Source organism: Mustela erminea, chromosome 1 (assembly GCF_009829155.1).
Source record: "Mustela erminea isolate mMusErm1 chromosome 1, mMusErm1.Pri, whole genome shotgun sequence".
NCBI lineage: Eukaryota > Metazoa > Chordata > Mammalia > Carnivora > Mustelidae > Mustela > Mustela erminea.
In genome coordinates, this window is record NC_045614.1 from 212821410 (window position 1) to 213398125 (window position 576716).

Consider the following 576716-nt stretch of genomic DNA (forward strand, 5'->3'; position numbering starts at 1 on the left):
GTTCTAGTTGATTATTAGTTATAGTTGTTAATTTCCTACTGTGCCTAATTGAAAAATTAAACTGTATCATAGGTATGTATAATTAGGAATAAAGGTAGTATAGGTAGGGTCAGCATTGTCCCGGTTTCGGGCATCCACTGGGAGTCTGGGAATGTACTCCCTGTGGGGAAGGGGGGATGGCTTGTATTATTGTAGTCATTACATGTATGTCTCTTGTCTAAAGCTCATCTGACCCATTTAATTAATTCTAGGGCTCAGGCAGGTCAACCCATAATTACTTTTGTCTTCAGTCAAAAGATTTTTGTTGCTGACAGCAAGCAACACGAGTGTTTGCTCTCTGGTCACAGAGAGAACTCTGTTAAAAGCCCCGTCAGCTCTAGGAGCTGCTGTTTTAGGCAAATGTTCTTCTCTAAGTTGTAGTGGGTCTTGCCTTTCCGTGCACTCCTTATTTGGATTTACCATTTTAAAACTGACTGAAATTCTCTCGATGACATACTGTGCATTGTGAGGTCAAAGCTGAATGGACACTGAGGCCCCCAGCCCTCCTGATTCACTCCAGGTGACCCTGGGTGACAGCTGTGTGCTCAGACAGTGGGCGGTGGTGCCCTTGTAGGGTCTGAGGCACATGGCAGGGGAAGCTGAGCCGGTTCTGCCCAGATCTTCAGATCCTGCTTGAAGGCTCTTTGTGAAGAGAGAAGGGAAGAGTGGTTCTGAGGTAGTGAGTTGGGATTTCTTTAATAAAATCGTTATTTATTTTTAAAGATTTTATTTATTTATTTGTCAGAAAGAAAGAGCATAAGCATGGGGAATGGCAGGCAGAGGGATAAGCAGGCTCTGCACTGAGCAAGGAGCCCAATGTGGGACTTGATCCCAGAATCCTGGGATCATGACCTGAGTCAAAGGCAGATGTTTAACAAACTGAGCCACCAGGCATCCCTAAACAAAATCTTAAAAAAAAAAAAAACAAAACCCAAAACCCAAATATTATAACAAAAGATGCCCATATGTTTCTTAAATGGGAAATTCCAAGTTTTGAATCTATGTGCCAGGAACAGTGGACAAAGACCGAATATATATATTTCTTATTATAAATCACCATCTCATATTTGCTTCGTGGTATGAGCATTTATTTATCCGTTTCTCAATTTGCTAGTGGGTTGCTCCTATTTTTCTTATGGTTTTGTTTTGGTTTTATTATCCTAAACTTATTATAAAATGTCTAATAAAAACCAAAAAGGTATAGAAATTCCACAAATTATACTTAAAAATACCATTTTTATTACTTAAAAATACCATTACTAATGCAGTTGAAATCAGTATCTCTTAATGATTTTTTTTCTTAATGATTTTTTAAGAAGATTTTATTTATTTGAGAGACAAGGAGTGATCAAGACAGGGAACCAGTGTGAGATAGAACACCAGTAGGGAGGAGGGGCAGAAAGAAAGGGAGAAGCAGACACCCCACTGAGCAGGGAGCCCATCAGGGGACCCTGGGATCATGACCTGAGCCGACAGTAGGCACTTAACTGACCTAGCCACCCAGGTGCCCCATCTCTTAATGATTTTTAAAGAGCCTTTATATATTATAATAACCACCCTGTGGCTGCTTTATATATTGCAAATATTTTGCCCTTTGTCCTTTATCTTTTAATTTGTCTATGATTTTTTTTGACATCAACATTATATGTCTTCATGCTTTTAGATGTCAATCATTTCCTTTATGTTTTGGACTTTTCTGTCATGCTAAAATAGACCTCTTCATCTCAGGAAAATATAAGCACTCTCCAAAATTCTCTACTTGTATGATGTTTGCATTTAAATATTTCATCTATTTGGAATAGACGGTATGGGTTTATGTGTATATTGAGGTAAAAATACAACTCTGTATTATCAAGACAAATTTAGTATTGCTGTTAAACTTCAGATTGGTGATGTGAAAATAGATTGCCCTAATTTACATTTCTGGTGTTACACATTCCACCCCCATGCTTTTCAAAGCTGTCTCTTTTTGAAAGCATTTTATCACACAAAAGTAGAATAGTGTAATGAACTTACCACCTGTGCCCATTACTAAGGTTACTACTGTCAGCTTATTGATTCATCTCTGTCTCCACCATATCGCACTTGAGACTGTATGTCAGCAGACAGGTAGACAGATAGGTCATTGGCATGGACTATAGACTCCATAAATAGATTCCCCACTTACATGGTCAATTGATTTCCCACAAAGGGGACAAGATAATTCAATGGGGGAAAAGTAGTCTTTTTAACAAATGGCACTGAAACCAGAGGATTTCCATGTGGAAAAAAAATGAACTTCGGCCCTTATCTTACACCATTCAAAAAAATTAACTTGAAGTGGATCCTGGACCTGAATATAAGGGCTAGAGCTATAAAATTTGTAGAAGAAAGCATCGAAGAAAAAACTCCTAGGAAAAAAATTTTACAACTCAATGATGATATGACAAACCACCCAATGTAGAAGGGAACAAGATACTTGGATATAGAATTCACAAAGGAAACAAAATCAATGGCCAATAAGCACATAAGAGAGTATTCAGTATTCATTAATAATATGCAAATTAAAACCATAATGAAGTTCTACACCCCAGGAGAACAGCTGATGTGAAGGACCCTCAACGCTCAGTGTTGTGGAGCAGGAGGTCACCACAACTGCCATATGTGGCTATGGGCACAGTCTTAGGGAAAATGGCTGTTTCTTATCAAGTGAACCACTCACCTTCCCTGTGACCAAGCAATTCTACTTCCAGATAAATCAATGAGAAGTAAAAACGTATGCCCTTTAAAACATATGTATAAGGACATTCATAACTGCTTTATTCTTATTAGCTAAAAACTGAAAACAACCCAAATTTCCATCCATAGGAGAATGGATGAAGAAACTGTGATGAACTCATGCAATGGACTATGAGTCAGAGAACAACAAACTCCTGACATATGAAACTGAATGCATCTTAAAAGCAATACCTTGAGTGAAACAAGCCAGACACAAAAGAGTACACACAGTTTGGTTCGATATATGAAGTTCCAGAACAGGACAAACTATGCTGATGGAAGTCACAACAGTGGTGTCTCTGGGGCTGGGGATAGGCAGGAAGATGAATCGGGAGGATGTGCGTAAACTTTTCTCAGTGATGAAAATGTTCTGTGTTATGGTATGGGCTGGAGCCATGCACCTTTATCCATTTGTCCCAACTCACTGAATGGTGTACTTGAGATCCGTGCATCCCACTTTATATAAACTTTATCTTAAAAACTAAAAGGCAAGGAAAAGATATAACACATTAAAAAAAGAAAAAAAGATCAAAGAAAGAAAAAAAATCTCAAATGTGTAATCCTTAGTAAGGCCACGTTTGAGATGCAAGGGGCACCAAAAAACGCTTTTCAAAAAGTGATCCCCCCCCCCCCTCTTTTTCTTAGTGTTTGCGGGTGGTCTAATAATGACTTGATTTTTAAAAGGGATACCACTGAATTACACAATAATTAGGGGAAGAAGCAGGAATTAAATTAAGAAGGGATATAGGACTATGAGTACATTCTGAGAAAAATTCGAGAGGTCAGAGGTCTACAGCAAACCATGTTACACTTGCTTTAATGACTTCAGACATGTAATAAAGCGGAAGGAGTCTTTTACTTCATTTACGTTTATTATAGAGTCATCTAGAACAACCAATATATAGCTAACCTATTTTTTTTGCTTTGTTTTGTTTTGTGCTATCCACACTTTTCCTCGAGGTAGGATTAGAAATTCACAGTACGTTAATTTTCAGATGTCTGCGTGAAACTTAATAAAAGGAAACCCTATTTAGGATGGAGTCAGGAGGCTGTGAGGGGGAGCTTTCATGCCCAGCACTGCAGCTATTGCAGACCCAGCAGAAAGGGGGGTACTTTGCACAGGGAGGCTACTTCGCTCCCCCGGCGGAAGGAAAGGTTTTCTCCTCCCCTGGCAACAGCTCAGCCAATGAGAAGCCACTATACTTCAAACTCCCACTTCACCGCAAAGGACTTTCTTTTGAGAACAGCTGCTTTCCTCTATAAAGAGTGGTTCTCTCCTTTATTCGTTGGACTTGCCTATAGTTTTGCTGTGGCTTGCTTGTCTCAGATCGCAATTCTCAGCTAATCCCAAATAAACTCATTTTTCTTTTTCTTTTCCTTTTTTTGCCGGTGAACTCACTAGCAGTTTTATTTTTAAGGTTGATAGGTGTTATATAGGTGCTCTCTCTCCGGGATAGCTGCATTTCCCAGCATCGTGGATACAGTGGGGATCCTGTCCAAGGACGAGAGAGAGAGAGAGAGAGAGAGAGATCGATCCAGAGCTTCTGGCCAAAGAGTAACCCTGAAAATGTGGAGAGAGTGGGGGACCGCAGCCTTGCTGCCGAGGGGCAAGCGCGGGCAGCTCGGAAGGCTCGGAGATCTCAAACTCAGTCAACCCTAACCCACTGGTCTTAGACACGGTCAGGGCTATTTCTGGCCCTGCTTTCCGCACCCATCTAGTTCTAGGTTTGAGTATATGCCAGGTAGGTGTCCCTAAGGGCTCGGGTCCTGAGATGTGTGACAGCTTTCCCTGGAAGCAGGCAGCTCCTGCGGGCTGGTGGCCATTCAGTGCTGAGGACGGACCCAAGATTCAGCCTGGATTCAGACTCATGCGCTCCACACCTGGGTTGAAATCTTGCTATTATTGTGGAATGGAGCAATGATACCTCAGCCATGGAAGACTCACCCTGGGAGGTGCACCTGGGGGAAAAACCTGGGCTATTGCCAAGACACTCGAGGATGAGGATCTAAAAGGAAAACCAGTGCCCTCTGGCTGTGAGGATGGGTGGTCCTCCTTCAGGAAAGTGCCCGAGGAACCCGGGACCAGCCTTTCAAGCTGGGGTTTGCAATTTCCGGGGTCCTCTGGGGGGGCGCGTTCTACCTTGTTTGCATTTCAGAGAGACAGGAAGGGACAGAGTTGGTTTGGGCCTCAGCAAAACCCAGGCCCACCATTTCTTCAGCCATTATGGCGTAGAGGCTCCCCATTCAAGCCCCACAGTTTGTTGTTTGTTTTTGACGAGGTACCATACCTTGTATGGGGCTTGAACTCACAGCCCTGAGGTCATGCTCTACCGCCTGAGCCAGCCAGGTGCCCTCAAGCAGCACCATGAAATACAAAGATGGGGGCCAGAGCAAGGCGAGGAAGGAGGGGGCCTCTCCTGTGCAGCAGGGTCACAGGCTAAGGAGGCCGGGCTGTGTCCCTGGATCTACTGTTGCTATCCCCTGACCTAATGTCACCTGGTTCATGCACTTTATGGCCCTTCAAAGCCATCCAGGAAGAGAAATATGATTATTTCCGTTTTGCAGACCAGGAGCCCAGAGTGCCCAGGTGGCTTGTCCGGCCCACGCAGCCACAGTGGAGGGCCGAGGTGTGTGTCCCACCGCCCAGGGTCGAGCCCCTGCCCATCCCCTGTGTTCCGGAGTGCAGGGGGACGGCTGACCCGATCAGGCCACTGATGATGTGGGAGCTTCCCAAACTACTCCAGCGTGAACATCTTCCAGACGGATTCTCCACAGGGCAACGAGGCAAGAAATTTATGGCGCGGCCTGATTAATGGGCCAGGCAGTTAAGAGTCCTTTGCCAAGCTATGAGCATAATTTAAAGGAACCAAGGCAGGAGGAAAGGCCCCATAACTCACATCCTTAAAGGGTTCTTAGAACAAGAGACACATTGGATCATTCAAAACATCTCCTTCCTCATGCCACACCCCCCCCCCCAAACAAAACAAAAAAACAGCGTGTTTCTGGGTGTTTTGGTCAAAGAACAGGGAGTCTGGATGAATCTACATGGCAGAAAAAGGAGGGAAAAACACTTGCAGGTCATAAATTTCCGGCTGATGTTTTCTTTGTTGTTTTCTGATGGGCCGGTATTTATTTAACCAAGTTCTTGCGCTTCACGCCTCCCTCCCACCTTATAAATGCCATCCTCTTTAGCAGTGTCATTTTTCATTGTCTGCACTTGAACTCTTGCCAGGAAAGCCGCTTCGGGGATCACAGAAATGATGCCACAGAAAACAATGGAAGGACTCCCAGAATGGGAGTAGAAGCTGGAGTGGAATTCTGGCCCTTGTAGTACAGGCTGCGTGATTCTAGGAATGTCACTGAAAGGGAGCAAAATGTGTCCCCTCCCCCTCCCCGCCCCCCGCAATGTGCCTCTTTGGCACAGGGAGTGTTTTAGGCTGGTTGTTTGGAGCTCTGAAAACCAAGTAAAATTTACCCTTTTATAAGAGACATTTGCATGTTTGCAGGAAATCTCCATGTGTAAGGTGTCTGCTTCCCAGTACCAGGAAGCGGGGGAGAGCTGAATCTCCAGAAACTGTTGGCTGGGACTTAAATCTGCATAACAACCTAACCTGGGTCACTGTGCTTTTCCTAGTCACTTCCCATAACTGACCCAGCATCTTTTGTCTTCAGCTGAGGATGGAATTTTCAGTCTCCAGATTCCAGTTTTCAGACCCAGTTTTCCTGGGTCACTCCCATGTAACCAGGAGGTATACATGTTATTAAACTTCTGTTGGTTTCCTGCCACTCTGTCTTTTATCAACCTAATTATTAGACCAACCAAAGAACCTAGAAGGGAAGGAGGGAAAATTTTTCCATCCCTACAGTTTCTCGGGTCCCAGATCGGATTTTCACTGGTGGGGCTGCTGCAGCTGGGAGATCCTGGGCCTCTGACCAAAAGCCAGCAGAAGGTAAGGACTCTTACCTTGCTAGTCTCCTGGCCCTCCTCCAGCAGGAGAAAATATTTGTGTAACTAGTTCTTTGGGTCTAACAACTCTGCTAAAAAAAAAAAAAGTCTTATTTATTGATCCTATTCCCTATACAAATGGGCACTGTTTTTGTCTCTGTTGTGTCATTTGTCATAAGGAGGAAAACCATAGGACAGAGCGCAGGCCTAGGCCCTGTCATGGCCTGCTCTTTGAGCTAGCCTCACAGACTGACAGATTAATGGTCCTCACCAGACCTGTGTCTGTTCAGACAAACTTTGCTGTGGGTTCATGTGCATGTGAGGTAAAGGCCGTGGCTAAGGGCCATCTTAGGAGCCAAGCCACAAAATTGATGGGCACAGATCAAGCGCATAAGAGCTGCTGGGGCATGTTAGGGTAAGTTGGCCATGGAATGGGTTAGATTGATACTAGGTCACCCAACAATCTCAAGAAAATTTCTGTGCAAAGAGGTTCTCCATAAAACATCACACAATCCTCAACTCAAGAGGCACAGTCTTCTTCTTCTTTTTTTTTTTAAATTTATTTTTTATTTTCAGCATAACAGTATTCATTATTTTTGCACCACACCCAGTGCTCCATGCAATCCGTGCACTCTATAATACCCACCACCTGGTTCCCCCAACCTCCCCCCTGGCCCCTTCAAAACCCTCAGATTGTTTTTCAGAGCCCATAGTCTCTCATGCTTCACCTCCCCTTCCAATTTCCCCCAACTCCCTTCTCTCTTTCTCCCCATGTCCTCCATGCTATTTGTTATGCTCCACAAATAAGTGAAACCATATGATAATTGACTCTCTCTGCTTGACTGATTTCACTCAGCATAATCTCTTCCAGTCCCGTCCATGTTGCTACAAAAGTTGGGTATTCGTCCTTTCTGATGGAGGCATAATACTCCATAGTGTATATGGACCACATCTTCCTTATCCATTCGTCCGTTGAAGGGCATCTTGGTTCTTTCCACAGTTTGGCGACCATGGCCATTGCTGCTATAAACATTGGGGTACAGATGGCCCTTCTTTTCACTACATCTGTATCTTTGGGGTAAATACCCAGGAGTGCAATGGCAGGGTCATAGGGAAGTTCTATGTTTAATTTCTTGAGGAATCTCCACACTGTTCTCCAAAGAGGCTGCACCAACTTGCATTCCCACCAACAGTGGAAGAGGGTTCCCCTTTCTCTATATCTTCTCCAACAAATGTTGTTTCCTGTCTTGCTAATTTTGGAGGCACAATCTTCTGAGGAGAGAGACCCAACGCTTGGCTAATGCGCTGTTAATGTGCATATACAAGAAGCCCGATGAAATTTTCCTTTTGTCTTGTTGTATGTCTTGGGATCCCGGCTTTGTGACCAGTGATCGTTTTCTCTACGGTCTCCGCCAGCCAGGAGATGGATTTGGCCCACAGTTGACTGGATCTGAAAAGAGGAGGGGCGCAGGAACCTTGATTTTATCCAGGTAACAACCTGGACTTGAGGCTGGTGTCACTTCTCTCTGTTTGACTATATCAGCTCTCAGGGGACTTTGTCATAAGGGGTCCTGACGTCTGTAAGGGCCATTGTCTCAACCTTTGCTGGGTGCTGGAAAAGTCCCCTGCCAGTGGTCCCCACCCGGTGTCACAGATGAGTGAGTCTGTGACTGGAGGCCTCTCACATTCCCATGGGACACTGGAGACACTGTTTGCACTAACTCCTTCTAACTGCCTGTGACATCTTTGGTTTCTGAGGCTGATGCTGGGATCTTACTGTCTGGATCTTGTGGGGGCTGCATCCTGCATCCATGGTAAAGTGGTTAAAAGGCTTATTGGGTGCAGGTGCTATCAAGGTTAAATGATGATCCTACTTAAAAAAAAAGAAAAAAAAAGATGATCCTACTTGTCAAAGGCCAGATGACGACCATTGGACAAACTTCTATATTTTAAAAATATTTTTTTTACAGAGCTCTTATCCTAAACAATTGTTTGTTTTTTTTGTTTTTTGTTTTTGTTTTTTTTTTTGGTATCTATGGAAAGACCAAACTAAAAGTGGACACAAAGAAGTATAACAGCTTGCCATAGGGACTCCCTTAAGAAGATGGAAGAACAGAAATGAGACTTAGAACAAAAATTAGCGTCCATATCTAATGTAAATCCCCTTTTCCTCCCTCCTGTACACCGCTTTATTCCCAAATCCCTGTCTTGACACACCAGATCATCTTTGGAATCTCTGAGCCCCTGGCCTAAGCCCCCTCTCAAATCCAGCCCCACCACTTCCGCAAATTCCCCAATATCCCAAGACTTCTGTCACTCCCCCAGAAAATCCATAAACACCCAGCTGCCTGTTTTGATCTCCCTTTCTTCCTAAGATTTATAGATAGCAGGGCCTGCTCTCCAGGCTCAAGGAATACAGACACTCATGTAAATACTGAAGGCCAGGAAATGACTTTAGCAGAAGCACTCAAGAAGTGTGGTAGGGCTTGTTCTGCTGTGACCGTCCTCCTTTCCAGGGCTCTGTGATCAAGCTGTGCATGCTCCAGGTAGTCCCATAGAGGGTTCTGGATGGATGTATCCCGAGCCCCACCACCAAGACTTCATGTCACCTGGATAACAGTAGATCTCCTAATTGTAAAGCCTTTTACCTCTACTTTCAGAAGATCCTACCAAATTCAGAGTGGAGTTGGAAACATTAGTGGCCATTCACAACCCCATTCACTGGGACCTGGAGTGGCTGCTAAGGGTTGCTCTTTCCTCCCATGAGTACACTATGGTTATCTGGCAAGCCAGATGGTTCCCTGGGGGAGAACCTCCCTCCCAGAGGATACAGATGGCCAGAACCTCTCAGGTCCTCCTACAAAGGACCAGGAAATGGTTCAGATGGGAGGCTCATATTCAAGCCTTCTTAGGAGCAATATTAGAGGGCCCCTCTCCCTGGAAATAAATTAGTCTAGTGTTGAATTATGGACTTGGAAAGAAGGAGAGCATCTGAAATCCTTTGTTAAACACTTCATACAGGCTTCTTAAAGACAATGCATTAAGCCCGGATTTCTAGAATGTTAAAAAAAAATATTTTGATTTCTATCTTAGCTGGAAATCTCCCTGAGATAAAGAAACAAATTAAAAGAAATGTAGTTGGATGGGCATATCACTCTTTTGATATCATTCAATATACCACTCCATTTTGGGGGGAATTGGAAGCAACTCCTTTGTCTTGGAAATCTCTACAAAACCTGAGATGTGGCTCTAGAAGCAATTCAATTCCACTTACCTTTACCAATCCCCGGACCTCACATCTTCATCTCAGAATGTTCATAGAGAGTGGGACATTGGAAACAGAATTGTCCTGCACTTAAGAAAAAGAAGGAGAATTTAAAATTATCCTAGACCTCTAATTATAGGGAAATATTCCCCCAAATGCCATGTTGGAGGAAATTTGGATATTTTGTGTCTTTATTATGTAAGCTTTTTTTTTTTTTGAAGGAGTCATTATATTTTATTTTTTAAGATTTTATTTATTTTAGAGAGAGATTATATGTGAGTGCACACACACATGCACAAGCAGAGGGAGAAGCAGAGGGAGAGGCATAGAGAATCTCAAGTAGACCTTCTTGCTGAGCATGGAGCCCAATAGGGGGCTGGATCCCAGGATCACAAGATCATGACCTAAACACAAACCAAGAGTTGGTAGTTTAACTGACTGAGCCACCCAGGTGCCTCTGTGATGTAGACTTTCTACCACCATCTTGTCTAGGACTGAAGAGCCACTCTTTGAAATTCAAACAGAGAAAAGGGGAGATATTTGGAAATTGAACTAATGAAAAATCTTAGATGCTTTTTCCAGAAATATTAGTAGAGAAAGTTTTAGCCAGCTAAACAGGTAACCTTAATTTATTCTATCTGCCAGATAAACAGTTTGGATCCAACTTCTCTTTCATTAATGAGTGAATTTTGCATTATATCCATTTCATGGTTAAAATTTGAAAATGAAAGCTATAAAATTTGTGTCCTTATGTTCATGTGCATCTACATATGTATGCTATAGATGTGTGACATTTTTCTACCTCTGAATGGAATTGCCAAAATTCATTTGTAAAGAGTTTTATTTAATTGGCTTTGAAACAAACAAGCTACTTATATAAATTAAGGATTGGGCATTCTAAAACTTTCAGAAATACAGAAACCAAGCCAAATATTTTTCAAGTTCATGTGATGTGAGATAATCTTTGGTAAATGGAAACTAGTTGCAGTTCTTTAGTTTAATTAAAATAGTTGTGTCTTTGTGAAGACATTAAATGTACTGCAGATAAACAACTACCTGTGTTGACTAATCAAATTCATGTTATCTCTTACAAAACTCATCAGAAGAAGAGTAACTTGGGATGATGGCTGACTTTGTCTAATAGCTTGTGAAGTTTTTGTGAGTAATCAAGCATCATCATTGGGAGCAAATGAGTTAGATAGCTATAAGTGTGTAAAGAGTTTTTAGGTGAACTTTTTAGAAATAATTATATTTTATGGTATGTGTACTTAAAAATAATTTCAATTCTCTTTGGTAACTTGGCACTTTAAAGTTGTGTTGAATTAAATTAGATGATGAGAAATTCATTGAGTATCTAGATCATTTACTGAACATAAGTTTATCTATTTTTGGCTTCTTATTACAGAGGCACTGAATATATTTGTGTCTGTTAGTAAACATGTCTTGTGCCATACCGAAAGATTGTACTATTTTTTTAAAAGACATATGCTTCTAGAAATCATGAAATGTATTCATAAATTTGCCAATCTAAAGAATGTGGGTGTAACAGGCTGTTCACAACTGCTTACTTCTTAGTTTTGCTAGAAATGAAAGTTTCTAAGGGTTAAAGATTCTAACATATGTAATTAAAGCTACTAGAGGTAATAAGGAAAACAACTCTGTATGCAAGAAAAGTAAGATGTGTTTTTGGATAAGGAAATGTAGGAGATATGAAGATGCATTTTTGTTAAGGGAGAAGAAAATAAAATGGTCCTAAAGTAAAACTAGTATAAAAAGTTGGGAAGAGAAAGAGAATTTTACTTTGTGCAGCCAAGTTGGCTAAAATGCAATGAGTTTATGACAAGAATTATAAAATTAAGCTTTAAAATCAGTAGTGTATTTATGTAAAGCAAAACTTGATTTTCTTTCATTGACTAAAAGGACAAAATTTTCACGGACCATTGATCTCCTCTTGATAAGAGATTGTTTTTCTTTACCTTTTAAGTAATCTGCCTTTTTTGAAAAGCAAAGATTTTGTGTTTTTTACCAGAATGATTTCTTGTGTTCCTTACCATCAGGTCTTTGATTGTTTAAGAAAATTGGGTCTTCTCAATATTAAGAGCTACATTTTGCTCACAGCTATATAGCTTTCTGTATTTGCCTTTGAAATCTTTTATTATCACTTTGGTAAAACATAATTATGTATTGTTTCATAATGGTCTGTGATTTTTTAAAAAAAATTTATTTATTTGACAGAGAGAGATCACAAGTAGACAGAGAGGCAAGCAGAGAGAGAGAGAGAGAGAGAGAGAGAGAGAGGGAAGCAGTCTCCCTGCTGAGCAGAGAGCCCGATGCGGGACTTGATCCCAGGACCCTGAGATCATGACTCGAGCCGAAGGCAGCGGCTTAACCCACTGAGCCACCCAGGCGCCCCTGGTCTGTGATATTTATGTGGATATATGTTATTCACATTGGTGTTCCAGAAATTTTATAGAATTCCTCAAATTCTGATATGTCTCAGTACAATGTTATCATTTGTAATTCTATTGTTATTTTGAAATTTTTCATGTTGCAGAAATAAGCAAATTTCTTTATCGATTGTATTATAATGAACTCTCATCAAATCTTTAAACATGGCCATTTAAAAATCTTTTGCCGTTTACAGTTATTGTTTTACTGTGATGTCTTTGCAAAAGTGCTTCATCTTTAAAGGTTATTTATTTACTTGCTTGAGAGAGAATGAGAGAGAGAACACGAGAAGGGGGAGGATCAGAGGGAGAAGCAGACTCGAGTCCTATGAGGGACTTGATCCTGGGACTGCAGGATCATAACCTGAGCCAAAGGAAGTTGCTTAACCAACTGAGCCACCCAGAAGTTCTTCATCTTTAGTGAGACTCATGGAAAGAACTCTTGAATGCAGGTCTCTGATAACTTTAAGATCATACTATCGATTTAGCTGCCTATGTCTTAGAGCAACTTGGTAAAATATACCTTTGTGAACAAAGATGAAACATTTATCTTTTTCTGCCTACCAGATCCCTCCAGAATTCAGAAACTCTCAGTAAGTGTTCTTATTTTTATGGCAATATGATTATTTGCACAAGTTCAATAAGAATCTGTCCTTTTTGTAATTGGAATTGGACACAATTGGAAATTGGTTATATTACCAAGGCTTTGACCAGACTGTCATATTTGAGAGAGATGTACATACTTGGATATGAACAGACAGCTTTAAGAAACTGAAGTTGACTTTATGGGACCAACAAAGTCTCTTGGAAGAACAGCCTAGTACCTTGCTAACAGGCTTCCCAGCAGTTTCATCAGGTGCTTAAGGAAGGTCACTTCATGGCAGGTGCAGAAACGTCAGGATATTTTGGGATCCTTAGGAGGAGAGGAATTCACCTAAATCTGTAAGTATTGCAGGTGAGTCTGGCAAGTCCTTAGTTTGGCTTCCAGCCTTGAGAGGCTTTTAAAAGTCCCATTTGAGGTTCCTTATGAAAAGTTCCAGTGAAACGGATCAAGAGTCTGTAGGGTTAATTGTTATTCTTGTTGGACTTATGTAAATAATCAGATTTACTGAGACTAGACTAATTTTGTGAACAAATTTTACTGTAATTATCTTTGGTAGAAAGGGAGTAATTTTAGAGAGAAAAATTATGTTTCAATAGGATCTATTAATACAACTGGTGGATATTAAATTCCAATTGTGTTTATTGATTTTGAGTTTTGTTATTTACCTATAAACTGGACTGGATCCTGAATTCTTCTAGTTTCCTCAAATATCTGACCACAAATCTCCAAACTCAAATTTCCAAGTTTCTCCCATCTTTTGACTTGGAATCACTAAGAAGGAAATTTTGCCCAAAGTCCTGCAAACGGAATACAAACTTGCCATAAACCTCAGAGAAATCAATGCAACAGGTCATGTTAGAAAACCATCATGCCTCTTGAAGATCAGAAGATCACCAGAGACATTCAAACTGCAAACCCTTCTGCAAGAAGACCTGGCAGATTGCCACCACCTGCCCTCACTATCTGCAGGTGCTTCAGCCTGAGCTGGGGAAATGTTCTTGACTGACTGTCCCTTGGGCTCAGAATTCGTTCCAATCACTAACCTTTGTTTTTCTTTTGTTTCCATAGCAATGCCCTATCAAATACCTGATTTCTCCTACCTTTGGGAGATCACCTTTAGGATGGCCTCCTGGAATGAGACACAACTGATTACCTGAACTGACCTGTTCTCAGGACTGAGAGACAGGTTCAGTGAGATAGGAGGGAATAATCTATCAATTCAGCTTCTGGACTGTGAAAATTCTTCAAAGTTTCAAAGGTGGGACTGAAGGGGAGCAAAATATGCCTCCCCAGCCCCCGAATGTGCCTTTTTGGCACAGAGAGTGTTTTAGGCTGGTTGTTTTTGAGAATCAGCTGACTTACGAGAAGCTCTGAAAACCAAGTAAAATTTACCCTTTTATAAGAGACATTTGCGTGTTTGCAGGAAATCTCCATGTGTAAGGTGTTTGCTTCCCAGTACCAGGAAGTGGGGGAGGGCTGAATCTCCAGAATTACCAGTGCAGTTGGTACTGGGACTTAAATCTGCATAACAACCAAACCCGGATCACTGTGCTTTTCCTGGTCACCTCCCATAACTGATTCCCCTCACCAACCCAGCATCTTTTGTCTTTAGCTGAAGATGGAATTTAAGGTGATGGCTTTGGCCATTTCTGAGAGTTACTCAGCTTTCCTGGGTCACTCCCATGTAACCAGGAGGTATACATGTTATTAAACTTTGATGTTCTCATATTAATATCTCCTGTCTTATATCAGTTTAATTATTAGACCAGCCAAAGTACCTAGAAGGGAAGGAGAGAAAAGTGTTCCCCTCTATCTCTATGACTCTGTTTCCTTTTCTGGGCCTCTGTTTCATTTTTTGTAAAATAAAGAGTTTGGACTGTTTATCTGCTGGTTTCAATGTTCTTGAGTTTCCTTCAGTCATGTCAACCATGATATTATCATTATTCAGCATCTGGAAGTAATGCTCCCTCTGCTAACCCCCCAGAGCATTTTATCTATGTGTTAAAAATTGGCATTTATCATTTTGCGTCTCAAGTTCCATTTATTTATAAACATTTCTTTCTTTCTTTCTTTCTTTTTTTTTTTTTTCAAGTGGACTAAGAACTCTTGGCAGGGTGTCTTTTTCATCCTTGTATCCCCCACAGCCCCAGCATAGCACCTGGCACAAGGCTTTCACGCGAAAACACTCAAATGTGGATGAAAAATGAATGAGAGAAGATGGCTACTATTCACTATTTGCCTTCAGGCACGATGACTTGATTTAGAGTTTTTCTTATAAAAAGTACATTCTTCCTATTGATATAATTTAATATACGTGTTCCAAAATGCAGAGTTAGAAATAAATCTCATTTTTTAAGATACTATTATTTTAGAAGAATCTTATTGAACTGTTCCCCTACAGGTTCTCTTCCATACCAGAATTTAAATCAAAGCAACATGTTCAAGTTTTCTGAAAGTACTGCTCTACAGATATTATTTCAGCTCTTTCTCTGCCCCAGGTCGTTGGGTTATCATTCAGCAACAATTCCCCTCTCACTGTGGACACAGTGTACCCACTGATGTTGGGTGCACCCAGATAGGTTGGCTTTGGCCAAAGGAATGTTAGCCGCTGCGATGCAAGCCAAGGTCTTAAATGTGCCTGTGTGGTTTCTCATGCCTCTTGTTCTGCTGCTACTTCTCATGCCTCTTGTGCTCCTGCTACGTATCATGCAAAGAATGTGGGGAAGAGACCACAACCCAAACTGTGGCCTGGGTCAGCCACCGCACACCACCCTGCAACACCATGATAAAACTCAATGAAAAGATACTGGCGGGGCGCCTGGGTGGCTCAGTGGGTTAAGCCGCTGCCTTCGGCTCAGGTCATGATCTCAGGGTCCTGGGATCGAGTCCCACATCGGGCTCTCTGCTTAGCAGGGAGCCTACTTCCTCCTCTCTCTCTCTCTGCCTGCCTCTCTGCCTACTTGTGATCTCTCTCTGTCAAATAAATAAAATCTTAAAAAAAAAAAAAAGATACTGGCTGTTGAGTCGTTTGTTATGCAGAATTATTGTAGCAATAGGTGACCATGACTTCCAATTTCTAATTGTATCCTTGTATATATCTTCTTTCCCCAACGATTCATTATGAATGCCTATGTGCTTTTGGAATAGGGATAGATGCTCTTCTTAGACATTTATTATTACTATTTTTTGTAGTGACAGGTTGGTCAAGAATGTGACTTCTGGGGATCCAAGCCTGCATTCTGAGAATGAAGCTGAGTAGCTCTGATTCTCTATGGTTGTGTCCACACTTAATTTGTTGTTCTTTATGTTTTAAAATAATTTGGAACATAATCTCTGGAAATATTACATAATTCGCTAACTTTTCTTTAAAAATTAACACATATATCCTGTGTCATATTTTATGGACTCAGAAGTTCCAAATCGCTCTTCTCTATTTAAATTAAAGCTGAAATACTTTTTGAAGGATTAGAAAATTTCAAAAATAAGTTTGGCATAAAATAAGGGCATTCATAAATTTTTTAATGAGGTAAAATTTACGTAACAAGGAACCAACGATTATAAAGAAGGCCTCTAATTTTAACGTACTCTAGTAAGTGGCTGGCTACTCCGTGCATATTGAATGTCAGGGTAAACTACAATTTGGAGTACACACTAGAGCCAGAGGGGGAAGGGAAAAGAAAATGCCAAGAAGAATTTGAGAAGGAGAGAAGGCCGGAACAAGAGAGAAGACTGGAAAAGAAAGGCACTTCCACGTGGTTATTCCACGGCTGATCTGCTCACCGCCCTGTGTTCCATGGGCCATGGTGGGTCTAATCAGGGCTCTGTTCTCTGGGTGGCTGGGGGTCCTGATACACTCCAGCATCCATCAGCTAAATCAGTTTCTAAATGCATATAATCCTGTGGAGAAGAAAATGAGCTAATAAACATCATTTACTTTCATTTTTGCTCTTTTTTGCCTTTGCATTTTTTTGGAAAGGGAAGTCTGGGAAGTTAAGATATTGAAAGTCCTTGACTTTAACTCAGGTCTAAAACTTCTTATCTCTTTGCCTAGGTTTGGGGCATTTTCCTAATTTGTGAGATTTGAGTCTATTTGACTGGGATGGCTTACAACCCTTCTCTCACATTCCCAGGGGCCCGGCTCCCTGCGGGCTTGTCGTGGACTCAATCCCTGATTCGGTACCTAAGCATGAGTCTATGGCAGAGGCCTGGGGATTCTGGGGGTCCCTGAGGCCCTTTCAGTGGTTCTGCAAAGTCAAGGTATTTTTCATGATAATTCTACCATGTTATAAGCTTTTGTTCACGTAGTGTAAGGTGGGGTTTTCCAGAGGCTACACAGTGTGTGACATCATAATAGTTTAAATGCAGAAGCAGACATAAGACTCTAGCTGGCTTCTATTCAGCCAGACATTGAAGAGATTTGCAAAAATTTAAAATCATGCCATCCATGAGATGGCTGGGTGGCTCAGTGCGTTAAAGCCTCTGCCTTTGGCTCCCAGAGTCCTGGGATGGAGTCCCACATCGGGCTCTATGCTCGGCAGGGAGCCTGCTTCCCCCTCTCTCTCTGCCTGATTCTCTGCCTACTTATGACCTCTCTCTGTCAAATAAGTAAATAAAATCTTTAAAAAGATAAAAAAAAATCATGCCGTCCTTGCCATTTTTTCTTTTGGAAAATTTAGTTATTTTTCATAAAAATCAGTTATTTACATTAACGAGTAATGGGTTTAATATTTTAAAAATTTCTCAGTTCGCATGTGGTAAATATCGATAGCTATTTCCCACATGAACGAAAGCTCTTCAGAGTCCCGAATGGGGTGCTAAGACCTAAAAGCTGCTCTGGGGTCCGTGTGCCTACACTTTCCCACCACACAGCGGTGCTCAGCCTGGTGGAAAGAAAAAGAGAAGATTGCAGGACGGGCCCCTGTTTGGCCTCTGCTCTGGGTAAGGGCCTGAGCAGGTCTGCACTGTGGGATTGCCCCATCGTGGGTCTGCTCTTGGCGGGAGGCACTGAGCCTTTCCAGGCGGGGCCTTGCAGATGACCTGCTCCAGCCTCTCTCTGCAGGTCTTTCCAGGTCCCCAGCCCCAGCAGCACCCCGAGGCCTCCAGGAGGTGCCGTTTGTCCTGGGAGCATGAACATACAAATGGACAATGGAGAGGCAGCATATATGAACACAGAACCCCAGCCCCAAACACCAGGACTAGGTCAACGACTGCTAACTTCCCTTTACACACTCACGACCAACCACATAGGATGTCCTGTTCTAGTTCGCTTCCCCGTGCCCTCAGCACCGCCACCCATCGGGGCCGCGAGTCACCTTCTCTCTCACGCACTATAAAGCATCCCCACTCCCTGCGTGGCTTGCTTTTGAGTCTCAGCCTGAGCAAGTGTTATGGGCTGTGTCCCGCAGACCCTCACATGTCGACGTCCTAATCTTCAGCATCTCAGAATCTGACCCTATTTAGAAATAAAATCACTGCCGATGTAATTAGTTAAGATGAAGTCATACTGGAGTGGAGAGGGCCGTTCATCCAGCATGACTGGTATCCTTAGAAAAGGGGAACATGTGGACGTAGATGGGCGCCCAGGGAGAACGTCATGTGGACATGAAGGCAGAGGCCTGGGGGAGGCATTTACAAGTCGAGGATCGTGGAAGAGTGCCAGGAAGCCCCCAGGAGCTAGGAGAGAGTCTCGGAATAGACAGATTCTGCCCAGCACCTTCAGAGGGATCGTGGCTCTTCAGGTACCATGACCTCAGACATCTGCCCTCCAGAACTGTCTAAAGCCCTCGGTATGTGGGACTTTATTACAAGAAACCTAGCACAGAATAGAGCCAGAGACAGTGGCTGAGTCCCTCACTCCAGCAAACTCTGATAAATTAAATAATAGCCTGGGCTTGCTCTCACTGAGTGGCCTTCCTCTGTTTCCACAGCACCCAGAGTCTTGCTGTGGAAAGCACAGGCCTTCCGACAGAGTGAGCAGGACCCCAGGCAGCCAGTCTGGGGCTCAGAAGCCAGAGAGTGGAAGCAGCTGGAAGCCTTTGCTTAGGCTGCAGGTTTGGGGGCGACGTCCAGACATAGTCCGACAGGCTCCGGACTGCGCTTCAGGTGGCCCCAGTGCTCTCTGCCTTCCCTCCCCTCTGGGGCTTCTTACCAAAGGACCTCCCTGGGGCTGGCTCGGGAAGGAGGTGGGCAGACCCCCAAGCTGGCCTCGCCCCGACCCCCAGGCCCTCCCAGGGAGGCTCTAGCTCTGGATCTATGCTGCTGTTTTGTCCCTTTTTGTGTGGAGCGTTCGGAGGTCATTCTAAGGTGTCTAATTGGCCTTCCATGTGCTTGGGGAATGAGCGCCTCTGCCTCCCGCAGGGGCTGACTGGAAACGAGTTATTTTGAGATCAGCACAGGCTGTACAGATAACAGTAATAGTATTTTATTGCTGAAGTAGTGTGAGAAATGTTGGGGTGGGGGACAAGAATGTAAATGAGTTTAAAAATAGAAGGCTGTAATTAGCCAAGCATGGATTTGTTCTAGAAGGCGTCAATTACTACGGCAACCACATATCCCAGATTTTCCAGGACAGTCTCCATTCCATGGAATTTGATTCTTTTTAGTAAAGGTGATCTGTTAATCATCTCAGTGCAATTTAATGTTAGGAAATTATATGATGTTACCCATGAATTAATTCAGTCATCCAAATAAACGACTGATCATGTCAACACTCATTTGCTTTCTTTTTTGTTATGCAAACATAGTCATTGCAGAGGTTAAGAAGAGCTAGTCTTGAGGATAAGAATTCAGGCAGGTGTGTGTTAGAAGTGGGGATCCCTGACAGCGTATGAAGGGGAGAGTAGACTTAAACTTCTTGCCTGGAGACCTTCATATTTTTTTACTGGTTGTGAATCAAGGCGCCAGGTCTCAAGTTTTTGCTTGGTATTCCATGGTATACCAGAGTGGGTCTGCGGGAACGCGCCTGTAGCTGATCTGCGTGCAGATTATTGTGTAGGCTTGTCGTGCTTCCCCACGCAGTGACAGGTGTGCAAAGAAAAGGCCGTGCACGAACTCATCTCTGCAGAGCTTGGGGCCAGAGAGACCACAGCCCCTCAGGGCACCAGCACGGCGTGCATGTGGTGTGCACGACCGGTGCATGTGGATAAGAAACCACTTTTCTGTTTCCTGCCTGGGTTCTCAGAGGAGGGAAGGGTTGCATTGGAGAGGGATGGAGGCCAGCAGGAGTCCAGGAGGTGAGGACACTCGGAGTGAGGGTGGCAGTGGGAAGGAATGCTCATCTTAGCACCAGAAACCTACATTTTCAGAAACTTGAATGTTCATTGTTCTCTTAGCACCAGAAACCTACATTTTTGGAAACTCGAATGTTCATAATTATTTGCATTTTTAATAAGGATTCTTCCAGTTTTCTGTAGTGTTTTATTAACATTCTTTTGCAAATATCAGCTCATTTTGGTTATACTCAGGAGATAAGAGGGAAGAGACTTCGATTTGGGATCAGAAGTTTGGTGGGCATAATGGAAATCAGAGTTAAAAACCAACCAACAAACCACATTCCAAGGGGGAGGCAGATCTTGGAGAGAGGAGCTTGGGAACCCGGGACTGATAGGTCCTCCAATAATGGGTCTGTGATCAAAGGAGCGAGACTGATACAAAGCAAAGGTCAAGCAAAGCTTTATTTCGTGCCAAGCATCGAGAATCAAACCGACCGGTCCGGGTTGGCTCCTACAAAGAGGCGACCCCTCCCAGCCTCACAGACTAACTTTTATAGAGCAAAGGCCATGTGGTTGGGCCTGGCCACACATAGGTGGCCAATGAGATTGCAATACACAGTGAAAACTGCACAGTCATGCTAGGTCACGCACAGTGGCCAACTGAATTTCAATTTACCCTAGTAGATATTTGAACTAGCCTATCACCTTGGTCAGAACTGGCACCCAAAAGGCAGGGCGCACTCTTCTTGGTAGCTAGGGAGACAGTATGTGTGCCCCACTGATAGAATGTCTCCACCTGGCCTGACCTGCCCTTGTATCTGGGCTTTGCTACCTGGGACTGGTTTCCCGGACTTGCTTTTAAGTAAGTTCCTCTGGGAGGGGCAGGGTCAATCTAAGTTTACTGCATAAACAACAAAATGGCTCTCTCTGGCTAAGTAGGCCCTTACAGGGACCTAAGTTGAAAAATTCACCTCTACCAGCATCTCTCTAGACATCTTCTCTGCTTAAACTGTGTGTGTGTGTGTGTGTGTGTGTGTGTGTGTGTGTGTATGTTTGGGGGGGAAGGATGGTTGTGCTTTGTGTTTGGCTTTAACAGGAAGCTGGTGTGTGTGTGTGTGTGTGTGTGTGTGTTTGTTTTAAGCATAGTTTTTTAAAAAGAATTTTATTTATTTATTTGTCAGAGAGTGAGTGCGCACACAAGCAGGGGGAGCAGCAGGCAGAGGCAGAGGGAAAGGAAGAGAGAGAGGGACGCTCCCCGCTGAGCAGGGAGCCGGATACGGGGCGCCATCCCAGGATCCTGGGATCATGGTCAGAGCCAAAGGCAGATGCTCAACCGACTGAGGCCCCCAGGTGCCCCGTTTTGTGCTCTTTACAGCTACGTGTCGCCCGAGAGGTGGCATCTCACAACACTTGCCTCCAAAACTAGGTTTGGGTCGTAAAACAGATTCTCGAAGTGTGCTTTGCACACCACCAGCATCTTGAGATCCAGGGGATTGTAAGTTACAGAATTGCAGCTTCCTTTTCAGACTGACTGTCTGAATTGGACCTCTGGGCCGTGGGGCTTAGGGATCTGCATTTTCAATACACACCTAATTGATTTTCCAGCACAGTGGAATTTAGGAGTCATAGCCACTACCGCTCAGAAAGTTGAGCTGAACTCTCAACCCAGTCTTACCTCCACAGTCCCTAGAAGGGGGAGGATCATTTCAGGGCTCCAAGGCCACATGCCCGAATTCCTTGTGCTGAGTGGCATGGCCATGTGCATGCCTCTATGAGGCTAACGTCCTGCCAAAAGATAACCACAGGTGGACATGCCCTCAGTGAGACTCAAAAGACGTGAACTCTTTCCAAAGATAGCAACAGCGAACCCGTGCTGATGACTGTATCTCTAGGAGTGTGTGGCTGCGCAGCCTTATATAGTGAGTGGGGGCTCCAGGGAGGATCTGCGGGAGAACAGTGTGTTCAGGGAGCTCCCGAGTGTGCCATGTTCTCAGAGCCCTGCTATGTAAGGTCACCATGTGTCTGCGGCTGTCTTTGGAGATGGCCCAGCCCAGGGCAGCAAACAGCTTGGAAGTGTCGCAAGTGGAGCTGGGCAGCTGAGCCGTAACTTTTGCAAATGGGAGCAAACATCTGGAATGGTTTCTGGTGGCAAGGGGGCTGTTGTTAGTATTACTGACAGATGCGAAGGAACCTCATTTGGTCTGGTGGAAATTTACCCAAGATGCCACAATATGTGAGTTGAGGCAAGTCCCAAGCAGCTAGCTGGCATGCCCACTGGCTCAGATGCCATTTTCTCAGTCATTTCTTGGTTCTACCATCTGAAACAGCGCCCCTTCTTCCCTTGCCTCCTTTTCTTTTCCTCAAAGTGCCCTCTGGCATAAAGGCAGGTGCTCACCAATCCCCTTCTGATGCCCGAGCCCCCGGGAGGCTCCCAGGCTGTGCTGCTCATCATAGGATTCTCAAGGCCTCCAGGTGTTGGTTGAATGAATTCTTGGTAGATGGTATCTCAGAGGAAGAGCCATGAGCTTAAGCTGGGACCTGCTCACCAGAGCTGGCTCTCTCCAAGGTATTGTTCTGAGAGAGTCTGAGCCATGTCAGAGTCCCTGGGAAGCCTACTTGCACACGACAGGTGTGCAAATCTGCAGCTGGAGATTGGATGCTGCTTCTATACCTCGTCCTGGGGGCGAATCCCTTCCACCTGGAGCCTTCCATTGGTCTCCAGTGTTCCCCAACACACATGGTTTGCATTTCCTTCTCCTGGCTTTTGTCTTCTCATTCCTGCCCCTCATCAAAAGTCCTCCAGTTCCTCAAGATCAGTTCCAGCAGATCGTTCTGATGACCGACCCATCGCAATCTCTGCTGACTCCCAGTGCCCACTGGCCTTGGGGCCTGGCCATCCACGGCAGTTCTGCCTGGTTCCGGGTCTTCTGAGGTGGGAGGCAAGTGGGACTGGTGGACCCCTGAGTGCTGAGGTCTTAGCACCTTTCAAAGTCGATCATACATCGCGCGTGCGTGTCTGCGCACGAGTGTGTGTGTGTGGCACACAGTAGGTGCACACGGAATCCCTGTGGGTAAACGGTTCAGGCTCCATCCCTATAGCGAGTACAGTTTTCTCATGTCTTCCTCTCTCTAGGTTACTACTATGTGAGGGTCCCTTTTGAGTATGTACAATTTTTACCAAACTAACAGAGGCACAGTGGAAGAGTAGCAGACTGACGTGGTCCCTACTGCCACTCCTCTCCCTGCATGGCCGCGCTTCCCAGGACACCCTTCCAGCCCCTCTCACTCTTCCTTCTGGACGTAGGTTTCCTCTGGATGCTTTTAAAATTACCTGTGTAGGTTTCCTCTGGATGCTTTTAAAATTACCACAAACTTGGTGGAATAAAACAACACACATTGACTGGCTTACAGTTGGGGAGGTCAGAAGTCTGATAGAAGAGCCCCTGGGCTCATGTTGAGGTGTAGGTGGGGCTGGTTCCTTCCAGAGGCTCTGGAGGAGAAGCTGCGTCCTTGCCTTTTCCGGCTTCCAGAAGCCACCCGCATTCCATGGCTCGTGGCCCTTCCTCCATTGTCACAGCCAGCAAGCATGTCCCTTGGGTCTCCACTTCCATGGCTCTTCTCTGACTCTCCCATCTTTCAAGGGATTCTTGTGATTACATTGGGTTCACCGGGATGATAGGGATCATCTCCCCACCTCAAGGTTGTTGACTTCACCACATCTGCAGAGTCCCTTCTGTGAGGGAACATATCCACAGCTTCCCAGGAGGAGGACTGGGACGTCTTTGGAGACCATGACTCTGCCAACCACACTTCCATCCACATGAGCTTATCCTGTTATTTCCCGAGACACCTCTTTTTCACATCATCTGTTGATTTTCTCTTGCAAGAAGAGAATTTCTACTTACCCCACCTCCTTCCCATGTGCTCTCAGTATGTTATTAAGACAATAATTGCTTCCTGCAGAGCCAACTCATATACCGAGATTTCATTCCTTTTCTTGTAGAACATTTTCTCCCTGGACTTCAAGTTGCCTTGAATCTCTGTCCTGCGACATAGTCCCATGTTTCTCCAGGACCCTTCCCTCTGAAAGTCCACAGATCTGGGCTCCTGTAGGGCCAGGCTGTCCTCTGGGCACTTCACAGAAAGGTGTTGGGTTTCAAGGGAGATAGAGAGACAGAGAGGGGGAAAGGAGAGAGATGGAGACAGAGCAAGGTGTGTGTGGGAGGGTGCGGAGAGGGGAGAGGTAGGAGAGGGAGGTGAAGGGAGAGAGGTGTGTGGAGGGGGTCAGCGAGAGAAAACAACCTCCAGAACACTGAGGACACTGAGTGGAGCCCCTACCACCTTTGTGGCTTGGCCTCAGGAGTTGGCCATGTTGCTTCTGCTGTATCTAGACATCAAATTCTACTCGCAAAGGCCCTTTGAGTTTCATGGGCAGATAGAGACACCATCCCATATGGCAACATCCAGGAAGAACATGTCAGAACAGAAATATTACAGTGGCCAATTTTGGAAAATATTAATTTACCATACAGCATAACATAGTTGTTTTCTCGAACAAGAAATTTGTTCTCTAGTACACTACTGCTATCTGAATAAAAAATTATTTTCTACTCCCCTACACTTGCTTTTCACTGTATACTGAAACAGCATGTGCTTCAGTGTACGCGGATAACCTTGTCACAAGCTTCTAGGAGACCTTGTCTCCCAGGTTAGTCCCCTGCCCGTTACCTTCATTTTATATGATCTTATATTTTTCTTTCCTTACTGTTAGAAAAATTGCTTTTAAAATAATCTTTTCCTTCAAAAGAAACATCTAGAAATGCACTTTCTGAAACCCTGTAGTAATTCGTACTAATCAGCTGGAAAATATAAAGCACTCTCGTCAGACTTGTTTCACGAGAAGGCTGATGATGGGTCAACAGCCATACAAAACCGTAACCACTCCCCATCACCCGCGTGCCTTGTTCTTGTTTCAAATGCCGCTCCCTTGAAAATAGATAATTCTATGCAACACAACTATAGTACAATACATGGCATTTGGACCAGTTGACCCAAATCAACATCAAATAAGAGCCCCAGATTATTTCTGCAAAAAGCAAACCTACTAAATTGTGTCTTTTTTTGCCGTACCTACAATTTTAGGTATCCTGTGATGGCAAGCAGTGGCTGCATACAAGCCAGGGTGCATGGCCCCTGTATGATTATGTATTGTGAGTGTCCCTGAGATGACCAAAGGAAGCCCTAAATTTTGAGCCCTACAGATGTAGGGGCTGCTCTGTGAGACCTCGCTGGCTTTTACCTTAGCTCCTGATTACAAAGTAAACTGTATTTGGCGCTTGGGGAGCCTCAGCCTCATCAGTGGCCTATGTGACCCTCTGCCATGAAGGATATCCAAGTGTGCTTTGCAGTCCAGGCCAACCTGTACAGTGGTGTATATCATGCACTGAGCAACTTCAGGGACACCATTCTTGTTAAGGTCACCCTAGGTTTTTATCTGGCAGACAGCAATAACATTCTTGAGGAAGGGATGCCTTTTCCTAATTCATGTAGAGGTGCATGTTGCCTGGGAAGGGAAAGAATACTGTGACTAGAATCAAGTTTCCCCACATTAATAATAATGTTTAATGCATATGTCACCTTGGGGTTCTTAATCTCTTCTGTAGCGCCACATACAGTTGATTTATTGGCTTGTTTTCCTTTCGACTTAATGGTTCTCTCTCATTATTTTCTGAATATGGCTTTGCTTTGCTTCCCAGAACGAAAACCAGAAATGGTTCCCATGTCTGCCACTCCAAGGGAAGTCTGGCTTGCAGAGTGCTCGGAGATGATCTCCCCGGAATGTGGCCACTGGTGGCTGTATTCAGTAGGTTCACCTGGTCTCAGAACCTCACCGAGGGAAGAAGAGCACCCTTTTAAGGCTTGGGGAGTATGAAGTGAGGGGGAGATACCGGGTCTTAACAACTTCCTCAGGGATTTGCACTGAGTGGAGAGACCCCTCTTAGATCCCTTAACCAGAGGCCCTCCTGGGAGGGGAGCCCCTTCCCCTTTGTTCGGTCCTCTCTTCCCTCTCCCTAGGAGCCCAGTGCTTGAACGCACCACCTCTCCTATCAGAAATTCAGGAATTAAAATACTTCATCTATCAATGAATCCAGAGACGATGATTGTTCATCTTGCAGCACTGCTAATGGTGGACTTCCAGGCATTTCCAGGGAACATGAATGGTGGTGACGGCGGCCTCCGACTCACCCGCAGGTGGTTCCGTGAAGGCATCATGGTGGGCTTGAGACAAATGTTCATTTGACATGAGTGAATATAAATTGGGACAATTTTATTATTTCCTTAGGAGGTCCCTCAGAGCAGCGTATCTGAGGAAGCCCATTTTTTGATTCCCGGCGGCCCTGCGGTTCAGAAGCGGCCCTTTCACAGGCCAGAGCGTTATCATCACAGCCGGGGGCCGCGGTCGGCCTCCTCCTTCCTCCGGATCCACGCCGGCAAGGCGCGGGGCGCGAAGGCTGGGACCAGGGGCAGCAATGTGGCCAGAAACATGCAAGGGGCTCTGGTGGGTCCTGGTGACAGGCGGTCTCCTGCTGGCTACCCGAGGCTCGGCTCGGGACAGGGGGTCAAGTGTGCAGCCCATTCCCTGACCAGTGCACGGGGGCGTGTGGCCAAGCCTTTCCCCGCAGATCTCAGGGTCCTGAGGCTGGTCGTTCAGAAGCAGTGGCCACGGCTGTTCTGGTCCGAGACACTGAGAGGCAAAGCCTGGCTGTGCGCAACCCTGTGCAAGTTCCTCAAACCTGTCGGAACCTGTTCCCGCATCTCTAAGACGGGGAGGACCAGGCGCGCCCCGCCGGGCAGCCGGAAGAGAGCCGACCCCTTCTGGGGAGCTTGGGCACTCGTGCGGTGCGCGACACCGAGCTGCATCTCCTCAGATGAGGTCGACCCCGGACTTCCTGCTGGAATGTTCTGCCTCAGGTCGGCCGTGGGTGGAGGGGTGAAAAGACTGAGAAGGCGGGAAATCCCCGGACCCGAGGCCCCCACGGCCGCCTGTTAACTCGGTCGCCGCTTCCGGCCTGGGGAAGCGCACGTTCAGGGCCTCGGGGTCCCGGGAGCCGGGCTGATACGAGAAGCCAAGGCAGCCCCGGCGAAAGCTGCTGCTCTGGCGGGGAGGCGCGCGCCGACTGAGCCCCTCCCCTCCGACCCTTCTGCCCTGTCCCGGCGGGGGCCTCCAGCACCCCGTACGGGGGACACCGCGCTTCGCAGCCCCCTATTCCGGACCGCAGTCCCAGGCCGCGTCGGACCGGTGAGAAGACAGGCAGTTTGGGCTGCTCTCGCGAGAAGATCTTCCAGGGCGCGCTGCCAGCTGCATTTCACCAGGTCGGGCGGAGCCGCAGGGCGGAAGGAGGAAAACCCTTGCGGGCTGGAGAGCACGTGACCGAGCCTCGCGGCGCGGATTGGTCAGTAGCTTCCGGGCCACGCCTCGAGGGCCGGGCCTTCGCTCCCTTGAGTGCGGCCGCTGGCGGAGAGGCGTCCTCGCGGGAGCTTGGGTGGGGTCGCCTTGGGCGTGTCGCTGTTAGGTCACAGTCGGCCTCTCAGGTGCTGGTGCTCTGGCCGCGGGCAGCCGGTCACCTTAACGGGGCTGAGCTTTGCGCGCTGCGGGCCTGTGTTCTTTGGTCCCCAGCAGCATGCAGGTCGCTCTCCGGAGTGGGGCTTTCCCGGGAAGGCTCCAGGGCCCCGGAGGTGCTGGGGAGGCAAGCCCACGCAGGGTCACGTCCTCGCTGTCCCCACTGTCCCCACTGTCGCGGTGCTTGAGGCGGGTTCTCGCCGCCCCGAGGGCACCCTCTCAGGAAAGCCCTTGCAGAGGCCATCTTCTCCTCCCCGCAGTCCCGAACTCAGCCCGAGTCGCCTCTCACTGTCGTTCCACCCTGGGGACCCACCCTGGGAACACAGATCGATACCCAGGACCCCTCCCCGCTCCCGGCCCCGCCTCCGGGTCCCCCCAGGTGCTTCTGCGTGCAACCTCTCCTGCGACGCACGGTTGCAGCTGCGATGACTCGCCTTCCTGGCAGAAGGTGGCGGGCTGCTGCTGGCCTCCTTCCGCGTCCGCCAGGTCGCAGATGTGACTTCTGAGTGAATTCACAGCGGAGCCTGCTCCGGATCCCCCAAACCCTGCCTGAATGGCTCACGCGAGTCCGTGGTCCGCATCTTCCTCCGGCTCTTTGTAGCATGATGTGAACGCGGCTCACGGACACCGGAGATAAAGGTGCCCTTGCCCAGTGGGGCTCACGGCTTAGCGGCTGAGAGAGATCAGGGTTTTTTTTTTTTTTTGTTTTTTTTTTTAAAGATTTTATTTATTTATTCGACAGAGAGAGATCACAAGCAGGCAGAGAGAGAGGAGGAAGCAGGCTCGCGGCTGAGCAGAGAGCCCGATGCGGGGCTCGATCCCAGGACCCTGGGATCATGACCTGAGCCGAAGGCAGCGGCTTAACCCACTGAGCCACCCAGGCGCCCGAGATCAGGTTTTTTAACAAGTACACCGAATATGTCCGGTTTCCACTGCCAAGCGGCCTCAGTTAAGTGTTTATTTGTCAAATAAAATGACCTTATGAGTTCAGTGTTTTCTCTGTTTCACCCAGGAGGATTCCGAGGCTCAAGACGTTGTGATTTTCCCAGGATCACACCGCTGATATGATTGGCCGTTAGGATTCAAATCCAGGTCACGCGGACCCCAGAGTTTAGGCCCTTCTCAGTCCAGCCTTTTCACTCACCCCCAATTAGCACAGTAGGATGGGAGGGGCCAAAGCTATTTGCTTTGCCTACAGGAGTCCAGGATCACTTTTATGGTCTTTTAGGCAAAGTGGACTTGATAGATGTGGAGGAGAGGGAAAGTGTTTCAGGCAAAGGGAGCAGCAGGTGCACAGGTACTTAGTATAAAAGAACAAGGCTTATTCCAGTGGACTTAGGAACCCACATGTGTTGTCCTTCCTGCGTTTTACATGCCTCACCAGTGCTTGGGATCACCTGGGGTTGTCCTGTAGGCACCTTGAGCTCTGAAGTTTCCAGGCTGAATACTTCCCCTTCTCTGCCACATCTGGCCTATCCTTCTGAGTGGGTCTCTCTGGTTAATGACCTCCTCCCACCCCAGTATTCTTGTAGGAACCCAGGTTTCCAAGACCAGATGGTCTCTGAAGCTCCTTCTCCCATCCATTGGTTTGCCAAACTCTAGCGATTTCCATTCCCAATACGTTGTGGCATCTGGTCTATTGCCATACCTAGAGAACTGGTTTTCCTACTTATCCACACCGCATGGTGCCCTTAGGGCCTGGGTGGGTCTATCAGTGACTGATCCAATGCACTTATTTCAGTTTGCTCATCCTGTTTCTCTTGTTGGGCGCTTGTACCACCTTCATCCCAGAAAGCTAATTTAAAAAAATTAAAGATTTTATTTATTTATTTATGAGAAAGAGATTGTGTATGAGCAGGGAAGGGCAGAGGGGGAGGGAGGAAGAATTTGAAGCAGACTCTGCACTGAGTTTGGAGCCCCATGTGACCATGAGATCATGGCCTGAGCTGAAACAGGAGTCAGTGCTCGACCAACTGAGCTACCTTGCCACCCCTTGAATGCTAATGTTGTTTCCTTTTACTCTACACTCTGAGCCTGGGCTTTAGGTTTGAAAGACCAAACCTACAAGAACACCTGGGCTTCCAGCTTGTTCAGAAGGTGGCTTAAGACCTTTGCCTCTGGTCTCTTGCCTTTTTGACCCATCTTCCACACACCAAAATGACAAAGTCTCCCCAGTACTTCTTTTTAAAACTCTAAACATTCATTTTAACTTTATTGAGATATAATACATTCTTCTAAATGTAGAATTTGATGAATTAAGAATAAAACACTATCCACATTGTGGTAACCACTACCCACATGACATACAGAATATTTCCATCCCTAGCCCCAAATTCCCTAGTATCTTTTCCCAGCTAGTTTCCCTCACCTCCTGGACCTACATAATCCATGTGATTTTTATCACTACAGGTGAATTTCACATTTGACCCTTGAACAACATGGGTTTGAACTGCAGGGGTCCACTTATATGTGGATATTTTGTAGTACAGTACTGTAAGTGTATTTCCTCAATAAACTTTTCTCTAGCTTACTTTATTGTAAGAATATGGTGTATAATACATATAACAATAAAAATATGTATTAATTGACTATGTTATCAGTAAGGATTCCAACCAACAGGAGGCTATTAGTAGTTAAGTTTTTGGGAAGTCAAAAGTTATACATGGATTTTCTGCCATGTAGGGGGTTGACACCCCTAACCTCTATTGTTTAAGGGTCAGCATAAGGGTAATCTTCTGTGCCTGACTTCTTTCACTCAGCATGTTTGTGAGTTTCTTCTGTATATTAGAAAAAATGTTTGCTGTGTAATATCACACTGTGTAAATGCAGTAAAATTTGTTTATCCATTCACCTATTGATGGACATTTGAATTGTTTGCATTTATTGACTATTATGAGTAAGTCTACTGGGAACACATGAAGAGGAATCTTTTTGTAAGCATATTTTCATTTTGTTTGGATAAATACCCAGAAGTGGGACATCTGGGTCATATACTAAGTGTAAATGTAACTTCATAAGAAACAAACTTTTCCAAGTGGTTGTACCATTTTACATTTTTACTAGCAGTAAAAATGTCACCACCACTTGGTATTGTCAGGTTTTTGATTTTTACTGTTCTAATGGGTATGTGGCAGTACCTCACTGTGATTTTAATTTGCTTTATTTGTGATTGTGAATATTACATTGTTGAGTATCTGGATTTTGTTGTCTTCCTTTGAATAGTGGAGGTCATTACTCTGGCAAGTGGTTAATCTGTTTGTAGTTTGGCTACATTTTTTTCAATCCCTGTTTATAATCTTTGTTGTGGCAGATCTACAGTAGCCTTTACTCTTTAACCAGATTAGCCTTTATTCTAGAGCATGGGCTTTCATGAGGGTAGTGGGTCGACATCAGGAATCTCAAAATGACCAGGTTGTACCATAGATTGTCCCCACAGATAGATGTTTTGGTGCTGTGTAAGCAAGGTCCTAACTCTCATCTGGGCTGGGAGTCAGAGTCCTGATAATGTCTAGCCTGATGGGTTGAACACACATGGGGTAGCATTTACTTTGTTTTAAGTAAAAGAATGAAAGGATATTTTTGTACTTCCAAATTTGTGGAGAAAGAGTTCTCATCATATAGAGATTTAATTTCCCTTTTTGGTTTTATTAGTCAGGATCCAACAAGGAAACAGAAATCAAAGCAGCTATTTTAGTATAATTTAATATAAAGATCTGTCAAATAGGTGTTGTTTATTAAAGCAGGTAATTGAAAGTTAAAACCTCAATTGCTTCTTGGCCTTTTGGCAAAGATCAAGTGGAAGGTGAAAATTCCAGATTATGGAGGAAACAACTCTAGGAAGTGCTTCTTCCCTCAAGTTGGAGGTACAATGTGAAGAAACTGGAGTTAAAACTTTAAGGAGATTGGCAGAGGGCCCCATGGAGGTGAAGCTCAGGGTTCTGAGGAGGAGGTCCTGAGGCCGAGGTGAGGCTGGTTCTGCCAGTCGGAAGCTCCCAAACTGGGTCCAAAGGGAAGCAACAGCAGCCTTTGCCAGGATGAGGAGGGGCTGCTGGGGTGGGGCGGGCAAGAACAGGAAGCAGACAGGAAATAGCTCTTCTGGGCCTCCTCCTCCAGCCTTGCAGTCTCCTGCACTGGGAGCAGCTGACAAAGCAAGAATGTAGTTTGCAGCCCCAACCCCAGCGACACAAAGCCCAGGAGAAGGAGGCTCATTGGGAGCCGAGGGACAAGAGCTCAGTAATGAGCAGCACAGCGACGTTCGAAACTTCTCCACGTGTTAATTCTATGTCACCCCTCCCTCCATGGGATGCTTGCTCTGTCTCAAGCTGACCTCTTGTCTTTCTGCCTCAGGTCTTGGCTCATATGCTGATACCTACTAACTGGAATATTTGTCTTGAGTATCCAGCTCAAATTCCAGTGGCATCGTCCCCAGGTGCATTTGGCTGTGTTGTCCCCTGGGCCCCGTGTGGTCGTCTGAGCAGGCATCTTGATTCAGAATCCAGACCTTATGCCTGTTTGTGCTCTTCGTGGTGCCCGACACGCTGCCCGCTGCATGGCAGCTGGTCACTGGGGGCATGGATGACTGACCTCGTGAGCCAGATTGTGAGAATCAGTCTCCTGACCGGGTCCCCCAGCGCAGGACTGTGTCCCCACAGGAGAAGTGCCTAGGCTCTGCTCTATTCTTACCTACTTGTTTACAAGGAGTCGCATTAATTAGACTTTATGAAGCCTCCATTTCACTTTTCCTCACACTCTGACAACGTCTGAGGTTTATCCTGTTTTAGTTTTAAGTGGCTTGAAGTCCTTTGGGATCCTTCCACTTTCTTTCTTTCTTTTTTGTTTTTTAAAGATTTTATTTATTTGACAGGTAGAGATCACGAGTAGGCAGAGAGAGAGAGGAGGAAGCAGGCTCCCTGCTGAGCAGAGAGCCCGATGCGGGGCTCGATCCCAGGACCCTGGGATCATGACCTGAGCTGAAAGCAGAGGCTTAACCCACTGAGCCACCCAGGAGCCCCTGCCTTCCACTTTCTAATCAATACCAGTATTTCCTCAAAACACCAGGGGATCCCCGCTTTCACTGGCTTTTTTCTGATGCGTTAAAGATGTGGCTCTGGAACTTCTGATTGGACTCAAAGGGTAATACAGCGGCTACTTCTTTCTGGAGAACTCCAGCCTCCAATGTGAGAAAAGCAGCTGGGGCAGGAGACCGGACTACATTTCCCAGTGGGCTGCTGATAGCAGGGTGTGGGGAGGTCTTTGACCCAGGACATAGGGTCTAGGCAGACCAGCTGGGAGGCAGAGGTGGAAAAGGCAGGGGCTGCAGGGCCAGAAGGGAGCTCCACTGAGGGAGGGAGAGAGGGAGGCAGGGAGAGAAGAGGGAATTTTGAATATTTACAATATCAAGTGCTGTGTTGTATCCTCAGAAATTCCTACAGAAGAGTCTACATTGTTCTTCAAGAGTTCTGGGGTTGATTTATTTTGTTTTATATTTTATTAATTTATTTATTTTTGCTTCAACCCTTAGAAGAAGACTTTAAGACACTGCGGCTACAGTCTGATTCCTAAGTTTATCAGGATTCAACTTTATTTATTTGTTTATTTTTAAAGATTTGATTTATTTATTTAGTAGAGAGAGTGAGAGGGAGACCGTGGGAGATAAAGACAGCGAGAGTACAAGGTGGGGGACCAGCAGGCAGAGGGAGAAGCAGACTCCCTGCTAAGCAGGGAGCCAGATGTGGGACTCGCTCTGAGGACCCTGGGATGATGACCTGAGCCGAAGGCAGACACTTAACCAACTGGGCCACCCCGGTGTCTCTAGAATACAACTTTTAAAATGCATTGAAATAGATCTCAAAACCTTGGAGTAGAGTTGCTTTTCTTCTCAAAGCGAAGTACAGTTGAGTAGCTCTGGGAAGAGACAGAACAGGGGTTCCATCCTCCAGATGTGGGTGCAGGCCACACCTGACTCAGAAGGTGGGTCCCCTCACCCCAGTGGGACCTGCTGAATCAGACCCCTCGGAGACAGACTTTGGAAATCTGCAATTTTCACAAGCCACCAGCTGCTGTGGAAGCACCCTTTCCGCAGCAGAGTCAGAGAATGGCTTCTGGAGGCCACTGTTTTGATCGTGTGGTTTAGGACGTGGAAGGCGGAAGGCAGGCTGTGACCACGGTCAAGGTCAGGAGCTTCTGGCTGACTCCACACCACACTGCCACTCACTCTGCAAGGCCACCGCAGCCTTCTCCGATGGCCTCATGTTTCCACTTTACCTTCTTCACAACCAAGAGAAAGCAGAGTCCTCTCCAAGAAGAGGAGAAATGAGAACTAATGACTGCTTAAAAATATTCTTTGTTCAAATGACAGACTCTAAATACCGTTTTCTGGTATAGCCCTTTATTGCCCCATGCTCTCCCCCTTTTATTCCCTTTTTTTTTTTTAAAGGTTTACTTGTTAATTTTAGAGAGAGAGAGTGCAGGGGGTGGGGCACGGGGAGGGGCAGAGGAGAGGGGGAAAAGGGAAGCTTAAGCCGACCCCCTGCTCAGCACAGAGCCCCCTGGGGTTTCCATCCCAGGACCCTGAGATCATGACCTGAGCTGAAGCTAGAAGTCGGACGCTTAATCAACTGACCCGCAGGTGCTCCTCTCTCCCTTTTATTTCTTGCTTCTCTCTTCCATACCCCTTTACCGTTTCCTGGCTGACCAGAACTGTAGCTTAAGAAAGTTGATGGTAAGGACACCTGGGTGGCTCAGTCAGTTGAGTGTCTGCCTTCGGCTCGGGTCGTCATCCCAGTGTCCTGGAACTGAGTCCTGCATCTCCCTGCTCAGCGGGGAGCCTACTTCTCACTCTGCCTGCCTCTCCCCATCTTGTGCGCACGCGTGCTCTATCTCTGACAAATAAAATCTTAAAAAAAAAAAAAAAAAGCAGTTAGTAGTCACACGGAGGTTGCTCTGATTTTGGATGGGAACGCTGGTCCTTTTCCTCCCAGGGCGATCCTTAGCGCCCCCGGACCTGTCCACCTTGCTCCACAGCTGAGCACCTGGCCAACAGCTGCGTTTCCATTGTGTTGAGCAGGTGACAGTAAATACAGCGTGTTCCTTTCAGAGACAAAGAGCTTATGTTCTCTTTGATACAACAGATTAATGAAAGAAATCTGTATCCATGTGAGCTAAACACCACACCATTGTTACACACAGAAAGGTACAAGTTGGGGGAGGGAAGGACAGTACGGGCACTTGCATGTTCAGCAAACCCATTCCTCTCAAATGTCGCACTGTCCAGGCACGGTAGGTTTTCCTTCTCCCCCCGGCTCTCCTCTCTTGCCCGGCACGTTCTCCCCAGGAGTGGAGGTCCACCACTGCCTCTGGCCCTGAGGCTTCTGTCCCTTGAGGCAGTGGTTCTTAAGGGATTGGTGGGGGGCATTTCCCTTCCCCTTCTCTGGGACGGTTATCAAGTTGTCAAGGCTGGAGACGTGTTCGGTTGTTGCAAGTGGGAGGAGAGTGTTACTGGCATCTGGAGGGCAGAGGCCAGGGGAGCTGCTCAGGATCCTACAACACGCAGGGCAGCCCCCACGACAGTGAATTACCGAGTCCCCAGAGTCAGCAGTGCTGAGGTTAAGAAACTCTGCCCCGAAGGGCGCCTGGGTGGCTCAGTGAGTTAAAGCCTCTGCCTTCGGCTCAGGTCATGATCTCAGGGTCCTGGGATCGAGCCCCGCATCAGGCTCTCTGCTCAGCAGGGAGCCTGCTCCCCACCCCCCACCTCTGCCTGCCTCTCTGCCTACTTGTGATCTCTGCCTGTCAAATAAATAAATAAAATCTTAAAAAAAAAAAAAAAAAGAAACTCTGCTCCGAGGCCAGCACTGGAGCATGTTGGGTAATCAGAGTGACTAACCTTTGCACTGAGCACCAGCTGGAGGTGCTGTTTCACGCGCTGTGCTTTATCTCAGTGTGTCCTCATCCGGCCTGGAGGGTAAGCAGTGGACCCCCATTCTACTGTCAGGGTAACTGAGGCTGCAGCGAGCTTAAATGTTCTGCCAGGAATCCCAGGGTCTGAAAGAGGCTGAGTCAGGTGGCAAAGCCGGCTTCCGCCCCTGCTCCGGGCTGTCACAGGGTGCCTGCCTCTCGGGAGGAAGAGCTGAGGAAGACTGCTCTGTTTACATTAGATTTAAGCAGGCCATTCTCCCTTGGCCATGACCTGGGGCCCAGACTTCACCCTCCCTCCAACAGTCTTGGGTCCGCCCTTGGGCCCTGGAGTTCCCACCCGCGCTGATATGCTTAGCTGGATCCTGCCCAGAAGCAGCCGCAGGACAGAATTCCCTACAGCGTCTTCCGATCACCTAGAAAGACCGGTCGCTGGGATATTGTGGCATTTACACACGAGGTTGTGGCGGGCTCTTTGTACCTGCTTGAAATTCCGAGACTTGCTTTGTTATACTTTGGTGGAGGGGCTATGTCTGTGCACGCATGTGTGTGTGTGTGTGTGGCGGGGGTAGGAAATCCTCATCTACAAATAGCAGTCTTGCAAGATCAGCCTCAAAGGGTCCAGTTGGACATGTATGGCCAGCTTGGCTTGGGATCACTCATAGCACCCAGTGTCTGGTCTCTTAGGGAGCTCAGCGTGGTGACTGTGCTGTTGGCATCTCTGCAAGGAGCTTGGTCTGGAGCTGCTTTGCTACGGTGAGCAGAATCTGCAAAGGCCGTGGGGTTGGAAGGAAGGTCCAGGGAGTGACAACGGAGGCCAGGCTTGTGCTGAAGAGTGACTCAGGGACCCCCGTGTGGTTAGACTCTGAAGACTGGCAAATGGAGACCCTCCCAAATCGCTTGGATGTCATAGTTTTGGGTTTGCTAAGAAGAGGCAGAAGACAGTAATAGCACTGCGTTCTTCATTGAATGTTTTTGAAAATCTACTAGTCTTTTGTAATCTTTGATCTCTGTCATCCGTCGTGTGCAGGCAGCAAGTCCAGCTGAAGCTTTGGGAAGTGCATGAATGGAGGTGTTTGAACCTCGTTTAGCGTATTTGTTAATAGCATGAGCACCAGAATGTGAATCCCAGCGCCCGCCTCTCCAAGTCGTCCAACCTCCCTACCTCTCAGTTTTGTCATCTGTAAAACGGAAGGATTACTTCCACAAAGCGGGACTGTTGTGAGGACTAATCTTTGTGAGTAATCTGAGTTAATCTTTGTAAAGTACCCAGAAGCCGCTACCCAGTACCTGCTGTGATCAGCCTCACTTAAACCACCTGCCTAGCTTCCCTGTTTGCAGTGGCTGATAAATTCATTTTGACATCCTTACACTAGGAGACAAGACCACACCCTCCCATTCCCGAGTGTATTTGCAAACCACTCCTGCAGCCAGGGGCTCCTGTGGTGGTGTCGGACTGGGGTGTAGACTGCAGGCACTGACGTGGGGTGCAGGTGGTGAGTGGGTGTGTCCCAGATGTTGGCTGGATGACACTGACCTTGGCTCACACTCACCCCAAGGCCGGTCTGAGCAGGTTAATGCATCCTGCGGTTAAATCCAGCGCACTCACAGATGAGTGAGATACGGAGAGTGGGTGGGTAGTTCTGTGTGGCGGCAGGAAAGGTCTGACATTGCAAACTTTAAAGCAAAACTGCACGAAAACTGGCTTCCGGTCTTGCTCCAGGTCCTCTCCTAGATTGAGATCGGCCACTGCTCTCCACCTGCCTCCCCCCTGAGCCAGTCCTGACCTTCCCCTCCCCAGACCTGCGGCCACAACCCCCTGTTCTCTCCAGTTCGATTCCCAGCAAACCCAAGGTCCTCCTGGTGATCGTGACCACGGATGTTTCTTTAGCTCGGCTGACCACATGTGTGTTGTGTGTGAATGTTGTGTGGAGTCTGAGGCCGAGAGCCTGAACATCCACCATCCCGTGACCCCCATTCTGCTGCATCACCTGAGCTGTTTCCCGTAGTCTCTAGCCTTTCTGGAAACAGCTCGTTTCCACAATCCACCGCCCCTCACAATCCTCAAATCCAGAAAGCTGTGGTTTTTATTATTATTTTTTTTTTGGCAAGCTCTGTGTTTTTTGTTTTTGTTTTTTTTTAAGATTTTATTTATTTATTTGACAAAGAGAGATCACAAGTAGGCAGAGAGGCAGGCAGAGAGAGAGGAGGAAGCAGGCTCTCCGTGGAGCAGAGAGCCCAATGCAGGGCTTGATCCTCGGACCCTGGGATCATGACCTGAGCCAAAGGCAGAGGCTTAACCCACTGAGCCATCCAGGCATCCCAAACTCTGTGTTTTAAAGGAAGTGTTCTATAACACGAGCAGCAAGCTCGTTTTGTGGCAAATCTTTGACCTGCACGGAGGCTACATATAGCTTCATTTATCTCAATTGGTGTGCATATTTATGTTTTGCTATAGAAATGCTAATGCGCTTGGTGATAGGGTGCTGCTGGGACTTCACTAGACTGCGGTAAATATAAGGTCTGTGCCAGTGTCTTTTAGAAATCTGCAACATTCTGAATTACAGAGCACCCAAGAATTTCAGGTAAGGGATTTGGGACCTGTACAACCTTTATGTCTCTAGACCTGCTGAGCACAGAAACTGCTCTGTGGGCTCCAGGAGGCCACCCGGTCTGCGACCTGTTTCGACACAGAGCCCCATAAAGACGCACCGAGGGAACATATGGATGCTGTCTATTCACGAGACTGCTCAGATTTACATGTGCCTAAATAGTTTGCTCACCCACTAAGAGGCCCTTAAATGTCCTTTGATCAACTTGGCCCATGCCCTGAGAATTTTGTTGTTATTAATGTGTTCAAATATTTTTGTTGGAGTTTTGCTGTCCAAGGGCTTTCCTCACCCAGAGGAACGAGTTTTTGTTCTTTCTGTTGAGATTGCTCTCAGATCTTTTCTGACAGAGCTGCAGACATGCTGACAGACCCCAAATGATCTGATACGGGACCCTTAATAGGTGCGGAAGCGTTAGGCAGGTGGGGAAGCCCCGTCCTTTCGTATCCACGCAGGTTCTGTGTTAGAAGCCCAGGTGGGCGTGTATTTGAAAGGATCTGCCAGGATCCTGACATTCCTGATAAGGAAGAGCAAATCTCAGATAGACTACACATTTGCAAGCATTTTAAAACAGTTGTGGTCAGGTGCAAACTACATGTATAATGTTTGGGGATTCTCCAATATTTATTGAGAGACGTGCTCAGTCATGTTAACACTGAACTTCATGTGGGCTCTCTCACCCACCAGTTTCTCTCTGGTTCTGGAACTCCACTTCCTCTGGGACCCCTGACACAGATGACTGACCAGTATCTTCTGGATTTCATTCCTTTGTCAGCCACCTTGCTCCCCTGGGTCTTTCTTCTGCTTTGCCAAATCTGCTGCTTCAAGATTCTGCTCAAAACTCTCTTCCAAGAAACATTCCCTAAAAACCTGGCTCCATATGCTGTTTTTTATAATTAGCTTTCCATGTGTGGCTGGGAAAATGAGGTCTGACAAACACAATTTGATGGCAATGACCATTTGCCTTCGTGTAACTTTTCTCTTGAATTACTTGCTTAAATTCCCAAGAGTGAGTTTGCTGGATCAAAACAGATATTTTTATGGCTGACAGAGTTCGTTCTTTCAGAAGACATTTGTTGCACATCTATTGGGCTACAGGACTGTGCCAGGAGCTGCCAGTGCGACACTGAACCAAAAAGAAACTCTCAGCCTTCCTGGAACTGACCTTCAGTTGGGGGCGAAGACCACAACCCAATCAACAAGTAGATACACAGAATATCACGTAAGTGATGGCTACGGAGAAAAACAAGGCAGTGTAGGAGGATTTGAAGTAACTGTGGGTTGGGGCACCTGGGGAGCTCAGTTGGTTAAGTGTCTGCTTTTGGCTTAGGTCGTGATCTTGGGGTCCTGGGATTGAGCCTTGCATTGGGCTCCATGCTCAAGGGGGTGTCTGCTTGTCTTTCTCCCTTTGCCCACTCCCAACTGTGTTAGCTCTCTCTCCCACTCTCTCTCTCTCCTCTCTCTCCAATAAATAAATAATTCTTAAAAAATAAGAAATACCTGTGGCGGTGAGGGGGGATAGGGAATTCCTGTTTCATATGAGGAGCTTAGGAAATGCCTCAGTGCTGAGATGAAATCTGAGCAGAGAGCTGGAAGAGGGAAGTGAGGGAGCCGTGCTGACACTATATAAGAGAGAATGACTCAGGCAGGGAAGCAGTAGGTGCAAATGTCCTGTGGCATAAAACACCTTCAGGGACTTCCATTATGCATCTGTTGGTCTACTTGAGGGTGTTTCACAGGTCTCTGAGGCTCTATTCATTTTTTAAAAAGTCTCCTTTCTTCTGTGAACTGAATGTTTGTGTCTCCCACAACCCTCTAGTGCAGATATTGAAGCCCTAATCATCAGTGTGATGGTATTTGGAGATGGGGCCATTGGGAGGTAACTGGGTTTAGATGAGGCCAAGGGAGTAGAGCCCCATGATGGGATTGGTGTTCTTATAAGGGGATAAAGCAACCAGAGTTCTTTCTGCCCTATGGGGACACAGCAAGGAAACAGCTGTCTGTAACTAGGAAGAGAGCTTTCACCAAGAACCTGACCATGTGGGCACCCTGATCTGGGACTTTCAGGCTTCAGAACAATGGAAAATCATTATCTGTTGTTGGAGCCACCCAGCCTGTGGTCTTCTGTCATAGTGCCTGAGTTGACAGAGAACTTTCTCTTCCTCAACCTTGGGTGATCTCAACTGACTTGTCTTCAGACCTGAGCCCCACTGACCCATTTTTAATGACAGTGGCTGTACTGTCCAGATGTATATATTAGTCCCCATTTCTTGATCAGTATCATCTATTGAGTGTGACTTGGTTCTCATACCTTCCTATCATTTCCAGATGTGGCCTCCTTTAGCTCTTTTTTTATTTTTTAAAATTTTATTATTTTATTTTGAGAGAGAGAGAGAGAAAGAAAGAGAGCAGAAGGGCAGAGGGAGAAAGAGAATCTCGAACAGACTCCATGCTGAGTGTGGAGGCCGATGTGGGGCTTGATCCCATGACCCTGAGAACATGACGTGAGCCGACACCAGGAGTCAGACATTCAGCCAACTGGGCCACCAGGTGCCCCTCCTTTAGCTCTTTGAATCTATTTATAACAGCTGGGATAGCATCTTTACTTCGTAAGTTCAACATCTGGGCTTCCTCAGGGGCCGTTTCTGATTTTTTGTTTTCCTGTGAGCCGTATTTCCTGTGTCTTTACACGTCTAATAATTTTTTTGACGAAAACCAGACATACCAAATACTATGCTGTGGTGGCTCTGGAAATCGTATCTCCTAGGCTCTGCGGGCAGTAGCTGGGCTGTGTTTGTTTACTGACTTCCCTGAACTAAGTATGTAGGTTCTGTTTTTTGTCACGTGTGCCACTGGGATTTCTAGGGAACTTCCAGACAGGACGGAGTCTGGGAATGGGGCTTTGAGGGGAGCTCCATGCCCCCACTGCCCTGGTGGGAGGAGGAAGAAAGCTCACATTTCTCACTGAGATTCAGTCATTTTTTCTTGAAGAAATCTCCTCGAATTGTTGCAAGTCTGGTTAATTTCCAGAGTTGTGAAAAAGTTGCCCTTGACAATCTTCTGTCACATGCAGCAGAACCTTTTGTCAGCATTTGCTTGAAACTCACTTTTATATAGCTTACACTCAGATTTGCACAACTCTTGGCTCACCACTAGCTAGATTCCATCCTAATCCAACCCACCCACTGCTAGTGGATCCCTCCTGGCCCTTGCCTCTCTGTGTCTGGGCTGACTCCTGCCTCCCCACAACCCTGGTCTTTTTTTCCCAAGCCTGTATCACACACAGGCACTTTATTTTCCACTTGCAGGTGAACAGAGCAAGGGACCGTTTTCTGATTATATGATCATCATGCTTTTCACGACTGATTAGAGATTTCACTACACTTTCTATCTAGACTCCTCACTCAGTTTTCTTGATATACTTAAAAAAATTTTTTTTAATATTTTTTATTTTTTAGAGGCTGGGGGTAGGGAGAGGGAGACAGGGAATCTCAAGCAGATTCCACACCTAGTGCAGAGCCTGACTCGAGGCTCGATCTCACAACCCTGAGATCACACCTGAACTGCAGTCAAGAGTCAGATGCTTTACTGACTGTGCCACCTAGGCACCCAATAAACATTTTTAAAATTGAAGAACAGATATAATGAACCAGCATTTTTGGGAGTGTGTGAGTGAAAATCCCAAAGAAGCCAGAGGAGGGATAAAGGGACTGAGCAGGGCAGGAAGGCAGGCAGACAAGGTGGTGTGTTACTCATTAGGAAGTGGATTGTCCATCTGTGTGGACTCAGAACTGTCCTTAGGAGGAAGGCGATGAGGATCTATCCTGTGGGTCCTCCTGTCTGTCTCCCATTGTCAAAGTCCCTTCATGGACCATCAGCTGTTTGTACTTGGACATCAGCTGTTTGTACTGCCACCCACTCAGGAAGCCTCAGGGGTTGGAATCCCTCATGGGGAGCTGTCACCCCTTCTCTGGTCAGCCTGGCTTACTTAGGGAACATGGAGTTTTTGTTCTTTCTTTCCACAGGGCCCTTCTGGTTGGTGGTCGAACGACCATTACCTTCTGCATTAAAAGTGGTCCTGCTGGGTGAAACGGTCCCCAGGATGCTTCCCACTCAGGGATGCTGTCACTTCCACTAACATGACTGAGGACCTTCATCCTGTGGTGGAAAGTGTCAAGAGCAGTGAAGACAGCACCGAGAGAGGCTGGGGATGGTAAGATCAGGCAGGTATCGTCGGAGGCCTAATCTGTGCCCACTGGCTCTCCTATCTGCTCAGCTCTGCCTCTAGCCAGCCTCTCAGACTCCTGCTTGTCCATGGGACCCCCTGGGCTGCTTTTCTTGGTCCATGGGGCCCCCATGCCATGCTGGCAGATGTCTGTGAGTCCATAAAGTGTGTTCCCACGTGTCTATTTCTCCCTTTGTTGTCCTGTTTTATCTCCTACTTCTCTGCCCTTTGCCCCCTTCCTTCCTTAGCTCAGCTTTGGAAGAACCTTAGAGATCATTTAGCGCCATGGTCCTCAGACTTGAACAGGCATCAGAATTACCCCGAGGTCCTGTTAAAGGCAGATTGCTGGGTCCTGTCCCAGACCCCCCGAGTTGCAGATCCCACAGTTTCTGGTGGGGCCAGAGAATTTGTATTTCTACCAGGTTTCCCAGGTGCTGCTGGCCCAGGGACCAGGCTCTGAGAAGCACTGATGTAGACCGGCCTCCTCAGTGGTCTCACAGATATGTAAGGCACATGCACAGTAGCTGGGAGTGAAGAATTGGGGTCCTGCTTGCCTGGGCTTAAATCCTGGCTGTGGGCAAATTCCTTCACTTCTTTATGCCTCATTTTCCCTGTCTGTGAAATTGGATGATGATAGGGTTGTGAGGGCTTGGAGTGGTGCCTCACCCATTCTTAGGTCTGTATATAAATGTAGGCTGAGGTGATTCTTGTTTGGCTCATGGGGAAAGGGAAATTGAGGGAGTGAAAATCAGGCCCAAGCTGGCAAGCAGCACATTCCGGAAGCCTAGACTTCTTGTTTTCTCAGTCCAGAGAATTACCTTTCCACTTACGACACAAATCCTTTTGGTCTTTTGGTCCTGCAGCTGCTTACATCTTCTCTGAGGAAGTCTGTTCCGTTACTCAGCCTGGAAGAACATGGCTTTGTATAGTAGAAGCCCTAGCAGGCGCCCAACACTTGAGCTGGGGGAAAGGATGCCGTGGGTGGCAGATGGAACACAGGCAGGGGGTGGCCCAGACTCAGCTCTGGAACTTCCAGCCTGCCTCTGTCAGGTCCTGTTCCCTCATGTGTGTGAGACCTACCTCTGAGGTTTGGGTGAAGGCTAAACTGATAAGGCATTGGCCAAATGCCTAGCACGGCATCTGGCACAGATGGACGTTTGTTACCAGTTCTTCCCCAGCGGAATAGTGATGTGTTGGTCACACTGCCAACACAGGGTTTCTCTAGATCAATTGTCCGGTTGGTTTATACCCACATCTCTTTATCTCTTCAGGAGGCCTTCTGATGTGTGGGCCCAGCTGTAAAAACAGATGGTTTTGAAAACCATCCGTCATGGACACTATTAGAGAGAAATGGTCCCAAGAGTAACCTCGGGATAGGTGACCACACTGTGCTTCTTCAAGAGGGTGCGCCCCCTTTGTGCCCTCCGACTGCCATACAGAATGACTCATATTTTCTCTGCTGTTTTAAACCACTCCTGGTAGTTCTAATCCCACGGTCCCACATTTGTATTTGAAAACCTATCTGATCATTGGATGTGGTTTTGCCCAAAGTCCTGTCCTCTGGCTTTAATCATTAAACAGGGAAACCAGACTGACAAATTTGAGACAACGGAAAATTCTCCCTTTTTGAACCTCTCCCTTTAGAGAAAAAGACAAATCATAAAAAGAAAACCAGGGGAGCCAGGGTGGCTCAGTTGGTTAAGCATCTGCCTTTGGCTCAGGTCATGATCTCAGGGTCCTGGGATTGAGCCCCATCTTGGGCTCCCTGCTCAGTGGGGATCCTGCTTCTCCTTCTCCCTCTGCCGCTTCCTCCTGCTTGTGCTTGCTCTCTGTCAAATAAATAAATAAAATTAAAAAAGAGAAAATCAGCAAACAAAGATAAGAGACATTGGTGATGTATTTAAAACAACTGGGAGGGTGTGTCCTCACATCCCCTACCACTATCACTGGGAGCATGGCCAATGCACATGGAGCCTGGGCCAGCCTGAAGCTTGTATTATTTGGGGGGATCTACTTCAAAAACATATAATGTTAAGTTATGAATGTAGAGTTAGGTATGACAGTAAATATTTATGTAGGAAGAAAAAAATCACCCTCAGTTATAAACTAGATAACATACACATTAAAAAGTCCAGAAAATAACCTAATATTTTATTTTGTAATATGCCTTAGTTTATCTTTTTCTTTAAAATTTTAATTTAACTTCAATTTAGTTAACATATAGTGTATTATTAGTTTCGGGGGCAGAACTCAGTGATTCATCAGTTGCATAGAACACCCAGTGCTCATTCCATCACGTGCCCTCCCTAATGCCCATCCCCCACTTATGCCAGCCCTCTACGCCCCTCCCCTCCAGCAACCCTCAGTTTGTTTCCTAGAGTTTAGAGTCTCTTATGGTTTGCCTCCCTTCTGTTTTCATCATTTTATTTTTCCTTCCCCTCCCCTGTGTCCATCTGTTTTGTTTCTTAAATTCCATATATGAGTAAAATCATATGGTACTTTTCTTTCTCTGACTGACTGATTTTGCTTAGCATAATGCCCTCTAGTTCCATTCATATCATTGAAAATGTCAAAATTTCATTCTTTTTGATGGCTGAGTAATATTCCAGTGTGTGTGTACATGTGTACATCTTCTTTCTCCATCTGTCAGTGGACAGCTGTGCTCTTTCCATAGTGTCGCCATTGTGGACATTGCTGCTATAAACATTGGGGTACATGTCCCCCTTCAGATCACTATGTTTGTATCTTTTGGAATAAATACCTAGTAGTGCAATTGCTGGGTCTTAGGGTAGCTTTGTTTTCAACTTTTTGAGGAAACTCCATGCTGTTTTCCAGAGTGGCTGCACCAGCTTGCATTCCCACCAACAGTGTAGGAGGGTTCTCCTTTCTCTGCATCCTCTCCAACATTTGTTGTTTCCTGACTTGTTTATTTTAGCCATTCTGACTGGTGTGAGGTGGTATCTCATTGTGGTTTTGATTTGTATTTCCCTGATGTCGAGTGATATTGAATATTTTTTCATGTGCCTATTGGCCATTTGTATGTCTTCTTTGCAGAAATGTCTGTTCATGTCTTCTGCCCATTTCTTGACTGGATTATTTGTTTTTTGGGTGTTGAGTTTGCTAAGTTCTTTATAGATCTTGGATACCAGTCATTTATCTGTTATGTCATTTGCAAATATCTTCTTCGATTCTGTAGGTTGACTTTTTGTTTTGTTGACTATTTCCTTTGCTGTGCAAAAGATTTTTATCCTAATATTTTATTAATTAACTGCCTAAACCCCCTCTTTTTCTCTTTATATATTTTTTTGGGCTGCATTTTCTTTGTTCTCCTCCTCATAAGACAAGGTGTTAAGATACAGTATAAAATATATTTAAACAGAGAGAATAGATTGGCAATGCAATCTTCCTCTATCATCTGTGACCAACATGCATTAATCATTGACAGTTGAGCAAAGAATGACTTTTAGCTTTACAACTCATTATTGGTAATGTCAGGTAAAGTTTTAGGATTGTTGTTAAAATGGAACAATATTTATTGAGTTTCTTTTACACATGAGCTTTACGATTTCAAGGCATTTTAAGTTTTCTTGTGAGTGACTCTTTCTAAATATTCCTTGATTTGACATCTGTCACTAACCAGATGGTCATCAATGTCCTTGTTGTGATGTGGACTACTTATGTACTTATGTTGTGATATGGACTACTTATGTGACACTGAATACTGACACTGATAAGGATAGTCTCTTAGGACTTTCATACTATCTTTATTAGTGTCAGTATTCAGTGTCACATAAGCAAGAATTGAAATTTTGTTGCAATGTGTTCCTCTGATTCACTTATTATTAATTGGATATCAAATTATTAAAAATCTATTATTTCTATTATAAATTTACTTGTCTTAATGATATGCTGTTTTGATATAATCTAAACTTTTTTGTTATTAAAATTCTCTATTCAATAATGAAATAATTTCTGTTGTTCATTTTCATCCATATAGCTTAAAAATATTCTATTAATTTTTAGATGCATTTTTCTCAATGATTTAACAAATTTTAAAGTGTCAAAACAGCATTTTTCATACATGTCTCTTATAAGAGATCTATAATTTTTCACTTTTTTTATTGAAACATTCCAAAACATCTTTTCAAATTGCAGTCAAATGGCATATTCAAGCTTCATTAATTTTTTGAAAAATTTTTTTGCATTCCTGTTGTGTTTGGGTTTCTCTCTTGAATGTTTAAAAACATATACCAGAGTACTTATAATATTGTCATATCCAAGTTGCAAGGCTTGAACAGAACATATATTAGAATACTTATGATATTGTCATATCCAAGTTGCAAGGCTTGAACAGATTTATAATGGCATTTCTCTATAATTAGATTCTTCAAAGAAAAGCCAGTTTATATGTGTGGTTAACATATTCCATCAACGCACCTGAAAAGAAAACATATAACTCTTGCAAAATATCATACTAGTTCACAACTTTAGGTCTTGTTCAGGCAGATTTTCCTCCTAGGAAGCTAAAGAAATGAGATGTACAAGGCAAATATATTGTGATATTTTGTCATCAAACTAGGTGAGTTGTTACAGTGGGCAGGAGGAGTGTTCTTGGAAATTGTTCATGCAGTAGACTAGCTAACAACAACTTAACTTTACATGGAAGTGATTGTGACTCATATACATTTATTTTATTAAACCGAAACTCATGGTAAACCCAACCCCCCTTTAGTGAGATCCCCCAAGTTGCTGAGGTACTCCTATTCTATCAGTCATGAAGGGAAGTATGATACAGGACAAGTAGAAGTGGGCAGCGAAGGTGGTCTAATTCTTGGGTCCATGTGTTGATGTCATTCATCAGTTTTGGAAACAACTTTTAGCTAGTATCTTTCCAAATAGTTTTTCTGACTCATTCTCCCCCTGCCCTTTCCTCTCTCCCACCCCTTTCCTCTGGGACTCCAATTACATATACATTGGATTGTTCCATATTGTCTCATATTTCTCTCACTTTTTTCATTCCTTTTTTCTATGTTTCAATTTAGAGAATTTCTGCTGACATATTTCTACTGACATTTCTACTAGATATAAGCTCACTGGATTTTTTTCAGTCTGCTATTAAGCCCACTCATTGAATTCTTTACTTTGGTACCTTTTTTTTTTTTTTTTTAAAATTCTACAATTTCCATTTGGTTCTTTTTCGGGCTTTTCACTTCTCTGCTTAAATTCTTTGTGTTTTTTCCATTTTGCCAATATTTCCACTGAAAATGCTCACACTTATTCATTAATAAAGTCTTTATTTACTCATGCCAGTTCTGGGTCATCTGTGGGCCTGTTTTTATTGGCTATTTGTTTTCCTTTTAATTGTGGGGCACATTTTCTGGCTTATTCACATGTCTCACATGTTTCTTGTTGTTTGTTTTTTTATATTAAGTGCTACAGTTTATATAGGACAGAGTAGTGGAGACTGAGAGAAGTAATAATTTTTCCAGAAAGTGCTTGCTTTTTTGTGAGTCAGATATCTTGGATCAGGATCTGAGCTCTACAATCAAATCATCAGTTGGGCCAAGTTAGGACTTGGGTTGCCACTCTAGTTAATTAGGTTTACCTCTGGTTTCAAGCGTCTTGAGAATGGGATCACCCTTCCTCTAGCAGGGTTGTGAGATCTAAGCACCATGACACCACAAAATTCCTCTCTACTTTCCTCTTTGTCATCTCCCGAGTTCCTGGCCACCATTCACTGAGGGAATTTCTGTGGGAGAGAGTTGGCAATCAGTGATGTCCAATTTTGTGTTTGGTTTCCTCCAGATTCAAGTCTACTCATCAGCCATTAATTTCTCAGTTAGTTTCCCTTTATCCCCAACAATTTTTTTCTGCTTGTAGCAGATTGCTTTTCTGCCCACCCATGCTCCCATGCTTAAACTTTGAATCTATAGCTCTTCAATGATTTTAAAGAAAAATACAGTGTAAAAGCTTATCCAGTGCTTTCTCATTGTTCAGTGCTAGTCTTTTATGATCTTTGACATCCTAGCTGGAATTGGAATCTCTTTATTTCTTTTGATTTTCTAAAATTCCCTCTTTTACATATTGTTTCTTTTAAGCCATTATTTGTTTTGTTTATTGGTTCTGATGTGCCTTCTAATTTAGTTTCTATTTCTGAAAAATTTCCCTTGTACATCCAGTTTTGTTCTGAGTTCTGTCATCTGTCTTCTCAAATCTTATATTTCTGAATGTTTCTAATGGTGATTTAAGTTACATTTTTATTTTTTAAAAGATTTAAAAAAAATTTATTTGACAGAGACACAGTGAGAGAGGGAATAGAAGCAGGGGGAGTTGGAGAGGGAGAAGCAAGCTTCCCACCAAGCAAAGAGCCTGATGCAGGACTCCAACCCAGCACCCTGGGATCATGACTTGAGCCAAAGCAGACGCTTAATGACTGTGCCACCCAGGAGCCCCTAAGTTACATTTTAAAAAATATTTATTTATTTATTTATTTGAAAGAATGAGAGCGAGCGAGAGCACAAGTGAGGGAATGGGCAGAGGGAAGGGGAGAGAGAATCTTAAGCAGACCCTCTGCCCTGTGTGGTGGAGCCTGACCTTGGGCTAGGTCTCATGACCCTGAGATCATGTCTTGAGCCCAAACCAAGAGTCAAATGCTTAACTTACTGAGCCACCAAGGCACACCCAAGTTATGATTAAATAACATGCATTATTTTCTTAATTCCTTTCATCTCATTTCAAATATGAAGTTACATTTGTATCTGCATTTTATAGTGTATCTTTTGTTATATTTGTGTTGTCTGTAGGGACAGTATTATGTTCTTCTTTTTTTTTTTTTAAGATTTTATTTATTCATCTGACAGACAGAGATCACAAGTAGGCAGAGAGGCAGGCAGAAAGAGAGGGGGAAGCAGGCTTCCCACTGAGCAGAGAGCCTGATGTGGGGCTCGATCCCAGGACCCTGAGACCATGACCGGAGCTGAAAGCAGAGGCTTAACCCACTGAGCCACCCAGGGACCCCCAGTGTTATGTTCTTATTCTCTTTTCTCTTATAATAAGTTTATATAAAAATTGTCCATGATCCTTTTCCATTACTCTTTCTTTTCTTCTTTCTCCCTTCCTTTCCTTCTTTTCTCTTCTTCCTCTTCTCTTCTTTCCTCTTCTCTTATTCTACCTTCCTCCCTCCCTCCCTCTCTCCCTTCCTTATTCTTTCTTTCCTTCTTTCAAATGAAACGAGTGTTTATGTATTTATGTTTATGAAGGATACGTCATGATAGATTTTCTAGCTTCACGGCTCTACCACTCCCTCTTCTGCTGCTTTTGCAAAGTGATGAAAAAATTACTCCCTTGTGTTTTCTGAGATCTGACTTTCTGATCAATTCTCTCACTTTTTTCTTTTCCTGTGGTTCTCTTTTCTTTACACCATTTGTTCCTGTTCTGCTCATTGTGGAGTTTGTCTTGAAAGGAAGCTTTACTCTGCTATTTTTGAGGGTGTATAGACTGACTGCTCCACCATGGCCAGATTAGTGTATCATGATCCTCTTGTCCCAACCATGAATTGGATCCTGCTAGTCTCAGATTGGACCTCTGTGTTTTCAAAGAATATGGGTCATCAGTGTGGTTTTCCTGTTCTCTGAACTGTTGGAATCCCTCCTTTCCTCCTACTCAGATCCTCAACCACACAGGTCATTTGGATGTAGATGATTTATCCTACATGCTCATTTTGTGAGATTCATTGGGAAACCTTGAGACTTATTTTGTTGTAGGAATTCCAGGTCTTTGATTTTGATACACTAGTTGCTTGGCTTCTTTTTATGTGGGAATTTGGGGGGATTAAAATATACCCTATAATTTCTCCAGAATCCTAGTCATAATTATCTTTAAACGATTATTATAAGAACAATAAAAGAGAGTTTAGTGATGGTTTACTTCTGAGTCAGTCATTTGGGATAATTCTAGAGAGGATGTTTGTCTCCCAGTTTGGTAGCTAGGGAAGGCCATTTCACCATCTAGGACTGTTTGAATGGACCTTCCCCTGCATAAATCTCTTAATCTGGTTACTTCACATTTTGTGTTTTCTCTGTTATGAGCTGAATTGTGTTTCCCCAAATGGTGCTGAAGTCCTAACCCCAGTACCTCAGAGTGTGACTGTATTTGCAGATAGACTCTCTAAAGAAGTAATTAAGTTAAAATGAGGTCATATCGGTGCGCCCTAATCCAATCTGACTGTATCTTTATAGAAGAGAAGATTAGGGCACAGACACACACAGAGGAAAGACTATGTGAAGACACATGGTGAAGATAGCCATCTACAAGTCAAGGAGAGAAGCCCCAGAAGAAACTAACTCTGATGCCCCCTTGATCTCATACTCTTGGCCTTCAGATCTGTGAAAAATAAATTTCTTTTGTTTAAATCACCCTGTCTGGGGTACTTTGTTATGACAATGCTAGCAAATGAATTTTCTCTGTCTTCTCTCTCTTTCAATCTCTCTCTCTCTCTCTCTCTCTCTCTCACACACACACACACACACACACACACACACACACACACACACACACAGTGTTTGGGAGAATCTCTCACTGCTGTGAGAATCTGTTCCCAGTTCACCAAACCCTGTGTTGAAAGATTATACCAGGGCTCTATTTTCACTTTTGGTATCTAAGAATAGCTCTCTAGACATTTCACTTCTTTAAAAACTCATTTTGTGGAAAGAATAAGTTGCAAAAATTTTTCTTCTATTTTGTGATATTGGTTCAAGGAGAACCAGGAGGTGTTTGACTTTTCATGTTTTCTTATTACCTATTCTCTTTATAGCTATGCCTAGAAGTGTTTAAATTATACTAAATATATTCTCTGCATTTTCCTCTCCAACCCCACTTAGAGTTTCACTCCAAGGGCTTTCTGGAGAGGGAGCATGGTAGAAAGAAAGGGAGCTTTGTTGGCAGAGAGGAGTGGGTTCAAACCTTGAGTCTGCTGTTCACTTGTGGGATGTTGGTGAGGCACCTAACCTCTCAGAGCCTTTGCTTCTTCCTTTGTTACTATGAAATGATGTTCCCTTTTGAAGGATAAGTGTGAAGGTTACATGAGATAAAGCTGTAATTTGCTTCCTGACACATAATGGACCCCAAATAAATGCCGTTTTCCATTTTTTCTCTTCTTTTTCCCATAGTTAGCAAAAAAAAAAAAAAAAAAAATCAATTCTGGGCCAAAGAAAAGTCCTGTTAATTGAATATAGGTTTAAATTTGTATAAATTAGAAACATTACTTACTGTATTCCACAATAAATACCACCAGCAAAAATTCAAAGAGGTGCTGCTTCCAAACTCAGGAAGCACATACTAAGCTGTTCCATTAACAGCATTCTGAGTGTGCAGAAACAGAGGCTGTTTCAGGAATTCTATATGCAGCATATTTATTCTGTGACTGGCAAGCTGGTGTCCCACCTAGTGGTCAGTGGGGGATAGCCCATTTCAAAAAGAGCTGAGGAGGCAATGTACATTATCTTCTGCTGGCAGAAGCTCGAAGGATCATTATCTGTTCATCCTTTTCTTCCCATTTGCATGTAAAGCACGAGACATGGCAGGGGGTGCAGTAGGTATGTGTGTGTTGTGGGAACGGTGTGATTGAGAAGTTCTGCTTGAGAGAGAGAGTCATCAGACTAGGAGGCATGTTGGTGAATGGTTTTCTTAAAATATGAGATATTTCAAATATACAGAAAAATTCATAAAAAATCAGTACATTTGTTGGCCATCTCTATTGAGTGTTAATATTTTGGCACATTTTTATCCTGTTTCTTTAAGAAGCAAAACAACATGAATGCTGGCACAGCTCCCAGTATATCCTTCTAGGATCCCTGTCTCCTCCCAGAGGAGACCCAGAGGTAACCACCATCTCAAATATGATGTTTGCTTTTAATGGCATTTTAAAAATGTGCTAACATCCCATGTGTGAATCCATATTTTTGCATGTTTTCAAAGTATACTGATGTCATACTGGATATGTTTTTTCTACTTTAAACCAGTAATGTAATAACTTTCTTGTGCCATTTTCCCTATGGAACTTCTGCAAGAGTTTTTCTGTTACTTTCTTAGAAGTAGATTGAAGAGTAAGTATTTTCTTTCCTGAGAGATTGTGCCAAATTACCTTTCAGTTTGGTCATTGTACCAATATACTCTTCACCAAGTTACCCAATGGTGTAGCATCTGCAATGATACTGAAATTGTTAGGCTTTGAAATATTTTCAAAGTTGATAGTTATGAAATATTTCACAGTATTTGAATTTGCATTTCCCTAATTAGTATTTATATTGGCTGTCTTTTTATATGGTTTTTGGCCCTGTATTTTGCTCTCTTGTGAATGGGCTGTTCATATATTTTGCCTTTTATAGTCCCATTGGATTTTTTTTTTTATTGATTCTGAAGCGTTCCTTATTTATTCACCAGATATGAATACCCTTCTTCCATCATGTTTGCAAGCATCTTCTCCCAGCCTATGACTTACAGGTTTTTAGTAAAAATTCAAAGTTGAATTATTTAATAGGTACACAAAATGCACAGATCATAAATATAGAGCCCAGTTTTTTTTTTTTTTTTTTTTTTTTTTTTTACAAATAACCACCCAGATAATGAATTAGAATATAACTAGCTCCCAATTCAGGACCTTTCCAAAATCTGTCATGGCCCAGAGGTAACTACTAAGTAGATTTCTGAGTAATGCCCTGTTTTGAACTTTAAATAAATGAAATCTTACAGTGTACATATTTTGATTTCTGGTTTCTTTCAGTTAATGGTATTTTTGTGAGATTCATTTATAATATTGAATGTAACAGTGGTTTTTAAAGTTTCCAATACTATTTAGTATTTTATTGTATGCATATATTACATTCATGAATCCATTTGACTGTTAAAAATATCTAGGTAATTTCCGTTTTTGGACGATTATGAATAATGGTGCCATGAACATTCTGGTGCATGTCTTTTGGTGCATGAGGAGAGGAAATGCTAGTTCCTAGGGCTTACACATGTTTAGCTTTAGAAAATGCTTCCTGTAGTGATGCTGTGACGCTACTTGGATCCCCCCTTTGTGACTGAACACTCATCCCACTTGTCAGGAGTTTGGTTGATAATAGATCTCAGCTGAAACCTTCCACAGGCATTGCATTCAGCTGAAAGGAATTGCCTGACTAGACCATATACCCTCAGCCTTGTGGCGCCTAGGCCCAGTGAATGGTTAATATGAGGATAGAAAAGTCCAGCTACAGTGTTACTTCTGGACATCTCTGAAAGGTCATCCTAGCTTTATAACAGCAATGTCCACAGTAGTCAAAATATGGAAAGGGCCCAGATGTCAGCTGACAGATGAATGGAGAAAGAAGATTATATATATATATATATATATATATATATATATACACACACACACTTACATATCATAGAATACATATAATATAAAATAAAATAATATTTAATATTATATAACATAAAATAATATTTTATGTTATATAATATAAGATACATTTTATATCATATAATATATATTATATATGAGATACTTAAGATTTTATATATATTAAGATTTTATATACATATAAAATCTTCTTTCTCCATTCATCCATTTATTGTCTATTTATCCATTTTATATATAAAATCTTATATATAATATATATGTTTATATATTATATATATTTCTCAGCCATCAAAAAGAATGAAATCTTGATATTTGCAATGATGTCGATGGAACTAAAGGGCATTATGCTAAGCAAAATAAGTCAGTCAGAGAAAGAAAAATACTATATGATTTCACTCATATGTTGAATTTAAGAAATAAAACAGAGGAACACAGGGGAAGGGAAGGAAAAATAAAATAAGATGAAAAGAGAGAGGAGGGTAAATCGTAAGAGGCTCTGAACTCTAGGAAACAAACTGATGGTTGCTGGAGGGGAGGTGGGTGGGGTGATGTGGTAACTGGGTGATGGGCATTAAGTGATGTAATGAGAACTGGGTGTTAGGTGTAACTGATGAATCACTAAATTCTACCTCTGAAAATAAAAATAAAAAAAGGACTGCTCTCACCAGTGAGGGTGAACATCTTTGCTTTGTTACCAATATGAGGAGGAAAGCAACCTTGTGTTCTTGGAATGAACTGCATTGGTCATATTGTATTTAATTACTTTTTATATTTTCCTGGATTCTAGTTGGTGTTATTTTTTTACAGATTTTTTGATCTAACCTATGAGGGATATTGTACTGTGGTTTTCTTTTCTCATCTTATCTTTGTCATAAAATGAGTAGGGAATTGTTTCCTCCTATATTTCTAAAAAAAGACTGGCATTTTATTTCTATTTAATATAATTACTAGTGAACCCATCTGGACCTAGTGATGTCTTTGTGAGGACTTTTTTTTTCTTTTAAATTGAGGTATGATTGACAATGTGTGAGAACTTAAACTGTAAATTTAGTATATATATATATTTTCTTTTTTTCCTATTTCTTCTTGTGCCCCTTTTGAAATATATGGCTATATATAACTATAATTACTGCTTTGTCTATTTCTTAAGTTCTCGTATTTTTACTTCACATATTTTTAAACTTTATAATTGATCATTGATCATATTTAATATCATTATGGCTTCTTATGTAATTGGTCCTTTTATCTTTATAAAATCTCTTTCTGTATCTCAGGTAATTCCTGATCTTGACATCTACTATGTCTAATTTAATATAATCATTTCAGCTATTTCATGATTAGTATTTGCTTGGCATCCTTTTTCCAATTTTTTTTAATGTTTTGCTTATTTGTGTCTCTGTATTTTAAAATGCATTTTTTGTTGGGTTCTGCTTATTTTATCAATCCGATAATCTTTACTTTTAATTGGTGTGTTTAGATCATTTATATTTAATATAATTACTGATGAATGGGTTTAAATCTATCATCTTGCTATGTATCTTGCTACTTGTCCCATCTGTTCTTTGTTCTTTTTTTCTTCCCTTTCTGCCCCATTTATGTTTGAGTATTTTTTTTAAAGAATTTTGTTTTATCTCTTATATTGGTTTCCATATACATTACAAAACAATAAATCTGTCAGCCTAGCATAGGTGGTATCCTTCTCCTGTTTCAGAGAAGGTAGGCTTTGACCTCCTGGAAGTAATTACATTTTTCTTGTTCTTAGAAATTACCCCCTGAAATATAGCAAATGCAAGGCATCTTGACAAATAAAAGCAACAATTTTTTTTAGTATTATTGACAAAATTCTTCATTGAGATGAACATACGACCTATGTTATATGAAATCAACATATGACCTGCACTGTACATTTCAACTTTTATAATTCTCCAATTAAGGAGAACTTAAATCTCCAAAAACTTAAGCCACATGTTTCTCGTTGTCTATGGATTTCCCTCAGACCTTCCTGCCCCAGAGTCTCCCTGATTTTAGTTCCCAGACCTTATGCTCATCGTTGGTGATCTTGAACCTCACCTTTCCCCCTTCCATAAGCCTTGGCATTCTTAAGCTCCTAACAGTTCCACTCTCAAAAGCACCTGTGGCCTGCCAGGTCCCCTCACAAGGTCCTCATTCCTGGGGCTCCAGTACCTGTATCTGTGATGCTCCTGCCCAGGAGGAAGGAGTTGTGTATGAGAACACTGGTGGTGACAGGTTCTGGTCCTGAAGCCAAAGGATCTGTTTCTTCAGTTTTCTGTTTGCTTGATTGCTACTTTGAGACCTTCTTCAAACTTTAGACCAGTTAGCCCGAGTCAGTGACAGATGCTCATTTTAATCAGTAGGTGTCAGAAGACATCGTTCACACAGGAGTTAGAGCCTCTGTGATTTAGAGAGGTAGAAGGGAAGAAGGGAAATGGGGATGAGGATTTGGCAGCAGACCCTGCCTCCTTCCTGACTCTAAGGATACAGGTGCCTTGTGGATTTTTAATGAGAAAACCTAATTTGAAGTTACCTGTACAACCTTGTAAGACCCATTTTGCTAGCACAAAAACAAAGACATCAATGATAATAATTTTCAGAACAACTTACTATTATGTACTGTGTAAAATCTATTCTTTTCAAAGCTGTCCCTGGATGTCTATTACCTGTAACCAAGAGAACAAGGGGATACCCACCAGTTCTGAGTGGGGTCCCCTGCTCACTCAAAAGGGAAGTGATGCTGAGGCAGGAGGAGATGTGCTTCCATCCCTGGGGTCTCTGAGGCTAAAATTAATAGCACTTCAAATCCCTGATGCTGGAGGAACCAGAGCCAGGGCTTCAGGGCCCTCAGGATGGTAGGTTTAGTTCTGTGTTCTTTTGGTGGTTGATTTTATGTGTCAACCTGACTGGGCTAAGGAATGTCCAGATGGCAGAGAAACAATTTATAGGTGTATCTCCAGAAAAAATTAGCATTTGAATCAGCAGACTGAGTAAAGAAGACTGCTCTCACCAGTGCAGGTGGGCATCATCTAATTCAGAGAGGTCCTGATCAGAACAAAAAGACAGAGAATGGTTGAATCTGTTCTCTCCTTGAGTTGGGACATCCATCTCCTCCTGGCCTTTGACGTTGGTGCTCCTGGTTCTCAGTCTTTGGACTTGGAGTTACCCCATCCACTTGTCTTTGGACTCAGATTGAATTATGCCGTTGGCTTCCCTGAATTCTCCAGCTTGCAGATAGCAGATTGTGGGGCTTGGCCTCCATAATCATGTGAGCCAATTTCTATAATAAGTTTATCTATCTATATTGGTTCTGATTCTCTTGAGAACCCTTATTAATACAGTTTCCCTGTCAACCTGTAAAGAGACAAAGGACCCAGGCAAATCCCTATGTTTCTGGGGTCCCCCAGGATGATGCTTAGTATAGTCCAGAGCTCTGTGATTTAGCACCTGTGAGAGCAATTTGGTAGGAGCAGATATCTCAGACCTACAACATGCTTTGTTGTATTTCTAGCATCATTCTGAGCAGTTAAGATGCTCTTGGAGGAAAATGCTCCTTATTTTCCAGCTGGCAGAGCCCAATCACAACTGATAGAGAAACAGTTACAGGAGGTTGCTGGGCATGAAATGAGCACTGAGCCCTCTGACTGATGCACCAACCATCCACAGTTCAGATATCAGTCACAAATCCCAGGCCCCCACATATTCTGACAGATGTATAAATCAGAGGTTCCCAAGACCTCTACCCTTCAGGTTTGATAATCATTTGGAATGACAGAAGGCAGGAAGGCACTTTACTTATTAGTACCAGTTTGTTATAGAGGAGTTAACTCAGGAACAGCCAAAAAGGAGAGATGCAAGGGGGCAGGAAGAGACAGAGCCTGGATCTGTCAACCTCAATCCCTGACCTCTAGGGAGGAAAGAGGGACTGGAGGTTGAATCAATCACCAATGGTCAGTGATTTAATCAGTCATGCCTACATAATGGAATCTTCATGAAATCCCCTAAACAACGAGGTTTAGGGACCATCCACATTGCTGAGCACGTAGAAGAACATAGAAGCGTTGGGAGGGTGACACACCTGGAGAAGGCAGGGAAGCTTTGTGTCTGAACAGGGGAACAGAACTGAGACCTTTAGCTTGTGGGATCTGATGCTAATGCCAGGTAGATGCTGTCAAATTGAGTTGAATTGTTGGACACCCAGTTGGTGTTGGATGATCAAAGAAGTGGTTTTAGAAAAGACATTAGGTATTTGGCATCAGGAGGGAAAAAAAACCTCGGGACTGTACATCCTGTATGTGTTGAGTCAGTCCCAGAGTTAGCAATTTACAAATCCATTCATTTATTCCACAAATATTTATTGCACAACAGCTTCACACCAGACACTGGGTGGTGAGTAAAATATAAGAAGTCCCTTCCCATATGGGCTTAGATCCTGATAGGGTGGAAGGAAAAAAATAAATAAGCATGTAACAAGTCAGGCAGTATATGTTTTCTAGGACTGCCTTAACCAAACACTGCAGACTAGTTGGCTGAAACCAATAGAAACATTCGTTTCACAGTGTTAGAGGCCAGACGTCTGGGATCAAGGGATCCACAGGGATGATTCTTTCTAAGGGCTGTGAGAGAGAACCATTCCAGCCCTCTTCCCTTGGCTTGTCAGGGGCTGGCTTCTCCCCATGTCATCATATTGTGTCCCCTCTCTGTGTCCGTCTCTGTCCAATTTTCCCCTTAATAAGGACACCAGTCATATTAGATTAGGGCCACCCTCAATGAGCTCTTTTTAATTTGATCACTTCTGTAAAAATCCTATCTCCAAATAAGGTCACTCTCTGAGGTAAATGGGGGTTAGGACTCCAACATGATTTTTTTGGCCATGGGGAGGAGACTCAGTTCAGCTCATAATACTGGAGAAGAATATGGAGAGCCAAGAGTGGCTTTTGTAAATAGAGAGAGTGGTCAGGGAGGTGTTAAAAAGTGGTATCAGAGCTGAGACTTGAAAGGTAAGAAGGAGTAAATCCTGGGGTTGTCAGGAAGAAGAGCAGCCGAAGCAGGTGGCAGACCCGAGACCCTTGCAGGGGTGGGAGTGGCAGTGAGGAGGCCAGTGAGGTCATGGAGGTGTCCGTTCCCAGATGAAGAACTATATTAATTTCTTGGCATTACTATAACAAAGGACACAAACTGGGTTGTTTAAAACATCAGAAATTTGTTCTCCAGTTTTAGAGACTAGAGGCCTGATCAAGGTGCTGGCAGGGCCATGCTCTCTCTCTTTGCTTTTGGTGGTCATCAGCAGTCCTCCACTCCCCTGGACTCGTGGACACAGCAGTCCAGTCTCTGGCTCCACCATCTCATGGCCACCTTCCATCTGTGGGTCTTTGTCCTCCCATGGAGCTCCTCTCTATGTGTCTGTGAATCTCTTTTTCTTATAAGGACACCAGTCATATTGGATTAGGAGCCCACCCTACTCCAGTGTACCCTCATCCCAGTTCACATCCTAATTCCATTTGCAAAGATCCTGTTTCCATGTCAGGTCACATTCACAGGCATCAGGGGTCAGCACTTCAGCATAACTTTTTTGGAGGGGGGGGCACCATAAGAAGCACACAAGGACCTTGTCTTTACTTTGTGAGGTGGGGCCTCCAGACAGTAGGCATTCTAGTGTGTCTTATTTCCTGGTTAGTACCCTTTGATGCACAGAGGCAGCTGCCTGGGATAATGCATTTAATCTTTCCAGAAATACATCCCTTGCCTGCTTTCAGAAAAGCTTGGACACAACTTACAAAGTTAAGTGCACAGGCAACAGGGCAATTACAAACATCCAATCAAAGGACTGAGAAATAATTATTTCCTGGCCCTAAGAATTCACCAAAGGCTGAATTCACTGTCTCCTTAACTCTGAACTTCTTGGCCGTGAAGACAAAAGGAGGACATTTACTTAGTTTCCATAAATCAGTTATTTAAAAATGAAACATGAAAGCCACAGGTTAGTATGATGACCACGGTCTTTAGCTGCTGTTTGGCCAAGTCGTGGAAACTCCCCCAGTGTCTCCTGTGTCGATGGGCTCTCAGCCTTACCGGGAGGTTGGTGCCCTGGGCGTGGTTCTCTTTGAAAGCCAAAGCATCACACCGCATCTCCATCTAAGGAAGGTTTTCTCTATACAGAGCTGCAACAACACACCTCCCAGGAATTTATGTGAACACACCGTTTATACTTAGAAATTCGAGAGGGAGGGATGGCTAATGGAATCTGAAGAGGGAGTTTTAAATGTCAAAAGCTCAGCAAGCTTTTGGCCTGCCCCGAATTGACCTCAAATCACTGTGAGACTCCCCGCACCTGTCAAATCACTCCCATTTCTCAGGTGTGTGTCACCTGGAACCCTGCCTCTGCTTTCCTGCCCTGTGCCAGCAGCGCCACATCCTGGTGAGTCTACCTTCAGCTTTATTAGCTTCAGCCTCTGCTCTCACAGGAATCTTCTCAACACACAGCACGAGCACGGCAGCCCTTTCTATAAAGATTGTCATAGCCCAGGCCCCTCCGCCTGGCCTCAGAGGACAAGTGGACTTCAGAGCCAGACAGCCCTGCATCCCAATCCTGCCCTGTATTCATCCTCTCTGGGCCTTAATTTCCCTCAGTGAAAACTGGCCAAATTGGTGGATCGGGTGGCCACGTGGGGATCCTGCAGACTGGAACAGTCTTTGATCTTTCACTTTCAGGTTCTTCGGGGATGTACCACCATGCACTAGGCCCCACTCTTGTAACACCACCAGGTTCAGGGGCTTTGAGCAATCTGGACTGAGCTCAGTGGTGAAATGCTGAGTGTTTTGATTTCTCAGATGCCCGCCATCTATGCACCATCCGTGCAAAACTGAGGGGCACATCTCTCCGAGAGCTCTCTTAGAAAGCAGAAAGTGGGTCCTAAGGGGGGAGGAGTCAAGATGGCGGAGAAGTAGCAGCTTAGACTACATCAGCTAGCAGGAGATCAGCTAGATAGCTTATCTAAAGATTGCAAACACCTACAAATCCAACGTGAGATTGAAGAGAAGAAGAACAGCAATTCTAGAAACAGAAAATTAACCACTTTCTGAAAGGTAGGACTGGCGGAGAAGTGAATCCAAGGTGACGGGAAGATAGACCCCCGCGGGAGAGGCTGGCTCCCAGCAAGCGGCGGAGCAACGGAGCACAAAATCAGGACTTTTAAAAGTCTGTTCCACTGAGGGACATTGCTCCAGAGTCTAAACCGGGGTGAAGGCCACACAGGCCCCAGGTCCCGCAGGGTCACAGAAGGATCGGGGCTGTCTGAGTGTCGCAGAGCTTACAGGTATCAGAACGGGGAAGCCAGCTACAGAGACAGAGCCAAGGAGTGAGCTCCCAGCTCGGGGTTACCTTGAACCGGTCGCAGGCTTGGTGAGCTTGGAGCGCGGCCAGAGGCCATGGAGACGGGAGTAATTGGGCGCTATTCTCTGAGGGTGCACTGAGGAGTGGGGCCCCCGAGACCTCGAGTCCTCCGGGCCAGAGAGTGGGAGGCCGCCATTTTCATTCCTGTCCTCTGGAACTCTGAGGAAAGCGCTCAGGGGACAAAAGCTCCTGAAAGCAAACGCGAGTGGATTACTCAGCCCGACCTGTGCTAAGGGCGGTGCAATTCCACCTGGGGCCAAGACACTTGAGAATCACTACAACAGGCCCCTCCCCCAGAAGATCAACAAGAAATCCAGCCAGGACCAAGTTCACCTACCAAGGAGTGCAGGTTCAATACCAAGTAGAGCAGCGGAATTCCAGAGGAGGAGAAAGCAAAGCATGGAACTCATGGCTTTCTCCCCGTGATTCTTTAGTCTTGCAGTTAATTTAATTTTTTTTTCAATTTTTTTTCTTCTTCTGCTAAATTTTTTTAACTTTTACCCTTTTCTTTTTTAACGTTTTAAAACTAGTTTATCTAATATATATATATATATTTCTTTTTTATATTTTTTCTTTATTTGTTTTCTTTTTTTCCCTGAACCTCTTTTTATCGCTTTCCCCCCCCCCCCCCCCGATTTGGGGTCTCTTCTGATTTGGTTAAAGCATATTTTCCTGGGGTCTTTGCCACCCTTTTACTATTTTACTTGCTCCTTTATATACTCTTATCTGGACAACATGACAAGTCGGAAAAATTCACCAGAAAAAAAAGAACAAGAGGCAGTACCAAAGGCTAGGGACCTAATCAATATAGACATTGGTAATATGTCAGATCTAGAGTACAGAATGACGATTCTCAAGGTTCTAACCGGGCTCGAAAAAAGCATGGAAGATATTAGAGAAACCCTCTCGGGAGATATAAAAGCCCTTTCTGGAGAAATAAAAGAACTAATATCTAACCAAGATGAAATAAAAAAAGCTATTAATGAGGTGCAGTCAAAAATGGAGGCTCTCACTGCTAGGATAAATGAGGCAGAAGAAAGAATTAGTGATATAGAAGACCAAATGACAGAGAATAAAGAAGCTGAACAAAAGAGGGACAAACAGCTACTGGACCAGGAGGGGAGAATTCGAGAGATAAGTGACACCATAAGATGAAACAACATTAGAATAATTGGGATTCCAGAAGGAGAAGAAAGAGAGAGGGGAGCAGAAGGTATATTGGAGAGAATTATTGGAGAGAATTTCCCTAATATGGCAAAGGGAACAAGCATCAAAATCCAGGAGGTGCGGAGAACTCCCCTCAAAATCAACAAGAATAAGTCCACACCCCATCACCTAATAGTTAAATATACAAGTCTTAGTGACAAAGAGAAAATCCTGAAAGCAGCTCGGGAAAAGAAGTCTGTAACATACAATGGTAAAAATATTAGATTGGCAGCAGACTTATCCACAGAGACCTGGCAGGCCAGAAAGAGTGGGCATGATATATTTAGAGCACTAAACAAGAAAAACATGCAGCCAAGAATACTATATCCAGCTAAGCTATCATTGAAAATAGAAGGAGAGATAAAAACCTTCCAGGACAAACAAAAACTGAAAGAATTTGCAAATACCAAACCAGCTCTACAGGAAATATTGAAAGGGGTCCTCTAAGCAAAGAGGGAGCCTAAAAGTAGTAGATCAGAAAGGGACAGAGACAATATACAGTAACAGTCACCCTATAGGCAATACAATGGCACTAAATTCATATCTCTCAATAGTTACCCTGAATGTTAATGGGCTAAATGCCCCTATCAAAAGACACAGGGAATCAGAATGGATAAAAAACCAAAACCTATCTATATTTTGCCTACAAGAAACTCATTTTAGACCCGAAGACACCTCCAGATTTAAAGTGAGGGGGTGGAAAACAGTATACCATGCTAATGGACATCAGAAGAAAGCGGGGGTGGCAATCCTTATATCAGATCAAATAGATTTTAAGCCAAAGACTATAATAAGAGATGAAGAAGGACACTATATCATACTCAAAGGATCTGTCCAACAAAACGATCTAACAATTTTAAATATTTATGCCCCTAACATGGGAGCAGTCAACTATATAAACCAATTAATAACAAAATCAAAGAAACACATCAACAACAATACAATAATAGTAGGGGACTTTAACACTCCCCTCACTGAAATGGACAGATAATCCAAGCAAAAGATCAACAAGGAAATAAAGGCCTTAAATGACACACTGGACCAGATGGACATCACAGATATATTCAGAACATTTCATCCCAAAGCAACAGAATACACATTCTTTTCTAGTGCACATGGAACATTCTGCAGAATAGATCACATCCTGGGTCCTAAATCAGGTCTCAACCAGTATCAAAAGATTGGGATCATTCCCTGCATATTTTCAGACCACAATGCTCTGAAGCTAGAACTCAATCACAAGAGGAAATTTGGAAAGAACCCAAATACATGGAGACTAAACAGCATCCTTCTAAAGAATGAATGGGTGAACCAGGAAATTAAAGAAGAATTGAAAAAAATCATGGAAACAAATGATAATGAAAACACAATGGTTCAAAATCTGTGGGACACAGCAAAGGCAGTCCTGAGAAGAAGATATATAGCGGTACAAGCCTTTCTCAAGAAACAAGAAAGGTCTCAAGTACACAACTTAACCCTACACCTAAAGGAGCTGGAGAAAGAACAAGAAAGAAACCCTAAACCCAACAGGAGAAGAGAAATCATAAAGATCAGAGCAGAAATCAATGAAATAGAAACCAAAAAAACAATAGAACAAATCAATGAAACTAGGAGCTGGTTCTTTGAAAGAATTAATAAGATTGATAAACCCCTGGCCAGACTTATCAAAAAGAAAAGGGAAAGGACCCAAATAAATAAAATTATGAAGGAAAGAGGAGAGATCACAACTAACACCAAAGATATACAGACAATTATAAGAACATACTATGAGCAACTCTATGCAAACAAATTCGACAATCTGGATGAAATGGATGCATTCCTAGGGACATATAAACTACCAAAACTGAACCAGGAAGAAACAGAAAACCTGAACAGACCCATAATCAGTAAGGAGATTGAAACAGTCATCAAAAATCTCCAAAAAAACAAAAGCCAGGGCCAGACGGCTTCCCGGGGGAATTCTACCAAACATTTAAAGAAGAACTAACTCCTATTCTCCTGAAACTGTTCCAAAAAATAGAAATGGAAGGAGAACTTCCAAATTCATTTTATGAGGCCAGCATCACCTTGATCCCAAAACCAGACAAGGATCCCATCAAAAAAGAGAATTACAGACCAATATCCTTGATGAACACAGATGCAAAAATTCTCACCAAAATACTAGCCAATAGGATTCAACAGTACGTTAAAAGGATCATTCACCACGACGAAGTGGGATTTATTCCAGGGCTGCAAGGTTGGTTCAACATCCGCAAATCAATCAATGTGATAGAACACATTAATAAAAGAAAGAACAAGAACCATATGATACTCTCAATAGATGCTGAAAAAGCATTTGACAAAGTACAGCATCCCTTCCTGATCAAAACTCTTCAAAGTGTAGGGATAGAGGGCACATACCTCAGTATTATCAAAGCCATCTATGAAAAACCCACCACAAATATCATTCTCAATGGAGAAAAACTGAAAGCTTTTCCTCTAAGGTCAGGAACACGGCAGGGATGTCCATTATCACCACTGCTATTCAACATAGTACTAGAAGTCCTAGCCTCAGCAATTAGACAACAAAAGGAAATTAAAGGCATCCAAATCGTCAAAGAAGAAGTCAAACTATCACTCTTCACAGATGATATGATACCATATGTGGAAGACCCAAAAGACTCCACTCCAAAACTGCTAGAACTTGTACAGGAATTCAGTAAAGTATCAGGATATAAAATCAATGCACAGAAATCAGTTGCATTTCTCTATACCAACAACAAGACAGAAGAAAGAGAAATTAAGGAGTCAATCCCATTTACAATTGCACTATAATATACCTAGGAATAAACCTAACCAGAGAGGCTAAGAATCTATACTCAGAAAACTATAAAGTACTCATGAAAGAAATTGAGGAAGACACAAAGAAATGGAAAAATGTTCCATGATCCTGGATCAGAAGAACAAATATTGGGAAAATGTGTATGCTACCTAAAGCAACCTACACATTTAATGCAATTCCTATCAAAATAACATGCATTTTTTTTCAAAGAAATTGAACAAATAATCCTAAAATTTATATGGAACCAGAAAAGACCTCAAATAGCCAAAGGAATATTGAAAAAGAAAGCCAAAGTTCGATTCTGGACTTCAAGCTCTATTACAAAGCTGTTATCATCAAGACAGCATGGTACTGGCACAAAAACAGACACATAGATCAATGGAACAGAATAGAGAGCCCAGAAATCGACCCTCAACTCTATGGTCAACTAATCTTCAACAAAGCAGGAAAGAATGTCCAGTGGAAAAAAGACAGCCTCTTCAATAAATCGTGCTGGGAAAATTGGACAGCCACATGCAGAAAAATGAAATTGGACTATTTCCTTATACCACACACAAAAATAGACTCAAAATGGATGAAGGACCTCAGTGTGAGAAAGGAATCCATCAAAATCCTTGAGGAAAACACAGGCAGCAACCTCTTCGACCTCAGCCACAGCAACTTCTTCCTAGGAACATTGCCAAAGACAAGGGAAGCAAGGGCAAAGATGAACTATTGGGATTTTATCAAGATCAAGAGCTTTTGCACAGCAAAGGAAACAATTAACAAAACCAAAAGACAACTGACAGAATGGGAGAAGATATTTGCAAATGACATATCAGATAATGGGCTAGTGTCCAAAATCTATAAAGAACTTAGCAAACTCAACACCCAAAGAACAAATAATCCAATCAAGAAATGGGCAGAAGACACGAACAGACATTTCTGCAAAGAAGACATCCAGATGGCCAACAGACACATGAAAAAATGCTCCACATCACTTGGCATCAGGGAATTACAAATCCAAACCACAATGAGATACCACCTCACACCAGTCAGAATGGCTAAAATTAACAAGTCAGGAAATGATAGATGCTGGCGAGGATGCGGAGAAAGGGGAACCCTCCTACACTGTTGGTGGGAATGCAAGCTGGTGCGACCACTCTGGAAAACAGCTTGGAGGTTCCTCAAAATGTTGAAAATAGAACTACCCTATGACCCAGCAATTGCACTACTGGGTATTTACCCTAAAGATACAAACGTAGTGATCCGAAGGGGCACGTGCATCCGAATGTTTATAGCAGCAATGTCTACAATAGCCAAACTATGGAAAGAACCTAGATGTCCATCAACAGATGAATGGATAAAGAAGAGGTGGTATATATACACAATGGAATACTATGCAGCCATCAAAAGAAATGAAATCTTGCCATTTGCGACAACATGGATGGAACTAGAGCGTATCATGCTTAGCGAAATAAGTCAAGCAGAGAAAGACAACTATCATATGATCTCCCTGATATGAGGAAGTGGTGATGCAACATGGGGGCTTAAGTCAAGCAGAGAAAGACAACTATCATATGATCTCCCTGATATGAGGAAGTGGTGATGCAACATGGGTAGGAGAAGAATAAATGAAACAAGATGGGATTGGGAGGGAGACAAACCATAAGTGACTCTTAATCTCACAAAACAAACTGAGGGTTGCTGGGGGGAGGGGGTTTGGGAGAAGGGTGGGATTATGGACATTGGGGAGGGTATGTGCTTTGGTGAGTGCTGTGAAGTGTGTAAACCTGGTGATTCACAGACCTGTACCCCTGGGGATAAAAATATATGTTTATAAAAAATAAAAAATTAAAAAAAAAAAAGAAATGAAATCTTGCCATTTGCGAAGACGCGGATGGAACTAGAGGGTATCATGCTTAGTGAAATAAGTCAATCGGAGAAAGACAACTATCATATGATCTCCCTGATATGAGGAAGTGGAGATGCAACATGGGGTGATTAAGGGGATAGGAGAAGAATAAATGAAACAAGATGGGATTGGGAGGGAGACAAACCATAAGTGACTCTTAATCTCACAAAACAAACTGAGGGTTGCTGGGGGGACGGGGGTTGGGAGGGGGGGGTGGGGTTATGGGCATTGGGGAGCGTATGTGCTATGGTGAGTGCTGTGAAGTGTGTAAACCTGGTGATTCACAGACCTGTACCCCTGGGGATAAAAATACATTATATGTTTATCAAAAATAATAAAAAAAAAGAAAGCAGAAGAGGGCTTCTTATTTCAGTCCTTTTTATCCTGATGTCCATAATATTCTTATTTTAGAGGCTGAGTTAGCAAAGACGAGAGCATCTCCGGGGAAGAAATGATAACGTTCAATCATGCCCAAAATATTTGTCTCAGGGAGGTGATAAGCAGCAAAGTGTTGCTAATGAAATAATTGGAAATTGCTGCTTGAAGTTTTCCCAGTGTTAATAATGCTGACATTCTTGATTTGGTCTGACAGATGAGACTGACAGGCATTTTGTCAGCCAAACCCACCAGAAACAATTATTTTACAGATAAATTATTGCCATTCAGGTATTCAAAGCTTCCAGAACTTTCTGATAATGAGTGGGCACTGGGTGTGTGGAAATCTTAGTTTCAATCATTAGAGGGGTCTAAGCATACATGGGGAGGGCTTCCCAGTTGCTTTGTGTAGATGCTGGGTCAGAATCTAGACTAGATGCTTGGCTCCCACACTTGCCTCCCTCGAGGCCTGGGACTGGTTCCCGAAACCCTCTGAGCTTGGTTATCTCATCTTGGAAACAGGGATAAGTAAGCCTAGCTCATCAGGTGTTGTGCAGAATCCCATGAATTAATGTTTATGAAGCACATAGCTCAGTTCCCAGCAGTGGGAGGCCTGGCGGCCACTGTTTTTACTCTACACAACAAACGCTCACAAGTGGAACTTTCTGTGTTAACCAGTCAATTGGCCAGTCTGTTTTTCTTCCTCCAAATGACTTTCTTTGAAGGAAGGATAAGTAAAGAACTTAAGACTCCAGACTTAGAAGCAGTTGCTTGTTTCAAGCAGGGCCTCCAGGAGGCTGATAATATTAAAGTCTGGGAAGGCCAGAAGGTCAGGGTGTGGGATTCGCTTTCTCCTTTTGCACTTTCCAGAAGGGGCTGATTAGCTTCTGGGGATGTGTTCCCAAACTTTTCAGGGTCAGAAAAAGAAGGACCTGTCTTTGAATTTGACTTGGGCAGTTTTCCTCCTCCATGCTGTGAGTGCAGAGGCCAGCCCTGTTTGCAGGTGCAGCGCCGCGGCAGAGAGGGAGCAAAGACACCAAGCATGGTTTGACCTGGTCCTCACTGGGCAACAAGGTTAGAAATATGGGTGATGGCAGGTCGGCACTGGGATGAAGTAGTAGCCATGGGTCACTGGGGTTTTCTGTCCCATCTCTGGGGTTCTCTGCTTAGGTTATCTTGGGTGGAAATTCAGGATGGCAAGTTGGATTTTTCCAATGCAGGAATTTAGAAGGTAATTGATGATACTATTTCTTGACTATAATTGTTGAACACAAGTATGGTCCTGGCACTCACACTTCTCATAGTATCTTATCCACCATGGCAACACAATTTGATATAGGTTCTGCTGAGGTGCTGAGGCTCAGGGAGATTGAGTGACTTGCCCAGAGATACACAAGTATGACAAATGTGAGCCTGTTTCCTCCCTGAGCCCAGAGCAGGTACATATAGCCTCTGTGCTGTGTCTGCCCTCAAGAGCTTTCCTCCTGGTCAGCATTCCCAGGTGACCTTGTAAACTCAGAGCAGACACTGACAGATGGGCCTCCTTCCTGGGCCATGAGTCACCTGAACTTTGTGTTCGAAGAGCTAGCAGGGTCGATGTACATGGGTGGCATTAAACCCTGTCATCCTGGCTGTGAGTGCAAGGTGCAGAGAAACATGCTGGTGGACCGATCGCAGGAGGTCCAGGTCCTGCTTCTGACTGTCACAGCTGCAAAGGTGACTTTTGGCCAACTGCAACTCCTTCTGGCCTTCAGCTATGGGATGAGGGATGGGATTGTGTCCTCCTGGTGTAAACCCTTAGAATTCTAGATCTCTGTGTGCTATAGGGTTTTAGGAAAAAACGAAGCCATATATAACTAGATGAAGTCGAGACTGTGTTAGTGTCATCTGCCAAGAGAAAGGCAGCATGCTATGTTTTCTAGACTATTATGGGCTTTGTCTTGCCCCATAATGAGCTCTGGCCCTGCCCCTTACCCTGCTCCCCAGTAAGCCCTAGCCTTTCCCCAGGGTAGCCCTGGTCTTATTCCAGATGAGCCTTGGTCTTGCCCTAAGTGTTCCCTGGTCCTGCCCCCCTGGGGAGCCCTGGCCCTACTCCAGGTGATCACTGGTACTTACCTGGTTGAACCCTGGTCCTACCCTTTGCACGGCCCCTGGGGAACATCTAGAAGGCTGTCATGTGCCACCTAAGCAGGGTGAGTTTGTCCAGCAATCCACCAGGATCTGCTCTGCTTCCCATGCACAAAATCTGGATGACTTTACCTCTTTCTTTGTGGAGACAATCCCCTTACATTCCTTCCTCCTAGAAATGAAGAACTCAAGAAGGACCCCAGACCCCCTTCTCCCTCATGGGACCCCCTAAGATCTTGGATAAGAAGGGGGCCATTGCTTCCTGCAGAAAGCCCATCCTAAGCCTGTGCTTGGGCTTCATGCTGACAGGCTGTGGCCCCCAGAGAACGGGGTGTAGCCGGAAGGGAAGGCATAATGAATCTTAATGCTATTTTTTTTTCCTTTAAAAAATGTACGGGAAAGTATAACTAAATATGAAGAACAAATATCACTCCACAGGCTCATTTCTCTTTTTCATAACGTGCTTCCGAGCATGGCTGACCTTTCTAGTCTTCTCATTCTCTCACTCTGAAGGATGGCGGTGTGCAAAATTTAGAGCCTTTTATTTGCCAAACAGTGAAGACCGCCATGTGCTATAGAAGTGGTTGACATTTAGACTGTGATCCAGGGGATGCACGACACCCTCTTTGGTGGGTCATGCCACATTCCTAAAGTCCTTGTGCCCTGTGATTCCTTCTCTGGGCTTGACCCCAGCATAGGCTCCAGGTGGGCAAGTCGCTTCATCGTCAGAGCTTTCATCTGCGCGTACAGTGGATGCTACCAGCTCCCGCCTTGCCTGCTGTCGAGACTGATGAGATAACATGAGCTTCTTCATTCACTTTATTCCCCATGAACCGTGAGGGACAGTGGCTGTCAGGGAAAGCTACGGAGGTGGGCCATTATTGTCCTGACACCAGTTCAGGATGCTACAGCTATGTCTTGGTGGAGCCCAGATACAGATCAAATCCCTCTTGCTCAGGTGGGAGAAGTATGGATCTGGTGTCTCCTGAGATCAGGGAAACCACGGTCAGTCCTGGACCCAGCAGTGGGGCCAACTCCATCTTGCTGCCTTTGTGTGTGTGGTTCTGTTTCTGAATTTCTCTTTCTTTGCCGATTTGACACTGGGGGTCTGAGCTCTGTATTCAGTTTCCAGGGTTGCTGTAACAAACTATCACAGATGGGGAGGTTAAAACAAAAGAAATTTACTCTCTCACAGCTCTGGAGGGCAGAAGTCTGACATCAAGGTGTTGACAAGCCCATGCTTCCTCTGCAGGTTCTAGGGGAGAATGCTTCCTACCTCTTCCAGCTTCTGGTGCCTCTGTGGGTTCCTTGGCTTGTGGCTGCATCTCTCCAGTCTCTGCTCTGCCTTCACTTGGCCTTGTTTTGTTGTGTGTCTTTTCCTTTTCTTCTAAGGATACCAGTGATTGGATTTACAGCCCACCCTATACTCTCAACTTGACCCTTAACTAATCACATCTGCAAAGACCCTATTTCCAAATAAGATCATATTCTGAGCTTCTGGGTGGACATTAATTTCTTGGCAATATGATCCAACCTACTACAGGTGCTAGTGTTGGGGTCAGCATGGGGTAGCAAGACATTCAAGTCTCAGTGGCCTGGAAGCTCCTTCCTCTAGCCCTGAGACAGGCCCACTGATGCTGGCCGGACAGGAGAATGTCCCTCCACTCCCCTCCTTCAGCACCAAAGAAGCCCTGAGTTCTTTCTTGCTCCTCTTTGTCATCTCCCGACTCTTCTTACAGACATATCTTTTGAAAGCTTCCTTTTTCCCTGTCATTTCGAGTACCCTGCAATGAAACCAAAGCCATGGCCTGAACTCTGTGGTTCTTGAGAAGATAAAAATGAAAAAAAAAAAGGTAAAAGCAAATATTTTTAATTCAAAAATATCATTGAGACAGTTGCAGTATATAAACTGAGAAATTGGTGGGGGACTTACATTGGGGTCTTTCTGTTCTGTCCCCTCTCAGCTCTGTTATGTCTCTGCACCCCTCTTGGGCTCTGTGGGGATCTCATGCTGCCTGCTTTGTGCATACATAATACGCTTCCAGGTCTTGGCAGTCATTAGGGACCAGGCTCTGGCTAGTAATTATGGCCCAGGCTCCTTTCCTTTTAGGACCTCATATGCCATTATGGGCTTACGCAACTCATCGATACTTAGAGGTAGAGTTTGTCACTTAGAGACCTATCTCTCCATGCATAGATATGTTAGTTGCAGGCGGCTAAGTGTCCCATTTGGCCTGGCCCATGGTGAGTGAGGGTACAGCTCAAGGTATCGGTTTTCCAATTTCTGGCAATATGGTTTGTCAGGGGGAGGGGGCAGGGGTGGCAGGTTAAGTTCCACCTAATTTGTTTCTCCTGGATCTTTGGCCCTGGCAGCCTACCTTTTGCATTTCAAAGTATGGACAAGACCCCAGAGACTGTTCGTTTGGATTCCACTTGACACCAATTACCTTGGTCAAGCTGCATCCTAGGGCCATCTGAACAGCTGTCCGACTGCATTTCTCACCTCGGGCTTCTCCCATCCAAGGCTTGTTAAGGCCCATTAGCTGGTTGTTCGTCTCTTATGAGCATATCGTTTTATAGGGCAAGTTTGCTGTGCCTTCCAGACAGGTAGAAACTCAGGAATGACAGGAATAGCTGTTGTGTTGTCATTGGGGAGTCACTATCCTGCTTTAACTGGAATGCTATCAATATGGTGAGGTTCGCTTTTCTCACTGTTTTTTTTGTGGGAGGAGGTATGTAAACCACAGGGGAGGCAGTGGGGGAGGCCTGGTGAGTGCTGCCCAGGCAGGTGTAGAAGTGGGCAGGGACAATGCCCAACTCAGGGAGACAGACTTAAGCCTTTCACTGCACCTTCCAAGCCCAACATCAGAGTAGAAGGGATTGCTGTGACCTTCAATGTGGCAGATGGGGTTTTTCTGAGATGACTGCAATCTCGGGGTTTCAGGGTCTCGGCTTCCTAGGGTAGGCATGGGGACTGTGGCCAACCCAGTGTGGAGTTCCTGGAGCTGCCCTTCACTGAGCAGATAGGACTTCTCACTTCTTGGGAGCGTTGTCCTATGAGAGGTGAGTCACCCGGAGATGTCTGCACTGTGACAAGCCCACATCTTCTGGATATCCTAGGCCATGAGCTGCCATTTGGAGACAGAACAAGTTAAGGAAACTGAGGCAACCAGCTGATGGCCCAAGGAGCTGAGACACACCATCTTGGCATACCCTACTCAAATTCCTGACTCACAAAATTGTGAGAAAAATAAATGATTGTGTAAAACCTCTAAGTTTGGAGAGGCTTCACATAGCAATGCATTAACTGGGATATTTAGTCAAGACAAGATTGGTCACACAGCTGGGTTGGGGAGAAGGTTATATAAGAAAAGATGTCCGATGAAATGGTAGGTAAAGATTTCAGCTGCTCTCCAGATAAAAGTCAAGAGAGGGGTCTGGTATACCATGCTGTGCCCCAATCTTGCTTATCCTGATGAGGCCCTGATCTTGCTGCCTTCGGGTATGAGTAGGGCACTTGGAACAATGAGCATACACGATCCACACCCCCAAGGTCTCAACATTTGTTTTGCCACTTAGCAAATGCCTACTAAACATGCACCTACGAGGCACACTGAGACAAAAGGGCCAGACAGACACGAGCTGGGCTCTCAGGAAACTACAGTGCAGCAGACAGTCCCAAGAAATCCCTGCATGTCCCCTGGAGAGGAAGGCCATGCAGAGTAGAATCACTGCCCAGATGTAGGGTAGCAGTGGAGTAGGGGAGGGCATGCTGGGAGTTTGGTCTTCACACCTGCTCATGTCCTGGTCTGTCTGAACCATCTCTGCCTTCTAACACAGTGCTCTGGGACGTCCTACTTCATGGCGAGCTTGGAGAGACCCAAGCAGGCCTAGTGGAGTGACCCTGCTGAGGAAGTCACCGACATCCCAACAACTAGTTTCCTCTAATATTAGCCAGTGTTGAGCCCCTGCTGGCCCTGACTCCTTGGCTAATGTTCTGCTGCCCCCTCCTGGCTGGATCCTAATGACCCTGTCATCACATGGGTAATGATGGTTGGTGCTGGATTCTTTCTCTCATCCTGAATGGATGAAAATCCTGGATCATCTCAGAATGTTTGATATATAACTGACAGTATAACTTTCAATTCAGTATTATAATTGAGTGATTATAATTGTAGCTTGCAATTATAGCAAGCAAATAGCAAATTGCAAAAATCTAATTTTGGACTAAATATTATAATCTCTGTGCCCCTGTTTTCTCAGTTAGAAAACGGGACTATTATTACTGATTGTGCAGGGCTGTAAGGATTAAAGGTAATGTAAACAGAATACCCTGAACCTGTATGTTAATATGCTAATGAGTGGTTGTTGTTATTAATGTGGGTGTGCCCATGATACAACCAGAGTCCAGAAAGAGGAGGAGTCATCTGCTTGCCTTGAGTCTATACAAGTGGAAAAACAGTGTTTTATGAGACTAGCCTGGTGGGAAAAAAGCTGGAAATGAGATTTAAAGTGTATTGACTACGGCCTTCAACAAGGCTTCTCTGTCATCAGTTTATCCATTCTGGTAAGGACAAGCATGGTTTGAGGAGCTGGTCTTCTCATTCTCTTGCCTTTGGGATTCCTTGATGCTGGAATGCAGGGAGGAAGAGCCTGGTCTGCTCAAAGCATCCTTTGGGGATGGTAGTTAGCTCTTATTTCTAGAGTCTTATTTCTAGAGATGTCTTATTTCTAGAGATGACTTCAGGATTTTGAGAAAATGAAGCATGAAGTTGTGATTTAGGAAAATTATAACCCAAGCAATTGTTGAGAAGACCCAAAAGAATATATTTCTTTATAAGAAAAGAAAGACCAGGGAAGCCTGGGTCTCAGTGGGTTAAAGCCTCTGCCTTCGGCTCAGGTCATGGTCCCAGGGTCCTGGGATCGAGCCCCGCATTGGGCTCTCTGCTCAGCAGGGAGTCTGCTTCCCCCCATCTCTCTGCCTCTCTCTCTGCTTACTTGTGATCTCTATCTGTCAAATAAATAAATAAAATCTTTAAAAAAAAAAGAAAAGAAAGATCATATTGTTTGAGCAAAACTTGTGAAAGGATGTGTTCATTGTGCTTGCTAAAGAAAGCTCAGAGTGACATTCAGGAAAGCATGAGCTGTGAGAGATGCTGGATGTTTAGAGTCCCCACTCTAAGGTGTTCTTCTGAGTCCTGTTGGCTACAATGTCCATTCCTCCTGATGGGCCCTGCCCAAGCGATGAATGTGGGAGCACTTGCCTTTCTGTGGGGGTATATACTGATCTTAGGTGGCTGAATTGTAGACTCCTGATTTTAAATAGCTGGGTCACAGTAATGAGTAACGATAAGACAAGAGGACTTCTTTGCCAAATGTAAATTAATAAATTTCATAGAAATCACTTGTAAGGTTGTGCTGAGATGTAAGCAGTGTGTCATGTTTTGCCAAGATGTCAGATGATGTGATCTGGTAGAAGAACCACTTGACCATATATGGAAGAACATACCAGGTTACTCCAGCTAGCAAAGAGAGAGATTTTCAAACTATAATGTAAGTCTGATCCAGTAATAGGTGTTTCAGGGACTGCTGTAGTCACTTGAATGGCAAACTATGAATGTTCTACTCTTTCTCTTCCTCCATCTACTCTCCTATCTGCTCATCCCTCTGTCTGTCCATCCATCCACCCATCCACCTGTCCATCCATCCACCTGCTCACCCATCTTCCTATCCATTCATCTGTCCACCACTCGTCCACTACTCACATACTTATCCATCCACTCATCCACCCATCCACCCATCCACCCATCCAACAAATAACCATTGAGAACCAACTAAGTGCTAAGTCTTGTGGAAGGTATCAGGGGCATGAATGAGTGAAATAATCTTTGGCTGTGAGGAGTTTATTGTCTACTGAGTAAGACAGACAGGAAGAGTTAAAACAGTGCAGTGCTAGTTTATGAGTTCTGAAGACCTATCTTCAGAAGCCACATGGAATCGGGAGGAGTTCCGGAAAGATGTCTGAGCTCTTCCGGTGGCTCTGGATTCACATTCTATGAAGAAGGAACAATGTTTTCAGAGTCTTGGTGGCCTAGGAAGGTGCATCCTGTCAGAAGAATGCAGACTTTTAACAAAGAGTGTAATGAGGCAAAATATTGATCTGGAGAGGGTCCTGGGGCCCAGAACCTACAATGCCTTATAGGTCCAGCAAAGGGGTTTGGACATAATGCTGCACAGTCGTGATTATTTTATTTTATTTTTTTAATTTTTAATTTTTTACTAACATATAATGTATTTTTAGCCCCAGGGGTACAGGTCTGTGAATCGTCAGGCTTACACACTTCACAGCACTCACCATAGCACATACCCTCCCCAATGTACCTTGTGAAACTCACAGTAGTGATGATTAACCTGTGCTCTAAGAATAGGGGCCCCAGGGCACTTGGGCTTGAGGTGCAGTCTTCTGACCCTCTACCCCTGCTATATGAGGACAACTTTGCTTTTGTCTGACTTAAATGCTGAGGTTCTGCTTGAGAGTTTTTGCTGCTTAGTTTGAAACCAACTGGAGTGGTTGATGAGGCTCCAGGGGTAGAGAGTTGGTCAGGGAGTTAGTTTAGACAATGCCTCTGGGGTGATGTGGAGGGTAGTTCCAGGGGAGTCCGCAAGAAGCAGAGATGGGGGCTCTTCCTTTGGTGCCTGAAGGAGTTGATGCATCTCCATGGGTTTCTGTTGGGCATAATGAGTGCTAAGTGGAACAGATGCATAAAGGGCTACATGAATGCAGATGATGGATTAGTAACTCTGTCAGGCACAACAGCGATGCTGGGCAGGGATCCCAGGAAAAGTGGGACGAAGCACTGATGGTGTCCTGTCTTTTCTCAACATCTGGCAGCATCTGGGAAAGGAGGTAACCTAGGTATATTTTTATGTTACGTCTTTTGTTCACTTTATAGTGTTCTGTAGTCAGCATGACTCAGAGGCTTCCTTCATGCTTCCCTGGAGAGGACTGGCTGGCTATGCTACCAGGTTTCTCCAGGAGCCCGAGCTGAGGTGCTGGGGTCAGGCAAAGCCAACCCATGCAAAATGGACAACTAAGAACATGAAAACTCTTATAAATATTTCTTTAGTTTAACATTGGACTCATCATGTGTTGTTAAACCCCTCTGACCGAAACACTTTGAGCTATGGCAAGTGGCAAGATGAGCTGCCCGGCAGGTCTTTAGGTCCCTTTCATTATTTAAAGTTCTACAAGGTGCAAATGGCAAATGGGCCTGTGTTTAAGATGGACCCTGCTTGGGTGGGCAGTTGTGGGAAGGAGCAGAGCTGACTCATTGCTGGGATCTGGCCGTAGACAGAGCCTGGGGAGAGGTGAAGGTGGGGAGGAAGGGAGAGAGGGGAGGAGAGAGTGAGAGGGGAGGAGAGAGTGAGAGGACATAATTTCAAACCTGTGAGACTCCCCTTGGACTATACAGTGGGAACGTCAACATCCTGACTGGTCCTGTGGCAGGATATAGTGCTTCAGAAACAATTTATATTTCTACCTGTAGAAAAGGCTGACTCTTTGGACACACACACACACACACACACACACACACACACACGCACGCACAGAAGAAACCAAGGCCATATCAAATTTTTTTTTTATTGTTCCAGTCAAAAAAAAGAGGAACACCTCAAGATGTAAACAGTTTCCCTAACACAGCGAGTTCTTAAAGATATATTTTTTTATTCTAAAAAAATTTGGCATTGTAGTAATTTCTCAATACATAATTTGTGCTTTCGCATGTAGCATGCTTTCGTCTCATTGTCCGTGCACAGATGTACTTGGAGTTGAGTAAAGGGAGTTACAAAAAGACCAAAAGGTGGGTCAGGAGCCAAACCAGTACTTGAGCCCTTCCTGGCTTTCCTTTCCAAAAAGCATGGTGGGAAGGTTGACAACACTGACTTTGGAAGCAAATATTAGTTACTCATCACAAGAAAAAGTCAGAAGCCTTGGTAGGACTTTTTGAAAGATGCATTTCCTTACTTTCTTTCTGTTCATATCTAAAGGATCATCGAAAGGTTTTGCCTGAATAAAACTTTATCTTGTACATGTGTTGTTTAATGTCTATAATTCTCTCCTATAATGACTCTTGTGTTTTATGATTTTGCTGGGCATGTATTTCACTACTAATTGCTATTGAAATTCCACCAATGATTTATTCTGTTTTTCACAGATTCACTGGATTATTTCAAAGTGCTTGATAGTTTTGTTAAGAATGTTTTCCTTTTTTTCTAGTGAATGTTATTTAAAAAAACTCAATCCTGGAGAGTTAAGAACGTTTTAAGTGCTATGGTGGATTTATTAATACATGCTGCCCTACTATCTTACCTTCGTCTATCTACCTTAGTTTGAAACCCCAAGTCTTCTACAATTTAGCACCAGTTTTCAAAATGAATATTTTACCAAATTCTACAACAGGCCATTCCAAGCCATCTAGGCTGGCCTAGGCCACCACCCCCAAGTCTTGCTTTGTGTGTGTTGATCTTTGGACTCTCTGCCACGCTGGTTCCTCCCACTGAAAGGAAGATTCCTTCCTGGGTCTGTATCTTCCAGATTCCACACAGTCTCCTGGAATGTCAGGACAAATGTCTTTCTCTTTCTTGGGAAGCCATTCCTGATTACTTACACAGAAGCTGATCTGCTTCCTTTAAATTTCAGAACAGTTGTTGTACCTTCCCTATTAGATTGTGTTATTTCTAAAACTAGAGTATTTCTCTTTATGCCTCAGTTTATTTATAAAGTAGGAGTCAACATTTGATCACAGGGCTTTTGTGTGGTTCAATTCACTCAGCACAGTGTGGTCACATGGTAAGAGCTGGTTGCCATGAAGTTATAGGCTTGTTAAAGGCAGAGGATGATGTCATTATTTCTTGGACTTTACAGCAAACTGTCTAGGACATTGTCCATTGTACTGCAAGTGTTCATGGGTCAGTACTCAGTCAAACAAATGTCTACTTAGAACAATAAAGTGTGGGACATCCACTAGCTTTCAGAATATTTTGAATGGAGTTCTGTCCTTGTCTAATTTTAGTTGGCAGCTTAGACCCCTGAGAACGGAGATACAAGGATATGCCTACTCCCACCATTAGTGAATTTCACGCACCTTGAAAACCAAACATTTTATTTCTTTGTAGAATGTGAGCATCTTGTCAAAGACTCAAGTTCTTAGAAACTCAAGTTCTTAAAACTCTGGGAACAATGCTGAAGGTTTTAGAGACTTCTATTCTCTAAGAGTTGATTATTGGAACTGGAACACCAACATGTAGCCCAATGGCACCCTGGCTTGATGACTTGCTTCTAAGAATGGCTAGGATTTGTTTCTTTTAAATAACTCATAACAGTTATGTGTGATGGTAGGAATGAGAACTTCCAGGTTGATAGAAAGAAGGCATGCAGCCCTCAAACCAGATTAAGGCTTATCCCCAGTATCATAGATTCAGGATTAAAAAGACTACTGAAGTTTAGTTACTGCTTTGGACTTTTTGAACTAGTGAACTTTCCAGAATAATTTTCTTTCTATCTCAGGAAATGGATCACAGAATGACTCAGATTTTATCGGGCCTTATTAAATATATCAGGCCTTAGTATTGTGCTGCTTTATTAGGAAAGGCAAATACAATGAATTATCTTTCTATTAATAGTGAAAAAGAATGATATGCCTAATATAAAAGAGTTGAATTAAAATGTTATGGTCTAAAAAATATGTTATGTGTTAAGCTCTTTGCTTTCCTAATTATGTTACACTTGATTTAGTATAATTTTTTTGTCCTGAAATCCTATATACATGTTTCAGGGAAGGTAAAGATGGTTTCAGGTTAAAAGCAACTTGCCAATAACCTTCTGGAGCTGGTTGAACTATTGATGGATGGTCCGGCAAGATGTAGTCATGCACTTATTTTCTATCAAAGATGCCAACCTGTTTGGGGGCTTTTATCTACTGCAGAGGAGACTATAGTGCTTGTCTAGTAACACTTCATTTTTCTAGAAGGCACCTAAGTCACAACTTGTCTATTTGCTATGGGGTTTAGTAGTAGTAGAGGAGAGGAGAGAAGGATGTGTTTGGTGAGAGATCCTGGAGACAAGGGTATGGATGGTGGTAAAAATTCATTGCTACAGGCATAGGAATTAGTGAAACTATTAAAACAGCAAAGAGTTAAAGCTAAACCATCTGGGTCTATCTAGTTTAGGGGTAGTTCAGACTGGAACTTCTATGAGAATCATAGAAGCAGAGACTGGGGGTTTAAATGCTTGTTGAAAATGACAGGGAAACTAACAGCAGACATTTTCTGAAGCTCACATGGAATATTCACTAAGATAAACCACATTCTGGTCCATAAAACATACCTTAACAAACTTGAAATAATAGAAATCATATAATGCCTTTTCTAGTCCACAATGGAATTAAACTAAAAATCCAACAAAAAGATAGATGGAAAAATCTCAAAATATTCAGAGATTCAACAACACACTTCTAAATAGCAGAGAAGTCAAGGAAGAAATCTTAAGAAAATTTTAAAAAATTTGAACCAAATGAAAATAAAAGTGCAATTCAAAATTTGTGGGATGCAGTGAAAACAGTATTACTTAGAAGGATTGGGAAGGAGGAAATGCAATTATCTTTGTTTGCAGATGATGAGAATGTCCATGTAAAAAAATATGAAAGAATAACAAAAAACATCATAGCAAGATTTCAGGATACTAAGTTAATATATAAAAAGTCAGTCATTTTCCTATATATCATCAATGAACAAGTGGAATCAGAAATTACAAACACAATACCATATACATTAGCACTCCTCCAAATAAAATACTTAGGTATAAATCTAACAAAATATGTACAAAATTTTTTTGAGAAAAATTACAAAACTCTGATGAAAGACAGCAAATGAACTAAATAAATGGAGAGATATTCCATGTTCATGGATAGGAAGACTCAATATTGTCAAGACTTCATATTGCCAAGGTCTTCCCAAATTGATCTACACATTCAATGCATTTCCAGTCAAAATCCCAGAAAGTTAATTTGTGGATATCAACAAACTGTTGTTAAAATTTATGTGGAGAGGCAAAAGAATAACCAATATTGAAGAAGAAGAACAAAATCAGAGGACTAGCACTATCCAACATGAAGGTTTATTATATAGCTAGTGTGATCAAGGTGGTGTGATATTGGTGAAAGAATAAACAAGTAGATCAATGGAACATAACAGAAAGCCCAGAAATAAAACCCTGTAAGTGTGTAGTCAACTGATCTTTGGCAGTGGTGCAAAGGCAATACAGAGAAGCAAATATAGTCTTTTCAACAGATGGTTCTGGAAAAACTATATACGTTCATATATGCCTCTCCCCACCAAATCAGGACACAGACCTTAAATGGTTCATGAAAGTCCATTCAAAATGATTTAGATGTAAATGCAGAACTGTAAGACTCCTAGAGGATAATACATGAGAAAACCTAGATGATCTTGGGTATGGCTATGAACTTATACAAACATCAAAGACATGATCCATCCATGAAGGGAAGAATTAATAAGCTGGTGTTCATTAAAATTAAAAATCTTTGCTCTGCAAAAGATATTCTCAACAGAATGAGAAGATAAATGATAGATTGGGAGAAAATATTTGCAAAAGAAGCATCTTATCGAGAATATTCAAAGAAATCTTAAACTCAACAATAAGAAAACAAATAGCCTGATTAAAAATGTGCAAAGACCCAAACAAGCCCCTCACCAAAGATGATGTATAGGTAGCTAATAGGTATGAAAATTACCATGTAGCCAGGGAAATGCAAATGAAAACAGCAATGAGATACCAGTTCACATCTATTAGAATGTCCAAAATCCAAAACGCTGATAACACCAAATGCTGACAAGGATACGAGGCCACAGGAACTCTCATTCTTTGATGGTGGGAGTGCGAAATGGTATAGCCACTTTGGAAGACGGTTTGGCAGTTTCTTACAAAACTGAACATAGTTTTATCATATGATCCAACAGTTATGTTCCTTGGTGTTTACCCAAATGAATGGAAAACTTTATGTCTAACAAAAACCTGCACACAAATGTTTATAGCAGCTTTATTCATCATTGCCAAAGCTTGGAAGCAACCAACAGCATGTAAATATAAACCATGGTACATCCAGCCAATGAAATATAATTCAGCCCTAAAAAAATGAGCTATCAAGCTACGAAAAGGCATGAAGTACTCTTAAATGCATACTACTAAGTGAAAAAAAGCTAATCTAAAAGACTATATGCTGTATGATTCCAACTATATGACAATGTGGAAAAGGCAGAACTCTAAAGATGGTTAAAAGATCCTTAGTTGTCAAGGGTCATGTCAAGGGTTAGAGGGAGAGATAAATAGGCAGAGCACAGGGAATTTTTGGGTGAGTGAAACTGTTTTGCATGATACTACATTGGTGGATATGTGTCGTTATACCTTATACAGTTGTTAAAACTAGAATGTACAAAACCAGGAGTGAAACTTAATGTAAATTATGGACTTTGGGTGATAATGCTGAGTCAGTGTAGGTCCACCAGTTCTAACAAGTGTACAACTCTGGTGCAGGATGTTGATAATTGGGGAGATTATGAATGTGTGGGGTCAGGGGATTGTATGAGAACTCTATACTTTCCACTCAATTTTGCTATGAATCTAAAACTGTGCTAAAAAAATAAAGGTTATTAGTTAAAGAAAAGGATGAGAAAACTATTTTTGAGAAGTGCAATGATTGATTGGAGATGAGAAAACTCATCTGGGAATGAAACAGGATCAGAATCCTGTTCACCTCAGACTGAATCCAAGTTTCCTACAGAACAATGGAAACAAAAAAAGATTGCTTTATAACCCATTTTCTGTGAGTTCAGGAAAGCCTATGGTACATTTTAGAAAGAATACCACTGTGATGGCTGAGGGAGAGAATTATTGTTATTCTTAAGACTGGTTTTCTGGAAATTCACTTACATGGACTAACTCATAACTGATTTGGAGGTGTGTGTGTGCGTGTGCACTCGTGCACGTGAGAGAGAGAGAGAAAGCGAGCATGTATACTTGTGTATATGTGTGTGTATATGGGGAGAGAGGGTTGTTGGATTTGTTAGTTAAAATGTTAGTTACAACGGACTGGAAACACTACCACTGTATCATGCAACAGTCAGAGGAGCCTTCTTTCTTTTGGAAAAGGAAAAAAACAAGTAGAGGAGAACCATGGAATAACAAACCACATGTTTTGTTGATGTCTGCTGTAAAATACTGGAAAATAAGATGGAAGAAAAGTCTTCCAGTGTGGGTGTTCAGGTCACAGAAATTTCTTATATATTCACTAATGCCCCCTATGGACATGGCCAGTGGACTGGGCAAGCTATAGACCAGGTAATCTGACCTGGCCTGATTTGCACACTGTGGGCATGACTCAGAGATTTGAACACTACAATCCTCTCTCCAAAAACAAGCTATCATCTTGAGCAAAATTTCCATGTCCAATTTCTCTGAGGTTGGCGTCTAGAGGGATTGATGCACTTGTTCCTGGTTAGCAGAGCTTACTCCTACCTGGGTTTATAGGTTCAGACCGAACTGAACTCTGAGAGTTTCACTGCTAAATTCTACTTAATCTTTCAAGCCAATTTAAAGGAGTCTGTTCTCAGGTTCAAAGGCAGATGGAAAATAACAAGTTCATGGAGAAATGGTATTCTGGGGACTTTGCATCCTGGGGGCAAACATGAACATTTGAAATCAGGTTTTCTAAAAAGAATTTCTTTCTTTTTTTTTCCTAAAAAATTTCTAAGTAAAAATTTTAAATTGCTTTTCTTTATACTTGGGCTTATTGCTAAAACACTGTTTAGCCAGAGCTTATTTAGTGATTAATAAAATGGCAGCACTTCTTATCTGTTACACCAGATAATGGGAAATTTAGTTTTGGAGTCTCTCTCTCTCTTAAAGACAGACATGATTTGGGTGTGGGGGTGTATGTGGGATAGGGATGATGGCTTAAAGAATAGCTTTTTTAGGAGCAGTTTGGGCACCGAGTGCATACTATTCTAGGAAGAAGAGATAGCAATAGTCTACTCCTGGCCACTGAATGAGTACCTGTTTGCCTGGGCACTGCCCTGTATCTTCTAGGATTCCATGAAGTCTTTCTGCAGGTGGACCAGCCTTTGGGAACTCCAGTCCCTTGGGGCCTCTGCCAGCTCTCCTCAGAGACTCCATATAGAGGTCTATGCTGATAGGCTGCAGGTTGCCATGGCAGCAGCCATGCAGGCCCGGGTAACCAGGCACCACATGGGTACTTGGTTTTCCCCCAGAGCACAGTCTGTGCAGACAGTGGGGGAGGAAAGACCACTTTGCCAACCTAGGCATATATTTAGGTAATCATTTCAGAGTTCTGTACACGTGTGGGAGTTCACTGTTGTTCCTGTATAACTCTCATTTTAGAAGCAGATCCACTGGGCTGAATAAGGATATTCAGGATCGTCTTTGGCAAGCTGGATAGCCTAACTGCATATTGCAGGAGACAAGAAGATTCCCCTGGAAAAGTCCAGCTGTCCATTTGGCACAGACCTCACTTTACACCCTGCTCAATAGTGGGCTGATGTCATAATGCCCAACCATCACTCATGGGGTCTCAAGGTGTATATGGGGACAGAAATGAAAAATTCTACCTTTTTGGTCTCAGGTGGTCAGACTGTAAACATATTACGTGCTCAGTTAAAATTGATGGTGGACAATTAGGTGGTAAGAGACGGCACTGACCTCAATAACGGGTTCTTGGCTACCACTCCAGAATGGAGTGGAAACTCAGAGGAAGGAGCCTGGAAAGATGTCTTTTGGTGGTGAGCCAAGGGAGGAATTCAGAAAGAGGATCTGGGTAGAATGCTTGGATGATGACCTGTGGTGACGTGACAAACCTGTGGGCACCTGGGGATAACATAAGTTGTATCTCCATGTGTTACAATCCTGGGGAGTTGCCTGCAAATAAAGGGGAGACTCTTGACAATGTTGTCCTTGTTTAAGAGAGGGTATGTGAAATTTCTTGGCCAGGGCAACATTTGGATTGGTCCAGGGGTAGGTTTGAACAAATTAGACCCTCTTACTTAAAAAAAGGAACAGGGGCAGACCATCTGGGGTGATGGTTGGGAACGGCTGATGAAACAATTGAGTTTGTGCTCACAGCATCATGACATTAAAAAGTGAGAATTTCAAGAGGTTGAAGAATTAGATATGTAAAGTGAAAAAAATCATCCAGGTAATCACCATGGGAAACAGAGAACTCTCTTTGGACTCCGTACACTTACTCCATTTATAGAGTACTATTGTTTGGTTTTGATTTTGGTATGGGAGGGACACCCCGTGCAGAGGGGATTCAGAAGGTCTTATTGCAGTTCTTCTAGGGAGAGTTGTCACCCCTGATCCAGGTGTGTGCTCTGCTCTGTAAGGTCAAGGATGCTGGCCAAGCTCAAAAGATACAGAGTCCCTTTGTCTTCTGAGGGAGAGTGTCCTTTTCTATGTGAGTAGGAACCAGACCTGGAGGGAGAGGCTCATCCAGAAAGCCTGTAGCAGGTGGGCATGCCAAACTGAACCAAGGGAGGGTTGCTCACACCCACTCCCATTTGCAATAATGGTGAGAGATGATGCCAGAAAATGCACCAACTGGATCTGAGAACAGTGTTCCATCTCCTTCTCTAAGAATAGTGGCCATGGAGCCAGAGGCTCTGATCATGCCCAGCAGATGGAAGCTCAGCTCTCTGTGCTCTAGTCAATCCCTTCTGTGGCTGTGTTTAGTGCTGATAGAACCAGCATTGATATACTCCATAAGGCATCCAGCCTGGACTGGGGTTTTAGTAACCATAGAGATCTGAACTTGGGATCCTAGCATTTCTTGCTCCTTTGGACGGATATTTTATAATTTCTATCAGAATTTTAGAAGTAATAATGCGTTACATTTTTATTTCACTAGTGCCTGTTGGTAGTGGATATTTATACTGAGAAAAACAGCCCTCCATATTCTTATAAAGATTGGCTGGCTGTTATCAAAGCACTTATGATCAGTGTTAATACAATGAGTACAGAGTCTTAATCTTGAAATGGTCAATTACCCTGTGATTGTAGGAACATTTCATTCTCTGAAATCAAGATCTGTTGCCTATGTGGTCACAATGCTCTGGCCAACCACTGAGCACATTAGGATTCACAAGTAGGGGGTAGTATTTAAAATTAACTTTATAAAAACCATTTTCCTTGGTGATAAATCTTCATCACTTAATCACGTTGACCCATCTCAATGAGCTATTTTTGCATTTCTCAAAGTATTTTGTCCTTGTTTCCTTCTTAGGACTCTCCTATTTGAATCAGGTGGATGTATCAAGCTTTCTTTTACCAAGGCAATGAGGCCAAGTAAAAGTTTGACTTCTTTTACATTTATTTCAGTTTTATAGTGTTGAACTTTTTTTTTTTCCCCTCACTTAGCTATTATGCTGCTCCATGCAGTTGCCAGGGTCATGAGCTTTTTGCATCATCTATATTGCAAATATTATTACTATTAAGATTTAGACACAGGACCAAATTTATCTCAGTTTCCATTATTTATCTTTCAGTAGTAAATCACAATGATTTGCGACAGAATTTTTCCCCCACCTAATTTCCAGGAAAGCACTCATAAGAGAACCTGATATATATTTTTTCCGATAGAACTAAAGAGATAAAGAACCTCCCTTGTCTGACCTATGTCTGGTGGTGGAAACGCTTTCTTGGAACACCAGTGAGGTCAGCTTAGTGATACTAAAGAATGTCCCTTAATATTGTCTAAAACCTCCATTGTCTGGATTTCTTGGATTAAATATTTCTGCAATTACCAATCTTTATCTCATGCTTCAGATTCAGAAGTGACAAACACTCTGGCAGCCCTTTACTACTCTGTTTCTCCCTGAGCTCTTTTCAAAGAACTTCTTGGTTTTTCCAAGAGAAGCATTTAGTTCTTAATCCTCATGTTAAACTTTTGGCCAAGTTGCTGGAGAGAGCCAGAACTAGAATAGCTGGATATGAGCCATTGGTTCATCTTTATGACGTTGATCCATTGCAGGCTAGAGAGAACTAGCAAGAAGACCCAGGCACAGCTCCATAGTCCAAGGAGGCATAAGAGAGAAGACAGTTTAGGGAGGTCAAGCTGGATTGATGTGTAGCAACCACTGAAAATCCAGTTCACCCCACTGGTTGGAGACATGTGTCTCAACTATCTACTTATTTAAACACCTATAGGTTCTAACGACGCAGTGTTTGAGTCACTGGACTGGGGATTCCCATTTCTTCTTTTGTTCATTAAGGAGTTGTGTTACTTTATCACTTTCTGAGTAGCCTGCTCAATCTTGGCTGGTTATTTATTTAGCACTTTGGGGGCATGGTTATGAAAAAGAAGGAGACTTTCTTTGATACCTGACTATATGACTGTGATATTTTTTCTTGGGACAGATTTGTGAGTGACTGCAATGAATTTATATTGGAAAAGAGTGTCATCATTCTAAGATGTCTGCAGTACAACATTTAATAATTTGTAATACTTAATACATGAACACTACTTAATAGCCTAGTATTAGGGTTAGCAAACTTTTCCTGTAAATGGCCAGATAGAGATATTTCAGTCTTCTGGCCATATGGTCTCTGTCTTAAATACTCAAGTCTGCTAGTGCAGCGTGAAAGCAGTCATAGGCAATACATGAATGGGTGTGGCTGTATTCTGATAAAATTTTATTTATGGGCAATGGAATTGGAATTTCATATAATTTTCACGTGTCATAAATATTCTTTTGTCTTTTTCCCCCAACTGCTTAAAAATGTAAAAGTGATTCTTTGCTCACAAGTGGTGTAAAAACAGTCAGTGGGCTGGAGTCTGAGTAGATTTGGTTTGCCAACCCTTTCTGTAGTAAATAAGAGACCATGGCTTAAGACTTGGCCCTGGATTTGAGACTGGGATCTCTTATTGGGGAAGTTACTCAGTTTTCCCAAACCTTAGTTTTCTTTTTATAAAATGTAAATTGTAATACACAAGCTCTCACGGTAGATAAGAATTAAATGACATAATTTATGCAAGTGCCCTGAATGTTCCCAAACACAGCTCAATGTAGAATGTAATATTGTTTTGTTAATGTATTGTGTACTGATATTGTGCTTTGTCAAAATTTCTTCAAAGCCTTACAGGCTTTTGACTTCTAGATGACTGCATCAGAAATTCTCTGAGACATTAGCTGCAGAAATATTAGGAAGAGGTATGTATTACTCCATTTTAAATGAAAGGATTACATTTCCTCAAATAGATTGACCATAAAATCTAAAAATAAGATAATATGATTTTACTATATTGTAATACAATATCAATGAATCATCTATTATGCATATACTATGTTTTTCAACTTTGTAGCCATCCATTGAAAGGAAATCATAGAAGATACTGTTTCCCATTTATGTAAGGTGTTTAATTTCCAACTACTCTTTTGACTTTTCTGACTCACATGGAATATTATCCAAGTAAAGGAAAGAAAGACTGAAAACTAGTCCAGACTACTAGCAAGCTATCTTGGAGATAACTATGAATATTTTGATTCTTTTTTTAATCTTGAATTACTCAGCTAATCAAATGACTTCACATTATTTGGGTGAGTTCAAGTAGTTTTCTAATGGCATTTTTATAATCTCTCTGTCCACCAGCTCCCACCTTTCTAAACAGATTCTGAACATCCCAAAGACATTGGCTTAAATCTAAATTAAAAAGCAAAGGAGGAAAAACTAAGAAACCTGAAATGTAAGAAAATGTAGGGAGGGAAAGCATAAGGATGTTGCTCTTGAGACTTCAAAATTTAGGCTTTTGAATGAAGTCGCAAATAATTTTTTAATCATAGTACAATGAGAAATAGACATTTCAGAGCCCTAGTTTGGTTAAACCTGCAAGAGAAAATTGTGCTTAAGAAATAGGTGGACATTTTTAGAGACAACAGCTGGATTGTTGTTAGAGAACGTAAGATATTGAACTAAGTCAATGGACCCGGCACTGGGGAACTACAAACAGCACAAAAGAGAGAGACAGACAGTGGAAGGGAGTGGGGGAAGAGGGAGTTCCTTCTCATGGACATGGAGTGGCTGAATGTTGGGTGAACAGGCTGGAATTACGAGGAAATGGATAAGCAAAGACCTAGCAGTGCAGTGATTGTAAATATGTTCATTCAAAAGAGTATCATTTGCCAAGGGAACAGCCAAAAACATAAATAATTTTATTAGTTACATAAAGTTGACTCATAAACAAATTGGTTTTCCAGTTGGAAAGCATATTGGGGTGAATGGAAGTGAGAATCTGAGGGTCTCATCAGCCCTTGGGGAGGTCGTGCTTCCAGCTGAGTCTGCCCTTTTCTCCAGATTGGGGTCAACTGTGGCAAACCGTAACTCTATGGTTCAAAATTCTTATCTGGCTATCAGATCCCACCATGCTTTTATGGAAGGTGACTCAAACACACCAAACTAACAGACCAAAATATCAAGTTGAGAGTGATCCTCATTAGTTATGGATATTGTTGCATTCCAATAGGCTGACTTATTTTCATAGCACTTGATTTCCTAACAAAGTGACTGTGTGAATGGGGACTCGATAGGATGGAATAGAACGAGTAGAAATTGTGGGCTCGTCTTTGTTGTACAATGAAAAACACCATTCAATACTTGCTGCTTAGAAAATTCAGTCTTAATGAGCTTCTTTCAATTCCAAATTTTAACAGTTGACGCAAAATACACTGTTAAACTGTGTTATCAATAATTGTATAAAAATAGACATGTTTGATAGGGACATTCTAGTAAAAGGTTCTTCGGGAGCATCCTTGTTTAAAGATTCAGAGGCTCACATTACAAAAACGAGATTTGGTTCATGTTCTGTCTCCAACTACATTGACGCCAAAGACAATGAGAAATAGGGCGAGACCTCACCCCCGGGTGCCCTGTCACAGATAGAGAACTAACACGTGTGCATGACCAAAGGGTTGTCAAGGCTCTTTGTCTAGTTGTGCTAGAGGGCCCCAAACTACTATTCCAACCAGACAACAGGATGTGTGTTGTCCTTTGAGCCTTAGTAATGGATTTAAAAAAGGCCCACTGAGTCGCCAAGAGCTAAATTAGCAGACTTTTTGCAGCCCGTGCTTCATCTTTCTTTGTGCTACCATGCTTTGCCCTGCAAATCTGGGGATGTTGCAGGGTTAGCACCCCCAAGTCAAGGGCGCCTTTCATAAGGCTACAGCGAGGTAAGGCCACAGTACCTCCCCACAGCCTGGCAGGAAGTGTATGGGGCTCCCTCTTCCTCCTCGACTACAACCTCCTCCTTGGATTGTGTGGAATGAATAAATGATTCAACAGATATTCAATGCAAAATGTGAAATGTTGGCAAACAGGAAAGGGCTATGGCCAACAGTTTCATTTCCAATTAAGTCCAAGTGCCAAGAAGCAGGTGTCCTGATGTGAGGTCTCAGAAGTGGGAGAAGAGAGACCCCCTGTGTTACACTGAGGAGCCACATTCCTTACATCTGGGGCATGCTTTTTAGTAGATAAGATCCCCAACCTACAAAGAAGGCCTGCGCGATCTGGTCAAGGAAGTCAAGGGCAACATGGAGTGAGTGATAGCTAGTTTGAGTTCTTCGACCTTCCTGGCATAAAGCCTCAAACTGAGCACAGCCGTAGCAGCTGAAACGGAACTTGAGTTTGGTCGATGAATATTTATGATGGGCGACTGTTTTAGGGAACAAATAGTTTAAAATTGTGAAATTAATGTGAAAGATCTGTTACAGTGCAAAATTTCCACCTGCCCTTGAGATTTTGTCTGACATTCTCTTCCATTTATCTTTTTATTTGAATTTTTTTCATCTTGAATTTAGAGTTTTAGTACAAAATGCCTTCTTTCCTTCTCTTTCTCTCTTAATCTCTCTCCTTTTATCTTTGCAGATTAAAACGAATTAAGGCCGCAGTTTTTTGCTTGTTTTCTTCTGATTGGGAGACATTTTGGATTTGATTTTCCACCCGTGGCACTCTCTAGAAAGATTTCATAGTCACCTAGATTGTTGATCTAATCTTTACTACTGAACTCTGATCATTTCATAATAATAGAAGAATAAGAATAGTAATAAATACAAATGCAGGAAATGCTGATGGATAAGCTGGCAGGGACAGGAAGAGAGCCAGATGGATTCAAAGTTTGTAAGGTGAATGATTACAATACATGTCTCCTACCACATGCCTTCATGAATGTCATGGCTTTAGACCCAAACCATCTTCTGCTAAATTACCATGTCTCATTTTTTAAAGTCTCTAGTTTCTCACGATTATAGAGTGGAACAGCTGGAGAATCCATGGTTTTGTAGAAGAGTTTCCCAAACTCTTGTACTGCAAGGGGTGGCAGCTCATGGGAAAAGCATAAAAGACATCATTGGTGACATGCCAGAGGGTGTCTTCCCCCTGGAATATCCCCCCAGGCTAGTCAGTGAGGCTCCTGTTACCAAAAAAAGAGACCTCAGTTTTGTAAACATTTCACAGTATATCAGCATAATGGTGGTGGGTTTTGCCATGTACTAGACCTCCTAACTTCCCCCAGACCTATGGCTTATTAGATTCAATGAAGGAATCAGCAAGGGAGCAGTGAGGTACCCAAACACTACCAGTCTGGGACACGGAACGAGGGCCATGCAGTAAGGGCCAGAGGTCAATGGGACCAAAGAAATTAAGGAAGCAAAGACATCAGAACAGAAATGCCTACTGTACACTGGGAATCTTTTTTTTTTTTTTTTGCATCTTATTTCTAAAGTTATGTATCTAAACCTACAATAATTATACATTTATGTACATTATTTAGAAGTTCTACAGGACTTTTGTACATGCTGGGCTTTATTACTAACTGCAAAAAGAAAGTAATTACATAAGGCATATATATGTACAGTGTTTTGTCTTTACCTGACCTGGGTCCTATAACTGCAATGCCTGTATGGGTCAAGCACCTCACCCTGTAGATGAAATTTATTTGAATCTATAAAACTGAGGGTTATATGCTATGTCTCACTGCTGCATGAATAAATAGGCACCAAAGACCTAACTTGTCACATCCCAGGTAAAATCTTTGACACACTCTTTGAGTGATCTGGTATTGTACAAGACATGCAGGTAAGTAGCTTAAATCCCTAGGAGTCGGATGTGTTGTATTTCGGGAAGAGAGCAAGCTTGGGCCACAAATGAGGGCACGTTGCACCTTAACCAAATCCACGTCTACCTTATCAATCTGAATAACTGAGAGAGGGCAGGTAGATATTTTACACCTTGAAGATTTGTTTTCTGATAATGTCAAAATTAAATGTAAATAAATAAACAACCAAGTAAGAGAGACAAAAAAGCAAGAGAATGAGAGACAAGAAAAGGTTGTGCGAAGGGAGCGGAGAAGGAGCTGCCCAGCTAGGAGACTAAACTTTCGATTCGTTCTCTAGGTTTGCCACATCACCATTCCTTTCTGTTTGTTCCTCGAGGTTCTTTTCTTCTTCCTCGGTCTCCAGTTCTGCATGTTGGTTGAGTTTGCTGGACACAGACCAACTCAGGGGCAGCTCTGCCCTGCTGGCTAGCTCAGCCAGCTCTTTGGCACTGAGGGATGGGGTGCTGGTCTCATAGGTCTCATGGAAACTGTTGTAGTCGACCTCATAGAACCCGTCTTCCAGCGTCAGGACAGGTGTGAACCGGTAACCCCACAGGATCTCACTCGTGATGTAGGAACTCCGAGCCTGGCACGTCATCCCTGCACAGAAGGGAACAGACAGAGGCTTTAGTGTGTGTGAGTGTGGGTTTTCCATCAGCGAGGGGTCTCAGTGAGCGGGGCGTGGCTGCCGGGTGCAGCTGGTCAGACTGCACCTTGCATGGGGTGCTGCAAATGCGGGGGCCTCATTCATGTTGCAGACATACACTAACACACACAGGAGTGTGAATCAGGTGGGCATACCTTCCACACAGGAGTGTGTGGTGCAGCTTCCCTGCCTTCCGGGGGGCGTCCCAGGGGGCAACTTGAGTTCTGGCTCACATGAAATCACACTTGCCTGCAAGGCCATGCACACACACAGGAAGGCGTGTGTGCCCATGCACATGCGTACACACTCACGTGATTGTGCCTTGTCCACTTTTTGCCCTGGGAGAAATCATGACCCTGGCATCCGATTTATTTTTAGAGGCTTTGCCTGAGTCCTACTGAGACTTGACCATTCTGGCCACAGACTTAGGATGAAATTGGTTTATGGAACCACAGCTAGGATGGCTTTAAGCTGAATGCCATGGGTTGCTTTCACTGTCCCACCAGCGTGCCATGCAGGCCACGAATGCGGCCCCGGATGAGGCTGGAAGGTATGCCCACCTGATTCACATTTCCCCCAGGCTCAGTGGAGACAGTTATTTAGACTGTGCAGGATATAATACTTTAGTCTTTCCCCCTTCTTCTTCAAGACAAGAAGCCCTTTCCTAATTTGCCCAGAAATGCCATGTGAGCTACTGGAGCCCAGGAGTCAGGAGCAGCTTTATTTTAATCTGAAATGACAGAACGAGCGAAATTCCACCCATGTCCTTAGAGAAGAAAACTACGTAACTGGCTTGGCATAAAATCTGGGGAATGCACTGGTGCACTGATCAAAGGGTTCTCTTACAAAACTTCTCAGGATGAGGAAGCATCCACTGACTAGCTCTACAGGGACGACTTCCCCCTTAGCTAGGCATGTCTAGGATCTAGGACCCACAGCGCTTTCAAGGACCTATGAAAATTCTTTTAAATCAGAAAAAAAAAGGTAAACTCTTAGGTAGAAGAAAATGTTAATATAGTCATCTTTATACTAATCTGACTGTAAAATGTAATATAATTAGACCATTTTTGGGGTCCATAAAGGTAAAACTCTCCAGGACTCACAAAAGTCATCCTGTGGGCCCTGTTCGTTCATTCAAGAAAACAGCCAGGCAGGCAGGGAGTCATTCACTGGGACAGCCAGTAAGGTGTAGCAGGCGCTGCTTTGTGCTGAATGCAGGAAGAGTGGGGGGAAGAGGACACATGTGGGTGTTTATACACGGAGTTTCACAGTCATGGAATGTGCTCAGAGCATTGCACTTGCTCCTTGTGACCAGAAGAAGAAACTGGGGTGCCAGGGACCTAAGCAATTTACCCCCCTCAGCCGTCAGGGCTGGAGTCCGCATTGCCCTTACTCCATCCCTGTGCCCTGCTTTTTTTCTTCTTTATTTTTTACATTTAATTTTATTTTTTCAGTGTTCCAAGATTCATTGTTTATGCACCACACCCAGTGCTCCATGCAATACGCGCCCTCCTTAATACCCACCGCCAGGCCCTCCCAGTCCACCACCCCTCTCCCCTCCAAAACCCTCAGTTTCTCAGAGTCCACAGTCTGTCATGGCTCCTCTCCCCCTCCAGGTTCCCCAACTCCCTTCTCCTCTCCTTCACTCAATGCTCTTCTTCATCCCCAAAAAGAAGAGCAAAAAGAAGAGATGAATTTTAGAAATTACTGCATAATATTCACATATACATAATATACAATATAATACACGTAATATACAATCACATTTGAAACAGCTACCATCAAAGAAGAAACCCTACTGAAATTCAGCAATACTTGATACTGACTGATACTGAAATTCTAAATGTCATAATTATGGGATACATGGAAAGTGAGAAAAATATATAGGTCTAAATTTTTACATTAGAAAAGAAGGAATTCTGAAAATGAATGTGCAGAATATCCAACCTAAAGTGGAAAAAGAAAAACAGGGTGTAGAGATGCTGAATCGCTACCTTGCTCACCTGAAACTATTGTGACATTGTGTGTCGGCAGGAGCCCACGGGGCATAGGCAATAAAGATTAGTGGATACATTAATAAACAGAAAACGAATGAAAAACAGGATTGATAAAGGCAAACTTTGTTTTTTTTTTTTTTTTTGAAAAGTCTAACAAAAGAGACACAGCTCTGGTGAGATTGGTCCAAGTTACATCCCTGAGGAATCTGTCCTCACAGTCTCAAAAGAAAGGAGAAGATGTTGAGTGATGCAGAGGTCATGCAGAGGTCTTCTGGAGCCTTCTCAGGTCCAGGCATACCTTCGACTTTGTCTTTGGGAAGGCAATGCTTGGTTTTCATAGCAGTGTAGTCTGGTCTAAGATATTTCCCCAAAGCCCAAAGCTGTGTGTGTGTGTGTGTGTGTGTGTGTGTGTGTGTGTACGCTTTACAAACTATTTCATTTCATAATTTCTCCACCGAGAGCTTCTCTGTTTGGAACTCTGGTTACTCTAAGAGTTTAACCCACAGGGAAGTGAATAGAAACGACCCATCTTTTAGGTGGCCATTTCGATCCTTGAGTCAGACTACGAAAGAGTAAGGAGTGGAGGGGAGAGAGGGCTTGTTATCGGTGGTGGATGCAAAGCCCAGTCCATTTAGAAGCCACAGAACCAAACTGTAGCACAGCTAAGAAAGCCGTCGTAGCGACTGAGCCAACATAGGGTCGGACCCAGCAAGATGAGGACTTAACAGGCAAAGCCCTGTTTTTAGATTCCCAGCAGCAAATTATGATGGGAAGGGTTTTGAGCAGGATACCTTCCTGGGGAGAGACCTTCCCCCCCCAGCCGAAAACCAGAGGTATTCACTCTGTAAACAGATAATGCATCAAAACTGCTTGGAGAACATGATTCCAGTAAAACAAGATGGATATAAACCACCATCACCACCTTTGAATACTGTAAAATTAATCAGTATAGATTGTCAATATTCTGAAACAAAGAGCTGACTGTACATACTTTGGCTTTTTATTTCAGAACCGGACTAAATGATGGGATGTTTCTCTTTTCTCCTTGCTCTTCTCGGTAAGAACTGCACTGAATCAGCACAGTAATAAAGTGTTCTGCACTTGTGTTTGTAAGTGTTTGTGTGGGAGAAGAATGTTGGTGATTTACCAAGCCCACTGTCACCAAAAGAAGCAGTATAGTGTAATTTCTGCCACAGTATAATAATAATTTTAGTTCAGTAGGTTAAGCCAACTGCTGATTATTAAACAACAGCGAGCCTTGCCTTACACTCAAGCTGAAAGTCCCTTCAACAAATAGTTGTACTTCTTCTGTTACCCAAATATTGGAGGGACAGTGAGGTTCACCTCCAGCTATGCAAAAATAAACGGAAATGTGCATTTTCTTAATGTCTAAAAGAAGACATTCTATGTGTGTGCTCCTAATTCTACTCTCACTGAAGTAGTTGATAAAATTCACAGATTAAGTATTGAATTAAATAATAAATGCTATTTATTGAGTGTTTATTGCCTGCCCGGCACAACATGCCTTATGTGCACCCAGTGTTCGATCCAGACAGCAGCCCTGCTATGATGTCCACCTTGCCTATGAGTGAACTGGGGCAAAGAAAGGTTAAGTAACTTTCCTGGAAAACGTGGTGTTATGGACTGAATTGTGTGCCCCTAAAATTCATATGTTGAAGCCCTAACCCCGCAGTGTGTGACTGTATTCAGACTTTAGGGACTTCAGAGGTGTAATTAAGGCTAAGTGAAGTCATAAGGGTAGAGCCCTAATCCAATAGGACTGGTGTTCGGGTAAGAGGAAGAGACACCAGAGAGCGTTCTCTCCGGCAGATACACACGGAAAAGGCCACACCAGGATGGTACAAGAAGGTGGCTGTGTACAAGCCAGGATGAAAGACCCTCTTAAGGTGTCCTCCTTTTAATTCTGTAAAACTCACTTTCCTTTTAAAGTCACCCGAGCTGCTTCTGGAAGGCAGGAGAGTGATGGTAGCAGATTCTCTCATAGGAGCTGAATAAATCATTTTTAAAAAGAACTCCCCAGGTGCTGCTGCCCTTTTGACACTATACACCACAAACTTGTGAGGTAAAATTAAAAATTTCTTTGCACTTCTTCATCTTAGAATATTCCCACCGAAGTGGTATGATCAAAGTACTGTGTTCAGAAGTTACTTGAATTCAATCTTTTTTCTATGTGGCTATGTCATCTATTTTAGGTCTAGTTAGGGTCATTTGTTTCTGTATTTATCTCCTTCTAGGATTTGTTTTGGTTGTCCTTTAAAAATTTTTTAAACTATTTAAATGAAGTGTGTCAGGGCACCTGGGTGGCTCAGTGGATTAAGCTGCTGCCTTCGGCTCAGGTCATGATCTCAGGGTCCTGGGATCAAGCCCTACACTGGGCTCTCTGCTCGGCAGGGAGACTGGTTCCTCCCCTTCTCTGCCTGCCTCTCTGCCTACTTGTGATCTCTCTCTCTCAAATAAATAAAATCTTAAAAAAAAAAATGACGTGTGTCTGGTTGGTGGCCTGGAACTGGTCCCCGAGTGAGTGTGTGTGGATGTGTGTATGCGTGCATATGAGTGCATTGTGCATGTATGTTAGTGTGTTAGTGTGTATGCACAAGTGTTTTTGTGTTTGTGTGAGCTACCCTCGTGAGTGTGCAAGTGTGTGTGTTCTTGAGTGTGTATGCAGGAGTGTATGTGGACAGAGTGGAGGCACTGGCAGGACCAGTGGGGAGAAGCACCCAGCATTTCCTGATCCAGGAGCTTGGTGAGCCCTTGGAGCCGTGCCATGAGGCCACGTGACACCCCAAAGCCCTTGTCGGGAGAGCCAGGAGGCGGGATGAACATGTGCCACACCCCCCTCACCAATGCCAAAACCATAGTAACCCATTCCAATTCAGATGGCTCTTAGGGTTGGAGAGGGGAACTTTTTTTTTTTTTTTTTTTTTTAATTTATTTGACAGATCACAAGTAGGCAGAGAGGCAGGCAGAGAGAGAGAGGAGGAAGCAGGCTCCCTGCTGAGCAGAGAGCCCGGTGCGGGGCTCGATCCCAAGACCCTGAGATCATGACCTGAGCCGAAGGCAGAGGCTTTAACCCACTGAGCCACCCAGGCGCCCCTGGAGAGGGGAACTTTTTGAGTGGCAGTTTAGATCTGAATCAACCACATTGAAAGCTGGAAGTGACTAAGTTACCTTTAATTGGAAAAGTGTGTGTGTTTTTTTTTTATACTAGGGAACAGAAAGGGAGCTTTAAGAGCAGAGTTAATTTCAGTAGCAGAGAAACAACGTCAATTCTATTTCTACTTATCTGAGTATCATGTCTATAAATTATCATCTTTCATTGAACATAGTTTTAAAAAGTTGGCTTAAAATTCTTAGAACTTATCCTTCCCCAATAAAACAGAAAATGACATTTATAATGAAAATGGCTTCACCCTGGAACAAAAAAAGCAGAGTCTGTGACCCTGAGAGCGCCCTCTGGAGGGTTTATAAAGCTCAAGTGATTCTGTTACTCTTTGCATCATTGAACATAAACATCTTATTTCCACTGACTTTAAGGTTCTAGTGAGAAACTCAGACCTTTAAGTCTTGAGTTTGGTAATTAGGACAACGCTGAGATGGGGATGGAATTCAGTGTTAGTAAGAGACTTGGGATCTTCTTGATGAGTAAAGGACATCCAGATGGGCCACTCTTGTCTCAGCGTGTTAATTCACTGGTGTTAAAAGTAAGTTTGTGTTTTTGAGAAGACTAAAACTTCCATGAACCACTGACTACATGCTTGGTGGGGCCATCAAGAGTTAAACATAGTTGAGGCAAACCCTAGATGATGATCTCATCCTACTTACTAGCCCTTCATGGAACCAAAACCTGAGGTGGGGCTACTACTACTACAGGTAACTGATTGGCTGTTAGGTCTTTGAGCTGCTACTACATGCGAGCTCATTGGGTTGGCTCTGCTGCTGACTCTGCTGGCCATCTCCTCCTCCTAAGTCCTCTTGACCTCTCTCTGGGGCTCTGAGGTCCTCTATCTGTACTTTCTCCTTGGTTGATCTCCTTTATTCATGTGATTTCATGAGCTGCTCACTTTCTAACTCCAACCCAAATCTCATGCCTGATTTCCAAACCCATACACTCACCTGCCTACTGGGCAGCTTTCCTTGGGGAGTCTCACTCAATGCCCCTAACTGAACATGAGCAATGCGTTTCACCTTTTTCTCCAAACCTGCCGCTCACCCCAGATTCCCAATTCCCATCAATGGTACCACTGACATCCAATCCCTTCATGCGCATGGTTGATTCTACTTCTGAAATATATCTTGGATCTCAGCTTCTTCCTGTCCCCTTTGCCATCACCACCACCTTGGCCCACACCACCCTCATCTCCAGTAGCGATTCCTGCCTTCCGCTTTTCTTCTCTCCTCTCTTTTCTTCTCCTGACACTAGAGTGACCTTGGAACAAAGCAGATATGATTATATCTGTGTCTGGCTTAGAACCTCTCAGTGACTCCCTATTGCTCCTGAAATAAGGCCCAAATTTCTTATGCAGTCTCTCTGGGGCTCGGCTCCCTTGCATGACTTGTACACTTTCTTCAGGGGCCATATCACCTCCTGCAGCAGGCTTTTCCTGATGTCTGCATTGAGTTAGGTCTCTGTCATATTTGCCTATCACACCCCACCTGGTCCCCCATGAGACTTCTTGCTGATAGAACATAAATACCACGACAAGCAGGGACTGTGTCTGGCTTGTGTTTCTGGAGCTGGGGGCAATGTGGGGCGTGGTAAGTGCTCCATCATAAAGATTTGGGGAGCTAAAGAAATAAGAAGGAATTACAAAATATAACCAATATTTCTTGCACTGATATCTCTTACAATGGCATGGATCCCCTGACTGTGAAAAATATAATGGGTGGTCAAGGTAGCACATGATCAAGGCTAAGACAAGCAGCCCAGAGAGAGCCCCAGCTTAAAGACCCTGAGGCTGGCCACCTGGGAGGGCTCCCAGAGAAAGATTCCCTTAGCTGTGCCCCAAAGAAGAGGAAGGAGGGGATTTCAGGTTGGGGGGGCCCCCTGTGGGACTTGAAGCCTCCATGTGTTGCTTGCACACAAGTTCTGGGCTAAGGTGATCGAAGTAGAACTAGACACTTCCAGAAAAGCTAAATTCAGCCTCCTCTGGACACTCCTGGCCTCAGATGACTTAGGTGTCTAGACCACTCTTTGCCACAGAGTTACGTCTGGCCAGCTGTCCAGGAGTCTGTGAAGGCAGCACAGTGAGGGGAGACCTTCAGCTGATGTGCATTTGATTTGGCAGAGGCACAAAGCCATCATCAGCTACGAAAAAAGCTTTAGTTCCCAAAATGAGATTTGTTTCCGCCTCTCAGACACGTGTATACAACACGACCCTTTTTAGGAACTGGATGGTTTACGTGTGGGAAGGGAACAGAACATGGAAAATCCCTCCTCCTGTCTTCCTTCAGGCCTGTGGATTTGAATTTCAGGAGGAGGCAGAGACTGGAGAACAGTAGCTGAAAATTAAGGAGAGCTTGCGCATGGCCCGCTATAGTTTGCTTTTAATTGCTTTTTCTTAATAGCCTATGTTTTTACTATGTTCATTAACTTTGCACCTCCAGAGCCACGTTTGATTCATCCGTGGACTCATACACGTTCCGCTTTCTCGAAGGACCCATTTGTGCCTTGCTTTGTTTGTCGCCTGTCATAGGGAAGTGCCTTGGGAAAGGCACATACCATGTAATCTCACTTAAATGTAGACTGAAAACAAGACAAAACACCCAGGTCTTGGGAAAAAAAGATTGGATCTGCAGTTACCAGAGGGGGGACGTGGGAATGGGGGACCTGGTGGAAGGTGGTCCAAAGGGACAAACTTGCAGTCAGAAGATCAGACAGTACCAGGGATATAATGCTAATATGACTACAGTTACCACCACGGTATGGAGTGGTTGAAAGTTCAAAAAGTAGATCCTAAGCGTGCTCATCACAAGGGAAAACCCTTCCCCCCAACCCTTTTCCTTTTCCTTTTCTTTCTTTCTTTTTTTTTTTTTTTAAAGATTTTATTTATTCATTTGACACAGAGAGATCACAAGTAGGCAGAGAGGCAGGCAGAGAGAGAGAGAGGAGGAAGCAGGCTCCCCGCGGAGCAGAGAACCCGATGCGGGACTCGATCCCAGGACCCTGAGATCATGACCTGAGCCGAAGGCAGCGGCTTAACCCACTGAGCCACCCAGGCGCCCCCTTTTCCTTCTTTTTTAAGGTTATCTACAGGAGATGATGAATGTTAACTAAACTTTGGTGAACATCCCACAATTTATGTATGTCAGCCTTAAAAAACTCCCACAGTCCTACGCATCAGCTCTATCTCAGTGGAACTGGAAAAATAAGGAAATGCCCTGAGCATGTTTGAAACTCTTCCTCAAGTTGACAAGATGTCTGAAAAACAGCAACCAAACTCCCTGTCCTCTCCCCCTGTCTTCTAACTCTCAGAAAGATTCCAAGGTGCCCTTCCCATGGGGGAGGAGAAACAATGGACAAAAGATGGAGCACGTGTGAGAACGCACCACTGCAAGAAAACAGATATTTTTCTTCAGAAAAACAGGCTTTAAGGGATTTTTGGCCAAAGCAATGGACTTTCATTTCTTTCTTTCTTTTTTTTTTTTTAAGTAGTCTCTATGCCTGACGTGAGCTCAACCTCATGATGCCGAGGTCAGGAGCCATACGTTCCACCGGCTGAACCAACCAGGTGCCCCAACAACGGAGTTCTAAAAAAAATAAGTTTTTTAGAGCCTGATTCACAAATCCATTGCCAGGAAGGTGATATAACAGAGGCAATGTATTTACGAAAGCAAAGACATCTTCTTATGGGCTGTTTAATAAATGCAGTCTTAAACTGAAATTTTGGGCAAGTTTTGGAAAAGCATAGCTTGCACCCTGCATGTCTGTGAAGGTCTAGACATTGGTGACTTTGGATTGACTGAACCACGTGCCATAAGTGAGCTTTTGCCTGACAGACAAAAGGGATGGCAGTGGTTGTTAGTCTAGAAAACATTATGTGGGAGGCACTTAGGAGCCTTTTCTAGAGCTTTCTCATAAATCCAGTCCTGTTCTACTATCAGAAATGTCCCAAGATGTCCGTAAGTCTCACAATAGCTACAGCCTTTCTTGCGATCTGTTGAAATGTCTCCGTTCTTCAGCTAACCGCAAACAGTTAACGAAATTGTGGCAAATTCTTCTTACAACTCTATTAATGAACCTACGTCTTTTCTTCAAACTTGGAATCTTTCCTGACCTGTCAAAAACTTGGTTTGGTTTGTAGAGGCTGAGGCAAGCCTTCTGAATGAGCCCAGCCTTGTAAACGTATGAGTAATATCGTTAGAAATGAGAGCCTGGCTTCGTCCAAGTCTGGTTTTGAAGTATTGATTTAAAGTAAATATACCACCTAATCTCTACGTTCCTCATTCCAACCCATTTATGGGTGAAAAATGCGGTCCAGGAGGACAGATGTTTCTAATACGGATTTTCAATGTTTAAGGAGAATCCAACATCCCCAAAGAACAGATGAAAACTCGGTGTGGCAAAATATACCCTCACCTCGGTTCACTCTGTGGCTCACAAATCACCAGCAGGTGCCCCTGTTCTGGCTCCGTGGCTGGTTCCCGGGGGTGAGAGGAACAGCCTACCAGCTTGGATTCACAAAGTCCCCTGTGGTGTCTCCCTGGCAGATACCGTATTCTTGCATCTGTATCATCTACCTGACCCAGCCTTTTAAGGCAAGGAGGCACCAAAGAAAGACACAGTGTTCCTCCTCGGGCTAATCTCTGCCATCTCATTTTATTGTTCCTCCCGGAGGGAGGCCGGTATGTTCCCGCAGTCATGCCGGGGATGTTCAGCAGCGTTCCTGAGAGTAGGAACAGTAGGTACCAGGATTCTGGGTCATGGCATGTTTGCAATTCATTTAGACTAGTCCTAACAGTGGGGCTTGCACAAGAGGGGCCTCGGTTGTATGCATGGATCAGAGAAGGGGAGGGACAGAGCCCCACATCTGTGGCGGCGTGAGGAAGACAAGCCATCCCTTAGAGGGAATAATTCATGAGTCTCTAGCACGGTGCAAAGTACTCAATTTGTTCACAGCCCGTGACACCATTTATTAAGCTCAGATTACTGTAGTGATCCTTATTGAATCCTAGAGGTGCTGATGGGATTCTTACTTTTCAGCTCATTTCTTCAGATGCTGTGAGTCTTGGTCGTTCTGAAAGTGTCCTATTAAATGTATAGACCTGGCTGAGGAGTGTGTGTGTGTATGTGTGTGTGTGTGTGTGTGTGTGTGCACGAAATGGGTGGGGTGGGATACTTCATGGCTCTTTCAGAAAGAGCTTGGTTCTGAGTTAATGTATTAACCATATCTTTTATCTTCTGTGTTAACTATGTTTTGACATCTGGGGACTTGATGCCCCTGGAGGGACTGCCCATCCCAGGGTAGGCCAGTCCCTGCAGATAGATGGTAAATAGCTGGCCATTGAGAGTGATTTTCTTTCTTTCTTTTCTTTTTTTTTTTTTTTTTTGTCTGTATTTATTTATATCAACATATAATGTATTATGAGCCCCAGGGGTACAGGTCTGTGAATCGCCAGGTTTACACACTTCACAGCACTCACCATAGCACATACCCTCCCCAATGTCCATAAGCCCACCACCCTCTCCCTACCCCGCTCCCCAGCAACCCTCAGTTTGTTTTGTGAGATTAAGAGTCTGCGAGTGATTTTCTAACACAAATCTATCAGTCCAGAGCCCACAACCCAACCTCCTCCACGCTCTGACACTCCTGGGTAAGGTGATTAGGGCTCACTGGGGCCAGGTTTCAGATAGCTAGGGACAGCTCCTAGGCCCAGAGTCCCCTGAAGTTATTCAAATTATCCTGCTTCTCTCCCTTCTTCCCTCAGAAACCACAGTAAAAGCTCCTCCCACAGTTTCCGCCAGCCTCTGCCTCCTGACCAACCTTGGTGCTTCCCCCTGTGGTCCCATGTGCATGGCCTCGTCCTCTTGAGATCTGTAGCAAACTAACTTTGCAAGGACAGTTGTCTCCTGACCCGCTGGCCTTACTGAATGTCAGATTTTCTGTTGATGCACTATGTTTTAACACCAGGGTGCCTGGGTGTGGCCAGTGGGTTAAGCCTCTGCCTTTGGCTCAGGTCATGATCTCAGGGTCCTGGGATCGAGTCCCGCATCAGGCTCTCTGCTCAGCAGGGAGCCTGCTTCCTCCTCTCTCTAACTGCTGCTCTGCCTACTTGTGATCTCTGCCTGTCAAATAAATAAATAAAATCTTAAAAAACAAACAAACAAACAAACAAACAAACAGTTAACATTACGTAGAAACAGAGAGCAGTGTCCATGGCTTCGTTTACATTGATGCAGTGGCAGGAAGTAGCTACACCCCCAGCCGTGCCTGTGTTTCCTGAACCTCAGACTGAGACCTGCAGTCTGGACCAGCCCCATGTCAGATGTCAGGCATGTTGTCTGTGACAGTTCTGAGGCTGCCAGGAGGCCCTTCCAGCTGGAAGTAGCCAGGGATGAGCTGGGTGGCGGACAGAGATGACAGGTGACGCGACCATAAATTCCTGATCGCCCTTTGGTTGACCAAGTGCCTCTTGCTGATGTTTTTGAAGGGGCTGTTTCTGAATGAACCAGCCTGGGTCCCAACTTAGCCACATTAATTTCCTATAGGTTTAGTCTGTGTCAGTTAATAGGAAGGTGACAATGTGGCCTGAGCCTGATTCAATGAGTATTTTCTCTGTGTGCTAGGGACATGCCACTACCAAGAGCTTCATGAATAAGAAGTTATTTGAGGAATTTTAAGGAGACAGAAAGACCTGATCTGTCTTGGGAAAAGGGCTACAGGGTCACAGTGTGCTGGGGTAAAATGAGGGTGGTCGTGGGGAGGGCAACTAGAGGTCTTGCTGATGGTCTGGGCAAGAGTCACTGGATTGTATACATCACAAGAGGGAGAGAGTGGATGGATTCAAGAGATAGTTAGGAGTTGAAATGGGCTGAGCTTGATACTGGGTTGGAGATGGTGGTGGGGAAGACGCAGGTTGTCTCTTGGGTTTCTGGGTTGAGTAACTGAATATCATGTGGACTCCAGGGAAAGGACTGGAGTTGGAGATGCTTGTGAGTTTAGTTTGGATATGCTGATTGCGATGCCTTTGACACCCGAGCTCTAACAGGAGCTTTCAAATGGGCTGTTGGATAGAACATTCTGGAACTCCAAGCACAGGACTGGATTAGAGGTAAGTTTGGGAGTCACTGGCATATGGCAAGTGAAGTGGGTGGGATGAGAACTGAAGACAGAATAGAGTGAGGGGACCAAAGATCTTAGCTTGAGCTGTGAGAAGCTCTGACATTTCATGCTGGTTATGGGACTCTGACTTTGGATGAGATCCTGAGAAAAATAGACAAGGGAAGAACAGCCTAGGAAAGAGAGGCGTGAAAAGAGAGAAGGAAAGTGTGGTCAACATCGAAAACGTATTGGAGGGACAAATTAAATGAAGACCTGAGCCAGCTAACTGTATTGGTAGACTGAGGTCCCGGGGAGTTGGGTAAGAGATGCACCGGTGGGGCAGTGGGGTTAGATACCACAGGAGTGCACTGAGGCGCACGGGCAAGAGGAAGAGGGAGGGAGCCAACAGAGACACTTCTCCTGAAGAATCTGCTCAAAGAGGGGAGGAGAGAGAAAGGGCAATCAGGAGCTGTGGAAGCAGGAAGGTTCTGTTTTGTTTTATTTTAATAAGAGAGACTCTAACACGTTTACATCCATTGCAAAGGATTCCTTAGCAAGAGGGAGGCTGAATATTCAGGAGAAAGAGGGTATCATCGGCAGTGTTTTAGGGTCAATATCTGTCCTCATTTGTGCAGGTCAGAGGAGTGTTCTGGCCCATAGGGCTCTCTGTGTGGAACTAGAATGGCTTCGGGGAAACTGGGATGGTTGGTCACCTGAGATTATAGAAGGACAAAGGGGAAGAGATCCAAAGCATGGGATCAGGACCGACATCCGCAGGGAGAAGGGCAGCTTTTCCGAGGCAATGAGGCCGGAAGAAAGGAAGAACTGGGACGGAGGAGCATTTGTAGGCTTGTTTGAGGGGAGTTGGGGGCTGCCCAGCATTTTCTATTTCTTTTACGAAGTAAGAGATATTTCCCTCTGCTGAAGGAGGATGGGGGCAGAAAGTTGGAAATGGCCTTTGTGGAGCCCGTGAGAGCGAGTTGACTGGAGAAATCATGTAGTATGGCTGGATGGTGCTGAAGGGGCATGCGAGGTTGGGCACCCTGACTTTTACGCGATGACCGTTCACCCATTTTGCATGTGGGATCGACCACCAGGGATGGGCACATCAGGGGAGGTTGGTGGTTGCCTTCCTCTAGGGTTGACATTTTTCCAGGAAGTGAAAGGGAAGATTTAACTTACTGCCCAGAATTTTATTGAAATGGCAGACCACGCACCTTAGGTGGGGTAAAGACAGAAGGGCAAGAGGGGCTGAGGATGCATTGGGAGTGAGATCAGGGGGTTGGCATTCCTGGTAAGGGGGAAGGCAAGGCTCTGAGGTGACAGGGTGAGGGGCTGCGGCTGAGCTGGATGTGTGCCTCGTCACCATCAGTGCCAGGGGCCGTGGGGCACGAAGGCGTGAAGGGTGCAGGCACGACTGTAAACCCATGTGCTCTTAATGGGACGTGAGGACAGAGGAAGGGAGGGACGAACGTACTCCAAGGGGAAAGGACAGTGAATGACTGAAGCCGGGGCAAGCTCTTCAAGAGCGGTTTAGAGATAAAGCAAATGCAGTTAGATGCATTAGGGAAATTACTATCAACTGGCTTTCCATTCCAGGATGGATGGTGTTATGGGTGGAGATGTGTCCACCTAAAATTCACATGTTGGAGTCCTAACCCCCAGAACCTCAGAATGTGACCTCATTTGGAAATAGGGTTGTTGCGGAGGTAATTAGGTTAAAATGTGGTCATCAAGGTGAGCCCTAACCTCCCGTGACTGGCGTCCTTATACAAAGGAGAGATGTAGGCACAGAGACAGACACGCACAAAGGAAGAACACCATGGAGAGATGCGGCGGTGCGGCTGTAAACCAGGGAGCGCCCCAAGATCGCCAGCAGCCACAGGCAGGTGCGAAAGAGGCTGGGAACGGGCTCTCCCTCACAGCCTTGGGAGGAACCAGGCTGCTTACACTTTGGTCTCAACTTTTGACCTCCAGAACCCGACAGAGAATCCGTTCCCATTGTTTAAGACCTGCCGTCTGTGGGACTTTGTTACGGCAGGAAGCGAGCGCATGTGGGGTGGTAAGACTTGGGTCGGTAATCGATGCATTCTCCTCTTCCGCATCCCTCCCGTACCCCAGCTCCAGCTCTGGTATATTCTAGTTTAGCATTCCGTTAACGACTTTGTCTTTCTTATTCTCCAGTGTGATGCTTTTCATGCTTAACCCGGACTGCACTTGGTAAGAATATACGACCTGTTTTATAGACTGAAAGACTTTCCACAGAGAGTCAGAGGCGTGTTCTTAGTTATAACAACTTGCAGACAAACTGCGTCAGATGAATGTGACCTATGAACGACAGTCCTCAGAGTGTGAAGTAAGGCCACCAGCCAGACCTCATGACGATGAGGTGGCTCAGGCGTTGGAGATTCCGAAGGGATCTGCACCCAGGTGTTCCAGATACTTGGGAAGTACTTCTGGCGAGAGTGTCCTCAGGCAACTTTTGCCGCCTCTCAGAACCTGATATCCCACCTCGAGGGATTTTTATGAGCATCAGAGATTGGGGATGTCAGGCATCAAGCCTAGGGCCTGGTGTGTGAGCTCTTCCTCCATGTTTTCAGTTTTTCATTCATTCGTTGGTGGCATCAGTGGGCACATGTCTCTCAGTGCCGTGATGGTCTAGGCTCCAGGAAGGGGCTGGGGACATGAAACGTGAGTGTGCGTCCAGCGTCCCCTCTTTATGAGCTCAGCGGAGTGAATCTACTGGAAGCTCTTCTCTGTGACTCTGGCTGTCTCCTGCCTTCCCGATTTCACATTTCTGTGCTGGATTGATAAATGGGAGAAAAATAGTGGGCGTCTCCTGATAACTCCTCCTGATATGCTTTCTGTTGGTGACAATCACAGATTCCCTGCCTCACAGCCCCTGGATGTAGCAGGAGCAGGAGCCTGGGTCCGGCCCGTGTCAGAGCCCCGACCGTGTCCCTGAGTAGGTCGTGTGACTGCTCGTCGTCAGGACCGGCACACACCTCCCTCCGGCTTCCAGTGGTCTCCTCTCACTTTCTCAGCCCCTCTGGGAAGCAGCGGGCTCACCACTCCTGCTCCACTGAGGAACGATCGTATGCTATGAAGTGTCTCACTTGAAGGATAGAGCAGATTCATGGAAGGGGCTGGAGGTGGGGGACGTGTGTGGTTTGCCTCCCAGCATGTTTCTTCCTCATCCTCTCTGCCAGGCCATGTGGACATCCCTAGGCCAGGTGGGACCCACGTCAGCCACAGGGATTCTCAGAACGTCTGGGATCTACAGGAAAGGAGTGCAGCCCTTCCCAATGAACTTGAACCTGAGAGAGTGTGATGCAGAGGCAGCACAAAGACAGCAGAGCCAAGAGACAGAAGAAGGTAAGGGCCCACGACATTGAACTCATGGGTTGAACCGTATCTTCACTAGCTCGCCTGGTCATTGAACACACTTCTCTGTGCTGCAGAGCATGCATGGGCACTTGTGTGTGTGAGCTGCTAGCAGCGAAGGGGGTAACTGATCCCCAGGGCTGGGATGTGAATCTCGGAGCTTAGATCAACACCCTCCATGGTGGTAGCCTGATTTCTTTCTGAAGTAATTACATTTTCAAAAATTCTATCTTTCAAAGACAGCATCTCTGAATGTGACCCACAAAACAAAACCCCTTTAATTTATAAAGAAGCTGAATGAACTCACTGGCTGTTCTTTACAAGAATTTCAACAGACTCTTTGTTCCAAGGAAGAATTAATTCTAGATTTTATGTGGCTCTCCATGCAGGCTGTGTGAATGTGTGAGAATGTGTGTGGCGGGGGAGAGAAGGCAGGACACAGGTCGGATGGACAGGAGGAGTGATGTGAGGATCCTTTTTGAAGTTACAAGTCTCTCTCAAATATGAAATGAGCATCAGCTACCATTCAGTTGATTTTTGGCCTTTGAAAGTGTTCCATGGGGACCTTCCTCTGGTTCTTGGTGATGGGGAAGGTGTTCCTGCGGCCGTGGCTCCTGAGTGATTTCTTCCTCAGAGATCAGGACCTAGAGCCGAGTGCTGAGGCATAAGACAATGGTGCCAGCTAGTGGGCACGGTGCTGGGAGCAGGAGTCTGGAGGCACAACCTGCCTCCTTCCTCTATTGCTTCACCACCTTCTTCTACCGGTTTCCGTTGTTGCTGACACCCCTACCCGGACTCAGGTGCGGGCCTGTCCTGAGCACGCAGCCCGGGAGGATTGCATGTGGGGATTCCCGGGTCACACCATGACCTTTGTCACTGGGTTTCTCTCAGCATTCCCATGGCACGTGGGGAGTTCTTGGCCACCCCTGTGGACTTAGGGATTTTGCTGGTAAACTTGGCATAGCTGGTGGGGGGCAGGGCAGGCGTGGCAGCTCACATGACATCAGTGGTAGTCAGAAATGGACCTCCACTACACCAGTGGGAGATGGGGACAGGAGAGAACAGGTGTGTCTTGGGGGTTCTGTCCATGTTCTGCTCTAACCCCACACACCTTAGGGGTGGGTCTGGGGTAGAGCTCCCACAGGCAGCTAGTGGTTCTGAGATGGATGGGGATGGGCACCACTGTCCCCAGGAGAGAGGCCACTGTCCCCAGGAGAGAGCCCCTGTTCCCCGCTAGCACTGGGAAAGCCAGTGCGATCTCAGTGGGGAACAGCAGGCCTTCTTCCTCTCTTTCTCTCCTCCCAAGGCACCCATCTACTGGAATGGGGGTCTTTTGGGGTGACCATAAAGAAACCAGAGGGGCTCCCCTCACTATCTGGACTTGTTGAAAATCACACTCTAGTTTTGCTGTATCATTCCTGGCGAAAAGACAGTTGAATGAAGTGGTGATTCCTCATAACTGACCCGTGTGGGCCACCACCTGGTTTGGAAGGGTCCCTGCAACAGGCAGTGTATCTGTGGGGAGGTGGGACGCGTTAGATCTGTGTTTCATGAAGGGGTCTTTCCCAAGATTGCTTTGCAAGTGGGTGAAGTGGTGAGTGGGACTGGGAGCTCAGATCTGTTGGCCACCCAAGTTCATCGCCCCACGATGGACTACACTCAGGTTTGGAGATTCATTCTGTCACCTGGGTGTTTTCTGTTACAATGAGGCTCCTGTTTCGGTAAACATTTGTGGATTGTTTTATTATACATATGCAAAGACATTGCTTTGCACGTGGTTGGGGCAGGGGACAGAACTGTCTGCGGTAAGGGCCCAATTAACTGATTTCATAGCATCCACGGCATGACCAAGACATTCATTTTAGAGATTAAGTGCAAAATAAAAGCGAGCTCGGTGCATTGCAAGCATACGGCAGGAAAACGCAGCAAATTAAAATGAAGGGAGGGAAGCATTTGGTCCCCAAAGACAAGCATGACATTGCAATTTAAATTGGAAGAGAAAACTGAGATCTCTTGGATTTGCCTTCACATGTGTGAGCATCCCTGTCAATTTTTGCTGCTGTGCAGCCATTTTAAATTGGTCCTAAAATATCTGCAGTGCAGAACATTTCAGAAGAGCTTTTCATTTGCTGAAACGTTGCAGGAAGCAGGCAGAAGGGATGTTTGTATGCAACTTTCTGATGGTTTAAAAAGCCTCGGAGAAGTGGGTGATAGTAATAGATTTTTTTATTTTTTGGCTTGTTTGCACAATGGATGGAAAAAGAAAAAGTACCCAAATACTGTGCCCATTCCCAAGGGCACACCAGGCAATTCAAACACCAGAAGCAGGACTTACGGGAGGGAAAAGAAGCTGAGGCCAAAGGAATTCTCTGTGGCTTGGAATCTTGGCTCGTTAGGGGTGTAAAGGACTTTAGAGATCATTCCTACTCCTCTTACTATACACGGGGAAACAGAGGCAGCAACCACTGGCTGCAGGCTGTCCAGCAAGCTAGTTGCAGAGCTTGGGGCTTGCCTGGACCCCCCAGTTCCTAGGCTGGTCCTTCCATTCTGTACCCCCCTAAAAAACATTAAGTTTCTGTCTAGAAATGTTGGCTCCCACACTTAAAACAGAAAATTCCTTGTTCTCACTCCCCAAATGGGAATGTGGTCTCACCACTTGGGTTAGCGGAAACTGAGTTGGGAATGTTCTGAACTCATTTTTCAAACAAGATGTGTTTCAAAAAACTTTCCTGGGCTTAAATGCTTTGCTGCTTTGTAAGGACTTGAGTTGGTTGCAGCTCACTTCATGAAGTTCTCAGAGCCCCTGGTGGAGTTACAGGCCGTCTCTGGTTTTGTTTTTTTCCAGGCACTCCTAGAAACTGCAGCATGATCGGATCACACTGTTCCCTGAGAAAAATGGGTAACTGTGAGGCTGCGTTCCTTACCATGAACTCAGTATCAAATATGTCATCGATGTGAACCAGACTGTTGTGAACAAGAGAGGGGAGAGAACCCTCCAAGGGTGAGTCTGGGCTCTCAGGACACACTCGCTGGCAACAAAGCCCTCGTTCAGAGTCGGGTAGGGGACAGCTGCCGCCCGCTCACACACGGGCAGATCTTTGGTGACGCCAGGTGTGTAAGATTCTCTACCTACTCCTTGGGGTGTACGGGCAGGTCTGAGTTGTGGTCAAGAACATGAGCACGGAAAACAGGAAGCATGAGAAAGAGAAAGAAACAGGAATAAAAGAGGCGAATTGCTGAGAAAGGACTGGATGTGAAATCCACCTGCAGGGGGTCGGGGGCACCTGCACTGACCACGGTCTCAGGACCGACTGGGTGTGGAGGTGGGCATCAAACAGCCCCTCAACTTCCTCACCGTGGTGCGGCTCGAATGAACCAGCATTCTCCAGCCTCAACCCAAAGCGGGAGCCGCCGTCATCCCCAACACATGGGGGTTGTGATGCCTCTTCAAGTTTGTGGCTTTGGGACCCAGTCTTGTAGGCGTTTGGCTCCTCCTGGCCCTCCCCGATGGGCAGTGATTGAAAACCTTTTGTAAAGCTACAGACGCATTTTCATTTCTGGCAATAAGGCTGTGCAAAGAACCTGAAAAATTGTCACTTTCCAAAATACTTAAAACCCCGAATGCACGATGAAAATGTAGGTGGCAGTGAAAAATGAAGGAAACGCTGAGAAGCCAGAAGAGGAAATACGGATGGAGGTCCAGGCTGCTGCAGGAGCACAGGGGTGAGGTGGTCCCAGCGCAGGCAGTGACCCCACGCCTTAGCCTCAGGCGACTGCTCTGTGCCCACCTGGATGTGTGACTCTCCTGGGGGGCTCAGCACAGCATCACCTGTAGAGCCTCAGCCTCCAGGTAGCCTTTCGCAAACGTGTCTGTCTGGCCGCCCACCTGCAGTCTCTGCGCTCCCTTTCTTTGGTGGCTGGGCCCGTTGCACTTGACTCAGAACAACCAAATTCCACCAGCATCGATGCTCCCAAGTGCAAGAACCCCCGGAGGCCCCAGACCACATGAAATCCCAGTGCAGTGAAGGCCCTTTCCATGCCGCGGGTGGGCTTCCAGGGCTTCCAATCCCTGTCTCCCCGGCCCCTCCCTGAGTGGCAAGCCAGGTTCTGGCCCAAGAGGCAATGTTCTGAAGTCATATGTGTTACAGCTTGGGTTGGAATCCCGCTTAATCCACTGGGCGCTGGTTGTCCTTTAGCCACCTTGCTGCTTCCACCCCCTACTACAGCCACAGGATGTATCGTTCCCATGAAAACGAAACAAAGACTCCTGGACTGCGGCGCCTCAGGTCACCCACACAGCAGACACGTGCAAGGCTCCACACCTGCATTAGAAATAGTTGGGGGGCACCTGGGTGGCTCAGAGGGTTAAAGCCTCTGCCTTTGGCTCAGGTCATGGGTCCTGGGATTGAGTCCTGCATGGGGCTCTTTGCTCAGCAGGGAGCCTGCTTCCCGCCCCCCGCCCCCCACCTGCCTCTCTGCCTACTTGCTATTTCCGTCTATCAAATAAATAAATAAAATCTTAAAAAAAAAGAAATATTTGGGACTCGAGAAGACAATCTGGCTTCGCTGGCTTCAGAGCTGCCCCTCTGCCTGTTTAGTCTTCTCAGAGGGAGGAAAAGCTCGTTAGCAAGCAGCTGATGGCACCAGGTACCAGCCACAGGAGTCAAACACCTTGCCTTTATTAACCCCACTAATCCTGGTGGGTCCTGTCTTTCATGGTGTCTCTGTCTGTGCATCATTTGTTTGGTTTTTAAGAACAAGAAGATGAAAATCACCACGGTTAGCAGATTATCATGTCTTTGAGAGAAGGTCCCATTTGTCAGGGGTAAGATACTGTTTTAGAGTTTCTTCTACATCTATTCACGCTTGTAGGGACAATATTTTTATTATCTTTTGCTAAGATTTAATTGAAACCCTATTCAGCATTTCCATATTCAACTTTTCCTTGGCAAAGGTGTAGGGAAATCAATAATATTTCCATTTTTTCTAAAATTTTTTGAAAATATCAGGTTAAAAGAGATGCCTCCAGTTCTAAGAGTAACTGAGGTAATTAACAACTATTTGATACACCTTGATAAAACCCTCTTTTGTGCATAATTCCTTGAAACTGCACATGTGATTGACTATGATACAATAACAAGTGTCTTAGTAATTCAGCTGATGTCTAATGATTTGCTTTCAACAAAACGGAAACAGGACCTGCTCATTTATCAGCCTATAGGTCATTTAAAATAATTTTTGATGATTAATCAATATCCAATTTTTAAAACAAATGACTTCGAAGAAGATGAAAAGAACTGGGTGACTTACTATATTGATACTCATTCTAGTCCCTTTTATTTATTTATAGGAATGATGTTTATCAGCACTTGTAGCTAAACTAATAAAAAAAATTATATCAGAGTTGGGGCTGACCCCTTCTCAGACTACTGAAGCAATACTAATCTATAGCCACATATCAAAAACAAATACTCCACCGCAAAATAAACATATCTATTAAAATTTTGCTATTTCTACTTAATAATTACTAGACAGAAATTAATATATCTATTTTATGATCATTTGTGTTCTATTTATGTTGTAATGAAAACTATCTAGAAGGAAACAATTTCATTCTTGCAGTCTTATGGTCAGAGGATTTAAAAAAAAATTAAGCTTATATACATATTCTTATTGCAAAGAAGTCTTGTTTAGGATCAAAAGATTTTGAACCATGTAAAAATGTAAGACGTTAGGATAAAATCTTTTGGGGGAGGGTCAATGAAGATAGAAGTTCAAGGGAAAAAGGACACTAACATTTTAGACGTGTAAAGAAAAGCTTGTCTTGGGGCACATGGGTGGCTCAGTCAGTAAAGCATCCAACTCTTGATTTTTGGCTCAGGTCATGATTTCAGGGTTGTGAGATCAAATCCACATTGGGCTCTGTGCTCAACATGGAATCTGCTTGTCCCCCTCCTTCTGTTCTTCCCCGTGCTCATGCACTCTCTTTCTAATAAACAAATAAAATCTTAAAAAAAATTTCTCTCTCTCTCCCTCTCTTTTTTAAGAGAGAGCATACAGGCAGGGCAGGGAAGGGGCAGAGGGAGAGGGGGAGAGAGAAACCCAAGCAGGTTCCATGTTCAGTCCAGAGCCCGACATAGGGCTTGTGCTGTGATTTTTAAATGGATGATGAGTAGTGTATTGCTAGATGTTTATATTCCATGGAACATATTTAAATTAATTGTATAATCATTTTATAGTTAATGCCAGTATTTACAATATGCTAAAAAATCTTTTGCAATTATTTGAACTTATGATAAAAATTTTCGATGTTTCTTTCAAACTATGTGAGTTGTCAATAGTTTGCCAAATTTGTTAAAGACAGTGTGAACAATAGAGTTGACAAATCCCCCTTACACCACTGACCTCGAGCACTCAGTTAATTCTCTAGTAAAAAGAAAAAGATGGTCCTAGTGAATATTTAGTAAATCCAGCTACATCCTGTTTGTACGAGGCATTCCTTGAACAGAAGAACATGGAAAGGTCGAAGAATCATTGTAGGGAGAGAACTTTCAGGCAAATAGTAGCCAAAGAACAGTTGTGTAGCGATATGCATATGGGACAAATGGATGAAAGCAGAAGTTAGTACAAGAGATGAAAGGGTCACTGCATAATGATACAAGGTTCTGTTCATTGAAAGATATAAAAGTGTTACATTTAAGTCCATCTAATAACATAGTTTTTTTTCTTTTTTATTTCTTTTCAGTGTTCCAGAATTCACTGTTTATGCACCGCACCCAGTGCTCCATGCAATACCTGCCCTCCTTAATACCCACCACCAGGCTCACCCAGCCCCCCACTCCCTTCCCTGCCAAAACCCTCAGTTTGTTTCTCAGAGTCCACAGCCTCTCATGGTTCACCTCCCCCTCCAACTTCCCCCAACTCACTTCTCTCCTTCTCCCCATGTATTCTGTGTTATTCCTTATGCTCCACAAGTAAGCGAAACCATATGATAATTGAAAATCATATGATAATTAAAAACAATAATAAAATAAGAACAGTTTTGATTTTATTATTGTTTTAAATTTTTATTTATTTTATTATTTTTTAAAGATTTTATTTATTTATTTGATAGACAGAAATCACAAGTAGGCAGAGACGCAGGCAGAGAGAGAGGAAGGGAAGCAGGTTCCCTGCAGAGTAGAGAGCCCGATGCAGGACTCGATCCCAGGACACCGGGACCATGACCTGAGCTGAAGGCAGAGGCTTTAACACACTGAGCTACCCAGGCACCCCTGTTTTTAATTTTTAAATAAATATTTCATTTGTTTTATTTGAGGGAGGGAGAGAGATTGAACATGAGCCAGGGGTGGGGGTGGGTGGGTGGAAGGGGCAGAGGGAGAGGGAGACACAAACTCCCCGCTGAGCAGGGAAGTTGATGCAGGTCTCGATCCCAGACCCTGGGATCATGACCTAAGCCAAAGACAGATGCTTAACCATCTGAGCCAGCCACGTGCCCTTCACAAAGTTTTTAGACATAACAAAAAGAGTCACATCACTATTGTCATGAAGGCTCTATCAATGACTGATAAACAGACAAGACATGAGTAAGAACTCATTGTAAGAGCTGAGTCCGGGTGGCTCAGTCAGATAAGGGTCTGACTCTTGATTTTCACTCAGGTCATGGTCTCAGGGTCCTGAGATCGAGCCCCACGTCAGGCTCTTTGCTGAGCACGGAGTCTGCTTAAGATTCTCTTCCTCTCTCCTTTTGCCCCTCCCCCACTGCTCAGTCTAAAAATAAATACATGTAGACAACAAAAGACACATCATGAACACATGTCAAATACTGCATCCAATGGCTGGGATTGCATTCATTTTAAACACATTCACAATATTCATTAAAAGGGCCATGAACAAAGTCAGTAAACAAGAACTGATAAATCTTAAAGAACTGTCTTTTAGTTCCCTTTCTCTAACCATAATGAAATTAAATTAGGGGTCAACAACAAGGCTAATAAAATGACATGCTTTTGGAAATAAAGTCCCATCTAAATAATTTATCAGTTAATAACATAAGATCATAGAAATGAGATAACTCTTCAAATTAATAATTAAGAACAAGTACATATCAAAACATGTGGGATGAAACTAAAGGGAATTTTAGAAAATCAATTCTAAATTGTAGTAGAAAAGAATGAGCAAAGCAACCACTTTAAGATACTAAGGAGGGAAAGTAACAGAAGTAATCCAAAGAAACAGAGGCAGAAAGATGATCGAGACGACACTGGGTGGTAATTAAAATAGAAAATAAAGGGGCGCCTGGGTGGCTCAGTGGGTTAAGCCTCTGCCTTCGGCTTAGGTCAGGATCCCAGGATCCTGGGATTGAGGCTCTCTGCACAGCGGGGAGCCTGCCCCGCCCCCGCCTGCCTCTCTGCCTATTTGCCAAATAAATAAATAAATTTATTTTGTCTGTCAAATAAATAAATAAAATCTTTAAAAAAAGAGATAGAAAATAAAAATGTAACAAAAAGGATCAAAGTGGATTCTTTGGAAATCATGAAAATGACCAACCCCTCATGAGATAATACAGTCAAAAAGAGAGATGATTTAAATAAACAGCAAAAACAAAAATTTTGTTTTAGCAAAAACAAAATATCCCAATGGAGATTAAAAGTATACACACCTGAAGATGCAGTAGAGATGTGAAAAAGTAATAAGAGATATTGTGAATTCATACCAGTAAGTTTGAAAATTTGTGAGGTAGACAAATTTCTAAAAAAATATACAGCTTCCTAAAATGGCTCAACTAGAAATGGGAAAACCTGAATAGTCTCACCACTATTAGAGACATTAGATTTATAGCTGAAAGATTTCATAAAAAGGAGAACAGTGGATGGGAAAGCCCAAATGGTTTTACTCTAGGTTCTCTCAAACATTTAGGGGTAGGTAACTCTAGTTCTACAGAGGTTGGAAAAAGAAGAAATACTTCTTCTAAGGGTTAGTCATAGTTCAATGGGTTTAGTCATCTTGGTTTAGTCATCTGCTCAATGGGATAGCAATAAGTCCAACCCCATGGGTTTGATCCCTGTGAGGATTCAAGGAGATCACACATGGAAGTCACTTGGGGGCATATGCCTTCAATAAATGGCGACCGTTGTTACGGTTATGGATCATGCGGCAGTAAAACAGAGAGTGATGGTATGGGGAGGCTGTTCCCAAGAGCCTCGCTGATGAGGCAGCCCATGGCGGGGGACGTCTGTCATGGATGTCTCCATCGCCAGGAGTCATTGCTCCAGGGAAGAGGTAATCATTACTCACTCCAGTTGTATGGTAAACCTTTAGCAATTGGCAGGATACAGACAAACCTCACAGGAATCAAAGGCAGTTCTGAACTGTAAAGGGAAATAGTGAGATCAGGTGGGAAGGTAACTTTTGATTATTCCACCTAATTTCTGAGTGGGGGAGGGGGGAAGAAAGTTGTTATCTTGGTGGACGAGCCTCCCTGCTCATGAGAGAGCTAGGATTCATACACTCTGTCTAGGAGAGGTACCTCTCCTGCCTCTTCCCATGGTTCAAGGTCGGGGGGGGGCGGGGAGAAACGAGACTGAGATAGGAGGGGGGGCGGGGAGAAACGAGACTGAGATAGGAGGGGGGGGGCGGGGAGAAACGAGACTGAGATAGGAGGGGGGGCGGGGAGAAACGAGACTGAGATGGGGGGGCGGGGAGAAACGAGACTGAGATAGGAGGGGGGGCGGGGAGAAACGAGACTGAGATAGGAGGGGGGGGCGGGGAGAAACGAGACTGAGATAGGAGGGGGGGCGGGGAGAAACGAGACTGAGATAGGAGGGGGGGGGCGGGGAGAAACGAGACTGAGATGGGGGGGGCGGGGAGAAACGAGACTGAGATAGGAGGGGGGGCGGGGAGAAACGAGACTGAGATAGGAGGGGGGGCGGGGAGAAACGAGACTGAGATAGGAGGGGGGGGCGGGGAGAAACGAGACTGAGATAGGAGGGGGGGGCGGGGAGAAACGAGACTGAGATAGGAGGGGGGGCGGGGAGAAACGAGACTGAGATAGGAGGGGGGGCGGGGAGAAACGAGACTGAGATAGGAGGGGGGGGCGGGGAGAAACGAGACTGAGATGGGAGGGGGGGCGGGGAGAAACGAGACTGAGATAGGAGGGGGGCGGGGAGAAACGAGACTGAGATAGGAAATCCTTCATCCATCCAACAGGTGTCACAATTTTGTACTTCAAAGTTACTGCTTTTTAGCAATTTAAAGTCTATCTAAGAAACAAAATATCCCAATGGAGAGCTGGACAGCAGTTGAGGGTGATGTGTGAGCTCGTGCTGAAGGCTTGGTGGTTTAGTTATTCGGGGGATAGAGCTGTCAGACACGGGTAGGGCCGCCTTCCTGGAGGGCACATGAGTCCGGAGAATGGATTGCCTGTGGGTTGAAGGAGGAGACGAGTGGGCACGCGTGAGTGTGCGGTGATGGCTGGGGACTCTGCTGGCTGTTTGTCATGGGGGATCTTATCTTGTACCCGGTAGCCACCCCGAAAACCCGAGAGGAAGGTGATACTCCCCTTCTGGAGGTAAGAAGACTGGCACGCACAGGTTAAGTGCTTCTCTGCAAACGACACAGCCAGGAGTGGAGGGATTCAAACCCAGGGTGGGGGCTCAGAGGAGAGGGAGAAGAGGGAGATCAAGGAAAGACGTGGGAATGAGCAATGCCAGCTTCTGGTGACCCAGGAGCCTCTCGTCCTGGCTTCCTGTTGGTAGTGCTAAGTCTCTGCCCCATATTCTTTGGGCTTACCCTAGCGCAGCTAGACCCTCGTGCTCTGCACAGGACAGCCTGGCGCAGGGGCTGCTGTGTGATGAGAGAACGAGCTGTCAATGAGGCTGCGGATCGCCCTCGGCCGCTACTGTGTCGTCTACGCTGTGAAATGGGGGTAAGACCTCGCTCCTCTTCCATTGTTTCCCCTGACAAATCAAGAGACAACAGAGGCACCCAGAGCAGGGCTGGGAGTGTAACAAATACCTGTAAGTGTTGGTCCCTTTTGCTTTACCTCTAGAACCTCTAGGTCAGGGCTCCTCAGCTGCATGCCCTGGGCATTTGGAGCTGGACAATTCTTGGTTGTCAGGAACTTGACAACTCTTCCCTCCTGCACAAAGACCCCCAAGCCACATCCACCCTCTCTGGACCAGGGGTCCAGCTCAGCCGAAAGTCAGCGTGCAGAACCCTAGGTGGGGGGACGGCAGAGGACTTCACAAAGCTCGGTGGGAAGCAAGAGATGGGGGGTTTGGATAGACCTTGTCAGATGTCAAGAGGCATCCCTGCCTCTGCCCAGTGCCCCTCAATCCTCCATTGTGATAACTAAGATATCTGCAAATGTTGCCAAATGTCTTTTGGGCACAAACTTGGCCCTGACTAAGAGCCACTGTTCCAGATTCGTCTTGTGTAGGTGCGCCAGAGCCAAACTAGGCATGGACAGAGAGAATAAGCATGCCTGCCAGGGTGGTGGTTCTCGTCCTGGATGCATACCCGCAATCCCGGGAGCTTCTCTAAAGTACAGGTCCTTGGGCTCCATCCTGAGATCTGATGTCGTTGCCTGTGTTGGTCTTGCTCAAAGCTCACCAGATGGCTGTGATGCAACCATAGTTGAAAGCCACTGGGGACAGATCCCCGGAGACCGGAGCCCACACTCCTGGTGGCCTGAGCTCAGCTGTATCCCACGTGTATTACAAACATGAGGAGAACTTACTACCAAGGCACTCCTGAGGGCTCAGAGAGGCTGTTGAGAGGGAAGCTTCCTCTTCCTCTTCCTCCCCCTTCCCTGCTTCTTTCCAAGTAGGAGCTCCTTGAGCTCATCCACCCTCACTCCTGGAGCTACTGGTTTCATTTCCTGAGGCACAGGATTCATTTCCAAACCTCCAAAATGAGGGTGCATCTCAGAGCAGTTCTTTCCCTGTTCCATGGTTGCACACACTTTTTTCTGTGACTGGATCCAACTCACTCATCACTGCCTGTTAGGGACTGGACATTGTGCTTGACACGGGGACACGGCAAGAGGGGGATGTCAGATAAGAGGATGTAGACACTGACATGCATAGTAAGCAGATACATGGGTGCATTTAATTTTAGAGGCACGTTCAAGACTGGAAGGGGCAGAAAGTTGGGAGGGATTTGGAAAATGGGAGTGATGCAGGGAAGTTTTCAAGAAAGATGGGCTCTGCAAAGTATGGAAAGAACCTAGATGTCCATCAACAGAGGAATGGATAAAGAAGTGTGGTGTATATATACAGTGGAAAACTATGCAGCCGTCAAAACTGAAATCTTGCTATTTGCAAAGACGTGGATGGAACTAGAGGGTATTATGCCAAACAAAATAAGTCAATCAGAGAGAGACAATTATCATACAATCTCTCTGATATGAGGAGTTTAAGAAGCAGGGTGGGGGGCCGTCGGGCGTAGGGAGGGAAAAAATGAAATAAGATGGGATCAGGAGGGAGACAAATCATAAGAGACTCAATCTCACAAAACAAACTGAGGGTTGGTGGAGGGTGGGGCGGGGAAGGATAGGGTGGCTGGGTTATGGACACTGAGGAAGGTATGTGCTATGGTGAGTGCTGTGAAATGTGTAAGCCTGATGATTCACAAATCTGCACCCCTGGGGCAAATAATATATTATATGTTAATAAAAAATTAAAAAAAAAAGATGGGCTCTGAAGGATGAATAGGAGTTTACTAGGTGGATCAATGGAAGCAGGAAGGGGAATAAGCTCTCATCAGGACTTGTCTTGCTGCACATTGCAGATGCCTGAAGGAGCCTTAGAAGAGAAGATGGCCGGAGAGCAGGGTTTACCTGTCCTCTTTCATGGTGTGCCTGTCAACCCTGGTACTTTCCTCTAGTGATTAGAGCACATTCCGCCCACATGAAGTCTACCTTCCTTGTAGCCAAGGATGATAGAGACAGTGAAAACAGGCTATTTTGGAGTATGAGACCAGGGAGGAAACTCACAGTCCCTGTCTATGCCCAGCAGCAGATGGTGGGGCTCCCTGGCATCTCCCCCATCGTCAACCCAACCTGCCCCCACACTGCGTCTCTCCGGATTCTCCCTCTTCTGCCAGCTGCTGTCCACATATAGGGCAACCAACTCATCCAGGCTTGCTGTGACCCTTTCAGATTTAGCACTGAATGACCTATCATGTCAGTCCCCGCAAACCTAGACATTGGTCATCCCGGCTCACATACCAGTCAGACGATCTTTTAAAATCACATAATACTTCCCCAGTCCTTGCTCGATGTTCTCTGGGGCTCCCCTCTTGGAACAAAAGCTGCAGTCCTTACAACGGTCTGCAAGGGCTCCCGGTCTTGCTTTCCTCAGCACGGCTCATGTACCTTCTCACCAGCTACATGGCCTCCTAGCCTTTCTGGAAGCTGCCCATTGCTACAAGACTTTTGCACTGACACCCCCTCTGCCTGGAACACTCTCCCCTCACTATCTCTGTGGCTCACACCCTCTCCCATCCAGGAGTATTCTAGCACTAACTTCTCAGAAGACCTTACCTGACTCCTTGGCTCCCCAGGTGCACCACCTGCTCGAGCCTTACTTCCCTTTCCTGTGTGCACATCAGACCCTGATATACTCACTTCTGGCTTAGTCTCTTTCCTGCTCACTTGCATGTAAACATGAAAGCGGGGCCTGGTTTACTCACTGCTGTGTCCCCATAACCTAGAACATAGCATAGTATGTGCTCAGTTAATGAAGAATGAATGCCTAAACTCTGGATGACCTGCTCAGTTAGAGTTAGAGTGGCCAAGGAGAGGCAGGAGGAGCTCTTCCCAGACAGCCCTGTCCTGTCCCCTACCCTCCCAGTTGGGCTCAGGCAGCCCTACTCAGAGATCCTCTGGTACCCTGGGCTTTACTCAGTAGACACCCTTCACACCACTTTCTAAGTGTCTCACTTGGACTGAACCCGTGAGCCACGGGCTGTGTTCTGTTCACTGCTTTCTTGCCCTGTCTGGGAATAGTAGGTGCTCAATAAACATCTGAACTAATAGTGCAAACCCCCAAAAGCTTTTCTTTAGTTTTCTGGGATTTCAGGGATGATGGGTATACCTCAGATATATAATCGCCACGAAGATTAAACCTCAGAGGAGAGGAATAAAATTAAGGTATGTTTTTCAATGAGTGACTTGAGCAGGTTTAACAAAATGCCAGGCGCCCCGAGTCTGAGGACGGCTCGGCGGGGTTGTGTGGCCGCTGCACCACGCGGTGGCGCTCGCGCCCGCGTGTCTCTCGGGGCTGATGGGGCGCCCAGGTCCCTCTGGTCTCTGCTGGCTGCGCTGGGCAAAAAGCACCCGGCGTCCCCGGGAACCTGGTAGAAAAGGTGCGTTCGCCCGGGCTCTATGCGCTGCCCCTCTGGCCTCAGCCCCAGCAGCTCTGGGAGGGGGTGCACGTGGCCCTTTCCTTGGACCCTCGTTTAAGGAGGGGAAGGGCTTTAGCCTCTGCGGTGCGCCTTAGTGCACCTGGTGCCTGCGCTCTGCCCCCACTTGCGCAGAACTTTTCACCCCGAGGAGGGGTGTGCGATAGGAGTGGGCATCCTGACCTCCTGACCGGGCCGACCGCTAGATTCTGACTCTGGAGGCTGTCGCTAGGGGACTTCGCTCGTCCCGGAAACAATAAGTCTGCAAGCAGACTCTTAAATGGCTTTGTGTGCTTGGGAAGAACTTGGAGGTTCCTCCCTGAGCGGGCCTCACGGTATTACCCCATTCCCAAGTTCCGATTGCCAGAACCTTTAGGGTTCCCTTGCAGTCCCCAGGTCCCTCCTCAGGAGGCAGAGCCCTAACCCTGCTGGTGCATTTGCCCCATTTCCTAACTGGAGCTTGGCCCTCCACCGCTCACGGGGTCCCCTGGACCAGCAGCCCTAGCATGCCCTGGGAGCTGGTTGGAAAAGCAGAACCCAGACCTCTGGATCTAAGCCTGCATTTTAACACCATCCGCAGGAGATTCCAGAACTTGACAAGCGCTGGCAGAAGAGATGGGGGGACCTGTGGTCCGAGGGCAGCCAGCAAGGGGGGCGGGGGGCCTGGACAGGGGACTGGCCACTGGTCAGCAGCTGAGCGGGAGCCCTCGGGGATCTCACTCTGAGAGATGGTCCTGCCCGGGTTCAGGCGTGTGTCCTATGACCTCAGGGCATCCCGGGTGAGGTAGGCAGATGGGCTCTAAGCTCCGAAGTGTGGGCCATGCACATTGTTCATCATTGTACCCCACTACCAGCTGATACAGGCAGCTGGTAAATTGTGGAATGAAACAAGAAGGCGGACAGGTTGGGGCACCTGCGTGGCTCAGTCTTTAAGCCTCTGCCTTCAGCTCAGGTCATGATCCCAGGGTCCTGGGATCAAGCCCTACATCTGGCTCCCTGCTCAGCTGGAAGCCTGCTCCTCCATCTCCCACTCCTCCTGCTTGTGTTCCCTCTCTCACTGTGTCTCTCTCTCTCTGTGAAATAAATGAAATAAAAAAAAAAAAAGAAAAAAGAACGCAGACAGGCAATCCCCGTGCCTATGGAAGGGCCACAGAGGGGGACACTGAGGGCTGTGGCCAGGTGTACAGGGTACTGGGCAGTGGGGTCTGCCTGAGGTCACAGGCAGGTTGCTGCAGGGGCTGTGCTCAGGGCCATCCCCTCTGAGAGGTGACAAGTAAATGAACAAAACAGTGGGAACGCAGAGGGGTTCTGTTCCTGCTGGAGCAGTGGTTCTCAGTGGAGTCCCTTTGCCCACCTGGGGACATGGGCCATGTCTGGAGGCACTTTTGATTGTCATAACTGGAGGAGGGGTGCTCCTGGCATCTGTAGGGTAGAGGCATGAGATGCTGCTGTAAAACACCCTACAAGACTGTCTCATAGCAAAGAAGCCCCAAATGTCAGCAGTGCCAAGGTCGATTGGTGTGAGAAAGCACAGGGGCTCTCCCTGCATTGTTGGAAATTTTTAGTCTCGTAGTGGCTCTTCATGATCTCCACTGTCCCCAGTGCTGGGACCTGAGACCTTATTAGGAGTGAGTACAGTGCTGGTCCCAGCTGACTATAGGGCAGGGCTCCTGGCTGGGCTGAGGCTGCTCTCAGGAGCTGTATTTGTCCAGCGGCAGACTTCCACCACTGGTTCTCCCCAGATGGCCTATGTCATCAGTGCCCACTGCCCTTCTGGCCTTGGACTATTGCCTCCGACTGCAGGACCCTCCTGTGGTTTAACACAGCTGCAATGTGACAGCCTAGGGGTGGAAAGGGAAGGACTTCTCTAAGCACCGCTCCAGAGATAGTGGCTTTTCCATGGCAGCAGCTCAGTGCTGGGTGTGCAGCTCTCCCAACCCCAGACCCTGATCTGGCTGCATGCTGGGCATGTGGGACCCCCGTAGCCCCCCAGAGAGCAAGTTGGCGCAGAGAATTTATCTTCAATCCTTTGATTCTTGACCTACAGAAACTGTGAGACAGCACATGTTTGTTGGTTCAGCCACTAAGTTTTTGGGTGAGTTGTGTACCAGTAGACAACTATTACAGAAGCTATGTGCCCTTGGGTGAGCTGGTTAACTCTTGAGTCCCTCTGTTTCCTCACCCATAGAATTAGGGTAACAAGCATGGTTCTCCATCTTGGAGAATCAGTAAGGATTTTATGAGTTAGTACACATAGAGTTCTTAGTGCCTGGCACTCAGTAAGCGCTCAATAAATGGCAATTAATTTTAACTAGCATTAGTGGTAATTGCATGAATTTGAGCAAAGGTAGGAAGATGGGAAAGAGACAGAGCCCTTGCTGGATGAATGGACGGTGGAAATCAGCACTCATCTTCACCAGTTTGCAAGCTCTGACAATCCAAACTCAGCACAGGGGTTAGGATGTCTGCTGGCCAATGAGGGGGTGAAAGAGAGGAGCCCATCTTCCCCGTGGGAGGACCTCTTGTGTGCTAGGGACAGTGCCAAGCCCCACACCCTGCTGTCTCAGTCACTCGTAGCTGCTTTTGCCATGATTCAGCATTATCACACTTGCTTGCCTCTATTCTTGCTTGAAAGAACCCTGTATGTTGACCTTAAAAAGCTTTACCAAGCATCCTCATTACTCATTTTTGAAGTAACCAAGGGCATCTGTGAGCGTGGGTGCCCGGGGATGCCCTGAATTAGCACAAGGGCCAGTTCCTGTCAGGGTGATTTTTATCAAAATCTTTATTTGATTATAACTAGATATTCGTATATAAATAAATGCCGTACAGAGAATCACGCTTTTTATCTCTGATACAAAAGCAAAATGTGTATCTTGTTCCCTCTCTCTCAAATGGTTTCCCTGATTGGCCAGAAGTATATATAAATAACAGCCTGTTTTTAGTTGTTGCTTACTCATTTTTACCCCTTTTGGAGTAAAAAGGTTAGGAAGATTCCCACTCAGTGGAGAAATTCCTAAGGAAGCAAGCCATCTCAAGACAGATTGTAGAGTGAGATACGTGGCTAAGAATGATGTGTGTGAAGGTAACAGAATTTTATAATGAGGACTGAGACTCTGGTCTGATTGGCCAGGGCCCAGGTGAGCAACTGACTCTGAATTCCTCCCCCGCCCTCACCCCCCTTCGCCTGCCTCCCTCTCTCCTTCCTTCCTTCCTTTTTAAAGATTTCATTATCTATTTGACAGAGAGAGAGAGAGAGAGAGAGAGCACCAGCACAAGCAGGGGGAATGGCAGGCAGAGGGAGAGGGAGAAACAGGGAGAAACAGACTCCCCACTGAGCAGGGATGGACATGCGGCTCCATCCTAGGACCCTGAGATCGTGACCTAACCTCAGAAAGAAGCTCAATGGAGCTTCCAGGTACCCCCTGCCTGTGAATTTCTAAAAGCACCTGCAAGAAATGCAAATAGCATGCATGGCCGCGCTGGCTTCCCAAAATATTTAGCTGCTGTCAAGGGCACATGAAATGTGCTGTTTCTCCAACTTGTGCTTCCCATGACCCTCAGCGTGGTCACCCACTCCTACACCATACCAGAAGTTCTGAGGCTGCACCAGGATCTGAGGACATGCACTGCCTGAGCTGACTGGCCAAGCCTGGATTGCGTGAGGCCACCACTGAAAGCTGAGGTATCCATACTATGGTGATTAGTGTGTGTTGACTTTACTGGGCCACAGGGTGCCCAGTTACTTGGTCACAAACATTATTGTGTCTGTGTGTCTGTGAGGGTGTTTCGGGTTATCCAGAATTGGTAGACTGAGGAAAGCAGAGTGCCTTCCCCAGTGTGGGTGGGCCTCATCTAATCCACTGGAGGCCTGAATAGAACAAAATGTGGAGGAAGGGAGGATTTGCTCCTTCTGCCTGACTCTCTTTAAGCTGCGACATTGGGGTTCTGTTCCCTTCTGATTTGGACCTGAATGGGAACTTACACCATTGGTTCTCCTGTGTGTCCAGCTTGCCAACTGCAAATCTATAGCTATATGATCCAATCCCCATAACAAACCTCTTGTATCTATCTCTCTAGCTAGTTACTTAACCACCTACTTCTCTGTCATCTCTCCGTCCACCCATCCATCCATCCATCCTCAATCTATCTCTATCCCATTGGCTCTGTTCTCTGGAGAACCTAGACAAATACACATACTACATAGAAAGCTGTAGCCATCAGCTCTATGACCCATCATGCTGCTTCTTTGATGCACACCTCTGAGACCTCACTGTTCACTAGAAGGTCCATTCTCCAGAGCAACACCACCCATGGCTACTTGTCAATCTTGTTTCTGCAGAGGTTCTAATCCAGAACACAGGCTGAAGATCATGCTGGTTGTGGAAGGAGCTATGAGCCCTGGAACTGACTGCACAGTTTCTAACTAATCTTAAGGAATTGCTCTGTTAGCTATTGAGGAGTAAAAATCTTAGGTCCCCATGGCCCTGGTCAGAAATAACAATGCCAAAGACCAACTTGCCTCTTCTCTAACTCTCCAGGGCTTGAGAGTTCTTATGCTTTACTTTTCCTTGAATTTTTCACTTGGTGCCAACAGCTTATAACTTGGGGAGCAGATCCCCAAGGTGTAGGCAAAGATAATGATATAATGAAGGATGATCTAGAAGTAGCCAGATGGCAATGTGATAAGAAGCCGAGCTTCTCTGACTGGGCCCTTCCCTTCATCTTCTGTGGGTGGTTCCTGTGTTGGTTTCTGCCTGAGAGGACACTGACAGGTGCCTACTGATGAATTTAGCAGAGGATCCTGCATTGTCCAGGGCTAAATATAAACATGCAATTTGACTAGGAACTTCTGAAGGAAGTGAAGACTTGAGTAGTGTTTTCTCATCTTGCTGTTCATGAAACTTCCTCTCTCTGAATGTGTATGTGCTGGTGAATTCCTCTAGTGAGGTCAGCTGGCAACAACAGCAACAAAGAACTGAGGGGAAGGAGTGACCCAAGGCAAGTTTTCTGGAAGGTCAAGGTTCTGGGCAGCCATCTTGGCCCACTGAGACCACCCACCACAGAACTCCTGTGACATTTGATGTCAAGGAGTGTGGTGCTGGACCTGGCTGAGTGCTGACAGCAAGGACCACCGGCTGCTCTACTTTGTGAAGGGAAAGAGGTCTGGTGTGCCGGCATGTTGACGGACTATCTTGACCTTCCGCTTTATCGTTGTGTAGGTTCCATTCCACAAATATTGGTGGTCTCTGAGGAGACAGCAGGGGACAGGGCTACTGGAGGGGTGGTATATTAGATTCTCGGGGCTTCCCTAACAAATTACCACTAACTGGGGGGACTTAAAGCCACAGAAATGGATACTCTCCAAGGTCTGAAGGCCAGAAGTCCAGGTGTCAGCAGGGCTGTGCCCCTCTCAGTGCTCTAGTGGAGTAGCCTTCCTGCATCTTCCAAGGACTTTCCTTGGCTTGTGGCTGCATCCCTCCAGTCTCGCCTCTGTCTTCACATGCCCTTTCCTCTGTGTGTACCTATGTCTTCTCCTCTTCTATTTCTTTTTTTTTTTTAAAAGATTTTATTTATTTGAGAGAGAAAGAGAGAGAGCACAAGCAAGGGACAGCAGGCAGAGGGAGAGGGAGAAGTAGACTCCCCTCTGAGCAGAGAGCCTGAAGTGGGGCTCAATCCCGGGACCCTGGGATCATGACCTGAGCTGAAGGCAGACACACTGAACCACCCAGGCACCCCTCCTCTTCTATTTCTTATAAAGACATTTGTCATAGCATTTAGGAGCCACCTGGTAATCCAGAATAATCTCCTCTGGAAATCCTTAACTTGATTACATTGGTGAAGTCCCTTTTTCCAAGAAGGTCATGTTCAAGGGTCCTGGGGTTAGGGCGTGAACATATCCTTTTGGAGACCATTAATCAACTCACTACTGAGGGACTGGTGCCCAAGCAGTGACCAGAGTGGTTCTTTATTGACCCAAGGATGTCAGGAGTGCTCCTGTCCCTGCAGCCTGTGGAGAATGTGCCCCAAGCCCTGCACTTGCCCTAGGCTCAGGAGTGGTGGCGAAAAAAGCAGTGCTCTTCAGGAAGCCACAGGCCCTTGGGAGAGGTGCTCACGCTAAACCAGAGCTCCAGCGTTCAGACCTGCTTTTGTTTTCCCAGGCAGATCCTGCTTGCTCCCACCCACCATGCTCCAGGGAGGGACGCATTCCTGGAAAAGTATGTCCTCTGAATCATGTTGCCATCCTGATTCACATTAGAATTTCTTCAGCTGTGCATTCCCAGAGGGAGGAAATCAGCTACAAGATATCACCAGAAATTCACACAGAAGCACAAAGTAAGCCCCAAAAGAAAAATCATGTTTGCAGGAAAAAGAGGGAGCCAGCATTGCAAATGTGGATTCCCCGGTGACAAGAAGTGGTCGTGGACACCAGTGTGATGTGGCAGCTGAGAAGCCCCCATTCCCAGAGAGATTTTCAAGGCTTTTCCTTTTTCAAAACAGCATTCAAAGAGAGTGGCTTTGAATGAATCCTTCTTCAGGCTTCCCTGAAGTGACTGTCTGCCTGCCACTCCCGCCCCCCACCCCGTCCCCGCCCCGTGTGCAGTCAGTGCTTCCTGGCTGAGGAACCTCAGATGCACTGTCTCACTGAGGGTCAGAATGGTCTGTTTTCCCAGCTCAGCATGTTTGTTGGTTTGCAGGAAGAGGAAAAGAATGCTCAGAGCCAACCCCAGCAAGTGAGGGGGCAGAGTCCTGGTGTGACAGCAGAGGGGGCCATGCAGGTGGGTGGTCTGGCCCTGGAGCCAGGGCTCTTTCCTGGTGGATCACGGGTGGGGGCAACTACTCTTTGGGCAGGTGGAGCAGGGGCTTCCCTGTGCGGGATTGGTGGAGGGGGACCGGGTATGCATTTCTTCCCTGGTGGTCTACAATGCACACTGACCCTGTCTGGGAGGCTGCACCTACACAGAGGAGATGGGCTGTGCCTTGTACCTTCCCTGACAGCTAATGACCTGGTTTCAGTCATAGAGAGGAAATCATGAAACGTTCCCTGTAATTGTTGTATTTGTTTGCTGGGGCTGTCATTACAACGTGCTGCAGGCTGAGCCACTTAGACAGCAGAGCTGTATTGTCTAGATGCTCTGCAGGCTGGAAGTCCAAGATCAAGGTGTGGGCAGGGTTGTTTCTTTCTGAGGCTGTGAGGGACAATATGCTCTACGCCCCTCTCCTGGCTTCTGGTGGTTTGCTGGCCTCTTTGATGTTCCTCTGCAGTCCCCCAGTCTCTACCTTCTTCTGCACATGGCCTTCTCCCTGAGCATGTGCCTGTATCCCCTTTGAGAAGGACAGCAGTCATCCTGGAGTAGGGCCCGCCCTGCTCCAGTGTGACCTCATCTTCGCTAATGACATCTGCAATGACCCTATTTCCAAATAAGGCCACATTCTTAGGTACTTCGGGTTAGGACTTCTCCATTTGAATTCTGGGGGTGGGGGGTACAATTCAACAATAACAGTGGTGAAAAGTGATGCTGGCAGAGGTGACCAACAGGACCTTAGACTGATATTTGGAAGAATTGTCATATTCCAAAGGTCAGGAATATTTATTGGCTTTTTTCCCTTCCCTTCCCTTTCCTCTCCTCCCCTCCCCTCCCCTCCCCCTCCTCCCTCTTTCTTTCTTTCTTTCTTTCTTTCCTTCCTTCCTTCCTTCCTTCCTTCCTTCCTTCCTTCCTTCCTTTCCTGAAGAAAGATCAGGCAAAATCACAAAGTGGAAGGTTGATGGACACTCAAGTCAATGGAGAAAAGAGTATCATTCCACAGTGGGCAGTGTTAGAACCGATCAGCTGGTTACGCAGAGCACAGTGAAAGCTGGCTCCCAGGCTGAGTCCAGCTGGCTCAAAGATGTCAGCCCAAAAGTTAAACTGTTAAAAAGGGTCCAAGAAAACAGCTATTTAACTTTCATAATATAGGAATGGGGAGGGCCTATTCCTATAACACAAATTATTTCTCTAGTCCTAAAGCACGAATATCTCAACGACATAAAGCTGAGATCTCATGAAGGAAAATATTGATGTTTACTGCATAAAATAAAAATATTCTGCAGAAAAAAGATACCAAACATAAGACTACAATGAACAAAGAATGCCATGGAACAAAAGACAGACTCTGAAAAATATTTTTAAGACATATAACTAACAAAGGTCTGATTTCCTTTGTATAGAACAGGACTTTCCAAATTGATAAGGAAATGCTAAAAATCCACTAGAAAAATGGACAAAGGGCCTAAAAAAACACCACCAACAAATATGTTCAAAGATGCTCAATTATACTCTAAGAAATGTAAGTAACACTTCCTTTTCACTTACCCTATGGGCAAAGATCAACCAGTTGTCCATCTCCACTGTGGATGCAAGTGTGTCCCACAGTTGTGCTCCCTTCTGGAGTTGGGGTTATAAATCAACACAACCCTAGGTAGGGCAATTTGGCCTGTCTTTTATTTTTGTAATAAATTTTTTTTTTTTTTTAACAGAGTGTCCGGGGCAAGGGGCAGAGGAAGAGAGAGCATCCCAAGTAGGTTTCATGCCCAGCATGGAGCCCGATAGAGAGCTCAGTCTCATGACCTTGAGATCATGACCTGAGCTGAAACCAAGAGTTGGATGCTTAACCAACTGAGCCACCCTGGCTATCATGGCACTGTCTTTTAAAGCAAAATATGCATATCTTCTGTTACCTTGTCCATTTTACTGCTACAGATCTGTCCTATGGACATCAAAGAGGATCCTTGTAGTGTTAGTGTAAGAGAAAGGGTTTGGGAAGCTTTCTAAGTATTCCTCAGTAGAGCCCTATTTTTTTTTTTTTTTTTTTTTTTAGAGATTTTATTATTTATTTGACAGACAGATCACAAGTAGGCAGAGAGGCAGGCAGAGAGAGAGGAGGAAGCAGGCTCCCCACTGAGCAGAGAGTCCGATGTGGGGCTCGATCCCAGGACCCTGGGATCACGACCTGAGCCGAAGGCAGAGGCTCAACCCATTGAGCCACCCAGGCGCCCAGAGCCCTACTTTTGTAAACTGCTGCACATGCATGTCTCAAAGTGTTATTCTGCAGTTTAAAAGAATACATTAATTGGGATTTATAAGGCCAACAGACACATGAAAAAATGTTCATCATCACTAGCCATCAGGGAAATCCAAATCAAAACCACATTGAGATGTCACCTTTTACCAGTTAGAATGGCCAAAATTAACAAGACAGTAAACAACAAGTGTTGGAGAGGATGTGGCGAAAGGAGAACCCTCTTACACTGTTGGTGGGAATGCAAGTTGGTACAGCCTCTTCAGAAAATAGAGTGGAAGTTCCTCAGAAAATTAAAAATAGAGCTATCCTCTGACCCAGCAATTGCAGTACTGGGTATTTACCCCAAATATACAGATGCAGTGGAAAGAAGGGTCACATGTACCCCAATGTTCATGGCAGCAATGGCCACAATCGCCAAACTGTGGAGGGAGCCAAGATATCCTTCAATGGATGAATGGATAAAGAAGATGTGGTCCATATATACAGTGGAATACTATTCAGCCACCAGAAAGGATGAATACCCAAATTTTGCAAAAAGATGGTTGGAACTGGTGGAGGTTATGCTAAGTGAAGTAAGTCAAGCAGATAACGTCAATTATCATATAGTTTCCCTAATTTGTGGAGCATAGGGAATAGCATGGAGGACATTAAGAGAAGGAAGGGAAAAATGAAGTGGGGCGGAGAGACTATGGACTCCAGGAAACAAACTGGGGACTTTTGAGGGGAGAGCGTGGAGGAATGTGTTAGCCCCAGGGCGGGTATTAAGGAGGGCACATATTTCATGGAGCACTGGGTGTTACAAGCAAAGAGTGAGTCATGGAACACTACATCAAAAACTAATGATGTACTGTACGGTGACTAGCATAACATAAAAAAAAAAAAAGCACAATGAACCACGTGCAAAAACACATGCTCCCATTTGTGTGGCAAAATATAAATATATGTTAATGTGTGTGTGCGTATGCTTGAATAGGTATCAACTATTTCTGGAAGGCATCCATGTGACTATGAGCAGTGGAGGGTTTGTAGAATAGAGGATGGGAGTGGGATACATTTTTATTATGCATTCTTTTATGCTCTTTGAGTTTCTCACCATTCGCAAGTATCACTTTTAATGCAAGAACATCAAAATTACAATAAAAAAATGAGGAATAAGAAATCGATTCTTCTCTGGCAATAAAGAGGTTTTGCTCAGGGCTATTGTTTGATGCTCCCCTTTAATACACAGTTGAGGATGGTGAGAAGCAAAATTTAATTGCTTTAGACTGAAGCAAATAAAGAGAGATTCATCACACAGGTCAAATTGGAGATGCAGGCAGAAGATTAAGGTGGCTGCTGTCTGGAAAAAGGAAAAAGCTACTCTCCTTTAAAAAATAACGTGCTGCTTGCAACAACATGGATGGAACTAGAAGTTTATGCTGAGCGAAATAAGTCAATCAGAGGAAGACAGTTATCACATGATCTCTCTGATAGGAAGAATTTGAGAGGCAGGGTGGGGGCTCGTTGCGGGGAGGGAGGGAGAAATGAAACAAGATGGGACTGGGGAGGGAGACAGACCATAAGAGACTCTTAATCTCAGGAAATAAACTGAGGGTTGCTGGAGGGGAGGGGTTGGGAGGGATGGGGTGACTGGGTGATGGACATCGGGGAGGGCATGTGCTATGGTGAGTGCTGTGAATTGTGTAAGAATCACAGACCTGTACCCCTGAAGCCAATAATACATTGTATGTTAATTAAAAAAAATAATGAGGTGAATTTGGCATTCCTAAGTTGTGATTGCCGTGCATTCCTTGTGTTGCATTAGAGACCATCAGGACCCAAATGGAGACACGGGCTTATGCATTCAGTGCTGGCTGGTTGGTGCCCAGACTGAGAGCAAGGCCCCCTTCCTCTGGGTCCTGCTGACCTCTCACTGTTTACCCTGCCATTCCTCCTCCCCCGGCTTTAGGAGCTAGGAAATGTGGCGGGGGAGCGCTGTCCCTACAGGCAGCTGTCCCAGAGGGCAGGGGTATCTGGGGAGACTCCTTTGGGCTGAGGGCATCTTTCACTCACAGCACTTAAAGTTCCCAGGCTCTTAGAGGTGCTTTGCTTGCTGGCTTGGGTCCAACAGCAGGACAGTGTTCTCTCCTTCAGGATAGCCTGGGCTCAAGAAGTTGGTTGCTGGGAATAAGGAAGGCTATTGGTTGGGCCCCAGTGGATGTCTCAGCAATGTGAGATCATATGCCACACAATGATTTCCCCAGATGACTGAGGTTTTTCCCTTTAAGTTGCAATATAAATAATGACCACTTCTCAGAAATCTTTGTATATTGTGGCAAACACAGCTTCAAAGCGGACTTCACCTTGTATAACCTACGTTCTTTATGTCTCTGGACTGTCTTGCTGAAACCTCAAATATCATTCTGTCCTGCAGTGCAGACCTAACCCCAGGAGACTGCAAGGTGGGCAGGAGCGTTGCCCTCTCTCCTTAGTGCTTCCAGACAGCTACACGTTTGGGCTCTTTTTCCTTTGATGTAGGGTTCTGGGCATTTTTTTTTTCCCACTCGCTGCCAGACTCAATCCTTACTGCTTTCCATGAAACAGTTTTTAGTAAACCCTTCCTTTATTTGCTGTTTCCAGGCTATTGTGGTCTGGGACTCCAGTCAACTGAACTCATTAGGATTTCGTAGTAGATGAAAGAAACATGCTTTGCTTATCTTCACATCAGTCTCAGACACTTGTGCTCTGTGTAAGGTGTTCAATGAATGGATCTTGTGGTATCTTCTGTGGTTGCATTTCTGTCCTTGCTTTTGGGTTCTTAGTTGTGTTCTACAGTCTAGATGGATGGTGTTTGCAGAGAAGCAAGTGCTTGATTAAAAAGTCTCTTTATTCTATTTATTTTTTCAAAGATTCTCGAGGATTACAGTTTTTTATTGTTGTTCCCTGAGTCCTACCATCCAAGATGGAAGGTGTCCCTCTTGTCTGACCTGTTTCAGGTGTTTAAAAGGCCTGAACAAGAAGAAGAAGACTCTCCAGTCTTCAGTTTAGTGGATTTTTCTGGAAAGGTTTGGAAGACAGGTATTTTTTTTCCCCTAATAAAGGTATAATTTCAGAGCAGAAGTGTTCTAACATACTGAATGTGATGAGATTCCCAGTTCATCTTATTAAATTCAATCTAAGAATCTCCTGCTAATAAGGGGAATGAGTGCTTTTTCTAATGACACTTCTAAATCTTTAAACCATCTGCCATTTTACAGGTGAGTGGAAACTCTGAGCACTAGAGATATACCAGCATTTTAAAAGCACTCTTTTTGGAACCCTCCTATATTGTTGGTGGGGATGCAATCTGGTACAGCCACTCCAGAAAACAATATGGTGGTTCCTCAAAAAGTTGAAAATAGAGCTACCCTATGACCCACCAATTGCACTACTGGTATTTACTCCAAAGATACAAAGGTAGTGATTTGAAGAGGCACGTGCACCTGAATGTTTATAGCAGAAATGTCCACAATAGCTAAACTATGGAAAGAGCCTAGATGTCCATCAACAAATGAATGGATAAAAAAAATGTGGTGTGTATATATATACAATGGAATACCATGCAGCCATCAAAATCCCCAAATCTCATTATCTGCAATGATATAGATGGAACTAGAGGGTATTATGCTAACTGAAATAAGTCAATCAGAGAAAGACAATTATCATATGATCTCACTGATATGAGGAATTTGAGAAACAAGACAGAGGATCATAGGGGAAGGGAGGGAAAAATGAAACAAGATGAAACCAGAGATGGGGACAAACCATAAAAGATTCTTAACCTCAGGAAACAAACTGAGGGTTGCTGGAGTGGAAGGGAGTGGAAGGGATGGGGTGGCTGCGTGATTAACATGGGGGAGGGTATGTGCTATGGTGAGTGCTGTGAATTGTGTAAGACTGATGATTCACAGACCTGTACCCCTGAAACCAATAATACATTATATGTTAATAAAAAAACAAAAGCACCCCTTTTTCTCTTCAATTGTCTACTATATTTCAGATTTTATGCTAGATTTTTTTTGAGTCATCTTATTTAAAAATCACCCAACCCAAGCCAGGCAGGTATTATCATCTCTAACCAGGTAGAGGAACTGGGGTCGAGTTAGACCAGATGTTTTGGTCAAGGACATGACTCATGAGGAGCCAAGTTAAGTCGTGAGCACATCTTCTGATCATAAGCCCAGGGCTTTTCCTGTGAACCTCACCTTCATTTGTCAGCCTAATGGAACCTAACAATAATATAAGTATGGGAAACATGACTCACTCCTGGTGACCAAGGCACTCCTGATCCCATGTCAGTCAGGCTCCTCTGAACCCTCTTCCCCATGAGGCCTTGACCTTCGGACTTCTGTACTTGTCTTTGCATCATCCAATTTTAGCAAAAGTCCTGCAAGGTCTGGTTAGCCAGAATCTCCCACTCTGATATCTGGTCACCCTCAATATCAGATCAGGTTTCTCATCCTTATCCTCCACCCCCCAATGAGGTCTGATCGCCTGGCTTGACTTCAGGAAGACCCTGTGAGGGCAGTTTAGCCAGAATGCCCCTCACCTCCTCCTGGTATTTTCCCATCCACTGGCTCCCCCTAAGCTAGAATCCCCTTGCTTATCGGTGCTGTATTTGGCCTTAAATCCAGTTCTGGACGAAAGTCTCTTTCCCCTATTGCAATAGCTCCTGATTAAAATCTGCTTTTACCCCTTTGACTACTGCTAGGCTCTGGTTTTTCTCTAACACTGGCTAAGCCTGTTCTGGGACATGGAGTTCTAACAGCAGAGAGGTGGGGAGGAGGGAGGCAGGTGTCAGCTAAGATGCCTGAGAGTATTCATTAATGAGACCCGTCTTGCAGATATTGGCTGGAAACCAGACTTGGTTGCTTAGTAAGTATTTCTCTTTGTCCTACTGTTTCAGAAAAGGTATTTAATAGACACAGTGATATTATGGATGGCAGTGTTGGCAAAGAAGGCATGACAGAGGTCAAATGGAGAAGTCTTTGAGGATATATTGAATCAGTGCAATTCAACGGCTGTGAAGATACTAAATCTATGCATTATCACAACTGTGTATATTTCAGATCCAGTTCCTGAAAGCACAGTTTGAAGTGCAGGATGGAGCAAGAAGTCCCTTTTCCAGAACGTTCAGGGTCTACAGCTTTTATTTTAAAATTTATTTACTTATTATTTATTTATTTATTTATTATAATTAAATAATACTATTTTCTGGCCCACAGCTTTTTCAGTGGACAGGGTCCTAATAACAAGGAAAATTTTGCTCTCCTGCCTGCCACCGTTCTCAGTGAGGTGAAATCTGGATGGATTTTCTGCTCTGAGATCACCTCAGAATCACAAATATTAAAAGGTCTGACAGGTTTTAGAGGAGAAGGGTGACAAGGAACATTGGCAGGTCGGTATCTTTTCCTTTTCTGCTCACCTTTCCCTTCAAAGGGGCTCTACCTTGTTCTCAGGTGTTCTTATCCTGTTCCTCCCAAGAAAGGGAATTTCCAGTTCAGGTTAAGTTTTTGAGGAAGTTATTTATCCATCTACAGACCCTAGTTCTTAGTACACTGAATACACTGAATACACTGTACACTTAGTACACAGGGAAATCAATATATCCCTACCCTCTCTTTCAAGAATTAACAGTGGGCGTGCCTGAGTGGCTCATCTGTTAAGCGTCCTACTCTTGGTTTCAACTCAGGTAGTGATCACAGGGGCATGGGATCGAGACCCATGTGGGGCTCCATGATTGTTGGGGAAGATTCTCTCCCCCGACCATGTCCCTCTTCCACTCATGCTTTCTCTCTCTCTTTCAAATGAATAAATATTAAGAAAAAAGGAATTGACAGTGTATTAGTAAGAAGAAGCAGACAGTTACTACTAAATGTCAGCACAGATGACATCTGAAAGGCAAGGCTTAGTCTCTTACTTCTCACATGCCAGGCATCAGGAGTTGGGTGGGAGGCACTGAGTGGCCTAAGACCCCCTTCCTCACACCATTTAATTCACTTCAGGGAAGCAATAGCTCCTCCCCATCAACAAAGCTGTCTGGGGTCTCAGCCTGAGTCAGAAGTTAGATTTCACTGCATCAACAACTAATGATGGGTTTTATGGTGACTAACATAACACACACACACACACACACACAAAGTTGGATTTCAGAAGGTCAAGCCATCAGTGTATTCATCATCAATGACCCATGCTACTGTATCCTTAGAAAACTTAATTTTGGGTAAATAATTTGGAAGAATGGAAGACATCCACTGCAACCAACTAGAGACAATCCTTATAAGTATTTTCCTTCTCAATATAGTATTAAGTAATTAAAATTGAGTTTAGTCACATATGATATAATCACTTTAAGTTGTCAGTATATATGAAAAACCACCAAGTGTAATTTTTAGATCATTGCTATGAATTGTTCTATGTCCAGATATTTATCATTTCCATTTATTATTATTATTTGTGACATTCAAGGCTCTCTCCACTATTCAGCATGCCCCCGCCCAACCATCTCCCCCTTGAATCTTGTTTAATTTGTAGAAGTTTAAAGACTATCTACCACAAGACTTTTCATAAAGTGTCTTTTTTGCATTGAAATCAGTGGATGCTCAGTGGGGTGAGTTTTTGGCTTCAGCAATTATCCACTATCCATAGGGGAGCTATACATCTTTGCATTTGTAACTGGTGTTGGTAGGAGAAAAGGCCTTGGCTGTGGGAATCTTAGGGAACCTCAAGATTTTTGAGTTTGCCCAAGGTGTGTGAATATCTTTGTGAGTTCTGGGGACCGTACCACAGTTACCATGAATGGCAACTGGCCCAGTTAACAACCTATGGTGCCATCAGGGCACCAACATGAATTTTTAAAAATCCACAGAGCCTTTCTTTTCCCAAACAGAAAATGAATCATACATATATAGATCAAAGTAACATATTTCCTGGGTGAAGCTCCAGGTTATTTTCAATCTCACACCAATCTTAAGCCATACCTTTGAGGAGGCAGGATGGAGACAGCACTGTGTGGTGGCTGTCCGCATAGCTTCCTAGTTCAGTAGTTGACCACAGGATCAGCTGCCCAGGTTATGGGGATGGAGTTGTCTGAAATCACATTATCTTATATTAAGTTTCTGACTCTTTGCCATCAGTATGGGTGAAGAGTTGGGCCTCCAAACTGCGTTCTGACTGCTTGCTTTGGACGGCCCATGTGGCACCCTGGCAGCTCTTGTTGGTAGCCAGAAGGAGCTGACACCCACTGGATGGAGTTCTGTGGACTCTGAGAAACAAACTGAGAGTTTTGGAGGCGAGGGGAGTGGGGGGCTGGGAGAGCCTGGTGGTGGGTATTAAGGAGGGCATGTATTGCATGGAGCACTGGGTGTGATGCATAAACAATGAATCTTGGAACACTGAAAAAAATAAAATAAAGTTTAAAAAAAAAAAGCTTGTTGGTTTAAAGTAGACAGAAGAACAAGTATAATTCCTTTAGCTATACCAGCCCCAGTTCCTACATTTACTGGTTTTAATAATAACCTCCCTACCCATGTGTCTCATTTTAGTAGAAAAGTCTGGAAATTGATGGGAATGTGGGGGTCAATATAAGTAATGTCTTGACTGGACATACTACCTTCTCCTGATTGTGGAAGGACTTTGGGACCTAATGGTCAAGCCCTTCATTCTCTCTAAAATGCAGAGTTTCGCCCAGCTTTGGACTGAATCAGAAAGATGGGAGAACATTTATAATTCACTTTCAAAGAAATACAGAATATTGACAAGTGGACATTCTCTAAGACACAGATCTCCCACTGAGACCCATAGTCACCCAGTGACCTGCTGAGGAACCAACCAGTTAGCCCAAATTCCAAAGTAATTTTCCTCAAATAAATGGTTATTTAGTTAACGTTAAAATGAAAGAGCTGGATTGGATAAATTTTGCTCTTAATATAGGTACCAAAAAGGGATGGATTGTTATATAAGCCTTTATTTGTATTGTAAATAAGCACAGTGAAACTAATTCTGTAAGCAACCTTGTAAAGAAGGTCTTGGTAATGACTAGCTACACTTTATTTGTGTTCATTCTGTTTTTCAGCTTTTATTAAAAGGCTTAATGGGTAGAGAGAAACATTCCTGTGATAATTTCTATTTTGACAGCAGGAAATTAATAACATTAATCCAATTTGGAAATCAATCAGATCAATTATTTAAATGTCATACTTTTCTCTTCTGAAATAGATGGTACTGAATGCTCTGTTGCTTCTTGAAAAGGGAACTGGTGTTGTAGTAAGTACTCAAGAAATGATGACTTCGGTGATACATAAGCAGGGGTATACGGATATGCTATTGTCTCTTGATTAATGTCACCTCTTGGAGGCTGGTGGCTGAACTTCCTCTTTCACAAGAGGGTGCCCCCAGGGTCAGTCTGAGCTGAAGAAGGAAGTAACATGTAGGTCTGGGCTATGATGGGTGAGTCCACAAGAGAGGGTCCCCGGTCAGGGTTTGGAAATGACAGCTTTAGTCCAAAAGGCCAAATCTGGTGGGCAAGAGACAGATAGGAGGAGATGCTAGGCAAAGCAGGCTGCGTGTTTCTGGGCCAGGATAGGAGATAGGAAAGGCAACCGTATGGGTGGGGGAGCTTCATATGAGGCCCTTGGGCCTTTCTAGAGGGCAGGTGCTCTGAGAATGTGGGCCCCTCAGACAACCGTAGGCAGGAAATACTGGAGGAGGGAGGGTGACACAGCAGAGTTGATAATGCAAAGTGAATTGATATGTGATTTTGGACTAAACTCAGGAACACCATGGGTTGAGCTGGAAAAACAGCTTCCCAGGCCTGCAGATAAACAATGCTAGGTGCTGTACTAGGCACAACCTTCCTGCTCAAAGGGAGTTGAAGGTAAATGTAGAGAAGTTTCTAGAGAAAAGTCCAAGCTGGGGGAACATGTGTGGTATGTAGCCATGTGTCCTTAGGATTTTCCTGAAGACACTTTCTGTGAAGAAGACCATTGTATACATGGATGCCCTGCTCTGTGTCTCTGCCAGCAATTCTCACTAGGACAGTGATGCAGCATCTTTGCCCAGGCCTCAACCTTCCCATCCTGGAGGGCTCTTCTAGCAACTACAAGTTCAAGTGTTTCAGTAAAGAGAGAAGGGTACGGGCAGCATCGAGGGAGGGACAATGGGACACTTTAGGATTTTTCCATACCGCTTGACTATGCAATAATGAGCCTAGTTCCAGTGCATTTTGCTTAATGTAATTTTAAGATACAGCACAATTAATCAAGTCATAGATGTGGCCTTTGTTCCATTTGAACCTGCAGAATGGCAGGTTCAGCATTTTACATGTCAGTCAAGTGTGGGGAATTTCTGTGAAGCTGTCAGCTCCTGGTGAGGATGAAAACACTGTGTTTATTTATTACTCTGACTTGGTCCACAAAGGTTATAAGCAGCTTGCAGAGTGTTATGGGCTTAATTGTGTCCCACTTCCAAATTCATATGAGGAAGCCCTAAGTCCCAGTGTGACTGTACCTGCAGATGGTGTCTATTTGGAGTTATAAAGGTTAAATGAGGTCATAAAGGTGGGGCCTTATTCCAATAGGACTGGTGTCCTTCTACAAAGAGGGAGAGAGCTTCCTCTTGGAGCACAAAAAGGAAGGGCCAGGTCAGGACATTGGAAGAAGGTGGCCATCTGCAAGTCAGGAAAAGACCTCCCACTAGAAACTGAATCTGCCACCACCTCAGTCAGGGGCTTCCTCCCTCCAGAACTGTGAGATGTCTGCTGTTTATGCCGTGCAGCTTGTGGTGTGCTTTATGGCCTAGACAACTAACACACAGAGAGCAACTTCCATGATGAGGGTGATTGTCATCGAGAGAAACCCGTCAAGGTTGGGGCTGTGGGAACCAGTAGGGTTGATGCTTTGTGAAACACACACATAATGATGTGAAGCCTTGCTATATGCACCACATATTTGGTTCTAGGCATTATTTGCAACTGCAGGGGAGACCTGGCTCATTATAGGGTTTATAGCATTCGTCACATCCAAGGAAAGAAATTTCTAAGCAAAAGTACAGCTCTTCATAGTGCTATGACATGAGGAAATTTCCCCCAAGAGTTTGCAACAAGGTGGTGGGGCTCTGAACTGTAGTCAACACCACCTTCTAGTAGACAATCTTACATCATGCAGCAGGCTTCAAAGCACAGGGTCACTCTCTGTTTCTCTGGTAGGTGAGAAAGCTCAGTTTTGAGACTTTCTGGAAGAATTTAAGGACTGTGTGGTCACATGCAGGCCTCTCCATGTGTTTCAGTCCAAATCAGCTTTCTGATAAATATTGGAGGTGATGAGCTTGGGCTTTTTTCCTGACAAGTTCCTAGGGTGGAGTGTTTTTGAACTACTGGTTTAGGTCAGATAGAAACACTTAGCAGAGAGTGGAGCTGGGGTAGAACTGATCTTCTCTTTTGTAACTGAAGGAGTCTAATAAGAATATCAGCTCTGTTCTCCTAGTACCTACGTCTGGCTTCTAAAGACCAGGCTTTACTAAAGGGAATGAAGACTCTTTGGAGAATGTCTCATTTCATAGCAGGAACTGGGCAACTATGAGGGGAGCCTAAAATATGTTTTTGTGCATAAAGGAAGGAAGAGTACAAAAAAAAGGATGAAGAAATGTCCAAAGGATGAGAAGTCTGGCTGAAGAGGATTCCACTGGCCAAATCTAGGATTATTAGATCATCTTGAATAAATAATGATAGGAGATTGTAATCCATTGAGTAAAATAAGACTCAGTGAGTCCAAACTGGTATAGATTGGTAGATAAATAGATAATGGGGGGAGAAAAGCGCTTACTTATAGCTGAAAGCCAACACATGAATGAAGAAAGACTCATGGGGCTAAAAAAAAAATCACCTTTTGGTGACCATGTTAGTAATGTCTAGTTGATTTAGGTAAGCATCATCAATGAGTGCTAAAATGAAAGCTTGAGGAGGAACAAGATATTCACATGGTCTCAAAATACCTATCCACAAGAGATTGTGTACAAGGTTGCCTGATCGAGTGCAGTTTTTGTGTGTGTGTGGTGGGGGTGGAGGCGTAATTTATAGCAAGGTTGTGTGTCTTTGTTGATGGCTAATTACTGTATTTTCCACTCAGCCTTCCAAAAAAATGGGGTGAAGGCAGAGTGGCCTTTGGACCAAAAAAATCTCTTGGAGGGTGGAATGGACTTTAAAATCTTCATCCTCCAAATGGACTGAAGAATATACGTTGTTATAAGAAAAGTCGGAAAACGTGAAGTAGTGGGAGTACTTTTCACCCAAGAGCAAAATAGAGCAAGCAAAAAAGGAAACGAGAAGTCAGTGCAAACCCTCGTTAAACAAAACTGCTCATGTCTTTTTATTTTTTTTTCTTTTAAACACGATGCTACTAATGGTACTGTTTACTGACAAATCTCTGCTTTTGAACAGAAGTTAATTTTAGCTTTAGCTCTCTCTCTATGGTCAGGAAACCTCTGCTCCCTATTGTGTTCTCATTCTGGGGCATGCAGATGTGAATGATTTCATCTTTCCATGGATTATGGCTGCTTCTCCTTTTCCAGGGAGGTGGCATGCTTGCTGCTCTCCTTGACAGTGAGAATGTGGAATCTGTCTGAAGTGCAGTTCTGACCAGAATTACTAGAGAAAAGCTCATGTACACGGTCCCACTTCCCCATTTTAAACATTTCTTTACGTACTTTATTCCATTTTGTATCATATTGTGATTTGGTTTGTGTCTGTCTCAATGTCTAGAACAAGGGAGAGCTAAGAGTCATTTTGACCTTTTAAAATGGTTGGGAAAAAACCCAAAGAAGAATATTTTATGACACATGAAAATTATGTGCCCATAAATAAAGTTTTATTGAGACATAGTCTCACTCCTTTTTCTCCTTACTGCCTATGGCTGCTTTCATGCAATGGTATCAGAGTTGAGTCATTATGCCAGAGATGTCACAAAGTCTAAAATATTCACTACCTGGCCATTTACAGAAAACATTTTGCCAAATCCCTGTTCTAAAATGTGAGTTCCCTAGGGACAGGACTGTGTTTCCTTTTGCACAATCCTGGGCACATGGAGGTTTCTGGAAATTTCTTGCCTGCAGACTGAATACAACTCAGCCTAAGACACCCTGCCCACTGAATTTTTACTTTCAGAAAGGTCTCTTTGGAGGTGTCAGGAGTGTGGTGGTATGTCCTGATTCAGTATCACCCCTCATCCTTCATAACTGTAGCTAGCAAAGATTTTCTAGTGAGACCCTCCTTGATGGAAACTTCAGAGGCAGTCCAGAGGCCAACCCCCCCCAAAACAACAACAACAACAACAAAAAACAAAAAACCCCAACAACAAGAAAACCCCCCAAAACCCCCACAAAAAACAAAACCCATCATGTGTTCAGGAATTTCAGCTGCATAGGCAGGTGGTGGAGAAAGTCATAGGGCAGTTGGACAGGTGCATGACTGGGACATACAAAAGATTGGTCTTTATTCTTCAATGACTCAGAAGCTGCTGAGAATGTTCCAACTGAGGAGTGAGGGGTGGTATTTGTAGGTTATAAAGTGTTTTCTTGACAATTGTAAGGAGGGGAATTGCAGAAACAAGAGTCTACAGTTAGGGAAGACAATATGGAAGCAGGAATAGTCCAGGGGGAGGGAGTGGTGCTGTGAATCAATGCAGTGGCCAAGATGATGACAAGGAGAGAACATTTGGATACTCCAGATAGGTATGAGATGGAATGGGCAAGCTTAGCCAGTGCTGCCACATATGGTTGTGCAGGTGGTACACTGCACAACTCATTTACATCTGAGTACAAGTTTGTTTGTTTCAGAAATTTCCCAGCAGATGGCAGTAGAGTGTCTTGAGGAGTGATGCCTTCTCCTCTTTTGCACAAAGGAGACTGATGGTCTAGCAGCAGTCCAGGGGTCAGGGAACTCGTTGGGAGTGAGAAAACTGTAGTGCCCAAGGGAAGAGGCAGTGTAAAATGACAGCAAGTTTTCTGGCCTGGGAAACTGAGAAACTTTATTCATCAAAGTGTAGACTACAGAAAATATGAATTTAGGACAAATTATATTTAAGAGACCTGAGAGCCACCCAGATGGAGGTATCCAGGACATAGTTAGCTTCCGGGCCTGTAGCTCAGGAGACAGGTGTGGGACTGTACTGTGGGAACCACTGCCCACTGATAGGAGGTGAGGCCAAGAGTCAGGGATGGGTCGCTTTGGGAGGATGTACGAAAGAAAGTGATTGGAGCTTAAGACAGAGCCCTGGGGAGTCACTGAAATTTTCTCTCCCACACTCTGCAAAGATTTATTTATTTGAGGAAAAGAGACAGAAGGAGCAGAGGGACAGGGAGAGAGAATCCCAAGTGGGCTCCGCATCCAGCGCAGAGCCTGATGCAGAGCTGGATCTCATGACCCTGAGATCATGACCTGAGGTGAAATCAAGAGTCAGACACTTAACTGTTGGGTCAACCAGGCACCCTGAGCCACTGAAATTGTCAGTAGCAGATAAAGGAAGGGAGACTTGAAGAAGACTGAGAAGGGGTGGTTGGAACTAGTTCCCCGAGTGATTCTCAATGTCAGGAGGCAGAGGCTTTAGGCTAACCATGGCCAGGTGGATTTTTTTTTTCAATTTTAAATAATTCCAGACTTCCTCTAGTGCTTGAGGGACTAAGCTATTTGTGACCACACAGGATATCTTATTCATTCCTCCACTCATTTATTCTGGCAGCTACATATTTACCCAGTGTCTACTGCAACCCAGGAATTATTCCAGGTGCTGGGACTACAGCAAAGAACAAAATGAGGAGCTGCTCTCATGGAGCTTACATTCTGATTGATAATAAACACATAACCAGATGTCAGCTGGTGAGGCGTTCCACACGGCACAATGTATGCACAGTGACTGAAGCTGGTTTCTATCAGGTGGTTGGAGAAGATCTCTGTGTGGAAGATTCCCTGTGCTTAGAATAGAGAACCCATGTGGTTGCAGCATGGTGAGTCAGTTGGGAAAGTGGCTGGAGGTAAAAGCAGAGAATCAGGCTAGAGACAGTCCAGAAGGACCTTGTAGGCCATGGCAATGAATCTGGATTTTTCCAAGTGCCATGGGAATGACTTGCTCTGGTTAACACTTATTAAAAGCACTCTAGATGCCATGTGCAAAATGGACTTCTGTTGGATGGTCAGAGTAAAGCAGGGAGACTCCGTTGAATGTCATTCCCTTCACATAAGACAACTTAATCTGGGGTGGTAGCCATAGACATAGATTAATTTTAGAAATCATATCTGTAGGACTTCTGGATGGTAAGAGAATAAGATGAATCAAGGACGCTGCTGCAGTGTTTGGTGTAAGTCAGTGAATGGCTGATAATGACATTTATGAACATAAGTGTCAGAAGACAAAGAGGGAAAGTAATTGTAGCACATTCTAGAATCTCTAGTTTCTGCTTTGGCCACATTAGTTATACAAGCTTGTTAGGCATCTAAATAGGGATGCCAAGTATGCAGCTGGATTTCTGAGTGCAGAACTCAGGGGAGAGGTTAGGGCCAGAGATAGAAATTTGATGTCACATGCAAAAAAGATGGTAATTGACGTCAAGGGCCTGGCTGAAATGGCTCAGAGGGAAAGTGGACAATAGGACTCCAGATAGAGTGGGCTCTGAGGCAAGAAGAAATAGGTTACAAAGGAGGTTGGAAAGTAGCTTTCACTAAAGAAGGAGGGAAAACAGAAGAAGTGATAAACACCAGGGGAGAAAGGTTGGGGAAAGAGGCAGTGGTAATTATGTAAGAGGCCAAGTAGAGCAGGAATAGAGGGGGTGGCCTTTGCAACTAACAGGATGGACACTGCCAGGGAGTTTCAGTGGTGTGCTAAGAATACAAGCCCATTTGGGATGAGAAGTTAAAATATGACAGTGGGGATGTCAGATAATTCCTTCTAGAAGTAATGTGGGAAGGAGAGTCAAGGAATGGGACAGCACTGAAGAGGAGCATGGTGCCAAAAGATGTACAGTTTTGTTTTTGTTTGTTTTTGAAGATAGCAGAGATCAGGGAATATTTTTATGTTGATGGAAATAGACTATTAAGAAAAAATGGTTGATAGAAGAAAGAGAAAGATGGTGCAGTCTGAAAATCTTTGAGTAGACTGAAGTGGGGGGATCAGAGTTGGCCCTGGGTTGAGCAGGCCTCTCCAAGAATAGGAGGGAAGACAGATAGGGGTTAACGGCCCAGGAAGGGTGGTAGATATGGCTGTGTAAGGGGGGACCACTGGTTCATCCTGATTGTTTCCATTTTCTCAACTAAGTTTGAAGCCAGGTTGTTATCTAGGAGAAGTGGCATTAGATCAAAGAGAGGAGAAAGTAGATTTTTATAGATGGGAACATGAACAGACTAACCATTTAAATTTAAATGCATACTCCTTGGATCCATCTGTGAATTTTGTTTCATCCTAAGAAGAGACTCTAGGGCAGTGCTGTGAAGTGTGTAAACCTGGTGATTCATAGACCTGTATCCCTGGGGATAAAAATATATGTTTATAAAAAATAAAAAATTAAAAAAAAAAAAGAAGAGACTCTAGGGCAGGACATGTGAGATGCTGCGAAGGAAACTGCACATTTTTATCTAATACCCATCCTGTCTCCTGTCCACTGAGCCATTGCCTTCTGATAATGTATGCTCATTACTCATGAGATACCCTCTTCTACTAGGTTCAACATGGATTAGACTGAACTCAAGGAAAGAAATGCCACTGTGTCATTCTATCCTTCATTTTGGCAATAGAGGACACCTTGCTTTGCTGACATGGGAGCTCATGGTGCCCTCAGCAAGCCTCTTCAAAGTCAGGAAGGGCATTTCAAATTATAGGGGAGCTTTTGCTAATTCATCCACCAAATACAGGGTGCGACTCTGTGCCAGATCCCCACAGCAGTGAAGGCTGCAAAGTTGTACTGGAAATGTCCCTGCCCTTCCTTGTTCTTGGCCTGGTTTGTCCATGGCCAATCAAGTTGCCTACCTCCAAACACAGTCTTTTGCTGTTGGCTTAATGAATGTGATCTCTTTCTTCCTCTAGCTTTGGGGGCTGACACAGGGTCATCAGGCAAGACTGAACATACTGAGGTCCCTCTGGGTGGACACAAAGGAATCATGGTGGAAAGTCTCAGGGAGGTGTTTGGAAATCTTTCTTGCCCCTTATTAGACCTTGTGGATTCTTAAAACCTTCTGCAAGAATTATGGACCAGCATCATTTTTGTTCCCCTAAAGTTTAACAACCTTTTCAACTTTGGAGAAACAGACAATATAGAAAAACAAGTATCTGAAACAAATAAAGTACTAATATTCACTGCTACTTTAGCTCTCCAGGTTGTACTAAACATACTTAATTTGGGGCCATTGTGAACACAGCCTTTAACTTTGTCTCCTCGGTGCTTGCATTGTGAGTTCTCCCCTAATATCATCACCTATCAGCCTCTCCTCAACTATTGGCTTTCACAGATTCCTATTAATATTCACCCTATATAAAGTATGCTTGAGAAAGTGTAAACAGAAATGTATTTACTTAGCAAAAGTTTAATTAAAATCTTCTAAGGATGATCTCAATGACTAGAGAAAAATTATCATCATCATCAAACCCCCAAAAGAGTCTTGTTGGACATTGTGCAGTGAAATAGAAGCCCCAACAAAGTTTAATTAGGCTAGTCAAAGTCCAAACATTTTTATTGTTGTACTTCCTGGCAGGGAATTCAGAGTCAAAATTGATTCTTTCCTTTCAATATTAAACTTTATTTTTTTCTTCCCTAAGAGTTTGTGAGCTGGCTGCTTGATTGCACTTTGGGTTATACTTGGCATGGAATCAGGTTGTTTTGGTTGGGGTTGGCCCAGAGCATCAACTGGCATGGTCACCTGATAATAATGAATTGGGCGGAATCTGGAGTATGAGGCAGTGGGTGTCTTTTCAGGAGATACAGTGCCAAACGTCATGCAAAAGCAGATTTCCCCTGCTTTTTATGGTCAGGTGAGGTGAGCCTGATGGGCAAGACCACTAATCAGAAGAGAATATATCATTGAGCCATAATTCCCAGTGCACTGATGAACCTGAATCAATAACCATCCCTTTAAATGTAACTGTGTGTACCATGCCGCCTCCAGAGAGACATGGGGCAGACAGACTGGGGAGGTGGGCAGCTCTGAGATTGAATCCTGGCTTTATCCCTTCACTGGCTGGGTGACCTTGGAAAAGTTACTCTATAACTCCCCACTCAAGAGTCAGCTCCTCATTTGCTAAATGAGGATGATACCTACCTTCCCAAATTGTTTTGAGGATTGAAAATAATCTTTGTGCAAACCATGTACTAAAGTAATTGGTATCTGATAGACACTATAAGAATGATGGATGAGAATAGCATGATTCACAGAATTACAGATTCACTCTTTAAATTTACTGAGCACTTAACTATGCACTAGGTCCCATGGTAAGTGACTTACATATATTATCTCATGGAATTTTCTTGTAGATATAAGCATCATTCTCACTTTACAGAATGGAAAAGAAAGTTTGGTGAGATTAAGGAATATGATATACCGATTTCACTGATAGTTAGGAGAGGAGACAGAATTTGAAGTCAGCCTGTCTTATCTGAAAGGCGTAGCCTGTGAAGGGAGAACTTTAAGTCACTTTAAGTGGGGAGGAAGTTCTGCAAAGTAACTAACTACAGATTCAATTCATGGTTAATCTAGAGCTATTAGCAATGTAAAACAGCCAAATTGTCAAAATATTAGTGTGATATTTTGTGTCAGAGAAGATAGGCTAGATTTCATCATGGTAATAACCCAAATTTCAGTGGCTTAACCCAGTATTAACCAATAACATGAGGTTATTTCTCAGTCATGCTACATGATCCAAGTGACTTGATAGGGGTCTGCTTTTCAATGCCATTCAACAGTCCAGGATGACAGAAGCTCCACTGTGACATGCACTTTGAGTACCATAGAAGTGGAAGGGAACATTATATATTGGCTTGTGAATTTTCCACCAGAGTGATATGCGGGGCTTATGTGTATACGTCTGGGAGAATGCACATCACATGTTCAACAGGAACAGGGAAATGTGGATCCAAATGTGTCTAGAAGGATGAAAGCTGGACATATTTGGTGTACAACCCTAATGACTCTGTCCATTTTAAGCCTTAACTCACAGAAAGATTTTAACTCAGTCTCCTGGTTTTCAAAACCACTTGGTTATCTGTGGTAGATTGTACTATTCTGTTCTCAATTGTTTATTCCACATCCTATGAGGCAATTGCATATGGCAATCACTGCCATATGGCTTGCTATGACTAATAAATGATGAGCTACAGTGGTGAGGCGTCCTGCCATTTTCTCTTTTTTCTCCCTGCCTTGAGAATGGCAAGTCCTACACAGGACTGCTTGCTCCTTCAATCTGCATCCTGGAGTAAACACGATGTGAACAGAGCTGTAGCTTACATGTAATGTGAATGAAAAATAACCATTTGTGTTTTAAGCCCTTATGGTTGTTTGTTACTGAAGCATAACTTCTAGAAATCTGACTGCTACAGTATCTTTATCTTTCTTCTTAGTCAATAAAGAACAATGGAGTTGGCTATACAGAAAGTACTATTTATGTTTGACTCTTGAACAACACAGGTTTGAACTATGTGGGTTCACTTACGTGTGAATTTTTTACAGTATAGTACTGTAAATGTATTTTCCCTTTCTTATGCTTTCCTTAACATTTTATTTTTTCTAGCTTACTTTATAAGAATATAGTATATATTACATGTAACATGCAAAAATATGCGTTAAACAACTATGTTATTGGTAGGCTTCTGTTTAATAACAGGCTATCAGTAGTTAAGTTTTGGGGAGTCAAAATTATACATGGATTTTTAAAAAAGATTTTATTTATTTATTTGACAGAGAGAGACACAGTGAGAGAGGGAACACAAGCAGGGGGAGTTGGAGAGGGAGAAGTAGGCTTCCTGCTGGCTGGGCAGGGAGCCCAATGTGGGGTTCAATCCCAAAACCCTGATGATCCGAGCTGGAGGCAGACGCTTAACGATTGAGCCACCCAGGTGCCTATACATGGGTTTTTAACTGCATGGGGGGGGGTCAGTGCCCCTAACCCTTATATCTTTGAGGGTGAAATGACTATTCATTTTGTTAAAGTATATCCGTAGTTTAAAGCAGAAGTATCTCTAAGGAATTATTATGTAAGTCAATATTATTTAGTTGAGTTCAGTTAAAAGCACAAAACTACATTCTCCAAATTGGGACATCACCCAATACCTTAGAGTTCTTATGAGAAACCTAGGAGAAGAACTGGGAACATGGAAATACCATTTTCAAAGGCAGACTATTGGCCTTGTCCTCACTGAGCCGTTGCCTTAGAAGACCCGAGAATAATCTATATTCATGCCCACTTTGGGCAGAAATTATAATGATGAAATGTTACTATCTATAGGAATGCAAAGTCTTTTCTGAGTCCAGTGATCCTCATTAATTCACATCCCATTGATTTGTAATTCATGGTAAGTAACTGGGGCAGAGGCCAGGCTGGCATTTACTCTCAGTTGTGAGTATGCATTTCTTGAACTGGCTATCACAAGTTAACATTTGCCGTTTTGACTATTCAGAGGGCCTTCAGAGGGTCATTTGTTACTCTGTCGAGACTTCAGCTGCAAGGTCCCTGAAAACAATGGAGCCACTCTCTGTGATTGGCCCTTTGGACTGCCAGACTTCCCATCCTCTCCAAGTTTTGTTCTCTGTGGCCTTTCACCTGTGCATTCTATGGGGGAAGAAATGGTATGTTCTCACAAAATCAAGAAGTCAAAAGGCTACCTGTGAGTTAGGTACCATTATTGCTCCAATTTTAGTGTGGAGATCTCGAGGCATTGAGAGATTAAGATAGCCAGTGAATGGAGCAACTGTGGTTTGAACCCAGGATGGTCTGGCATTATAAACGACACCAAAAAACACTCAAGCTTAGCTGTAGCTGAGAGAGATTATTTTTAAAAAAGAGGCATACTATGGACTCTGAAAAACAATCTGAGGGGTTTGAAGTGGCGGGGGGTGGGAGGTTGGGGTACCAGGTGGTGGGTATTACAGAGGGCACAGATTGCATGGGGTACTGGGTGTGGTGAAAAAAATAATGAATACTGTTATGCTGAAAATTAAAAAAAAAGAGGCATACTAAATAATTAATATAACAAACAGAATTTTCAAGTGGTTGGTGTAAGAGAAGAGAAGGGACATATTTAACTGGAGAAGAAGCACTCTGGCTGTTTAGCTCAGTAGGTAGTGTGTGTATATGTGTACGAATAATTTACATGATTCCCCCCCCCCCCCCCCCCCCGTGATTCTCTCCTGGTCATAAGAAATTGTCCAGTAGAACTGTTTCACTGGCAACACGCTGTCCCCACTTCCCCACTCATATTGCGAATGTCCTAAGAAAGAATAAAGCTCCATTGATTTAAGGATATGCTAATTAGAAACTTCACACTATTTGACACTCATCTCTTAATTTTCATAGAGCTATTTCTTCCCAACATGAGTATTGACTTTAGAGTTTGGGCCAGAGGTAACTTCTAGGTGCTAACTCAATTTTTCTTCCTTGGGTTTGATTCTAAATTGTACGTATTATGTGTCCATCATGACTTCCATGGGACATCTATTTTAGTAGTTCCTCATGGCCTATTTAGAAAAGGAAGAACAATGGATTGTCAGGTATGGGCATTTAAATAATGAATTTTTTGGGTCAATTTTGTCAATTTTTTGTATTTTGTTAATCACAATCACAATAATATATGGTCACTTTGATGTACTACCTTCTAAATTATGGGGCCCTACATGCCTCTTAAACTAGGGGAAATATTTAACAGAGTTACAGTAGTCTTCCCTTTAGAGGGATTGTGGAAAAGCTTAAAACCTTGTGCATGCTCTTTGTAGCATCCCACCTCAGATTGCTGGGACATTTGGTGAACCAGTACACAGTGTTCTCAAACTACTGAGAATCACAAAAGTTTACTGTATTGGGAAGAAATTACCATTAGTTTTTATCCAGCCAATGACACTATTGGGATATTGAGGTGGACATTTTGGAAAGAAGCCCTGAATAAATCACTTGAACCTAATGCTCCAGGGAGAAAGGATAGTTGGATTTCTTGATGTTGATGAATGGTAGATTTCTACCTAGGAAAAATAAATTCATGTGTCTCTGAAGTGTTTTTTTTTTTTAATTCCTTTTTATATAGATTTACCAGGAGGTTTTCACCCAAGTTCTTAACACTTCAGATCCCATCAATTAATTCTTTTCCTAGGTTAGGTAGTTGGGGTTATAACTCTTAAGACAAAAATGGTAAATCCCGAGATAATGACTTGTCAATGGAGAGATTAGCTGTAATTTATCAAAAGGAGAAAATAAGATTTGAAAAATGTAATGGGTATGAAATATCATTACTAGAAATAGCTTAAGAGTACTGTAATGCTCACACTCAATCATCTTATCTGTGAAGTGCCACCTTTTCAAAATCTGTGATCTCATATTCTCCTCTATTATAATGAAGTGGCATTTTGATCACAGCAAAGAAAAATGGCACTTGGAAATCCGATCTGACAGAACATCGCACTCTTCCGGGGTATTTGTGTAGACATCACTTACATGATTTGCATGGCAGCGCTGTTTTGCGGCACGTCTCATTTTAACATGCGGCTGTTAAAAATCCACGTGAATGCGTGAGGAGTTTTAGAATGAACCGGTAACACTGGAGACCAACAGAGACGCCTTAGAGAAACATAGGAGCTCATGGTACAGGAAAACGGAGGACAGACAGACTGCACACTGTGCAAACAGAAGCGCCCCGTTTTCTTCGGGCGCGCTTCTCTGTTGAATCCTCATGAGCCAGCAGCATTCAACATGCAGAAAGCACTGGGCTTGGAGGCTGTAAACATCACTGAGCTTAGGTTTCAAGTTCCTACTCACAGCGGCCATTCGGCTTTAGCCAAGTACTAGTCTTGTTAGCGACTCATCTTGCTTGGGCTCATTTCCTCATCTTACTGTAAAGTAAGAGCTGGGTGAAGACTCCTTCCAGCTCAGAACTCCTGTGATGGGCGGTGTGATTTTTTGATAACAAAACCCTCTCCAAAAGAACGTTTCTCTAGAGACAGAAACGCCTTCCGATTTGGCGCCCTCACTTCCGGTTTCCGACTTCCGGTTTGCGCACACCCATTTCCGGTTTGCCCTCCCCGGCTTCCAACGCGCACTCCTCTCCTCCTCAGTAACCTGCGGAGGCTGGCTGTTGCGCGGTCGGCCCTGTTTCTTCATCTGTAGGGTTCACAGACCTGCCCTGACTTGGCTGCCTCCCACCCTGCACTTCCCCCAGTTTTCTGGGCAGTATTTAAGTCTTAATACTTAATAATTTAATTCGATTGTTCAATTTATTATTTATTAATTTATTTATTAAAATTTAATGATTTTTTAAGTAATTTCATAATTTAAGTATTGAGTTCTCTTCTTTGTGAAGAGGGCTTCTTCGAGAACAAGTTGAAGGAGAAACCCCCCTCGGAGACGGAGGTAGAGCTCAGAGACTCAGAGGCTTGACTGGGATCCCTTTCAATCGCAGCACGCGAGCCTCCTCTGGATCCCGGTTCGAACAACAGATGGGAAAGCAGCAAAAAAAGGCATTTATGAGACTGTTGGAACTCGGACACTAGGTATTGGATCTCAAGGAAAAGATCTAATTATTTTAGATATTTTAGGGGCCACAAGGGTGCTCTGGTTATTTTAGAAGCCTCGTGTTTTAGAAACACCTGCGGAAAGGTGTGTCGATCAAACGGTCTGATGCCCGGGGCTGTTCGCGAGCGGGGGTACCTATGGAACGGGTTTGACGGCGAACTGACAGCGCCAGAAGTTGAAGGATGGGTTCATGGGAGTTAGTTCTACTGTCTAATCTACTCTTGTATAAGTTTTATGATCTCCATAATAAAAAGTGTACGAGAAAAGCTTAATGGGGATTCATCTTAACTAACAGGCACATTTGCTGAGGTGTTGGAAAGGACTGCTTGTCATAGTTGCATAATCGTTGGGGGTAAATATGGAAGTTCATCAATCAGAAAGGCTATAGTGAGGAGCTGGCTGGCAGTGGGCCCAGCTCTGTGTAGCTGTCATCTAGCCTCCAGGCCAATTTGCCCTCTATAAATAACAGTCTATATGAATGCTTTACTATTTTAAAGCGCATTTGCCACAGCTGCTGAGCATGTTTGTTTACGTAGCTGTGAACCCTTCTGTAAACATCACTATCTCAAAATTGCCCATGTGTCAGGAACATAAAGGGCCCCCTTTAAAAATATATTTGCAGGATGAGATACGGCCAGTTCCCAGATGTCTGGGTGGCTGGTGTCAGAATTTTCCAGGGTTTGATTCGTTTTCAAAAATAGAATCACATGACTGGAAGGTTCTTGAGAGGTCACCATGCACATCCCTCTGACTCTGGGCTGGACCAGATCGAAGCCATCCACCAAGGATGTGGGTCTATCTTATCTATATCTTATCTGTGTCGTTTGTGAGTCTGTCTTTTATGATGCTAGAGGGCTTATCAGGTGGTGGACTGAGGCCAGATGTGCAGGGCATTAAATTTGGCAAGACTCATGTCCTGCCTTCAAGGAGCTTGCTCTCATTTGCTAAAACCATGCCTGATTCTGATAGAACACAGCAAGCTTGCTGCAGTACAGCTGCCATGAGAATATAATACGTCAAGGGAACACCAACTGACCCATGCTAGGCCAGGATGCTTAGCAGACTGAAGGACCCCAGCGGATACCCAGCTTTCTGCAGGATAGCTCAGATTTCCATATTGGGATCACTGTGTAACCACAACATGCGTGCCAGGAAGAGAGCACTGTGGTGAGGTTGTGGTGTGGGGTTCATCCTGTCGGGCTCATCCTTGGAAGAGGCCTGCTAATTGGGATCGGTGATAGTGGTTTAAGGCCAACTAAGACATTTTGGAAAGGAATGAATAAAATGGAAATTGTTTTGTGTCAGCTTGCTGTTTTCAAGGCTTCTGATTTCCCATCTAGTGCTACAATGAATAATTAGATTCTTGCGAATTTGTTTTCCTTGGTCTGCATTTGGTCCACATTTATTTTTTTCCTGTGGCTTTGACTCCTTGAAGCATTCCCTCTGTCATCCCTCAAAAGCCTGTTTGATACCCGCAAATCCCATTTGGGCTTCTCATTCACAAAGAAAAAGCATCTCACTGAAGTTTAAGAGATCAGATATTCTGGGAGTACTGAACTGTATGAATTCCATCAGGAAAAGATAAAGACATATCCAGCTTCCAGACAAACCCAGAACTTTCTAGAACACTCTTCCCTCCACTTAACAGAAATTGGAAAATTATTTATTTTTTAAAAGAAAATTAACAGTAGTTGCCTTTCCCCAGACACAGGATAAGTATTTTGATTCTTTTTGCTGGCAACTACCAAGTTTTCTCTAAGAAAGCAATAAGAAAGACTTCTGAATGCTCAGAGGCAAGTATCACTGTTAATTACCAAGAGAACAGTGTTCCTCCTTTTAAAAAGCCTCACTCATAACAAGCTGTCATTGGAAAGACACGGTCTGCCTTAGGGAGAATTCCAACTCAGGGACATTACAAAGATAATTTGCTTATTCTGGATTCATTTATTTTTCGAGACTGGGCTTTGGTTTGAGGGAGCATGAAGCTCAGCTCCTGCGATCTGAAGCTCAGATTAACACCAGTAACCGGAGGGTACATTTCCAGGAGTTTTTGCTTTTTGAACTCAGTGATAAAATGGTAAGAAGGCTTGTCGACTTCCCTCCCTCGTGTCCTACTGGGAGAGTTTATAGTGAGAAATCTTTTTTGAAAATTTAAATTTAATTAGCCAACATATAGTACATCACTAATAGTGAGAAATTTAATATTAAAACCACATCATGAGTGGTCAGCTTATGCTGCCGGCAGCTGTACTACACTGGCTACCACTAGGGGGATCCAGAGTCCCTGTGCTCAGCAGAGGTGGGCGAAGTTTCTGGTCTGTGAGAAAATGACAGAGCTCCCCGTTTGGACTGTTTCCTCCCCTCTCTTCTCACTTTCCTTCTCCTCTCTTTTCTTCCTCCTCCTCACACACAATCATTGCCTCAGGAGTACATGGGACAGTCAGGCTCAGGGTACAGATAGCCCTGTTCACATGAGCAGCTCTTAATATTTCACGTGAATTATTTTGCTATTCCTTGTAGCCATTTCAAATTAGGTCCATGTTCCTTTTGTTTTATGGAAAGGAGCACATGCCAACCATTGAGCTCCATACAAAGACTTTTACTCATATTTTCATTGTTTGCTGCACTTAAAAGAACTTAGCACAAATGTTTCCACCACTCTAAGAGAAGTTAGTTAGAAGTTATGACTTTGCCTTTTGGGTACTGGGAAGTGGAAATAGGGGATCAACGACTTTCAAGGAATGATCAAGATCAGGTTATGGGCTGAAGAAGACCCTGGGGCCAGGTTGTTGGCTGGGCATTTTTGGATTTTATAGATGAACCATGAGCCTCAGTTAGCAGACTTCAAAGCACAGAAGGGCAGACTTCAAAGCACAGATCTTGCATATCTAAAGAAGATTTTAAGTCTAATATTGATAACTCCAAAGAACAGGAAAGAAAATAATGAATTTGGGTTCCAGTTAATACTTTTCCTGTGGGGCACTGTTCTTAGCTTAAGTCAGAATATAAGGATCTATTTTGTGGAATGTTACTGATGAATATGGGTAGAACCTGCTTTGTTGTTGGGACGTATAACACGTATAAAGTTCAGATATGAGTGAAAACATCAATAAAACAGACTGTTTCTCTATTTTGAGGACAGGTCATTTTCTGGAAAACACACAAATGATCAGCCATTAACAGCAGAGGAGTCAATAGGATTGCAATGAATGGATCCTCAATTTTTTTCCTTTCCTGCTAGAATTATTTACTGGATCCACAATGTTACGTCAGTTGGGGGTTCAGCGGGTAGAGTACCTGGAAAGACACCTCACCTGCACTTGATATAAAAGAAAAGCCAGTGCTATGGGTCTTGCAAATGGCTTCCAAAGAAGAGGTGAAATTACATTTTTATTAAAGCAATTTGTCAGGCTTCCTTTGAAAGGCTTAACTTTTCCCTCCAGGCTTGCCAATAAATAACCTCAAGTATTTAAATTAACCAATGTTTTAGAGCCACTTAAAAATGTCTTCGGAGATGGATAAGATTTTAATTTAAGGAAATACTTGGAAATTTAAAATATAATAAGTGGTGCTTTCAAAAAATTATTTATTGATTTGTTTTCCAAAGGCTCTTAAAAAGTTAAATTATTAGACTTCTTGGTGGGTACACCAAGGTTAGAGGACACATAGGCATATTATTTCATGAAACAAGGGGATGGAATGAATAGTGAGTGAAATTCAATTTTCATATTTTATCATAAATAAGTACGTCAGATCCAGCTTAAAAGGAACATTGATCCCACAGAAAACCCAGGATGGAGCACACCTTACCTGTAGCTTCCACCATTCCTTCAAGGATGACCACAATTTCCAATTCCTCTTTGGGCAGCTGGGCTTTGGAGATCTCCCAGAAAGGACTCTGTTGGTTAATTTCGTGGCTGATGATGAGTGGTGATACCAGAAAGAGACGGTCATCCCCGGTGTAATACCCTACATTGATATCTGTCTGGTTCAAGGGGATGAACTCACCCTCTGAGGTCTGTTTGGACTTGATCAACTTGGCTCGGATGGAAGCTTCAACAATGTGGGAATTCCTGAGATCCCCTACTCGGAACATCAGGCATAGTTTCCCATCCCTCATGGAGATCACTGCATGGGTGGAAAAAACCAGGGTCTCTGCCCTCTTCTTGGGTTGTGATATTTTTACAAACATGCATCCCACCATGAATGCATTGACAATGGACCCCAGCACAGACTGGATTAAGAGAAGAATAATTCCCTCTGGGCACTTGTCCGTGATGACCCGGTAGCCATAACCGATGGTGGTTTCTGTCTCTATTGAGAATAAAAAAGCAGAGACGAACCCGTTGAGGTTGGTGACACAGGGAGTCCATGAAGGGTCTTCTATGTGGTCCATATCTCCTCGGATGTATGCGATTAGCCACCAGATCATCCCAAAAAAGAGCCAAGTCACTGTGTAAACCATGACAAAAATCAACAGGTTGAATCTCCACTTGAGATCTACTAAGGTGGTGAAGATATCCGTCAGGTAGCGGTAGGTCTCCCTCACATTGCCATGGTGGACGTTGCATTTCCCATCTTTCCGCACGTACCTCTGGATTTTCCTTTTGGTCCGGTCTCGGCTGATGTGTCTTGGCAGGTCATCCCTGGCCTGCTTAGGCAACTTTGGCTGGTGAATGGCCACAGGGCTCTCAACATCCTGATCCATGGAGTCGCCCTCCAGGACATTAGCTGGTTAGTTTGGAAGAAAAAAAAGAAAAATGGAATGAAATGCTGGTTCTTTTGGGATCATGGAAACCACTGTGTATGGTGTATGGTAGTGAAACCAAATAGCATTTGTGTAGCTTTTAAAGGAATAGATGAAGCCATTTTTATTTGGCATATCTAGACAGGCCTTTAGTTGACATGGACTCTGGTGCCTTGTAATCTAGCTCATGTGAATACTTCCCCACCCTCCCCACCAGGACAGAGCTTACTGCTGTGAAACTGTCTCCCTCCAGCAAGTTCTAAGAATCAGCCCCTACATGGGACATTCCATCTGAGATGTCATCACATGAGAGAGACAACACACCCTGGATAAAGAAATTGTTCAATTCCAACTGTCTTGGTTCTCCCACTGAGCAGTTGTGGACTCTTGGACATGCTATCTCTTATGGGCTGAATTGTGCCCTTCCTCCTATCTGTGTTGAAGACCTAGCCCCCAATGTGATTGCATTTGGAGATAGGGCTTTTAAGGAGATAATTAACAAGAAGGTTGGAGCTCTAATAGAATAGGTATCCTTAGAAGAAGAGGGAGAGACACCAGGGGTATGCACCAGGGTAGATGCACACAGGTGCTCATGTAAGGACACAGTGAGAAGGTAGCCATCTGCAAACTAGGAAGAGAGGTCTTCCAAACCAAGCAAGGCAGACAGAAAGGAATCCTGCCAGCTTCTTAATCTTAAACCTCCAACCCCACCTCCCACTCTGATATTCTTTTATGGCAGGCAGCCCAAGTAGACTAACACACCATGCGAATTCCTTGTGCCCGAGTTTCCACATTTACAAAATCGTGATCATGTCACCAGATTTATAGGGTTGTTATAAAGTTGAATGAAACCACATATGTGCTATGTGCTTGCATGGAACAGACTATAATAAGTATTCCTTTGTCTTAAATTGTGCCTGTGCTAGTACTCCCCTTATATAGGGCAAGAATTTTGAGTGATCTCTTCAAACTGTGACCCGAATTTCAGAGCTGAAAAATAAAAATTCTGGTTTATATTGGTAAGCATGCATGCCTTATACTCTAATGGTAGATTTCATGCCAAGGTTAGGAAAAAAAAAAAAGATGTGGGGGAAAAGTTCTCTCTCTTTCTATGTGTTACACGTTTTATTTAGTTTCTGCCTCAACATGTAACATCTGCAATTTTGGCTCATGGTTATTTCCTTTCTGACAGCCTTCATGACTCATGCACTGGTACAGTCTTTAGCTAACAGTGCGTTAGGAAAACTCTTCTAGAATCTGAGTGCAAGGGAAATTTGGAAATGATACTGCTAGTAAACACATAAGCCACTGTATGAAACTACTTGTTCAGTCAATAATTTTAAAGCTTCCTAAAGGTTTTATAAGCCGTTTTTTACCCCAGGCTTTCATCCAGAGTCTTTGGCTTTGCCATGCATTTTTCTCTGTGGTAACTACTTGTTCCCCTGGGTTAAAGGAGAAGCACAGTCTGCTGAGAAAACATTTACCTGAATAAGAAAATAATTGCAGAGAGGACCTGAGTGGTACCAACTTCAGTTATAGATTAACCTTGTTCATGGTTGGTTAGTTTCCTTAAAAATCAATCCCATAGATCTGTTTTTGTATTTCAGCACAAGGAAGAGACAGCACCTGGTCTGCAGAACCTGCTGTTTGGTTTGACAACCTTGATTTTGAGACCACTTTCCCCAATAGCTTTCATTTGTAAAAGAGAAACTTTGCTTGTCCATTTCCTTCTTCTAACAAAGAGACCAGGACAAGAGTCAAAGAGAAGCAGCTGGGCTCAGGACTCAGGATAGGATGGAGGTGGTTGGGGTATCTGAATGGAAGCAGAGGCCCGCACTCCTACAAGGTGGGGATGTGTGTGGCCCAGAGTGGTCATGCCTGAGCTCAAGTTACTAATATTGCCCTGGTTGGGAGTCTCTAAATACGACTTCATGTGGGATGAACTCTGGGCTCAAACCTACCATGGTGGGGAGGCTTTGTCTGCAGGACACAAGGGTCCAGGTGGACCTGGTGTATGGTTTTGCTGTGATCCAGGTGGTAAGCTCTCAGACTATACAGAGCCACCTGAGTCCTGTGTCCTCAAGTCCTTTAGTCCTTCCAACTCAAAGAAGAGGGCTTGTCGGATTAGATGACTCTTAACAGTCTTCAGTGATATTTCACACTTTAAAATGTCACAGAGGAAATATATTACCCCCCTACTCCCCCTTGAAGGTGTTTCCTTGCTTTTCCTGGCTAGGCTATAACCTTCAGATTCAGGCATTTAACCTGACATAGAGGAACCTGTCTGAATGGTTAATGAGTGAATAGAGACAAGTACTCTGGTTACTCCTGGGAGCCTGCCAGCTGATCCACCAAATTCTTTTTTTGTTGTTGTTGTTTCCTCTTTTTCTAGCTCAGGACTGGGCCACATTTCCCAGGTTCCTTTGCATTGAATCCTGGCCTACCTGGAGTTGGTATGACTTGCCAATTCAAGGCTTTAAATAGAGAATGTGTCCTCTCCTATGCTCCTGCCCCTTCTATGGAAGAGTCAGAAGGTGGTAGAGGGGCCTGGGTCCCTAGTCAGTGGCAAGGAGCTGCCATATCACTAGAAACAAGAAAGAAAAAGATCATGTTTGGGCCATTATGTATTTTGTGTCTGTTATCAAACCCAGCCTTATCTCTCATTTTATGGGCAGCCATACTGACTCCGAGAAGCAGAAAGAAGTGTCATCTGGGGGACTGACATGGGAAAGAGCAGGGAGAGAAGAGGGACTGTTTGAATATGGCCTGTACGGTGAACTAGCATGTGGTTAACCGAGGGCTTGGGTTTGGTGTTAGGGAAAATGTAAACGCATATGCTGCTTAAGTGCCTTTTTAAAACAGTTAAAAATGGAATCAAACAAAGAAAGCCAAACCTCCTGGGGAGGGGGGTGGGAAGGTGGCCTTTAAGGGTGTCCCTGTAGATAAGGCAGTGTCTGCAGGCAAGTTGCATCCATGGGAAGATGGGGAAGGGGTTCAGAATATGTCACTTCCCCCAAACATGCCACTTTGGCACACTGATTATTTTGAATTAAAAATACTTACAAAAGAGCTAGTGCAAGGCCCCCGACGCCCCTGTTCTCCTGAAAGCAGGAGATTAATTTCCCACATGACAGAGGCATTTCCCATACGAAGAGGGCGGAAGACACTTTCACCACAAGAGACGGGGAATTTGGGGCTGAGAAGGCTGTGTAGACAACCTTTGTTAAACTAACATGTATCTTCCTCATGCCTTCTTCACGATTTATGACCCACGGTCCAAACTCCTTTGTCCTGCCAATTCTTCACACATTGTCTCTCTGTCTGAATAGACAGCTTCCTGCTCTGTCGCCCGTCCTGTCTGAGCTCTTCAGTCGGGCTCCCATGGTCACGTGTGTGCTTCTCTCCTGCGATTCGGTGATTCTTAGGCCCAGCCAGAGAGCAAAGAAGTTGAGGAGAGTGTTGGCTTTGGGCAGTGGGAGCTAAGTGGGGCCTCTTTCTTCACAGGGGTCCAGGGCAGGGGCAGGCGAGGGATTGAGAGAAACCACAAAGCCAGTGACATGTGAAAGGACTTGGGGAGCAGAAGGCGCTGGTGGAGGAGTCCCAAGGGGCAGAAAGAGTGAGGCCAATGGGGAAGGGGTGTGGAGTGTGCAGAAGGAGGGCCGAGCCTCCAGGCTGTGTGCCACGTAATTGTGGGAAGCCCTGGATGAGGGAAAGCGCATCCCAGGTCTGAGCAGGGAGCGAGGCTCAGCAACCCTCAGCAGGAATGCAAATGCGTGTAAGGGAGATACAGAAGGGAACTTCAATGACGGTTCCTAACCTTCCTTTCGTGCCTGGAATTCCAGGTGTGGATTTGAGGGGGAATGTGAAGTGCATTTGCAAGAGCTTCGGAGCTGCTCAGAGCTGCATTTGGAAAGGAGACCTGTCGCCCCGGGGTCCTGTGCAGCCTTTGACGTTAACGCTGGCCCTATGGTCAGACCCACCCTCCGCACCTGCAGGTCCTTGCATGTGCTTTTGCCAGTGGCTTGACCACAGAGGATGTAGAGGAGCTCACTGCTGCCTGTGCAGTGTTGGACCGCGAGAAGGAGGACCGTGGCTGCAACGCCGAACATCCTGATGCTTTCCTTCATGCGCTTTTTATGAGATTTTGGCTTAAAGTAAATGTGGGTCTGTGTGTTAAAACCAGCTGTTTTTTATCCCTCTCTCTCTCTCTTTTAGAAAGGTGAGCAACTGATGGGAAACAAGCCAAGGTGCAAAATAGCCTCGTGTTGAAATTTAACCTGAGAGAAATAATAGCAGGGGACCGAGCCGTAAGCTGGAGGGGCCCGACCCCTGAACCGCTGGGATCCTGTTGTGGAATCTGCAGGGCTGCGCTTGTCCAGGGAAGGCTGCTGGGGTGCCCTGGTCAGTATAAATGTTCTCCTGATGGGAAATTATTACATTTCAAATTACATATGAATTCTTTGGGTGATGCTTCCACTGATTAGGGAAATATTTGAAAAATACCTCAAGAATCTTTAATGCCTTTCAGAAAACCTAATAGGAAAGCAGGAGAGATCTCAAATCCTTGTGCAAAAATCAGACGTTGGAAGGACATGCACACCGATGTTAACAGGGTAACTCTGAGTGGGTGGTTTATGGGTGATTTAAAAATTTAAAAAAACACTCTGGTTTTTCTGGATTTTCTAGAATGAGTTTATATCACTTTTATAATAAAAAAGAAAAAGAAAATTTCAAATAAAACTTTGAGACCCTTTTAATGCATGATTTAAGGAATCGGAGAAAATCATAACTAAACCCCCACTGTTGGGGTTTGAAATGAAAACATTTTATCAGGTGAAAAAAGTCAGATATGAAAGAGCATATATAGTATGATTCCACTTACACGAGGTACTTAGGAGAAACAAACGCATAGAGACAGAAGGCGGAATAGAGGTTACCAGGGGCCAAGGGGAGAGAGGAATGGGGAATTATTTGTCTGTGATGATAAAAAAAATTCTGGAAATGGATCATGGTCACCATTGCACAACATTATGAGTAAACTTAATGTTACCGAACTGTACACTTGAAAGTGTTTAAAATGGTGAATTTTATGTTACATATGTTTTACCAAAACTTAAAAAAATTACCTACTCAAATAGTTCATGTGTTACCTTGAGTCCTTAGATGGTCCATCAGATGTGGCTCACTTTTATTTTACCTTACTTTCTTTTTTTCACCCCTGAATCAAAAGAATGTGGTCAATGTGTTTCAGCGTTTTTGATTAGAGGCAACTTAAAATGCGGGGCATTTTGCCATGTGAGGTCTACTACGGAGCTCTAAAAAGACCTCACTGGGAAGGAATTTCTCTGGTCAAAAGTAAGCAACAAATTAGAATATGATGTGAAACCAGGTAAGGGGAAGGGGAACTGGGAAGAGATCAGCAAGCTCAAACCTAAATCTGTCTTGGGTGGAGTGCAGGAGGAGTTTGCTCAAGGAGGTGATGAGTGTGTGTTTGCTTCCTGGTAGACAAAAGCTGGGATGGTGGGACATTTGAAAAGCAGGAATAGCATGTGTGAAAGTCTTGAAGGGATGAAGCACCTTTGTTTGGGAATGACAGAGGTTTTGGAATAGAGAGCATGTGTGGGGGAAATGGAGGGAGCCAGGAGAGCCATGGATGGAAGCCAGGCTGGACCCCGAAGTCTTCTATACCAGGCTGTGGAGATTGTTCTTAAAATGGGGAGTGATATGATTGAATATTTTATGTATTTTAGAAAGACCCCTCTGGAGGGTAGTCATGGCAGAGTAGAAATTAGAGGGAAGCGTAGGCAAACTTTTTCTATAAAGGGCCAATGGTAAATAGTTTAGTCTTTGTAGGCAACGTAAGTGTCTGTTGCATATTCTTCTTTGTTTTTTCAAAAAACTTCTTATAACCCTTAAAAATGTAAAACTAATCCTCGCTCATGAGCAGTACAAAAAGAGGTCACAGGCTGGAGTTGCTGAATTCTGGAGACATGGTGCCAGCAAGAAGGAGAAAGAGCCAGGTGCTGGATGACGGGAGCAGTCATGAGGATGAAGAGGTGGCAATGGATTTAAGGTTGAATACGAAGCAGGATTAAGATCATTTGGAGATTAGCGACTGTGGAGGGGTGTGGGCAGGGAATCATCTGGGGGACGGCAGGATGGTGCTGGAGGCATAGGGGTAGAAGAAGATGCTGGTTTGGGTTTGTTTGGTTGAGAATGTCTGCAGACACTCAGGTGGGTGCTTCTGTGGGAAATCAAGTGTGAAGCTTAGTGGTGATGCACTGGGCTCCAGGTTTGGAAGGTTATCGAGCACACAAGGGGAAGCTGCCATGGTGGGTGTGGGTAGAAGTCCCTGAGGGGACTGTGCAGGGTGAGAAGAGGGTATAGAAGAGGGGACGCTGGAAACTGATTCCGTGAAGAAGTCAGAAGTAGAGGAGCGGCAAGAGGAGGGGCGGAGGAAGGGGTAAGAGGTGTGAGGGGCAGGAGGAGGGAGCAGGATAGGAAGCCAGGAGGGACTCCAGCCCAGGGGTCAGAAAAAGGGGGCATTATTCGGCACACACTGTGGGGACAACTGTAAGCCAACTTGGAATAAAATTCATGAGCCCTTTCCTTATTTCTTATATCAGGATAAATTCCAAGTGGATTAAGGATTTAAATGCCAAGAAAAAAAAAAAACCTACAGAAGGCGTAGAGGATGTATTTTTGTAATTGTAAGAGTTGAGAAAGCCTTTCTAACCATGATAGGAATCCAGAAACTATTTTCAAAGACTGGTATTTTTGTCAGTACAAAGATTTCAAGTGTTTGTTAAAAAAGTAAGACGACAAACCAGGAAAAATATTTGCAACACATAACATATATATTCCAATTTACAAAAGCAATAAATACCTCTGTAGAAAAAAAAAAACGATCATAGGAAATGAATAAGGATTTTATAAGAAAAGAAATATACAGAGCTAAAAAGCATATGGAAAGACTGTTCAACCAAGTAAAAGCAATGCAAATATAATAACTTTTTTTTTTTTTTTACTCTAAACTTGGCGCAGTTAGAAAGGAATGGCAAATACAGTATGTGGAGTGAGAGGCAGTGGAATTGTGAATGTGCGTGTTTTGGGGCAGTGTAACTGACAAGGTCTTCCTGGAGGTCAGGGGACAGGAGGTCTCACATTTTAGCAGTGATTAGATGCCTTGGATCAGCAATTCAGTGTCTAGACATTTATTCTAAGGGGACAATGCCACAAATGTCCATCAGTTGTATGCAGGGGATATATTTCAGCCTCTCTCATAATAGTGATAAATTAGAAACAACCTAAAGGTCTGTTCACAAGCACTGGCTAAACATACTGTTGCAGATATCATCAGTGGAATGCTAAGTGGCCATTAAAAATGATTTTCCAGTATTTTTGGGTCTTCAACTCTTTGTGCCAAGATCAGCTTCTTACTGAGGACTAAATTTACCCCCCTTTTAAAATTGCAGTCATTCCCGCCCAGAATTTACCTTAGTCTTCCTTGTGTTACTGTTTGCTTTCCCTGTATCAATTCTCACTCTCAAGGTCAAAGGGATTAGTTATTATGTGTTGGTGATTTTGTTGGGGGTGGTGTCATCTGAGTGATGGGGTTTAAGGTCAGACTGTAGTGGGTTCAGGAGTGATTGTTCAGGGAGGGGGTGAGAAAAAAGAAGTATACACAATGTGTTTAAAGTGAGGGGGTTGGAGGGAGCTGATGGAGTGGGACCTTGTGTGTGTGTGTGTGTGTGTGTGTGGTGTGTATATGTGTGTGTGTTGGGTGTCTGTGTGCTGAGAAGAAGCCAAAGGGGAGAGATTGCCCTTATAAGGAAGGGGGCAGTGGTGGAGTGAGGTGTTTCATGGACTGGAGATCAATCCAAGGTGCTCTATGGGGAGGGCTGGGTAAATACAGAAAAAGGGACAAAACTGCACCCCAGAGAGTTGGGGAGGATAAGGGGATGGAGAAGTGGAGGGAAAGATGGGAAGAGGGTGTTGCAGACATCTCTCATAGGTTTTCTGTGGTGAAGGAGATTCAAACTGGTTCCTTTTCCAGTGTGAATTTCAAACCATACTTCAGCAGACACATTGAATTAAATCGACATCTAGCAATGCAAATAACTGAACTTGGCGTCATCACAGACCAGGCAAAATTTTCTCCGTGCTTACTAGTGAGGAAAATCATATGAACACAGCTATCTGTACACAGTAGGCAAGAAGTGGGAGCAACTCAAGTGTCCACGAGAATGAATGGAGAGGCAAAGTGTGGTATACACATACGAAGGGATCTTATTTGGCCTCGAAAAGGGAGGACATTCTGTTACAACGTGAATGAACCTTGAGGACATTATGCTGAGTGCAGCAAGCCAGACACAAAAGGACAGATACTGTCTGATTGCACTTACATTAGGTCCCTAGAGCAGTCAGATCCTTGGCGACAGAAAGTAGAGTGGTGGTTACTGGGGCTTGGGGTGGAGGGGCGGGGTTAGTGTTGCATAGGTATGGGGTTTCAGTTCAGAAAGTCATACAACAATGTGAATGTGCTCAGTGAGATAGAAGTATTCACCTAAAAATGGTTAGAATGGTAAATTGAATGTTTTATATATTTTACCACAATAAAAAAGTAAACTGTGTAAAAAAAAAAGAAAAGCACATATACTGGCTAAATGAGAGGAGAAAATTAGCTTTTCTAAAATGCTACAGCCTGAGGATGGGGTGGGATTTTCTTGCCTTACTCACTCCTGCATTGTTCGATTACTGTTCCCATTCAGGACGGAGACACATGTGACAGATAACCCGCAGGTGTAGTTTTAAGTGGTGCCTAAAGTTCAGAATCAGTTTCCCTTGTCCCAGGGCTCATCTTCTTGAATAAGTCCCTGTCTGAAGCTTGTGCCTTATTGGGGACTGGTGATGCTGGGCGTTTATGTCTGAGATGTCATGAGAAGGTGCGGTAGGTTTTATTTGTCTGGTACTTTGAGCTATTGTGACTTTGGGGGGCAACTGTAGTCAGAAATCCAGAGAGACTGGAGAGTTTAGTGTCGTGTGGAAGAACATCTCCTGTATCCCGCCGGCGACATGTGACAGCTACCGAAGGGCAAAGGCTCTTATTAAAATTTTAGCTTGGGGGCTCCACAACATGAACCTAAATTTAGAATGTCTAGTACCCCCTGCAAGGTCAGAGGACTAATGTTGGCTGCTCTGTGCGTGGATATGGCTTTGTAAAATGTGCAGTTTCAATGCTCTGAGGAGAGGAATGACAGGTTACTTTGGTCTGCATGAAGGAGACTGACATCCAAAAAACTGATTTCTCTTCTCAAAGGATTTCAAGAATCAGAACCTTAGACAGAACCACTGGGAACCTTTTAGGACCACCTCATACAGTTGTGTGGGTTGTCCACTGCACAAGGGTACCCACAGAAGGGGAACAGAAGGACTCTAAATCCAGTCTATTCCTTGTCTGCCAACTCACGTGCTCCTTTTCAGGCCTGAGTCTGTTCAGAGGAAAGGGCGCCTTGGCATTTGTTCTAAAGCATTTATAGGTGAACAGCGGTCCTGGAGCCCTGGACATCATTTATTTCATCCTCTTCCTGTTTTGGATATACATGAAAAAATTAAGGCCCCAGGAAGCCTGCTGACACCAGGAGGCAAAGCCAGAGTGAGCTCTGAGATCTTGGATTCTAGCCTGGGCTCTCCTTGTGTATCTATGTGTTTTCCCTGTTCTCTGAAGTGGTGGCTACTTCAGGCTTTCCCTCCCTCAGGGACCTTGACTTGCTGGTTTCCTTCTGGATCATGAATCCTTTATTACTCCCGTGTGGGCTCAGAGTTAGCCAGACCTGGGAAATCCCTGCCAGGAGACCCGTTCTTTGCAAAACAGATTCTTTGTTTGCAAAACAGGTGCAATGCCACCCTGCCGGGTTGATGGGAGAATTAGATGACGTAATGCATGTGGGGCAGTGTAGCCTGGTGACAGGCGATGGGGTTTGGCCCAGGCAAACCGGGGTTGGAACCTGCTCTCCCACCTCCAATCTGTGTACATTTGTTCAGGCCATTTCTGTCTCTGAGTTTCATTTTCTCCAGTTAGAAAATGAGAATTGTAAGACCTATCTTTCAGGGTTACTGTGAGAAAAAAATAAATCAAACAAACATAGCACCTGGTACATAGCAGACATTGAACAAATGGTAGCAATTATGACAGGGTCTGGGTCGAAGAAGGTACATAACTTGCAGCTATAATAATCACTAGTTTTATAAGCTCGACATTGTCCTGGAAACTGTGGGAAATTCAGAAGCAATCTGAGACACAGATGGGTAGACCCATCTGGATGTTAAGAGCCGCCTGGTAACATCAGACTACACACTGTCCTGTATAATGTGCAGTTACATTCTACACTGTGGACAAGAGATTATGAATGCTCCAGCATGCCGGAGACCGAGGTCAGCAGGGGCTGGACTAATGGACAAGGCATCATGAGGGTTGTGAGAAATGACTGTGACCCTTCAGTGTGAAAAGAAGAAAGCCAGCCCTCATTGAACATCTACTATGTGCCAAGTACTGGGCTGGACACGGGAGCCACACAGGAACTGTTGACCCATCTTACAGATGAGGCAATGGAGGTCTATTGGGTTCAGCTACTTGCTGAAATGTACACCTCTAAACTATGGTAGGCATTGCTTCTTAGGTTGGTATGATTGTTTCTCTTCTGCTGTTGCAGACAGATGAGAAGAAGGGTGTGTGCATGTGTGTGGTGTGTGTACATGTGTGTGTGCGTGGGTAGGCTCATGTGCATGCTGGGTGTGTGTGTGAAGGAAAGAGTGGCAGAGAGAAGGGCCCTCCACCTGTCGCTCATGTGCCATGGCAGTAGATGGCCCTGGTGGGTAGAGGAAGGCAACCAGAGGAGTGGCCGATCTGTGGTTGCTCCTGGAGTAAGGGCCAACTCCAGAGAGGGGAAGGTGGAGCTGGAGAAGGGACAGGGTTCCAAAAAGCCTTTCTAGGACCTACTGTGTCAGCTGACTGTATGGTAGTTTGGAATATTCTGGTGTCTTTTGGGACGGACAGGGCGGAATGAATGTTTATTGACTCCCTACTTTGTGCCTGCAGTGAGCTCTCTAGTTCTCTATGTTATTTCTCTGTCTTCTCATCCTCCATACAGCTGTGTGTATCACTAATCTGAGGGAGGCTGAACTGTCTACGGCCATACCACCCTGAACGCGCCTGACCTCGTCTGAGAGACGCTGAACCCCTTGCCCAAGGTTACAGTCAGAATTGTGTTTGATCTGGGGTGTTTGACTCCAACTTGAGGACTCTCTCCATTCATCAAACACCACAGAAATGGGAGATAACCCAGCCAGTGGCACTGGGTGGATGGGTGAGCAGGCCCGGAGGACGAGAGTGCAGAGGGACCACCAAGGAATCAAGACCGCAGGTACCCAAGGAGTGTTCACAGATGGGAGTCAGGAGGAGCAGAGGGTGGAGGAGGTTGGGAGGAGCAGCGAGCAGTGGAAGTAAGAAGCATGAGTCCAGACTTGGGGGCCATGGCAGTGCATTTGGCAGAGGAGAGACCCTTGGGTCTGGCAGCAAGGAGAGTCGGGCAACTCTGAGTAGGTGGTCGGAATGAAAGTCGGGCTGCCAGGGAGGTGGTAATGATGGGCTGAAGCTGCTAGAGGCATTCTGTTTGCAGGCAAAGGAAGGAGGTGGCAGAGTGGCTGGGGACAATGCGTGTGAAGCCTGGTTTTCCAAATGATGGGGAGGTGGGAAAGGAGCCATGGGAAATTCGGGAAGGGATGCAAACAGGATCTCCTGGGAGGTTGGGAAGGAATGGAAAGCAAGGCCAAGCATTGCTCTCAGAGGGAAGACCAGCCCCATCCTATCTGCTGAAGACACCGTGCCAGGCCCAGAGGGGCTGACAAGGCTGTGCCCAGCTCAGAATGGTGACACATGTTCCAGTCCTTTCTTCTTCCTGCCCATGGATTTGGTCATTCCTCTAGGAGAACTCACAGAATAATCTGATTTTCTAGTTTTGAGGAGGCATGAGGAGTGACAGGGAGAGGTGAACAAGTGGTTTCTTACTTCCCCAGTAGAGCTGTAAAATGAGACACCCTCCCTCAGAATCTAAAATGTGGAAAATCAAATCTTCTACCTTGAGGAGAGGGGGTTGCTCTTTCAGAACAACTGGCCCCACGACTGGTGGGTGTGATGTGTCCTGGTAAATTCTCTGGGGCCAGACCAGTGGAGGTTTGCTTCTACCACACCACATTATGGGCTTTTGCAGTGGAGGAGAGAACACTCTCCAGTGCTCACATTCGCCAGAGTTACAATTTTAGACAAATGTCTCAGTCCACTTCCCACAAATCCCTTTCTGTTAAGAATTCCAGCAAGTGGAAAATTGAATTTCATTTCCTTTGCTGTCCCTGTCCTGGGGGTGACAATCGCTGGGTTTCAGAAGGAGAAGAAGGGTCCTGGGTTATTCACTGAGACCAGTCACCACATAATTGAGATTTTGACATGAAGAGTGCCCATGTCGAAACACCTGGTGGGAGACTCCACCTGCTACTGGCAAAAAAGGAGAGGGCGCAGAGAACAGGCACTGAGGTTGTTTACCTGCTCTAACAAGGTATGTTTCATTTTACAAGAAAAGTGTTATTTCCTTGAATCATGCCTCCCTTGACTTCACAGTTAATGCACAAACTATAGGCATCATGTTGTTTAACTTTGCACTTGAAATTTATGTGTTTTGAACCGATTAATGCCAACTTCTTCTCTTCCTACGAAGGCTTGTCCTCTGAATGTATTTCAGTGATTACACTAATTCCTGCATCAATAAAAGAGAATTACTTTTACTAAGATGTGGTTTGAATTTCTAGTGAAATTCAATCAGAATGTAAAAGGCCTACATTTTGCACCTCATAAAATCTGTGCTGTTCTGGAGAAAAGTGCAGTTGGTATTTCAGAGTCTTTTGAAGAGAAGCAGGTTCCCCTCAGTCATTGTTTTAGCACTCAGATAAACCCCTTAGCTGGGGTTCTGTGGGGGGAATGCACTGGATTTGGGGTCCCAAGATCCAAGTTGTCACATAACCACTTAGTAACTTCTCTTGAGCCACTGACCTAGCTTCCCTGCCATCTTGGTGTCCTTAGACGGCTGCTAGATACCCTACACCACACCTTCCACCCTAAACAATATTACTATCCACATTTTTTTCCCTAGGGAAAAATAAGAAATCTCTTTTAAAAAGGAAGCTTGGTGTGTTTTTCTCAACTAAGTAAATTGCACTTGATTTACTCTGGAAAGTAAATGACATACGATTTTAGCCGTAAGTTCTCAAAGGCTTTGGCAAAGTTTCAGCTGAGGTGAGAGCCTTGTCTCACCATTGACTTACATGTATGATTCGGTTCCATGAGGTCTGCAGCTCCCTCAGGTGCCAGGGTAGAAAATGCCTCCCCCCTCCTGCATCAGGCACTCAGGTCCATTACCTACACCTTCATTTCTTGGATAACTCGGTTTTCTGTAAGGGTGTGTCAGCACTTTGTGTTGTCTTCAAAATGGGACGTGACTGATGGCAGGCCGCCAGCTGCCTGAGAGGGCATTCAGCCTCACCAGCTTCTCCTGTAGCTGTCTCTTATGTTTTAAGTGTTTTTCTCATTTGTATCAATCCTTGTGTGTTGTGCACCAAAGGCTCTGAGATGCTGATAAGCAGGGGCCTGAATCCTTAGGCTGGATGTGAGTTTCTGGTTCTCTGTGTTGCCAGGTTCCAAGGATATAATTTTTCTTCTGAAAATTGTTTCCCTGGATGGGGATACTTTGTGAACAGCATGTGATGGGTTTGCTTGCATTAGGGCTGAGAGTGGGGGCATGGTTTTGAAGTGTTCCCATTGGGGCGGCATTGCGTGGGATGTGGCTGCCTGCACGTGTTTCTCCCTTTTCGTCTGTGCAAACAAGAAGGGGCTGAGGCCTCCAAAGGCTCTGAAAAGGGGGCCAAGTGCAAGGTCTGCATGGGGGAGGGAGCAAGATGGGAGGAGTCCTCAGCCTCCAAGCCCCCTCCAAGCTCAGGAGATTCTATAAATTAGGCTAAGTCTACTGGTGTGCTACTAAGGTGTCTGAACAGGGGAGAAAAAACCCACAAAAGAACCCTGATCTGAGCATTTACCAGTATCTGTGGTGTTAAAAACTCTCACCATCGCTGATTTCAAACCATCAACTATTGACTAGCTCTCAAAATTCCTGAATATTGAATAAGCAGCTCTCAGGAGCTGGAATGAGCTTACTTAACACCCTAATGGATCAAATCCTGCATCCCAGCAGTGAGGGCAATGCAATCCTATTGTGCCTGAGAGCTGGTGGGGAGAGAGGGTGAAAGGGAAGGGAAATGATAAAATAATGGGTTTAGGAAATGTTGCCTCCTCTGCCTTCCTCTTGGAGAGTTCTAGAACAGGTTAGCATAGCAATGGTTCTGAGACATCCTTTTACATATATAAATTTTATCATTATAGGTAATAATACAATTACATAAAATTGCTTAAATTTGTTTCTCCCAGAATTATTTTAGCTCACTGAAGCTCGGGATGACCATGTCATCCAGGTTCTGAAAATAACGTTTTTGAAATATGTATGGTTTGCAGGTTTGTGGAATACACATGGAGTTGGAGAGTCAGGCCCACACTTTACTGTCCTCATAACCTGCTCAGGGCCAGTGCCTTGCTCTCCCCTTGCCTCCAACAGAACCCCATGCTGCTGCCAGCATGACTCTCAGCACCCCGATTGTTCCCTGAGCACACGCACGCACCTTCTCCCTCCTCTGCCTCCTTCATATAAGGAGACGTGACTCAGTCACCCAGCCAGGAGTAAAGATGAGAGTGACATATTATCCAAATAGAGGCAGAGTCTCCGACACAAATGGGAGGTTAGCTTAGACTCTGTTGCTAGACACGGAGAGGAGGATGAAAGTAAAGATTCTAAAATAGAATCACAGAACCCGAAATGGGAGCAGCCCAAGGCTGGGAATTACCTACAGACTCTTGGTGGTGCTTTTCCACTTTTGCCCAACCCATCTCTCTTGTCATCACCCATGAGTGTGATGACCCCTCTCAGGATGGCAGGGAGCACCCGGACCTCCGCATCCAGTTTTGATTTGGCAGTGGGGGAGGTGATGCCGGTATCCTGGTGTAATATCCAGATCAGACTCCTTTCCAAAGGATCCATGCAAATCCCTGACCCTTCCCAGAGAGCACAGTGTGAGGCCACAGGAAGGAAGGGGTACTGAAAGCCTGCATTAATTGACAGTCCTTGAGGTGACTTGTTTGGTGGAACCCAGAGCTGGAGGCAGAGGACAAAGGGACATCACTCTAAATGAGGCCCAATGCCACCTCGCTGGTGGAGGCTAAGGGCAAGGAGCTCATCTCCAGAGCAGCATCCTGTTGCTGTTGGAACTGCATGGAACTCCTAGGAGAAAAACATGCTACAGTCAAGTGCCCTTCCCTAAAAAATGCTTGCTATCTCTGCTGTGATGGTACTGCCCATTACAGTGTCCCATGGGCCATGTACAGCTGGGCTTTTGAGGGGAGGTGGAATGGCATCAAGGACCTCAGTAATGGGATGCACCATTAGGGATGCACTTGGGGCTCAGGATTCCATAAAGGAAGGAGCCTTCTCTCCTCCTGCCTCTCACTGGCTTCCTAGGCAGCAAGGCCATGGGTGAACTTCATGTAGAGTCGATGTGAGAAAGCAGAATGAAGTTCAGAAATCTCTTTAAAGCAGATGAGCTGAAATATGCTTTCCCGATGTCCCAGTGCAGGCTTAGCGCTCTATCTCGGCCATTTTGGTCTCCCTACTTCAGCTGCATTCCCACCATATGCCAACCACTGTACTAGGCCCTGGGGACAATAGGATAAATAAAACATAAGTCTCTACCAGGGAACTCCAAGTTCTTTTGTGGCTAAAAACTGGTTTGAGGTCAGAGTAGGAGGTGGGGGAGGGAAGATACTTTTTGGAATTAAACAAGATGTTCTTTTAAAAGTTGTTTTGGCATAGAGGTGACAATCTAATTGGGCATGGGGTCTTTTTGGGGTGGTAAGAATGTTTGAGAACAGGGGTTGTCCGACATTGTTAATATATTAAATACTATTGAAATGCACTATAAAATGATTCATTTTAATGTTATGTGAATTTCACCTAAAAAAGAATTTGCTTTAGAGGGCAAAAATCCAGAACTCTAATCTCTCAAGAAGGTCATGACCCCTCCCTCCACCTACCTAAGCCTGAGAACCACATGCGTAGCTGGGAGATAGAATGTGTTGGGACATCTGCCCAGGGCCACCACCCTCATGAGGAGATGGAGAGGGACGAGGGCACCGGGCAGGTGAACCCCGCCTCACCAACCTGGGGAAGGCTCTCCCTGGACACCTATTGCTGTTCATCTTTATGGGCTAGAGCACCAGTACTGGTGCCCAGAGCCAGGCTAGAACATCGGGCAAGTCAGATGTTCTAATAACCAGTGGGTGTGATGAATGCCTCTGAGCTTCAACCGACTTGAGCATTTCATGGTCACTGGACTGGAGGTGCCACCCTTAATGATGTTCTTATGCAAGTTGTGCACAAGTTGTCACCTTGGGTTGTTATAGTGAACAGGATGACACCAAGCTTTTCTTTTGAGATCAACTTTCCAACAAATTACTTGGGTGTGTCACATTTTCCCTTTTGAGATACTGGACTTTTACTTCTATTGCTCAACACTCTCTTCCTAGGTTGGCATTGGAATGTCAGGGACGGAATTAAAAAGTTCTTTAGGAAACATTCGCTTGTTCTTTTCTTGGGGCTCCCATTCGATGTCAGAGCCTGATGCTGAGAGGAGGACCCTTTCTGTTTGCCTCTGGGTAAGCTTGCTGGATGAGGAAGTCACATTTGGGGTTAGAATGGCCAGAAGTCAGCTGGATTTGTGCCTATCATTCATTCACTCCTTGAGGCAGTACCTCACTTTAACCTACAATACTTTCTGGGTGTTGGACAGGCAATGGAAATATTTGCATTGTCTTTCTCTCAGGGCAGGTGGCAGGTTTCTCTTAGAAAATAAAGTGCATTTATAAAGTGAAGCAGAGGGAAAATCAAGAGGGTGCTTTCTCTGCTGTTCTTTGATGGTTGGTTAGTTTGTTTCTGGTGTCACTTTGCTAGAAGGAGGAAAATTTCCCTAGTGATAGCCTTGTCTGACCACAACTGATCTCGAATTGAGTCTCCAGTCCTGGAAGGGAAAGAGGTCTGGAAAGGTCTGTTGATTCCCTCCTACCCTTTCATAGCCTCATGAGCATGAGTTTGAGTGGGCTCTGGAACAAGGTCTGAGCACCAGCACAGGCTCTGGCTACTTCTCTGTCCCCCAAACTCAATGCTCTGGGATGGGGCTGTTTCTGCACAGAAAGGGACAAATTACTGCACAATGAACCTCTGTAGCACTCTTGTGGCCCTTTCTGGGGTATCAAGGCCATTCTGGCCCCAGGGTATTCAAGTCTCCATTTTGAGCCAGTGATGAATGAGCTTGGCTTGAGGTTGGAAGGATCTGTGACTGAGATGTGCTTCTTATGGAAGATGCCTCCAGCAGAAATGCAGAAAACTCTCAGCTCAGCCTGTACAACTTCACCCCAGCCTCTGCATCTGATGAGCTCTCCAAGAGGCCTGGCTGGGAATATGGGTTCAGGCCAGGGGCTTCCAGGCCTTTCCAGTGCTGTATTATAGTTCAGTGTTTACATGGTGCTCTTCGAGTGAGACTGTGAGCTTTCCAATTCTCTGCTCACACAGACAACTGGTGTGGGCAATGGTGACAGGCAGCCTGGGTAACTATGATGCCCTGTTTCAGCTTCTGTATCTCCTGGAGCTGACTTATTAATAGCCCATAGATTACAAATGGACTCATGCTCTCTGCCCCTGTGGTCTGTGGGCTGCAATGCTGTTTGTGTTTCATGCAGTTGGGATCTAGTCCTTTTAAAATTACATTTTCTCCTGCTTCTGTGCTCCTGCCCTGAGGTCCACTGACACTGTTGTGCACTTTGGTTAGCCTGCACTGAATCATTCTTGCCTTTCGGTTCTCTCACAAAGATTTATTTGATTTCTTTAAAGTCACTTGATTGAATTCTCAACACAAGTACATACACTGAAGTAATTAGATCTGCTCTTTTTAAAAAAGGAAAAATAGAAATCTGTGCTCTTCTCTGGACATTGCCTTGCCTGTGAAACTCAACATTTGTAAATGGTGTGTCCTTGAAAAGTCATGTTTTATTCAGTTGGCAAACTTTTGACTTATATCATAAATTCACAGATACTGGTATTCCTAACCTTAAATCTAATACAGTTGATCTGTAAATGACAGAGTTTTGAATCAAGTGTGTCTATTTAACACGTTTTTAAAAAAATCTTGTTCTATTTTCTCAGCGTTCCAAGATTCATTGTTTATTCACCACACCCAGTGCTCCATGCAATATGTACCCTCCATAATACCCACCACCAGGCTCACCCAACCCCTAATCCCCCTCCCCTCCAAAACCCTCAGTTTGTATCTCAGAATCCACAGTCTCTCATGGTTCATCTCCCCCTCCGATTTCCCCCAAATCACTTCTCGCCTTCACCCAATGTCCTCCTTGTTATTCCTTATGCTCCACAAATAAGTGAAACCATATGATAATTGACTCTTTCTGCTTGGCTTATTTCACTCAGTCCCGTCCATGTTGATATAAAAGTTGGGAATTCATCCTTTCTGATAGAGACATAATACTCCACAGTATATATGGACCATATCTTCTTTATCCATTTGTCTATTGAAGGGCATCTTGGCTCTTTCCACAGTTTGGCGATTGTGTTCATTGCTGCTATGAACATTGGAGTAGAGATGGCCCTTCTTTTCACTATGTCTATATCTTTGGGGTATTTACCCAGTAGTGCATAGGGAAGCTCTATTTTTAATTTCTTAAGGAATCTCCACACTGTTTTCCAAAGTGGCTGCACCAACTTGCATTCTCACTAACAGTGTAAGAGGGTTCCCCTTTCTCCACATCCTCTCCAACACTTGTTGTTTACTACATAAGCCAACTGTTAATCAAAATAAAGAGTCATATCGATATGAATACATTAATAGCAGGGGATCTTAACATGCCACTCTCAGTAATAGACAGATCATCCAAGCAGAAAATCAATAAAGAAACAAGAGCTTTGAATGACACATTGGACCAGATGGACCTCATAGATATATACAGAACATTCCACCCTAAAACAACAGAATACCCATTCTTCTCAAGCACATATGGAACTTTCTCCAGAATAGGCCACATACTGGGTCACAAATCAGGGCTCAACTGATACCAAAAGACTGTGATTATTCCCTCCATATTCTCAGACCACAATGCTTTGAAACTGGAGCTCAACTACAAGAAAAAGTTAGGAAGGAATTCAAACAATTGGAAGCTAAAGACCACCCTGCTTAAGCATGTTTGGATCCACCAGGAAATCAAAGAAGAACTTAAACAGTTCATGGAAACCAATGGGAATGAAGACACATCAGTCCAAAACCTATGGGATATGGCAAAGGCGGTCCTAAGGGGGAAATACATAGCCATCCAAGCCTCACTCAAAAAAAAAAATTTTTTTTTTATAGCACAAGACTATAAATGTAGTTTCTCTTCCTTATGATTTTCTTAATAACATTTTCTTTTCTCTAGCTTACTTTATTGTAAGAACACAGTATATACTATGTATGCCATAACAAAATATATTAATTGACTTCCGTGTTTATGTTATTGGTAAGGCTTCCAGTCAACTTTAGGCTATTAGTAGTTACATTTTTGGAGAGTCAAAAGTTATATGTGGATTTTTGACTACTATGCCCCTATTTCCTGTGTTGCTCAAGAGATCACTATATTTCTATTTGTATCTTTTTCCCTGAGCCCCAAGAAATATTCTTCAAATAAAGTCTCAGGTGGACCAGGCAAAATTTTGTGTGTTTGTTTCAAATGGACCCTCCATTGACTTGGATAACACTGATAATGTTGAAAATACAGGAAGGCATGTGGATTACATGCTGCTAACCCTCTTCCAAGCCCAGCACTCTTTGATAACTTCTTGATCCACACAAAACAAAGAGATCCTCATTAGCCTGGTTGGGCTGATGGGCTTGTTTTATCTGGAAAAATGAGTGACTGTTGCTGGAGAGAATCCTGTGTTGGTCACCAGAGGAGGGCACAGGAAGCTTCTTGGTCTGTTGTGACCTCACAGATTTGTGCTGGCTACTGTGGCAGCCACCAGTCATGGGTAGCCATTGAGCACTTGAAATGAGCAAGTGTGTAAGTGAATGGTGTAAGTGTGAACTTAATGGGATTTTGAAGTTAGAATGTGAAAAGTATGGAAAACATCTCATCAATGATTTTCATATTGATTACATGTTTGAATGATAATATTCTGCACATATTGAGTTAAAGCAAATATACCCTTATGTTAACTTCACTTTTTTTTTTTTAAACTTTTAAATTTGCATACTAGAGCACATAAGAGAATACATGTGGCTGGCATGATACTTCCACTGGCAGGGCTGTTTAGAGTACATCCAGTGTCAGCTCTGTCCATTCCTTCTAGCATGTTGGAAATGGAATTAATGCCAAGGAGCAGCCGATTTCTTGTCCCAAGTCAGAAAAAAAAGGATTGCCTATGGAAGGGGCTAACTTGAGCACTCTGTAATTGGGAAAAAAATTAATAAGGGTTTGGAACAGAGCACAACTAATTGGAAAAGGTTTGGGAGATTGCTGACCTATGAGTGTAAATAATTTTCCATCTTAGTTTGGAAGCTGTGGCCATTTAACCAGCTTGTTCCAGAGTGTGCTGGCTCTCTGCACACCAACCATAACCTAATTTATTCCTGGCGGGAGAAACTAGATACAGATCACATTTTATGCTGGTGCTGTGCACAGCAAGGTGGGGAAGGCAGCTCTTGGGTAAATGAATATCTGCAAACAGAAATAAACCTTTTAATTTGGAAAATATACCTTTGTCTATTTATTTTTAATTTCTTGTCTTTTAAGATTATTTCTTTTCTTTTACTTTATTTATTTATTTGACAGAGAGAGAGAGATCACAAGTAGGCAGAAAGGCAGGCAGAGAGATAGGAGGAAGCAGGCTCCCCGTTGAGCAGAAAGCCCGATGCGGGGCTCGATCCCAGGACCCTGAGATCATGAGATCATGCGCCAAAGGCAGAGGCTTAACCCACTGAGCCACCTAGGCACCCCCTTTTAAGAATTTTTTAAAAGGGTTTTTAAAAGTTTTTTTGTTTGTTTGTTTCTCTTGTTTTTCCTCTTCTTTCTTCTTCTTCCTCTCCTGCTCCTCTTTCTTCTCCTCCTCCTCCTCCTCCTCCTCCTCTGTCATCATCATCATCATCATCGTCTTCCCCTTCCACTCTTTGTCCTCCTCCTCCTCCTCCATAACAATAATTACCAGGGATTGGAATCTATTGCTGAAGGAATGAGGGGTGGTCCCAGCTTCAAAGCACCGGTGACACCACCTGTGTTGAAAATTGATAGTCACAGTCTGTCACCCTGCTGTTTCCCACAAGTCAATTATTCTAGGTTGGCTTGTAAAGAATCCTTGCTGGGATTACTTTAAAAAGTATATGCAAGAATGTGCCGACCCTGTGGTTGCCAGTAACCCCTCATTGCCCTTCCCCTAGAGCCCCCGAAGATCATGTACTTCACGTCTTATTTATGTTTGGTGTGATTCTATACCTTTGATTTAGATCTTTGCCTAATTTACTGGTAGATCTCACTGCTGAAAAGTATGACTGAAAATCTGATAGACATTCTTGTTTGTTCCCCTAGGTCTCTGATTGGTTCTTCCTCTTAGTAAGTTTTCCTGTCTTCCAGCTTCAGTGTAGGAGACCCAGAGTTTGTCCTCAGCCTGCTTCTCTTCTCATTCCTCACTCTCTTAGGGAGAGGTCACCTGTTCTGAAATTCTCCTTGTATTTAGATGACTTTCACAACTAGCTCTGCGACTCAAATTTTTCTTTTAATTTCTACACTGTCATGTTGACTTGCTTGCAAGATATCTCCACCTGGATTTCCCATCGGATCCTAAAAATGAACACTTTCAAGATGTAACTCATCATCCTCATGCTGTCTGGGCTAACAATTTTCCACGTGCCCCCAGAGAGGTTCCCTGCACCCCTTTGATGCTCTATATACCAGGGGAATGGCTCTTATAGATGCATTAGGTTTCTCATGTCTTCTGGCTTCCTGGTGGGTTTGGCTCCTGGGAGGCACTGACAGGAGATCAAAGGGCAGGTGGAAAATGGAATCTTCCTCTAGGCCCCAGGCTGAGCTGAAATGGACTGAGTTCCTACCCTTACCATCATACTCTTATTCAGTAGTTCTATCTAATTTCCTCTCTTTGCACCTTCAGTATGATGATAGCTCCAGCTGTTCCCAGCTCAGGGTGCCTTTCCATCCCTGGCTGGTTTCCCATAGCCTCTCCCATACCTCCAGATTCTTCTAAGCCTCCTTTGTCCCCCTGCTACCATGTGAGCTTCCTGTCTCCTAAAGAATCTGACACGTGCCTCTCCCATGTACTCCTTCCCTTTATAGGACCCCAGAGATGGCATCAGCATGTGCTCAGAACCTCAAGCCAGAAGCAAGAGGCATCCTTGCCTCTCTCTTTCACCCCTATTGCCAGTAGATTCCAAGTCCCATGACTTCTTTCTAATAGATTTTCCTCATAGTCCCTCTTTGCTATCCCTGCTATAACAGAACTGTTCAGGTTGAGGAATTAAGTAAAGCACAATCAATAAGAAAACAAGACTAGAATGTATTTAGAGTTTGCTACAGCAAGGTACTCAGCCACGGCTACAGCAAGGTACTCAGCCATGGCACTTGCATTTTGGCAGAGACCCAAAGGCAAGCAGGGGAGTGGGAAAGCTTCATGGTGGAGAGAAGGAAGGGTTTCAGGCAGGTGCTAATGGAGGCTATAGGTCTGGTGTCGCTGTAGGCAGCCAGCTAGCAGCAGGACATCTTATGTGATTAATTAGGGTGCATATTTGGCTTTCTCTAGTTGGCACTGAGATAGAAGAAGAAACAAATATTAGGGAAGCTCTCAGTTATTAATCAAGTCCTGGCCATTTGGGGTCAACTGTTATGGAACTCATTGTTTAGCTTCCGGGATTGTTACTAGAGATGCATCTGACTTATAGCGGGTTGGCTTCCTGGGTTGCTCACTGTCCATGAGGAGCTGGTTTCCTGGACATGTTGCTGCAGGCTGTGGGTCAGAGCTCTATTTTTATTTATGTGGTCTGGCCATCACCCATTTATATAGTCAGTCTCTTCAGGGTCATTGCCAGTTTTTACTAAATAACAGCAACAAAGCTTTTTTGTTCTTGATTATAAAGATAATATATCCTCATGGAGAAAATTCTAAGCAACCCAGAAAAGTGTTAAGTATGAAGAAGAAAGCAAAAACCTCATTCTGGGCGCTGCCAGCAGAAGTAGCCACTGTTAACATTTTAGTGAACATCTCTTTGGCTATCTCTGTACATCAACACACATTCACGTGCAAACCATCAGCCCATTCTGGTATTTTATGACCCCCTCATTAGTTTCTGTCTGGATTAGTGCAGTTGCATCCAAGACTGGGCCACAGTTCCGGGCTCCCCTCCTTCCACGTGCTTTCCCACAGAGCTCTCTCCCATTCAGACCTGACCATGTGCCTGCCCTGCCATAAACCGTTCAGTGGTCCCATTGATAAAATTCACAGGCCTCATCTGGGGCTTTTGTCTCACCAAGCGTGTCCTCTTGGGAAGGGGGCAGAGGGAAAAAGTGGCAGGACCCCCATTCCAATGCTTTTCTCAAAAGAAGAAATGCCCCATTCCAATGCCTTTCCCGTTCATTTATAGTAAGGGAGATTAAATGGTTCCTGAATTAAGGACAGCAAGAAATAGCATGAGTATCACAGGATTAGCAACTTCTCTCCTAGGCAATGTTACTCAGAAAGAGTCCCAAGTCACCCAAGACTAGAGACTAGGCTTAAGGTGGTGGGGGAGGGGGGAGGTACGTGTTGGAGGCGTGGCAGCAGGAGAGGGTTTTGGGATTCCCCTGGGTAGCGGTCATCACAAATAAGGATTCAAACAAAGTATGGACTTTTGAGAAAGCCTCTTCCCTCTTTCTGCCCAGCAGGTTGGTGATCTGTAAAGACCACTAACTTGCCCAGGTATCCAAGTTCCTGACTGAGGTCAAAGTCCTTGTCTTCCACAACACTCACTTTGCTCTGAGTAATTCCCCTCTGATTAAACTGTGGGGGGTGGGGGAGAGGGCATGAGGTCGCTTGTGACCTTAAACTTGGAGCTTAAAACTGGGCCTGGCACATAAGAAGAGCTCAATGAATGTTTCTTGAATAAATGAATGAATGATGTCACTTCCTTCAAGACCAAACTTTTGGAGTGGTAGTCTACAAGTTTTTCATGTTTCCTAAATTGTCCTTTATTCTCTTTGATGGTTCCATAGCTTTTGTTTTTTTTTAATGTTCTAACACTGTGTCCAAATAGAACCCAAGCAACAGTTTTAAGCTTTCCAGTGATAGAATTTTGTTGGCTATTGGAATTGGTGGCAAAGCTCTACATTCTTTTATATTTTCTATGACTTTTGGAGACTTGCCCAGATAAAGCCTCCACTGTTGCATGTCTTGGTGTGAAATCAATGGAACATTTGAACATATGCACTGTGAGCCCTGGTGGATGGTTCCAGGGCTATAGGATGTGGTTCCAGACCCAAACAAGCATAATGGGAGGAAGAGGCATACTGAAGGAGTTCAGACACAAGAAGGTGATTGCAGGAAAGATAACCGAGAAAGTGGCTGAACTTTCTCCTTCTCTGAAAGGGGCAGGTATTTGTCCCCTCTGGAGAGGTCCAGAAAGGATTTGTGTCTTGCCTTAGAGAACTACCTTTTTTTTGTACTTAGAGAAGTACATTTTTTTTTTGATTTCCAAAGCCTTAGCTGTGGGAGGCAAAGAGCTGGGTTGTTCCCAAAGGGAACAAAGGGGTGAAGGTTTGGGGTTTAGTCAGGAAAAGCTGGCAGAGGCCTTGCTTAGGGGGAGAGACACCATGACCTGGAGACGGTGGCTGGGTTTGCAAGTGTGGGGACCTGAGTGTCTGAACATTACACAGGAAATGGGCAGGATCTCAGCAGATGTGTGTAGCAGTTGGAATAATGGCCTCGTAAGATATTCATGTCTTAATCTCTGGACCCTGTGACTACGGTAGCTTCCATGACAAGGGGGAATAAGATTGTAGATGGAATTAAGGTCACTAAGCAGATGACTTTAAGATAGAGTGATTATCCTGGATTATCCCAGTGGGCCGGATAACATCACAAGGGTCCTTGGAGGCAGAAGAGGGACAACCAGAAATTGTAGCACAGGAAAGATTCAGCCCCATGTTGCTGGTCATGTGAGCCATCTCTAGAAGACAGAGAAGCCATGGAAATGGATTCTTCACTAGAAGCTCCTGAAGGGAGGCAGTCCTGCTGAAAACTTGATTTTAGCCCAGTGAGACCCACATTAAACTTCTAACCAACATCGTTGTAAGATGGTAAATTTGTGTTGTTTAGTACATCAAGTTTGAGGTCTTTTGCTAGAGCAGGATGAGGAAACTAACACAGGAGAACATGGGAATGCATGGGGACTAAGTCACAGTACTGAGACATGGGAGACACAGTGAAGGTCTTGGTGGTTTTGATGAATATGGAGGAGTGAATCTCATGTTCAAACAGTCTCACACCTTCCAATGGACTGTAGACCAGAAGGCCCTTCACACATTTTGTGAACCATGTGAGCCTCCTGGGCCATTTGTACAACCTGTCCATAATGCGTGATACAGGATGGCTCCCCAGTCCTGGACAGCAGGCACTCAGCGCCAGTTTTGTGCCATGGAGGGAAATCTAGGTGATGAGTCTTGCACCTGAGGGCTGTGAGCCGATCCACAGCTCCTGGGCTAATTGAAGTTTTTCTAAAAGAATATGTGAATTATTACAGAATTGTACTTGTCAGAGCCAGCCTGTAAAAGAGGTGGGTTTTCAGTTGTGCTTTGGACAGGTTAGAGTGGTGGGCGAGGAGGTGGGGACCAGGCTTGATAGTTTTAGGGACAGGAGGAAACAAGACTTTCAGAGACTGACATCAGGAGTCTGACCCTAGAAATTGCAGAAGTGTTTTTCTGTTTTGTTTTGTTTTGTTTGTTTGTTTGTTTATTTTTTGAGTGCTTTTCTCAGAGCTTGGCTTTATGTTGATGTAAATACTGTAGCATTGGATCCTAATAGATAATGGCACTGTTCATAATCACAGGGTCAGGTCTCAGCCTAAGGTTTCAGAGGTGATTTTTTTCAGTATTAGTCTGGGGCTTCTGCTTCAGCCACTGACTATCAATTCCCAACATGCTCTGCTGAGGTTGACACCTGCTCTAGGAACTCGCAGTTTAATTTAATTCTTGCCCACTTTACTCAAATTTGTACTCAGCTTCATAGTACAAAGGACAAACTCAGTGGGTCTGAGTGCCCCCACTGGGGTTTTATTGATCTAAACTTGGACACCATGGAGCTGCAATGACAAGGGGAAAGTCCAGGGCTAAAGCTGTGGGAGGGACCTAAGCATTATGTATTTCAAGGTAATCTTTGCATTGTGCTGTTTTACTAGGTAAGGAGCAATCCATCAATCCTGAGTAGGTAGTGATATTTAACCCTCACATCCATCTCTCTCTCTCACATACATGCATACACACACTTTTTGATAGGAGGCATTAATTTTAGAAATGTGTGGGTCAATCCCTTTAATTTCTAGTTTTCGAGGTGGGGCATGGGCAGTTTAGGTGACAAGTAGGTGTCATGTTGGGTAGCATAGCAGCAAGTATGTAGCTGGCTTCAGGGCGTATTTGTCCAGGGAGAGAGGGCAGGAGCAGGCATTGGAATTCTTTCGAGAAAGCTCAACTGGGCAGAGATGTGTATGTGGGCGAGGCTGGGCAAATACAAACATAACTAGAAGAAACATCTTCTAGCAGTGGATGGAATGGCACCATGCCAGGAACCCTGCAGGAGCTGCCTAATAAACACACATGAACTTGGTTTGTCACTAGGTTGTGTGAGATGGAACTTTTATTTCACCCATGCCCAGAACCTGGCCATAACTCTCTGTGCTATGAGACAAAGTAGAGATGTCAGGCCTGTCCTGGCCACCTTCCAAGAGGATTTAGAGGCCAGTGTAGAGGGAGTCTTCATGTTTAAGCTCATTGTATTGCAAGGACTAGGAAAGTCATGTTTGTGGGTGACGGTCCTAAGTGACTTTTAGTCTCTTAGCTTAAAGATTGAATCTAAAAGAAGCTGGAGGTTGAAAAATGGTCTTAAGCAAGTCCTCTGTCTTGCTGCAAAGGTATAATGGATTGAGACAGCATGGGAAACAGGACAAACTGCTGCCTTTGGAGCCAGTGTGCCAGAGAATGAGTGACATTTGTCAAAAGGCAATAATCATACCTGCCTGCTCTGCCTCATCCTGTCACCAAAGGAGCTCCAACCAGTGCGAACTGACTATTAGTAGGATGTTATCTTAGGAGAGGTAAGGGCTGGGCTAAAAAGTCATGGCTCTGAACTTTTATCAGTGGGATAACACATTTGGATTTATATATTTAAAACGATTTGCTGCTTTATTGGTAGCAAAACATAGAAGCCTACATTTTGGTAATAGTTTTATTAGAAACTAAAACTTGGTAAGAACTGGTTGTTTAAATCTGTGATCTTGTTACACACTCAAAGAAGTCCTTGTTATGGGTTTGGGGTTAGTAAAATCAATGAAACTAACTACAAACCCTCTGAAATGAGATACCCTTGTTTTTACTTGGGTTTCCATGATGTCCTTTTGAAGAAACGTGTGAACAATGGAGAGAACATCTTTGAGAGCCAGGAAGGAATACTGTGATTTGGACGGGACAGCTTGAGCAAATCCAAGCACCAGAGAGACAGAGCTGCACACACAGAGAGAACACCATGGCATTTGTCTTCCATCTCATGAACATTGGCTAATTGTCTAATTTCTCACTGGAATTCTTCAGGGCAGAAATAATTCATGATGTGGCTGTCCTGCGAACCTTCCTGGACTGCTGGGCATTCTATTAGCAAAATGTGGATAGTGTGACCTGCTGAACTGCTGACGAGCACAGGCTTGGTGCCCCTGTGCTAGCGCAGGGTCCAGGGAGAGGAGGTGGGAAGTGGGCACTCACACCGGTACGAGCATGTGCCCGTTTCCACACTCACACATCAGAGTGCTCCGGGACTGAAGTGCAGGGTTGGCTGCTCCCGTGTTGGGTGAGTCTGCACTTGCTGAGTGCAGTGAGAAGTGCTTCTTCGCTGGGCTCACCCAGGGAGCTGGACCTTTGTGGGGAGCCCAGCTGTCCCTGGGCGCTCCACCTCCGAGGACAGGCTTCCCTTGAAATGTGATGTTTACGGTGCCACAGAAGGGTCGTGACTAAAAGCGGTTCAGTTCCTGTGTACTGAGTTTAAAAGTGTGACTGTGGCACCTTTTCAAACACTTCCTCCCAAATCCTCACCAGAAGGGAGAATGATGCAGAGCCGGAACGTGTCACAAACCACCGCACGGTACTGCAAGCGCTCTACGCTACGAGGCCTCTGAAGCCAGGAACTGTGTCTTCTTGACTCCTGTATTCTCAGGCCCCAGCACAATGACATATGGCAAGTCCTCAGGGTATTCCTGGTGGAGGAAGGAAGGTAGGAAAGGAGGAGGGAAGGAAGGAGCATGTTCACTGCGCGAACAGAGCGCACTGAGTTCAGAAGAGCGTGTTAGCATCAAGAACGGGCGGCCAGTGCACGGGACTCCCGCTACTTCGCAAATTCAGTTCAACATCAATGGCTACTGAAGCTGAGTCCCCCGAAGAAGAACGCTCCTGGCCTCTGAGCGTTGCACGTGCAACGCAGGCTGCTGGGCGCCCTGACGAGGCTTTGGAAATCAGAGCCTGCAATGCCCTCCGCCCCCTTTAGGGGGTTTTTCCAGCACAAGCTTTCCTTCCCAGGCAGCCTTGCGACTCTGCTCACAGCTGATTGGAGTACAGATGGACACCTGACTGAGAAAATAGCTGCTATAGGCTGACCTTCAGGCCTATGAGGAGGCCTGAAATGGAGCTCTGACCAATAGGAGAAGACTATACTGGATGGTGGCCGATCACCCCGTGTCTTCCCTCGGGGAAGTCAGTGTGAGCTAGTTGGAGAGGTAGGAGGTGGCGCGGAAGCCAGGAGGGTCGGAGAGAGGGCAGTAAGCAGAAGCTTTGAGGTAGGAGGCGGGCGGATGAGAGAGGAGCAGGGCAAGGAGCAGACACGGGCAGGCGGGGTTGTAGAGGTGGAGAGGCTGGGTCGCAGACACGGCCGACCCACGGGTCTTGCGCCCCGGAGCCACCGGACCCCATCGGTGCTGGTAAATCCTGATGACAGATGAGGCTTCATTTCCTAGGAAGCCTGGCCTGGTGGCCACGGGCGACCAGACCGCCTTGCTGCAACCTCAGGGAACCCGACACCCACATTTCACTTCTCCGGGCCTTGGCGTTTATGCAACGGGCCAGCCTGGTCTAGGAGCTGCACGGAGAGGCGACTTCATAGTTCTGCAAGCTGTGGGGCACAGGAGACTCTGGAGGACTGTAAGACTTTTCTCTGCCTGGGAAGGAATTTATACTCGGGTTCGGGAGGCAGCCTGAGGTGGTATGTATTAAATTGTCAGGCAGGGAGCATGGGCAGGGCCTCCGAGAAGGCAGCCCCAGAGGCCAGGCTGCGTGTTGAATATGGCTGAGATGGCGACACAGAAATTGCCTTGCAAACACATGCCCACTGGTGGCATAGGTCTGCACCGTGCTGAAGAAGGCAGCCTGGGTGTCTGCAAATCTGTGGGGGCTTCCTGATGCCCAGAGGTGGAAGCAGGGCACTCTGAGCTTTTGAAACAACTAAAGTGGCACAGTAGGGGCCCCCAGATAGCATTTCCTGGTTTGGATGATGGCTGTGATCCTGGATGTTCCCTGGTGCCCTGTAATCAGCACACTGGGGGCACCTGTGTGTTCCTTCGTGGGACCCCCAGATTTCTGATGGAAGATGAACTACGATGTAAGAAGCTTCACCAGCTGTAAATGGCAAAGGCGCCAAGTTCACGGTGAGGCTGTGTCCCAGCCTCATAAACAGAATAGAAGCAGAGGGCTGAGTCTGGAGAGATGGACAGTAGTCTGCCTGGTCATCAGACAGGACCACAAAGTTCTCGCCAGGTTCATCAGCTGGTGCTGAAAGAGAAACCTGGAGAGAAAGTAGGTGGAGGCCTACTTGGATGATGTTAAGAAAGAATGAATTTCTGAGGGCTCTCTGTTCTACTTTCTTCTCCTTCTTTTCATCATTTGAGGTACCTGTTACTTGCAGAACAAAGGAACACTGCCACTGTAATGTGTTTCATAGGTGAGCTTTGCAAAATAAGAGACTACCCTCAAAAGGATCACGGGGGCTCTCCAATCGTGAGAGCAGGGCCTGGCCTCAGTCCTCACCCTCCTCAGCCTCTGAGCCATCTGATGTCATTACCGTCACTCCTCAGCTCATCTTCCCTGGCTGGTTTATTCCACTGGGAATACGGTTGGACACTTGAGCGTGTGCTAAATGACTCTAGAGCATAAGGCTGCTTTTTCAGGTCTGAGATCAAAGATGGCATGCCTGTAGCTAGTTTTCATGAATGTTTTAAAAAAAAAAATCTGGGGCCTGGGAAATAGATAAGGCTTCTGCAGCCAACAGAGGGTTAAACATGGATGTCATCTGCAAACTCATCCTCTAAGTCTGGTGTATGAAAGAGGCAGTTGTGGAGGAAGAGAATCTCCAGGGCAAGGAGGGTCCATGCCAGACTGTCACTGAGAACGTGTTCCTGTTTGTTTGTCTTCCCTCCTGTTTGTTTTAGGATAGTGATGCTTCCCCAGAAAGAGCTTCTGGAATCCCAATGAGACAAAACTTTGTAACTCTACAGTATTGTTTGCTTGAGCTAAATGAAACTGGCTTTTTGTGAAACAGTGAAGCAGCTAAATAAGCAGGAGGCTTTTTATGGGCTCTTTTCCCTAATTCCACAGTTTGTTAGCAGAACACCAGACTGGTCACAATAGCTCAAAGCTTCTGGTATGAACTGTGTATCTTTCCAGAGCTTGGCACTTAGTGGGCACCCAACATGTGTCACTTTGTTGAATATATAAGTGAAAGTTTAAGACAAAGGAAGAAACACACTTTGTCTTTATCTCCAGTGGTTCTGGCTTATCTGGTTTAAGACTGTGCTGTATCACAGGATACTGGATTTGGTGCTGTTTCAGTTTCCTCACCCATACAGTGGGTTGAGTGAGATTCCAGTGGGGATGCACATGAAGGGGCTGTGCACACTAGGAATCACAGCACAGACGCGAGGCAGTGTGGTGCTGCTGCAGGGCGAGAAGCTGTAGTTGGGTTTACCTCAGCCCTCATTTTGATACTTTTCTTGCCTAAGATGTTTGGGATGGTGGAAGAAAGGCCTGGAATTCATCCCTGAGAATTAGGGAAGACTTATTTCCCCTTCTGGGGGTTGTCTCCAAGACTTCAGCGGCAGCTTAGGATCACAGGGTTGCCTGGTCATTGGGTGGGTATGTGTGAAGGCCTCTGGGCAATGGTACAGCTTCCAAAGTTTCATGAAGGACTTCTAGCTTCCCCAGGTAACAAAGTGACAAACTCCAGCCAATTCTAATATGTGTTTAGTAATAAAACACATAGACTGCAATTCGGGCTGTGAAACAAATTTTAATTCTTCAAAGATCCATTCTAAGAAAAGAAGCAACTGGCTTAGTTGATCAAAAGTCAAACAGAATTATCTAATGTTATGGAAGGAGCAGAAATGGCAATCAAGAGGGGAGTAGAATCAAGAGGATCTTGGCTAACTTTTATAGTCTCTGGTTGTCTATTTCTGGAATGTCTATGCTCAGTGGCATAATGAAAATTAAAAAAAAAAAAAACAACCACACAAACACACATACAAAGATTCTCAGGGAAGGCAAGGAAAAGCTGGCCCCAGGGATGGAAGATGCTTTTCTGAGACTTTTTCTTTCTGAGTCCTGCAAATCTTCAAATGCTACCTGAGCGCTTTTCATCTGTAGTTGAAAGTCTTTTTTTTTTTTTTTTTTTTTTTTTTAAGCAAAGCCAAAAATAAAGTAGGGAGAGGCCAGGTTTTCTTTAAAACAACACGCTGGCTTTGGGTTTGGAGAAGCAAATCTGTGTGCACTTTGTCACGAGCGGCAATTAAAGGGGTGGAGGACCTGCACCATCCGTGGTTTAGATGTTCATAACTGGGAGAACAGCAAAGGTGACCTCTCTCTGCCTTGGACCAGAAAGAAAGCACAGCTACCTTGAGTCGCTGATCAGTCCCTCACCAGAGCCATGTTGGGCAGGGGTGCTACCAAGGGTCTAGCCTTGGAGTGAGAGGGATGGAGAGAAGGAAAGTGGTATAGGCATGCAGAGCTCAGTGTTGTTGAGAGAAGGCTGCTGGTTTGTCCAGACACTTCTCACACAGCACCTTTTGGCCGTGGCAGAGCCATCAACTTTTGGAGACCTCTGTGTTGGGTGAATACTTCATGCAGGACACACAGGCTGTCTAAAGTCTTTACTCAGTGTCTGTATGTGGTCACTTGGTAGACACTGAAAGGGAAAATAAATGTCCAGCAGGCTTAATTTCATTGAGATTATTTTGGATTAAAGCTCTTTTGGGTTCTGCAGATGGATGGATGGCAGTGCAGTTCCCTTGTTTGGAAACAGGAATGGTGGCATGCATCTGAAGACTCTGGGGGGATTTAGTGAGATCTGCTTGTGAAACTCCTAATCCTTGATGCAGCACCTGCTGGCCTCAGTTATGACCTGGGCAGAACAGTCATTAAAAATGAAGAAAAGCATAAAATTGACCCCCCCCAAAATAAGCTATACCAGAGACAATTGTTCGTTCATTCCATCAGAAATGAAAGCTTGAACACTGTTTTATAATAAACATGGGGAGTGCGAGACCATTCCTTAATGGATTGTGTAGGTCACAGATGCCAGTGTTAGAGATACGTCCTTGGAATATGGCTGGCTTGCTGCCCCAGGAAGAAGACCGCTCATGTGTGTGGAAATGGAGGCCCATGGGCGGGCGGGTCCAGCCCTGGAGTGCACCCACAGCTCTCTGCCTACCCCTCGGGATGTCAGCCTGCCTGGCAGAGGCCATACCTGCCTTGCTTTGGAGCTATGCACCATGTAGAGCACCGGCGAGGGTTGGGGTGGGTGTGTGTAGCCTCTAGTGAGTGCTCAGGACAGGGATAATCTCATTTATTTTCAAAGCAATCATTCCATATTACAAGCTTGCATGAAGTCACACATCTAGTAACTGGCTGGCTTGAGCCCATGTTGTCAGACCCCAAATCCAATTCTACCACAAAATGCTTCTCTTAGCAAATGATTCCTTAATTAAAACAGCCACAGTCATTAAAAAGAATGAAATCTTGCCATTTGCAACAACACGGATGGAACTGGAGGGTATTATGATAAGCAAAATAAGTCAGTTAGATAAAAACCACATGATTTCACTTACATGTGGAATTTAAGAAACAAAACAGATGAACATAGGGGAAGGGAAGGGAAGATAAAATGAGATGAAAACAGAGAGGGAGGAAACCCATAAGAAACTCTTAACTCTAGGAAACACTGAAGGTTGCTGGAGGGGAGAGGGGTGCAGAGATGGCATAACTGGATAATGGGCGTTAAGGCGGGCATGTGGTGTATTGAGCACTGGGTCTTGTATGCAACTGTTGAATCACTGAGTTCTACCCCTGAAACCAATTATACAGTATATGATAACTAAATTGAAGTTAAATCAAGAAAAAGAAAAAACAAGAAAAAACACCACCATCACCACCTCCATGGCCTCAGAATCTTAGATCTTGGTTGCTTAGATCTTGCATTTGCTCACCTCCTGTGGATGACAGTCTAGCATCATATAGAGAAGTGGCAGTTTCCAGGTCCTAAATGGGCAGGTGGAGGGTGTGTAGGGTGGTAGAGAAAGAGTCCCCAGGCCTGCTTTGGAGGCATGCGTCACCTGGCCATGGTGGAGGGAGTTTCAAGGAAGTTGGCTCCCTCTCTCTCTTCTCTCAGGCTCCTCGGCATGAAGTCCTTAATGGAGTAGGATCATGAGGGTGTGGAGCGGGGCTCACCATGAAGGTGGCTGTGTGCAGATGTCTGCAGGGCTGATACAGTGTGACTTCTCTGAGGTCTTTGACCCAAAGGGTGTGCTGAGGTCACGTTTGCATTGGTGGGAGTGTAGAGATTAATAGGAGCTGTTTGGGGACACATTGTGTCAGGTGCTGTAAATACGATCCCTGCCTTCAGTTCTTTTTTTTTTTTTTTTTTAAATAAATTAATTTATTTATTTTCAGAAAAACAGTATTCATTATTTTTTCACCATACCCGGTGCTCCATGCAATCCATGCCCTCCATAATACCCACCACCTGGTACCCCAACCTCCCCCCCCCCCGCCACTTTAAACCCCTCAGATTGTTTTTCAGAGTCCATAGTCTCTCATGATTCACCTCCCCTTCCAATTTCTCCCAACTCCCTACTCCTCTCTAACACCCCTTGTCCTCCATGCTATTTGTTATGCTCCACAAATAAGTGAGACCATATGATAATTGACTCTCTCTGCTTGACTTATTTCACTCAGCATAATCTCTTCCAGTCCCGTCCATGTTGCTACAGAAGTTGGGTATTCGTCCTTTCTGATGGAGGCATAATACTTCATAGTGTATATGGACCACATCTTCCTTATCCATTCGTCTGTTGAAGGGCATCTTGGTTCTTTCCACAGTTTGGCGACCGTGGCCATTGCTGCTATAAACATTGGGGTACAGATGGCCCTTCTTTTCACTACATCTGTATCTTTGGGGTAAATACCCAGGAGTGCAATTGCAGGGTTATAGGGAAGCTCTATTTTTAATTTCTTGAGGAATCTCCACACTGTTCTCCAAAGAGGCTGCACCAACTTGCATTCCCACCAACAGTGGAAGAGGGTTCCCCTTTCTCCACATCCTCTCCAACACATGTTGTTTCCTGTTTTGTTAATTTTGGCCTTCAGTTCTTAAAATAAAGGTATGCACAGAGGCAGGCTGGTAAACCAGCTCTGTGGAGGGGGTGTGGAGTTGGGGGTGTGGGGTTCGGGGTGGGGAGGAGGGTGTGTGTGGGAAGCCCTGATTTGTACTGTTTGCCGATTTCCATTGTATAAATGTTCCTACTGCTGCTGATTGCAAGCTTCGCAGTTTAGCCAGTTCACAAAATCCCTGAGTATTTACCAGGCAGCTCTTATGAGCCAGAGGATAATTAAGAATCATTTGCTAAGTATTAGAGATTTTGTAGGCAAGCAAATTGAGGTGAGGAACTCATGGTAAGAATAGGACCCTAGTCTAAGCCTTCTTCTTCACGGCCCCCTGGCTACTGTATGGCCCTTAGCCCAGTGATGAACTGGTCTGAGTTCCAGGCTGGGAGTTCAGTCCGGCTTCCCACTTCTGTGGGTCAGGCAGGGCCAGTGGCTGTAGAGTGATGACTGGCTCTAGGCACATCACTGTCCTCGGCTCACTCTCGCCTTCCTCTTCTCTGCTGGTTCTGAATTGGCTTGCTGCCATGCCTCTGTCTCACCCTCAACGTCCTTGACATATCCTGGTGCCCTCCTCCTCCCCTGCACTGTTCTGGAGTGTGCCACTCTGGGGCAAGCCAGGACCCTGCACCCAGTGGCAGATTATTTGAGAACTTGGAGATGGAGTCCAAGGGAAGGATGCCACCGGGGAGGGAGATGGAATGCTGTCTCTCTGCCCTGGGTCTGGCAACACTCACCCGGACCCAGCCTCAGGAAGTTCTGGTATCACCTTACAGATGTTCCAGAAGCCTCGAAGGTCTTTCTCTCCTTGGGCCCTTGAGGTGCAGTTCCATCCACCTGGAATGCTCTTGCCGTGGTTATCCCCATCATGGGCTTCTCCTGGTTCTTCAGAAAGCCTTCCCAAATCAAGCCATATAAGCAGCTCTCCTGGTCTTTCCTATATAGCATCCTATTTTTTTCCTTCCTGGCTTTTATATGGTCCCGCAACCATTTTATCTATGTATTCACTATGTGTTCATCTGACCAAATACATTGTGGTGGTTTCAAACTATGTCCTTAATTCTTTGACAGCCTTCCCTTCATAGGGATCTTAATTCCCCACCTTTTGGATGTGAGCTGGACTTAGTGACTCTTACAAGAGAATGTGGCAGGGGTTATGTTGTCAGAACTTCTAAGGCTGCGTCATGAAAGGGCAGCTGCTGCCTGGCTCTTTCTCTTTCATGTTGCTTTTTCTCGGGGAAGCCAGACATTGTGGTGTGAGGACGCTCAAGGAGGTCTATAGGGAGGTTCATGTCAGGAGGAACTCATGATTCCACCAACAGCCAAAACCCACTGGCCAGCTCTGTGCCCAAGGCCTCTGGGAAGCAGAACCCCAGCCAGTCAAGCCTTCTGATGACTGTAGCCACAGCCAATATCAGCTGGAATCTAAAGCTGTCCTGAACCTGACCTTCCCATCCAAGCCTGCCCCAAGTCTGTGGCTCACAGAAACTGCTAGAGATGATGCTTCCTGCTATTCAAGTCACTAACTTTGGGAGCATTTGCAGAATGAGGGCTGTCATTGGCCTTGTTCTGTGAGTAAGGAGACAGAGATACAGAGAGGTGAAAAAACTCACCCAAGATCACAGAGAGGCAGAGTTCAGACAGAGGCAGTTGACCTGTGTAACTCACGCCCCTAACCATACACCATGCTGCCCCAAACCTTCTGTACTTGTGGACCATGTACCCCAAACAAGAGACTGACTGGGCGGTGGGTAAGCCTAGGGTGCTTCTCTCCATAGCCAGTTGCAAATCTGGGCCTTGCCAATGGGAGACAGCCTTCTGACTCATTTCATCACTCCACCTGCAGGGACTCAAAGCCCTGCCTCATGGTCGCCGGCCATCCCAATGTCATGTGCTGGGGTCCCCGCTTCTGTGTCTACTTTGAATTTCCAGTGAGCTCACCACCTGTCTTCTCCTTTTATCCCTGTGTGCAGCCTTTTCGACACAGGAACCTCCTCTCAGACTTGGTGATGTCAGCCCTCTGCCTTTTACCAGAGCCTCCCTGGTCCTGTTGTCCCAAACCAGGGGCCCAGAATGGAGGGGCCTATCTGTGCCAGGAGTGAGTCTTCCTTTCCTTCCAGCATGCCTTTCTGGAGTTGGCATGGGGGCACTGCTAGGCCTGAGTTGAGAAGGGGATGGCCAGAGGTCCTTGGGTGGAGTGTTTGGGCTCAAAGAGGTACACTTGGCTCAGACAAAGCCAGGGTGTGAAGACGGAGTCAGAAGAAAGGCATGTGCCATGAGTCCTGGGGATCTGGGTTCAGGGTCATGAAACTGGGCAATGTTGCTGTTCTGTGTGGTATGTGTGTGGCATGTGCATGTATGTGAATGTGCATGTGTGTGTGTACACTTTTGCGTGTACACACAGGCTCACTGTGTTGAACTTTTGATACATTTTACCCCCGAGTCTGATAAACTCCAGGGAGGAGGGCAGCAAGGTGTGCCTGACCTGGGTTCACTAGAAACAGAAGAGGAGAAGCTAAGAGGGATTTGGGATAGCCAGGAAACTTAGAGCTCCATGAGGGCAGCGATGTTTATTTGCCATCTCCTAGTTTTTCTCAAATGTGTGGACAAGATTTGACCTGGAATCTGAGAAACTGAATGTTCATATCTTTTCCTGTGAGAACATTGCACAACCTCCTCCTTTTTCACCAGGAGACCTGTGACGTCCATCTGAACTCTCTCTTCTGGTCCTCCTGGTGAGCAGGACAGTTGCCCAGAGGATATAATGACCCCGTAGCTGCTATAAAACATAGCCTGGCAGTGTGCCCATGCCAGGAGTGCTCAGAACCCACTCCTCAGTCTGACTCTGTCAAGGAGACTCCCGTTTTCTCTGGCAAAACATCTGTCCACAGTTTGCACACGGTGGACAGCAAGAAGCCTATAACCTCTTTCCCTCCGTGTCCCTGCCCCTCACCCAGAGGCCCCAAGGAAAGAGCTTAATGTTCCAGGGAAGCTTAAGTGAGAGTAAAAGCCCATCCAGAATGGCCTCCCTGGTTTCCTGGGGCCCTGCTCAGCTTTGTGGCCCTGGGTGTCCCTGCCTGTATTGCCCAACCAGAGCCATGCTTCTAGTGCCTTCTAGATGGCAGACATCTGGACTATGAAAGGCAACTCATAAAAGGAAAAGGGTGCAAGGCTTCCTGCCCAAGTTACTAGAAATTAAGAAAAATCTAAAGACCAAGACTTCCAGACCTGGGTTGGCAGGCTGGCTGGCCCAAGCCTCAGGGGCAAATGGGCTCCTCCTCCCCCGGGTGCTGACCATGCAGGACTGCTGGCCCCTCTCATTGGTGCTCCAAAAAAGAGGCCCCCAAGGACCCTGGTGAGAGCAACACTTGGACACCAACAATGCCCACACCTTGCGCACCTGCTGACAATAGCTAAGAGGGCTTGCCACCAAGATGTGGGGTGGGCCCCCAAGGAAGCCAGCTGACAACACCACGGCCATGGGCACCCTGTCTAGAAAAGAGTCACACACCCTTGGGTCTTTAGGCAAGCATGTAGCTACATTTCATGATTAGTGCTGGTGAGCCGGTATCCCCAGCCTGCTGTACCTTTGGATCCCAGAAGATTAAAAAAAATTGTGTCATCTAAGCCTCACCTGAAAGCAATGAAACCCATCTCTGGGGTGGGGACCGGCAGGGCCTATCTCTAGAAATCCCCAGCTCTTTCCCACGGGCAGTGGCTGAGAAGATGTTCAAATCTCATTCCAGCAGGGGACTCTTTCTCCCCCAGAATCTGTTCAGAGGAATGAACATGACAGATGAGGACAGGCTTCTGTGAATGATGTACTCCTCCCCGTGGTTCCCCAGGCTTCTGAGAAGCCCCGAGTCATCGAAAACCACTGATCTGCAGGATCCGCTGACAGAATGGAATCACAATAAAGGAATTTTCCAAAGTGTCTGGAGAGCACATGGACTGGCATCACCCATCCTGAGGGTCAGAGCCTGTTGGCCCCACCTGGCCTGCACTGCTCCCTGTAGGAGGGGCCCTGCAGACCCCTTCTCCCACCCCCAGAACTTGAAGGCATGGGTGGAGCTTGATGGGTGCAATGGAACTGTTGTTATATGGTAAGATGATTCTCATTTGAACAGCTACCCCTCTTACATCCTCCTGTCCTGCTTCCCACTTCTCATCCCAGGAGGGCTGTGGAGCCCATCTTGGCCCCGATGGCTCACCGTGAGGCTAGGGTGTGCCAGCAGGGTGGGTGGCTCTGTGTGACATGAGGTCCTTGCCAGGCCCACTTCTGGGTCCTTCTCTGTCTTCCTCACTTCACTGCATCTTGGTCCCAACTGAGGGGATGGTAGAGCCCGAGGTATTGGGCAGCCCCATGGACTAAGCCTTAGTGTAGGGAGGCTGCTTGAGCCCCCTGATCCAGCCCCTGGGGCTCTCTGCTGCAGGAGAGAGTGGCCCCTGGGCATGGGGGCTGGGCATTGGTGTGAGCTGCCACCTGCCACCCTCACTTTCTGTGTTACCTGTTGTCTTGTGGAAACAAGTAGAAAAGCAATTGGCTTGAAGGGACTTTCTCCTCCCGAAGTAATAGGGTGAGAACATGGATACGTGTAAGCCATTAGCAGAGTATCTGGGAAGCACAGCAGATGAGGGAGGGAGCAAAGGAGCAGGGAGCCATTAGCCTGGCATGTTCTGAAGAAAATAGTGAAGAAATGTGTTACTTTTTTTTCATGTTACTTTTTTTTTTTGATGTGTTACTTTTTTTTTCATTCCCCCAAATGAATTTCCAGGTAGTCTGCTGGCCGGTTGTGTTTTTAAGGGGGGAATGTGTGCTTGGTCACTGAGTGATCTCAGCCTTTGAAAGAGTTTTCATAACATGCCTTAAATGAGGCAGATCATGCAAACAAACCCAAAACCCCGCTCCAAAGTGCACGTCTAGAGGTACCACAAATATCTCACTCCCAAACTGTACCTTCTCACAGGAAGAAGCCGTCCTAGCTATCCTGGCTTGGAGGGCTGATATAAATATTCAGGAATTTCTATGGGCTTCTTGTCAAACGTAGTCATTATTAAAGATTAAATTATGTGAGCTTACAATTAAATTAATTAAAGGCAAATGTAATCAACCCTAAAAACTCATCACCTTCCTTCTTCTTTTCCATGTCTGTGTTCTTGAGGTTATTTACCTCTCTGGCATCTGCATGGTAGAAACACTGCATTTTGGCATGCCACTGCACATCTCTTCCCAAGGGGGACATCACTTTGATGGCTGGAAACTGGTCAGAGCGGGAGTATTTATTTATAACATGGAATTTGTCAAACATGATCACTCAAGATTTGATTGATTGTTTTGTTTATCATCAAGATAAGTGATTTTGAAGTAGGGGCAGTTTTAGCCCTAGGGGACATTTGACAATGTCAGAGATACTTCAGATGGTCACGAATGGGTTTGGTGGCAGTGGGACTGGCATCTAGTGAGTGGAGGCCAGGGGTGCCATGAAACATTCCATATGCTCAGGACAAGCACACAGCAAAGAACAATCCAGTTCTCTTGTCTGAGATGTCAAGTGTGAAGTTAAGAAATCCTGGTCTGCATTTAAGGCAACAATTAGTAATGTGGATTATTCTTGAAATTATGACATGTCCTTACCTATTCCGTTGTGAATACCACAAAGAAACTGAGGAAATGCTCTTTCAGTACAGAAAACTACGCCTCAATTCAGCAAAGAAGTTTGCTCAAGACATTGATGAATGAGTGGCAGGCTGACATGCATCTTCAGCTTCTTCATTTCACTAAATGAAGATCTCAACCGATATTCATGATGGATCTATATGTGTTTGTCAGTTGCAGCCCTAGGTTGGCTGCAGAAGCAGGAGTCCAGCAAAAATTAAAAAACAGTTCTGTAAGAATCAGTTGGCTATGGGGCATTTATGATAAAAATTACTATGTATGTTATTAATCATAAATTATGTCTATACCTCTTTTAGATCAGCAAGATTTCTAATAAACATTTGCATGTGTGTGTATGCGTGTACCTTCTTTTCCTGAAGAGTCTGTTGATAAACATTTACCAACACACCATTGTTTAGAAGCTGCAAAGTTATCTGATGTTAAATGTAACACCCTCATTCTGTGTCCTACACAGTATGTTCAAGAGTCTTATCTCTAGAGATAGCACAGCATAGTTCTGGGAAGCTATTTTCTGAGAGGGATTGGGTTAGAGATGAATGCAAATGTGTGCATGGCTGGTCTCATGGGTGGGTGGAGTGGGTTGCCTCTCTCGCAGTGTGGTTTGGCCACACTGGAAGCCAGCCTACCTCTCCTTAAATATCTGCTCTAGGGGCCTGTCTTCGGTGTTTTACACAGGACTTTTTAGAGACAGGTGGGTTGTCACTAGGCACAGGGGCAGAAGGCATGGGTGTGGGTAACGCAGTACCTGTCTGGAGTTTTGACAGGATTTTGTTCATATATTTAACCTATTAGACCCCATTGTAGTCCATGTGGAGTAAAACTAGAGGAAAAACAGGCAAGAATAGTAATCTTTGGTAGCAGAAGCGGGATGGGAAGCCCTGGGTAGGAAGGGGTGCTGTGACGAGACCCCAGGCAGTGGAAACATCCAAAGGGCACATAGCTCTGAGAGAATTTGAGGAGGGCTCCCAACTAAGGGAAGGGGCATGCTTTACTTGTTTGTCAGTAGCATGAAAGGAAATGAAGATAGAATCTAGAAAAACAGGACTCAAGTCTTTTGAGGTCAACTTCACTATTCTGAGGGTCTCCCTGCCCCCTATATACCATATCTTAGTGCTGGGCATTTTGTGTACAGGATCAGAATAATTCTGAACGTCATATCTGATAGCTTTCAGAATTGTGCACACATCTTTTTGTTCAGGAGGGTAAGAAAGCGATACAGGTGGCCTCATCCTCACCCTAGAAATCCTAGGTATGTGTCCTCATTTGTTTCCAGATTGGCTTTCAAATCTAATGACAACACATATTGGGGTAGAAGTGTCAAACAGAGAGTAGGATTGTGGTATGCAAGATTTGCAAGGGACCCTTGAACCCTCTAGCTAAAATTCCACTGTTCCATGGGAGAGGCTTCCCACACTTGAGTCATGGCTGCCAACCCGCCTCTCACCACCACTTCCTGGCCAGGAGGGGAGGATGGGGAGAGGGCAGGGAAGCTAGAAACATAGACAAAAGAGATGGTAGGCTAAAAGATTTTTTTCCTCTCCCTCCCCAAATCCTGAAGTTGCCTTTAAAAATACTCTGACAAGAATTTGAATTTAAGTTTCCTGTTTCCACTGAAAGTAGTGGATCGATTAGATTTCAAAACCGGTGTTCGTATTTTATACACCAAAGCTTTGAAAATGATCTGTACTTAGAAGGAGACACAGAAGTCTGGAGGTCTGGGAAATCATATGTGAGAACTGAAAACCTTTTTAGAAATGTGGGTTTACATGCAAATTATATTTCCAAAGGACTTGGGTAAAATTTTTAAATTAAAATATTGTAGGTGGCTGTGTATGGATTTTTTATTTTCAAGCATCTGTATGAGTCACTGCAAGTTGTCTGACTTTTTTGTCTCAGCCATATGTCAGCCTCTTCATCCTTCTTGAGCTGGTTGGTTAGTAAAGTTGATTTTCTGAGGCCACACATACAGGTCACTGTGACACAGCAGTCAGGGACATGTACTGTGTGACATATCAGGGATGTCTGCCATGTGACTTGGTAGGGACATCTCTGTGATGTGACGTGATACTCAGGGTCATCTACCCTGTGACACAGCAGTCAGGGACATCTGGGACATTCGGGGAACCCTCTGAGAGATCATGTGCTTTTATTTTGGTTTCTGAATCTGCACAATAATAATAACACTACAGGAAAATGGCTAAGCTAGTTTAGGAGTTATTATACTTGTATCTCTAAAACTTCTGGCAGTTCCTTATTCTTACCAAATTATCAAGTTAAAGAAGGAAGGAAGAAGAGAAATGAAAAACTGAGCAACCAAAATAAAGCAGTTGAATTTAAAAGATGGAAGGTGGCGTTGGAGTTACATAATACACAGAATCTTGAGCCTTCTCATTTTCTTGCTGTTTTGTAAAAGGTTAAGAACTGATCTTGATGATGTGCTACAGGAACTGTATTATGGATTTGTTACACTTGATTTATTTAATATATATGTGCTTCTTGATGCAGGTATATCTCCAAGAAGCACATGGAATGACAGGCTCAGAGCAGAATGGTCCCAGTGCTTCTAGTATGAAGTTGGCTTGGAATTCACACTCAGGACTTTTAGCAATAATTGTGCCTCGGATAAACCTCATTGGCTACGATACTGCCACTGTGCAAAGCTACACACTCAGGACTTTTCTCTATGCTTTGTAGTTCCCACTGCATCTTAGTACAAGATGGATGATGTGGGGAGATGGTAAGACACAACTGTATGGAAAGGTCACTTATCTTCGGAGTTGGTGTGGAAACATGTTTTGGGGAAGCCTAGCTATTTGAAGGTAGAGGTTTACCTCAGCACAGGTAAACAACAATCATGAAGAATCAGCCTGTGGATTACATCCCAGGAAGTGACTATGAGTGTTGCACAGATGGGAACAGATTTAACTCCATCCAGGTGAAGGGCACTGCTTGGCTCTTCATCTCCTACCTGGATCCTGGTTAGTGCACTTAAGTGTTGTGACCTCCTTTGTGGGAACCTGGGGTTCATTAGGCCCCAATGCAGTGTATAGTTGGCTTGTTCCAAAGTCAAACCAATGCTGACCAGCTTGACCAACAGGTGGGTGATAGGGTTCCAAAGGGCATGGGGCAGTATAGGGTGGAGTGTGGGCATTAGGCTGAGGCTAAGCTGCACTGATGCTATGTCAGTTTGGACAGCACTGCATGTCAAAGTTGTTTACCCCAAGGGCTCAGCCATGTTACAGCTGAAAACTGAATTGTCTACTCTTCCTGAAAATGCATGGTTGGGGCAAAAGGTGCTAATGTGTCTATGCCAGCCTGTAGACTTTCCTAGATGAGGAACTCATGACCTGACTTGGTCTTTTTTTCAAATGTCTTTTTCCAAATACAATTTTACATAGAAACTCGATGTTCGTAACAGGTAAAAATCAAGCATCTCTGGAGGAGATAGTAGTAAGACCCAGAGCTCTACCGCTCCTTTTCCCCTGAGAAATTCCAGATCTCCAGAGAAAAGAGTTTGAAAATTGCTACAAGTAGGAAATTGATTGTGAAGGACTGAGTCCCAAGAACTGGAAAGGGGACATATGAGCAGATCCTTACGAAACTGGGAATATCCAACCCCTAAATTCTGCCCAGTCTTCTTTGCTAGTAGAAGAGCCCTCCTGCCACTGTCTGAGGAGGTTTGCCCTGCTTTGCCTCTATACTGTGGTTGCCTCAAGACACTGCTGAATGTCTTCAAGACATACCCTGTCATTGATCTAGTCCTAGGCAGAAATTCTGAATTTAGTATTTTATCCTGAGAGCTAGGAAGGACTCCAAAGCCTTGATTTGTTCAGTTGAAACACAGACTCAAAAGTGGCCTAAACCAAATGAAGTGAAAATGTCGTACCTGCCTCAGTATAATGTAGAGGAGGGAAACCAAATGCTTGGGTAGATGGGAATGTTCAAGAGGAATTATCACATAAGATCTGTTTATTCAGTCAGGGAGGGTCCACAGGACATTCCCTTCACCATGAGAATGAGAAATCAATTGGTGTGGGGAAGCACAACATACTGGAGGAGTTGTGTTCTCACTGTTCTCTGCAGGGCAGAAATTACAGTGGTAGCTGCTACCACTGAACTGAAATCCTTAAGTGCAATGAGGATAATTGGATCCCAGGGTGGCAGGGGCCAAGTATGGGTACTTAATTGCAAAATACAAGATGGTCATGGTTACTGTAATAGGCCGGGGAGTCAAAGCAGTAATCATCATATATTCTGACTCACAGAGACCTATGGCACTGTCTGATTGATCATGATGTCTCTGGAAAAAAAAATAGATGGATAGTCTATCAAATTCTTTCTTGATCTGTATGAGTGGAAGAGTTTTAGATCAGTGAACAGAAATCTAACTGGACTTACCAAAACAGAATCATGGTCCCTGATTAATTCCCAGATTTGGGCCAGTTTATAGACCCAGAACATGTGTGTGAGTGTGTGTGTGTGTGTGTGTGTGTGTGTGAGAGAGAGAGAGAGAGAGAGAGAGAGCAGTGGAGAGGGACAGAAAGAGAGGGAGATAGAATCTTAAGCAGGTTCCATGACCAGTGTGGGGCTAGATCTCATGACCCTGAAGTCATGACCTGAGCCAAAATCAAGAGCTGGATGTTTAACTGAGTGAGCCACCCAGGGTCCCCTAGACCCAGAACCTCTTAAATGAAGGGGAGCCAGATCCCCTTAAGGAAGGATCTTAGCATATTGCCAAAGTTTGATACTGTTAATCTTTCTCCCAGTCTTCCCCAGAGGGATCTAAAATCATTTACTGAGGTTATTGAGCATTGGGGAAAGGAAATAAACAGACATTTTAGAGTTTTTTTGACACTGTGTCTGAAACAACACGGATGCCAGGAGACTCAAAACATCACCATGGTCCATCAGAGTAGTCTAGTCAGAGTAGGGGCTTATGGAGGTCAGGTGGTCAATGTCAGGTCCATCTCACAGTGGGATCAGTGGGTCCTCAAAACCAACCTGTGGTTATTTCTCCAGTTCTGGAATGCATATAAATAGATATCACCAGCATCTGGTAGAATCTCCACTTTGGTTCCTTGACCTATGGAATGAAGGCTATTATGGTAGGCAAGGTCAAATGAAAGTCACTAGAATTGCCTCTACCTACAAAAATAGTAAACAAAAAAAAATATTGCATTTCTGAAAGGTTTGCAAAGATAAGTGCCACAATTAAGGACTTGAAAGATGCTGGGTTGTTGATTCACCACATTGCCATTTAACTTGCTTATTTGTACAAAAGACAGATGTGTCTTGGGAAATGACAGCAGATCATCACAAGCTCAATCAGATGGTTGTTCCAATTGCAGTGGCTGGTTCAGACATGGTTTTGTTGCTTGAGCAAATTAACATATCCCTTGGTAGCTACTTGTATGCTAGTATGCAGTTACTGATTTGGAAAATGCTTTTTACTTTATATTTGTTAACAGAGACCACCAGATACAGTTTGCTTTCAACTAGGCTAGCTGTACACCTTCACTGTCCTACCTCTGGGCTATCTCAACTCTGCAGTCTAATGTTATAACATAGTCTTCAGAGACCTTGATTATCCCTCCCTTTACAGGACATCACTCTGATTCCTTAAATTGATGATATTGTGCTGATTGGACCTAGTGAGCAAGAAGTAGCAATGGTTCTAAACTTGTTGGTAGGACACTTGAATGCCAGAGGTTGGGAAATAAATCCCACAAGAAGTTTAGGGGATTTATACCTTGATGAAATACCTAGGGATTCAGTGGCACAGGGCCTGTTGAGATATCCGTTCTAAGGCGAAAAATGGATGATTGTATCAGGGCCCTCCAACAACAAAAATTAGGCACAATGCTTAGTGGGCCTTAAGCAAATAATCCTTATTTGAGGATGCTACTGTGGCCAATTAATTGAATGACCTGAAAAGCTGCTAGTTTTGAGTGGGACCCAGAACAGGAGAAGGCTCTGCAACAGTTCCAGCCTGCCGTGCAAGCTGCTCTGCCACTTGGGCCATATGATCCAGCAGATCCTATCATGCTTGAAGTGTCAGTGGCAGATAGAGATGCTGTTCGAAACTATTGGCAGTCTTCTATAGTTGAATCACAGTTGAATTCTTACCGTTTTGTAACAAGCCCTGCCATCCTCTGGGATTACTATTTTCCTTCTGAAAAAAGCCTTTTGGCTTACTACTTAGCAGAGACTGAACACTTAACTATGGGACACCAAGTTACTGTGTTAAGTCATGTACACATCATGAGTTGGTTATTGTCCAATCTATCAAACCATAAAGTTGGGCATGCACAGTAACATTCATTCTATTATTAAATGAAGTGATAAATATGAGATGGGCATATATAAGAGTGGTATAAACTCCAATCAGTACACCTGATTGTTGTCCTGGAAGGAGAAATGGCCAGAGGTATGAGGTTATACAGATTCAGAAACTGTGACAAATAGTGTGGCTGCATAGTCAGGGACTTAGAAAGAACATGATTAGAAAATTGGTGACAGGGAGATCTGGGAAGAGGTATGTGATAGATCTCTTTGAATGAGCAAAGAATGTGGAGTTGTCTGTATTCCATGCAAATATTCACCAAATGTGACCTCAGCAGAGGAAGATCCTAATAATCAAGTAGGTAGGATGACTGTTCTGTGGATGTCAAGCAGCTTCTTTCCCCAGTTCTCCTGTCATTGCCTAAAGGACTCACGAACGAAGTGGCCATGGTGATAGAGATGGAGGTTATGCATGAGTTAGAAACTCACCAGGCCAACCAGCCTATGGCTACTGCTGTGTCCAATCTTTGAGAAGCAGATTGCAATATGGCGCATTTCATGGGGTGGTCAGTCTTCTCTCTGGTGGCAGATTGATTACATTGGACGGAAGGGGCAGGCAGCACTTTGCCTTTACAGGAATAGATATTTAGTCTGGATGTGCCTTCCCTATGCATAATACTTCTGCCAAAGCTGGAACTCATGGATTTAGAGAATGGCTCTCCCACCATCACGGTATTCCACACAGCATTGTTTCTGATCAAGGAATTTACTTCACAGCAAATGAAAAATGGTAATGGGCCCATGCTCATGGAATTCACTAATTTTACCATTTTCCCCTATCATCCTGAAGTATCTGGCCTGACAAAGTGGTAGAATGGCCTTTTCTTAAAAATATCAAATTAAAACTACATTGAGATATCACCTTACACCAGTTAGAATGGCCAAAATTAGCAAGACAGGAAACAACATGTGTTGGAGAGGATGTGGAGAAAGGGGAACCCTCTTCCACTGTTGGTGGGAATGCAAGTTGGTGCAGCCTCTTTGGAGAACAGTGTGGAGATTCCTCAAGAAATTAAAAATAGAACTTCCCTATGACCCTGCCATTGCACTCCTGGGTATTTACCCCAAAGATACAGATGTAGTGAAAAGAAGGGCCATCTGTACCCCCAATGTTTATAGCAGCAATGGCCACGGTCGCCAAACTGTGGAAAGAACCAAGATGCCCTTCAATGGATGAATGGATAAGGAAGATGTGGTCCATATACACTATGGAGTATTATGCCTCCATCAGAAAGGACGAATACCCAACTTTTGTAGCAACATGGACGGGACTGGAAGAGATTATGCTGAGTGAAATAAGTCAAGCAGAGAGAGTCAATTATCATATGGTTTCACTTATTTGTGGAGCATAACAAAAAGCATGGAAGACATGGGGAGTTAGAGAGAAGGGGGTTGGGGTAAATTGGAAGGGGAGGTGAATCATGAGAGACTATGGACTCTGAAAAGCAATCTGAGGGGTTTGAAGTGGAAGGGGGGTGGGAGGTCGGGGTACCAGGTGGTGGGTATTATAGAGGGCACGGATTGCATGGAGCACTGGGTGTGGTGAAAAAATAATGATACTGTTATGCTGAAAATAAATAAATGAAAAAAAATTAAAAAAAATTTTAGAATGACCTTCTAAAGATTCAGTTAAAACACTAGCTAGATACCTTGTCCTCTAAGATGAAGTACATGCTCTAAATCAGTATCTTTAATGTGGTTACAGTCAATAAACTACAAAACCCAATACTTGCAGTACTGATAATGATCTAGACTCTTTATGAATGAAGACTTAGGTCACCCTGCTCAGTAAAGATGGTGGTCTTTAGAAATATCAACATGATTAAATGATGGTCCCAGTTTTCATTCAAACCCTTATCTCAAAGTTGCTGTGAAGGTATTTTGTAGATACGATTACAGTTCATAATCAGCTAACTTTAAGTAAAGACCATCCTAGATATTCTGGTGTGACCAACTGCAGAAATGAGGACTTGTAGTAGTCAAGGGTATTTCTTCCTAATATTTTAATGACTATATGTATGTATATACAACACAAATATTTTCCCTTTTTTTCTCCTCTTATCCTCTAACATTAAGATGTATTAATTGTAGTTAACTTTCTATCTCAGCATTTAAGGTACAGAATATCAAAAAACACTGAATATTATGCAGAACTTTGCATCCTTTTCTGGGGAAAAGGTGAGTATGTTTTTGGTTGTATGCAGGATATGTGTGTCCAATTAAGTGGAAATAAGATTGTTGTGTCTTTATTTAGAAATCAAGTATGGTTGAAGGAGACATGTATCACTGCCAAGTTGACAAGGAGTGGACAGTGGGGATCTTTGAGGTATATCAAGATGGCTAAGCTATAGTCTCCAGTTATTCACTCACATATTAATCTAGACGTTGTTGTGAAGGTATTTTTTAAGATATTATCCAATTTCATAATTACTTGACTTAAAGTAAAGGATTATGTGGGACTGACTCAGTCAGTTGTAAATCCTTTTTTAAATTATTTTTTTATTATGTTATGTTAGTCACCATACAATACATTTTTAGTTTTTGATGTAGAGTTCCAAGATTCATTGTTTACGTATAACACCCAGTGCTCCATGCAATACGTGCCCTCCTTCATACCCATCCCCCCACCACCCTCCGCTCTAAAACCCTCAGTTTGTCTCTCAGAGTCCACAGTCCCTCATGTAAATCCTTAAAAGCAGGGCTGAAATTTCCCTCAGAGAAGAAGACTCTGCCTGTGCTCAAGTTCTACCTTGCTCATTCATTTGTTCCTCCCTCCCTTCCCTCCCTCCCTCTATCCCTCCTTCTTTCTTCTGTTCATTCGTTCATTCATCCATTCATTCATTTGTTCATTCGTTCCTTCCTTCCTTCTTTCCAGTGTAGCTGACACACAATGTTACGTTAATTTCAGGTTTACACATAGTGATTCCACCACTCTATACTCTATACTCTATACTCTATACTCTATGCTCTGTTCACCACAAGAGCTACCTTGCTGTTACCAACAGCTTGCCCTACCCATTTCAGATTTGCCTCAACAATGACACAAACCAATTCTTTGTAGTGCGTTTTAATATATGTCTTCTACTCATTCTGCTTCTCTGGCAGACTTCTCTGGATACACTTGCTCTAACCTTCTCTTAGGAATGTGGATGGGTATTTGCTCATCAGTTTCAGAAGTGGGAACAGAAGCATGGCTAGATCCAAGGAGATTTTGCAGATGGTTAGTTCTTGTATATAGTAAATAATGTAATGATCACCTCGTTTATAGTGAATGTTTTTTGGTTGAGGTAGGTATAGTTGTATGTGCATCACCTTAAACTTTCCAAATTATGCTTTTCAGGGAAAAAAAGGCAGGGGTTTCTCTGGGCAGGTACGTTTATGAAATGATTTTAGAGAGCTGTGTCTGTTTCAGGATTTCTCATAGCCTTTACAATGCTTCTGGGCACGAAGGTCCAAAAGGGACATAATACGAGGTGTTTACTAATTTTACTTGAATATGCAACATTTTCCCCCTCCAGGTATTGTAACACTAGAATTTCATGAGAGATATTTTAAGAAACATTTATTCATATGTCTATGGCCCATAAATAACAGTCTGAATGGGAAGAATCTTGTCATATTATATTGCCTTTTATTTGACTCATGGTAAATAAATGTCCCTACTTTGTAAGACATCTTATCATAAAAACAAAGAATCAAAAATGAAAGAGTGTTTTAAAATTATAGGTGAGAGGAGTTTTTGTATGCTAATCTCGAAAGGATGCCCAGCAGAAACACAGTGTTATGAGAGAATTTATCATTAGTTGCACATATTACTATGTTTATACCTAGTTGGTGAAGTGGAAATCTTCTGGTTTGTATTCTTAGGACTTCTTGATAGAAACACACACGCACATGTGCACATGACTTGCATATGTGTTTACATACATATTTTACAGTAGAAATTCAACCAATTTATAGGTTACAACAGATGGAAGTCACCTGTTGTTTTGCTTTTCAGGCACTTAATATTTATTTTAAAATCATCATACTCATAAACTGTACTCTATGATTTTTCCAACAGTGAAAAAAAGAGAAAGTAAAGCCATGTTGCAGAATTAAATATTCTAAATGGGTTTAATTTTAAAAGACAAAATTCTAAAGCTTGGGTAGAATATCTCATGATTATGCTGCCACCTTAGTATTTTCCAGTTTTTATCTGTTTAGCATATGTTTCTTTTGCTCTTTACTATCTTCCAGCCAAAAATTTGGGGAAGTTTATTTGGCTTTCTTATCTTTACTTTTTACATCTTTTACTTTACATTCAAAAAATTTTATTTTTTACGAAATCTGATAAAGTACATTTAAAACAGTATAAATATATAATTTACATATTTTGGTAGTATGAAGATCTCTGCCGCCATTTCCTTATGTTATACTATATATGCCATAACCCAGCATTAACTCAATAAGGATACTGTGAAATGATTGCATGTTGTTGGGGAAAAATGATGAGTTTGCTGGAAAGATCTTTTTCATCCATAATACATTAGCAAATTCATAATCAGCAAGAAAACCCATCTTTTTCTGTGCCCAACTATTGCTCTAACAAATGTTGTAGCCCCTCTAGGGCAGTCTCAGGGTCTTATGGACTTCTGTATCCCTGGGATGCTGTAAGGACTGTATGCAGTTGGAGCCAAGTAACTGCCTGCGGGTGATGATCCCTGTTTGCTGTTTTTCTTCAGCTCAGGTTGGGTAGGTGGGTTGGCTTTCTGGGATGGACCGAGAGAGTTTGGGAGGTGACAGGTGGGCCAGAGAAAGCTGTCCAGGATGTCTGGAGCTTGCTCGTCCCAGCCAGGGCGCGTCCTGGGCAGTCATTCCCCCAGGTCCTATTTATCTTGGTCTTACCAATACCAGCATAGCTCCTGGCGAAGAAAACACAGCTGCTATTTTCTCCTCCCTGTGAGTCGGGGTAGAGGCAGGCGTGAAAGCACTCAGGCTGTCCAGGCTGTCCTTTATCCTACCCCCTTCACGTACCCCCTCCATGCCCAGGTGACACGGGACAGCAGCACACCCACGTGGAGGTGAGTTCTTCGGAGGGGAAGATGGACTCTCCACTTTCCTTAGAAATTGTGTTCCTGGCATGGAAACTGGGATTTAACACGTTGCTCACAGAGACCTTACCTCTGGTTCTCTCCAGCCAACCTCTGTGGGCACCAAACAGGCCTCCTGCCCGACACCTGCATCAGGGCTAACAGCACTGGGAATACCAGTCCCTCATCACTCTTGGGCTACTTTCTGTACTTCCAGTCTGAGACATCCCCTCCAGCTGTGCTGCCTTTCCCCCTTGGCCATGCCCCCTTTATTTCGTGCCAGACTCCTTACTTTACCTTACCCTCTGGACCCCTCTGGGTCATTCTCTCATTTTCCTAAAAACTGTTTTTTACCACAACACACCCTGCTCATCAAACCAAACGTATCACGATGGTGATGACAATGTGACTTACTCATGTCTTAACCATTTTTAATCACATACCAGGTAAGAACAGGGATTCTGGAATCAGAAGACTGGGTCTGAAACCCAGCTCTGCCCCTGATAAATGTGTGACCCCAAGCAGCTTTCTTAATCCCTCTGGGTCTCAGTTTTCTCACCTGTAAAATGACAATAGAGCTTTTCCATTATAGGATTATTTAAGGTGTTAAGTAACTGTCTGTGGTGAGTGTTTCAGGAAATAAAAGTATCTCATGGTTTAACAGGGCAATGTTCTTATTCTCCTAGCAAATGAAGGTCATTGCTGTCTGCCCTTGTCCCTCCCTCCCCTCCCCTCACTCCCATTCCCCATCAGCCCAGTCCTAGCTCTGCTGTCCTTTTCCCAGTGAATAGTTCCCTTTCCCTGCGTTCTCTGGCTGATGTAGCTCAGCGTGGACCCAGCGCTCCCATGTTCACCCTTAGGACTGATGTCTGGTCCTAAGGTCTGGTAAATAAATAAATTTATTTAATAGGAAGAGTAGTTTCATATAAAGAGTAGTTTCATATAAATCTGTGGATTGTTAGACTTTTTACTTGCATTTTGTCTTCTCGCAGACATGGTTGGTGCTGCAGTCCTGCACTTAGAGTTAAGCTCATGGTTGGTATCTTTATTAAGAACTAAATACTAAGTATTACACTCAGCTAATTAAAGTGAAGAACTGGCATCTTTTTCCATAAGTTGAATTGCGTTTTTAAGGATTACTCTCTAGTAGAGTTAATGGCCACATACCTGCTGTCTCTTTCGGGACTCATATAACCCAAATCTAGCCTGTTCATGCAAAGGAAAACAAGCATCTGGTGTAGACTTCTCAGTCTGGTTCTTTTGTCAGGGGTCCTGGAATCCGCTGATAGAAAGAGATGCTTTATGTGTGCTTGGGAAGGAATCTTCACCTTCACAGAAGAAAGGAAAACAAAGGGTCGCCCTGGGTGGGACTGGAACGCCAGCCTAGTGGTACAGAGCTGCACACCGGGAGTGGGCTGTACTCTGTCAGGAGCTCAGCGTGTGTCTACTCTTTGCCAGGCAGAGCCCCAGGAATGACTTCCCGTTGTGGAGCACAGGAAAATGTTCCTGATGTCCTTAAGCATCAGTTTGGTGGCAGCTGTTTGAAAAGAAGTGGGGGAAACCTGGCCCAAAGCGTCAAGGCCACTCACCTTTTTCCATGCTAGAAAAGAACTGGGGTATAACTTTGTCTTCAGTCAGGGCTTGCTTGAGTGAGAATCCCCAAAGAAAGGACCTGCTCCTCCTACCTGTCACTATTTTGTTTCTTCAAAGTCTTGAGTTTCCATATACCTGACTTTCAGTCTCCTCTATTTCTGGGGCTGTTGCACACACCCGTCTAACCGAACTACCTCTTCCTGGAGAACAATCCCTTCTAGAGAATAGGGAGAAACAGTGTATCACAATTCTGAATGTGTTTCTCTCTTTCTTTTTGTATTTTTCCCATTTTATAGAATGAACTTGTGTTAGTTTTTCGGGGGAGCAGTACGTTATATACGTAAAAGGCAGTAACACCATTGCTTCTGCTCGTTAGTTCTTGCTTTTGAATCGACGTCGGAACTCTGTGCTCATGAAACTACTCTTCCTATTGAATCCTTCCCAAACTGTTTGGTGTCTCCTTTAGGCCTGTGGACTCTGGCCCCTTCCCACCATCTTTCTTTTTATTCTTCACACCTTCTGTTTGAATCACGACAATATCCATCTCCGGTATTCCGCTGCCTCCTGGTATACATGCAGTGAGTGTTCTTCTGCTCGGCCCTGCCTGTTTCTGGCTCCCTTGCTGGCCCAGGCCTGTCCTCCCTTCCGCTTCTGTAAACCCGACCTGCCTGCCAGAGGTCATCTCTGATTCACGACACTTTCTTGAACCACCCGGGTCCATCCAGACACAGCTGTCTCTCTCTTCTCCGAATTGTCACTGACCTTATTATCTACAATAATTATATGCTCGTAGTAACATTGCCTTGCATTTGGACAGCTCTTTGCAGTTTTCAAAGCATGTTCACACCCATTATTTCATCCTAGGGCTGGAATTAGGGTGAGGACAGTGAGACGCGGATTTTCAGGGTTATGCGAGTGCTGGGTTGGAGTCTACCTTTATTTAAAATGTTGATACTTTGTTCACCATAAATTTTGGGGGGTCGTTCATTTTCATTTTTAAACCTATTGGCTCAAGATGGTATTTGTCTTGATTCCTGAGTTTTTTGGTGCCCTCTTGAACTTTGCCCTCGAAGCAAGTGCCTCACCTGCTAGGGTGCTGGTCCTACCCCCAGCCACCGAGTCTTTTAACAGCCCTGTGAAGGGTGGCTAGGGTAGCATGGGCCCGTTTCACACAGAACCAACTCCTCTCTCACATGTGAGCCCTAGCTTTGTGGGGAGCAACTGATACTCTTCCAGCCCTTTGGGTCAGCATCTTGAGGTATCTGTTGACAAGTTTAGTTCAAGGTACAGCAGCAGGATTGGGAGAAGCTGGCTGTTCAGCCACGTGGGGACCATGAACTTGTGCAAAGCCCGTCCTTGCCCTTGTGCCTGCCTGTAGACCCCGCTGCACACACAGGGAGGGAATTTTCTCTGCTTCAAAGGTTTAGCGCTCATTTGACGGAACGGTCATGGAGGATGTCTGGGAGAGAAAGATTTGACACAAGAAAACACGGTCAGGGGTCCCGAGGGAGCCCAGAGATTGGTTGGGTCCCTGGAGCTTCTGTGTCAAGCAAGCAGGAACAAGCTCCTTAAAAAGAGGCTTTATATTTCCATAAAAGAACATAAACTATCGATTCTGGAACAGCTTTAACCTTTGAAGGTTTGCCTGTACAGTCATGTGGCACTGAGAAGAACTTTCTAGAGCCACAAATAAAAGTGTATATACCTTTTAAGGGCATCAACTCTTTTCTTTTTTTAAAAGGCATCAAATCTTTTTTTAAGATTTATTCACTTACTTGGGAGAGGGACTGAACACAAGTGGGCGGTGGGACGGCACGGAGGGAGAGGGACCAGGGATGCTCAACGACCTCCACCCAGGTGCCCCCAAAGCATCTATTTATTTATTTTTAACTTTTAATTTTTAAAAATTTGAATTCCATTAGCCAACATATAGTACATTATTAGTTTTTGGTATAGTGTTAAATAATTCATTAGTTGCACATAACACCCAGTGCTCATCACGTTACGTGGCCTCCTTAATGCCCATCCCCCAGTCACCCCCACCCCCCCCTTCTGTAACCCTCAGTTTGTTTCCCAGAGTCCAGAGTCTCTCCTGGTTTGTCTCTCTCTCTGATTTCTTCCCATTCAGTTTTCCCTCCCTTTCTCTCTGGTCCTCTGTGCTATTCCTTATGTTTCACATATGAGTGAAACCATATGATAATTGCCTTTCTCTGACTGACTTATCTCACTTAGTGTAAGCCCCTTCAGTTCCATCCATGTCGATGCAAATGGTGGGTGTTCCTCCTTTCTGATGCCCAAGTAATATGCCATTGTATATATGAACCACATCTTCTTTATCCATCCAAATCATCTGCTCTTGAAATACAAATGTAACAGTGTGTGGTATGTGACTTTAGAATGTGGGTCTGTTGGAATTGGTTGCAGTTCAGGTCTGCTGATGGCTGGGCTCTTATCCTATCAGGTTGTGTCATCTCACTGCATGTGTGTGTGTGTGTGTGTGTGTGTTGGGGGAGCTAGGGAGAGGGTGAGTGCGTCCCTGACTGTTGGCTCTTCCTTTGTTAGTGGGGTCATTCCGCCTGTTTTAGGATTAAAGACAGAGCATGGATCAGGATTATTACCTTGGGAGAATAAGATAAAGAACGCATGTGAGCATTATTCAGCAATAAAAAGAAATGAGCCATCAAGCCATGAAGAGACATGGGGAACCTAAACTATATATTACTAAGTGAAAGAAGCTGGTTTGAAAAGGCTACATACTGTGTGATTCCAACTCTGTGACATGCTGGAAAAGGCAAATCTATGGAGACAGTGAAAAGATCAGTTGTTGCCAGGGGCGAAAGGGGAGGGAGAGAGGAACAGGCGGAGTCCAGAGGATTTTTAGGGCAGTGAGAATACTCTGTGTGATATGGTGGTGGTGAGCACATCATTACACATTTGTCTGACCTCATTGGATGCACAGCACAAAGGGGGAATCCTGATGTAAACTGTGGACTTCAGTTGATAATAATGTACCAATATTGGCTCATCAACAGTGTTACAATTTTTTTTTTTTTTAAGGAGAGGAAGGGAATGAGGCAGAGGGAGAGGAGAAGAGAATCATTACGCAGACTCCCTGCTAAGCCTGCTAAGCAGGGAGCCTGACATGGGGCTTGATCCCAGGACCCTGAGATCATGACTTGAGCTGAAATCAAGAGTTGAAAGCTTAACTGACTGAGCCAACAAAGGCCTTAGTTCTAAGAAGTGACTTAGGGAGGGACAGTCACTTGGGGGCTGGTTGGGGCATGGTTCCTTCATGCACTGGTCTGTCACACAAGACAGCCAGGCTCAGAACAGCCCGATTTTTTCCAACCCAGCAACCCTGCATTTAGTCAAATGGAGTGTCCGAGATTGTGGATGGTGATGGAAGCTTCCTGACATGGCAGATGTTCTCCTGGGGATGTCAAGTTTGAGCCCTCTCTTTTGCAGAGCATCTGAGCTGTCTCGATTATGTGACAAATATTTTCACGCACAAGCATCATCCAAACCTTGGCAGAGGCTGGGTGCGGAGGCAGACAGGGAAGTGTTCTCAGAGCCTGGAAGTGTTAGGTTTAGAAAGAAGGAAAGTGTTTTTACATTCTTGACACAGGAGCCCTGAGAGGTCAGAACAGGAATTTACTCACGACAAGGGGATAACTCATACTTATGGAGGGGCCAATGATGTGCTAATGATGACTGTGGGATGGAACATGATCAGAGTGCCATCCACCAAAGTTTTCCATGACCCAGGCATTAGTCTAAGCCCTTTATAAGCACAAACTTACTTAACTACCGTAGGAATAGGGGTGAAGTCTGCCGTTAACCCAACGTACAGATTGGAAAACTGATACTAGAAAGATTAGTCACTTGCATGTGATTGAATAGTCAGTAAGATGCAAAACAGAATTCAAATCCAGTCTTCCAGCTCAAGACTCTGTGGACTTTGCCCAACCATGTGGCCTGTGATTAGGCCCTGCTAACAGGTGACAGTTGTCAACCTAGCCCTGCCTAGCCGGCAGCGGTAGAGAACCGATGGTTTCTGCCTGGAAACACCCACCTACGGGATACCTAATGCAAACAGTCACCCTGCTGAAATTGGAATTGTGCCTCCTAAAGATGTGTATGTCTTAACCCCCAGAACCGTGAGTACCCGATCTTGCTTGGCAAAAGGGACTTTGCCTTTAATTCAGTTAAGGACCCTGAGATGGGGAGATTATCTTGAATTATCTGGGTGGGCCTAGTGTAATCAGAAAGGTCAGTGAGGAAGAGGGTCAAAGTCAGAGAGAGAAACAGAAGTCAGAAGGCAGCACCGGCCATAGGCCACGCAATGTGGATAGCCTCTACACACCAGAAGAGATGAGGAGAAGGGATTTTCCCTGAGAGCCCCCAGGAGGAACCAGCCCTGTTGACACCTTGATTTAAGGACTTCTGGCCTTCAGAACTCTAAGAGACTAAATCTGTGTTGCTTCAAGCCACAGATAATTTGTCACAGGAGTGAAAGGAAGCTAATATACATACATAATACAGAAGTCCCCCTTTATCTGCAGGGGATACCTTCCAAGACCTCCTGTGAATGTCTGAAATCATGAATAGCTCTGAATCCTATACATACTATTTTTTTTAAGTTATATGTTTGGCATAGTAAGAGATTAACAACAACGAATAACAAAATAGAACAATTATAATTCCTGTACAAAAAGCTATATAAATGTGGTCTCTTTCTCAAAATATTTTTTAAAAGATTTTATTTATTTGAGAGACCGAGCGTGAGTGAGAGAGAGAGAGAGAGTGAGAGAAGGAACAGGGGTAGGGCAGAAGCACACTCCCTGCTGAGCAGGCTCAAAATATCTTCTGGCATCATGCTTGCCCTTCTTGTGATGATAGATGATAAAATGCCTGTGTGATGCGATGAAGTGAGGTGAATGATGTAAGCGTGTAACCTAATGTCAGGCTACTCTTGACCTCCTGATGACACATCAGAGGGAGGATCGTCTACTTCCAGACCGAGACTGTGGACAATGGAAAGCTCAGAAAGTGATCCTGGATGGGACTGGAGGAGATGATGCTGAGTGAAATAAGTCAAGCAGAGAGAGTCAGTTATCATATGGTTTCACTTACTTGTGGAGCATAAGGAATAACATGGAGGACATTAGGAGAAGGAAGGGAAAACTGAAGGGGGGCGGGAAATCAGAGGGGGAGATGAACCATGAGAGACTGTGGACTCTGAGAAACAAACTGAGGGTTTTGGAGGGAAAGGGGTTGGGGAGATGGGTAAGTCCCATAATGGGTATTAAGGAGGGCACGTATTGCATGGAGCACTGGGTGTGGTATATAAACATTGAATCTTGGAACACTGCATCAAACACTAATGATGTATTTTATGGTGACTAACATAACACAATAAAAGAAAGTGAAACTGTGGACGGGAGAGGCACTATGGGGCACACGCACACACACACACACACAAACACGTAAAGGGCTATACTTGCTGACTGACTCTCAGCCCTTCTGCCTTCCTCTCAAGTGCTGGATCCCCAGAGTGGCTGGCCTCCATCATGCCCACGACTCTCCCCTCTGCTTCCCTGAGGGCCCTAATCTGGACCTGGTTTGGGTGATAAATGATATGGTTGTCCCATCTCAACCTACCTCTTGGTTGCCTGCCTGTGACTTACGCTCTGAGCATTTTAAATTCTAGGTAGCCTCCTCCTGTCACCCAGCAAATCCCAGATACCACCTCCTTGAAAGTGGGATCATCCAAAAAAACCTGTCAAGCCCAACATCTTAATTTTATAGAGGAAGACACTGGGTTCTACAGAAGGACACGGAGGACATGGGGAGATGGAGAGGAGAAGGGAGTTGGGGGAAATGGTAGGGGGGAGACGATCCATACGAGACTGTGGACTCTGAAAAACAAACTGAGGGTTTTGGAGGGGCGGGAGGTGGGAGGTTGGGTGAGCCTGGTGGTGGGTATTATGGAGGGCATGGATTGCATGGAGCACTGGGTGTGTTGCACAAACAATGAATTCTGGACACTGAAAAGAAATTAAAAAAATTAATAAAAATTTAAAAAAGAAGAGGAAATTGCTCAAGGTCACATGAAGTCAGTGCCAAAGCTGTGCCTTGAGCTCAAGAATCCTGCAGTGATGTTTCTAGTAGAGGAATCTTTCCCAGTGATTGACAGAGCTCAGTGCACACTGAGTGGTTGTTGACCCAACAAGACCCAACAGGGAAGAAGCTTATGCACCAGACAACTATGTAACCTGCCAGGCCTGACACCTGAGTGCTTGGAGTACTTGGTCTCCTAACTGAAGGTATCTATCTTTTCCCTGATCAATAATTTTTGCTATTGTCATGGACTGAACATTTTTGTCTTCTCCCCTCACCCCCCAATCCATATGTTAAAGCCCTAACCTCCAGCGTGACTGTATTTGGAGCCTCTGTATTTGAGGCCTCTGAGGAAATAATTAATGTTAAAAGAGGTCATAAGGGTGGGACCTTGGTCCTGTAGGGTGACCGTCTTTATAAGAAGAGATAACAGAGCGCGCTCTCTCTCCTGACTCATATGTACCAAGGAGAGCAGATAGCAAGAAGGCAGCTATCTGCAAACCAGGAAGACAGATTGCATCAGAAATGGAACCAGCCAGCACCTTGATCTTGGACTTGAAATCTCTAGAATTCTGAGAAAGAAATGCTGGTTGTTTAAGCTCCTGCTGTGGATTTTTGTTCTAGTCAAAAAATCCAGAGCAGACCACTACAGCAGCCTCCCTTGGAGTCTGCCTCTCCCCAGCCTTTATGCCCTCCGTGGGTTCCTCCTTCCTTTGCAGCTTTCTCTTGCCATCCCACTCACAACTCTGCTTCCAAACATAACTCTTCACCACTGACAAACAGGGCACTGATGTGTCCAAAATGTGGCCTGACCTGCACTGCTCTTGCTGACCGTCAGTGGTTTCCCAGCCCAGAGCCACTGCTCCCAGCTCCACATGTTAAAATCTCACCCCACTGTGAGGACCTGCTGGAAGTCTGTTTTGTCCATGGCCCTTCCCATCCTCAGCCAGACCCATCCCCCTGCCTCTGACGCTAGAGAAGTTTGGGCTTCCCAACTGCCATGTGCAGAGGGATGAAGAGGCTCCCCCACATTCATGTCTACCTAGAACCCTGGAATGTGATCTTATGGAACTAGGGTCTTTGCAGATATATTAAGTTAAAGATCTTGAGATGAGGTCATTCTGGATTTAGGGTGAATCCTAAATTGTCCTTGTAAGAAGAGGAAGGAACACAGAGGCAGAGGGAAGAAGCCGTGTGAGGACAGAAGCAGAGATTGGAGTGACGTGGTCACAAGCCAAGAACATCGGGAGCCACCAGAGACTGGGAAAGGCAGGAAAGATTGTCCCCTAGAGACTTCAGAGGGGGTACGACCCTGTTAACAACTTGATTTTAGACTTCTGGTTTCAAGAGTTGTGAGATGATACATTTCTGTTGTTTTCAGCCCCTAAGCTCCAGGAAGCTAATACCTCATGCATCACAGGTATGTGATTTCTCACCTGCCGGTCAGGCTAGGTGCTCCATTTTAGTTAGCACAGAGCTTTCAAACTGTTAATTGTGCTGCATCATAGTAGATGTCCTCTGGTTGCTGTCACTGGTTCTGCTCCTCAGAGGTCCAGTGGCTAAGTCTGTGTTTCTCAGCACAGAGCATGCCTGCTCGGCTCCAGGGACGTGTGAATTGCTGGCAGAGCTGGATGTTTCTCAACCAGGACCCCAGTTTCTCCATCTGCTTGTTATGACTTGTCTCTTAGAAATGTTCTCAGGATTCTCATAAAATGGTTCTTTTGGGTGAATTTAATATTTTCCTCCAGAAACTCACTGTAGGTTTATATGGTCTTCTAAGCCTCAACCATCAAGGTGATGTGTGATTCTGGGCATCGTTAGGGACTAGCCTATGGATATACCTCCTCAGGTGTAAGAACCCTCAGACTCATGTCTGGCGCCTTTCGAGGGCAGGTATTTCTGTAAAGAAGAATGAAGGAGGCACTTCCTTAGACCACAGAGACCCAGGGACAGCGCTGCCCCTGAGATTGTTGATTGTCTCCTGGAGACCTTAAGGGGCACTGGTAGAGGCTGAGACCCAGCATGGGGCCCTGCGGTAGGAACCAGTAGAATCAGGTTATTATAGTTAGTGTGACTCTTTATGCACCCAAGAGTGAGGAGGACCAGGAAAACAGGTTACAAGTGAGTTCTGAGCATTATAGAGAATGTCCAAAACTCACTGAAAAGGACACTTTAGACTACCACTGTATAAGCCAAGGAAAATTTACATTGGTCGATGTAAATAAATCCCATGGCAGTTTCCAGAGACCCACTGTTGTACTCCCATAACTAGTAGGCATCCATATCTTAACATCAGGGAATGACAGTGCCTGGGAATTGCTTTATCTCAGTGGAGTGGTTTTCACCATTGTTTCATTTTGTTTCTGTGTTGCTGACACAGGAAAACATGTGCATTAGGCCGGATGCACTATTAACAAATAGAAACAATATCTATCATTGCTGAGTGCTTACACTAGAGAGTAGAAAGGCAATGTGCGAAGTGCTTTATGTTTGTCCTAGTCGGCTCGGGCTGCTCTAACAAAATACCATACCGTGGGACTTAAACAACAGACATTTATTTCTTACTGTTCTGGAAGTTGGGAAATCTAAGGTCTAGGGCTGGCAGATTTGGTTCTTGGTGAGGACTCTGTTCCTGACTTGTAGACTACTGCCTTCTTTCTATGTCCTCACTGGTGTCTTCCTCTTCTGGCAGGAGCACTAATCCCATCCTGGAGGCTCCACCGTCATGACCCCATCTAAAACTAATCACCTCCAAAAGGCTCTCAGCACCTTCACATCGGGGACTAGGGCCAGGCATAGGCCCCTCGTGAGTGCAGCTGTCCCGGCCGTGGGAGCCTTCAAGGCCACGTGCACAACCGGGACCCGTTTCTGTATCATCACTTCCACTTGGCTAATACCACCTCTTTCTAGTGTGGAGGAAAGCTAGAGTGAACGCGAGCAGAGTTTGATTTTTGGATCTGCATCTCATTAGCACTAAGGCGCTGGGCATTTGACCTAATTTCTTTGTGGTATGGTCTCTTTATTTTAAAATCAGCTGTTGGGAGGGTTAGCCGCTGTGAAATGGCCAAAGTGCCACCATGGATCCTGGCAGATGAAAGGAACTCAGTAAATGATGGGTAAACATTTTAGCTATGGTTGTTAAGCATTACTTTCCATTTAGATCTTATTTCTCTGAATAGACAGTAAGATTCTTAAAAGCAGAGCTTACTTCAGAGCACCTTCCAGGGATTGCTTTGCACATAGTAGGACCTAATAAGCATATTCTCTGAGTCACGGTTGATGTGCTTTTAGTGATATTGGTCTGAAATTCTCCTTTTTGGTAGGGTCTTTGTCTGGTTTGGGGATCAGGGTAATGCTGGCTTCATAGAAAGAGTCTGGAAATTTTCCTTCTGCTTCAATTTTTTGAAACAGCTTCAGGAAAATAGGTGTTATTTCTTCTTTGAAAGTTTGGTAGAATTCCCCAGGGAATCCGTCAGGTCCTGGGCTCTTGTTTTTTGGGAGGTTTTTGATCACCGCTTCAATCTCGTTATTAGATATCCGTCTATTCAGGTTGTCGATTTCTTCCTGGTTCAATTTTGGGAGTTTATAGTTTTCCAGGAATGCATCCATTTCATCTAGGTTGCTTAGCTTACTGGCATATAACTGTTGATAATAACTTCTGATGATTGTTTCTACTTCCTTGGTGTTCATTGTGATCTCTCCCTTTTCATTCATAATTTTATGAATTTGGGCTTTCTCTTTTCTTTTGGATTAGTGTGGCCAATGGTTTATCGATCTTATTGATTCTTTCGAAAAACCAGCTTCTAGTTTCATTGATACATTCTACTGTATCTCTGGTTTCTACCTCATTGATCTCAGCTCTAATCTTGATGATTTCCCTTCTTATGTGTGGAGTTGGTTTGATTTGTTGTTGATTCTCCAGTTCTTTAAGGTGTAGAGACAGCTAGATGTGCTTTTAAAAAAATTCTGGACTCAGTTGATCTGGCTTCTGTTTTTTGCCTTCAACTTGAATCCAGGCCAGCATCTTGGAAAATAGTTTATAAAATAACAAATGAAAAGGAGTTTAGATCTTAAATATCTCCCATTGTCTGTATATGAAACTAAATGCCTAAAGCTGTATAAAAACTTGCCCAAAGCCTCTCTGGGAAGAGCTGAGGCTGGAAGGGGTTTGGGATGGAGGGTGGTTGATTAGCAAACAGTTTCGTGTTCTGCATGGATCTCTGCCTCCCTCCATGCAGCATTCCCACAGCATACTTGTTGGGAGGCAGAATCAGGGCCCGCTTATCCTTCCTGTAATGGGGATTCTTGAACAGTACGCTGGCTGTTTTCATAGCAGGGAATACCAAAGAATGTCAAGAAACTTCACTTTCTTCTGAAATAAGGACATGGTCTCTGACAGTATTCTCCATTCTAAGCCACATATGTGGAGCTTTTTTTCTGCAGCGTAAATGAAAGGATAGATATGCTGGTTTGTCTTGGAATCCCCAAATATGTGAACATATTTGTTTGGGAACTTGCAGTGAATTTTAATGAACACCGTCATGCTGGTAATAAAATAGACAAGGTGATGCCTGATGCCCATGGGAATCTGACACTGATTATTTTTGAAAGCATAAGGGAATTGGGCTACAAAAAAAAAAAAAAAACAAAAAATAGCATACTACTCTGCAATAAAATTAGAGGGAACTGGCAGAAGAACTATGAGGAATATTAATTAGAGTTATAGGTTTGAGCCTCGTCATGGAAAGGTCAGAAATGTTTTCCTTAAGGTCACAGGTCCATCAGCAGTGCCTTTAATTAAGAATAATGGGGTTGGAGCCTCTCTACCTTATCTCCATGTCTTTACCATCCCGGGTGGAGAGATTTCTTTCTGCAGGTCATGAGCAGAAAGCTAATGGGATTGTGGTCTGCCTTTCGCATTTGTCAAGTACTAATCATGTGCAGACATGAGGAAAAAGATCTGTTATTGCTCAAGGCATTTGTTCATGCAGTTTTAATACCATTCAGTGCTTATTGATCGCTTAATGAAGCTGCTCATGGATTTCCAGTTTTCCTCCAGAGCCCTGCATTAATTTTAGACAAATAATATTCATCAAAGTGGTTGTCACTTTTGCTTTGATGGAAGGTGAATACATGAAGATTTAACAGACTTGGGGCCCAATTCCCATAGGTAGTTATGGAATTTAAAATCCTTCCTCCTACCCATCTATCTTTCTTTCTTCCTTCCTTCCTTCCTTCCTTTCTTTCTTTCTTTCTTTCTTTCTTTCTTTCTTTCTTTCTTTCTCTCTCTCTCTCTCTCTCTCTCTCTTTCTTTCTTTCTTTCTTTTTTCTTTTTGATATAGTGTAAAATGTTCACTTAAATTTGCTTTGGGAGTGATTACTAACATAGTTCAACAAAATACTGATTTGGAGCATCCTTCTTTCTCTTACTCCACATTTGTTCAGCATACTTCTTCTTCTTCTTCTCCTTCTCTTTCTTCTTCTTCTTCTTCTTTTCCAAGGAGTAGGCTCCATGCCCAGCAGGGAGCCTAGTGTGGGGTTTGAACTCGAAACTCTGAAATCAAGAACTGAGCTGAGATCAAGAGTTGGATGCTTAACTGACTGAGCCACCCAGGCACCCCAGCAGCATACTTCTTCTAACATGACCTGTGATAGATTGTAAAAGGGCCACAGTTCTCCCCCTGCCTTCTCATGATTTTTGCAATGTGACTTGCAGCTTTGCCCAGTAGCAAGTAGTGTCTGCTCTTCTGCCCCACGAATCTGGGATGACCAGCTGATTTTCTTGGGCTAGTTGAATGTGACAGAAGTGAAGGTGTAACAATTCTCTTCCTCTGGGAGACACCTGCCCAGGTGCTTTGTGAATAAGCCCAGGCTAGCCTCCTGGAGGAAGGGAGACCATGTGGAGCAGAGACAAGCCATCTCAGCCAGCCTCAGCCAACTTTATAGCAGGCCTAGATGCATGTTCGATTCCTTCCAAGACTAGAAGAATCATCTAGAGGAGCCCAACTCAAATTGCCAAGCCATGGAACTATCAACTTTTGGGATTTTTTTTTTTTTTGATGAAGTAAACGCTAATTCATATAGTGTGTTGCAAGGGTTCTTCTGTTAATCTATCAAGAACTCCTTAAAGACAAAAATGACTCTTACCGTAGACTCATCATCAAAAAGACTGAAACTCTTCTGGAAGACTAACTGTTTCACAATCTCAAGAAAGTCATGGTAAACAGTTATATCAAACTTGGTGTGCTGCATATGCAGTCAATCCCAGCCAATTCTCCAACAGTCCCTCTCTTAATTTTAAGACTTCCTTCAACTGGGGATGACCCTGGGACATAATGGAAGCCCATCAAAGAGTTGTTTCCTGAAAAAGGGACATATTTTTTATACTCCTTTCCTCCTTCCTATCTGAGATGCAATGCCTAGACTATGGCAATGACTCCCCCCGCACCCCCAGCTAGGGATTGAATTGTGTTCTCCTCATAATTCATATGTCCCATTCTTAATCCCCAATGTGACTGTATTTGGAGATAGGGCTTTTAGGAGGTAATTAAGGTGAAATGAGGTCACAGGATGGGGTCCTAATCTGATAGGATTATAAGAAGAGGAAGAGAGAGACATCTCTGTCTTTCTCTGCATGAACATGCACTGAAAAAAGGTCATGAAAAGAAGGCAGCAGTCCACAAGTCAGGAAGAGAGCTCTTCCCAGAGCCCAACCATGCTCATTTTGGACTTGCAGCCTCCGGAAAAGAAATTCCTGTTGCTTAAGCCACTAGACTATGGTATTTTGTTAGGGCACCTGAAGCAGACCAAGACACCTGCTGAGACAAAAAACTTGAGGATGTAAGTTTAGCTTACTAAGGTTGGCAAAGATGAAAGGAAGCCCTAAATCCAGGACTTGGATGGCATCTTTGGATGGCTGGGTCAATAATCACTCCCACCACCAATTTCACATTATGTGAGAAAAGCATACTGCCCACAGGCTTCACTGTTTTTTGCGGCCCAAAGCAATTCCTAAATGATGCAGGTAGATATAATTCTCCTCTGTTCAGACCTTTGACTGTATTGGGCCCCTTTGGGCACATATCCATGGGTTTGTGGTTGGAGTGGAGACTAATAGCTCTAGAGAGTGGTATAGCTCTCATGAACTCAAAGGCCACTACAGATCTGAATGTGTGGTGATGGGGTGGGGGAAGGGCTAGAGGTCAGTTCAGGGTGGGGAAGGCCATCCTGGTGAGTCTGGGATAGATGAAAGTCTAGTCTCCAGTGTGTCCAGTTTCATCTTCCCAACTTGGATCACCACATCTGGGTCAGTATATCTCTCTGTGGCTTTTTGGGTCATGGGTTGTGACTTCTTAAATTGTGACTAACAGACATGACCTCTTCAGCTCTGACTGCATCAGGGAGAAGATGTCAACTCGCAGGCTGCTCTCCTCAAGGGAAGATGAAGGGAAATGGGGGAAGCAGCAAGGAAGGAATGGGGGCTTCTGTCACTTAATTGGAAAACAATCCTGAGCACCTATAGATGCCCTCCTTCTGCTGGGCAGGGTCACTGAATATTTTATATGTTTCTCTTATTGAGTTTTCAAAGTAACCTCATGCTCCTGCAAGTTACGATCCCCACTTTGTAAATGAGGAGCCTGAAGCTTAAAGGGATTACATTCCTTGCCCAAGGTTGGGTGTCCTCAGGTGACAGAGTCAGGATTAAAACGTCTAGCATCGTCATACTACATAGGCTGTATGACGAAACCAAGCGATTTGGAACCCACGTAGAATTCTGATACCTGTGGGTGACCTACATATGACAGAAAGGATTATGGCAAGAATAAATCTTGACAGATAACTTCTTCATTTCCTCCCCTTTTGTGAGCATTTGGAGAAAACATTGTAAACAGGACTGGAACAGTAAGGCTAATCAAATCGAAACACCCTCCCCCCTTCAGTGGATCATACTGGGGTTTGCTAATGTGAATCCTTTCTGTTCAAAGTTTAATGCCTCATCCAAGGGCTCCACAATTACATTTCCATTACTTCCCACTGTTTATCACAGTTGGATTGCAAAAGCCAATTTGTGTTGTGATTTCTCCTTTGCTGGATCTTTGCTGTCTATTTTTAAATTTGTCTCACAATCTGATTGGGTGCCTCATCAGGAAGTGTTGGCTCCATGATGCTGTTGGAACTCCAGCCCTGAGAGGCACCTTGTCCTCCAGCCGCACAGTGTCCTCTGGACCAGTCTCGAGGTCAGGGGAGGACTCTGTCTTTGAACACAGCGCCAGCTCTTACCCACTCCTCCAGGGCAGTTTCTGATTAACCTTACATTAAAATACCAAAAAAAAAAAAAAAAAAAAGAGCTTTCCTTGTGCATTCTAAAATGAAGAAAAATGATAGCATTACTTCCAAATGCCTCTGATCTGGATTCTTGAACCCAGACTTGCCCCAAGGAAAAACAAGTGCTTGCATCGTCATCTGATTATCCTTGATCACGGCTCTCACAGCCCATGCTGGGGTGACTGGGGCATTGAGCAAGTGGCTGGGCTTGCTAGGGTGCTGGCAGGGATGGACATGTTGTCCTCTAGAAAAAGAAAGGTTTCAAGGACAGCTTTAAAGATGGACCAGCAGTCTGGACCAAGGTTATTTTTATTGGCATAAATTACTCTAATTAAAGCAGGAACCAGAGTATATAAAAGAACATGTAATTCTAGAATGGTTTTGACCACGACTGTCTAATACTTGAAGAAGTTTTTCTTGATGGGAGATTTTATTGCCCACCTGTCTTTGCTTTCACAGTTCTCCAGGTGACAAGTAGCCTTGCTATCCTAATCTATTGGCAAAGATTAAAGTGTTAGTTTTTGTTTTGTTTTGACCTGCTTTAAAAATATCCTTATCTTTTGCACCTGGTTTTCTTTATATAAATGGAACAGGAGTTTTTATTGATATCAGAGAGATGTAACTTTATTCTTCAGTGGTTGAGTCATGTGATGTGCACACTCCTGGACCAGCAGGTTCATTGGAAGATGAAACAAGGGAAGGCAGGTGGAGAAATACCCCCATCCATGGGCACAAACACTGGTGCATCCATGACCACTGTCTTATTCACTGCTCTGTGGCTGGTAAATCATCCTCTGAGGTAAACCCTGGGTCTCCAGCAAACCCAGCCCTGCCCAACTCTTTGTGGTGCTGGTTCTATGGTCTCGGTTCCACACCGGCAGAGCCACCACCTGCCCAGATCAATCACCAAGTTAATGATTTTTGTTTCCTTTGAACTCTGTTATCCTCTCTGTATCCATCCCTGACACCTACTGTGATAAGACAACCGCGTCTGTCTTTGCCCATCTCTTAAAAGAGCACAGTGCTAAACATTTTCAAGCAACAAATCAACCCTTAGTATGAAGGGAACACTGTGGGAAGCACATAGATTCTGGACTCCAATATGGTAGGAAGAGGCAGTGAGAGGGAATCAGTGGCTGAGATGTATTGAGAACCTACCATATGCTAAGGGTTGTCCCACTTAACCTCACACTGGGTTCAGTCATTACTGAATTTTGTGGATGAGGATGTGAGTTCCGGTGAGGGTTGGTAATTTCCCCCATATCTCACCAGGACACCAAAGCCAGGCTCCTCTCACTCTTCCTGTACCCTTTTATCTTCTTGACAGTGACAATGTCTGTCCACTTTAATAGGGGGTGTTTTCAGGCACAGTTACGTGAAACAAAATACACATGAGGCATCTTCCTAAACTCTGGAACTTTCTACTAAAGCTAATGACTATTGTCTCTGCCTAGAAATCCTCTGGTTCCTAGCCACTTGGCCACTTCTGCAAAGTAGGCTGACCAGGGTCCTCTGATGTGTGAGGCCTGGCCAAAAATGCAAGGTCACAAAGCCACGAGCTGCTGCTCTCGTGGTGCTATCAGCACTGGGTAAGGGTGTCCCGTGGGGAACTTTGCTTGTCCCTTTCAGGGTTACTGGGAGTCTTATTAGGGATTAAGAACTGTCAACCCCATTAATGCCTGGGAAAAGTCATTCTTTCCGTTTATTAGGATTGAGTAGAATGACTAATCCTGAGGAAGCCGGAAGGGATTTGGGGTTGGAAAATCTTCATGGTTTAGATGCTATTTCTAGAATGTTCCCTATCTGGTAAGGAACATCTCCTTTTTGAGGGACTGGTTTCTCATGGCTTGTCAAGCGAAGTAGGTTATTTCAATTATACATGCAGGAATAATGTAGGCTATAATGGCTGTTGATATAACTAGAAGGGCCACCCCACGAAGAAGACCACATCTCTGATACTAAGAGTCACCTTCTTCTCCCCTCCTGCTCCCCTCACTCCCACTGTGGGCTGGAAGGCCTTGAGCTTGATGGGCACATCTGCTCTGGAGTGAAAGGTATGGTTAAGGGAGCAAGACTTGCTGCAATGCAAAGACTTCCTAAGTGCCAAGCTTGCCAAGAAACATGTGATGTGCATTATCACCTCTAGCTCTGGTGGAAGAGCACAAGGGAGTTGTTGGCTCCAAAGGAACCTGATGCTAGAGAGATTAGGTAGTGTGTCCAAAGTATGCAAGTGAGAAGTTCAAGAGCCAGATTTTGTTTTTTTAAAAAGATGATTTATTTATTTATTTATTTATTTATTTATTTATTTATTTATTACTTGAGAGAGAGAGAGAGAGAGAGAGCTTGCAAGTGGGGGAAAGGGCAGAAGGAGAGAGAGAGAGAGAGAGAGAGAATACCAAACAGACTCCCCTCTGAGCATGGAGCCCGAGCCAGGGTTTGATTCCACCACCCTAAGATCATAACCTGAGCCGAAATCAAGAGTCGATCGTTGACCACCTGAGCCACTCAGGGACAGAATCTGGGGTTTAGACTGATCCCAGAGCCTGGGGTCTTAAACACATTGTCACACAGCTTAGACAGGGCAGGCACGTAACTTGCCATTTGAAGTGGGAATTTACTGGAAGTAAATTAATATCACCACTTTTATCATAAACAGAAGGCAGGAGGAAGTCACACACACACACACACACACACACACACACACACACACCCCAGCTAAATAAAGGGTAATCCATGTGTTAAAAAAGGAGAGGAGAAGTGAGTTGGGGGAAATTGGAGGGGAAGATGAACCATGAGAGACTAGGGACTTTGAAAAACAATCAGGGTTTGAAGGGGCGGGGGGTGGAGGTTTGGGTGAGCCTGGTGGGGGATATTAAGGAGGGAACGTATTGCATGGAGCACTGGGTGTGGTGCATAAACAATGAATCTTGGAACACTGAAAAAATAAAATTAAAAAAAAAAGAAGTTGTAGTTTAGCATTTTTCTTCAGCTTTTTTGATGTTATCTCACAGTAGAAATATATATTTTTTGTGACTCAGTGGACATACATGTGTGTGCACGTGTGTGTGTGTGTGTGTGTGTGTGTGTGTGTATGTATCGACTTAACCCCAAATTTCCATGGAATGATTCTTCTTTAACATGTACTCTATGCTGAAAGACCTTCTCTTCCTTTTTTTCTATTTCAATTTTTTACAGTGTTGATTAAATCCATTTCATCAAACTGGTTACTGTCACAGACCTGGCTAGTGGGGCTGCATGTCTGGAACAAACTGAGCTGGAACTATAGATTTTTTCTCCTTAGCTGCTTGAACTTGGGAACATTCCTTATCTTCTTATGCTTCAGTTTCCTCATCTGTAAATTGGACATAATAAAATAACACCTCCCCTAAAAATGTTAGAACCAATAGGCAAAATAATGCAGATGACTAAGTGCTTAAACCAGAGACTGGTAAAAAAAAATCCAATTAATGTTAATTATTATTTCCTAATTATTACATATGATTTTTCAACAACATATTTATTTTGCTAAGTTGGCTTCCATATATGCTGTTGAACACCTTTTAAAAAATTAAGGCAGTGGGTGTCTGTTAGGAGCCATATAGTTCTGTCTACAAGTGAGAGGTCTGGTAATGATCATGTCAAACCCCATTTTTCTAAGACTTAAAGGCAGATATGACTGATATAAAGTAGGAAACAAAAGAACTAAAGTTCAAACATAACTATGTCTTGGATTCAAGTATTTTCATAATATGGACACAAAGTCATAGACAGAAGGTTCTAAATTACACCTAGTCTAAATCCTACATAATGAAGGTGGGGGAAAAATGTAACACTTCCTACAAGAATTTCTATGAAGATAATAAATGAAACCAAAGTGTTGGTATTGTTGGGAGCAAACGTCTGTTATGTGGAAGACTATTTGTAAGGAGACATTTTCCCCACAATACCTATAAGTAAGTGAAAGGTTGTTTTATGGAATCTTTCCCATTTATGATTTATAGTTTCTACAGCATGAGGTGTTGGGATGATGGAAGTGAGGACAAAGAGAGGTTGGGTGTCTCTTCTTTAGAAGGACAAGGGAATTTCCTTGCATGGAGGTGAAAAGACTACAATGCTGCCAAGATAAATAAGCAAACCTTTCTTAGGAGCTTGGTGTACTGGAAACTAAGCAAAATTAAAGGGATATTAAAACGGATTAATCCTGTGAATGCAAGGAAAGTTTAACTTCAGTGTCAAGGAGCAAGGCAGCTGGCAATTTTGGAAGTGTAAGGTGGCAAGTTCAAGGCCAGTAGCCTGACCTGAGTGGACAGAGACAGCACCAAACTTCATGTAATTCAGAATTATGTGGGTCTTAATTCATTTTTTAGCTTCAGTTGTTTCCTATACAAAGTGAAGTGCTTGGATGAGATGGTCTCTGAGATCCCTCCTTGTTCTAAAACTGAGACTTAAGGTAGTCATAGGACTTTCCACACTCCCCAACCCCTAACCCTCACCCCAATCAGGTCTTCTTGGAGACCATTTGCCCACATGTGGCTTTCCTTACCATATAACCTAAGTTTCAGTCCTTATGGTTGCTATTGATAGTAAGTGGCCTCTCTGGATTCTCCTTTGTGCCTTTTGTAGTTACCATACAGCAGGATTTGGGTGTGGACTATAAAGAGTGAAACAAAAGAGATTCTTTCTGTAATCATGACAATCTGTAGAAACCCCCATCTGGAGTGAATGGACGATAGAATATTGAGTTTCAGAATGAATAATTTGTGTGGTTGTATTTCCAAGACACAGTTATAACAGCTGTAAAAACCAGGTGGCAACACTATTGACTCCCTACTAATCGGCATTCTCTTTTTTTTTTTTTTTTTTTTTTTTTTTTTTTTTTTTTAACCCATCTACCATCACAACAGAGGTTGCAAGCGCCAGATACCTGCTTTTCCAGCCTCCCTTACAACTAGGGGGTTGGCTGTGTTTTCTGATCCTGAAAAGTCAGCAGATGACATGAGGGGAGGCAAAATGAAAGAGAAGAAGATCCTTCCTGCTCTGTCCTGCCCTTGAACCTAGTTGAGGCAGGGTATGACATGAGCTGTGGCAGCCTTCTTATCTCCAAGGGGTATGACCTAGTGGCATAGCAAGGTGGCCACTTATTCCACACTGATTCATGGACAGGGAAGACAGAGTGCAGCCCTCATTAGGCCGGGGAGAGTCCACCAGGGACTCTACTTACATAAAAGGGGGACTTTCATGTTGAATAGTGAAAAACAAAAACAAAAGAAAGGTGTTGCTCTTGGGACTTTATCTTGAAAACTGAGACAAAAACTAGGAAAATAAGCTTGTGTTATCTTCTTTTGGATGTGGTTTTGGTTGCAATTACGACTGTGCATGAGTTCTTTGGAAAAAAAGTAAGAATTAAGTGTTGTTTTTCTTCTGGGTGATATTTCTGGAAACACTAACCAGACAGCCTTCTTCTTACACATTGTGCTTATTAGGATGGTCCTAAAGAAGGTCATTTCTACGAAAATGTGCAGGGGCTATATTTCCCCAAGGGCATCTGCTGTCATTCTCTTTGAAGGCACTTCCTGTTTACCACATTCCCCATCATTTCCTCCTCCTTGGTTGTCAGGGGCCCACCTCAGGGTGGTCAACATACATCAGTAACTTTCCCTGAGATCAGAGTGACTGATCACTGATCACCGTCAGTGACTTCATGAAACCCTGCATCTGTTACAAGACTTCGGGTTTGTGACTCCCTTGCAATGGATTACTACACCTGCCTGTGACCCAGAGATAGAACCTATAGAGGACTTAGTGCCATGGCTGGGAGTCGTTGAGGGATAGAGAAGGGAGATGGTGGCGGTAAAGAGAGAGCTGTGTGTCAGGAAGAAACAGTTGCTAAAAGCAGCCGGTTCCTTGGAAAGTGTCCTTGTTTACTACAACAACTATTTCCTGACTCAACCTTTCAACTTCCGGGACTCAGATAACAAGGATCTCTTTTATAGTATTTGGACTCAGTTCCTAGATATTTGGTATCCAAAGGTCCCTATTTTCTTTGAGTTATCTTGCAAACAGTCTCAAATTTCTGATTTATTTACTGTTTGTGGTTTGATACTTAAATGACCATTTTCTGAGCATCCACTGCATACAAAGCTCTAAGAAGACCACTAAAATTCTAAGCCAGCCCTGCCCATGTGTTTTCTCCTGGAGAGTGTCTGGAGAGCTCCATCCTACTCGGAATCAAAGCAGCACTCCGGGAAGCTTAGTTTTGAGTTCACCCACAACACTCTTCACAAGATGCACCTTTTTCTTACAACTGCAGCTGCCTATGTGCAAATGTGTCCTCACCCCACAACTGCCCTGCTGTGGAAGCCCGAGTGCCTGAACAGCTGATCTCCATCCTGGTTCTCTGACTTTTTCTCCACACCACCGACGGGGAGATACATCTTTTCCCTAACCCACAGGGGTGTGGTTAGGGCAAAGGAAATAACTGTGAACAACCCACATTTATTTGGCACTTTCTCTCTAAAATTATTTTGGAATTCATGTAAATTATTTCAAAATTATTCCTCCCAGCCACCTTTTGTGGTACGAAAGATACTGTCACCCCAGTGGGTTAATAAAATAATACCGTGATTATTCTCAGAGAAGGTGTGATTTGCCCAAAGTCATATGGCCTGTGAATGGGTACAGCTGGAGCTGACACCAAAGTCTCAGAGTTATTCATGGGCACAAAACATTCTGAGGGCTTTGCGTGGGTTTTAAGGCTAACTACTGCTCCTAGTGAGAAGGGTCATCCAAGACAAGGATGAGGTATCTAAGCATCTTTTCATTATTTACTCATCAGATGGTCTTTTTCGGTCTCCTTCCTAAGCAAGAATCAAAGTTTTTGCAGGGGAAAAGTTCCTAAATCCCCTGGTGTTCAGGTCTGGGAGACTGGCAGGCTGAACAGAGAGCCTCCCCAAGATGTCCATGTCTGAGTCCTGCAATGCATGAATAGGTTACCTTACAGGACAAAAGAGACTTTGCAGATAGGATTAAGTTAAGAATCTTGAGATGGGGAGGTAACCCTGGATTATCTGGATGGGACCATTATAATCACATGGGTTCTTAAAAGGGAAACTCAGTATCACCAGAAAAAGAAAGAGGTGATGTGTTGATAAGGAGGTGAGGGAGAGAGATTCAAAGATGTTACACTGCTGGCTTTGAAGATGCAGAATATTGCCACAAGCCAAGGAGTACAGGGTGACTCTAGAAGCTGGAAAACACAAGAAAACGGATTCTTCTCTAGAATCTACATAAGAAACTCAGCTAGGCCAATCTTCTTAGATTTCTGGCCACAACAACCGTAAGAGGATGAATCTATATTAATTTCCTATTGCTTCTATAACAAATTACTACAAACTTAGTGGCTGAAAGCAACACAAATTTAGGTGTTTTATAATCATCCTACTAGAAAATAAAGTTTTAATCATTTAGAGACTCATAGGAAACCATGGCTAGAAAGAGCTGCTCAAAAATGAAAGCACAGGAGGAAGAGACGTGGTGTCTGCAGCAGTGTAACAGGGCAACAATGACTTGCGTGTGTAGACATTGGACTTTCCCACCCAGAGGCCAGTGGGCTCCTTTGTCCTGTGCCCGCCCACTCAGACCCTTCACTCCTGACGTATTTTACCCAGGAGTGCCCACAGGACTTTCAACTCTATCAGATTCAGTAAGAATTTCAAAAACCTTTTGAAGGTGGTCGAGTTTCAAGTAGGTGACTTTCTCTGCTCACTGTTGTCCCACACTGGGAGGTAGTCAAGCTTTAAGCCTTTGACAATGATTTTGAAAATTACATTTCTCTCTCCAGGGCCAGTTGGAAGGCCAGGAATGTGATAGGGAACAACAAATCAACCCATCACTCTGCCAGGGACTGTCCTTCTTCCTTAGTGGCCACAGAACAGCTGAGTAGACAGTGGGGCTTAATTTCTTCCTTTTAGTGCTTTCCTTCGGGCGACAGTTCTGGCTGAGATTCTATGACCTCAAATCCACATGTCTCGTAATGCAGCATTGGAGCTATCTCAAAATGTACTTAATAGGACAAGACATCCTTCCACCATAGAAATAAGTCTGCGGGATGCTGGGGCCAGAGTGGGCAGAAGATTCATGGGCTAGAGTCAGTCTGCCTGGGCCACAGTCACAAAATCTGTCAGCTTTCCTGCCACTCTAATCGGCTGAGGTCTCTACTTAGCACGGTGCTGCACAGAATTTTATCAAGGGAATTTGTTTTTGGAGTGATTTGTAACAGAAAATCACCACGCAGCTGATGACTGCTCCCTCAAATTGATGAAGAAACATTGCCCTGCCCATGGCAGACAGCAAACCAGAGGCAGAGCGACAAGACGGTGGTATCCTGTAGCAAATTGAAATGAACACATGACACCTACTCTCTACTCGAAGAAATAACAGTATTCTATCCACTTCTGTTTCCTTTGCAGCATTTGCATCGGGCTCACCTTTTGGCTGGGTCCTCTCCATTTTAACCTCTGACCTGACTTCATGGGGGCCAGTATGGAGGGAGGAGATGAGGCGTTCCTTAGTGAAGATGCTTCTGGAGAGAACTCCACCGAATGTTGTCTGCCCTGCACTTCATTCCAAATCTCCCTTTCTGAATTTTATTTCTGGGCTCAAAATCTGTGTGAACAAAAATGTTCTGCACCTGATTAAAAAGCTGAGGAAGGATTTGAATAGATATTTCTCCAAAGAAGATATAAAAATTGCCCATAAGCACATGAAAAGATGCTCAACCTCATTAGTCACTAGGGAAATGCAAATCAAAACATCAGGGAGATAGCACATCATACCCACCAGGGTGCCTATCACCAAAAAAGAGACGGACAATAACAGGGATTGGTGAGGATGTGGGGAAATTGGAACCCCCATTTATTGCTTGTAGGATTGTAAAATGATGCAGCTGCATGAGTAGTTCCTCAAAAAGTTAAAATACAAAGTTAGCAAATGACCCAGCATTTTCACTCCTAGGTCCATATTGAAGGGAGCAGAAGACAAATGTATGTACAAAAATTACTACATGAATGTTCATAGCAGCATTACTCATAATAGCCAAAGAATAGACACAACTAAATGTCCATCAATTGACGAATGGATAAATATACATCCATACAGTGGGATATTATCCAGCTATAGAAAGGTATGAACACAAATGAACCTGGAAAACATTATACTAAGTAAAAGAAGGCAGACACAGAAGGTCATATATTGTACAATATGATTTATTTGAAATACCCATAACAGGAAATTTACAGATTTTCAGAAAAGAGCGCTTAGTGATTGCCTGGGGAGGGGAACGTGGGATGACTGCTAACAGACACAGGGTTTCTTTTTAGGGTGATAGAATGTCCTGGAATTGGGTAGTGGTGATGATTCTGCAACTTTGGAATATATTTAAAAAAAAATGCACAAAATTGTATACTTTGGAAGTGTAAATTTTATGGCATATTTCAATAAAAAATTATATGACAAAAAAGTCACCTCTGAGGAGTGATACAAGGGTTCCAAGGAGGTCCTATTCTTCTGCTTGAATTTTGAAAACTGTGCTATTTTAATGAAGATCTGATATTTGCAGGAGGAAAATATACGTTGCCAATCTCAGGTGTTGCCTCCTTCCCCTGTTGGTGTTCAATACCAGGGCAGGGGCCTTGGCCATCTGAATGTGATGTTTGCTCTCTGAGCCTGGCTTTCTAATGGCAAGCCCCTCAAGGGCCTTTGTCACCACTGTATTCCCCCTTTTCTGAGGGTTAAATTGGGTCTCTTAAAAAGATATATATTCAAGTCCTAATTCCTAGGATCTATGAACATGACCTTAGTTGCAAACAGGGTCTTTGCAGAAGTGATCAAGGTAAAATGAGGTCACCCGGGGCTAGGGTGGGCCCTCATCCATGACTGGTGTCTTCAGAAGAGGTACAATTTGGACCTGTAAATATGCATGGAGGGAAGACAATGTGCAGACACATGGGGAGAATGTCACGTGATGTGTGATGCAGAGACGGAATGCTGCAGTTTTGAGCCAAAGTTTGCCCAGAATTGCAGGTGGCTACCAGAAGCTGCAACAGGCAAGAAGGGATGCTCCCTTACAGGTTTCAGGGAAGCACGGCCCTGCCAGCATCGTCATTTTGAACTTCTACCCTCTAGAACTATGAGAGAACTGTTCGTTTTAAGCCACTCATTTTGGGATAATTTGTTATGATCACCTTAGGAAACTGACATACAATCCTAGTGGAGAACCTCACACACAGAGACCTAGGCATGTCTGCCCCACAAACAAGTCTTCTGCTTCCACATGAACTGTCATGGCTGAAAGGCCCCAGCAACTGGCTGATAAAAAATGGAAATGTTGTTACAAATGAGGGATCCAGAGAGAGAAGAAGTGATTTCTCCCTTGTAGGGAGCAGAGGGGAGGATCTAAAATTCTGTTTAGCTCTGTCAACCCTTAGTCAACTAAGGAATACGGGAAACAGAAATGAGCTAGTCAAGTCTGCTATGAGTCAGGCGCTAGGGATATGGTCCAGTTTAATTCTCTACACAGCCAATGCCACAAGTATTCTTACCTGCACTTCTGAGAATTAGGTAATTACCATGAAAACACAGATTAGGACTCATACCCAAGATCACTTAGTAAATGACAAGCCCAAAGCAGCACTCAGATCTTTAGGATTTCAAGGTTTTGCTTTCCCCATCTTGCTAAGGGGATCTATTGATCAGACAACTTTCAAACTTCAGGGGGACCTTTCAAGTCGATTTGGAAAATGACCAGGATCTACTTACCTTTTAAAATCAAGTTTGGGAAGAAAAGAATCAATTTCCCTATTTTATAGTCACTGATCATAATGATTATAAATTCACAAATATAAACATTTTCTGTGATCAGTAGAACAAAAATAATATTTTCATATATATAGTGTACTTTAGCTCTTTTGAGAATAATAAATTGCTAAGAAAAATCCTATGACCAGTCAGTGAAACCTTAAACTTAACTAAGGAGATTTTGTATTTAATATTTATAGGTGAAGTGGCTGATGAACATTTTGGTAAAGGCATAAAATTATCTGTAGACTACATTGTTTTATTATTTTGGGAGTAGTAAATGGAAATAACTTTTTAAAAAAGATTTGTTCATTTGAGAGACAGAGAGTGTGGGTGGGAGAGGGGCATTTAGCGAAGGAGGGAATCTTCAATCAGACTCCTTGCTGGGCATGGAACCTGATGCAGGGATCTACCCTGGGACACTGATATCATGACCTGAGCTGAATTCAAAAGTCAGATGCTCAACTGACTGAGCCACCCAGACACGCCTGGAAATAACTTTTAATAGAATATGCAAGATATTTTCTTTTTGGCATGATTTCTTCAAAAATGAAAATCTTTTTGGGTGCTTGGCTGACTCAGTCATTTGGGCACTTGCCTTCAGCTCAGGTCATGATCCCAGTGTCCTGGGATCAAGCCCCACGTCATACTCCCTGCTTGGTGGGGAGCCTGCTTCTCCCTCTCCCCTGCTTGTGCTTGCTCTCTCTCTCTAAAAAACAAATAAAATCTTAAAAAAATAGAAATCTTTTGTTACAACTTAGAAAGACTGTTTTTCTATTTCTTTTTTTCATTTTCCCACTAAATCTTTATGAGGTTTGGCTTATTTTGAACTTGCTAACAATCTGTGCAACTGGGAACAGCTTTTAAGATCTAATGACGTATGCTTACCCCTCGTGTCAGGAGCATTGAGTGTAGTTGAACTAATGTTTTAAAATCTTTGAAAAAATTACTTTTATTAGAGCAATTGCTAATGTAGTTCAGGATGATTTTGTCCATTTTCCTAAAGCTTTCAGAGAAATGAACATAAAACTACATGCCATAATTAAATTAAGCCAATGAAAAGAAATGTAACAGTTTAGCCCTGGAATGAGTCTCTCAAGTTTAAAAGTCGCAAATATGTGATTCCGATGGTCAAGGATTGTAGGACTTACAATGGCAGCTGTCACATTTAAGAAGATGCCCATTGGACTCTCCTTTTGCAAAAATATTTCTCTGTAGAATTTAAGATAGGCAAATCTTTGTTTTTGATAAGATTAGCATGAGTTGCGTGAATTCTTTCATGAATTAAACAATAAACAATACCTGCCAGTAAGATGACTTTAGAGTATATTTTAATTGTCCTCTGAAATTTGTGGAATTCATCTTATCATAGGTCATGGGAACGTTATGTTAAAAGTATTCATTGTAATACCACGCATGACCCCAAAAGAGCTAAGTATTTTGGTGATGGGTTATCAAGGTAGCTTCACCATGTAATTCTGAAGATGGGGCCAAAGGATCCCAGTCTGCCTTACACAAAAGTCATGAGTATGACGAACCATGAGAGACTATGGACTCTGAGGAACCAACTGAGGGTTTTGGAGGGGAGGGTGATGGGAGGTTGGGTGAGCCTGGTGGTGGAGGGCATGTATTGCATGGAGCACTGGGTGTGGTGCATAAACAATGAATTCTGGAGTACTGAAAAGAAGTGAAAAAAAAAAAAAGAAATTAAAAAAAAGTCATGAGTAAGAGTAATAACTAAAAGATGGACTGTTGGAAACTTCAATGGAAGTCTTAGTAAGCTTTCCCATGCTCCATTCCGGAATACATGAATCATTCACTTTTATGAGATTGTGCCTGGACTTCTGTGCACTTTAAAAAAGATAGTGGCTAATCCATTAATGATGCAGTTGATTTTTCACTGTGTCAAAGATCAAATTCAATAATTATCATCCTCCTTCCTACCCTAGAGATCTAAGATATCAAAACAAAAAGATGAGTGTTTGAAGGCTGAGCTCATTCCATTCTCCAAGTGCTTGTTGACTGAGGTTGGAGGCAGGAGCACCCAGGAAGAGAAGCCACCTGACCTCTGGAATAAGAGCCAGATATGCAGCTACATTGGCTCTGCATGACTCATAGCCCCTGCATTCTCTTGGGCTGTTTCTTCCAAACTGTCTCAACTTGTCTCCCTTTCTCTCTCTTCTATCATTCTTTCTCTTAAAAGAAGACGATATGACTCCATGAAAAAGAAATGTGCTCCAATCTTTTCTGCATATAAAGGTAATGCAAGCTCATTTGGAAAATTCAAGCAATTCAGAAAAAAATATAGAAAGTGAAAATCTTGGTATATCTTAGATATGAGGTATTCATTCAACACATTTCCTCTTCCCTGTGGGGACACAGCTATGCTGACATGTCAGTCCCTCTTGTAGTTAGTGAGACTGTGAAAGTGAAATGAGTGGTCCTCCTGAGGCCGACTCATTAAGAGCCTTCCTTGCAGTGTTGCATAGTCTTTCTTTCCTCTCCAGCCTGACTGGAATGGAGAGTTCCACCAAAGTGACCGTGGGCTCCACACATTTGAGGTGGCAAAGCATAGAATGACAGGAGCCTGAATTCCCTCCACGAGCGGCTAGCCCTATCATTTGGACTTTAAATGAATGGAAAATAAGGTTCCATAGTTTTGGATCATTACATACTGGGGTTTATTTCTTAATGCAGCTTAGCCTATCCTACCCTGACTAGCACAATATCTTACTAGCAGAGACAACAATGTAACATTTCAGTAAATATAATTACAGATATCTCTTTATGAGTCATACCAATGGGGGTGCATGAATATGTACACGTGTGTGTGTGTGCACACACACACAGATTCATGCATACAAACATATTTTTTTCCTAGTAGGATCACACTGTACATGATACCTTTTCCACTCGTGTATCTGGTGTGGATATGTCTGTATATTGTGATCATTAATATGTACCACCCTTATAAAGGGCTTCGTGCTATTCCATTGAATGATTATATCACATTAAAGAAATTAAATTTTCATTAACGGAAATTTAGTCTGTTTCCAAATTTCATTATTATAAACAACCTTGAGATGAGTAACCTTGTATATACCTCTTTGTGCACTTGTCCAATTATAACTTCAGGATAGAGTGTGGGAAGGTAATCCACTTGTCATCTAACAGGCAGTGAAAATATCTGTTTTCCCCACTTCCATCCACTGGGATTGTTAATCTTAAGTATCTTGACCCATTTGTACTATGCTAGGTGAAATCAGTCAGTCAGAGAAAGACAAATACCATACATATGATTTCACTTATATGTGGAATTTAAGAAACAAAACAGATGAACACAGGGAAAGGAAAGAAAAAATAAAATAAGATAAAAACAGAGAGGGAGGCAAACCATAAGAAACTTTCAACTCTAGGAAACAAACTGAGGGTTGCTAGAGGGGCTGTGGGTCGGGGGTGGCATGCCCGGGTGATGGGGATTAAGGGCGGCATGGGAGAGGCATTGATGGAATGAGCACTGGGTATTGTTTGCAACTGATGAATCACTGAATTCTATCCCTGAAACTAATAATATACTCTACGTTAACTAAATTGAATTTTAATAAAAAATTAAAAAAAAAAAAAGAATCTTGGTCCATTTAACAGGCAAGGAGAGACCACAGTGGAGATGCTGGCCTTCTGTTCACGAGTCCATTGATCATGGACAACTTGTGTTTCTTCTTTTGTGCATAACCTGTTTGATTTTGTCCAGTTTTTGTATTGGGAAGTTTATCTTGTTCATATACATTAGGAAGAGTTTGTCCTAATTAATCCTTTTTTTTTTTTTTTTTTTGTCAGTGTAATATGCTTTGGAACTAATAACTCCCAAGCAGTGGAACTTAAGTGACCTTTGGGGGTTTAGCAGAGCCTCCTCCCGACGTCAGACACGCCAGGAAGCAGCGAATTCCTTGCGGTTTCATGGCTCATAAGGCAGTGCTCACCTGGGGAAGTCTGGAAGGCGACTCTGCAGAGGGGAGACAGCAGACTAGCCAAGAGACACAACACTGGTAAAACATTTTGCAAATAGAAAGGTGTCTCAGAAAGATAAATCGCACCTCTGCCAATTTGGCAAAACAATTAAACGGCAAGGATATTTATACCGCTCAGGTGGAGAGAGAGAAATACTTTCCTGCTTTGGAAGAGCTGAGGTACTGGGGGAAATTGGCCATCGTGGGGTCCCTCCTTCCCCATGAAATTGGAAAGAAAGTAACATTACTTTCTGAATTATAAAGCAATGCTTGTCTCTCTAGCCTTTGGGAAATCCTCCTGGCTACACTTACTCTGTCAGCCCCATTAGCCCCTTGGTCACACTGGAGAGTCACAGCCGGTGTTCCGCTTAGAGATGACTGTTAAGCAGAGTAAGCATTATTTAGTCTCAGAGACTCTATATTTTCTTGCAAATGGTTAGCTGGAAGAAAAAAAAAGAAAGGGGTCCATCTAATTTGGCATTGAGCTGCAAATTCAACAGAAGGGTCACCTCTGTCATTACAATGTGGATGTGATGTGGGGAGGGGCTGGCACCAGGTGGTATGACCTCTGGATCTTGCCTTCACCAGCCCCCAAAGCTACCTAGGTCAGGTATTGGGGTTAAGTATCCAGAATGGGGTTCTGGAGAGTCCTCCAGGGACGTCATGAGAAGTTGGTGCTCTGGGGAGATCATCTAACTCCATCTGCTCTGCCTAGGACAATGCCCGTCTATAAAACAGCCGCAGAAGGTTAAGAAACACAGATGGTGAGTCTGCGGTCAGCTCCCATAAATCTAGATGGATGGGAAGGAAACGAGGACAAGGGCTGTGGGCTCCACATAGCCAATAGCTTCGCGTGGGCGTGGGTGAAGTTGGGGTGGTCTCTGGTGGAGCAGTCAGCACCCCTTTGACTCTGTCAGGTAAGTACTTTGAAGAGTACTCAGAGCCCAGACGTTAGGGCATAGGGGGTCTTAGTTTTCTGGAACTGTTCTCCTTGGGATGGGGATCTGATAAAAGCTTTGAGCCCTTCCTTGGCTTCAGCCTTCACCGTGTAAAAAACATGAGCACACACAATGTGTCAGAATAGTTCAGGTGTTTCACAGGGGCCAGATGGACCCCTTACATATGGCACTAGAAGGTGGTGATGAGTCCCCAGCAGGAGCAAAGGCAAAGCGAGGAGGGGGCTGGGTATCTTGGGGAACTTGGGCTCTGGTTCCTGCATGCCCACCTCCAGTCCTCGTCCCCTGCTTCCTTATTTGAGGTGACCACAGAAAAAGGTGGTGGCCATGTAGGCCTCTGAAGGGGACAAAGCCAGGTGCAGAGGCCAAGCCCAGAGTAGCACTGGCTTCCCCACCTGGACTTCTAGAGGGTCTCCAGGGAGTACCCAGGGGCTGGAAGCCCAGTACCAGCCCCTCCCAGAATACCTTCAGACCCTTGCTCTGGGCTAGGCACTGCCTCAGGGACCAGAGAGAGATGAGGCTCCCGATGTTTTAGGAGATTGCCCTAAATTTGTGACAGCCAACTCTAAAATACCTCCTGGAGAGTGGGGGAGAAGTTACGTCACGGATTTGAGGACACTTCTGTGTACTAAGTTCTGGAGATAAAATAACTGGTTTTCCAGTCCGTATCCGTGTTGTTCTTATTCAGTGTGAATGTATGCTGTGGTGATCACAAATGAGACGTTTAGGGATCAAGCTGGTTTAACTGTTTGTCATAATGCATTCCCCTAACTCTCTTGTGGGAATCCTTGAACTGTCTGAGGTTACAAAGTACTCTCGATGCTGGAAACAGGTCGCTCTGGCCTGGATCTCGGGGGTGGGGGACAGGGTGGTGCTGATTGGCAGAGGGCGCTCCTTGGTGGCTCTTACAGTGAAATCTGCTGACCATGGATCCTCCAACAGGAAGGGATGCAGAAGGTACCATTTATGCTTAGGGTGGAGAGTGTGGAGGTGTGGGGTGGGGGCCTTCTCACTCTGTTCAATGCTGGCCTAGAGCTTCGGTCCAGAGAAAGGCAAGCTGCCCACCTGCCCAGGCTAACTCACACAAATGTGCTGAACCCAAGAGACGTGTCTCGGACCTGGCCACTGGCCACATATGTTTCTAAAAGGTTTCTTCTGCCACTCTTTGGGGTTTTCGGTTCCAGTTGCTCTCCAGCCTGAATGCATGAGCTCAAATCCCAGTGCCCTCAATTTCTAGCTGTCTAGCTTTGGGCAAATTATGTTCCTTCTTTGTGTCTCCATTTCCTCATCTGAAAGCCTGTTAGCACCGACTTCATAGTATTGTTGAGATGAAATACATGAATGCACGTGAGACACTTAGAATAAAAATGATTTAGTACTCTTAGCACTACACAAGGTGCTACGGTGTGGAGGCTAAGCAGCTGGGGTTACAGCTTGGGTTTGAATCCTGACTTTTCCTTCCTAGCTGTGTGATCTTGAGCAAGTTTCTTAACTGCTCTGTGCTTTTGTATTCTCACCCATAGTACAAGGATAACACCAAATTCATCCCAGAGGATTGTTGTGATAAATTAATGGGAAGATAAAGTGCTTGGCAAAGCCCCTGATACATGCTAAGTGCCATACACATACTAATTCATTAATTTTGTTTTCCAGATGGTGAAACAGAGAGGTCAAGTAACTTCTCTAAAGTTACACAGCTAATTCACCGTGGTGCTGAGGCCATGGGAGACCAGAATCCCAAATAAAAGGGGAAATGTTCTTTCATTTCCCTAAAGCATTTTCTCTATGGAGAAAGCAAGGGTGTTTCTACCACAGGCCAGAAATTCCCTTCAGGCTATGCACAGCTCTTTCCAAATCTGTTGACAATAAACCCCCAGAACGCCCTGGGAGGGATTGTTGGCCACGGCTGTCGTTCTGGTCCAATATGGATATGTGGATGCGCACAATTACTCTGCGAAGTGATCCCGTCGGCTCCCTGGCTCCCTGCATGCTGGGGTAATGGGGTTGGGTTTTAACTCCTCACCAGGCCAGGCCCTTCAGCCCTCAGAGAAGTCTTGCCCACTTGGGTACAGCGATCTTTGTAGAAGGCCCATCTGCCTGAGCCCAGGATGCCGACAAAATGGCAACCTCCTTTCATCCTTAGCTAAACACATCATCGAAAGCTTACAGAAGCTTAAAAAAAAAAAAAAGAAAAAAAGTCGGTTTCCTGCAAAACATCCCCCAATCGTGTCCTTATTTTTCAAACTCCAGTTGCCCCTTTCAATTACCTTATATTTCTTGCTATATATAGCCAGTTTGTGTAGCTGAGAAGAGTGTGTGTGCGGGCGTGTTTGTATGTGTGCACACGCTGAGCACTGGGGCAGTTTCTTTCTCTTCTGCAGGGAATACCAGCAAAGCTGCAGAACATCTCCATGGAAACCAGCCTCTCAATCCATCGGCCTCTGCTGTGTGGAATGCATCATCTGAAAGGTGGGCGGGAGCTGATGAGGCCCTTCATAGAACACACAACATGCCATTTTCGAAGGCAGTGCCCCTTCCTCGGGACTCCTAATTAGCCAGAGGCATCTGAATGAGGAGGGAATCCCATGTTTTTACTTTATGGGAGCTTCAGTGTGCACAAGTTCTGACCGTCATGTAACTCTGAATGGGCTCACTACCTCCCATCATACCACTGAATGCAGGTCTCTGTGGTGACCTATAATACGGCCAATTTCAAATCATAATTTCTCCATAGTGCTAAGACCCCTGCCCCTTACCCCATTGCTTTTTGGGTCTCCCGTGTGGTCCTAATGGGCTTTCCCTTGTTCTTTTGTCACAGTGATATTTTTCAATTCACTGAAAAACGGGAGGTGATTTTGAGAGAAATATTCCCTGTTTTTTTTTTTTTTAACCTCTTCCTAAGTTTTACCCATTAGAGGATGGGTATTAAGGCTCTAAACAATATATAATCAATGTGACAGGGATATTCAACCTGTTTCGGACAGGGATCGTCATGCATCCCACTGATAAGAGAGCTAAAGTGTTGGGTATGAGACTTCCAAGGTCTGTTTGAAACTTATAAGTATTAAGAGATGGGATAAAACAGATATTAGATGAGGTGAAAAAATTAAATCCACAGGCATTATTCACAGGTCTGTTTTACCTCACTGTTAATATTAAAGCTTTCTTTGTATTATTATCATTGTCTGAATATTTGAACGGTTTTTCAAATCACGTGATCTTATCCACCCTGGGCCAACCGGATATTTGCCTTCAGTGGTTATGGCTAAGTGTTTGTTTATAGTTCCTTCTGTTGTTCTGGATCCTTTTGGCAGCAACTAGTGAAAGATTCCAATTTTTTTTTCAACTTGACCTTTTAATTTGACATTTTCCCTGGACCATTTCTCTGGGAAAACAATGGAGGATGAGATCATTTGAGAAGCAAATTGTGCTAAGTTGTCTGTGATTTTAGAACTGACCTCAGAATGTCATTGCCTCAAAATGGAAGGTTGTTCTTTTGTTTGCTTCTTAGATTCATTTACTCCTGGCATTTAAACACCATTGTTACCTGTCTCCAACATATAATAGGGTTACACCCTAAGAAAGCCATCAGGAGGGGCACCTGGGTGGCTCAGTGGATTGGTCCTCTACCTTTGGCTCAGGTCATGATCTCAGGGTCCTGGGATCAAGGCCTGCATTGGGCTCTCTGCTCAGTGGGGAGCCTGCTTCCCCCCCTCTCTTTTCCTGCCTCTCTGCCTGCTTGTGGTCTCTCTCTTTCTGTCAAAAAAATAAATAAAATCTTTTTTTAAAAAAAGAAAAAAACAGAAAGCTATCAGGAGTTGAAAATCTCATAAGTTGAAAATGCACTTAATATACTTAACCTACTGAACACTACAGCTTAGCCCAGCCCACCCTAACTGTGCGCAGAACATGTATATTAATCTGCAGTTTGACAAAATAGTGTAACACAAAACCTTTTTGATAATAAAGGGTTGAACATCTCATGGAATTGGTTGAATATTGCACTGAAAGTGAAGAACAGAATGGCTGCTTTGGTGGTATCTTCTATTGGCATGAAGAACAAAATTCAAAACTCAAAGTCTGGTTTCTATTGAATGTACATTGTGTTTACACCATTGTAAAGTAGGAAAATTGTAAGCTGAACCAAGGTAAGTGCTTATTAAAGTGGTCATGGCAAGAGATTGCAGTTTGAGAATGTTTGTAGATTGAAATTCTATGTGACCAATTTGAAAGGAAATGTGTATTTATGGGAAATCTTGTCTGAACCTATATTCCCTATTAAATAATGTACTCCAATTGACCCTTGGACACCATGTGTTTCGACTGCATGGGTCCACTCATGCACAGATTTTTCTCAATAAATACAGTATAGTGCTCTGAATGTATTTTCTCTTCCTTATGGTTTTCTTGGTAACATTTATGTCTCTCTAGCTGACTTTATTGTAGGAATGCAGTATACTATACAACACATACAACACACAAAATATGTGTTAATTGTGTTATCGGCAAGTCTTCCGGTCAACAGCAGGCTATTCATAAGGTTTTGGAAGAATCAATAGTTATATGTGAATTTTCAACTGTGTATGGTCAAGGGGTGGGGGTTGATGACCCTAACACATGTGTAGTTCAAGGGTCAACCCTTAACAAGGGTCAATTTGTATAATTATAAAATTATGTGATTATGCTTTTTCATAAATCTATGGGGCTTCTTAAGTTTGGCCTTTCATTTCATCAGAATGCTACTCATTCTGATATAAGTAAAGGCTCCTAAAAGAATAAGGGTATGCCTTTTAAAATTGCTGAAAGTTGATTCATTTATCTTTTACATTTGGCTGTCAAGAAAGCCAGTTTACTAAGAAGGCATTAATTAAATTCTAAGTAATTTTCTTACCAGAAAAATCTGGAATAAATGATGAGAGGAAAAATAGGTTAAAAAAACCCACCTACCTTCCTAATTTCATGTGAATAGGAGTAATATTTCTTCTGCTTGACAAAAAAAGAGCCAAAAATTGCATTAGGAATCTATCAGAATTCATAATTCTGAATGAAAATAAATTACTTTAATTCTGAAATAGGTTTTCTTGTTTTGGCTCCCCAAATTTTAGAATCTTATCTGTTGAAGCATGCTTTTCACCTTGTTTGGTGAGGGGCAAATTGAAATATGACATATAAAATAAGGATTATATAATAAGCACAAAATAGATAAATATAAAACTTATAACATAACATTGGCCACAGCAACTTCTTTCAAGATGTGTCTCCAAAGGCAAAGGAAACAAAAGCAAAAATGAACTTTTGGGACTTCATCAAGATCAAAAGCTTCTGCACAGCAAAGGAAACAGTCAATAAAACAAAGAGGTAGCCCACAGAATGGCAGAGGATATTTACAAAGATACTACAGACAAAGGGCTGATATCCAAGATCTATAAAGAACTCCTCAAACTCAACACATACAGAACAGATAATCATGTCAAAAAATGGGCAGAAGACAGGAACAGACAATTCTCCAAAGAAGACATGTAAATGGCTAAAAACACATGAAAAAATGTTCATTATCATTAGCCATCAGGGAGAGATTAAAATCAAAACCACATTGAGATACCACCTTACACCAGTTAAAATGGCCAAAATCAATAAGACAGTAAACAACAAGTGCTTGAGAGGTTGTGAAGAAAGAGGAACCCTCTTACACTGTTGGTGGGAATGCAAGTTGGTGCAGCCACTTTGGAAAACAATGTGGAGATTCCTTCAGAAATTAAAAATAGAGTTACCCTATCACCCTGCAATTGCGCTACGGGGTATTTACCCCAAAGATACAGATGTAGTGAGAAGAAGGGCCATCGTACCCCAATGTTTCATAGCAGCAATGGCCACAGTCTCCCAGCTGTGAAAGAGCAAAGATGCCTTCAAGAGATGAACGGATAAAGAAGATATGGTGCATATATACAATGAAATATTATGCCTCCATCAGAAAGGATGAATACCCAACTTTTGTATCAACATGGACGGGACTGGAGGAGATTATGCTGAGTGAAATAAGTCAAGCAGAGAGAGTCAATTATCACAGGGTTTCACTTACTTGTGGAGCATAAGGAGTAACATGGAGGACATTAGGAGAAGGAAAAGTGAATTGGGGGAAATCGGAGGGGGAGATGAATCATGAGACACTGCGGACTCTGATAAACAAACAGGGTTTTGGAGTGGGGGGTGAGGGGTTTAGGTGAGCCTGGTGGTGGGTGCTAAGGAGGTTATGCATTGCATGGAGCACTGGGTGTGGTGCATAAACAATGAATCTTGGAACACTGACAAAATAAAATTAAATTAAAAAAATAATGCAATATAAAAAGACCTAAAAGGCAACTAACAGAATGGGATGAGATACTTGCAGATACTAGTAAAGGGCTAGATACTGCAGATCTGGTAAAGGGTTAGTATCCAAAATATATAAAGAATTGACTGATACAACTTAACACCCATGAAACAAATAATCTAATTAAAAATGGGCAGAAGTCATGAAAAGGCACTTAGACATACAAATGGCCAACAGGCACAGGAAAAGATGCTCAACATCACTTATCATCAGGGAAACACAAATGATAACTGCAATGAGTTATCACCTCACGCCTGTCAGAATGGCTAAAATCAACAATCAAAGAAAGAACAGATGTTGGCCAGGATATGGAGAAAGAGCAACACTCTTGCACTGATGGTGGGTATGCAAACTGGTACAGCTGCTCTGGAAAATAGTATGGAGCTTCCTCAAAGTTAAAATTAGAACTACACTATGATCCAGCAATTACACTACTAGGTACCTCCCTAAAGAATACAAAAATAGGGAAGCCTGGTGGTTCAGCCAGTTAAGCCTCTGTTTTCTTCTCAGGTTGTGGTCCTGGAGTCCTGCGATGGAGCCCTATGTAAGGTTTCCTGCTTGGTAGGAAGTCCACTTCTCCCTCTCTCTCCGTCCCTCCCCCAGCTCATGTTCTCTCTATCACACCCACCCTTTCTTACAAATAAAAATAATTAAGATCTTAAGAAAATACAAAAATACTAGTTCAAAGGGATACATGCATATCATAATAGTTAAATTATGGAAATAGCCAAGTGTCTATCAACTGATGAATGGATAAAGATGTGTGTGTGTGTATGTGTGTGTTTAATGGAATATTAGCCATAAAGAAATATGAAATCTTGCCATTTGCAACAAAATGGATGGATCTAGAGAGTATAATGTTAAGCAAAATAAGTCAATCAGAGAGAGACAAATGCCATATGATTTCAGTTATATGTGGAATTTAAGAAACAAAACAAATAAACAGAATGAAAAAAAGGAGAGAGTGTGCGAGAGAAAGCAAGAAACAGACTCTTAACTATGGAGAACAAACTGTGCGTTACCAGAGGGGCGGTGGGGTGGGGAGAATGGGTTAAATAGGTGATGGGGATTAAAGAGTGCACTTGTGATGAGCACCAGGGGATGTATGGATGTGTTGAATCACTATACTGTACACCTGAAACCAATATTACACTGTATGTTAACTAAATGGAATTTAAATAAAAACTTAAAAAAAAATCTGAAGATTCCCAGAAAAAAACCCTAAAACCTGTTTCTACTCTAACTGGGTGTACTGCAATTCAATTCTTCCACTAACCACCTGGCTATGCCATTGGACCCTACAAGTTAAGCGCTCAGTTGTCTACAGTGTTGCCCTTTTTTTCAGAGGCCAGCCACATTTTGGGGGCCCCCAGACCACCTGCACTTTTGATCTTTATTCCTGACTACACTAGTAGCTATAAATTCTGGGGTTCCCATGACCCCTCCAGAGTCGATGATTTGCTAGAATGATTCACAGAACTCAGGAAAGCACTATACTTGCTATTTCAGTTTTATTATAAAGGAATAATGGAGAGAGCTGGGAGAGCTGAGCTTCCATGCCCCCTTTTTGGAAAGTTAGGGCACATCACTGTCCTGGGATGTCAAGGTCTTATTCCACCAGGAAGCTCCATTGAGCTTATGAAATCATTGACTACATGACGAATTCAATCTCTAGCTCCATCTCCCCACTCAGGTCAGGCCTGGTATTTTAGGGGAGCAGCTCCCAACCTGAAGCTACCTAGGGGCTCATCAAGAGTCACCTCATTGTCAGAGCAAAGATATTCATTACTCAGGAAACTCTGGGCCAGGACTCAGGGACAAAGACCAGATTCATTACAAGACAGTTATGCATAATTGACAGGACGAGTCACTCCTGATGTTTGCTCTTATTTCCCCAGCATCAAGCACAGGCTGCTTTGTGTTGTCATTGACAAGTTTGTCATTCTCCCTCTAGCATTGTTGTTAAGTACCTAATCCTTTATCTGATGATTTTCCCTGATTCCTGCCAAAATACATCAAAATATCATGACACATGAGTTCTGTCCATTTTCAAAATGGCAGTCTTAATTATTTTTATCCTTTGATTCTGAGTTTCCCAACTTGGAGTTTTATGTAAAAAATGTTTCCCTCAACATAGAAATTTGGAGTCTTCTGGTTCAGGTTTGCTTTTTCTGTCCACCCCTGCCTGCCCACCTGCACCTCCAACCTCAACAATAATTATCCAGTAGTTTATTTACCTCAGTGTCTTTATCAATTACATGACATTTTTATCTTATGGAAAGAACTATGGTCCCTAGGGAATTGAAGGATCTAATCTTTGCATTTTGAGGGCTTCATATTTAAGGGAAAGGCTTCAAGCAGTCCAGACTCAGAAACGGATACTCCAACTGAGAAGGTCATAAACTGATGGGACGCTTGGAATTTTCTGGAAATACTTTTGTTTTATCAACCGGTATGGCCACCTAGAGGATTCTCTCACGCAGTGATTTGTTGGCTTACGGACTGTTCTGTTGCACAGTTTTATGAAGACATGGCTAAATTTATTTTGTCCCCAGTACACCACAACATAATATGGAAAGTAACTTAATGTTTAAAAATTGAAGTGAAAGTCACATAACATAAAACGAACCATTTGAAAGTGAACAATACAGTAGCATTTAATATATTTGTAATGTGTGACCATTCCCACTATTAGTTCTAAAATAATTTCATCACCCCAAAAAGAAACCCTGTGCTTAACCAGGAAGTTACTCCTCACCAGAGAGTCATTATTTTATTATTTTTAAACAAATTTTCTGTTTTCAGAATATTAAGAAATATTAATGCCCACACTGCTAGGGGTACATGCTGATTACTTCTTTCTTTGTCATTTTCTTATTTTCCCTAAATGTATTGTATATAGGTATGGGAAGATTCTAGTTAGTTGGATTTGGTTAATCAACTAGTAAATTCTACTCCATAGATAGGGTCCATGTCCTCCAGCAAAAGGGCAGACACAACAAATACACAAGAAATGCTGAATGACAGAGTTTTACTGTAATCACATTGGATTAGAATTATATTATCATACAGCCATTATCATTTTATGAGACTGACAGTGCTACCTACTGTGCTAAGGAGGCACCTGCCATTATCATTTTAAAGACCTCTTTAGGCTAGCATACGTCAGGAGCAACCAGAGATAAGATTGCATATCTGAGTCAGTACTAGGATTCAGACCGAGGGGAGAATCGATACACAAGAAACTATCACACCTGTTTGTTAAAAATGTGCATCACTCACAGTGTTTCAGATGAGACCTTTTGAACTACTGTGACCTCCTGCTACTATACCTGGGTGAACCAGGTGCCCTGAATTTGCCTTCTGAGAAGCGTTTGTGAAAACAACCCAGATGCACATGGACGATGACAAGTCTCTCATTATGGAAGGTCTGGGAGTTGGGGAGTGGCCCTTAGACTTCTTTCACAATGAAGAGTTTGTCAGAATGTAGCAGTCACCCCACTCCTTATGGGTGGGAAGGCAGGGTGCAGCCAGGTGCCTGGTTCCCTCTGCCAGACCCCACTTGGTAGCCAGCATCCCTGGACCAGCTCCAGGGCCTCTACAACCTGGGAGCTCTCATTTCTGAATGCCTGCAGAGTCTTCTGCTTCATAGCCTCTAAAGCACGATTGTTTTTGTCTGTCCAAAGAAAGTCCTTAACTGTCTTTTCCTCCCCAGTATTGAGAAGCAGGCTTTTGCTGAGAGGATGCTTCACCTAAGAAAATGTCTTTCCTTCCTTCCAACGTAGGAGTCCACAGCTTTGCCAGAGCGGGCTCTCAAAGACCATGGGAGACTTCTCAAAGAACAAGTCTCCGTGGATTAATTTCTGTTTTATAATAAAACCCTCTACTGGTCTTAGGTTCCCTGAGGGAAGGCCGCTCTGCCTAGGGGCCACAGAGTCAAAGCCATTTTTAAATGAACATTTCAGCTATGTCTGATATAACAGCGCAAATTACTCCATTAGAACTGACATCAAAATGAGGCTCTTGTACAAAATAGTGAATATTTTGGTTCTGGTCAACTTAGAGGGTCAGTGAGTGTCAGGAAAATTCAAAATTCCCAATTGATACATTTACTGCATTTCCTACTAGCCAAATCTTTTTTTAATGCCATGTTTGACACCTTTATAATCTTTATGATGATATAGCTGTTAGACAAATGTAATTCAGAAGCAGAGCAGTCCTTCAACTAATATCTCTCTTGTGGTCATTTCCTGGGGCTGCTGTAACAATTTACCCAAACTTGAGTGGCACGAACCAACAGTGATGCCTTCTCCACGGTTCTGGAGCTGAGAGATCTTGAGAGCAAGGCATCAGCATTGCCACACTCCCTCTGCACTGTCCTCCTTGTCTCTTCCAGCCTTTAGGGGCTACTTGGACTGTGGCTGCATTACCCCAGTCTTTAAGGCAAGCACCTCCCAATCTCTCTGTTCTGTCTTCACACTGCCAGCTCTGCTGTGTGACGTCAGATCTCCCCCAGACTTCTTCCCAGGAGTGCACATGTCATTGCCCATCTGGGTAATGAAGGATAATCTACCCAAGTCGAGAATCTGAAATTAATTACATTTGCCAAGACCTCCTTGCACTTTTTCTCTATACAAGGTAACATTCACAGCTTCAGGGATTATGATGTGGATCTCTTCTGGACGTCCATTTTTCACCCTACTGCAGAAGTTAGGCTGATTTCTTTACTACGGGCACCTTAGAGCTTTTTTAATACTGGTAGGCACTGGGAATCTCAAGCGGAGGGACATGTTTTTCTTGAAATAATTGCGTCACCAGCACCTTGCATCAACTCTACTTTTTAAAAATTGATTTCGAGGATGTCATGGGACTAATGTCCTGAGGAGTACTTCAGCAAATGTTGGTCTGTCAGATAATTTACAAACTTCTTATCCAACATTCAATGCCTCACTGACCCCATCCATTGTTCCTAGACTTTAACTATCTCTCTACTTAAAATATCCAGCTTTTGTCAATACATCCTGATCATTGTTTTCCAGACACCCCTGTGCTCTTCTGCCTCCATTGTGCTCTCCAAGAGAAGGACTACCCACCTCATGTCCACCCCCTTTGCTCTCCACGCCCCCTTAACCTACAGCACTGTAACCCTTTCTTCTCTCCTTAAGAAAGCTTGTCCATTCTCCAAGGCCCAGATTTCCTGAAGCCTTCTTGGACTTGCACAAATGAGTCTCTCCTGTCTCACATATCAGCTTCTGTGTTGAGAAATTCTGGGGTCAATAATACTCAAGCCCAGAAATGAGCAAATGGTTACCATTTTGTTTGACAGCGAGTAAGTTCAAAGTTATCCTTGTGGATGATCTTGTCTTTGGTAAATCACAACGTACACTTGGTTCCTCCAACAAGTATGTAGTTGAGTTGTACTTCATCTGATGTGTTATGGTTTAAAAAAAAAAAATCAAAGGTGGGGTCTGCTGGTATCCCCCACTCACTTGGAATTTTGTCACTTACTTTCTTATGACAAGACAAGAGCTCTTAGAGCTTACCTCACCCTCCACATACACTCATGGTGCCTACTGGTAAGCTCTTCACTATTACTTGGTTAATTATTTGTACTGGACTCACTTTTGATTTACATTAAAAATCAGATTATTTTTTTAAGAGGATGCAGAGAAAGATCATGCAAAGTAATTGAGGAATGCAACTCGATTTCTCCAAGAAATTATTTCTTCTTTCCTCAGTGGCCACAGAGTGATATTTATAAGTTTGACAGGAAAGGATGGTAAAAAAACCTTCTCCATGGGAGAGTTTTGGAGATGCGTCTGACACCTTTCCCTTCATTAAAGCCAAGGAAAGAGAATTTGGAACATATACAAGAGAAGAGCATTCTGAATTAAAAAAAAAAAAAGAAAATCCAGACCAGCATCCTGGATTTAGGAGAAAAATCCAGACTTGTTTCTTCCTAACCATTATCTAAAGGAGAACATTCTTGTGTGCTAGAAAACAGAAAAGGCCTATCCCTGCAGGCTAGGGCTTAGCAACTTGGAGGAGAAAATTATCTAGGGAAAGGGATTATTTAGCACTCAGGGCACACAGATCATTGGGTTCTTTTCTTTGATTTCACTGGACATGTAGTTCTAGGTAAGAACTAGAACCATGATCTGAGTTAAATAAATACTTAGTGAAAAACATCCCTAGTGACCCGGAAGGGAGTGACGTTTGGTTTGGGTTTGACTTCAGAAAATCAAAAGTGAGTTTTCTCTCTTTTAAATTTGAGAGCTGGACTGTATGAGTCCAGGGAGTGGACACCATCAATATCACATCTGTGCCAGATGATAATGGGAGGGAAGAGTCCGTAGATTGAGTTGAAAAGAGTACTGATGTACAGCAACGAAGCCCATAAGGAGACTCTCATAAGGATACGTGTTGGGCACAGATGTAACACAGGTAACAAACACCGCATATTAAAACCCTCCAAGTAGTCCAAATCATTCAATAAGAAATTTTTAGTACCTAATGCCAATTTATAAAATCATAGAGCCGTGTCATAATCCTTGATTTTTTTAAGAGACTTGGATATAGTACAAGGTGATGAAAATGGACAATATAAATATACTTATAACAGCTAGAGAAGAGTTAAATGAGATACGGCGATAATAGTACCTTTTGTGGGACAACTTCTGTGTTAAATGCTAAATGCTTTTAGGTTAGCTTTCAGTATAAGAACATATATTCTACATATATATAAACTTTCAATGTACCTATTAACTTACACATGTGGATTCATATTTAAATGCAATTATTTATAGACATTATATAATATATTATGTACATAAATATACATATTAGTTTGTGTGTATACACACACACACACACACACACACACGTGCACATATATAGTTTTAATTCTATGCACATTATTAAAACAGTGCCGGGTGGTTGCTATGCTCAGTTGCAGAGAAGAATGGGTAATATGCCAGTGGGTTCATGGCTAGGATGTGGTGCAGTCAGACTCAGCAGTGCCAGGGATCACAATGGCTGACAGACCTCTCTTTGGGACCCCGCATGCATGTCAGGGATGTTTGCTAATTGTGTGGAAACTTTTATAAATGCAGTTCTGGGCTGCAAAGCAATTCTCTGAGTCAATATTTAAAATCAAGATGCCTCCTTCCTCTTAAAGCTTTTGAGTCTGAAATTTAATATCTTGTGAGGGAGATTAAATCAAAGCAGAAAAGCGCACGAGAAATGTAGGCAGCAATGTTTTTACTGCTGACTCCCTTAGCTCTTTCCTCTTGGTGAAGCCAAGACTTGGTGAGGTCTCGGAAGTGACTTGCTACCACTAGCTGCCACCAACTTTCACCTGATTTTAGTCTTCCCCAGTGCCAGAAGCCAGGCCTCCCCTCCCCAGACAAATTCAGGGAGGCAGCGGGAAGTGATGAGCCCACAGCCTGTCCCAGCTTGTCATCAGGAGGGAGAGCAGGGCTGAGAGTGGGAGGGACAGTAGACCCGCAGCGGGGACCGGTGGGTTCCCTTCCCTGGGAATATCAGTGAAGCAAAGAGGGCTGCACAAGGTAAAAAGCAAATTCCTTTGCCCAAGAGATCACATCGATCCGGGTGTGAGAAAACACTGTGCACTTGTCATGGGCAGGGTCCCCTGCCAGTCCTGGTGCTCTGTTTTCAAGCTGGAGCCTTTAGAATTCACTATTCTCCACGGCTCCCTCCTATTATCTGCTCACTCACATCTCCAGTGCCTTATCTCAGGCTATCTAAGACATGCACAGACCCCCCCCCCCACACACACACACTCACATTCTCCTACTCTTGGTCGCCCATAGTCGGGCATCTGTCCCTTACATTCCAGCCTTCGCCATGGCCACACATCTCTGGGCAGGGGACTCTTTGCTCTGCAGCCCGAGAAAAAAGCTTGGGACCCTCACTTCCAACCCCACAGCCTGCCTTGGGGTGACCCAGCCCTGGGGAGACACATCCTTTCATTCCCCCTCTGTCTTCCTTGATGAGACCTGTTGTTAGCAGAGCGGTTGATGGGGGGGAGGGAAATGGGGAGCGGTGGGAGGGGGGAGGGAAGGATCACGAGCCGGTGGCAGGTGGTGGGAGGCTGGAGCAGGCTCTTGGAGCCAGGTGGCAGCATGTGGGAGGAGGGAGGGGAAGGACAGTGAGACGGGGTGGCATTTGGTGGGAGGCAGGGAGGCGAGGGAGGAAGTGTGAGAGAAGAGAGTTTAAAAATGTAATTGTTTACTTTTTTAGTTTGGGCTGGAGCAAGGGCAAGTGGGGGTGGGTGTGTTTCCTATTCCCTCTGGGATCTGGGTCCCCATCTTGGACCAGTAGCTCAGCCCTTGGGTCTTGAGTGGGAGCCATGGCTCTTTCATAGCTCTGGGATGTCATCTGAGCACCCCAATGGCTGGGCAAAGAGGGCCTGAGGAGCACAGCCTGTTGCTGCGCATGTGTGAATTGGAAGAGAAGACAGAGGTAAAGAGCTTTGGTTGTTTGTGGCTACAGTGGATGGTGATAGCAGCCTGGCTTGGGCAGCTGACTCCAAGTTGCCATGGTGACTCATGCCTCCAACATCTGCCTTGTGTGTGATTACCTTCTGTGAAAGGAACAAAGTCCCCGTGATTCTAAACAAGGGAGGAAGCCACTCCAGTGAAATGCCAATGACACTGGTGCCCCCTGAGATGGCGACAAATGGAAACCAGTGAAGAAGGTCAGAGAGGATGTGGCTGCCCCAGAGCTGGGCTTTCCACCACCAATGGCTTGGAAAGACAAAGTGAGGGAGAAAAATTATTATTAAGAGAGTCCAGGGGGAGGTCCTAAAAACTGCGGTTTGGAAAGAAGGACACCCCTGGTAGTCTCCAGAAGAACTCTGGGCTCCACCTCCTCCCCTGCCCACCTTCCACCCCTCCAGTTTCTGCCAGTGCCGAGAGCTGTGGTATTTCTTGCTCTCCTCCTGAACACTAGTGGAAAAATCACTCCATCTTTCTGAGACTCAATTGCATCATCAATAAAATAGGAATACAAATGGCTTGGTTGTCCCCAAAGTCAGGCAGCCCAGGCAGACAGACTCTCTTGGTGGCCTCCAGGAGTGGCTCAGGTCGACCACTCCTGCATTAAGCAAGTAGTGGTGGGAAGCTGGGGCGTGGACAGACACTGGAGACCAAAGTCTCAGGAGGGTCTGCGGTCCACTAGCAAATCCCACCATTGCTGCGGAAGAAAAGTAATTAGTGTCTGTTTCACCTTCCTCCTGCTTTTACCTAGAACAGTGATTCCCAGCCTCTCCCCAGGCCAAATCAGGGAATGTCTGAAGACACTGGTTGTCACAACTGGGGGAAGGTGCTACTGGCATCTGGTGAGTTGAGGTAAAGGTGCTCTTAGACACCCCACCATGCACAAAACCTCACAACAAAGAATTACCCAGCTCCAAATGTGAATGGTGCCTAAGTTGAGAAACCCCAGCCACAGTGTTTCTGTTGCCAGAGAGGAGGCACAGGGGTCAGGGAAGAGTGTCTTGGTGACCAAGTCTGACATTCATCAGAAGATAGGGGTCAAAGTGACCTCTGAGATCTTGGACGGAAATAAGCTTGAGAAAACAGGTCTAGCCCCATTTCCACTGGAACCAAGACCATTGGCTGACACCAAGGCCGACATTATACAAATGTCGGGCACTCTATGCTGAAATTTACTCCCTTTGCCATTTTGAACATTGCTGTGTGTTTCCACCAGTGAAATCCTTTAAATTATAGGCTGTTCCAGGACAGGCTGTTCCGGGGATGGCAAGGGAGGAGCCGATTGTTGGAGGCAGGCTCTGCAGTGAGAGGCAGATGGAGATCACAGGAGCAAGAAGTCCCACCTTAGGGGACAGGGAGTGGGGGAGAGGTGGCCAAGAACCCACCCCCGTGGAGACCAGGCTCAGGCCGCTAAGCAGGAGGAGGACTAAAGTCTGTTCCTGGCCCTCTGGCCTCGGAGCTAGGAGCTCTGATTCCACTGAACACGCCCCTGATCTCAGCTAGAGAGCAATTATCCTTGAATTTGAAAGACGCTTTCCAGTAAGGACAAGCACGTGCCTCATAGTGGAAAAAAAAAAAAAAAAATAACAGCTTTTCCGAGGAACACAGACAGGGAAACGCCTGCTGACTGTCTTCGGCTTTGGATCAAAGGAAGCTTTTCTGCCTAGCGGTGGGACTGAGATGGTATATATTGCCTGGAGACGGAATGTGCAACCTAAACTTCCACATAGATCTACATTCTGCTCCCCTTGGAGCTGGGCCCTCTTGGTATCCACCCTTGCGGCTCCCTCCCGTCGTGCTATAGGTCAGCCTTTATCAGTCCGAGTTACTAGTCGAGATGACAAAGCCAATCTGGCGAGTGTGACTGGGTGAGTTGTTTAGGGATATGCTATAGCTCCCAGGGTTAAGGGAGAATGAGAGAACCGGCTTCGAGGCTGGGCCTCCAGAACCTACCCCCAGAAGCACATGCTTGAGTGGCTTAGTTCGGCAAGGGTGTGAGTGCCAGCCCACACCCAGCCCTGTAGCTCCTCAGCATCGTGCCCCTGCAGGAGGGGCTGAGGCCGGCTCCCTATCGACCCAGGAGGCTGGGAGATAGGAAAGGAGGGGATCTGGGGAACTACCGGAGGAGAGTCGAGAGGAGATACTAGATGGGCACAGTGACACACACCCTCTGTCACAGAGGAAGGCAGATGAGAAGAGGGGGAAGGGCGAGGCAACCAGGAGGCGCGGAAGGCACACTGCTGGAGAGGGCTGCTGGAGGCAGAGGGCTGGGGCTTCACAAAGACCCGAAAATTCCCTGTTAGAAAGACCCTTTGCCTTGGTATAGAGGCAGCTATGCTTGCCTCACTGGCTTTCACTGAGGAGCTCATTTAGAGAATGAAGTAAGGAAGCGTGATACAGACCTTGTAATGGCAGGACTGAGGAGTCAGGAGCAAGGAGCTGGACTTTAAGTTGGTCCCTTGTGAGATGATGCTGTGACTTCCTGTGTGAGTGTGAGCTTCGGGGACAGATCTCGAGGTGTCTGAGTTTTATTGGAAAGGAGAAGGTGTGCCTTAAAAAGCACTATCTGGTGGCTCCCGTGGAGCCTTATTCTCTGAGGATAAAGGGGCATTTAGCACCCCAGCGACTTCATACAAGAACAGGTCTGCCCCACCTGAACTGTCCTCCACGGCCCCTGACACCCAGTCCTGCTGCGAGGTCTGGGCCGGCCATGAGTGGAGGCCAAGCCTGTGTGCCGTGTCTGCCTGGACCTGTAACTTTGGTCCCTTCCCATGGGGTAGGGGGTTGCAGAAGTGTGATACGTTGTGCTAAAATCCTATGCCTTCCCCAAGAGGGTCTGGTCTGGGTCACTGGAAACGACGTGTCTGAGAGGGTCGGTGGGCACTTTCTCCACCGTGGTAAGTGGCTTATGATATCCCAGCAAGCAGGAGAGGCCACATGGGCTGAACATGAAGGGGGATCATGCTTCCATTCTCCCTCTCGTTGGAACCCTGGAACCAAGGGACAAAGAGATCTCAAGGAAAATTCCAGTACCTACTTTCCTGAATTCTCTGTCTTGGCTGTTCCCATCCACATTTCCTTTTCGAAGATACTTCTTCAGGATATTTCTATTTCTCTTCTAGGCCTCAGGAGGAACCTCTGGCAGCAATCCCATCTCCTGTGCAGCTCCCAGATGCCACCTTCTTCCATCCCCATGACCTAGGGTGAGGGTGGGCCCCTGCCTTTGCTTGGCAGTGAGTTGTCTCCCTGCCTCTCATTCTGGCTTCTCAACATTTCCACCATACAGTTCATTCAGACCCTCCATCTTTGGTTAGAGCTGGCCGTACATCTTCCCTCCAAGCACCCCTTCCATCTTGGAAGTTGGGTGTGGTGTTGGCTTGTGGCTAATGCAATGAGAGTAGAAGTGACACGTGTCACTTCTGGGTGGAATTCTAAGGTGTAGTGTTGATACGTCATGATCTCACTATCATAGCGGTGAACCTGAAGCCACAAGAGGAGATAGAACGTCTGGGTGATCCTGAAGTGCCCAGTGCATGCCTGACCAGTGTGGACATGTGGCACGGAGGAGCAATGAATACACATGTGTGCACATTTGGGTGTGTGTATGTGTGTGTGGGTGTGTGTGTGTTGGGTGGCAGAAATCCTGGTCACTCCCGACACGTTCACGGCTGCCCATTTGCATTCCTGAGAGAGGGGACACCTGTCCTACAGGCACACTGACCATGTTGACAAAGAAACTCCGAACAGCTGGAGCCTGTGCCCTCCTAGGGTACATCTCCTCAGCTCAGTACCTTCAAATTTGAGCCCATTGCATCATCAGCACCGCAAATCACTCCTTCTCCTGTGGGCATTTCCAGCACTGGGGGCTCCTAGAAGCTTCCACCTGTTCCCTTCCCAAAGCTCAAAGCCTGTGCTGCATCCCCACATCCCCTCTTCTCCTGTCCGTCACATCTGAGCACCGCCTCTTTCACACATTCTGGTCTGCCCTCGTCTGCGGTCCCAGTTCCTGGCTGCCTCTGTCTGCCTTTGCCCGGATCAGAAGTGCACGCAGTGAGGTCTTTGGCAATCTTTCTAAAAGGCTGATCTGCTTAAAAATCTTAAGTGCTGCCCCTCCCCCATAGGAGAAACCCAAGCGGCACCCTTGTTCACCGTCCGACTGGCTCATGTGCCCAGCCATCTGCTGTGTCCCTGCCCCAGCTCCTTGCTGAGGCCACACTGACACCTTGCTCTTCCCCCCATGGGCCACATCCTCACACCTCTGTCCTTCCCTGTGCTGGATGCAGGTCCTGGCACTCACATGCCCACCGGCTGCCCGGTGGCATCTGCACACCCTTTGGGCACCTTTATGGAAGTCCTTGGAGGGAGATCTTGGCTGGACATCTGCCTCCAAATGGCAATGTTTGTCCAGCAGCCTCTGCCAGGATGTGTTTGTTGCTCTGCATGGCGGTTGTGAGTTTCCTGCCTCCCCAAAACGCTGCACATGATGTAGGCAGGGACCCTGGTTTTTGGTCATTCCACACCTTAACACAATGCCAGGGTTATGATAGCATCTCCATAAAGAGGGAATAAATGATTAAAAAAACACTGCGCTTGAATGGAGCTAATTTCATGTGCAGTAATTGTAGCTGGTTCTCACTCTTCATTTCTTTTGACACTAAACAATTTCAAATCTGGGCTAAATTTGAGCTGTTTCTTTCATCACAGGAGGAATTCCCTCTGCATTAATGCAGACAGCTAAGACCTTTAAGCACCTACAAAACAGGTCCCTGGCTCTGGTTATGGGCAGTGGGAGGAACCACAGCCCACTTGTCTCTGCCCAGGCTGGGAGGGACCTCCCTGGAGCTACTCAGGGCATAGTTGGCATTCAGCTGTGTATCTGAGAATGAAAATGAGCAGCTCTTGTCATTCCTGTGCAGTTGTGTGATGGTTGTGACAATCACAGAGACAACGGGGCGGGGAGGGTGGGTGCAGCCTCATGGGATGGCTCCTGGGGAAGACTGGAAGGGATCCTATGGCTGGCAGAGGAAATGCTTAGGGAACATGTGCTGAGAGAGGTGGGCAGGTGGCAAAAGGAAGCCGAGGAAGTCAACCCAGGTTAGCATTGGAGTGAGACACAGCTGGCCCTGGGCACCATTTGCTACTGCATTGACATGCTGTTGCTTCCAGGAAGGAGGTGGGAGTGGGGCGCCAGCAGAGGGCCAGATGGGGGCCCCGGGAAGGGCCCTGCAGCATGGAAGGCAACAGGGCCAGCGTCCCTACCTGTTCCATCCTTGCAACCCTATCACTATGCACAAGGTGAATACTTGGTTATAATCCACATTATGAATGGACCCATGTGGTAAGACTCCCCATGCTGTATTTGACATGTTTACTGGAGCTCGAGGTGTGGGGATGATACATGAGCATGCACTGACCATGAAGTGAATTATCTACAGAAACTTATGTAAGCACAACCTACAGAGGTACCTCACACAGACCAAGACCAGGCCATGTGCACACCTTTGGGCATTTCCAGACTGTCACTGTCTGACTTAGATCCCAGTGACCAGGACAGACCCTGCCCTCCCCAATGACACCTCTACCGACAGCACAGTGCAGGGTGTGGTTTCCTTGTTTGGGTCACCAGATGCTGATTTATAGACAAGGTTGGCAGTCTCCACTGGTCAGGCTCAGCTCAGTTTCAATTAGTGCCTGGGGTAGTAAAGTGCTGGTCACTGATGGGCAAGCTCAGAGTAATTTTTTCCAAAGTGGGTTTTGTTTGAACCATTTGGAACTGGGCTTCTGGTGGTGTAAGTATGAATATATCCATTTCCAAGATGCAGACAGAGCCTAAAATGTCAACTGGCAGTGGCAAAAAATCAATAGCTTTTGAAGGGTTGAAAGCCCACCACTGGTTAATGCAAGTGTGCAGTCCACTAATTTCAGACCCCACTAAGCCTCTCTCTGTTAATACCTGTCCTCACCTCCTCTCCTTTATGCTTACTTGTCTCCTTTTGCTCCTTGTGATTTGGTGCCTTTCCTTTTTAACAGCTCCACCTCTGAGTCTTTCTCATAGATACTTTTTCCCTTGTATTTTTCTCAGGTCTACTTTTACTGTCTACCTCTTCCTTCCACATCCATTTTTCTTCCTTTCTGTTTTTTTTTCCTTCCTTTTCATGCCCCCTCCTCATTTTAACAATATGGCATAAAACTATTTTGAAGAGTTATCTTGCTTTGATGAAATCAAGTTTCCTTTTATTAAACATTTAAAAATCTGCTAACATTGTGTCTTCTGCTTGCCCTTTTAAAGAATTGGTAGATGAACACAGATTTTTTTTTTTTTTTTTGAGGTGGTGACTAATGGCACATAGAAAAAAATATTCCTTATCCCTGGTCTAGAAGATGGAGAAGATACCATATCCCCATCATGGTACTTGAATACCCATTGACTGCATTTGGCCCCTTATGGTGGTAGGAGAAGAATCTCCATCTGATTCTGGTTAAACATAGAGATGTTCTAGTAACCAGATGGCTTTTGCTTGGCAGATTAACAAGCAAAGTGTTTACTGACTCTGGAAAACCATTCAGAGCATTGTGTCCTGGGCATTTGTGGTTCTGTTTATGTCTCTTTTCCCCAGTGGCCATGGATTTGATGTTCCCATCAAACTTATTGTGTTGTAATTGCATGCTAATTCTTTGCTTAGCCTACTGATAGAATCTCCCTACTTGTAATTATGTATTTACTTCCTTGTAGATTTCCTATGTACCATCAACCTATAGCTGTTTGTAACATTATTCATGAGTTTAGTTTTGATGAAATGTTTATTAGTGGTGACTGCATGATTAACTTTCATAGCAGGTGCCTACAAGAATTAGGTATTTTTTATAATAGTGTTCTTTACCTTTGTAAGGGTCAGTAAACTGGAATGTTGAGTAGGAATCTAAGATCTGTTTTCACTCTCTAAATTTCCTTGTGCATTGAACATACCCATGTAATCTTTTTCATAAAGACAAAGCAAATTAGAAGAATGGCTCCACTGTTTCACGTATGCAAGGGTTTGGAATTCAAGGGGAGTTAGAGAGGAGAAGGGAGTTGAGGGAAATTGGAAGGGGAGGTGAACCGTGAGAGACTGTGGACTCTGAAAAACAATCTGAGGGTTTTGAAGGGGCGGGGGGTGGGAGGTTGGGGGAACCAGGTGGTGGGTATTGGAGAGGGCACGGATTGCATGGAGCACTAGGTGTGGTGCAAAAACAATGAATACTGTTATGCTGAAAATAAATAAAAAAATTTAAAAAAAGGTTTGGAATTCAATTTTTACAGAATTCTCTTAAGCCAATAGATTCATGGGTCAAAGTCATTAAAATTATTGCAGAGGTAAACCTGAAACCGGAACTCAACAAATCAGTAGTCCAGTAGTGGTGGTGGTGTTGGGGGGGTGGTTGGAATTCTAACTTAAATGCATCAGGATCCCATAGAGATAGAAAAATTAGGACACCTTTATCAGAAATACTGACCGTGTCGAAAATATTGACTCTTATAGTGCCCTTAATGTTTTACAATTCAGTTAGAAGAATTGAAAAGTTCACTGAATTAGAACATCAATTTCTAACATGGACCTCATTGTGAAAACTGTTAGCATCCCAACTCACATGCAACACCGTGCAGTTCAATTTTCTCCCACACTCAAGACTCCATTTATTGGCAGTGATGCTGTGTTCCAGGCCACTGATCCTTCTAGTATTCAGAGAATTTGTGTGGGTCTTTTGTTCTGGTGACTTTGGACTTAGAGATTAGAACTAAATCTGAGAATGTGCCGTGGATTGTGAATAAGTTGGTGTTGTCCACGGTCCCACTTGTCAGTTTTGTGATGGTACTGGTCACCTCACTATTTCCTTCTTAGTCTGAGAAGAGCACATTCCATGACTTAAGGTCCTTTCCCTTACAAGGGACCAATTTTGGGTTCTTCAAATCAAGTCACAAATGCTTTGAAATGTTGTAGTCTGCAAGACTTGAGGTAGGAAGAAGGGTGGGGCAGAGATAGGGCTGGATTGATACAGAAACGATTGGAAGAAAGGCGTGTAAATTGTGGGGGGGGGTTGTGCAGCCCCTGGAATCACCATTTGTATGGTTAAAATTAATGCTCAAGATAAATGAAATCATGCACGGTTTTGGGCCAGGAGTTAACGATATGCTATGTAAAGATCTTTTTAACATTACTCTTTTTCTTGAAGGGGGAAGATTTTGGGGGGATTCATTCAGTATGCTACAGGAGAACATTTGTATTTTAATAGTCTCATGATTTGAGGAACAGCAGAAGGAGGAAGCAGGGACCCAGTTAAATGTGGGCAAGGTTAATGGTTAACTATGCAGGTCAAATTTAATAAGGTGTTCATGGACTGAATGATGACAAAGAAGTGTCTCCAAGCTTCCCTTGTAACTTCGGATATGAATTATATCACCAGGAAAATGTATACTTCCAAAGGGAAGAAACTGCATTGTCTGTATTTCATATCCACATGGTCTTTAATATTCAAACTTCAATGCATGGAACTGTATTTCTCATTTTGCAGAAGGATTTATTATAATTAATTCTTTCCTTTTAAAAATGCTTTGTGTATCCTGTTTATTTGACTGAAGAGCTTAAAGCATTATGCCACTGATCCATTCCAAACCTGAATCATTACCAGCTACTTCCACATCAAACACTCCATTTTTAAATTGTTGTATCCTAAAATTCTGAAGTACACCTGAAAGGTTTAACAGTGACAAACCTTTCTTTCTTCTCTTTAGGTTACCCAGCCTGTGAAATATCTGCTTTAACTAAACCTCTTAAGAGTCAGATTGGAATTATTGTGGGTCCCAAGTTTCAACACAGACCTACAAATAAAATCCCATACTTTGAATAACAATTTCAGCACAGAGTTCAACTCCAGACAAGGAGAATTTCAAGTAACCCATATTGTAACATCAGCACACAGTATAATATATGTGAAATAGGCCTTGGTGATCACAAGACTAGATGAGAACGAGATAATCAGGAAGAAAGGGATTTTTTTTGCATGATTTTATGGTTTCCCATTAAAAACCAAAAATAAAGAATCAATTTCAAGTTAAAAAAATAAATTTCAAGTTACTCACTCATGGATTCTGTCAACCTGGCCATTGCTGCGGTTTCTTCTTTGTGCTTTTTCTGGAGATGAGAAGAAAAGACATTTATGTGTAAGATACCTCTGAGATGGGAATAGACACAGTGGCTTTAATGCAACTTTATCTCTTTCCTTTCTTTTTCCGACATTAGAATTTGGTCACCAATCATGAACTGAATTTAAAAATCTCATATTATGGCTACACGATCAGTCAGTCACTGCAAAGAGATTTTTAGGGCATTAAAAAAAAAAAACTTGCCATTGCTTTTGGAAGGGAGTATCTGTCACACTGATCTTGGATATATATAATTGGTGACGCACGACCAATTTTCAAAACCTCTCTGACACTAGAATCTTGACATCCATATGCCAATCTTTGCTTTCTATTTTCTCCTGTTGAAGCATTTTTGGTATTTTTGGAGCTGATATTTTTGTCATCATTTGATTTCTTTTTTCCCTAAAAGCTAAGTAGATTTTATACATTTTCCTTTGTCTTACTTTTTTTGAATTCCTGGTGTCTTTTGGAAGTTATCACTTTTGATGGGTTTATAACCTTATCTATTTTGGGCTGAAAATATTTTGTTTCAACTGGGATATAGGTTATTACCCACTGAGTTTGAGAGCCAGAGTGATACATATATAAATTAGATCTGTCCTAATTAAAAAATTACTTTGGAGCTGTTAAGAATAATGGTCACTTCTACTGAAAAGTTCTCTTCAGTTTCTTCATATTTCTTTGATTTCCTTGGGTTCTTAACATGTTCAGTAACCAAAACATTGGCCACTATTATTTTACTTTTCTGTAACCTTATTATTTTTCTGATTATGAAACTAATATATGCTCATCATTTAAAAACTCCAAAAATATTGAAAAATTATAAATCAGAACATACAGTTCTCTCCCAAAAACTGCCAGAGGAAACCCCTGTTACGTTTCGGTGAATGCTTTTCATTCCCATTTCTGTACTTGTGAATACATATGGATATGGAAATATAATTCCTTTTTTATAAGTGTATCTATACTATATGTGCAATGTCAGCTACTCTCTCATTTAACATCGTGTCACACTCTTTCTATGTCAATTAAGGTAGAATACACCATAATTTTTTTTTAAAGATTTTATTTATTTATTTGACAGACAGAGATCACAAGTTTGCAGAGAGGCAGGCAGAGAGAGGGGGGGAAGCAGGCTCCCCGCAGAGCAGAAAGCCTGATGCGGGGCTCGATCCCAGGACTCTACGATCATGAACTGTGCTGAAGGCAGAGGCTTTAACCCACTGAGCCACCCACGTGCCCCTACACCATCATTTTTAAGTGACTGCATAGCATTCATCATGAGTAAATGCACCATAATTTCTTCACCTGGTTCCATTTAATTCACTTATGATTTTCCACTATTTTATAAAAATGCCGTGATGAGCCTCCTTGAACTCATCTTGGTGCCCTTGTCCTGTTAAATACTGAGGACAAATCTTAGGGTTAAGATTGATCAAAAAGAGTGAATATTAAGAATTTTGACATGTATTACTCAGTTGTTCCCCGCCCTCCCAAGATCGGATCTGACAGTGTATAACAGTGTTTATTGCCTTACATTCTTGCCGACTTGCCAGTGGCATGAGAACTTCTTCCCCTTCAATCTTGGCCAAACTGATAGGCAAAAAATAGTTTCTTGTTATCTTATACTGTCATTATTCCTCCTCTGCCCTTTTGTTTATGAGCAACAGCTGTGGCATTCTGTCCGTGGAAACCTGTGTCATTGACTCTTGGCTTCCTGTGGTCATGATGCAGCTCCTCTGCTGTCAATATTTTAGTTCTTAGAAGCCAGAGGTGGTGTTTCTTGTTCCCGATGGCCATGGTATGGTGCTAAGCAAGTCACAGTGGCCCAACTAGCACTAGAGAGGATGTGTCATGACTTGAGTGTTGGAGCACAGCTAACAAAATGATTAGTCATCCTTCTGGCACCACTATACCCAAACCAGAAGACTCTCTTTGAGAGTCAGCAAACAACTTTGTTCATCACGAGTACACTTGATTTTCACAAGCCCTGTATTCATAGCAATGAAATTAGGGTGATGCCTCTTACTTAAACTGGTACGTGCCCTTGAGAACAGAAAGACCTAAGGAACCATGATCTACCATCCTACCCGCAGTGGCATCCAAACCTTCGTAGTTAGCCCGCCATCTGGTTTCTATTGAGATGCATAGATAGCATGATTATGGATAGGTTAAGAGTATCATGTAGCGGAGACAACGAAAACAGGCAAAAAGGGACTTGTCACAGCAACACAGGTTCACGGGAATAGGCATTAAGGTTGCTTCAAAACGGCCCCACTCTAGTGGTTCCTGACAATTCATGCAGAGAAGCAACTCCATGATGAGAACTTAATGACACTCATCCTTGACCTGTAGGAACCTCGTTCTGTCTCTGCTGGCTCTGCGTTGACTCTCCACTTCAGCTCTTAGCCTAACTCTGCTGTTGGTTCAACCCCTCTTCTTGCATGGCCTCTCCCTGTATCCTGATGCATGACCTGATTCTCCTTCATTCTCTGTCTCCGTGCTTGTAGGTCCTCACCCTGGATCACTGATCACTTCAGCTTGACGGCCCTATGTGGTGAGAGGCACCCTGATTCCAGGCATTATATCCTTATAAGGCCTTGTCAGTTTTGGCCATCTTCCTATGTGTGTCACCACTTTACATTTGTGATACGAGGAACCTGCCAACTTTTGTACCCCAGTCCTGCTAGTGGGTGGACATCGCAACTATTTTTATTCAGATGGGTTGAATATCCTAGTCCTTGAGAAATAAAATACAGCCTGTATCAGCATTTTTGTCTTCCCTATAGTTACATGGAAACTTCTGACATCAATCGGGGAGGGGTCCTTAAAAACCCTAAATTTAGCTCTCTCAGTTTGACTCATCTATACCATAACTTATTGTAGAAATCATTTCTGTTTAAGTAGTTCAGTCATTCTGTAGAATGTCTTTATTTTATTTTATTTTTAAAATTTGTATTGTGTTATGTTAGTCACCATACAATACATCATTACTTTTTGATGTAGTGCTCCAAGATTCATTGTTTACGTATAATACCCAGTGCTCCATGAAATACATGCTTCCCTTAATACCCACCACCAGGCTCCCCCATGTCCCCACCCCCTTCCCTCTAAAATCCTCAGTTTGTTTCTCAGAGTCCACAGTCTCTCATGGTTCATCTCCTCCTCTGATTTCTCCCCCTTCACTTTTCCTTTCCTTCTCCCAATGTCCTCGTGTTATTCCTTATGCTCCACAAGTAAGTGAGACCATATGATAATTGACTTTCTTTGCTTGACTTATTTCACTCAGCATAATCTCCTCCAGTCTCATCCATGTTGATGCAAAGTTTGGGTATTCCTCCTTTCTGATGGCTGACTTTAAATTTCTTCTGTCCTTCCCTCATTACCAGAGAGTTGGGAGTTGCAACTGCGTGGCACATAGAGCCAATAAAGCATTGATATTCCACTCTCAGTCTTGGGGAAATCTTCTTCCTTTTCTAAAGGTAAGATTTTTCCTCCAGAGTAAATGTGTCGGTTACCAGATTTACAATAGTGGGGAGAGGTTTATAATTACAGCATATTAAACCTGGAAGAGATCCTTTTGGATATTGTCAAGTCCGGCCCTATGGTGATACGGTCCAGGAAATTGGAACCCCTGCCCAGAGAGTAATTTCCACCATGCTGGGCTCTTCCCTTTGTCAACAACCTCTACTCCTCTGGAAATGTTCAAGGCCACCACCCGTGGGTATATTGAGACAAGATTCCTCAAATGGCAATCCTAGTGTCATGTCAGGGTTTTCTGGATTTGCCTTTTCTGTATTCCACAAAAATATCCCTGATTCCACAAATGGCCAATGACTTCCTAGCTTATATATTGAGTTCTGACCTCTCCATTGAACCTTCGCTGTGAACTGGATGGCCCCACCCAGATGTTCAATGGATTCTCCAAATCAACATGCTCAAAGCTACTCTGTCCCCCACAGACTTCCACCAGCTCTCATACCTGGCCTTCTTTCTCCATTCTCTGTGTTCAGTTTATAGGATCACCACCTACATTGTGCCTAAGCCAGAAGTCCGAGAACACATCTCCCTCTCTTTCTTCCTTGCTTCCAGTATTTCATGTATCTTAAATCTTACCCCCCTTAGCTGCTGTCTCTGAAAGGTTTTATTAATGTTGCTTCCTATCATCTGTCACACCTGCAACACTGAAGATTTATCCTGAAATAGCCCTGGGGAATCTATCTAAAATGCAGACTTGACCCAGGCACTTCCAGGTTGAAATCTTCTAGTCCTTGTTTAGCAAGTAGACATGCAATCCTTGTCTTTTAGCCAAGCCACATGGCTGGATGGTTCTGTCTTACACACAGTCTAGTTACAGCTACCTTACTTCTGTGGCAATCACTATTCCCTCTGCCTGGACATTCTATTTCTTCCTTGTGCTCTCAAATTTATCCCTAAGAACTCCACTGGTTATAAGGCAACCTTTGCAGTTTTCCCCTACTCTTCTGACTATGTTTGCCGAGTTTTACTTCTACACAGCTTCATGCTCAAATGCATCCTTGTATCACATTGCATCATTTGTTATGGGGGTAAGAGATTCCAGGACCCTTGGGAAAGTCAAGCCCTGCCTCCCAGTAGCCTCCTCTGGAGGCCCCTACCAGTGCCACCATCATAGCTGGGAGGCACTGCTTGGTAGACCAGAAGTCTCTGCTCCTGAAAAGCCCTGTGGTCCTGAGCAAGTCATTTTACAGTTTAGGCGAGTTTCCTGGACTTTCTCTTTCTGACCTGGTTTGATGTATGCAAAGGTGTTCCCAAGACTAGTTGTTATGTGAAGAGGATGTAAATGCTTATGAGTATTGGTGATATTTTAAGATGTAAAAAAAAAAAAAAAAAGCACCCAGATGTGTTCACTTCAAGAATTTTCCTTAAGAATTATCTTTCCTGGGGTGCCTGGGTGGCTCAGTGGGTTAAGCCGCTGCCTTCGGCTCAGGTCATGATCCCAGGGTCCTGGGATCGAGCCCCGCATCGGGCTCTCTGCTCAGCAGGGAGCCTGCTTCCTCCTCTCTCTCTGTCTGCCTCTCTGCCTGCTTGTGATCTCTCTCTGTCAAATAAATAAATAAAATCTTTAAAAAAAAAAAAAAAAAGAATTATCTTTCCTCGGGTGGGATTATGGACATTGGGGAGGGTGTGTGCTTTGGTGAGTGCTGTGAAGTGTGTAAACCTGGTGATTCACAGACCTGTACCTCTGGGGATAAAAATATATGTTTATAAAAAATAAAAAATTAAAAAAAAAAGCATTATCTTTCCTCTGGGAGGCAAGAGTTTTGATATTTGAGATAAGCAACAGGTTTACCCCTTGTAGAATTAAAAGAAAACCAGAAATACAGGAATCTTGCTATTCTGAAGCAAAGAGCTTACTGTGGCCTGAAAATTTATTGTTCTTATTTACCTTGTCCCATTTATTGTGTCTGAGACAGTGCAAGCAAGTGGGAAGTACAGAAGATGGGGAGTCTAGGGAAGAGCCTAGGTCTAGAAAGATGTTTTATTTGGCTTTGCCATTTCTTAGGTAGTTACTGTGACCCTCTGGAAGCTGCAGTTTGCTCATCTGTAAGATGGGATAGATAGTGTGTCTGTGTTTCTTCATTCCCAGGCCTGTTGTGAGTAACCAATGAGAAAGTTTGTATTAATCCACTCAAGGGTTATATGCCTGTGTGTGAGTGTCTGTGTGTGTCATCATTCCCTTTGGCTACCATGTGAGGACCGAGGGTTGTAGCCTGTTCTTGCTATTTGAGAATGAATAGTGACCTCTGACATGTGGGCCAAAAATAACAGTGCAATTTTCCCTGAGGCTGAGAAGTTGCAAGTCTGCCTGTCTCCCAGGGACTACTCATCATGTCGATGGCTTGTGGCAATGCACCTCACACCCCTATTTCCAGAGCCCTCCACCAGAATACAAAGTTCCTCTTCGAAGAGCTGAAATCGTTTGCTTTAGAAGCCATTCCACTTACATTTATTTGTGTGGTCATACATTTAATAGAATAACAGAAACATTTAAATTTTGCAGGAATCATGATGACATGTTTGAGAAAAACATGCCCACACACACTGGAAGTTATTCTGTGTGTGTTGTTAAAATCATACGGACTCCTCAGGTAGAATATGGACCCTCAGGGACAGTGGGTATTTCATTTTCTTATTGTTTGACTGTGTTCTTTCTATACTGGGAATGTAAATAAAAGCTCAACAATTTGGGGTGTGTGTGTGTGTGTGAGAGAGAGAGAGAGATAGAGAGAGATATTTATACCCACATTTCTGTTTCAGCTAAGAAGTGTGTGGCTTTCTACTGGGACCATGCCAGAGATATACTTCTGTCTGAAACAACTGAGAGGTTTTTAATGAGGGCAATTATAACTGAGACTGACTGTAGCTCTAAGCTAGGACTAAGAAGTGTGTGTGTACGTGTGTGTGTGCATGCGTGTGTGTGTGTTTATGGGGGTGTGGAGAGAGGGGGAGAGAGAGTCATGAATGCAAAGCTTTTGGAGAAGGTAGAGGGGTTGCTCTTCTGCCAATGCCAAGGGCCCCCTTGCACAGAGGGCAGGGGATGGTAGGGCTGAGTGAGGTCTGCCTTTTAGCAGCACTCCTGCCTTGCTTTCTGCTGCCCAGGGCTTCTGTGGACGTTGGGAAAACTCATCATAGTTGATATATTTCAAACCAGTCATATTTACATCTAGGATATTTTTATCTCTCTAAAATATGTCCTTATATTCGTCAGAAAACTGTGATTTTTTTCAAGTTGCAACTGTTTAAAGGAACATTTATATCCAGTGGGAAATGGTAATGTTATTTTATGAGTTTGTATCCTCAACTGGACCTCACCCCCCAGTTAAAGCCGAGGCCCTCCAATCTGACACCCCGCTCTTAGGGTTCTCAATAAACGGGCCAGCTGTGGTCTCCAGTTTAACATTCCCCTTCCTCTTTCCTGACATGATGCCACTGCAGGTCATCTAAGGACTGATTTAAGAGGAAAATGCCACATCCTCAAATAGCCAATTAGATAAGTGTTCATATAAATGGTACCATATATATTGCCTTGAGTTGCTGCTGAAAAATAAAAAGCAGAGGATTTAAGAATCACACATTAGCTTTTTGTCAGCATGCAAGTATGGTTCGGGGCAATAAAAACAGTAATCTCTAACATTTATTTCACATAACTGCAGCATGGTTGAGGGCATTATTGGACCATCTACCTCACTTATTCTCACAGTGGCCCTATGACATAGATACCGTCATTCTCATTTTGCCGATGGAAAGACTGAGGCACAGAGAGGTTGAGCAAATTGCCCCAGGCCATAAGGCTGGAAGAGGAGCAGAGTTGGGTGTCAAGCACAAGAAGTCTTCATTTAGCACCTGTGTTTTTCACCATGTGGCCTCCTGCAATCCTAAGAATGAGTGACAGGCTGGAAATGAAGGCTGCTAGAGCAGGGGGCAGTGTGGTAAGGACCCAGGTCCAAGATCCTTCCTAGGCTCACCCATTACTTAAACATTTATTGATTTACACAAGGTGGGAACTAAATATAACAGAAGGGAAGTCTCTCTACCTGCTTTCAGGGAGCTTCCAGTGTAATCAGGGAGCTCAGAGGAACACATACATAGCAGTAATACATGGTATTGAGGGGAAGCTACTAAGAGACTTCCATAGGACATCAAAGGGAAGAGGGCAGAGGCAGAGAAAGGAGTGGGATGGGAGAGAGCAGAGCAGAGAGGACGAAAGAGAGAGAACAGAGAAAGAGATAGGAGAGAAGGAAGTTCTAACTCATAGAACCAGAGCAGACTTACAGAGGAAGAGCTTCAATGTGTCAAGAAAGAAGGAAGAATAATGAGGGAAAGGGAAACACAAAGCAGAGTATTTTACGTGGAGAAGCAGCATGAGTAAGGATGGAGAACTTTGGTGCCTGAGGAATGGAAGGTAGCCTGTGAACTGCAGCCACGTATGAGAAGTACAGGAGGGGACGGACTCTGAAAATTAAAGTGTGCACTGTGGAGGGCCATGGTGTCAGGTGCCATGGCGTGAGGCTGAGTTGCTCAGGAGGGAGACCATGACTGCGGATGGGGTGCTGTTGGAGGCTGTGGAAGGGGGATGGGGGCCAAGGTCTGAACCTGCGTGTGTACCTTGGGGAAGCAGTGCATACTCTCTCCTGGCAGCCAAGCACAGAGGGATTTGAAGAATTGAAAACTCACCCATCAGAGCCTGATACAATTTCACGTAGAAAGTTAGTATTTGTCCTTGATTTACTCAGTGGAAGGCTCCTGCAATAATCTAAAGTTTTCTTGGTTTGGGGTGAAAAGTCTGGAAGGGGTTGTTTGAAGGAGGACCATGAAGGATGTCCTTGGAGATAAGCTCTCTTTGCAAAAGGTTGGGCGCCCTTGCCTTACCAAGACACCCTTTCTAAGATCTGTAAAGGTTGCCCTGCTGTGTTTCTTATGAGGGAATCACTGGCCATCTTGACCAGACTAGGGAGGGCCTTAATGCAACTGAGGTATTAGGATATCTTATAGGAATAAATGAAATCAAATTCAATGCTGTGCTTATACTAAATTACTTCAATTCATCTATGCTTTCTGGATTAGCTCTTAGGTGGGAAGAAGAGGTTCAGAGCACCTCCCCTGTTGCCTTCTTGGAAGTATGTTGAACACATGGACTTCCCTTGCCAAGAGGAACAGGTTGAAGGATAGCAACTGGAAAACTGCGGGGCTGTATGGCTGCAGAACTCCCTCAACGCCACCTCTGTGTTTGTCCTTCCTTGCTTGAATTTCTGTAGGCTAACCTCTAGATTCCCAGCACCAACATCCCAGAAACATTTCATGAATGCCCAGTGTGGCTGGTTTCCTTGAATAGGATGAGTGACTCATTCCTCCTTTCCTAGAGCTCCTGGAAATATCATAAAATGTAGGACAAGCATTATCACCAAAGTCATATCAAGAAGTTTCTTTTAAAGAAGATACTGAGCCAGACTGCAGAAAGGCATAGAGGATTTCTAGGCAGCTGAAGTAGGCAGAGCCTGTTCACGATCAGTAGACTTGTTCCTAGGCAGGCACTCTTGCTCCCAAGACACATCTGCACCAGGTTTGCCCCCCGGTCTCCCCAGGACTCAACTGCAAAGTGCTGAATCTTGGAAGTAGCAAGAACTCCTCTGTTCATCTCCTGTCACTCAATCTGTTGATTCCCTTCTGGGCCAGCAGCTCTTTGAGGGTTCATTTTGCCTCCAGGGCTATCTTGGAGGGATCTGAAACCTCACAGTGGCCAATGCCTCTCAAACCTACCTTCATCTGAGGTACTAGCTTTGCTAAACCCTCTCTGTTCACCAGAAGAGGAACAGATACCATACTGTTTCCTTTCTTTTCTTTTTACTCTTCTGGTTTGTCCACAATCCAAGTTCTGGGCATGATAAGTTTTTAATAACTTTTTTGCACTCCCAGCTCTGCCTCATTCCATTTTAAGTCAGGACCTCATCTTCAAGATCTGGCTTCCACTACCTCTCCAGGCCCATTTCCCACCCCCCTCGCTTCTAACCTCTGCTCCAGCCTAACAAGCCTCTTTAGGTAGGCACTGAATTCCCTCATTCCTCTTTCTGCTCTCTCTGCCTACATAATTAACTCCTACTTGTCTTAGTGGGCTCAGTTCAGATTTTTTTTGACATTGTCTTGACATTTTCCCCGGATATCCCTTTCCTAGTGACCACTCTTTGTACCTCAGCATCTGTGCATACTTCTGTCATAAGATTTCTCAATCCTGGAACCATGACTGCCAAAACAGAGCAAGTCAGAGGCAGTAGTCATTACTTCAGAAACAGCAAGAAACTGAAAGAAGATTGATCCCTTTGTTTCCAAAGAAGAAAAAGCAAAATCTGCTGAGAAAACTAAAGTATGAGTAGGATGAGTAGGGTTTCCTTGAGTAGTCAGGAGTTTCTAGACATGAATTTCTGATTGATCATTTATACAGAGCATTCTGGAAGGATTCTGCTCCAGAAAGTGGAGCAATGTCGGATCTATAAGAGCTTTTCTAACATTGTTTAGGAACTGTGGTCATTATTCAAGGATTTAAAAAAAAAAAACCCTCTCATTCTTCTTATGTTTGTTTGTATGGAGATGTTTTCTTTCTTTAATCAGATAGGGATGGAAGAGGTACTGGTGAAGGTGAAATAGAAGTATGATTGGGACAGGCCAGTGAGATACTAGTAAATGGATAGTTACATATAAGGGATATTTAGAAAATAATCACTTGACCCATCAGTTTGACCCTGTCTTATGGAATCATTCAAATCAAATGGTGGGACTGACATGGTCACTAGAATACCTTATATTTGGGTAATGATGCAACATTTTATCGAATAGTCTAGTGCAAAGGTACTGTGGCAGGCTCTTCGTTATCTGGAGAAAGCAATTGCTCAGTGCCCAAGCTTTTTTTTTTTTTTTCTTTTATTGTCTTTTTCTAGTTTCCATTAGCAGGAATGAGCCAACTTCTTCCTCTGGGGCTGTGCTGTACTGTGTTGTATGAGGCCATTTGTTATGTTTCCCCTCAAAAATTGGCTGGGTTGTAATGAAAAGGAAGTGGTTCATTTCATCATTCATTTGTTCATTCATTCATGGCTCTACCTTGTAAGGCTATGATAATGCAGAGATTTGGGGAGTGTTGTGATCATGTTTTTTTGGATAGGATATTAATCCAATTATGTAATTTAAAACTAAGCTGACATTGGATAAAACCCACGTGGTGATCCCCCAATCATATGGGTGACAAGTGGAGTACAATGATAGCTCCTTCCCAAGCCAAGCAATTCGTGGGTACTTTCAGCATCCAGGGAAGCGGTGTGAATGCTTGTTCTCTCAACTGTGTTACAATGGAGCCCAAAAGGCAACTGAGAATCCCAGTTATTGGAATCACTCAGGAAGTCAGCCTGTTAACTTATGCACTTGAGAAAGTGTATAGGCGACATATGATTTGATTTTTCAATCTCTCTATTTGTGTCAATAGTTATAACAAATACTAAGTCAGAGGAATATTTTTAAACAGTTACTTTTCGTATTTCAATTTCATAACCAAATGTGACATTTACTGGGCTGGAGAATGTGGAACATTTATTGATAGACATCATATCATTTTCTTGTGCTCTTGCCACATACTTTCAGCTTGAACTTCTGTTTGGGCAGAGGAGGGAAGAGAAAGTGACTCTTTATTTGCTACCTTGAAACTGATTCTCAGTAGCACAGATGTCTGAGAAGAAAAGAAAATAAGAAAACACCATCCCAATCTTCTTTTTTGTTGTTCTTTTGTTTTTTATTTCTTTCTGTCTACAATTATTTTCCTGACTTGAGCTTCTGGGGAGATGGAGTAGATGCAGTTTTCCCTATGCTTCTCACTAAATACAGCTAAAAATTCTTGAACATTACATTTTATATTTTGTAACAAACATAAGGAGACTAAAAAGGTGGAGAGAAGAAGGCAAACCACCCAGAGATCTTGGGGTGTTAGGAACAAAATACTGTTGAGTTTCCAGGTTTTGTTGTTGTTGTTGTTTGTTCATTTCTTATATCTCAGAGTGGATACTGGAGAAACCAGCAACTCAAAAATGTCAATGGGTAACAGACAAAAATGTCCCAAGGGAAGTCTGCCATCTCTAGTAAAAGGACAAAGAAAGAGGCAGCCTAGAAATAAAACTTTAAGACCTTAACTTTTCTACTCTAGCCAAACTCTACAGAAAAAATTGCAACCCCTCTCCCTGCCCCTGCCTCCCTACCCTAAGAGTAGAGGATGAGTGGGGAGGCTAGACTTTCATCCTCACCAGGCTGTAAGAAGGGATCCCAAAATGCCTTGCAAGGTGGTATCAGAGAAGATGGAGAAAGAAGCCCAGATTTTCATCCTTGCTGAGGGGTAATGGGTCCCCCAAAGACTACATGAGAAGCCTGGTCTTATCTTCCAAATCAGCAGTAATGAGGCACCTTCCCCATTCTCACTGAGGTAGCATTAAAATAATTCTGGTTTAGAGTCAAGACTCCCATTAGTACTCAGCAATAACAATGCAACTCCTCCAAAGTATGGTGGAGACCACATGTGAAACATAATGGGCTGCCTTTCTTATTGCAGCCAGGGTGGCATCACTTGAAGTCCAATGGGGGAGCCTGAACTCTCATTCCATCCCATTAGTAACAAGGATCCTCCCCTACCCTATCAATGGAGGCTGAGACCGCAATAAGCAGTTATAAGGTGGTATTCTCCTTAAGCCACCCAAGGCTTTAAGTAAGATCCAGAGTCTTATGACATAACACCTAAATGTCTAGGTTTCAATTTAAAAAATCACTTGCTACAGAATCAAAAAGAGATAAAAGTGAATGAGAAAAGACACTGATTTTGAAATGATCTGGGAAGGATTTTAAATCAGCCATCACTAAAAAGTCTCAGCAAAGAAATAACATGCATCAAATGACATATCAGATAAAGGGCTAGTATCCAAAATATATAAAGAACTTATCAAACTCAATACCCAAAGAACAAATAATCCAACCAAGAAATGGGAGAGGGCATGAACAGACATTTCTGCAAAGAAGACATCCAGATAGCCAACAGACACATGAAAAAATGCTCAACATGACTTGGCATCAGGAAAATAAAAATCAAAACCACAATGAGATACCACCTCACACCAGGCTAAAATTAACAAGTCAGGAAATGACAGATGTTGGCGAGGATGCGGAGAAAGGGGAACCCTCCTACACTGCTGGTGGGAATGCAAGCTGGTGCAGCCACTCTGGAAAACAGCATGGAGGTTCCTCAAAAAGTTGAAAATAGAACTACCCTATGACCCAGCAATTGCACTACTGGGTTTTTACCCTAAAGATACAAATATAGTGATCCAAAGGGGCACAGGCACCTGAATGTTTATAGCAGCAATGTCCACAATAGCCAAACTATGGAAATAACCTAGATGTCTATCAACTGATGAGTGGATAAAGAAGATGTGGTATATATATACAATGGGATACCATGCAGCCATCAAAAGAAATGAAATTTTGCCACTTGCAATGACATGGATGGAACTAGAGAGTATTATGCTGAGTGAAATAAGTCATAGAAAGACAATTATCATATGATCTCCCTGATATGATGAATTTGAAAGGCAGAGTGGGGGGTTTGGGGTATAGGGAAGGAAAAAATGAAACAAGATGGGATTGGGAAGGAGACAAACCATAAGAGACTCTTAATCTCACAAAACAAACTGAGGGTTGCTGGGGGTACAGAGAGGGTGGTTGGGTTATGGACTTTGGGGGGTACATGAAATGGTGAGTGCTGGGAAGTGTGTAAGCCTGACTATTCACAGGCCTGTACCCCTGGGGCAAATAATACATTATATGTTAATAAAAATAATTAATAAAAGAAGAAGAAATAGCATGCATCAGCAAAAAAAGTTTAGAGGGTATAGAGAAGAAACAAATGGAAATTTTAGAACTAATAATTTAATAACCAAAATGAAAAACTCAATGAGTAGTCTTGGCAACTGAGTGGATGGGATAGAGGAAAGAAATAGTGAACTTGAAGATAGAATAATAGAAGCAATCCAATCAGAAAAACAGAGGAAAATAAACTGAAAAAAAAAGTGAGTAGAATGTTAAGAACATGTGAGTCTATAATGAAATATGTAGGGTTCATGTCATAGACTATCAGGAAGAGAGGAGAATGAGGGTGGGACTGAAAAAGTATTCAAGGGGATAATGGCTGAAATCTTCCCCAATATTACTAAAAAGAAAATAAACTACAGATTCAAAAAACTGACTGTATCCCCCGTAGAGTAAATCCAAAGACACATCATAATCAAACTTCTGAGAACTAGAGAAAATCTTGAGAGCATCCAAGATGTGTCATGTTACCTCTACGGAAAAAAGAATTCAAACTACAGTGGATTTCCCATCTGAAACCATGGAAGCCAGAAGGTAGTAACATTTTTTTTTAATTTATTGGAAGAGAAGAGCCATCAACCTAGAATCTTACAGAAAAAAAATCTTTCATTAATTAAGGGAAATTAAGGTATTCTTAGATGAAAGAAATGACAGAAATTATCAACAGCACAACCATCCTAAAGTAATGGTGAAAGGAACTTACCTAAACAAAAAGGAAATAATAAAATAAGGATTTTGGAATATCATAAGGGGAGAAAGGATATGGGAAGAGCAAACATAGATAAATACAGTAGATTTTCCTTTTCCTCTAGAGTTTTCCAAACTATATTGATGGCTGAAACAAAAGTTATAGCATATTACAACATGATTTTCAATGTATATAGAGGATATATTTAAGACAATTATGTTATAAAGTGGGGAGTATAGATGGTCACAAAGGGAAGTAAGGTTTCTACACTTTCCTGGAACTGGTAAATGTTGGCCCTAGTAGATAAGCAATGTAGATGTAATGTAATGGTTAGAACCACCACTGAAAAAGCTAAACAAAGAGATAGACTAAAAACCACTATAGATAAATCAAAGATGAATTCTAAAAAATATTCAAGTAAGGTGTAGAAATTCAAGTAAAAGTAAACAGAGACTCAAAAAACATAAAACAAACAGAAAACAAAAAATAAAATTGCAGACTTAAGCCTTAACATACTAATAATTACACTAATGTAAATGGTCTAAATGCACAAATTAAAAGACAGAGTTTATAAAGCACAAACCTCCACAACTATATGCTGTCTAAAAGCTAATGGCATTGTCACTAGGAGACCTATACTAAAGGAATGATTAAAGGATGAAATCTAGGGCTGCCTGGGTGGCTTAGTGGGTTAAGCCTCTGCCTTCAGCTCAGGTCATGATCTCAGGGTCCTGGGATTGAGTCCCGCATCGGGCTCTCTGCTAGGCGGGGAGCCTGCTTCCTCCCCCCACCCCCTTGCCTCTCTGCCTACTTGTGGTCTCTCTCTGTCAAATGAATGAAATCTTAAAAAAAAAAAAAAGGAAGCAATCTAAACAAAAAGGAAATGAAAAAGAATTTTTGAATACCATAAGGAGGAAAGCCATGGAAACAGAAAATATATAGGTAAATACAACAGACTTTATATTTCCTATTATGGTATAAGTAGGTTGAAAGTGAAAGGATGGGGAAAGATTTGCCACACAAATACAAATCAAAAGAAAGCAGGTGTAGCTATATTATATACAGTGGACTTCAGAACAAAAGAAATACCAGAGATGGAGAGAAGCATTACATAGTGATGAGGGATCAACCAATTAAGAATACATAACAATCCTAAATGTGTACGCACCAAACAACAGAAATGCAAAATATGTGGCACAAAAATGGACAGAACTGAAAGGAAAAATAAACAAACCCATAAACAGAGTTGAAAACTTCAACACCCCTCTCTTAATGATTGCTAAGACAATTCATGAGAAAATCAGTGAGGATATAGAGGAACTCAAGCGCACCACCAACCAATAGGATTGGTCAACATTCATAGAAAACTCCATCCAATGACAGCAGAATACACATTCTTTTTGGTTATCCCCAAAATATATACTAAGATAAACTATATCCTGGGCTAAAAAAACAAACTTCAACAAACTTAAAATAATTGAAATCATACAGATTGTATTCTCTGACCACAATGGAATCAAACTAAAAAGTAAAAAACACTTATTTTTCTGTTTCTTTTTTTCTATCCTTTTAATCTTTTCCTCTTTTTCTACTTTGTGCCACCCCCTTTCTACTCAGCCATTCTGGTCTGTCCTCATTCTAAGTGTTTCAGGGAGGATGCAGTTTTGGAGTGGAATGTGGTTTTCATACCTGAGGGCTATAAAGGAAAGGAAGGAATGGACTTTTCATTCTCATAAGCCTTTCTGCTAGAACCCTCTCTCTCCTTCCTCTTGCTGAATTCTGATGATCCTCACCTTGTTCTGTTCAGACTATCCCTGGGACCTTCCTATATAAAACCAGGAGAGCGAGGAGGATGGTTGCGATTCTGAGTCTGTGTCAGTATAAAGTGAGCTTGCATCATTTGTGCAGTTTAAGTGGTTTTGTGACCAAAAAAAATTAAATAGAGCAGAAAAAATAGCTTTCCTTATGCCTTATGAGACCTAAAAATTCAACCATAAACTTCCAATTCAAAAGGCAGAAACAGAGAGTGACTGCATCTGCTGGGGACCCTCTTTCCCTGTGGACTAGTTATTGCATAACCATGTGCTGTGTTCATATGGCTCTCTCATGCTGCTGAGCCATGAAACCCAGTTCTCCTCAAACATAGTGAATCTTTCTCAAAACCATGTATTCCCAATAATGAGCTGCTCACTGACAAGACAGTGGTTCCTAATTGTTTGACATTTATCCAAAGGAAAGGGAGAATGACTCCTACCGTAATAATTACAAGGTAGACTATTGGCCAAGCATGGCCAAGAGCCTTGGTCTCTGACAGGCAGCAGCTGTTCAGGCTCCCTGTCCCAGAGGACAGCAGAAGGCAAGGGGGAGGGAGTGGAGGTAGAATTCAGAGAACTCAAGGCAAAAATTCTTTCCTAAGGCTGGATCCTTCCTGGGACTGGGCACTGGGGCAGATGGTGTTTGCTTTTTCCATCAGTCAGGGAGCCATGGCCAGAAGCTTGGGTGGTGGGGGTGTCCAAACATCATTTTTTGAAGTTCTTCAGGCTCCTTGCACTTTAAAATCACATAGTTCTGCTTTCAAATATCACAGAGGCGATTCTATACAATGTTGTGGCATTCACTGGGCCATATTCCCTAGTGTGAGGGTGGGGACAAAATTACTCTGCTTAAGGCAGCAACCAGCTTAAGCATTTTTATTTTCTACTTGTGGCCTGAACTTTTTCCTCTGGAGATGCTCTAATCTTTCTTGCTCTTTCCCTACTCCCTGCTTTTACTTTCTCAACTAAGGGGATTTTGTGCTTCTGGAAGCCAGATTCTCTGTTCCTGGCTTTCTATTTCTACCTAGATGAGCAAGTCAGCCTGTGCACCAGGCAGAGAGAGTCCTTGTTCTCAGGAGATTCATGCTCAGTTATTGAGGAGTGAAGTACCCTGACATCTACACTAGTTTTCAAGTGTACAAAGCCGAATGCTGCATTAGTCTTGTGACTTTTCTTGTTGATTTAAAATTTTCAAAATTAAAAAACCATTGTGAAAAACCAGCACAGTGAGGATAAGCCTCCTCTCTACAGCTTTACATCTCAACAGTAGTCTCCACATTGGGGAGGTATATGGCAACTTGGTAAATGGTTACTTGATTTATTTCCATTCTGAGATCCTTTTACATAGTTCATCAGTTTATACTCTGGATAGAAATAGCATTAGGTGGCACCCTAAATGCTTCCCTAAATGCACTTAAAATATTTATTGCCTGCAGGCTCTCCTTAAGCCTAGAGATCCCTATGCTCCCTAAGATGTACTAAATTGAAATCTGGGTGTAGAAACAAAGAATAGGCATCTATTTAAATAATTATCTGTGGAGGTAACTAATTTTAAGGTGGTAAGACAAGGACTTCTCCACCTCTTCTAGAAAATAGTAGAGACCAAAAAAATAGTTTTCCCAACACCATTTATTGAAGAGACTGTCTTTTTTCCACTGTATATTTTTTCCTGTTTTGTCGAAGATTATTTGACCATAGAGTTGAGGGTCCATATCTGGGCTCTCTACTCTGTTCCACTGGTCTATGTGTCTGTTTTTATGCCAGTACCATGCTGTCTTGGTGATCACAGCTTTGTAGTAAAGCTTGAAATCAGGTAACGTGATACCCCCAGTTTTATTTTTGTTTTTCAACATTTCCTTAACGATTCAGAGTCTCTTCTGATTCCATACAAATTTTTGGATTATTTGCTCCAGCTCGTTGAAAAATACCGGTGAAATTTTGATTGTAATGGCATTAAAAGTATTGATTGCTCTAGGCAGTATAGTCATTTTAACAATGTGTATTCTTCCAATCCTGAAGGGGCAGGGGGTAGGAGGTTAGGGAAACCAGATGGTGGGTATTAGAGAGGGCACGGATTGCATGGAGCACTGGGTGTGGTGCAAAAACAATGAATACTGTTACACTGAAAAGAAATTTAAAAAAATTTAAAAAAAAGACCAAAAAACAGAAAAAGAAATTATTATTTTTGGTGAAACTAAGAAATGTCTATAGGGATATGAATATATACAGTAGAAATTGGACCATAATGAAGGTGGTCAGTGAGGAAGGAGGACTGATGCTGGAGATCTATGGCAGAACCCGGACAGCATTGCCTTCTCCATCCTGGGGGCATATCCAAGGTATGACTGATGTTTAGAACAACAAGACAAAGTTTTATGATCGGCTTTGGGAGCCTCCTGGACAGTGTGTGATACCATAGAGGGGCTAGAAGAAGCAGAAGAAAATTAGAAAATGTTTGAATCTGCAAGAAGTCATTTCTCTGTATGGCTGAAAAAAGAGAAACTGTGATTGTTAGCATTTCTGTGGCTGTCAATCTTTGTTAGTTCTAGCAATGTAATGATTAAACTGTCTGACAAAACCCACTATTAGATTTCAGATGGAGCCAGAGAGACTCTCTGCTAACTTGCAGAGCTCTCTTGCCTGCTTTCAAGACCATCCTTTCAAAGATACCTGATTCAAAAAGATCTCCCCCCATTCATTAGGAATAAGCAGAGGATCAATCCAAAATATTGCCAAAAACAAACAAACACACAAATTAACTGACAAAGTAGAAGCTGTCAAAGAAACACACAAAGAAACATTTTATAACAGAGTAGATGAAAATATAACAAAATGATTTTCCATAAACTCAGATAACTAGTGAAGAACTGACCTCAGTATTTCAAGAACTAAAAGCAGAGACTCAAGAGCTGAAGGAGGAAATGGTAAAATAATAGTATGAAAATAAAAATGTTCTAGAAGAGGAAAGTGAAGTGATTATGTTAATAGAAGCAACATTGGATTTGGCCAAAAAAGCAAAGATATGAGTGTGAATACAATTAAGGACATGAAGCACAGACTTGAGAAAATAGAGCAAAATGAAAAGAAAATGAACAAACAAAAAGTTATAAAAAAGATTGAATAGAACATGATGGACATGGATTACAGACAAAAATGACTCAACATATAATTTATGTCCTTGGAAAAGAAAACAGAATAAATCTGTAGAAAAATTATTGAGCATATTATTTAAGAAAAAAATTCGGATAAAGCTAAATTCTTCACATTGATAGGACATACTATGCCCTGGAGGAGGAAATATTGATTGTTGTATGTAACATCATTATATATAACAATGTTATATATCATATGCCTATATAATATATAGCAATGGACATTGTTATATATTCTGATATACTTAGTGGACTTTAAAGAAAAAAAATAATTCTATAGGCATCAAAGCACACACTGAGAAGGGGGTAAAACCAGATTGTCTTGAGACTTCTGTCTGGAAACATGCAATGGTAGAAGACACAGAACACAGTCTAGAGTTCTTAGGGAAAGAAAGTGAGGCAAAACTATTTTATACCCAGCCACATTAGTGTTCAAACAAAAAGATACCCAAGATATATCTTTGAAGGATGCAAGCACTCAAGGAATATAGTTCTCCCTAAGCCTTTTTGAACACTTCATGAAGACAAAGCTCAGCTGCCTAAAAGAAAAATGGAGAAACAGTGATAAAAGTTCACAGAAAATGATGAATTCATTTACATACAGATCTAAGGACAAAGCATGGAAATTATGATGATAGAAAAGAACAGAGAAGTGAAAAGCAAGACAATAGTATAACTAATAAAGTTCAGGTGGTTGAGAAAAAGAGATGATAGTAGTGAAAGTGAGTTCAGTTCCAAACCTTACAGAGACAAGAAGATTAGATACATTTAAAACTAAAAAATTCACATAGGAAACTACAAGAACGTTATTGAAAGGAATGATGGTATACCCAGGATGAACTAGAAATAGTAATATTGACAATAATAACAATACTGACATTGTTATGAAGAAAAAGGAGGCAGTGACATAGGAGGAAAGGTAGTTGAAAATCACAGAACCTGAATTTAAATTAAGTTTATGGAGGAGAGTTAATAGATTCAATCAATAGTATATATTATAGAGAACAAAATGAGACCATTAGTCTTCTGAAATTTGTAAATTTCAGAAAAACACACACAACAAAGCAAAGCAAACACAGAACATAAAATGAAAGGCAAAAACCAATAAAAATATTTGTACAATTTTAAAGCTTAATGTAAGTAACAACTCTAAGAAATAAAAAAAAATAAATCTTTAGGTAACTGTTACAGAAAAATCTACAAGATAATGTGGTTAAATGAAAAAGCTATTTATAAAAGAAAGTGTATGAGTAGTCTCCTACTTGTGTTTAAGACAGTATATATTTTTATACTGTATACAACCAAGTACATCTAAACACACACACATACACACATATGTGTATACATATGAACAGACTATCTCTGGAAGAACACACAAGAAACTCTTAACAGGCGCTGTCTCTGGGACAGAAGGCTGGGAACTGGCGGCTACGGAAGGTTTTTCACTGTCCATGAGTTTATGCTTTTTAACATGGATTTTTATTACTTTTTTCAAAATATATATAGTACTTCTAAATCTCCACAGGCAACCTGCATCGGGGACAGCCCTGGTTTTTCATTTTAGGGCTTCTGACAACCTGATGACTGTTTCATTGTATCTCAGTGGTAGGGATAAAGATGATGATTGCTATCTCTGTTTCATGTGGGGTTTTGGAAGACCAACAAATGGTCTTATTGATTTACTTGTGTCTGAAATTTCCTGGTTTCAATAGATTATTGTCAACTTAGAAAAAGTAAAAACAAAAATCTCAATTATGATGTTATAATATCCTGGGGCTTGGGAGTCTATGTTACTGTTTGTATTTGTCTCTTAATGTTAGAATGTCTTCATTTAAATTCCCCTGAACTAACAGAATAGACACTTATTTTACATCCTAGGCTCTCTCCTCTGTCTTTCAATTCCCATTGTTTCTCATTTTTCACCCTGCTAGTACCTTCCACCATGGCTCCCTGTAGGCACTCCATCAAATACACTCTGCTGTTGGGCTCCGAACACCTAGGGCAACTTCATCGCACTAGGCTACCTGCCATGCTGTCCAGGTGGACCACTCACCACACTGATGACGCTTATTTCCATCTTTGTTCCTGTTGCTTCCCCAGTTGGGAATAATCCCAAACCTAGACACACATAGATTCTTTTCTTTCTTTTTTTTTTAAAGATTTTTTCTTTATTTATCTGACAGAGATCACAAGTAGGCAGAGAGGCAGGCAGAGAGAGAGGAGGAAGCAGGCTCCCTGCAGAGCAGAAAGCCCCATGTGGGGCTCGATCCCAGGACCCTGGGATCATGACCCAAGCCGAAGGCAGAGGCTTAACCCACTGAGCCACCCAGGTGCCCCATAGATTCTTTTCTTTCCTGAATCCTATTACACTCAAAGTTAATATTTCACAAGTTAGGCTTTACCAGTTTTTCCATGACCTCCTCTGTGATCACTTTCCCCCCTTCAGGGGGAAGACCATGGTGCTCTATGTTCTAAGGAAATCCCAGAACTGATCATTTCCTACCATCTTCCCAGATATGAACTTAATTGACCTTAATTGGAGCCACTAGCCCTTTTTGCCTGTTTTGCTCCTGACTTATGTCCTCGCTATCCTTCTTGTGCCTCCTGTTGCTCATTCTCTATTGACAGCTAGAGCGATTGTTGGCTTTGAGCATAAATCAGATGGAAGGTCTTACTCTCTGGCTTAAAAGCCTCTAACCAGGTGGTGGGTACTGGGAGGGTACGTATTGCATGGAGCACTGGGTGTGGTGCAAAAACAATGAATACTGTTACGCTAAAAAGAAATTAAAAAAAAAAAATAAAAGCCTCTGAGGGTTTCTCAGCATGCCTGTGACAAGATTTAAGCTTTAGGTGATTTATAAGCCCTAGTAGAATCTCCAAGCACACTCTGCATTACTCACTCCCTCATTCCCTGATTTCCTTCATATACCAACCTCTGCAAGCCAAACTCATTCCCTCCTGGGATCATTGTACTTGTCAGGGAAGCTCTTCTTCTGTGTCCCTGCGTGTCTCTCTCCATCACCTCCTCCAAGTCTTTACTGACACCTGACCCAGCACAGAGATCCTCTCTACCCCCATCACTTTCTGGCCTTCTTTTCCACTTTATTTATCTTGGCAACTTTCATCTTCACTGTGGAGGGGAAATGAAAATGTAACCTGAGGTCGGACTGCCTGGGTTTACATCTCCCCTTCACCACATAAGCTGTGTGACACTGTGCAGGTTCCTCACCTCCCTCTGCCTAACTCACTTTTCTCATCTGTAAAATGGGGGTGATATGACACCCAGCCTATGAGAACATCGTGAGGAATGAAAAACATTTAGAAGGCTGGCAGGCAGAAGATGAGGATAACATTTTGTTATTTTTATAAAATTGGTATTTATCTACTCATTGTTTCCTGACTTGCACTTAGGACTGTCACTCTGGTGTTTTATGTTCCTAGGGATATGGTGACAAAACACGAGCGACTGAGCGGCCTTAAGCCACAGTAACTTACTTCCTCAGAGAAAATTTCCTCCGTCCTGGAGGCTAGAAGTGTCAGGATTAAGGTGTTGGCAGGGCTGGTTTCCTCTGAGGCCTCCCTCCTTGGCTTTCAGATGGCTGTCTTCTCCTTGTGTCTTCACCTAGTCTTCCCTCTGTGACTGTCTGTGTCCCAATTACCTCTTCTTATAGTCACATTGGAGTAGGGCCTGCCACAATGACTTCATTTTAACTTAATTGCTTCTGTGAAGGCCCTATCTCCAAATACTGTCATAACTTGAGATTCTGGGGTTTCGGACTTCAGAATATTAATTTGGGGGGAACAAAATTCATAACATCTATAAGATAAGATTATGAACTAGTAGCAATGGCAATGGTCGCCAAACTGTGGAAAGAACCAAGAAGCCCTTCAGTAGATGAATGGATAAAGAAGATGTGGCCCATATATACAATCAGTGGAACATTATGCCTCCATCAGAAAAGATGAATACCCAACTTTTATATCAACATGGACGGGACTGGAAGAGATTATGCTGAGTGAAATAAGCCAAGCAGAGAGAGTCAATTATCATATGGTTTCACTTATTTGTGGAGCATAAGAAATAACATGGAGGACATGGGGAGATGGAGAGGAGAAGGGAGTTGAGGGAAATTGGAAGGGGAGGTGAACCATGAGAGACTGTGGACTCTGAAAAATAATCTGAGGGTTTTGAAGGGGCGGGGGGTGGGAAGTTGTGTAAGCCTGGTGGTGGGTATTATGGAGGGCACGTATTGCATGGAGCACTGGGTGTGGTGCATAAACAATGAATTCTGGTACACTGAAAAGAAATAAAAAAAAATGATTATGAGCTAGTGGACTCCCTATCACAGGAGTTAGAAGTGTGATTAGCATACTTCAGTGTTTTAGTAACTCTCTCAAAGGGATAGGAGAGCCTCCTATCCCCTCCCTCTTACTACGCCCAGTGTATTCAATGTCTTACTACCTCTTGAAAGCATGACAGCACCTCCTACCTATCCTTGACCCATCCTGTATCCACAAAGTACAGAGCAGCTGAGCACTGGAGGGAGGAGACATTTGAGGAACGTGCTGAGTCCTTGAGAAGTACCAGAGAAGAGAACACTTTCCATCTTGGTTTTTGTACCCCCAGATTTAAATAATTCCCTTCACAGTCCAGAAGCAAGTAGGGGACCACCAGCTTCACTGAGGACCTGATGTTGGACTCTGGTGACCCAGGGACTAGAAAGGAAAGAGAGGCAGAATTCCCAGGGCTTTTGGTGACAGAGCTGCAGGTCAGCACCCAGTTAAGCAGATGGTTCCAGCAGCCTTACAGAAGAACAGATCTCCATTCTAATCAAACAACCAGTCCTTGGCCCTGTTCCTCAACACCTTGACTGAAGTTTGGAAGACAGCCTTTCTTGGAATAGGCTTCGATCTTACATAAGGTGTCAGAATTGCCAATAGTTGGCATTTCTCCTATGGGTGCTGTAGAAAAGGGCTTTATTTTGCTTATTTAGAATCAGATAACCTCACTCTATACTACAGTTGAATTCTCCCAATGTTGATTGTGAACTTTAAATTCTGGTCTACCTTATATGCACAATGGACAGAGTGGGAGGGGTCACTATTTAAAGTAAATGGCCAGTGTGCCTCTTTTGGCAAGCAAGGAAGTCTTGTAACTTATCTTTTCTGTTTTCTAAATGTGGTTTTACACACACACACATTATTTTGCCCTTAGCTTGGTGAGGAAAGACTAGTATCTAACTCAGATCTAACACTAAACGGGATGGTAGTTTTAAGCAGCTGAACCTGCAGAGAAAATTATGACTTTTCTTTCCACTCTAGTTTAAGCTAAAAATCATGAAAAGCTGAGACAGCATCTGTCAGCTTTGGGGACCCTGCTTTCCTCTGGGCACTAACCTGGAAAAGTCTGACTTTGCTATAGAGACAAGTGATTACCAGGTGTGGCTTGTCAGAGAAATGTGAAGAAATTGGGTTTCCTCCTCTTAAATTTGCACTGGCTGGTAGGCTGATTTAGTTGAGCACATTTTGTTGGTTTTGTGAAAGAGTATAATGCTTTCAAAAGGTTAAGTTGCTGAGTCATCCCTCCAGACAGCCCCAGGGTTTAATTGGAAAGAGGGTGGATGTCTTGACTGGCGTGTGACACAAGTGTTGCCACCGTAAAAAGAAGCAGCGTTGAGTCAAGGACGAAGGGGTCAGATTTACACAATAGCCACAGCTGGGGGATTTTCTAGGAGGTAGAAAGAGTCTCTTAAAAAGGCAAAAAACATTATAAGGGGAATTCAAGACATCTAATCACAGAGCAATATCCATGAGGAATTTAGGCTCTTGAGACTAATGGCTGGGGAAAAAACCATTGTGGATGATCAATCCAGTAAAATCGAGGGGTGGGGTTAAACAGGTTTTGTGTTCTTTAAAAGTTTTGCTTTATTTTGGAGGTGTCTGGGTGGCACAGTTGGTTGAGCATCGGACTCCTGTGTCATGGTCTAGAGGTCATGAGATCCAGCCCCATGCAAAGTCTACTTGGGATTTTCTCTGCCTCTCCTTCTGTCCCTCCCTCTACGGTGTGTGTGTGCATGTGTGCGTTTGTGTGTGCGTGCATGTGAGGGCTCTCTCTCTCTCAAATAAATAGTTAAAAAAATAAAAACTTTGCTTTATTTTGTATTATTTTATTCATTAATATTTTAGAGGAGTAGCTCCTGATCTCTTAGTTTGTCTTTGTTCAAATTATTAAGAACACAAATTAAGAATTTTTTCAGCTTATAGCTTTTGAAATTCGGCGATTGCTAATACCTGGACTCTGCCCCCAAAAGTGAGCGTGGCAATGACCTTTGATGATGTGAAGAAATTGAATGGCTCTTTGGCCACATGCTGTACCCTCAACGCTTACCTGTGGTGGCTACATGGCAAACTCTAACTTAGATGTTTTAGAGATCTGGTTTGGAGATCTGGTTTAGACTTGAGTGAAGCCTTGTCTATTTTATCATTGAGTCCTTGAGAATTCATTCTTCAGGAAGTACATCTTGTGTCAGACATTCATATTTTTAATCTTTTCAACTCTATTTTGCTTTATTCATAGAGTTCAGTTGACATCTAAAATTGATTTTTGTGCATAAGGAAACTGTACTATTAAAATAGGTTTTTGTGGGGTGCCTGAGTGGGCTCAGTCACTAACCATCTGCCCTCGGCTCAGGTCATGACCCCACGGTCCAGGGATCAGCCCCACTCAGGCTCCATGCTCAGCAGGAAGTCTGCTTTTCCCAATCACTCCCCCTGCTTGTGTACCCTCTTTCGCTGTCTCTCTCTCTGTCAAATAAATAAATAAAAATCTTTAAAAATAAAATATTTTTTTGGGGTGCCCGGGTGGCTCAGAAGGTTAAGCATCCAACTCTTGTTTTTGGCTCGGGTCACGATCTCAGGGCTGTGGGATCAAGCCTCAGGCTCCATCTGCTCATTGCAGAGTCTGCTTGTCCCTCTCCCTCTGCTCCTCCCCCTACCTCCCTCGCTCGCACTCTCTCCCCCCAAAATAAACAAATAAATCTTTAAAAAATAAAGTAAAATAGGTACGTTGCTATGTGTGACAAAACACATAATTAGCAGGAACTAAGAGCTAGTGTGTTTATAAACCCCTCTACAAAGGGCTCCCCTTCTAGAATATGTTCCGCTGATACAGGCATTGCTAGGACTTGTGTAAGAAACAAATTGTTCCATGATTTATAAAAGCCTTACTGCCTTAGTATTATTTCTTTAAGCAATTTAAAAAAATATGGAATTTGTTTTTTTTTTTGGCAGGGAAGTGGGAGCTTATACAATATTGACAGTTTGGAGGTTGAGCTTAAACTGCTTGAAATGTTGGGAGCCCTCTGAGAACATGGGCTTGTCACAGCCAGTATGTCACTGGCAGCACTGACCGCATTGGAGCTCTGGGGCTGAGGAACAGCAGTCTGTAGCCACGCATCTGCCTGCACCTGACGTTTGACAGAGGTGAGGGAAAGGGATGTCCAATTCATTAATTTTTTTTTGTAATTTTATTGGTATATATTTTTTTAATGTCAGAAGTTGAGTGAAACAATTTTTTGCCACTGTTCAATGCATTGTAAAACAACCCAGGGAAGAGATGTAGCCTCCAGAGAAGTAAACAACAATGTACCCAGACATGTGAGGTGTTTGTGACTATGTATCTTAAAAGACAAAGACTTGAAGAAATGACTGGGGCTCAGGTGTGACAGAAAGACCCTTTGGCTTAAGTCACATGATTAAATTTGAACTGTTACAGGAGAGGTCTCCCCAAAGGTACCTGCTTCCTGGGGATATATGCCTTGTCAATGCTTCCTCTCATAATGCAGGCGACACCATTTTATCTCCCTTTAACCAAGAGTGCTTTTGGGGTCATTAGCACCCCCATGATTCCATGAAGGATCAAGGACCCTGGTTTCTTTGCCTTCACTGCTTCTAGCTAGACCCTCAGTGGGTCCTGGATTGAGCCCTATCCTTAACCCCAAACCTGACTCATACACAGAATATCTCTACAGGAGTGCTAGAAGAGCTCGAGTAACTGTTACATATAATTTGAATATTTGAATTTGAATATACATTCAGACTGTTAGAGAGTGTGTTTTAAGTGAGAGAGAGCTGTGTTTTCAAAGTGATGCTGAAAGGCATAATCTACTTCTATTCACATGAAAACCAGAAATGACCACTATACAGAAAAATGTGGAACAGGAAAGGCACAAACATTTTTAGGTAACTGTGGATATTCTTCTTTATGCTCAGGTGCCATCCACATGTATGTCCAGTTCTTGGCCATTTTGTAGGGCACAAGAAGAGAAGAGGAAAGACAGAGGCCCAGGGTGGAGGAGGAGGGATGTACGTGACCTTTCAGAACTCACTTGTTCTTCAGGTTGAAGATCTCAGCACCTCTGTTGGGAGCCAGAGGTAGAACCAGCAACCCTGCCTTATGGAATTAATCACTCTAGAAATGGGGGAGCCATCTTAGAAGGAATTTGTATAGCTTATTGTATAGAGAGTTTGATGCAAGCCCTTTAAAAGGGCTTTAAGAGGGGCACCTGGGTGGTTCAGATGTTTGGGTCTTCAACTCAGGTCACGATCCCCGGGTCCTGAGATCGAGTCCTACATCGGGCTCCCTGCTCGGTGGGGAGCCTGCTTCTCCCTCTGCCTCTCTCTCTCTCTGTCCCTCATGAATGATTAAATTAAAAAAAAAATCTTTGAAAGGGCTTTAAGAGTCTATGTTCTTGCTGACATGGTAACGTGAAAACTCAGGTTCTTGTTTCTTTGGTGTTTACGGTGTGTCTGAGATTTTAGTGGCTGAGTGAAAACCCAAGGGCCTGTGTTGAAGGGAGTGATTTCTTTTATGTTGAAGATAAGTGTGTCTTATCAAACTAGGGAGTATTTCAATGATGAATTCTCTCAGTACCTTAGAGATCAATGAATGGATATCCTCCAAAATGATTAAGTTCCAGTTCCTCCTCACCGCCATCTGATGAGGATAATAGAACTGTATACTGGAAGTGTTAGCTGTGATTTTTTTTCATGATTAAAGAAATGGAAGGAAAAAACAAAACCTGTCATCCTCCCTGCGTGAAAGCCAAATTTTGTAACATGCAAATTCTCCAAAGTGAGAGTCTGTTATTTCCCAGGGCATATCCTCACAGCCTTCGAGTTTCAGAACAGGGGAACTGGGAAGTAAGCTTCTTTCTGTGTTTGGTTCATATTTCCATGACATGGAATTGAAATGAACTTCCACATCTTGTGTTTAAACTTTTTCTCATTATCCCATGTAACACTGTTTTCACCCTGAACATGTCAGAAGCCAAAGGAATAACATGCACCTGCTTTTGAACTTCCTATTTTTGCCTTCCCACCCAGGGTCTTGTCTGCTTATTTATTTCCATTCTGTGACAGGCTATGTTAAAGTAATTTGTTAAAACCTGAAGATGTTTTATTAGGAGTAACCTGGAAGACACACACCAGTTTCCCGTTGGTTGCCCATACACATATCAGTAGCAATCCCTCACAAATACAAAACAATGCAATCTGACGTCAGGTATCTTACCCAGACTAGAGATCTCGTTTTACAAATTAAGGACGTACATGGAAGCTGAGTGGCTCCAGTGACAGTGTCAGGTCTGGAACCCAGGATTTGTGACTACTACAAATCAAGTGGTTTTTCTTTACCACTACAGCATAACCTGATTTGTGTCTTTAACTCAATTTTGTGTTTTCCAAATCTTGTGTCAATCTGGCTAGGCTTACAGTGCCCAGTTATTCACTCAAATGCTAACTGAAGTATTGTGAAAGTATTCTGTAGATGTGATTAAAGTCTCTAATCAGTTGATTTTCTCCTAGATAACCTGAGTGGGTCTGATTGAATCAGGTAAAGGGCCCTAAATGTGGGGCTGAGGCTTCTCTAAGAAAAATAATTTTCACCTGCAGCCAGAACTTCAGCCCATGCTGGAGAATTCTGGTTTCCCTGTCTTGACAGCCTGCCCTGTGGAATTCTGACATGCCTTGGCAGTCCCTCAATCATGGAAGCCAACAGCTTGCCATAAGTTTCTTCATAAATGCCTTTTATTGGTTCTGCTTCTCTGGTTGGACCTTGACTGACACCCAAGGGAGAAGTTGTAATTAATCAGGTCATATCCTGAGGTTTCCATATATGGGTGGAAAGAGAAGATAAGGCTTTGTGTGGCCTCATGGAACCAGGACCTTAATCTTTTAAATACTTTTGTGCAGTTCTTATTGAAGGAGCAGAGCTGGTCTTAGCTGGACATTGAGGTCGGGGCATTCTGATGTAATGGCTGATGGGATGTTGGCTCACTGCCCAGCAGCGACTGGGTGGAAGAGGGAGGATGGGGAAGTGAAGTATAGACCAGAAACACAGTATGGGAGAGGGTTGAGTCGTCGACTGCGGACTCTTGGGCAAACAGAGCGCCCACAGATTCACCTGCTGTCCCACCATGGCCAAGGTGGGAGCTTACAGGATGAGTGGAGACTGTTAATGGCTGCCAGAAGGAGAATGGAGGAGGGCGAATAGGCAGCCAGTCTTTGTGTGTGAACATTCAGGAATAAACAATGAAGAATACTGGATGTTTTCAATGGAAAACTATGCATTATTTAGAGCACACCCTTCTAGGCTTCCTGCTTAGCTGTTTTTTGCCACAGAGCTATTTTTATAATTTGTAAATTGTAGAGAACCAATGGCAATGCGATCATAATTACCAATGCAAAATAATTCTTTTGCATAGACCCACAAATAAATTCTGTCCACAGAGGTTTAATCGATCTTCCTCCCCACTGAAAAACCATTTCAACGCTTCTGTTCTCTGAGTAAATTTGTGGTTCTTTGACTTCTTTGAACCTGTTGTGACATCTGTACAATTTCCTTTTTTAATAAATGAGTTCAATAGAATCTTTGGCACATGTTCATTTTATGTTTGTACAAGAGTCATAATTTTACCTTTTTAGAAAAAGAAATTATCTTCTAACAACACCTGAGGTGTCCTGGGTACACACAGGGAAGAACGGTACAGGCCGCATTGTCTTCAGATCAAAGCGACAAGAATCTGCCCCGTGAGAGCAGCTGAGGGGTCACCAGCCCCTGGAAGGCCTGAGCCAAGTGTTTGCAGCAGGGACAGCATCAATACAAGGAAATTCTTTACTTTTTCTTTTTTTACTTTGGGTGACGTACAGATCTCATTTCTCACCCTTTGAGATTTTAATATCAGAAATGCTTTTATAGTTTCTTGAAGAAGAGTTAGATGCCCTCTCTGTCTCTCATATTTCTACACATACGTGTTTATGCATGTATGTTTATGTCTTCCTTGCTTCCAAAAGCTACATTTGAAGTGAATTAGACAATAAATGGAAGGAGAATAATAGACTGAAGAGCAGGCCAGACCTTACCTTGCAAAGAGCAATGTCACTTGTAGAGCCACACGGCAGATGGTGAAAAACCATATGATAAAAATAACAGAAGGCTGCATGGTAAATTACGACAACAAGCGGGCAGCTAATGAGACGGAGGAACAGAGAGGAAAGCCGGGGGAGGGGGGGTCACTCAAGGTCACCAGCTCTGAGATATTAATAGTATCTTGCACTTTGGGTTTATGTGTCAGTGGTCTCCAAAGAGCAAAGGGGGGGGGGTCACTTTCATCATCACTTGGCCTTCCTATGGAGGGTGGGTCGGGCAGGAAAGTGCAGGCTCCGGGCAGCAGACACTGCTAACTTTCTTATGTGTATGTGGATGGAAACAGTGGGGCAGGGGAGGGGACTCTGCCTTCCCCAGGAATGACCTCATTGCCAGCAGGGAAGGGAAGAAGAAAGTGCAAGTCTCCCATCAGTATGGTGTCCTGGCTAAGCCGTGGTGATGGTGGAGGTGACAGTGTCAGGGGCCAGTGAGGGGGGCCCATCCATTTTCTTAATCTACATGGCTATGTAGAGAAAGAAATCTGCAAATATGGGAGTGAGTTGTATGGGATCTGTGATTAGCGATTTATGCTATCCAGAACATAATTCCAAAAAATTTCCCTGAAGGTCTTTTTAAGGACAATATCACAGAATTAAATTGAATATGTGCGTGCTGTGTTAGAAATAGCCTTCAAGAAATAAATTGTACACATTATCAAGAAGAGCACTTGGGAAAGTGAGATAGAGTATTGACTCTCTTACTCTCTAGGGACTGCTGTTAAGAGAAGGTCCAGACTGAAGCTGAGCTCCAGACCAAGGAAGAACATCTGTCTGGGACGTGTGGGGGCAATACGGAACTCATACAGCCCAAGACCTGTCTAAGCAGAATAACAGTGGGCTCCCACGATGGGCAGAGACTGGTGGGGAGGAAAGAGGAGCTGGCAGTCTTCAAATAAAGCACAAATGTTCTTGAGAATTCACAGTACAGAAAATTCTTGGAAGTTGTTTATGAGGGTGACAGTTTTAAAACATGGTTCTCAAGCTGTGTGTTTGATGTCTCTCTCATAGTTTAGGGGAGGGAAAGTAGAAGTAGGGAATGATGATGGGGTGCACGTTGCATGTGCTGCTAGAAATCCACAGTGGCCCCAAAATGGGTGGAGGGAGGGCAGATGAGGTTTTGTGGGTTCCTGAGCAGAGCTCTAGGCAGTGAATTATTCCTTGGGACTGTCAAACCAGCCTGTGAGTCAATAATCTGGAGGATTTGGGAGTAAATAATGAATCACATACTGTGGGGGCCTGGAAGGAACCAGAGTTCCTGCTTGTGATGAACTACTCTTGGTATAGGGTTGCTATCAACATTTCCATGGACTCCAGGTCACATTCTTCATATGGGACCCCTCTTCTGATCTTAAGAATGGCTAACATTTGTTAAGCACCTATTATATGCCAGGCATTGCTTTCTGTGCTTTTCATGTAAGAATTCATAGATATATTCCAAGAGAAGTTTTTATAGACTTGGGTGGAAAAACTCAGGTATGTAGGCTGGAGCTTGTGTTTTAAATGTATAGTCATTTTCCTAAGTTGTCAGTTTCAATAATTCTTGGAGCTGGTTAAGCTAGATTCTGATAAGAATATTTGCCTTAGGCCTTTATATGTTTGTGCAATTTGGGTTTAGCTCACTCTGGCTCATTTCAAACCCAATCAAGAACTGGAACAATGTGTAAGTGTGATGTGGTGGTTGATGACTGACCATGACTGGAAGGAAGTAAATAAGTTCTTTCTGTGCTTTGTAGCACCATTCCATCCTTTAGGTAACACGGAACCATTCCGTCATTTAGGTAACACGGAACCTTTGTCCTGCTTTGGCTTTAAAACTCCTATGTCATTCATACTCCCAAACAAGGTAGCAAAGTGCTATTTTGGATCCATTAAGGAGCGAGTTTGGAAAGCCAATTCATCTTCCATTAAGAAGCTGATGTTGGTTGACCAGATGGCTGTGGCCTCTTTAGTAGAGACTAAGTAGTAAAGATGGGGCTCAGGAAATGACAGTGTAGCTGATGGACTGTGTTCTCTTGAGGGCGGGCCTGAGGGATGAGGTGCTATGGACCAATGCACCATCATTGGTTGATGTTGCAACCAATGCACCTGCACAAGCAGAGGCAAGCCAAAACAGAGAATGACATAGGTCCTGGGGAGGGTGTGGGGAATTCAAAAAGGAGACCACAGGTCTCCAAAGTGGGCATCTTGCATAGCAACTTCTTATATCCTGGACGTGTGGGAGACAGGAGCTTTTGCTACATGCTGAGTTAACCCTTCCCTGTAACTCATGTGTGTTGCAGTAACAAAGAAGGCATACACTTCATGAGTTTCCCTGGCCTGCTGAAAAACAGATGGACAAGGAGCTTTATGCGTCTGGTTAGATAAATTAAAGATTTGAAAGCAATAATGTCAGCAACAGCCACCATTAAACAGAGATTGCAGAAGCGGAACAGACCTTTTAAGCATTTGTTTTACTTGAAGACCAGTATTTATCTCTTTGGCTCAAGCCCAAGTACCTAGCTGGCAGGGACCCAAACTCACCCCCGAGTTGCCTCTTGGGAATCTAATCCAGTCTGCCACAAATGAAAACTGCCTCTCTGGGTTTCAGAGCACTGTTAGAATCACTCCAGGATATTCCACATAGTGCATTAAAATAGTGAAACTATTCAGTAATATCCTGTTTTATTGTATCTTCAAGGGCCACTCTTGGGGAAGGGTTAAAAATGGCTGTAAGTCATTTGAGGGAGAGTGTGTACATGTACAATGTACACCAGAATGCTTTGGTTTCTTTATTATCTCCTATTTATATTTGATGAAAAAGTTTATAAATTTTGGAATGACTCAATGAGGGTCTCATCCCACCAAGATCAAAGAGTGATCTGGCGATGCCCTTATTCATCATGGTTTTCTTGTTCCTAATATCCACCATACCCACTGCTCAGTTGGGTCCCCGGACACTGCAGCTTGGCCTGGATGCTTGTGTGAGCCTCATCATAGGATCAGGGGAACTCTCTGCTGGTCTCATAGACTAAGACCAAGTCCTGTGAGATGCACTGTTAACCTCCATCTCCCGTATTTCTTTGTTGTGCCTAGGGTTTCTTCCTACTATCTTGAATCTTCTTTCCCGTTCACTACCTTCCACTTCCTATTTTCATGGTCCCCTTTTGACACTGAGGGATCCTAAGACAGTTACTGGCATGACACTGGCATAGGAGTTGAATAACAATGCAGGGGGCAGTTGAGTTGATAAGAACTAATGTGGGGGAATGACAGGACAGTTGGAGTCAGGCCAGCTGTGGCTTCTAGACTAAGAATATGGCTTGGGGGGGGGTGCCATAGCCACAGCTAACAGGGAATGGGAGTTTCGCCCACCCCTCTGACCCTGGTGTTCTCTGCCTTGCACCATATTCTCAGATGAAGGCTAGAGCTCAAACCAAAGTCTGGGCTGGGTGTTCTGGGTGCATGGGAGTTGAGGTGTGAAGTGCCAAGGCTGATGTAGACCCTGTGCCCCTTCTGCCCACCTTCCCAGCAGAAAATTCAGATGGAAGGGCTGGAAGAGAGCCAGATGCGGCCCCGAGGCCAACTTTACCCTTGACAGGAGGACAGAAGTCTGGGCACAATAACAGCCAGGGCTGAGACTTTTTCCTGAATAACACCTGCAGAATTTGTACTCTTGGGTATTCTTTATACATGAGTCATGCTCCCTCTTCAAATCTAGAAATCACTCAAAGAACAATGTGTGTTAGTAGACAGATGAGTAAACAGACAGACGGTGAGGCTGCTGGATCAATGGTGATGGAGAGGTGAGTCTATAACATGAAATGTGTCCAAAGCAGCAGAAGTTTGGTGTTTGGATATATTTCCCTTTCTCAAAGTATAACCACCTGTTTCTTCTTTTATTTTTTTTTAAGAAAAATATTTTTAAAAACCTATTAAGAAACATCAAAATGTTTCTTGGGCATTAGGCAGCTGTTACAATGTTTCGATAGATTTAGGATAAGTGAAGTCAGAAACATATGGATTTCATTTTTCTTAAATTAAATGTGTGGATTTTTAAATAAAAGGTGAATTCCCCACAAAAATATAGTTCAGCTTCTTTTAAGGGGGGAGAGGGTGTTTAATTATTAAACCAACCAATGTTTACATGCAAATGAAAATAAATATGTATAAAGCAAGAATATCCTCATCATTGCTCTAAACAGACAATACAGGGCAAGGCAGCTGTCTGAGGCTGTCCTTTGGGAGCGAAGCTGGTTAATTTGCTCGTTACCTAACATGTGAAGTAACAGCTGAGAAAGCATCAAGAAAGAATACATCTTCCAGGTTTAGTGGCACAAACCAGGCACAGAATCAAATCAAAGCTGCTGGGACGTGAAAGGAGCCGTGACCAATAACATCCCAGACAGAATATGCGGATGAGCCTGAGCAGACTGGCCACCTGGAGTCTGGATCTGGGATGCCCAAAGGGCAAGTGTTCCCTGTGTCTCTGGCATTAGCTGGGGAGCATAGCAACTGGGACACCCGCAGGAGGTGTGGGTCCACCCTGGGGGCCTGCTCCATCTCCACCGGCAGTTCTAGAAATGTGCATGCAGGGTTTGTAAAGCTTTCTCCTACGTGGTCACACCTCCAAAGTTAACATCAGCTCTCTTAATGAACAGGCATTATTTCTATAAAAGGAAGAAGAACCTAGAACCAGAAGCCTGCTGTCCAGGAGCGGGGCTGCTGTCTGCCTTGCTCTCAGAGAGGGGGTGGTGCAGAGCACCGTCTTTCCTGCGAGTTCCAGAGGCCAAGCTCTCTCGTGCTGTTTCCTCCTCTACTTCCAGCCTGTGCTTGCATCGCCCACTGACCAGAAGAGCCCAGACTGCAGGGTGGAGGGTAGAGCCTCTCCAGGACCCCTGCTTCTGCCCTGAGCTGCCTTGGGTTTAGCAGCTGGTGCTTCCATGCTTCTGAAGTTGCTGTGGGTTATATGGCAGCTTGCAGTTGATTGTTTGGGTCTTCCCTTATCGCCGGCCTCACACTTCAATGCTTATGAGAGGTTAAGGCTGAGTAATTTTCTCTTTGGAACAGACTCAAAGGTAGAAGGACGACCTTGGCCATTTCCACAGGAGCCCCTCAGGACATGCAGGCAACGTTTGTCTCATCTTGTGGGATACTCTCAGCCCTAACTTATATTTTTCTATTATTGATTAATTCAGATCTCTAATGGTATTGCTGAGTGGATCTCCAGTCAAAAGATAAGGGTAAAGACCATAAGTTTGACTGTGTGCTCAGCTTGGAAATAATAAAGAACCCATGGCAATGATTGATAATATCAGCTAATATTTACTGGGTCCTGGACTGGCTAGATAATTTGAGGGGCCCAGTGCAGAATGAAAATGCAGGATCTCTTGTTCAACATCGTTAAGAATTTCAACACGATGACAGCAGAGTGTTAAACCAAGTGTGGGGCCCTTCGGAGCCTGGACCTGTGTGCAAATGTGTGGGATGACAGCCCTCAACTGGGCCCAGACTGTGTGACACTCTGGTCACACGCACGATCGCATTTCATTTCTACCAAAAACTCTTTGAGATAGGAATTCTTATTTCTATTTTACAGATGACTAAGTTGAGACTTTCAGAGGTTAAGTGGCTTGGACCAAAGTCACCCCACAAGTGTCAACATTCAAATCAAGGCAGTGACCACAGAGTCACAGCTTTCAGAGACAAACCTATGTATTTACATGAGAACTGAACACGGGTCACGGTAGTACATGTGTGGAGGTTGGTGAACAAGCAAGCACACACTCTGAAATGTACATGGGCAGGTTCATGTGTACACAGCCTGGATAACCCACAGGAAACAGGGAAGTTGGACAAGTCCAAGCTCAAAGCAATGTTTTGGATGATTTAATCCATGAAATCATATATTTTGGAAAAACTGGGCAAGAGACCAAAGATACCAGATCGGGGGCGGCCTCGGTTCAACTACTCAAGAAACCACTGCGTGAAAAAAAAAAAAAAAAAATAGAAAGAAAGAAAGAAACCAGTGCATGCAAGGGCTGGAGGCTTGGCCCGTCCACCTGTAACACCAATAGTTTCACTGTTTAATTGATCTTGTATGGTTCAAGTCCGAGCAAACTGAACATTTTTATTCTTGCAAGTCATGTTCCAAAGCGCTCAGCCCCTAAATTGATATTGAATAGTTTTATGGAAACTGTTCTGCACCTGTGTGCCATGCAGACACTATTTGCATGTGCTACACCTTTATGGCAGGGAACTCACAGTGGCAGGATTGAGTAAGAAGGGGAATTGAGTAAGAAGGGGAATGAACCTTTTCAGAGGTTGAAAACCAGCAACCTCTGGTTCAGTTATGATGACTAAACCATGAGACACTTCTCACTCACCCCACCCCCAGGTCTATCCCAATGACTGTGAAAGTCTAAAGCAGGTCCACTGGCATTATCTGCAATTTCTGCCAGTCAATAATCAATAGGACAACCGATCACATAAGAATATCCTTATGATTTTTATCTAATAACGTCAAAATGTGTCTCTGAAGAACGTTCTTAGGAAAAACATCACTGATCTGTGAGATGCCTCTTCCCCCAAACGTGAAAACTTGAGGAACAAGTATGAAATTCACACAAACAACTTGCTTTGTAAATGAAAAGGGCTAGGATATTTTGTTAATATACTAAACCTAATGTGGAGTGAATGGCAGTTAATTCTGCTTAGGCTTACAGGCCCCTGAGATTAAACCTACAGGTAAGTTTGCTCTTCCTTACAGAAGGTAGAACAGAAATGTTGTGGGACCCTCCTGTGTTTCTACCCATCCCAGCTCACTTACCAGAGGTTTGCTCTGAGGCTGCTTTCCACCCTGCCCTACTTCTCCAGAGCCTTATTTCCTGGGACTGTGGATTTGGACACTGTTGTTTTAGTTTGAACTTAATAGAATACCAGGTTTCAGAACAAAAGTGGGTGTATATTGTCTGTCTCTTTCTCTGGAGCACACCAGAAATTCATACACTTAATTTGTTTGACATTTTGCAAGATAAAACACCAGTCAGAGAAGAGAAAATTAAAGAGAAAGAAAAGGGATTACAAGATTTTCTTAAAGAAGGCGTAAGTTAAAAAAAAAAAAAATGACAAGTCTGAATCTATCCTCGATAGGAGTACATGGCTAAATAGTTTCTTTTAGGGACTGAGTTCTTTTTGTGATTTTCTGCCTGTTGTCAATCTGCATTTTGAGAATTTATGCATTCAGCTTTGAATAACTGAGGCTAGAGGGAGAAAACACAACAAAATGCTAGTTTCAACTTAAGTAAACTTGGAGGATAATTGAATTATTTCTGGGCATGGAGTTATAATATCACACCCCATTGTGACTATTGCTGTGTTGATAGGGATTTTTTAAAAAGAATTACCTTCTTCAGAGAGGAACAGAGCTAGTGTTTCACACACACACACACACACACACACACACACACACACACGCACACACGCGCGCCCGTTCTCATATTCTATCTCTTTCCTTACACTGTGACTTGAAATTCCAAGCAGATAGCTTTGTGAGATTGCAGTGATTTATTTAGCAGCACTTTAAATCAGCAAGTGATGAAACAAGCTCAGTGCACAGCTCTCTAGACATCCCTGAATGGGTTGGGCTGCCTGCCAGCAGGCTTGCTGGTCAACCAACCTCCTCTTACCAAGCACAGCTCAGGCAGGAGGCCAGAACTGGCTAGGAAGGTGGAAAGTGCAGCATCGGGCCCTCCCCAGGGGCTGTGCCCAGCATCAGAAACCAGAGAACATGTTTATCCCAATCATGTCTGTTTGTTTGCATTTTTCCTTAGCTGAGATCCTATCAGGGCATTTAGCGTGTTTTGTAAACTCTACCTGCCACTGAACCACAGAAGGATAAATAAAGGTCAGGCAGGGCTGGGGGTATTGGAGGAGGGAAGAAAAGGAAGGCAGAAGTGGCAAGTTGGAGGATGTTAAGGGCATACTGAGGACCAGCTCTGACTTCACGGTAGTTGGGGCTGGGGAGCTGTCATCCCTCTCACATGCCCAATCTGAAAATGGTGGCACTCCACAACACTCCTGATATGTTCACTTGTTGCTTATACCACCTAGTTTTATAACTGATTGTGTATATGCTTGAATGTAGTACTAGACTGTGAACCCTTGGAGGACATGCACAGTATAGTAATCATCTTTCTCGCCCACAGGAGGCTCTTCAGTGAGGTCTGTAGAAAAAATGATTGAGAAAGGCAAAAGGAATCCAACCTTCAGCAACAAGGTAATTCAATAAATGCTGGTTGCCTCCTGCTAGGCACCCAGTATTGACAATCGGCACTGAGTGATGGGAGGCAAGCCAGAACAAAACACAGTCCCTTCCCCCCTCAGGGTTCACAATCTAGATAGGGCCATGGCAGATATATGAACAGCTCTAAAGAAAATTTACACAAGTTAGAGTGCTAACCACAGTTTACTCTGAGGACAGGGGAGCATGAAGTATCTCCAGAACAAAGCTGGGTTTCATTATTGGGCTGAAGTGTCACTTATATTCCTAATGGCTTCCCCAGGATGCTCTGTTTAATGCTAAGCTCTTAATTATGAGGCTTCCCTGTATTGGAACAAGGTAGCCTAGTGGGAGTGGTGAGGGGATCAGCTATGACAAACACTGGCTGCTCCTAACTCCACACTTGGTCACTTAAGCATAGGACAGGTTTAAGCTCACTGTGTCATGGTTCACCTGAGGTTATTTCCAGGTACAAGAAAGGCCTGTTATCCTAAGGCACATCACCTTCTCCCTTTGCTACAGTGTGGGCTCTGTGTTTTGGCATTACAAGCAAAGTAAAATTACAGAGCTTGACACAGATGCCCAGCCGTTAGAAAAAAAAATCAATGTCTGCCTTGCACAAAGATGTGTGTTGGTGTGTGTATGCACATGTATGCAAGCTGGGTTGGGAGCAAAGACAAGCAGTAGTTCTAGGCTGGATGAGCCCATGTTCAGAAAAAAAAAACCAGAACTCTTGCAAGCTTGGATAGTCTGGTCTTTGGAGAGCCCAAGCAGCAGCAGGAGAATGATGTTTTGACCCATTTATACAGGCTTCTCGAGATCCTAACATTTATATCTCATTTCCTATCATAAAAAGACAAAATGCAGGCATTGTCCAGGAAAAAAGAGTCATATGAGCTTTTGTGAAGCACCTGTACACCAACTCCCACTCCTAGAGAGACTCAGTGAAAGTGCCTCTTTGTTTGGGGGAAACCCAGACTCTCATGTACAGGCAGAGCTTGGACCACTCCGGGACTATGAGCCAAGTCATTATCTTCTGCCCACTCAAGGGAGGTGGGGAGGGTGGGTAGGATGCTCCACTGGACTTGAAGTCACCCACCCAAAATTAGGTGTGTTTGGGACTTCGTGGAATGTAGTCCTGTCAACTGGGGGTATGCAATCGTGAGGAGGAAGAAGGAAGCAGACGGTTAAGCAAGACTAACCAGCCTATCCTAGATTCCACATTCTACCAGTCCTTCAGAGGCTAATAGATTGCTCACAGCAACAAACTTCCTTGGGAAAATACATTTAGAAAATTCTGGGTCCCACAAAATAGGTGTTTTCACCTGGGCCTCTCCACTTGTAGTGTTTCCCAAGCTGGTTTGACCCTGAAGTGTTTCGGTGGGAAATGTATTGCTAACTCATGGACTTCTGTGCTTGGAGGAAAGCAAGAATCTGCCTCTAAGTTTTTAGAAGGCAAACTCCAAAAGATTTCCGGGAATGTATGGATAAGAACTCATGCGCAGAGATGGCTCAGGAGAAAAAGAGTGTTCTGACAAACAACCTTTGCATGACACCAAGGATGATTTAAAGCCTAGACCACTGGTGAAAATTTGAGTTTACTTAGAGTCTGTGGGTAAGACAGGTCGTCTTCCTGCTGTAGTTCTTCTCTCATGCATGCTTTAAATATTTATTAAGTGCTTTTCCTGTAGCCGATACTGACCCTAGCACTCAAGGTGCATTGGAAATAAGCACAGTTTTGTGTTTGTCTGTATTTGGATGCAAGCCTGTGTCTGCATGTGTGCTCAAGGAGCTCCTGGTTCAGTTGGGAGGATAGAGAAGAAAACAGGGAACTACTGAAGTAGGTGTCATTTCTGGGTAGAGAAATATGCATGCATCGTGGACACACTGGAGCACATCCAAGAGAAGGCAGCTGAGAGCTGAAAGGTCTGGGATCGAGATGTAGAGAAAGGTTGTAGAAAGTAAGTCTATTTAGTCTGTGTCTTAGCTCCAGCTGTCATCACAAAATACCACAGACTGGAGGGCTTAAACAACAGATATTTATGCCTCACAATTCTGGAGGTGGGAAGTGCAAGATCCAGGTGCTGGCAGGGTTCTGTTTCTGGTGAGACCTCTGTGCCCAGCCTGTGGACAGCCAACTTCTGGCTGTGCTCTCATAGGGCTTTCACTCAGCGCGTGTGCAGACAGTGAGAACTCTCTTTTCCTTTTGTTTTAAGCCCACTAATCCCATCAGGAAGCCCTACTGTCCTGACCTCATCCAGCCGTAATCACCAAAGACCCACCTCCAAACACCGTCACATCGGGGTTAGGGCTTTGTCAGGAATTTTGGAGGGACACCTCACTCACTGCATAGTGAATGAGAAGACGGCTGGGTCCTGAGACTCGCTTCGGGTGCGGAGTGACCGCGCAGCGCTAAGACAAACAAGGAGGTCTCAGAAACGTGCTTTGGGGAATCTCACACGTAAAGCTCCCTAAAAATGACAGGGCTTCCTTGTGAGGTAGGAAGCCTCCTGTCCTTGGAAACACCCAAACAGGCTGGAGGTTCTTCCTTGTGATTTCTGCAGGTGGGTTTCCTATATAGGAATTCACTTAGAGGCTCCCAGACCTTCCTTTCCTAAAATTTCATCTAGGTTCACTCCACAAGCTTTTTCTTCCTTTTCTATTCTCCACGGTGTGTCCAGAATGGTTCTTTACCCTGTTTCCATAGCGGAGGGGGCCATGGGTGGACAGAGCGTGCTGAATAGGCAATATGTGTGCTGGGGAAATGGGGCTGTCCTGTCAGAGTCTAGTTTGATAAAACCTGTCCGCCATGGGTGCCGGAAGCTGCGTACCAGAAGCTACGGCGCATGCGTACCAGAAGCTACGGCCCAAGCGTACCAGAAGCTACGGCGCATGCGTACCAGAAGCTACGGCCCAAGTGTACCAGAAGCTACGGCGCATGCGTACCAGAAGCTACGGCGCATGGGTACCAGAAGCTACGGCCCAAGCGTACCAGAAGCTACGGCGCACATGTACCAGAAGTTACAGCGCATGCGTACGCGGTGTCTCAAAGCCCCTGCTCTCGGCTCTATGTTTTATTGCACACTTCGGTTTTCTGTTCACCGTGTAGCAGCCTGTGCCACTCACACTCAGCGAATCTTCATCCTTCTCTCTCCTGGTCTCCTGGAAACAGGTCCCCAGGCTTCTCGGTTGCAAAGTCACTCATTAATGGAAGTGCGGAGACGGTGTGGCCCTGCTCTTCCTCACTCTGGCACCCCATAGTTTGCAGGAAACAGCAAGAGGCCATCTTATGAGGATAGACAAGCTGCTACTGATGGAGGGATCTGTCGTGGGGCTGTCACCAGGGCACCTCCAGGGCACCAGGGCACCTCCAGTCATGGCCAACACCCATCGGACTGTAGAAGTCCAACTCTAATAAAAACAACCTCTGCCTCGAGGGCACTTTTGTTTGCAAACTGCTTTCATATTAGACTGTTTTACAGGCTCCAAAGAAAAATCAGTGTTATTGGTTCATGATCATAGGTCCTGATGCCAAGTCCTCCTGGGGTCTGTGGGACCTGCGCATGTGCATATGCGTGTTGTGTGTATGTGTATGATCATGTGTGGATGTACACACATGTGTGAATGTGTGTGCATATGTGTGAACACTCATGGGTGAGTGTGCCTGTGTTTGTATGTGGGTGTGTCTGCATGTGCCTGTGACTGTGTGTGTTCACATGATTTTACACTGTGACGCCCCTCACTCTAGATAGTAGAATAAGAGACTGGGATCCTAGTTTCCAGCTCTGTTTCCAAATAGGTGCATGATATTCTAGAAGTCTCTTCTCCTCCCCCGACCTTTGGCAATTCTTTGAAAATGTAGGCTTGCCCTGGAATTCAGGAGTTGGCGAGCTTTTTCTTAAATAGAGCACTTAATAGTACTTTATTCATTGCAAACCACATGTTGTCTCTCTTGAATATTTTTTCCCCCTCAACCTTTAAAAAAATGTAAAACCATTCTTAGCTCAAGCGTTATAAAAATAGGTGGCACTGTCGTCCCGGCATAGCTCCAGACCCCACAGCTCTGGCAGGACCAGGTCTTGGAGTGGTGAACCAGCTACCACCAACATGGATAGGGAGCTTGTCACCTGATGGTCCCACCTGACCAAGCAGCCAACAGAGCTCCGATTCCAGGGCTGGGAAGCCAGCACTGTCTTTACTTCTTTTCCAAAAGGAGGAGTCTGGACCCTCCTTCTATGGCTTCCCAGTGGTGTGGTCTCAGGCACTTCTCTGGCTGCTTGGGCAATTGTGTTCAAAGCTGTTCAGAATCCTTTTAGATTTGAAATTGTATGATGTATCCTTAGCGATGCTTGATAGTGGAGAGTTTGGAGGTCCATGTAGGTAAACATTCAGTCCCTCCAGTCACTCTGACTTGGCAGCCTACGTAAGCCCCGCAGCTGCTTGGGCCGTGACCTCAGAGGCCTGGCCCTGGAGGAAGCTGCCTGTTTGCCGGAAGTCATGCTGCAACCAACAAGGGTGAAGATGCTCCTTGGTTCACCTGTTCTTTGACTTTGTGCCTCATGGGCTGTCTGTGGAAGGAAGACTTTTCAGAGAGCTGTCATCTTTTTAAAATGCCTAAAGCCACATTGCCGCTTTGCTGGAGTGGAAACCTTTCGACTCTGGCAACTGTTCGTCCAGGTTGTTGATCCCCAGCAGGTCTGGACAGAGCCAGATATGCTAGGTGCATCGTCAGGACTCTGTCAATGCAGGTCCATACCTCGACATCCCTCTCTTAGGAAAGCACTAAAAGTCAGTGATGTAAATGCCTCCCGTGGCTTTGGGGAAAATCCGGCAGTCACTCATTACTGAGTGAACATTCATGCCTGGGCGTGGTCCAGATGGAAGAGCAGCGGAGGAGGAGCCTTGACCAGCTCTCACCACCTCCCCTTTGAGCTTCCCAGGGCGCCTCTACCTACCTGCATCCTCTCTGTTTCTACCTCAACTCTCTGCCCTTGCCTACTGCCTTTTCCTCTGGTCCACTGTCTGTCCTGTTGCCAGCTTCACCTTCTGAAGGTGGTGACTTGCCCACTGATATCATAAATTACCTTTACTCAGAAAGCGTTTGCGATTACTCAAAGCCTAAAGCAAAACCCAATCTCCACTAAACCTCAGACTTCCACACTCTTCTCTCTACTGCCCCTTCAACATATTGTCATAAGCAGACATTGGGGCTCATCTTCAGGGGCCTGGGTTCAGTTGGTCTGGGCTAGGCTGGCCCCGGGCTGAGAACCACAGACTGCTCAACCCCTACCAGTCTACTCACCAGCCCTTGAACTTCTAAATGACAGCATGTGTCACCTCTAGTCAGGATAAAACAGTGAAGATCATCAGTTGTCAATCATCAGAACCCTGCCACACACTGTCCTGCCTCCCAGCCTTCTGCTACACAGTCCTCCATCTGTCTCTACTCCGTTATTCTTCGGCTGGTCGAGAGTTTCTCACTGTTAGAGAAACCTTCCAGTTCTTGGTACCTGTGGACCTCACTCACTCTGCCATGCTTGTGGAGCACAGCAGATGACACCATGTGTTAGATCCTGTCTATGCTGTGTTCCCATACCCTCCCCAGCCTGACTGCACTCGGAGAGCTTGGCACAGGGATGGGTGAGAATTCATGCTGAGTTGAAAACTGGTCCCTAGAAAAGGCTCCTTTAACACACAGCAGGGCTCGCTGGTCCTCCATTCAGGGTGGGATTTGAGGGACAACAGAAAGAGGCAGGAAATTTTCAAAATAGCTGTTGTTTGATAGCTGGCTGAACCCTAGAAGATATGGGCTGAGGTGCTTATGTCTCATGGTTGGCAGAATTCCAAGGTGCTCTCCAAGATCCCTATTGCAGTGTATACACACCTTCTCCCAGGAACCTACTCTGACGCTAAACTATATGCTTTTTTTGTAAAGGAAATCTGCAGATATAATTGGGGTTGAAAATCAGTTGACTTTAAGAGAGATTGGAGATGATGCTGGGTGGGCCTGACCCAATCAGGTGAGCACCTTAAGGCCACTGGGCTCTTCCTTGCAGAAGAGATTTGAAGCAAGCGAAGGATGCAAGTAAGAGGTAGATACATGGTAAGGGACCGTGGGCAGCTTTAGGAGTGGAACTCTGTCCTGGGCTTGAAGTTAATGAAAGAATGGGAACCCCAGCCCCACCACTGCCCAGAACTAAATTCTGCCAAAAGCCACATGTGTCTGTGAGAGGATACAGGAAAGAATGCAGCCCCACCAGCACCTTGGCCGCAGCCTATTGAAACCTGAGTAGAGACCCAGCTAAGTTGCGGCTAGCTTCTGACCCACAGACACCATGGGGTCATAAATGGGTGGTTGTGTACTCAGCGTGGTTTGTGGTGAGGTGTCACAGAGCAGCTATAGTAAAAGGTGACTACTGAATTCTCCCTTCTCTCCAAACTACCCTTTCTTGAGATTGTCTTCCGTTTGATTTATAAATACTCTGCTCCCATCAAGCTCGTGAACCACACTGAAGAGCCCTGGCAGTGCTCTCCCTCCCAGTAGATGACATGACACAAGGGACCATGGCTTGTGATGGGCAAGACATTCTCCCAGAGCACAGTGGGGCAGAAGAAAAGCAGATCCTAAGTACATTCTAAAGACTTTGCAACCTGTTGCCAAAATTTCTAACCTGCAGGCTATAGCCCTCCAAAAAAGTTGAAAAAAAAAAAAAAGGTTATATATATGAAAAGTCCCTTTGTCTTTTATTATCAAGCTCCAAGGTAACAAAACTCTATATCAGAGCCTGGGTCATGCTTCTAATGGTGAACTAGGGTATGTGGCTGTCACCATCTTACTGTGAAACCTGTTGTTTCCAGCTCTGCATGCTGACATCCAGGACATGGCATCATCTCTAGTGTCCTCCACTGCTAACCAGTGGCTTTTCCCTGACAGCAAGAGCAGAGGGTCAGCAACAACGTGGGCTTAGTGCTGGGTCACCTGGGTCTTTGCAAGCTTCTTAAAGAATTTCATGTAATTAGAGCTACCCTGTCCCAATTTCAAATCAAAAGGTAGCATGATTAATATCCTCTAAAAATAGTCAGCAAAAGGCACTTTTAATAAGGCATCGTGCATGTAAGCTCCTTTTAAATATAACCTATGATTAAGTCTGTGAATGTGCCCACTGGAGGAAGCCAGGGCTGAGAGCCCTCCCAGCAGAGGAAGTGCTGCCTGCTGCTTTGCCGTGCTCACCGCCACATGTTAGCTTCCTTCAAAGTCTAGCTATCACTCCAGCTTTACAGCCATTTCTAGAACCTCTGGCTTATGCTTCTTGAGAGTGAAATCGTGACTTTTGGGTGTCCTATCCCAAGCCCCTAACACTGTGTTGGCACACAGAAAACGCTTGGGCTATGTTGTTTTAATTAGTCAAAATTCACTCTTTTTTTTTCCCCCCCTGCCTGGTTCAACCTTGGCATAGCCCCCAACTCACCCGCAGATGGTTTCTTCCACCTCCACCTTCCCCAGTACCCTCACGTTCTGTGGCTTGTTTAGGCTCAGTCATGGGCCCCTCATGATCAAGGTCTTCACCAGGACCCTTGGTGAAGTTCTGTTTGTGGAGAGCTCCAGGATGAAATAACACTTGTGCCAACTCTGTAGGATTAAGGTGGCATTATACTGTTTTATAATCATAGCTAACCCCAGAGTTAGCACAAGTTTCTCTCTTTACTAAGATACCCTCCCTGCCTCAGTTATTAACCAAAGGTCGGCACAAAACCAAGCCCCATTCGAATCTGGATATAATTTTCAGTTGTTGCTGTCACCATTCACTCACAAACCTTTATTAAGTGTTTACTCTGTGCTAGTTACTGTTCCAGGTCCTGGGAACCCAGCAATGAACAAGGCAAAGTCCTTATCCTCATGGATGGTTTACACTTTGGTGGCAGATAAAAGCAAGAAGTGATAGCTGCATATTATAAATACAATGTAAGTTTCAGGAAATGGTATGTGTATTGTTATTAAAGGAAGGAGAAAGAGAAGATGGGCGGTGATGGGGAGGTGGTTATTCTAGGGCGAGACCACCCTTTTGATGAGATAACATTTGAGAAGAAATAGAATGCACATTTCCTGGGGGGAAGAAGTGATGTGGGCAGAGGGAACAGTAAGTGCAAATGTCCTGAGGTTAGCAGTAGTTCTGAGGTTAGTAGTAGCAAGCACTTCACCACAATAAATGCCTTGTTTTGGACACAGCTTCTCTTTTCTTTCCCCCTGGAAATATGAAGGGAAAGTCAGGCAAACTGGGATAAAGCAAAGGAAGGCAGGGTTGGAGGATGCTTAAAGTCTCCCACTTACTTGGCTTTAAGTGGCAAACCCGCCTGGGCAGTCAGCATTCAGGAACTGTGTGAGGTTGAGGCAGCTGGCTGGGCCAGCCAGACTGAGTGTCATCTTGTGGTTACTGTGGCTGGATATCAGGGGACTGTGTAGCAAATCTGGGGAATGGATGGGGAGGTGGTCATCCATGGAAACTGAGGCCATTCCAGACGGGGTTGGCTCTCCAAACTCAGCTGGGTTAGAGGGGGAAAGAACAGTGAAGGTATTACAGGCAGTCTTTTGGGGTGCTAGTGATCCTTTGTGATTCCCCTAGCCTCCACCCTCCGCTATGCCTGATGTTTTCATGGCATTCCCAGTCTTTCCTCCTTGTTCTTTGCCTTGCCACCACTTAAACCACAGGTGGAAGCTCCTTGGCCCTGGGAAGGGTGGCACAAAAGAGCACTGTAAGAACAAATGGCAACATTCTTGGCTTTGAAATCCAAACAGTCTGGGGAGCCAGGGCTGGGGAATGAGAGCCAGACAGATTTTTCTTTTTTCTAAGTTCTCCAAAGTTTGGCTTCAGACACCAGGCATAAATCCTGGGGGTCTCAGAGGAGCATAAAGCTTATAAACTTCAGATTTGGAAAGCAGATATGATGACGGATCAGCTATTTTCTCACCAGAAAAGAGATAATAGCTCCTATCTGGGGTGGGAGAAAAGTGGAGAGGCTCAATACGGAGAAGAAAAGCCAGTTCCTTGACATTGGAAACCTGGAGTGGGGGGAAGGAAAGCCTGGGGATTGCAGGGTAGAGCAGTTTTGCACCTGGTTTGCTGAGGTTGGGCCCAGGGAAGGGGCAAACCTGCCAGAAAGCCCAACACCTTGGGAGCTGGAAGGTCAGAAGGGCTGTGGGTTGGCAGAGACCCTGAGGTTAGGACGAGGAGCCAGTCCTGCTGGGGACCAGCTGGCAGGTACAGCAGGGACAGAGATCATCACTGTGTTGGCCTCGCCCAAACCCACCTGCATCTATAAGCAAGAAGGGAGGAGCTTTCTGCGGGGTGGCCCCAAGGACACATGCAAATCATACATGACTGGGTCTACCTTAAACTGGCAACAGTTTCTCTGCTACTTCCCAGAATTGGGGGCTTGTACGAGGTTCAGGTCTAGGGAAGTGATGTCTCACCTCTGAACACTCTCAGTTTTGTGATTCAGTGATTGAGATTCCTATCTGTGGTTCCTAACATCCATTTCACAGTGAGAAATAAGGCTCAGTGTGCGGTGAGCTCACTAGAGCAGCACTGGGGTCTTTGAGGAAGGCTTCCCCAGGAGGAGGTGGGCTTTTGCAGAAGGGGTCATGGGCAGGGAGGCACAGGCTTGTGTCTCATGTTTTTCCTCAGGGCAGCTGACCCTGACAAAAGTTTCCTGGATAGTGTGTCTGCTTCCTAGGGAGCTGCTATAACAAGCTACCATAGCCCAGGTGCCTTAAAACAACAGAAATGGGTCTCTGACAGTCTGGGGGGCTTCCAAAACCCCAAATCAAGGTGTGGGTAGAACCACCTGAAGGTTGCAAGGAAACATCTATTCTGTGCCTTTCCCTTGGTTTCTGGTGTTGCCAGCTGTCCTTGGAATTCCTTGAATTGTAGACACATCACATCCCTCAGAGGTCCTCTTACCTCCCTGTCAGCAGTCATTTTCCTCTTCTTATAAGGAGACCAGTCTTATTGGATCAGGATCCACCCTAATGGCCTGATTTTGACTTGATTACATCTACAAAAGCACTATTCCTTTTTTTCTTTCTTAAGATTATTAGAGAGAGAGAGCGCACAAGCAGGCAGAGGGGCAGAGGGAGAGAGAGAAGAAGGGTCCTCACTGAATGGAGAGCCCGATGCCAGGCTTGATCCCAGGACCCCAGGATCATGACCAGAGCTGAAGGCAACCAAGCCAACCAAGCCAACCAAGCCACCCAGGTTCCCCCAAAAGCTCTATTTCTAAATAAGGCTACTTTCATAGGTATGGGGTTAGGATTTCGGCATATCTTTGGGAGGACCTAATTCCACTCATATCAGTGAACTAGTCTGTAGCAATTCATTTGTCTTGCTTGCTTCCTGGCTCTGGATACCAGGTTCAGAGAAATCAGATCGCAGAACTTACATCTCTCTCAAATATATTTTGCAACACATTCACCTTTCTAAGGTAAAGAGCTTGGGCCCTATAAATCTGTTCATAATATGAAAGGACCATTTCTTCCTGAGAGTATTTAACTGACATCCTACAATCCTTCTGCCTGCAAGCCCTGTTCAGGCTCCAGAAGACACAGCTCCAGGAACTCTGTCCCGGTAAGATGTGCCCATCTGTGAGGCACGTAGACTCCTGGTGGGAATCAGATCTCCTATGTATGAAATGGACTCTGAGAATTCTGATTCCTGGGGTTGAAGGAAACCAGGCAAATGTAAATCACATACTGAGGAATATAACTTGGCAGTTCTGGGTGTCAAAAGGTCTTTCCTTGCACATCCCACAGACACGTGAAGCATACCATTTGGGTACAGTTCAGGAGAATGCAGACTATAATTCTACTCACCTTGCCCCCATCCAAGCAAGCAGCAGGAAAGCAGCAAACAAAATGACCCTACATGAAGCTGTAACCTACTGTGTTTTTCCCAAAAATCTGTACAAAGTCAAATATAGCAAGATGGCATTTGGGGGTAACTTTGTAGGAATGTTTCCAGTAAAATAATGTGTACTTCAAGTCACAGTACTTCAAGCTAATAAATTCTAGAAATGTCTCCCTGAAGTTGAACACAAGGAATTCCAAGGGTATAACCTGATCTTCTAAGTCTAAGTAAATAATGTTTGATGACCCTAGAAAGGTGAGTTATAGAGGGAACGAGCAGAGCAGAAGCATAGGGCAGGAACTTTTTCTGGTTTTTGTTTTCATAGAATAGTTTCATGGGGTGGACCTCTCAGCAGAATGCTGGGGTGATTAAAAGGCAAACACTAGTTTTACAAAAGCAAGTCAGGGACTTTAGTCTCTTCATCTCTCTCTCTCTCTCTTTCCTTCTCTTTCTCTGCCATCTCCACTCGATACAGTATGCCATTTTAATTGTAGCAAAAATACCTTTTATACACTGGTCAAATTTGGCCTACACCTGTCAAGTTTTCATACTAGCTAGAAAACCAAGAATTATTAAGCATTGCTTAGAAATGTGTACCTAAATGCTACAAAAAAAAAACAAAACCCACGTATTTTAATTTTATGTAAAGGGACACTGATAGATTGATTGCTTGTAGGCTGTCTGGATAAAAGAAAATGTTTCTAGGGTTTCTTATACCCAATTAGATCTAAAAATCCCTTTATATCTAAAATTAGATCTAAATGTCCCTTGGGAACCTAGGTTGCAAGTGTTTTAGCTCCCAGCTTATAAAACCCTATGCCAGACCACTCCCATATGAATTTTAAAGGTTTGAATATCCAAATGAAAAAGTTGGTAATTAAAGGTAAGTGCCTTACCTCTATATTTAACCTTTTTATCCTGGTTGTTATTGTTGGTGATGGTATTGGTGGTGATGATGGTGATGATGATAATGGCAGTGATGATGATGGTGGTGGTGATGGTGGTTATGATGGAGGTGGTGATGGTGGTGGTGGTGGTGATGATAATGGTGGTGATGGTAGTAGTGGTTATGATGGAGGTGGTAATGGTGGTGGTCATGGTGATGATGGTGGTGGTGGTGATAGTGATGGTAGTAATGGTGGTTGTGATGGTCGTGGTGGTGGTGGTGGTAATGGTGGTTTTGATGGTGGTGATGGTAATGGTGGTAGTGATGGTGGTGGTGGTGGTGATGGTGATGGTGGTTGTAATGGTGGTGGTGGTGATAATGGTGGTGATGGTAGTAGTGGTTATGATGGTGGTGGTGGTGGTGGTGATGGTGGTTGTGACAGTGGTTGTGATGGTCATGGTGGTCGTAATGGTGGTGGTGATGATGGTGATGGTGATAGTGGTGGTGATGGTGATGGTAGTGATAGTAATGGTGATGGTGGTGGTGATGATGGAGGTGCTGCTGATGATGGTGGTAGTGGTGACATGGAGGGGTGGTGGAAGCAGTGGTAGTGTGTGGGCTCAGGGCAGAAGATGTAGGATGCGGAGAGGATATAGGACAGTGAGGATGGGGATATGTATCACATGACTTTCAAATGATTCCTGGCAATAAGAAAAATATACAAGATTTTCATGTTGAGAGCTTAAATGCTTAAGAATTTGCAGCTACCTTTATAAAGCACCCTGATTATTATTCTTTAAACCAATGGTTCTCAAGCCTGACTGCACAGTAAAACCATGTGGAGAGCTTTTAAAACATACCAATGTAGAAGTTGCTTCCTGCTGTGGTTCTGATTTAATTAGTTTGGGGTGAGGAGCAGACGTGTATATATTTTAAAAGCTTCCTAGGAGATGCTAATGTGTAGGAAGGGTGTTGAGCCACTGCAGGTCAAACACAGCATTCTAATTAGGCACAGGTAATGGTGAGAGACTTGGTGCCACCCCTTCTGGGAGAGCAACTTGGTCGTCATCCTGGTCAATAAAAAAGCCACCCACTTCATTTCCTAGTAGCTATTATAAATTATTTTAAAAATTCAGAAAGAGACAAAGAATACACACATCCTTACTTCCAGATTTAATGGATATTAGTATTAGACTATATTTATTTCTGTATCAGTCTTGAAAATGTAGCTTTTAAAAACAAATCTGATAGAGATGAATAGATTAAGAAAGGTGGAATATATTTGGGCAATTGTATTAAGATGGAAGGTTGCTCATTTGGGTCCCCCGTAGGGACATTTACACTTTATTATAAATGAGGGATCTGGGTGGAGGCGATGATCATGAGTGAAGGCTGAGCAACGATGGGTAGATAAGTCAGGAAAAGAGGTGCAGGATGGGCATCAGGCTTAAGTTGTCTAAGGAAATCCCCACTTGTTCTGCTTGGTGACCTTGGCATTGACGTTATAATATTATTATTAAGGAGTTTTTAAGAAGAAACCGCTATTCAGGAAGGTGAGCAACCCCAAGAATTTTAGCTTTCTTTGCCACTCCTCTGGTTCCTTACACAGCTTTTCATTAAGTTCCTGGATATTCCTTTTAGTGTTGTTCCCCTTTTAGCAGAAAATTGTTTGTTTCTTTCGTCAGACGCTACTACAGTATACTCTCTATAAAGGGCAACATGTGCAGCCTTTCATTGGTGGCAAAGGGAGGTATTTCTTTTGCGCTCGTCTGCTGACTGCCTTCCCTCATTTAAAATCGATGCTTTTTGACATTTCTGTCCAACAAACACTTCCTTGGGTTCTGGATTATATCCCTCGGACAGGAGCAGAAATTTCCTTGGTCCTTTCATTTGAAGATGTTTCATTTGAAGATGTTCTTTTTTTAAATTGTAAATTTAAAAATTTAGAACTTAACTCTAAAATACTTCAACAAATAACCTCTTTCAAGTTCCTGTAATCCACTTGGGCAGAGAGATGTTATATACGTAACCCAGGGCAGTGTCAAAAATAGATACAAACAAGCCGTGCTCACTGCTGGCCTCTTCCTGTCTCTTTATTCCCCCCTGGGATTCTCTCTAACATCATGCCCTCTGAAATCCTAAAATGTTCTGTTAAATTATGGTATAATCAAAACTCTGTCATCATCTATCATTTCTTAACTTCGAGAAGGATTATAATTTTTCCTTAACCATTACAAAATGGTTAAGGGAGAGGGATGGGGGCATGGGTGAGCCTGGTGTTGGGTATTAAGGAGGGCATGTATTGCATGGAGCACCGGGCGTTGTACATAAACAAGGAATCTTGGAACACTGAAAAAATAAAATTAAATTTAAAAAGTAAATAAAAACAAACAAAAAAACCATTACAAAAAACCGAAAAAAACCAACCCCACAAAAATACAAGGGAGATGGTCTGGGAAGCTTATTCATCCTTCCCTGATGTCTGTCTAAACTCGTAACAAGAACAAGGTACTCAGCAAATAGTGGAAGCTCTTAATAGACTCATAACTCAGCACGACCAGGGAGACTGTCAGAAATGCACAATTTCAGGGTGCCTGGGTGGATCAGATGCTTAAACGTCTGCCTTCAGCTCAGGTCATGATCTCCAGGTCCTGGGATTGAGCCCCATGTTGGGCTTCCAGCTCGGCAGAGTCTGCTTCCTCCTCTCTCTCTGCCTCTCCCCCTGCTTGTGCTCTCTCTGTCTCTCTCTTTCACAAATGAATCAATAAAATCTTAAAAAAAAAAAAAAAGAAAAAGAAATGCACCACCCCAGGTTCCAGCCCCAAATCTGTATTCTGTAAGAGCACAGATGGTTCCTGTACATGTTAAAATTTGAGAAACACTAATTTAGGGCACAAAGTCAATACTTGTGCACTTCAGCTCTGACATACAATGTTAACTTGCCTGGAAAATTTGATTTACACCTTTTTAGATCACTCTTGGGTCCACTAAATGTAAGGCTGTTTTAGGGAAGAAAATACCAATATATAAATATTTTTTCTAAATCTCTTCTGTTAACACGACATTGATGATTATAATTTTATGTTTTTCAAAAGGACCTAGAGATTTTTGCATTACTTATAAATTGTGTGACAGTGTCATATTTACTACCTTCTCACTAAAATCGTATGTGCTAAGCAAGGAAAAGAGTCATACAACCTCCATGTTACAGCAGAACAGCTCTTTTCTGAGTCCCAAATAACAGTCCCTGGCATTTAGAGATGAGCAAGAGAAGGGCTCTTCTTGAGGTTTCAGGAGGCAACATGGTTTGTCCTCAAAGACTTGAATGCTCAAGAACCATCTGCCCAAATTGAGCTCTTCAGAAAATGGAAGGGTCTAGAATCAGCCAGGAAAGAGTGGGGAGCAGCTAACCTTAATATAAACTCATTACCAGCCCCTCTGGGGAGACTACTCCTAGTGGGGGAATATTGCCAGAGGCTTGGATGGATGCAGCCTGTTTCTGACTGATGATGGCCTCCTGGCTTTACTAACCCCTTCCTCACTGACCTAGCATCTCTGCCCTCCTTTCTCTTTCTTCCCCCTGCCTCCCTCTGGTCCTGATCTTCCACCCCGGAGGTCATTCTTTGGACAGGATCTGCTATTACAAATTCACAGCCCTTTCTACCTCCATCCCTCCTACCTTGGGAGAGGTGGGCCTTCCCAGTGCGTGGTCCTGATGTTCTCTAAGGGCGGCAGAGGTGGAGAGAAGTAGGAGGGACGCAGGCTGGGAGGTGGAGACCAAGGGCATCCATCCTGCTCTCAGTCCCACACCAAAGCCTGACAGTGGGGCCCTGTTCCAGTGCCTTACTGTGGAAGTTGGAAATGCGAGATAAAGCCTCAAAGTACAACCTTGTCATTTCTCGGGTCTTCCCAGGGTGAAGTCGCTGTCCTAAAACCAGTCTGATAAGTGCCTGTTGCCGCATCACAACTGCTGATGCGTCTGTGACCAGCAGCTTCATACACCCTCCTTTCACCGGGAACGCTAATGCTTGCGTGTTTTTGAGGCTTTTCACTGACCTGATGGGGTGGTTCAGTCATGCCTCTGTGGGGGTGGGGGGAGGTGCCTGCGGTGTCTGAGGTTGGGGGGCGTGCATTTTCTTGAGTGCCGCGAAGGGGCACAGGTGACATTTCTTGGGCTTCAGTGTGAACCTGGAGAGTGCCGTAGCCTAGAAGGGCAGAGCCCTGCACGACTGACCGTGGTCTGGAGGAGACGTGGGGGCAGCATGTGGGTTTGGGGTTGAGCAAACTCATCCAAAGCTTGTGGGAACACTTAGCATTTCTCTCTGCAGGAGTTAACGTCTGTCAGGGGAACAGACAAGCTGACAGCCTTCAGAGAGAAGAGATCTGGGCCCAGAGGCAGCGGGGAACACCATGCTGGCAGACACATCCTTGCCAAAACCCGAGGTGGGCGAAGCCGGTGCCCACAGCGCAGGTAAGCCTCGGAAAATGAACTTGAGCTTCAAAAAGGAAAAGACTGGCGCTAGCGTCTGCTGCTGGAACCGCTGGGAATTCATCTTGGAACTGTGGCAGCCGGCTGAGATGGATCAGAGCCAGGAGGGAATCCAGTGAGTGTGGAAGCCGGAGATGTGCCTGCAGGAACCAACATTCTGTGGCTTCATCTTGCTAAGGGATTTAAACAGACTATCTAAACGCTGGTACTGACAGTTTTCGGGACGGGGTTCTCTCCACTCCAGGAGGCTGCTCTGGCTTCCAAATCTTTGGAAGCCAGCTCTGAACAGAGGGCCCTCTGTTACCCTGCAGACCCCTGGCTGGGGTGTGGACCCCCATCCTGTCTCTGACCAGCAAAGAGGGAGAACCGTCAGGCATAGGAAACGTGTGAGGGCAGTAACTCTCAGTGAGAGCCAAGCCTCGGCCAGGGAAGGTCCTAGCAACAGGGACGGAGAAGCCTAAAGCCACTGCTGCTGTGCCGGTGAAGTGAATGGCCACCCCATGTCAAGAGCGCTCCCTGGCTCAAACTTATGCCCCTTGCTCGGGGAGAAGCCCTTCAGATGCAGATTGCACAGACAAGGTCTTCAAGGTGCTCTCGGCAGGAGTTGGGCCAACTGCGAGTGCTAGGAAATGTTGGTTCTAAAAATAAGCTCTATTCCTGTCCGTCTTACTGACAAATTAAATATTGTGACTGATATCACCATTGGAAAAACACAATGATCATTTTTCTAGACACGAGATTGTCCATTCTACTGCCTTCCCTAAAATCTTGCTTTGGCTCCCCATTGCATCTGGCATGAAATCTAGGGTTCGGGTCCAGGAGCAGTGGGTCCCTGGGGTCTGCCCCCTCATCCCTTCCTCACACCCAGTCTCTGGGCTGCACCTCACCGGCACAATGCTTTCTGCTTCCCCATCCTACTGCTCTGTCCTTCCCACTGCTACCTTAGATGCCCATGTCCATCCAGTGGCATTGCTGCCTTCTAACCTTCGGCTCCCCGGAGGCCTCTGCGGACCTTACAGCTGCTCTGGAATCCCCTCAGCACCACAGAAATACTCTGCTCCACCCATCCATAAGGAAAGCTTTGTCTTCTGGTTCCCAAGCATGACATGGTGTCCAGCAGGACCCAATCCCTGTTTGCCAAGGAACTGAGATAAGAGAGAAGCCTCAGGGGGAGGCACTTCCTGAGCCAGAGCTCGTGGAGAAGTATAAGACAAGATGCCCATTACTGCCATGAAAGAAAACCTTGAACCCTGGGCTGTATGTGCTTGCTACTGTGGGTTCTTGACCCTGGATGCTCTTGGAATCACCTGGGGGGCTCTAAAGAAGCACCCCTGTTTGTGGGGAGGTAGCACAGACCTGACAGCGCTGGGTCGCCCGAGTGGCCAGGGTTGTCTGAGAGCACTGTTTGTCTGATTCTAGCCTGGCATCCGTGCAATCTCTTGTTTTTCATTTGGCCATCAGATTGGCTCTAGAGTCTTTACTGATCATGGAAAATTCCACTCCAGATGGGCCACTGCAAAGTGCCTTTCAAGAGTTGTTCCCAGTGGATTTCATTTCTTTTAAATTTAAAAAATGTCAATAATTGTATTACTGGCTTTTTCTTTTTTAAATTGTTCTCAAGAGGCTATGGAGGGTGGACGTAGTTACAGATCGTAATCTATAGGCATCGTGCTCTGCTGCAAGATAAAAGTGATTTCCTTCTCAGTCTTAGTCTTTCCATCTGTAAAATGTGAGTAATGCCAAAGCACTGGATACCAGGGGTACTGGGAGACAGGAATCACTACAATATTTCTGTAACCATGCTTCCTACAAATGAAAGACATAGACAGGGAGAGAGATTTCTTTTTCTATTAGTTTATGCATAATTTATAGATGTTAACAATGATTGTCATCTTTTCACTATTTCTTCATGGAAATCTGAATGCAGACAAAACTTTTAAATACCCTATTTTTCAATGTTTTAAAATAAGACAGATAAAAATATAATTTTTTTTTCTTTTGCTAAGAAGTAAAAATCTCTCACCATTTAATGAGTGCACTTATGTCTGGAGGGGGATATCAGCTAATAAAGGGAGGGATGATTCTGTCTACTGAGAAAATATTATGTTGAGAAGCTCCAGGTGTAGCAGGGAGGGGGGGCACTGGAACCACGTTGGCAAGAGGAAGAGATTTTTGTCTTTTGTGTATAATCCCAGGAGAAATCATGACATCTCTCTAATGATATTTTGTACATGCGAGACTAATAATAGTTTGTGAACTCAGAAACTGTTTCGGCCCTGAAATATGGCCAAAGATGCCACAAAAGCCATTGTTAAGGAAACTGCCCCTCACTGGTTTGTTCTCCCCCTCCCGTTCTCCCTCTCCCCCTCTTTCCCCGCCCTCTCTCCCTCTCCCTTTCTTCTCTCTGTCTTGCCCAGTCGCCTCTCTCTCCAGCCCTCAAGTCTAAACACTGCAATAGCACTTCAAGAATCGAATACACCACCGCAGTTTTACTGTCCCTCTAAAACCCTCCTGCGGAGAACACACCTTGGACCTGGGCAGCCAGGGTGAATATTGATCAGAGAGTAGGTCTTAATAAACTCTGGGAGAATTTTGAAAAAATTTTAAAGACGAGCCAGATGTTGGGACTCGTCACTCTGATCACAAATTCTGGTTATCGTATGAACTTGGCTTTGGTTCGCCATCTACTAAATGGGCCATCAGCATGCGCCATTCCTTACTGGGCTCTTGTGAGAATCAATCAGCTTAATGAGTGGGACGTGACTTGAAAATTGGTGGTGAACGAGTTCTACCACAGGAATGTTTTTGCTCAACGTCTGATAATAATTCTTTCTTCATAACCGGGCTGGTCTGTGTGTCTGAGTGGCTCCAGCAGGCACAGGTTCTCTTGGCTGAGAAGGCCCTGGTCCAGTGTCTCCGAATATCCTTGCATCCAGGTAGGTTGGTTGTTGGGTCAGTGAACCAGAGGATTAGCGATGGCGCTTTTCTTAGGCGCTGAGGGTACAGCCTTCTAGAGGGCAGTTTGGTGAACTGTAACAAGAGCTTTCAAAAACCACGTACCCCTTTACCCAGCAAGTGCCTTTATATACTTTATACTAATAAGATGTTCTGATACGGTGTTTACAATGATGCAGTGTGTGTAGGATGTTTATAATAGCAATGTTGACAACAACAAAAACAGAAAACAACCCACCTGTCCAAAACTAAGGATGTGCTAACTACATAGTAAATCTGTTTCAGGATTACATACAACGCAGCCATAACAATGATGCTCGACATATACTCAGCAATACTGAGTACTTCCTAGGTGCTGGGCAACATTCGCGACGCTAGGGATACATCAGCATGATGGTTAATTTTATGCTTCAGCTTGACTGGGATGCCCAGATTAGACATTTCTGGTGTGTCTGCGAGGGTGTTTTGGAATGAGGGTAGCCTTTGAGTGGACTCAGCTAAGGAGGTTGCTCTCCCCAATATGGGGGGCATCTTCCAATCCTTTGAAGGCCCTAACAGAACAAATGGCAGAGGAAGGGGGGATTTTTCCGCTTTTCCCTGCGTCATTGTTGAGCTGTGACATCTCATCTCATTTTCTCTTGCCTCTGGACTGGGATTTATATCATCAGCTCTCCTTGTTCTTAGGGCTATGGACCTGGTCTGAGTCATAGAACACACCTGCCTGGGTGTCCAGCTTGCAGATGGCACATTACAGGACTTTCCAGCCTTCCTAACTGCATGAGCCAATTCCTCATAATAAATCTTTACATATATATGTGTGTGTGTGTATATATATATTCTGTTTCTCTAGAGAACGCTAACGCAACCAGTGAACGAAATAGACAAAAATGGTGCTCCCAGCGAGCTTACAGTAATAACAGTGAGCTTCCTGTAATAACAGGAGAGAGAAAATAACAGAAATCAACATCTAATTTATACAGCATCTCAGGAGGTAGTAAATACTATGCAAGAAATTAAATTTCAGAAGGAGGGATGGTGGAGAGGAGTGGAGGGTCTCTGTGGTCAGAGATACGCGGAGAGGAAATGCAAGCCCTCCCTGAAAAGGGGGCAAGTCCATAAGGATTCAGTGGAACCAAGGGAAACTGGAGTGAGAGGCCTGGGGGTAGGGAGCACCTATCCTGTTTAAGAGCAGACGGGGGCATCAGTGAGGTGGCTGAGGGGCAGGGAGTGAGGCTCACAGCAGAAGGAAATGAAACCAAACCAATGTACCAACACTCCCAGTTACTGACTTGGAAAGAAGTTAAGGATGTATTATCAGTTACAAAGGCAGGCAATGAAAAGTGTATAAAGCGATCCGATTTTAGTTGAAAAACATAAATAGGCTTTTTTTAGTTAAAAAATAAGTATTTACTTTATGTGTTGTTCCCTTTCCTTTTTCCCCTCTCTTCTTCCTTCCTTAACTCCCTGCTGGACTCCCTGCCTTCCCCCCTCCCATTTTTAGCTTAGGTGAATTCTCACATTTTTCTACATTGTGCATAGTTTATTTGTAAAACAAATAAGGGGGAAATACCCAGGTAAAATCAGTTGATGGTAGCTGTTGCCTTTCGTCCAGCTGTATGAGCACAGACTTCTTCCATTTCCCCATTTATTTACCTTCTAAAGTAGCAGTAAACATTTCTTGCTTTGTAGAAATGTTAAAACAATGAGAGAGTTAAAACGGGCAAGTTTAAACTTTCAGAGAAAGAGAAGTTTGGTGTCTAGAGGTCAGGCCAACCCAAGACACACCATCTGTCCATTTCCACTGGTAGAAGTCTTCCCCAGGGTGGATCTGAAGGGTGCCGCCTGCACAGAAGCCACACATGCAGGGTTATACAAGCAAACACGCGGAGAGCCCCCCATCCATCCACGTCTGCCTAAACACATCTTGAGACTCATTTGGCTCACAAGATTCAGTACTGACGTCGTTTTAAGACTTTTAATGGTTGAATGTACTTCAAGAATGGTGTGTTCCTTTTTTTTTTTTTTTTAAGATTTTATTTATTTATTTGAGAGAGAGAGAGCTGGAGGAGGGTTGGAGGAGGGGAAAAGAGAGAGGATCCCAAGCAAACTGTGTACTGAGCACAGAGCCCAATGTAGGGCTTGATCCAGGACCCTGAGATTATGACCTGAGCCGAAATCAAGAGTTGGATGCTTAACTGACTGAGTCACCCAAGCACCCCAGGGGTGTTCTGGTTTTAAGTGAATTATCTGATTATCTCTTCAACCCAGGATTAAATAGAATTTCAATCTAGGATTTCTAGGATTTCAAGCTTAGCTGTGAAAGATCTTTCTAAACCATGAGCTCACCTCCCTATGTTGATGTGTGAGCAGGGCCGGGGCAGTTCATTCTTTTTGGTCTGGGAGCCCTTGGTGTCGCTGAGGCATTATTCTACCCATAAAGTTATTCCTCCTTTAAAGGCTTACCAATGAAGCTTTAAGTAGCACCTGCCTCCCTGTATACTTGGCATTTTAAAAAGTGTCAAATCATTATGTTGCTTATTATAATTTCCCATATCCTCTTAGAAGCAGGGGATAGGAAAGACAGCTTACTAATTTATTGCCTTTCTCCCTAGAATCATCCCTTTTTATGAACCTGATATAGAAAGAAGTTAAATAACTCATCTGATAGAGCTCAGTGTCTGTTAAATCTCATTCTACCGTGTGACTCAGAGGTAACTCCAGTCTTTCAGGCTTCTTGAAGGGAAATGTGGTTGTGGTGAACGTCATGAGGGCTTAGGTTTTGAAGATCTTCAAAGCAATCCAGAATATAAATACTGATACAGACATGTCAGAAACCAGTGACCTGGAAATGACTGAGCTCCAAAATTTTATATGACTCAGAGAAGTACATGTCACTCACTTTGCCCCATCTCAAACACACTTTCATTCCTTTTCCTCTTTCATTCAAATATTGCATTTGAGTGACATTTAAAATAGATGTTTTCACTGGTAAAAGTTTCCAAGAGAAGAAAAAACCCTTTCCCTCTTATGTGTCCCCTCTGACCTCCATATACAGAATGTGGGCATTTTATTTCTTGTTCAGTGGGTTCTTGTTGAATTTTTAGAGATGGCTACAATCAGATTACATAGAATAATGTAATCTGTGTTCATTTTCAAAAACAACAACAACAACCCTGTTTTTTAAACAATTTTAATAGTGTCCAACAGCTTCCTTGGAATCAGAATGTGGAGGTGTTATAAAAATATTACTCAAACACCATATATTGAATGGCTTTTTGATGAAACTCTTGGGGAGCAACACAGAGGGGGTGCAGTGATGTCTAAGACCAACCCTTGTTGGGGAGGAGGTCTGAGCCCAGCAGAGAGGTAAGCCAGCAGGTACACATCAGCTTGTGTAGACAGCTGCACGATGACGCCCATGGAATGGTGCCAAAGCGACAGGGAAAAGCTCAGGTGAGGGCATGACTTCGAATTTTGGTGGTATCTCAGATTTAGTGATGTGGACATTTAACTCAAGAAGCCACTGGTTTATCCTTTTGGTTTCTCTGAGATGACAGCAAAAAAATGACGCTCCCTTCCTATAAAGCAAATTTAGGGTGTCAGATCCTCTGATCTGGGCACATATCTGAGAGCTCTTTTCTCTCTCTTTTCTTACTGGAAACAACTATCCATTCCCCCTCCCATCACTATCCGAGATCCTTCTCTAATGCTTAAGGCCTTACTCCACATTTTCCCTTTCTTCGCCAACTCAATAGGATTTTCTTGTCTTTTCTCATGCTGTTGGTCATTTATAAACTCTTGTGGTGCTGTAAAGCATGAAGTGTTTTGATCTGTTTTGTGGTTGGCATATAAGGCACAAATGACTCAGCCAGGTGCCCTGTGTCTAAACTGGGTGTAGGAAGAAGCTAGGATGGTGTGCAGGGCTTGCCACCTAAGTGGGTGCTCTGTTTACCATTCCTCATGTACCCAGGGTTAATTTATTCGAGCAATACCAACAACTCCTCTGGAAACTTAACAAGGAAAGAAGGGACTTGAGTGCTTGAGTCCAGATTCCTTATATGACTAAAGGAATGAACTACCACAGTGATTTCAACTGCAAGAGCTTGGACAGCTGAATGAAGGTTACAGGTTCTCACAAAGACACTCAGGGTCCATCCTCAGTGCCAAGAACCTCCCCATACTTCTTTAACAATAAAAGGAAAATCCACTTTCCTAGTCGTATTACTACTAAAAATCTACTTTCCTTTAGTTAGAGGTAACCAAAAAAGATTGAGAATAGTTTAACAATAGGTTATTTTAAGAAAATCTTATTAACTGAGTAACAAAAATTAGTTTATTTGAAAACGATTAGTGGATTTTCATGAAATTCCTCTATCCCAGACTAGTTCTATGGGTCATTACAACCCCCGTATCATCTTCTCTATCAGCTGCTCTAAAATCCAGGTTTCATACACTTTATGGGTGAGCTATTATGGAGCACTTTGGTATTGTTTTGGTGATTATTTATAACCAGGAATTTTCAAGAGAGATGTACTTCCTGATCTGGGATCCCCACATAATTACTATTATTATCCAGTGCCCAATATAACCTCTTTGTTCTCCCCACGATAGCCAAGTTTCACAAAGATTCAGCCCTGCTAATTTCACATAAACTTCACTGATGCGCACAGCGGGGACAGAGAATGAAGCCTGTTTGTTATCTCCATGGTGCACGCTAAATAAACTATTTCCCTGAAAAATAAAATTCATTGAGAGAAAGGTATTACAGCTCATCATTTTTATTATTTTGAGGTCTTATAAAAATGTCTTCCCTTATTTTGCAGTTCTGGATCTGACCCACATCTCATATTGTGCTGAAGTGGGTCATGCCGTTGAGGTTATTCCTAGACTAAGGCAGGTCCATGTTAAACCCATTTTGAGTTTCCTCTTTGGTGGCAGCTCAGTGGGAGCTCCAGGTTAGTGACAGGTACTGAGAGGATTCACCTAAGACGCCACATGCCTTGAGCCTCCATTCCTGCCATTCAGAGCCAGGCTAATTCCTTGGGGACTTCCATAAAGGGTTAAGTGATTTTTACTCCACAGGCAAAGAAAATGTTGCAGTTTGACATACACGATTGCGAACGACTGTCAGATGAATATCAAGCACCTTGGTTTTGTCAATGAGAAAGAAGTCCTGTCCCTTCTCTGCTCAACACTGATGTGGGAAACACAGGCAGAAGAAAAAGTATTAAATTTCCTTACAACCTACAGCCCACTGTCAAGTCCTTGAAACAGGCAGAGCGACCTTCCTCTAGGGACACAAGTGCTTTGATGTTAATATTTTGCTAAGGGCAAAAGGCAACTTTAGCCTGACCCCCAGGATCCTATAAGACCACTTTAACATAAAAGTTCCTTTAGAAATTTCCTTTTTCTCCAAATCCCTCAAGCTACGTGTTGGTAATCATCCCCCAAGCGTATGGCCCACTGATATACATCTGAAGGGTCTCATGACTAAGGTTTTATTATACAGTAATAAATGACTTTTTTCCCAACAGTAGCTAGTCCCCCTCAAGGTCCTGGAAATCTTGTTTCCAAAATTCCTTTGAGATTTACACTATCCCTAACCCCCTCCCAACTTGAAAGTATATCATGGGCCACTCCTCATGACCTCAGTGCAGCTCTTTCTGTCCACACGTCCTGTGCCATGTTTTAATAAAATCACCTTTTTGCACCAAAGACATCTCAAGAATTCTTTTTTGGCCATTGGCTTTGAACACTAATGTCTTTTCCTACATCATATATCACAAAATAAAATGGTCCCTTCATCTCCAGGATTAACAAGTAACCGATTTGTGACTCTTGGCATCCTGCTCAGTGCTTCAGGAAGGACAAATCCCTAAAGACATGCTCTTCAATGCCACAGCCCCTTGCCTGCACATGAGGGTAACAAGTGGCAGCTCTCTCTTAGTTATTCACCTCAACACTCCGCACCTGGACTGTGGCCACATGTGATCCCTCTTGGTCATGGAGTGCGATGTGAGAGCTTTCTTTGGACTGAACCCATCATCAGCCTGGTCTCCCAGCTCATGAGGAATCTGATTCGGCACCACTAAAGCTACTAAAGTGAGGTGATTCTTCTATTGCCAGTTTACTACTCTGAGCATATTCTGGTCTTCTTCCCTTCTTGTCAGTGTCCAGCCATGTCCCAATCTCACTGTTTCCACTCAAGTCCACCCTGCCCATAGCTGCCAGATTAAAATCTACTGTGTGTCCTCCTCCCAGCCGCTCAGCCTCGAATCAAAGCAGTTAATGCTCAATGATCTACAACGTCCAGTTCTATGCCAAAGCATGGGCTCTCTTTCTTCCCTGGTGTACTGGACCATACCTCTGCCTGATGAACCCTCACTGCCAATACTCCCTGGATACACATGGAGTCCTTGTCTGGAAAGCCCTCTTCCCATTTTCCCATCAAAACCCTACTTCTGGGACGCCTGGGTGGCTCAGTTGGTTGAGCGGCTGCCTTTGGCTCAGGTCAAGATCCCAGCATCCTGGGATCGAGTCCCACATCGGGCTCCTTGCTCGGCAGGGAGCCTGCTTCTCCCTCTGCCTCTGCCTGCCATTCTGTCTGCCTGTGCTCGCTCTCTCTCCCTCTCTCTGTGAAAAATAAATAAATAAAATCTAAAAAACAACAACAACAACAACAACAACCCTATACTTCTTCCAAGACTCCTCACATTCCACTATATCCTTGGATGATTCCCTACTGACAACAGTCTCTAATTAAAGTCCAGCACTCTCTTGTTTAATGCTATGCTTCTTTGTGTTGTACAGTGTTTCACTGATACTCTTATTTCCTTAAAGTCCAATGCCTCTGAGGGTTGGACTTAGGATTTTCTTTTTTTAAGAGAAAATTTCCTTCCCTTTTCCGCCTCACTCTTCTTTATACAGTAGCTACTCATTAAAGATTTGTTGACTGACTGGTGCAAGGACCCATGACCATCCAGGGTGTAGCCATTAAAGGTCAGTTTATGGAAATATGCAGATGGTCAAGAGATGTTTTAAGTAAAAGTGAATGTTACATAACTCTTATTATTCTTCACTTGACTGCATAGAGGTTTGCCATGGTAATCCTTCTATTCAGTGTTTTGTAATGTCGCTTTTCTCGAGGGTACACCATTCTTATTCACTGATGGCGTCTTTTATTCAAAGGATAATAGATGAGACTATTAATTTACAATAAGTACTAGAAAACTTCTGCTTGGATTAACTGGAATTCCAGAAGACTAAGCAGTTTATTTATACAATGAGAGCAACAGAGAAGCTCTTGCTTTGTGTCCATAATCTTTGCCACTTAGTGTGATTGTGCATATTTTATCTGTTGGAACAAAAGCCTATTGTTTTTGTCTTTTTCCTCTAGGCTTTGAGTCCAGGTTAGGTCTGCTCATGGGGTGGAAGATAAGGGCAGGCATGCCATGTCTCCAGCTGTGCAAGCCTGTCTGAAGAGCAAGTTTATTTTTATTTTTATTTTTTTATTAACTATGGGAAAAACCCTGTAAGAGGGAGAAATTTGAGGAAAATTTCTACGATTCCTCCTCAAAGCAAATTTGAAGGAAATCTAAGGCAGTAATTCTTAAACTTTACTGTGCTTCAGAATTCCTAAGGGTGATATTCAACTGGTTGGCCACATCCCCAGAATTTCGAATTCATGGGGTCTAGGGTGAGCTTGAGAATGTGTATTTATAACTAGTTTCCCCGGTGACACTGCTGCTCCTGCAGGCTCAGGGACACACTCTGGGAACCACTGGCATAAACTGACTTCTGTCAGCTCTGATGCTTCTCTCTGTCCAGAGACTCACCTGTGGTCAGAGAGGAAGCAAGAGTGATGCTGGTTTGGGGTTCAACACTCCTTAGCTGTTGGTGAGAATGGGAGCCACCTAATTCAGCCTCCTTCTCAATGAAGGAGTACCTTTTTTGACAGCACACCTATAATAGGCTCCTTATTTGCCTCCCTATTTGTGTCCTCTCTGTTTAGATACTTCCCTGCTGTCGGCCTGGACACACCAGGTGGGCTGATGAAAATTCAAGGCGGTGTGTATATATTTAGTATTCACTAGTGAGATTTCAGGATATAGCTGAAAAAGAAATCCATCCCTTCTTTGCTATTACCGAAACTGGATTTTTTTTTTTTTTTTGGAGTGGGAATTCTATCTTACTAGCATCATATTTGGCACATAAGAGATGTCCACAAATCTGAAATGTACTCTGGCTGATGTGTCAGGAGTCCCAACTCTGAAAAGAACATGAGGCTATTCACAAATAAGTTTAGAGCACTGGGAGAAGCCTCCAAAGAGCTATTTCAGTCCCGGTATGTTGACTGAGAGTAGAATTGTATGGAAAACATAAAGCAGAGGTAAGTCTTTCCCATGGGTGGGGAGTTCAACAGACCTGTAGCTTAGTCATGTGGTCACTATATTCCAGGCTTGCTCTCACTGACCACACATTTCATGTATGGACCAAAGTGTCATTTGGGAAAATAGAACTGATTTCTTTTATAGAGAAATGGTAGATCCCCAATAATAAAGCCATGGTCACATAAAGTGCTGAGGTCCAGTGTGATATGTTGACTGACCTGAAGGTGGTCACCACTGTCAGGAGAATTTCAAGTAGTTTTTGTAGCAGAGATTTCAAAAGACATGCACTCCAATGTCATTTCTTGGCTCCCCCAGCTTCTTTTTGCCTTCCAGTGATGGGGAATTCACAGCTGTGCCAATGGAGAGGGCAGATCCTATTGCCTCTTCCCAGCTCTGACTGCAGAAGATTCTTTTTTATGTGTCACTTTGTAGCTTCCACTACTGGGTCCTACTTGTATTTCTTAGAGCTTACCAGAACCCTTCTAATTCTAATCTCTCCTTTATCTTAAAATATCAGGATACCTGAAAACAACTCTCATGCCTCCCTACACCTAAGTGTTCTCTAGGGGAAGCATTCACAATTTCTTCATCTTCTTCCCACATTATGTGGTTTGGACTTACCTACCATGCTGATTACTCCCTTCTGCATATGACTGAGTTGGGTTATGTCTATTTTAAGTTGAAATTAAATGAGCTAGTAGTGAAATATACCTTGAAAACACTCTCTTCATTAATCAGAAGCTCTACTGTAAGACATTATTCATGTTAGGATAGCAAGATATTTAGGGTGTTCAAGAGTTCTTTAATGTGGTATAGCTGCCCCACAGAAGGACTAGCATAGATAAGGGATAGTCATTATTCCAGGTTGGTGACCTTGGGCCCTTCATGAATGGACTTTGGCTCTGTCACCCACCATCGAGGGTGGGGAATGAGGGCAGCTGGAAGCATCATGGGTTGCCACCATATTTCTTCTGCCTCTTTCTCTCATAGCTTTCTTATATGTCTTCACCTGATACTTATCTTTTCTAGATTGTGTCTCCCTTCCAGGGAGAAGGTGTAGATTTTAGTTTCCAAGGGTACCTGCTCTCCTGGAGGGAAGCAGGAATTCTCAGAGACTACTTACAAATTATATGGTTTATTTTGAGGAAAACGCAAACTATTGTTATGTTAATTCACCCTAAACTTAGAGTATGTGTCTAACCTATAGATGTTTATGATATTCAAGACAAAATGCAAATTGCTAGTCAACAGCAAGCTTGAGAGATTGGAAGATGGCATCTAATTCTTGAGCATTCTTAGACACAATGTGGATGTAACTGTTAAGATCAGAAACTTGCTCCCAAGCAAGGGTTGTGAAGTCAACTCTTCTTTGTGTCTACTTTAATGGCTCAGCTACCAGAAGTCAAACAATATAAATTTACATTTCTTTTGTAAGCATCCGATATACCCATTCCAAAGTAAAAGACCCCAACTAATTTATTTAAAAAAATATATACGCACTGAGGAATGAACAAGAGCTCAACAAAATACTGTTTCCACCTTGGATTTTTTCACCACTGGGACAAATCATTTGTCCTGCCCCACTTTTTCCTGACCCACACTAGCTATATTTCTTTGATGCCAGACACTGGTATTAAAATAGTCAAATCGCTTACTTGTGGAGCATAAGGAATAACATGGAGGACATGGGGAGATGGAGAGGAGAAGGGAGTTGGGGGAAACCAGAGGGGTAGACGAGCCATGAGAGACTGTGAGTGCTGAGAAACAAACTGAGGGTTTTGGAGGGGAGGGGGTTGGGGGGTTGGGTGAGCCTGGTGGTGGGTATTAAGGAGGGCACGTATTGCATGGAGCACTGGGTGTAGTGCATAAACAATGAACTCTGGAACACTGAAAAATAAATAAATAAATAAAATAGTCGAATCGGCATATTTAACATTAGATATCAGGACGCCTGGGTGGTTCAGGTCATGATCCAAGGGTCCTGGGATCAAGTCCCGCAATGGGCTCCTTGCTCGGTTCTCCCTCTGCCTGCTGCTCCCCATTTGTGCTCTCTCTTTGACAAATAAAAAACAAAACAAAACAAAACAAAAATGGATATCTATCCAAAGACTCTAGTATGCTTACCCCACCAGTGTACTTCCCTCCTGGGCACAGAGCTAAACTACAATTTTCAGCTACTGTTGCAGTTAGAAATGGCCACAGAAAATGGCAGAAGTGATATATGTTACTTCCAGGCCTGGATCATGAAGAATCTCCTGTATGTGGTTCCTCTATGGTACCAGCCAATTAGATTTACCAGAATGAAAATAACCTTCTATTTTGCTAAACTGTTGATATTTAGGGATTTTCTATTACAACATCTATCTAATTAATACAGTCTACATGGCCTCACTGAGGACCACATTTAATGCCACTTTGTAGCAAATGAATAACAGCATCTATTATTTATAAAGTGCATACTTTGTGCTGGACATGATGCTAGGAACCTTACATTATCACATTAATCCTCATAACATTTCTGGACTAGACACCCTTATTTTCATTTTATAGATAGGCAAACCAAGAGATTAAAGTGAAGCAAGGTCATGTAATGAGTGTAGTGGATTATATAATTGTCCCCAATTATTGACTTCCCTCTTCATAAGAAGATTATATGTCTGCACCTGCTGTTATATGTAGGTGCCTCAGTGGGAGACATATGCATCTCCATCTCATTGTCCCATCAGCATTGGTATGACGCGTGACCTGCTTTTGGTCCAAGGACTGTGAGTGGATAACCTGAGCTATCCCTGAGCAGGACTTCTTAAGAGTCCTTGCTTAATCTGTCATTCTCTTCCCACTCTGAGGCTAGCATGGAATGCCCCAAATCAGACTGATCTCTCAGCTTGGAAATCAGAATTAGAAAGATACAGTAGTGCAGGGCCATAGCTGACCAGCAAAGGTATGCAGCTTGAGGGAGAAATAAACCTTTGTTTTGTAAGCCACTGGGATGTTGAGATTGCTGTTACTGCACCAAAGCTAGTAAAAGCTGACTAATACTTAGAGCTTGATGCAAATGCAGTTAGTTAGATGCCAGAGCCTGTGTTCTTCACCACTGAATAACACCTCCCAAGCACAATGTCACATTCACATACATTCCTGTTGGATGATATGAGGAAAATTAAAGCATCAAAAAAAAAAAAAATCAACTCTCATCCTGGGTAAGGAGAAAGTGGATGCCTATAAGTTTAAAGAGGAAACTGCAACAGCACCAGGATTCAAACTTTTTTTATAGATTTGTCTCTCACATTGCATGTAATATGTTTAGATTTAGTGCCACAAAACAATTGTTGGCAAGGATGTGGATCTTTTTATCCACAGATCCACTTACTGGTGAATTTTGTAAAGTGTTCACACTAGAAGCCATGTCTCTGTGACCAGGAATCTGACTGGTGGTGAGTATCAGTCAAAAACTGTTCTCTGAAGGAACAACCAGTACTGTATGGTCTCTGGTTTTAAGCACATAGACTGAAGATGCTTGGGGGCTTAATCGGGCCTGGATAAATCTGTAGAGACATGACTTAAAGAGCTATTTGTTAAAAATGTGGGGTTAACATCATACATTATAATTAGAAAAGTTGATTGATGCCTTAATGCATCCAGACAAGATAAAGATTTAAATGGTCATTTGAACATGATACAAAATCACTCTCTCAAGATTTGTTTGAATAATTAGTCAGTTCATTAATAAATAAACAAATATCTACAATTGATTAGGAGGTATGGCTAGATCAAGGCTACAGACGGTTTAGGGAATACTGAATATTCTTTATTCTTTTTAAGATGACATTGTCCTAAGAGCACAGGAACCAAGATGGCAGCATGTGAAGATTGTGAACACACTTCTTCCCATAGACATACAAAATCTACAGCTACATATGGATCATTTTCTTTTGAAAAAAGATTTTAAAACTAGGTGAACTGCTTTCCACAAGGGATAAAAAGACCATATTAAGATGGATAAGAGAGGCAGAGACACAGTCTTGAAGAAGCCCCCCCCCCCCCCAGTGCAGCAACACGCAGTGGATAAGGATCTTACCAGAGAGGTATTTCTTTTTGAGTGAGAGGTTGGTGCCCCACATTGGGTAACCTAACCTCTGGGAGTTGTACCAGAAAGACAGCCCTTAGAATGTCTGGCTTGGGGAACAATCAGGCTGATGTCTGGAAGTCCCAAAATGCTATAAGGAAACTGAGATTCCCCTCTTGAAGGGCTGGGGTATGGTCTCAATCACTCCAGACCAAACAGAAAGCAGCAGTTTGAAAAGTACCAAGATTATATGTGAGGGAGATTCGTTTGCTGATCTGGAGACATCTGCTAGAGGGGCAGGGCACAGTTGAGATGTTCCCAGGAAATGAAGGTGCTGGGGGACACCATTGTTGCACACTCCCCCTAGCCTGCTGGTACAGGCAAGTGAAATCAGACAAGGCACCCTCCCACTAACTTGCTTGGAAGGTCAGAGTGAGCTGCTGTGTTGCTTGCTATGACTAGAGAGTGCAGGCAGTTGCAACACTCCCCTGCTCCCTGGCTGGGGCTGGCAGTGCTGGTGGCCACAGCATTCTCCTATTCCTAGCCTAAAGCTGATACGGGCACTCAGAGAAGGCACATTCTTTTTTTTTTTTTTTTTAAGATTTTATTTATTTATTTGAATAGACAGAGATCACAAGTAGGCAAAGAGGCAGGCAGAGAAAGAGGAGGAAGCAGGCTCCCCCCTGAGCAGAGAGCCCGATGTGGGGCTCGATCCCAGGACCCTGAGATCATGACCCGAGCCAAAGGCAGAGGCTTTATCCCACTGAGCCACCCAGGCACCCCGAGAAGGCACATTCTTGCTGCACTGCTGAAGCTCACAGGCTTGTGCAGACAAGACGTTTTCCCACTACCTTTCTGAAACCACTGAGTTTGCTTGACACTACAATCTCCAGTGCCTTGCTAAGATCAGAAGGCACATTCAACCCACACAGGGCACACTCCTTGATCACCTGACTCTGGTGGCCACAAGAATTGGCATTACAGAGCTCTATAGGACTGTTACAAGTAGAAAGATAGCTCTTAGGTGGGCCACTACCCTAGGGTACTGCACAGACAGCAGAGAAACACTTCAGTCCTACTGTGAAAAGGGCCTATTTACTGAAACCTGGAGCTTCAGTATGAGGGACAGGCCTCATGTTTCCTACACATCCAAGGGGCTAAAAAAGCATACCCAGGGAACAAAAGCAGAGAGACACCACCATCATGAACTCCCTTAGCTTATCCACAGCTCAAAGAGATTTCCTGGAAAGCTTATACACTTGTCTAAAGGCCCAATTTTTGCAACTGTTGCTCAGTGGAGACTTCCAGATCTCCTGATCTGGAGGCCAACAGGGATTATGCTTGTATTCCCACAAAACTGTATATATTTACATATTGTAAAAAGGACTGCCTGGGATCTGGCTTTCAATTATCTTCAAACTAGATGTTAAACAATTCTTCCCCTTAGAACACTGACAAATCTCAGTGCATCCTCAAGAATAGGGGCATATTAATAATAACTCAGGCAACTTAGACCATCACAAAGTTTCAAGGAACAGCCAAGACCTAGAACAAGGTTGAACAAGAAGCTTTATAATCTCCATATGGCCACTCCTTCAGGCCTGTGAGAGTTAGTTATTTGGCTTAATACATAGAAACAGACAGTCAAACAAAATGAGGAAACAGAAACATCAAATTTATTTAGATTTGAAGGAGAGAGAGTTTATTAGATAAGCAAAAGCTAAAGGAGTTTATCACTACTAAACCAGCCTTATAAAAATATTAAAGGGACTTCTTTAAGCTGAAAAAACGTGGCACTAATAAAGGTAGATATACAGTGAAGGTAGTGGATTAATCACTCATAAAGGACTAAAAAAGTTAAAAGAAAAAAGTAGTGAAATTAACTAAAACTACAATATAGTTTAAGGGATACAGAAATTTAAAAAGATATAAAAAGTGACATCAAAACATAAAACATAGAAGGAGAGTCAAAATATAGATTTTTGAGATGTGTTCAAATTTAAATTGCTATCAACTTAAAATACTATTTTATACATACATGACATATGTGAACTTCACGGTAATCACAAACCAAAAACTTACAGTAAATACACAAAAGAAAATGAGAAATGAATCCAAGAACAATGATCAAGAAAGTCATCAAACCGCAAGGGAAGAGAGAAAGAGAAAAAAAAGGAACAGAGAAGAACTACAAGCAACCAGAAAACAATGGACAAAACTGAAATAAGTACATATCTATCAATAATTACTTTAAATATGAATGGACTAAATTCTCTAATCAAAAGACATAAAGTGGTTGAAGGGATTAAAAAAGATATCTATATGCTACCTATAAGAAATACACTTCAGAAGTAAGGATGCACATTGACTAAAAGCAAAGAGATGAAAAAAGATACTTCATGGAAATGAAAATGAAAAGAAAGATGGTATAGGTGTACTTATATCAGACAAAGATATAAAAGACAAAGAGAGGCACTATGACATATCTATCTATCTATCTATCTATCGATAGAGATATATAACTATATATATATATATAACTATCTCTCTCTCTCTCTCTCTCTCTATATATATATATATATATATCTTAAGTTGGAGATATCTTTATTGATAAATAGATAGCTATCTATCAATGAAGATATCTCCAACTTAAGAGTATAAAAGCATATTAAAAAAAAGATGAACAGACCTAAAGGTAGAAATTGACAGTAATACAACAATAGTAAGCAATTTTAGCATTCCATTGACATCAATGAACTTATAGCTCATCCAGACAGAAAATAATTTGGAAAATATTGGTCTTAAATGGTATATTAGACCAAATGGACTTAATAGATATATACAGAGCAATTCCATCCAAAAACTACAGAATAGACTTTCTTCTCAAGTTCTCATGGAATATTTTCCAGGCTAGATCACATGTTAGGTTACAAAAATAAATCTAAATAAATACAAGAAGACTGAAATAATAGCAATCATTTTTTCCAACCACAATGGTATGAAACTAAAAATCAATTACAATAAGAAAGCTTAAAAACCTATAAAGACACTGAAATTAAACAATATATTTTGAAGAACTACTGGGTAATAGAAGATGTCAAAGGAGAAATGCAAAAATACTTGGAAACAAATGGAAATAGAAATATGCCATATTAAAATCTATGGGATGCAGCAAAAGCAGTTCTAAGAGGTAAGTTCATAGCAATATAGGCCTATTCAAGAAGCAAGAAAAATCTCAAAACAATTTAAATTTACTTCTACAGGAACTAAGAAAAGAAGAACAAACAAAGACTAAAGTTTGTAGAAGGAAGAAAATAATAAGGATCAGAGTGGAAATAAATGGAATAGAGACTAAAAGACAATTTAAAAAAATCAGTGAAATTAAGAGCTGGTTCTTTAACAAAGAGAAACAAATTGACAAGCCTCTAGGTAGATTCACCAAGAGAGAAAGAGAGAGGGCTCAAATTAATAATATCAGAAATATAAGAGAAGTTACACCCAATAGCACAGAAATGCTAAGGATCATAAGAGACTATGATGGAAAATTATACACCAACAAATTGAAAAACTTGGAAGAAATCGATACATTTCTAGAAATTTACAATCTTCCAATATTGAATAGGAAGAAATAGAAAATCTGAAGAGGCTGATTACCAGTAAGGAGATTAAATCAATAATTAAAAACCTCCTAACAAACACAAGCACAGTTTCACTAGTGAATTCTACCAAACATTCAAATAAGATTTAATACCTATCCTCAAACTCTTCCCAAAAATTGAAGAGGAGAGAAAGCTTCCAAACTCATTTTGCAAGATCAGTGTTACCCTGATACCTAAACCAGACAAGAGCACTACAAAAAAAGAAAATTATAGGCCAATATCCCTGATGAATATATATGAAAAATCCTCAAAAAAATGAGCAAACTAAAGTCAACAATACATTAAAAGGATCATACACCAAGATCAATGGGATTTATTCCAGGGATGCAAGGATGGTTCAACTGCAAATTAATCAGTGTGATAGACCACATTAACAAAATGAAGGATAAAATCAGATGGTCATCTCAAAAAATGCAGAAAAAACATTTGGTGAAATTCAGCAACTGCCTATGATAAAAACTCTCAACAAAGTTAGTATAGAGGAAATGTTCTTCAACTTAGTAAAATCCCTGGAAATAAACTTAACTAGTAAGGTGAAAGACCTGTATACTGAAAACTATAAGACACTGATGAAAGACATGAGCCTGCACTTCTCCAATGAAGACATCCAAATGGCTAACAGACCTATGAAAAAATGTTCATTATCATTAGCCATCAGAGAAATTAAAATCAAAACCATATTGAGATAACACCTTACACTAGTTAGAATAGCAAAGATTAACAAGACAGGAAACAAGAAATGTTGGAGAGGATGTGGAGAAAAGGGAATCCTCTTACACTGTTGGTGGGAATGCAAGTTGGTGCAGCCACTCTGGAAAACAGTGTGGAGAGTCCTCCAAAAATTAAAAATAGAGCTATCCTCTGACCTGGCAATTGCAGTTCTGGGTATCTACCCCAAAGATACAAATATAGTGTAAATAAAGGCCATAAGTACCCCAATATTCATAGCAGGAATGTCCACAATAGCCAAACTATGGAAAGATCCAAGATGCCCTTCAACAGACGAATGGATAAAGAAGATGTGGTCCATATATACAATGAAATATCACTCAGCCATCAAAAAGGATGAATACACAACTTTGGCATCAACATGGATGGGACTGGAGGATGAAATAAGTCAAGCAGAGAAAGTCAATTATCATAAGACTTCATTTTTCTGGAACATAAGGAACAACATGGAGGACATAAGGAGAAAAAAAGGAAAAGTGAAAGAGGGGAATTCAGAAGGTGAGACATACCATAAGACACTATGGACCCAAAGAAACAAACGGAGGGCTTTAGAGGGGTGTGGGATGGAGAGATAGGTGAGTCTGATGGTGGATATTTAGGAGGGCATGTACTGCATGGAGCACTGTGTGTTATAGGTAAACAATGAATCTTAGAACACTACATCAAAAACTAAAGATGCATTGTATTGTGAGTAACATAACACAACAAAAATTTAAAAAATTAAAAAATGACCTAAAAAGAAAGCACTAACTCAAAGGGATATATGTATACCAATGATTATAGCAGCATTATCCACAATAGCCAAATTACAGAAACAGATTAAATGTCCATCAATTGATGAGTGGATAAAGAAGATGTGCTTTCTATATTCAATGGAATATTACTCAACCATAAAAAATGAAATCTTGCCATTTGCAACAGCATGGATGGAGCTAGACAGTATTATGCTAAGTAAAATAAGCCAGAGAAAGATAAATACCATATGATTTCACTCAAATGTGGATTTAAGAAACAAAACAAACGAGCAAAGGGAAGAAAAAAGAGAGAGGCAAACGAAGAAACATACTCTCGATTATATAAAGCAAACTAGTAGTTACCAGAGGGGAAGTGGGTGGGGGGATGGATGAAATTAGGGGATGGGGATTAACAAGGGCCTTTGGTATACTGAGCACTGAGTGTTGTATGGACTTATTGAATCACTATATTGTACACCTGAAACTAATATTACACTGTATGTTAACTCACTGGAATTTAAATAAAAATTTAAAAATAAATAAAAAAATAAATTAAAAAGACAGAAATAAATAAATAAATAAATAAATAAAAAGATATTCCATGCCTATGAGTTGGAGGAATTAATATGTTAAGATGTTCAATAACCAGAGCAATCTATAGATTCAATGCAATCCCTATCAAAAGTCTAATGACATTTTTTATAGAACTAAAACAAATAATTCTAGACAATGTTGGGAAAGAAGAGCGAAGCTAGAGGTATCATCGTCCATGATTCAAACTATTCTACAAATTGATATTAATCAAAACAGTGTGGTATTGGCATAAAAACAGACATAAAGATCAAAAGAACAGAACAGAGAGCCCAGAAATAAGCCCTCACATCTGTGGTCAATTTGTAAGAAAAGAGGCAAGAATATAGAATGGAGAATGGACAATCTCTTCAATGAGGTGTTGGGAAAATTGAAGAGCTACAGCTACATGCAAAAGAATGAAACTGGACCACTATCTTACAACATATATAAAAATCAACTCAAATTGGATTAAAAACTTGAATTTAAGACATGAAACCATAAGACTTCTAGAAAACATTGACAGTAAAGTAAGCTCCTTGACATTGGTCTTAGGAATGTTTTTTAGATCTGTCTTCAAAAGCAAGGGAAACAAAACCAAAAATAAACAATGAGACTATATCAAACTAAAAAGCTTATGCACAGTGAAGGAAACCTTCAACAAAATGAAAAGGCAACCTACTGAATGGGAGAAGATATTTGCAAGTCACCTATTCAATAAGAGGTTAATATCCAAAATGTATTTAAAAAGTTATATAACTCAATAACAAAAATCATCTGGTTAAAACATGAGCAGAAAATCTGAATAGACTTTTTTCCAAAGAAGACATACAGATGGCCAACATGCACAAGAAGAGGTGGTCAGCATCACTTTGTGTTATTAATTAGTGCTAATAAAATATCAAGTATGTATATATTCTAGTACTTTATCAGAGTGTCATTAGAGCACTAACTATACTTATGATGATCTTTTCTTTGTTTAAGGATTTTAATTATTTCTAGAGCTAATTATTTAATATACATTATAAAATGTATTATCCCATATGGTTGTATTTTATTTTTTTATCTCCCTGAACCCTCAAACTACAACTAAAAAGAAAACCTTAATTCGACAAGTGTCTTGATGATTTTTCAACTTAACTACCAGTTTCCCTTTAATTGATATTAAATTTAATAATTCTGAAAAAATCCAGAATTCTCCTTTGATATTTAAAATGACATTTGAAATAAAGGAAAGAAACAATAAATGCCATCTCAATAAGCTATAAATCCAAAGTTGTTTACATTTAAACATCTCAGTTCCACGAGCCTTGAAGTCCTATTACAATGAGTTAAAAAACAAACAAAAAAACCCTTGGTTTCAGAAGTGTCATTACTTTAATGCTGGTAAAAATATAGTAGCCTTAAATGCTAGCCTTTCCCCCTAGCTTCCTTCCCCTTGTTCTGATGCTCTCTGGTCTCTTTCCCTTATTAATGTACATATTCTTACATACCATTTGTAAGAGTTATTGAAAAAGGGCTTCACCTTGCCTACTTGCCCATATTGATAAGGAGGCTTTACCTTAATTCTGTGAAGATTCACAAAACCAAGATTCAACCTTTGAAAAAAGCAGCACTTTCTACCTATGAAAATCAGTGAATGGGGTTAAGCTTCAATAAGAGCATATTGTTTATTTTTAATTGCCAATAATTTTTTCTATTGCTTATTAAACAGCTCTTCTGATGTTTTATTTTCTTTTATCCTGTAAAGCAGATATAGTTTGTAAGATGGGGGGAAATTTGAGAGTGAATTAAAACATTTCTTTATACTCAAAGGAAATAGCCTATAATAAGTCCTATGTATTAAATAAAGACCTGGGTCATAAAAGTTAATATACCTTATTTACCAATGCTTAGGAAATACCAGGGTTAGGTGTCAAAATTATTTTAAAAATATTATAAAAATGTTCCCAGTGCACAGGGATTAATTTTAAATCTCCTTAACAAATCTTACTTGAAATGGGTAGACTAATTATTTTGGAGTATGCCATTGACTGCCATTAGGGCATAATGATGCTTTGCTTAGCAATTAGCCCCCCAAGAAGAAGAAGAAAGCAAGTCCTAGTTTGAAAAATTAGCACCGAATATATGAACATAGAATCTACCAGAACACGGAATCTACCAGTATAAATGATCTATACCTAGATCATTTATATTCCCATCTTTTTTTTTAATTCATGAGAGAAATTGAGCTTTAGAACTCACAAATAAATGATAAATGATCTTTTTAATGGAATGACCTATATTCTTATATGGCTTTATCTTCATAACTAATCTCTACTTCTCTTCTGCTGATAATATGAGATGGAGAAAAGCCAAGGTATAGTTGCTTCAAGTCCTAACAGTACTCCATGCACCATTTCTCTCTACTTTAGATAGCAACTCTTTTAATAAATTACATCACGGATAAACTTATCAATATCCATCAGGAACTGAAATGGAAGAAATAGTGTAACATCTCGTCTTTTAACCAGGTTTGGAATAGATTGCTTCTGCCTTCAATAGAGATCATGAAAAACAAACGACAAAAAACAAAAACTGGAAGGTATAAGCACACTGCTTTAACCAAGTCCTGAGTGCTCTGTGCATATCACCTTTAGAAAGCAATGGCACAGCCACAGTTGCAAAAGCCAGCAAAGAAAACCAGGATTGCTCTCATTTGGAGAGAACAAGGCAGAACCAGCTCAAGACTAAACACACACACACACACACACACACACACACACACACACACAAGTGCATCCTCAAAAGAGAAAAGCAACCCAGTGTATTGTAAAGGTACTCAGTATCTCCAACCAGTTGTCAAACTTTGACTGGGCTCTGCAATTCAAACCATACCTTGTAACACCTGGATGCTATTCACAAAAACAGTCTATTAGAAATGTGACTGCACCTTCCTCCACTATTTTTCCTCATCTGTATTGGGGGGGTCTGAGGATTTAAGACCAAAGATGAGGACAGCAGGACAGAGACCAGCTTTGCCCCAGGTGAAGGCAGAATGGCGAGAGAGACTTACCTGTTTTCTCTCAATGAATGGTGAAACACAACTTGAGTTATAATAAATCCTCCCCTCTTGCACAGTTTCTTCCTTGTTTCTATTAAGAGAAGTGACTCGGTCTCGTCTCCCAGTTTCCTATGCCCTACAACCTTGGAAAGGTAGCTGCCCTACTCACATGCTGCCTTAAAGATACAGTTACTGCTTCTCACCTACTAGCATACTCTCTTCCCTTTCCTGGAGTTCATCAGTTCTTTTAGAAAGTCTGTCAGGTCTGGACTAAGAGTATTTTATTTCTCTGCCCTCCAGGATCTCAGGACCCCTCGAAAGGATTTGGTTAACTGCTGTCTCACTGATAGGGTGCTCCCACAGTCTTTCTGTCATCTAAGCCCGACAAAAAGTACAGAACACAGTGAGAGGGTAAGAAATGAATGGATGCTTTTGAAACCAAAGGGACTTGGCTGAAACTAGACAACTCTCATTAGAGACTGGTCTGGTGTGTGTGTGTGTGTGTGTGTGTGTGTGTGTGTGTACGCGTGTGCGTGGGTGCACCGCACCCCTTTGCTTCCCTGAGGACAGGATCATTCTCCATTCTCAGTTCAACTTGGATCTTTTGCTGCTTCAGTGTTCTTGGTTTTGAATAGTTACTCTGATGCACCGCCATGCGTGAAATGGATGATTTGCAAGCTTCTCTGTCCCACGCAATTCCGTGGATAATCAGATATCCAGATTCTGCACGGGCAAGAGAACCGTTCATTTACAGAAAGTGATCGCTTCAGTCACCAAAGAAGCTAATAACATTCGCAGGGGTAGTCAACTGGGAGGTGGGAAACCTAGCGCTTGTGCTCTGGCCTTGGTGCTGAATCCGAAACCTGCTGCCTGAACCATCTCCGTGGCCTCTGGACAACTTTGGGAGGTTTAAGGGTGCGGGCCAGTTCTCGAAGCCCCCTTGAGGGTCGCGGGCAGGAACTTGGGCACTGCTGATACCCTGGGACCCTCCACAGAATACCTGACTGGCTTATTTCTTCGCCTGAGGCTGCGAAAGTTTTGTCCAATGTTTTTTGTTGTAATTGGAGCTGCCTTCTCCCCTCCCACCTGGGTCGCCATGGAGACTCAGCTCTTTCTTTCTCCAGGCAAAATGGGCGAAGCTTAGTTATCTATGCCCTGACTACAGCAAGCCCCTTTTTCTTTCTAATCAGCTCCTGGGTATCCCACTCCTCTGTTTTTCAGCAAAAGAAAAGTAGGCAGGGTGAGGAGCTAGTAGGGATGTGATATTACAACCTATATGGTGGGGGCTCCCCCGAACCATCAGACTTTGGATAAAAGCAAGCAGGAGACACTCTAAACATATAATGAATTTCCAACTCCTAAACACAGGAGTTTTTTCCCCTCCTTTCTCTCTCTCTTCCTTTTTTGGGAGTGGAGGCGGGATTCTTTGGAAAATTCTGGTATTTTGTTTCTCCATCAACCTCACCCCATATCTGTGGCTGTTCCTATTACCATGTTTCCTCCTTAAGCATCTCTCCATATTGAGGTTGGTACAAAAGATATACCTGTGGATTGACCCAAGGTTTTATTGGGGTTGGGAAATACTAATGTTATTTCTGTTAAAAAACTAATTCAGGCTTAATGTCTTCATGCACATGAATATATATCCAGGAGAAAGCAAGTCAGCAGATTACTCTAACCCCCTAAATGCCATAAACATCTCATTTTATCTGAAGGTTTCTTTCCCCTTCCAGTTACAAAACAATTCAGTTTACTTCTAGGGAGAGCTTCCTAGTCACTGTTTGTAGCCATCATATCACATCCTTGGTTTTACTGATAGACAACAGTTAGAAGTTATTGTTTCCCATTTTCTGCCGGTTTCTCCCCACCCCTCACTTTTCCTTTTCCTCCTCATGTTCTCTGTCTCCGTCTCCGTCTCTCTCCTCTATGCAAAGAACAAGGATACAGCTTTCCATAAAGACAATGGGCTTTTCCTAACTGTAAATGACTACACTGCAAGCCGCCCCTACCAGTTAATCAGTGCATTTCTTCTTTGCCAACGTATGTTGAAATGATGTCTGCAATGACTGCCTGGGTTTCTCTGAGCCCGGGGCATGCAGACCCCCTCCTCTCCCCGCCCCCCTTGCGAGTTTTCAGTTGCTAATGAAAACCCTATGAAACAGATTTCCCTTCCGTTATGTAACCGGCTTCTCCCTCGCCTTTCCCTTGACTTGGGCATCATGTTTCTCATCAGCGTGAAGCATGCAGCCACGGAGACTGGGGAGGGGGAGGTGGAGACCCGAGGGCACGGAACGTTTTGCCCAGATTGTGCCAGCTTCTTGCCTTCGAGCAACTCAGCGCACCGCTTACCTTGCTGCGGACAGGGTGGTTTCACTCAATCATGATCTCCTCTTGGAACGGAGCAAGATTTGATAATTGAGTACACGATGGATGGTGAGGGGAGAAAATAAAAAAAGAAAAGGAAAGACAAGCTGGAATCAGATGGTCAAATTTCACATCAGCCCCGGGAGGCTGTTAGGAGTCTCCATTCTCCTGGCGGTGCACCCAGCTCTGGGTCTGGCTTCCCGGTTCCCGCGGATCCCCACCCCTCCACCCGCCCAACCTCTCCGGCCAGGTGCGGCCGTCTGCGAACTGGCTCCCTCTGGCCGCGAGCGGAGAGGAGGGCTGGGCGCGGGGTCACAGGAGGGGCGGAGGGGTGTGCGTCGGATAGGGACGCGGATAGGGACGCGGGCGGCAGACCGGTGGAGGGAAGGGTTTGAAAAAAGCAAGAGTGGCGGAAAAAAAAAAAAAAAAATCCCGGCTGGGAGAAAAGTGATGGGCCACGCAGAGAGACGTCATGAAAGCCGCAGATTCAATGAATGCTCCTCAATTCCAGCGGACGGGCTGAGCGGCGCTGGCCGCGCACGAACCCGCGCGGCTCCGCGGATAAAAGCGAGAGCAGCGCCGCGTGCTGGAGGAAAGCGGCCGCACAGTGTGTTCCGGAGAGGCAGGGGGCAGGGACGCGGAGGGGAGGAGCGCGAGGTCAGGAGACGCCCACCCACCGCGCATACCCCTCCCCGGGTTGGGGCGGAGGTCGGGGACACTGCACGGGCCCCTTCCCAAACCCGAGCCGGAGCGGAGGCGACCGAACCAAACCCCACCACTCCAAATTGAAGCTGGAGATGTCGGGGCGCTCCACGCTCGGGGACTTTGGGGTTAGCCTCCGTTCCCACCTTTCCTCCTCTGCCACTAAGTAAGTTATTCCCGGAGAAGAGCCTGGACAGCAGTCAAGAGCCGAAACTCCGGGATCACTTTGTGTCTGCTGCTCGGAGGGGCTCCATCTTTCAGGTTTCGTGAAAACACCAGAAAAAGGGTCTTGCCTCTGTCTCCCTTGGGCTGAAATTACCGAGTCAGCCTGGACTCAGGAGCTGGAGCGCGCAGTGTGCGCGTGCCCAGGAGGGGGCGCCGCGAGCCCCTGGGGCGGGGTGGCGGGTGAGGGGCCGCGCCCCGCGGAGGGGTCGGTATCCCGTGGATCCCGAGGAAGCCCAGACCGCTGCTTCGTTCAGTCCGTGCTGTCCACAGCAGCTGGGGGCGCCGCCGCTGCTCCATCCCACCCCGCCCCGATGTTTCTCGGGGGCACTGGAAACAAAGAAGGAGACACTGACCTTTTTCATGCATAACCCAGCTTGCCTTTCAAGTTAATTTTGTCAGGATTTGGGTAATTGCCTGCTCGATCCTGTCCCTTGATTTTTAACTTGCTTTGTATTGTTATTCCAGAGATCACCTCACATAGCTCCCCTCTGCACACCCTCTTTTTCTTATGGTCATCGCAAACGTATTTCCACGTTTCCAAAGCTTTTCCACAACTTGCTTCTATCTCTGTAAGCTCCATTCTTATGCCATCTTTTCTCTGAGAATAAATCGATTGACAATTAAATTTTAAGAGCAACGAGTAACACTGACTAGTAATATTTTAACAACAGTTTCGTATCTGGCTCTTCTTTTGCCACTTTATAAAGTGGTTTTCCTCTCATAAGACACAGAATTTCTATCTCCAAGATGACCCTATTCCAGAGAAAGGGTTGGTCAAGACCTCTTATTTCCAAGATCATTGTATTCTACATTTATGCATTGTAGTTACACAGCAATTCAGCCCTTCAAGAATGCTATCTGCTTTCTAAAAATGACTTGGGTGTGGAGAGGTGTTTGCCTTAATTTGCATCAACGGCTATACACAAATCAACCATGCCAACCGGGCACGCAGCCTGTGAGCCTGTATTTGTTGCTGATTTTCCCTGAGAGGTTGTGATCTCACTTGCCCTTACTTCCTTATTAGGATGGTTAATATGTGATTTTTATGCTCCATAGTGCTTACCAGATCTAGTCATTGTCTTAGAGTGGGACTCCACAGTCCCTGAGGAATCCCCAAGCAAGTATGAAAGAAGCAGGATTTCGGTGGAAACAGCCCTCCAGCATTAAAGGAACAGCTCACACTGACTCTAGTTGCCTAAATAGCATTCTCTTTATCCGGGGAGATGCTCTGGATACGCCTGCTAATTTTGACTAGATACATTTCTACCAACAGAAGGCTATCTCAAGATTTATTTCTTACAGCACCTCAGACTAAGTAGGTAAGTCCAGAGAGAATAATAACCCCTTTTTCTCCCTTAATTTGAAACTGGCTAGAGTGCTGTGGGTTGCACATGGGCAAGAGCTTGTGCTGAATGAGGCAGATCATACTAGCCTGACAAGGGGTGGGGGGTTGACCAAAGCCAGAGACAAGAGCAATAGGTTTAACTGAATTCATTTATTCCTGAGAGATCTCAGGCAGTGACTGATGTTAACTAAGTCACTGGTCACTGGTGTTAACTGGTGTTAACTAAGTCACTGCTGTTAACTGAGAGGAGTCTCGGTGGCATCTGGAAATCAGGCAAGCTGTCCTTCCCAGCCACATGTTGCAGCTGCTCTGAGCTTCCAAGAGCCCTGTCTGTCAGGCTACACTGTGTTCAGCATGTCTGGAATCTCACTTAAAAGTCTATTTTATGATTTTGGATGAAGCCAAGACCTCAGGGTGGGGGAGTGTTGGGTGGGTACCAAGGGGGGCTTCTAAGCCTTAGCTTCTCCCACCTCTAGGTAGGTCAGTACTCCAAAACTGACCAAGATGGTGATCGACTCTTCTATACGGACGAGGTTGGAGTCTCCCTGACACATCAGACTGTAACAGGGGCTAGCAGAGTTGACAAACTGAAATATCCCAACTGGGTGTCATGTGCTGTGTATAATCTTGTTTTTCTTCACTATTGAGTGTGGCAATTGACAACCCAGTCTAGCTCCCTCACCCACGTGTAGATCTGACCCAGCTTTGGACAGGCTGACCCCCGTCCTGTCAGCCTGGGTGCTGGGTGGTGGTTTCTGGTCTCTGTCTTGTCTTGCTTTGTCTAAAGTCTGTTGCTCGTTGGATGTTGAAGCCTTTAGCCTGCTGTGGGTGACCGTTCCTCGTCGTCTCATTTCTCCACCCACTTCTCCCTTCACCCACGAAACCAACACTAAAATCATCTTTAAAGTACAGAGAAAGGAGTATAATATCTAAATAATTTATTTTAACTATAAAGGAACATTTGATTTAAAGAGTATCAAGAAACAAATTCAAGAATTATTCTGTTCTAAAGCTCTGCTTTCAATGGACTAGGTTGATTCCATCCATGTTTCTTATTGAGGGGATATCCAGAAAGAGCTACTGTCTTTCCTTCTTGGATTTTGATGGTAAATTTTGGGAAACATTCTTTTTGTTGTTGTTTGTTTTATTTTGTTTAGAAATACATTCTTTTTTGTTGTTGTTGTTGCTGTTCAAGTTTTAATTTAAATTCTAGTTTGGTAACATGTAACATAGTATTGATTTTGGGAGTAGGACTTAGTGATTCATTACTTATAATAACACCCAGTTACATGTAACTTATCACAACACCCATCACCCATTTAGCCCATCACCCACACACCTACCCTCCAGCAACCCTCCATTTGTGGAGACACATTCTCTCTCTTTTTTTTTTTTAAAGATTATTTATTTATTTATTTGATCAAGAGAGAGCAGGGGCAAGGAGCAGAGGGAGAGAGACAGAAACTCTGCAGAGCATGGAGCCTGTCACAGGACTTGATTCCATGACCCCAAGATCATGACACGAGCCGAAATCAAGAGTCTGATGCTCAACCAGCTGAGCCACCCAGGCACTCCTGTGGAGATACATGTTTGATAAATATATCCAGGTGTAAGAAATTAAGTGCTTTTGCTAAGAAAGGAGTTTCAGATGGTTTTATTTTTATTTTTTTATTTTACTTGTTTTCAGATGGTTTTAATTCTGAGGGATTTTCGTGCTGATCTTTAGCACTTTCAACCTCCAATTATTCAATTATTTCTTCTCTTTCTTTGATAGACTTTCATCTCCTGCACATTTCCTACAGTTACTTTCCTTCCCTTACTTTGGAATTCCGTTCACTATCTCTACTAATCTTAAATTATAAGTGCTTATAAGCATTTTAAAATTATGCATTTTCGTTTTTGTTCTGTGGCTTGATAAATGAGTCCAATCTAAAGGCTCATTTGATAAATTCTTCTTATAGAATGTTTTATTAGTTCATCATTTAGTAGGTATCATGCCTTTTAATCAAAGTGTCCCTCCAAGGAATTCATTAAAATACAATTTAAGAAAGTCATAATAGCCTCAAATATAATATTTCAAAAGACCACAGGAGGTGATGATTACAAACAATTGCGTAAATTAGTCTTCCTGTACCTCTTACTGGAAATAATTTGGATTAACATAAAATCTGGGCAACATAAACATTGCAGGCCAAAATAAAGGACTTAGATTTGTAAGATGCTTTTTTTCTGTAGTTAACCATGTGCTAAAATGCCCAGATTCTTTGTTTTAGGTTTTTGTTTTTATTTTAACTGACACTCTTAGCAAAGAGGCTATGAGTTGGAGAGAATGAAATAAAGTTCCTTCTTTTGTATGCTACTGCAACTGCGTGTCATCTCCTGTAGTCGCGCTGGACACCAAGCAGACCTGGGCCTTGTTTGTCCTCCATAGAGGTTGGACTCCAGCCCAGCTTCCACAGGCTTCCATGGCTCCCCCAACAGGGCCTTCCCAACCTTTTCCCCTAGAGATAACTCCCAGAGTCCTGTTCTAAATTCCAGATCAGCTTTGGTGTCTTAAGCAAGATTTATCTATTTAAGGACTCTTGATCCCCCAGCGTTCATGCCGAGCGATGGTGTAGCCAGGGGATTTCTGCTTTATCATCTCATCTGTAAAATGGTGTTTGCAGATGGGCTCTTTGGGAAGCAGACTCTGAAATGGACTAGCGTGTTGGATATTTTTAGGGATGTTTCTTAGAATGTTATGTCCATGAGATCAACACCTATGGAAGAGAAGTAAGAAAGTATGGGTGAGAAGCAGGGCTGATCTCAGTCTTGGCACATCCCACAGAGAGCTCCAAAGATAAAATGAACCATTAGAATTGTCCTGTATTAAGCCAAGATAGCCCTGACCTGATTGGTCCCTGGATATGAACTATCTGGGAAGGGCATAACTGGGCAAGGAAGATTTAGATAGTCTGCATCTGGTGGCTAAAAACTGTCTGCTTATAGCATTCCAGCAGTTAGGTCAGTAAGCCCTCTCTTGAAGGAAGATCTTAGTGACACATCTCTCCATTTACCAAAAATGGGCATGATAGCATTACCTATTGCATAGTGTTCCTGTGACTATTATATGAGGTATTATATAACATAATCCATTTAAAAAGTGGAGCCCACAGTCTGGCATATAGTAGCTGCTTAAGAAATGTGAGTTATTTATTAATGGATGATGCTTGTTAGTTTTATGCTTAAACAAACTCAGGATTTGTTTTCATGTACCTCCAGATTTGTATCCATACAGTTTCAAGTCCCTTTCCAAGTACCAGAAAAATATAGAGAGTACTTCTTATTGTTTCTGATTAGCTAACAAGTTCAGTCCCTGAATCAACTACCGTGCCTGGGAGGATACTATGGTAGACGTTGTCTGTTCACACCTAGCATCTATTTCTACCCATTTCTGGTACCCTGATTTGGGAATAGGGCACATTAATTCATGTTCAAAGAGAAATTTAATATCAGACTGGAAGTCAGACATTTCCTGGAATAGGAGGAAAGGAAGGCTTTGGCATCAACAACTTTTTCTTCAGTCTGAAAGGGAAGAGGTCTAGAGAGAAGTAAATGTTCAGTATATGTAATACAGGTAACTCTCTAATAATACAATGTATATAATTCTCTAATTACACAAGGAAGTTAGTTTCTCACTTTGAGGGAAACAGTGGTAAGAATTATCTTTTTGTAGTCTCATAGGAGACTCTGGTAACCACAGATGGTGGTTTGCTTCTCCTTGCTATGTAATTCTCAACAGTGATTTATTTAGGTAGTTCTTTCCTCCTATTTTCTGTTTATTTGGAACCAAAGTGGGAGAAATGGAATATAGAATCAGTAAAAATTCCGAAGTCCACAAGGAAAACAAACATCCCAGCCTGGAAGCTACAGTGATGCTGCAGTTTAGCATGGGATCCATGAAATTGATTGCTGGTGGCAAACAAAGAACGAATCTCATTTGCAGCTTCAAGTCCCCGAGCTGTAGTCACACACACTACTTGTATTCATCTGCTGACTCAAGACCCACCGAGCAGCAGGAAGGAGAACACTGGTATGTAAGACAATATAAAACCATAGACGATAGAATGTTGACGTTCCCTCAGAGATTTTTTCGTCCCTTTTCAATTCCATGAGCCTTTCTCTGATGCCAGTCAGAGGTAGGCTGCCTCTAGCACCTTAACACCGTGATTCATTTCCATTTTCCAGCTCTTAGATCTCTCTTTCTTTCTTTCTTTCTTTCTTTTTTTAAAGATTTTATTTATTTATTTGACAGACAGAGATCACAAGTAGGCAGAGAGGCAGGCAGAGAAGGGGGGAAGCAGGCTCCCCGCCGAGCAGAGAGCCCGATACGGGACTCGATCCCAGGACCCTGAGATCATGACCTGAGCCGAAGGCAGTGGCTTAACCCACTGAGCCACCCAGGTGCCCCTATTTCCCCTCTTCTTAAAGCTGGCGGTTTTCACATTTGATCCTATTGACTTGTTCCTTCTGGTTCCTATCTTCTCATTCTGTGTCACGCATTAAATAGATTATTTATAGTACCATAAATATGACAGACATAAACTTGTTTCCCATAGAGTTATATGATCCTTTCCAAACAAATATAATTCAGGAAAGAAATGTGATACAAGATAATAAGATAATGGGATAGATTCTTGTCCAAATGGTTCATGAGTAACACGATAATAATAAAGTCTTTAAAAATTTCAAGGACCTTGGGGAAATTACTTAATTTTTTAGGCTCTCTAAAACAGGAATAATTATAACACCTTTTATTAGTTATCTATTGCTGCATAACAAATAACTACAAACTTAGTAGCTTAAAAAATACCCAGTTATTAGCTCTTAGTTCTTTAGGTCCCAAGTCCAGCAAGGCATGGATGGGTTCCCTGTGTAGGGCATCACAGTGTGGAGATTAAGCTGTCCACCAGGTTGAGTTCCAGTCTGGGGAAAAAAAATCCACTTCCAAGCTTATTTTTGCTATTGGCAGAATTCCCGTCTTACAGTGGTAAGACCGAGGCCCCCATTTCCTTCTTTGCTGTTAGCAGGTGGCTCTCCTTCGCTCCTGGAGGCTGCTTACATTCCTTGTCATGTGGTCCCTCCATCCTCAGGCCAAGAAAAGGACATAGGATTCTTCTCATGTTTTAATTCTCTGATGACTTCTGCTGCTATGAGTCAGAGAAAACTTTCTGCTTTTGACAGACCCATGTGATGAGATCAAGCCCACCTAGATAAACTCTTATTTTAAGATCAGTTGATTCGGGACCTTAATTATGCTTGAAACATTCCTTCACAATAGCACTTAGGATAATGTCCGACTGAATAAGGAGAGAAAGTGTGTGTATACCAGGGGCTGAGAATCTTGGGGGCTCTCTTAGAATTCTGCCTACCACATACCTGCCTCACAGATTGTTAGATGAGCTGATACACAGGTAACCAGTATATTAAAAACAAGGTTTTCATGGAAACACCAAGAGATACTCATGGTTGTTTGCTCTGCTGATTCATTTCATTGTCATGAAGCGGCAGCTGATCCCACAATTAACTGAGCCGCCTTTCCCTCCTCTTCCTCCAGCTTCTCTGACTCCTGAGCTTCTGTGTTTCCAGATCTGTGATGATGGATTTCTGCACAATACTCCTGTCACCAAGGGCAGAGACAAGAAGAACTGACATGAGGTTCATTTCATCCTTGCGGGGTTCCAGCCTATGCTGGTGGGTTCTAGACTGTTTGTATCATATTATGTCACTGCTATAGTGGCCACATCTCTAGCTTGTCCTCCAGCTAAGATCATAGTAGTAGCTGCATTTTTCTTTCACTATTTTGTCTTCCCCTTGCTGTCAGCACATTGACAGGGTGGACTTGGACTTCATTACCTGGACAGGAACTCCAATAATTATTGGTTAGAATGGTGGCCCTTGGTGGTACTGTCATTGTTAAGTTGTCATGGTTTTCCAGGATTGTTGAACAAGGGAATAATAAGAGGGGTCCCAGTATGTTCCTGAGTTCAAAGACAAACCTTCTTGCCCATGGTACTGGAATAGCCACTCAGCTTGTCTCTGGTAATCAGGATTGGTCACAATACTCAGGACTCCTTTTCCATATGCTGGTTTACTAGCATAAAGGCCAAAAGGCCAAAAGGCCCAAAAAGACCAGGGTGCTGTCTTAACATCTAATGCATCAGAACTGCTACTATGTTTTGTGGTTGGTGCCTTCTTCCCTTGGACACTAGGACCTCCAAACCCAACAAGTCAAGGTAGTAGGATGAGAAGCAAACATAATTTGGTAAAACTCCCCCCATCACCCTATGGGTTACTGGCTATGCATTCTGTGTATTCTAGCTATGGCACCGATAGCACATATGTTGGTTGCAGATTAGGGCATTTACTGCATCCCATAAGAGAGAATCCCAACCTCACAGTGACTGCTTCCCAGCTGGTACCATGACAGAGCTTTCAGAAGACCATCCCACCATTCCCCCTACGTGGCTGCTTCCTGGTGATGGGTCATATGGTAGGACGAGGGAAGTCTATTAGCATGGTCCCACTGTCACACTTAGTTTATCACAAATTGGACCCCTGCTCAGTAGGACCCTATGATATGGGTAAGAGATAGAGATTGTTGAAGCAATGAGGCTTGGTGGAAGAGGCCAGTGTACTGCATCTACTACAAATTGGCTTCCTGGTTCCCCTAAGGCTGGTTCTCTGCAGGGGATAGTGGCTTTGATTAAGACATAAACACCTTCACATTCTGTGCCCATTCATTGAGGCCCATGTATATACTTCTTCCTAGAACCCATTACTATCAATTTTCTAATTCTGATGGCACGAATCAGGGCATATCTGTAACTCAGTCCATTTTTCCTTCCACATTACAAAGAAAATTTAGAACACTACCCACATACCTGCCCATGGGGAGATGTCCCTTCGCCACCACCTTTTTGGAATAGCTTCTGTCTGGTATAAACAAATCAGGCTCTTGAATTTTCTTCCCTCATTAACTGATCATAAGAAATTCCTGTTAAGTCATAAACATGTGTTGATGGATAAAAAGCAGAGCACTAGAATCAATAAACTTCTGGCCAACTTCCTTTTGCAGTTTACTTGGAACTTCCATTCTGATTCAACCCCAAGTCCTATTTGCCTATGCTAGATTGTTATACTATTGGCTCCCAGTGGAACTTGTCTCTGGGTGTCCAAACTCTTGTGTTGTCCCCTGTCACACTGACTGTCCTTGGGCAAGTATCTTGCATAAGTTAATGGGATATCATCAACTATGATAAATATTTGTGTGCTGGGGTTAATTCTCCTCTTGGAACCTGAGACTGCATGTGAGGAAACCATGTCTGGCCTCCCTGAGCATGAAAGACTGCAGTGAGAGAGACCTGAATTTCTCAGCTGTCTCCGTTGAGCCCAGTCCCCAGCTAGCCCTTCAGCTTAAAAACTAAGGAAAAACCAGCATGAGAACCAACCATAATAAATCAACAGAACATTAAAAATATTAAACTACTGTGTTATTTTTGATTGAAACCTCAGGTTCTGGGATGGTTGTTATTCAATGATGGATAACTGAGAGAAAAGTCCATACCTAGTAGTGGGGGGGCTTCTGTAATGAAAACCCCAAACATGAAGGGTCGACTTTAGGGCCAGGCAGTGAGCACAGATTGGGAGGCAAGGAAACTTCCATTGGAGATGGGGAAGTGGGCAATTGAAGGCTTATAGTAGTAAGGCAATTTGCAAAGCTGTCACCAGTAGTAGCTTGCGAGACAGAAAATATACCTGACCTCAAGGATCTTGCTAAGGAGATTTCCAAGTAGAATACTGAAAATACCCATGGCTTCTTCAGTTGTATATAATTTAGGGGAAATTCAAGAGACAGAATCTGCTGGTTGGAAAAGAAAACGGTTTCTCACCTCTAGTCTTTCCTGCCAGCAGATAAATCTCAAACTAAGGACTAGTCACAGGGCAGAGATCTAATGAAGGGTATGGCTGTAGGACTCTGAAAACTGTAAGATGGTGCGTAGTTGCTTCAGCTGGCAGAATAGCTTTTTAAATAGCTCAAGGGCATAATCCTCCAGCAGTTGTACATGAAGCTCAAAGTAGAGGGATCCGTCTTGAAAGAAATTATGGTTTTAGCTTGAGGTATACGGTGAATCACAATCACTCTATAGAAAGTTCATAATGTGTTTTTTTTTATATATATAAAGATTTTATTTATTTATTTGTCAGAGAGAGAGAGGAAGAGAGCAGCACAAACGGGTAGGCAGAGAGAGAAGCAGGCTTTCCTTGGAGCAGAGACCCTGATACAGGACTTGATCCCAGGACCCTGGGATTATGACCTGAGGTGGGAGCAGATGCTTATCTCACCGAGCCACCAAGGTGTCCCACTCATAATGTTTTTACAGGGTTTTGCCAACTTGAACTAAATGAGACAGAGTGAATTCAGAATAAAGAGGCTCCAAATCCCCCATCTTTCTATGGCAGGAAACAGGCTGAGAGAGCTATTCATGTGCAAATATGAGATGTTTCTTATGGAGGGAGGCAATGGTCTGTGAGAGGACAAAGCTGAGACCTCTTGAGAAAGCCGAGAATGATGAAGAATTGCCATTTTAATCATGGAACGTTTCTTGTCTTTAGGAAGTCCTAACATGTCTCTGGATGTATTTCAGAATCACTGTGGACCAATGACTGTTAGATGTCTCTCTCCTTACTACTCTTCACCACTTCATACATATGGCTTCATGGGGGAATTCCACATGGTCAATCTTCCACAGCCTCTCCATCTTACCCTCCAACCCAGTGATTCTTGTATTTCCATATGCAAAATATATTCATCCCTTCCAAGACTCCTAAAAGTCTCATGCAACCATGTCAATAGGCAAAAGGCCAATGATCTATTTATCTGCATTAACTTCAGATATAGACAAGAAAATACGTCTGCAACTTGAGCTGGCATCACCCTGAACAGACCGCTACCTGAGGTCTATCCTTGGGGGCCCAAGCATCCCCCATCAGCCTATCTGGAGCCTGAAAGTTTGAGGAGCAATACTAACATCTAGCTGATGCTAAACCCCATGGTGAATGACTCAAGCTTAGGAAATGCACTAATGGTAATAGAGTAGCATCAACTCTTTTGGCAACTTACTTGGGAAGATATCTTGTACTTTCCATTGGATCCATTATATATATACATGGTATATTGTTACACCAATAGTCCAAGTAAACCCTACCATGCCTTCATATGCCCAGGTAAAACCAGTGGAAAGGCACAGCAATGCGTAGGTGGTAGAGTGCCATATGCATTTTACAATGAAATGCTGCTATGAACATCAGGTTTTGGATGGTTCAGTGGATCAGATAACACTCAATGAGGGATGGCTTGAGTTGCATGGTCACTTGGTGATCTATAGTGGACATTCTATCTTTACTAGAGCTCAAAATCAAGCAAAGAGTTGCTTGTCAAATGGAAAAATTCTGTTAGCAGAAGGGAGCATGGATTTGCTCCTACAGCCTAAGTGTATATGCTGTGACTTTCCTGTAGGAACTTTCCAGTCTACATGTACTTCCTTGTTTGATGCTTGTAGTCACACTGTGGAGTCCTTCCTCAAAAAGCCTGACTGCCGCCTCTCCATCAAGGGGCTCCAGGTCCATAGTTGACTTAGGTCTGGGAACTGGAAAGAGACTGTGAATCTCCACAAAGGTAACTTGAGTTAGGACTAGACCCACCCTAAGGAACGGAGTTTTGCTGATTTTATAAGCAGAGCAGTAACCTTAGGAAGAAGTACTGACTTCATTTCTAGGGATGCCATAACTGGTCAGATCCCTGCAGGCCAAAATATTGACCACCACCAGGTTCCTGAGGCTTATAATGGAATAGGAGTTAAGGTTATGGCTTCCAAAGCATTATTATTTCAATGTAAATTTATGAATTATTTGATTTATATTGGATTTTTTATTATTAATGTTCCAGGAACTCTGGTCTCAGTCAAAACAGAAGGAATCTTGGAATAACCGGTTATTAATTATAAAATGAGTACCTTGTAGGCAACAACAACAAAAAAAGAGTTACAAATATCAGGAGACAAATATCAGGATGTGGGTAATTAATTCTATTATAGTAATGCTGGAAAAGTTGAGGTTTGTGGGGATGTCAGATTCACACAGCTACAAAAGCAGCTAGACCTTTGCTCTTGGCAGGTCAGTCTTTACAAGTGGCCTTGCTATTTGTATATTTCTTTAGTTCTATATTTATTTGTTTTTGCTTTATTAGGCTTTATGTCACATAATGGAGGGGAAAAGGATAAAGCTCTTGCTTCCTTTCTATAAGCAGATTTCTTAACTTAGAGGGGAACACTAAAGAGTATTCAAACTATAATTATTGATGAATAAACTCAGACAGATGGGAGTACCTTATAATAATGAAAATAATTTTGGAACACATGTATTTGGAGGAAAGTGAGAAGGAAACTCTCCACCCTCCATTCTTTTACATAACTATTTATAAGCCAAGTTAAATATGAAGTAAATTGCTAAAGAGTGAAGTGCCCAGTGGACTGAGGCTTGCATCATTAAATGACTTTCCCTCATCACTGGCTTGCAAAGATCTAGAAACCAGGACTGAGTCAAGCATGTGTCTTGTTGAAATAACCCTACAGTTGAAGACCTCAGACTTCATAATGTCACTGTCACAGTGACAAAGAGTCTGTCCAACTCCTGGAGAAAGCATAAAATGATCTTTCTACTTTTTATTTCTCTTCTGATTCATGTCTTTTTTCTTTAGACACTGACTTCACAGCTAGAGGTATATGATTTTATTTGAAACATTGTTAGCCATAAAACACTGGATTTACAGAAATGAGGAATTCTAGTTTTATTTCTTTTTCCTTGAAATGAAACGAATCTTACGCTGTTCTGTTACCTTTAATGACAAATTTCTTGGAACAGCAAAGAACTTAGAGCTATTAATCAGTATATTGAAATATTCATGGTGTTTAGGGTGAAAAAATATACTTGGAGGATGTGTTTTTAAGCAGCTCTGAGTTCCAGGTAATTAAAAAAAAGCAACACAGCTAAAAAACAAACAAACCACACAAATGTATCAGAAAGTTCCCTACCCCCTTAAGCTATTGACTGCAACCCATTGGGTAATATTTTAAGGTGAAATTTAGGTACTGTTATAATGTTATATTTTTAACTGAATTAATAGCACACCTTTTCCTTCTATCCAGTTAGGACTGTGGAGAACTAAGGTCCTTGGGGGGAAAAAAAGCCATTATTAGAAAGGTCCTTTTAAGGGTGTGTTTTGTGTGCTAAGGGAATAGCCATATACCATGGATGTGGATCTATTTTTACTCTGCAAAACCCCAGATGGAAATCAACTTCATGATTTCAGAGAAGGAAATCTTTCAGATTTCTAGACAATTGCCTTCCACACTAGGTGTTAGTATTAGCCCTGAGGATGTGTGTTTGCCTCAAAGAAAGGGTTGTGTGTTGAGGGTGGGATGGTATTGCTGTAATATATAGATATCTATGATAGAAGCAAGTATGCCTGCATCTTGAGCTGGCACCACCCTAAATAGATCCCTCCCTGAGGTCTATCTTTGGGGGCCTAAGCATTCCCAATCAGCCTATCTGGAACCTGGAAGTCTGAGGAGCAATGCTAGCATCTGGTTGATACTAAACCCCAGGGTGAATGACTCAAGCTCAGGAAATGCACTAATGGTAACAGAGGAATTGATGTTCTGCCTAACTTTGTTTATTAGGTGGTGAGTCCTTCTGCGTAGGGATGATTTTCTTCACTAGGTAGGAAGAAATTCAAAAGGGAAAAGTCTGGCAAGAATTTTTGGAGGGAGGCACTTTTCTGATGGCAGATGAACCAGTTGGGGCACACTTATGATGTCACTGTTGTGATCAAACTGTACGTGCTTTCCCTGTGAATTTGGAAGAGTCTAATTTAGCCCCTAAATTCCTCCTTTCCACCCCATATGTAGTATTTTCTTTTGTAAAATTTTCCAACATTTCAATAGAGATTCATATGTGCTCGCACAGGCATTTCAGGCTTAGGCAGATGGAAGTGCTCTTTGATCATGAAAATGGTGGCCTGTACTACCTCTTTTGACATCTATGGAGGAGCAGGGGAGAGTTATCATTCTCCTGGTCATCCTATCATATCAGATCATTCTCCTGGTCTCAATAGTGAACCTGCAGTGCTCAGAGACAGCTTTCAAATGGACAGCTCAAGAGGGTTTGAGACTTAACCTTCTGCATTCCAGCCCAGACATATGAAGACAAAGGAAAGAAAATATCTCTTTTTTCTTTTCTATGGGGTTGAGAGTGGGAAGCAGATTGCCTGATGTCTGGGTTCTATCCAGTGTAAGTGAATCGGCTGGCTATTGTTGCAAAAGAAACTAATTGATGCTGATAAATGTACGCATAGGTCAGAAAAAAACTCATGGACAAATTTATAAACCTTTGTAAATAAGATGTATTGCAACATTTATGTATATGTCCTTAATTAACAGTGCATAATCATCATGTCAAAATGAGTTAAGTTTCAGTGTGGATGTTTATTTTTTATTTATTTATTTTGAGTGTGGGTTTTTACTGTTGAGCTAGATGACAAGGCATTGTGGGCTTTTTAAATATGGAATGATTATAGCTGTGCTAAAAGAAACAACATATATCAATATCACCAGGCTAAGCTTTCAACTAAGTAAAATGTTATCCCTTCTAAAGAGAATTTTATTTATTACTTTTATTTATTTATTTATTTCATTTATTACTTTTCTAAAGAAAGTATTAATAAATTTGAATTCATTAAAATTAAAATAGTTTCCCCTTGGAAAGTCTCTATTAACAAAATGAAAAGACAAGCTGTAGACTAGAAAAAGTTCTTGTAAAATATTTATATGCCACCTACCAATCCTCAAGGGTCTGCCTCTTTCTTTGATCTCCCCTTGCCTTCCTTACAGGGGCCAGTTTGCAAACCAACAATTATACCGAGTTTGTGGTCACAACATAGGTCAAAATCAAGATGAGGAGGGGAGAGATCTGGGAAAGCCCCCCCCCAATGTGGAAATAATAAAATAAATGAATATGTAAATATAACAAAATTTGTAGGATGCAGCTAAATTAGATCTCAGTGAGAAAACAGAAGTTTAGAAAAGAAGAAAACTCAAAAACAGGGCTTGAAGCTTCCACCTTAAGATGCCAGAAAATCTGATTAGAAGAAAGAAAAAAATCAGAATGAAAGTAAATGAAATAGAAAGTGAATATGTGGCATCTCAGTGTGGTAGCCATCAAGGAGATTCAAATCCAAACCACACTGAGATACCACCTTACACCAGTTAGAATGGCCAAAATTAATAAGACAGGAAACAACGTGTGTTGGAGAGGGTGTGGAGAAAGGGGAACCCTCGTACACTGTTGGTGGGAATGCAAGTTGGTGCAGCCGCTTTGGCGAACATTGTGGAGATTCCTTAAGAAATTAAAAATAGAGCTTTCCTATGACCCTGCAATTGCACTACTGGGTATTTGCCCCAAAGATACAGATGTAGTGAAAAGAAGGGCCATCTGTACCCCAATGTTCATAGCAACAATGGCCAGAGTCGCCAAACTATAGAAAGAACCAAGATGCCCTTCAGTGGAAAAATGGATAAAGAAGATATGGTCCATATATACAATCAATGGAATATTATGCCTCCATCAGAAAGGATGAATACCCAACGTTTGTATCAACATGGATGGGACTGGAAGAGATTATGCTAAGTGAAATAAATCAAGCAGAGAGAGTCAATTATCATATGGCTTTGCTTATTTGTGGAGCATAAGGAATAACATGGAGGACATGGGGAGATGGAGAGGAGAAGGGAGTTGGGGGAAATCAGAGGGGGATATAAACCATGAGAGACTGTGGGCTCTGAGAAACAAACTGAGGGTTTTGGAGGGGAGGGGAGTGGGGGGTTGGGTGAGCCTGGTGGTGGGTATTAAGGAGGGCACGTATTGCACATAGAGCACTGGGTATGGTGCATAAACAATGAATTCTGGAACACTGAAGAGAAATAAAGAAAAAAGAAGATATGGCCCATAAAAAAAAAAAAAGAAAATGAATATGTAGAGAAAGCCAATATTATCTAAGCTAGTTTTTTAAATTAAAAAATGATTACTTAGAATAAGCAATTGATCATGAAAAAGGAGAAAAATACACATTATCGGTACTTGGATGAGGCAGAACACAACAGACCCTACAGACACCAAAAGAATGATAAAAACATATTATGAATGACTTTATGAAAGAGTATTCGGAATAAGTTCATGTCAACAAATTTGGCTGTCTATATGAACAAAATAAATTCCTTGAAAATACATACACTGTCAAGACACCTCAAAGAAAGCTAGAAAATTTGAATATTTCTGTATGAAGTAAAATAATGGAACTAGCAATTTAAAATATCCCCAGCAAAAAAATCAGTGTGAGTTTGGTGGTGACTTTTGTGAAACACTGAAGGAAGAAACAAAGTCAATTCTCTTTCAGAAAAGAGAGGAGGAAAGAATAATTCCGAGCTCATTCTGTGAGGCCAGCATTACTCTGATTCCAAAGCAAGAAAAGACATCATAAGGAAAGAAAACTAGAGATTAATAGCCTCTATGAAGTAGATGCAAAAATTCTTCAAATTTTAGCCAGTTTCCCCTAATAATATGAAAAATGTTATACACTATGACAAACTGGGTTTTACCATACAAATGCCAGGTTGATTTTAAAATCCCCAGATCACTTAATAAATACACCGTATGTGGTGAGCAAAATAATGACTTCCCAACTATATCCATGTCTTGAATCCCCCAAATCTGTGGATAGGTTATGCTACATGGCAGAACAGTCATCACTGACGTGATTTGGGTTAAACATCTTGATATGGAGAGATTATCCTGGATTATCTAGGTGATCCCAGTGAAACCACAGGACCCTCATAAGTGACAGAGGAGAGTAGAGGAACATATGGCTACTGAGGAGGAAGTCAGTGTGATTCTGTGTGAGAAGAACATGACCCACCTCTTTGCTGGCTTTTACAATGGAGGAAGAGAGTCATGAGCCAAGGAATGTGGGAAGTTCTAGCAGCTGGAAAAGGCAGGAAGTTGGATCCACTCTTAGAACTTTCAGAGAAGTCACTCTTGCTGACACCCACATTTTAGTCCATTGAGACACACTTCAGACTTCTGAACAGCAGAACTAGACGATAAGAAATTTGTGTTGTTTAAGCCATTAAGAGGTCATTAATTATAGCAGTATTATACCATATTTATGAAATAAAGATGAAAACCATATAATCCTTTCCATAGAGGGAGAAAAAAATTTGAAAAAATTTTACACACTTTTGTGGTAAAAACTCCTAGCAAACTAGGTATAATAGGGAACTTCCAGAATTTGATAAAAAGCATCTTCTAAAAGCCTACAGTTAGCATCATACTGAATGTATTCTACCCAGGACTGGTAACAAGGCAAGGAAATCCATTTACTACTTCTCTTAAACCTTGTCCTGGACAAGTCCTCACTAGTGCAATAGGGCAAAGCAAAGTAACAGAAGGCCGATACACTGAAAAAGAAGTTAAGCTGTCTTATTTGCACACAGCATGATTTGACAAATACAAAAACCTAAGGAAAATACAAAAAAATCTACTGGAACTATTATATGAATTAGGAAGGTTATAGGCTACCAGAGCAGCATATAGAAAGCAGCTGAATTTCTATATACTAACAACACATGATTTAAACACAGAATAATAAAAAAAAATTCCCTTGGCAATAGCATCAAAACCAAAATACCCTGTATTCAGCTTAGCAAAAGAAATGCGAGATCAATACACTGAAAACTACAAACTCTTGTTGGGAACATTTAAAAAGACCAAGGTAAGTGAAGAGCCCTGTGCATTCATGGATTAGAAGACTCCATATTGTAAAGTTGACAATTCTGCTCAAATTGACCATAGATTACATGCAATCTCAATGAAAACTCCAGCAACCATTTTCAGAAATGATGAGTTGACTCTATAATTTATATGGAAAGATAAAGTACCTGGAATAGAAAAAATGGTTTTATAAAACACAAAATAGAAGAATTGTACTACTTTCTTTTGGAACTTATTATAAAGCTCGTCAATCATGAAAGAATAATCATACAGATAAATGGAATAATAATGAGAGTTCTAGAAATAGAGCCACACGTATTGATTTTTGTCAAAGGGGGCATGTCGGCAGGGAAATAGGAGTCTTTTCAATAAATAATGCTGGAATGACTAGATATCTGTATGAGGAGAAAAGTACCTTGATTGTTACCTCACACATACATAAAATTAATTCAGAATTTATTATAGACCTATATAATGGGGTGCCTGGGTGGGTTGGTTGGTTAAACTCTTGGTTTTGGCTCAGGTCATGATTTCAGAGCAGGGTCTTGGGATCGAGCCCTGCACTGGGCTGTGTTCAGCACAGAGTCTGCTTGTCCCCCTCCCTTCCCTCGCTTGCTCTCTCTCTCAAAAATAAATAAATAAAATCTTTTAAAAAAACCTCAAAACTTTAGACCTATTTACTAAGACCAAAGCCTTTGATGTTAGATATGTACTTTGCTACTTGTTCCTTATTGACTTTTACTTTACGTACAATCCTAACAAACTTGCATATTTAGATTTCCAGCCCACAGCAAGTGAGAATGAGTGGTTTGGGGAGATTATGTACTAATGGCAGAAATATCGTTGTTAAAAAACCCCACAACACTGTACTTATTTACTGTACTATATTAAATAACCATGACTGTTCATTAAAAATTTAAATTATGTTCATTGTTCTTTTTTTAGAAAGATAGAAACCATGCTGTGTATTTTGGGATAATTTCCATTAAAATAGCTCATTTATTTAAATTAATTCTTATGCTAGATGAGGAAGTTTTGATTCTCTGGAGATCACTCATATAAAAATAGAAGCTGATAATGCCAAGTGACCAAGATATTAACATAGGACACGCGCCTCTTTTTCTCTTCTCCTGTGTAAATATTTTATTTTATTCATGCTGTTCAATTTCTTTGCATAACATGTATCTGCCTTTAGAGCCAAGATTCTGGGAAAGTATTTTTTACAATAGCAGGTGTCTTTGGGTCTTCTGCAGAGAACTCTCTCAGACAGTATGTAGATTTTGAAATGAAATGGTTCATAGAAAATAGTAATGATTGTTTCTGCTTACAAAATTCCAACCAGAGCAGGGCTTTTGTTCAGGAGATAGAAGGGGAATTATAAATGCCAGTTGGAATAATTCAGAGTAGATGGGATTAGGCACGCTATGTTCCAAGGTAACGCTTGAAAGATAAATTGTCGTCAGTCTTAAGTCCTCTGCATTACAAGCTGCAGGTTGGGTTGCCAGTTTGTTGAGAAAGGCAGTAAAACATGCCTGTCCTACTGCAGAGCAGCAACTTCAGAGGGACTACGAGAGGCTCAGTGCCCAGTGCTGAGCCAGACTCCTTTGTTGTGTACTAGGAGTCAGGCACCCATCAGCAAGGGCAAAAGAAGGTGAAGAGTCTCCTAGTGTAGGTTGGCCACATTTCTGTCAGGGAACAAGATCCCTGAAATGGGTGGGAGGCCAGCAAGATAGATAAACATCCAGGACGTGAATGCAGCTGGGTGGGTTTTTAGATCCAATTCCACCGCCACACTATGTGTAAGCAAAGTGGGAACTGAGTGCTCCCCTGGCCAGTTCCTCTCCAGTCTTTGGGAACAGGTAATGCCTTCCTGCACATGTACAGGTGATTCCAACAACCTAAGACTTGAGAGATGCAGGATCCCATCAGACAGAGTATACACCACGATTATTGAGTTGGTCATCAAATGTGGTCCACTCCTTGTGCAGGTGGTTTAAAATGTGGATCTTCTAAGCAGATCCATGCTCTACCACTATAGCTGGGTGACTCAGGCAAGTGCATTCATATCTCTGATCCCAGTACTCTCATGTTTAGAACGTGGTTCACAACAGCACCTACTCCTGGGGTTGCTATGTGAGATTAAAAGAGAATTTGTTAGCACGTTCAAGCACTTAGCCCAATGTGTGGCACAGAATAAACACTTGCTATGTGGTGGGAAATGTCTTTTTATGTGTGAGTCTAATTCTGGATTCTTTAGTCTTTTTTTTTTTTTTTTTTTTTTTGTCTTTACACCAATACCACGTTGTTTTGGTTACTACTGTTTTATAATGTCTTGAGATTAGGCAGTGTTAGCTAACTTTATTCTTTTCTGATTCTTAGTCCAAGTTGTTTTGTCTCTTCTAGGTTCCTTGCATTCCTGTATGAATTTCAGGTTTTACTGCAAAAAGGTTTTCTGGGATTATGATTAGGATTACATTGACTATAGATCAATCAGGGGGAAATTTACATTTTAACAACATTGAATAAAAGAGGTTTATCCCTCACTTCATTTATGTCTTTAACGTCAATCAGCAATGTTCTATAGTTTTCCCCATAGAGGTTACTCAAATCTTTGTCATATTTATCCTTAAGTATTTCTTACTGTTCATTGGTAATAGACAAAAGTGCAGTTGACTTTTGTATATTGTTCTGTGTCCTGAAGACTTAGTGAATTTACTTACTAGCCCTCATAGCCTTTTTGTATGTTCCATAGGTTTTCTGCATAAATGATCCTGTCACTTGTGAATAAACAATTATATTTCTTCCTTTATAGTCTACATGCCTCTTGTTTCCTCTTGCCTGAACGCACTGGCCTGAACCTCTAGACCAATGTCAAAAACGAATGTTGAGAGTGGACCCCTTGTCTCATTCCTGATCAGAGGTATAAAGCAACCTGACTTTCATTGTTAAGTGTAATGTTCACTGTGGGGTTTTTGTACATGCTTTTATCGAGTGGAGGAAGTTTTCTTCTGTTCCTAGACGGCTGAGAGTTTTAATTAGGAATAGATGTTGGAGTTTGTCAAAAGGATTTTCTGTATCTACTGAGATGGTCATATGTTTTTTCTTTTCTTTCTTTTTTTAAAAGTTATTAATATAGTGAAATACATTGTTTTTTTGAACATTGAATCATTTTACATTCTTGGATAAATTCCACTTCATCTTGATGTATTACTCTTTTTATATGTTCTTGAATTTGACTTGTTAAATTAAAAAAAAACAACTTCCCTGTTTATTTATCAGTGATATTGGTCTATAGTTTTCTTTTCTTGTGTTTTTGCTGGTTTTAATATCAGGATAATCTTGGCCTCCAAGAATGAGTTGGGAAGAGTTCTTTCCTCTTTGATTTCCTGGAAGAATTTATGTAGAATTGGCATTCTTTATTCCCTAAATGTTTTATAGGATTTGCTAGTAAAGCCAGGTGGGCCTGGAGTGTTTTTCTGTAGAAAGTTTAAAACCTAAGTTCAATTTCTTTAATAGATTCAAGGCCATTTGGGTGGATTCTGGTCCTTTAAATTGTTTCCTATAACTTCTGGCATCTCACCTCTGGCCCTGGGGAGCTAGAAGATTCTAATTCTTCCATAGCAAGGAGTGTCCCTGAGTGTGCACGTTCACCTATTCCCCCGTGGGTCTGAATCCCCAGATAGTTTACTCAAATGCCTTTTCTAAGATGTTGTAATACAAGCGCCCAGCATCAATGCCGTTTCCTTGTAATCGGTGGTCTTATTTATATGCGGTCCTGAGATCACTTCTGCTTGAGTCTCTGGGCCCTCTGATGGATCTACTGTTCCTACGCAAACTCTGATGTTTTCTGGGTCAGAAGATACAGGGAGAAAACTGGAGCTCCATTATGTTAGAATCCACTGTTCTTGGGGACTCAAGAATCTTAATCAATCCAAAAATCAAAGGAGGAAATGGTGGCTCGTATTATTTTCTGGTTTACTTAATATGCAGAAGGGTGGCTGGTTTTGAGGGGAACGTGAACAAATGAGTTTTCCTGGCCCTTTTCTTATCTTCATTGGCTGTGATTCTCCTTTTTAAGGGCTCTTCATTGATTAACACGACAAGCCTCTGATGGTCCATAAGTGATGGGGACATTATAATTGCTTATCTTGTAATCCAGTGATTCTCATCTCTAATGGCCATCAGGAATCATGTGAAAGGATCATCAAGATAGATTGCTGGGCCCGCTCCCAGAGTTTCTGATTTACTGGGTCCTGGGTACAGCCTCACAAGGGAGGGAAGAGAAGGTGCAGAACGGCTGTGTTCCTGACACTGCAGACTATCACAAGCAAGAACTACCTGTGGAACAAGATCTTACATAGGTGAACCTGTGCAGGCTTCCTTCTGGGTAACCATGGTTACCATGGGCTCTCTCTGCCCTTTGCGGGATAGCACAGGAGAAAAGCTTCAAGGCAGAGCAATGAGCAGAAAGCGAGTGTGGAACAGCCTCCTCTGGCCACCCGGCAGGAGGTTTGGGCTAGGACGGGAGGGAGAGTCAGTGGAACAGGCAGGGATGTGTCTTGAGATTGTGGATTAACGATGTGTTGTGGTGCTTCTGTCCCTGCAGTTTCCTGTATTGATGCACAGTCGGTGGCCGGGGTAAATGAAGGCAGTTGCTCATCCATTCACACTGCCGCCTCTGACCTGCTGGTAGGGGAGGAGATTCCAGCACTGGGGCTCAGCTGGACCCCTTCTTCCAACACAGGGAACTCAGAGAGCTGGCTTGAGCCATTAGTACTTGTTGCAGCCTGCTCCCTCGGGTCCTTGGTGGCACAGAGAACATGGAGCCCACTCCCGGAGGAGAGGCTAGGCAGGCAGGGAGGCTTTAGGGCACCTTGCCTGGGTGGGGAGACAAGAGGGAGATTCTTGTCTCAGCTGCCAGACCCCTCGCAGCTGGCAGCCTTCACTGAACGGGACCACACGCAGGACCCCAAATGTTTTGCCTGGGCCATGATGCTGGGCTTGGCTGGCTCCCTTACCCAGGCAGATACCACCTGTTCCTGCTTGTATGACCTGGATACCAATTTCCCATTTCCCCTGCCTAGGAGGTATTGAAAACCTCTCAAGGGACATATATTTGTTCTAAAATAACTTATTCCATATGCTGAACAAAATCCTCTTTACTCTGACAACAAAGGTCAATCTGGGCCACTGTACCAAATTATCTGGAATTTTAAAAAATTTTCAGTTCTTCCTTAGTTCATCCAGAAAGCACTTAATGAGTGTCTGTAGTGTAGTTGGATACTATGTAGTTGGATACCTTGGGAAGCTCAATTAGCTCACAATCTAGCCAGAAAACTGGCCATGACAAATGTTACTGTAGTTGGTAGGCTCTATTGTAGAAGTTAAGTTCAGGGTGCCGAGGAACATGGAGGAAAATCTAACCCAACCAGGAAGTCTTCTTGGAGAAGGTGACCCTAGAGATTAGCTTGAAAATATCAATAAGATTAGCTAGTCCACAATGGGGAAAAACACTCCGGGAAGAGGGAAAAGCATAAACAAAGCCATAAAGGCAAGAAACAATCGTGTGTGTGGTGTGTACGTGCGTGCATACATATTGGTGTGTATGTACATGCACGCATTTGTGTGTGTGCGTGAGCGCCTCTGTAAGTACATGGGTGTGCATGTGTGTTTGTGTGCATTTATGTGTGTGCAAGTGTGTTTACACAAGTGTGAATATGCATGAATGCGTGTAAGCTCACACACGGCTCTGGGGGGGTCTGTCAAAGGAGGGGTGGGGGTAAAGAACATGAGTAATTCCATATTTCTGAAAGAAAAGCACAAGGGGTGGTAGGAGCATAAAGTTGGAACCAGATCGTGAATGGCCTCAAACAACACATCAAGGAGACTGACTTTGGGTCATTCTTCCAGGGAGTCTCTCAGCGACAGCCAGGGAATGAGGCTTGTAATGGGAACAGGTCAGGGCAAGTAGCTTCTTATGCCTTTGGAATAGGTTGGGTTCTACAGAGGTAGAGCCTGAGGCAGGGATTCAGGAGCCCTGGTCTGTACAGGCTGTGCTCTTGGGAGAAGGAGGCAGGACCGGGCAGAGGGAGATGTTAAGCAAGGCTATGGGCTCAGCTCTAAGTCTAAGTCTTCAGCCTCATTCTGGTGGGGTGAGATGGCACCACAGAACCAGCCCCTCCTCCTGAAAAGGAGGCAGCTTCTCATCCTGCTGTCACTCAATCACGGGCTTGCAGGCTGGGGAGAGGAGAGAGACCAGGGCCAGTCCTCCAGAGAAGAGGAACTGTGTGTACACTTACCCTTCCACGCCTGACGGGGGGATGCACCGACTGTACGACAGGGATCTGGGCAGGGCACCAACAACTTCTACTGCTGGTGATATGTCTATACATTCTCTGAGAAGTTCTAGAATTTAGGGGCTGCTTTACTTTGACAGTGGTTGCTTTAACTAAAAACCCTTGCTTCTTTCGTGTTTTCTGGGAGCTGATACTCTTGGTAACTGTATTACTGATCTTTGCAGAACATTCCTTAGCTCCGCATTGGATTTCTAAATTCTAAGATTAGTGATTTTTGCCATTGTTTTTTTTTTTTTTTTAATTAATTTTTTATTTTTTATAAACATATATTTTTATCCCCAGGGGTAAAAAAATCACTTCTGTAACATTCTATATAGAAAACTTTTTTTTTTTTTTTACCAAAGCCTTAAAAAACAAGATGAGTTTGAATTATTAGAACCTCTACCCGAGAAGCCCACAACATACTCGTAGTGATTCTTCTGTCTGATATTGGCACAGAACTTTGATGCTCGATTTCCCATCTCTATCCCCTGAGGGTGAGAACAGTGGGGAGAGGGCCGACCATTAACTGAAGCTTGGCTACTGTTAAAGAGAAATTATTCTGGCACTTGTTAAAATGGTAGAGCTTTTATTCACGACTGTAGCATAGGGGAGAGAGACTGAAACCAATTCCAAATACAGCAAAGACACTTGGGATGTATGACCCATGCAGAGAGTGACAGGGTCAGTAGATGGAAAACTGCTCAGGGAGAGAGATTCTTGCTAAAGGCAGGCCTAGAATTTAAAGGGAGCAGGATGAGGAATTCGATCAGATACCAAGGGTAGAGGAGTCACTAAACTGATGCAGCAGGTATAGGAATTGTGTTTTTAATTTTCATGTACCTCATGATGTTTTGACATCTCTCAGGGATTTTATAGTCCTTGGGAGAGACCCACCTCCCAGGCCCAGCTAATTCGTCGGGGTGGTGGGCAGGTTGCATGGAACATGCCTTTCATAAACAGACAGGAGGTCTCAGGCCACGCCCTCCCCACCTTACCCAACTGTCACACAACCAGCCAATGTTGCTCTGCTCTAAATCAGACCAAGGACAGGTACCTGACAGCCAGAGACGACCCTCTGTCCCAAATCCTACCCAAATTATTCAAACTAACAAATCCTAAAGTGTTTACCCTGCCTTGTCTTCCCTCCAGAGACCTGAGAAAGCTTAAGGTCAAGGTCTTCCCCTCACTCCTTCTTACTGTTTCCTGACCCCGACCTGGTAGCCCTCCTGTGGCCCAAGATGTGAGCCAAGCCTCTTGTTTCTGTGGGAACTGTGAATAACATTCAGCTTTTCTTTCTATGGCACGGACCTCTCCCTGTCATATTCAATATCTTTGTAAATTAAGACCTGGGCAGAGGACTGCAGGATTTTTGCTAAAACTGGGCTCAGAAAGGATGGGTCTAGTTGAGAAGAGGGCTCAGGGGAGCCTGACTAATGTTTTGTCAGGGACGGTATCTTTGTAACCACAATACCCCACTGCAACCATCCCCAAGGATGCGTTCCTGAGGCTTGAAGCTTTAAAGCAATGGGACTAATAATTAATAATCATGAAGTGAGTTGGCCTTGAAACCCTGGAAACATGTTACAAGGCAGACAAAACCTAAAGGAGTAGCAGCTCTGACCCAGATGACTTTGATGGACAGCAGGACTCAGTCTTCAAGAATACCGAAGATGGACGATTACCTCAAGCATCACTCAGAATCATGAGGCGGCATGACGAATTAACATTTAAAGGGATTGAAATACTATGGCATGGCCTTTCTGGTGTATATGGTCTTAACTTAAACATTTTCCAGTTTCAATCCGTGGGTTATGTTCTACTTAGAGAAGCAGAGCTTGCTTGGTTGGTAAGTGGAACATGGGGCATGGATGGCCAAGGGTGGCTGCATTCTTGCTGTGGGGGAGGGAAATGTGTTCCAAAGAACCATGCAGCTCTGTTGAAAATTTCCAGGGAAGGCTTAACTTTAAACAGCAAGAAAAATAGTATGTTTTAAATAATATCCACCTCTTCCCCAAATCTATTAAAAAAACAACAATCTTGAAAACTCTATCTTAATCTTCAGTTCTTTTTTAGAAATTATCCTCCTCAGACTGGTTTAGAAAAATAGCTTATACGGCACTTAACTCATCAGAGTGAGAGCCCGGGATGGGGTTTATTTGTTGTTTCCCATATCCTCTCAGCCATACAGGCATATTATCAGTTGTGTACCCAAGGCCTCCAGTGGTCAGTGAGTAATCACTGCTGATTCACTTGGCGAGGGCCCAGAAGATGTTGAATTTAAATACTGACGTTCCTAAAATGTATGCAATGATGCATATTACTAAGTGAAAGCAGACAAACTGAAAAGGGCACATACGTATGACCCCAACTAAAGGACATTGTGAAAAAGGCAAAACTATGGAGACAGTAGAGAGATCAGTGATTGCCAGGGGCAGAAGGGGTAGCAATGGTGGGTGAATAGTCAGAGCACAGAGGTCTTTTAGGGTGGTGAAACCATTCTGTATGGGACTATAGTGGTAGGTACACGTCATCATACATTTGTCCAAACCCACAGAATGTGCAAAACCAAGAGTGAGCTATAATATAAACTATGGGCTTTGGGTCATGACGTATCAATGTAGGCTCATCAGTTGTAGCAAAGATACCACTCTGGTGGGGATATGGATAGTGGGGGAGGCTGCGCATGGGTGAGGGCAGGGGGGAGATGGGAAATCTCTGTATCTGATGCTCAATTTTGCTGTAAGTGTGCAACTGCTATAAAATATGAATCTATTAAAAATACATGCAGTGCATTCTGTCAACGAGCCTATGGGCTGTGGAAGAAAGTCAGACTGGCCATGGCTTAAGACCGTGGGAGATCTGCTTGCTCCTCACCTTCCATGTCCTCCTTCACGGACATGATGACCTAGCCCAGTCTCTCCTGGTACAACCAATTCCTGTCCATGGTCGTTAGTATTCTCTAAAGTTGCTGCAAACACTGAGTTAGCCAATAATGAATCTTGGCTCCCAAGGGAGAGATAGGGCTAGGTTCCTAGGAACCTCTGGTCACAACCTTTCATCAACAGGTTCATACATTACCCTATTGTATGTATGTGTGTGTTTAAAGACACTTTAGTATGTATTGTTGACTCATTAACAATGAAATCATGGCCAACAGCAAAATCGCTCATGCCTAAAGGGAGGTCATTTAACACACATATTTTCTTCATAGGGCACATATGGCCTTCTTGCTCTTAGGGATACGAACAGCACTTTAGCACTACACGTCACATGGGAGCCATTTTAAACCGCAAAATCACCAAAAAAAGCACAGATTTGCAAAACAAAAGATTGCCAACAAATAGATGGAGAAAAGGGCCGCTGGTCTGTAGCATGAGAGTTGAAACAAGAAGGTAGAGTGTTACCTTGTTCATCTCCAGCTGGGAACAGAAGTGTTAGGAAGTTAATTTTTTCACTGGCCTGTGCATGCCCACAAATTGGCACTAAACATCATAGCATTGGTTTTGTGGCTGCAAATAAATTCAGTGGAGTAGGTGAATTTGCATATACTGAAATCTGTGAATAATGAGACTAGGCTGTACATGCTTTGGATCCAGACAGGGGCATGCTGCCTCACTGCTGATGTTATCGTGTTGGTTGTCTGGGAACCTTGGCATAACTCTGGCTTGAAAGACGTGGAAAACGTTGGTAACTTGAGAAGGACGTTCGAACATTGTGTGTGGGTTTGTTTAGAGAAGAGAACTTTTCAGCTCCATGTCTCTGCAGACCATGAGAAGAAATACAGCCTACAGACTGTGAAGGTCAAGGCGCCCAGCCTGTGTTGACATAGGCTCCAGCTCACTTCTCTCTCTGTTGGCACAGGCGTCCGGATCAGAGAGACACCCTGTGGGCTTCCCTGAGCGCTCCCCGGCCATTACATACCACCATCCCCTGTCTCCCCCATCCTCTGTGTGGCAATATTTTTCATTCATTCAACCCTGCTTCTGTCTTGCCCACTGAGGACCTTTCTTATCTACCAGTGACCTTTGTCTTGACTTTGGATATGAACATAATTCACTTTACTGACTGTGGTCATCCAGGGTGGCCAGGAGGGCTGACCCGTAATCTGGCATTCCATCCCACACTACCTCTTGGAAAGATGTGAATGAATAAAATGAAAACAAGTCAAAGCTTTGGAGAGTATACATTGATATAATAAATTTCAAGCAAGCAAAAGGACATAAGAAATCTTTTGGAGGTGATGGAAATATTTATTACTTCCATTGTAGTGAGATGTCCAAACCCATCAAGCTGTATACATTAAATATGTGTAGTTTTTAAAATATCAATTAAACCTCAAGAAAACTGTTAAGAATTCCAGTCAACAATTGTTAAGTGTAAGTATGGACCATGCAATATTTGAGTTATGCTTATATTAAGAAATTATTTATTATTTATCTGAAAAAATTTAATTGTCTTCCCTGTGTTTTTACTAGCTAAATCTGTCATCCTTGTCTCTCAGGAGTCCTGTGGGGCAAGTGTCCGGAGCTGGCAGTGTTGTGAGAATCACACCAGTGACCAATGGTAAGGTCTCAGGAAAGTTACCTCCCCTCTGGACCTCTGTTTCTCCGTCTGTGAAATGGACATGATTTCTAGTACCTGCAACTTGATGAGCTTGTCAGTAAGAACCAAAGTTTGGACCTTGTTTTTATATTCTTTCTTCCTACCTGGTAATTTGATAGTTTAGAAGTTCCCAAAGGGAGCTCAGCATGTACATGTGAATGTACATATTTATTTTTCAGCAGAACTTCTCTGTTGCTGAAAGAAAGCCCACCCATCTGAGCTGCCTTGGCAGGAGAATTAATTTGCTAAAGATCATTAAAGTGCTTTCTCCCTCACCTCCCTGCCGGGCCCTGGTGCACAGGATATTAAGAGCATGTTCTCTGAGAAAACAGGCTGGTGAGTTGCAGGTCCAGGATTGTAAATCACCACTTCCAGCAAAGTGACAGCTGAGTCTCCGTGCTCTATGTCCCACTAGACTGTACTCCATGCACAAAGGGTAGTTGAGGAACTAGGCCTCTGGGCCTTGGGGAATTAGGATGGTGACAACCTGTTTCGTTCTCTACCTCCAGCAGACCAAGGCAAGCTCCAGGTTGTACAACTGTGGGCATGTCTTTAGCTGTGGGGTGCTGCCACTCAGAGATGAGCTGTGCTTTCCACAGAGGGGGCTGGTGGTCTCCTGGCAAAGCCGTGGTCTGCACTGTGAACAGAAGCACCCATGCGGGGCTGGTGGGTGGTAGCGGAGGACTGGAACTGGAATGCAGGGAGAAATGTTTTCATGCGTTTGCTCTGGGAATCCTTTATTTCAGAAACTTCAGAAAGCACTGCCCTCCAGGTCTGAGCAGAGGCCCGGCTCCCTGGGAAGATTTCCCAGCAGTTGTGGTAATCAGAGAAGGCCTTTCCTTCAGGGAGAACCCTCACCTGTGAGTGGTGCTGGGGCCCTGCAACCACAGACCAGTGGGCAGCTGGCTCTGCTTTCGCCGGCCTTGAACCGAGGCCCATCAAGGATTTGAAGGTTACGGGATCCCTGCACGCTATGATTAGCAAATGCTCTCTGAGGTCCTCAGCCTCCCGTGCATCTTAGGTAGTGCACAGGTGGGGTGAGATAAACAAGTAATTTTGTTCAGATAAACAAGTGATTCTTTCGTATATGCATGTTTTATGTAATATTTGGGACATACTTACACTAAAATACTTTTGTTAATATCCAAAGGACAAACTGGTTGTTGCCAGAAGTTTTTATTTTGATGAAGTACAATGATGAATTTGTTCTTTTATATTGTTTTATCTAAGAAATCTTCGCCTTACTTAACATCACCAAGGTCTGGGTTGTGCATGTAAGTCTGAGATCTAGTTTAGGTTAATTTTTGTGTATGTTGAGAGGTACGCATGGCAGTTTCTGTTTTTGCATTTGGAGATCTGATTGTTCATCACCATTTGGTGAAAGGATTATTCTTTCTTCACCAAACTGTCTTTGCTCCTCTGTCAAAAATCAGTTGCCCCTTTATATGTGGGTCTAATTTGGGGCTCTGTTCTTCTGTGTTGTTTTATAGGCCTAGCTATACACGAATACCATCCCGTTTTGTTTACTGTAGTTTTATAATAATTCTTGAATTTCGTAGGATCAGCTCTCCAGCTAAAGCAGGGAATCAAAGCCCTCAGAGCCGGGGCTGGGGAGGTGTTAAGAGTCAACTGGTCTAGTACTTGGTGGTCTTTGGAAAAGAATGCTGAATTCCGTTTACATTTAAGAGAACAGAATCTAACTAAGTGCTGGTACATAATGGAGAAGAATCTAGTATCCAGCTCTCCTTCTTATCAGAACCTTAGCAAAATTCTAGATCTATTAACTGGATCTGCCATTTTTTTGAGTACTTGCTATGATGCTAAGCATCATACATGTAGTATTTCAAGTAACTGTACCTCTGTATGATGCGTCGCATTATTCTGTGCTTGTGCCCCACGGGGTAGCTGAGGCACAGAGAGGTTGAGTCATGTGTGCTAGGTTGTATGGCTGTTAGGGGGCTGGGCTGAGCTACAAATCCAGGATTGGCTTATAGCAAAACCGGCCCTCAAAGTGAAGTTCCTGAACAGTAGCATTAGCCTCTGACAAAGGGAGTTTGTTAGAAATGCAAATGATCACCCCTGCCCTATTCTGATTCCTACTGAAGTCAGAACTACTGAAGGGACTTGTCCTTCAGCTCTGCCAGCAGGCAGCTCCCGTGTGCTTAAATTTCAGAGAGGTAAAAGGGCCCAGAGGCCAGGAGTATGTGTTTGTCTGTGGCTCTCTTTCTTGGCTGTACTCTATGGTAGTGATTCCAGCGGAAGGTGTAAGGTATGCAGAGGGCAAGTATCGCATACAAGTCAAGTGCATGGGCCTGAAGGGATCGGTCAGAGCCCAGCACACCTGATTTTACCTCCTGGCTTTCCTTTTCCTCCTCTGTAGCATGGTGACAACCGTGGTGATAATCCTCCTAAGAGGGTCACAGGCACGAATGACACAAGTCAGGGAGAGTACTCAGGGCAGGATCCAGTTTACTCAAAGACCGCACAGATGGCCATCTTTCCATGGAAGTCCCTGGGGGGCTGGTTGGTATGTCTCTGCCTGGTAGGGTTGCCAGATAAAACACAGGATGCCTAGTTACATTTAAATTCCAGATAAACAAGTAATTCTTTTCAGCGTAAGTATATCTCATGCAATTTTTGAGATATACTTATTATAATTTTTTTGTTGTTGTTGCTGATGTCTGAAAATTAAATTTAATGGGACATCCTGTAATTTTATTTGGCAAATTGCACGACTCCGTGACCTAAACAACAGTGACTCTTTCAGCAGGAGGGATTGGCTCTGCATAGTAGAGGAAGTCTCCTGCGTGATTCTAAGCCCGGTCTGTTTGCTTTCCGGGTGGGGCTTGGGATGTGTTCATGTTGCCTGAAAAGAGGCAGCAGGGCCAGAGCCTAGCAGGGCTCCCGTTCCATCCCTCTTTTACAATATTCAGACACATGGTATGAAACAACAGTGACAGGTTGAAGAGCACAGGGTGGTTAAGGGGTCCACTAGAAGTGACTACAATTTGGTTGCAGCTGAAAAGTCAAAGAAGGCACTGGCTGCTTTGTTTTGGGGGATAAAGAAAAAAATCCTCCACCAGCAAAACAAGCCCCCTACAAGTCCCACAGGGACATTTAACCAGAAGTAGATTTCTTTAGTCTTCTGAAGCAGCTTCGTCTGAGGTTAGCTGTTCTGTTTGGTGAATCTGAATTATAGGGAACTTGGGCTGCTCGGCTGAGAACATTGCAGGCTATTTACAGGAGGCGCCCATGGTATTAATTGCGGGATGGAGCTGTATTAATTAATTAACCTGAGAATATGGGCTTCCATTAAAAATCCACCTCTTCCAGGCAAGCCTGTGTTCCAGGAGCAGCAGAGTTTAAGTATTTATTTTTTATTAAAAGATTTTATTTATTTATTTGAAAGAGAGAGTATAAGCAGGGGAATGGCAGAGGGAGAGGGAGAAGCAGGTTCCCTGCCATACCCGGGCTCCATCCCAGGACCTTGGGATCATGACCTGAGCCAAAGGCAGACGTTTACCTGACTGAGCCACCCAGGCACCCCCCTGGTTTAAGCATTTAAAGGCTGTGAATTATTGATGGACGCTGTCAGGACTCTGGCAAGCAGCATACTGGGTGACCGGGTTGGAAAACCAGGAAGTTGGAAAGCGCTGGATCCCTGTAGGTGGAAATGTTCAGAGTACAAGAGACTGTGGCAAGTTCTTTCCCAGAACCACAAATCATGGGCTGAGCCCTGGGAACAGCGGTCCCCACAGTCCCACAGCGCCCTCTCTCCATGTCGTTCCTGCACGTCCCCAGGCTGCGTCCGCTCCCGGTTCTCAGCCTCTGCTTGGGTCACGGGAGGGGAGGAAATAAGCCAGGCGGGAGAGGGAAACAGCGGAGCAGAAGCCATGATAGGCGGAAATGGAAATTCACAAAGGAAATCTTGCATTTCATCCTCATTTTATTCTTTCCTCTCCCTATTCAGATAGGGATTCCGTTTTTAATGCTGATTTTTTTCTTCCTCGCAGGAATTGTCTTATGTAATTTTAGCTGGCGGAATAACTGAACTTAATTTGATGGAATGAAGGGAAATGTGCCTTTGTTTGCTTAAAAAGAACAACTGTTTGCCATTTCTTATTTATGAACACAATAAACCAGGCTCTGCTGGGGAGAGATGGGGTGGGGAGACAGCAGATGCATGGAGAAAAGGACGTGATGTTTAGAACACTGTGAATGAAACACTGAAAACCGGCGAATGGGAACCACCCTCCTGCTAAAGGGACATGTGTATTGCTCGGAACTCAGACACACATGTCCCAGCCTCTTCTTTGCCACGGGCGAGGAATGCCGAGCTGATCGGTAATGGGAGAATGTGATGTGGAGCTTGTGTTCTTAAAGGAATCGCCACACGCGTTCAAACACAAGTAACATGCGAGTGAGGAAACGCTGCGGCATCTTACTTCTTTCCTGAAGCTTTTTAAGCAGAAAAATGCCATTCTCCACCTGTCTCACAGGGTGGAGACTAAGTCAGAGGAGAGAATGTTTTGACTTTAAAATGTAATGTGCAGTTCCACCCCAAGATATGTATGCAGAGCCAGGGGAGCCCGCGTCCGCACAAAGACTTGCCTGAGAGTGTTCATAGTAGCCCAACCCCAAGAAATGACTCAAATGGCCATCGAGTAGGGAATGGAAAGCTAACTTGTGTATTCATACGGTGGAATAGTACCCAGCAGTGAAAAGAAACAGACTGTTGGCACATAGAAAAGTGTGGCTGAATCTTGAAAACATTATGCTAAGCAAGTGAAGCCAGACGTATGTCAAATCTGGATTTTGTATGGAAAGAGGATTTTCCAGAGCATATTGCGAAGGGTGAGGGCTAGTGCCTCAGGAAGAGCCATCTCACCCTAAGATCAGAGAGTGCCTCGAAGGTTAGGCACACAGGATTCTTCTTGATTGAGAGAACAAAAGATGCCAGTGTGGGGAAGTGGGGTGAAGGAGGCGTGGTTGGATAACAGACTGAGAATGTTCTACCCGAAAGCCAGCCTGTGTTTAGGACTCAGTGGAGTCCAGGCTGTTTGTCTGCGAGGGGCTGTCTACTGATTCAGGCTGGGGATCTGGGGAAGGTAGGGCACAGTGCACTGCCTGGGGAAAGAGAGACTCTTAACCCAAGTTTCGTTAACAAGCATTTTGTTTTGATTGATTAATGGGACCAAGCAGTTCAGCTAATCATTTATAAAAGAAAGGGAATTTGCAGGGTCTGTGTCTGGCCCTGTCTTACGGATACACGGGGGCATCTAAATCTTAGGAGGAAAGTTGTTCTTTGCAGTAAGCTGCTTTCCAGAGCACAAAAGAGTGGGGAGTGTGAATTCTTGGAGAGAAAATGGAATTTCAATTCAGGATAGCCAGGCTGCATTTTTTTTTTTTTTAAAGATTTTGTTTATTTATTTGAAAGAGAGAGAGTGAGAGAGAGCACAAGCAGGAGGAGGGGCAGAGGGACAAGCGTACTCCCTGCTGAGCAGGAAGCCAGATGCAGGACTCCATCCCAGGACCCTGAGATCATGAGCTGAGCTGAAGGCAGACAACCGAGGCCCCAGACACCCCAAGGCTGCATGTTCTTTAGCTTCAATGTCTTTGGATGTTAAATTTCTGCTCAACGATGACACAGTGTAGTTATGAAAATTAGATGTGAACATGGCTGGGAAAGTGTTCATAAGCTAACGCAGTATCACAAGTACAAACCAGCTAATAAATGGAACTGATCATGAGTTTTCTTTTTCTTCATTATGCGTCTGCATTTTCTGATTTCTTTTTCATAAGGAAGATGGATTATCCTTATAACCAGGAAAAAAATTATAATTTCCATCCAGAAAAAAAGTGTGATAGGTCTAAAATAAGTACTTAGATGTTTATTTGAAAAATGGGTATATAAGAAGTGATTCTATAATTTATCTTCTAATGTCATTTTTGAAAGTTGAAACAAGGTGCTGTCACTAATGATAACACACAGTGGAGACACTGGAGAGTTGCTTGTCTGGGTGATCAAAACAAACATCTCCAATGAGTAGCAGTAGGTGTTCCCTGTCTCTGGCTGTAAGTCCCTGAGAAGGAGAAACTGCCACCATGCAGAATTCTAGCTGGGAATGTACTACCTGATCATGGGGAAACATCAAAGAGATCCGCTTTGGGCAATTCATCTAAATAAAAAATTAATAAATAAAACAAATGTAACTGGTCTGAATTAGAGTCTAATTTCCTAGTAATTCAGGACAACTTTACTTACTATGAAAACAAAACAAAACAAAAACAAAGCAACTAAGAACAAAAACAAATGACTTACATTCTCTCCAGATGGGAACTTGATGGAGAGAGAGGTCAAGTGAAAAAGCCTAGAGACATGGCAAATGAGTGCAGGGGTCCAAACCGGGTTCTGTGCCCAAGGGAAAATTGCATGAAGAGCACGTTTAGGCAAATGACAACATTGAAATATGGTCTAAATTTAGATAAACATATCTTACCAATGTTATTTTTTTCCCAAATCTGTAATTGAACTGTATGTGTGTTGTGTGTGTTTTTCCCAAGAGAACATTCTTGTTCATAGGAAATCGCACTGAAATATTACTAGGCAAGGAAGCATGAGGTATGAAATATACTCTCCAAAGGTCCAGAGAATATAAATTGTGTGTGCGCATGGAAGTCATGTACTGGTACTTTGAAAGAACATGCTAAGCCAATACAACAAGATATTAAAAATGGATGAATTGGAGTAAAGGGCCCAGGGGAATTATTCTCGGAATTATTCTTGCAAATAGTTTTGTGAATTTAAAATAAGTGTGAAATAAAGGTTCTAAAAAATTCAGGAAGGTGCTAAGTGGTGATGAGTAATTGGATGTCAGGCCGTCAGAAAGCCCGGGCGGAGGAGGGTTTGCTGCAGGCATGGGCTGGGGACAGAGAAGCTGACCGAGGTTTGAGAGACGAGTCGAGGGGGAAGTGAGGCATGCAGTTCCCTTTTGTTGCTGTAATTTGGATTTGTAAGCTTTGCTGGGGCTGGCAGCGAGGGGTACAAGACGCATAGGGACTGTTGGGGCTGATCAAGCTGAGTTTTCTTGGAACTAATCCCTTCAGAAGATCGAGATTGTCCAGTAAGGGGTCATTGCCTCCCTGAAAGTAAATACTTTATGCACTATAATACCCAGTGAAGATGCCAAGTCATTCCTACAGAGGAAGCCATCCTAGAACAGGCTGCAGTTACCCCCTTTACAGAGTCAAACACAAGTCAGATCATCAGGCCCAGCACGGAAACACTGGATAACGTCATTTCTAAAGCATCCGATGAGGTGCCATGCTTTGAGGTGGGCAGTTAGGATAAAGAGCTAGACTGAAGGAGACAATCTAGTCATGGTTCTCTCATGGCAACGGTACAAGCAAGAGGCAAAACAGAGGTACTGACTCCCAGCATTCCACTTCCCCTGTGGGATCATACCAGGTGAGGGTCAGGTTCAGGAAGACAACAGTCTCATAGCTGAGGAGCTCTCAACTAAGCGTTGCTGCCTCTTTATGGACTGAGGGGCCAGAGGGCAGGAATAGAGTAATGCCAGGAGTGGAAACATAGTCAGAATGGAGAAACGTTCCTTAGCCAAGGACCCCGATAGGCAGGTTTTGGTGGAGGCTCTGGGCTAAGAATGTACATGTGTGTAGGAGTGTGGCTGGCCCGGCGGGGCTCAGGCATTGACTACAGAACCCTCCATGAAACCACAATTCATGGCTGTGCGCCAAGCATGGTGTGAGGATAGCAGCTTCCCAGCTGAGGCCTGCCAGGGAGTGCCTTATGTGGGTCAGAGTCTCCAGAGATATATACCAAGGAGGCCGAGGAGTCTGAGATTTCTGTTTGGCAGGTTAGAGACCCAGGAGACCCATGGCATCATCCCAGACCAAGCTGGAGTTTAAAGGAAGGAGAAGACCAGGGTCCCAGCTGGAAGATAGGCAGAGAGCGAGGGTTGGGCCTGAAATATCGCACATAAGATTTTTTTTTTAAATTTGAGTACAGTTGACACATAAGGTTATTAATTTCAGGTATACAACATAGATTTTCAACAACTCTTGTGCTTTTTCCACCACTCTTTGTCGCCATATAACGCTGCTATAATATCACCAGATGGCCAACAGACACGGGGAGAGATGCTCAACATCACTCACCACTAGGGAAATGCAAATGAAAACCACAATGAGGGATCACCTCACACCTGTCAGAAGGGCTAAAATCAAAAAGACCAGAAATAACAAGTGTTGGCAACGATGTGCAGAAAAAGGAACTCTGGTACACCGTCCGTAGGAACATAACTCGGTGCAATCACGGTGGAAAACAGGATGAAGTTTCCTCAAAAAATTAAAAATAGATTCCCTGCATTCTTTGAGGAGGAAAACCCGAGTGAAGTTGGAGATTGCTCTCCACTGGGTGGTGCTGGGTAGCACTTTCTCCACGCAGGAGCCCAGTAGGATCTTGGGAACTGCAGTTGGAATGCCCAGCCAGGCTTTCTCAGCTCCTGGGAGCAGGCTATGCAGGGCGGCAGGTGGGCTCAGTGCCTCGTTAGTGCCCTGCATGTCGGTAGCCATGTGAGCCTCTCCTCGCTTTATTCCTTTTGTCTCCTGGCTTTCGCAGGACAAAGTTGTTTGTGGCACTACAGGCAACTCAGAGTTGAGAGTGTGCTTCTTGCCCCGTGCCACCATTTATAGCCCGTGAGGAAGGGGCTGCCATCTGCTGCTATGAGCTGGACCCGGTGAGACCGTTCTGACGTTCCAGGCCAGTGCAGGTGGATGGGAAAAGTCACAGCTTTGTGACACAGAGATGGACTCCTGTGCATTCTCAGGGCATAATTTAAACTCATTCGTTTGTGAAATCATAACCGTGATAGGCATGATCCGCAGCAGATGGCAGCTCATTCATTACTTTCAAGAGGGAAGGGTATCCTTGGGTGACAATGAAAGGGTAGTACACAGAGTAGGGAGACACACATGGCCTGCATCTGCGTGGGGCCCTCTACCATTCGGCGGCTCCCCCTCAGACAAGGAATTGGAACTATATCTCAGTTTCCTGTCCTATGATTCACTGATTTTCTTTCTTTCTTTTTTAAGATTTTGTTTATTTATCTGACAGACAGAGATCACAAGCAGGCAGAGAGGCAGGCAGAGAGAGAGAAGGGAAACAGGCTCCCCGCTGAGCAGAGAGCCCGATGCAGTGCTCGATCCCAGGACCCTAGTATCATGACCTGAGCCGAAGGCAGAGGCTTTAACCCACTGAGCCACCCAGGTGCCCCTATTCACTGATTTTCATAGTAACTCTTCCACAAGGTTGTTGTGAGGATTGAGTAAAATGATGCTAATAAAAGCACCAGACCAGTTGGACCCACTCTGAGTGCTCAAGGGGCGCTGGCTGTAAATACAGGTATATTCACATACACAGATATAATGCATGTAAGGATGCTGTATTATATAATGAATATATGTATAGAGACATATATACACAATGGTGAAGTGTGTTTGTGGTCAGAGTAGAATGAATCTATTTGCATGCTAGACAACAGTGATCATTTGGCCAAGCTTTCAGAGGAATGATACATTGAAAAATGACTTTTTAAAAAAAAATTTGTTTTTTATTAATATACCACAGCACTCACCATAGCACATACCTTCCCCAATGTCCATAACGCAACCCTCCTCTCCCTATCCCCCTCCCCCTTGCAACCCTCAGTTTGTTTTGTGAAATTAAGAGTCTCTTATGGTTTGTCTCCCTCCCGATCCCATCTTGTTTCATTTTTTTCCTTCCCTACCCCCCAAATCCCGCACTTTGACTCTCAACTTCCTCATATTAGGGAGATCATATGATAACTGTCTTTCTCTGATGGATTTATTTCACTCAGCATAATACCCTCTACTTCCATCCACGTTGGAAAAGTGACTTTTTTTTTTAATGTTACGTTAATCACCATACGTACATCATTAGTTTTTGATGTAGTGTTCCAAGATTCATTGTGTAGAACACCCAGCACTCCATGCAATGCGTGCCTCCTTAATGCCCATCACCGGGCTCACCCATCCCCTCACCCCACTCCCCTCTAGAACCCTCTGTTTGATTCTCAGTGTCCACAGTCTCTCATGGTTCGTCTCCTGCTCTGAATTCCCCCCTTCATTTTCCCCTTCCTTCTCCTTTGTTTAACTATGGAGACGGACTAGTTTTCCAAAGACATATTCATGGAGGACAGAAGGATAGAAAGCTCTGTTAGGCTTACTCACTGTGGGGTGAGAAGCGGGCACTTCCCTGAGGAAGTAGCGGAAGGTGGTCATAGTTTAAATTGCTGACCTTGTGTGCATGTGCACACGCACAGGGATCGTGTGCCAAGTTATGTGGGGCCTGGGCCGTGACTCTTCAGGTTGGGGCCTGGGCTGTGACTCTTCAGGTTGGGGCCCGGGCTGTGACTCTTCAGGTTGGGGCCCGGGCCGTGACTCTTCAGGTTGGGGCCCGGGCCGTGACTCTTCAGGTTGGGGCCTGGGCTGTGACTCTTCAGGTTGGGGCCCGGGCCGTGACTCTTCAGGTATCCTTTCTTCCAGGCTTCTTTTCTTCCGTTCATTCTTTTCTCTTTCTCCCTTTTTTGTCCTTTTCATATTTTCCTTCTTCTGATTTGTCCTTCTCTGTGTTTGCCTCCTGGCTGTCTGGCTTTGATATTTACTCATTTGAGAGTCTAAAAAAGTAAGAGTAAAGTTGGTATATATTCTCTAAGTTTTTCTTTACTGCTAGGAACATCTCCCCCTGTTCCAAAATGATCATGAAAGTTGGTTCACGGGAAACGCAGGAGGGCTTAGAAAAGTGTATTTCTTCCTGACCCTTTGATGGTGAGTCTGAGGTCACCCACAGCAGTGAACTTCTGAAGGAGGAAGGAAGCATCAGCGGGGAGGTGCGGGGGCTGCTGCTCTCCATCAGAGAGCGCTTCCGGCATGTTCCCCAGCCACAGCCCTATCAGGGCTCTATGACTTGACTCTCTGTCCCCCACCCTGCCTTTGGAGGTTGGAATGTCTTCCTCCTACTTGGATCCCAGCAATAAGCTCCCAGGACTTCGCTTTAGGCTGCCTGGGTGTGCCAGAGACTTCTGAGCACAGAAATTTCCACTCATGGTGAACTTATGGAGAATCTGGGCATTCAGGATAAGAAATGGAGCCTATCATAAGTGGGTACTAATGAAACTGGACATTCTGTTGTTTTGTGGAAAATGTTTGCAAATCTTTCATGAGACAGTTTGATGAGTGCTTGAATGCAGTGGAATGGTGAACCCACATGCATTTTGTTTGCCAGGATACGTTTGACACAAATCAATGGATTGATTTGGAGAAAACGTTCCCCATGCTAATTAAAAAACCCCGTGTAGGGGTGCCTGGGTGGCTCAGCTGGTTGAGAGGCTGACTCTTGATTTCGGTTCAGGTCATGATCTCAGGGTCCTGGCATGAAGCTCTGCGTCTGGCTCTGCGCTCAGCAGGGAGTCTGTTGAGGATTCTCTCTCCCCTTTGCTTTTGCTCCTCCCCACGGCTCTCTCTCTAAAATAAATAAATCTTTAAAAAAAAAAAACCCTCATGTATACAAAGATGGAATGTAAGGAGAAAGAAGTGAGAAAGGCATGCATGATACTTTGAATTCCGGTAACTTTTATTTGCACATAAAAGAGAATTGATTTTTACTATTTCCTTCTGTTATTATTACTCTTTCATTATTTCCAAACACTGGTGATGGAGGGAAGTTTGATGAAGTTTACTACAGTACAGGCAAGGAAAATCTAAATACCTCACTCTGCCAATTTACTTAGTTGCCGAGCATCTATCTCCACAGCTAAAGAACTCATTTTGGAGTTGACTGAATATGACACTTAGTTCAAGATGATTTGAGTGTCCAGAATTCTCACCACAGCAGGATAAAACTATGTGATGCCTATTATTCAAAACATGGTGCAAGGAAAGCAGTTATTCTGCAGAACACGAGTCTGTGTTAAACGTCTTCATCTGAATGCCATTCTGTGCCTGGCAATTTTCAAATGCAATTGTACTCACATCAAACGCTGATGTTCGGAAATAATATGTTTGAAACACAACAGCCATCTTTTTCTTCAAAGTGCTGGTTTTCTCCCATTATCTTTGCTTAAGTGTGTTTTAGAGTCCTGCTTGAAATGTTGGTTTCCTGAGTATCCACCCTGAAACAGATTTTTCTCTTCCTCCCACATTTCCTGAGTGCAAAGTAGCTGATCAATTAAATACTTTATGGAATGGCAGGGAAGGAGTATCCAGACCTCATGTTCTAGATGACTTCTCAGACACTACACATTTGATCGGGAGATAAGTCATTCATAGTCAGAAGTTGGGAGGACATCTGCATCTCATGGCTCTTCACACCCATTGTCCTTAATGTGGATGGCACCTGAGTATATTGGAGAATCCCTGAGGGGCTGGGTTGGGCAAGAGGCTCAAGTCTGATTAGCCAGGTTGGAAAAGATTATAACAACTCTGTGTTATGCTCATTATATTTTAATCTTATTTGATATTCACAAAAGCCCTATGAGGTATATTTTATTTTTATAATAAGATGACCTTAGCTAAGCCAGAGATTGGACCCAGATAATGGGCAGGGCTAGTAAGATTAGACGAGAATCTGGGGAAACTAGACAGAAAGGAATGCTGCACTGCCTCAGATGTAGAGATTTCGTGTTCATGAACCAAAGGATCAGAGAGCAGTCAGGAAGCAGTGTGAGTGAAGAAGGACCCTAGCAGCCAGTTCTGAGTCCAGGACTGGCTGGCCAGCTATGAGTGGCTTCTAAGCATGAAGTAGGAGCTGCTTCCAATTGTGTACTTGACCAGTGTAAGGGGTCGTGGTAAAATCAGCAGGCCATTAGCTCACCTGAGGGATGACCAGGATTCCCAGGGTTATGCACACTCCCTTAGGCTCTAGAAACAATAGAAATTCCCAGGCCTAATCCACAATGCTGACAGGAGAGATCTGGGACTCCAGCTGACTCATCTGCTCAGCCACTGGGCTCCACTCAGGGGGTTGGTGAGGAAGCAGACCTGGTTTCTGCACTGCTTTGCCTTCTCAATGTGTCATTGTAAAGCCATGAACTGATATCCTCAGCATTTGGTGTGTGTGTGTTGTCTTTGTTTTGGTGTTAAGAGATAGCTGAAACTTTGCAGGAACAATTACACTGTCAGTACTGTTTGACGACTACGCTGAGCTAACTGCTTGCTGATGAAGCCATTATGTTTCTAAATATCATGCGTTTGTGTCCCTTGTTTTAACTTATAAGCTGTCTGGGGGGGATGACAAGCTGGTAGCATGACACGCCCTGTTCAACTGGATGACATTAATAAATGGCGATGTTACCCCAACTCAGCCTCAAAATCTTTCTCACAGAAATTCTGGACAGCCACTTTTTATGGGTTATAATCACCTGCCATTCCCCTGGAAAATGTGATGGTATATGAGTAGCCAGGAATTACACTTTTAAGAATCTTGACTTCCAATGGCTTGGATTATAGCATTCCAACAATCAATCAATTGTCAGTAGATATTTTATCACTGACGTGGGCGTACTTTGTTGGACAAACTACTCCTGCTGATTGTACTTTTACTTAGAACATCCTCTGCCTCCCTGCTTCTGTCCTCATCCCCAGCAGACAAGAGTGGAAATCAGCTACAGTACTATTAGTACAACAGTCCGTGCCTGTCATTCTGCTCAACGCTTCCAACTCATGTTCCCACTGATTCTTCACAGCAGCTGTGTAAGGTCAGCATGAGTATGGGGAGACTGAGGCTCAGAGAGGTCAAACTCACCCAGAGTCCCAAAAGTAGATGGCAAAAGGAGGATTGGAAGGCTGGTCCACCTGACTCCAGTGTCCATGGTTTGTCCTATGATCTTACGTTCAACTTGTTTGAAAGACTCATTCCTCCCTTGTGCTTTGGGAGGAAACTGGATGATGCCATCATCCATGTGACCAGTCTGCTAGGGTGGTCTGTTTTCTTCAAGTCTTCCTGCAAGCAAGGTGTCCCGAGGATGGTCCAGAACTCACCTAAGGACTGGGTGAGTACCAGGATGAATAGAGCTGACTGGAACAGGAGGCTGGTCTAACAGGTGAGTATAGCATGGCAGAGGTAGGGGAGCAGCAGAAGCAGTGCTGGAAACTCCTGGCTGCTGTTTTCTGAGGCACACTTTCTTTGTTGTATTTCATGGAAAGGAACACTGTTTTGGTTGATTTTAGATGGGGAGGGATTGAAGGAACCAAGACTGGCTGTGAAGGGGATTAAGAAATTTAAGGCTAGATTCACTTTGGGCTGGGTTTTGGAATTCAGGAGGTTAACACAATCTGAATTTAGGAAAGACTGTCTTTGCCTGGCTCAGAATATTGTGTTGTTGTCGTTGTGTGTTAAAAACAAAACAAAACAAAGCAAAACAAAAGAGTGTAAAGGTACCAGTATTACTATTCATAATAAAAATTAGTGTCTGTGAGAGTCACATGGTCTGGGTTCTTTGTTTTTCTTCTTTTATTACTAACATCAGTTTAGCACCCTCGGAGAAATTATTAGACTCAGACGTCCTGTACCATTGCTATGGGAATAGGAATTAATGCCATTCTTCTTTGGTTGTAAATCCAGCTTTTAAAAACAGAGAATCAGAAACACTCTGCCTATAAACAATCTTCAATGCTAAGTGATCACCACCTCAGTCCAAGAAAAAAAAAAAAAAAGAATATTAATGAGACTGTGTCCTGGCCATTGGTACAAATGCTGCAGGCTTTGGGCAGAAGTGCTATTAATGATTGAGTCACAAGCTTGGGTTAGAAACAATAACTTTACTCAAAACCTCATCACAGAGATTATGAGGAGCATTCTTCATTTTACTTAAGACATGTAGACAGCTTGATAAGGGGTTCTGGGCACCTGCCATATTTCCCCATTTGGGATTGACCAGTGCCTGACCTATGGGCCTTTACTTGGTTGCAGGACAGAGTTGCTGGTATGAGTAAAGGACTCGTAGCGACGTTGGGGGAGAAACAATTTTAAGAGCCTCATACTCTAGTGTCTGAGCTAGCCAGGCAGAGAGAGACAATTTTAAACCCTATTAATTCTGCTGTGCTCCCTGAATTTGGAAAAGCCCTTCAGTGTGAGCTGGCCTGGGAATCTGTGCCATCTTCCACAATCAGTCCTTTGTTTCCAGAATGTCTGCCTAGGTGTAGCATGGTGACCTCAGACTAGCTCTTTAGTGCTGGACAAAGATTACGGGTGACACACTTCTTCCGTGCCATACCTGGTTATTTTTAATTCTAAGATTTTTAAAACAACTTGGTGGAATTTCCAGGACACCAGAAATCCTAGCCATCCTGGGGATGTTCTCTACTCCAAATGATACTACGTGACATTCAGGGGGCTACATCTCTGCTTGAGACAAGGTTTTTCCAAGCCCATAAGTGGATATGGACAGCACTCCTACAGTTTTGCAGGGGGAGGTGTAGATGTTTTTGCCCATCCATGGAGATGTCCTGATTCTGTTTTTGACCTACCTTTGGGCTACAGCATTGAAACTGACGTATAAGTCCATTTCCTCCCTCGAGCTGGTTCCACTGCAGAACCTTCTGTCTTCCAGGTGATGCACTGGAGTAATAAGGGAAGATTCTCCACCTTCATTGTTAAGTATCACTGGAGCATTATTTGCTTTTTGTGTAGCAGAGTGTGTAAACTCTCACGTATCTCAGGGTCATTTAACTACAACTCTGACAGTTTGCTAGTTACAGCAGTTGCTCAAAAGGGAGAGGAGGACAATCTTTAATTGTGCAGCTAAGACTAGGGAACTTTGGACCATAAAGGGAATTTGAGCAAGGATCTCCTGGCACCTCGAGCCAACTCATATATTGTGTGGGTCCTCAGAGAAGCATGTGTCAGGATGGGATTAAACAGGCATGGGCTTTATTAGGGAAAGCTGCTGTGTGAGAGAAAATGGGGAGAAAATCAGGCAGGCTGGAGAACGCATCCTGGACGCCCATGTTGCTAGTCTCTGGAAGGTTCTGGGGGGCTGCTGAGGCACACTATGTCTTCAGGAGCAAGCCTGCATAGGTCATTGGCTGGGAGCAGCCTGAGGAAGCTATGCAAACATGGGAATGACCAATTTCAGCACAACTGAGGGCTTGGTAAGTTACAGTCTGGCAGTTGAAGGTTTGTGGGCGCCTACAGAATTGCCACCATCTACTTCTTTGAGCTTCCAAGTCCTTTAATTAAAATAGAGAACTTTCTTTAACTAAATGCCCATGTTGTTCCACATGCTCACATCCTAGAGTCATAAAGTGCTGGCAGAGGGAAACAGGCAGGGACCATGTGCCCCGCAGCAGAGGTACTTTCCCCACCAGCCTCCCTCTAGAGACCAGAATTTTGTAGGCTTGCTAGCACGTGACCGGCAGTGGCAGAGCTAGGTTCACAGACAACAAAACCTCTTGGCCTGGTAACAGCCCCTGTCCCAGCGCTACTGGTCATCATCACTGATTATGGTTGGACACCGGCTCCCATCACTCAGGGATGGCTTATGTCCTTGCTGCCTCCACTCCCGAGCGTTTTCTCACCCCCCCTTGATAAGGCACAATTGAGGAATTTTCTCTCACATTCCTCTGCCAAGTTTGTAGCAGGAAGGAGCAAACACTCACACCCTGCTTAGTCGGAAGTGAGGTTCCCAGCTGCCCTTTTGAATTTGTGCAAAAGGGTTTCCAGTGTCCCTCTGTCATCTCTGCTAAGTGAGGGTCTCATGTTTCTTGAGAGACAATGCCAGCCTGCCTTCCTGCCTCTGAGCTCACTTTGTACCTGCTGGCTTCATGACTTGTGGTATATTGTCCAAGTCTTACTTGAAAACAAGGACAGCAAAACTCATGCACCAGGATATTGCTGTCCTGGCCCCTTCTAGTCTAGAAAGCCAACCAGTGAAGGAGCTGGTTCTCTAGATCTTCTTGTGTAATTTCCAGGCTTTTCCATGGCTTTACCCTATTTCTCATTTTCTCAGAGCCTGAGTCTTTCCAAGGAGTAAATAGAGCAACAAAGAGACAGTAGAACACAGGGAATCATTGGGATTCACCCAGAACAAGATCCGCGGGTGACCACTTGGCCTGAGCTTTCTCCACCACTGCATTTTCTCCATTTCTGGGCAGGGTCACTCAGCAGCTCTTCCCACTTCTCTGTCTCCATCATAGGCCTGAATAGGACAATAGGGCCCATTTCTAACTATTCTGTAGGCATGGGCTTAGGATTAATTCTCCCAACACAGTGCTTGAAGGAGTTTGAATTATCAGAGATGGTTTTGGGAGTAAGGTACACTTGGCATCCTGACTTTGATACAGAACCCCCAGGCCATGGATGAGCTTCCAGGGAGGTGAGATGCTTGCACACACAGCCACTCAGCTGGGCCAGGAAGAACTTAATTCTGTTATTTAAATCCATTGTGTTCTCCCATAATGTTAAACTGCCTCTCATGTAAAAATGTATTGGTATTTTAACAATGTCTTTGGGAAGTATATGGGTTGACTGTAAGTTGGAGTACCTGTGATTTTAGGCATCCAAGCAGAGGTGAGGACAGGGATCTCAGTCTACCAGTGGAAGCCCCTCCCCATCACCATCAGGGTTTGCCTACACAGTAACCTGAGTTGTTGGTTTTCAGAAGGAGCACCATTCATTCTATGGTTCGCTTGGAAGAATTCCCATGGTCCTGCAGAATGGCAGGCCATTTTCTGCAAGGGCAGGCTCTTCACAGAATCAAGATCACCATAGGAATATCTGCTTGGGCACTGGTGGCTAATTTTATGTTGTCAAATTGACTGGGCCATGGGGAGGCCAGACAGCTGGTTAGACACTACTTCTGGGTGTGTCTGGAAGAGAGGAGCATTAAGTGGGCAGATGGAGTAAAGCAGGTTGCCCATCCCAGTGTGAAAGGGCCTCATCTAATACACCAAGGAACTAAACAGAATGCAGAAGCAGAGAGGGGGGAATTCTCTCCTTCTGCCTGACTGATGAGTGGGAACATCATCTTCCCTGACCCCTTGGACTTGGACCAGGACTTCCACTATCAGCCCCACTGGTTCCTGGGCCTTAGGACTCAGACAGGAACTGACACCATCAGTTTCCCTGGTTCTCAGACCTTTGGGCTTGGATTAGAACTAACCACTAGCTTTCCTGGGCTTCTACCTTGCAGATTGCTGAACTCCCAGATAATTTGTTTTTCTATTTTGATGCCAAAACCGACATGCAATAAACAATCACAGTATGAACATCTCAAAACAAGCTCTCCTTCAGTTTTCTAAGGCATTTTCTCTGGGAAACATTGTTTATATGTCGAGTAGGCAACAATGTTTATGACTTAATTTCAGGGACATGATAAGTCCCTCCAGACTAAAATCTTTACTTATCTTATTAAACTTTATCAAACTCTTGAAATCTATCTCAGGTTTTATTGGATTGGCTTTCATAATCATGGACTAGAAGCGTGCTATACTTTCCTACCTATACTCTGTAATCCCTAAAAGACTGATAGCAGATAAGTTAAGACCGAGTAGAGATGCCACAAGCCAAGATAGTATCACACATATGTCCCTGTAGGAGTTGAGAGGAACATCCAGGCCTTTTCTAATATGGACTGGAGAAAGCAGGGAGCAGGTAGAGTCCCAGGGAAACCTGAAGGCTGGTTTGTGAGGGTATGATTGTGGTAGTCACCAGCAAGGTTCACCCCATCTTTTCTCCTTTCTCCAAAATATTGAGCTATAACAATGCATGAAAGGGAATTAATAGATCAATCAGGATTTTTAATTAGTTTATCAAAGACGGGTGAGTGTTTTTAGAAAGAACTAGATATCTCATAGGGTTGGTTGTCAGACTTACGCAGTACTATTCTCAACAAGTACTTTCTTATATCTAGAAAACAGAACAAAATGAAGCAAAACAAAGCAAAACACATTGTTGTTGTTGTTGTTGTTGTTGTTGTTATTATTATTATTTTGAAAGGAGAGGGTTCCACCATTCCATCATCCGCTCATACATTCAACACATATGTTGAGCACCTTCCAGGAGTCATACCCTATCGCATGTGCTGGGATGAGGATGAAGAGCCAGACACATGTGTTCCATGCTGTCACAGATTTTACAGTGGGGGGATGGATGAGACACACAATCTGTTGATCACTGAAGCAATAAGAAAACTTGGGAGTGCCATGTGCAAGAAGTGAAGCAGAGTGATTTTGTAGGGAATGACTCTGCATCAATTGGCTGGGAAAGTTAAGTGATATTTGAAGGCCTAGAAGGAGTCAGACATGTGAAGGTGAGAAAAGAAGAACCGTAAATGCAGAGCCCTGGCTGGTCCAAGGAACCATAAGGCTGGTATTCTTGTAACTTATCAGGTGAAGGGAGGCAGGTTATGGAAGTCGACTGGCAAGATGGGTGAGGATCCAGGTCACAGAGGTTTTTGTGAAGTGAGGGTTAGCTCCTTGTGCCTTTCTAGGCTAAGTTGTTATTACTTCATTTTTTTTTTTTTTCAGCACACATCAATGTGAAACAAATATTGTGACAAATCCAAGCTCTGTGGAGGTAAAAGTTGCCATAGGTCACAGAGGACTCGAAGGGGCACATTGCAGGATTAATCATGGAAAGAACACCTCTTGATGAGGACAGAAGGACCTCTTACTTTATTTAAGGAAAAAATAACAGCTTAAACTAAAAGCAAAATATTATTTTGCTACCACAGTAGCAAAATTAAAACTAGTTGTTTTTTAAAAGTAACATTAAAGAAATTAATAAGCCACAGACTGGGGAAAAATAATAACACACATGTACTTGGCAAAGGATTTATACCCAGAACATATAAAGAATGCCTGTAATTAAATATGAAAAAGAAACACGATTCAATAACAAAAAATTGGGCAAAAAACTTGAACAAACACTTCACACAAGAAAATATGGGAATAGCCAATAGACACATGAAAAGATACCTGACAATATAAGGAAAATAGGAAGATATTAATTAGTCATCATAAATATATAAATTAAAACCATAAGATACCACTGCACACCCACTGGAATCTGCTAAAATTAAAGACTGATAACATTAATCATTGGCAAGGATGTGGAGCAGGCAGGACTCACAGACATCTCTGATGACAGCATAAAAGGGCACGATCACTTTGGAAAACTGTTTGATGGCTTTTTGGAGAGTTAACCACATACCTTTCCAGTAACTCAGCAATTCTGCTCCTGGGTATAGCCCAAGACAAATAAAAACATTTACCCACAAAAAGACTTGTACAAGAACATTTATAGGAAGTTCATTCACCTCAAAGACTGGGAATAATCCATACCTTCATCAACAGGAAAATGGATAAACAAATTGTGGTATATTTGCAGGCATTTATATGTGTGCCTCTTGGTGTTGTTATTCTCTAGTGCAATTAGGTCTGTATCTTGTATTATACACAACACTGTATTATAGAAGAAACTCTGCTAAGGAAATAAAGTGATTAATATTTTTATTACTAGTAGATCATTTGTAGATCAGTGTGTTATTGCTTTCTGAACACCGAGCTTTTCTCTCTTTCTTTCTCTTTCCTTTCTTTCACACACTCCTTTTCTCCCTTCCTTCTAGATTTCTTTTTTACACATTTATCTCAGACAAAATATCAGATAGCTCCAGAACCATCTTCAGACAATATTTTCCACTTGCAACGGAAGTATCACTTGCCAAAGATTTTACTGCTTAGATGCACAAATAGATTCACCTAGTGCCACTCTATGACCTCATACATGAATCAGTACACTGGCTTCCTAACCTGATAGCCCCATGTTTGCATTTTCTGCCCTATAAGTACCAAACACACAGCAATATTAAACTTCCTAAATGATAAGTTAACAGAAAATATCATAGGCCCCTTTAGGGGAATCCTCATTACCCAAAGGACGAAGGCCAAATTTACTTTCCATCTAAGATTTGCAATGATAGACTTCTACATTCTTGTCCAATTTTACATTGTGGAGCTGCTTTATCCCAAAGAAAAGGTGGGTTCTACATTGTCCCCATCTACCAAATATATTTCTAACTCCAGACTTTTGTTCACATTCTCCCTGATAGAATGCTTTTGCTCCTTGTCCCACATGAATGTCCACATGAATCCTACCTGACCCACCAAAGGTTCAGCCCCAGTGTCCCTTTTTCCAGAAAGCCTTTCCAAATGGCTTCAGTTCTCACTGAATCTCACTTTCTTAAATTTCCTCCAATATTTGTTGCTTAAAACACTCTCAAGTATAGAAACCCAGAAAACGTCTAAACCCAGCCAATATACTGTCCATGTTGACCTTGACCTGACCTTACAATAGTAATAATACTGTTTTCATCAGTATACTTTACTATATTCCAGGAACTCTTTCCTAGGAGTTTAAATACTGCAAAAACTATATTTGCAGGAAGTTTAGGAACTTCCTTAGAATTTTTAAATGAACATAAAACTGTTAGATTTTTTAGTAGAGAGCATCAAACAACTCTTTACTCTCCAAGGCTTCATGAAATCCTATCTTTGAAACTTTCCCTTTGCTGTGTCTGCCAATCTTGAGTGATTATATTACAATCATTTGCCTGGTCTTAATTAATACCCTCTTGTTTTGAAAGCTATCACTTAAACCAAACCCTAAACCTCATCAGTATCCCTGACTGTGTCATCTCCTCTGGTAAGTTCTACTCAACTCTACTGTGATGGTGGCAAGCAATAGACTCAGTTTTGCCTTGTTAGCAGGTTGTTGTAGTGGTATTTTGGGGGAATCAGGACTCAACAGGTACAGTGTAAATTCCCTTTGTGTGCATAAACAGGTTGGACCTTGTTTGGATGTTGAGACTAATGAGGCCACACACCAAGAAGGTATGAAGGGTTTATTACTCACACAATGAGGCTTACTGAGAGCCTGGAACAGGTTCCTACACAGGTCTGATAGTGGCTTTAGAGAACAAACAGAATTTCTAGGGCATTTATGGTGGTTAAGGGAGGGGTTGGGGTGCAGATTTCTGTATATGGGCTAGCGCTCCCATGGTTTGAACCTCCCATTTGTGTAAATGACAGGAACACTTAGGCTTTTTTAGCTGCCCAGATGTGGGGCAGAAGAAGAAGAGAATATGATGGGGCCTGAAAACTGTCAGCAGTCAGACACTAAACATGGAGCCAGACTCTGCATTACACCTCTACTCAACCCTCCTGTTACCCCCTCTCTATCCCTTTCAGCATCTAAAGAATCCCATGAATAGTCTACCCACGCATGTGAAGGGTATTGAGAGAATACGGCACATTGAAGGTTGTTATACTCAATGTTTAAGAATGAATTTAAGAATTCGATTGACATTCTAGTATGTAGTACTAAATTTAGAAGCAAATTACTAAACTATGCTGTGGTAAACAGACCCTAAGTTGAACCTCACTGACCTATCTTCTGCTATAATTCCTTTCCCTTGAGTGGAAGCAGATTCCACAACTTTTAGAATATGGCAAACATCAAAGTATTTCTCAGATTCAATCAGGATCCCAAAGAAATTGATCATGAGTTAATCAAAGGGGAGATTATTGTTAGTGGACCTGACAGTCAGCGAAAACCTTGGAAAGAAGGACAAGGCCTTTCCTGAAGGAAAGGGAAATTCCCTTTGCTGGCTTTGAAGAGGTGCGTTGCCATTTGTAAGGCCATGCAGAAGGACATGTTGTGGGGAGCTGTCTGAGGCCTCTAGGGTATGAGATTGGCCTCTGGCTGACATTCAGCAAGGAACTAGGGAGCTCAGTCACACAACTGCCAGGAGATACATTTTGCCAATGGCCTGTGTGAACATGGGAGCGCCCAGTCAAGTCTCCAGATGAGAATGCAGCCCTGCCAACATCTTGATTTCAATCTGATGAGACTGTGAGCAGAGGACCTGACTAAGCTATAACCCAAAATCCCGATCCACCAAAACTGTGAGATAATAAACACGTGATGTTTAAAAACCATGACGTCTGTGGCCATTTGTTATACAGTAATAAATAACTGATGCATATGTGTTGAAGTAATAGTTTATTCTCTCAAGGTAAAGAATGGAAACAATATCTCAAATTGCTTTAAGAGTGTAAGAATAAAAGCAGTTAGTGTATTGCTGTAATAAGGATATTTAGCAGGGTAGTCTTATTATACAAAAATGGATTGGCCACCATTTCAGTAGCTTCTGCATTTCACTCTCTAAGGAATACCTTCTTTCCTGACCAGGTTTTCCCTTGATGTCAAGTCCTCATTACCTTGCATATAATGTAGGCAGGCAGCCAGGAGTGTTTGTTCACCTGACTCAGTTCACAGATGCCACAAATATTATCTACCTGTAATGGGAAGACTCCAATTACACACTGACAATTGAATCCATTCCAGTCTTACAAACTTCTAAATTATTTGCATCAGAATATAACCTCTAAGATCCATTTCCAGATATATGGCACCATAAAACATAACCTAAATTAACTTGGCCAACAGCTTCATACCCTGTAGCTGAATGTTTGCTTGCTAATATTTGCATAACTCATTACTACCAATTTGTGTATTTAGACAATGTATTGTTCATTTCTCCCTGTGATTAGCATTTTATTTAGATGCAATCTTTTCTCTATTATTTGGCACAGCCCCTCAGGCAGAGGCTTGGGACAGTTCCTCACTATGTTCTTGTTTGTGGAGTGGATGACTTGCCTGTGGCTGCCTTCCGGGTTGCCTAAGGCAATGACTATGTATTCTGGAATAAGTCATAGCTAAAGTTTTTCTTTCTCAGAAGACTCTGCTTGGGGAAACAAACGGTGGGTTGCTAGAGGGGAGGTAGTTTGGGGCAGGGTAACTAGGTGATGAGCATTAAGGAGAGCACTTGATGGAGAGAGCACTGGGTGTTACATGCAACTGATCAATCACTAAAACCTACCTCTGAAATTAATAATATACTGAATATAAATATAAAATAAATATAAATATATAAAATAAATATAAAATATGAATATAAATAAAAAATATAAATTGTTCATCTTTTTTGGTTGTTGTTTAGTTTGCAAGGGCAGCACCTCCCCCTACCTTTTCACTCTGCCCAGCACTATTGTGATAGACACTACAGGAAAACATAGCTTAAAGCTTCCTTTGCCTACTGGAAATTATGTATATCCTTACTCTCATCCAAGAGAATATTTTCTAGAGAATGTATAGGGCAGAATACATATTTAATAAGATTATGAGTGGGCCAAAGTCTATTTGGTGACAAAGCCTATTTTGTGACAATTTACTCTCTGTGGGAATCTCTGAGGGTTAATTAATCTGCATTAATTAACCAGGGCTACTATAACAAAATAGTGTAGATCAGATGGCTAACCAACAGAAATTTCTGTTTTCACAGTTCCAGATTTTGGGTACCTGAGGTCAAGGTATCAGGTTTCTTCTGAGGGTTCTCTTTTTGGCTTGTGGATGGCTACCTTCTCACTATATCCTCATATGGGTTTTATTCTGTGTGGGTACATTATCTATGTCCTATACCTCTTCTTATGAAAGCAGTAGTCATATGAGAAAAGAACCCAACTTTTTGTTGTTGTTGTTGTTCTAAAAAGTACACGATTTTATTAATTTTGTCGTCTTTCTTCTTGAGGAAATACTTCCTGCTGCCTTTCTTAATGGAAGAACTCCTCTATTTTATTACAAAAGAAGGACAGAGCCCAAGAGTGGTGGGCCTTCCTGTCCTGCTGCCACCTGGCAGGTCAGCGATATTTTACGGATGGGGAGACTGGGACACGGAAATGTTTATTAGCTCTCCTGGGGCCCAAGTCAAACGCAGCTCTGACCTCCAAGTTCATTCTCTTCCCATCGCTCCCTGCAGCCCCACAAGAAAAATGGCTTTCCCCTTGTCCCTCTTTTTTTTTTTAATTTTTAAAAATTTTAATAAATATATAATGTATTTTTATCCCCAGGGGTACAGGTCTGTGAATCGCCAGGTTTACACATTTCACAGCACTCACCATAGCACACAGCCTCCCCAATGTCCATATCCCCACCACCCTCTCCCATCCCCCCTCCCTCCAGCAACCCTCAGTCTGTTTTTTAAGATTGAGTCTTTTATGGTTTGTCTTCCTCCTGATCCCATCTTCTTTCATTTTTTCTTTTCCTACCCCCAAACCCCCCACATCGGATCTCCACTTCCTCATATCAGGGAGATCATATGATAATTATCTATCTCCCATTGACCTATTTCGCTAAGCATAATACTCTCTAGTTCTATCCACGTTGTCACAAATGGCAAAATTTTATTTCTTTTGATGGCTGCATTATTATTTACATATATTATATATATATTATTTATATATATAAATATATATATATTTATATATATATATAAATAATGCATATATATATATTATATAATAATGCATATTATATATATATAAATAATGTATATATATATATATATACCACATCTTCTTTATCATGGTATAAACATTTGGGTGCACATGCTCCTTCAGAGCACCATGTTTGTATCTTTAGGATATATACCGAGTAGTGCAATTGCTGGGTCATAGGGAAGCTCTATTTTCAGTTTTTTGAGGAACCTCCACACTGTTTTCCAGAGTGGTTGCACCAGCTTGCATTTTCACCATCAGTGTAGGAGGGTTCCCCTCTCTCCGCATCCTCACCAGCATCTGTCATTTCTTGACTTGTTAATTTTAGCCATTCTGACTGATGTGAGGTGGTATCTCTTTGTGGTTTTGATTTGTATTTCCCTGATGCCAAGTGATGTGGAGCATTTTTTCATGTGTCTGTTGGCCATCGAGATGTCTTCTTTGCAGAAATGTCTGTTCATGTCCTCTGCCCATTTCTTGATTGGATTATTTGTTCTTTGGGTGTTGGGTTTGCTAAGCTGGAAGAACCCAACTTAATGACCTCACTTTATCTTCATAGCTTCTTGAAATCCAGATCTCCAAATATAGTCACAACCTGAGGAGTGGGAGTTAAGGGCTTCAAGTATGAACTGGCGGAGGGCACAATTCAGCCCATAACATCATTTCACTTGGAATCTGACTTCACCAGTGTAATGAGGATTGATCCTAGAAGTGGGGGAACCCCTGGAAACATCTGAAGTGATGTTACAGAATTGGTCTTCAGGACTGGCCAAAGTTTTTCTTGGACAGTGAGTCAAGGATGGCCCCTAGTCGTTCTCAGAAGTTGGATCAAGGGAGTCAAAGCCAATGCCAGTTTTCTTCAAGACCTAAGAAAAGGCAATAGAAATCCAGAATTCAGATTTTCTTCTAGGACAGTGTCCACATAGAAATTGAGAAGTTTCATGTTATAATGGTAGATGGGAAGGTCTTACATGGGAATGGCAGATGGAACACAGGACCAAGACAGAACCAACTCCTCTTCTCCAGTACTTGTGCAAAGAGATGGGCAGTGGAGACAAAGCAGTCCAAGGTGGAGCAAACAAAAATAATCAGACTTCCAAATGGCTAGAAAAGAGAGGTATTGTGGACACAAAATGAGACCAGGGCTTCCCTGTAGACTCATGCCAGGAGTCCAGGACAAGAGACACTAAAAGCATAATAGGACACTCTTCTTCTATAAGATAGAGAGACAGGTAAGCTTCTCTTGGAAGGGTTCCAGAAACCTCACAGACAACATTCCACACAGTTGGAAGGAATTTTTGATTTATAGCAATATTAGGATGTTTTTGTGAAGCAGGGTTGCCTTTAGGAAGTTTCTGCTCTGCAGGGTTTTCCTCAGAATGCAAAAGTTTAGGAGGGGAGCATTTTTCTTTAAGATGTGTGGGTGTTTCCCACGCTGTTTCCCAGGGTCCCAGGCTGACATATGGGACATGCTGAATGTAGGATAGACTTAAATTAAGGTAGGAAGAGGGTCAGGACACTTCCCCCTTCCCAGTGATAGAACCTCATTCATAGACTAAGAAGACTGAGCAAGTTAGTCTTTTGGATTCAAATCCTGCAAACAAACAAGCAAGGAAAAAAAAGGAAAGCCTTTGTTTTGATCCAGACTCTGTGGACTTTGCATCCCTTGTAACATTCCTTTAAGGGTGGGGATGTAGTTATGACACCAAAGGGGAAAATTCTGACCTAATAACTTTGGGTGCCCTGTGATATGTCTGAAAGCAAATATCACATGGTATAGAATTTCACGAACAGAAGGTACCAGATACCTGATGTACACCTGGGTGGTAAGCCAGTTAAGTGTCTGACTCTTGATCTCAGCTCGGGTCTTGATCTCTCAGCTCGGGTCTTGATCTCAAGGTTGTGAGTTTAAGCCCCACCCTGGACTCCACACTGATGTGGAACATACTAAAAAAAAAAATGCATCAGACACCTCACTGAAGACCTCCTACATTCAAATAACTTAACTATCAGGAGGCGAATCTAAGGATGCTTCTATCAAGATACTTTCTTTCCTCCTAAGAAATTCTCAGTAAGAGGATAATTTTGTTATTTGTTTCAGGAATTCCTCAGATCAATTTATCCAAACACTAGATGTCTTAAACATCCCTCTTCCTGGATGGTAGATCATCCAGCTGGGTAAATGGTCGGTTTACCATCCCATAGTTTACTTATGAAGACTTGCTTCAAAACTCTGGTTGAGCTGTGCTTCTAATCCTAAATGAATATACTGTGAATTTTGCCCAATCCTGGTTAAATCCTTTCATAGAAATACATGCCTTGAGTCCAGACTCTGAAATGTTATAAATATACACTGTGATCTCTCCCTTCTGAGACCTTTTTACTCTGTCAGGATGGCACCTTTCCTCACTGCCATGGGTAATAAACTTGGCTTTGTTTGATCAACAGATAATTCTGGCAGCCTTTCTAGAGAGTTGGCAGTTGGCATGCTCCCAAATTAGTTTCTAATGAAAAGTTAAGACTTTGGTTGGTTTCTTAGGTCCATTTTCTACCTGAACATTCTGCCAGAGTATGAGACACTGCAGAGGAAATATCAGAAATGCAAAATAACTCTCCCTTCCCTTTCCTTGGGTCTATTACTGTAGACAGTGCCATCTTCTTAAAAGGCAAATGGAATAAATCAACTCATTTGCCTCTCAGTGTCCTTAAAACCTCTGCATGCTCTTCTCTCAGCCCATCCTAGCATCTATGCCTAGGACTGAAGGACTGAAATGGGTGGAGGCACCTGTTGCCAGATGCTTATGGTGTTCTCAGGTCAAGTCTGAAGAAAGGTGTGTCCTGTTTGGATCTGCTGAGGGCTGATCTGGAATTAGATGTTGACCACTTGGGGGCAGGAGCAGAGCTCATTTTTTGTTCTACATCACTAGCCTCAAAGGGGCATGAATCTGCTGGGGCATCATCAAGCCCTCAAAGGGGCATGGATCTGCTAACCATCATCTGCTCCCATTCATCTCTGAGCTTTGTCTCCCATGATCCAGGATTTTCCTCAAATCACAAAATTTCTGGGGGTCCAATTTTAGGTCCACTTTTTTCACAGGGATCAAGTGATTTGTGAGTGAATCCTTAAGCACTCATTAGCAGCAACAACAAAAATGTTAAGAAAGAAAGAAAAGAAAAAGAAAAGCTTTTCCTGTAATTTTATATGAATCAGGGCACTTTCTGGCTGTGGATGACACATGTTCAACTTCAAGTGGCTTAAAGAGATGACATTTATCATCTGCGACAAGAGAAGCCTGGGAGTGCCAAAAATGTTACCCTCTGTGGTTGCCAGACAGCTGTTTAAGCCTGTATATCACATCCTTAAATAACAGTCTAAAAGTAGGAAGGTATGTGTGGGGAAATACTAGTCCCCTGGATTTCTCAGTGTTCCTATGCAAGTCCTGACCTCCTAAGACTCTTCACAAATGAGGGCAATGATTTCCATAGCCATCTGGCTAATGTTTCCTGATGGATGAATGGATAAAGAAAGTGTGTTGTATATGTGTTGTATACATATAATGGAACATTATTCAGCCTTAAAAAGGGAAGGAAATCCTGCCACCGGCTCCAACATAGATGAACGTTAAAGACATTGTAGTAAGTGAAATAAGCCAGCCACAGAAAGACAAGCATTGCATGATTCCATGTATACGAAGTATCTAAAGTGGTCAAACTCACAGAAATGGAGAGCAGAATGGCAATTACCATGGTTTGCAGGGAGGAGGAAATGGTTCAGTGGGTACAGTTTCCATTCTGCAAGATAAGGAACTATGCCCATAATGCCTACCGTTAACAACTTTGTTAAGAGGGTAGAGTTCATATTAGGTGTTCTTACCACAGTAAAAAAAAAAGAAATAAAAAAGAAAAAGAAAAACAGTATTTTTAGCATTTCAGAAGCAACCTTCCTGCCCTCCTCAGTCAATACTTCCTCAATGTCTCCGAACCGACTATCTTTGATGAAAAAATTATTTTTTTTATAATTTGGTCTTCGTATGCATATAATTACAAGAAATGTGCCCTCTTTTCATCTAGCTTCCACTTCATGTCGTTCAGCATTATATATGTGAGCTCTTCCACACTGTGGCGTGGTTTATCTATCCTCACTGGTGTAAACCACTCCACTGCACAAATACACCAACTTTTTACATTTTATTGTTGATGGATATCTAAGTTGGCTTTTGCAAACAGTATGTTGCTGTATAATAACAACGAAGAGCTGCTATGATTGAGCTTGTAGGTACACGTGATAATTTGATGAAGAAAACAAAATCAAAAATGAAAAAAACTCTAAAGGATAATAAAACTTTTCTTCTCCCTCTCTAAACTCCAGATAGTTATAGCCCAGAGTAGGAACCACAGTTAAGTCTCACTGGGGTGCCAGGAAGACTGAACATGCTACCTGCCTAGGCTTTACATTTCAAGGGGGGAAACAAGATCTGGAATACTCCCAGGTCTTAAATCCTGAGACACACCTAGGGTTACTTGGCTGCCAGGAGGATACTTTTCAGGAGGGGAGCTGCTTCCTTTTCTTGATAATCAGAGAAAACTTATTTCTCTTCGTGCCCCATCTAAGGGCTATTGGGCCCCTTATGCAGAAAGATTTCCATCGGCTATTGCCATGTTGCCTCATGGGTCAGCACTGAAGCAGGTGCAGATAGGTATTCTTTATTACAAAATATTTAATAAGAAACCTGAGTCTCACTCAGAACATCTTGTGTGCACATTTAGGATAAAATGCATAAAAACAAATATTAAAAACATAACAGTAGAGCACAGTGTTTCTTCTACCCCATTCTCTCTTCCTGGTCAATTTTTTCCCCCTTAAACTCCTCTTGCATAATTTCCCCTCCATCTCATGGAGAGCAACCAGATTATAAACCCAGCCCTGGCTGAGAAGGTATGTCTCTGGCACTCATAGCCTCTCCATTAGAGGCAGGGTCCCAACAACAAGAAGGGAGAGATGGAGAAGGGGCCGGTCTACAGGAGATCAATATCATTTCCACATATTATTGATACCAGTGATGATGGATGTGGTCTTCCAATAAAGCCCATGTTTTTAGTCAATTTTAGAAAATTCATTACTTTTTGTCCAGGCCTCAACAATACTAAATTTTATTACCCGTTCCAATTTAATTTGTATTACATTGAAAATTACATGAGCAAAAGTTACTCTGACAGAAGAATACATTATTGATGGAGACAGTGGCAAGGCAGTTACTCCTCTGGAAAATGTCCAGGCTGGTTGCAGTCCTTTTGGGCTCTGAGCTTGCAAAAGCAAGCCAAAGATATACTTTCTCTCACGGCAGCTGCATTTTGCCGGAAGCTAAGGTCAGTCCACTAACCCAAGACTAACTTCTAGCAATTAAAATACCATTACTTGTGTAAGGGAAACATATATTTTTCTATCAGAACAAAATAGTTCACCCAATAGATTATTTATGTCAGACCCAGCTCAGAATGATGTTATAATGGAAAAGTCTGTGTGGGTTTCCCTGTTCTCTAACTATGATCAGCAGCCCACAAAAATAGAAAATCACTAGGTTTACATTGTCCTTGGTGATAGCTGTGTTTCTCACAAGGGAAGACTAGAGAAGGTTTCACATCTTTGCGGGACTAAAACAAAGACACTGGGAGCCTAGGACACACACACACACACACACACACACACACACTCACTCTTCCTCTTTAACACGTACGCATTCTTTTAAAAATTAATTAATTTATTTTCAGCATAACAGTATTCATTATTTTTTCACCACACCCAGTGCTCCATATAATCCGTGCCCTCTATAATACCCACCACCTGGTACCCTAACCTCCCACCCCCCCGCCACTTCAAACCCCTCAGATTGTTTTTCAGAGTCCATAGTCTCTCGTGATTCACCTCCCCTTCCAATTTCCCCCAACTCCCTTCTCCTCTCTAACTCCCCATGTCCTCCATGCTTTTTGTTATGCTCCACAAATAAGTGAAAACATATGATAATTGACTCTCTCTGCTTGACTTATTTCACTCAGCATAATCTCTTCCAGTCCTGTCCATGTTGCTACAAAAGTTGGGTATTCGTCCTTTCTGATGGAGGCATAATATTCCATAGTGTATATGGACCACATCTTCCTTATCCATTAGTCCGTTGAAGGGCATCTTGTTTCTTTCCATAGTTTGGCGACCGTGGCCACACTCGCTACATTCCAAGCCACCAAAAAGAAGGGCAGGCTGTAACTTGATGTATTCAGTTTGAATATATTTTGAATATTCCCACCTTCTTTTCTCTTTATTACGTAGATCTGAATACAGTATACCGACTGTAATTTGGACAGATCAGAAGAGGACAGACTCTCATCCACCTTTTCTTAAAAACATTATTCTGCTCTTACGGTTTAATTCAAAATTTATTCTCGGATGTTTTACATTGTGTCTGTGAGCTTCCAAGATCTGTAGCTTTTGTTTTATAGTCCTCATTGCTGTTGTTAAATCATGTCTTCCAAACAAAATTCAGGTTGAGGTTGGATTTGGGTCTTTGCCATAGGCTATTTTCTCAAACTTGCCCCTCTCCCTTCCCCTCCCCTCCCCCCCTTCTCCTCTTTCTCCCCCTCGTACTTCTCCCCTTCCTCCCCCCCATCCTCCTTCTCTCTTTCCCTCCCTTCTTCCTTCTCCCTCCCCTTTACCAGGCTCCTCTCTTCCCCTTTAATTGATTTCTCCATGATCTTGCTCCAATTCTCCATACTCAAATTCAGCTACTAAACTTCTTTTGTATTTCTAATTGGTATCTACAACGTCACATTGTGTAAAGTATTGCTCCCCAGCTGTCCATTTGCTCACTTAGAGATCCTGACCAAGATGCTTCAGTATCAAGTAAGGAACATTAGTTCTAAGCCAAAACTTCTAAAACCTGGTGCTGGACCATCCTGCTTTTTCTGCCTAAGTGATCATGGGTGCCTTGTCTTCCAGAAGGTGCAGGAGCTTTGAGTACTGGTTATATAATTAAATTTCTCATCATTTGAAGAGTTTTATGTGTGTCTATAGTCAAATATACTAAGATGCTTTATTATATCAAGCCTAAGTGCTACTCATAATATGATGATCTAGTCTTTTAATGGTTACATAATGTGATTTATTCTTAGTAGCATATTTTAAATTAATGCAGATACTTAGTTAATGCCAAAGGACATTTTCTTCTCAAATTTGAAAATATTTCTGGTATTAGGGTTGGATAAATACATTAAGTTGAAAATGGCCTCTTTGATTTGTTTTTGGCTCTTCTCCATAATTGTTAGAATTCTACTTAACATTCTTGCTGTCTATAAAGATTCATGAGTTACAAGAGTTTAAAAGTTAGCCTCTTTCAGTTGGGGTTGTGATTCATCAATAAAAATGTTACATGTTGATAGTTTCTACATTAATTACCATCACATGAAAGACCACATTGGGTTGCGATCATCTATGACTACATCATATAGCGTGAAGCTCTGCTTGTTTAACAAGAGGATGATTTCCAATTTTCTCAAATTATTGCATGATATTCTTTCACCTACATTATTGCTCTTTTTTAAAAAAAATTTTTTACTTATTTTCAGCATAACAGTATTCATTGTTTTTGTACCACACCCAGCGCTCCATGCAATCCATGCCCTCTATAATACCCACCACCTGGTACCCCGAACTCCCACCTCCCTGCCCCTTCAAAACCCTCAGATTGTTTTTCAGTCCATAGTCCTTCATGGTTCACTTCCCCTTTACATTGAGGGGAACTAGGAAGAAAAGAAAGTAAACCCTTAATGCTTAGCTTATCATCCAAAGTTTTATCATCATATTTATTTGTGGGTCTACACAAAGTTCTTTTTTTAACCCAGTCTATCAAAGATGATAAAACTAAATTTGCTGATTGGAGAGATGAAAGAGAAGAAAAACATAACAAATAACATGGAGGACAAGGGGAGATGGAGAGGAGAAGGGAGTTGAGGGAAATTGGAAGGGGAGGTGAACCATGAGAGACTATGGACTCTGAAAAACAATCTGAGGGTTTTGAAGGGGTGGAGAGTGGGAGGTTGGGGGATCCAGGTGGTGGGAATTGGAGAGGGCACTGATTACATGGAGCACTGGGTATGGTGCAAAAATAATGAATACTGTTACGCTGAAAAAATAAAAAATTAAAAAAAAAGAAAAAGTAAACAATGATTTCTATTGTTTGTCCCTGAGGATTCACTGGACCATTGCATTATGACTGAAAATTGGTTAGGAATAGTGTTTCTGAAGATCAGACTTTGTAAGGCAGCCAACAGAGTACCCTGTTTCTATCTTATCATACTGGAATAAATTAATCACCTATTGGCCAAAGTAAGAGAAACAAACACTTACTGAATGTTTAATCCCTCTTTATGTATGAACACACTACTCTCCATCAGATCATTTGGCTCTGCAGCCAGCTCATCCCTGCACTGGTGATTCTTGACCCAGCACTTTCCTAGACTACACTTAATTTTTATTCTTCCTCGATGGCTGTTTTCATGCTACAGTGTCAGAGTTGAACTGTTGCTGTGGAGATCATTTGGTTGTGAATCCTAAAATATTTACTATCTGGCCTTTACAGAAAATGTTTGCCAACCCCTGGTTTAGGTAAAGTTTGTAGGGTCTAAAGTGAAAACGTTTTTATTTGGTTCATTCTCTTTTAGTTTTCATGAGATGACACAGCACTTTCCCCCATGATTTGCCATTTCTCTAAATCTCAGTCCAAAACAAGTAAGTCTCCTCATCATGGAGTATGTTGTTTCCAATTCATTCAACCTTGTTTCAAGTTAAGGGAAGAGAGAGATGTTTAGTTATCACTGTGTCAAATACTATGGGAATTCTCAGAAACCTACAACAAAAGTGCAATGCTTCAGGTTTCAAAACAGCTCATCTGGGACTAGAACAAAGGAAGGAGTTGTGATGTACTTCTTTGGAATTAGGTTCTGAATATCCCTGAGTCATAAGGCAGGCCACCTCATTTTGCCTTTATGGAGAATAGCGAGCATCGCCAAGGAGCTGTCAGCACCCCCATTTCCTCCCCCACACAAACTTAGCCCAATACAAACCGCTCAATTCCAACATCTATACTCAAGCTCAGTACTTCTCAGCTTTCTCTTTCCCTTGTGAAAAAAGAACAGTGATTATTTTTGTTGCTGCTTTAAACAATGGATCTGATGGAAAACTCTGAAACAAAATGATTTTCTCCTCCTAAAGTCCTTTACAAATTGTCTTGTCTTACGATATCACCTTTTGCATCATGCTGGATATTAGAAAATCATGTGAGTTTAAAAGGGGGTCTGGAAAAGCAGGAGTTCCAGAGACTTCAGACACCTTGATGGAAGGGACATTTAGTAGGGTTCAGGAGGCCAGAGCTTGTTTGAGCTGGGAGAGAAATGGACTCTTTCTATCTCCTGCTGTCTGAAGAAACCCTTTGAAGATGGGAGTGGAGTGATGCATATAAGGAAGAAGTTGTCTGAAAGACAATGTTTATCTACAAAAGACTCGAAAGGATATCTAAGGATGGATGGAGAATTCTAATCTCGAAAGTTCTCTCAACATAGGATCCCAAACCTTAAAAGGTTTGGCTATAGATTTTATTCCTGTCAGGGTAGGTAGGGATGGGGGTGTGTGGGTACTTTCAGTTTGGTGTCTCCGGACTTAGACTTTGACAATGGTCTGAGCTGTCCAGATGTAATGTTCTTTAAGCAAGAAGGCACAGATAACCTTGGCTCATCACCAGTGAGATAGTCATGGTCCCTGTGTTGGCAGGTGAGTACCAGAGTGAATTTAACTCTGTCTTAGTTTCCTAGAACTCTTGAGCAAGTTGCCATGAGCTGAGTGGCTTCAAGTAGCAGAAACATATTCTCTCACAGTTTGGGAGACTAGAAGTCCAAAATCAAAGAGTTAGCAGGTTGGTTCTGCTGTGAAGGTTCTGAGGAAGAACCTATTGCTATGTCTCTCTCAGCTCTTGGTGATTGCCAACAGTACTTGGAATTCCTTGGCTTATAAATGCATGACCCCAACAGATACTTCTGTTGTCTCATGGAGTTTTCTTCTAGATGTCTGTGCTGTGACTAAAGTTCCTTCTTCTTATAAGGACAATAGTCAGTTGAGTAGACACAACTTAAGACCACCTTAATCCAGTCTGTCCCCATCTTGACTTGATTATATCAGCAAAAACACTACTTCCAAATAAGGTCACATTGATAGGTACTAGGAGTAAGGACTTGAAAACACCTTTTTGGGGGGGATACAATTCTACTCACTATACTTAGCATGGCTTTTTCAAGGAGGCCTGTGCTGGTGAGCCAGACAGTTTCTCCTATAATCTTCTGCAGAAATCCCACCAATCATGCACCATGCCTGATTGTGCTCCTGGGACCCAGCACAGTCTGGGAAGTCCCTCTGCCCTCCTCCCATGACACTCCATGCTTTACTCTTCCTCTGGGATTCCCTTACTTCTTTCCCCAACAGGGTTGTGTCCAGGGTCTGGCCAGAAGCCCCTGAGTTGCCATCAGCTGATACCTTTATAGTGATTGCCCTCTTGGCTTTAGAGAGAGCAGGAGACTCAAAAGATGGTTTGAAATTCTTTTATTTTTTTAAATTTAAATCTTTAAAAAATGTTTTGGGTGGTTTGAAATTCTAAAGACTTTGCCAAAAAACTGCAACTCTTACCCCAGGGGTTATGGTCTATATTTTGCAAAAATTAAAATAAGAAATCATGAGTGGTGACAGCAGGTCTAGTGTTTGGGTTTCTGCATTCTGAATCTAAAGATGACGAAGAAATCTGGGAGGAGAAGTGGCTACAGTGGGTATCTGCAGAGTGTTCCAAAACCCATGATTCCTCTAAATGGTGCAGATCACACAGATACCAAGCCATCAGTTTGCCCTTTATGTGACACATCAGAGAGTGACAAATCAGAGAGTGAACATGTGACTTAGAAATCTTAAATGGTGAACAGAGCTTGTTATAAGACAACATGAAGAGAAGCACTGTGGCCTTGTCCTTCACAGAAGGAAGAAGAACAACCTTAAATACTAGTCTGACTTAAAGTTGAGACCTAGAGGTTCAGCTCAGTGCCACCACTCACCAGCTGTGTCTTTCAGGAAGGAGCTGGTGGAGATCTATATAGATAGTGCACTTTCTAGATGGAGCAAATGAGTGAAGTTTCCTGGCTGGACCACAGTGGGATGAGACTCCCTGTGCTGGGTGATGCTTCTACAAGCCAGTAGATGCCGAAGATAGTCAACAAACCCCCAGAAGCTTGGGGGGGAAGGATGGAGCAGCTTCTCCCTCATGGTCCTCAGGAGAAACCAACCCTGCCAATACCACACTTTGATCTCAACTTGTAGCCTCCAGAACTATTTAAATACAAGCATAAGAGAACATCACAAGATTGCTTGAATTCTATTATGATGGGGCTTGCTAAGAGCAGAATGGATGGGACATTGTCAATGACTTCAGCTCTCATCCATCATACATTCACTTTCCAAAGCACACCAACCAAGAAGAGCTAACCAAGATATTAAGTTAGCTCATTCATTATCTTCTGTCTTCTTGACAAACAAGACAGGTTTTATAACCAGAAGATCAACCAACCAAACAAGCAAGCAAACAAACGAAATCAAGAATGGCTAGAGATCGGAAAGGAAACATCTGGATAATTTGGAAACCCTGATGGGATTTTTATGGCAGAGGCCAGTTGCATTTGTTTTTACACAGAAAGGTGACATATTTTAAATTCCATACCCTCCCTCTTTCTGCCTCCTCTGATGTAAATCAATAGCCATGTATGGTATGTTGTCTTTCTGGACTTTTCAGTGTTTTCCATTGGTCTGTCCTATAGAGGTTTTACATATTTTTTGGCAGATTTTTGAATACTTGGTATTTTTTATTGATAATTTATTTATTTAAATTATTTTACTTTATTTATTTTCTTTTTTAGCCAACAATAGTACGACATTAGTTTCAGATGTAGAGTTCAATAATTCATCAGTTGCATACAACACCCAGGGCTCATAACACCACATACCCTACTTAATGCCCTCCCCCATTTTCCCCATTCCCCCCCATTCACCTCCCCTCTAACAACCCTCAGTTTATTTCCTATAGTTAAGAGTGTGTCATGGCTTCTCTTCCTCTCTGATGATTTCCCATTCAGTTTTGCCTTCTTTCCCCTATGGTCCTCCATGTTGTTTCCTATATTGTACATATGAGTGAAATCATATGATAATTGTCTTTCTCTCATTGATTTATTTTGCTTAGCATGATACCCTCTAGTTTCATCCCTGGTGGTGTATATGGTAAGATTTCATCCTTTTTGATGGCCGAGTAATATTCCATTGTGTATATATACCACATCTTCTTTACCCATTCATATGTTGATGGATCTTTGGGCTCTTTCTACAGTTTGGCTATTGTGGACATTGCTGCTTAAACATTGGGGTGTATGTGCCCCTTCAGATCACTATATTTGAATTGTTGGGATAAATACCTAGTGGTGCAATTGTGGAACCATAAGGTAGTTCTATTTTTAACTTTTTGAGGAACCTCCATACTTTCTTCCAGAGTAGCTGTACCAACTTGTATTCCCACCAACAGTGTAGGAGGGTTCCCCTCTGTGAACAATTGCTGTTTCCTGACCTGTTAATTTTAGCCAATCTTGCCGCTCTCGACCCGCAAGAATGACCCATAGGCGAGGTGAGTGGCAAACTTCTTTATTCACAATCTTCAGCCGGGGACCCCTGACCCGTCTAAGACCCCCAAGTATATCTCCACCAAGTGCGAACTATATCCAATCAGAGTATACCACGACTAACAAACTACCAATCAGAAGGACTATCTATGTGCACGCATCGTGCTCGTGAGCACGTACGTGACTCCATAGGTTTTCTTTGTTCTACAGATCATGCGCCTTTCCCTTGACTCCTGGTATCTATCAAACGTCACCCGCGAATGCACTCACAGTCCTTGGGTTAATCTCTCACTCCTCCCACTCCTCAGGCCTTGCTTAGTACGTGACTCCTTGCTCCTGCTGCATGGCTCTCCACACAATCTGACTGGTGTGCAGTAGTTATCTCATTGTGGTTTTGATTTTGATTTGTATTTCCCTGATGGTGAGTGATGCAGAGAATTTTTTCATTATCTGTTGGCCATTTGTATGTCATCTTTGGAGAAAAGTATATTCATGTCTTCTGCTGATTTCTTCACTGGATTATTTATTTTTTGGGGTGCAGAGTTTGATAAGTTTTTTTTAAGATTATTTATTTATTTATCGACAGAGAGAGAGAGAGAGCATGTGTGAGAGAGAACAGAAGTAAGGGGGCACCAGGCAGCAGGCAGAGGGAGAGGGAGAAGCAGACTCCCTGCTGAGCAGGGAGCCTGATGCTGGGCTTGATCCTGGGATCATGACCTAATCCAAAGGCAGATGCTTAACCAACTGAGCTACCCAGGCACCCCAGAGTTCTCTATAAGTTCTTTATAGATTTTGAATACTAGCTCTTTATCTGATATGTCATTTGCAAATATCTCCTCCCATCCCATAGGTTGCTTTTTGGTTTTGTTGTCTGTTTCCTTTGCTGTGCAAAAGCTTTTTATCTTGATGAAATCCTAATAGTTCATTTTTGCTTTTGTTTCTATGCCTTTGGAGATGTGTCTAGCAAGAATTTACTGTGATTGAGGTCAAAGAGGTTGCTGCCTCTGTTCTTCTCTAGGATTTTGATGGATTCCCATCTCACATTTAGGTCTTTCATCCATTGTGAGTTTATTTTTGTGTGTGGTGCAAGGAAAAGATCCACGCTTGTTCTTTTACATGTGGCTGTCCAATTTTCCCAACACCATTTGTTGAAGAGACTGTCTTTTTTCCATTGGATATTCTTTCCTGCTTTGTTGAAGATAAGTTGACCGTAGAGTTGAGGGTCCACTTCTGGGTTCTCTATTCTGGGTTCTCTATGTGTCTGTTTTTGTGCCAGGGCCATACTGTCTTGATGATTGCAGCTTTGTAATAGAGCTTGAAGTCCAGAACTGTGATGCCACTAGCTTTGGTTTCTTTTTCAATATTCTTCTGGTTATTCAGGGTCTTTTCTGGTTCCATACAAATTTTACAATAATTTATCTGTTCCAGCTCTGTGAAAAATGTCGATGGCATTTTTGATATGGATTGCATTAAATGTGCAGGTTGCTCTGGGTAGCATAGATTTTTTAATTATATTTCTTCTTCCAATCTGTGAACATTGAATATTTTTCCATTTCTTTGTGTCTTCTTCAATTTCTTCCATAAGTGTTCTGCAGTTTTTCGAGTACAGATCCTTTTCCTCTTTGGTTAAGTTTTTTCATAGGTATCTTATGGGTTTTGGTGCAATTGTAAATGGGATTGATTCCTTAATTTCTCGTTCTTCTACCTCATTGTTAATGTATAGAAATGCAGCTGATCTCTGTGCATTGATTTTATATCCTGCCATGTTGCAGAATTCCTATATGCGTTCTAGCAATTTGGGGGGTGGAGTCTTTTGGGTTTCCACAGAGTATCATGTCATCAGTGGAGAGTGAGAGTTTGACTTATTCTTTGCCAGTTCAGATGCCTTATATTTCTTTTTGTTTGTCTGATTGCTCAGGCTTGGACTTCTAGTACTATGTTGAATAGCAGTGGTGAGAATGGACATCACTGTCATGTTCCTGACCTTAAGGGAAAAGCGCTCAGTTTTTCCCCATTGAGAATGAAATTCACTGTGGGCTTTCCTATATGGCTTTTATGATATTGAGGAATGTTCCTTCTATACCTACTCTGTGAGGAGTTTTAGTCAATAAACAGTGCTGTACTTGTCAAGTGATTTTTCTGCATCTTTTGAGAGGATCATATGCTGCTTCTCCTTTCTTTATATGGTGTATCCCAATGATTGATTTGCATATATTGGACTATATTTGTGACCCACGAATAAATCTCAATTGGTCATGCTAAATAATCCTTTTTATATGCTGTTGGATCCTATTGGCTAGTATTTTTGTTAGAATTTTTGCATCCATGTTCACCAGGGATATTGGTCTGAAAGTCTCCTTTTTGGTGGGGTTTTTGGTTTTTGGATCAAGGTAGTGCTGGCTTCATAGAATGAGTTTGCAAGTTTTCCTCCCATTTCTATTTGTTGAAAGTGCCTCAGAAGAATAGGTATTAATTCTTCTTTAAATGTTTGGTAGAATTTCTCTGAGAAGCCATCTGCCCCTGGACTCCAGAAAGCTAACTGCACAAACGAGCCTTGCTCACCCAGACTAGGCTATTTTGTGCCCCGTGTTTTCGCCTGTGATGGGCCTTTTGCCAGAAATGCCATTGCCCCCTCCAACTGTCCCTGCTCCAATCCCATCGTCATCTAAGGATTCATGTTCCTCCCCATCTGGTCCCAGCAGAGACAGCACATGGGGGCCTTACAGGGTCTCAGCTACATGACCTGAGGGATCCAAATTTTCTGGGACAAGGTCTCCAAGAGATTCACATGCTCTTTAAAGTGTGAAAGCACCATTGGTACCTCCTGCTCCTCCATCAGTATTCAGCTCAGAGGCCACTTCCTCCAGGGAGCCCTCCTGCCCTGCCCTGCCATCCATTCCCACTGCACCCTGAAGCAGGGACAGGGAGATCGCCAGGGTGACCCAGCAATGGGGGCACACGCCACATTCACGAGTGCTTCCAGTCCCTGAGCCTCTGTCCCCTGCTGCCTGTGACTCTATGGGGGGACATGGATTGCTTGTCGGGGTTTCCACTGGTAGCAGTGTCAACTTGATCAGGTAGGATGTGCCTCCCTTTGGGAATCCTCACCCTGCACTCCATCCCCTCCTGAAGGTGTCCTTGAGATCTCTGTGGTGGGAGCAGTTGGGAAGTGAGACCACCTGCTCATGAGGGCCTTCAGGGATGGCGGAAACCCAGTGGGAGCCCAGGTGAACAGGCCTCCTCCATGCCCTACTCCTCAGACAGCAGCTGCCCGCTGGGTGGAATGAGTCCATGCCTTGCTGACCTTCCTCAGGGTCCCACACAGAGATTTTCTAAGGGTTACATGGGGAAGCCCAGACAACGCAGGATTTTTACAAAAGGTGGGAGTCTTTCTTCCTGCTTCTACTCTGACCCCCGAACTGTCCAAACAGTCCCTGTCTGTCCGCCTCCTCCATCTCCACGAGGACCACCCCAGGGCCACCTCCCAGTGCTCCATGCTGACCCTGTGAGCCCCCTCCCAGAATAATCCAGCCCCGTCTCACCCAACCTCGTTCCCCCGTCCCCACCATCATGTATATCTGTGCAGAACACACATCACACTGGTGCCCAGCCAGTGTCCTGTGTCTCCAGGTGTGCACCCTCCCCTACCCTACACTAGGGAAGGACTGTGCAGTGACCCTGTTCCCTGCCCCTTCCCCTGACACCTTTTCCCTTTTCCTCCAGACCCCTGGGAGTACAGCCTTCAGCATTTATACTCCTGTGCTCCCTGCCTAGAACAATCTGTCCCCTGCCCTCCCAGACTACCTCCTCTTCCCCTAATCTCAGCCTGAATGTCTCTTCTGGCTGTGGTCCCTGACCCCGTTCGCCATTCCACTATAGGAATTCTCTGCAGAGAAATGATTGCTCTCCCTGTCCACTTGTTCTTGATTCCCTGCGTTGCCACTCAATAGGACAGAAGCCCTGGGGGTCTTCGAGCCTCACTGGCTTGTTTTCTCCATCACTGCCCTGCACGTGTCAAAATGGCAACAAAGACATTGGAGAAGCTGCAGAGATACTCCCTGTGTGGGTGCGAAGACAGGCAGTCAGCCCCAGGCACACTTGGGTCAAATAGACTTATGGGGTTGGGTCCTTCTCCAAACTCCTCCTTGACCCTTTCCTGCCTGCCCTGGGTCCAAGGCTGCCTACCATGTGTGAGCTCCCAGGCCCCCTGGGGTGCTGCCCTGCACCAGCAGTTCACAGAGACCCAGATGGCCAAGGGGGGCATGTGGCCTCATTGCTGGGACAGCCCCCCACTGGGCTCAGCAGATGCCACTTCCCTGTCCTACCTCCAGGCCCAGGGATGGGACCGCCTCCTCCTGTGGCTGGAGCCTGGGAGCCCCTCCTGGGTCCTGCCCTCCTCCCTGCCGCAGCTGGGGACTGTCCCAGGCCACCTCCTCCTCTGCACCCCGTGGGACAGTGCTCCCCGCTGCCACCTTCCCTGCTCCCTCAGGGCACTCTGCTCTCGGGGAGGAGGAGCACGGAGGCCTTCCTCTCCTTACACACGGCACACACAGGTTTTTTCTTTCCCATAATTTATTTATCTGTAAGCAAATTTTTATAATTTCAATTCTATTTATACACATTCAGGTCCTCACAAAACAACTACAATAGTTTAGATTTAGCATCAGGGTGTGTGTGCAAGTTCATGTGCCCTCGTGCATGGCGGGGGGCGGGGTGTGTGTCTGCCATCTGGATCTTGGTGTTTTGAAAGCTTAAATTTTATAAATGGTAAAAAACAAACAGGATCTTCAACAAAACAACAAAGATTAAGAAAAAAATTATAGAACAAGAAGAAAGGTTATAAATTCTTAAGTTTCCCAATTTATAAATTTAAGATTAAAAGAATATTACAAATTTAAGATTAAAACATGGATTCAGGACTAAAATTTGAATTTAGGACAGAAATATGAGTTTAGGACTAAAGTCTGCATTTAGGACAACACTACATATTTTATACAGTTTGAGAAAGATGTTGTTATAAGTTTTTTTTTTTCCTATCTCTATTTTTTTTTAAAGAATCACATTTTATTCAGATAAATACTGACTAACATCTGTAGATTTCTAACATGAGTCTTAGACAACAAAAATGGTCTTGTTGGGAATCTCTCACCACGTCCACAAGAGAGGATGTCTTCCGTGCTAGTGATGGGGACTTCAACGCCAACACGATCCTACAGTGCACCGTTGTAGAGGGTCTGACGGGGACAGTCCGGACTGAGGACAATATGCCCGGAGGTCTGTCTGGATGTGCGGCGGCAGGGTGAGCGGGCTACATGGCTGAGCGACCCTGGGGCCCCAGGGGAGACCCAGGCGCTTGCCTAGAGAGCGAGCCGGTGGCCATCCTTCCCGGCCCTCCCTGCAGAGGCTGAGCCGGGCTGTGGCTGTTGAGCGCCCAGCAGCCCTGAGCCCGGTCCCACCCGCAGGTGACCCTGGATCCCGGTGCCCTCACGGGGGACCTCCCCGCTCTCCGGGGGCCCGAGGACCCCAGGGCCCCCCGACACGTCCCCAGCTGCGCGGCTGCAGGCGGAGCCGCAGGAGCAAGAGGGTCACGCGGGAAAGGCAGGCGGTGGGCCTCCAGGCCGGCCAGCGTCTGTCTCAGGCGGTCATGTTCTCTCCTCAGCTCCCAGAACTTTCTCTCGCTGGACACAGCGGCCTCCCAGGCTCTCGCGGCTCTGTTGTGCTGGAAGAGGACCAGCTCGCGGCAGTGGGAGCGGTGTCTCTGCAGCTCTCGGCGCACGTCTCGGGCCATCTCCTGGTGGAGGCTGCGCAAGTGGCAGGTGAGCTCCAGGTCCCCGCGCAGGCCGGCCAGTTGGTTCTGCAGGGCCTCGCGCTGAGCCGCCCCTCGGAACAGGGCTCCGTGCAGGCGCAGGGCGAGTTCGTCCTGCTCGTCCAGCGGCTTCTGCAGGCTCCGCCTCAGCTGCTGAATGTCGCTGTCCAGCTGGGCATGTTCCCGCTGCAGAGCTGCCTCCCGGGTGTGCAGACGGTGGATGTGTCGGGTCAGCTCGGCCATCTCTCGCCTTTCTGCCTCCAGGAGTGTGGCTCTGACCTGCAGACCCGCGTCGGGACTTGGAGGGGACACAGGGAAGCCAGTGTCCTCGGTGACAGCCTGTGGCTCAAGGGTTGCCACATGGGCGGATGGTCGCCATTCTGGGCTCTGCTCTTTTGGGGGGCTCCGCGGGTCCTGGCACCGGCATGATCTGCGGGGAGGTCGAATTGGGGGACAGCCTGCAGCCCGGGTCCTGCCCTGGATGGCAATGGGAGGGCTCGATGTTTTGGGACCGGCTCCGTTCAAGCCCTCGATGGCTCCGGCCTTTCTTCCCCCTCCTCTTTCTGCCCTCTCTGCCTCCCTCTGGAAGCCTGTTGGCTGCGCAGTCCCGGTGGCTCTGGAAAAGCCATGTGGTCCCCGCCGTCCATCGTGCTTTTCCTCCCGGGTTGTCCTCCATCCTCGCCTGCTGTTCCTATGACAGCGTTTTCTCCAGGGACCCGGGGACGTTGAGGGGGCTGGCTCCTCTGGTCCTTCTTCAGGACGTCGGCAGGGCCCCGGAGGACCAGCCTGCTCAGCTGGTGACGCATGGCTGCCAAGCACAAGGTCTGTAAGGAGTGAGGACTGGTCAGCGTCCCGGCTGGCCCGTGATCGTCCTGGGCTTGGGTCATTGGGCCCGTATCCTGGCGGCCCGCTGTGCAGACTTGGGGGCGGGCAGAGCACGTTTGTCCCGGCTCCTTCGCTCTTCTCAGAGGGAGTCGTCTCCTCCGCAGGAAAAGGAGCAGCAGGGTCCCTAGCAGCACTGCCGAGGGCCACCCAGGGATATGTGTCCAGCTTCTGGACGTCAGCAGCAGCGCATCCCACATGTGCTCCAGGACCACCTGGCACGTGGATCCGCTGGCTGAAGGAGGGGCCTCCATGGCTGCGTGGGGCTCCATGGCTACGCCTCCGAGTGCCGGTGTCCTGGGGCCCCAACTGACCGCTCAGAACCCTGTGGAGAGTTCCGTGTCTGAGGTCAACCTGTGCGTGGCCACCAGGGCAGAGCAGTTGGCGTGGGGGAGGGGAGGCCAGCCAGGTTCTAGGAAGGAGTTCCACCTGACTTTGCAGTCCAGGACCAAGTGGTGTCAATCACAGAAGCCCAGGCACGTGGAAGGGCGCATCCCCGTCTGGGCTCAGCCCCTCCAGGCCCACCTGGTCCTTCAGCAACCTAGGGGCTCGAGGCAGGGCTGGGTCCCTTTGCTCCATGCCCACCAGACAAGTCAGGGCAGACAGAGTGTGAAAGCCTCCTCCCTGGCTTCGGCCCGTTCTCCTGATCTGAAACTTCCCTCTGCTAATAGGGACTCTGGTCCTGTCTGCAAAGGTGCCAGGTTGTCCCTTCTTCTGAGGCTTCCTTCCTTGTCTGTGTGGTCACTGTGGGCAGGCAGGTGACTGTGGGTCTGAGGCTGACTTTGTTCTCAAAGGTGTGAACTCAGAAACCAGAATTCTGGTGCTAATACTTGGGGAGAAATCAGCAGGAACGGGCATGGTCTCAGAGTTTCATGGACTCTGTGGAGTCAGCCTGTCCTTGTTCAATCCCAGGGTTACTGCAAAGGGGTGGACTCTGTTACAGGGTGATCCAGTGACCTGGGCTGTTTCCCCCATGAGGCCCCCTATCTATAACCTATGCCCTCCAAGGAGGGCCTGTCATGGCCAGCAGGCTTTCTCCCTCACCTGATAGTCTGGGATCCATCAAGGAGCCCAGGAGCAGGCTGGTCACTCTGGGAGCGGTGGGAATGGCCTGCCCTTCCAGGAGGGTGCACGGCCCATGAGTCCTGGGGGAGGGAGCACCCTCGGTTTGTCACCCTAGCTATGGATGGAGGACCCTTCGAAGCCTAACTTGGGACCCTGTCCCTCACACAGGTTCCCAGGGGTTAGTCATCGCTGCTTAGGCAAGAGCTCTGGTGGGGTTTGATGTGAGGGGACGGCAGAGCCTGGGGATCCAGTGTCCTCCCTCTGACATCATGAACCCAAGGACGGGGTGGGCTTTGGCTTTGAGAACCACGCCTGGGAGTGGAGCACAACAATGTCCCCAGGTCCTCCCAGGAAGAGGACAGCTGTCCTAGGCAGTGATGAACTCCAGAGGGAGATGCCTGGCATTGTGAAAGCACCACTGGTACCTCCTGCTCCTCCATCAGGATTCGGCTCAGAGGCCGCCTCCACCAGAGAGCCCTCCTGCCCTGCCATCCCATCCCACCGCAGCCTGCACCAGGGACATTTAGGGAGCCAGGGCTGCCCAGCACCAAAGACATCGGAGAAGCTGCAGAGATACGCCATGTGTGGGTGCGAAGGCAGGCAGTCACCCCCAGGTGCACTTGGGTCAGAGAGACTCATGGGGTTGGGTCCTTCTCCAAACTCCTCCTTGACCCTTTCCTGCTGGCTCTGGGCCTGAGGCTGCCTCCCCTGCCTGCACTCCCAGGCCTTCTGGGGGGCTGCCCTGCACCAGCAGTCCATGGAGGCCTGCATGGTCGAGGGGGGCACTAGGCCTCATTGCTGGGACAGTCCCCCCCACTGGGCTCAGATGCTACTTCCCTGTCTTCCCTCCAGGGTCAGGCATGGGTCCACCTCTCTTGTGGCTGGAGCCTGGGAGCCCTCTCCTGGGTCCTGCCCTCCTCCCTGCCACAGCTGGGGACTGTCCCCGGCCACCTCCTCCTCTGCACCCCGTGGGACAGTGCTCCCCGCTGCCACCTTCCCTGCTCCCTCAGGGCACTCTGCTCTCGGGGAGGAGGAGCACGGAGGCCTTCCTCTCCTTACACACGGCACACACACGGCGTTTGTTTTCAGGCATTTATTGATCTACAGATACACTTTTGAATTTACTTAAAATTTAAAATAAATCTATTTTAAAATTTCCAACTGTATTTTTACATTTTTCCGGTCCTCACAAAACAACTACAATCGTCTGGATTCGACATCATGGGATGTGCGTGTGTGCCCGCGCCTTCGTGCATGGGCCGGAGTGTCTGTCATCCAGAGAACACTTGGTATTTTTTCACTAATGAAAATTCATAAATGTTAGACTACAAAGAGTATCTTAAACAAACTAACAAGGATGAAGGGAATGTGTGACAAAACAAGGAAGAAAGGGCTGCAAATTCTTAAGATTTCCTATCAATAAAGTTAAGACTACACTAGCGCTATGAATTTAGGACTAACCTATGCATGGAGGACTAACATTGGAGTTTAGGGCTAAGATTTGAATTAAGGGCTAAAATTTGGATTTAGGACTAAACCATGAGTTCGGACTAAAATTTAGTTGAGAAGTACACTAGTGATTTTTTACAGTTGTGTGGGATGTTGTCTAGTTGAATTTTTCTTCTCTTTTTCTTTAAGGCCATTCCATGTTATTCCCATAAGTACGGAGTTGCTTCTGCACATCCGTGAGGCTAGTCCTGGCCCACAGAAATGGTCGCGTTTGGAGTCTCTGTCCACGTCCACAAGAGCGGATGTCTTCCGTCCTAGTGACGGGGATTTCAACGCCAACACGATCCTACAGTGCACCGTTGTAGAGGGTCTGACGGGGACAGTCCGGACTGAGGACAATATGCACTGAGGTCTGTCTGGATGTGTGGTGGCAGGGTGAGCGGGCTACACGGCTGAGCATCCCTGGGGCTCCAAGGGAGACCCAGGCACCTGCTTACAGAGTGAGCCGGCGGCCATCCTTTTTGGCCCTCCCTGCAGAGGCTGAGCTGGGCTGTGGCTGTTGAGCGCCCAGCAGCCCTGAGCCCGGTCCCATCCGCAGGCAACCCTGGATCCCGGTGCCCTCACGGGGCACCTCCCCGCTCCTTGGGGGCCGAGGACCCCAGGGACCCCCCGACACTTCCCCAGCTGTGGGGGCTGCGGGCGGAGCCGCAGGAGCAAGAGGGTCACTCGGGCAAGGCAGGCGGTGGGCCTCCAGACTGGCCAGCGTCTGTCGCAGGCGGTCATGTTCTCTCCTCAGCTCCCAGAACTTTCTCTGGCTGGACACAGCGGCCTCCCAGCCTCTCGCGGTTCTGTTGTGCTGGAAGAGGACCAGCTCGCGGCAGTGGGAGCTGTGTCTCTGCAGCTCTTGGCGCATGTCTCGGGCCATCTCCTGGTGGAGGTTGCGCAAGTGGCAGGTGAGCTCCAGGTCCCCGCGCAGGCCGGCCAGTTGGTTCTGCAGGGTCTCGCGCTGAGCCGCCCCTCGGAACAGGGCTCCGTGCAGGCACAGGGTGAGTTCGTCCTGTTCGTCCAGTGGCTTCTGCAGGCTCCGCCTCAGCTGCTGAATGTCACGGTCCAGCTGGGCTTGTTCCTGCTGCAGAGCTGCCTCCCGGGTGTGCAGTCGGTGGATGTGTCTGGCCAGCTTGGCGATCTCTTGCTTCTCTGCCTCCAGGCGTGTGGCTGGAGATATCACCTCACACCAGTCAGAATAAAATTAACAAGTCAGGAAATGACAGACGCTGGCGAGGATGCGGAGAAAGAGGAGCCCTCCTACACTGTTGGTGGGAATGCAAGCTGGTGCAACCACTCTGGAAAACAGCATGTTGAAAATAGAACTGCCCTATGTCCCAGCAATTGCACTACTGGGTATTTACCCTAAAGATACAAACGTAGTGATCTGAAGGGGCACGTGCACCCAAATGTTTATAGCAGCAATGTCCACAATAGCCAAACTATGGAAAGAACCTCGATGTCCATCAACAGATGAATGGATAAAGAAGATGTGGTATATATACACAATGGGATACTATGCAGCCATCAAAAGAAATGAAATCTTGCCATTTGCGACAATGTGGATGGAACTAGAGCATATCATGCTTAGTGAAATAAGTCAAGCGGAGAAAGACAACTATCATATGATCTCCCTGATATGAGGAAGTGGTGATGCAACATGGGGGCTTAAGATGGGGGTAGGAGAAGAATAAATGAGACAAGATGGGATTGGGAGGGAGATAAACCGTAAGTGACTCTTAATCTCACAAAACAAACTGAGGGTTGCTGGGGGAAGGGGGTTGGGAGAAGGGTGGTGGGGTTATGGACATTGGGGAGGGTATGTGCTTTGGTGAGTGCTGTGAAGTGTGTAAACCTGGCGATTCACAGACCTGTACCCCTGGGGATAAAAATATATTATATGTTTATAAAAAATAAAAACTAAAAAAAAAAGTTGGGTATTCATCCTTTCTGATGGAGGCGTAATACTCCATAGTGTATATGGACCATATCTTCCTTATCCATTAGTTTTTAATGTAGTGCTTCATGATTCATTGTTTGCCTATAACATCCAGTGCTCCATGCAATACATGCCTTCCTTAATACCCGTAACCAAGCTCACCCATTCCCAACCCCTCCCCTCTGAAATCCTCAGTTTGATTCCCTGAGTTCATAGTCTCTCATGGTTCATCTCCCCCATTCATTGCCCCTCTTCATTTTTCCCTTCCTTCTTCTCCTAATGTCCTCCATGCTATTCCTTATGTTCCACAAGTAAGTGAAACTATATGATAATTGCCTTTCTCTGCTTGACTTATCTCACTCAGCATAATCTCTTCCAGTTCCATCCATGCCAATGCAAATGGTGGGTATTCATCCTTTCTGATGGCTGAGCAATATTCCATTGTATATATGGACCACATATTTATCCATTCATTCATTGAAAAGCATCTGAGTTCCTTCCACAGTTGGGCTATTGTGGACATTACTTTTATGAACATTTGGTGCCTATGGCCTTTCTTTTCACTATATCTGTATCTTTGGGGTAAATACCCAATAGTGCAATTGCTGGGTCATAAGATAGCTTTATTTTTATTATTTTTTTTTAAAGATTTTATTTATTTATTAATTTGACAGAGAGAAATCACAAGTAGATGGAGAGGCAGGCAGAGAGAGACAGAGGGAAGCAGGCTCCCCGCTGAGCAGAGAGCCCGATGTGGGACTCGATCCCAGCACTCTGAGATCATGACCTGAGCCGAAGGCAGTGGCCCAACCCACTGAGCCACCCAGGCGCCCCAAGATAGCTTTATTTTTAACTTTTTGAGGAACACCCACACTGTTTCCCAGAGTGGCTACACCAACTTGCATTCCCACTAACAGTATAAAAGAGTTCCCCCTTTCTCCACACTTCTACAACATTTGTTGTTTCTTATCTGTCAATTTTTGTCATTATAACTGGTGTAAGGTGGTATCTCAAGGTAGTTTTGATTTGAATCTCCCTAATGGCTAACTTTACACCTTAAACAACTGGAGAAAAAACAACAAATAAAGTCTAAGCCATGCATAAGAAGAGAAATAATTAAAATTAGACCAGAGAACAATGAATTAGAAACTAGAAATACAGTAGAACACATCAATGAAACTAGAAGCTGGCTCTTTGGAAGAATTAATAAGGTCAATAAACCAGTTACCAGACTTATCCAAAATAAAAAGGGGAAGGACCTAAATTAATAAAATTATGAATGAAAGGGGAGAAATCACAACTAACACTAAGAAAATACAAACAATTATTAGAAATTATTATCAACAACTGTAGGCCAATAAATTAAGCAACCTAACGGATGCCTTCCTGGAAACTTATAAACCACCAAGACTGAAACAGGAAGAAACTAACAACCTGAATAGACCAGTAACCAGATTGAAGCAATGATAAAAAAACAAACAACCCCCCCCAAAAAAAAAACAAAAACAAAAACAAAACCCTCCCAAAACACAGAAGTCCAGCTCCTGATGGATTCCCTGGGGAATTTTACCAGACATTCAAGGAAGAAACAATAACTATTCTCCTGAAGCTCTTTCAAAAAAAAAAAAAATGGAATCAGAAGGAAAACTTTCAAACCCACTCTATGAGGCCACATCCCATATATCCCAAAACCAGGCAAAGACCCCAACAAAAAAGAGAATTACAGACCAATATCCCTGATGAATATGGATGCCAAAATTCTCAATAAGATCCTAGCTAATAGGATCCAACAGTACATTAAAAGGATTTTCCATCATGACCAGGTGAGATTTATCCCTGGGACACAAAGGTGGTTCAGCATTCACAAATCAATCAATGTGATAGAACACATAAATAAGAGAAGAGGCAGGAATCACACAGTTCTCTCAGTTGATGCAGACAAAGCATTTGAAAAAATCCAGCATCTCTTCCTGATTAAAACTCTTCAGAGTGTAGGCATAGAGGGAACAGTCCTCAATTTCATAAAATCATCTTTGAAAAGCCCACAATGAATACCATTCTTCAATGAGGAAAAGCTGAGAGCCTTTTCCTTAAGATCAGGAGCACAACAAGGAAGCCCACTCTCACCCTATTGTTCAACATAGTACTGGAAGTCCTAGCAACAGCATTCAGACAACAAAAAGAAATAAAAGATATTCAGATTGGCAAAAAAGAAGTCAAGCTCTCTCTCTTTGCAGATGACATGATGCTTTATGTGGAAAACCCAAAAGACTCCACCCCCAAATTACTAGAGCTAATATAGCAATTCAGTAATGGGGCAGGGTACAAAATCAATGCACAGAAATCAGTTGCTCTCCTATACACTAACAATGTAACTATAGAAAGAGAAACTAGGGAATTGATTCCATTTATAATAGCACCAAAACTCTTAAAATACCTTGGAATAAATCTAACCAAAGAGGTAAAGGATCTATACTCTGGAAACTACAGAACGCTTATAAAGGAAATTGAGGAAGATGGAAAAACATTCCATACTCATGGATCAAAAGAATAAACATTGTTAAAATGTCTATGCTGCCCAGACTAATCAATACTTTCAATGCCATCCCAATCAAAATACCAACAACATTTTTCAAAGTGCTGGAACAAGCAATCCCAAAATTTGTATGGAACCAGAAGAGACCCCCAAATCACCAAGGAAATGTTGAGAAGAAAAATAAAGCTGCGGTCATCACATTGCCTGATTTCAAGCTATATTACAAAGCTGTGATTACCAACACAGCATGGTACTGGCACAAAAACAGACACATAGATCAATGGAACAGAATAGAGAGCCCAGATATGGACCATCAACTTTATGGTCAACTAATCTTTGACAAAGTAGGAAAAAATATCCAATGGAAAAAAGACAGTCTCTTCAATAAATGGGACTGGGAAAATTGGACAGCTATATACAGAAGAATGAAACTCGACCATTCTCTTACACCATACACAAAGATAAAGTAAATGGATGAAAGACCTCAATATGAGACAGGAATCCATCAAAATCCTAGAGGAGGTCATAGGCAGTAACCTTTTCAACATCAGCCACAGCAACTTCTTTCAAGGAAAACAAAAGCAGAAATGAGGGCTTCTGGGACTTCATCAATATGAAAAGCTTCTGCATAGCAAAGGAAACAGTCAACAAAACAAAAAGACAACCCACAGGATGGGAGAAGATACTTGCAAGTGACACTACAGATAAAGGTGTAGTATCCAAGATTTATAAAGAACTTCTCAAACTCAACACCCCAAAAAACAAATAATCAAGTAAAAAAAAAAATGGGCAGAAGACATGAACAGACACTTCTCCAAAGAAGACAGACAAATGGTTAACAGGTACATGAAAAAAATGCTCTCTCAACATTTTTAAAAGATTTACTTATTTTATTTGAGAGAGAGCGAGCATGAGTGGGAGGAAGGGTGGAGGGAGAAGGAGAGAGAATCCATAGCAGACCCCCCACCGAGCCCAACATGGGGCTCAATCCCAAGATCCTGAGGTCATGACCTGCGCCGAAATCAAGAGTCAGACACTTAACTGACTGAGCCAGCTGGGCACCCCTCCCATCATTTCATTTCAAGCTCAAAGTTCACTTTTTCATCCTAAAATCAGATGTGCTTTTTCCCCCAAACTTGTCATTATTGACCTTTTTTGAATAGGAATTTATTTTGGAGTATAGTGTGAGGTTGAGATTGTACATTTTTTTTCCCCTCTAAATCCTTAACTAATTATTCTAAACTACTTCATCAAATAATTACTTTTCTTTCTGCAATAACTTTTCTGCCATACTATATAAGATATCGGATTCTCATTTACATATTCAGGGCAATATGAAAGTACAAGTATTTGAGGGAAGATAAATATGACAAGGTGAGGGGCGTTTGGGTGGCTCAGTCAGATAAGCACCAGCCCTGGGCTCAGTTCATGATACCTAGGTCCTGGGACTGAGTCCTGCATCTCCTGCTCCTGCATCCCTGCTCAGGGCCCTGATTCTCCCTCTCCCTCTGTCTGCCGCTCTGCCTACATGTGTGCGCTCTCTCTCTCTCTCTCTCTGTCAAATAAATATAAAATCTTTAAAAAATAAAGATGGCAATGATGTGTTTTGGGAATAATAACTGGCTCTGGGTTTTAATCACCTATTGTTCTCCCTTTGGTCATTGTTGCAAACCCATTACTGCTCTGTAAAAAAGGAAGAGCAAAAGCAGGAACTCACTGGGTCCCTTAGGATTGTCCTCCTTAAGGGCAGTGCTGCCCTTAGTCAGTGGTCTCTGATCAGTGTGTCCGTCTTTGGGGAGCCTCAGCTTAGTGCTGGGGGAGGGAGAAAGAAGATTATCTGTTGCAGCCACGAGCTGTTCTCAGTGGTCTTGAGGGATTCCATCCTGCTGGTAAACATCCCCAAACCTGGACTAGGAAACCCTGTGGATGAAGATACTTGGCCACTTGGCAGGTTTAGCTTACCTGCACCTGGGGTCTCACATCCATCCCCATACCCCTCAACATCTATGCAAGAACTCCTTTCAGACATTCATGTTACTCATTTTGAGGGAAGTTCTGATAAAGTCACTTGTCTTCATTTCTCTTGTTTCCAGAGAGTTTTGCCTCCAACGCCCTCAGGGATGGGAGTTGCACATGGCTCCCCAGCTGGCCCACCACCTCACATGGCCCTGTGGAGGACACAGATCTACTGGCCAGGTTATGTCCCCTCGAAGACCATACAGGTGCTGGAATCAGGCAGTGCCACGGAAGACAGCAGCAATCCCGTGCGAGCCTGCAGCTCACACCTATTAAAATAAGAGCTGGATTTATGAATGTCATACATCAAAACTTTACATTCTCTGTCATTCTTTAATGGGGCAGAACTGTGTTTTCAGAATTTGTGTGACTCCAAGCAGAAGAGTTCTGACATTTTGACATCCCAATTCTCTATTAAGGCAATAGAGATATTGACATATTTCTCATATGCTCTTGCCTTTTTTTCCCCGTAGGTTTTTGATGCTTCCAGATTTACTAAATACTAAGGTTGGATTTACTTGCTTTTAAGTTTTTATTTTTTAATTATAGGTCCACAGGAAGTTGTAAAAATAGAGAAGAGAGATTCCATGTACCCCCTCATCCAGGTTCCCCCAGTGCTTACATTTTAGGTAATTATTGTTGGATATCCCATCTGGGAAACTGGTGTGTGCAGTTCTTTGTCATCTTCTCATACAAGTAAGTTCCTGTAACCACCACTGAAATCAAGGTACAGAACCGTCCATCCACACAGAGCCTTCCCTCATGCTATCCCTTTATTGTTTGCCTCATTCTCCTCCCCATCTTTAACCCCTCTGAACACTAGTTTCATCTTCACTTCTGCGATCGTGTCATTTCAAGAACGTTACGCAAATGAAATCATACAGAATATGGCCTTTTGAGATTGGCTTTATTCACTCAGCATCCTGCCTTGAGATCTGTCCAAGTTGTTACATGTCTCAACATTTTACTCCCTTTAACTGCTGAAGATTCAGTGCTCCAGGCTGTGGCCATACCAGAGTTTGCTTAATTATTCCTTTATTCGGGGATATTTTGGTGGCTTCCAGTTTTGGGCTATAACAAATAAAACTGCTATGGAAATTCAGGTACAGCCTTTGGTATGGACATAACTTTTCATTTTTCTGAGATAAATGCCCAGGGGTTCTACTGCTGGGTTGTAGGGGAAGTCTATGCTCAGATTCTTTAATAAACTGCCAAATTATTTCCCAGAATGATCACACCATTTTGTACACTCACCTGCAATATATGACGGTTCCAGTTTCTCCGTATCCTCACCAGCACCTAATACTGTCATTGTTCTTTCTTTTAGCTCTTCTGGCAGACTGTATGGTGATATCTCGTTATGGTCTAATCTACATTTCTCTGAAAGCTAATGGTATTGAACATCTTTGTCATAAGGTTATTTCCCATCCACATAGTCTCTTTGGTGAAATGTCTCTTTATGTCTTTTGCCTATTTTCTGATTGGATTTTTTCCCTATTTAATGCTGAGTTTTGAGAGTTCTTTATAAATTCTAAACATGGGTCTTTTGTCAGATATGTGGTTTGCAAATGTTTTTCTCACAGACTGCAGCTTGTCTTGTTATCATTTTAACGGGGACTTTCACAGAGTAAAAAGTTTGAATTTTAATGAAGTTAAATATTTGTTCTCTTATGCATTAGGTTTTTGACATCATGTCTAGAACTCTTTGCATATCCCTACGTGATGAAGGTTTTGTATGCTTCTAAAAGTTTTATCATTTCATGTTTTACCTTTAAACTGGTCGTCTATTGTGAGTTAGTTTTTGCATATGGTGTGAGCTTTAGTTGGGGTTAATTTTCCTTTGGCCACAGATTACCTGAATTGCTTCAGCACCCTTTGTGAAAAGATCATTCTTCCCCCATTTAATTGCTTTTGTATCTGTCCCAAAAGTTTTGAATTTTGTCTTTTGTAGAGTATAGAGCCCAGATTCAGGTATGGTGAAAGCATCAGTTCTGTGATCTGAAATATCCCATCTGGGGACAAGCCACACTGGGACTTAATAGCTGTGTTGGATTTACTCTTGTAGGTGCTCAGTGTGGCATAGAGAGAACTTAACATCAGTGACAAGTTGTTATCAGAGCTGAATACTGTAGGCAATTTACTGGCAGGTAGAGCCCAGAGACGGAGAGGTAGAGAGAGAGAAAGAGAATTATAGTTTGTAGATGAGAGAAAGCATTCTTTTTTTAAAAATTTAAACATTATTTTATTTTTTCCGTGTTCCAAGATTCTTTGTTTATGCACCACACCCAGTGCTCCATGCAATACGTGCCCTCCATAATACCCACAACCAGGCTCACCCAACCCTCTAGTCCCCCTCCCCTCCAAAACCCTCAGTTTGTTTCTCAGAGTCCACAGTCTCTCATGGTTCGTCTTCCCCTCTGATTTCCCCCCAGCTCACTTCTCCTCTCCATCTCCCCATGTCCTCCGTGTTATTCCTGATGTTCCACAAGTAACTGAAACCATATGGTATTGACTCTCTCTGCTTGACTTATTTCACTCAGCATAATCTCCTCCAGTCCCATCCATATTGATACAAAAGTTGGGTATTCATCCTTCCTGGTGGAGGCATAATACTCCATAGTATATATGGACCACATCTTCTTTATCCATTTATCTGTTGAAGGACATCTTCTTACCAAAATGTGCTGGCTGAGAGGCAAATGGCCTACGAGATCATCAAGAAGCCAGCTTGGGAGTGCTTGGTGCGTTCAGAGAAATGCTCTGCATCCTGAGCCAGTTCTCAGAATGTAGCTTAAAACCACTGAACTTTTTTCTACCCTAACGATGCTTATACTCCTGATTTGGAAACAAAAGAACTATGCTTTGAAAATGTTTCTCACTTGGGGAGCTTGGGTGGCTCAGTAGGTTAAAGCCTCTGCCTTTGGCTCAGGTCATGATCCCAGGGTCTTGGGATCGAGCCCCACATTGGGCTTTCTGCTCAGCAGAGAGCCTGCTTCCCTGCCTTTCTCTCTCTGCCTGCCTCTCTACCTGCTTGTGATCTCTGTCTGACAAATAAATAAATTAAAAAAAAAAATGCTTCTCACTCTAAGATATCCCCAGAGAAGGGACAAATGTCTGACAAATAAATAAATTAAAAAAAAAAATGCTTCTCACTCTAAGATATCCCCAGAGAAGGGACAAAAACCGACAATCCCAATCTTTTCTGCACAATGTATGAACTGATGTCAAACTCAAGCAGGATGAAGTTTATGTGATCGAGTGATGAGACCACAGATTTTCTGGGTGATAAGTTGCAGCTACAAGAACATGAACTTCCGCTTGGGAAATCACTCCTTCAAATAAGGCTACAGTGGATTGCCCCTTCTCGTTGGCTTCTGCTACTTTGCATACATACCCTGCTCTGGAATTGGGGACACAGGACTGCTTCTTAGTGACAGGAATGACCGAGGAGAAAGGCCTGCTTACTTTCTGCTGAGGGACTTGACTGAGTGTAAAACAAAATGGCTATTGCGGCCTATGGGGTCGGGAGCACAGCCAGCTCCATGGAAATCACCACCAGCTTCTTGCTCAGACCCAGAATAGATGTTTAAAACAGGGATTCAGCCCCAGAAAACCTGGCTGAGAAATTAAAATTTTTATGACCTTACATTGCATTCAAGGACCTGAACGCAATTTAATTCTCTAAGAAACAAAAGCTGGGAAAAAAGGGGATGAGTATCCACCAGAGGAGGAGAACACATCTGAAGAACCGTGAAGGAGAAAAGCCAATCATGAAGACAGCTGCTTCGTCTGATCCGCTGGGGCCCAGCTCCCTGTCGCGGGCACATGGAGCCCTGTGCTTTCCTGTCATGGATCACTTGTAAGTGCACCCAGGATCCCCAGCAGCTTTTATGTATTCACTGTAGTTTTTGGGTTCACTCCAAGCGTCTACGAGCAGACTGTAGACCACAAGGTGAAGGGATAGCACTGTGAATAGGAAAGAGACAGCTTTTGAAGACCAAGTTAGACTTCATGAAATGTGCCATCTTAACCATTTCTCAGTTACTGTTCAATAGTGTTGAACACATCCACATCGTTGTGCAGCTGTCATCACCATCCATTTCCAGAACTTTGCTCCTCCCGTGAAATTAAAACTCCATACCTACTAATCACTAACTGCCTCATTTTCCCTCTCCCAGGCCCCTGGAAACCACTATTATAGTTTCTGTCTTTATGGTTTTGACCACTCTTAGGAGCTCATATAAATGGAATCATCAGTATTTGTCCTTTGGGAACTGGCTTATTTCACTGAACATAATGCCCTTGAGGCTTATCCATGTTGTAGCAGATGTCAGAATTTCCTTCTCTTTAAAGGCTGAATAATATTCCATTTATGTATAGGCCACATTTTGCTTATCCATTCATCTGTTGATGGACACTTGAGTTGCTTTCACAGTTTTGCTATTTTGAATGATTCTTCTAAAAACATGGGTGTGCAAATATCTGAGACAGTGCTTTCAATTCTTTTAGGTATAGACCCATAAATGGAATTGATTGGTTACATGATATTTCTATTTTTAATTTTTTTGAGGAATTGCCATACTGTTTTGCATAGTGGCTGCACAATTTTACATTTCCGCCAACAGTGCACGAGGCTTTCAGTTTTCCCACGTCTTTGCCAACACTCGTTGTTTTCTGTTTTGTAATAGTTGCTGTCCTAATGGGGGAGGTGATATTTCATTGTGCTTTTGATTTGCATGTCCCCAATGATTAATAATATTGAGCATCTCCACATGTGCTTATTGGCCATTTGTATAACTTCTTTGGACAAATGTTTATTTAGTCTTTTGCTCATTGTTGAGTTGTTTTGTTGTTGTTTGAGTACTGAGCTAGAGTTTGGAAAGGGATGATAGAACTGTTTTTTTTTTCTTTTTATAAAATATTTAAAAATAGTGTGGGGAAGGAAATGAGGTCCCAAATGGGGAGGCTAAAAACCTGTGCCAGCCTCAAACTAAGTTGTCTTTTGAGATTCAGTCAAGAACATGGCTTCTGTGAATTTCAGATCCATGTCTTTTAAGCAAGAAGATGGGCATGTATCTTGTGTTGTTGTCCAAGCAATGGGATGCTTAGAGGTGTCTGAAAAACAGCCATACGGAAGCCAGCTGAGGGCCAGAGCTTGGTGAAAATCAGTTTATGGTCCATCCAAAATATAATAATCCACTGTCTCCCCTTTCCATTTATTTTATATGTTTTACTTGACAAGATGCTGCTCCTAACTCTATTTTCCACACGTTTCTATGACACATCACGGTGAGTTTGAAGGAGTTGGGCTGTGCAGAAGGGAGGTGGATGGTGATAGTTTTAGTTCATCAAGATTCTGCTGGACACCCACTGGGAAGCTGGCACTGGGTGTGGTGGGCACTCTGAGGGAAAAAACAGAGAATGACAAGATGTCTGATTGATAGAGAAAACCTGAAGAGTTTCCAAGCTCACTATGGAGAGAAGATGCCAGCTCAGGAACAGTGCAACAAAAACACAGTGGGGTGTAATGATGAGGAAAATGAAGGGACAACAGAGTTACAAGGATCCAGGAGTATTGTCACATTGGTCTGGCCCACAGAACCTTAGCAGGTTGTACTGACCTTCAGAACAAGTGTCAAATAAGACCATGATGCTCGTTCCTATCTCTACAGTTCACTCTGCTTTTTCAGTTCTGTCTTTCTGCAGAGTACAGTGGGGAGGCTGAGGCAGGGGTGGGAGGGCTCTGCCACTGACCATTATGGAGGCATCTACTCATTCAGGGGGATGTTCTTCTGAGTCTGCTGGAAAGGTCTATTTTGGGAAAGCCTGTTTATAATCTCGGCTGGAGGGTCTTTCCTCAAGGTCTAGCATTAATGGAGCAGAAGCACATAAGTTGCTTAACAAACAGGAAGGAAAAGTACCAATTTTTTTTTTTAAATAAACAGAGGTTAGATATAATCCTGGGGGTCCTTTTCAGTAGTTAACAACTGCAGGGGCAAGAGAGGCTGTGATGCCCTCCAACACTGGGGTGCAACGGGGATATAAACCCCAGCAGTTTTGTTTTTTTTTTTTTAAAGATTTATTTATTTATTTATTTGACAGAGAGAGATCACAAGTAGGCAGAGAAGCAGGCAGAGAGAGAGGAAGGGAAGCAGGCCCCCTGCTGAGCTGAGAGCCCGATGTGGGACTCGATCCCAGGACCCCGAGATCATGACCTGAGCTGAAGGCAGTGGCTTAACCCACTGAGCCACCCAGGCGCCCCAAACCCCAGCAGTTTTAATGTCAATCTCTTGTGGTCTTAATTGCAAAGCCCGGGACGGGCTGCTCAGTGCTTACTGAAGGTGACCTGTAAATGAACAGATCGGCCAGACCAAATACAACTGACAAGCTGGACTTTTATAGACTGAGAGATTTTCTGAATATTTGTTAGATATTGTGTGTCCCATTAAACTTTCAATATTCCCATTGTTCAAATAGGATTTTTCCCTGAAAGACCCTTAAATACCGTCCAAGCCACCTGACTGTCAAAAAGGGAGGCTTGAACCATGAGAGACTATGGACTCTGAAAAACAATCTGAGGGGTTTGAAGTGGCGGGGGGTGGGAGGTGGGGGTACCAGGTGGTGGGTATTATAGAGGGCACGGATTGCATGGAGCACTGGGTGTGGTGAAAAAATAATGAATACTGTTATGCTGGGGGAAAAAAAAAAAGGGAGACTTGAAAGAACAGGATGTGGGCCCGCCACCCCAGTGGGACCCCCTTTATCTTTCATAGGTGTTTTTTTTTTTTCTTCCCAGGATGCCAGGGAAGAGAACCAGGGGCTGTATTTGGATCCTTCCATAGTCAGCTTTGCCTCATGCTTCCCTGTGGCTGAGGGTCTATGGGAGGTGAGCCCAGGATCCTCAAGGGTGTTTCAATTATGTCTCTATGTCCTTTTGATGTTTGCCCAGCAGATGTCCGTTCATAGGTAAACCCAAATCAAAACCACAATGAGATATGACCTCATACCCACTAAGATGGTTATAATAAAAAAGACAGGTGGCAAAAAATATTGGCAAGGCTGTGGGGAAATTTGGATTCTCACAGGTCGCTAGTGCAGCTGCTTTAGACAACAGTCTAGAAGTTTTTCAAAAGGTTAAACATAGAATTATCACATGATCCAACAACTCCACCCCCAGGTATATACCCAAGAGAAATGAGAATATGCCCCCTTCTATGGTGGTAGAAAAGCTATTCTGGAGCTACTATAGTTGTTACATATACAGGAAGTCAACATGCTTTCATTCATGTAATTCATCCATTTAATAAATACTAAGTGTCTATCATGAGTCAGGCACTGGGAAACAGTAGTGAACAAAATAGAAAAAAGCCCCGCACTCACCTACCTTACAAGCCAGTGGGGAGAGGGTCACAGGCTGCCCACTCCGTAAGTAGAATAAGTGATAAGTTAGGTAGAAATATTGGGGTCAGGGTGATATTGCAATTTCAAGTATGATCACCAGGGAAAACCGCACTGGAAAATTGTGAAATTTGAATGAAGACCTGAAGGAAATGCAGGAGAGAGTTGTACAGATATCTGCAAGATTGCTCTAAAAAAAAAAAAAAGAATGTTCTAGACAAAGGGACAGCAAGTACATGGCTATGAGGTAGAGGTGTGGCTGTCCCCGCCATGGGGCAGCAAGACCAGTGAGACTGGTTGTGGAGTGGGAGGGTGGTGGCTTTTCCTCTGAATGAAATGGGGAGCTGTGGAGAACTGGGGACAGAAGAGGGACAGGTATGACCTGGGTTTCAAAAGGACCCTGCCGTCTATTTTGTGGGGAGTAGAGTCGCTTGCTCACAGGTACTCAGGACAAGGGGGAAGCAGGAGGACCTGTTCGGAAGCTGTTATAGTAATGCAGAGGGGGATGGTGCAGCCCCGGAAGAGGCAGGTGGTGACTCGAAGGTCTGCCAATGCCCTTGGAAGAAGAGATGGATGAAGTGATGCAAGGTTTTGTCGGGGGGTTAGAGGGGATGTGGGCGGGTAAAATCCAGAGAGAAGGAGCAATGGAGAGAGGAGGTCTGGGCTCACAGGCCGGCTGTGGCTGTTTCCTATACACAGCAGAGGGAAAGGGCTGCCGTCCTCGTCAAAGGATTGCTGCTGCCCATCTACTATGAAATTGTGGAATTAATCCACTTGCTGGGTCCATTGTAAATGGTGGTGCGGAAGTGACATTAGCCAATGGAAAGGATAAAGTTGCTTTATTGGTTTGGTTTCCAAATCATGGAAAGAAAAACACTGTATCAGTTCAGTGAGTAAACACACCCAGGTGCTTCTGAATCAGGAGACAGAAAACCATTAGTGTTTACTTTTGAAGCTGGTTTTCTGGATGGGTCAAGAATAGAACACCATCATTTCCTTCCGTTGTGTGAGGGCACATTCAGATTCCTTTTCTGTCTTACACGTTCATTTCCTTCCTCTTCTACTTTTTTTGATTGTTATAATTACCTATTTTGGGTGGTTCAGTTGCATTCTGTGGAAAATAAAATAAAAAATATCTCTAAGAAAATATAAAATGGACAGGTCTGGAAGAACCTCCTTGTCTAAGAATGTGTAATTAAGAAGACAAATTTACTGTAGGAAAGGTGCTCCTTGATTGGACTTAAAATATGTTTTGAATGTTCAAACTTTGATTTTCTTGCAGGTTTTCAGGGACACAATTATTACTTCCAATCCTGGGGACCTATTGCAGGTGTCGAGAATGCAGCCCTGAGTAACACAGATAAACCCCAATATGATGGGTTATGGCCTAGGGCTTTTGTTGGCTGGCAGGGTGGTAATAGAGGGGAGGTAAAAAATAGAGGATCTGGGGCAGGATGATTTGCTGATGGAACAGATGCGGCTGTGCTATCACTTTACTGTGAGGACAGTTACCCTGAGACAGGCAGGAAACACATCATCACCAGCAATCTCATGGCCCGCTTCTAGGGTAAGGTAGTGTGCTAGGTGCTCTGCTACAGGCAGGAAGACCGGATCCCATCCTTGAAACTCAATGTTCTGGAGAACGCCAGACATACTGCAAGAATGTAAACTACTAATCACCGTAGGAATTCAAATATATGACTCAGAGCTGTGCTAGCATTGAGACAAGGCTGAACGGGGGAGGCAGATGGGATCTGGGAAGAGGGCGGGAGGCTGTGGTTTCCGAGTCAGGATATATGACGGAGGCTGTATTCAATTTCACCTGGAGATGTGGAGGGAGATGAGGCTGAACAAAGCAGACAATTCCCTTTTAAAATGCAGAAGGGAAACTTCTTTGTCATCATTTGACTGATCGTAAGATTGAGCTCAACAATTTCGTTCCAGATCATAAACCAATTGCCCTCTTGTGAAAGATTAACTGCTAGAAGGACCTACTGGCTTTTCTCCAATGATGGGACGATAAACAATGCACATGACAGATTGCCTGGAAAATGAGTCATAATAATGAGGGTCAAACCCGGGTATTAAACCATGTGCAAGGAAAATCAAGAGGAGGGGAAACCACTGTTAATTATGGTGAGAAAGCTGGATTATAAAATGGTCAGAGGGGTTTTTCTACAGATGTTTGAATCTAATACATTAGGAGACTGTCAAAGAGGTCCATTAACCGGCAAATACGTTCTGGCTACAGTGGGAATTAATTACCTCCTCTTCCTTCACAGGAGGTAAATGAAATGGCATACACTATTTTTAGTAACTGAGAATGTTTCTTTGATTTAGATTGTATTTTATTTTTCCTGGGGAAAGCTACACAGGCCACCTTCAGGTATTATGAATGATTCTCCTTAAAGCCCAGAAGTGAGGAGCTTGTGTCTTAGAGCCAGGCTGCCTCTGCTCTCATCCCTCCTTCTCGCTTTACTCCCCTTTCATCTCGTGGAGCCTCATTTCCACCATGGGATGGTGGTGATGGCGGCGTCCACTTCACAGGGATGCTGGAGCACGATCATTAACATTGGTGCAGCCACTTGCCAGTACTCTATAATATTGGCTGTGAGGCCAGTGGTCTTCTTTTCTACCCATTTCCAATGTTTTATAGCTAGCCTCTGTGTTTCCTGTTTGTTATAGATTTCCTTGTGCTTTACACAAGTTGTAGGGTTTCCAGTCTTCCTGGGAGATGGAGCTACTTTTCATGGGCAGCAGCCCAGTCAGTGGCTGCAGGAGAGTTAGAAAACCTCAGACAAATCCCCACAATGTCCCTGGATGCTAGAGCTGATGCCATGGGTTCATCCACTCACGTCTCCGGCGGCCCCTAGAGTCCTCTACTGAGTATTGGTTGTGGCAGCAACTAGTAGTGCAGGACGCACCAGGTGTGGTTTTCGGATCCACAGGGCAAGTCATTTCAATCAAGCTTTAGGTTGGATGGTAAAAGGTGTCATTTATTTAGGTTAGAAATGATGCACATTGGCAATCTCATATAATTTAACCTAATATTTAGTTTTCCTACCTCACTTCATTAAGGGATATAAGTAGTTTTATCATTTACTACTTTCTAGCTGGAGCCACTAATGTCACAGGCTCCATAAGTGATTCTATGGAGGAAAAGACAATTCCATTCTACATCTCACATGAAATCCTTGACCAAAGTACTTTGTGAATTCCATTCAGTAACATTTACTAGGTCTTCTGTATGCTGGACATGAGGCAACACTTAACCACCTGGTATTCAGTCTAAGATCAGTAAACTTCATTATCATCACCATCAGTCATATGTAGACACACTCAGCCTCACTGGGTGGCCTACAGAAATGTTCCTAAACATTTGGGAGGTCATGAAAGGACTCCACGTGTAATATAAAGTATAGGAAGAGTGCCAGTGTTATGCATGGACTGACTTTGGAAGCTTCAAGGGTAGGGTTTGGATATATAAGGAAGAAGAGGCAGCACTAAAAAGGATTCTCATGATTCAAATGTCTCTCTTTGTGGTTTGGTCTCATTTTGGGAGCAGGGATTCCCAGGTTAACTGCAAATAGCATGATTGAGAAACTATCATTTATTCCAGTCTTGTCTCACTCCTCTTGTACACAGGCACTGTTCTGGTGGTCCTCTTCTGTCCAAAGGATGTTCTTGCCTCAGACTGTTCATCACAGAACAGGTTGTTTCTTCTTTCATAGCTTTTAAAATAATTATGGGAAGTTTTCAGACTTTGTATCTCACATGTTAGAATCCTTTTCCTTTCCTTTTTTTTAGAGGGGGAGGGGCAGAAGGAGAGAGAGAAAGAGAATCTTAGGCAGACTCCACGCCTAGCATGGAGCTTGACCCAGGGCTCAACCTCACAATCCTGATATCATAACCTGAGCCTAAATCAAGAGTCAGACGCTCAACCAACAGAGCGACCCAAGCACCCCTAGAAACCCAACATTTCTTTAACAATCATCTTCTACCAATCATCTCCCTTTTAAAACATTCTGCCAAATGCTGGGTAGTAGATCAACCTTAGTAATATATCAGTCAGGATATGCTAGGCAAGGAAGCAGTAACAAATAACCCCAAGATCTCAGACACTGAAACAACAAAGGTTTTTTACTACACCCTCTACATGCCCACTGCAGTTCAGCTGGGGTCTCTGTGCACACTGTTTTCATTGGGACATCCTGGCTGGGAGAGCTCCAGCTCTGTGCTTCCACAATAGATTAAGCAGGAAAAGGAACACTAGTTCTTAAAGCTTCTATCTGAAAATGACACAAAGCTTTCTAAGTCAATGACCACATGTAACCTCAAGAGGAGGCAGAAGAGTGCAATTCCTCATGTAAGCAGAAACTAGAGGGCTGGGATTATCTAGTGAAGAGCAATAATGACCACTGCCAGTGGCCAATGGGAAGGCATGGATGATGCTTGAGCTTTCTCTCACTATCCTAAGCACTCCATACTATAACCCTGTTTGCTTAATTGGTTGTGCTATTTTGGATTTTGTGTAAGGGAGGAAGGAGTTACATTCTGCTTCCTTTGTTGGAGAAAGAAGTGGAAAATGACTTCTGATACTTAGTTGTATGAGACCTTAAGGTATCCTGTGTAATTCTGTAAAACATCAATATGAAAGAGAAATATGTTTTGTACATACATACGCACACACATATAGTGGTAAAAAATACAGAACACAAAATTTGGTCTTCTAACCATTTTTCACTGTACATTTCAGTGGCACTAAGTACATCCACACTGTTGTGCAGTCATCACCAACATCCATCTCCAGAACTTTCTTACCTTCCCAAACTGAAAGTCCATTCCACATTAAACACTAGCTCCTCATTTCCCCCTCAGCAGCCCCTGGCAACCATCATTCTACTTTCTGTCTCTATGAATTTGACTACTCTAGGTTTCTCGTATAAATTGTATCACACAGCATTGTCCTTTTGTATCTGGTTTATTTCACTTGGAATGATGTCCTCAAAGTGCATCCCTGATACAGCATGTGTCAGAAATTCATTCCTTTTTAAGGCTGAATAATATCCCATTGTATGGATAGACCATGTCTTGTCTATCCATTTGTCCTTCAGTGGATGCTTGGGTTGCTTCTTCTGCTTGGATATTGTGGATAATGCCTCTGTAAACATTAATGAATAAGTAAGTATCTGTAGTCGAACACATTAAAAAAAACTAGAAGCTGGTTTTTTGAAAGAATCAATAGGATAGATAAACCATTGGCCAAATTAATCCAGAAGAAAAGAGAGAGGACCCAAATTAATGAAATTATGAATGGAAAGGGAGAGATTACAACTAACACCAAGGAAATAGAAACAATCATCAGAAATTATTATCAACAGTTATATGTCAATAAGTTAAGCAACCTAGATGAAACAGATACATTCCTGGAAACATATAAACTTCCAAAACTGAATCAAGAAGAAATTGACAACCTGAAAAGACTAATATTTAGTAACAAGATTGAGGCAGTGATCAAAAAACCTCCCAAAAAACAAGGTCCCAGGACCTATGGATTCCCTGGAGAATTCTATCAAATATTCAAAGAAGAAATAACACCTATTTTCCTGAAGCTGTTTCAAAAAAATAGAAACAGAAGGAAATTTTCCAGACTCTTTATGAAGCCAGAATTACCTATATCCCCAAACCAGGCAAAGACACCACCAAAAAGGAGAATTTCAGACCAATCTCCCTGATAAATAGGGATGCTAAAATTCTCAACAAGATCCTAGCTAATAGGATCCAACAGTACATCAAAAAGATTATCTACTATGACCAGGTGTGATTTATCCATGGGATACAAGAGTGGTTCAACATTCACAAATCAATCAATGTGATAGAACTAATCAATAAGAGAAGAGAGAAGAACCACATGGTCCTCTCAATTGATGCAGAAAAAGCATTTGTCAAAACACAGCATCTGCTCCTGATTAAAATGCTCCAAAGTATAGGGATAGAGGGAACATTCCTCAACTTCATAAAATCTATCTATAAAAAACCCCACAGTGAATATCATCCTTAATGGGGAAAAGCTGACAGCCTTCCCTTTGAGATCAGGAACACGACAAGGATGACCACTCTCACCACTCTTGTTTAACATAGTACTGAAAGTCCCAGCAACAGCCATCAGACAACAGAGAGAAATAAAAGGTATTCAAATTGGCAGTGAAGAAGTCAAACTCTCTCTCTTCACAGATGACTTGATACTTTATGTGGATCCCAAAAATTCCTCCCCCAAACTACTAGAACTCATATAACAATTCAGTAATGTGGCAGGATACAAAATCAGTGTACAGAAATCAGTTGTTTTCTTATACACTAAAAATGAAAATATAGAAAGGGAAATTAGAAAATTGATTCCATTTACTACAGCACCAAGAACCATGAGATACCTTAGAATAAATCTAACCAAAGAGGTAAAAGATCTGTACTTGAGGAACTACAGAACATTCATGAAAGAAATTGAGGAAACACAAAAAGATGGAAGAGTACTCCATGCTCATGGATCAGAAGAATAAACATTGTCAAAATGTCTGTACTGCCCAGACCAATCTATACTTTGAATGCCATCCCAATCAAAGTTCCACTGGCACTTTTCAAAGAGCTGAAACAAACAATCCAAAATTTGTATGGAACCAGAAGAGACCCCAAATTGCTAAAGAAATGTTGAAAAAGAAAAACAAAACTGGGGGCATCACATTGCCTGATTTCAAGCTTTACTACAAAGCTGTGATCACCAAGACAGCATGGTACTGGCATAAAAACAGGACACATAGATCAATGGAATGAAATAGACAGCCCAGATATGGACCATCAACTCTATGGTCAACTAATCTTTGACAAAGTAGGAAAAAATATCCAATGGGAAACAGACAGTCTCTTCAATAAATAGTGCTGGGAAAATTGGACAACTATATACAGAAGAATGAAACTCGACCATTCTCTTACACCATACACAAAGATAAACTTGAAATGGATAAAAGACCTCAACGTGAGTCAGAAATCTATTAAAATCCTAGAGGAGAACATAGGCAGTAACCTCTTCAACATCGGCCACAGCAACTTCTTTCAAGATATGTCTCCAAAGGCAAAGGAAACAAAAGTGAGAATGAACTTTTGGGATCTCATCAAGATCAAAATCTTCGGCACAGCAATGAAAACAGTCAACAAAGCAAAGAGGCAACCCACAGAATGGGAGAAGATATTCGCAAATGACACTACAGACAAAGGGCTGATATCCAAGGTCTGTAAAGAACTCCTCAAACTCAACACACAGAAAACAGATAATCACATCAAAACATGGGCAGAAGACATGAACAGACCCTTCTCAAAGAAGACATACAAATGGCTAACAGACACATGAAAAAATTCTCATCATCGTTAGCAATCAGGGAGATTCAAATCGAAACCACATTGAGATACCACCTTATACCAGTTAGCATGGCCAAAATTAACAAGACAAGAAACAACAAGTGTTGGAGAGGATGTGGAGAAAGGGGAAACCTATTACACTATTGCTGGGAATGCAAGTTCATGCAGCCACTTTGGAAAATAGTGTGGAGATTCCTTAAGAAATTAAAAACAGAGCTACCCTATGACCCTGCAATTGCACTACTGTGTATTTACCCCAAAGATACAGATATAGTGAAATGAAGGGCCACCTGTATTTCAGTGTTCACAGCAACAATGACCACAGTTGCCAAACTGTGGAAAGAACCAAGATGGCCTTCAGCTGATGAATGGATAAAGAAGATGTGGTCCATATATACAATGGAGTATTATGTCTCCATCAGAAAGGATGAATACCCAAATTTTGTATCAACATGGATAGGACTGGAAGAGATTATGCTGAGTGAAGTAAGTCAAGCAGAGAGAGTCAATTATCATATGGTTTCACTTATTTGTGGAGCATAAGGAATAACATGGAGGACATGGGGAGATGGAGAGGAGAAGGGAGTTAGGGGGAATCATAGGGGAGATGACAGACTGAGGACTCTGAGAAGCAAACTGAGGGTTTTGGAGGGGAGGGGGATGGGGGGGTTGAGTGAGCCTGGTGGTGGGTATTAAGGAGGACACATATTGCATGGTGCACTGGGTGTGGTGCATAGACAATGAATTTTGGAACACTGAAAAGAAATAAAATAACATAAAATGGAAAAAATTATTTTAGGGAGATACATAAAAAGATGGTAATTCTATTTTTAGTGTGTGTGGTTGTTTTTGTTTGGTTTTTATTTTTTGTTTTTTATTTGTTTGTTTAGAAGTGCAATGACAATACCTGATCCAGTGTTTCTTAAAGTTATTTTCTGTAAAGTCATGGCCCTATCCTGGTGACTCAGTGCATATGGCTAGTAAAAGTCTGTTAATTTTTATAGGAAAGAAACCCCTATATCTTGGATTAACACAGCAGTTACTATATTTAACCATAGACTCTCTACCCTGTTTTTGATTGAGATATTCACTAAGACCCTATGAAATGTGATTAGTGTGAGAAATATTAATTAAGTGTTAAAATCTTAGCATCTTGTGGGCTGCACAAGACACAGCTAAATGATGTAAGGAAAAACCTTAAGTGTGTAGGATAAAGATGTCACAGTATGACTGACTGGTCAGCTCACTAGCCAGCATTCTTATTAGCTAAAAATTACTAAAAACATCCCAATTCCACCAAAGCTGAGAAACATAGTTGAGTGAAAGTAGTAAAAGCTGGAAGGGAGGGCGTAAGGGGTAGAAGTCTGGGAGGGAGATAAGGAAAAGGAGGGAAAGGAAAAGACGTATCTTGTGAAGAAGTCCATGTACTGGGCTGTGCTGGCTGCATTCCCTTTCCCTGCTCATTTAATCTGCACAACAACTGGAAAGTAGAAGTTCTGTTCTTCCAGTTGAGGAGACTGGGCTCAGGAGGACACACCTGATAAGCAGTGCTCCTGGGACTGGAGCTGCTCTCATGACCCTTCAGCAGAGGAGAGGCAACGGCTCTCAGTGAACATGGAGGCAGCACAGAGATGTGTGCAGGGACAGCCAGGCCCGGCTGCAGGGGCAGCATGGTGGCCTGGGTGAAGGCCTGGAGGTAGTCCCTCAGCTGCAGTAGACTCTCATGTCCATCTTAGGTGGAAGATTTTCAGATCCTGGTGCATGTAGAAAATGGTAGCATTTGTAGAATGCCTGGGGATGGGAGGGAGAAGGCTGCCTGAAGCTCCCAACACCCAGACCTTGGCCCAGTTGTGGCCTGTAAAGGTCACAATCCCGGGGACTGTACCTTGCTGGGAAGCTCTGCCCTAGTGTTTTCTATCACAGCATAGAACGTGGAATTGCAGGGAAAGCTGTGTGTTGGCGGTGGTCGGTGGGAATAAGCGGGATGCCAGCTGCTGTGGCAAGGCTGAGGACAGGATGCCACCTATCCTCATCCAAGGTGGCATCATGCTTTTACCCGTGGTCTGTGGAACAGACGGTAGGACTGAGGTGGGGGAAGAAACAGGACAATTGATTCCCTTGAGTGTGGAGAGCCAGCTGCTCCTGGCCTCTGAGATAGAAACTTTGTACTCGAAAAGGAACTTCCAGGCAACAGGTGATGATGACCTCACATGGTAGGATGACAGAGCAGATGGGGATGAGGTGTTCCCAGTGATGGAACTCACTAACCCATCAGAAGCTGGTAGGGTTTTTGGAACTAAAACAAAAATGGATTTTATCCTAAACTATAACATCTTTATTTCCTTATAAGAATAATACATGTTTATCATATAAAACCTGAAAAGTAACCTAAAAATAAAGCAAGGGGGAAAAAAGATCGGTGGATCTCCTAAAAAAAAAAAAAAAAAGAAAAGAAGGAAAAGATTTTATGTGTTTATTTATTTGAGACACAGAGAGAGCATGCACGTGTGCACACACAGGAGGTGGGGTGGGTGAGGAGGGTCAGAGGCAGAGAGAGAATCTCAAGCCGACTCTACATTGAGCATGAAGCCCGACATGAGGCTCCATCCCATAACCCTGAGGTCATGGTTGAGCCAGTACCAAAGTTGGACACTTAACTGACTGAGACACCCAGGCACCCCAAGAATGACCTTTCTGAAAACAAATTTTTGCTCAGAATACTCTGTTTCCTTAGACATCAGTGTGTGAGTGTAAGGTAAATGATTTATAATGAAAATTGTTAAAAGTATAAGTTTTTTATTTCCATAGACTTATTTTTTTGTTTCAAAGAAATTTTTAAAATTTGAAGTACTTTTAGATTTACAAAAAAATTGCACAGACTGCTTGGAGGCTTACCTTGGAGATGGCTCAGCCAGTTTTAGCCTCCCCCAATGACAGCCTTTCACGTTAGCATGGTGCATTTGTTGAACCTAAGAAACCAACACGGGAACTTCTCTGTTAACTAAACTAAATAGACTTTATTGACACCTAGGTTTACTTTTAGATTCCCATAACACCGCTCTCTGCATCCATTTTGCAGAGCACTTATGAAAGGTCTCAGGTTTTCTATCTCTCACTCTTGAATACAATTACCTGATTTGAAACACCTGCCTCAAATTTCTGGCACTCATCTGCACTGTGAAGGAATGTTTCCTATTTCCAGTATATGCTTTTATATGTGATAGCCTGAGTAGGGTAACTGAGCCACAACTCAACAAGTCCTCCTTGTCAAGATTATCATCATCTTTAGTTGATCAACCCCACATTGTGAGGTTCCCAAGGAAACTGAGTTTTTTCATGCCTTCCAATTATTTTGTTCTTCCACTTTCTTTATTCTGTATTATTAAAAGAAAAAGAAAGGAGAGCTGTGTCAGTCAGAGTTGTAGAAGAGAGGAGATGCTCAGGTGGGGAAACTGAGGACATTTTAGTCAGCTATTGATTGACACAGCTACAGGCAAGTTAAAGGACATGCTGAGGGACAGAGGGACACTTTGGAGCAACAACAGCAGGGAGCTGTTACGACCTCCAGGACTGAGGTATCAGAGAGGAGCTGTTGTAAGAAATGATGGTGACACAAATGCAAATGAAGTCAACACTGTCGTCTGTGTTCTGGAACCGACTTCTAAAATAGTTTGACTGCAAGTATTTACAGCATTCAGTCTAGATGCTATTGTCACATCAGCTGTGTGGAGCTGAACAGAGAGAAATCAGCACTTCTGGTAAAATAAAGGGACATTATGTCTAGTTCAACATTAGGGCCACAATCCCCCTAACTTTCTGGTAAATGCTGTGCCTAATGGCAGCTTTGTCAGAGCATTGCAAGTTTTCTAGACAGGATGGTCAACATCTTTGGTGCAGAAGGAGCTGTCTGGGCTTCACTGTGTTGTCTATACTGTGAACACACACTGAGACCCTAGGTCAGGATATCTGGACTTGTCTCTTTCGTGTGTTCATGTGGTCAGTGGTGGTTTCCTGCCTATGAGTATGGTAAGTGAGTATACGTCCTTATTGTTACTTCTCCATGTTTGGGCGGAGAGACCTCTTGGTTACATTCCTTGTCAGACAATTTGCATGTCAGTTGTATTTCCTTAGGACCACCACAATTTTTAAAAAATTTTCTGGTTTGATCTGCAGTGGGAAGACATGGATTTTTAAGTCATCATTCCAACCAGGAAAAGCTTGCTCAAGAGTGTGTGCGGACTAACGACAGCTAGATCGTAGGATGAGTTCATTCTCCCTTCACTCATTCCCATGTTCATGTTTTGATAAACACATTTTGGACCAAATAATCAATAACTGGCTGAAACTCCATTTTGTTACTCATAATAAAAAACCAATTTGTAGAATAGCTTTATTTTAGGATTTCATTAGTAGGTTATGAATTTATGATAAAAATAGAACATTTGAAATTTTTTGAAAGGTTGAAAAAGAAGACATTATACTAACCTTGTAGATGAGAGAAATATAAAAGGTAGGTCATTTAAAAATAAATTAGGGAAGTTAGTTTTTATGTTTAATGACTAGTAAGTGAATCAATGCCTCCACAGGGAAATTTTCTCTTGGTGTGCTGCAGTGCTTTTCTTTGACATTGTCAACCAACCCTCTGGGAACGGAAATCAATGGCATCCAAAATACCATCACTAGCAACAAGAGTAACTACAAGTAACAAGCACTAGCCATCTACCAGGCTTTGTGCTAAGTGGTAAACAGATGCACTCAGTTAATTCCCACGAAAGTTAGGTCTTATAATGACCTGTTCTTATATAAGGAAAGAGGCAAAGAAATGAAATACCTCCAAGATCACAAAGGGGAGTCAAAACTTGAACCCAGTTTTTCTGATTTCATTGCCTAGTCTTAACTCTAAGACTCTGCTATCTTTCAGTGATCCATATTCATGCAGAAGTGGAAGAGGAGATGCCTGTGAGAATCCTGACAACCCCAAATGATCAGAACCTTGCAAAATTAGATGTCACATCGTTAACTTCTTAACAAAACTACACTTAAAGTCCCTATGCAAAATGGAAAGGGGAGATTTTCAGTATCAACATTTACAAAAAAGATGAGAGGTTGTAACGATTAACATTTTTCAAGTGAGTCTACTATAAATTGGCTGCTATATATGCCAGACAGCATATGGCAAAGTGTTTTGTAAACTATAAATCACTGCACAATGTTGTATGTACAAACATGCTGCATTGCCGATATTGATTCTTCTATAAAAGCTAGAAATGGCCTATGGGAAGCGTTTTGTAAATCATAAATCACTACACAACATCATATGTGTGCAGGCGTATCTCATTTTGTCAAGCTTCACTTTACTGCAGATAGTGTGTTTTTTTCAGATTGAAGGTTTGGCAAACCTGCCTTGAGCCAAGTCTGTTGGTGTTATTTTTCCAAAAGCATTTGCTCACTTTGTGTCTCTATGTCACATTTTGATAATTCTCACACTGTTTTAAACTTTTTCATCATTATTATATTCATTATGGTGATCTGTGATTGTTGATGTTGCTATGGTAATTGTTTTGGAGCACCACAGACAACATCCATGTAAAGTGGTGAACTTAATATTTAATGTTGTGTGTGTCCTGACTCTTCCAACTAGCCATTCTCCCAATCTCTCTCCCTCTCCTTAGGCCTTCTTATTTCCTGAGATACAAAAATATTGAAATTGGGCCAATTAATGACCCTACAGCGGCCACTAAGTGTTCAAGTGAAAGAAAGAATCACATGTCTCTTACTTCAAATCAACAGTTAAACATGATTAAGAATACAAAAAAAAAAAAAAAAAACCAGTTAAACATGATTAAGCTCAGTGAAGAAGCATATTGAAAGATGAGATAGGCCTAAAGCTAAGTCTTTTTGCATCCACAGATTTAAGACAAGTTGTGAATACAAAGGGGAAATTCTTGAAGGAAATGAAAAGTGCTACTTCAGTGAACACACAAATAACAAGAAAGAAAAATAGCCCTATTGCTGATATGGAGAAAGTCTGAGTGGTCTGGATAGAAGATCAAACCAACTGCATATCCTTAAGCCAGAGTTTAATCCAGAGCAAGACCCAAACTCTCTTCAATTTTATGAAGTCTGAGTGAGGTGAGGAAGCTGCAGAAGAAATGTCTGAAGCTCGCAGAGGTTGGTTCATGAGGTTAAAGGAAGACAGCTGTGTCCAAAGTATGAAAGTGAGAGGTGAAGCAGCAAGTGCCTGTGTTGAAGCTGCAAAGAAAGTGATGTAGAAGGTCTAGCTAAGATAGTTCATGAAGGTGGATACACTGAACAACAGATTTCCAGTGTAGACAAAACAACCTTCTATTGGAAGAGTCATGTAGGAGTTTAATAGCTGGAGAGGAGAACTCAGTGTTTGTCTTCAAAGCATCAAAAGGCAGGCTGACTGTCTTGTTAGGGGCTAATGCAACTGGTAACATTAAATTGAAGCCAATGCATATTGACCACTCTGAAAATCCTAGGGACCTTAAAAATTTATGCTAAATCTCCTCTGCCTGAGATAAATGAAACAACAAAGCCTAGATGACAGCTCAGCTATTTGCAACATGGTTTACTGAATATTTTAAGCCCACTGTTGAGACCTATTACTCACTGGCAATGCACCAGATCACCCAAAAACTCTGATGGAAATGGACAGTGAGATGAGTGTTGTTTTCACATCAGCTAACACAACACCTTTTTGTAGCCCATAGATCAAGGAGTAATTTCAACTTTTCAGTCTTATTATTTAAGAAATACATTTTGAGAGGCAATAGATGTCATAGACAGTGGTACCTGTGCTGAATCTGGGCAAAGCAGACTGAAAACCTTCTGGAAAGGATTCACCATTCTAGATGCCATTAAGAATATGCAAGATTCTTGGGAAGAGGTCGAATATCAATGCTCACAAGAATTTGGAGAAAATTGATTCCCGCCCTCATGGATGACTTTGAAAGGTTCAAGACCTCAGTGGAGAGAAGTCACTATGGCTGTGGTAGAAACAGCAAGAGGATTAGAATCAGCAGTGGAGCCTGAAAATGGGATTGAAGTGCTGCGATTTCATGATAAAACCTGACCAGTTGAGGAATCGCTTCTTATGGATGAGCAAAGGAAGTGGTTTTCTGGGATGGAATCTGCTGCTGGTGGAGATGATATGAAGACTGTTGAAATAAGAACAAAGGATTCAGAATACTACATAAAATTAATTGATAAAGCAGGTGGAGGGTTTGAGAGGATTGACTGCAGTTTTCAAAGACATTCTGTGGGTAAAATGCTATAAAACATTGTGTGCTACAAAGAAATCATTTGTGAAAGGGAGAGTCAATTGATGGGCAAACTTCATTGTGTTGTTCTGAGAAATTGCCACAGCCACCCCAGCTTTCATCAACCATTACGCTGAGTAGTCAGCAGCTATCAGCACTGGGGCCAGACTCTCCACCAGCAAAAAGATTATGACTTGCTGAGAGCTTGGATGATGGTTAGTTTAGTTTAGTTTTGTTTTAGCAATAAAGTATTTTTATTTTTATTATGTATTGTTAGTCACCATACAGTACATCAATAGTTTTTTTTTTTAATATTTAATTTATTTTTTATTTTTTTTTTTATTTCCAGCATAACAGTATTCATTATTTTTGCACCACACCCCGTGCTCCATGCAATCCGTGCCCTCTATAATACCCACCACCTGGTACCCCAACCTCCCACCCCCCGTCCCTTCAAAACCCTCAGATTGTTTTTCAGAGTCCATAGTCTCTCATGGTTCACCTCCCCTTCCAATTTCCCCCAACTCCCTTCTCCACTCTAAGTCCCCATGTCCTCCATGCTATTTGTTATGCTCCACAAATAAATGAAACCATATGATAATTGACTCTCTCTGCTTGACTTATTTCACTCAGCATAATCTCTTCCAGTCCCGTCCATGTTGCTACAAAAGTTGGGTATTCATCCTTTCTGATGGAGGCATAATACTCTATCCCCAGGGGTACAGGTCTGTGAATCACCAGGTTTACACACTTCACAGCACTCACCAAAGCACATACCCTCCCCAATGTCCATAATCCCACCCCCTTCTCCCAAACCCCCTCCTCCCAGCAACCCTCAGTTTGTTTTGTGAGATTAAAAGTCACTTATGGTTTGTCTCCATGGGGGCTTAAGTGGGTAGGAGAAGAACAATAGTTTTTTTTTAAGATTTTTTTAAAATTTTTTATTTTTTATAAACATATGTTTTAATCCCCAGGGGTACAGGTCTGTGAATCACCAGGTTTACACACTTCACAGCACTCACCAAAGCACCCCTCAGTTTGTTTTGTGAGATTAAGAGTCACTTATGGTTTGTCTCCCTCCCAATCCCATCTTGTTTCATTTATTCTTCTCCTCCCCACTTAAGCCCCCATGTTGCATCACCACTTCCTCATATCAGGGAGATCATATGATAGTTGTCTTTCTCTGCTTGACTTATTTCGCTAAGCATGATACGCTCTAGTTCCATCCATGTTGTCGCAAATGCCAAGATTTTATTTATTTATTTGACAGAGAGAGGGAGAGAGATCACAAGCAGGCAGAGAGAGAGAGGGAAACAGGCCTCCTGCTGAGCAGAGAGTCCGATGTGGGGCTTGATCCCAGGACCCTGGGATTATGAACGGTCCCAAAGGCAGAGACTTAACCTACTAAGCTATGCAGGCACCCCACATCAATAGTTTTTGGTGTGGTGCTCCATGACTCATTGTTTGTGTATAACACCCAGTGCTCTATGCAATACTTGCCCTCCTTAACTTGCCCTCCTTAATATCCATCACTGAGCTCACTCATTCCTCTCCCCAAAAGCCCCTTATTTTGATTCCTGGAGTTCATGGTTCATCTCCCCCTCTGATATCACCAGCTTCATTTTCCCCTTCCCTCTCCTAATGTCCTCCATGCTATTCCTTATCTTTCACAAATAGGTGAAACATATAGTAATTGTCTTTCTCTGCTGGACTTATTTCACTCAGCATGATCTCCTCCAGTTCCATTCATGTTGATGCAAATGGCGGGTATTCATCCTTTCTGATGGCTGAGTAATATTCCATTGTATATATGGGCCATATCTTCTTTATCCGTTCGTCTGTTGAAGAGCATCTTGGCTCCTTCCACAGTTTGGCGACTGTGGCCATTACTGCTATGCATTCTACTGCACTTAATGGAGTACAATGTAGTGAAAATATAACTTTTATATACACTGGGAAATGAAACAAATTAATTTGACTGGCTTTATTGTGGTATATCCTTTATTGGAGTGGTCTGGAACTGAATCTGCAGTATATTCAAGGTATTTTTGTACACTCCTGCTCCAGTAATAGATATTTTTAAAAAGAGGAAGAATTTGGAACAATTCTCCCTGTTCTTGGCTAGAGTCCACACCATGTTTTTGGAGCACGGAGCTCACAGCTTATTTGCACAGGCTTAGAGAAACTGGAACATATTATAGGAGGGCCTTTGGGTTAGTGAAGAAGCTAAAACCAGATCCTATGAGGAAGAATAAAAGACATACTGAGGCTGGTATCTTCTTTCACACAGCTAGAGCTTCCTCAAGGAAGGAAAATCAGGCTGTTAACCTGTGGCCACAGAGTTAGAGCCAGAGCTAATGGGTGCAGGATGGAGGTGGATTTTGCTCCACCAAATGGGGAATGAAGAGACTGGAGTTGCCCTAGTCAGCCATAAGCTGGGTCAGTAGATGGTGTAGGGTGGTTGAGGATGATGGCACATAGACCTGGAAACTTCGTATCAGTGGCTATTGGGCAAACCCACCAGATTAACTAGTTTGTCTGAAGCTTTGCCAGATTCATCAGTGAAACCTCAATCCCTAACCCAAAGGACACATACTTATATATATTTAGACAAACTTTTGTAATGTAATTTTGGATAGCTCTAAGGCGTGTCCTAAATTGACAGGTGAAACCAGGTAACTGCAGGTCTTGAGTGGCCTGTGATGATCTGGAAGTGTTTCTCTAGAATTACTTCCCTGACTATAATTAAGCTGTAAAGTAACTGGGCCTTACTTCCAGAGCATTCTGAGAGGACCATACACTATCTAGACCATCTCTGTGGTCTGCTGATGTCAGAGTCCAGCCTATCAGTGGAACTGCCATGAAATGTTTCCTTTTTCACTTTGGGGAATGGTGGTGGCAGTGGTTATTTATTACTGTAACCAGAATGTCGAAGAAACAAGGGACAATTTCACTGGTTTTCCCTTTACCCCTTCAACTTTGCTTATTTTCCCTTCCCCTTATAGGAAAAGTTAGGCCATTGTATATTTCTGGTCAATCTCAGGTATTAAAAAACCCTATAGTCACTTTTAGTCCAGTTTCAATTTTGTATTTAGAAGGATGAGTTTCACATAAGAGTCTCCATGTCCACCCTCCATTCAAGGTACAGGTATTTATGTAGGTCTTAGTGAGCAGAAAACTTTCAAGTTGGTGGGGGTGGGGAAGAGGTTGGATAGATTCTCTTTTCTATGATTCTCCTTCCTCATTTCCAAAATATTTGGCATGCCCCCCCCCCACCCCGCCAGACAATGAAGAGTGGGGAGAGAAGAGTGATAAAGGAGGAAGGAATAATCTTCCTTACCAGGCACTGCTGGAGGCCAGCATCATGTCCTCTGGACCTGCACAGTTTGTGGGAAGCTAGTGCCTTTCTCTAGCAAGCTGCTTTGTTCAGAGATTGCTTCCTTGTGAAGCAATTCCCTTGGTGCAGATGTAGTCCTTTCCTTCTCAGGACTCATCACTGACTCTTCCTGTAGACCCCAAGACCCTCAGTTCCTATGGCTTCCCTTTATCCATGGCAGTTTGCCAAGGAATCCCAATCAAACAGCATTCTGGTCTCCTGCAGAGACAGATGGAACCTACCTGAAGTTTGTTTTCAAATGTTCAAACTGATGATGCCACACACATATTGAGAGGGTATGGAAAAGGTATATAGCTCACATAACTGAAGTCTTTGGACAGCAGGCCAGGCCTCTTAAAGTAGGCTCCAAGTGGCTTGAGAGAGCAAGGGAAGGAGACCAGCCTGGGCTTTTAATGTGGGGGCAATGGCTTCCACCAACAAAGGAAGTCCCCAGGCTTTCTCAGAGAATGTTCACATGAGGGCACAGGGGAAGAGGAGGGTAAAGCTTGAAAGCCATCAATATTCAGACAGGAAACATGGAGTCAGTTTTCCTCATCACAAATAGGCTTTGCATCTGTGCATCCTGTACAAATCAGTGTATGGGATTCCCTCATGCACACATCTTTTCTCCCTAGAACTTGCTAGGCAAGTCATAGCAGTGTGGTGAATTGTTAATATGATATTTATTTATTTAAGAGTTTATTTATTTATTTATTTGGGGAGGGGGAGAGAAAGTGTGAACAGTGGTAGGGGCAGAAGGAAAGGGAGCAGACCCCCACTGAGTGTGGAACCTGACTCAGGGCTTGATCTCATGACCTTAGCCGAAATCATGGGTTGGATGCTTAATGGACTGAGCCACCCAGGCACCCTTAAAAGAAATTCTTTTTATTAAGAGCTTACTGAAACCCAGATGAAGAGAAGCTGGAAGCTGAACATGAGTTGGTTACTTTCCAGAATGATTCAGGTCTCAGGCAATGAGGAAGAAAGGAAACCATACAACAGTATGTTGTAGAGATAAGTTTCCCACATTTTGTTAGATTTCTCACTATCCAGGACTTGATGGAGGAAAATCTGTTGTCAATCAGTTCAAGTTTTGTGTTTATATGACAAGAGATAGAATTATATATTAATACAGCAAACCATGCAGTGTGGAAAGAGCTTTGGAAAGTTGGTGGACTGTGCTATTCGTCTCAGCCAATTCTGAAGATGGTAAGGAGGCTGAGACACACAATGTGATCAAGATTGCTTGACTGAGCTGCAAGTGAGTGGCTCATTTTGTATGCCTCTGTCCTTGTCTGCCAGCTCCCTTGAACATGTCCTCCTCAACTCCATTATTCCCACCTTCTGCTGGGCTGATTTTTACCTTTATTCTTGACACCTTCATTTGTTTTGTCTTGCAAGCTTAATTAAAGTTTAAGGAGGGAAGACATTATTGAAGACAGAGTGATTAAAAATTAGAAAACATTGGAATGTCAAAGTAATGTGCCCCAATTCTAACACTCATCAATCACCATTACAAGTCATTTGGTTTATATTTCTATGCAGTTAGTTTAACGGCGAAGTACCACATTCTGCATTTTAAAAAATCCACTTAGTTGAAAATCTCATAGGACAATCCTTTAAGAATAATTAATAATTCCATATTTATCAACTGAACACCTACTATGTACTCAGCATGTGAGATACTGGGCACAGAATGGGGGACAGATGTACTCTCCCAGAACTTACAGTTTCGTGGAGGAGACAGTCATTCATGAAGGACCATGTGGTATGTTATAAACTGTGATAATAATGTGCAAGAAGCACACGGGGTATGATGAGAAAGGCTGGTATAATTTGGAGGGTCAAAGAGGTTCCCCGTGAGGAAGGGACTTTGAACCGCTATCTTAGGAATGAGTGGGGCATTTAGCTGGTCAAGACAGTGGTAATCTACTTACCTTCGTGCTTCAGGTGCTGTGTCACTGACCTTGCTGTAGTCCTAGTATAGTTAGAAAGCCCCCTTCTCTCTCCAACCCCCTTTGCTCCTCTTTATTGGGAGAGTAGCTTCGAGATCCATGAGTGTGGTTCTAAGCCTTCTTCACTGTGATGTCCAGAGTCCCTGTTCATGTGCCCCTGTATCTCTGTCCTATTATACATTCTTCTCTCTTCCACATGGCCCCAGTGTCAGGTCCTTTATCAACAGGGGAGAGAAGAGGGATTTTCTGTTCTCATTACCACTTGCAGGAGGCCAAGATAAGCTCATTCAATAAAGTATGTGGTACAGTAGTGAGGCCTTTTGGTTGTAGTTGAGAAGACTATTTCTCTAACAGAGCCAGAGTCAGATTCATGTCTCAGTGACCAGCCTACAGTGCCATGTCAGCGTAACCTAGCAAGTGAGAGGTAGGCTTGGTTTCCCAGGCCCTCCAGGGCATGTCTGAACAGCACTTTGGGAAAACCTGGGTCTTTCTCTTAGTAGATGTATAAGTTGGACAGGTTGTTGAAACTTTGCCAATCTCAGTTTTCTCATTGTTGAAGTAGAGATGCTGACTCTGTTGTTGGTTTCTGTTGTTTTGTCTGCTAGGTGTCTCTTTCTTTGGGGAATGGTCCGATGCCATCTGGTGATGGAGGGGTTACCATTCACCAGTTCCACATCTCTGGCCCAGGCTTGACGAATAATAGTGACCCACTTCTTAGCCATGGAGAGCAGCCCACAGCTGGGAAATCGACTTGAGTGAGGGCAATCAGAATCCTTCTCTGGGGTCTTATTTATTCTAAAGACAGAGGTCAACATTGTCTTTCTCCTTGCATCAAGAACTAAAGGTAGCTGCTGAAGCTGTGTTTCATCTTACATAGAGGAAAGCCGGTCTGGAGTAGGACAGAATAAACCGAAGAGTCAAATGTAAGTGGGAGGAGGAGAGGGGAAGGGGTACCAGGCTCACGACACTCTAGGAGAGACCGTGTCCCCTGTCATCATCCCCAAAGCCACATTTGCCTCCAGACTTCCTTCTTGAGAGCTTGTTTGGAGGTTCCAGCAGGGGAGCGCAGCTCCTCGTATACCCTCAACCAAAGAAAGGTCCTCCTCTATCAGGGAAGGTTGTCTCTTCAACGGTGCACGCAGCCTTGGGAGGGATGCACATGGAGCGGTGAGGGGCGAAGGGGTCACCCGCTTAGCCAGCCAGATCAGCAGAATCAACCCTGGCAGTCAATGGGGTGACAAATGTCATAGCCAGATTGACCTCACGTCCTCCAGACTTCCCTCTTAATGTGTTTCTTCAAAAGTCCTTTTTCGTTGGTATTAATTTTGGTTGGGTTTCTAACATTGGACACTAAAACTAAAAAAAAGTCCTGGAAAAATGAAATATCACCCTTACAGAGTTGTGAGCATTATACGAACTGTTGTATTTGTCAAGGGCTTATAATCCAGTATCTGAAGAATGGCCATGAATAACTTACGGTTAATAGTGTTAGTAGGACTTGTCTTCTTCTTTGAACCCGGCCGATAAAGTGTCATCTATGGCATTCAACAGCATCAGCATCATTTGGGAGCCTGTTAGAAATACTAAATCCCGGTCCCTATATGTGATTTTCTCAATCAGAATGTGCATTTGGCAAAGTCCACACTTGAGTTGTATGCAAAATACACTGTAAAAAGCACTGGCCTGGGTATGGTGATGACTTTAGATATACCACCCGAAGCATGATCTATGTGATAAAGAATCGATGAGCTGGGCTTTATTAAATTGAAAACTCTGTGAAATATAGTATCAAGAGATTTAGAAGGTAAGCCATAGACTGGGAGAAAATATTTGCAAAGACATATCTGACTGTTATCTAAAATATACAAAGAACTCTTTGAATAAAAAAGAAATAATAAGTGTTGGCAAGGATGTGGAGAAAAAGGAACTCTGGTGCACTGTAGTTCGGGAAGCAAGCTTGTCCCTGTGTCTCTTTCCTCACTCACATTGTCTCTCTCTCAAATAAATAAAATCTTTAAAAAAGACAATAATGAGATACCACAATATGTTTATTAGAATGTCAAAGACCCAGAACACTGACAACACCAAATGCTGGTGAGGATGTGGAGCAACAGGAATTTTTACTTGCTCCTGGGAATGCAAAATGATATAGCCACTTTGGAAGACAGTTATTGTTTTATTTATTTCTTATAATACTAAACATATTGTTACTATAGGATGCAGCATTCTTGTTCCTTGCTAAGGACCCAAAGGAGTTGATGATTTAGGTTCACAAAGGAATCTGCACCTGGATATTTATAGCAATTTTTCACCAACACTTGACAGCAACCAAGATGTTCTTTAGGAGGGGGCTGGGTTAATAAGTTGTGCTACATCCAGACAATGGAATATCTTTCAGCACTAAAAAGAAGTGAGCCATCAAGCCATGCAAACACACAGAGGAAACTTAAATGCATATTGCTAAAGCCAACCTGAGAAGGCTACATACAGTATGATTACCAATATACGACACTGTGGAAAAGGCAAATCTATGGAGACAGTAAAAAGAACAGTGGTTGCCAGGGGTTGGGGAGTGGGGAGGAGTGGACAGATGAAGCACAGAGGATTTTTTTTTCTTTTTAAAATTTATTTTTTATTTATTTTCAGCATAACAGTATTCATTATTTTTGCACCACACCCAGTGCTCCATGCAATCCGTGCCCTCTCTAATACCCACCACCTGGTTCCCCCAACCTCCCACCCGCCCCGCCACTTCAAACCCCTCAGATTGTTTTTCAGAGTCTATAGTCTCTCATGATTCACCTCCCCTTCCAATTTCCCCCAACTCCCTTCTCCTCTCTAACTCCCCATGTCCTCCATGCTTAAAAATATAATTTTTTTTAAAAAGGTAATTTATGGAGCGCAGGGGATTTTCACAGAACTGAAAAAACTCTGTGAGATACTAAATGATGGATACATGTCATTGCACGTTTTACAAAACCCATAAAATGTACAGCACCAAGAGTGGACTCTAATGTAAACTATGGACTCAGGATAACTATGATGTTTCAATGTTGATTCATCAATTGTAACAAATATACCATTCAGGGATACTGGGGAAATCTCTGTATATGTAGGAGGAGGAGGTATGTGGGAAATCTCTCAGTTTTGCTGTGAACTCAAAACTTCTCTAAAAAAATAAAGTCTTAAAAGAAAGCACTGTCTGGACATCAGAACCATAAGCAACAAAAATAAAACCAGACGAATTAGACCAAAATCAAACTTCTGTGCATCAAAGGACACTCCACAGAATGAAACACGATCTAAGGTATGAAACAAAATATCTACAAATCATACGCTTGATAATATATAAAGAACTACAACCCAACAACAAAAAGCCTCCAAATAACCCAGGTCAAAAACAGACCAAGGATTTGAACAGACGTTTCTCCAAAGATGATATACAAATGGCAATAAGCACGTGAAAGATGCTTAATATCACTGATCCTAAAGAAAATGCAGATCAAAACCACAATGAGGTATCACCTCACCCTCCATAGGATGCTACTCTCAAAACAAAACAAAACAACCTCCGGAGAATACTGAATGTTGAAGATGACATGCTTACATTGGAACCCTTGGACAAGGTTGGTCGGACTGTAAAATGCTGCAGCCTCTGTGGGAAAGTCTGTCAGCTCTTCAAAAATTAGACAGTTACCATATGATCCAGCAGTTCTACTTTAAAGTAAGAACCTAAATGAACAGAACACAGGAACTCAAATAGATGTGTGTCCACCCATGTTTACGGTAGCACCATTCACAATAAGCAAGAGACAGAAGCCACCCAAGTGTCCATAGATCGAAGAGTAGAGAAACAAGATATGGTCTGTCCATACAATGGAGTACTATTCATCTTAAAAAGAAAGGAAGTTGTGACATCTGCTCTAATGTGGACGAACCTTGAGGTCATGGTCCTGAGTAAAATAAGCCAGTCACAGAAGGACAAATACTGATTCTGCTCAAACGAACTATCTAGAACAGTTAAGTTATCGAGACAGAAAATAGAGTGGTGCCTGCCAGAATGGAGGGGAGGGGGTCAGAGTGAGCAGTTGCTGTTTAGTGGGTACAGACTTAGTTTTACAAGATGAATAAGTTCTGGAGATTGGTTGCACAACACTGTGACTATATTTAACACTACTGAAATGTACACTTAGAAATGGTTAAGATGGTAAATTTTATGTTCTGCATTTTTTACCGCCCCCCAAATTCAGAGAAATGGCAAAAATTAAAATTAAAAAGCATTGGTCTGGTTGACTGGAAGTTCTCTGATGGAAGGATCGGAAGGAAAGAGATGTCACAAGCGATTGTCCTACTAATTCCAAACAGAGACACTCAGATGTGTGCCACGGAAGTCAGAAAGTCGTAAGATAGGACAAAGGCTTCTCAAACAAGTGGAAAGAGTTGGCAGTGAGAATATTACTAGCAAAGAATTTACGACTAGCAGCCTTAGTCTATCACCTGGCTTTCATGGAGCACAAAAAAGACTGCATAATTGAAGTTTGGCTTGGCTTTTCCATAACTGTTACCAGGCTCTTTGTAGTAAATCTACTTGGAATTCTTTTTTAACCTAATTAGGGGAAGTTTGTTTCTGGACTGAATGTAGTCCTCACAATACAACAGGGCCTTGTTCTGGAAAAATTCATTTCTAGGCCACTGGAGCGAAAGTTTAAACTGATTTGTAATTTGAAAACAATTCTAGAAATGGTCTTTAAGTTGTCAGTTCTTATCGTACAGATCCTATGAGAGTATCAATGATCTGAAAGTTCTCAGCACCAACTTCATTCACAGACAGTGGCCACTTGTAATAGATAGAACTTTCTGTGGTGAGTCAAGGAGTTTAAGATAAAGAATTTCAGGCCTGAGACTCTTCCTTCCTTCTAGGATTCAGGTCAATGTAGTACATAGACAAAGGATGCTTTCCAAATAGAGACCAAAATATTATATTAATGGTTAGACAAGTACCAGGCACACACTCAAATGCATGGCTTCTGGAAAAGTTTGATGGGGACACAGGTTCAACCTGTGCTCAGAGTAGGGATTTGGGGGGAGACTGTAAAATGGCTTGCCAAAAGACATCTATGTCCTGATCTCTGGAACCTGTGAATGTGACCTTCAATGGTAAAAAAGCATCCTTGCAGATGCCATTAAATTAAGGATCTTGAGACACGCAGATTTTCCTGGATTATCCAGGCGAGTCAGGAATGTCATCACATGCGTGCTCTATAAGAGGGAGGTACAGAGAGTTTGGACAAGTCACAGAGAAGGTGACCTGAAGACAGGCAGATAGAGATTCTAAGATGTTGGCCTAGTAATTGTGGTGATGTGGCCACAAGTCAAGGAATGCCAGCAGTCTCCAGAGGGTAGAAGAAGCCAGGAGCAGACTCTCCCCTACAGCCCCTGGGGCACAGCCCTGCTGACACTTTGATTATGGCCCAGGGATCCTGATTGTAGACTTCTGGCCTCCAGAACTGAGAGAGAATGATTTCAGTTGTTTTGAGTCATCCAGGTTGTGGTAATTTGTTACAACAAACAAAAATGAATACATTTTTAGTTATTAAAACTAAACAAGGCCCCTATGGCACGTGCATCCTTCTTTGGCACTCTGGTGTAGGCACCCAGATGCAGGCATTCCCAGGAGGTTAGCTTCAAGGAAACAGGACAAGGGGCGACAGGCAAACAGAAGGCTGGTGCCCTGATGAGGAGGAGGAGGAAGGTAAGTTTGAGGCCAAGTGACCCTGCCCACGGGTAAATATGGCCCGATGAACTTCATGTTTCAGCTCCCTCAGGGAGGAAAGAGCAGGAAGAGCAGGAAGGTAACAAGGTACTGAAATTGTTTCTTTCAAAATGAACCATCCTTGCCCCATCGCCTCCCATGCACACATTGCGGGGGGGAAAAGGAACTTGGGTCACAGACAGTGCTCCTTCTCCACCCCCCACTTCGTCCTCTACCAATTCTATCTCCCCCTCCACCCCCTCAACTTACTCAGCTTTCCATGCCCCATTTCAGTGCATGGTGTCATGCCATACCCTATGCACACCAGGAAAAGGGGACCCCCTTGATTCCCCTTCTTCAATCATACTCCCATATCCAATTGGAAATTTAAGCCTTTTTATCCTCCGCTAGAAATGCTTGTGAAAGAATCTCCCTTTTCCATTCTTTTGTCCTCTTCCTCATGAGACTCTTAATACCCAAATCTGATCCATTGTTGTCTTTATGGAACCCCTTTAGTGACTTCCAGTTATGTTTAGCATTAACTTTTAGCTTGTTATAGTTTAAGTTTGCTTTCTTTTGAGCTTCAGTTCCCTTCTTACTTTTACTCTGCCCGTCACTCTAAACTGTAGACTGTGGCCACACAGATGCTCTGTGTCCTGACCACAGAAGTGGTTTCATGGCTCTGAGTCTACTGTACTTTCTGCTGTGTGATCTTCCATGGCTCCCCACCAGAACTGGGAGAACAAATCCCAGCCCTTTGCTGGTGCCTCTCTCTGACACTGGAGGAGGAAACCTGACCAGAGGGATTCTGAGAGGACAAGTCATCCTGGACATTGCTAATTAGCATCCTTTTCATTTCCAGCAAGAGTCTCAGAATCAGCACACTTGTTCCAAAAGTTTCCAGATCACTGTCTAAACTGAGTAGATTCCCATCCTTGGTATTCTTCTAGAATGTACACATTCATTTCTTGTTTAAGGAAACTTGGTTTACTTTTTTCTTTAATTTGTTTATAAGAGGCCAATCTTGACACTTAATGATTATTTTTTGTGGTAAATTAGGGGAAACAATTCTAATTCTACTCCATATTCACCTCCTTTTGCTCCTCTGCTCCCTTCTTCCCCTGTATGAGCTTCTGCAGGCAGCCTTCCCAACCCCACCCAGGCACATCACTCAGCACGTCCTTCCTTGCTGGAGTGTGCACAGTTGTGCAAAGTTGCCTGATGGTATAGTAGATCTCTTGGAAAATAGTGTATTCTCATCAAAACAGGCCTGATGATGTACAGCTGTTGATTAAGTACTTGCAACTTTGAATTGTTTGTGCATTTGCCCAGAACTGACTGAACAGCCTAGAAAAGTCAAGATTATTTTGCCTCCATGACCAAAAGAAATGAGGGCTGATGCACATGTTGAGTTCAGCTATGGAGCAATACGTGTTGCATCTCTGCATGGATAAATTTTAATGTTGGGCAGGAAAAAATAACAACAACTACAACCTGTCCCCTTGGGAGAAATTGGCTCCCCACTTAAAAGGACCACATTTTTGCTTCAGGTTGAGCTCTTGGCCTGGGTCTAAATTGTTGCTTCTTAGAAAGCAAGTTTAGTTTTACCCAAAAATGAGCTACAGCAACTTTTGTAGGAAAAGCCCATTTTTGTGTGGTAGAATCTATAGTCCATTCCATGTATGCCCCATGGAAGAAAGTCCTCTGTATCCTACTTTTCCTGCTGTTGGTTGGTTGGTTGGTATATATCACCCTCTATCTCTAGGTCAGTGGTGTCCTCCAGTCACAGCAGCTCCTGTTAATGGAAAATATAGGAACTTCTGCATACTGTATGCCAATATGACAGCCATTTTAAAGGATAAACCAATGGAACTGAACATTTAAGTCTTCTCTGAACTTTGTGCTGGACTTACCGCTTTAGGCATGCTCTGTAAAAGTAGAAGAAGAGATGATAATACCGAAAAAGACCTGGACATTCATAGTTATAAGCTCAGTGAAAGTGAAACTCTGCTCAGTGAAAGGGTCTGCTCGAGCTTTCTTCACCAGTTTCTTATTTAGGATCATGCTGTACAAACAGACACCTTTTCAGATGGAAGAGAAGCCTGCTTGCCCTCTTTACAAGGTGGAGGGGGCTGCAGCCACAACGAATGACATCAGCTGTTTGCAGCGACCTCACCTTTTATGGAGAGGTCCTGGAGATCTTTCTGGCCAGGCTCATGAAAGTGAGATAGCTAGCTTGGTAACTCTGAGAAAAACCACCATGTGTCCTGGGGGCACACTGGGCTCTGTCACCCCTGAGTCCTGCCTAAGGGAATGAAACAACCTTCCTCTGCCCAACCGGAACTCTCAAATGGTACCTTGAATTGCTCATGTGGAAATTCACTGGAATTTTGTCACATGCCCTGTCCATTGTAACATTTTCTTCCGGGTAAGATCAATAACTGTGGGAAGGAACAACAACTGAGGAATATCCACTCCCTTTTGGAATATTTCCCATCCACATGCAAATCCACCTACATCTTCCTTGATCACACTCCTGGAACCTGGTCTTCATTGTGGCAATTGGGTCCACTGATCTTCTGATTCTATTTCTAGTGTCCTCCTCTGCCCCAATACCTACCATAGTGCTTCCATCCGTGGAAATATAGAGGATACTTATCTACCAAAGTTCTGGGCATCAAAAGAGTACTTGACAAACAAAGCCTTGTTTCCTACTCATTATGCTCAGAAGTATGACTCATGGAAGGAGCACAAAACTAATTGGAAAAAAATGGAAAAAAATCAAATTAGGCATGAGAAAACAAAGGAGTAAAGTCATGTAAGCTAGTAAGAGAAAGAAACAGCTATGATGATGGGACTGAATTTGTAGCAAAGATAGAGTGGGGGCCGACACACACAGGATGCGATCAAAAAAGGCACTAAACGTAGGTGGAGACTAACATGAACATGAGCCATTAGCAAATGGAGCAACAGGTTTTGTTTTGTAAGTGAAAGTTCCAATCAGTTCAGTCCACCAATCGATTTTATTGTTTTGTTTTGGTTTTCTCCCCCATGGAATTGACTGGTTGTCAGATTCCTCTATCTTCATTAAATTGCTTGGTTTATTTTAAAGATATAATGACCCCCTCTTAACGACAGATGGGGCAGAGGAGAGAATTATCCTGGAAACCTGATAGAATTTTCACAGGTTGGCTGGCAGGAGGACTGTCATCAGCGTAAACAGAGAGGAAGAGGTAACAAGGAGACTTGATCACTCTGTAAACTGAGGAATCAGAGTGTTCCCTGGATCAAAAGACTCTGCATCCTGGGATTAGATCTTTCTGTGAGAGCTAGGCTACCCACTGAGTCTGATTCCACAAGAGGGAAAATAAAGGAACAGAGAGTAGATGGAGAAAGAAAGTCCAGGGAACCAAGTCTTTCCAGCCTGATATTAATTTCTTGCTTCCAACAGGTGCTTCTGTCTGCAGAGACGTTTTGTCATTGAGTGCCTGTGGTCTCCCCAGTGTCAACATGGGTACCTTGGCAGCCTGATGAGGAGGCCATAGCAAAGTCCCTCCAGGAATGGCCAACATTTACTGACACTTTACATACAGCTTACACATCCTTACACATGAGGAAACAGGAGATGATAGAATTTCAGTTATTTCCCCAAGTTCTGCCAAGTGGTGATGCTGTGCTTTGAGGGCATCTGATGCCCAAGCTTGCCCTGCCTCATCTGAGCCATGTCATCTCATTCACAAGATAACATTTCAGACTGCGTAGTTGCATTAGGAAAACAAGCCTAACAAATAATGCAGGGTCACATTGTACTAAGATGTCCTTTGGCTTGAGTTTTGAGAGAGAACTCAGGTATGCTAACTTTTCCCTGGATAATTATCTGTTTTAAGGCAGACATCTTGAAGGGTATTTCAGATAGACCCTACGTCTCCTTGAAAATTAACTCCACAACATTTGTTGAGTACCTACTAAGATCAGTTTCCATGTGAAGTGTCTAGGGATGATAAAAACACATCCCTGCCTATAAAATGTTCAAGGTTAAGTGAAGGGGACAGTCATGGGCAGTGAGCTATATATAACGTGATGAATGTAGTGGTACAGGCCAAGCACCAGAACCAAGAAAGAGCCTCATACCTTTAATAACCATTTACTGGGTGCTTACTGTGCCTCTCTGTTTCTCTCTTCTCTTCCTGTCTCTTGCATGCCCAAGCATGCTATTTCCAAGGATTAGATATGAGGGTATAGTGGATACCTGTTGTCTTTTCCTTTCCCCCTTTTCCCGTTGTTTTGGTGGTACCACACCATTTTTCTTTTGGGGAACTGTTCTTTCTCCACTCCCTGCCTGTGACTCTAAGTGTGGCTTGACCCACTTCCTGGTCTGGAGACACATGCGTGTCCCACACTCCTGTCCAGAGATAGATTTGGAAATGAGCATGTGATCCAAATCAGACTAGATTAGAGTTATCCCTGAACACTCATTGGATCCTCGGAGAATGAACACTCTCTTCTGTGGTTGCTAAGCAGGTGGGGTGCACACTTGAATATGTAGGCTCCTCCAGCAGAAAGCCTCATGGAGAATGAAGCTGATATAGGGGAAAGACAAACAAAATGCAGAGATGAACTGGACATGGGTGGTCATTCTGCATCCTGGGCCCAACCCATGAACGTGTCTGGGCAGAGGTGTGGACTTGCAGATATGTGATCCTCCAAACCTCCAGCACAAACATCATACCAGGTCATCAGGAAGAGTTGAATAGCTGTTAATCACATGATACTCTCTGACTTTCATCTGCTATTCTTGGTGAATAGCTTCTTTGGGAGGAAGGGTGTCTGGCAAGGTAGGATCCAGGTGTGCTTGGGTTCCTGGTCATAATCTCAATCGTGATATTATCAAACGTCCTCAATGCTCTCAGCAGAGGCAATCATTTCCCCACTTGTATTCAGATAGGATTTAAGTTCTCTAAGAGCTTTTGTCCACAACATCAATGGTTATTTGCAGGGTCATGTCATTAGTTTTCTCATCCATTAAGCCATTAATGAACTGTGGCTACAAAACCTGAAAAAGTATGAAATGGAAACACCCAAATCTCTGTCTCCCATGATGTTTTTATAGAACCAATTATTTGCAATCATCACAAAGGACTTTAACTTGGAGTAAAACACCCTTTCCACTATACCTTAAAAAGTATGGGGACAGATGTTAGCTACTCTTGTGGTGAACACAGCATAACATATAGAGAAGTTGAATCACTAAGTTGTACACCTGAAACTAATGTAACATTGTGTTAACTCTACTCAAATTAAAAAATATATATATTTTAAAGTACAGATATCAGGGTGCCTGGATGGCTCAGTCAGTTGAGTATCTGACTCTTGGTTTTGGTTCAGGTCATGATCTCAGGTTTGTGAGATCGAGCCCAGTGTGGGGATATCTGTGCTGAGCAGGGAGTCTGCTTGAGATTCTCTCTCTCGTCCTCTGCCTCTCACCCTGCTCATGCTCTCTCTCTCTCTCTCTCAAATAAATCTTCAAAACAATAAAGTACAGATACCATAGTCAGACCTTTCTACTAATACAAAGTGCTAGTTGATCACCACCCAACTATTAAAATGGCTAAATAAAACCCAAACTAACAGTAACATATCTGTCCAGAATGTGGAGCAACAGGAACTCTAAGTCATTCTTGGCAGTGATGCCAAGTGGTACAGCCACTTTGGCAGTTGGTTTGGCACTTCGGTTTGTCAGTTGTTACAAAGTTAAATATAGACCTACCATATGATCAAGTAATCAGACTCAGAGGTTGAAAACTTATGTTCACACAAAAACCGGCACACTGAATGTTGATAGCAGTTCTATTCACAATTTCCCAAACTGGTAGAAACCAAAATGTCCTTCAAGATGTGGTTGGATAGCTGTGGCTCATCTATACAATTTAATATTGTTCAGAAAACTATGCTGTGAAGCCACAGACATGAGGAAAACTTAAATGCATATTGCTAAGTGAAAATGCCAGTTTGGAAATGTTATATAGTGAATGAGTCCAACTATATGACACTCTGGATAAGACAAAAGTATAAAAATTATGAAAAGATCAATGACTGCTGGAGGTTTGAGGGTGAGGGGCAGGGAGGGAGGAGTAGGCTGTGCACAGATTTTCATGGCTTTAATGAAACTCTTATGTATGACAGTGTGACCATGCATGTATGGACAACTAGAACTATAAAACACCCAGTGTGAACCATAATATAAACTAGAAACTTTAATCAACTTTAACAAATGTACCACATTAATACACTGTGTTAATTGTATTACAATTAGGGGATACTCTAAGGGAGGGTTTTATGGGAACTCTGTACTCCCTACTCAGTGTTCTATTCTAAAACTATTTTTTTAAAAAAAAATGAGGAATTAACTTAAAGAATGCTATTGATAACTCAATTTATTCAATAATTCAGAGTGTTGACAAAAGCCTTGCAGAAAATTCAAAGTAATAATTTAGGTGTGTAATGTAATTTGACATATTAAATTTTGTAACAAGTAATAAGCAATCAGATTAAAAAACTATAAATAGATTAGTATTTCTAAATACACATGCAATAAAATTTGCTGAGAAATATTTTCCTCAGCTTCTAATCTTTTATGCAGCTCTAAACCCAATTACAGAGAATTTGGTCAATCAAAAATTAACTTTAAATATTAAAAAGAACAAAAATGTTATAGCACAGCTAACATTTTAGCATGAAAATCTGTATGTACATGCAAAAAATCAATGTACACATTGATAAACATGTATTTTGTAAGTAAAATATAAAATGAAGCTTTGGTTAAGGAAATTATCTTATTAACTCTCCACCCCATTCATATTGCAAACAAAATATTAAACATTGTACAGAAGAATCTTAAACACCCATCTAAAATTTCAAACCCCAGTTTATGTTTTGGTGCTACTAAATAAATTTTATTTATTTTAAATGTCATTTTATTTATTATGCCATTTTATTTATAATTCATTCATTTAAATGTCATTTTAAATAAAAATGACAATACCTATGGAAATATATTTCTAGTAAGATTTTTCATCTGTGATGGCATAAATCTTCCTACTGTAAATTACACCATGCTTTGCCTGCAGTCTTTAAGAAATCACTTCCCTGGAAATGACTCTAGATTGAATTTTTGTATTTCTATGTGAACTCCTGAGGGAGACCTATATTTCTTCAAGAACGAGAACATTCCCCGGTGCAAGCTCTCCCTTCCCCAGGCTCTGTGAGATGTTCTGTGCCCTGTGGCAGGAATAATGCTTAACCATTAGCATCATAAATCGCTTAAAGGACAAGGTGTGGGTGATTTGAAAGATATATCGAGTGGAACTGAGCAAATTAGGCCTGTCCCTGTTGTTTCATCTTTATTTATTAATGGCAATAATTCTGTCCTAATCTTTTGTACAGCACTTTATCCATTATGTGGCTTGTAAAGCTCTTCAAATGACTTTCACTGATGACTTCCTTCTTTTCCCACACAGGCGAAAGGTGCAGAGGGCTCTAATTCCCTTAGCGTGAGGCCATGAGAGCAACAGATTCTTGTGGTTCTTTCTCTTGAGGGGTTCTGTACAGATTCGTCCTCTCCTCCTCCAAACAAGAACTTATAATTGATGACGTAAGCAACAGATCAAAGTGCCAAGAGTAATGTCATTTTAAAGAGACACACATTTTCAGGCATTGGGGGTGTTAACCTTAATTTTGTTGAAAGTCTGAGAGGGATTCAAGAAAGAACATGTTAATGGAAACAGTCAACAAAACAAAGAGGCAACCCACAGAATGGGAGAAGATATTCACAAATGACAGTACAGACAAAAGGTTGATATCCAGGATCTATAAAGAACTTCTTAAACTCAACACACACAAAACAGATAGTCATGTCAAAAAATGGGCAGAAGACATGAACAGACACTTCTCCAATGAAGACATACAAATGGCTATCAGACACATGAAAAAATGTTCATCATCACTAGCTATCAGGGAAATTCAAATTAAAACCACATTGAGATACCACCTTACACCAGTTAGAATGGCCAAAATTAGCAAGACAGGAAACAATGTGTGTTGGAGAGGATGTGGAGAAAGGGGAACCCTCTTACACTGTTGGTGGGAATGCAAGTTGGTGCAGCCACTTTGGAAAACAGTGTGGAGATTCCTTAAGAAATTAAAAATAGAGCTTCCCTATGACCCTGCAATTGCACTACTGGGTATTTACCCCAAAGATACAGATGTGGTGAAAAGAAGGTCTAGCTATACCCCAATGTTTATAGCAGCAATGGCCATGGTCACCAAACTGTGGAAGGAACCAAGATGCCCTTCAACGGACGAATGGATAAGGAAGATGTGGTCCATATACACTATGGAGTATTGTGCCTCCATCAGAAAGGATGAATACCCAACTTTTGTAACAACATGGGCAGGACTGGAAGAGATTATGCTGAGTGAAATAAGTCAAGCAGAGAGAGTCAATTATCATATGGTTTCACTTATTTGTGGAGCATAACAAATAGCATGGAGGACATGGGGAGTTAGAGAGGAGAAGGGAGTTGAGAGAAATTGGAAGGAGAGATGAGCCATGAGAGACTATGGACTCTGAAAATCAACCTGAGGGTTTTGAAGGGGCAGGGGGGTGGGAGGTTGGGGGAGCCAGGTAGTGGGTATTACAGATGGCACGGATTGCATGGAGCACTGGGTGTGGTGCATAAACAATGAATTCTGTTACACTGAAAAGAAATAAAAAAAAAATACATGCTTAAAAAAAAAAAAGAAAGAACAGTCAGAAGAAGTGGGGCTAGTCACCCCTGTAAGTCATGAAAAGTGAGTGAGAGGAACATGGGCACCACTCATTTAAGCTCTGCAGCCTGGGGAGAAGTCAGTTGGGTTTCCAGTTTTCTGGTCCCACTGCCCTAGTCCTAGCTTTTGAGCAGATGGATAAATGGGAAGAGAGCTGATGGACCCATTGGTGAGACCATTTCTACTCAACATTTCTTCTCTCCCCTCTCTGGTCCACTGCCATGGTCACCTAGCAATCTTCTGATTATGAGGTAGCTTTTCAGATATATGTTCTAACTACAGGAAGAAATGGTTCGGCCATATACATTTTGAATTTTAGTGTTTTTCTGATAGAATTTCTTACTTTTAAAACAATTTTTATTGTGGTAAATATACACATATCATGTTATTTACAATTTTATCCATTTCTAAGTATAACCGTTCAGTGGCGTTAGGCAAAATCAGTATTGAGTTACTATCACTAACTACTATCCACTTCTAGAACTTTCTCATCAGCTCCAACAGAAACTCTGTCCCCATCAAATACTAACTTCCATTTCCTCTCCTCTTAACTACTCACAAGGACTACTCTTTGTTTCTCTGAATTTACCTATTCTAGATACCCTAAGAGGAAAATGCAGCATTTGTCACTTTATCTGTCTTCTTTCCTTTTTTTTTTTTTTTTTAAGATTTCCTTTTTTTATTTTAGAGATTGAGAATGAGAGGAGAGAAGTCAATGGGAGAAGCAGACTCCCTGCTGACCAGGGAGCCCTATGTGGGACTCCATCCCGGGACTCTCGGATCATGACCTGAGCCAAAGGCAGTTGCTTAATGAACTGAGCCAGCCAGTACCCCTGTCTTCTTTCTTTTCGCATAGTATTTTCAAGGTTCACCCACATTGTAGTGTGTATCTCAGTTTTACTCCTTTTCTTTTTATTTTTTTTTAAAGATTTAAAAAATTAATTATTTTTTTTTAAAAAAGAATTTATGTATTTATTTGACACAGAGAGAGAAAGCACAAGCAGGAATGGCAGTCAGAAGGGGAGAGGGAGGCAGGTTTCCCACTGAGCAGGGAATCCCACCTGGGGCTTGATCCCAGGACCCTGGGATCATGACCTGAGCCAAAGGCAGAGGCTTAACTGACTGAACCACCCAGGTGCCCCTAGATTACTCTTTTGAGAGAGAGAGAGAAGAGCAGAGGGAGAGGGAGAAGCAGATTCTCTGCTGAGCAAGGAGCCCAATGCAGAGCTTGTTCCCAGGACCCCAGGATCATGACCTGAACCAAAGGCAGATGCGTAACAAACAGAACCACCCAGCTGCCTCTGGAATTTTACTCCTTTTTAAGGGTGAATTATATTCAATTGCATGTATATTACATTTTGCTTACTCATTAATCTGTTGGTGGGCATTTAGATTTTTCCCACCTTGTGAATAATGCTGCTGTGAAAATGGGTGAACATGTATTTGAGTCCCTGCCTTCCATTTGTTCGGGTGTGTACTTAGAAGTGGAATTGCTGGATCACATAGTAATTCCATATTTAACGTTTGAGAAAATGCCAAAATGTCTTCCATAGTGGCTGTGCCATTTTGCATACCTACCAGTAATGCAGAAGGATACCAATCTCTACACATCCTCACCAACACTTGTTCTTTCCTTTTCTTTTTTTCAAGGAGGGGGTAATAGCCATTCGAATGCATGTGAAGTGGCATCTGATTCTGGTTTTGACTTGCATTTCATGAATGATTGCTGACTGTGAGCCTCTTTTCATGTGCTTATTGGCCATTTGTGCATTCTCTCTGGGGAAATGTCTATTCAAGTCCTTTGCCCACTTTTTCAAATTGGGTCAAATGATGTAATTTCATAATGTAAACTTGTGTAAGTTCTTCTTTGGTTATCTAATTCCTGGGCAAGCTGGCCAGAAAAGACGGGTGGTCATGTTGACTCCAGAAGCTTGGCATAGCAGTTATCTCTATTATGAGATAGCCACATGTGGCTTTAAAACTAGCCTTTAAAGTTAAATTGAAATGAACTAAAATTAAATAAAATGAAAAAAGTCATGCTATCTTTAAATCTACTTGGTAGCCACAAGTGGCCAGTGTCTACTGTATTGAACAATACCGATATGGGACTCTCCCCATCATCTTGGGAAGTTTATTGCACAACGATGATTTAGAAAATATACATTTTAAAATGAACATTGGAAACAGATAAATAAAACAATGATAATCAAAAACTGGCTGAAGCAGTAAGGAGAATGTTAGAAGAGAATTGAAATAGATAAATAGATGCTATAACTACTAGGAAAGAGTTCACTAGTATTCTCTGTTATAGAATCATTTGTAAAAGCGAGCTTAATCCTGGTCTCTGTGGCATAGGGTTGGTGTAAGCACTGAGTGAAGATAACAGCCTAGCATATAGTAAGCATCGTACAAACATGTGACGATCACAGAAATGCACTGTTCAGATCTCTTGCTCAGGGGAGTGCAGTTGAATGTACTGTGCATACTGAGGCCAAGCTTCTTGTGGACCACCCCCAGAGTGTGGCAGGGTGTTAGTGCCCCAAGGTGCTTTGACTTGAGGACTCCCCAGTGGTCTGGTTTAGAACTTTTGGAACTGAGCTGCCCTCCAAAATTCTTCCTTATCTAATCTGTCTTCCTTCCTTCTCTCTTTCCACAGATGTCAAGCCTACAGCATGGTCTGAAGGCTGTCCCATCTCCATCTCCTCCTACTCTCCCCCAAGACAATTTTTGCACATCTATTTTTTTAAAGATTTTATTCATTTATTTGACAGAGATCACAAGTAGGCAGAGAGGCAGGCAGAGAGAGAGAAAGAGAGAAAGAGAGGAGGAAGCAGGCTCCCTGCCGAGCAGATAGCCCGATGCAGGACCTGATCCCAGGACCCTGGAACCACGACCTGAGCCGAAGGTAGAGGCCTCAACCCACTGAGCCACCCAGACGCTCCTGCATGTCTAATTTTGTCTTAGCATTGACTACGTGGCAGACCCAAACTGAAGAAAGTGGTTGCTTCTGTGAGCATTACTTTAAAGGAGACGTACCTTCATCTTTTGCCACATGAAGCTTGCCAGCATCCTTCTTACATTAAAATGACCACATCAGCTGAGCAAGCACTGTTCCTTCCGTTTCTTCTGAGACCTTCACAGTGGGAAGCTCTTCTGAGCTCCCAGCTCTGAGAGCACAGGCTGGTAGCACATCTTTCTGGTGTCCTCCAGAGGTGATTGTAATTTGGACCTCTTGGAAGGGACATTGTCTTCTATGTTACATTCAGGTCTCCGAAACACATTCAAAATCCAGATATTGTCTAAGAATTTTGCTGTTGGGTATAGGTTACCTACTTCTAATTGCTTTATGCAAGAACATCTTATACATGTAAATTGTCAGTTTCATGGAACAAGCTGGAGATACTACTTTTCTCCTACTTTCAGAACCTTCCTTCAGCCTTACTATCTTCTTTCCCAGCTTGGTCAAATCCCAAAATGAAACCCTTGGGAGCACTGGACCTGAGCTCCAGTTTTCAATCTGTTGCCCAATCAGTTTCAGGCCTCTCCTTTTATAAATTTTACCTTTTCAGGTGTTCCCTTTCATTTTCCAAGACCATGTTTATCCAGATTGTCACCTTTATTTACCTGCGCAATATCCGGCATAAATACCAGTGTTTCCCATGACCTGAAACAACCTGCATGTTCTGCAAGGTAAAAAGACATTTGTAGCAGATCTGGGGGTTCAACCAGTAGCCCTTGGGCCCCACCACTTTAGCAGCCTGGCTTTCAACTGCCAATATCTGCATCTTTGCCAGAGGGCTTCTCTTGTCCTTAAGTGCTCTATGTGCGCTGTAGGCCAGAAAACCTGAGGAGGAGCTCGCGTTTCAGTTTCTTCACTGCAGGAACCCTGCTGGTGACCTGCTCAATGACACCTTGTTGCCTGACTTCTCTTGCCTGTCTTACTGCTCATTCTTTTATTGGTGTTTCCTCCAATCACTTCTCAATAAATGTCTGGCAGTAGAATATCAGGGTATCCCAAGCTAAGGTAGTATTCTTTTAAGAGAAGATGTCCTATGGTCAAGTAGATTTAGGAACTGCTAGGCTCAAAAAAATAAATAGGTTTCTTAACTGTACGACTTCAAAACTCATCTAATATATTAATTTACTTAGTGAATATCTAAGGATGGAACATAGACTATCCAAAGTTATTTGGTAACGTGTTAGTGTAGAATACAGGTCATGTGTGCATGGCCATCCATGACATAGTTTAAGGACAGCTATAATGTAGTAACTGAACCAAATGTTCAGGATGAAGATGGTTTGGGGGATTTTTTTGGTTCCCTTTTCTAATACAATTTTATATGAAATGTATAAGACATTAATTTGAAGGCACAAAAATACTAAAAACATTAACATATTTTCAAGGAGCAGTGGACAAGTTATTGAGCACTGCTCACTGTGGATTGTGGATCAGCATGAAATCGAAGCACCCAGAGAACGGACTGGAAGGCAAGCCAGCCAGGACTGGCGTACTTATGGAGCCGTCGATAACAGGGTCTTGCTTAATTAAGCAGTTCTGATTGTTTTTCAAATATGAGAAAATGCATGTGGAGATTCATGCTGGTGGTTCAGCCCTCTCAAATAATCTAGTAACAAATAGGTCCTTAGCCAATCCACTTTTTCATTATTAAGGGAACAAATCGTAACAGAGCGTGAACTAGAACTAATTTAGCATGGTAAATACTTCAAAACTGAAGTGGAGAAGAAATTAGGTTCATTTAAAACCCCAGAGCAAATCTATTTCCTCTTTCAAGACCTTTGCCTTTGGGGGCTTAACGGGGACAACTTATTTAGTATCCAAGGTGAGCCTCAGCACAGGTCTGACGTTCCATCACTTCTGGGGGCGTCTCAGGATGGTCTCACTTCTGTGACAAGTGAAAATCTGCCCCACCTCTGATGCTCAAGAGAGCCAAGAGAGCAAACTGTTGGATCTACATGTGAAATGCAACCTTCAAGTATTATTTACTGGAGGACCAGTGTATGTGCTTGTGTGTCTGTCTCTCTCCTTTCCAATCTCCCTCTCTCTATCCTTCCCTCTCTCTCTCTTCCCCTTTCCCAGCCAACCTCTCTTAGTTTCTCTTCTGAGAGAGGAGCCTCCCCCAAATCATACCTAAGAGCCCCATTAAATAAGTATACACATTTAAACTAATAAGTGGATTTAAATCTCACCGAACTTCTCCATGTAAAATATTTTTTAAAAATCTTTCCAATTTTATTTTCTCTGCAGATATTAGAATTTTTATAAATTACACATTTGCATCATTTTAAGCAATATTTGTTAGCATCCATTTTTAAAATGTTTTTTCTGTAAGTAATCTTTCCTTCCTTCTTTCCTTTCTTCTTTCCTCTTTGTTTCTTCTACTTTTTTTTTTTTAATCTTTACCACAAAAGTAGATTTGGGAAGAGATTTTCCATTTTTACCCCCCTCAAAACATAAGGAAATGCAGATTCAGAATAACAACAGTTCTTTTCATAGTTTGCCCTTTGAACATGGTCATATGTTACTGCGTGGGTTGTGCTGCTGGGAGTGGGAATGGAGAACTTTTTCTTTTCTCTCTTCTTTTTTCAGTTTACTTTCAGTTTTGTCTTTTATTTTCCCCTTTCTCATTCTTATGGATTTAATTTTATTTTTAAAAATATGTTGACTATTAATATGGTACTAGAAGTCAAAAGTATACCTCAAGTTAATTCAGCGAAGTACTACTCCCCTTTAAATACCTTCCTCCGATGCCCCCTATACTTTATGAGCGATCAGTCTTCCAATTTTCCAGTTGACCCTCCTGGGTTTCCTTCTGAATTGTCATTAAAGCATTGCTTTAAAGCATTAACTTTTTTCTTTTCAAACCGTATGCTAAATAGTGTACCGTTGTCACTTATTTTTCTGGAACACTTGTCACTTTGATGCACAGTCATAGAGCCCAATGGTCAAGAAAGAATTCTTGAGACATTTTACAGTGCAAAAAAGTTTTTTGTTTTGTTTTGTTTTGTAGCACAGGGACAGGACGTATGAGGAGAGAGAGCTGCACGGGGATTGTGAGGAGTGACTGATTATATACGTTTAAGTTTGTGGAGGGAGGGAAAAGAAGGATAAAGTAAGTTTCCAAGGAATTTTGAAGCAAGGCTTTCAGGTCCTTGAGGGGCTACCTGCTGTTAAGATAAGGTTACATTTGGTCTCCAGCAAAACATCAGCATTAAGGCAGCCATGAGTTCCTTGAGGAAGGTCATGCTCTGTATGTCTCTGTGATTTATCAGTGGGATGCAAGCTATAAGGAGATTTTAATTTAAGCTACATTACTCTTGCCTTGTTTTCCTCATCTCCAACCCTCCTTTCCCTCCCACTGCAGAACAATTTTGACCCTTAATTCTTTAAGGTTGTTGGATGTGGAAGGTCTCATCTTCTGTACCTTCTCCCTGTTGAATAGGGGCATAGTGATGTCCCTGCCTATGGGTCAACATTGTTCAGTTAGGGGACATAGGGGGAGTTAGGAAAGGCAGAAGCAGCAGAGTCCAATGTGGAAAGCAAAGAAGTATCTCTGTGGGTGGTCAGGACCAGCTGTCAATGTGAAGCTATTGTAGTGATGGAGTCTTGGCACCAAGCAGAGAAATACTGGAAAAAGAAACCTATAGGATTAGGATGGCTATAACAATGAGAATTCCAACAGAGACCCTTAATAGCTGACCGTAGTCCTCTCTGGAACCAGGAACTTAACCAGTCCTTGAAAGAGAGGGAATGATTTTGTGGAGCCTCAGTTTAGGTATTCATTCCTTTTAATAGCCTTGTGACATTTTCATGGTAATCTGGAGTATACACATAACTCTTTAAATAGAGCATAGGTTTCTCCTTGAGCTGCAGTTACTATATCAAGGGCCATTCCGTGTTGGAGGGCCACCTTTTGAATTTGTGGATGACTACAAGTTGGAACTGGTTAACGGTGGCTGCTGTATGCTTAGCTAAACCTCTGTTTGCAATTTTATATCAATAAAGGTGACTCCTGGTGCAAATATGGGTAAGGGATGAAACCACCAAGAAACCCTTTGTTTGATATCTAATGTTAACAATACTCTAATGATTAGGAATCACTGGCAAGTGGGAAAAGACTTGTCTGGGGATATGGGTGTCCCAAACTGCATCATTCAATCCAATGCTATGGAAAGTGGAGCTATCCATTACCTCCGCCAGGCCATAGTTAACCCCACAGAGTGGAGTAAACTCTGGCTGCTAAGGAGCAATTTTGTCATCCCAGCCATTGACCAACTGGTCAAGGTGAAAGCTGAGTTATACAATTTCTGGGGAATCCATCCCATTTTCCAGCTGTTCAAATAATCTTATGCCCATGGGGTCCTATTATTCCCAAAGAATAACAAGCAAGAAGACTGTCAATACACGAACTGTTGTCACAATTTCTCTGAAATTTACCTCAAGTTGTCTAGTTTAGGCAAACAACAAACACCTAAAGACAATCAGACCTAGAATTTATCATCCTCAAAGATGTGTTATTGGAACATAATTTTTCTGTCCAAATCACCCTTATTTTCAGAGACAGCCAGGTCAAGACTAATTCATTTGAAAAGTAAGTTTAATTTTAACAAACTTGGCCTAATTATTTACATAAGCTCAGCAGAATAGTGATTGATCATGCAGATCTTCTAAAATCTGCTTTGTTGGAACTTTTTATAAAGAATCTAGATTGAACTTTTCCAGGCCAGAAGCCAAGCCAGATATCTGACATCAGACATGCTTGTAATGGCTGCAGATTTGGGTGAATTCCTGTCCTCAATATCCCCAAAATATCCTGGGGTTCCAGCACCTGCCAGGAAATGACATTCTTTACTCACCTGGTGAGGCTGCTGGTAACTCTGCAGGCAAGGTATCAGGCCAACAGTTCCAGGGGGCTCTATTGGCTCCATGTTTCATAAAGTCAACCTCAATTCCTTAAAACTGTCTGATCATATCTGAGACTATGCCTATCTCTCAAATACGAACAACCCAGTTAAAGCCTGGGTAAAATAACCAATGTTTCTAATGGTGTCCTGTTATGAGGAAAACAGATTCTTATTGAACTTATGCAAATGATTATAAATGCCATGGAAGAAAGATTAGTCACTGAAAGTTTCTGAATTTTAAAGGGTTCAGGTAGAGAGAAAAATTAAATGCTTCAATTTGTTTACAAAGGAGTATTTTATCCTATTTCTGTATATCATGAGTATCTTATGACAAAGTTTCCTTAATCTGGGAGAGCAAACACTGGAGAACCCACAGTATTTTAAACAAGAGTCACAAAACCATAATCATTTTCTTCAATTCGTTTAGTTCCATGTTACTAATTCTTTTCCATTTGAAGACAGCTTTTAGTTAAGTTCTGAAAATTCTTGCCAATTTTAATTTTATGGTTTTAAAGATATCAAAAACCTACATTTGTTAAAAAATTCATTTTTATGAATCTCCTTGAAGATGAAACTCATTTTGTAAATGACAAAAGTCTATAATGCAATTGATAAGGAAATTCAGTTATTTCTGTAACATGTAACACTTCAAAAATCAGAGTATCAAATGATTATCTTATTGCAAAACATATCAAAACTTCAGAAATTTCAAATATATATATTTCAAATATATATATACAGATATATATATATACATATATGTATATATATATATGTAGTTACATATAGTTATAACTATACATATGTAGTTATATATGGTTATAAGCTTATATATGGTTATAACATTTACCCAAGCAGTACAACCCAAGGCTAATCATTATTTGTCTGACAGTTTTCCAAGTCACTTAACATACAAAATAAACAAGCCTAGTTGGTCAAAAAGACTTCATTTACAATTCAAATCTTGGGGAGGTCTGTTAAAACCCTTAGAAAGTTTTAAAGCACATGCCTAAATAGGATTATGGATCATTGTAAAACTTAAAACTTATTTATTTAACTTTGGTGGCAGTAAGAGATTTCAAAGGCAAATATGTAGTGTTATATAGTTAGCAAATTTAGCTTCCTTAATATTGAGAAGTTTTAACTATTTTAAGTAATTCAAGACTTGACAATGATGAAACATAGAACTAACTTGGGTTTTCTGGGCAGACAAAAGAGAAAAAAGCTTTTGTTTACATTTTCTTATTAAGAGCAGACCAACAATCCAAGCAAACTTTTGTCTTTTTTTTTTTTTGAGAGAAAAACAGAATTTCAATCTTATATCAATGTACTTTTAAAATTCATTCATTTCAACCTTAGTCCATTCTGATTGCACATAAAATTCCTTTCCAAAGATATCCCTTTACAAACCTTATACAGGTTTTTTTATTCATTCAGATTTTGACCTAAACCTTTTCCCCCCACCTGTCTTAATTGTATTTAGCAGAATTTTCACTCTTAGAAACCTTAGCCTCCAGTGAAAACTATTAACTGATTGTGAATGGTCTGTTGTACCAGAATTCTTTAGATCTAAAATTTATAAATACATTTTATAATTAAAAAAAATGTTTCTCTAGTACAATTCTAATAAAGCACAAAAGCATATTTGCCAACAGACCCAAGTATTCTCAGCTTTCTCTGCAATTAAGAAGCCAAAAGCAATAAACCTTATGGTTAACAATCAATGCTTCGGTATCTTATCTCATTTGGAAAAGATGAATTCAATCCAATTTACCACCCAAGCAAAACTTAAAAATTTCAGGTTACTAAAGACTTTGAAAGCTATTTTAACAGTTACCCATGAAAGCTCTGAGACACTCACAATTAACCATCGTTTTAAGTCCTCTTTTGCTGACAAACTGCAACAGAGATCATCAGCTTCTTTGACCATCAGCAAACCTTGGTAGAATACAATTTTATAGTTAATACTGAAAACTCTAAGGGCATGTCTCTCTTAATTAAACTTGTTAGTTTAAATACTGAATATGTTCCACTTGGATCCATGTACATTTAAGTCAATCATTTTGTTTCCCACTGGCAGTTCTTATCAGGGGCACTGGTGGGGAAGTTTCCTTGAAACGAAAGGAGTTTGACAGCTGTTTGGGAATATTCCTTCAAGTCCCTGTCCTGAGGTGGAAGAACCAGAGAGAGCTGGCTCCAACGATCATAGCTATTAACCCAGGAAATGAATGAGGGAGAAGCCCTTACATACAGGAGAGTAACCTGGGTCTGTTAGGAGGAGCAGTGAAAGAGAGCCAGCGTCCCCTTTGTCAGGGATGGCTCGTGTTTTCTCCAGCGACCTGGGTGTATTTGGAGGAGGCCTGTTTAAACAATCATCAATATATCAGGAGGGAGTTTATCAGTCCAGTTAGTGGCCAGACACATTCTGGAAAAGACCCTTAGATTGGGGTCCTGATTTAGGGCCATTCATGGCTGGACACAGGGTACCTCTGTCAATTTGCCCTGTTGTCCTGCAGAAGAGATCTAACTGATAGGTCGAACTGAAGCTTAACGACACATTAATGGTTCATTTTTCCTCATCTCCTAAGGAGTACTGAAGCCATACAACATTACAGAAGATCAGTTTTGTTTTTTTTTAATTTTGCAATCTGAATTGGTTCCAGCAGGTTAAAAGGGATGCCAAGGGAGAGTCCTTATGAACTGGAGAAGTCTAGAGAAGGTCCATTACCCAAAATCCTCCTGATTCCCAGGTGGCATCCTATGCAGGATATGTCAGGTTCCAGACGCCAAAGTGACTAGAAATGTCCCTTGAATGAAACTGCTAATCGCCATCTCACCATACGGCCCCACAGGAGGGATGCTCCCATTCTCCCACTCCCCATTGCCTCCTATACTACAAATGGGTTCCAGTGAATGGACCAAAATACCATGCTGTGCTGTGAAGAACCTGACCTTTCTAGCCCATGGAAAACACCAGAAAAGTTTTACAAAGGGAAATTACCTAATCAGGGGACACTGATAAAAAAAAAAAAAATAGTAAAGATAGAAATCCACGATGATCTAAGGTACATTCCAACACATAATGTCCTTATAGCTAGCCTCCCCTGGAAACATCCTGGTTGGGTTCTAATTCAATCAGGTACCGATTTTGGCCGGTTCCAAGTGGAGGTCCTTTGGCCAGAAGTGGCTAGACCAGGGATGGGAAAGGAATCACATTAGCCCAACCAGGAAGAAAACTCACAGGGGAGACTTAAGATTGGCAGCCTTGCACAATCCTGTGCCCAAGACAGACAGCTTTGTATAGGAATAAGAATAAAGAGAGGACATCAAATTTCTGGGTCCTTTTTTTTTTTTTAAGGATTCTGGATCTTATTACCATTCCCACCAGGTTACTAACCTGCAGCCAAAATTGACTTTCAGTTAAGACTGTATTTCTTGAAACTTCCCTGAAATGAAAGTAGGGGAAGAGAGTAACTCAACAAGTTTGCACTGAAGCTTGAAGTCAGATGAAGGAAGATGCAGAATCCCCACACCAGGGCCACCAACATATGATGCGGGATCCTCGAGCCCAACAGTCAAGAAAGAATTCTTGAGACATTCTACTGTGCCAAAAGGTTTTCTTTTTCTTTTCTTTTTTTTTTTTTAATTATAGCACAGGGACAGGACCTATGGGCAGAGAGAACTGCACGGGGATTGTGAGGAGTGACTGGTCACATACTTTTAAGCTTGTGGAGGGAGCGGAAAAGAAGGATAAAGTAAGTTTCCAAGGAATTTTGAAGCAAGGCTTTCAGGACCTTGAGGGGCTACCTGCTGTTAAGATAAGGTTACTTTTGGTCTCCAGCAAAACATCAGCATTAAGGCAGCCATGAGTTCCTTGAGGGAGGTCACGTTCTGCATGTCTCAGAGATCTATCAGTGGGATGCAAGCAGTAACATTTTAATTTAAGCTACATTTGTCTTGAGTCTGTTTTCTTCACCAACTTCATAAAGAAAACACAGTTGATAGGTTTTTAATTTTGACTACCCTCTGAAATATTTTGTCGTAAATTAGCCATTAGAAATCTATCAGAAAGAATGATATTCCTGGTCATTCTCGACTCATTATGACATCTTCTACAGATTCTACTACATTTGACAGGTTGTGACAGATGGACTTGAAGGTGGACCCTCTGAGATTCTGACCTCCTGGTGCACACTTCCCTGTGCATGCCCTCCCCTAGAGTGGAGTACAGGACCTGTGACTTGCTTCTAACCAATAGGATATGGCAAAGGCCATGGCCTGTCCAGTCCTTGATGATATGACTGTAACTTCTGTCCAGCTAGGGCCTGTCTCTGCTGACCCTCCCTTGCTGGTCTGGGGCTGAGCAGGCGTGTGGAGATGCCCTTGCTACCAGGACCTAAGGGCCGCCTCCAGCTGACAGCCAGCCAGCAAGAAGCTGAGGCCTCCATTCTCAATGCTGGTGCAGAGCTGAAGCCTGGCAACCACAGACCCTTCCCCGGCTGGGTTTCAGGGGAGAGCTGGCCCCCACCTTCCCCTTGACTGCAGCCTTGAGAGACACACGGAGGCATCAGACCCAGCTAAGCTGTGCTTGGATGCTTGACTCCAGAAACTATGAGATAATGCCTGTGTGCTGTTCTAAGCCAATAAATTTGTGGTAACTTGTTACGCAGCAATCAAGTGACAAATGCACAGTTTCTGCCTTTATAAATGCAGCAAGCCCTTGCAGCCGTAGCTTCGTTTTGAAGACTGCAGTGCCTGAATTTCATTGGTGGATTTTATGGCCACCTCCATAATCCTCACCCACAAATTGTTATTATTCTGGTCAAGGCAGCCTCTCCGCCAGGAGCTCCACGATACTGTTTCTCCATCAGACGTTTTTATTTTAAAAAATTGCTCTTATGAAAATATCTTCTCCAATAAATCTTTCAGTTGGCGATTCATTAAAAAAAAAATGTCATTTATCATACATCTCCTTACTGGAATAGAATCTAGCAGATACATAAGCTGAGGTATTGGAAACATCCGTGCTCTCACCCAACTATATAAGTGATCTTCCCCATCACATAATTTATTCCAACACTTCTATTGTTACAGTTTAGTGATGTTTCCTCCGTCTCTCCCGGATCTGCTGGCAAAGGAAAGTGGTTTAATTTGTTGATCCATATTGGTTCCTGTGTATTTAGTATTTCCTTAATGAGGGTTTTGCTACTGAGTGAGAGACTCCAGAGGAACTTCTAAATAATTATCATTAATCTTAGTGGGATCTTTGAGGTATTGCGTATCCAGTAACTTTAAACACAATGAAGAAAGAAATTAGGCAGCAGCCTTTAAATTCTGATTTTCAACTGTCTTAGATTTTTCACTTTTAAGTGTTTTGCTAATCGTGATGACATTAATAATTACCAGCTCAAGGCTCCATTACACACTTCGATGAGTGGCACTATGAAAGAAAAGTGGATTTATATCCATGTTGCAAATCCAGCGACTCCTGTCTGGTCTCCCTGTTTCCATCCCACTCCCCTTTGTCAATTTTTAGCCAGAGGATCATTTATTTTTTTAAAAAATGTTTAAAGAGTTATTTATTTTTTTTATTTATTTGAGAAGGGGTTGGGAACAGGGGCAGAGAGAGAATCGTGAAGCAGACTCCCTGCTGAGTGCAGAGCCAGATGTGGGGCTCCATTCCAGGACCATGATCATGACCTGAGTGGAAATCCGGAGTCAGCCGCTTAACCAGCTGAGCCAGCCGGACACTCCATTTAGCCAGAGGATCATTTAAAAACATACCCTGTCACATCCCTGTGCTGATGGTCTGCTGCGTCTCATCCCGTTCTCAGTAAAAAGCACAAGTCCTTACAGAGCCCGTATGGCCTTCACCCTCATCTGCCCTGAAGTTTGGACCTCATCAACCCCCACCCTTTCCCTTCTCACTTACTTCTCCCCGACTGACAGTTCTCCCAGATTGAGTGAAGCCAGCTTCTACCCCCAGACTTTGTAACTGCTGTTTCCCTTCATAAGGTAATTTCCTCACTTCCTTTAGGGTCTGCTCACCTGTCTCCTTGGCAAAGAGACCTCCCCTAGCACCATACCTACACACATAACCATTTCCCAGACTCTCCCATCTCCCCTGCTGTGTTTTCCCTAGAGTATGTCTCTCAATGCTTCATATACATACCTGTTGTCTCCATGTGAGAGTGCAACTGTTTCTTGTTCCTGTTTTATCCCCAGTGCCTACACTGTGTGTGGCTTAGAGAGGGCACTCAATGAATATTTATTAAATACAAGAACACATTCAAGTAGCCTTCTTGATAACACTGACTTTTTTCCCCCTATGGTTTTCAGCTCAATTTGGATTAGGCTATCATTGTTTTTATCTTGTAATGGGGTGACAAAGAGGTTACACCAGGAATAGACACGTTAGCTGTCGTCGTGTTGTGGTTCTGTTGTGATTGCGTGTTATATATAGTATACATATATATATATATATATATTTTTTTTTTTTTTTCTTTAAGATTGGTTTTGAAGACACTCATTTTGTCATGGAGAGTTTAGTTTAAGTGAGATAATATAGTCCCTGTTGTCAACTATATATAAATGCAGGATATTGTGATATGTGGGATTGAAGTACTGAAAGGGAGGTGCCTGGGTTGCTCATTCGGCTAAGCATCCTACTCTTGGTGTCAGCTCACGTCTTGATCTCAAGGTCATGAGTTTCAGCCCTGCCTTGTGCTCCACACTGGGCATGGAGCCCACTTTAAATAAATAAATAAATAAATGTAATGAAGGAATGGAGGCCTTCAGTGTTTCAGTACAACACACTTGCTTCCTCAGGATATCTTGCATAGTGCTTGTGACACATGAGAATCTGGCTTTCACTCACAAGGCAGGATGTACTAGTCAGGGAGGTAGGCTATGTCCCAGGTCTCAGTGGCTTCGCATAAGGAAAGTTTGCTTCTCACTTTCCAGAGAAACTACTGTGGGTCAGGCAGACCTTCTCTATGCTACTTCTCTGCCTCTAGGGTCACTGTAGTAGTCAAGAGAATGCTGTGATCAAACCTCTGTGGCCAGTCCCACTGGGGCGATGCTAGTCCCATGACTCCAGTGTGACTGCAAGGATGCCTGGGAATTACAGAGGAGCCCAGGAGTATTTGGGGAGATTAAGAAAAGCTGCCACATTTTCAATCCATATATATGAAATATTAACAAAGTATAAATGTTCCAGTACAGAAATAGAAATATTTCCATTGCCAATTTTAACATATCATTTTTGTGTGTGTCTACCATACTCTGAAGCCCACAGCTAAAACAGTAATGGCAGAAAACTCATATTTAACCAACATGTGATGTGTCATCTTGTTTTTGTCACTTCCTTCTTGGTCCTAAGATAGAAGAGAAAAATATCTAGTTAATAATGATATCTTTTAAGAGATCCTCTGGATAATCAAGACCTGTTGCTACATCCACATGGATGTGCTTATCACCTGTACCTCATTCAGTAGGCTAGTCAATAATGTTAGCTAGGAGATTAACAAATAAAGGAAGACAGTGAATTATATGCCCATGTTTATTTTTTTTAAAGATTTTATTTATTTATTTGACAGACAGAGATCACAAGTAGGCAGAGAAGCAAGCAGAGAGAGAGGGGGAAGCAGGCTCCCCGCTGAGCAGAGAACCTAATGAGGGGCTTGATCCCAGGACCCTGAGATCATGACCTGAGCCAACGGCAGAGGCTTTAACCCACTGAGCTACCCACGTGCCTCCATGTTTATGTTGTGATTAAACTCTGTTTCAAAATCAGTTCTGCAAATTATAGATAAGATTGATTGCTAGAAGATTCTATTTGGGATGATTCCGCCTACTAGGGGCAAAGAAGAGGGATTAAAAACATTCCTTCTTCTCAAGGAACAGAAAACAATAGACCAGAACTATTTGCTGAGCATGCACTGAGTAGGTGCTAAGTGGAAGTTCTGGGTCCATTACAGGCAGTCCCAGTCAAAAGAGAAGATAGTCAGTGGTGGACTGGATAAGAAACAGGCAGAGCTGTAAGCAGCAGGTCATGTAAATGGGAACAACACCTTCCAGTGAAAAAGGTCAAAGAAGGTGACTTCCACAGTGTGGGCCTCCTGGATCTGCAAGAGCAGACCACCCCATTCCCTCAGTGCCAACCTCATCCATGGGTGCTTTCTCTTTCTCCTTCACCTACCTTCCCAGGGTCACAGCTTTTGTGATGTGATCACCTCCACACACTACCTCCCCAAATGCGCCTGCAACCTAATATGAGAACTGGCCTCCAGCCCCCAAGGAGGTCCACATCCCCAGTTTTGAACAACTTCTTCCATGAACCATGTTTCCCTGAGGAAGGTATGGTGGGTTCCAAGGTTTGGCTAAACTCCCTTCTAGGAAAGGGAGCATGGCCATTGTGTCTGGGTGCTGATTTATTCTCCCAGGAGGGTCCAGGTTACTTGATCTTGATGATGTTCAGAGATGTATTTCCCTACATAAGCTTCTGGAAACTGTGCTTCCTTGAGCTGGGTGTGTGCTGTCAGCCTCTTCCTAGCATGTACCATGAAGTCAATAGAACCACTTGTGATCCCACGAGCCAGATTTTCTGCTTTGGATATGTGGATGGTCCAATAGCAACAGCCATCACAAAATCCTCACCTCATCCCAATAAAATGTGAGACCCAACCATAGTGTTTCAACCTTTGTTGTCACATACACAATCACTACTCTGGTTATTGGTGGACTGTCTTCTCCAACCCCTCATATCATATAACCACACTGGTTGCCTTTGCACTTCCAGTCTACCTACTGACTCCTCTGATTTCTGATGACTTTGAATATCGCCCAGTATGTGTATTCTCGGTCCAGGTGGGCTGCTACCTCCCACCCTATGCTGATGGGATCTGTCCTCTTTCTACTGGCCAGGATGACCTTTTAAAATACTACTTGGGGTTAATGAGCTATAATTGAGCAAATCTATAGTTAGCAGGTTATAGTTTCCTTTCCTACCTAAAGGAAAACATTGGGGCTTAAGGGCTCATGCCCAATGGCTTACTAACATTATGACCACAGACATCATTTAATATATCTGAAACCCAAGGGGCGCCTGGGTGACTCAGTGGGTTAAAGCCTCTGCCTTTGGTTCGGGTCATGATCCCAGGGTCCTGGGATCGAGCTCTGCATCAGGCTCTCTACTCAGCAGGGAGCCTGCTTCCCTTCCTCTCTCTGCTTCTCTCTCTGCTTACTTGTGATCTCTGTCAAATAAATAAATAAAATCTTTAAATCTATCTACCATCTATCTATCTATCTATCTATCTATATCTATATATATATCTGAAACCCAAGTTTCTTCATTTATGGATAATAAAGCCTGTCCTGTCCCCATACGGTTGTTGCAAGAGTGGGAGTGAGTCCACCATGAATGCAAAGGACTGAAAATGTTAAGCTAATGTCATCACTCTATTACTGAGAAGTTCCTGATGCTGGCTTTTCCCCTTTTTAAAAATGTGCTTATTATATTATTTACACACAACTTTCATTTATTATTTAAAAATGTTCATCTCCCTTTTCTGGGTCCCCTGAAAGCACAGAAATCAACGGAACTTCTAGTTACACTTTGTTGTTGTAACCAAAGAATGGTATATCAGCTACTTGTCTTCCAGCTACTACGCTAGCACGAAACTATTTGCCTGGCACTTTTGAGCATTTCCAGGCATTCTTCTACTCTGTTCAGTTGCAGTGTTAAAGGCCCTTCCAGAGAGCACACTGGGATAGAGAGGCATCTGCAGATTTCAAGGTTATGGGAGAGGTTAGATGCAGCTGTTGGGATGAGTTTATGCATGAACATGCCAGTTTTTTCCTGAAGCATGTTCTTTACACTGAAAATAAATGCCACTGGGTACAGAATTGCATGTGTTTATGAGAAATTAATATTGATCTCTGCATATCAAATAAAAATGGCCAAACAGGCATTTTAATATAATATAATTTTAATATAATAGAAGGATGATTGATTCTTACCACTTAGGGAAGTACCTTTGTTTCGTCTTTGGGATTCATTCTTGTAAACCGACATACGTATAGAAGAGGGAAATGTGAGTTTAGCATTTAGCATAAGAGACAATCTTGAGCATTTATTATGCTATGATGTCTGGTGGGCTAAGGGAATCTATCTTTATTCAACATCTCTGTAAAACAGCAGTGTTTACCCCACACAAATGTCTTGGAGCTCTACTCTAAATGACAAAAATCAGTGAAGAAAATTCGTTGCTAGATTTCTCCTCAATTACCATGCCAGGCAGTTGATTCTTAACTGGGCAGAAGAAGGGGTTGATCTCAGGGGAAGTTGTGAGGAGAGGAGGGCATGAAACTTAAAATAAATGCTAACTTAACTGTCATTCCCAACAACCATTTTGAAACTTATGAAAACGACTCATTTTGCATATGTGCCGTGGTAAGAAAAGTCAGTCAAGTTGGCCATAGAGTTCAGTAAGTCTTCCTAGATTAATGAACTGAAGTTAGCTTCGGAAGGGGAGAATGTAGTAACAGTCTCAGATGCAGTCGTTTCAAGTGCCCATCTGATGATCACTCACGGTAGCATTCCCTTTCCTATCGGGTCAGAGAACACGGAAGCACTTATCTGCTGCAAAAGGAAGTTCAAGGGTGATTTGAAGTCCTGGGTAGGGTCCTCAGGCCTAGAAATCAGGCATTCAGTCCAGCTTAGACTAATTTGCATGTTTTGTCCAATGTCAAACATTGTAAAGCCTTGATTTAGGAAATTCCTGATTTAGAAAACTGTTTTGGATGTAGAGGAAGTACATTGATTTTTTTTTTTTTTGGACAAAGATAATTTAATTATTATTCAAATGCATATTCTATTCAAGATGGTGGGCCACAACCTCTGAGAAATGTGGTAGTTTATACTTTTTATTCAATAAGTTTCTATTTTCCTGATAGCTCAGGATATGGTTATAGGAATAAAAATTATAGATGGAAAATAGTTCACAATAGTCAGTCCTTAGCACTTAATCTCTTTCCTAAATTAACACCTGAATTTTTCATTCTTTAATTTATTCTGAATAGCTATACCATTTTTAATTTAAATTCAATTAATTAACATATAATGCATTATTAGTTTCAGATGTAGAGTTCCCTGATTCATTAGTCTTAAATAATACCCAGTGCTCGTCACACCACATGCCCTCCTTACTGCCCATCACACAGTTACCCCACCCCGCACCCCATTCCCTCCAGCAACTCTCTATTTGTTTCTTACAGTTAAGAGTCTTTTGTGGTTTATCTCCCTTTCTGATTATGTCTTCTTTTATTTTTTCCTCTCTTCCCCTATGACCCTCTGTTTTGTTTTCTTAAATTCCACATATGAGTGAGATCATATGGTAATTGTCTTTCTCTGATTGACTTATGTTACTTAGCATAATACCCACGAGTTCCATCCACATCATTGTAAATGGCAAGATTTCTTTCTTTCTTTCTTTCCTTTTTTTTTTTTTTTTTGATGGCTGAGTTGTATTCCATGATATATATATACCATATCTTCTTCACCTATTTCAACTATTGATGGACATCTGGGCTCTTTCAACAATTTGGCTGTTATAGACATTGCTGCTATAAACATTTGGGTGCATGTATTCCTTCAGATCACTGTATTTGTATCTTTGGAGTACATTCCCAGTAGTGCAATGGCTGAGTAGCTCTATTTTCAGCTTTTTGAGGAAACCCCATACTGTTTTACAGAGTGACTGCACCAGCTTGCATTCACACCGACAGTATAAGAGGGTTCCTCTTTCTCTGCATCCTTGCTAACATCTGTTCTCTCCTGACTTGTAAATTTTAGCCATTCTGATTGGTCTGAATTGGTATCTCATTGTGGTTTTGATTTGTATTTCCCTGATGTTGAGTGATGTGGAGAACTTTCTCATGTGTCTGTTTGCCTTTTGGAGGTCTTCTTTGCAGAAATGTCTGTTCGTGTCTTTGCCCATTTATTAATAGGGTTATTTGTTCTTTGGGTGTGGAGTTCAATAAATTCATTATAGATTTTGGATATTAGCCCTACATCTGGTAAGACAATAGGGAATATCTTCTCCCATTCTGTCAGTTGTCTTCTGGTTTTATCGCCTAATTCTTTTCCTTTTCAAAAACTCTCTGTTTTGATGAAGTCCCAATAGTTCATTTTTGCTTTTGTTTTCCTGCCTTTGGAGATGTGTCTAGCAAGAAGTTGCTGTGGTTGAGGTCAAAGAGGTTGCTGCTTTGTTCTCCACTAGGATTTTGATGGATTCCTGTCTCACATTTAGGTCTTTCATCCATTTTGAGTCTACTTTGGTATGGTGTAAGGAAATGGTCCAGTGTCATTCTTCTGCAGGTGGCAGTCCAATTTTCCCAATACCACTTGTTGAAGACTGTCTTTTTTCCATTAAGTATTCTTTCCTGATTTGTCAAAGATTAGCTGACCATGGAGTTGAGGGTCCCTTTCTGGGTTCTCTATTCTGTTCCACTAATCTCTGTGCCTGTTTTATTCTAGTACTATAATGTCTTGATAATTACAGCTTTGTTGTAGAACTTGAAGTCCAGAATTGTGATCTCCCCAGTTTTGTTTTTCTTTTTCAATGTTCTTCTGGCTAATCAGATTATCTGATTACATACAAATTTTAAGATTATTTGATCCAGCTTTGTGAAAAATGTCGATGGAATTTTGAAAGGGATTGCATTGAATGTGTAGATTTCTCTGGGTAGCATAAACATTTTAACTATATTTCTTCCAATCTGTGAACATATTCTTTCTGCCTTTCTCAATTTCTTTCATAAGTGTTATGTAGTTTTTTGAGTCAGATCTTTTTCTTCTTTGGTTAGTTTTATTCACAGGTATCTTATGGGTTTTGGTGTAATTGAAATTTGATTGATTCCTTAATTTCTCTTTCTTCTATCTCATTGTGAGTATATAGAAATGCAACTGATTTCTGTGCATTGATTTTATATCTTGCCACATTGCTGAATTCCAGTATGAGTTCTAGCAATTTGGGGTGGAGTCTTTCGGGTTTTCCACCTAGAATACCATGACATTTGTGAAGAGTGAGAGTTTGACTTCTTTGCTGATTCGGATGCCTTTTATGATTTTGTTGTTGTTGTTGTCTAATTACTGAGGCTCGGAGTTCTGGTACCATGTTGAATAGCAGTGGTGAGAGTGGACATCCCTGTCATGTCCCTGACTTTAGGGGAAATGCTTTCAATTTTTCCCCATTGAGAACATTCAATGTGGGTTTTTTGTAGATGGCTTTTATGATATTGAGGTATGCTCCCTCTATCCCCACACTGTGAAGAGTTTTAGCCAAGAAAAGATGTTGTTCTTTGTCAAATAATTTTTCTGCATCTATTGAGAGGATCATATGGTTCTTGTCCTTTCTTTTCTTTTTTTAAAGTTATTTTTTATTATGTTCTGTTAGTCACCATACAGTATGTCATTGGTTTTTGATGCAGTGTTCCAGTGCAATGCAGATTCATTGTTTATGCACCACACCCAGTGCTGCAATACATGCCCTCCTTAATACCCACCACCAGGCTTACCCGCCTTCTCACCCTCCTCCCCTCTAAAACCCTCAGTTTGTTTCTCAGAGTACACAGTCTCTCATGGTGGGTGCCCCCCCTCCAATTTCCCCCACTTCATTTTTCCCTTCCTTCTCCTAATGTCCTCCATGTTTTTCCTTATGTTCCACAAGTAGGTGAAACCATCTGATAACTGACTCTCTCTGCTTGACTTATTTCACTCAGCATAATCTCCTTCAGTCCCATCCATGTTGATGCAAAAGTTGGATACTCATTCCTTCTGATGGCTGAGTAATATTCCATCATATATATGGACCACTTTTCTTAATATGATGTATCAGATTGATTTGCAGATATTGAACCGCCTTTCTAGCTCTGGAATAAATCCCATTCGTAGTGGTGAATAATCCTTTTACTGTACTGTTGGATCCTATTGGCTAATATTTTGCTCAGAGATTTTGCCTCTGTATTCATCAGGGATATTGGTCTGAAATTCTTTTTGTTGGGGTCTTTGTCTGATTTTGGGATCAAGGTAATGCTGGCATTATAGAATGAGATTGGAAGTTTCCCTTCCATTTCTATTTTTTGAAACTGCCTCAGAAAAATTGGTATTAATTGTTCTTTAAATGTTCTTTAAATGTTTGGTAGAATTCCCCTATGAGCCAATCAGAACTGGACTCAGAAAGCTAACTCCCTTGCTCACTGAGATTAAGTTGTTTACTGCCTCTGCTGGTGCCTTCTGCCAGAAAGGCCCCTGAACAAATCAACTTCCAGACTCTTATCCCATCATCATTTAAGGATCCTTGCTACTCCAGGTCTGGTCCCAGCAGAGATAGCACATGGCGACCATGCATGCAGGGTCTCAGCTCCACAACCTGGGGAATCTCAATCTTTCTGTGACAAGGTGTCCATGAAATTCGCCTTCTCTTTCAAGCGTGAAAGCACAACTGGTCCCTGCGGCTCATCCATCAGATTCACTCAGAGGCCGGCTCCTCCAGGGAGCCCTCCGGTTCTGCCCTGCCATCCCATCCCACGGCAGCCTGCAGCAGGGACAGGTAGAAAGACAGGGTGGCCCAGTGGTGAGGGGACATGCCACATTCATGAGCACTTCCAGTCCCTGAGCCTCTGTCTCCTGCTCCTGGGACTCTGTGGGGGGACATGGATTACTTGTCGGGGTTCCCACTGGTGGCAGCATCGACTCGATCAGGGAGGACGTGAGTCCCTTTGGGAATCCTCACCCTGTACCCATTCGTTCCTGAAGCTGTCCTTGAGGTCTCTGTGGTGGGAGCAGCTGGGAGGTGAGACCACCTGCTCACGAGGGCCTTCAGGGATGGCGAGACCTGGTGGAAACCTGATGGGATCCCAAATGTACAGGCGTCCTCCACGCCCCACTCCTCAGACAGCAGCTGCCCGCTGGGTGGAATGGGTCCACGCCTGCTGACCTCCTCACGGTCCCAAGCAGAGATTTTCTAAGGGTTCCTGGAGGACGCCCAGACAACACACAGCCTTCTTACAAAAGGTGACGGGCTTTCCTGCCGCCTCTCCTGACCCCACAGCTGCGCAAACTCAACCCCAGTCTGTCCGGCTCCTCCATCTCCACGAGGACCACCCCAGGGCCAGCCCCCAGTGCTCCATGCTGACCCAGTGAGCCCCCTCTCAGAATGATCCAGCCCTTTCTCCCGAACCCCTCTATCCCCTGTCCCCACCATCACGCATATCTGTGCAGAACACACGTCACACCCGTGCCCACCAGCACCCTGTGTCTCCAGGTCTGCACCCTCCCCTGGTGTCTCTACCCTGCTCTAGGGAAGGGCTGTGGAGTGGCCCTGCTCCCTGCCCCTACCCTGTCATCATTGCCCTGGTTCTCCAGCCTTGTAAGCACAGACCTCAGCATTTATACTCTTGTGCTCCCTGCCTAGCACAGGCTGCCCCCTGCCCTCCCACACTACCTCCTATTATCTTCATCTGTTACACATCTGGGTATGGCCTCTGACTCTATTTGCCATCACACTATTAGGATTCTTTGCAAAAATTGCTAGTCCTTGTCTTCTTGTTCTTGATTTCCTGGCCTTGCCCTTCACTAGGAGAGAATTCCATGGGTCTTCGGGCCTTACTGGCTTGTTTTCTCCATCACTGCTCCCCCCACCTGCCATGTGCCAGAACAGTGCCCAAGATGTAAGAGAAGCTGCAGAGATATGCCATGTGTGATGTGAATGAAGGCAGTCACACCCATCCACACTAGAGTCAAATAGACTCACGGGGGTGGATCCTTCTCCAAACTCCTCCTTGACCCTTTCCTGCTGGCTCTGGGCCTGAGGCTGCCTCCCCTGCCTGCACTCCCAGGCCTTCTGGGGGGCTGCCCTGCACCAGCAGTCCATGGAGGCCTGCATGGTCGAGGGGGGCACTAGGCCCTATCACTGGGACAGCCCCCCAACTGGGCTCAGCAGATGCTACTTCCCTGTCCTCCCTCCAGGCCCCGGGATGGGTCCACCTCCCCTGTGGCTGGAGCCTGGGAACCCCTCCTGGGTCCTGCCCTACCCCCTGCTACAGCTGGGGACTGTCCCCGGCCACCTCCTCCTCTGCACCCCGTGGGACAGTGCTCCCCGCTGCCACCTTCCCTGCTCCCTCAGGGCACTCTGCTCTCGGGGAGGAGGAGCACGGAGGCCTTCCTCTCCTTACACACGGCGCACACACGGCGTTTGTTTTCAGGCATTTATTGATCTACAGATACATTTTTGGAATTTACTTAAAATTTAAAATAAATCTATTTTAAAATTTCCAACTGTATTTTTACATTTTTTCCGGTCCTCACAAAACAACTACAATCGTCTGGATTTGGCATCATGGGATGTGCGCCTGTGCACGTGCCCTGGTGCATGGGCCAGTGTGTCTGTCATCCAGAGAACACTTGGTATTTTGACTGCTTAAAATTCATAAATGTTAAACAACAAACAGTATCTTAAACAAACTAACAGGGATGAAGGGAATGTGTTACAAAACAAGGAAAGAAATGGCTGCAAATTCTTACTATTTCCTATCCATAAATTTAAGACTACATTAATGCTATGAATTTAGGACTAAACTATGAATTGGGGACTAACATTTGCGTTTAGGGCTAAGATTTGAATTAAGGGCTAAAATTTAGATTTAGGACTAAATTATGAGTTCAGACTAAAATTTAGTTGAGAAATACGCTAGTGATTTTTTACAGCTGTGTGGGATGTTGTCTAGTTAAAATTTTCTTCTCTTTTTCTTTCAAGCAATTCCACGTTATTCCCGGAGATACCGAGTTGCTTCTGCCCATCCGTGAGGCTAGTCCTGGCCCACAGAAATGGTCGTGTTTGGAGTCTCTGTCCACGCCCACAAGAGCGGATGTCTTCCGTCCTAGTGACGGGGATTTCAACGCCAACACGATCCTACAGTGCACCGTTGTAGAGGGTCTGACGGGGACAGTCCGGACTGAGGACAATATGCCCGGAGGTCTGTCCGGATGTGCGGCGGCAGGGTGAGCGGGCTACACGGCTGAGCGACCCTGGGGCCCCAGGGGAGACCCAGGCGCCTGCCTAGAGAGCGAGCCGGCGGCCATCCTTCCCGGCCCTCCCTGCAGAGGCTGAGTCGGGCTGTGGCTGTTGAGCGCCCAGCGGCCCTGAGCCCGGTCCTACCCGCAGGCGACCCCGGATCCCGGAGCCCTCACGGGGGGACCTCCCCGCTCCCCGGGGGCCCGAGGACCCCAGGGACGCCCCGACACTTCCCCAGCTGCGCGGGCTGCGGGCAGAGCCGCAGGAGCAAGAGGGTCACGCGGGAAAGGCAGGCGGTGGGCCTCCAGGCCGGCCAGCGTCTGCCTCAGGCGGTCATGTTCTCTCCTCAGCTCCCAGAACTTTCTCTCGCTGGACACAGCGGCCTCCCAGGCTCTCGCGGCTCTGTTGTGCTGGAAGAGGACCAGCTCGCGGCAGTGGGAGCGGTGTCTCTGCAGCTCTCGGCGCACGTCTCGGGCCATCTCCTGGTGGAGGCTGCGCAAGTGGCAGGTGAGCTCCAGGTCCCCGCGCAGGCCGGCCAGTTGGTTCTGCAGGGCCTCGCACTGAGCCGCCCCTCGGAACAGGGCTCCGTGCAGGCGCAGGACGAGTTCGTCCTGCTCGTCCAGCGGCTTCTGCAGGCTCCGCCTCAGCTGCTGAATGTCGCGGTCCAGCTGGGCATGTTCCCGCTGCAGAGCTGCCTCCCGGGTGTGCAGACGGTGGATGTGTCGGGTCAGCTCGGCCATCTCTCGCCTTTCTGCCTCCAGGCGTGTGGCTCTGACCTGCAGACCCGCGTCGGGACTTGGAGGGGACACAGGGAAGCCAGTGTCCTCGGTGACAGCCTGTGGCTCAAGGGCTGCCCTGTGGGAGGTGTGGTCGCCAGTCCTGGCTCCGCTCTTTGGTGGGACTCCGCAGGTCCCCGCACAGTCGTCATCTGCAGGGAGGTCAGGCGGGGTGACAGCCTGCAGCCCGGGTCCTGCCCTGGATGGTGACCTGCAGGTTTGATGTTTCGGGACCGGCTCTGCGCGTGCCCTCGACGGCTCCGGCCTTTCTTCCCCCTCCTCTTCCTGCCCTCTCTGCCTCCCTCTGGAAGCCTGTTGGCTGCGCAGTCCCGGTGGCTCTGGAAAAGCCGTGTGGTCCCCACCGTCCGTCGCGCTTTTCCTCCCGGGTTGTCCTCCATCCTCGCCTGCTGTTCCTACGACGGCGTTTTCTCCAGGGACCCGGGGACGTTGAGGGGGCTGGCTCCTCTGGTCCTTCTTCAGGACGTCGGCAGGGCCCCGGAGGACCAGCCTGCTCAGGTGGTGACTCATGGCTGCCAAGCACAAGGTCTGTAAGGAGGGAGGACTGGCCAGCGCCCTGGCTGGCCCGCAGGCGTCCTGGGCTTGGGTGGTCGGGCCCGTATCCTGGCGGCCCGCTGCGCAGACTTGGGGGCGGGCAGAGCACTTTTGTCCCGGCGCCTTCGCTCTTCTCTGAGGGCGTCGTCTCCTCCGCAGGAAAAGGAGCAGCAGGGTCCCTAGCAGCACCGCCCAGGACCACCCAGGGATACGTGTCCAGCTTCTGGACATCAGCAGCAGCACATCCCACACGTGTTCCAGGACCACCTGGCACGTGGATCCGCTGGCCGGAGGAGGGGCCTCCATGGCTGCGTCGGGCTCCATGGCTACGCCTCCGAGTGCTGGCGTCCTGGGGCCCCAGCTGAGTGCTCAGAACCCTGTGGAGAGTTCCGTGTATGAGGTCAACCTGTGCGTGGCAACCAGAGCAGAGCAGTTGGCTTGGGGGAGGGGAGGCCAGCCAGGTTCTAGGCAGGAGTTCCTCCTGACTTTGCTGTCCAGGACCAAGTGGTGTCAATCACAGAAGCCCAGGCACGTGGAAGGGTTCATGCCGGCCTGGGCTCAGGCCCTCCAGGCCAACCTGGCCGTCCAGCCAACCTAGGGGCTCGAGGCAGGACCAGGTCCCTTTGCTTCGTGCCCACGAGACAAGTCAGGGCAGACAGAGTGTGAAGGCCTCCTCCCGGGCCTCAGCCGTTCTCCTGATCTGAAACTTCCCTCTGCTAATAGGGACTCTGGTCCTGTCTGCAAAGGTCCCAGGTTCTCCCTCATATTTTGCTGTATCTGAATAGCCTTTTTGATTTTAACATGAGTAGGTTTTAGTTTTTTTATTTCTTCAGATAGAGATTCTCTAATGTCTTCTATGTTTTTTCCAAGCCTTTCTAGTATATTTTTAATCATTCTTCTGAACTCTGGTTCTGACATCTTACTTAACGTCCATCCATACTCATCAGTTCCCTGGAACTCAGTACTGCCTCTTGTTCCCTTTTTTAAGGTCAGTTTTTCTGTCTTGTCATTCTGTCCATGAAGAATAGATGAAAGAGAACAAAATACCAAAATGGAAACAATGAGCCCAAACAAATTGAAAGAGATTGGAAACCAATAAATAAATAAATAAATAAATAAATAAAGTTTAAATATCAAAGAGATAATACAATCAGACAGGTGAACTGATTAGAGCATTACACTGGATATTGTGTATATTTTAGTCTGTTTGTTAGAAAACTAGATCCCACAATTACAAAAGAAGAAAATCTTATATGTGTACAATAATAAAATTAAATATAATGAAAGGACAGATTGTAAGTGTAAAAATAAAAATTAAAAAAAGAGAAATAAGTTAAAAAAGAAAAAAATATGAACAAATGAACAGAACAGAGCTTTATGTTATATTCTGAGTTTGTTTTGTTCAGTTAGTAAAAACTACATCTCAAAATTGTAAAGAAAGAATAGCATATATATACAAAAATAATTTTAAATACTTTGAATGGATTGAATATAAGTGAAAGGTGAATGTTAAAAATGACTTTACGAAACAAACAAACAAACAAAAGAAGGTAAAAATAGAGAGAATATGATCAGACAGGTGAAGAAAACAGAGCCATATATTAGATTCTGGGTTTACTTTAGTCTGTTGGAAGAAACTGCATCCCAAAATTGTAAAGAAAGAGAAATATATATATTCATACAAAAATAAAATTAAATATAATGTAAGGATAGAATATAAATATAAAAATGAAAATTAAAAATATTTTTTTAAAGAGAGTTGATGAAATAAGAAATTAGTTGAATAAGAAAAGAGAAAAAAGTAGTGGATAGACTTTAAAGAATCATGGGGAAAAGTCGCAAATTCTATATACTATTTCCCTCTAGTGCTGGACTCTTTCAGTTATTTGTGATTGTTGAACTCGGTTTTAGGTGGATGTTCATGCATCTTCTGGGGGAGGGGCCTGTTGCCCTGATTCTCAAGTATCTTTTCCCTCTGAGGAACTGCATCACCCTTGACATGGGGTCAAGATCTTACTTAAGTAGCTTTCGATTGCTCTACATGATTTTTGTTTCCTGAAAGCTTTTTACACTGCTTTAAAGGATGAGAATGAAAATGGAGACCTTACAATCTCCAGCCCTGGAGCTTAATTTGAAATTCCTGTAAAATTTCATATATTTATTGGTCACATGGGTATATTCTCTTCAAATCTCTTGCCCATGTTTCTATTTTGCTGTGTTTTTGTTCTTATTGATTTATGGGAGCTCTTTATATATTTTGAATACAAGCCAATTGTTGATTTTCTATGTTGAAAATTCCTTGTCACCTCTGTGACCATGGTAAAGAGAAGTTATTCTTTTAGTTTTTTAAAAGTTGTTTTTCCATTATGAATTTGGAAGTTGAAATAGTTTCCTAGGGCTGCTGCAATAAATTATCACAAACATGGTGGCTTGAAACAATAGAAACATATTCTCTCACAGTTCTAGAGGCCAAAAGCATGAAGTCAAAGAGTCCCAGGATCATGCTCTCTCTAGTCCTTCTAGGAGGGAATCCTTATTTGCCTCTTTAGCGTCTGGTGACTGTTCCCATTCCTTGGCTTATGACAGTGTCACTCTAATCTCTGCCTCTGTTGTCCTCTAGTCTTCTCTTCTGTGTGTCCATCTTCTCTTCTGTTTGCTAGAAGGACACCTATCATTGGACACCTATCAGGGCAATCTATGATGATCTCTCAAGATTCTTAACTTAATTATATCTGTGCAGACTCTGTATCTAAATATGGTCACATTCACAAGCTCTAGGAGTTAAGATGGGGACATATCATTTCGTGGACCACCATTCAATGCACTACAGAAGTAATACATTCACTTACTATTCTTTAGTAACTACAATCAATGGTAAAACATGCACTTTTGACTTACTACAGACAAATATAAATTAGTGCCTCTGATATTTTCTCCCAAAATACTAAGACACTAGAATACTTTAACTTCATTTACTATTCCTACAATCTACATATCCTTGCTGAACTATATTTTACTGTATTTATTGTAAACCTAAGAAGGCAGTGGAATATAAGAAATAACACAGAGGGTCACAGGGGAAGGGAGGAAAAACTGAACGGGAAGAAATCATACAGCGAGACAATATGTGACAGACTCTTGACTCCAGGAAACAAACTGAGCGTTGTGGAAAGAGAGTTGGGCAGGAGGATGGGGTAATTGGGTGATGGGCTTTTTAAGGAGGGCATGGGATGTGATAAGCACTGGGTGTTATTTGCAACTAATGAGTCATTGAACACTACACCAAAAACTAATGATGTACTATATGTTGGCTAATTGAATTTAAATTAAAAAAAAAGAAGGCATTATTATTGCTTTATACAGTCAATACATGGGCAACACAATAAGTTGGACAGAAGTATTAATTTTTGTTGAAATATCTAATCAATGAATAATTATTTTTTTCTTCAAATGGAAAAGGATCAATTGGATTTATTTTTCTCAAGTGAATCTTTTTTTATTTATCCATGTTTTAACTCTACTTTTATTTAGTGTCTTCTCTGTGACAGTGGTTAGGAAAGAGGAGAGAGAAAACATGGCAGACAAATTCTCCAAAGCTTGGGTTGTGAAACTGTTGAACTGGAATTTTTGCCTGTAGAGGATTTCTAAGATTATGTGGTAAAGCTTATCATGCTATTGAGGAATCTGAGGCTTAGTAGGTTGAATGATTTTCTGTGCCAGGAGGTCACACAGTCAGAACCATTGGGTCCTTAAGCTCTCCATGTAGTGTTTCTAATTTCTAGAGCAGACGTGACCTACCCACTGCATTTGAAGCAGACAAGGCTATGTGGGCATCTAAGAAAGATCTATAAAAAAAGGTTTTATGGACACAATGCATCTCCACCCTTTGGAAACTATCTCATACATGTATATCTTTGGTCAAATATAATACCTATGACCAATTCTGGAAAAGGACAAGATCTGTGGCAGGTTCTAGTAGTGGGAAAGTTCAATACGTTATTAGTAATTTTCATAAAAGTTAGGATCTCTTGAGCACACACAATACACCAGGTGCTGTGTTAAGAGTTTTGTGGGGGCATTTAGGTCTCACATCAGATTTATGAAGCTGGTGTCATAATGCCCATCTTTTTTTTTTTTTTTTTTAAATGTGAGGCCACTGAGGTGCAGAAATTCAGGAGCTGACCTGTTCAGGTGGTAACATGGTGGTCGGCACAAGCAAGTGCTCACCTGGAGAACTGGGCCTTCTGCAATGCTCCAGGCAGTCCCAGATGCAGGTGCTGACCCACAGAGGGAGCAGCTATTCTTTCCAGGAGTTCCCTGAGCTGTTCTAGCAAATTCCCAAGATCATACCAGTCCTCCCATAGAGAGAAGGACAGAGAAGAGCAGCCCAGTCCTTTCCCACTTCTCTTAAATCTCTTGTTAGAATGCTGCCCTTGATGGTTCTTCTTCCTTGTATTGTATTAAAGAAAAAAAACAACTCTTTTCCATCTAAATATGGCCGTTGCATCAGGAAGAGAAAGAGGAAGAGCTATGAAAACGGTCCATGTGTCCCATGTGGTTTGTCCACACGATACTGGCACACTGACACAGTGAACGGGGACAGATGAGCAGAAGACTGCTGGATGTGTCCTATTTTAACAAAGTGTTCTCTCTTTGGAAGAAATTACCTCAGAGTGTTTGCTTTGCAATCAGGCAAGCACTTGTTAAAAATGCCCATATTTCTAAGAGGCATTAGGAACTGACAGAAACATGCCGCCGTCCCTTGTGAATTCACACCAACTGTAATGAATATGAATGAGGAGGAGCTGGAGTTCTAAATGGACCCGTGCAGACTCATCACAGGGCTCTCGACATTTGACAAGCTGGTTTTCCAGGAGGACCTGCAGGGCGCGGGTTGGCAGTTGCTGGTGATGACGCCAAGTGCCACTCGGACTAGAATGTCAGCATTAGTATTCTCTGCGGGGAGGATGCCAGCTTCAGGCTCTAATCACAAAGCTATCTCGGTGCATCTCAAATATCATTTAGGTAAAATTAATTCTGATTGATCAGGCCCCATTCTTGCTTTTAGTTCGGACTTGCTTGCTCTGTCTATAATTGGATTGAGACACACACAGTGGCTTTGAGAACGATGAGGATAAGCTGGCTTTGACATCAGTGCGCTACCATGTGCCTCTTACATTACGACCCTAAATGTCACATGTCCTCTTGGAGGGACAGATTGCAGTGCTTTGGGCACCAGTCTTTTTTTTTTTTTCCCTTCATATTTTCTAAATTAAGCTTGGTAAAATAAACTTTAAAATGTTAAAAAGTGAAGTTCCAAGAAATTGTGAGGGTCACTTTCCTCCTTTGCTCATGAGGGAGGCCGAGGCAGAATCTAAATTCTCTTCAGGGCCATTTCCATGACTCTAGGATAGTCCCAGCATGTACAGGTATGTTAAATACCTCATCTGTGGCACCGAGAAGGACGTATGGCTGCTTTCCCTTTGGCCTCCTCCTCTGGGAACTGTGTTAGTAGGTAGGAGAAAACTAACACATAACATCTAAGAATTAAAATGCTTAACTCTTTAAAAAAATATTAAATAAAAGTGATAACAACAATTGTTTCTAACTACCTCTATGAAAGAATTGGGAGCCCAGGAAGGTGCCTGGCCCCAATGCCAACATTAGCTAGAACAAATGGCCTAAGCTAGGGACATCCAAGGAGCTGAAGACAGGGACCATTTCAATCCGAGGGATGACCACACAAGGATGGACACAATGTCAGTCCAGACCAGGGATGGGCAGGATGGAAAGTTGTTTGTCTTGGACAGAAGTCTAATTGGACCCCAAGAGTCAGGGCTTGCTTTCAGCAAAATGATTTCATGCATTTCCAGTGGGCAATTGACAGAGGTACACAGCAGACTTACATCTGATTTTTACCTTATCAAAACCCATTGCTACTATGGCAAACTGTAAAATAGGCTATGTTAGGTAGAGTTCCTGAAAAATCAGCCATATTCAAAGCCTTGACATTAGACTTTCTTTTCCAGATTGCAGAAGTCATGCATGCTTGTTTTTTTTTACAAAAGAGAATCTTCTCTCCAGACCACTCTGTAACTCCACCATCCTGGAGCCCTAACATTAAAGGCACGTGCTTCCTCTGCCTATTTTTCCTGTTCCTATAAATCTTTTCTAGGCAACTATACAAAATTGGGAATTTTTTTTTTGTTTGTTTGTTTTTTTTTTTTTTTACCAAAATGTTTTCTCAATTAATGTATCAAAAAGATCGCTCAATAAGTTCGTGGATATAGATCTATTTTTTCGCCACAGGTTAGTAACAACAACTACGATTTATTCAGAATTTTCACATGCAGTCTTACACAAGCATGGGAAGTAGAATTTGTGCCCATATCTCAGAGAGAAGAAATTGAAGCTCAGAGTAACTGTTAACATTTCATGGCTGAAGCTGGAATTCCAAATCGAGGCTATCACCCCAAATGCTATGCTTTCAACCATCACATTATACCATTCCTCAAAAGCATAATCCTTTCCAGTCCCAGTTTCATATAACAAAAAGCCCCGAATAGCCACATATTTGTGGGTAAACACCTGCTACTTACTTAATTCATCTGAACACTTTTAATAAAATTGTTTGTCTGAAGGAGACATGGCAGCATTACTATTTAGTTATACTGCTAATTAACCTTCTACTCTTTGTGACACGTAAGAAATAACAGTGCTCACATATTCGACCTATTACCTTCCCCTTCGTCATGTCACTGTATACACATATGCAAATTTACATGACGGTAATTATACCAGACGTGGTAACATTTGTGGTGCACTTTCAGAAAAATTTGTACTTGTCTTTCCTACCCCAATTATCTCTCCTCTGGTGCTTCTCTCTGTGCTCACTTAGTCATATACAAATACACACACACACAGTTGTTTTTATGGTCTTTGTTTTGTTGTAAATGAAATCATTTTACACACCCACTTTTTACTTTTCTTAACTGGCAATGCCACGTGATATTTCTGCAAGTCAGGGCTAGTGCCCTAACTCATGTTTTAATAATTGTATAAAATTCCACAGTGAGTAGAGTTTATTCTGCCACTTCTCTCTTAACGGGCTTTCACTTGATTGTCATGTTTTGTCATGGAAACAAAGCTATACAGACCATCCTTATACATGTATCTGTATATGCTGATTTTTGTTCTCTGGGATAATTCCTGAAGACTGGGATTGGTAGGACTTTTTTTTTTTTTTTAAGTATGCTTTTTTTTTTTTACATCATTATTTTTGCTATGATGTTTGATGATTCATTAGTTGCATATAACACTCAGTGGTCATAACATCACGTGCCCTCCTTAATTATCCTAGGGTTTCACTCATATGTGGAATATAAGGAATAATGCAGAGGACAATAGGGGAAGGAAGGGAAAACTGAATGGGAAGAAATCAGAGAGAGAAACAAACCATGAGAGACTCGACTCCAGGAAACGAACTGAGCATTGCAGAAAGGGAGGTGGGTGGGGGACTGGGTAATGAAGTGATGATTCTGCATCTTAGTAGGTTTTTACAGGATCACATTGCAGAAGGAGGGACCAATTCATGCTCCCATTTCCTACATTGAAGTTCCTATTTCTCCATATTCTCAACACGGTCAGGGGCTTTTGTTTTCTATTTGTCCATCTAAGGTTGTGTCACATTGTCACTTACTCCTGAGTTTGAGTATCTTTCTTCTCATATTTCGTGTTCCTTTGAACTGGCTTTTCTGCAAACCAATTTTCTATTATGTTATTATATTCTCTTACCAATATAAGACCTTTTTATTATTTTATATTTTTTTCTGAATCTGTAGCTTCTTAAAACTCTGCTTATAGTATACATCTATAGAGATAGATATATTTATAATGATGTCACTACAAAAATTTTCATCTTGCAACAGGAAAACATCTGTCTTTATCTCCTTGTGGATTTCCTCCCATGGGACTCGCTCTCCTCTGGATGATGGGGCTGGGACCGCCCAGCCAGAGAACCCTCGGAGCACACGGAGATGGTGAGCTGCAGCCAGGTACCACCTGTGCCCGTCTCACCACCGTGCAGAGCCTTGGTCTCCTTTCAAAGTGGTCATGGATGGAGAAGTCAGTGGGGGGATACTGATCTCTCTCAGCATCATGGCTTGGACTGAGTAACCCAGAGGAACGGAGCTAAAGGCCTGAACTGGGCACTTGCAGTGAGAGGGAAAAGTTAGGAAAAATGATAAAAATATCATTATTTCATTCCTTTTTCTTATTAAAAAGATTTAAATAATATTGCCAAGAACTTTTTGAAGTACCCCAAATAGTATTATTGAAATTAAATGGATGACAGACATTTTCTTTCTTTCTTTTTTTAAAGATTTTGTTTTGAGAGAGAAAGAGAGCACACACGTGTGCCAGTTGGGGAAAGGGCAGAGGCAGAGAGAGAGAGAGATTCTCTAGCAGAATCTGTGCTGAGCATGGAACCCCATAGGGGCTTGATGTCATGACCCTGGGATCAAGACCTGAGCCTAAACCAAGAGATGGATGTTTAACCCACTGAGCTACCCAAGTGCCCCCAGACATTTTCTGGAGTTGCAATTAATTAATACCATGCACTATTTCTGGGGTTCACTCCTTTCAAAATGTCTCCCCTTGTTAACAATGGGTGAGGATTTCTTGCCACTCTCTTGACTACAACTTTTCTCCAAGGCAGAGACATTTTCCTATCCTTTGTGTCTCCACCATAATTGTACCCTCTGGACCCCTAAAGACACACACACACACACACACACACACACACACCCCTCCCAGCTACCTAGCAGCTCTCTGCAAGTTTGCCAGAGAGTCCCTGTCCCCCAAGGACCCCTCAGTCTTAGTGACAGCTGGTACCAGCAGAAGCCACAAGGAATTGGCATGACCATAAGGCCTGGGCATAAGACAGATGTCCTGCTGCTACTGGTGCCATATCATGGCTGTTGTTTTTCCATATGGGCTCACATGGCCACTCAGCAGGAGACACTGATGGGATATTTGGGAGTTCATAAATGATATCCCCTCTTTCCCGCCAGAGTTATGAACCAACAGGAAAGCAGACACAGAAGCAGACAGATGGAGACCAAAACATCAATTTTATTGCTCATTGAAGGGAGGTCATTTAATGTAGCCTAGGCCTTCTCCTGATGGGCTTGTTGTCTCTCTGTTTGTCCCTTCTCCCACCTGCTTTTTGGAGCAGCTCTCTTGACAGTAAATATGGGATCTCCAAGTCAGAAATTGTACCCCATTGCTGCCTCCCATGGGTCCTAGGTGGAGAGGGAAGAAAGGAGATCGAATCCCTGTTATTTTCAGTCTTCTAAGAGATCAGCTTTATGCAGTCATGGAACATAAGCCAATGGCAATCATCTGCATTTCCATGGTGAGCAATCAGGGAGGTCAGAGCAAGAGGCCTGGTGTCATTCAAGTAGCACTCCCTCCACATGTAAATGTGAGGGATGGGGAACTGAGGGTTCCCCTGTGCTTTTGTTCTCTTAACCTTTGGATCCAGGGGTGTCTTGCCCTGCTCTGGTGAGCTGTCCATCTGGCTAGCCCTGCACCTACCTCCAGCAGCCCACATTCCCTTGGGATACATTCCTAGAACTACCATTAGTCTGTATATATTTTACTCCCAGAAACTGTCAATTGTGTTGAAGTAGTGAAATATTAAAATTAATTTTGAGCCACACTGGAGTTAAGGCTAGACATTTATTCCTTTCTTTATTTCTTTGCATTTTTTTTCTAGCCGTATTGCCCAAAAGAGCTTCAGCAATGTGATTAAATGTCAACATTAAGATGATCTGGGAATAAAATGTTAACAATCTGGAGATGGCACAAGTTAAATACAAAGCCCTTCTTTTATTAAATTCGGTCTTAGTAGGATAGACCAGGTTATGCTGCTGTTGCAAGCAAGCCACAGAACTCAGTGCATTAATACTAAGAAGGTTTATTCCTGAGGACTTCACTGGCCAGCTGGGGGTCTGTTCTGCTTCACTGAGCTCTTCACTCTGATCCCTAGCTGGTAGAGCCACCATCTGGAATATTGCTGGCAGAGGGAGCACCAACCTTAGCTAAGCACACACTGGTGCCTAAGTTTTCACTTGCAAGTGACCATATCTTTTTGCTCACATGACATAAGCCAAAGAGAGTGACATGGCATGCGTGAGTTCAAGAGTGTCACCGAAGCCCAGTGCTCCCACATGCCTGGAGGACAAGAGCCAGAATAGTATAAAACAGCTGTAAGGACTGGCACAGATTTTCAGGAAGAAATTAGAAGCCACAAAATCACATATTCCTATAAGTTAATGTTCAATTAATTTTGTTTTTGAGGTAATAAAGTCCAAATTTAAATATTCTTGCCCTTTGGAAGTCAAGTCTGAAGGCTATACATAATTCTTAATTTTAAATTAATGTTCACTGAAATTAAGGCCCTTTTGCATTTCTTTTTGTGTTTTTTAGAGCCTGGGATTCTCCAACAATCATGTGTGAGCCAGGTCACCATCTCTCATGACGGGCTTAATGCCTTTGGGCTTCAAGGCTGAGTTAGTTCCATTTCTCATGCCCCACTTTAGAGAGTATAAGGTGATTGTGGAACCCACAGAATTATCACAACACTGACTTTACACCACTAACCAACCTCGAGTCCTAGGGAGACACCCCACGTGAAGTGTGACTCTCGGGACATCATCCTTGGTCAAATCTTGACCTGTGTTACTGATATCAAATACGAACTAGAAGCTGCATGGGATCTGAGAGCAGGTTAGTGGACAGAGAAAAAACAGTGTTGATGGCTTCATCTTTGCAGGATGCTATTGGCACTAGGGCACCATGACCTAGGAAGTTTACTCCATGGCAAAAAACTGTCTTTCAAGAGGTCAGCTGTAGCGTTGCTTGACCTATATATGTTGTCTCTCTTTGGAGGAGGCATTTTGGAGACACATTTGGAACAATGCTATTTCTTTGTGTAGCATGAATTTGGGGTGGTGGCAACTTTTCTTTCTTTCTTTCTTTCTTTCTTTCTTTCTTTCTTTTTTTTTTAAGATTATTCATTTATTTATATGACAGAGAAAGAGATCATAAGTACGCAGGTAGAGAGAGCAGGGGAAGCAGTCTCCCTGCTGAGCAGAGAGCATGATATGGGGCTTCATCCCAGGACTCTGAGATCATGACCTGAGCAGAAGGCAGAGGCTTAACCCACTGAGCCACCACAGCACCCCATCTTTTCTTTCTAATCTTTGCATTTCCCCTATGAGTCTTGTGTTTAATGTCCCTTAGGCTGCTTTGAGGGTGTGTCCAGTGGTGTGGTTGCTCCCAAATCTTATGATCACAAATTTTAGGTCCTGTGACATAGTGACTTGCCTCTGTTGCTCTTGTGGAATTACAAAGGTCTAGGAAATCTGGCTTCTGGGAACGATTTCCCTCTGGTCCTCACACTGGTTTTCAATGAATGAAAGAACGCTTAACTGAAGCTTTCAAAAAAATAGAACTTCCTTATGACCCTGCAATTGCACTACTGGGTATTTACCCCAAAGATACAGATGTAGTGAAAAGAAAGGCCATCTGTACCCCCATGTTTATAGCAGCAATGGCCACAGTCGCCAAACTGTGGAAAGAACCAAGATGCCCTTCAATGGATGAATTGAAAGGAAGATGTGGTCCATATACACTATGGAGTATTATGCCTCCATCAGAAAGGATGAATACCCAACTTTTGTAGGGTATTTTTGCACGGGACTGGAAGAGATTATGCTGAGTGAAATAAGTCAAGCAGAGAGAGTCAATTATCATATGGTTTCACTTATTTGTGGAGCATAACAAATAACATGGAGGACATGGGGAGATAGAGAGGAGAAGGGAGTTGGGGGATATTGGAAGGGGAGGTGAATCATGAGAGACTATGGACGCTGAAAAACAATCTGAGGGTTTTGAAGGGGCGGGGGCGTGGGAGGTCAGGGTACCAGGTGGTGGGTATTATAGAGGGCACAGATTGCATGGAGCACTGGGTGGGGTACAAAAATAATGAATACGGTTATGCTAAAAATAAATAAATAATAAATTTTTAAAAATCTGTGTTCCTAGAGCATAGTTCTCATCTTTGAATGAAACTTCGAAAACTTGGTGGGGGATGCTTTAGAAATCCTAAGGCTCACATTGTACCCCAGCCAGTTGTGTCATGGTGTCTGGCATGGTGTGATGATTAATTTCATGGGTCAACTTGGTTAGGCCACAGTACTCAGATATTTGGTCCAACACCAGTCTGGATGTTGCTGTGATGGTAGTCTTTTAGATGAGATTAACATTTAAACCAGTAATAGACTTTATGTAAACAGACTACGCTCTGTGATGTGGGTGGGCCTCATCCAGTTAGGTGAAGGCCTGGAGAGAAAGATACTGACCTCCTCTGAGCAAGAACAAATTCTGCCAGCAGGTTGCTTTTGGATTTGAGCTGCAAGACTTCCCCAGGGCTCTAGCCTGCTAGTCTACACTGCAGAGTTTGGCTTTGCCAACCTCCATAACTACATGAGCAATGGAAGTGATGGTAATCGTGGTGATAGAGATGATGGTAGTGGTATGGCTGGAGATAATGGTGGTGATTATGGTGGTGGTGGTGGAGGTGATGGTGACAATGGTGGTGATAGAGATGGTGGAGGTGACGGAGATAGTGATAGTGTTAGTCAGGATGGTGGTGATGGTGGTGATAGTGATGGTGATAGTGATGATGGTGGTGACAGAGATAGTGGTGGTAGTGATGGAGATAGTGATGGTGGTAGTCATGATGGTGTGGTGATGATGGAGGTGGTGATGGTTGTGGTGACAGTGGAGGTGAGGAAGGTTATGATGGTGGTGATGATGATGGTAGCCATGATGGTGGTGATGAAGGTGAAGTGTTGATGGTGGTGGAGGTAAAAGAGGTGATAGAGGTGACGATGGCGGTAGTGGTGATGGTGGTGGTGATGGTGGAGGCAATGGAGGTGGTGATGGTGGTTGTGGTGACAGGGGAAGTGTTGGAGGTGGTGATGGTGGTAGTCATGATGGTGAAGGTGATGAAGGTGAGTGGTGATGGTGGTGGTGATTGAGGTGATGGGGATAGTAGTGGTGGGTGAGCAATGCTGGTATGACACTTGAAGCCTCTGGAGAAGGCACATGGTAAGGAAAGCTTAGCCTCTCATTTTTCTCTTCATGCCAGATGGAGTTTGGAATAGCGACATTGCTGGTCCCGTCCTCTGATACTATCAGTTTAAAACTGATCCTCAAACTGGATCCTGATGCCCCTAGAAATACAGCAAGCTTACTGATTATAATTTAAACTCCCTGCCTACAGACGTGGCTGAGATCAGAAAACAGTGATTATTTTTCCACCACCATTGCCAAGAAAGCACCAGATGTGCAGGCATATTGCTCTTGTGTGTTTCAAGAGTAAATGGCAGCCATCTGCAGGGTGAGCCCTGTATTGCCAGCTTGAAGGGGCAGGGATGTTAAGCTTCCCCTTGTTTGAGCAGCTCTGTCCCTGTGAACACCAGCTGCTGGCCACAAGCCCCAGCCCTGCAGGATGGCGGAGGGGACAGCCATGCCATTTGCAGCAGCTCCCAGCAGCTACACATCTCCACTACAACACAACCTTTAATCTCACCAACTCTCCTTCATTACTCAAGTTTCTGGCTTATATTCAGACGTCTACACCCAGTGCTGTCTATACATTCCATATGCCAAAGGTGGGGATGCTAGGGTTCAATAAGTAATGCCCTTTTTTTTTTTTTTTTTGTCCCATGATTTCTGACCAGACAGAATACACAGATCCAGACTTGTAGGGATGTTTATCGGTCAGTTTATTAGTGATGAGAGCTGGGAGGGAGGACCCGGCTTCGTCAGGTGATCGCTCAGGCGGAGCAGTGTCCGGTTCAGCCCTTCCCTTCTGCACTTTGATTCAGCAAGCCCCAGCTTGCTCCTGTCTCCCAAACAGAGTCACTGACCCGGGACTACTGGCTCTCACTGGTCATGGAAGGAGAGGGATGAAATTTCATTCATTTATTGCACATTCATTCATTCACTTGACAGATATTAATTGACTGCCTGTAAATGTCAAGTGTGGGAAAAATAGAAAATAATTCTGCTTTTGTGGCACTTATGTTCCAGTGGAGGAAAAAAAAAATCCCATTTGCTTGTTGCTTTTTACTGGATTTGTTCTAATGAAAGTGAGTAAAGGCCAAATGAAGTTCCCTTCTCATGAGAAGTGAGGTGCACATAAGTGCAACTTCTCTTTGGTAAATGTTGGGACATATTGAAAGGGGCTTTGCCCACCTCCTGGGCTGGGTGGGACAATCACTCATTGGCAGACCCCCCAGTGTTCCTCTGCCATTGCTCAGAGCATATCTTGTGGGACCGGGTGTCTGGCCCCTCCCCTGCAAACAACACCCACCCCCGGCAATCTGGGTCTTAGTGCTTAAAGCTTTGTCCAATTAGTGAATGAGGCTCCAAGTCTGGGTCACTTGGGGTATGATAGTGTTTGTAGATGGAAATGGAGGTATTGGAAAGGTATTCGTTTTGAGGGGAAACCGACACACCTGGGTTTCCACCTTGTGAACTCTTAGAGAATTTTGTCGCTGACTTTATCACTGTCTTGCATCAGTTTGCATTGTTGAGGTGTTAGAAGGCTGGCTCTCCATGTGCTCTGACACACATTAGCAGTCACACGTTGTATCAGTTTATGTATATCTTTCTTGCTACACTCTTTTTATATTTTTTATTTTTATTTTTTTAAAGAGTTTATTTATTTATTTGACAGAGATCACAAGTAGGCAGAGAGGAAGGCAGAGGGGGGGGTGGGGAGCAGGCTCCCCACCAAGCAGAAAGCCCGATGTGAAGCTCTATCCCAGGACCCTGGGATCAGGACCTGAGCTGAAGGCAGAGGCTTTAACCCACTGAGCCACCCAGGCACCCCGCTACACTCTTTTTAAAACCCCATTTCAGTGTTTGAAGACTTTAACTCATCTACAGTCTTTTCAATTCCTCACTTCTCTTCCAACATACGATGAATGTTGGGACAAATACCATAGCCCTCGAGTCGATGCATAGAGATAATTATGCTGTCACTGTGGGGACGACTTGTTCTGTGAATTGTCAACAGAAAGGTTATAAATAAATCCAGGACAAATGAAGCTGGTTTGATACCAGCAAAGATAATTTGACCTCTGAAGGAAAATTAGTAAGCATGGCAGATCTAACAGCACGAAGACAAGTGAGGAATGTGGATCCACGTCTGTCTCCCTCTGAGGCTTGGGCTCCTTTACGTGACTTGTTAGGCTGTGATTTCACTAAGAAATCACTGTTTCCATGCCTGCCCCTAGGATCATCATATAATTAACATCTCTGAGCAAATGACATTTTGTCATTTAAATGTAGGTATTTCACTGCTAAATGGAAACAAACAGCCAGAGTCTGATTATTACAGCTTCATATTATGAGTTGATAATGTATATACTTTTGGGCCTTGCCTTGGCACCAATATTTGAGATACAAATTTAGTTCTCTACAAGTAGAAGTTTGCTGTTTTTGTTTTATGATGTATTTTGTCAGGGTGAAAGAATTTGGGGAGGGGGGCTAGATTTGCTTTAGTTTGAAATTCCACCTAAATTTCTCTAAGCTCTCTGTCCAGCAATTACTTTGTCTTCCATACCATTTTTTTAAAAATGATTTTATTTATTTATATGACAGAGAGAGAGAGACAGTGAAAGAGGGAACATAAGCAGGGGGAGGGGGAGTGGGAGAAGCCGGCCTTCCACCAAACAGGGAGCCTGATTCGGGGCTTGATACCAGGACCCTGGGACCATGCCCTGATCTGAAGGCAAATGCCTAAAGACTGAGGCACCCAGGTGTCCCGGTCTTCCACACCATTCTGACACACTCTATTAATCTATCAAACCCCAGGAGGCCGAGCAAAACCAGACTCCTATCTTGTAGAGATAGTTGGGTCAGTTGAGGTCAAAATTTAATTGGTTTTGGCATTAAAACTACAGGAAAAACTTGTAGAACGAGGAATAGTTACAATGTGATCTTCGAAACAGACTTCAGAGATGCAAACAAAACAAAACTGGTTTCTAACTATCAAATAGTATTCTTGCCAAAAACGTTTAAGTTAAATTAGCACAGAGATATATTTCCATGCTCTTTTAACTATTGGGTATCAAGTGATCAAAACTCTAAGTCTCAAAAAGAAAGACTTTGCTAATATTAAAACACTTGGTTGTGGTAGGTTTCCTTTGGGGTGTAAGACAAGTAATGTCTTCTAGTGTTGTTCTAGGAAGGATAATGAATAAAATTGCCCTTTGTTCATAGCAAGCAGGGGTTTGCAGCAGCCATGCCCTCAATAAACAAGTCTGGAAGTCCAAGATCAAAGTGAGGATAGGGTTTGGGTTTTGATTGTTTATTTGTTTGTTTGTTTGTTTGTTGAGGGCTATGAGGGAGTCTGTTCCAGCCTTCTCTTCTAGCTTCTGGTCATTCCTTGGCTCACAGAGACACAACTGCAAGCTTCGCAAGGCACAAGGTTTGTGTGTCTGTGTCCCAATTTCCCCTTTTTATAAGGACATCAGTCATATTGAATTAATGCCCACCCTAATCTAGTATGACCTCATCTTAACTAATTACGTCTGTAAAGACTCTATTTCCAAATAAGGCTATGGTAAGAGGTTCTGGGGGTTAGGTCTTCAACAAATGGATTTAAGGGACCCAGTTCAACCCATAACACCACCCTGGTGATGCTTGGGCAACCCCAGGAAATGCCCGACTCCCAGCTCTAAAGCCTGTTCTGCTGCCCCACCTTCTCTACCCGTTCTCACCCTGTCTAGCTCCCATCTCACTGATCTCACCCCCTCGACTGGCGCTTGGGTTGGCCGTTAGCACCTTCTAGCTGCTCCTTGACTCCTGCTCTTCCCTTCGCAGAGCCCAGGCCACCTGGACCCTGGCGAGGGGTCTGACTCTGGGCCCCCACTTCTTCAGAGAGGGAATTGTGTATTCTTATTAAGCCACCAATTTGCTTCTAGACAGTTGGGGAATGCAAGTCCTGAAGAAAGAGCCAGGAGCAAGGGACACAGAGACCCAGCCAGACTGGCTTGTGGCTCTTGTTGTGGAATGATTTGGTGTCTGCTTGTGAGCACATTGCCTTAAAGGCTCCTTTGAGGTTAGGAAAGGTAAAGTTGACAAACCATAATATTCCACTGAGATCACTTTGAATATCTTACATCCCCCAAAGGGGGAAAAATTATACCTAAAATGTCCAACCTGTCAGACAAGGAGCTTTGCCTGACGATGTGATCACACAACAGATGCTGCTGACAACGTGGGCTGTGAGTGCTCCAGGAGGGACGCAGGTGGGACATGACAGGAGATGGAAAACCCAGTCCTTACAGTGTGAGCGGGGGGGGGGGGGGGGGGGATAGCTTCACAGGAGGTTCTCGGTGGCACCTTCTGGTTTTCTTTTTCTTTTTTTTAGGATTTATTTATTTATTTATTTGAGAGAGTGGGGGGAGAGAATGCAAGTGTGTATAAACAGAGGGAGAGGCAGAGGGACAGGGAGAAAGACAATCCTAAGCAGACCCCCTCTGAGCCCCACTCGATGCTAATCCCACAGCCTTATCATGATGACCTGAGCTGAAATCAAGAGTTGGAAGCGTAACCAACGGAGCCACCCAGATGCCCCGTATCTTCTGTTTTTCTTAAGTTTTTGATTAAGGATTTATAGGTATGGACTCTAATGGCAGGAACCCCCCAGTCAGCTGTTGCCTAGAGCTGTAAATGTAACGTCGTTGTAGGTGGCTAGTTTATATGATCTCCTAGTCTGTTGTATGTGCTCTAGCCAAACTTCCACCTCTGCTCTGTAAAGAATTTGGGTCACTTTTGACTGTGTGAGAGCTTGGTCTGTTTAGGCTGCCATGCCTTCTCAATTAATATTTTAGTGTTTTTTCTATGGTTTCAGAAGCTATAGATGTTACTGACCTATCATTCCTGAGAAAAGGTTTGTTTAAATAAATATCTCTGACTCTAGAATTTTACTATTGGACCAGATCGCTGAAGGGCCACCCTCTTATTCCCTAGAACACTAAAGTCTGAGTTGCACTTTTAGTTTAATTTATATTTATTTTATTTTTAATTAATTTAAACAATAATTTAATCTTCTCAGTGGTTTCTCATGGTTGCCATGCACAACGGTTATTTGATATGCTCCATGCAGCCCTCTGGGTGGACTGACAGACGCTGACTTGGATGTAAGAGGTGATTGGCGCTGAGTTTAATGCTCTCAGACCCACTTTTGATTGTCTTTTTAGATCATTGAATTTTCAACAAGTTAGGTGCGAGACTCCTAAGGGGCACTTAGCCAACATCATGTACCAGCCTCCCTGCATACTTAGGGTATCGAAGCTTTAGCTTGTCTCTGTCTCTCATTGAGTGCTGTCCTCACCAAATCCTCCTGTTCAGATCAGCCTAGTCACCTTTGATTCACTGGGATCACCCACATCTGTACGGTATCGCTAATCCAGATCACATCAGTTTGCATCTACTTGGTCAACCCAAACTCCTTTGTAAAAGCTGCAGGAGGATGTTTCTTTCCCTACTGAAGTGATCTGGGCAAGGGACTGGTATGGGATAAGAATACTAACTCTAAAGCCCTGGTTCTCAACCAGGGATGAGTTTGCTTCCTCTCCCTCGGGAATATTGGGCAACGCCAACAGATATTCTTGATTGCCATGACCAAGGGTAGAGTGCTATTGGCAACGATCAGGCAGAGGTCAAGGGTGCTAATCAACATCCTATAACAGGGCAGCTCTCTGCCTCTCATGACAACTCCAAATGTCAGCAGTGTGGAGGTTGAGAAATCCAGTTCCAAGGAGAAGACATTTTGGCCAACATGATACAAGCCTACAATCCTTTATAAGCTCTCTTTATGTTTGAATGATAATTTAGAGTTCCGACTTCTGTTCAAAATTGCATCTAAAAAATAAAGTTCCTAAAAATTGCTTCCATGGTGGATTGGTATCTTCATACAATCTCTTCTCTAAAATGTGCTTTGAAAACTTCATAACCCATTGGTTGGATCTAGTAAGGTAGGAAGTGAAGGAGGAAGTTAGTGAAAATAAATATATAAGACATTAACTCTGTACTTGGAAGGTGAGTTTAGCTACTGTCTCGCTCAAATTGAGGCATGATCCTGGGATCAGTCTGCTGTCTGTATTAGTTACCTAGGGCTGTTGTAAGAAACTATTACAAACTGGGTGGCTTAAAACAACAAAAATTTACTCTCTCACAGTTCTGGAGGCCAGAAGTCCAAAATCAAGGTGTCTTGAGGGCCACACTGTTTTCTGAATGCTCTAGGGCTGTCCTTCCTTGCCTTTCCAGCTTTTGGTGGCTGCTGGCAAGTCTTGGCATCCCTTGGCTTGTAGCTACACCACTTCAGTCCCTGCCTCTTACTTCCATGACCTTCTTCCCTGTGTCTCTGTGTGTCTTTAAAGCTCTCTCTCTTTATTAGTATCCCAGTCACTGGACTTAGGGCTCATCCTAATCCTGTTTAACCTTATCTTGATTATATCTACAGAGACCCTGTTTTCAATCAAGTTCTCATGGACATGGACCAGAGGTTAAGACTACAACACACTTTCTGGGGGACACAATTCAACCCACCACAGTCAGTAACCAAGACATTTGAGGTCCCATGACCAAACCCCACAGAAGTCTTTTTCCCCATCAATGTTTAGTCACCGTCCAGGGTCTGGTGACAATGATATTATTGCTGTGCCAGACTGTCCATCACCTGGCTGCCATGCTGCCTGCCCAACTTCACCACTCACTCTACCCTCCTCTGTCTTTCCCCCTTCCTGCTTCTTTATTCTCCTGTCGATTCTCTTTGTCTGCTGGGTTTTATCACTGTGGTCAATCCAGTCCCCCTTTTCTTTCTGGTAAAGATGTTCACCCCTTCACAGAACACAATACTGGAGTCACTGGATCTTCCTGGTGGTGGTCAGTGGCTGGTGATTGCTCTGGAGCACTTTCTGAACTGCAAAATGTATTTTCTTCTAAGTGCTTAAATGCTGAGACTCCTTAGGGGAATCTGATGCTTTCAGAAAAGCAGACATTAGATGGCAAAGCTCTGCTACATTAATAACTCAGGAAGAGTGCTGTTGGGATTGTTTTGTTTTCAGATATCATTATTTTGGTTTTTAATTTACTTAGGAAAAGTAGCCTTTAGGGAGTCCTGAAGTTAAAAGAAAGTAAGAATTTAGAGCTTCCTGTGGACAGTAGGGAGTGGAGTTGCCAGATGAGGAAAAAGAAAAATGCTGAGCCAGAAAACCTTTAGACTGGGCAAGACAATAGAAGCTTGTGAAAGAGGTATAGTGCATGGGATCACCCCACCCTTGATCAATGCAGAAGAGCCTGAAAACCTTGTCTTGTTCTAATTCTGATATTGCCGGAAAGATGCTCAAGCAGAAATCCAAAATGACCACCATCCCCAGAGACAAATATCAGCACTTGAGCTGTGTTCCACTGATGGAACCAAAAGGTTTAGTTGGACTAGTTGGACGTGTAAAACTGTAAAACTGCTAACTATAAGGACTGTTCCCTAAACATGTGTAAGTCATGCAGTGAAGAGTAGCAGAATGCCTGGTCACTGGGCCCAACTCTGTGTGGAAGCAGGTGGTTAGAGGGAAAGACATGGGCTGATTTTCCTCCAGCTTCTCACCAGGTTAGTGTTTCCTGTAACACTCGGAGGTTCACACACATGGTCCTTTGAGAAATGGTTCCCAAGGTCCTATCTAACCCCTTTAAATACTGACAAGTCAGTTCTCCACAGAAAGACTGCTGTTTTCCACCTTGTTTAAGAAGCTCCTCTCTCCTCCCAAATCCTCATGCTGCTTCTGAGTTTTATTTCCCTCCTTAGCATAATCACTTCCAAACATACTATGTATTTACCTCTTATTCTTCCCCATCATATGGCTCCTCTCCCTAAAATGCCAGCTTCATGAGGGTAGGGGTCTTATCTGTTTCGTTCATCACTCTGTTTGCCATACTTGACAGGGTACCTGGACCACCCCTACATCCCAGCCCTGAACATGCATGTGCTTGTTACTACTTTGGGTCTGATTTAACTGGAGGGGACCAAATGATGTTGCAGGCACAAGGCATTTGTAAAATGGGGAATGCAATAACATTTAACTCATATAGTCATTGTGCATTAGTACCTGTAAAGCCCTAGCATAGTGCCTGACCCACAATAAGAGATCAGCAATGGATAAGGCAGATGTGGTCCATATACACTATGGAGTATTATGTCTCCATCAGAAAGGATGAATACCCAACTTTTGTAGCAACATGGACGGGACTAGAAGAGATTATGCTGAGTGAAATAAGTCAAGCAGAGAGAGTCAATTATCATATGGTCTCACTTATTTGTGGAGCATAACAAATAGCATGGGGGACATGGGGAGTTAGAGAGGAGAAGGGAGTTGGGGGAAATTGGAAGGGGAGGTGAACCATGAGAGACTATGGACTGAAAAACAATCTGAGGGGTTTGAAGTGGCGGTGGGGGGGGTGGGAGGTTGGGGAACCAGGTGGTGGGTATTAGAGAGGGCACGGATTGCATGGAGCACTGGGTGTGGTACAAAAATAATGAATACTGTTATGCTGAAAATAAATAGGTAAAAAACTAAAAAAAAAAAAAGGGGGGATCAACAATGTGCCTGTCCTTCACTCTCTGTGCCCCTTGGAGCCTATACTCTGATGCCAAAAGGAATGCATATTTTGTTTCTCACAAAATCTCAAAATGAGTGTAACAGATAAGATACTGCTGGTGTTCATTTTTGGCCCTCATCTATTTTTCTTAACCTTTCAAGTTTAGTCATTGCTTCTTTGTTAGGGAAATTACTAATGAAAGGGGAAAAAACAAAACAAGGAAAGGGACATGATAATGCATATTTCAACAATTTTCCTTTTCATAGAATTATGTATAAATATAGCTTATTTGTCTTTAAAATGATTCCAACTTAGTTAATCACCATTCTTCTTTAAAAAATTTTTTTATTAATTTATTTGACAGACAGAGATCACAAGTAGGCAGAGAGGCAAGCAGAGAGAGAGAGGGAAGCAGGTTTCCCGCTAAGCAGAGAGCCTGACAACGGGCTCGATCCCAAGACCCTGAGACCATGACCTGAACCGAAGGCAGAAGCTAACTGATTGAGCCACCCAGGCACCCCTAGTTAATCCCTATTCTTAATTTAATTAAGAATGTTAAAGTTTCGAGGTCTTTCATAATTATATTGTGACCTCATACACTTAGTCATTTCACTCATTAATTTAATCTGTTATTGTCTGGCTATTCAGGGAGACTCATGCCCTTTGTGGGCACTTAAATCTTCCTTATGGGCTATAATCAGTGTTACAGGCTGAATGTTTGTGTCTCCCTAAATCTCATATGATGAAGTCCTAATCCCGAATAGGATGGTATTTGGAAGTGGGGCTTTTCTGAGGTAACCAGGGTTCAATGAGGTCATGAGGGTGGGACCTTAATGATGGGATTAGTACCCTTGTAAAAAGAGACACCAGAGAACCCTCTCTCTTCCTGCCATGTGAGGACACAGCAAGAAGACAGCTGTCTGCAAGCCAGGAAGCAGCTCCACACCAGAACCCAACAATGCTGGCATCCTGTTCTCAGACTTTCAATCTCCAGAGCTCTGAGGAAATACATTTATGTTGTTTAAGCCATCAGTCTGTGGTATTCTGTTATGGCAGCCCAAACTCATGAAGACAGACTAAATACAGGGCTCTGCTCTCCTCTATATAAAGGGCAGGTATGATCCAACCCAAGGTATTTGGACATCTTATCCCTGGAAGTGAGTCTTGAACAAAGGGAGGAGAATAAAAATAGTTGGAGTTCATTCAGTTGTGGTGTAGGTCCCCCGATCACATGCTTCCCATTATTGGATATCCCTAGTATTCTTACATTCTTGTCTCTTGGAGCTGCCCATCTTATTGCCTGTTTCCAAGCCCAAGTCTGTAATCTCCCCTGGTGATGCTGTGAGGTCTTGGTATTCTTCCAAAAAATCTTTCTCTACCTTTGTTTTCATTAGCCAGAGTTAAGGTCTGTTGCTTATGACCTAAGGATATTAATTCATACATCTCTGTGCCATGCCATGTAATGAGTAAGGCCTACATACTTTATGAGTTCTCCTTTTATAATATATTATAGTTATATTTTTATGCTTATCATTGGTTAATAAGCTTCTGAGATGAAGTTGATAATTTCATGACTTTTGACATATTTGAGTCATTGGTTATATTTTCATGGAGTAATTCAAAGTTATTACCAACTAGAATTTTATTCATAAAGGAGTATTTGAATAAATTATCACAATCATCCTTCCCTGTGTTGAATTGCTCATTATATTTGGGGAAGAAGGACCTAAAGGATGGGAGGATAGAGAGATGGTATGTAAGCTTTTGAATCCATTAGCTTTAATAGGCATTGGATAATTTTAGATTTGCTATAGTTCAAAGAACTAATAATTATTTGTATAAGTAAGTAGAAAATTACAAGTTACTTTATGATTAGGGAATTCTAAAGATGTATGGTATTGACTTTTGCTGAGACTATGTAATTGGAAAAAGTGAGATGATTTAAAAGAAAATTGATTTACATAAATGTCTATCACAGCCTTTTATTTCCGTGGAGAAGGGCTATTAATTTATTACTTATATTTAAATTCCTCAAGCCTAGTGAACATTAAACTTTCATGATACAAAGAAGGATTGTTGCAAATTGGATTTCATACCAGAGTGGTTGATGTTTCAGTCCCTATGATTAGCTGCACCAAGGATAGTAGAGGTGTTTGGAGCAAAGTTGATGCTTATTCAATTAATTAACTCAACAAATAATTATTGTGACAGATCTGTTCCTGCTACTAGACTGTTTGCTCAGCATGCAGTGCACAACATGACTCTTTGCCATCAAAGAGGATACAGTCTAAAAGAAGACATAAAGAATACAAATGAGAGCAAAAAACTATAGACTTTGAGACAGAGTTATCTACTACAACAGTGAAACCCCGAAGAGAGGCTGTTCGGTTGTGCAAGTGGAAGGAAGATAGGAAAGTATTCAGGAAGGGTCTTAGAGCTAGTCTCTCTCTCTCTAATAATTCTGGGTAGCAGGCACAGTGTGGGGTTTGAAAGGATATGAGGTGAGAAATGGGCAAGGAAGGTTGATAAATGCAAGAAGTTCAGTGGGATTCAAATGTTGGATGTAGGGAGAGATGGAAAGAGAATTAAGTCTGGAAAGGCAGGTTGGGCCAGTCCTTGGCAGGCCAAGCACACAGGAGCCACTGAAGTATTTAAGTGGTAGATTGAAATGATCAAATTGTTGTTTTAAGAGAGTCACTTTGGTGGGTGAGAGGAACTCCAATGAGAAAAGGAAAAACCAGAATCTCTAAGACCTGCTAGGAGAAGGCTAGTGTGGCTGTTGGGAATATGGTGCTAACTTGAACAAGGCAATGTCAGTGAGGACAAGAGAGGAAGGGAATGGGAGAGGCATCAGTGAGAAATATTAACTTGACTCAATTCCTGATTTGAATTGAGGTTTGGAAATTCTTGTGTGGGAAAGGGAAGACGCAAGACTGACCACCACAGTTAGGCTTGCGTAGACCATGATGCATTCATTAATGAAGAGGAGAAAAATCAAGATTGTGGATGGGAAGCAGAATAACAGCTCCGTGTTAGACGCACTGAAATTGAGATGCTTGACATTCTCTTAAATAACTGGAAGCAACTGGACAGTAAAGTCAGGAGCCCAGCAGAAGTCTGACCCCGGTATGTCCTTCTGGGATCATCAGCATACAGGTAGAGTTAAAAATAGACAGTGAGTGTGATTGTCTAGGAGAGATGTGGAACAAAGACAAGCCACTGTGTGGGAGGGCAGGAGGACAGAAACTCACAAAGGAGACAGAAGGAAGTAGTTGAGGGGGATGCCCAGGGAACGTGTGTCCTGACAGAAAAGGAAGAGGGGCTTCAGGTGCCACCAGAGACACCACATGGCACAGGGAGGGTCAAATGGATTTCAACGGCTGCTGTGTCCTGTTTTGGAATAAAGAAAATTAAGCTACTATGAGTTGTCTAAGCTGGGGATGCTGATCTTTAGGTCAGTTGTTGTAAAAAGGAATAAAACTCTGAGTCCCATCTCTGAGTGGCCAAATGTGCCTTTGCTTGGGTGATACATCCTACCCCTTTTAACTCCCTGTTATGCTGTCAAGATATGACAGAGCAGAGGATGGAGATGTGCTCTTTCCCTGTCTGACACAGGATTTCTCAACCTCAGCACCATGGACCTTCTGGACCAGATACTTCTTTGTTGTGGAGGGACAGGCTGTGCACTGTAGCAGGGTTAGCAGCATCCTGGCCTTTGGCAGGTGCCAGCTCCACCTTCTTTCCCCCCACAAATTGTGACAACCAACAATTTTTCCCGACGATACCATATGTCCCCTGGGGGTAATATGGCCCCAGATGAGTTCCGTTGCTCTAGATCTGTAGCAAGGCTCAAGCTGTACTTTTTGAAATGCTTGTCAGGGTAGGAGCATAGAACATAGGAGTAGATTTTAGATGAATAGTGACCCAGCCATAAAGTTGTCTCAGAAAAGATGTGTGTGGGAATGGAAGCCAAAGACCAAACAATAGAGAACTTAACCATTTGAGTAGAACAATTCCGAAGCAATGAACAAATTGTCTCTAGGAAGGCAATGCAAACTATAAAAGTCAATAATAAAAAAGATTGCACATAGTCACACATAGCACATTCCTTGTATACTAAGCATGGGCAAGCAAGAGCTCATGGCAACAGCCATTTATTCTGGGCCTGTGGTGAGCAGGATCCGATAATAGTTGCCATGGACCTTCAGGAGTTGAACAAGTCTACACTCACATAATCTGTTCTCTACCTCACCTATGCTTACCTTCTAATAGAATGTTCAGGTTCTTTTAATTCTTACGGCAGAAGCAATATTTTTTCTCTGTTGGTTTTCTGCTTCCCAGAATCTGGGTGGTATTCATGGCTATTATCAGACTTACTTTTCCCTGTTTACTCTAATAAAATGATGGCATGGATCAATACTTCTTGAGGATTGTCCTCTCTGACTGAGCATGCAACTGTGACTCACATTCAGGTTTCAGGAGTGGTCATAATTCATTGGTTTATTCGGTCAGTCAACAGGTAATTATCACATATCTGCTGTGTTTGAGGCCCCATGCTACTTACTGGAGAGATGAGATGTCACAACAGATACAACGGTTGTCCTCCATTTTGTTCAACTTGGGGAAAGAGGCAATAAACAAGTCAAATATTTTAAAAAGGCAAAATAAAGACAAACTGTGATCATTACTGTGTGGGAAATAAGCAGGACAGTGTGCTCATAATTGGGATGGGTGAGACCAGAGGTCTGATTTGAATAAGATGGCCAGGGAAGCTGAAGCTGAGGAAACAGTGTTTGGTCTGCTGCCTAAGGATGGGATCTGGCCACGCATTTAAAGAGCTGGAGAAAGGTAAAGAATCTTCCCAGGGAAGGAAAACTGTCTAGTGAGTAAGGCACAAGGGTCACGGGATGAGAAGCCTCCAGCATGAGAGAGGGGAGCAAGTACCAGATCACAAAGGCCTTTTTGTATTTGAATTTGAGTCTCGGTAACAAACAAGGAAGGGTTATGCTAGAGATAGGAAACGATTATGCATCGATCATTTTTTCTACTTTGTGGGGAAGGGCAAGGATGGAAGCAGAAAGAACAATGAATTGACCATTGGGTCAACCCAATGGCAGAGGATGGTGGTGGGGTTAAGGGTGGTAGAGTGGAGAGAGAAATGGGAACTCATCAGAGATAAGCACTGAATACAGAACAGATGGGAAGTAAGCAGAATAATGGCCCCTGAAGATGTTTGTGTCTAATCCTCAGAATCTGTGACTATGTGACCCTGCATGGTCAAGAAAACCATGTGGGTGTGATTAAGAGTGCAGACCTTGAGATGGAAAGACTACCTTGGATTACCAAGAGTGTTGAATCTAATGGATCCTTTTTTGGGGGGGGGATTTTATTTAATTATTTGACAGACAGAAATCACAAGTAGGCAGAGAGGCAGGCAGAGAGAGAGGCGGGGTGGGGAGCAGACTCCCCGCTACACAGAGAGCCTGATGTGGGACTCGATCCCAGGATCCTGGCAGAGGCTTTAACCCACTGAGCCACCAAGGCACCCCAATATAATGGATTCTTAAAAAGCATAGTATCTTTACCAGCTAAATCAGAGAGATATAATAGATGAGGAAGAGATTTGGAGCATGAGAATGACTTGACCTACCATTGGTGGTTTTAGGGATGGGGGAAGGGGACCGTAAGAAGGTGATGGAAGGAAAGAAGGAAGGAAGGAAGGAAGGGAGGTAGGTAGGAAGAAAGGATAGATGGATGGAAGATGGGTGGCCTCTGGAAGCTGGGAAATGTGCTTAACTGGCAGCCATGCAGGAAAAGGGCTCTCAGTCCCACAACTGCGGGAAGACAATTCTGCCAACAAGACGACTCTCCCATAGAGACTCCAAAAAGGAGCATCATCCTGCTACCACCTTCATTTTAGCCCAGGGGGACTTATGCCAGACTTCTGGCCTACAAAACCATAAGATAATAAATTTGTGCTGGTTGAGCCACAAGTTTGTGACTTCCTTATAGCAGGAAGCTAATGCATGGGGTGTGGTCATTGATTGGGTAGAGATGGTAGGAGGACAGGGTAGACTCCTGGGTTTCTGGCTTGGTAATCCAGTGGGCAATGATGTCATATATAGGAAACTCAGGTATAAGTAGACTCTGATGGGTAGAAACCCTCCTGATGTTTTGGTCATATTAAGTTTGAAATGCCAGCTAGATTTTAAGTGATGGTACCAAGCACAAAATTGTTAATGCAAATCTGGAGTTCAGAGGAGAAGCCTGAGCAAAGACTACACTTGTGGACTAGAAAGAACACAGGTGGTATGAGACTAACTGGGAAGACCTAAGAAGGGAGTATAGTTGGAGAAGCAAGAAAGACTAAAGCCAATTTCAAAGACAGTGCACTATTTAGAGGTTGCACAGAGAAGGGGCAGGAAACAACAAAGATGGAGAAGAATGTACAAAACCATAGGGAGAAGGCCATGAGCACCTCAGAAATTCAAGAGAGAGGGATGTGCTGGGAAGAAAGAGGTGGTCAACTACCCCCAAATACAGCTCAGTGGTCAGACGGGAGGATGATACAGAGGTGCCACGAGCTTGACAGTGGGATGCAGGTCACGGGCTTTGACAAGATGATTTGAGTATCATGGGGAGAGTGGAGAACTGGACCAGGATGGAGGGTGGTGTCATAAGTATAGTTTAGTTTGTATAATAAGTATAGTTTGTTTCACAAGAAAGAAGAGCAAAGAAAGGAGAAACCTGAGCTGGATGAAAGAGGGGCCAGGAGGTGCCTTTAGTCATGGATCACTTCATACCCTGGTAAGAGTGATCTGGCAGGGAGAAAGAGAAAAATTGAGAATAAGCAAGTAGCGGGTAGTTTGGGAGGGAACAGCAGGTGGCAGAGAATTTCTTGGCTTTGTGGGCTGCAGAGGAAAGGAAGCAGAGAGGATGGACGGAAGTGAGTTTTGGTCTGTAGCTTTGTCAGTGGAAGGGTGAGCGAGAGCAAAGATTTCTGGCAGCAACCCCCTACCTGGCCTTTCTATGTCAGCTTGGGAGTGATAATCAGAACATTCAGATGCAGGCAGAGAGATGACACTGTGTCTCTTTGATCTAAAGGCATTTTTATGATTGTACTAAGTATTTTTATGACATCTATAAGGAGGAAGTCTAGAATGCTGAGCACAATGACAGTCCTGGGAGAGGACGTTGACATTTCCACTAACAGAGTGACCACCACACTTGCCTCCTTGTTCTCCTGTGTTTCTTCTAGTCACTTTATGACCAGGCATCTGAGAGCCGATCATGAGGCATTATCAAGGGACCAGGCTCTCTGAGGTGTCATCCCAGGAACAATGGGATCTCTGAGTCAAATCACTTGTCTTCCCAGATGAACTGGAATGTAGGGGTAATTCCTGAGCGACAGGACAGCCTTAAAAGGGATGGCTCAGATTCTAGAGGTCTTATGCTCCACCCCCGGGATGGGCTAACTAGACTCTCTGGAATGATTAGTACCTTGCCTGGTCTTAAGGGTCTACAGAGAGGAAGAAAATATTAGAGTTTTAATGATAGTAATAAGTTAGTAATTTTTATCTTATTCCCTTAAAATGTCAATATGTTGTAGTATATACGAAATATTAATACAATGATATACACATGCAATTTATGGCTAAATAAAATGCCACATAGCAATGACTGCTCGAAACCTTTATCCCAAGAAGGAAAGTGGTCCAGGTAGTTTGCGGGCCACTACTGTAAATAGCTAAGCCAACTGGCTAGGATATTTTTGTCCCTTTTTTTTTTTCCTTCTTCAAAAACCCTGATCCCCAAGGCAGGCTGTGATTGGCTGTTTGAATAGTTTTTCAGGCTGTCAGGAACTGAAACCCTCTGCTCCAGGATGAGTAAGATCTGGGTTTGGTCCCCTTCATAAGGAGGGTGCTTTGGCTAGGAGACCTTGTGCGCAAGAGCAGAGTAGGGAGGGGACCTGGGACGTAGAGCATTCAAGGCCCTCCTGGCTTTGCCTTATATCAAGGGGGCTTAAAATGCTGAGCCTTGATTTTACATCTTAATGCTGCAGTGAGACAGTGATGACTGTAAGAGTTCTGCCTCCCTCTGTGTATAGAGGGTCTTTTCACCCAACTACAAAATCTTCTATTTCCTTTGAGAACCGCTGGGGAATCCTATGGAGAAGACCCTTCCTCAGCCGGGGGCCCTGTCACACCCCTGTCCAGGCTTCCATCTGTGTGGATTCCATCCTGCCCCAGGCGCTGTGTCTCCGTTTTGCTGCCTGGCTCTCCAGCCCTGCCAGCCACTTCGGAATCCCCAACTTCTGTATCCCCAGCATACCTTACCACCCTACTTCTCATTTCCAGCTGCTCTTCGCTCCCCCTAAGCTCTGAGCTAGACACACAGGGATGCACGCGGTCCTCTTACCCTCCCATCTGACCTCCATTCTCAGCATAGACTGGCTGCCTTCCCTGCAGCCCATCGGTCCCCTTAGGATTTTCCACAGGCTCTTCTTTCCTGATGATCCCCATCCCTGCCTCTACCTCCTTCCTCAGCCTTGCCTCCAACTCTCTTCTACAGAGACCACGACCAGTGCTTTTACCTGGTAACTTCTCCGCACCACAGGATGGAGTGCACCTTCCCTAACTTTTCACTTGACCGTCTTTCTCTCTTTCCCGCCCTCCCCCCCCTTCCTTCCTTCCTTCCTTCCTTCCTTCCTTCCCTTCTCCTCCTTCTTTCTTTTTATTGAGGTATAATGAGATATAATATTATATTAGTTTTAGGTGTAGAACACAAGGATTTCATATTTGTATACATTGCAAGATGATGATAACAGTAAGTCTAGTCAACACCTGTCACCACGTGTGGCTACAGTTTTTTTCTTTTTCGTTTTTCTTTGTATTCATAAGTGATGACTAATTTTAAGTGGAAAAGCAACTATTTAACAACTCTACACACACACACACACACACACACACACACACACACACACACGGGCACAGTGGCTATGGGACACAAAGCAGTGAATTTTCACCTTTGTTCTCATTCTTGATGGTTCCCTTTCAACAGTCTCACCTGATGGGTTTGGATCAGAGAGAACCTTTCCCAGAGAATGGAGGTTACCTTGAGGGGCGGCCCTGGAGGAAGGAGGAAAAGATTGGGGGAAACCCTGCCAGAGGAGGAAAAGGAATACCCCCATTCCTCTCCTAGAGGGTGGTGGGATGGATGATGGACATGCAGGGAGAGGACCCTGCCCTTCCAGGCTGAAGTCCTGATAAGGACTTACTGATGGAGGGAGAGAGCCAGAAAGACATTTGGGTGGCCCCCCAATCAGTGTCCCTGCTCAGCAGCTGGAAGTCTGATGCCCAATAGGGAGCTGCAGCTTTGCTCCTGGTGCCCTGATTCAGACAGGAAAGTGAGAGCAGAAGTCTGAGGACCAGGTAGTGAGGCTGCAAAGAGTCAGAAGTGGCACAGTACAAATGGCAAGGACTGCCAGCTTGGTCAATCAGTCCCAGCAGAGGTCCCAGTGGACCTTCTGTGCTCCATCCCAGGCACTGCATCAGACCAGCCTCCCCTAAAGCAGGTGCCAATCTGAAGAGTGGAGTCCCTACCTCAAGGGGTGGGAGCCAACTCACTGACTTAAAATAGGAAACATGGACGCTTGGTTGGTAAGTTTGAAGCTTGTCCCTTCATAACTTCCCAGCTCATTCGGATGACTAAAACCATTGTAGAAAAGGAGAATGTTTGCATTTTGGCATAGCATTTGAGCGAAAATGATGGTCCTGCATTATTAATACTATATCAATTAGGATATATAATGCTATGTATATACACCTGGAAGGCACCCTTCTGTACTGATTGATTGGCCCACGAGGCAGTGGCTGGGAGGTGGGGAGCATGGCTATTTGCCTATTTCCAGGGCTCCACATGCACGGGTGCTCAGTGAGGACGCTTGGGAAATGAGGTTATCAGTGTCTCACCCATCTGAACCCAAAGGGCTGTCCTCAAGATTTCTTAATGGTAATAGCTAGTGACCTTGTGCACTCACTCTGCACCAGGCACTATTCAGCTTTAATGTTCCGATCAGTCCTTTCCTTTCTCTTTCTACACTAACTTGAAAGCTAAGGGAACAGAGGACCCACGTGATTATGAGTTGCTCACAACTGGCAAAGTGGTGGCCTTGGAATTCGGTTTCATCTAAACTCTCTCTAGAGCACTGTGTTACAGTGCCTAGCACGTTCTAGACAGCTTGCAGCCACTAGCACGATGATCTGGATTTACAAACCCCTGTTAAGTTAGGGCATCCACACTTACGTTGACAATTTAAGGAATGGCTTATGTCTGGGAAGAGCTACTCTGCCCACTTGGATTTTTTTGAGAATGGGGCCCTAAGTTTTCATTTCATTTTGCCTGTGTGCACATATTCTCAGGTAATTTCTACAAGCTAAAATATCCTGTCCAATATTTAAAGGTTACAAACAAAAGCGCTTGTAGATCTGCTTTCGCTTTAATGACTGAAGGAAGGCAGGTAGCAGGATGGTGTGCTGGCCCCACTTACCTGCATTAAGAGTGCTTTTTGGGGAAGTATTTTCAAGAAGCCATATGAAGCCAAGTAAGACCTTTGAAAAATTATTTTTTTTTATTTTGAAGTAACATGGATGTTTCACCCATTATTTGTTTCATATTATTTACAACTGAGTTAGCTGAAAATAAAGTACATTTATTTGACTCAATGGCATGTGTCAGCTGCCCTGATATGTTTTTATCCTTTTTTTAAAATTTTTTTGTTTTTTAAATTAAATTTCAGTACTATGCACTGAGCCAGCCCTAGAACAGGAATGAAGACACACAGTTTTCAGATTATACAGGCCCCTGGGAGGCAGCTCTTAGATGGGGGCTGGCTTGAGGTCATGAGCTTTTGAAGCAACTGACAAAAAGTTAGCAGAAGTCCTTCCTTCATGACGAGGATGACATATGAAGCAGCTTATGCATGGTGAACAGGGCAGGCCTGGGCCCAAGGTCACATCTGAATCATGTCAGAGATTTGTATGGCCTTCTCAGCCCTCCACTTGACCTGGCCTGATCCAGCTATGGTCACTCTCAAAGCATGCCACACATTCACATTTGGTCTTTTCCTTTTCTGTAGTCCTTCAGATTCTACAAAAGAGACTAACTTCTGGCAGGCTCTGGGAGGAGAAAGCTCCAGTCCCTCTCTGTGGGTTGTGTCTCTAGGTTGTGCAAGACTGATTATTGGCTATTGATGAAAGGGGCAGCTAAGGACCTGTCCACAATACCAGAAGGACGGGGTCAAGGTGCCCTCCCTTCACCTGCTGTGGTTTCTCCCATTTACAAAGTTGTGTGCACATCTTGGGCAGGTGATCAGAATGTGGCCCTAGTTCTTCAGGGAAACATAATGAATCAAAGCATTATAGCTAGAATAATGTAATCTGAAGAACAACAAACAAGGCTCCTGGTGTTTATTCCATATAGAATGTATGTAAATACCTTATTGCCCTCCTTGGTTATACTTAGTGGGAGAGAACTGGTAATCCCAAATTATTCTTTGGAAGGGGCTGATGAGCAGGTAGCTGGTTGTGTGGACAGAGGCACTCGGGGAGCTATCTAGAAGCCATGTTTGTCTACAAGTACGTTGGTTTTACTTAGATTGTATGTTTATTCGAATAGTTTGGAGAAATACAAATACCCACCTAAGCCACCCCTTGGGTTATGTCTCAGAGGTGAGAGAGACACTTCTAGAGAATGTGATGTGAGACAATTAAAGAAACACTATCATTTCAAAACTCTCAGAACTGTGGGCACAAGGTTGACAAGACTGACTCGGGAGATACTGTGAAGGAACTTTGTGCGTATGCAGATGGGCCCGGGGTATCAAACCAGCCTGAAACTAGAGTGGTTGAAAGAGAGATTCAATTTTTGGGTTTTACATGTACATCAAGGAGTTTGGGGTCTCAGGGAGGAAGAAGACTAGGGCTGGGTCTAGACCCAGAGGTGAGAACTGGCCACAAAGAAGTAAGTGTCAATGTCCTTGGCTGCTCTGATTATGTACTATTAGGGAACGAAGAACCTAAAGCCGATGGCTTAAACTATTAGTCATTTTATTAGAGTCCCAATCTGCAGGTCTCGTGATTCATCTGCTCCATGGGGCAATGACTGGGGTCACCTAATGGGATTCAGCTGGTAGCTGGGCTGTGCTGGAGGGAGGCTGGGCTCTGGTCAGCCCCTGGCTATGACTCCTCTTCCTCTTGTAGGTTATGTGGCCTCTCCACATGGTTTCCCCTACAGATCAGTAGGATGTCTTGCAGAGCACCTCAGGTTCCAAGAGCAAAAGTTCCGACAGACAGGAAGTGGAAGCTGCTGGCTTTGGAGGGGGTAAGGTGCAGCACCATATTCACCATATTGTATTGGCCAAAGTCATCGCAGTCTCACTCAGATTCAACGGGGGGCAAGAGACACTACCTCTCCATGGGGAAAATGTCAAAAACTATGTGGCCATCTTTAATTTGCCATATCTGCCATTTAGTTTGAAAATTGGCTTTTGTTCTATACATTGTTTTAGTCCACCTCTCTCTTCCTCCAACATTTAGTAAAAGTGAGCAGAAGAAGGAGAAGAGGCTGTGTTCTTGCCTGGGACACAGTTGGGGGCCAGGAATCTATGGGAACAGGGATTGAGAGGGAGGTGACCAGAGGACTTTAAGACACCCAAAGGATACTCAGGAATACTTGGGAGAGCTCCAGATGTCCCAAGTATGTGAGATGAGCCATCTCACATACCACATACCCATATATTTGGATAATAACAGAACACTTGAGGACTTGGGGACACCTTGTTCCAACAACAAAGTCCAATAGAAATCACTTTTGACCTTCTTCCCCTCCAGAAGATATACTTTAAAAAAACAAGGATTATATCTACCTTGTTTGTTTGCCATGTCCCAAACGCCCAGCAATTACTCAGTTACTCTTTGTTGAGTGATTAATAACCACAAACTTATTACTTGCTGTGTGCTTTTGCTCTGTTGGCATTTTACATAAGTTTCCACATTTAACAAAATGACAATTCTACACTGTTATTATCCCCACCTGACAGATGAAGATGATCACCTACCCATATTGCTTAAATCCGACAGGTCCAACCCCAAGCCTTCAAATCAATTAAACATTTTGGTTCACCACTTGCAAGTACAATAAGCACAGCATGGAATCCATCCCTAGGGTGTTATGGTTTATTTCACTGGGTAAGTGAAAATAAATTCACAGTGAGATGGTGAGAATATAGTAAATGATGATTGAAATACGTCACAGGCAGTGCAGAAGTACCAACAGACAAAAATATAAGGATTGTAAACTCTGTGAGTTTGGAGGACCAAGAAATTTATGGACCACAGAGGCTTTAGGAAGCTTCATGGAGAGGTTGAGACTCCTAGTTTGGAGAAATTGCAATAGATTGGGGGTTGGGAGCAGGGTCAGGGGAACATGCCATATCTGGGGGAGATGACAGGGGCAGGGAGAAAAGCATGAGTCAGGATGTGGAGGCAGAAAAAATACAGGCACCTTGGAAGAATGATGACCTGTTTCAAAAGAAGGTCCATGCTGGATTCAAAAATGTTCTCCAAATAATATTACTTTATATAATATTTTATATAATATAATATAACATAATGATATATCATATTTTATATAATATGAATAATATTATTTATATTATCTATAACACAAATATCATATGATATATTATAAAGTAATATAAAATAATATTCACATAAGAAACAGATGTGTAAGAGATGGAGAGATGATTACCATAATATGATTTAACTTTTAAAAAGTAATTCCCATTGACCATACTTAATCATGAGATCTACCTATCATCTATCTATCTCTTGATCTATCTACCAGTCATCTATCCATCTCCCCATTTCTACATCCATCCATCCATCCATCCATCCATCCGTTTATCTATCTAATTTATGTGCAGTAAAATCTATTCTTTCCTGGACAGCCTTATGAATTTTGACAAGTGCATAGAGTTATGTAACTATGATCAAAATCATGACAGAACAATTCCATCATTTCAAAATAACTTCCTCGTGCTGCCCCTTCCTGCAACTGTAATTATAGGATTGTAGCTATATGTCCAGTTATATATTTGTGGTGACAAGTGAAATTTCCTTGTACAGTTTTCTTCATTATCTTGTATGGCTTAGTGCTATCCAGACTTTTGTTGGTTCTAAGAGAGAGGATGAAAAAGAAAGTGGCTTTGGGGTTTTGAAGGAAAAACAAGTAAAAAACAAGCAATGTGTGGTACACTTCATGCATCTTTCAGGAAAAGATGATCAGGATTAGGAGAGCTCAGTTAACTCAGATTATCATTATTATTATGATGCTTCAAAAAGAAAGAAGTATCTCAGATCCATTTTAGGATAAACATCACTCATTTGTCATAATTTCTTCCTAGAAAAGTCACCACTTAACTAAATCAAACATTTGTTTTTCACATTTAATATTTTGATTTGGCAACTGGTTATAAAAGAGCTTTGGACCCAGAGGCTCTGAAGCCTGAGGCTGAGACATTAACAGGTCTTAGGACATAGTGGGAAACATTTAACTTCTTTGGGCTTTCCTTTTGGTCTCTGCAAAATGCAGGCATTTGATTAGAATGACTTCCAAGTTCCCTTTAGCTGGGAACAAGAACTGGATGGTTAAGGCCTGTGACATGTTTCCTAAGTTCATTATCCATCCATACTCCATAGAGAAATACAAGACCCACAGGATTTTTGTCTCCACTATTTCCAAAATTTTCTGTTTTCAGACTCAATATTCCAACTCTACCATATTTTCAGATGAATACTCCATGATTCTCCATGGCCCATTTTTTAAAAGATGTTAAATTAAACATGTTCATTTGTATGACATCTATTTCTTTTACAAATTCACTAACATGTGTCAGTTAATTCCCATGATACATGTTTATCTCCCTGTGGTAAGGATGAAACCAAGTTGAGAACAGGAAACTAAAACAATCCTTAAGACCCAGTCACAGGAAATAAAACAGGAAGGAAAAGGAAAGGTCTGGGTCCCCAGTGCAGAACCAGGGTAAAAATGGCAAGTCAGAAGTCCTTGGGAGTTCAGTACCAAGACCCATAACACCTCCATTCTTACAGAAAATATTCCTAGGGATTCAGTGTTGACAAATCCTGGGTGTGTATGACTCACTTATCCTTGTAAGAGAGCCCTAACTTTAGTGGAAAAAACAGATAAAAATAAATACCTGTCACTCAGGTCTGCTGATTGTCTTTCTTATCTCAAAAAATGGAAATAACTCCACACCATGTATGGACTTTCTCATTCCTGTTCCTAAGAAATTTCGGGCTGTTGGCTACTCAGGCGTTACATCCCAAACCTCTTCCTCTCATCCCACGGGATGGAAGCACAGCCTGGTTTCTGTCTTCAATATAGTAATGCCATTTTAAGGACAATCACGTCATCTGAATGTGTTATTATTTTGGCTCGCTTTAAACCCAGTAAGCCAGCCAAATGCTGATAAAGCAGCACCTCTGAGCTCCCCACATTTATTCAGAACTCAGAGGCATTTACCTCTTATCTATCAATAATATGAAGATGATAACAGCAGGATACTTAAGCCAGAGACTGCTGTTTCTTATTTAATATCTTTAGACTCTAAAAGATTTGCATTGACTTTAAATGGAATCACCCTGAGAACATTTAATTCCGAGGGTCTGAGGAAAGTGTTCCTGTGCTCAGGACGATTTCTCGTCGTTTCAGATGTGATGGGGGACAGATTTCTCTCCCCAGCAACACCGCTGCAGACTGAGCTGCCGTCACTTGGGAGGGTCCAACCTGCAGCACAGAATCCAGAGTTTCTGAATGCCCAGGGAAGCAATTTGCTGGGCCATCATTATTAGTAACAAAACAATAGGGATTTGCAAAAATCTGAGAATCCTGGCAGCATATTGAATATGAAAAGATCGGGACCTTGTCTTCAGAGGGTGGAATAACTGTTTTCACGAGCGCCCCAACCCTCCGGTGCGCTGCATTTCTAACTATTCCTCACCCTGGGGGCAACCCCTGTCCAGTCTCTCACTGTTACGTGATCACTGTTTTCCCTCTTCCTGGAATGCTCTTCCCTCCTTTTTCTTTGTAGAAACTGTATGCATGTGTCACAACCAGACTCAGATGCGGGCCCCTCCACCAAACTTTCTCTCTCTGACACCTCCTTCCCCTCTGCTGGGAAGAACAATTCCTTTCCTACTGGAGACTTTTATCATCCTTTACTTGTAGCTCGAGGTTTCAACTTAAATTGCCTGATCTACGCCCCTGTCAACTCCTGGGAGCACCCAGCTTGAGGAAGGAGGCTGTGTTTGCCAAGGCCAAGGTCATTAGCATGTAACACTCAGCAATCCTGTAATCAAATGGGCTTTGTGTTGGTCTCTCTGAAGTGAAGTTTTGAACCTTCTTCACTAGCGCTTCCCATTTTAATAGAATCATCCTGAACAATTGGTCTGAATTCATGAGACATAATAGCATCTATTGAATCTACGGCGAATCGTTGTTCAAAACATGAAGACAATAAGTAGGAGCCAGGGAACTGACAGCACGTTTAGAGGGTTTGTTTATGCGGTGATGAATGTGAATTATGTGGGCACTGAATGAATAACAGAATCTCAAAAAGGGACAAATATATCTGCCCATAGCATTAATCTGTGTCTGCAGGCTAACAGGAGAAAATCAAGACACTGCAGCAGGAGTTCAGTAGCTTGAAAAATTAAGACATTATGGTGAAAATTAACCAATGTCCTTTTTTAAACTTTTAATTTTGAGATATTCTTAGACCTTCAGAAGAACGGCAAAAAACAGTACAGAGTTCTTAGATCCCCTTCATCCCCTGCTAAGGTTAACATGTAACAAAACCATAGTACAATGCTCCAGCTAAGAAATTAACATTTGCACAAAGCTGCCAACTAAAGGGGAGACTGACTTCAGACTTCACCAGTGTTTCCCCTAATGTCCCTTTTCTGTCTGAGCTCTAATCCAAAATGTCACCTTACGTTTATTTGTCACATCTGCTTGGTCTCTTCCAACCTATACTGATTTCCCCATCGTTCCTTATCTTTCAAAAACTTGACAGCTTGAAGGTAGTGGTCAGTTATCTTGTGAAATGTCCCTGAAATTTAGTTTCTCATGATTAGACTGAGCTTGTGCATTTGGGAGATGAATATCACAGGGGTGATGGGGTGCTTCATATTGCAAGATACATCCATGATAAATATCTTACTGTTGGTGTCTTACTGCTGGTGAATTAACCTTGACCACTAGTCTAGGGTGATGTCTGCTAGGATTCTCCATCATAAACTCATTATTTTCCCTTTGGAATTTATAAATATTTAGTTTGAGGCAGATCCTTTGGGACTATGAAAATAACCTATCTCCTTTTAAAATTTTGTTAATTCTAGCCTCTTTTGGTGGATCTTTATGGTGAGATTCCAGAGATGATTTTCTATTTTCCTCATTCTTTCTACTTTAACCAGTTGAAATTTCTCTAAGAATAAGAAGTATCCCTTCTCCCTCAGTTATTTATTTATTCAGGTTTTTTTTTTTTTTTTTTTTGCAACAGTATGAACTCATAGTTATTTATTTTATTCTTTGGGTTAAATTCCAATACTATAATTATTTATTTTGTTGCTAAATTTTTTTCAGATTTGGCTCCTGGGAGCTCTTTCAGTTTGACTCTTGTATTGTTATAGAATTTCATCCTTTTTGTTTGAGCAAATCCTTGTTTTCTGGGCTTACTAAACCTTCACAGTCAACTTGCATATTCTTTTTTTTTTAATTTTGTATTTCTTTTCAGCATAACAGTATTCATTGTTTTTGAACCACACCTAGTGCTCCATGCAATCCGTGCCCTCTCTAATACCCACCACCTGGTTCCCCCAACCTCCCACCCCCAGCCCCTTCAAAACCTTCAGATTGTTTTTCAGTCCATAGTCTCTCATGGGTCACCTCCCCTTCCAATTTCCCTCAACTCCCTTCTCCTCTCCATCTCCCCTTGTCCTCCATGTTATTTCTTATGCTCCACAAATAAATGAAATCATATGATAATTGACTCTCTCTGTTTGACTTATTTCACTCAGCATAATCTCTTCCAGTCCCGTCCATGTTGCTACAAAAGTTGGGTATTCATCCTTTCTGATGGAGGCATAATACTCCATAGTGTATAACGACCACATCTTCCTTATCCATTCGTCCGTTGAAGGGCATCTTGGTTCTTTCCACAGTTTGGTGACCGTGGCCATTGCTGCTATAAACATTGGGGTACAGATGGCCTTTCTTTTCACTACATCTGTATCTTTGGGGTAAATACCCAATAGTGCAGTTGCAGGGTCATAGGGAAGCTCTATTTTTAATTTCTTGAGGAATCTCCACACTGTTTTCCAAAGTGGCTGCACCAACTTGCATTCCCACCAACAGTGTAAGAGGGTTCCCCTTTCTCCACATCCTTTCCAACACATGTTGTTTCTTGCTAATTTTGGCCATTCTAACTGGTGTAAATCTTTGATGCAGCCAGTGGAGTCAATCACTTCTCCATAAACCCTGGTTTCTTATATTGCAAAATAGATTTAGGAACCAAAATCTGGGCACTGGATGTGCTCATTGCTACTGGAGTGTCATTGCTTTTAGGACTGACAGCAGAACCAGGAAGTGTATGTGCACACATACCATACTTTTTTCTGCACAATTCTACATGTACATCTGTTTTATAAAAAACATGAGTCTGTATTGATACTTCTGAGTCCGGTCCAGCAATCACAATGTGCAGTCTAGCCACCTTCCTCATTTGTAACTTCTTTCTCCCACTGAGAAACCTAACACTCATGATATACAGTACATTTCTTGCTTGTTCAGACCTAGTACACACACAAAGTGATCTCAAATTGCTAAACTATACCCCAGAGGAAAACACATTTACCAAGTAAGGTACTGTGTCATGCATAGTTCAATTTGTCTTGAGCCTTTCAGTATCCAGTCAAAACAGATTTCCCAAAGATACATAGATCAGCTCTTCCACAGTCTGATCAGTGAATTTATGTGACTCACTTGTGACAGAGTCATTTCTCATAGTCTACATCCCTTCTTGACTGTCCCGGCTATACAACATGCTGGTTAGTTTTTTAAAAGTGTAAGTCACATACAGCAAATTTGCTCTTTGTGATATAAAGTTTTATGGATTTTTGACAAATGAATAGTCATGTGTTGATAGCCACAGTTCCTTAGAGAATAATTACATTCCTTCCCCTATCACCCAACTCCTGGCAACCACTGATCTGCTTTCCATCTTAATTGCTTGGCCTTTCCCAAGATGATATATAAATAGAATCATATAATATATAGATTTGGGGGCTGGATTTCTTTCTCACAGCAAATGAGTTTATGATCTATCCATGTTGCTGTGTCAATCAATAGTTTGTTTCTATTTATTCCTGAGTAGTATTTCATTGTATGGATGTTACCATAGTTTATCCATTTTTGTTTGAAGGTCATGTGGGTTATTTCTAGTTTTTGGATATGGTGAATAAAGCTATTATAAAAAATTCACCATAGGTCTTCATGTGAACATAAGTTTTCCTTTTGTTAAGTAAATAACTAGGAGTGGAAATGCTAAGTCATATAGTAAGTGTATATTTAACGCTAATGGAATGCTCAACTGTTTAACAAAAATGCTTACCGTTTTCCTTTCTCACCAGCAAACTAGCAAGTATGAAGGTTTGAGTTGTTCTGCATTCTTGCTGGCATATGATCTTGTCAACTGTTTTGGTTTTAGCCGTTTCAATAGATGAGTAGTGGTATTACATTGTGGTGTTATTTACATTTCCCTAGTCACAAATGATATTAATCATTTTTCATGTGTTTAAATCCATTATTGGCAACATGCCTATTAGATCATTTGCCCATTAAAAAATTTGGGTTGGCTTATTTTCTTATTTTTGAGTTTTGAGATTTCTTTTTGTTTTCTAGATGCAAGTCCTTTGTCAGAAATGTGATTTACAATTTTTTTCCCCCCAGTTTGTGGCTTACCCTTTCAACCTCTAAAGTGTGTCCTTTTTAGCACAAAAGTTTTTAATTTTGATAAAGTCTAATTTATGAGTTTTTTTTTATTTTATGGATTGTGGTTCATTACCATAATTAAAAACTATCTCACTAAAGGTCATGAAAATTTTCTCCTATGTTTTCTTACAGAAATTTTAGAGTTTTATAATTTAAATAAGTCTGTTATCCACTTTGAGTTAAAATTTATTTTCTATAAAGTATGAGGTATTAGTTTAATGCTTTTCTTTTTTGCATATGGATGTCCAACAGTTCCATCTGCATTTGTCGAGAAAGCAATTCTTTCTACATTTATAACTTTGCTCAAAATCAACTTTTTTTTTTTTTTTTTTGGTGGGTCTATTTCTATAGTCTCAATTCTGTTCCATTGATCTTATTTCTGGGCTTTTGTTAGTATTATACTTTCTTAGTTACTGTAGATTTATAGAAAATCTTAAAATCAGGTGGTATGAGTCCTCCAACTTTGTTTTTCTTTCCCCACCTCATTCTAACCATTCTAGTTACCTTTCTTTTCCATATATATTTTATAATTAATTTTCAATGGCCATAAATAAAGACTTCTTGGATTTTGACTGAATCTAAAGATTAAATTAAGAAGACTTGACATTGTAAGAATATTGTCTTCTCCACATTCTGTATGTCTCCATTTAGATTGTCTGATTTTTTATCAGAATTTTGTAGTTTTTCGTATGCATATCCTATACATATATATTTTGATTTCTAATATTAAAATGTTTTTTTAATTATAGTGTTTCATTTCTAGTGTATATATGTTGACCTTTATATATTGCCTTTGTATGCTGTGACCTGGATGAACTCATTTACTAAGTCTTTCCAATCTGTGTGCTGCTTATTGCTTAGGCTAGGAATCTAATATAGTATTGGATAGAAGTGGTGACAGAGGACATCTCTTCCCATTGATGGTTGGAGGGTGGAAAGTACTCAGGCTTCACCAGCAAGTACAAAGATATTTAATCTTTACATATCCTTATAGGTTAAGGATTGGTTCTTAGGTTACTAAACATTTTTATCATAAATAGATCTTGACTTTTGTTAAATGTTTTTTTCTGCATATATTGATGTGATCATAGTTTTCCCCTTTTTTTGTTATTGTGTAAATTATATTAACTGATTTTTTTAGTATTAAACCAGCCATGGAATCCTTGGAATAAACCTCGCTTTGTCATGATGTTTTTTAATGTAAGTTTAGAGAAAAAAATATTGGTAGAATACATTCATTGTTAGCAGGCAAAAATCTCTCTGTTCTGGTATAAACCGAAGACAGGGGCCACAGTACTGCTGAGAATCAACCTTCTCCTCCCTTGAAGTCATACAGAGCAGGGTAACGGGAGACAGAGCTCTTGAAGACAAGAAGGCAAGGTGCTGCACTCCTTTCCTGCCTGGAGTGGAAATAGCTGAAACAGCGGCAGCCTTACCTGACCTCATCCATCTCCTGCACAAGGCAGATTTCTAACGCTGTGTCCTGAAGTTGCCATCCCCTGGTTATTTAATTAAACACCAATCTTGGTAGTGCTGTGAAGGGACTTTGCAGATGGATTTATGGGGCTAATCAGCTGACTTTAAAATATGGTGATTATTTAATGGATTATCCAGTGGACTCAATGTAATTGCATGAGCCCTGTAGTGCAGGAAAGGAAGTTAGAGAGATGCAGGAGAGGAGGAGGTTGAGGAGATTGAAAGCAGGTGAAGGGTTTGATCTATCATTGCTGTTTTGAAGGTGGAGAAGGGGAGCCACAAGACAAGGAGCAAGGATGGCCTTTAGGAATAGGGAATGGCACCTGGCAAACAGCCGGCAGAAAAACGTGGATTCAGTCCTACAACCCATGGACTGCAGTTCTGCCAACAACCTTAATGGGTCTGGAAGCAGATTCATCCCCTAATCTTCCAGAAAGGAATACAGCCTCGCTGATACCGGATTTTGGAGACTCAGCTCAGAGAAGTAGCTGAGCCACACTGTGCCTGGATTTCTGATTTATAGAACTGTGACATAGTAAATAGGTGCTATTTTAAGGCACTAAATCTGCAGCACTTTGTTATGGCAGCTTTAGGAAAGTAATGCCTTCATTTTTGAGGACCTTCTATGTGTCTGGGGCTGCTAGGTGCTAAAGATGCAAAGATGAGAAAGATAATTGCTTTCTCCGGGAGCTCACAGACTAGAGGGAGAATCTGACACCAAACAAAACATTGAAGTATTCTGAAAATATGCTGTAACGGAAACTATCTCTTATTTGCAAAGAACGATAAAGAATTCTGGACAACTTGAAGCAACCAAAAAAAAAAAAAAAAGTGGGGGACGGGGTAGTAGGGAGGGGAGAGAAATAGAGGGTGTGAACCTGTTTTCAATTTTAAGAAGGAAGGTACTGAAGCTTCTAGTAAATTAAGGAAACTTTAAAGATGTCAGATTTGGGGAAGGAAGATCCACATAATCCTAGGACCCCCAATAATAAACGTTTGTAGACTTACTGCTGCTTGCCATGGCTCAGCCCCCATATTTCTTGTTCTTCATTTCTCTTTCCCCCAAGTTCCAAATTAAGAGGAGAAGAGAATATGACCTAGTTTGAGTCAGGATCAAATGGCTATGGCCAGGAAACAAGTCCTGTGTGTGTGTGTGTGTGTGTGTGTGTGTCTCTATCTATTATCTCTCTCCCTCTCTGTCATCCATCTACAGTCTATCAATAGAGAAAGAGAAAAGAGAGGGAAATTTATATTAATGCATTGTCTCGTGTGATTTTGGAGGCTGGCATATCCATAATCTGCACTGTAGGCTGGCAGGCTGGAAACCCAGGGAAGAGTGGATGTTGAAGGTCAAGTGTAAACACAGTTGGGAGGCAGAATTCCCTTTCCCTTGGAGAACCCCTGACTTTTTCTCTTAGGGCCTTCAGCTGATTAGATGAGACTCCCCTGCACTATGAGAGATAGTGGGCACTGAATGTTAATCTCATTTAAATATCTTCTCATATTCTCATTTAAAATACCTTCACAGTGACGTTTAGACTGGTGGTGTTTGGCCAAATAACTGGGCACCCTGGCCTAGCTAATTTGATCCACAAAATTAGCCATCACATCCTATGGTACACATGGCTCCTGGGGGTCTACCTCTCTGAGTAAGGGTCTCATCTCCAGAAGGAGGGGTGTTATGAGCCCCAAAGCTAGTCCGACAGGTTCATACAAGGCTCTGACTAGCCGACAGCCTCATTTTCCTTACCGCTAAAATGAAGTTGGAAATACCCACAGGGCTTTGTCCCGTTAACAAAGGATTATGAGGGTAAATGCATATGTGAGGTTGTCATTATGTATTTTGAATTGAAACTCAAGGAAAGTTAGTGAACTAGATTTCATGCTTACTACTTCAAATGAGTAATTTCTAAGTGAGACGTAAGAACCCCCAGAGCCTCTCAATGATTTCAAATGCTTCCAGGAACTCCTCAAAGCAACATTATAGTGTGTACACTTCAGATTGAGAAATGAAATCTCTGTTAACCCTCCCTATTCGGAGGAGGCATGGGTCGCTGAACTGTGTGTGGGGTCAGTGTGTCCCAGCCCAAGTTGACAGAGGCTCATTGTCTTGAAGGATAAAAGGGGGAACAAACCTAAACCAGAGTTACAGGCTGAACCCGGGATCTTTGTGACCAAAAGAACAAGAGACTTTCATTTTCTCTCAGGCTTTCTAATCTTTGCATAATGAAATGTCAGGGTTGTGTGTACTGGTTTTATTTTGCCAAAACTATCAGAGACCTTAATGAGTCTCATAAACTGTGCATAGCTCTCACAGCACACAGTCAGCACTTGCTTCATAGCAGGGTTGGGTGCTAACCTTTATATATATATATATAAAGGTTATATATATATATAATATACATATTTTATATATTTGAGATTTTATTTATTTATTTGAGAGAGAGAGAATGAGAGCGAGAAAACATGAGAGGGGGAAGGACAGGTGAGAAGCAGACCCCCGCCGAGCAGGGATCCCTATGCTGGACTCAGTCCCAGGACTCTAGGATCATGGTTTGAGCTGAAGGCAATTGGTCAACCAACTGAGCCACCCAGGCACCCTATATATTTTTTTAAATTAGAATTGATCAAAATTGCAACCTTTTCCCCATCCCTCCCTTCTATCCTTATAATTTCAGGAGAAGGTAACATACGCAGAATTCCGATATTTATGTCTCCAAACTTGCCATGGTCGGTATCAGTCTGCCAAGTGTTCATGATCATTTCTGAAGGGCTGCATCAGGCTCATTCTCCAAGCAGGGAAGCCCCAGCCAGGCAGTTGTCAAGGCAACAGAAAATGCACACTGTGAACTACCAAGGAAAGGCCCTTTCTGGCTGCTTACAGTCTGTACAATGTTGAAGTGAAAACTTAATTTTCAAGCTTGGCAAAAAGATCTCTTTTACGGCTAATTATAAAATGTACCCAACATTATTAGACTGGCTGATAGATGATTGCCTGCTAAATGTGACGTGAAAAATTAAGGCAGTTTTCAAAGCAGAGGGACCTAAATTAAGTGTGCCTAAAGGATCAATTGCTTATTTTTTTCATTCTGTCTAACCTGAACAGAACAGCTGTGTGTGTGTGTGTTTGTGTGTGTGCATGTGTGTGTGCATGTGTGTGTGTGTGTGTGTGAGCTTCCAAACTCATATTTACTTGAGTTACATCATACTTTTTTGCTTCCAAATGCATTCAAAAGAAGGTAGGAGTTACCCCTCCCATATTTAGATGTTTTGGGGGAGGAAGACTTTAAATTGAATCCTTGTTGATCAGCAATAGAATTTTAAGTTACTCCCAGCAGGTGAGATTATAAAATCAGAATTTGCATGCTAATTTCAGATGGTTAAACGATATTGTATCTTTTTTTTTTTTTTTTTTTTTGCCTGCTATAATTCTCTTCCCACATTCTTGCTTGTCAACAAACTCCAAATCAACACTAACATGTTAATTTGATAAAAGATGTGGTGACTCAAGATCCAAAGGGTCAGGGCAAAAACCCCGATCTACTAATCCACTGTCTTAGTTAATGTGTTCCTTTGAAAACAAACTGTCTTTAAATCTGACCTTATACGGTGGCCAGTCTGAGAGTGACTGGGAATTCAGTGAATTATGTTGTGGAATGAGCTGATAGGAACATTCATCTTTTCTTTCTCGGGTGAGCCCCGACTCCTGGTAAACAGGCCAGACTTGAACTGAGGCTGACAAAATCAGGTACCTTTCCTCAGGTTCTCACCTTGGGGAAAGATAAACAGAACTTTCAGCTTTCAGAAAAAGAAATGAGATTTACCTGAGGGAGAGGTAAGATCTTTTCACTCTTGTAGACCCTGCCGATTGACTATGGAAAACTATAGTGTTTGTTGTCCTTGCACAGGTACAGAAGGCTGTTGAGACTGATCTCCTGGGAGGTGAAACTGTCATGGAAACTAGTTATGCATGAGCCTGTAAGGTATAGCATATTTTCCCATACATAAGATAGCCACATGTCTCTCCTCAGCCTGAAATGCTCCTGGCGCTGCGTCTTACACACTAGGCGCATCTCTACAGGCAGAGGGGTGGGAAAGATTCTTATGTGGTAAACAAACCTGTCAATCAGGCCTGTTTGGACAATGCACAGCGACAAACCAGTTTTTTCATATCCTCTATTGCTTTTTGGGATATTATTATTTCTCTTTATAGCCTTTCCATGTGTGTTTAAATAGGTCCTAAATGTAAGTGTTCAAGATATTAGAATTAGAGTTTCACAGAGGACTGAGTATAATTAACTCCTGACTTAAATTCCTTTCCTGTTTTCTAGACTGGCATGGAGGTAGTGGAAACTGGAGGGGAGAACGGCCTCAAATAAATAGGTGAATTAAGGGGCGCCTGGGTGGCTCAGTGGGTTAAAGCCTCGGCCCTTGGCTCAGGTCATGATCCCAGGGTCCTGGGATTGAGCCCTGCCTTGGGCTCTCTCCTCAACAGGGAAACTGCTTCCTCCTCTCTCTCTCTGCCTGCCTCTCTGCCTGCTTGTTATCTCTGTCTGTCAAATAAATAAATAAAATCTTTAAAAAGGTGAATTGAAAAGAAATGGCTGAAGTCTCTTCCCTAGTAACGAGCTTTCTGAAATTGTATAGAAAATGCAGGGCAGATATGGACTCCCTCTTGGAGTGGATCAGTAGCTTGCATCAATTCCTCACATGGGTCCTTGGCCCCAGATGATTAAAGAGGAGCACAACCCAAGAGTTCGTAAAATATGCAAATGGACTAGGATGCCACCAAAGAGCACTGTGTCAAGGGAAGTTCTGTCTGCAGGCACTACGCTGGAGTGAGCCGCCCCAACCCCGCGGAGCAACACAGGAGGGAGGGCAGGGCACACTGGAAGTCCTTGTCCCTTAGGCGGCTGCCCAGAATGGCTGTTCACAACTCCGTGTGAGTGTTTTCTCTCCAATTTCCTGTCAGCACTCTACTTCAGTATTTTACTGCAGCAACTAAGGGAATAACATGAATAGAGGGCTTGTGAACTCTGAAATGCTTGACAAATGTTTGCTTATCATCTAAAAAGAGATTTGGCATCATAGGTTCATGCCGCATAAACGTTGATCGGTTCTGCCTGTCACCATTGGAAATGTCTGTGTCATTCAAAATGCCTGCTAATTGGAAGGGGAGGTGAATCACAAGAGACTATGGACTCTGAAAAACAATCTGAGGGGTTTGAAGTGGCGGGGGGGTGGGAGGTTGGGGTACCAGGTGGTGGGTATTATAGAGAGCACGGATTGCATGGAGCACTGGGTGTGGTGAAAAAATAATGAATACTGTTTTTCTGAAAATAAATAAATTGAAAAAATTAAAAAAAAATGCCTGTTAATGCTTCCATTCACTAATCTTTTTGTGAATAAGCTAGTTCATAAAATTAACACACCCCAGATACTAAGATCTGCTATCCATACATGCCGATGCTTCCTCCTCATTCAGGGTTGGAGAGCATGTCCCCCGAGGGGCACTGAAAGATGTTTGAATGACTCAGAGGGGGAATGAAGAATGTAATCTAGTGGCACTGAAAAACCATGCAGTCAGTTAGAAATAACATCGAAATTTCCAGGGCAGCTTAAATGATGTTGAATTAGCTGCAGTGGTGGCATGGTTATGTCTCAACATTGCTGTGACAAATCTGACCAGGAAACAAGTCCTGCGTGCAGAGAGCAATAGCAACGGAAAAGTCTAATAGGATTTGTGTGATATGCTTTGGAAATGATAAAAACAACAAAAAATGTGGAAAAATTTGTTGTCACCTTTGTAACGCATTTGAGAAAACTGGGCACATAATTTATAGCCTGGATTCCCATTTCAAGTAAAATGCAGTCAGATTGTCAGAAATGAGATTTGAGCCCTCAAATTGATAACGGAGTTGTTGGAAGTGGACTCCCGGCATTTAGATTTCCAAGGTGAGTGAAGAAAGAACCCTCTGGTAAATATGTCTAAAATAGCCAGCAGTAATTTAACTTCAAGCAAATTATCCATCAAAGATTATTGAGCACATTTTTTTTCTAAATAGCAGATTTTACAAGCAAGCTGGCAAGGAAAATTAAAAGGATTCCCTTCTTAAATGAGTTAGTGAAGACATAGATTTGATTAGTGATGTCCAATAAGCAGATGAAATTACATGTTAAAATGGTTGAAGGTAAACCAATCACTCTTCTGTGGTGAAGGCAAAATGAGGAGCGTTCTAATCACAAAAGAAAAAATACAAGTAAAGCAGCATAAAAACCAATGTGGGGTTGTGTAATGGGCTGGATGTTGGTGTCCTTCCAAAATTCATATGCTGAAATCCAAACACCGTAATAATGGGAGGCAATTCAGTGATGAGGGTGGTGACCTCATAAATGGGATCATATGTATCTGCCCTTACAAACGGACCCCAGAGAGTGCTCTTTATCCAGTGTGAGGACACAGCAGGAGAGTGCTCCCACCAGCCCCTGACCATGCTGGCTCTCTGATCTTGGACTTCCAGTCTCCAGAGCTGTGAGCAGTAATATCTGCTGTTGATAAGACCTCCAGTGTATGGTTCTCTGTTATAGCAGCCTGAACGGACGACGGCAGGTTGGAAGTCAAAACTCAGATTTTCTGCATCCCAGCCCTGGCATTCAGTGGCTGCGAAGTGTAGGCCTGGTGCTTCACAGGGCTGTGTCCAGACTCCAATTCTACAAAAGAATGTGTATAATTTCTGCTCTCTGATGGGTAAGAGAACGAAGATAAAGTGAGATCACTGTACAAAATTACCCTGTAAACTAAACGTTATATAAGTAATTCATTCATTCTTGGGATATTACCTTGAAATTGAAAAAAAAAAAAGGTCTACAAGGAAATTTTCTCTGTTTATCACCACTACCTCCTACCCTTATAGAAAAACATTTTCATGAGCTGTCTGGTTCAGAGTTAAAAAGACAGAGGCAAGGAGAATAATTATTCAACCATAATTGATGTCAAGCAAAGTGGGAAAATGTCTTAATTTATTGGAGCCTGAATGTCCTTGGTTATGAAACCCAAATGACAACATGCAATGTTTTATAAACTCTAATGTTTAATACAAATGTATTTATTTAAATTCCTCTCTTACTCACTAGAACACATTTCTCTCTCTCTTTTTTTTTTTTTTTTTGGTGCTGGTATATTTTTGCTCTAGTAAGCTTAAAAAATTAAAATGCATTATTCCTGGATTCAGATACCTCCCTGGGAATTTTTATAAGAATACAGCATTTAATACATATAACATAAAAAATAAATGTTAATTGATGATTTATGTTATTGGTAAGGTGTCTACTTAATAGCAAATTATTAGTAATTAATATTTGGGAGAACCAAAGTCATATCCAGATTTTCAACTGCTCAGGGTACTGGCGTCCCTGACCCCTGCATAGTTCAAGGGTCAACTGTACATTGAAATATATATCTGCATTTCCTTCCTGATAAAACACCTCAGGTGGTTTAGTCACTCCCTAACAATTTATCTCATGAGCCTGCATCTCACCCTTCTCTCACCTCTTGCCTTAGGAACTTTAGCTTCATTCCTAACGAAGCCAAAAATAATATCCAATTTTCCATCCATTAAGGTAATGCCTGGTGATTCAAAACACACCTCAAGATTCTCCTTGCTGAGAAAGCTTATTTCAAGGTCTTTAGAAGAGTCATGAGAATGCATTTGGTTAATAATTGTAACTCTTCATACTCACAGAATGCTGCAATTAAAGAGCGCTTCCTCCTATGTACATATCCTCATTGATTTTCACTTATATAAGGAAGAAGGTAACATCTGTCATGAGGCTTTTTACATGCATCCTTTCATTGGTTATAAAAGAATACCACCAATGTTTAAAAAAGGTGAAGTCCAGTATTTCTTGGCTAGGAAGCAGGACAGCTCAGACAGTACCCATTTCTATCAAAACCCAGGACTCTTGCTTTTAAGATTTTCTTTAGTTGCCTGTACTTTGACTATGATATGCCTAGCTATGTTTGTTATTTATTCTGCTCTGTGTTCTCTGAGTTTCCTGGATCTGTAATTTTGTACTTTACATTATGTTTGGAAAATTCTTAGCCATTGTTATTTCAAATATTCTTTCCCCACCATCTTTTCTTCTCCTTCCAATTTTCTCATTATATGTATGTTATTATCATTATTTTTTTTTAAATTGTCCCACAGTTCTTGAATGCCCTGTTACATTTTTCTACTCTTTTTGTCTTTGCATTTTGCTTTGGAAAGATGTTACTGATCTATCTTCAAGCTCAGTAACTCTTTCCTCGGCTATGCCAGGTCTACTAATGAGGCTATCAGAGGCATTCTTCATTTTTGTTAGTGTTTTTGATTTCTAGCATTTCCTTCTGATTCTTTCTTAGAAGTCTATCTCTCTGCCTATATTAATCATCTGTTTTTGCATACTGTCTACTTTCTCCATTAGGATCTTTAACATATTAAACAGTTATTTTAAGTTCCCTGTCTAATAATTCCAATATATTATCATTTCTGAGTCTAGTTCTGATGCTTGTTTTTTCTCTTCAGACCGTGTTTTTCCTGTCTTTTGGCATGTCTTGTAATTTTTTTCTGTTGAGAGTCAAACATGTTGTATCAGATAATAAGAACTAAGGCAAATAGATATTTAGTATGAAAATGTATGTTCATCTGGCTGAGAGTTTCGCTGAAACTGCATCTGCAGTATTGTAGGTGCCAGAGGTCTCCAATTCCTCCAGTGTCTCTGTTTTTGTCTCTGCTCTTGACTTGGGCCTCCCTAAGTATTCCTCTTCATGGAGAGGGCAGGTCAGCTCTCTGAGCTGGACTCCACTGTTATCATACTGGAGTCCTTTGATGTGGTGATAATGTATAGAGGAGGAGAAAACTTTCTAGTCTCTTGAATTAATCTGATTCTCTTAATGTATCTGTGTCATGAAGTTGTGATTTCCACAAACATTTCCTCTATTGTTATTTTCTTCCTGCCCCTACTCTTACCTGAGTACAGCTTTCCCAATCTTTTTTCTTGGAACCATAATCCATGTTGATTATGCTTTGTTTTTATCCCCTAAACTAGTACACAAGAAGTTTGGGTTCTGCTGTCATGGGAGAAATGTACTTTCCTTGGATTGGTTATGGTTCTCTAGTCAAGTATTTTCTGATGGAGCAAAAGCTTTTTCTATGGACACATTTCACATTTCACAAAGATTACTCTTCTCTTCCTCCCAGAGCCATGAGTGGCTCCCTCATATCTGCATCTTGAGAACCTGTGAGTTTCCTGAATGTAAAGCCCATGAAAGAACGTCCCCCATCCCCACCCAAGACTGTGGACCTCCATGGCTTCTCACTTATGTGAATCCATGCTCAGCTCTGAGTCCATCAAAGTTACCATTTGAGCATTTCTACCAGTGTATATCTCCAGTAGTTTTGCTCCAAGTAAACAGGCTTAGCCTGTGTCTTTTAAGATTTCAGGTTGACAGTTTGCCTTGCAAGTTCAACTCTCTCATGAACCCAAGAAATGTCATTGATTTTCCAAGAAAGAGTTCAGCTTCTTTTTGTTGCAAGGGTAGAATGACTTCCAAGCTTGTTATGTATCCGAGATGAAACCAGAAGTTCTAAGTCTTTCCCTTTACCTGAGAGCCTTCACCAGATTCTAAGAATGAAAATGGAAGGTCTACAAAATAATCCAGTATCTACTCATTGCAAATTTGTGTCTTAGCAAAGAGGAAGGAAATGCCAACATATTAATTTCTTTATCTGTCTGTGTTTTATAGAGGAAGAAGTCCAGCCAGAAAGTTGCTGAAACAGTTTGGGGGCAAAAAACTTTAGGTGTACCATATTAAAAGAGGAAAACAATCTATCCAGCCCAGTATCCCTAACTGACTGCTGATCAAGGGCATTTTGTGTGGGAGCAAAACCAACAGAGATTAGAACAAATGTAGTGACAGATCTATTGTCCACAAAATCATAAGATCCCTTAAAAATCACAATATCATAGCATGTCAGAACTAGAAGGAGGATAGAAACTGCTCCTATAGGTTGTATAAATTCTGTAGACTTTCATACAGGTGTACAATGTCCTAACATTATAACATTAGTGTTAATGGTTAAAAAAAAAAAAAAGTCAAGCAACATCTACTTTTCTCCTATTGTATCATCAAGGCATTTTGGAACATATCATAAAGCTGTGTATATTGTAAATCTGCTGTCACCCCCTTCACCTCTCCCTTCCATGTGAGTCAGTGTCAGAAAAAGAAATGAGGAAGACGTTTATGCTCTTCTTGTGCATTGGTTCAAATTAAGAGAAAGACTGTTACAAGACAGACAGAAAGAGGGATGAGGCACAGCAAGAATAATAAACCTAAGGCCACAAGTGCGTAATAAGAAAATATTTATGCAAGACTTCAGATTCTTCAACATGAGTCATCTGAGGATAGTCCTGGAAATGGTATTTTTGTTTTGTTTGCCTGGAATGTTATATAACTTGTCGTATGTTTGGTTGTCTTAGTCTTAGATGTCAGAATAGGAAGCAATGCAAAAGTCAATCTTGTTTAACATTCTTCAGGCTGTGCTTGAATCCTTTGGATTGCCAAGGACCTGGTGACCGCTGCTGAGCCCCCAGCTCCACAGGGGGCATTGATTCCCAACCAACTTACTTTATGTTCCAGAGCATTGGTTGTTAGAAAGTTCTTTCTCTTGCTGAACCCAATAAGTCCATAAATTGATCTTTATTAGTGTACCAAATAAATATCCTTGACAACTGAGCAATTAGCCCATCTATGAATTTTGTACTTACTGGACACAGTTTTTCTGAGACAAAGTCTTGGATGAAATTTGATAATCCTTTCTTTCATTTTTGGGAATCTCAAAATAGATGAATCAAAGGCTAGGCTAGATGGCTAGCCTCAATGATTTAAGGAGTTCACAAAACTGACCTATAAATAAAGCAGCTGAAAGAAGTTTGGAACATAGCACATAGAAATGTCTTTATTTCTCCCCCAGGATTGAATGAACACATGTCCCTGAGAGGCCCAGTCTGTGCAGATTAAAGACCACTTTCTCATCTAGAATGGTAAGTGAGTGTTAATTGGAGGAAAGCAGGGAGTTACATTAAAGGAAGCATTTCTAATCCTAACTATTAAGATACACATGAAAATTGACAGCTGTGGCTATGTTAAGTGAGAGCATAATAGACTAGATATTACAGAAAGAATGTCACATTCAGTTGTGATAAGTGAGACAGAAATTAGTTTCTAGAATATTCTCTTTTTCAGAAAGACATTGGACCTTGAATTGGAAGAACATGGAAAAATTAAAAGGCGTGGAGGCTATATTATATTGAAAGTGATTGCAGGTGGGTGGTTTTTTCTGATTTTAACCAAAGTTTGGGCCCACTGGGAAGAAGAGAGCACACTGGTAGCAGAAGGAGGGACATGGAGAGAGGAAGGCGTGGAAAGTATGGATCCAAGGGAAAATGGCCCTGGGAAGCAAGGCAGAGTTGTTGTTGTTGTTGTTGTTGTTGTTTTAATTTTATTATTATTTTTATTAAGTTTTTATTTGAGTAGAGCTGTTACACAATGTTACATTGGCTTCAGTTGTACAACATACTTATTCAACTTCTCCATATGTTATGCTCACCACAAGTGTAGCTCTTGATCTCCTCCAGCTGGGAATAACTGTGAGCAGGAACAGCAGTAGAGATAGAGAGGGCTCCAGCTCCTGGAATCTGCAAGGAGCATTGTGGGAAGAGTTTATAATCTCAGCACCTGAGCTCTGTATATAACAAAATGCAAACACCAGCTGAGCACCAGGTGATAAGGCAACCACATGAACAAAGGAAAAGAGACAATGGCCAATTTACAATGCAATGTCATTAACTAAAAAAATTCAGAATCTGCGGGAGGATCTTCCTCTGGCACATTTCCAGAATCTAAGTTGATTGATCTTTAAAACTAAAAGATGAGTCATTTTGCTTAATGTATTAAATGTGGTAGGGATAATAATGTCTTAGTGATGATTCAAATTCAAACGTACTTGTCATAAAGAAAGATCATGTTTGAAGAAAATAATGATTAGAGAGCCACAGGTAGTAATTACTTTTCTGAGAAAAAGTGATGATTCCATCTGTAAAATCTTTCATCCTTATAGAAGTTTTTTGACATAGCCTCATAGCATTTCCCTAAGCTCACTTTTGATTGGACAAAGCAAAAGAAGGCTGTCTTTATTGAGTCATTTGCTTTAACAAATTGGCATCTAGAAAATTCATAAGGAACTTTTAACAAAACCTAACAGAATTTTAGTTGAGCTGTTTTTAAAATAAGATTTCTCTATCTTAGAATTTTCAACAGCAGCTTACCTCCTTTATAGACAGACCAAAAAAAGGAAAGTTCTTGGTGCTTTCCCTTGGGGAAAAAATGCCTTAATTTTGAATATGTAAGAAAAAGAGTGTTATGAATATTTTATCTTATCACAGATACATAGAGTTATTACTTGGTTTCTTTGTGAACTTCACAGCTGGAGTTACAACTGATGATCACTTCATGTACTGTCCTCATCTCCATGGCAGTTGTCCACATGAGTTATTTAACTGACAAATATATTCAGACTCTCGAGTAGGTTATGTATGTGTTCATTCTTTTAGTCTTCAAGGGTAATGCAAAGCTCAATGCCAATTAGTCTAGAAGCTTCCTAGAGGGGTGAACAGGGGTAGGAACTACTCTTGTTTCTCACAGGGCTGAGCTTATTATAAGAACTAAATTAAAATCAAAATAGGGGCCCATGGGTAGCTCAGTCATTTAAACATCTGGTTCTTGATTTTGGCTCAGGTCATGATCTCATGGAATCTGTTTGAGATTCTCTCTTCCTTGCCCTCTGCCCCTCCCCTCCTCAACAGAATCCTAAAGAATTAAAAACAAAATAATGGGTTGTAGAAAATTAATCTCTAATTTCTTTTTTTTAAAGATTTTATTTGTTCATTTGAGAGAGAGAGAACACGAGTGAGAGAGCACAAGCAGTGTGGCAGCAGCAGAGAGAGAGGGAGAAGCAGATTTCCCAATGAACAGGGAGCCTGATGTGGGGCTCTATCTCGGGCCCCTTAGATCATGACCTGAGCTGAAGACAGGTGCTTAACCATCTGAATCACTCAGGCATCCCTTATCTCTAATTTCTAACCTAGTTGTTGAGCAAATTATTTGAGGGTTACACACACACACACAGGCTCCGAAAACCAGCTACCTGAATCTGAATCTCTTCAAAAGGCACATGGGACAATGTGGATTTCAAGAGTCACCTATGGGGGCGCCTGGGTGGCTCAGTGGATTAAAGCTTCTGCCTTCTGCTCAGGTCATGATCCCAGAGTCCTGGGATGGAGCCCCGCATCAGGCTCTCTGCTCAGTGGGGAGCCTGCTTCCTCCTCTCTCTCTGCCTGCCTCTCTGCCTACTTGTGATCTCTGCCTGTCAAATAAATAAAATCTTAAAAAATAAAAAAGAGTCACCTATGACCCTTACCTACAACAAAACAAGGAGATAAAGAGTAATATAAACTATAAATGTAATGGGCAAAAGCATTCTGAAAGGCAGGGCCAGTCTCAGAATCCAGGCTACAGCAGAGAGAGGCAAGGGTTGAATGTCAGAGAAAGATCACAGTGCAGGTGTGACGCTGGTGGAGGAGGAAAACCTTTCTTCACCCTCTTAGGGTGCTTGGCTGACTCAGAAAATTACACTGACAGAGGCAGTTTAACAGGAGAAAAGCACACACATTTCTTCAATGTAAGTTTGAAATCACAGAACAACCTTCAAAAGAAATAAAAGGTGAAGGAAACGGATCTGTGTATTTTTATTTTAGGTCTGAGGAAGACTGGATGGTCATGGAGGAATATGACAGGTTAAGGAGAGTGAAGTCAGTAGAATAAATGGGTGTCGTTTTGTCTTTTGAGATGATGATGTTCCTTTCCTTGGGTACCTTCCAGGTAGGTGGAGGGAACCTCTGATGTGAGGGCTCTATGACCTGTTTCAGAAAAGAGGGGTGAGGGATGTGGAGGTCAGAGGGACCTTCCTGCATCTGCTTGTTTCTCAAAGTCCTTCAGCTTAAAATATGCAATATGTAATATGCCATATTTGGGGGTAGTATGTCCTGTATGTTCCCCATCACAGTAGTGGAATGAGAAGGCAACCCCGGAAGAGGGGCTCTCTTGAGTAGGGAGATGTTGAGAATAGGTCTGAGAACTTGGGGATCAGATCACTGGCTGATGTGAGATTAAAATGCCTCTGGCCCTCCCCCGGCCTTGTGTTCTCTCTCTCTCTCTCTCTCTCAAATTAATAAATGAAATCTAAAAACACAAGAAGAAGAAGGGGAAGAAGAAGAAGAAGAAGTTGGAGAAGACGAAGAAGAAGGAGGAGGAGGAAGAGGAGGAGGAGGAGGAGGAGGAGGAGGAGAAGCAGCAGAAGCAGAAGCATCGTAAAATTCATCAGACTGGAGGTGTGACCCTTCCAGGGGAAAGGGACCCAACAGTGAGGCCCGAGGCGGAAGGAAAGAAATGTAGCAAAAGTCTATGTTATAGGAAGAAAAGACTATTTCTCATCACAAGGCACTTTGATGACCCATAGAACACAATGAAGAGGTAGACCCCACTTCCAAGAGCGGGGAGGGGAGAAAGAAAAGAAAAATACTTAAATGTTACAAGAAATGGGCTAAAAAGAAAAGAAGAGTATAAGACACTGCAGAAAAACACATAACAATTTGAATAATAAGGAAGATACTCCTTGTTCAGGGATAAAACATTATAACAGGTATAACATTATAAATCTGCCCATTCTTCCGAATCAATATATAAACAGAATACAATCAAAATCAAAATACCCATGAGTTTGGTTTATTTTTCCCTTTCTCTAGGTATTTGATTCTAAAATTCATATAGATTCCTTAAAAATATGTAATAATAGCCAAGGAAACTCAGAAAAGAAAGTAAAGGGGTTTTCACCCAATGAAGTATTATGATATTCCATCAAGCTTCTGCAGTTAAAGCAATGTGGAAATGTTCCATGAGCAGACAGACCAGTGGAACAGAGTAGAAAGTCCAGAAATAGCTTTAACTATATGGAACACTTGTATGTGATAACAGATGCATCTCAAATTATTGGGGAAATTATGAACTTTCTCATAAAGGGTGTTAAGACACCTAGATTCACTGATGAAAAAGCAAAATTGGATTTATACTTCACATAAGAAGAAACCCCAAATGATCAGTGATCTAAAGGTAACATTGAAACCATGTAAATGCTCAAATAGAACATAATCTTGGAGGGAGGAAAAACTCAAAATCCAGATACCATAAAAGATCAATAAAATCAACTCTGTCTCCTTATGGGTGTAAGCATGTGTTTCAATGTAGTGAACAGAACAGAAGGAACCATCAAAGCTAAAATAAAATAACATGCTTAAGAATTTAAGTTTGTTAATCAAAATACTTTATCTGTTTTCAGGTGAATAAAAACAGAGCAATATCCAGATGGAACTTTGTGAAATTTAGAAATCTCAGGGCAAACGGCATATCCTTTAAGTATTCAGGCAGAAAAAGCCAATTTACCTAAAATAAAGTAAAATAATCTTTGTCTCAGACTTTCCATAGTAATGAATGTCAGATATAAATAAGAGTGCCATTTACAGAGATTTAAAGGGGAAAGGTTGTACCTAGGAATCTAGACTAAACAAGTTTTCCTTCATCTGTAAAGGCAAAAACAAATAGTCAAGGCTTTAGAAAGTAGTTCATTTCTGTGCTGTGTCTTTCCTTAACAACAAAATAAAACAACAAATCCCCATGCTAAATATGTATTGCAACAAAGCAAAGCAAAAAAACTTGAGGATGTGGGAATTACAGCAGATAAATTAGAGAACATTCAGATATTTTTAAAAAATTGTAATAGTTATTGAAAAAATATTTGAAAACATAGTGTCTATGTTTTTTAAATGTTCCTAAAAGTCACAGTGAGCCTCTTTCTCTCCATCCCCTCTCTCTCTCACACACCAACCTTTAAATTACATATTATTGGCAACAAAAATTAAGAATTAGATGGAGGAAAAGAACAAGGAAGTGCAAAGTTGCTAATTTTCTAATTTTACATCAAGAAGTATCAATAGAAAGGTTTTTTGGCAACAATAATGAAATAAATATTATTGCAAGTGCATGTTTTAAGATTCAAAAGAACTTATCAGATAACTAAAAGTATAGTAGGCACCCTTGTATATTGTATACAACATTGTTAGAGGTAAAAAAAAAAGTATTAAAAATAGTCAATTTATTAAAAAAAAAAGAGAGAGAGAGAAAACAAGAAGAAAAGAGCAGGCCAACAGGAAAACAAAGATATAAAATGCTAACTCTCTAACCTTGATTCCTCACCCATAATGTGGGTTACCTTAAACCTAATTCATAGGTTGACTTTGGGGATGAACAGGATAATGCTCAAAAGTACTTAGCAGGGGCGCCTGGGTGGCTCAGTGGGTTAAAGCCTCTGCCTTCTGCTGGGGTCATGATCCCAGGGTCCTGGGATCGAGCGCCACATTGGGCTGTCTGCTCAGTGGGGAGCCTGCTTCCTCCTCTCTCTCTGCCTGCCTCTCTGCCTGCTTGTGATCTCTGTCTGTCAAATAAATAAAAATCTTAAAAAAAAAAAGTACTTAGTAGTGCGTGGTTCATAGAGTTCATGCAATGCTCCTCCTGCTGCTGATTATTACTATTATTATTACTAATCGTCATCATTAACAGTTAAGTATGATCATATATATCACCTACAAAAATAAATTTAAATGGATGAAGTTTGATAAACTGTTTTAACTGTTCTTATTAAAAGAAAAAGATTAATGCTGTAAGTAAAATTTTAAAAAATAAAATAAAGAGAACTGAAAGTGAAAGCATGTAAAAAGATACATCAAAGAAACATAAACCGAAAGAAGCACAACAAGAACCCAAGGTGACGAGCACACCACATTGCCAAGGGGGTCCTTTTACACACAAAATGGAAAACTCAGTGAGGATCAAGCTGTCATGAAGTTTAATGTGCTAAAAGTGTATCTCTAAAATAAATCACATAAAAGCATTAGAAAATACAAGAAATAAGAGAATTTTAAACATTGTTATCTTCAAGAATCATAAATCAAGAAGACCAAAATAAAAAGTCTGAAGAGGATTTTAATAATGTAATTAACAAGGTCTAGTTAATATAGATTAAACATTTTACCTTACAAAGATTTTAATGTGGAAATGTTCTTGAAATGTCCTCAGTGCAAAAAAAGCTGGCTTTATTAAAGCATGGGGACAGGACCCGTGGTCAGCAAGAGCTGCACTGGGGTCATGAGAAGTGGCCCATTACATACTTTTAAGTTGGGAGGGAATCAGGAATATCATTATTCTCCAAGGAATTTTGGAAGCAAGGTTTCTAGGACTTTGAGGGAGGTAGCTGTTGTTGGGGAAAGGTCATTTATTACTGTCTAATAAAACCTTAGTCATGAGACCCTTCAGATGTATATCAGTGGGTCATATGTTTGGAGGTGGATTGCTAACATAGATCTTGTGGGGTAGAGATAAAAAAAAAAGTTTCCAAAAGAATTGTTACTATGTTCAGACTTTAAGAATTTGGGGGGTGGAGACAACGTTAAACTAAGGCCTTTCCGGAAGTGTCAGCATTGAGGCAGCTGAGCTCCCAGAGGAAGGTCACTCTCCTTGTTTCAAGGAGTAGTCAATGGGTTGAAGTAAGGACATTTAATTTTTTCCTTTTGCCTTTCTTACATCGGATTCAATATACCCTTCTAAGTTTTTGGAAAATACTAACTGAAACACATATTTCATATAGTTTATAAGATTTTCATAATATTTTATTTGTACATGATAGTCTCTGGCCACAATGTGATAAAAATAAAAATTAATGCTGGTAAAACATTTAAAAGAATCCAACCACTTGAGAATAAAAAGCAAACTTTTCAAACATTAACTCACCAAGAAATGAAAGTTACTAAGTAAAAATCATTTATAAATAACCCTGACAAATTATATGTTAAAGTTATGTGCTAAGACAATTCAGTGGAAGAAAGACTAGTTTTTTTAACAAATGATGCTGGGACAGCTAGATGTCCACATGAAAAAGAATAAAATTGAAGCCTTCTCACATATTACATAGAAAAAATAGTCAGTGTGGGTTGGCACCAAAACAGAGGAGCTAAAACTATAAAACACGCAGAAGAAAACCTAAGTGTAAATCTTCATGACTTTGGAGTTGGCAACAATTGCTTAAATAGGACACAAAATCACATGAAACCACAACAGAAATAGATAAACTGGGCATCATCAAAATGAAATACTTCTGTGCTTCAAAGCACGCCATCAAGAAAGTGGAGAAAAAAAAACTCCCACAGGATGGGAGAAAATTTTACAAATAATAAATCTTATAAAGGACTTTCATCGGGAATGGGTAAAGAAAATTACACACACACGCACACACACACACACACACACACAATGGTATGACATTTGCTACAATGTGGATGGACCTTGAGGGAATTTGCTAAGTGAACTAAGTCAGACAGAGAATGACAAATACCGTATGTATTCATACATATATATATAGATATAGATAGATATATATCATCATTTTATATATATATAGCATATATATATATCAAACCATTATGTTGTACGCCTAAGACAAATACAATGTTACATGTCAATCATATCTCATTAAAACAAATTATCAGTAAGAGGTACTGAAATATGCCACCCTAATATATACCTCTTTAGCATAGGGACTGTTTCGAACTAAAGGCCATTGAGAACAGGTAGACACAGGAAAAGCTCCAAAAACAGGGTACAGGTTTGTCTTCTGTCAAGGAAATCTGCATTTGTAGAGATGGTTTTCTCTCCTGTACCTGGAAGAGGAGGACACTTAAGAACAAAGAAGGCACCCGCTTAGATGTGCAGAGCAAATCTTACTAAGCAGCTCTTGTTTCCCATACTTTTCCTGGTTACTTTCCCACAGATTGCCTCACCTGACCAGAAAATTCCTAAACCCCTTTTCCATATTTAGCCCAAGATCTGACCACCTCTTTGGGTTACTGAGTTCTCCCACTTGCACTTAAACTTCTGTGTGTTTTCACATTCATCTGCATAAGGCTAGTCTAACTCACAGGCCCCGCTGGAGACCCTAGAATAGGTAGGGGAGGAGAACGTTCTCCCTTATATCAGGAAGGGGGAAAGCTGTTGAATTGATGGAGAAACTCAACAACAGACATGCATTCACTTTTAATTCTATTTTGATTAAATAAATTTGATTCAAATAAAGATACACAAATGTGGGAGTAAAAAAACGATGTGACTACAGATTCAGAGGAAACCATACAAATAAGGATAACCTTAAAATACATATTCTATAAATAAATTTGATATTTTTATGAAAAGCACAATTTTCCGGCCAAGTATAAATTATAAGACTTTACTTAAAAAGAAGAAGAAAACCTGAATTATCCAATGACTATGCATGCTACTGAAAGGATTTTTCAAAAACTTTTAATCACTTCAAAATTTTTCAAGGTCAAATGGTCTTATACAAAATACTTTCTACTGCATATAATATAGCACAGATGCCTAATCTATAGTTATATTTAAATCTCAATTTATTTTCATAAACTTATATTAACTTGGTACCAATGCTTGAGAAAGACAACACCCAAACCACTCAACTTAAAAAAAAAAATAGCATATAAGATGCTCTCACTTATGAATATAGGTGCAAAAATTCTAAATGAAATTCCAACAAATCAATTTCAGTGCTAAATAAAAATGAGAACATACCACACGATCAAGCAGAATTATTCCAGGAATATAAGGACAATTCTGCACTAGGAAATCTATCAATTTAATGTATCGTATCTGCAGTTGAAAGAAAAATCTACACAATTATGCTTACTGAAAATGAATTAAAAATGATGATACATTTAAAAAAAATCATTAGGCTTTATTTTTTTACAGCTGTTTTAGGTATGCCAAAAAAAAAAAATTGAGTGGAAAGTACAGAGAATCCATATTCTCTCTCTTCTTCAGTCTCCTCTACCATTAACATCTTACATTAGGGTGTCCATTTGTTATAAGGGATGAGCCAATGTTGATGCTTTGTTATTAAGTCAAGTCCATAGTTTACTTTAGGACTCACTCTTGGTGCTGTACCATCTATGGGTATGGACAAATGTATAATGCCCTCTCTCTGCCATTAAAGCACCCTACAGGAGATTTCACTGCCTTGAAACTCCCCTGGGCTCCACTTCTTCATCTTTCCCTCCTCCCAAGCCCCTGGTCCATTTACTATCTCTACAGTTTTGAATTTTCCAGGATGTCATCCCATAGTAAAGAGAAGCAGAATATGTGGCCCCAAAAATGTGACTGAAGGACTCCAGGATATGCCACCCTAATATCTGCTGCTTTGGTACACAGATTACTTTGAGCTGAAGGCACTGGAAAGCAGCAGAGGCAGGAGAGACTCTGATCTCCCTCATCTGCCTTAAGTCAGAGCCTCCAAATGGAACTAGGTAATCAATCTCCTCCTGGGAATGTCTTCAGCAGGGAAGATGGACTCTCAGGATAGGAGACGAGACTGGAAGTCAGCAACGCACCAGACACACTCTGTCCCAAGCTGTCAGACTCCCCATCGAGTCTTCTCAGGGCCCCTTCTGCTCTTCTAAAACCATTTTCTCTCCCATAAGAAGCCTCCATTTTCCTTATTAAGATGACATTTAATCCGAGTTCTAAGCCACCTTGGGGAGCTACTCATTTTCGCCATGTATCTTCCATGTATACATGAGACAGAACTGCTAATAAACTTCTTTTTGTTCTTCTCTTGTTAGTCTCTCTTCTATTACAGGGGTCTCAGCTAAGAACTCAGAAGGGTAGAGGGAAAATTATTTTTCCTTCCCTACAGGAGGAATCAAACAGTATATAGCTTTTCAGATTGGCATTTTTTACTTAGCAACATGTATTTAAGGCTCTTCTGTGTCTTTTCATGGTTTATAGTTTGTTTGTTTTTGCAGTTTTAAAGAAAGCTGCTGTTATGAATAAACGTTCACCTGAAGGTTTTGGTCTGAACGTAGATTTTTCAGCTTATTTCAGTAAATAAATACCAAGGAGCATGATTACTAGGTCATATAGTAAAAGCATATTTAATTTTGTAAGAAACCACCAAACCAACTTCTAAAGTTACTCTACGATTCTATATTCACACCAGAAATGGATAGGAGTTTCTGTTGCTCCATAGCCCACATCTGGTGTGGTCAGTGTTTTACATTTTGGCCATTCTAATAGGTGTATAGTGGTATCTCCATATTTTAATTTGCAATTCCCTAATCATATTGAGCATCTTTTTCACATGCTTATTTGCTACCTGTATATCTTATTTGGTAAAGTGTCTGTTCAGCTCTTCCCCTATTTTTAAATTGTTTGTTTCCTTACGTTGAGTTTTAAGAGTTCGTTGTATATTTTAGGCCACTCCTCTAATATGTGCTTTGAAGAAACTTTCTTTTAAAAGAGGCTTGTTTGCTCATTACCCTAAGAGTCGTTTGAAGATAGAAGTTTCTAATTTTAATGGAATTAACTTATTAATTTTTTCTTTTACTGATTGGGCCTCTAGATCTAAGAAGTTGTTGCTCTTATATATATAAGAGCCTCTTATATAAGTCTTAAGACTCTTGCTCTCAGTTGTGAGTTCAAACCCCACGTTGGGTGTAGACATTACTTAAAAATAGATCTAAGAAGCCATTGCTAAACCCAAGGTCATCTAGGTTTTTCTCCTATCTTAGCTCCTTGGAGTTATACAAAATATGCTTTTTAATTAGAAAAAAATAGAAACTCTGAATAAATCAATGTCCCCACCAGATTATTTAAATAGAGATTTTACTGATGGGACAACTTGAAACAAGCTTGGTTGTCAGTGACCCTAGCTGGCCTAACCCAATAGAAGGCAGCCAGCAAATGAGACCAGGGAGTGCAGCCTGCAGAATTTGTCCTCATGAAGCACAGAGCTGAGCAGAGACAGGTGAGAATTTGAAGAATAAGGATCATGAGCTCCTTGCATGACAAAAAAAAGTATGTAAGTCACACTTTGATTATTATGGACCAAGGTTCACAGCTAAGCTTTAACACTTGGCAGCTGTATGACCAAGGTGAGTGAACACTTCCATTTCTTTATGTTTCACTGGGAATGATAACAGCACTGCATTATAAATATTGAAATGACTATATTAAGTGTCTACTCTATAAAGCATTGATGAGTACCCAATATATACTAGCATTTGTTGCAACTATTACTACTATTTCCTGTGTAGTCATTTTTGTAAGAGGAGAGGAGAAAGAGGCAGCAAAACCAGGAATATAAGCATTATCTCTCAACAGAAGACATACATGAAATTAACAGCCAAAGCCATACCTGGCAATGAGATACTAACATGTCCCACTAAAACCAAGAACTAAAGAGGGATATTTTCTACCATTGTTATCATCTGTTCTACAATTATAGCAACACAGCAAGAGATGTAACACTGGAAAGAGAAGAAAGTTCCTTTTTTTTTTTTTTTAACTTTTAGACAATGATGATTCTCTATCTAGAAAGATCCCAACACCCAAATTTTTAAAAGTAAGTTGCTAGGCATATAATGAATTTATAAAGCATCAGTGGCTTTTCTAAAATTCAGAAAAAAGTTACGTATAATATTTAATGGAAATAAATTCCCTTTTATAATGGTAACACAAAACATGAAGCACCTAAATAAACTTACCAAGAATTTTGGAAACAATGTGAATACAGCCCCCCCCAAAAAAAACCACAAATAAACAAACAAACAAAAACTGATAACCACTTGAAAAAAAGAATGTAGTAAATGAAAATCATTCACTTACAGGGTTAATACAATTGCATTTAAATTCCCAGTGGGATTTACTCTGAAATATGTTCAAGTAAAATTAAGATTCATCTAGGAGAATAAATTCATGAGTAGAGCTGAGAAAAGATAAAATAGAAACAAAATAGGAAAAGATTGACTTGGTATTTGTTCTACTAGATGTAAAAACATAGTTTAATATTAATATAATTAAAAAGAGTGGTGGTGGTGGTACAGGATAAACACTAGAACAAGGGATGAAGTAGAAATTCCAGAAGCAGAATAAGTACATTAGCATCATGCACTTCACTATGTATTCGGATGCATTACCCCCAAGTAAATACCAGGCGGATTAAAGATTTAAATGTTGACCATCAGCCTTGATAAAAATCCTGAAAGAATACATGGCAGAATTATTTGTGTATCTTGGAATGGAAAAAGGTTTTATGAGAATAAAAGCGATACAAAACAGTCACCCTGGGCGAACTTGGGTCCAGTCTGTGCCCATACCTTTCACAGGGATTGCTGAATACCATTTCCTTCTAGGTGCTGAAGGGCGTGGAGTTTCTCTGAGATGCGCAAGCCTATTTCGTGATACTCACCATCATCATCATCGCAAACAACGTGAAGCTTTGTAGAGCATGCGCGATGTGCCAGACATTGCATTAGATATTTTTTAACAAGGCTTAATTCATTAGAGTCTCACAACCGAAATATGAGGTAGTTGCTGTTGTTGTTACTCATATCTGTCATTTTATAGATAAAGAGACGCTTACAGTGATAAATGACTCACTCAAATAGTAAGACCAGCAGGTGGTACAGTCTACCGGCTTTTAAAGCTTACGCTCTGAATTATCGAGCTGTACCCCACTGTACTACATCCCTTTGAGTCTTGATTTCCTCATCTATAAAATGGGATCTACAGGGCAAGGCTGTCTTCAGACAGACAGGAAACATATGCAATGCATTCATCACAGTAAATGACATATAAGGACACAAACCTGAGAATTAAAAAAAAAAAAGTAATGAAGAGCACTGATAAGAATACACATAAATCTGGATAAATATTGGTTATATAAATAATAACATCACTTCATGAGATCGACAACAGAAAATTAAAGTAGCAACAAAAATAGCACTTTAGTAAGTCAAGAACACCTGTTGTAATCTCTAGGGAAAACACCCCTTCCCTTCAAATTTTAAAGTATAATTAACAAGCTAAGGGAAGAAGAAGTGAAGTTATAAATTATTAAATAAATTTTTAAAAATCTTAAGAAAGGACAGAAAATGTGGAACAGTCAGGGAAAACAGAAAACAAGTAGCAAGGCAGTAGATTTAAACTTAAGTTACAATATATTTAAACAGACTAAGTATTCCAGTTGAAGTATAAAATTCCTCAGACCAGATAATAAAATAAAACAAAGTTGAACATGCTGTTTATAAGACATACACCTGTTATGTGAGTATATCAACAAGCAAAGAATGGGGAAAATATTATGCAAACCCAAAGTTACAAAGTCAGGGATAACAGTAGCTCATTTCAGAGCAATAAAAGTTTCCACTTTAAGATAAAATGTTCTTTAATTTGTTTGTACCTAATAACATAACCTCCAAATATGTAAACTAAAAAAAGGGCAAGTCTACAAAGAGAAAAAAAATCCAGTCATGGCGGGAGACTATGTAAGTCAGAGTTCTCCAGAGAAACAGAACTAAAAGGATATATATATTGAGAGATTTATTTTAAGGTTTTGGCTCACATGACTGTGGAGCTGGCAAGTCCAAAATCTGCAGGGGAGGCTGGCAGGCTGAAACTCAGGCAGGAGCTGATGTTGCAGTTTTTAGGCAGAGTTTTTTTCTCCTCAAGGGAAACCTCAGTTTCTGCTCTTAAGACCTTCTACTGATTGGGTGAGACCTACCCACATTTTTGAGGGTAATCTTTACTTAACCGTGTTAGTCACTTCTACAAAATACCATGATAGCAATACCTAGATTATTGTTTAATGGAATAATGAGGTACTGTGACCTATCCAAGCAGACACAGAAAATTAAGCATCATGCAGATTTTACACATTTTAAAATGTATATTGTCTTTCAATTTTTTTAAAAAAGAGAGTGAACAAAAGTAAACCAAGGGGCTGGTAATTGTTGTGGATTGGGTACCCTGGGAAGCAGAGTCTGAGATGGAGATTAGCATGCAGTACTCCTCAGGGACTGTCTTGGGATCCACAGCTGTGGAAGGGAGAGGGGGAAGCAGGATTTGGGAAAGGGCAGGGAGCTGAGATGCAATACTAGCATCCTCTGTGACCTAGGCCAACCCTCCCAAGAGATCAGAAGATGGATGAACTTTCAGAACTTGCTGAGCTGAGGCAACAAGTCTGGCTTTTATCCATCCCAAGTCAACTGAGCACTGGAGGCAGGGCATCTTGGAAAGAGGATGCCCCCCCCCCCCCCCCCCCCCGCCCAGGTAAGGCAGTTCCTCAGCCGAGGCCACTCAGAAGGTGACTGACAGCTGAGGTCCGTGTGCAGCAGAGCTCGGGGAGCTAGGGCAGTGAGTCCTTTAGTCCTGATGGTACCTGAGCCACACATCGCTGAATGTGTGTTTAGAGTCATGTTTGGATTCCTAACATGCTTAGCGTCTTTGTCATGGGCATGATGTAATGTCTGTTATTTTAAACACATAGGAGGGTGTAGATACCTCCTGATAGGCTCATAAAGGAAACTGATCTCTCCCCCTTTCCATGCTGTGTAAATGGTTGTCCTTCTCAAAAGGCTGAAAGAGCTTACAGTTCCGAGAAGAACCCTGCCTGGGGTCCCAGAGACTCCAGGGTGTCACCAACTCATCTCAGGGAGTCCCATGTGTGTCTTAAATGTGGAGTAGACATACTCTTCTGTCAGCCAGAGATCTCACCTTGAGCCACTGGTCACCTGTGGAAGTATCTTGCCTCAGTTCCTGGAAGGGCCGTGGCCAGCATTTACCTGGATCTGACGGTGAATTATGGAAAACAAGATGGGACTGTTGTTAAGATAATGTGGTGGATGCTCTTGAACCCAAGTCTTCTACTGCAAGAAAGGGCTTCATTCATTCAGTGCTGCATTGGTTGAGCTCTTGCTCTGAGTGTATGCTTTCCCACCTTGTCAAAGACAGTGCACAACTCCTTAGAACGTTGTTTCCTTTAGTCATTTGTTATGAGTAACTCACATTTTTTTGTTATAATGCTTCTTTGGAAACTCATCATGGGAGATATAGACTGGCTCATACATTTCCCAGACAGAAGTTTGGGGATCAGCAGGGAATTCTGAACAAGCAAAGACTACAGATGATGAATGTACAGCACGATGATGGTTAAATTAAAAAAAAAAAATAATGAGGGCATAGTAGACCTCATTATTCATATGAGCATGGTACTAGAATATCCATGAAATATTTTGTATAAGCACAGATACCAAGTCATTGTCTTTGCTGAGTTCTTATTCTTAAATAATTTAGAATACTTTGTTCTTTAGATCACATGCTGGGCAACTATGTCATGACTGAGTGACTCAATTCTCTATTTATGTAACTTTTAATGATTTTCCTTCTCCAAAGAAAATGCATAGATACCATATTAGAACAGGACCAATAAAATCCACCTATGTATCTATGTATCTATCTATGTATCTTTGTATCTTTCTATCTATCTGTCTAGACATATAGAAAGAGAGAGGGGTGAGAGATTAAATAGAAAACATTGACCCATTTGATTTTGGAGGCTGAGAAGTCCCACAGTGTTGTGTGCTTCTGAGACTTCAGGAGAGCCCAAGAGCCTGCAGCATAGATTCTAGTCCAAGTCTGAAGACCTGAGAGCCAGGAGCACCAAGGTTGAGAGGAGATCAATTTGCCATCTGTCAGGCTGAGAGCAAACTCAGCCTTCCTCTGCTGGTTTGTTCTATTCAGGCCCTCACTGGGGAGGGCGCCTGCTTTACCCAACCTTCCAATTCAGATGTTCCTCTCTTCCAGAAACACCTTTGTAGACACACCCAAAATAGTGTTTAATCAGATATCTGGGCATCCCTTGGCTTCACAGATACAAATTGATGTTAAATAATTATAATATAAACTTTAGGTAAAATGTATTTTTTTTAAAGATTTTATTTATTTATTTTGACACAGAGAGAGAGAGAGAGAGCGAGATCACAAGTAGGCAGAGAGGCAGGCAGAGAGAGAGGAAGGGAAGCAGGCTCCCCACTGAGCAGAGAGCCCGACGTGGGGCTCGATCCTAGGACCCTGAGATCATGACCTGAGCCGAAGGCAGAGGCTTAACCCACTGCGCCACCCAGGTGCCCCTGGGTAAAATATATTTTAAAACACAGTATGTTATGAACCAGAATTAGGGGCATCAGATAGAAAACAGAGTAACACTGTTGGGTATTCTGCGTTGGTCCCTCAAGATCTCCTTCCAACCTTCACCACCATGTCTGGAGCACCAGGAGACATACCTCTATGAAGAACAACCACTGGGCCACTTTTTCTGTGTCTTCCTGTGGGACTTGGCCCACTGAGTCACCAGAGAAAGCTGAGGACAAAATGGCTGGGGGTATTTATGATCCTTCAGGCCATGCGTTGGCAGCAGCCCCATTCCTGCGGTAATGGACACTGTCTCCTCATCACCAGTCTCTGCGGGTACTGGTACCCTCTCTCCCCACCCCGTCCCCTCAGCCTAGGGGAGTCATGGCTTTCCCGTGGGTGCTGCCCATGGAGGACACTTCCACATCCCTTGTTGGTCTCCCGTGGCTGTGCCCACATCTTGGTGAGCAGTGCCTTCATTAGTGCTGCTCAGTTATGGGGTTCGTGTGTACCATATGATTCCTGCACACACTTTAAAAGAAGCATTTTTCAGGGGTTCCTGGGGAGTGCAGTCAGTTAAGTGTCTGCCTCTTGGTTTTGGCTCAGGTTGTGATTTCACAGTCCTGAGATCGAGCTGTGCAGGGAGCCTGCTTGAGAAGCTCTCACCATTTCCCTCTCTGTCTCTTCTCTCTAAATAAATAAAAATCTTACCAAAAAAAAAAAAAAAAAAAAAAAAAAAAAAAGAGAGAGAGAGAGAAGAAGCAGCATTTTTCAGCATTGGTCTATGCCGCATGCGTTTACCTTAGAATCCTCTCTCTTCCTCATTGATCCGCATTGTGAATCTTTTCTTCCCAGGACATTAAATTGCCCTTAAGAAAGCATGTTCACCTTGAAGTTCAAAGAGGAAAAAATCAATACTAGTTTCAGCTTTTTAAAGAGGGCATTACTTGAGGGTTGGGAAGTGTTAAATGCAAGCACTCACAGATGCTCCCCCTCTCTTGCCCCAAGCTTTAAACAGACAAACACACACTCACACACATGCTTTGTGGAAAAGCTGTGTAACTCCATGTTTTTCCTGTTTCTCTAGCTGGAAGCACTGATTAGAGCAATGAGCTCTGACTCAGAACTTTATTTAACTAAACATGAACTGTTGACTTCTCTAATTAACTCTGGCTTCCTTTCTCCTATCAGTTAAATTGAATTTTTTTTTCTTTATTAATGTAAGATTTGAGGTTTCTATCTCAGAGCTTCCCAACACTGGCTACTTTTATCTACCCTTATTATTTTTTTTTTTAGCTTTTTTTAAAATTTATTTTTTATTTATTTTCAGAAGAACAGTATTCATTGTTTTTGTACCACACCCAGTGCTCCATGCAATCCGTGCCCTCTCTAATACCCACCACCTGGTACCCCAACCTCCCACCCCACCACCACTTAAAACCCCTCAGATTGTTTTTCAGAGTCCACAGTCTCTCATGGTTCACCTCCACTTATTTTTATCTCAAAATCTAGATTTATTTGTCATTCCAAATATTGACATTAACTTTGCTTTTTTCTTCCATTTCAGTTTTGAGACCTGCTTTCAATTCTTTTGAGTACATATCCAGAAGTAGAATCCTGAATCGTATGGTAATTCCGTGTTAAATTTTTGAGGAACAGCCATACTGTTTGCCACAACAGCTGTGCCATTTTGCATTCACTCCAGCAGGGCACAAAGGTTCCGATTTCTCCATATTCTCGCCAACACTTGTTATTTTCTGGTTTTTAATTTGTTTTATTTTTTGAATGTAGAGCCTTCTTATTTATACATGATTACAAGTCCACCATGGTAGTCTTCATCACATTAGAAGAAGTGTTCCTGTCACTCATTCCTCTAGGGATAGAAACATTTGTGAAATAACAAATTCGATCAACACTGGTAAATGTCTTCAACTTTGAGGGGGTTACAAATGGATTTTACAGCTGCTCCTTATGCTTCCAGATGGCAAACTCCTTTTTCATTGAACGTCTTAAAGAACAATTTAACAATTCAACCAACCTATACTGAGGGCCACTACGTATCAGTTCTCTTCTAGGTGAATGGGTCCAGCAGTGAACAAAACCTTTAAAAAGTTACAAACTGTTTGGAATCCCAGTGTTTTCTTTATAGATAATATCTTTTCACCTTAACTAGCAAGTAGGCACCCTCCTGACCCCACTGTTATGTCTCAATCAATAAGTTCATGACTCTGAAAAGACAAGGACAGACCTCTACAGTTCTAATTCGTACAGAATTAAGAACTACAGTTCTTAATTCGTACTTGTCGATGGCATTCACCACTTGGGATGTGTGAATGTATTTTATCTTCCTGCCAGGCTTTGAGCTCCTTGAAGGAAGATTTCATCTGTATTCGATTCCCCACAATTATCCACAGCATTTTGCACAAAAGCAAGCAAAAGATGTGTATTTTTCACTTGTTAAATATCAATCCGCTGGCCTGAGCCTCCAGGTTTTTTTTGGTCATTCCTGAAAAGTTGCAGCTCCCATGCCAAGGAGAGTGGTAACCCTAGACCTCCATGAAGAGGGCTGAATAGGTCATCCAAATTCCCTTCCTTCCTGCTGGACCCTCCCCTGTCCTCTCCTGGCTTTGCCTGTAGGTGTGTTTTTGGTGCCCTTCAGGTAAGAGGGCTGTGTCCACCCACTGGTCTCCCTGTTTTAGTTTCTATATATATATTTTTAAGATTTCATTTATTTATTTAAGAGACAGAGTGAGTGACAGAAAGAGTACAAGCTGGACGAGGTGCATAGGGAGAGGGGGAAGCAGGCTCCCCGCTGAGCAGAGAGCCTGATGTGGGACTCCATCCCAGGACCCTGGGATCATGACCTGAGCCGAAGGCAGAAGCTTAACCCACCGAGCCAGCCAGGCGCCCCTAGTTTGTATTTCTGTAGGAAAAAATAAATAATGAGCAGGATGAATTCTGTTTTAGAACGCTTTGGAAACTAGAAGGGAAGTCCACTTGCTCTCCCATAGCAGGCTTGGCCCAGTGGCCCCCCTCCCAAACCCCACACACGTGTCTGTGCCAGGTAATAATGTGTGGCCGGCAGACACCAAGCTCCAAACAGGAAGTAAAGCCACTTGGGTGAAACACAGCTCCCCCTTCCTCCCATTTGGCCTTGGGTGTTCTTGTCTTAATTTATGAGTCTGAATGTAATGAGTCACAGTGAAAATCTGAATTCTTTAAGTATATTTGCCATCCGTTTTCATCTGAGGCAATAAAAAATAAGTAACTCACAGTGACTTTATTACTTATGTTTCTCAGGTTTGGAGGGTATCTTCACAGCCTCCCATCGCCATGCAGGATCTTCAGGGGGTGGGGTGCCCACGCGCAAGTTGATCTCCCCTAATCTGTCTCACCGTACAGACACGAGTCAGGGCAAGTTCCCAGTAAGAACGCCCCAGAGGTCCTCTGTGAGCAAAGATCGAACCTTGCCTTCTCAGGGGGAGGACGGGGATTCTGTTGGAGACGAAAGACTCCCAAACTCCTTGTTGCTTTCCTGCTTCTGCTCTCAGCTCTGTCGCTGTTTGTTTCATTTATGTCTACCCCAAACCCCAAATGAATAGGAGATACCTGCCTGAGATCTCAAATTATTTCTACTCAATTATTGGGAATCACAAATCTATGTTAAGTATTATTGTCACAAAAGGCATAACCTTCTCCTGACATGGTTCTAAATTTTCACCTCGTTCAATCCTTTCTCTCTCCTTCCTCTGTAACCTTACTTGGTCTCCCTTTCCTTGCGCCCTCCCACTTTATTCTGCTTACCTTTTATTGAGAGCCTCACACTGGGATGGATACAGGACAATATGGCCCCTCTACTCATGGGATTTACGTACTGCCACACCAGGAGCTATACGATTATGGACCACTGACCAACTAAGAAGCACGTGCTTTCTCACTTATAAACACACAGGGCTCATAATCTACATCATTTTCTCCTTCCTATTGTTCAAATCCACACCAAGAGCATCACTTGGTTCTGCCTTTGGAACACCCTTTTATCCACTCATGTCTTCCTTTCTCACTGACAGCCCTTGCTCCAGACTTGGATCTGGTCCCAGCAAGGGTTGTGGGTTGAATTGTGTCCACCAGAAAGATATGTTTAAGTCCTAACCCTTCATACCTGTGAATGGGACCTTATGTGGAAAGAGTCTTTGCAGATGTAATAAAGTTGAAATGAGGTCACAGTGGATTAGGGTGGGTCCTCATCCAAAGACTGGTAGTTTTATAAGAACAAAGAAATTTGGACATAGAGACACACAGAGAGAAGACCGAGTGACAAACAAAACAGAGATCGGGTCATGTGTCTCCAAGCCAAGAAATGCCAATGATTGCTGGCAGCCACCAGAATTTAGGAGAGAGACGTGGAGCGGATATCTCTCAGAGCCTCCAGAGCAATAACTCTCAGGTAGTTCTCCTTGCCTTCTGATAACCTCTCCTCCCATCCCTGGCCACTGTCGCATGCTTTCAGGGATGGGTCAGTGCTGAGCAGAGAGCTCGGTCATAGAAGAGGCACAAACATCTGGAGAGGGATTCTGAGACAGGAAATTGATGATGGTCATTTAAACCACTGGATGCTTGCAGAAATCTCAGGGAGGTCACAGACCCTCCCCCAGACATGGAGTCACGGACTCAAAGCACAGAGAGGTTCCTGTTGCCGTCTGGGTGACATTCACACAGTCTCACTGCGTCCTCTCTGCTGGGGCCAGAGAGGCCTGCACTCAGAGGGAGGAAGCTGAGATTCTGTAGGGGGGCCAGTCCAGCCACGGGATCTGCACCCAAGACTCCTGGGCCGTAGCAAGGACTCTACCTCCACATCAGCACGCTGGCTTATTTATATTTTTCCCAGCCTTATCTTGCTGTTTGCTTGTCTGGATTTCTGCATTTTTCCCTCTACACCTGCTCATCCGGTAAGGTTCAGTTTCAATCTAATTTTATCTGTTATAGTTTTTCCCAAGCACTTTAGCTGAAATAGATCTGAGCTAGCGCTCCTGAACACAACTTAATGGCATACATATAATTCTATTTGGCACAACGGAGGACTTCCTGAGTTATCTCTTTCTTCAATTATTGTCTTGGTTTTCTTTGCCTCTTTTCTGGGTAGTGAGTTTTTCAGGATTGTTGTTCGCTTCCTGGCACAGGCCATAATTTATATTCCTTGATATGTCTAACAGGTCCCAGAACAGTGCCTTGCACAAAGAGGCTCAATAAACTCAGATATCTTGATTCGCAACAACATCATCTGCTCTGGGTTTGTTAGCTCCGGGACATTCCTTAAACATCCCAGCTCCGTTCCCTTTGACAAAGGAGTCTGACCTAGCAACTCTAGATTTCCTCTAGTCTTATTAGATCAGGACACTGCCCTTTTGGCTAAGAGCCACTCCAGTAAGAGGTGATGTGGGCCTCTTCTGGCCCAATTTCCATGCACATGGGGTCTTAGCAAGCTTTACCTATAACAGGTTCACTGGATAGTGGGGCTATGGTTGTGACCTTGGTGTTGGAAGGAAATGCAGGCCAGG

The 576716-nt window shown here is 43.2% G+C and overlaps 1 protein-coding gene, 3 long non-coding RNA genes and 1 pseudogene across 6 annotated transcripts; 1 reads left to right on the top strand and 4 right to left on the bottom strand.

Moving 5' to 3' along the window:
- Positions 1 to 7940: 7940 nt before the first annotated feature.
- LOC116567657 lies at positions 7941 to 16958 on the bottom strand. 2 transcript variants are annotated; one of them, XR_004276292.1, is made up of 3 exons: positions 16839 to 16958; positions 10017 to 10091; positions 7941 to 8192 (listed from the first exon to the last, which is right to left on the bottom strand). It is a non-coding gene; the product is annotated as an uncharacterized LOC116567657 (long non-coding RNA). The 2 variants fall into 2 exon arrangements; XR_004276290.1 differs by having other exon boundaries at positions 10017 to 10096.
- A 63915-nt stretch (positions 16959 to 80873) lies between these two features.
- Positions 80874 to 349756, bottom strand: KCNJ6 (potassium inwardly rectifying channel subfamily J member 6). Of its 2 annotated transcripts, XM_032354960.1 has the most exons (5): positions 349414 to 349756; positions 349178 to 349376; positions 267521 to 267572; positions 158449 to 159369; positions 80874 to 92702 (listed from the first exon to the last, which is right to left on the bottom strand). In XM_032354960.1, the coding sequence occupies exons 3-5, from the start codon at positions 267543 to 267545 to the stop codon at positions 92377 to 92379; spliced, it is 1272 nt and encodes a 423-aa protein (XP_032210851.1). In that variant the 5' UTR covers positions 267546 to 267572; positions 349178 to 349376; positions 349414 to 349756; the 3' UTR covers positions 80874 to 92376. The 2 variants fall into 2 exon arrangements, with proteins under 2 accessions (XP_032210851.1, XP_032210858.1); XM_032354967.1 differs by lacking the exons at positions 267521 to 267572; positions 349178 to 349376; positions 349414 to 349756 and adding an exon at positions 174164 to 174290.
- On the top strand, positions 85382 to 95824 carry LOC116597368. Its single transcript, XR_004288575.1, has 3 exons — positions 85382 to 85468; positions 88092 to 88167; positions 95755 to 95824. It is a non-coding gene; the product is annotated as an uncharacterized LOC116597368 (long non-coding RNA).
- On the bottom strand, positions 202710 to 202906 carry LOC116581250 (annotated as a pseudogene).
- A 98762-nt stretch (positions 349757 to 448518) lies between the features above and the next one.
- LOC116567665 lies at positions 448519 to 463896 on the bottom strand. The gene is made up of 3 exons (XR_004276293.1): positions 463826 to 463896; positions 461530 to 461535; positions 448519 to 448529 (listed from the first exon to the last, which is right to left on the bottom strand). It is a non-coding gene; the product is annotated as an uncharacterized LOC116567665 (long non-coding RNA).
- Between the last annotated feature and the right edge of the window lie 112820 nt (positions 463897 to 576716).

Bases quoted from the DNA above. Each gene is read 5' to 3' on its own strand.
- KCNJ6 (XM_032354960.1), bottom strand. From the start codon at position 267,545: ATGGCCAGGTTGACAGAATCCATGA. The intron at 159,370-267,520 runs GTGAGTAACTTG...CAAACTAACCAG, and splicing joins CAGGTTGACAGAATCCATGA to CTAATGTCCTGGAGGGCGAC. The intron at 92,703-158,448 runs GTAAGGTGTGCT...CCTTCTGTGCAG, and splicing joins AGGAATGGTGGAAGCTACAG to GGATGACGTGCCAGGCTCGG.